Here is a 485,225-nt window from a genome sequence, read left to right as displayed (position 1 = left end):
CGTTTCCTTTCCTGAAAACTCGGGGGCTCGCTACTTTCCTGTCGAGAATGCTGCGTCACACTGATAACGCGCGTGCCGTTCGTGACTGGGAAGTACCGGGCTCGCAGCGTTAAAGAAAGGAAATGCGGACAAGACAGATGACGATTATCGTTGTGGGACAAGATACGCCCCAAAGAGTGTAACATTTTCTAAGAGTGTAGGTAGGACATCGGGCAGTATACTCTCTTAGAAAAATTTACTCCCTTTGGGGCGTGTCTTGTCCCACAACGATAATCGTCATGTCTTGCCCGCGTTTCCTTTAGCGCTGCGAGCCCGGTACTTCCCACTCGCGAACGGCATGCGCGTTATCAGTGTGACGCAGCATTCTCGACAGGAAAGTAGCGAGCGCAGAGTTTTCAAGAAAGGAAACTCAAGCAAGGCAGATGACGATTATCGTTGTGCGAAGGGTGCAACCGTTTTAAGAGTGTAATAGCAAGGGCTTGGTGGCGCAACCCACCGCCCCGTTTCAAAGGGGAAGCTCATAACATCCATCCATCCGCCCCTCGCGCGCGCGCGCGCTTGATCACGTTACCGCGAGCTATCTCCCCTCCCCCTCTTTCCCTCTGCTCGCGTGGGAAGGCGGCACTCGTGAAGCCACCATCTTGTCACCCTCGCATACTTTCACTCGCACCTAAAGCATACAGTGCGCGAGGCGCGATAGAATCTCGTTGCACTTGAACTATATCGCTCTTATCGCGCCGCGCGCGATTTGAGAGGGAGTGCGTTTGCAAGCAGCTGCTTGTGATTCAGCCACCTGATCAACAGCGTCGTCGAAGGTTTGCATTTCTCGGCATTCCTTTGCGGCGGCAGTGAAATTTCGTTATATTTGTTATATTGAGGTTCTAAATGTGTTCTATGGACAAGACGTTATCAAAAGTTAGATACTTCGTTATATCAAGAATTTTGTTTATTGAAGTCGATTGTATCAAGGTTTAACTATATGTACAGCAGCGTGAACATTGAAACTGTATACCCTCATGAAAATGTAAAAATGTAGAGATTTGGATACATTTACAGAGTTGATGATACTGCTTGTTTGCCTTTGCTTGGAGAAACTGGCAAGTGCCATGTGTAGGAGCAGTAAAAATGTAGCTAAAGCACATCCAGCTGAATTGAAGAAATTCACTGGTGCAGACACTTGTGCTGTGTGTATTGGGCTTTCAGCACAGCCTGCAGTGTGCTGTGTGATCCTCAACTTTGCCTAACAAGGCATTTATTTGTGCAAAGCCTTGTGGGTTCCAGGTTGGACTCCCCAAGGTGCCTAGAGTCCATAGCTTATGCCAGCACACCATAAACATGAAGTTAAATATACCAGCTCTCCCAACTTAAATATACCAGCTGTCCCAACTTCATGTTCTGCAGATTAAAAAAATAATAATAATGGAGGGCTTTCCATAATTCACGCTATGTCAGTGAGTATTGTCCATGCTAGTCTTCTTTTATTGTGCTGAGTTATCTTAAATTTTAATTAATGATTGATAAAGTCCAAAAGTTGTGAATGTCTAGGAATGACCATTAACATTGTTTAAAGCAACGTAGATCTTCAGTGGTCCTTTTCTCCAACAGGGAAAGCCCACAAAATTTGAAAATTACGTTGTGATAATTTGACCACGCACCAGGAATTGTAGCACTCTCAAACAGTGTCAACCTATTTATGTCCACTGCATATTTGAAGAGATTTATGTTTGAGAGTACAGCACTCAAATATGGGCCAGCTTATTTGCCTATGTTTGGTCAGATATCAGCCTAGCTTGTTGCATTGGGATTGAATGACTGTGCTCTTTTTCCCCACAGTGTCATCAGCTTTCAGCACACATTGCTTTATAAATGCAAAACTCCAGCTCTGAAAGTACATAAGATGTGCAGAACACTTAATGACGAGGTTTACATTTGAGACTGCTGTTATCACTGGCATGTGGATGCCATCGTTGTCAAGTGGGATTTAATTTTTTTTTTCAGCTGAGAAAAAGACTGCATGAGACCTAGGTTGCTTTAAATGCTGTCATTGGTCATTTCTCAATATTTTCCACAACTTTTTCAACACCCTGAAAATAAGTAAGCTAAGTTATGTATAGGTAATTAAACTTTAATAAATTGATTGTGCACAATAAAAGATGCTCATGAATGGCGTGGACAACACCCACCAACATATACTGTGCCATTCGCATAAGGTTCTGCAGTATTTTTTTAATTCTTGTGGACATTTATTTGGGGCAGCTGGTGTTTACTGCATTTGAAGTTGAGATACATAAAAACATTTAACTGATGGGGGGCAGTGCACAAAAATACAGTGGTAGGAAGAGAGTGGACAAAACCTTTATTTCGTGAAGTAGCAGTCTTAAGTGGACATGCCAGTGCATCGCCATAGGACAAAAAAATGCACTTCATATCCAGGGCCGGATTAACAGTGTTGAGGGCCCAGTTCAAAAAAACAAGGGGGACCCCTCCACCCCCTCCCGCCTTACCCTCTCGTCATTCTTGAGACTTGACACGTTTTAGAATTCGCTACAAACACATGCTGTATTTACTCGAAGAATCTCCAGAGTGTTTATGAACATCGCCTGGGCGTCTACTTTCTTGCAAAGCACGTGGAGAGATTGTCATAGGAATTTAACTACACCAGGAGATAGAGACATAGACAGCATTAAGATTTGTCAGGCTAGTTGGTTCATGCTGAAAGAAGGGTAAATGTTTTTATTAACACTCTCGAATAAACATCGTACATATATTCATGTATGCACAGATCTTTCTCTTCTATACAGGTAATAAATTTACATCGTTTGCAGGCAATATCCACTTTTCTTATAAAAGGAAACATTCATATTGCACACGCCTTTTCCGCTATTAAATTGCGGAATAAATTTACATCTTTAAAAAAAAATTTCTACATCAACACAGTGTAGAAAATAGGTTATGCATTTCGCAGAAATTCAACCTTGAAATGGGGCGTGTATATGTATTGACATGATTTCTCTTTTCATTCATCTTTTAAGAAAAGAAAGAAAGGTATGTGCATTTCTACAGGCATTTTCGTACCTTTTGTTGGGACAGTTTGTTGATATCTTCAGCATTGACCCTCCTAAGAATTTTCGTCTCCCCGCTCAGCAGCGACAAATCACTGAGGCGGCTGTTCAGTCATGGTTGATTCAGGCCTAAGGGGGGGCCCCCCCTAAGCCCGGAGGGCCAGGTTTATTTGAATCCTTTGAACCCTGGATAATCTGCCCCTCTTCATATCACAGTTGTACGTGTTTTGTGTTGTCTACTCGTTTCTTGTGCTGCGTGTTTTTGCGCACTGGTCCCCCTCCAATTCAATGTGGATGTATACCAGCTAGCTCAATTATCGACATTACATAAAAATGATGCATTTCATCATGCATAAGGTGGGATGCAATAAAAAATAGTGTACCTTTTTAAGCAAAAAATATATATATATATATTTTTTTTTTGCTTTGAAAGTACTGCTCAGACATTTTCCCTAAGATAAACCAAAATATTGGCTAAAAGACTGCAAAACTGGTATGTCTTCATTGCATCTTCCTATCTGTGTCTATCATGCTGCTTTACACTTCTTGGGATTCTTGGGACCTTTGCTGTTGACAGATGGCAGTGCCTGGGGACTTCCAGTTTCATCTTCTAGAATAACCTCATCTTAGTACAGACGGAAGACAACTGCAAGCCGCATGAATCCACCAGTATGAGACCTTTGTTTGCAAACACTTCAGCTGTGCGACTAACCATTTTTAAAACCATTTTTTACATAAATGCAACATGCTGAGAAAGGGGCATGCATAAGGTGAGTTTGTTGTGATTTGCCACTGCAGTATCTATAGCCATCTACCTACACTGCTGGAAGCGTTGTGCCACCACACAAAAGAGCGAAAGGAACACATCTGTGAAGCCACATCACAAAACTGACATCCCCCTAACATGGTTTTCCACATGCTTGCAGCAAGTCCTACTGCACAAATCGTAGTCTGCTTACTGAGAAATGGCACCCTTATGACATACTCGACAATCGAGCACCTTGATGAAGGCATTTTCCATGGGGTACTCTCATCACTGTGTGGTTGCTGCGAATATTTGTGGGAACCTGTGCCTTCGTATTTTCGCTTCACAAGATCTGTCTTTTCGTGCTACTTGGGTTAATACTGATTTATTTTACACAGAACTTTCCTTAATTTCAAAAATAATCTTTATCTTTAATTTTTTCATATTTTTGTCTGCTCTAGAGAGGGTGATCTAATGCTGGTTTCAGCCAAGATTTACCAGAAGGCTGTTTCATTTCAACTTGTGGCTCCCAAGTGTGAAATCCTGGCCAACTTCCTGAATCTTCCTGCCTGTTGCCTCTTTTACATTGTTTGAGCACATTTTACTGCTGGTCTACAGTACACATGAACCCTTAGTAGTGCTCTACCTTTTTGTAGGTGTGATATTCTAATTGCTAAGGATTTCAGTTAGCATTGCATTTCGTGTGAACAATGGAGCTATATATTCAACTACAGCTTCTAATTACCAGCCTTCTAGGCCTCAACTAGTTCAAGACTGCTTTTATTAGCACATATTCTTAAAGTAATGTAAATGTAATTGGATAAATAGCCTAATTGGCTAGTTCCTGGTCTAATACAGAATACATTAAAGTCATCCTTGAAAGATGGCATTTTCACACCACAGTACAATAATACATAGCTGTAAGCAAAACGTAGATCACAAGTGACAAGTTATAATTGCATGCTATACAGTGTCAACAATATGAAAAAAAAATTTATATGTGGTGTAAGAACATTATAGCGTAACCACAAAGAACCTGTTCAATAAGCTGGAACACTGTTGATAAGACTAAAGTTGTGAGCAAGTTTCAGCAGTAATTTCTTCCATATTTTTGCACCAGTATATTCTATAAGCCTTTCACCATAAGCGAGAACATTTCATAAAATTTCCGCTTCAGGGAGGGCATGTTGAATGTTTTGCAGTGGGTTGGAAAAGTTTACTTCAAACAAGAAACTAATGTTGGTGATTTTGTTTACCAGCAGTGTACTTGTTCAATTAGACCCAAAGTGTAGACACTGAAGCGACGTTTGCTAAGTAAATAAATAATAAATAAATAAAATAAGTAAAAGAAAAATATAAAAATTATATATATATATATATATATATATATATATATATTAGTAATACCTGCTGTTGTAAGCCTTCCAAACATGTTGGCTTTTGTAAGTTTGCCCCAAGGATTCAATACAATAATTGACAGATGGAGCAGATAAATGCTGAAGTAAGTGTTGCATTTTAACAATCAAAACCTTTTACTCACACTTTGTACATGTACTTGCAAATGCAGATGACAGTAAAAATTATTGCCCAACAAGACAATGTGTTCATTAATTTTACTATGTAGGATTGTTGGATTAGGTTCATTTTTTATTCTATAGTCAAACATTTAGTTTTTCTCTGGTATTAGTTTTAGTGGTGTCGAACTGAAATCATTTTGGGTTCGCACTTTTCGGTTCAGTTTAGGTTGAGCTCTGGAGTGAAAATGACAGTTCAAACTGATTCTGATATTGTAGAACCGGTTTATTCGGATTCAAAGAAGAAAAAAAATGTTTACGTGTGTCTGGTTGAAGAAAGTGCACTACTTTTGGAGAAAAATGGAAATTTTTTTTACTCCTAGCTGTGTAAAACTAGTGTGGACCATTTTCCTTTGCACGGGGCATTACCTTTTAAAAAAGTATCACAAAAATTTTCTGCCATATAAAGTTGTGTCTAGAGGTCGGCACTTGTACATTCAGTGGGCTTCGTGGCACCCTGTGCACCTATGCAATCAAATCAGTTTATTATTATTACATCGTAGGTTAATTACAGCATATAAAATATATGTACACTGACGAGGGTTTCAAAGTAAAAGATTGCAACAGGACCCTCGATGAAGATTACATGTAAATGATAGAAGGATTAGCAGCTCTGTGAACAATAGAACAGATATATCAAGTAAGAAATAGCAGTAAGCATAATGGAATAGAAAACATACAAATGCATGAAAGCAAAAAACAAAGAAATTGAGAAATAAATAATGTATATCAAAACAAATCCTGTGCAGCTAAATAAGCACGAACATCAAAAATTTTACAACTAATCTTAAAAAGAATTCTTATAAAGAAATCATTGTAAAGAAATCTTATAAAGAAACATGGGATTTTAGAGACGTGGGTAAAGGATTCCAGAATGTGATCACACAGAAGCATGACGATTTACCATATTTAGTAGAAACCTTAGGAAGCAAAAAATTGTTGGCAGCAAACCTGGTACAGTTGGTATTTACTAAAAGCTCAGAACCAATGAAACTGATAGAAAGTTTACTTTTTGTTTGTTTATACAACAAAATTAGACTAAATTGAAACAAGTTATTAATAGTCAAGATATTGTTACAGCAAAGAAGAGCAGAGGTGCTGCTGTCGCGAGGACAGTGAAAAATAATCTGAATAGCTGAATTTTGTAAATGCTGAAAGGGATGAAAGATGATACTGATAAGTATTTCCCCGTGATACTATGCCATAAGTGATATGATTATGAATGAAAGCGAATTAAATAAATGCTGCCATCTGTCTAATGTGAGCAGTATGGGTAATGAACTTAAGGTTAGTGTCAAGGTGAATGCCAAGGAATGATACACTATCACTGACACTACTGAAATGCAAGTCAATAGTGATGCCTGCTAATGAGGTTAACTTACACTGAGGTGATTTGAAAACCGGAAATTTAGATTTATTTGGATTACTAAGTAAAGAATTTTCTTGACACCACTGGGACACGCTACAAAGAACAGTATTTAACTTGGTAGTGAGAGTGTTAGTACATGCATCAGCAAATGAAACATTCGTATCACCGGCATATAAAACGCAGTGAACCATGTGTATACTGTCGGGAAAATCATTGATGTAAAGTAAGAAAAGTGATGGACAAAGTAATGAGCCTTTAGGCACCCCTTGGTTAATTGATTTAGTAGCGTAAAAAGAGCCTGAAATGTACACTGTGTGCTTTCTGTTCCGCAGTTAACTTTTTAAGAAGTTCAGGACTGTACCTGAAATACCGTATGCTTCGAGTTCGTAAGACAAGATGAGATGAATTATGGTGTCAAATGCTTTTGTGAAGTCCAAAAAACCGAGTCAACTACGCATCCTGAATCAATAGAGCACTTGATGTAGTCAGCTAGGGAAAGCAGGACAAGGTTAGTGGAACTTTCTGCTCAAAAACTAAATTGGCGTGGCTTCAGTAAATTAAATTTTTGCAGATATTGGTTTAGGTGAATGATACAATTTTTTTGATAACATTACTAAGGGGAGAAAGAATACAGATGGGATGGTACTTGGAAACTGGCAGTCTATCACGCTTTTTATATATCGGAACTTCAGCTGTCTTTACAGAACTTGGTAAAATGCCATCCTTGAACGCATGGTTTATAATTACAGAAAGTGGTTCACAAATGACATCGACTACAAGTTTTAAGTGCCAAGATGGAATTTTATCTATACTGCGGCTGGTCTTTTCAAGATTTTTTATTGCTGTAGACGCATCAACAGAGGTCACAGGAAAAAGAAAAAAAAAGAGTAGTTAGAACAATTTAGGTTACAATGTGAAGTGATATGTTTTTGAATATTTCAAAGAAGTAGTACTAGAAGCATCAGCAACACTGTCAGGGCTGTCATGTGTCGCAGCTAACTTTAGCCAGAGTAGAAATATGCAAATGCCATGTAGGTGGACAGAACTAAGGTAATGTTGTTTGCCGTCGCTTAGAGATACTAAAATTATTGTTTTCATTCTGCCTAATTAGATAATTAGTCTTAATTAGTTAGTCAACTTCTCAAATATTGTAATTAGATGAAAAGTGTCAATGATAAAATTGTAGAGCAACATGAAAAACTCCCGATACAGCTTTCTGTTGCTCAATACGTGCTGCATAAAAGTGTTTTTCTAAGCATGAAAGAAGCCCGCGAATACATGTAAAGTGCCTTGAGCGGCCAGTTGCGTGGCACTTTGTGTGCGTTTGTGGGCTTCTTTCATGCTCAGAAATAAAGATGCTTAGGTCACTTTCTTTGACAATACAATATACCCTGCTAGCATTAGATTTGCAGGCCTTGATATTGCAATTGTCTGTCTACAGAAATTGCCGTTTGTGCACTTTTTTTCACTGTAAGGGCCTTGGCAAACAATCTTTTGTTCTCAGGAGACAGGTGATCACTTATAAATTGCCATATTCACACATGCCTTGATGATGTTTTACTGCATTACCCCTCCCTCAAGTTTTTTCTTAGTTGGAATATTGAGGTTGTCCATGCTCGTTGTCCATAGTGTACAAAATGAAGTAGATACCTAATTTACTGTTAACTACATGTATTGCGTGTTCATTTTATTTTAATGAAGGAAGGCAGATAGTTTTAAGAGAACATGTAATACAGTAAAATTGACTGCTGGGCTAGTTGGTACATTTTCATGTTTAAAAACTGAGCACGAGAACGCAGGATAAGAGAGGTGGCTGGACATGTGCTCTTGATTCATAACTATGCATTACGCACGAGTTGCGTGGAGGTCCATTTTGAAGTGAACTGAGAGGTCGGAACCATCAAACAGGTGATGCACACAATATAAAAGGCATATGCCAACTCGGGATACAGGGTAATGCATTTCCAAAAACATGTGAGTAAAAGGGAGCATTGAATTTCTGATTTTGTTCAGAGGTACTTTAGATGTTCAGTAAAAGCTCAAATAAAGAATAATGCCACGCATTTGAATTTTTGTCAACATTCAAGGGTGATTCCATTTAAACGGAACAGTAAGGTTGTGAATTCAGGTAGAAGTATTGCATTGGCTACAGGGGAAGTATAGCATAAGGTGCATAATTCTTATGTGCGGAAGTTAACTTTTTCACGACAGATGCAGCTGGAGATATTAAGTACCTCATGTGTCACTGTTGCTTGCTTGATCCGAGCAGTTGGGTGCGGAAATAACCATCTGTCGTTGGTGTATGTCTCTGTTGATGCATTCGGTGGTAAAGGGATATATACTCAAAGGCCATGAACAATGTTCCATAATAGGGGGCGTACTGGTGAGCCCTCAAGAGTTATGACAGTATTCTATTCAAGAAACACTATTCAAGAAAATATTTTATTAACTGGCAAAGGTTCTTAGGGTACGTATGAGTAACTGTAATACTGGTGGCATGCCAAACGCTGTCAAAAAACACCTTTGAAATCAAGAGAGAAGAGTAAAGCTTTTCATTTTAAATATCTCTGGGCGTTTTGCAGAATGTGTATAAGTCCAGGATAGCACACTCTTCTTACGTATAAAACCAATTTTTTTAGGATGGAGTAAATTATGAGAGTATAGGAAATAATATAGATGGGAATTTAGACATTCTAAAGTTTTGCCAAAAATCAAATTCATTGCAGTAAGGTTGCAGTAATGTATGGTGACAGGGAGGTCAGTTAGGTGTTGCTACAAAAATATTGTGGCCTTTTCGCTGACAAATAGGGAAGTTTTAAACAAGAAGTAAATATGAGAAAAAAATAATGTTGCTTATGAAAAGTAATTTTCAACAAGTGAGCTCGTCCCGCCCCTGTGCAGAAGTATTTGCTTGTTCGATTTCTTCAATGGTGGAAGGCATGTCATTATTGGATTGTGTTAAGCCATTAATTGCTGCAGAGTCAAGTGTAATAATCGTTAGTGGAACTACAGGAATATGTGCAGTCAAAAACTTATCGAGGTTGTGACCATCATCCAGAAGTGGAAGCAATAGAAATTGTTGAGTGGTATGCTGTTTTCCAAGTCAGATTTGGAATGGGAGGCCGAATATATTCAACTTTCTTACCGATGTGCAGAGCCGCTTGGAGGCATGGTGTTTTATCAGTGTCAATGTGCACTTCATAAATGGCAAAAAAATCATAGTGGAGAGATTTGGAAAAGTCCCCAAGTTGGGGTTTTGTTGTTTTTTGAAGATGCCTATGCATTGCCCTGATGCATATACGTTCGGTCGTCAAATCTGGCGTGTGCCAGGAATCTCGGTACCTGACACCCACCTGGTCACGGAACAACTGGTCATAAATTATTTTTACGCAAACATTTAAAAATAATATAGAATGTATTAATTACAAATTGTAGAGGTTGTTTTGAATGATGGGGAGTTTGTTGAACCTATATTAGAACCATTAGGAGAGTGATTCGAGGATTTTTTGTTCCAAATTTTGTAAGATATTTTAGTTGAGGCTTGTTTTGACAAAAAGTGAGAAAAGAATGTCTAGGTAGTCAGAATTTCAGAATCGCTAATAAACCAGTCAGCTTTACAAAGTGAGAGCAAGAGATGGTAACGTGCCATCCATATCCAACTGTAAGTAAAGTGCAATTGAAATGCAGGTTGTAATCGAGGGTTATGAAGTACTACGAGGTGGACAAGAATTGGGATGACTGTGCACTACTGCACATATCCGTCAACCGGGCCCCAAAGTTAGTGTTTCGCATTGAAGTCGCCAGCTATGATTATAAATGTGTGCATGATGTGAGTGATGCAAACTTCAATTTCTTCAAGCAATAGTTGGAGTAGAGTGTGAGATGGTGTGCTTATAAACTGCGATGATCTCAAATGTAAAAAATACGGGAGTCACGCAGTTCACCGCTACTACCAATTCTGAAGTGTGCAATATAAATATGTATGTTGTACCCATTAACGTATGCTAAGAGGTCTAGCCTAGACATTAAGCGCCGACAACTGTGCCGACAAATGAGTATACAGTCAAGTCAGCTAATGAGATCCCTGTGGCGGGTTACATGACTGTTACAGAGGTAACAGTACTCCGTGCATTGCGACAAATTGAAACAAGAGACGTCCTCACTAGAAGTTTCAGAGTATCGCATCCATTTCTCTCGTGCCACCTGCCTTCCCAATGGCTTGAGCCAATCATATGGTTTGTTACCGGCATAGGGCTTCCGAGCACCTGCAGGCAGACTCTGCAAAGCATGTTCACTGCCTCAAGGCTTTACGCTGTAGAGAAATAAAAGTTTTATTAATTGATTGACCTGAATGCCGTGTTTATTGTTCGTTGACGAGCTTACTCGACCATTGGCTGCAACTCCTAGTGTTTAAACCTCACTGCCTTCATGGAGGTGGCTTTGCATGCGGCTGCAGTAACTGGACACCAAAGAAACCCGACAATTTTTTTTTGCATCTCAGGATATATTGCTGGATACGGCATGCCTTGCAGCTCCATTGAAATTGGGCAAAAGAACTTCATACCCATCTAGAAATACCCACACTTGAAACTTTTCATTGCTGTTTCCTGCCTCCTTAGCTATAGCTTCAGCCTGAACTATTCAGGTGATGTTTGCGCAACGCACTTTTAATGTGCTGCAGGCAAAGTTGCCGTGGTAAGCATGCTCGGAAAGACACACTTGGACACGCAACTATATTCGGGAATACAGTTGAGAATCGTTTTTATGCACGCTAAAGAATCTGAAGGGCTGCACAAGAGCGGTATTGAAGCTGTGAAAAGTGGAGGCACAGCAATAGGCTAATTGCTCAAAGGGAAACCACTGAATGGTTCAAGAGAAATCCCATTAGCTAAGTGAACAAAGGCGAAATTCGCACTCGCTGGTGTTAGATTCTTACGACGCTTATTTTAATGTTAAATAACGGGGGACTGCATTTGTATGTGTGATGCGTATTTAGTGTTTGTCATGAAAAAGCATGGATTTGTCAGAACCTGTTAATAAGAACAATGCTTGCAGTTATTGAGAGGCCAGAAAGTGTCTCATACAATATTCAGCACCAAACAATAACTATACGTGTCCCATTTTTGAAATGCACATGGTACGTGTCTGTATTTCAGATACCAGAGCAGGACCATAGCAGAATCAGTCAATTGTGACCTGGCTGCACAGTTCTCTGATGAATGGACTTATGCATATCAAGGAAGGACATTTTCAAGTACCCATACAATACTGTCATTGATTAATTTGCATTTTACATTTGACACCATTAACCTACTATTACAGCATTTCACAACAAAATATTCCAATTTCTCTTGTGTTTGTATATAAATAGTTAAATAAAATTCAGCAGAAAATGAACTGTAGAGATAATTCGTCTACAAAGTGCTCGTCTTCTGTAGCGTGCTTTAAGACACAAACGTGTGCATGAAAAACAGTGAATTATACAGTGTGTACGTTCTTATATCAAACTTTTTTTTTAATTCCTGTTGTAGATACCAGCATTCTGCTTTGTCCATATTACATTTAACAGGTGGACATTAGTTTCTAAATGAGTAGCAGTGCTTAAGTTGTTAATTGAAAAACATCGTGCCAGTTATCTTATTAATTAATAACTTTAGTGCACATGTTGTAATGGTAGAAATGAGCCCTTTAACATGCAGGGCCTACTCAATTGAAACCAACTGGTTTCAAGATACACATCAAAGTACACGGCAAAAATGCATTGTTGTCATAGCTGTTTTCTTGCTGCACTGTGAATATATGCATTGCCCGCGGCAAGTAATCAGGACAGCAACTCATTTTGCTGACTCAGACTTCGTATATCTCGAAGTTGGTGCTAGTTACAAAATTGGTTCCGATTGAATAGGTTCAGCACGATGACGGCCTCAAATTCTTCCACTGCAGCATGTCTCCTAAAGCGTCGATTAATTAAAAATACAATTAGCATGATTTTTCCAATAAATGTTTCTGAACTTGCGACTTATCCAGAATATCGACCATGCAGTTTTAGGGTAAGTCTGTCTAAGAAGCTGTGGTATAAAGTTCGTAAACAGGGATAAGGTGCCTCAGAAAGGCTGGCCAACGTTTCAATAGGAGGACCTATCTTCGTCAAAGGCGGCCTCGTCATCCTCGGTGTGTTAGTTTTAAAGGGTTAGTGCAGTGTCGTCACGTGCGGGAGTTGTCGCTGGCGGCTGGTTTTAAAGAGAGAGACTACCAGAGGAAACAAGCGCTGTCGTCCGACTTCTGTGAGCTTCGTTCCCAAGATGAGGGGACAAGAGCGGGAAAGTGGGCATGCGGGGAGAAGAGAAAAGAAACAAAAGCAGAAAAAAAGGAAAAAGGAAAGAAAAGGGGGGGGGGGAGCCAGGGCGGCACCAAGACAGAAAAAAAGGGTGGAGAGAAAAAGAACAAGAAAGAGAAAAACAACATTTTAAGAAAGACGGGGGCTAGGGGGCGTGTTGGGGATGCGAGAGGTTAGGAAGCATTCAGGGGGAGTTGTTGGCGGCATGTTTTTGTGGCATTAGAAGGGCCGGTCAGGCGGTCAGTGCGCGAGTAACACACACAAAAAAAAAAAGACACGCACACGCACACAGAAAAAAAAAAACATGAGTTGAAAGAGTGACTTGAGTAGCATAGCAGCAATACGTCAAGTAATTTTGAAATAGTTAAGATGGCGATGAGGAGTCTGCAGTGCAATGTATGGGGTGACTGAAAGGGAGCGGCATGGTCTTTCAAGGGGCATTGCCCCAGTCGCTCAACGTAGGTGTCGTTACGGCAGCATCCAGAAATGGCGATACTCTGGGTTGAGGCGCCGAAAAGGGCATATTGACTTCGGAATGTGTTGATGAGGGGGTTTCAAAATATAGATAAAAGAAAAGGAAGGGAAAAGAGAAGGAGAGGGGGGACCGAAGCCGGAATAACAAACAGGAGGGTGACGCGGGTAGAAGCGGGCGGGGGCAAGTGTACATGGCAGAAGGGGGTCGCACAGTTAATATAGACGTAAAAACCTGAAAGAGTACATTAAATTGAGTAGTAGGCAGGAAAAAATTTTTCGAAATGGAAGAGTAGGTGAGGTTAAGATTTAAGGTTAGCTGGTGGCCTAATTTGTTTTGTGTCTTGGTTGATGATATGAGAATTTCAGATTTAAGTTACCGCTTTTAAAGATTCTAAGTTGCCGCGTGCCAAATTAATTCCTGTCGGGTGTAGGCAATTAAACTTGTGTATGAGGTATGATTCCGTATACTTCCTTTCGCGAGGGGAACAGAAATTTGTTTGTAGTATATAGAGCCTTGCTTTGTCAAATATATGACCATGTTCATTAAAGTGGTTGGCTACTGCTTTGGGTAAATTGTGTTTTGTGTCCGCGCGGTGATCGTTGAGCCTTGTGTTAATTTGTTGTCCAGTCTCACCTATGTATTGTTTGCTACAAGCGGCGCATTCTAGACAGTAGACTACGTTGCTTGATGTGCAGGTGAAAGCCGAAGTTACTTTGTGTGCGTAATTCGACGCTGTGCTTTTTACTGTAGTAGTAGATTGAATATGTTTGCATGTAGAGCACCTGGGGCGGCCACAGGGATTGGTTCCCAACTTCCTCTTTGTCTGTAGTTTGGCGTGCACAAGAACATCTTTAAAATTAGTGTTGCGTCTGTAGGCTACTCTGGGAGGGTCGGGAAAAATCTTAAGTTTCTGGTTGCTGGTGAGAATTAGGTAGTATTTACTAAGGATGTTATTCACGTTTGGGAGTGCGTTTGAGAACTTAGTAGTAAGAAGAGGCGTTGTTCTTGTGATCCTCGGGCGGGGCTTGAGGACCTTGGCTCGATCAAGTTTGGTTGCAGCGATGTAGGCTGTTTGAAGGTCACTGTTTGGGTGGTTCCTGTTTGATAGGGTTTCTTTAAGGTGATCGAGTCTATATATGTAGTCTTGGTTTTCAACGCAAATGCGACATAGTCGTGTGGCTTGGCCTTTAAAGATGCCTTATTTGCAATGTCTGGGATGGTGGCTGGTATATTCTAGGTACTGTTGTTTGTCGAAAGGTTTCCTATACACCGTTGTCTTTAGCTCACCATTGTCAATGTATGTTGTTGTGTCCAGAAAGTTTATGCGCTCAGTCGAGGATTCTGACGTGAATTTTATTGTTGGGTAAAAATAGTTTAGAAATGCTACATATTTATCTAGACTGTCTTGACAATGTCCCCATATTATGAGTATGTCGTCTATGTATCGTAGGTATGTGTGGGGCTTGGTAGTGCAGCGCGATAGGAAATCTGTTTCTAGAATCCCCATAAATATGTTCGCGTAGGTTGGTGCAAAAGGCGTACCCATGCTTGTACCATGTATCTGTAGGTAGTAGCTCTCCTCAAATTCGAAGTAGTTATGTGTTAGAACTAATTCAAGGAGAGACAAGTAGACTTCAGTAGAGTGTTGTGCATTGTGTTTAAACAGCGTTTGTTTTATCGAAGATAAACCATCAGGGATTGGAATGTTGGTGTACAGCGCCATGACGTCTAGTGTTGCAAGAATTGTGTTGTGGGGTAGTGTGCCTTTAGTATTAATATCCTCTATAATTCTCAGCAGGTGGGGCGTATCTTGTACAAATGACGGAAGTGGTTTTGGCAAGTCACCAAGGTAGTGGTTAAGGAATGTGGAGATGCTCTCTGTCGGTGTGTTGTTGTTTGATACTATCGGACGGCCTGGGATAATAGCAGTGTACAGTTCAGCGGATGGAATTTTATGAATTTTTGGAAGGAGGTAAAAATGCCCGGCAGTTTTGCTGCTTGGTTTAAGAAATTTGTATTCTGACGGTGTTATCAATTCATCAGCCAAAAGTGATTTCAGCCTGTTGGTAATTGTCACTGTGTAGGACAATGTCGGATCGTTATCTAGTTTCCGGTAGTGTTCTGGGTTGTTTAGTTGTCTGTAAGCCTCGTGCTTGTATTCTTCTACTGGCCAAATAACTATACTTCCACCCTTATCTGCTTCCTTAATAACAATGTCATTCCGGCAACTCAGATTTGAAATGATATGACTCTCTGACGCAGTTATGTTTTTAGGTCGCTTAGATGTCTTGGATTGGCTTATAATTCCTTTAGTGACAGTTTAAAGGTATATGTCAAGTTCTATGGCTTGTTCTGGTTCGGGAGTCCAAGTGGATTGGGCTCTAAGTGGTGTCGTCCCAGTGTCTGGTGTGTCTGCGAAAAAGTGTCGGATACGCATTCGTCGGGAGAATTCTGAGAGGTCCTTGTGAAGCTAGAATTCATTTGTTGTGTTGTTCATGGGGCAAAAGTTTAGGCCCTTGCTGAGTACGTCTATTTCTTTTTGACTTAATGTTTTTGAAATGTCTATAACATTGGAGCGGTTTAGTTCTGTGGAAGTTTCCTCCCGGTCTGGTACTTCTAAACTCGAGGTCCCTCTTGTCGGCGTGTGGTGGCTGTTTGGCTGGAAGGTTGTTTTTTGATTAAAATTTGCTTTTTTCCTTTGTTTTTGAACCAATTTTCTAGACTGTTTTTCGTCGTAATGTTCTAAATCTCTCTTCTCATCTGGTGTCAGGGTTATGTTCCGAAGTCTGTGGCTAAGTTTTGACTTGCTCTTCGTAGTGTTCCTTAAGGATATTCAAAAGTGAAAGTGAAGCATTGTGCAATGCTGTTTGCCAGTTTGCACGATGGTGTGGTGGGAGTGTTCCGAGAGGTGGTACAGCCTTCAGTGTTAGACCTTTAGGAATCATATTTTTCTCTGTGCAGATGTGTAGGTTTTCAGATGGGAGGTGTAGCTCACATGTTTTTTGGTAAGTTTTCTAGCCTGTAGAAGCGGAACACGCTGGTATCTGCGACAAAAGGCCTTTAAAACATCGACATAAAGAAAAAGCACCCGGTATACGTGACTCAAAAAGAAAAAGAAAACCTAAATATGAGTACCGGCAAAAAAAAAAGAGAAAAAAAAAACCGCCGGCCGCGGACAAGCCACGTAGTTGCCGTCGTGAGGAAGTCGCCTGCCCGTGTGTCGGGCAAACGCGGTCACGATGATTTAACCGGCAGTCATGACGCCGGCCCGGTGTCGCCTGCCGACCGCCTCCCGGTGGTCGGCAAACGGGCTGGCCACGTGTAAAAACCAAGTCCGAACCAGATGGCCGAGATCGGGCCGTCATGGCCATGGGCGTCGACCCGATCTTCCGCTGAGCTCATTTTTCTTTTTTTTTTTTGCTTGAGATGAACACATCTCACAACCACATTTCAGTGACCACGGACACTAAAAACGCTGGTGTGAGCAAGCGCGGAAACAGCAGCGGTCGAATTGACCTTCGTGCTTCCTCTCCAACGCGAACTAAGCGGCGAGAACATAGCGCACACAAAGCGTCAGCCCTCAGAGCATCTAGACTATCCGTCTCCGTCGTAGATCGCTTTCAAGATAGGACCTGCGCTCAGCCGCGAGATACGCAGCCCCCACCCGTCCCCACACCCTCGGATGCCTTGCGCGCGACGGAAGACGGCGCGGTTCCTCCTCGCCTTCCTGCCTTGGGCGCACGAGATCAAGGCGCCATCCTCCGCTCGCCCTCGCATGCTTTCACTGGCGCACGCAGTATACGGCGCATGGCCACGTACGATGTTATCGCACTTGGACTTGTACTGAACATCACAGCTGCCGACGGCGGAAATACGCCTGAAATGTTAATATTATTGCTATCGCAATAAAACGTCGATTTCAGGTATACACCGGATAAAACGAATTTGTGACCTTTTCGACGTCCTAAAGACGCCTCAGACCAGTCAGGATATATGTTCCTTAAAATTGCTCAGAAAGCATTTTCAAAAAGACTACTTCTATTGTCTTCTCCAAACCCTATTAAAACCACGGCTTTGACGGGAAAGCTTTTCTTCTTTTTCGCGGTGGAGTCGTGCATGGGGGTCCGCAGCCGTTGTAATGTCGACAAGACAGCTGCTGCGCGGGAGGCCGAGTAGCGAGCTGCCGGAGTGCTGCCCACCATATTGCGAATCGCGTCGAGCGGACAAAGGAACGTAATTGGAATAACGTGTGGCTTCTCGGCCTTCTGTGAACCTTTCGTCCGGTACGTGGTAAATTCGTTGAGGCTGTTATTATTAGCAGTGTAAGAGTTGGGGGAGGGCATGTCAAGAGGGTTAGCTGGCCCATGCCGTCGTCCAACTCATCCACGTTAAGAACGTTGTTGAGGGGAGGAACATGTTCTCATCGAGAATGAGGAGTACTGGTTTTATTTACAATATTTACATGAAGAGTTGAGAACGTTGTCTCATCAGTATAGAAGGGCTGAATTGAAGCACACTCAGGAGCCGAAAAAGTTCGCTTAAACCCCATCTGTCCTCCCTAGGCCAGGGAAAACTGCCGCCCCCTCTGTACAGTCAGAGCGTCCAAAGTCGTCGAAGGACCCGCGATGAGGGTGAGGGCTCACACAACCACTCCCGCACATTTGTTTACTGTCACAGAATGGAGGGGAGCTTTGTAGACGGGGATTGTCACGCTTGACTCAAGCTGGCGCGTCTTGGTTTCTGGGATGACCCAGCAGTTAGCTGGAGCGTCTGCCAAACGACCGTGGCGATTACCGGAGTCCGTGACGAAACGCCGTAGAACACCCTTTTCCAAGAGTTTTTTTGCTCGTATTGGTCCCTGACGGCGACAGTGAACCAGCAAATAATACTCTATCCGTCAAAGGTGTCTCGCTTTGCTGGCTCCGCAGGTCTGTCCGGGGGCGATGCATTGTTATCTTCACTAATCGATTCGTCGCAGTGGGGCAGGAGAGTATAGAAGGTCAATACGCCCGCTGGCCGATCGTAGCAGCACTTATCTGAATTTGGGAGCAGTCGCCAGAGATGCATGTAGTTGCTCCTGATTATAGCGTACTGTAAATTATGAAAGGTGGCGGGAACAGTCGCATTCATGGCCTGCTAGTGTCATCCCAGTATGTGCAGCGATAATGTTCGTAGTTATTTCATGCGTCTATTTACCTATTGTATCCTGAATACTTGAAGTAGAAATAAGTCGTGAAGGCTGGTGATATTGTTAATTTTGAATTGTGAGCAAGTTATTGAGGTGGTGTTCACGTGCACACTGCTATACCATCGCTGACAGGCGCTGAGTTACTCCGATGCCTTCTCATATCTGTGGAAGACAGAACACGTTATTTCCAAGCACACAAAGCGAGGAAACAGGCACATAAAGCTTTTGTGAGGACCTTAAGGGGATTAGCTTGTAACTGGCTATGGGCTTGCTTTCTGTTTCTGAGTTACGAGTTAAGAATGAAGTGATAAATGCGCCACATTATATGAATTGGCTCACATACGCGAGGTAAATAACTCACGTTAACTAAGTGGTTGATTCATATTTACTTTGACGGTGTTTAAGGATATCATGTATGTGTTAGCTCGGCTGTAAGTACATTTTATTGCGTGAGTAATTACATCGATAATCCAGGCCCATTTTCACAGTCGACATCGCCGTGATGTTCCGTATAAAGTCCAAGTGCGGTAACATCGTGGCCGCGCGCCGTATGCTTTGGTTGAGAGTGAGAGCGTGCGAGGGTAAGCCAAGGATAGTGGCTCGATCTCGTGCGCGCAAGGGAGGAAGGCGGGGAGGAAGGGCGCCGTCTTCCATCGCGCGCAAGGCACCGGCGGCTGCGTTCTACTCTGGCGGCGGCTACAATTAAATGGCACGCCTGAGTGCGTTCGCGCGGGCCCCATATTAAGAGCGATCTGCGATAGGACAGAGTCTATATAGGTGCACCGAGGGCTGGTAGCTTCGTGTGCGCTGTGTAGTATGAAGGTCAATTCGCTCACTGCTCACAAGGGTATTAGGTAAACGATGCCTGCATTGCAAGGAACTTAGGAACAAGTATGCTTCACATGGCATGCATCTCGACGTGCGGAAGAGTCAGTTCTGCTTAGTTTTCCCATTTGGGTGCAGGCTTCTAAACGTTTTCTCAGGGCCGAGAATACAGTTTGCACTCCGTACCGCAAGCCTATGTTCTTTAGGCCATGCAATAATAGGCTTGCGTATGGAATGACAGCGAACTTTTTCTAGTGTCTCAGTGGTTTGCGCAACTTATTACGCTTAACGATTGCTATTAGTATGTTACGTGAGCTGATAATGCCATGGCTAAGGAAGTTCTCCGAGCAGATTATCAGGATGAGAAAAGGCAACTTTCCAGATGTGCACCGATTATCACTCGGACTAAAGAATGTAGGCTAGCGGTACGGAGTGCAAACTATATTCTCGGTACCAGAAAAACTTTCAAAAGCCTGCACCCAGTTAGAAAAGAAAAAAAATCACTAGCGATTACGATACTCCCTAATGCTAAATTTGAGCGCAGCTGTATGGGTTCTTTTTTTTTTCATTTCGCGATATATTGGCGCGCACGGACAATCTGTCTCGTGCGACAACGTATCTCGTCCGGCGCGACTGCCTCGCTAATCGGGAGATCGCGTGAGTGAAGCGTGGGCGCGGTTCACAGCAGCCACCGCAGACAGACCTCCGCTCATGCAGCGCTTTGTTTCCATCAGACGACGCGCGCTACTCTGACGCCATCTCGTGGCCATCGTTAGTGACGAATTACCGCCCGTGCACCCCGTACAGATAGTAAACCAGCAAAAACCAAGAACTCGCACAGATGGTACACCAGCTCTCTACGGGGTGCATGGGCGGTAATTTTTTTTTTTTGTAAAGTAATGGATGGATGGGATGGAATAACTTTAATGAAAGGTCCTGCGAGCTATGGGGCGCAAGTTCCCATAGAGCGGGCTACTCCCACGTTGGGACCGGGAGTTGTAACTCCCTGGCCGCATCGTGGGCTCGCTGGACAGCCCAGAGCTGCTCCGCCTGGTCTGTGCTGCGTAATGCTTCTTGTAGCCTGGCGTAGTCTTGATCCTTGTTTGCGTGGGTCCGACCACATGGCCAGAGCAAGTGATGTACGTCTATGGTGCTATGGCAATTTTCGCAATATGTTTTGTATAGGTCAGGCATGTAGTGATGTAGTCTGTTCTGCGTGGGGTACGTGTTTGTTTGAAGCATTCTGAACGTGAGGGCTTGAGGCCTGGTGAGCTTATTGTGAGGTGTGCTGTATATTCTGCGGTCTAGATAGAAGTGCTTTGTGATCTCGTTGTATGTGGAGGGAGGGTCCCGATTCTCACTGGGATGGTCACGACCAGAATAGGTGGCGTCGCGGAGGGTTAGGTCTCGCGCGCTCCTGTGAGCCATCTCATTGAGATTGTGAGGGGCGTCCTCTTATCTCTCCGAGGTGTGCCGGGAACCAGCAGATGGTGGGATGCTGCAGCGGTGCGGACCTATTGACTATTTGTAGTGCTTGGCTTGCAACTGCTCCTTTCTGAAAGGCTTTGACGGCTGAGCGTGAATCGCTGTAGACGTGGGTGGTGGTCGGGTCTGTGAGTGCGAGTGCGATGACGACCTGTTCTGCTATCTCGGACTTGTGGGTCTTGACTGTGAGAGCGTTTGTGACTTGACCTTGCTTATTGATCGTGGTGGCAACGAAGGCCTTCCTGGTCGAGTACTGTGCCGCGTCTACGAAACAGGCTAGGATATTCTTATCACGTATTTCGCGCAGGATGAACGATCCGCGTGCCAGCCTTCTGGGTTGATGGTGCGCGGGGTTCATGTTCCGCGGGAGTGGGCGAACCGTGTAGGTGTTGCGTGTGTCCGTCGGAACGCTTTGATATAGATTCTCGATTACTGTGGTGCCATGACTTAGTTTGGCTAGGATTTCTCTACCCGGTTTGGTTCCAGAGAGTCTGGTCCATTGAGCCCGTTCTTGAGCTTCGGCGATTTCTTCAAGTGTATTGTGTACCCCCAGTTGCAACAGGAGCTCTGTCTCGGTGTTCTTGGTGATTCCCAGTGCTAGTTTGACTAGCTTCCTCAGTTGTACATTGAGTTTGTCCTTCTCCGCTACCTTCCATCTGTGCATGGCCGGCTCGTACGTGAAGTGGCATAGCGCAAAGGCGCGTGTTAGCGTGAGGAGACTTTCTTCCTTAAGGCCCTGTTGCCTGTTTGCTACGCGTCGTCTGAAATTCAAGGCATTATTCGACTTTGTCACGATCTTCTCCACTGCCGCGGCGTTAGAGCCGTTGCTCTCAATGAGCATCCCGAGGACTCTGATTTTGCTGACGTGTGGAATGGTTCCTCCGTCTTTTGTTCTGAGAGTAATGGCGTGTGTGTCTGATTTCGCTCTTTGGCTTGGGACCGCTTCTCGATGGTTTGTAGACGAGCAGCTCCGACTTCGCAGGCGAATATCGCAGGCCCGTAGGAGCGAGGTATTCCTCGATCGCGTCGATCGCTTGCTGTAGAGCGTCCTCAATTGATCCCAGGCTACCTCCGGGTATCCAGAGCGTTACGTCATCTGCGTATACGGAGTATTTGATGTTCTCGATTTGATCCAGTTTCTTGCCTAGGCCGGCTAGCGCAAGGTTAAAAAGCATCGGAGAGATGACAGAACCCTGCGGGGTGCCCTTGCCGCCGAGTTTGTATTTCTGGGACTTGATTTCCCCTAGCGGAGGGTGGCCGTTCTGTCGCTCAGGAACGATTTTGTATAGGCGTAGGGTCTGGTGCCGAGGTCGAGGTTGGAGATCGTGTCTAGTATGTAGTCATGTGATAAGTTATCGAAGGCCTTTTCGAGGTCTAGCCCTAGGATTACTCTCGCGTCTCTCGTGTCTGCGTCAATGATCTCATGTTTGAGGAGCTTCATGGCGTCTTGGATGGATAGCCCGGGTCTAAAGCCGATCGTTGTTGCGGGGTAGATATCTTTTGCTTCGAGATGTTTCGAAAGCCTGTTTAGGACCGCGTGCTCGGCCACCTTGCCGACGCAAGACGTCAGCGAGATAGGTCTGAGGTTATTGATGTTGGGCGCCTTGCCAGGCTTTCAGATGAGCACGATGAGGGCCGTTTTCCAGTCTTCGGGTAGTGCTTCGTTCCTCCAGATTTTGTTGATTTCCTCTGTGAGGGTTTCGATTGACATTTCATCGAGGTTTCTAAGTGCCTTGTTAGTTACGCCGTCCGGCCCCTGTGCTGACTTGCTGTTTAGGTTCTGAAACGCCGTGCGTATCTCTTCGGTTGAGAAGTCCCGATCTAGTTCTGAGTTGGCTTTGCCGCGATATGCTTCGGCGGTCGTGTCTCTAGCATTTTGGCCAGCGGGAGGTACTTGTCGACGAGACGGTCAATGAGCTCATTTTCCGTGGTAATTTGGAGTTCCTCGTGCATGATCCTGTTCAGCGTACGACCCTGGTCCGCTTTGGTTCTGGTTCTGTCTAAAAGATGTTTGAGCAGGTGCCACGTCGTCCCGCTGTTGATGCGGCCGTCCGCGGCGTCGCACACCTCGTTCCATTGCTGGTTAGATAGTTGCGTGCAATATTCTGCAATCAGCCGGTTGAGGGAAGAAATTATTTTCCTCAGCCGTCGATTGTGTCTTTGTTCTTTCCATCTCCTGGTGAGCGATTGTTTGGCTTCGAGCATGTGAGCCAGTCGGCTGTCCATGCTTTGAACGGGGTGATCTGTCTCTGTTTCCTTCGTGGCCCCCTTTATGTCGGCCTTTAGTTGCGACTTCAATTGTTCCATTGATTCTTTGCCTGTTCGGCGTTCGTGTCTGAACTCGCGGAAGTTGTCCCAGTCGACGTACGTCATTTTTCTGGGTTCTCTGGATGGGTTGTCAATCGTTGTCTCAACAATGTTATGATCGCTGCCCAGATCCTCGAAGAGGTTGTTCCACTGATAGTTTGGAACGTTGCGGGCGAAAGTGAGATCTGGCGTCGTGTCGCGGTTGACCGAGTTACCCGTTCTTGTGGGGTATTCGGCGTTCGTGATGAGCGTTAGGTCAAGTTCATCGGCATCGTTTAATAAGTCCTTGCCCTTGGCCCTGCTGGCGACATATCCCCAGGCCGTGTTAGGGGCGTTGAAGTCCCCGGCCACGATCATGGGGTTGTCGCCGGCACGATTGCGAGCGAGCTGGAGTATTTTCCTAAATTTTTGTGCTCTGTGCTTGGGGCTGCTGTAAACGTTTAGGAAGAATATGCTCCTGGCGTTCTTGGCTCTAGGGAAGACTTCCGTGAAAATGAATTCGCAATTGCTGCGGTCATGATTAATTTTGTGTGTCGTGTGGGCTAGCTTGTTGCTGACCAACGTGGCGATACCTCTACATTTGTGTTGCGGTGTCGTTGCAGTCACATCATAGCCGGATAGCGAGGGTGTAGCGGTATTTGTCTCTTGTAGGAGAATGACTTGGGGTTTTTCTTTTTTGGCTCGAATGTATTGTTGCAGAGGGGCCTTTTTGCGGACGTAGCCCCTACAATTCCATTGCCAAAGGCGAAACGTTTCAGTTTGCACAGCCATCCTTGTTGTTGGCGTCGGGTGGCCTTTGTGAGGCCACATTGTTGCTTTGTCTATCGAGCGGCAACGCCCGAGATAGCTTGGTGAAAGTAGACTGGGACGTCACAGATGGGTGGTCTGCCATTTCTAGCGCGTTGAGCCTTGCCCTATGGATGTTGATCGTCTCCATCATGTGGTTGATTTGTAGCGTTATTCTGTCGTAACCTTCCTTGAGGGTTCCTACAGTCGTCGCAAGTTTGTCTTGCCCTTCCTTCAGTGACGGGACGGTAGTTGCAAGCCCGCCGAGCAGTTCCTTGATTTCCTTAATGTCGCTGTCCGTGCTCGATGGATGTGTGTTTGTCACGACTTTTCTCTTATGCGGATTGCGCGTGGATTCCGCGACCGGTACTTCTACTACCATGGGTTCTGAGGTGGCTTCAGTTTGATTAGAGTCGGATGGTGGTGGCGTTTTGAGTTGTCTGATTTCCTCGACGAGTTGTGTGATTGTTTGCCTTAACTCTTTGTTTTCGTGTTCTAGTCTTTTAATCGTATTTGCTATTTCTACTTGCTCTGGCCGTGCCATCGGACTCACCTGGCTGGCGGCCTGCTGTTGGTGCTGCTGAACTGGTTGGCCCACGTCAACCGGTCATCAGCGCCAACTCGTGGGCTGGGGGCGAATCGTATCCTTGACGAGGACCTCTGGCTCGGGTTCCTGGAGCGTCCTCGCGATCGTGACGACAGGCGACCGCGGTTCCTCGATCTCGAGTGGCCCCGCTCGCCGGACAAGCGAGCATCTGAGTTGGCGGCCACGTTGTCGTTGATGGCGCTACACTGGGCGTTCTTGAGCGGCGGGAAGTCGTGCTGACTCAGGGCGATTGGTCCTGATCTCGTGGTGCTTTTGCTTGCGTTTGCTGCGATTCTTCTTTCAACTCGTCTTCTTCCCAGGTAGCACAAAAGAGATACGTAACGTTTTCGTAGCGTTTATCCAAGACGATAAAAACGGGTTAAAGAAGACACGAATGAGAGTACTTCGGCGGGAAAACGTCGTATATCTCTGCTAATGTCCGGCTTAATTACTTTCTTGAGACGATCTAGAACAGGTCTGCAAGACGTATTCGAAAAGCTGGTCTAGAAATAGGATTGGGAAAGACACAAGTAATCCCTTTGCCAAGACTATTCGTAACCAATTTCTAAACGTTTTTAGGACGTTATCAAAAAGCTGGTCTAGAAGCGGTCTTGAAAGGTTTACGATCATCTGAAGCTAATTTTCGCGGGTTACGGGCGCGATCAGACATCGTTGTTCAAAACACGCGTTTAGTTTCGCCTCACGCGACTGGCCTATGCCGCGCAGACGTCGTCAGCCGCACCCGTTGGCACGGCCTAGGCCAATCGCGTGAGGTGAAACTGATCGGGCGTTTCGAACAACGATCTCCAATCGCGCCCCAGATGAGTAGAACCGTCGGTGTTGACTGTAAGAGCCATGGCGCAGTGCCAAGCACTGTTCCCCGCATGGCCGGCGCATCCTCTACCAAGTCGCACGAAAATGAGCCTGTTAGGAATAATAAATCCTTAATACCGCCTTTAGTAAGCTAGGATGCTTACAACCACAATGGGAATGACATCCTGCAAAGAACAAATGGCCACGTCTTGGCAGGTGGCCAGACCAAGCCCTTCATGCCAAGAGTGCATGAAATGAGAACATTGTGACAAAGCAAAAACACTTTATTAAAATGTAATGCTTATGCAAGGTTCGAACAAACTGTGTGAGAAATGCAAATAGAAGTAAAAGTACATCAACAATGACAAAAGTCGCAGAAAGGATTCGTAATGAACTCGAAAGTGAACATTCACTAGCACATAAACAAAATTCCAAGTACACATACAAAAATGAACAGAAAAACCTGGATTGTACTAAAGTGTCTAATTTATCATAGTAAAGTGCGCGTGCTATTAGATGGACTAGAGTTATGCAGAAGTGACATCGCAGCGAATGGAAGAAGTAGACTGAAAAATGCAAGAGTATGAATTGGATGGTAACTGCCTCCAAGCAATGTTACCAATCATCTAGAAGCTTGAAAAGAGCACAAAAAGAAATACCACCGCATACCATCATAAAACAATCCTGCGACAGAAATAAAAAAAATGGGAACAATGCAAAATTCGAAATATTGCCTTTAGTATATATCAAAGAAGGTAATGGCGAGAAAAAATAACCATACAACAAAAAAGTAATAAAGTGAAATTAGTACAGAATACTTAAACGGGGGATTCAGTGTAACAAGTGAACACTACTGCAGTACAGCGAACGATGAGACAGTAATGCTGCATCATGCCACTCCAGAACGTGAGAAATGAATATGCAAGCCTCATATTAGAAACTTACATAAACATGGAAATAAACTGGAATGCACTGGAAGCTGCATTTGTGTAACAAAGGAAGCAATGGTCATAATAAATAGCAAGTGTTTTATCTAAAAAGCCCTTTACAAGAGGCAAAGTTGTACCTCTCTGGCAAAAATAAAGTTGCGACGAATAATTTGCAAACCAGCAAATACATTAATTAGCACACTGACATGTCACACTTTGCGCACATCTCCAGTCTCCTAAAGTAAAAAAAAGCACTCTGAATGAGAAAAACGTTTAACACATGTAGCCCAGAGCAAATTCTTTGCTAGTTCACTCACACTTTCACATCCAAAAACATTTGCCACAAAGTCCAGGCACAGTTCCACTGATGTTTACCAATTCACCCCCACTTTCACGTCCAAAAATATTTGGCACACAGTCCAGGCAGAGCTTCATAGATAAACAGCTTGAGAGCACCCTACTGATTATTGTGCAGTGGAAATAGAACTGCCGCACATGCTGGTAGTGGTTTCAATGTAGACACACTTGCTGCCCTCGACAGGTACGCTCAGATATCTGCACTGGTGCTTCATTTTGTCGAAGTAGACACACTGATGCACTACGCTGGTAATTGAAATGTTTTGAATGCACAAGTATTGGCTTCACCAGAAAGACTTGCCCACATACCACCACTGGCATATATATGCACTTGCTCTTCACTCAGTAGCATTGAACTTAAAGTGTTCCCTATGTGGGAGCCATGTGTAAAACCAGTGTCACACGACCACTCTCGATCGCGATCAAGCCCGATCCGGATCGAAATTATCGATGCGACTGGCTCACTCTCGTAGCTTGCGCAGAGGAGCCAATCACGACCGAGAAATTCGATTTGTAACGGACTGGATAGCGGCTAAAAGAGCCCCGTGTGAAACCGGTATCAAATAATGCACAGACGTACACTAGGAAAATGTGTTGCACAAGGACAAAGAACTGCGACATGCCCTGTTGTGCGAAGCGCGCGAACAGAACACATGTATATATATATATATATATATATATATATATATATATATATATATATATATATATATATATATATATATATATATATAAAGAACTGCGAGAGCGCTTCGCGAACTCCATGCGCACACATGGCACCCGCACGAACACGGCAGGCCGCCGTAAAGCGCGAAGGGCGCACAGCGTACATTCCGACACATGTCCCAAACTGCAAAAAATCGTACTACCTAAAGCATACAAGTTATTTTATACCAAGGGCATACTCGACTCACGTATGCAGTATCCACGAGCAAGTTATGCAGCGTACATGCTGTATCCATTCGCCAAATAGTAAAATTGATAACAAGCACAAAGCTACAAGGGACTCAATACATTACTACCATTTGAGGCGTCAAATAAAATCGAATTTGGCCGTTGGACACAATATATGGACACTTGTGGTACCCGGTAATACCATGAAATACCCATCACGTGTGTAAAGGGGGCGAAAACACAATCGAGAACCTGAAGCGCAAACGATAAAAGCACGGTATGGTGCACGCAAAATTCTGTCAGTGTGCTGTAGCGCGAGGGAAGAAAATAGGGCGAGCACTTGACCTCACCTTTTGGGATACCGCACTAGTACTGAATCATTAAAAAAAAAGCCTGTTTGAACCAGTTCCCTTGTCTGCAACACTCTTGCTAAACGGGAGACTAAAATACCACGATGACGGCTCTATTGCGGAGATCGGCAAGGTGCGCACAGACAGAATTTTTGCCGCCTTTCTTCGCATTCTGCAAAATGCTTTCTTGTTAGGATCACGCATAGCGGCCGACCCCGACGCTAGGGACACACAGGCACGATTTCGTCCCTCTAACTTTCGTCCTTATACTGCCCTTAACGCCTTAATTACAGCGTCAGTGAAAAGGCGCCTCACATAACATGACAATGAACTTGAAGAGCTGATTAGTGCCCTCCACTCCGCGCCCTCCAATTGAAAACACTACTGATTTCCAAATTAAACTACACAAGCAGATCGCACAACCCAAACTAATCACAGAAGGTCGTTTTCTTGACGGCAAAACCCTGCAACACTTACATGACAAAGGGCAGCGGCAGCACATTCAGAACAGCCGCTATCATACCACAGCGCAATGCAAGTTGTTGTAATCGCACCGCTGGCGCGAGTTGTTGGGAACTCGGCGCTGACGCCCGTTGTTGCACCTGGGTCGCAAGCCCCAAGGGTAGCGTTGGCCTGGCGGCCTGGGGTACAACTGGAAGCATCCGAAGGTCCCGGCAAAGCATGAGTCGACTGGTAACAACAAAACAACTTGTTTATTCTAACATCGCAAAGAGTTGGCGGTCAGGTTGACCGAAGTAGAGAGACGGGAGAGCACGTTACTCAACAGAAGAAATCGGAGCCCTCCTTTGGCGTCCGGGGGCAGCTGCTTTTATACTCTCGCAGTTGAGGGCGAGAAGGAACCCCTCTATAGACGAGCACGTGACTGTGCCGCTCGGGCACAATGGGATAAGGTGGCGCAGCCGTCGTGCCGGCGCCGCTGGGGCACAATGGGAAGAGAAGGTGGCTCATACGTCGTGTCGGCGCCTGTCAGACCCCCTCGCTTCACAGTTGTTGGGAGCTCCTCTCCCCGGCTGCCGCGCTTCGACAAGCGTGGGCACCAATATGCACATACACTCACACACGCACATGAAGACACGTGGCATCGGAACATGCCTGGACGCGCTTGGCGGGGAGGCGTAGCGGCGGCGCCGAACGGGCCAAAATGTCTGCCGCTTTGAACGAAGCCCCGGCGTCCGTTGCATCCGCGCCGGCTAAACCGCGCGTCGTAGGCGAAACGTAACAAAGTGCGATAACGCTATTATGCCCGGCTCAAACAGATCGCACAATCCAAACTAATCACAGAATGTCGTTTTCTTGACAGCAAAGCACTGCAACACTTACATGACAGAGGGCAGCGGCAGCACATTCAGAACAGTCGCAAACAGACCATAGTGCCATACGAGTGCGATAACGCAACTATGCCCGGCTTCACGAATAACGTGGCCGCCTTGGTCACATAAGAATTGAAAACACTACTGATTTCCAAATTAAAACCACACAAACATATCGCACAACCCAAACTGATCGCAGAATATCGTTTTCTTGACAGCAAAACACTGCAACACTTACATAGCAAAGGGCAGCGGCAGCACATTCAGAACAGCCGCAAACACACCACAGCGCAATGTGAGTACGGTGACGCGACGACGCCATGACGACGCGACTATGCCCGGCTCGCCCGGCTTCCCGGAATCACGAATCACGTGGCCACCTTGGTCACATGATTTGACGACGGTATCGCCACCTTGCGCAAGGTTGGATCGCGTTGATGGGTTGTTGAATATTGTAGCAGCCGCTAAAGAGGCTGACGCGCCGTGGCGTGGCGGTGGCGTTTTGAGTCGTTTGCAAAACGTATTCACCCCTCGTTTTTAAGCTGTCTGGCTTCCAACGTTATCAAAACGTATTCACCCCTCGTTTTTAAGCTATCTTGTTTGGAACGTCTTTGACGCGTCGATTTTGGTCAAAAATCCGTTTCAGACGTTGAATCCCTTCATACGACGTTTTCAAGACTTTGTGTGCTACCTGGGTTCGGACGACGTAGGGGAGTTGGAAGCGGTTCGTGCATTCCTTGCTTGCCGTGACGTGATTTCCCTCGCAGAGCGCACACTTGATCGAGGTGCACACATGATCTTCGTTAGGGTTAGCTAGTCCACAGCCCTTGCAAATTGAGTCGTCCGCACGATGGCCGAGTCTGCTGCACACATGGCACATGGCGATCTGCTTGCGGTAAAGAGAACACTTGATCAGGGTATTGTCGTATCTGACATAGTTCGGGACTCGAAAGCCGTCGAAGGCGATGATGACCGTGCCAGTTTCCTTGATTCTCTTTGCCGCCAGAGCGAGCGGGTTATGGAGTCCTGCGTCTCATCGAGCGGAACCCCTCTTATAACGCCTTTGCACGTTTCGTGCGGCGCCGTCCTATATGCAGTGGTTTCAAACGTTTGCTCTCCTATGGAAATGCTGCGGATCCTGAGGTATTTTGCTGCGTTCGCTTCGGACGGTGTGCTGACTACCATGATGTTCTGCTTCAAATTGGGGCATATCGTGTCCTCGCTTCGCTCGTTAGGTTCGATGCAAGCAGCCATGCAAATTGCTTTGGTGACCGTAAGTTGGCCTACCTTGGATATGTTGATATCGCCACGTATGCGAATCACGATCTTGATGTCATCTTGGGGCATCGCGGGCATCCTGCTTGCTTTGATCAAGGAGTTTCTCGCTGTTGAGACGGTTGCGTTCGTATTCCCTCCCTTTCGCTGGTGGTTAACGAGGTTGAACTGGCTCAACGCAGTCTTGATTACTGACGGTCGCGGCGCCGCGATAGTCCACCCGGCGTCTGCGGTGAAGCCTTCCGGGCTCATGTCTTGGCCATTGACTTCGTATGCCATCGCTGTAGGGTCGTTCTTGGGTGGAAGGCTCGTTTGTTGTGATCGCTGGAGGCCCCCGCAGCTGGAGTGGGCGCGGGGAGGTGTGGGATCGGCGGCGGCTTGGTCGGAGTCGAGATGGGCGTTAATGGCGGCGGCCGTACTCGCCGTTAGGCTTAGAGCCCGTAGCGGGGCGGCGAGAGATGAAATCACTCGTAAAAAGTCCAGAGGTAACGCACTTGCCGAAATTTGGTCTCCCTAGGTAGAGAAGAACTTCAAGAATCCGATTCCGAGTAGAAAAGGCACAAAACTGGGCAAAAGGCACATTTAAATTGGCGAGAAAGCGGAAGCCGGCGCGGACGCGTCCGCAGCAAGCACATGCTTCTTCTTCCTTCGGTAAAGTAATGAGTTTAGTGTAATTGTGTTGCGTAACGTGGTCCCCCACACCAATAAATCATATATTAACTTAATTTATTAAGATGTCCTCAAATGTTACGCTAAGCTTGTTATGTAACGGTTTATTGACAGGACTGAATGTGATATCTCTTTTCGAGGCATTTAACCGTAATCTGTTTCTTCTTAACCAGTTTGATAGGTATGCAAGATAGGTATTTACTGAACATTCTGGTGGCAGTAGATCATGTGCACAGAAGAACATATTAGTGTCATCGGCATACATTATATCTTGAGCGGAACTATCTATCTTGACGATATCATTGATATAAATAAGAAATAATAATGGACCCAATGAAATCCCTACGACACTCCTTGTTGTAGCTTCGCAAGCATCGACACAGTGTCAATAGTTTTGACCAACTGATATCGATCGTACAAATAGCTGCTAAGAAGGTCTAATGCAACATCCCGCACTTCGTATCCTGATAGTTTCGTGAGTAATAAATCGAACTTTATAGAATGAGATGCCTTCTAAATGCCTAAAACAAACCTAGTGTATATTTTCTACTTTCCATGTTTTCAATTATTCTGTCTTTGATGTACACAAAAGCCTGTTCAGTCAACCAGTGCTTCCGAAAGCCATTCTGGCATTGAGTTTTTACTTGATGTCTTCCAAAAAATGAAACTAACCTGTCATAAATGATTCTTTCAAACATTTAAGATATTGCAGGAAGTACTGAAATAGGTTTGTAGTTAGATAAAGCGTTTACGTCACCACCTTTGGAAACTCCAGTAACTTTAGCGATTTGCAATTGTTTTGGAAATACACCAGTAGTGAAAGTGAGGTTAATTATATAGCTAAGGACTTCGCATATCAACGGCGACATCAACTTTATTTCATTTGTGCCAGGTTCGTCAACACCAGGAGTAACATTATTTTTAAGCTTGTTGATTACATTTGAGATTTTCACTTGGGTCAGTGGGTCGCAGGAAAAGAAATTGACTCAGCGTCGCACCCACTGGCATTGTGCCATCGCACACGTTTAGGTTGGTGTTGATATAGGAACCCGCATCCACAATATGTGTGTTTATTGCATTAGCTAGCCTTTCACCACTGAGAGTTTATAATAATAATAATATTTGGGGTTTTACGTGCCAAAACCACTTTCTGATTATGAGGCACGCCGTAGTGGAGGACTCCGGAAATTTTGACCACCTGGGGTTCTTTAACGTGCACCTAAATCTAAGCACACGGGTGTTTTCGCATTTCGCCCCCATCGAAATGCGGCCGCCGTGGCCGGGATTCGATCCCGCGAACTCGTGCTCAGCAGCCCAACACCATAGCCACTGAGCAACCACGGCGGGTCACTGAGAGTTTCACCATTAACTACGAGTTGCGTAATTTTATCGCTGGCTTTCTTTCTTGAAGTTAGTGAGTTTAAAGCCTCTCATATTCGACGTGATTATATGCGCCCTCAATAAGATTCTGGTAGTAATGCCATTTCGTTTTTCTTAAGTCGGTCGTTAAAGCATTACGGCACTTAAATTCTGCCAATGTAGCTGGATCTCGCGTACGAATAAAGTTGGGGTATAACAGTTCTTTTTTATTTTGATACGCTGATAAAGCTGAGCACTAATCCATGGTTTTCCGAGTTTCCTTCTAGTACGAGAAGACAGCTTTAACACTGTAAATGCAGCTTTATATGAAGGGCGTAGTAAAGAATGGAATTTCTCGTAAGCTACGTTTATATTATCTTCATTATCAAAAAAAGGGGCTGACAGATGGAATATCACACTGTGGTATAAAGATTATAAACAGGGATAAGGTGCCTCATAAAGGCTGGCCAACGTTTCAATAGGAGGACCTATCACCCAAACAGTGCCCCTCAAAAAGCCTGCGCCGAGGCAACCAAACTTGATCGAGCCGAGGCCCTCATGCCCCGCCCTAGGATCACAAGAACAATCAACGCCTCTTCTTACTACTAAATTCTCAAACGCACTCCCAAACCTTACATCCTCTGTAAATACTGCCCAATTCTCACCAGCAACCAGAAACTTAATAAGATAAGACAAATAAGATGAGTCGCCAAGCTCTAGAAGAGCGTTGAAAGAAGCGAGAACAATTGCCTGGGCATATTTTTCAGCGCTAAAACACACAAAGATGTGCCATTGCGTGTTATAGATTCAAAGAAGAACACATGGTAGGAACAAGTCGCGATATACCTGGTAAGTGAAATCAACCTTGTAGAAATCCGTGACCATATACTGAATTGAATTCTGGGGCTTTACGTGCCAAAACCACGATTTGATTATGAGGCATGCCGTAGTGGGAGACTTTGGATTAATTTTGACGACCAGAGGATCTTTAACGTGGCCCCAATGCACAGGATGCAGGCATTTCTGCATTTCGGCCCCTCGAAACGCGGCTGCCGCGGCCGGGATTTGATCCCGCAACCTCCAGCTTAGGCGGACACCATAGGTGCTAAGCCACCGCGGCGACTGACTCTTTTCTTGTAAACAGTTCCGACGAAGTGCTCGTTTTTGTGAAGACTCATGCTTACAAGGAAGTGAAGGCCTTCTCGGTCGACGTGAAAGGTCTTCGCTATTATCACAGCACAGTATTGACAGGTTTGGCGAAATTTTAAGCTTTCACGTAAAGTGACTTTCTAAAAAAACTATGTTTGTTAGAACTGCTAATGAACATCGTCATTCCAGTGAAGGCAGTCACATTTTAATACACCCTCATTTTTATTAAACCTTGAAAGTCACACCTAATTCCCGACACTTGTCATCGAAATTCAACGATAAATCCATGTCAATATCGAAACAGAGCGCGCTCGGAGCCCAATAACTGCGTTCGGTTCAACGGAACATTAGACCGTATACTTGAAAAAAAAAACACACAAAGAAATAAAAACACAGGCCGGTTTATAGGATCTTGCTTGATCTTATTGTTAGCAACCTAGTATATTTAACTATTTTGTTGCTATAGAACAAAGGGCACTTACTTGAAGTACTTAGTAAAGATTTGCAATACCGGGGCGTTTTTTTAGACCTTACAGATCGTTCAGGAAAAGATGTCATGAGCGCAGCGAACGAGGCGAGGCGGACATTCTTTGCCGCTAATAACGTGAGCTTCAGAAGACTAATTAACAAAAATTTATAAATGAACTTTTTTATTAGTGCCTTGGATGCAGTGTCTTAATGGCATATTTGGAGGCAGTCACGTTTTATTGCACACCCATTTTTTTTAAAAGTCTTGCAAATCGCACCTAATTCTAGATATCCATAATTTTGAATTGCAAAGCTAAAGTCAGGCATTATCGAGACGCAGCGCGTGCCGCTGCGCTTCGGTCGGCAACGCCCCTCAAAAGACTTGTGGAGCGAAGTTTGAGTGATGTCAGCATGCCGCGGCAGATCCTTAACCCGAGCCACAGCCGCACCTGCTTGTCGGTGATAGCTCGCCGTATCAGTAGCTGCCGCGACTGGCCGAGACCCCGTTCGGTTTCCAACTTCCTCGCGGTTGTCGTCACGAGGCGTTTCGGTCTGATATGATAGTGATATGATAGCCTTTTCTGCACTCCCGCCGTGCTCGGGTTCGATATTGCCTGAATTCGCCGTTGAATTTCGATGATAAATATCTCTAATTAGGTGCGACTTTCAAGATATGAAAAAAAAATAGGGAGTGCATTAAATGTGACTGCCTTCAATTCCACCATTTGAACTAGGCACTAGTGAAAAAGTTGATTAATTAATTTTTGGTAAGAAGTGTTCTGAAGCTGACGTTATTAGCGGGAAAGTATATTAACCTCGCCCAGGAACTCCTCCGCAAAACCGGCTCGCTGCGCTTATAGCGTTTTTGTAAGAAAGAAATTGTTAGGTCTAAAAAAATAAATAAAAAAATAAAGGACACCATGAATCTCAATAGCAAACTAATGAAATGTGCTTTCCTAAAATATAAATTTCAAAAACGCATTTTATGGAGCACTAAATAATATAACTTGTAAGACACGAATTTTGATGAAAAATACAGTAAATATTAAACGTTGTGTTGATAACATAAAATAATAAAAAACAGAAAATGTTTTCACTTCAATTTCGTGCACAGCCAATGAAAGTTTCAATGTTCTACATTATAATTAAAATGTATTTTTGCCGAGTGGAAATTGCTTCTTTCCGGTAGGTGCGACAAATATTGGGCCAAACGTCACAGTATGCTGGGATGCGGGCAGTAAATCTCCACTATATGCTGCAGAGACACTGAATAAGATGTATGCAATACTGAAAGCATATGTATGTCCTATCAGCCGGCCCAAGAAATGAGTGAGCCGTCAAAATGCAGTAAACAAAACTCGCTACCGAACATCTGTCCACTGTCGGGGTTGCGTTTGCTTGTCTACATCTAAAATTCCATGATGTGACATCATCTTCAGGCTCGCTGTTACTAATCCAAGCAGTCATTTGAGGGCGCAACAGAATCGCGAGAGTTCCACCTGTGAGCCCAACTTGTGGAGCGCCCGCCATCTTCTCGAGGACAATGTGCGCTCCTTTGCGCGCGCTTGTAAAAAAATTGCTGCCACATGGCAAAGAGATAAATTAGTCGGAAAATAAAAGTCTACTCCTTAGACGACGTTGTAGTAGGTAAAGGCGCCAGGAGAGTTAAAATTTGGCGCGGTACTGGTGAGTCGCTTGTGAACTACGTTCAATGGCTGTGGTAAGGAAAGAGTTAAATGACTAAGTATCCGGCCACCCTTCATGTAATAGTACACGTAACGGGACTCACCCCATAGTTGGCAAACCCGTAAGTCAATGTGAAGTAGTAGGCCCTTTTCGAAGGCTTCATTATTGAATTTTATTTAAAGTAAACGGTGGTTATAATAACATGGCTCGACCAATAGTCCCCTTCCGCACTAAAGTTAAACGTGCGTCGATCTTTCAATGGAATGCCAGAGGTCTCAAGGCCCGTTTATCAGACTTTCGTCAATTCGTGTTTACAAATCGCTTCCCCATACTATAGTCATTTGTGAACCAAATACATCAACTCCACTCAGACTGTCTGGCTACGAATCTTTCGTCTCGTCCACATGCGGTGCGCGCACCAAAGTAATTATCTACATCCGCACGGACTTTACATATGTCGCTAACGCGGTAGAGCCTCATGATGACAACCAATATGTCTGCCTGCATGTCAAAAAGAAGGCTGTGTCATTTCCACTAATTTAAGCCTATATATTCCCAGCGGGTCACTTTGACGGCAAAAGACTTAAGAAAATATTACTAATGACCAATAGACCCTGGGTTATCACAGGTGACTTTAACGCGCGTCACTAGCTATGGGGAAGCACTAAAATTGACTCCAAAGGCAGGAGTTTTGCCTTCTTTGCTGCCGACCAAGGAATGTGCTTTATGAATAACGACAGCCCTACATTTCTGCGAGGCACGACCTATAGTAGCTGCTTGGACTTAACTTTGGTGTCACGGTGTTTTGCCTCGAGCGTCCAATGGTTTACGGACATAGAAACACATGGACGTGACCATATTCCAACATGCATAAAGATGACAGGAGTTGAGCAACGCTCCTCTATACTGTCTTGCGTGCAGTTGATTGGTGAAGGTTTAAAAAGGACATGGATGACGCATATCAGGAAGGCCTTTCACACACTATCGAAGATGCAATCGCAGAAGCATTGCAAACATCCATCTGCTCGCTTAGAAGGTCAGCAAGGCGAACAGACTTGGGCATTGAACTGGAGAGGCTGAGTGCGGCACGCCGACAGGCGGAGAGAAGGTATCGGAGCACGAAGTCCGTCTTGGATCTGAGGGCTTCACGACGCATACAAAAGAAGTCCAGCGTTCGTATGGATAAATTGGAATACAAGCGATGGAAAACTTTCTGTAGGTCGCTTGATCCCCGAAAATCACTCTCGCACATATAGAGAACGGTTAGGGGTCTTTGCTCATCTCAGCATCAAAGGAAGGCCTTTATTGCTCTGGCCCTCTACCAACTCCGCTCGGGACTTGATGTGGCTGAAGAGTGCTGTGCACGGGTTGCTGTGTCCGTGGTCATCATCACTGACGCAGCACTATTGACATCTCTGAGGCACGTGTACCAGAAATGAACGTGCTGTTTTCAGTCGAAGAGCTCGACGCTGCGTTGGCGACCTGCAGGAGTTCTTCGTCACCAGGACCAGATGGCATCACGTACGCTGCCCTATGCCACGTTGGACATGAAGCACGTGGTGAGCTGCTCAACTACTACAATGAGTCTAGGCACAACGGCGTCGTTCCTAAACAATGGAAATCGAGCCACTTGATTTCCATTCTTAAACCTGGAAAGTTTCCGCTTGATCTATCATCATATCGTCCGATTGCGCTTTCGAGTTGCATCGGCAAAGTGATGGAAAGAATGATTCTTGCTCGCTTGGAATGGTACCTAGAGCGAGTCAACATCTATTCGGACGCCATGGCGGGCTTTCTTCGAGGTCGCTCGTCCATCGACAACGTCATTGACATCGTGATTTGGGTCCAATAACAAAAAAGCCTCAAGCGCCTATCAGTAGTGGCACTTTTTCTAGATATCAAAGGAGCATACGACAACGTCGCCCATGAGCCCATGCTTAGCTCACTTGAGGCTGTGGGCTTTGGTGGCCGGATGTATCAATGGATACGGGACTATTTGACTAAGATTTTTCTTGCAGACCGTAGATGGCCCAACTTCGGAACATTACATCTGCCATGGTGTGCCACAGGGTGGAGTGTTCAGCCCCATATTGTTCAACCTCGTCCTGGTAGGACTAGCCGAGTACTTACCGCGAACAGTTCATGTCTCAATATACGCCGACGTCATTTTCATCTGGGCCTGTGCGGTGGCTCGCCCTCAGGTACGGGCCAGGCTTCAGTGGGCGGCAACCATGGCGGTGTCTTATCTCCGAGAACAAGGCCTCAGTGTGTCTACTGAAAAGTGCGCAATGGTTGGCTTTGCGCGCAAACAAATGTCATTGTATCCCGTTTCGGTCAATGGTCAAGCCGTGTCCTATGTTAAGACGCGTCGCCTTCTGGGAGTCATCATTGACCGCGACTTCTCGTGGAGCCCTCACTGCGTCTATCTGAAGAAGTTAGTTGCCATTGCTCAGGTCTTCAAATTTCTCTGCGGGAAAAACTAGGGTACACCAGTCCATTCTATGTTGCAGCTGTACTGGGTACTGTTTCTCGGACTCCTACGTTGCAGTCAACCACTTTTGTCAAATACGTGCCAGACGAACATTCGCGCTTTGGAGAGCATACAAGGTCAAGCCCTACGCATGTGTTTAGGGCTGCCTCGGTGCACCTCAACAGCAGCCACAATTGACATCGCTGGGGACCATATGATCCAGACACACGTAGCTGTCGACTCTCTCAGAGCGCACATTCGCCATCTGTCAAGGATCCCTGACCATCATTTGGTCTCCCTGCCAGCCGAGAGACCTCAAGCGACCTTTTCAAGATTGATTAGCGCTCATCAAGAGTGCATACCGTCATCGTTTACACCGCCGGCGAGGCCTTCATCTCCCCTGTGGTGCCTGCGACAGCCCCAAGTGAATTTTGCCATTCCCGTAATTACAAAGACGGCCAGTCATCCATCGCCGGTTTTGAAGCAGCTGACGCTTCTATTACTGCACCAGACGTATCATGACCGCATACTACCGACGGTTCGACCTCAGCTACCAGCTCAACTGCCACATTCGTCGTTCCAGCTAAGCAGGTTACAGTTAAATTCAAATTGTCATACATGACTACATCTACATCGGCAGAACTTGCAGCTCTCCATGCCGCTATGACGCACGTCACCGAAGAGCCGACAGAGAAATTGGTTGTATTTTGTGACTCTAAGGCACCTCTTCGCAGCATCAAGTCTGCATTACATCACAGACCTTACGAGCAGATGATATCCGACATCAGGGAAGTACACCACCATGCTCTGGAAACAGGGCATAACATTCTATTTCAATGGATTCTTGCTCACTGTTGCATCGTCGGCAACATCCTTGCTGACAAGGCTGCCCGGTCTGCCCACGAAGATACCCAGACGCGTCCAACACCTTTGGCGAGGTCGGACGCTGCCAGGGAACTTCGCCTACTTGCACGCAAAAAGTCACAAGATCTCTGAAGTTCAAGTGCCTTCAATTGCCGATTACATAAACTGGAACCCATGCTACGGCTACAACTGCCATCTAGCCGTTCCTGCGGCGAAGCAACCTTTCTGTGCCGCTTGTGGCTGCGAGTGGCGTTCACGAACGCCTGCTCCTATCGTTTGGGAATGGCCGAGAGCCCGGTGTGCGACTCCTGTGGGTGCGAGGAAACCATCGAGCACCTATTGTGTACCTGCCCTCGCTATGATGTACAACGCCTCTCTCTGCGGGCAACTTTACACCGACTGGACTCAAAACCATTCACCGAGTCAACGATACTCGGACCGTGGCCACACCCATCATTGGCACAAAAAGCGATTCGTGCACTGGTACAATACTTGAAGTGCACCGGCTTAAGAGACCTTTTACAGTGTCCCTATGATTCCTCCCACACGCACTCAGTGCTCACTATTTCCCTCTTTCTATTCCCCTTTCCCCCACCCCCAGTGTAGGGTAGCAAACCGGATGCTCGTTTGGTTGACCTCCCTGCCTTTCCTGTCCTTGATCTCTCTCTCTCTCTCTCTCTCTCTCTCTCTCTATATATATATATATATATATATATATATATATATATATATATATATATATATATATATATATATATATATATATATATATATATATATATATATATATATATATATATATATACTAAGGAGGCTTCCCAAGTATATTTGAGAGGCTAATGTTAGGGCGTAATATGTTATATAATTTCTGAAATACAAATTTTGCTGAAATTGTATAAGGGAAATGCGTAGGATGTTACTCTGAAAAAAGAGAAAGAGAAGAAGAAAAAAATATTCTGAAATATACAAAATGTTCGCGCCTTTATTGCCTACAGCATACGAAAGTTTGAATGTTCTAGCTCAAAGATCTTTACGTACATCTCTACGATACATCAGTCAGCATAAAAAAACAGTGAATCGACAAGACAGAAAAATGTAACTCGCTGCCGAACAACTGACGACAGTCCGGGCTGGTCTTACGGATATGTATACTGTCCTAGATAAGCTAACATGATCTGACACCATCCTCAGACTCACTGATATATTATCCAAACAATCACCTGATTTCGCAGCAGAATCGCAAGGCTAGCATCGCTCTCGCGCAAGGGCTCTGCACTCAGCTACCGCATAGGGCCTACTGTGTTCGGAATTCCCGGGTGCACAACTCTGTGCGCTCGCTAAACATAACCTCCGCATGGCAAAGCTAAAATAAATAAAAAAAATCGATAAAGTACTGAGAAACTCAAAGTATGCTCTCTAGACTACGTTGCAGATGACAAAGCATGTTCGTACGGGCGCCGGGAGCCTTGAAGTCGGGCGCGGTGATCGTGGGAAACCCGTGACCCATGCTGGCCGTTGCAATAAAACAGTTAAGTCAGTTAGGCAGGAGCATGTAGAATCACCTCGCGGGTGCGATTATTTTCAAAGTTCTTAGATTTTGCTGATGATTTTCAATACTTCTTAAACGCACTTCTCAATGCCTTAAAAAGAATGTGCCGAGTTCCTTTTTTTCTTTTGTACGTGAGCGTCCACTAGACCTGCTGTGAAATACCAGTCGTTATCAGTATCAAATTTCTTGATGTTAAGTTGGAGTTCACTAATCACATCACCCACTGGTCGTACTGTCCGCGAGCTAACAAGTCACTTCTCCCATTTCATTCAGTCCATTCAAAGATGAATGGACTGAAGAGAGGCATAGCTAACCTGTATTTTAACAACAGCTTGAAGAAATCATGTTCTTATTTAATGAACTTTAGTTTTGAACAGTAAGCTCAGCGTCTCAAGGACGCAGGGTACCTCAGTCACGGGTTAGTGGGTATCTGAAGGGCTATTTAGGCAGGTATGCTCACGAAGAATGGCGTCTATAGCAGCGAAGAAGTTGCCCGGGACAAAAATGTCTCTTTAATTCTCTACATCCATCATTTGCAATGCAACCCTTTAAAAAAAAGAATAGGCGTCGAGGAAACGTAAATGTTGTTTTTCAGCCCCAAATAAATTGGCCTTTGCAAATAGACAAATCCCGCAAAAAAAAAAAAAAAAAAAACATCACTGCGGAAAGAGGCACATAAATAGGTTTGTCACGCTCTTAACAGCGGTAATTTACCACATTACACTATCTTGTGCGAAACGTTACATCGGGCAGACAGGCAATAGCTTAAACGATTGAGAGAAGGCAGGATAAGGTTAGCAAGATTCCCTCCGATGGTCTCGCGTTGTGCTACCAAACATGTGTGTACGTCTCCCGGTTCGAAGATGCGCTAGTTTTAGGTAAAAGCAACTCTGAGTTGACATGGCTAATTATAATTGTATCTGTAGAGGAATATATATATATATATATATATATATATATATATATATATATATATATATATATATATATATATATATATATATATATATATATATATTATTTATTGACAGGAAAGACATCGAGAAGCATTCTCGGTCGACCTCTGAACCGAGAATGTCAAGGAAGAAGTTAGAAGGGAAAACCTGTACGATAACACAAAGGGCAGCTAGAGAGAGAGAGAGAGAGATAGAGAGGAAGGACAGGCAGGGAGGTTAACCAGACTGAGTCCAATTTGTTACCCTACACGTAGGTGGGGAGGGGGGTGAAAGAAAGAGACAGAGAGAGATAATTGTATATCGCATTTTCACATGCACTAGGCTAGGTGTAGTGTGTCTATAGTCGGGCACTCAAGTATGTTGCCTTCGGGTACTACAGAAGCGCTCGAATGGCTTTCTGCGCTAATAACGGTGAGGCCAGGCTCCCAAGACCTTTTCTTCTGTAAATGGCCTATCTTTCAGTCTATTCAAGACACACTGGATAGACTGGCGTTGATTATCTAAGCGAGAACAGTGGCACAGAAGATGATTGATGGTATCTTCACACTTGTACTTAGCGCACATTGGTGAGTCCGCCATTCCAATGCGATAGTTGTAGGAGTTAGTGAATGCTACTCCTACCCACACCCGACACAGCAGTGTTGCCTCACGTCGGGAAAGGTTTGCTGGTAATTTCAGTTTCAGTGATGGGTCGAGGCTGTGTAATCTACGGTTCTGCGGTGTATACCAGTAACCCAACGTGATGGTACGCACGAGATTGAGAGGCTCTCTTGCAGCGTCTGCTCTCGATAAAGGTATAAGGAGTGTCGATGGCCCAACCTGGGCACGTCGGCCAGCGTCATCGGCGAAGTACAAAGGGCAGTGCCGTGCTATTTGAGGCTCGAGCTGGTTGCCTAAGGACAAAAACATACCGAAGCAAATATTCGCAACAAATTTACACAGAAACTTGGGCTTGTTGGTGTTGATGCAGTTGCTGTGACATAGTTACTAGTGCGAACAAGATGAAGCCATGCATCCGCTGCAGCAAAAATTCACAGACCACTCAGCGCATCCTAATGGAATACGAGACCCGTAGGTAACGTACACCTTCGGAAGCGCTTGGATTTAAAGTGGATGAAAGCACCAATCGGTCAGCAGTGTAGGTAAGCAAGTAAGTAAGAGGCATTTAGAGTGTTGGTGTAAAAAAAAAAAAGGCAGGGAAGAGGTTGATATTACTGCATTGGTTACAGGCATCAGTAGCAGTACAAGGCAGATATAAAAGTTTTGAGGAAGAGAAAAAAGATAAAGGAGATGTATACAAAATACTAGAATAAAAGCATGTATAGCATAAATAATTAACTCAAGCAGGCTAGGTGACTATATGTCACCACCTCGTTTCAAAGGGGATGCCAATTAATAATAATAATAATAATAATAATAATAATAATAATAATAATAATAATAATAATAATAATAATAATAATAATAATAATAATAATAATAATAATAATAATAATAATAATAATAATAATAATAATCTCGAACTGCTACTTTGCACTGGGGAAGAGGGAAGGAGAGTATTGGGATGGATGATGATGATGAGGACAAGAAAAGTAGTGAGTGCTTATGTACATTAAACGGCGGCCCTATACTAGACCCGCTCGTCTAATTTCGTGTCATGCAGGAACTTCAACGGCACTTCCGTTGTCCGCATTGCAGTTGCAGTATCTGGCCATGGACCGAGAATAGCGTCTTCCGAGAGTGGTTACGTTCTATATGCAGGCATGTTCCGCTTCTAAGAAGATCATACCTACTCTTTCACTGTATGGCCAATGCATCAGCGAACCTTCATTTTCCTTGTCGGTTAAGGATCTTGCTTGAATACCGTAGCATGTCTTGATATGCATTTGTCATAGAGAATGTGTAACGACGGTTCGTGGTTGTTTGCAACTTTTGCTAATTTTTCGAATGTTTTTTTTTATTCTTGTACTTGGTATATTCGCTAGAAATGTGTATTGACGCGTGGTTTGTGATGCACATGATTGAAATATAAGTTTAACTGGCCCCGAAATAAAATTTCGTTGCCGAATGAAACTATATGTTTGTTGTTTCTTTCTCGTGTCAATGTCCTGGCGCTGTGCTATGCTTCATTCCCGTTCAGCATGAACGACCAACAAGCTCACTGCGTCACCCTCGTTGGCTTGCGGTAGAACGCTATCTGGACGACGCTGCACAATTTCTAGCGTAAACCAAAATATCCTCTGGGGCGTGCTCAGTGGCGTATATACGCGAAGCGCACCGGGCATATGCTACCCCAAAATTTGTGTGTTAGTATGCGGCAGCCCCGGCAGCCCCTTCCCCGCCCTCATCCTCCCCGTTCCTGGTATAGAGCGAAATCCTCCAACAGTTTTACGTAAGCAATAAACTCACATCAAATTTGTTCGCTTTTGGTGCTCTAACAAATGCAGTTTACACAACTGCGATACCGTTTGTGTGCTGAGTTATGGGTTTGTAAAATGTGTGTGTAATTGTTTTTTGCTTATGATTTTATATAGCTTCCGTAAAAAATATGGCATCACGAACAAAAATTCTGCTCCCAACAATCTGTGCAATTCAGCTTTCTCTCTAAAAGGTAGCAAATTTCATTGAAATTCATTTTACTGGTTGTCTAATGAAGATAGCATTTCTGCGTTTCACAAGTATTAGGTGAAGAGAAAAATTGGAGTTGGTCCCCGAGGTCGATGCATAGCACATACAGGCAGGATACGGAAGGACGCACAATGACAAAAGGCGTGACAAAAGGCCCATGGTTAGAAAGCTTCGCACCATAGTGTGAACTATAGTTTCCGCACAGTAAACTGTTGAGTGACAAAGGCAAAACTATCATGAGAAGCTATCATTAGGTAAAACTGTTTGTCTCACTCTTTTGTCCCCGCGCAGCGTATCACTGTGGCAGCGTATCACTTGTGCGAAGCTTTTTCACCGTGGGGCAAAATTTTACGATCGATAAAATGATTCCTGCAAGTCGCCCCAAGATTAACACGAGTTCTGTCTTTATGTAGTCTTTTGGACTTTAGACACTTCCAAGCAGCTTTTTGCAGCTTTGCCTTTGTCCAAACTCCCTGTGCTGAGGGGGTAAACAAACAAACAAACAAACAAACAAACAAACAAACAAACAAACAAACAAACAAACAAACAAACAAACAAACAAACAAATATTTTGTCTAGTCTGCTCCCATAGCCGTTCACGGTGAACCAATTAGCTACAACGCGTTGTTTAATTGTTCTAGTCAGGAACACCAAGGTAGGAGTAACCAGCTTTAGTTAAACTAACTGTGTTCGCACTAACATAAGACGCGTTGTTTTGGGAAAGTTGTGAGTTAGAGAAAGCACCGAAGAAAAAATGCGATATTTCAAATTTATTGCGACATCAGCTAAATTCACAATATCGGATTCGCTTTGTCCGTTCACCGTTTCTATTGAACTGACGGCGCGTTGTCATCGACGATTCGTCGTCGTTATCGCGTCGTCGTCACGTCAACCTCTACTTAACCGTCGCCACAGGACGAAGAAAAATAAAACTGCCCAACGCCGCCAGTGCATTGCCGTAGCGCTCAAGACAATTGATGGTCCCGTAATCAAGCAGCGATAGTGCTAGTCCCAGTGAGTCCTACGGAGCTAGATAAAGCGGAAGGAAATCGGTGTGCCGTCGTCCTGCTGGACCAGTTCCCAAACACGAAACAGAATGGGGAGCACCGTGTTTATACGGAACAGTGAATCGCAGACCACGCTGTGTACGATTTTCAAGGAAGCTGAACAGCTACATTGGTAAATTCGTGCACAAGCTTGCGTTCATTAGGTGTGTAATTTAGCATCTCTTCGTAAGCGGCCATTGCGAAACTTTTGCGTCGTGCTGGTCACCTTGAGTGAATGAGCATATACACATACATAGTCACGTATACTGTACATACCTGCCAGCCTGTTAACGTTAAAATTCGTAAAGATGTCGCGGCCATGACAAGGAAGGAGGCGGGGGGGGGGTCGCACGCATTTTCTGAAAGTTTACCATGAACACACACCTTTTGTGGGCTGAAAACATCCTTTATTTAGTGGATATAGCTATTATGAACAGCAGATTGTGAAAATAAATGCATTGTATTTACATAACAGTGACTCTTTCAACGACATTGTCGTTGCCGATTTCACCACTTTCAGGGATATGTCTGAATAAACTTGTTCAAAGTATAACCGCCTGATGACGGAGGTCATGAGGTTGGCACAGGTATCATGGACCGCCCCATATTTCGACACATTTGAGACTTTTTCGCGAATGGGATGTATTTTTCGTAAAACTTGACGAAACATTCGTAAAATCGCAGAACGAGCCCAAATTGGTACACATTACGAAAAAAAGAAAGTCGCAGTTTCGCCCGAAAGGCAAAGCATCGATTGCAATAATAATTTAGTAGACAACTATACAAAGTAAGGATAGTAGTTTTATCGGCCATATAATCTTGTAACCATTCGCTTACTAACTATATTAACAAGCATGCTTTCACGCGCGTCCAAGCAAACATGAACAAATCTCTTTCGATGACCGCGCACACTCGCTGTCAAAACTCTGGAGTGAGAAAGCACGGCAGCGGCAGAAAGCGAATCGACCTTCGTGCTGCCTCTCACTTCAACGCGAACTAAGCGACGAGAACACAGCGCACACGAAGCTATCAGCACGCGGCCCGCTCTGTCCCCATTGCAGATCACTTTCAAGATAAAGCCCGCACGGCCACGCCATACGCAGCGGTCACAGTGGCCGCTGAGCCACCATCGTCGGCTGTTGTGCCCGGCGGTCCTTCAGAGCGGGGGATGCCACCCTGGCGACATGCAGTTGTCACGCCTCATCGTTCACTTCAAGGCAGCTCGCTTGAAGATAGCAACGTCGTCTCTCCTGACCGTCACAAAGAGCCCATCAAGGCCGTTATGGTCGGCCGTTCACTCCGCGACAAAACTCCGGTTACGGATGAAGCAATTATGGGAAACGAGCCCACGGCCTTGTCAAATGGGATGTTGAACTTCCCCACCGGAGATGAGGTCCGTGCATGCAAGGCTACGATTCCTCACACCTATCTCGCGCACGAATTGGCACGACCACGCTGGAGACGGAGTCAGCGTACCATCCCAGTTCCCCTTTTGTGCCCAGTGATGTGCGTATGTTTCGACAAAACTCCCACCGGAAGGAAAGGGCAACAAACCTCTGAATTGGTGGGACCTGAGGTCATCGGTCTCCTGACGCCGGATTGTAGGAAGCGACTGAACAATGACGACGCAGGGCATAAAAAGCGGATCCGGCCAGACGGCTGTGGAAGAGAGAGGGGGGACGCTCGAAAACAGTGAGACACTCGGACATGCAAAGACGTTACCATAGCGCGCTCCGATAGTCGGAACCGTATTGTAAAACTCAACCATGTATTTCTTTTTAATATAAACCTTTTTTTTTCATTCTCTTAAACGTCGCTCGGAACCTTTCTCCCCCGCACCTGGCACAGCACCATCCATGCAAACTTCGTTCGCCGCACGGATCCCCGACTTTACAACACGGCTCACCCTCGCACGCTTTCACTCTCACATACAGCATACGGCGCGCGGCGACGATGTTATCACGCTTAAACTTTATACGGAACGTCACGGGAACGCCGACTGTGATGACGACGACGGAAATGCACCTGGAGTATCAATATAATTGCTATCGCTATAAAATTCGGGAGTTGGCAGGTACGCACATACATCATCATCATCATCATCATCATCATCATCATCATCATCATCATCATCTTTTATGTCCACTGCAGGACGAATTTAACTTGCGCCTGCGAATTTCCTAATTTATTCACCTCACCTAATTTTCTGCCGTCCTCGACAGCGCTTCCCTTCTTTTGGAACCTATTCTGTAACGCTAATGACCGGTCCACCGGTTATCTAACCTACGCATTACATGGCTTGCCCAGCTCCATTTTTCCTTTTAATTTCAATCAGAATCAAACGCGGCTATCCGCGTTTGCTCTCCGATACACACCGCTCTCTTCCTGTCTCTTAACGTTACGCCTAACATTCTTTGTTTCATCGCTCTTTGCACGACGCTTGGCACAATAAGCATGCTGCCGCAGCTTTCCGGCGTTGAGGCTGCCTTTCTCTGAAGGGCAGCGCGTGGTGCGAACGTTTTAGAGCGCAGCTCTTTGGCGTCCGTTCCTGGGTTTCGCGTCGTCGTCGGCGTTGTCGTCGGCCTCGTAACCAGCTCCGCCCCCCTTTCATCCCCCCAGCGCTAGCAGCGACCGACTGATACCGCTGGATGCCGCTGACGCCGCTAGAGAGTCAAGATAACGTGACTGCATAGAACGCCGTCGCCGCCATGCAGAAAGAGGAGGAAAGGGTCCCCCCCCCCCCTGTTCTTGTGTGGCGAATAGGGTGCTCTTCAGTTGCCGACGCGCCGGTTATTTCACGTAGGCCCCGGCACGTCGACGAATACGTGACCACCTTCCCACGGCTAGACCTGGTTCTTAGCGCTGCGGAAGCGAGGGTATCATATTGTTTGTGTCGGCATCGGCGGCGTTGTCCCTGAAACCAACTCCGCAGCTGGGGTTGACTCACTATCGGCGTCAGCGGCATCAGTCAGTCGCTGCTATCTCTTCCCTCCTCCCTTTATCGTGTTGTCCGCTTGCTGCGCGCGCTTCTGCCCCCATCGTTTGCCGCTGGGTGTACACGCCGCCCCCCTCCCCCATCTTCCTGCGAGTCTCGGGTTGTCAAAGCGCCGGCTCGAACTTAATTCCTTTCTTCGCTCCTCCTCCAATGCAACCCCTGTGCGGTGGCAATCAGAGAGCCAGATCGGTGGCGGCGGATCTGTATATGTGCACCGCCCGAGCCGAAATTGCCGCTGCCGTTCGCCCTGTGCGGTGGCAATCAGAGAGCCAGATCGGTGGCGGCGGATCTGTATATGTGCACCGCCCGAGCCGAAATTGCCGCTGCCATTCGCCACTGCGAAATTATCTGCCAGTTCTTTCTGAGCCATGAGCGAGACGACCGATGGAAGTCCTCCGTCTGCTGCTGCTGCTGCTGCTGCTGCTAAACGAGCTGCCAGAGCAGAGGCCCAGCGCCGTCGCCGTCAGAATCCAGAGGTGCGTGCCGCCGAAGCAGAAGCTTACCGTCGCCGCCGTCGAGATGATCCAGGAGTACGGGAAATATAAAAAAAAAATTCTGTGATAGCGCATACATGTGTTGCTCGATTTCTTTGCCTCAATCTATCGAAAAGGTGAAACAGCTTATTTGCTGCGCTCAAATTTCGCATTAGGAAGTAACGTAATCGTCGGTAATTTTTTATGTTCTTGCTGCAGAGGGGCTCAGGTTCTGCGCCGCCTTGGCTGCTGATCCTCGCAGCGCGTTGTGTGCGAATGGCTCACTGGCGCCTGCGATTCAAGCGCGTGCCAGTCATGTTCGCAATTTATAGTCGCAACGGGACGCAGAAGAGCGTACGGGAAGTAGACATTCGTGGCAGCCTCGCTTCTGCCTGACACTAGCAATTCTTTCATGCCAGTCTTCGCCTTCGTTTTTCCGCCTCTGTTAACATCAGCAGTTGTTTGCACCATCTTAGGCCTCCAACGTCACACGTTGATGTGAACAAATGCTTCATAGGATTTTCTTCACGAGGATTAGAGGAATGGGAACTCGTCTGATTATCACCAAGCGTGTCCTTGAGGGTCCAAAATTTTATCTTGCGGCTTAGAACACTCACATTGCCCTGCAAAACCCAAGCAAAGAAAACCAAAATCAAACTAAAATCAAATATATGAATAGCCATCACAAAATACTTATTGAAGAGTTATATATAGAAATAGTGCATCCATAGCCAATGCAGTCGGCCCCCCGTACAAAAGAATCCAAGCAGAGCTCCGGTTTTGCGGACGCGCCGTACAACTTCGGCTATTTCTTGCATACGAAACCGCGTGCGTCCGCTATTTCTGGATTTCTCAGTTCTTAGATGTGTCGTATAAGGATTATTATTCCAACAAGCTCCTGGAAGCCGACCGGAAGCAGTATTTGTCAATGCGATGAGGTCGATTGCGTCTGCACAAGCTGATGTCAGAGGCTCACATGTATGCGTGGTCGGGCGAGGTTACTGCCCCCGGCCGGCAGCGTCGACACGCTGTCGGGGAAGCGCGCGTCCCGAGTCGGCCGTCACAGAGGCCTGTGGCGGAGGCTGCATCGGCGGGCGTGTCACCCCGCGGATGCTGGCGCGCTCTTGCGAACGCTCGCAGCCGCGCGCCGGCTCTTCGCCGCGGAGAGCTCCCGGCGGCCATGGCTGCCGCCACATGTACGGGGGACTGTCGCTATTTCGAGCGCTGGCCACGTGGCCCGGGCCGTTGCCTAAATTTGGCGGCTGGGCCCAGTTTCAGACTGGCAGCGACCCGAGAGGAGCGGCTGCGACCCCGGGGGTTCCTACTCGTAAGTTGCCAGCAGCCCAATCACAACAACCGCGTGTTGTTGACCCGCTGGACCCGCGGCAGGTGGCCGCCGCATCCCGGAGCCATGGCGAGCAGCGCGTCCACCACCACCACCATCAGCAGCATCGCGGTGCAGTCGGGCAATACCCGGCTGGTGATAGCCCTCCTGCAGGTGAGCCGCCCCTGTCGCCGGCACGCTGACACGCGCTGCGCTGCCGGCCGATGGACCTTGACACCTCTCGCTGGCCGCCGCCGCGCGCTCGACGCGCTCTTGAACTTGAGGACGCCGAAGCCGTGGGGCGATCGGAAGCTTGTGTTAATCAGGGCGCGCTGATCTACAACTCTGTCGGCCGATCCGTTCAGCGCATCAATTAAGACGTAGCTGTGGCACGCGCGCGTCCGACGTATAGGCTGACTGTGCGCGGTAGGCGGACTGCTGGTCGAAACCAGAGCGGGAGCCATTGTGCTGCCGTGCGTGTACGCTCGTTCGTACGAGAAGTGGCATAAAAAATAATAATGGCCGGCTGCGTTGGAAGCGAGCCAGATGTGCGGAGTCTTTCTCCCGCGAATACACGTGTGAGCCTTCCTTGCCGGGCCGGTTGCACGCGAGTGTCCATGGCTGAAGCCATCAGTAATCCTCCGGCCGACTACTGCGCGTAGGGACATCGACCGCTGGCATAGTTGCTACTGTTATCTCGAGGAAGTGATGGGTGCAGCACGACGGAATGCACATGACTGATTCACATTTCCCATGTTTAGCAAGCGTTTACGGCTGGCTCGTGTTACACAAACATTTTGGTCTGAGTAAGCATATTAACAACAAAAACTCCCTATAGAAGAGTATCAGAAGCAACTAAATGTAGAAAAATGCGGAAACAAAACATTTGGTAATACCTTGAGGAGAGAGAAAAGGAGCTGTTTCGTAGACGGTGCAGGTATACACGAACAATACAGCAGTCAAATGCGCAGTTTTATAGCTTACTACATGTAACATCTGACTGAGTTCAAATTCCGCTTACCGTTCTTGAATGTACAATGGACATTGTGCAGATATGTGTACGTGTTTCCTGGTAGAATTAACAAATTGCAGTGCTGGCGCATGTATGTATAGTGCGGGACAGTTCAAAGCAACAAACTTTGCACCCATTCAGACCTTGTGGGACGAAAGAGCATCAAAAGTGTTTGGGACGCTGCTGTTGTGCCTGATTGTGCTATGCGCAGCCCAACAGGTTGAGCAAGTCTTCTATTTCATTTTTTTTTTCAGGGAGGGCGAATTGTAGAATAATAGGAAGGGAAGTGTAACAGAAACAAGTGCGCGCTCCGTAACCTATACCGTCGCTTCGATACGCAAAACTTTATGCACTGAACGCACAATTGCTTAGCAGTATAAGATAGCCTCACGAGCCACGCCAGCTTCCAGAGATGGCATAAAGCAAAATAAGCCGGGGCCAGAAGTCTGCTTGTGGTCCGTGCTGACGACGTTCTTCTGTTTATATACTGAGGGAGAAGAGCGCAAACAGGATGCTGAGGTCGCCAAGAAAGTTCGCCCCGTCGGCGTCTGACCTGCTTGCCGTCCCGCCTGCGTTTCCGCTCTTCTCCAGTCGGTTTACGCGAACGTCAAGACAAACGGCGCGCACGTCCCACAAAAGATTTAGAAACTGTGCGCGGTGGCAACAGCACGTGCCAGATATGTTCTGCTGTACTGTCTGCCCGATTAAAATAACGATTGCTTGAGGTGTGAGGTTCTTGTTGAATGACAAGGAGGGGGGGATAGGCATGCTTTCTTTTTTTTTTTCACGCGGCCATTCTACACAAGTTTGACCATGACACAACCGTGCACTATACTTGGAAGTTGCTCTTATACCATGAATGTATAGCGGCGAGGACCGTTGCGACCGTAACATCGCCTATTTCTTTGTTTTCTTCGGATTTCTTTTGTTTTCTTTCAATCTTTTCGTTTTCTCGCTGTAGTGAAACAACGCATACAGTTGCTCACATAACTTTTTTTTCAAATTTCATGCCATAATGAAAAGCTGTATTGCCCCGGGTATGAAGCGTCAAGGGTATGAAGAATCACGCATTAATTAATTAATTAATTAATTAATTACGTGTCCCAAAACTTCTGCGCTGTTCCGTAAGAACTTGCCCAAATTAAGAGCCTCTCGGCCAGGCATCCTGTGCCGTGAAGCTCTGTCGCAATAAAGACCCCTGTTACAATAAAGCACGCACTGTGACTATCTGGACGTTTTTCATAAGCAGCGCAGCCTCTCTCACTAACGGTTGACGAACGCACCAATGTAATCCGCATATTAAGGACGTTTTATTATAGCGTCACTGAAAAGCATACGCAATAGATGTATTAGTAGAGTGTGCGTACAGAGTATACGTATAGAGTATAGAGTAAACGTACAGATGGTATTAGTTGATAACATCAAAACCGATAAATGCGGATTTCCGCTTGCGACGTCTCACTCCCATAGGCCGACTTAAGACTGTTTTCGATGCTTAGGGGCATCTTCTGTAAACAAAGTCCGGCTGCCGACCGCGTACTTACTTGGTTGATTGCTTTGTTCATCCGTAGGCACTAATTCTAGAGTATTTAAGATGAGCCCCTTCTTCGTCGACCAGAGGCAGGCGTCTCCCAAGCGGGGAAGCGCAAAGCGGCACCCTATTTCTGACTGCTGCGAGGCGCCGCGCGGCGTGGGATGGTGCGAGGGGCGTGTTTTGTTTTCTTTATTTTTGTCCTTTCCTATTTCTTTTACCATGTGTAGGCTTAAGAAGCGACGGCCGCAGGGCGCTTTTCATCTCTGCATCCGCATCATTTGACCCGGCAGACATGTGTCGCAATGCACGTCACAAAGTGCGATAGTTATTTAAAACAGTACATCAGCTGACTGTTTGATCACAGACCTGTGAGCAGGCATCCGTTCTTTCAAGGTTCAAGGCAACCATTACCCAAGGACTTATCCGTGCCGTTGTATTCTAGTTAAGAGCACGAGCCTGAAAATATCGGTCGTCAAAGTTGGCGCCCAACCAAGCTCATTACGCAACCGAGCGTGCCGCCGGCGCTGGCGAGGCGGAGGACGGCAAGGTGCCAGTGCTGTCGCGGGCTGCCGTATTCCGGCGCTCCGAAACTGACAGTGGCTTCCCTTCCGATCGCCTGAGAGAGAACAGGAATAAACGCGGCTGGCTCGCGCGCGCTTTCATCCAATCGAGACAGGAGAGGAGGGGTGTGTAACCTTGAGGTAGGTTTAGCGCTTTAGACTGCGTAATTGGCCGAACTGAGCGACACATCTGGGGGCGGCCGGACGTCTGGAAGCGCGCGTAATTACAGGAATTACACCGTCAAAGCTGCGCCGCGAATGAGACGCAGCCTCGCATTGCTTCTCAGGTAAGCTTACCTTGTAGACACGGGCTCCGTGACCTAACTCATAAGTGCCAGCGTACACTCCTTATACACTTCTGATGTAACTAGTCAATGGGGGGAGGCGGCTTATATAGTACCAATAATTACATTCGTACAGCAACATAGTCCATTACGCCACTGAAGTTACCGGTATTCCAAGCAGGGGTCAAAGAAACAGTTCCGAACTTCGCTCTGAATGTTGTTTCATCATCATGCGTCAGATTAGAAGAGAGCGCGCCTTCCTGGCGACCAGTCCTCATTCTTGTGTTGTAGACTGCCAGGTTGGAACTGGTCCGTCTCCGCTTGGCGCTTTCCTTTCTCATTATAGATGAGAGATATAGCTATTTTAAGCAGGAAGAGCGAAAGCTTGCCCCATCCAGGAGGAAAAGCCGACGGCTGCATTCACAATGTGAAACTAAGTAGACGAACAGAAACCCGATGGAAAACGAGGAAAGACAAGCCGCGGTGCAGCGGGATAGCAAGCATTTCAAAGGGCATCGCTATAAAAATAGGAATAAAAAAAAAAGAACTCAAAGAAAAGGAAGATAAAGTTAGAGAGAAAAAAAAAACGTAGATTTCTTGTTCTGCAACGTACTGGCTGCGATGGATGTGTAAACTAACGGTTCAATTATTGAAGTAGCAAGTTACATTAATAATGATTAGGTATACGTTACGATGAACAAGCTAATCAAATAATTACACCAGCACTCTCATTTAATTTAAGCTAGCCAAATCGTGACACCAGTGCAAGCTTCAAGATATCAATGCCAGACATGTGCCGCGAAATACACGGAATGCGTCATCATTTCGCATAATACAGTCTTCGATTGCCTGTTATTTTATACACTACGCCAGTGACACTAAATTTCAGAAGGTTCGTTTTGTATAACAAGAGACAAAACAATGTGCAAATTATATATGTTAACTGAAGTGGCTGAACAGGAGAGATTTTCTCCTTTGTTAGTGCTTAGAAAGAGAACGCATGGTAAGTGCACAGCAATATCACACTCCTTCAATGCGTTGAATGAGCAAGGTGCAGGGGGTAGGGGAGGGCGGGGGTTGGGGAAGGAGGAGATTCATAGTTTTGTTATATGGTTTGATACTTTCCACTTTTGAGTTCTGTCTGGTGCAGTATGTTGGGTACGTAACGATAAACAATGTTGAAGGAAATGAAAAATTCGCGATTTGCGACAAATAAGTAATTTACGCGAATAGCAACAACTGGAAAGAAAGAAAGACATGAACAAAAGGGTTTCGCCCATGTCTGTAATTCTTTATTTATGTCCATTCGCACGCTAGCTGGCTTCGATGGGTCACTACTCTAGAGTCAGTGACTCTAAACGACTCGCCCAAGCATTCAGTTTATCAAACTGGAGACTTTTCGCATTGCGAAAGAAGCAGACAGCTACTGTTATTGTGGAGTCAGGGACCGCTACAAGGCACATACAAATTGTGGCCGAGTCGCAGATCATAGTTCTGGCTGGGCCGTTTCTTGACTGAGCCGAAAGTGGTTACGGAAACAATAAATAATATATTTAGTATTCTGCTGAAACTGGATGCGTGAGCGCTCCTTGGTAGGTGACGCAACGCTGTCGAACCCCTCTGTTGGCATCGCCTGACTCGGCTCGTCAGTATCGACAGCACTGCATAATGGCGTGTAAAGAACAAGATGTAGCCTTGCATCATTTGCACTGGCTGGCACATGGCAGGTCTCGTGCACCAGACAGGACGTTCACGCCGACTATGCGTCGTGACGCAGCACAGAGAGCTGGGCAAAAGCACCGCGGCCGTCTTCAAAAGCGTGACCTCAACGTCTTTGACACTAAGAAGCAGCTCACAGATAACGGGCGTGAAGTAACGCGCGAAATCCTAGAACCAGAACATTTCAGTGGAGACGCAAACGCGAATAACATGATAAAACTTTATTCAAAAGCAGGGTTTTCAATAGAACGACATTACAGTCAGCGTGCACATGCCTTATATAAATGGGAAGTGGTTGCTTTAAGAGACCGCAGTACCACTCCGCCAGTCTTTCCGCACTATTACTTTCGGCTCGCAATACTGCCCTGCCATGGTCTTATAGCTCACCGGACTCAACTTTCAACAGTGCGTTGATATAGCCAGCGAATTCTTCGCCGACCACCTTGCACGCGGAAAGCAACGCTCGCTCACCCACCGAAGCGGAACCGGAAGGCGGATTCACTTTTTGGCAAGGCTACACGCGCGAAAGTGAACGGCGCACAGGAGCCATGATCCCTGGCTTAGCACGTCGAGCATGAGCGGCCCAGGCGCAAGAACGCTGGCCCCAAAGGTGTTGATTAAAGATCAATTGTCCCTATGAACATCCATCGGCAGCCACTTGTTCTTGAACATTCAGCAGCGATTGAACAGTCAACTGTCGCTGACCAGCAACAGGCGTTGATGTGCAGCTCTTCTGAAAAGAAACAGTGTAACCGCGCGCGACATTAACTGAGTCCGGTTACATCCTCAAAGCCCAAAAGCGCAGTGTAGGCAAAGGCAGTGGGTATTGTTACCCTTTGCCTTTTCAAACTCTCATCTTCATCCTGCAGAGCTTTCTACCACCAGGATTTCTGCAATACGACGGAGCCGCTACTTAGCACCACGTATATTCCTAGTAACTTCGTTTTTCTTGACAAAGACTGTACGTTTCTTTCTTCGTGTTTCTCTCTTCGCTGTTTCACGCGCAGGTGTCTCAGCTTCTTCGCGTGTCATCCATTCGCAAATGGGCCTCCTGTGCTTCTTCGTTGCAATTTTTATGAACCTTGCCAAATTTACAAGGATAAGTGATAGCCCGCTTCACGTCTTCTTATTGCATTCTTAAGAGATACTGGTTTGATGCACATGTGGTGAAATGCCGTAGTGATATTGTAAGAGATGCTCGGGCGGAGCAATTGCCGGCCTTGACCGGCAGGATAGACCCGCCTGTCGCTACAACTCAGCACCACCACCACCGCCACCACCGCCACCACCGCCACCACCGCCACCACCGCCACTACCACCAGTTGACATAACCGTGTACAATTTTTTTCCACAGCTTTATTACTGGAATTGTAACTGTAGCACCACCCTCGGTGGCTCTTTAGTTATGGAGTTCTGTCGTTAAGCACCAGGTCGCGAGTGTAGCCTTGAGTGCCCACCTTATACACCTAAAGTAAAAGTCCATGTACAAAATAAGAATCCTTCCCGCTCAATTATATCCCTTCCCCTTCATGCATAGTTGGAGACAGGCCGATTCCGATTATAACGTGTACTGAAGAGAAATAATGTTTATCTATCTTGCGTGCATTTCTTTGGCGCTGCGCACCCACTATCAGGTCACGAACGGCGTGCGTGTATCAGCGCGACATATTGTTCCCGACATGAAAGCAGCGTGCGTAGAGTGTTAAATGAAGGAAGCATACCCAATATTGATGAAGATTATTGTTGGAGGGCAAGATAAGCACCAAAGGGCTTGAAGAGTTCTTGCAGTGTATAGGTATAGAGCGCCGCTCGGACCACTGACGAGGCGCGAAAGAGAAGCAACGTGGAAGAGAATCCCTCTACAATGTCCCGGCAAAGTCTTGTTTAGTAGATATTTTCGTCTGTCACAAATTTGTTTTACTACGTTATCGTGTAGGCAATACATTTATATAAAAAATCTAATACACAAGTTAACAAACTTGTAATAAGATTGACCATCGTGCACAATGCAGTCCTTCAGGTTAATGCCTGGGGCCGTATTTTGCAACGCTCATTTTCATTTGTTATTATTTCTGCCTTTCGTCCTTGGGCGGCACGAAGCCATGTCCCCGCCATCACCGGGATCGGACGCTTGGCGCGACTGATGATCAGAAATGAATGGAATCGGAGGATAATTATCCTCGACTTCACAAAATCCTTCGTACGCTCGAACGTCGTTAGCAGCCAATCATCGCAGCAGAAAAAAAGGGATCCAATAATGGTAACCATCTCTTGCGACAAAAAAACTGGGACGAAAAAACTGCCATGCTCGCACAGCGTCCTTTCCTTTTTTCTTTCGTAAGAACTCTTTGCCATTGGCCGACCACAGTCGTTAACATTAACGTTCGTTGTCGCTATTCGCTGACGCCTGCTATTACGAACAGCTCTAAAGCATAGGGGCTGTTTTCGTGACGTCCATCCTCTAGTTATTGTTACTGAGGTGTGCCTTACTGAAATCATGGAAACAGCATTTTTGTTGACATTAATTCTTCTACCCATCATTAAAGAGCACTCATAATAGGACGGCAAAAGACCGCGTTATGCTTTTATCAAATTTTTAGTTGTTTTGTATGTTCCCATGAAAAAATTGGAGCACGTGGACGGACGTCTACCGTGATATTACTTGTCAAAATGTACGTTGTTTTCCGATGTAATGGCATGCGCTAAAAATGCACTACAGTATTTTACGAAGAAAATCAGGTTTCAAGTGAACATCTAGTGTGTGTGTGTGTGTGTGTGTGTGTGTGTGTGTGTGTGAAGCGCGAACGTTTAACGGAAACACATAAAGAGGAAGACACGAGGATTAGCGCTTCGTCTCTTCTTTTTTCTGTGTCTCCGTCAAACGTTCGTGCCTCACACTAAAATGATGCAACAACAACTAGCACAATCAATTACGCTATTGAGTTGCACCTCAGCATTGACCTATTTTCTAGTTACGTCCACTTGAGTTCGAAGGTTATTCGATCCATTTCTTCTGATGTAGCAACATTGGTGGCAATGCATTTAGAGCAGTGTATGCCTGTGTCGACATTATCATGCACTTTATTCCCTCTCTCTCTCTCTCTCTCTCTACGGCACTTGTATGTGCACTTTTACGCTGTCATGTAGAAGAGGGCGCCATGCAGATGTGTGTCGGACACGAGCCACCGTTCTAAATTCCGGGGGATTTCCAGCGGGCCCCTAGATCCACGAAAAAATCGAGGCCGCCGCTACTGTCGTGCTTTCAGCCCTTCACTCGAACGCGGGATAACCTCAAGACCGCGGTATCTTAAGGAGATCGCAATATGCGGTGAAATGGCTCGAAATAACTGCAACAGATTAGGGGCACCGTGCACGCGTGGGACCGCTGGGTGCGAGCAAGTAGAACGACGAACAGAAAGATGTAACGAAAAAGAAGGAACCGAGAGAAGCAGAAGGGTAAACAAGCTTCAGCCTGCTGCTTTTACAATTAAACAAGGTCGTGCGAAAGGCGTACGAGCCTTGCCGCCTGGAACAGGGCGCGGGGCGTATTTAGATGTTTATTTAATGGCGAGAAAACAAGACTAAAAGAGGGTCAGGTCGCTGCTAAACGAAAACTCTGGCTGGGGCAGCGTGCCAGCTCATCCGTAAGACCAGCCCATGCTTATTCGGTGTAAGCGCAGGAATGGTGGAGAGGGGGAAGTGCTAGGAATACTTGTTTACACTGCACAGACACGGCGGGAAAGCTTTGTGCAATGGGCACAGTTTGTTTTGTCGAAGTCATCACATTAATGTATTCGCACGTTTTATAAAAAGAAATACATTAATTTGCCTCTCTTGTCCTTGTTACGGCTACAACATAAAATTTGCTTTCGATAATTAAAGTGTATGTTCTTTCAGTAAATATTTCTCTCTATAATTCAGGTGTTTCTTTGTATTGGTCCCCGATGATGCAGCTTAATCGGTTGTTCAAAATGAAAATATAGTTCTAGCGCCTTTTGTCTCGTTACCTAGATCACCTATAAACCAGCGGGTCACGCAGTTGCGGCACAGCTTTTACCATCCGTAAGCGAATACATGCGAAATACAGAAATGTTCTCTTAGGGAGTCGCTGAATAAGTGTGAATAAAAAACAATTCGGTCGAATCCATCTCGCGATGACTGTCGACGATAATTTGTTCAGCATTGAATTAGTATAGCGACACAGCGTAAAGCCACCGTCAAACGATTTACGTACGAGTCGTGTACTGCAGCCGGATTCCTCTTTCGCGCTTCCCTGAGAACACTCGGCGCCATCTGGCATCACGGCGGCGCAGCCTGCGCGTGGCCTCCGAAATCTGTGGCGCGCTGGTGCGTGCGAACGCTGAGAAACGCGTCATGCGGCGACCGGGCTCCTCTGTCACCGCTTCTTTCTGGACACGCTGCACCATCTAGTGGCGTTGACCTAAATACTACGCTCATGGCTTCCGAGACTAGAAGCGTGGCGAGCCAGTGCCCGTGAACGCTGAGAACTGTTCCCTCTCTTGCCGGACATCCATTGGCACATACCCAGTGACCCAAGTTGGCGAGAGGTTCATTGAAGAGCGGCAAATACCCCTTGCGTTCATGGTGCAGCTCGCTAAAGCGTTAGCGTGATAGAGGTTAATCGAAAAGCGGCACGTAGCCACTGCAATTGCGGCGCAGCCTGCTAAGGTATCGGGTTGCTGTCCTTGAGAAACCCTCGTGACGTGGGCTCAGTTCCACTCAGAATAGGATAAATTTAAGGGATCGTTTAATGCGTTAGCATTCGTAAGGTCACTCGCTTTTCGGGAGTTATCCATGTTTGTATAAGCATAACTGGCATGTTGGCATCAAAGAGGTTCATTGAAGACAAGCACATGCCGGCTGAAAGATACTCAGTGCTCCAAGTCGGCGTGAATGAGTTTCATTGAAGAGCAGTACTTACCCTGTCCGCCGTCTGCAGTGACCCATGTCGTCGTGAAAGAGGTTCGCTGAAGATGAGCACATATGTACACATTGCCACATACTCAGTGACCCAAGTTGGTCCAATGGTTGGTTTCAAACCCTGTACCCTCAGCACAGCATCCCTATGTGCTACCTATTCGACCGCAGGATAGCCAGTGACCCAGGTAGTCGGGAAAACGGTCAGATACACACGTACAAGCCCAGCCCCCGGAAAGTGCGTGAAGTACCCTAAGAAGGCATAACGCATAAGGCTAACGCAGAAGGCTAACCCCCTGAAAGTACCTCCGTGAAGTTCCCCAAAAATTAAATTCTGGGGCTTTACGTACCAAAAACCACGATATGATTATGAGGCGCGCCGTAGCGGAGGACTACGGACTAATTTTGACCACCTGGGGTACCTTAACGTGCACCTAACTCTCGGTACCATGGGCATTTTTGCATTTCGCCCCTATTTAAATGAGGATACCGTGGCCTGGATTCGGCCCCGTGATCTCGGGCTTCCGAAAGAACGCTAATCGCAATGAAAAGTAAAAAAAAAAACGAAAAATTGGTGTATAAAGCTTACAACCCTGTAACAAATTGCCACGAAGACAGCCATGAGAATTCAGTAAACCACAATTGATATATTGTTTAATACACACTAATTAACAATAATAGCTCAATGCTTACGTGAAATACTTCACTTATGAAAAAGAAGAATATGGAGAACAGAAAGGCTCTGTATGTTCTTAGTAACAACTATATGAAGAAAAGACACGATGGAGCTAGAGAAAGCATAGGGGGAACTCGCTTTTTGTTGGATTAGCTGTGGAAGTGTTCGCCAGCGCCACTCACGGCCATGGCGGCGGGGGTGGGACATCCTTTCATCCCTTCACATTTTTCACTTATGAGTTTTGCAATAGCTCAATTCGCAAAATAAAGGCCCGCACTGGTGTGAGATATATCACGATTGTTCTAATAAACTTAACTCTTAAACTTCGTAACCTGTAAGACTGAACAATACTTGTTGGAGGGTCCTCGGCTCGCAACATAGTGCAAATCTTTGGTTGAAGCAACTTCCGTATAGGTACTCTACATGATATGTGGGAACGGCATGGTGTTCAGGACTCTGGACGTTTAGGAAGGAGGTGGGCCGTCTTCCCCTGAAGTTTTTTAGGCATGTGGACTTATGTTGTGATTGGTAACCTTAACGAGACCTATTTGATAACGTTGTGTCGGGGGCCTGGGCGGGCTGACTCGGCAACGCGCGGGATGGATCACAAGCTTCGGGCTTGTGTTCTCTTCCGTCTTTCTGTGCGAATCGTCTTTTTCACCCGTCTCGCACTGCGCTTCTGAATGACGATGAACTGAACGGCATACCTATAGTTTTTTCCTTTATTAATGTTCCTCAAGTGAGGCGCCTGAGCGAGGCAATTGACGTTATGTCTTGCGAGGCTAGATCCGGCTGCAACCAACATCCTCCTCCTCCTCAGCTTCATATGCGTATCGTTTATAGAAGTGCGATATTTGCTTCAGTTGAGCGGTTACAGATTTGCAAGTATGATGGTTCATTTTCTTTAAAGGAGCTCTACTTTTGTCGACCTTGCCAAAAAGAAATGCAAAAAGCAAGGGCCTGCACAAAAGTACCTGCTCCCAGTAACATTTAAACTTTACCTTCAAATGCAAAGAAAATGATAATAATAGTAAGATAATGTCGTTTTTAGCAGTTTCTGAATTTTTTTGTGTACCAATTCCTTCCTCTCGATTCTGTGCCACTCTTATCACCCATCGTTCATGTCCGGCTGATCCCACCAACGCGGGCGGAGTGTTGCCCTGACCACTGACGAACCGCGACCGATGTCTACATTTGTATGTAAGGGGAGGAGAGGTTAAAATCGTAAGCGTAAGCGGACATTTAGTTGTGTTTAGTTTGTTAAGCTGCCAATGTAAAAAGAAAAAGAGCGCTTAGGCAGGCGCCATAGAAATAAGGCTATCATGAACGCTGCTGGGAGGCTAGACAACAAACAATCAAGCGATTTAATTGAGTGTACCACTTTTAACTAACGCAAAAAAATTCATTCAGCTGTTGGTTTGAAGTTCGCCTTGTCTACTTCGTTTGTCTTTTTTCCATATCCAACTTATCCCGCTCACATTGTAACGCACAACCAACTATCAGCACGTTTATCCTCGCTAACTTTTTGTAGAATAGCACTTGCAACCAGAGCACCACCAATGTAGCCAATTATTTATTTTTTAGCATTGTTGATGAGTTTTAAAACATATATTCACCCGCCGTGATGGCCTAGCGGCTACGGTGTTGCGCTGCTAAGCACGAGGTCGCGGCGGCCGCATTTCGATCGGGGTGTAATGCAACAACGCCCATGTACCGTGCATTGGTGGCACGTTAATCATCTCCTGGTGGCCAGAATTAATCTGGAGTCCTTCACTACGGCGGTCCTCGTAATCAAATCGTGATGTAGGAACGTAAAACCCCAGCATTCAAAACATATATTCAATTGAAAGAGAGAAAGAGAAAGCAAGGAACAAGCTGGCAACTGCTATCGGAAGGAATGAGATGATAGGAAGGAGGTGACAGGAACATAAAATTGGAAGATTGAAGGGAAGGAAACAGGAAAGAAAGAACGAGATGACAGATCACAAAGGCTAACATAAAACAATGAAGATTAAAGGACATCAGTAGAAACAGGAAAAAAGAAAGAAACACCGCAGGTCGGGCTATTAAAAGAATCTTAAAAATTATTATAAATATTGGCAGAGGCCATAACCTACATTATAGCAGTTTACTTGCGCCCTTGGACTGCACAAACTGCGCAGTGATATGTTACTTTTACAATGCATGCCCGAGGGTCCACTTTGGACATGACCACTGTGGGCATTAAACATGGGCTATCACTGCAGCGTCGGTGATATAAACCTGGGGTGGTATTCTCGGACGATTACTTTCGGGGTACTTTCACTTTCGCGAGATATGACTAGCGCCGAGCGCATCGGCATCTACGGGCGACAGCATTCCTGGCACAGTGCCAAGCGCGCTGTCTTAACACAGCGCCAGGAACGCTGTCGCCCGCGAACGCCGATGTGTCCGGCGCTAGTCCCGCGAAATCTGTCGAAAGTAAAAGTATCCTCGAAAGCAATCGTCCGAGAATACCACCCTCGGAGTGTCTGAAGGACTCCGGCCAGTTGCCTGCTCGGCTGTCGCAGGGAAAGCCTCCATTGGCTTAGTGGGAAGGCCGGGAGTGTGCAGCGAGAAGAGGCACTCGGAAGTTCCAGTCTCCGGGCATATCCACAACAGATGGTTAACTTCCGATCTTTAAGCGAGCGCAGTGAATTCATTTCCAACGCACACGCACACCTCAATACCTCGGCGCTCATTCCCTTCTCCAGTCACGCCCTCCATCCCTTTCGTATTTTTTTCTTTAATCTTTTCGATCCCTTATTTCGTTTTCCAGTACAAGGTAGCCTATCGGAGATATTCTCTTCTTAACCTCAATGTCTTTTGCTTCCTCCTCTCTCTCTTTCTCTCTCTCGCCTCCTGTCCTGCTTCGAAGAGTCTCTACTGAGCCTTTGTTGTAACGTTTCTGCAATGAATAGTGAAGACGTTACATTTTCACTTTGTCCCTCTGAGTAAACACTGGCATGGGACTCTCACCTCAGTACAAGCGTTGGCGTGTTTGACGAGTCACATCTGTTGCATGTATGAGACGCATCTTTGAGTGGACATGTGCACGGTACACATTTCAACAAACTCCACTTTTACGTCACCGCCGTGATCACTACTGTTCATGCGCGATTGTTGGCTGCGTGAGCACTCAGAATCTGGTGCCTTTATCATTGTTCTGGAGCGAAGAAAGAATGCTATTCCCCCCCCCCCCCCCCCATGTGCTGTGAGTTATCGAATTCGCTTTCAAGCTGCGAGGGCTGCAAGAGCTCGGGGCCCCAGCTGTGTGGGTCGCGCGGCTTCTCTAACACTTGCCTGCCGTCTAAAGTGAGGTGAACGGCGCAGTCTGGCGACGTCCTGGAGCTGCGCATCCAGGAGTTGTCGCCGGAGATGAGCGACGTGGGAAGCAACTACGAAGAGGCGCTCCACCTACAGCAGCAGCACCAGCAGGTCCTTCAGAAGCTACAGGTACGTTTTTATCAGGGAACACATGGTGCCACCATTTCAGGCTCTAACAGCGCACCAGTGTTGACCAAACTGTGGGTCATTACCTCCAGGGGAGGTAGTGACCCACAGCGCTACATTTAGAGGATGTCCGCGTTGCAGCCGCGTAAATATGTGCTGTGAACTCAGAGTACCAAAGTTCAGTCTAACAAAAACTGAAGGAAGAATTCACCTGGTGTTTTAAAATACTGCTCTAAGCAAAACCCGCTCTTGTGAGTCATTTGGCGGTGTCGTCCTCACTGTCATACGATTTCTCTCTCTCTTTTTTACTCGTTTTGCGATGGTTTCAACCCACCTAATTTATCCTTAAAATAGTTTGCAAGTTGAAAAATAAACTTCACTTCTTCGCATTTCTTTTAATTGACTAAAACCATGATTGTTGTGCCCTTATGAGACAGGCATTCAAGCAGGTCGCGATGCGATAGCCCACATTCTTTGGCGCTTGCTGGGCAAGAAAGTATAAGGAAGGCATGGAACCTTCTGCTGTAAAACGCCCAAAGGACGGTGTTACGGACAATCTGCAAGCATGGAAAGAGCCGTACAAGTTTTTATGTAGCAGTGATAGAAAGCGGTAAGTCGTGCGGTGCCCACAAAAGTAAACTTTTGCAAACCGAGGTAATGGCACCAGAGCCCACTCTCCAGAAGTAAATTTGTCCATAGGAAAGCATTGTACGAACAGGCAATCAATGACGCCTCTTAGGACGCGACACTGTGTAGGAAAAAGTGAACCTTGTGACGTCAGTTTGGTTGCAGGTGACGCGTAGGAGCAACATTACAGTTCTTCTAGTTAACAAATCAGCATGAACACCTACTTCATTGATGGCCCCCCGCTTTTTCTTGTATTCACTACGTATGCAGAACAAGCAGAGCCCCGTCGAGGAGCTGCTGAGCCAAGCGGATGAGCTGATCGCAAACCAAAAGCCCAAAGCACAGGTAAGGCATTGATCAGGGAGCTGAAGTGGTGCTGCTTTTCGGCGTTACTAGAGACGTTGACAATAGACAGTTCGAACTGTAGGAGCATGTTCTTGCTCTTTCTTTTTCCTCTTGTATTGCGATGGGTGATGGTTTATTCGGAGCACAGCTCTCTGATAACCCTCTACTTCATTTTATTTGCATGTGTCATGGTAGAGATTTGGCGACAGGCGTTGATGTTCCAGATAACTGTGGAAAAAAGAAAAGGACTCATAATAAGTTTTACCTGGAACATCAGTGCATCTCTCCACAGTTTTTTGGAGATTTATTTCTCGAAACTGTTCCTAAGTACAGGATTTCTACTAAAGTGATATTACTTCACTCCTGCTCAGCTTCAATTACGCAACTGGACTATGTGCACTAAAAGGGAAAATTACGAATCTTTATTAGTGAAACTTGGTTAAATAGCTAACACCACACAGCGATATATTGTGTTGGTAATGTCTACTTGCATTAGTATAGCAGCTTATCTGACAGGATTGTGCTAGTTACTACTTCTGAATTGTTATAAGTCATTTTTCACTAAAAAATTACTATAATAAACTCTACGGCGAACTAATGTATTTATTTCACTTGAAGAAAAGTTAAGGACCAAAGCAATGGAGAAATGGAAAATATGAAAAATTAAACGACAAAAAGGCACCCCCAATACACTATTCTGATATTTTATGACTTGAATATTGTGTTTCTACCCCACCATTGTGAATGTTTTAGCGGCCACAAAGCTACGGGAGGAAACCTTCTGCTTCTCGAACAAGAATAGATTACAGAGGGGACTGTTTGCTGTTGTCAACTGGGTACTTTTTCTTGTCATAGAGGTTACCAATGGCGTACTCCATTTATATTTACAGAACTGATCTAAAGTGATTCACCTTCAAATATTTTTCTCATACCCCGACCTGACGGTCGGAGTATGAGAAAAATGTTTGAAGAAGAAATTGCAGCGAAGAATTGTGAAGGTTGGGCACCAAATATTAGCCTGAGCTCTCAAATTTGACACACTTTCCGGCGTGTTATCAGAACAGGCATATCGAATTGACTAGTGGCAGGCGTCCTAAAAATGGGCAGCATGGCTTTGTATCTGCGAGCATACACGAATATACGTCCTCTACGAATGTTAAATCAGTGCTCGGAGCTAAAAGAAAGAGAGGGAAAGAAAGGAGGTATGGTCGTTTCATGTACAACTTTTTCATGTACAACGAGAAACGTTTCATGTACAACTTTTTGAGAAACTGTGCGACGTAGCAGAGGTAAAAATAAAAATAAAAAAATAAAAATAATCAAATGGCCCTTTCTCTCCGCTTCCCAGGTGTACTCAGCTATGGCACACAACCTTGGCCTGGCGTGGAAGAACCTGAACGCCCAGTTGGAGCACCGAAGTATCGTGCTGGAGACCGCCGTACAATACCACGCCGCGGCCAAGAAGGTGGGTAGGCGTCCCTGCCGTCGGCGCATGACGCCAGGAGTCCTGCGGTTGTTTTCGCGTGAACTATGCTAACTCGAAGCATGTAATGACTTGTAATGCGCGTGGCTGCTTATGTGTTAATTTTCGTAGCAAATATACTGTAGAAAATCTTGTATTTGTTGCGGATGGACGCAGCGCAGCACAGTTGCATCCGTTATGTGCACCGGTCAAGGTTGATTTGAGTGCCATCAGCGCTAAGGCAGCTGACACAAAGTGGTTGTCTAAATACGAGAGACCGAAGGGTTCTTTAGTTGGAAGCGCCGGCACGCCCGTCATCGTTAATTATTAAAGGGAATTATACGCGAACCCTGCCGCGTTGATCTGACCAGGCTCATCTTCAGTCTACTTCTTGTAATGCCGATGCGTGCTGAATGAAGTAAGCGCCTTCTGCAAAATAATATTCAGCTTGCTACCATTTAATCAAGCTTAATTTTTCTGACACAGTAGCTAGCACACTGAATGGGCGCAAGCATAAATTCTAATGAAGCTAACGACGCCACTTTTACGCGCAAGCATAGCTGGTCAGCTAGCACAATTTACGAATGTTTGATTGAAGCCATGAATGCGGTGGAGGAAGACGCCTGGAGGTGAAGAGAATCGCGCGCCGCGGGGTAAGTATGAAGGAGCACGCTGAGCGCGCAACGAAGCATCGCCACCTAGAGGACAGTCTAGGTGGCGCTGAGTGAAGCGGGGAAGAAGAAAGTTGTACTCCGGTGGCTGCTGAGCATGGCGCAGCCGCGCCAGCCCTGTCTTGAATACGATCTGCGATGCGGATAGTGTAGGCGCCTAGGCGCACCGAGGGCCCATAGCTTCATGTGGCGTTCGCAAAGTGAAACGTCGCAGTAACTTTTCTATATCTGTTGCAGCTGTCCGATGAACTGACTAAGGGTGAGCAAGAATTCTCGGACACCGTGTTGCCAGACCATGTCGCGGCGTGTGAAGCTCGCCTGCAGAAGCTGAATGAAGCGCGCAAAGGTACTTTGATGGTCTCGATTCATGCTGCTGTGCGTACTCGCTCGCTATGCCTGGAAGGTGACCGGAGGCTCGATGCGCGCAGCCATCCTCGAGGCATCCAAGCGGAGCCTCCAGCCATTCCAGAACCTGCTGCAGACGCTCAAGGAGGTAGCCAGCACGGGCGACTCGCGACCCCTGCAGCCGGCGGCCGCCCTGGCTTCCATAGCGGCCCTCGAGAGCCAGCACGAAAATCTCCAGGACCAGCGGCGGAAGCTGGGCCTGCTGTGCGAGGCAAGGAAAGAGGCGCTCGAGAAGCGGCTCCGAGCCCTGATGCTGAGCAAGGAACTTGACGAGGTACGCGACTTTCTTACAGTCGAGCACGAGCGAAAGCTGGTCTAATTTTAGGTGGAGCGTCAACTGGACCACAGCCCCGAAGATGCAGCCTTGGGCGATTCCCCTGCGAGCAGCGAAATACTTCTCCACGAGCACACGACGAGGATCGCCTCCGCCAACGAGAAATTGCGAGATCGAATGCTGAAACTGCTTAAGTCTGCCAAGCAAATTCAAGACGCGGAGGTCGAAGCCCGCGCCTTTAACCTGATGGCGCGCGTGACGAGCCGCATCGAACGCGACGAGGCCCGGAAGAAGGACCTCAAAGAGGCGGTGGAATTCTTCAACGAAGCCCAAACGGTGAGGCCGAGTATTTACTCGCTTTTGAGTCGTTCACAAAACTTGGGACGGTTTGTTTTTGCAGGCCCTCAACAAATTGGACCAGCTCCAAATTCAAGTTTCCCAAGGTCCCGTTCAAGACGTGGCTGCAGCGACCGCGCTTTTGGATGCGTGCGTCGAAAGACCTCTTCTCCTCGGCCATGGCATCCTGACCCGCTTGTCTGTCGGCACCAGTGGCGTTCAAGACAAGGTCGTATACGCAACGCTCAAGAGCGCACGACCTCTGACGTGAGCACGTTCGCAGGTCGATGAACTCCAGTGCCGTCACCTGCAAGTGAGGCAGATGTACGAGCAAAAAGCGGCAGATGTCGTGGAGAGCAGCGAGCGCGCAATTAGCTTCTTGACACAGTGCAATAGTGTGAGTAGAGTCAGATATCGCATAGATTCAATGTTCTTTCGTTTGCTTGAGTAGGAATTTGATGCCGCTTGCGCAGCTGTACAAGTGGTGCATCGAGATCGTACAGACATTCCTGGAGCGGAATAGCCATCTTGACATTGGAGCAGCAGCTGCTCACGATTTCTTGCAAAGACACCAGAAGATGCTAAATGAGCTGCAAGCCAGAGAGCCACAGATGACGATGTTACTAGCGCAGGACGATTCAAGGTCAAAAGAGCTTCTTCAGCTATGGCAGCACCTACGTAGCCTCCTGGAGCAACGCATTCGAATTGCCCAACGATACCTGAGCTGCTGCAAACTGTCTACTGAGGTAAACGCATGTGCATGGGCATAAAGATGTTCTGTCCTTACCTTTCTATTGTGTCGTTCTAGTTGATGGAAGACTTGAAGACAATAGGCGACGCCGGTCCGGAGCGGCAAGCTTCCATCAACGAAAATTTCATGCAGTTTGATCACAACGCAAACAATTTTCTGCACGATGCCCAAAGGGTGAGTGATGCCAAAGTGCTCGGAAAATATGACCAACGAAATTATTCCTATATCTTTTATTTTAGATTCAGGACACGTGCTTAGATGTCACAAAAGCGGTGCGCCACATCCAAGAAACACTGGACCAATGCCATCAGCTGAAGAACAATCCTGGCAGTAACACGGAACAACTGATCAAAGATGCTCAAAAAGTAAGAACCACTGTAAAAAAGACTTATGCCGAAGCCAGCAAGCTGATATTTCATAATTATGTAAATACAAAATGACTTTGCTGGATCTGTACATTTTCTCACTTTTAAAAATGCTGCTTTACGCCTATGCTAGAGAAGCGAATGCTTCTGTTTTCAACAGGGTGTCATATTTATGTGCCCTTATATCTTCATACCGTTGTGTTTATCCCATGCGGTCCCTTGTAATTGTGGTGTTTTGTACCGTAAACTGAGAAGTACGTCATTTCTTGAATGCAGACCATGGAGTCAGCAGTAAAGATCGAGTCGGAGCTGTACCCTGCCATACCTCGGGAACTGAATCGGGCTGAGACCATCGCGCAGTACTTGGGACGACATCTAGACACATTGATGCCTCTAGTCAGGGTACGTGAGAGTCTTGTCTTGTGGCGATACTTTTGCGTCGAATAAAGACCGCAATACCATGACAGGCGTTCTGTAATATTCATGCGACGACTGCCGAGTACCCTGTACCAGGCGGCCGTTTGCGTTATGTGGCCTTCCTGTACCCTCTGTAATTTTCACTTAACATTGAGCACAGGCTATCAGAACAAAAGCTCGAGAACATTAAAAGATAATTGAATGTTGTAACGAGTACTTACTGGGGAAACCTTGAAACATTATCTATTTGACAATTATTCAATTTCTTCCATGGCCCGAGAAAATTTTGTCATTCTATTCCAATCAATTTCCTTCTAGAGCTTTGTCAGTAGATAGAGCAGAACACCGCCTGCGGTATCTCAAGGATTCTCCGGTAGTGAGCGGTGGACAATAAGAAAAGAACATTACCTACAGAAAGGAAGCGTTTCATTATATTGGGCAATAAGTACAGTCCCTTTTGTCAGCCATATGAAAGCTAAGATAACTTCAAGGGGTGCAGATGCGAAGAAAGTTACACAAATAAACAAAATTGTCCACATATTGGAGTAACTGACAAGAAATTACGATTGCATGCAGAACTATAAAAATTTTAATGAGAGAAATTATATTTTCGAAATCTTTACGAATCTCACCCACTACAAGGCGCCAGAAATTTTAAACATAATGCTATGCACAGACATGACAACGACTGAGAAGAACGACGAAACATAATCTTAATAAACGAGCGGCACTCGAAAATTGTACTAGAGGCTGCATTATGCAACGATCCCTTTCTTCGGATTGTATTTATTTCTTATCAGCCGTCCCGCCGAGTGGTCAATCTCTGCGTAAATCTGGGCTCGGTTGCGCGCGAGCCAATGACGAAGATAAAAGCTAATGAAAAATGAGCATTGTTACGAAGTGCAGCAATGTTGCAATATTTGAGCAAGAGTCGCCCATTGGATCTGTTCTCAGTTGTCATTCGCGATGTTAAATCACTATTTTGATTTTGTTATTTGTCATATTAATTCTTTATATCTTTTAGACTTCATATTCTCAGAATTTTCTGTATTGGTATGCTGCCCAACTATTTTACATTATAATTGGGTATTTTTCTATCCTGCAAGCTGCATTTGTTTCAGAAAGTGGCGACCTTTCCGTTTTTCAAAGCCTGAAATACCTCATGTTCTTTCTAGACGATCCAGTCAGAACTGGATGCGAGGATCGAAGCGACGTCTACACTTCAGAGGAAGGAGCACCTCATTCAGCAACTGCGTTCGACTCAACAGAGTTTTCGAAGAAACATCTGTCAGTATCAAGACTTGGTCAGGGCCATGATAAGTTTTTTTGACTACTTCGCTCAGGTGAGTGCAGTATTAATTGCCATAATACCCACGTTACTCATTATTCCCATGGTTCTCTGGCCATTTCAGCTGGAGAAGAAACTTCAAGAAACCCACGAATATGAAGCCTTACTGGCAGAGGCTAAGCAACGAGCAGAGCACTTGGCAACGTTAGTTGACAAAACTGTAAGTACAGCTGATTTTAGGACGTAACGTCATGCTCAACGACGAAAAAAAGCATCATCAGATGGAGTGAGCTAAAAGCATCATGAACTTGTCATTTATATGCGCGCTTGGCAAATAAAAAGGCGCTCTCCACTGTATTGGAAATGTGGAAGAAGCAGGAGAGACATCTAATGAAGTATTAGGAAGATAAACTGATATCGCTTAGCTTTGTCCACGGAAACATTTGGAATTTGGGGGTTTCCTGTGCTCTTTATTGTGCTGACTATGCGTACTGCACTGGTTGTGTTATGACGCAAGTAGGCACTACAGGGCTTATGTTTGGAAAGTGCATAATTGTGCTGCGCAACAAAGCAGCAATAAGCGAAATGCTTCGATTTTCCTACGAGTCACAATCATATTTCGTGGTGCCGGACTCTCAGTCCTTTTTTCTTTACCATGGCGCATTTTTTCTCTGACATTCAAGGCTTATTATTAGGATATAGCGTTTATATAATTAGAAGCGCCAAGTACTTGAAGTCCAGGCCAATTTGCAGGCATGAAAAGTAGGTATGCTGAAAAGTATCAAGGTTTTTAACAAACCAAAATGCGCTTTTGTCAGGGTACGAGAGCGGTGTGCGAACTGCATGTTATGGTTGGATGTATTTCTGGCTTCACTTCAGGCATCCATGTAGTTGGACGGTTGTAGACTGCGCGCTAGTCAAATACTTCAATATAATTTTGACCATCTAGGTTAGTTCGCCCAGATGCACCTAAATACAGGTAAGTTTTTGCATTTACATACTATCTGGTAGGGTAATCGATACCGCGACTTTGAGCTCCAGCAGCATAACGCCATAACTTTCATTCCGGTTCCTTAATGTCGACGCCACGTTAGTTGTGCGCTCCAGAGAGATCCATTTCACTACAATGACACTCCTCCTCGGAATGCAGAACCGTATTTATAATTTTATCCACTAAATTCAGCTCACTTATCTCAGTTAAATTCCGGTTAATGTGACATTTAGTTTTCCTCACTTGGACGGTGAGATCCATAATAAGTAGAAGCACCGACGTCCACATGTCAGTCTTCTAGGGCTAAGCTTTCTTTGCGAACCGTCCCGGACTTTCTTCACCGTGGCTGCGGGGTTCTGCTGTCTTGCCGAATAGATCATACTTAAAAATAATTAATTACGTGCCCAATGGGGGAACGGAACCTCGGTACCCTAGCGCCACAGCCCGATGCTCTAACCATTCGGCCACAACCGTGCGGATGCTTCTGTTGTGCCAACGCCAACTAGTACGAGTGCGCGCGTGCCAGCTTTCTTTAAACTAAAGACACAGGAAAGAAATGGGTAGATTTTTACCACTTCATTAAACGCTTCACAAAAGTTCCGCTTCGCATTACATAGCTTCCAAGGCGTGCATTTGATCAGCATAATTTTCTTTATTGCGCGTTATTTCGACAACATATTGGGCAGGTTCATGTACGCATTATACCGATGTTTCATCAACCTTCTTTCCTTTGGCTTGAGCAGATTTGAATAAAATGAGCGATGTTGTCTGATCAAAGTTTTTCGTGAATGCCGCTCTTAGTATGACAGCATAATTGGTAACCCTTCTTATTGTAATCTCTCTCACTGCGAGGGCCTAGTCAGAGTTCGCTTGATGACCGGTTGGGCTTCCGGGTGAGTGTCGTACGTTGTTAGAATGCACGCAAAGCGCGGGTACGACTAAGCTGCCCACACTTCTTGTTTAGTTCTCTATGACAGGTACCATATTGACGATTTTTATGTGCATCCGCCTTCATATTGTTACAATGGCTCTACGAATTGTTCAGGAACCGAGCGAGGCGGCGGTGCTGGACCGCGACAAAATACACTCGTTGGTGGACAACCAAGGCGCGCTGCTGGTGGCCAGTCTACGCAAGTCGCACCAAGATTCGCAGATGAGTAAGTTCAACGACGAGCTTCACCTGATCAACCAGCAGGTGCGTGAGCTCACCGATTCGCTGAAGCGAGACTCCTCCAAGTGCCACGTCGTGGAGTTCCAGCAGCGCATTCAGGTAAAATTTCAAACAAAGATTTCACGACTCATGCCTCTTGTTACGGAGTGTACACGGACAGTTGAGCAAGAGGACATTCATACACGGCAGCTATACACGCATATTGATATGTTTCGTGCTCCGACAGAACATGCCATATAGCTTTGGCTTCAAACAAGAAAACATACTTAGATCATGACTTTGCTTGCTGTAATTTGGCGCGTGCCTTCGAAAACCCCTTTGCCTAAACTTTATGTGACCGTTAAGGCAACGAAGTACCGGACATATCATTCCGATGGGACGGCCCGCTGACCTAAGCCATCACTGTTGTGTTCACTTCTTCGAGTTTGTGATGACGCTGCCGCTCTACAAGCGGAAGGAATGTTACTTGCCACCGCAATTTGTAAATGTTAAACTTAGTATCTCACGAATCGTATAGAAAAAATAAACTTCTCTTCAGTTATCTGCCGGATCCAACTTTGATGTAACAGTTTGAGAACGGTGGAAGAGTTACAACAGACGAAAGCAGAAAAGGAAGTCCAAGTGTCCAGAGCTGGTTTCACCCGCCCCGAGCAATAAACGGGAACGCCATTTGCTGAGCAGCGCACGCCCACTTGCAGTTTTTACCCTCCTCTCCATACTCTGTAATTCTATTTTCATTCTGTCAAATTGCCGCTTTGTCATTTTCATTACTTTCAGCACTCTAGATATTAGCCAAACTATACAGGCGTGCGTCCTCATCTGGCTTCATATTTCGGAAAATATTGTCGTTTTATTTTTCTCTTATTTTTATCATGCACGCATTTTACTTAGCATACAATAAAAATTTTGAAGAACAGCTTGTGCGGAATGTCCTACCCAGGCCTGCCATCATACAATGTTGGTGTTTGCCGCCTCTTGTTCTTTTTCTGCGCCTTATCAAAAGTTGGCTTTTCCTGCGCACAGTGTTGTCGTACAGAGAGTGCACGCTTTCAAGGCGCCTTTTGACTAAGCATTGGACTGAAACACTAATTTCGGTTTTTGAAACTTGAAGTGCATTAGGCACTCTCAACCAAATGTGAAACAAAATATCATGTAGCCTCGCTAATATATCGCCGATAATTTGGCGCCTTGGATATAAGGAAAGTGTGCAAACAAATGATATCTAGTGTGTTTGAGCCACGATTTAACGTGCGCCATTTCGATTCACACCTAGACACTCATTGGCCGGTCGGGCAAGGTCCTTAAAGGGCAGTGAGAGTGTGAGTGGAGTATGAAGTGCATATTGCCAGTAGATGTTAATATCAGTCATTATCTGCAACTGTGTTGTACATATGTTAGAAATTGGTGCGCAATTACCACCTCATCATGCAACTGGGCAAGGAAAGAATGTGGAACGTTGACCAACAGACACAGGTGAAGACGAAGGCAGGGTCATAGGATGGATACATGTAGTGGTGACATCACTGCCTTAAAAGACATGATGGTAAAACACCTAGCGCATCGTCACAGACATCAGCGATCGGCTCTTCCTTCATGTGTGACTATCTAGAGCCGGCATAATGTAGATATTTTTTTTTCCGTTTCCCTCCTTTCTTAAAGTCCGCCGCTCATCACTGACCGATTGTGCTGATAACTTATGTGGCGCAGTGCTCGTACCACTGTCGGAGCGCCGAAAGAACTAGAATTGGAATAGAATTGTTAGATTATTGAGGCTCAGCACACCAGTATATTGGTAAATTCTCGAGAGAGTACAACTATGCTCTTTTTGTGTTCGCAGTCCCTGGAACGAAGAATCGAGGTGCTCAGTACCTCCTCCCGCCTGCAGACCGACAGCGCGCGGATGGAACTTGAAGAGCTCACATCTCGATGGCGAAATTTCCACAAGGAAGCGATGGCAGCGCCCCCACCACAGCCGCAGCCTATCGACAAGAAGGTATGTCTATTTTATTTGCTTGTTCGCTTTTGGATAAAAAGACAAGTACGTCAAAAAATATGTCGATAACGTGCCTGGCGTCCATTAAAGTGCAGGAGGAATATGCGGATCCCACGCACTGTGGAAATTGATGTAAACGAAGCTTGCTGTGCTGTTTGCTTTGATTGGCGATAACTAGCGACGCTGTTGACAGCGAATGTTGAATTTCTTCAACGTTTGGTCTAATATGAGAGTGGTGAATTGATATTGAAAGCTACCTTGCGTATACCAGTGCTGTTTGTCAGCGTAGTGCACAGAACACACAGAGGGAAGTGTTTGCTTCAGGCATTGTTGTGCGCCGTACTTCATAACATCTCAGAGGGTTGATAATATGTATTGCCTCACACGGCACATCGCATCGTGGCAGAAGTATTAAAGTTTAATTGAATAAAAAACAATCGTATAATGAGGCACGCCGTAGTGGCGGACTCCGGATGAATTTTGACACCTTGGTGTTCTCTAACGTGTCCCTAAATCTAAGTGTACGAGCGTTTTTTTATTTCGCCCGCGTTAAAATGCGGCTCCTGCGGTCGGGATCAAACCTGCGACCTCGAATAAAGACATAGCCGAAAAGCTACCCCGGGGGGCACAGAAGTGTTGATTTGACGTGTAACCGCTTCCGTAGTGTCGCCTAGACCCTACGGTGCGCTTTAATGCGGCTCTGCTTTCGGACGCCCTGCGTAAGTTGTCCGCTTGACAAATTTGCATGGCGTTTATTTTTCAGAAATAGCAAACACGTATCATACTTTACCTTGGACTTAAGTTTTATCACGTTTGCCGGAAACCGCTGTCGTCTCCATAGTAGTAGCGTTTCCTTGCCTTCTCAAGTCACCTCCCCCCCCCCCTTATGGGAACTGCGAGCGAAGAGTGGCAAGGCTGTTATTCACTCATTTCGCGACTGCATCGGTTGTACCCATTCTCTGTCTCCTCCCCCCCCCCCCCCCGTATCTACAATTCTATCTAGCTTCTTTCTCGTCTTGGAAGTTTGTAGAAAGGTGAGCTCTGCAATTTCTGCAAAGCTTTTGCGTTGGGTCACGGATAATTGCAACTGTCAAGAAGCTAATATGCCGACGCGCAGGGAGCTCCCGAGGGCATTGTGCACATTCGACGCGGTGCAAAGGTCCAAGCGAGTTTATCGCATAGCCTTTCCTCTCTGCCTCGCTCCTGTCATGAATGCACACGTTCTGACCCCCCCCCCCCCCTGACGCGCTGTGCCAGATAGCCGGAACAGCAGCAGCAGTAGCAGTGGGAAAGTCGAAGGAAGACGCAAATAACGTCTCGCATTCAAAAAGAGGAAAATCGCATTTGCTGAAAGTAACGTTAAAGATTTATGGATGTTAATCATGTGTAAAAAGACCATATTCTGCAAGAACGAAATGCCGGTTTCTTTAGTCTTTCCATATGCAATGAATGCCTTTCAACTTTGATTTCTATGTGGTTTGACTTTTACCAGGTACCCAATAAGTGAAGTGAAATTTGCTTCAAATGCTATTTTTCCCTTTAGAACGTTTATCACTGACTATCTGGGTCGAAACGTGTTTGTGCTTTTAATAAAACGATATTGAAATAGGCGTAGAAAGGTGTAGGAGGCCAAACAGCCCTAATATACACACTTCCTTAGTCAGTGGATTAGGGCTGTTTGACCTGATCTTGGCTTAAGTCCTTTTGCTTTTCATTCTAGATGCAGGAAGTGAAAGAAGTGTGCGGACCGTCGTTCGTGGTGCCCCTGGATGACGTTGAAGTGCAAGAAGGCGCGAAATGCAGCCTCGTATGCGTACTGGCCGGGCATCCACCTCCAACGGTAATTCAGACTGCAGATTTATATTAATGAACGGCTTACGTGATTATAAAACAATAGAAAGCATTCACAAATAAGCGTTTAGGGGTTTTCGTGACAGTTACATAAGTTGTCATTGAACTTCGCCAAAACAATTAGATGGAAACTGAAAGTATGCAAACGTGGTTTGTGTGAAGAAGTGATACGTTGTCAAGGAACAGGGGCTGTAATTTTTTTAGTTAACTTGATTTACTTAATTGATTGAATGAGCCAACAATTAAATCGTCATACAGAACAAGTTGAAGGGAGTGCGTCGGCTTATTTCTTACGGTTGTTGATAGTCAACCTACGTGGAGGTGAACAACCAAATGTTAGTCACGTGATAGGCCCGGTATAGAACGAAGCCTTCGAAGTTTTGCTGTACGAGTACATGGGCCGAGTACATGGGAGGAGGTTCGCACACGAACTCAGGCATTTATAAAAACGTTTAGAAAAATCTTCCATGACGTCCTCGGAGATTGTTTCCGCGCACATCCTCAGTCACCGTAGCCCTCTCCCTGCCAAACTTGCATCTTTACCCGACCAGCCGCTGTTTCACTGTAGCAGAAAATGTGGCCCTCTGGTGGAGTAAAGTCTCACCCGCAGGCTGTGTAAACGATAACTTATAATCGTAATTGTTCGTTAAGGTTTTCCTACCACCTGGCATCGTATGGCTGGGATTTGTCATGAGAATCAGGGTCCGTATCCACGAACACATTATTACGCTAGAAATATTTGTAAGAGCAGGTTTTCGCCAATCGTGATGGCGGACATATTATTAGCGAAGGCGGCCGGCCAATACAAAGCAGCTCTTACGAATGAAAAAGGTGGAAGGTGATTCAGCCTCTTATTGACGTCGATGGAAGACAATGTCTTCCTGATCGAGTGAGGGGAAGGGTACGGGGTGGAGTCGCTGCGCACGGCACTCTAGGTGTCACCACTCGCATTAGGGAGTAGGACAAGCGTCGGACTGCTTAAATTTGTTGGCTGTACTATCTTCAGGATCGACCTACATTTTTAGACCACTATTTCTGTGATGGGCCCATGAAACAGCCTAGAAACGCACATATCCGATAAAGAATAGTGGTAGCTCGTGAAGAGAGACATTGTCTGTAAAAGTTCATGGATTCAGCCCCAGCGCTCTCGGTGGTAACCGCTCCTTTAATTTTATTCCGTATGACACGTGCCGCGCTCCTGTCAGAAAGGAGTTTCATGCATGAAGTGCATGGTCTCCAGGTAATTTTTGGCATTGTTACTTCATTCCTATTATTTCTTTTAAGCAAAAGTGACCCCAAGAGCGCACGTTAAACTTCAAAGAAAACGCAATTTTAGGTTGTCATCACCATCATCATCATCATCATCATCATCATCATGAACAACAGCAGCAGCATCCTATTTACGTCTGTAGGATGAAGCGATGTCCAGTTACTCCTGTTCAGAATCAGCTGACTACAACCTGTGCCTGCATATTTTCTAGTCTCATTATCTCATCTATTGCTCTGCCTCCCTCGATAGTGTTTCTGCACGGTGGCAGTCTGTCCACATACAGTGATTCTTAGCACTCTTTGCTACGCAGCCAGTCGGACTGCCGCTTTGGTTAGGTGCAGGAAATTTGGCTGCGCCTTTTTTTTTTTTCTCACACACCTTTTCTGCGTGAACTACGTTCGCTGGAACTAATACGAAATAGAATTAAAAGAAAAGCAATCGTTGGTAATGCTTACTTTCGGCCTCTCCTTTGTCCCAGGTTCAGTGGTACAAGGATGGTGTGTCCATTCGCGGGAACTCGGACTATGTCACCACGAGCCAGCAACTTGAAGACGGTACGACAGAGCAGAGGTTGACCATAGAGGAAACCCTCGCCGATGACTCAGCCAAGTTTTGCTGCAAGGCTATCAACGCTGCGGGTCTGGCCGAGACGTCGTGCCGCCTGAGCGTCCGAGGTAAGACGCTGTCAGTGCGATATATCTTGGGCCTCCTGTTACCGAGCCGCTGTTCCTAAATGGAACCTGTTTACCGCGGTCACGTTCATCGTTGGGCCGTTTTCCTTGCCGAGAACTCATATCAAGGACTGTGTAGCCGCGCTGACTGGCCAGCGACATAGCCAGGCGTGAGTGCGCCAATTTGGAGCAAACGGGCAAGAAATCTTCTCAGTGGTGTTTCGATACCGTGGTGTCGCTGATGCTACGGAATATAAACTTTGTGCTTTGCACAAACTTACTCAGGCCTGAATGAACAAATCGAGCGCTGAAGAGTTGAATATGGTATGATGCAATCTAACTGAAGGACAGAGTGCGCGCTCGCTTTGGCATGGAAACATCAAAGTTTAATTTAGTCACTGCCATAGGCGTTACCTAGACTTATGACTTACAAACAGCAAGCAAACGAGGCAAACTGGTGAAGTGCCGACATCTTCTGTTATGTTAGTATTTGTCTTAATTGGTGAAGTCCAAATATTTTGATGCCTTTTTCGCACAGAATTAGGATCTGCAAATGAGCTGGCTCAAGAAACAACGTCGCTGCACACACTGCGCTTAAATTCACCGGACACTAGAAAAGTACAGACTAAAATTGTAATTAGTCTCACAATCGGCACTTCAAGAACATTCCCACCATGGATAGGAATTTATGTCTACACGTGTGCTTCTCTAAAAAAATAATAGTCTCAACAACAGGCCGGAATTTCACGATAAATAAGCTTCCGTCATCTGTGCGCCAGACATCGTCGACGGCAACAGTAGCGACACCAACAACGGATATAACGAACTTCTGAAGCATTAAGATCATAATGCCGTTCCAACCACAAATAATATCGGTGATCTTACGGACTCCCCTTAGTTAACATCTCCTGAAAATTCCAGCCAACCTTACACACTCCTAGTGTAATACTGAAGGGACTGACTGAAGTAATGCAGCGAAGGCGAAATGTGGTAGTATTCCTATGGGTCTCAGATATTGCATAAAGCTGAATGCACAGTCTCGACTAACGTTTACATTAATGAAAAAGTAAATGATGTACTCATTAGTAAAGCGTAAGACCATGTAATTGCATTACAGTAATCCGAGACGCAACGTGCATTGCTGAAAAGGAATTATATTCTGAGTTGATAGTACAAAACGAATCATTTTTTGATGAAGTGGACCTTGTCGTATCGCCGCATGCAGCACCTATTGGCGAACTATCGCAGAATGGCGGGACGTATATTAAAAATCTTACATTGGAATAAAAACAACATGGAATAGTTTTACGTTATTGTGCTCCTACACTCATATACGGGCGTAGCATACTGTGCTGTGCATATGTAGGATTTCGAAGTAGAACTCATTATTGTCGCCACATGTCTTGTTGTATCGCTCGTCAAACATCTCGGCTTGTCACTTTTGAAAGCCGTGCACTGGAAAGCAGTCAATGAATTTGGGCCTGTATTCACAAAACACATGTTGCGCTAGAACTGTTTGTAAGAGCAAGTGGTAGCCAACTGTGCCGTTCGACATATAGTTAGTGAAGGTGGCCGGCCTATGGCAAAGATTTCTTGCGAAAAAAAATATTTGTGAATTCAGTCCTAGGATGGAATTCACAAACCGGCCCCCAGGGATTTAATTCCAGAGCTTTTAGTTCGTAAATTCTATTTAACGTTGGCAGGCCGCCTTCGCTAATATCTTAAGCACCAGCGTTAAATTACATCTACTCTTACGAACAGGGGCCGTATAACGTAAAACTATGCCATTATAGTTTTAGTCCAACCTCCGGACGTCAAATTTACGTAACCGCTGACGCAAGCATCGGGCGGCGACCCGCAGCGTTGTAATGACAGCCAGACAAACGCTCTCCTCGTTTATAGGGGGTCAATTTTGTTTGCTTTGAAAGCAGATAGAGTTGCCTACCTTGACAGTTTTTTCATCTAAATGGCTGAAAAGAGGCGAGGAGCGTGCATAGCTGAAGGGGGTTTCCTTAAGGACGAGCTAGGGCCCAGTGAAAGTCGGTAATAGGGTGAGGAGAGGGGTGGCGGCGTCTGCGATTGGTCCCTTTCCCCTGCTTAGCTTGCGGTGGCTGGTCGAAAAAATGGCGGCGCCGTTCAACTGGGGATTAAAAGTTCCGCTAGACCGTGCCCTCAGCGAAGAAGAGTTGGCATCGCGATGTCGTATAGGTGCCAAAAGGGCTTGACAACGTCATACTGTCACTCAAAAATCCATTCTCGCCGTTAGCTCCAAGGAAGGAGAGCCAGAGTGATCATCAGGTAGTCATTTTCTATTCCTTTTGGAACGGGGCAGTCTCCGGCTATTCAAAAAAGAAAAAAAAACTCCGTTTTGTTGACTACATTAATGCATCTTTAGTGCGTACACTTCACTTTGACGTGGTGAGATTTAGTGGTTTTGTGACGTCCGTGAAAGACAAGCGTAGTGTGCGCTGCCCGAAAAAAATTTGACCATTAGCGGAGGGCTAATGGCGACAAAGGCGTATAATCAGAAATAACTTTTTTTTATTTTGTTCGGGCTAATTATGTATAGTAAGTGTGTACAAGCCATGTCAGATGGAGAGTTCTCGAATTTTTTCATTACGTCGCGTAACAGACGAGCGAAGTAAGCATGCCCCGAAAATTGTTTACCAATCGTAGAAGGCTAAAGGCAGAAATGGAATAGAAGCAGATTGGAATAGCCTTCCGTTATAGCGCCCCTGGTCTAGCCAAGATCTTTCTTGTATACACTGGCTCAGGGGCCGAATCCACAAAGTTTCTGTTGGTGAAATATTTGCCGTTGGTTGATTGTCTTAAATATTTAAAATCGCGCCTCCATTATCAGCCGGCGTCTATTTTAACGAACCAACCTAGCGTACTGACTGATTTTCTAAATACAGTCTCAGGTGATGAGTTCACAGAACATTTGGGCTTGTAATCACAAAATAGTTCACAAAATCATTCATAAGAGCAAGTGCCAGCGGAGGGTGATGTTGGAAGATTTATCAAGGGCAACCAACCAATTATAAAAGCAGCACGTTCGAACGAAAAGCGTTGTGAATGCAGCCCTTGGTTGGTAAATACTGTTTGTCCTCGACCGGCCGCAATACGTCTAACATCACGATTGGCCGACATCTGTTCTTATAAATAGCTTTAGCGTAAGAACGTATTTGTGAATACGGGTCTTGGGCCGATTTCACAAGAAGGTCAAAAAGTTCTTACTCTGTAGAATTGTTCGTAAGAGCAAGTTCCAACCAATCCTGATGCCGCACATAATATTGGCTAAGGCAGCCAGCCAGTGGCAAAGAGCACTCGCGAACGGGAAGCTTTTGGAATTATAGACCTCATAATTTCTACCATGACAATGGTAATACAGGGCCCTATAACATAAAACTATTCCAATATGTTTCTATTCCAATCTCCTGACGTCAAATTTGCGTAACCACCAACGCAAGCACCGGGCGGTGCACGGCAGGGTTGTCTGAACAGACCAATCAAACGCTCTCCTCGTTCATAGGAGGTCACTTTTGTTTGCTTGAAAAACGAATAACATTGCCTACACTGAGCGGCTTGTCGTATGTAATTGGCTGACAAGAGGCGAGGAGAACGCTCAAGTGGAGAGGGATTCGATGGGGCTGAGCCACTGCACTGAAAGTCGATAACCAGATGAAGAGGGTGGTGCCGGCGTCTACGATTGGTCGGCTTTCCCTTACTTAGCTGGCGGTGGCTGGTCGAAAATCGCGGCGGCATGCAACGGAAGCTCAAGAATGACGCTAAAACGGACCCTCAGCAAAGAAGAGTTGGAAAAATGAGGTGGTGCCGAAAGTGCTCGAAAACGTTACACGGCCACGCAAGAAGTTTTATTATCCGCAAATACACCGATGCTCTCCGGCAGGTGCGAGTAGCCAGCGTCTGAGCGATCGGCGGCAGCCATCTTCTATTCCTTTCGGAACGGGGCAGCCTGCGGCTATTCCAAAGAAAATTCAGTTGTGTTCGGCATATTAATGCATCTTTATCGCGTACACGTCACTTTGACGCGGAGAGTTCTTGCGGTTTTGTGACGTCGCGTGACAGGCAGGTGAAGTGGGCGCAGCCCGAAATCTTTTTACCAATAGCCGAGGGCTAATGGCGAAAAGGGGTCGAATCAGAATTAACTGTTTTTCTTTTTTTGTCAAATCATGCATAATCAGTGTGTACACATCATATCAGATGGGGAGGTATCGCGGTTTTCGTGACGTCGCGTGACAGACATGTGAAGTGGGGGTGGTCGAAAAAAGTTTTTGACCAATCGTGGAGGGCTGATAGCAGAATTGGAATAGAAAAGTTTGGAATAGTTTTACGTTATAGCGCCCCAGACTTCTTTTCCAGCACGTCCTAGTACCAACCGCAGTGTTGTGTGGGATGAACATTTTTGAACAGTTGGCGGAAGTGCATTGTTGTTGTTTATTAAATGATGTTACCGCATATAAATGGGCCACCGAAAGATTGGTTGTACCGAAAATCAAATATTAACTCCAGTGACTAAGAAATGTAGGGAAAAACAAACAAACAAACAAACAAAACGAGAGAAAAGGGGATAAGAGCAATAACGAAAAATAGCCGAGGTATAGAATATCACTTAACACCGTTGAAGCCTGATATATAATATACGTAGAGCGCGCTGTATCAGCGACATGGGAACATCCAGTCACAGCCTGCGTTACCTAAACAATGCCTATCTCTATAGTAACGACATAGAAAAAGAAACACACTGAAATCACTTAAAAATACGGTGTAGGTTCACGTAAAAGTGTACGAACTCAGACACTACAATGTATCGTCTTCAAAGAGACTGCATAAAGTCGCTATCTATCAGAAAATCGCGAAGAGTTGTTACAGGGTGTCTTTGTCTGGGCACAAACAAGGACCAAGAACCTACTCCACAGATAAAGGGCGCCTATGAAGCCGGAGAGGCTGCGCAAGGCCTCTCGCTGGCGCTTGTATTGGGGACACTGGATGAGCAGACATTCCACAGGTGAATCCGAGAAGTTACAGTGGGTGTAAGCAGCAGACTAGCTCTTCTTGATTCTGTGTAGAAGGTAAGGTGTGTAGGCCAGCTCCAGGCGTGGTCCATGTGTAAGCGTATTAATGTGCGATCATTGCGATGGTACGTTCTGAAACGCAGCGTTAATCAATCCTGAATAGGAGAGATGACTTTGCCTGGTCGTCAAGCTACATGGTTTCACTAAGTTCAGTGTAGTCTAGATTTAAAAAAAAACTCTTGACATTTGATATTTATATTCAATAGGGAGAAACATAACTTGGATACTTATCCAAGTTATGTGCCGCAGTCGCTAGTCTGTTCGTCGCCTAATTTCCTTTAATACCAACATGGCCCGGAATTCACTGAAAACAGACCTGATTGCTAGCCAAAGATGGAATTTGGGGTACTTTGGAGATTTCATAGGGTAATAAACTACTGCCATCGTAATACTGCGACGTAGTTAGCATTGCTAAATTCGTCGTCAAATCGGAATAGATCACCCGTCTACTGATACCAGCACTGTCTGATATGGATCTCGCCGCTTGCAGTAAACCGAAGAGTTTGGCACTCATACATGACGTCTGGTGAGAGAATCGGTAACTTTTCCTCACGTGACATTTAGGAACGTAAAATGCCGCCGTCCAAGCTTTATCGGTTGTTGAACCATCCGTGAAATCAAAGGAGAAGAAATCTCGCTGACGGTTCATTTGAAGAAGTGCTCAGTCTCCAAGGGATGAGTAGATGATTTCTTCTCAATGCGCGGAGTTGTCAAAGTTACAGTAGATTCGGGAACTCGCCAAGGAAGATGTTGGAGGTCAGGGCGTACAGGGTGATGAAGCTGGGCCACAATGGCCTGATGTGGTCATACTGCACCGCAGACACGTCCAGATCTGTGAAGTAGCTGTAGGTACGGCGAACTGTTGTCGAGTGGCTGGAAACATCCATTTACAGTAATCCTATTCACTTGAACATGAGCACAAAACGGCAGTACTTAACTACAACTACGCAAGGTTAAACTAGTAATGTCGGCACTCTCTGATATTGTAATTGATTTAAAAAAATTTTAAAGAAAACGAGGGCTCATAAAGCATAGCATAGCAAAATAAGGAAACAATAAGTAGGCAACACTAATTGTAGTCACATTAAATATTAAGTAGGGAAAAAATGGGGGAGGACAGAGTCAAGCAAGTTATATGTATGTCCACTATGTTAATACTTTAAAGCTTTATGTGTCATACTTTTAAATAAGTCTCACCTCTCTGCATGGCAGAATCGCGGTGAATTTTGAAGTAACAAATTGATCAGCTGGCCAGTTGGTATATGTTAGCAAATAGAAAAAGAAAAGACAGCGGTAAAACGGAAAACATTACGAAAACGACGGGACAGGCTGGAACTATCAACTAAAATTTATTACGGAATAAAAACAAATACACTCTACGGCGAGTCTCCTCGCACATAAGCAAAAAAAAAAAAAAATCGCGAAATAAAACTTTCAAGGTCAACGTCACTTAATCGGAGTAAATCCACAGTTTAACGGGTGACATTGTGAAGTTGTGCCCACAGGTTGTTTCAGAATATGAGTCTGAAACACTGACGCTGAAAATATTTGGAGCGTCAGCTTCCTGCATGTCCGGAACAAACGATGAAGTCATGTCATGATGGCTTTAAGTCTGGCTTTTGTGTCAATCGACCGGCTTTTTCAGCAAATAATAATAATAATAATAATAATAATAATAATAATAATAATAATAATAATAATAATAATAATAATAATAATAATAATAATAATAATAATAATAATAATAACTAGCCCAATTTTTTGTAAGCAGTCTACTAGTCAGTTTAAACCGTATACCTTTGTGGTGAAATCAGTCTTGAGGAATTCTCTTAATTATCGCATCTTCCGTATATTTAGAAAATTTCGAATGTCTTTTCTGAAACACCCTATGTAGTATACAGTGCGGGCTGTAGCCATCTCCTGCTCTTTCTTTTTACTTCTCACAAGCCGCTTATATTTCAAAATACATGGCATGTTTTATGTGCACACATGCGTTTTCGTTCATATCGCGGCCAGTTATATTTTAGATTGTTGCGGACCTTCCTGTACTCTGCATTGCTCTTAGCCATCACAATACTGTGTTTGTATGAGCAGTATTCTTGAAAATCTTGCGTGTTACGCTAAATCTTAAATAAACACGCGTAGTCGTCACCACTTTACGGTGATTACATTTATTTTTATTTTTCGCTTCCATGAAAAACAGCAATACTAATACTCGGTATCTCGGTATCAAACTGCAGTATGAAGGCAGCGCTGAAGTATCTCTATACACGCTGGGAGGCGCCTGAACTATATTCTCACTCGGTAAAAACAAGTTCCCTTTAACGCATATATCCGCGTTCCATCTAATATGTGCTGGTGCCACCCTTCAGTTGGTGGTGGTGACTACCCATTGACGCGCTATGCCTTTCGATGTCAAAAGAATGCTCGTACATGTCTTACCACACGAGAATATAACCAAAAAGAAGTGTCACCCACTCGAGAATAGTACGAAGCTTTTCAGACAGTCTGTGTATGAATTTGCTTTGTGGCTTCGTGAAACTGTCGAGTGGGTTACCCTTTCGTGAAACTTCCTTCACCTTGCCATTTCTTCATTGTGTGGCGTGTTTTATCAAGCACGCCATACAATGGAGCAATGGCAAGGTGAAGGAAGTTTCGTGAATGTCGAGCAGGCAGCCGAGGCCTGTGCCTCGGACTAAAGGGGCTCTGACCATTCCACCGGTATCCCCCCTCTCTCTCTCTTTCACTTTGCGAATTTTCCCAAGATGTGATTTGTCATATGATAATATGCAATTATGCAGCCTTGGAAACAAATTCGACAGGCGATCTGGTGGAGCAAGTTGTTTAATAAGGTTATAAGTTTCTTTGTTCTGGGCCGACATGATGTAACGATTCCATTTCAATGCTATTCCTTTTGGCGCTTCGTAAGTGTTCAAAGCAGCGTTCCGCCCATATCATGAACGAGATCAGCCAGCCACGAACGGTGGATGGTGAGGAAGGCATGAAATCGAGTGAAGGGAATTCTTACATTATACCGGCCCAGCTTGACTATAAAAAATAAATACGATACCAAATAGCTTAACGAGTTTTAGAAAAGCAGACCGAAAATCAAAAGTGCGCTACGACGAAGCAGTAATTTTGGCTATTTTGATGTAGTCCCTCCCATGTTGTAACGCTGCTCCTATTAGTTCCGTGTGAAAAAAAAAAAAAACGAGAAAGAAAGCCTCGTTAGCGGATAAAATCTCGGGCGATGGCAAGACTTCGTTTTCTCTCGCGTTGAAACCATGGCAGTGATGACGTCACTGCATGATGATACCGATCGCGGTTGTATTTCTCGCGGGATAAGGTTGCCGTTTTTTTTTCTATTTTGGAAAAAATCTAAGATGGTTGTCATGCTGAAGATTATTTTCTTGTCAAGTATCAATCGATGGTTTTTATCAGTAATTAACCTGCCTTCATCACTTGTTGCCAATATAGTTCACACCGAAAGGAACCGTTTCGGAAATTTTGCATTACAACCTGCTGTACACTACTCCGACATTTTCTGCAATACCATTCTTTTCAGTACGTAAAAATGACTGCTTACTTACTATAGAGTAGTAACCTTCCAATCTAACTTTATATTTTCATGTAGTGTCCCTCACATAAGAGTATTTGTAGTAACTTTATGATCATGCGTTTCTAAACTGGAAAGTATCACATATAGTTGACGTGAAGAGTGGCAAACGTTCTGGCGTTTCCCTTCTTGCTTCTTCAATCAGGTATTAAATCTCACGTGAACTTTGTCGAAAATAAATAAAGAACCTCTTTTTGTGGCTCTATTCGGTCAACTTTAATGTCGTTTGTCTTTGTTTTTTGTAAGCAGGTGCAGGAACTCAATTATGCGTGCGATGCAGCAGATGTTACAAGTAATAAATACAAGAAGAAAAAAAAGGAACGCAATTCGAGCCAAGGAGGCATTCCCTTAGATCTCGTGCGTCTATGCTGAAGCCCATTCACCACACTTACGCTTGCGGCAATTAATGTGCGTAGATTCGAAAGCGTATTGAAACACCTTGGACTAGAGAGACCAGCGGATACATGATTTGTACAATTTCGTTTAAATTTTGTTGCGTAAGCAGTCGATTGTGTATGGCGAACCATTAATGTGGGACAAAAGCTGCAAGTACTTCTAACAGAACGAGTATTGCAACCACGTGCGACTACAATAATTATTGGGTTCCAGTGTCTAGAATAAAAAAGACACTGAAGACAACAGGGGAAGTAGCAGGAAGGGCTGTCAATTAATTTCGACCTCCAGAGGGTTAGATTAACTTAAATAAAATCAAGGTACATGAGCAATTATGCATATCGCTTCCATCACAATGCGGTCATCGCGGCGAGGATTCGATCCCGCGACCTCGTGCCAATGAGCGCAATGCCACGGCCACTGAACAACCGCGGCAGCTCACGTGCGATGAGCGCAAGCGTTGTTTACCGAGCATTTCTTGCACCTAATAACAAGAAATAAGATATTATGGTCATTATTACTAGTAGTAGTAGTAGCAGTAGCTGTAGAAGAACAACAACAACACCAACAAGAAAAAAAATCCCATTTTATCGATAAGTGAAATGGAGGAGATCGAAGCATCATGCATTCCCAAGCTTTCGAGTGGAAATCTAGTTAAACACATACCTGCCTACTACCTACGCAAGGACAGGGCCTGTCACCTAATGGTACATCGATCGCGCCATTCTGAAGAATGTATTACACTGAGTGAGTGAGGCCTTAAAGTAGCCTCTTCCTGCACCACGAAAGCAACGAAGGATGTACAGCAAACCATGCCATATTGCTCAAGAAGATCACTAGAGCAAAGGCAAGGAGACGAGTGACGACTAGCAGCGGAATTTTATACTTCGCGTTTCCCGAGCGCCGGAGCCTTATTGGACCGCATAATTAACTGAAGAGCTTTTGTTAACGGTTGTTAATGTGTCTCTTCTGCACGTTTTATCTGCAAATAAAACCTCATGACTCGTTCAGATCGCATACTGTTCGTTGCGCATTATGTGCTCATCTGCGTTAGCACTACGAACTGTGCGGTTGCAGAGCGAACTCACGTTGTGGAAAAATAAGGGTGAACTTTTTTTTTAATAATATCACGTCGCGCGCTGCTGACGTAGATCGCCCTCAAAATAAAAACTGCTTCGATTTCGAGAGAGCATGAACGTAAGAGTGAAAATTTCGAAGCTGGCACTTTCAATTTTAAGGGGACCAGCTACAACCGCGTCGTTCTATGTGGAATTTCCATTTCTGATATGGCATCTGAATAGTGCGACTAGTTTACACTACGCTACTGCGGGCAGGTATTTAATAGCTGGCGATATCGGCTTACATCCTTCTTTCTGTCTCATAGACCGAACTACGTAGCTTCATCTTGCAAATCGAGAAACCCGAGACACGAGGAAGAAAGAAGGCATCGTAATCTTCCTTCTTTCCGTTGTCTCCTATTTTGCTGTTACTTCACAAAACGCAATTTGATAGCTTTCCTAGCGAGCAACTTTACCGCACACATCAGTCACGAACAATTACAGACCCCATGATTCGCTCTAGACTGGTGACGCTAACCGGCAAAGACTAAGAATTCCCTTCTCACGGAGACGCTTCGACCTTGGTCCGCAGAGCAACCACGCGACAGCGCCCTGGAAGAAGTGTTCATCGAAGCCCTGGAAGAGCACACTACGCAGACGGTCGGCGGGGTGCTGACGGAGCCGACGTTCGTGCAGCCGCTTCCGGCCATCGCCCAGTTGCGGCCCGGCGAAGAGCTGCGCCTCGAGTGCACCGTGCAGGGCAGGCCCGAGCCGCGCGTCTCCTGGTCCAAGGACCTGCTGCCCGTGCGGGACGCCGCCAAGGTACGTGCCCGCTTCATTCGCCGCCGGCGCCGACTGACCCCGTTTCCTTCTCTGTGCAGCCCACCCAGGAGCAAGGAAGAGCGCGGCTGCTGCTCGCTGGCGCAACCGAGGGTGACTCGGGCACCTACACGGCCGTCGCCAAAAACAAGGCCGGGGAGACGGCCTGCTCCTGCCAAGTGAAAGTGGCCGAGTGAGCATTCGTCGAGGCGCCGTGCGCGCGCTCTCGGTTTCTTTATTTTTCTTCTACGGTTACAAAATTCCTGCGTGACCCACCGCGAGGCCCCGAGTATAGACGCTTACGTAATGCTGCAGGGACGCTCCGCCGCAAGAGCCTCCGCGAGTGCTCAAGGCTCTGGAGGACCTGGAAGTCAAGCCCGGACCGGATCCCGTCACGCTGGAATGCGTCATTGTTGGGCGGCCCGAACCAGAGGTCTCCACTATCGGTTCCCCTGTTTCTTACTTTCTTGCTTTCTTTCGAGCCATTCATCTTCTCGGAGACAGCCTTATGCGTTTCCTGTCAGAAAAGAAAAAGTGTGGGCGAATCAGCGCCTTTTTGCCGTTGGCATGGTGGTGCGCACTACCCCTGGCTTCACCCTTCGGCTCTTCGGAGCGTCGGTGCTGCTATAGAAACCGCACTCCAGGGTTCGATGATAGCTCCGGTTGCGCAAGAAATGCCTTTGCATATGCAGTGCTCAGAGAAGAAGAACGCCGCGGTAGTTAAATCCAATTTCGATTCAATTTTATTGATAAGTAAATTAATACAGAAACAGTAATAAACTGAAAGGGGTCCCAAAGTAAGAACTGCAGGCGGAACACCTTACACTGAATTCATTTTTTCATTAGCACACTGATTGCACTTTTTCTGTAATTTTGACCTATTTATTCGCCCAGAAAGAGCAATGTTTGAGGGATAAGTGCTACAGGTAATAAGAAATGAGAAGGGAATTTTCGTATGCTCGGGAAATGTGTGGAGCACTGACAGTTCCGCGGCACTACACATTTTTCAAATAATCAACATGAAATAACGACAAAAAATTACGTGCGGGCAGTATATACCGATCTGGACTGCACCAAAAGTGTAGATGAAATAAAAGGTAAACTGCTTTTTAGCACCTACAAATGTACTTCTTAACTTTATCACTGCATATAGATGTCTGAAATAACATAAGCCCACTCCGTATAATCTACACTCTTAAATTTGCCTTTGCAACGTTTCTCACTTCATATTTGTGCACATCATGATTATTGAAGCATCCGGGCTGCTGGCAGATGCATACGACATGATACCGCTATTGTTTACAATTATAGTAATTTGAAGCTGCAGGAAGAGAACCACAGGCATTACAGCATACAATTCCGAGTGGCATATCGCACGCACGCATGCACGCACACACGCGCACCGCCCCCCCCCCCCCTCCCTGCACACTACATATTGCCGCATACGCACACGTATATTTATCCAGAGCTTAAACGACCATTAACTTAGGTAAACTTCTGGTAAAATTATGCATTGGAGTTGCAGGGAAATGAGAATCCGGGTTTAATTCAGTGCGCATATAATCGGTCTTCCGATAATGCCATGTCAGTGGGATGACTTCAAGTTGTCGGTGCCTGCAAAGACGAAGCGTTGCGCTCTGCTTTTGTCTCTACCACGAAGACTATGCTTAATCGTTCAACGGAAGCTACGCTGCTGTCCTCACTAATGTTAGCAGATACAAAGAAAAAAAAGAGAGCACGGAAATATTTCGGGTCTGCTACAGCTTATGCCGTTTTCTCTCATGCATATACAGACATGGCGCTGCTGTTTTTTGATGGCTTTCTTCCATTTCGTGTCATCACTCATCCGTTCCTTGTTCAGCTTCTCCGAATCTTGGTTGCTGGCGTGGGCTTACCTTTCCTCACGCCCATTCCTCTTCCCGCCAGGCTCAATCATCATTTCCTCAATGCGAACTCTGAACACGGTAACCCTAATGAAGCACAGTTTCACATGCAAAGGTAACCGTCGTTATCATATACCTCAACTTAGGGTAACATTCGCACAACTACTCGGTGGTTTGGAAATTTTTCGTCATGGTAAGATTACGCAAAGTAGAATTTTCAGCAACGAACTTTAGGTAACTGTGCCGCCATACGTCATCGTATAGGATGCATGACACTACGTGTCGCAGTGAATTTAAATGTGCACTACCTCCGTCATTGTTATTAACATCGATGTTACATTAAGTCATGGAGAAAAATTACCGGAACACACAAGTTCACGTGGCAGTTACAGTCAATATAAATGCCCGGTGGTTACCTTGAATGGTTAAAAAGTGCTCCCTCCGCAAAAGTTGGTCTTCACAGAGTTGCTCTGGTCAATTCTCATTATGATGCCTTACCATTTCTGTATTCGTTCTTGAACCTTTGCTCATATACCTCAGTCGCCTGCAGCGTGAACAGCGAACTCCATTAATTGCGGAAGCAGTTTAATGTACTTACGTAATTATCCTTTAGACGATATTCGATATCGCCACCCTATAAAGGCCCATACCACCCTGTAGGTGGGCCTGTGTGCACCTCAAACGCACGCGCCACTTGGCACTTCTCAGCAAGCGTTGGGGCCCATAAAGAATGTTCGTTTTATACATGTCAATATTAAGCATATATACACCGCGTCTGGCGGGTCTTCTTACGTCGACACATATAGGTGAAAGCCTTACGGCCGCACCCGGGCGCCTACATTCAATTCGCGTTTACTCCTATATCCCCCACCCCAGTGCAGGGGTGCTATAACGTAAAACTATTGCAAACTTTTCTATTCCAATTCTGCAATCAGCCCTACGCGATTGGTTAAAAACTTTTTTGGACCACCCCCACTTCGCCTGCCTGTCACGGGACGTCACGAAAACCGCTATATCTCCCCATCTGATATGAGGTGTGCACACTGATTATGCATGATTTGACCGAACAAATGCAAAATAGTTATTTATGATTCGACGTCTTTTCTCCATTAGCCCTCGGCTACTGGTCAAAGGCTTTCGGGCTGCACCCACTTCACCTGCTTGTCACGCGACGTCACAAAACCACAAAAACTCTCCGCGTCAAAGTGACATGTACGCGTTAAAGATGCATTAATATGCCGAAAAAAACTGAGTTTTCTTTTGGATAGCCGCAGGCTGCCCCGTTCCGAAAGGAATAAAAGATGGCTGCCGCCGATCGCCCAGGCACTGGCTACTCGCACCTACCGGAAAGAATGGGTCTATTGGCGAATATTAAAACTTCTTGCGTGGCCGCGTAACGTTTTCGAGCACTTTCGGTACGTTTGCGACCTCGTTCTGCCAACTCTTCTTTGCTGAGGATCCATTTTAGCGTCATTCTTAAGCTTCCGTTGCATGCTGCCGCGATTTTCGACCAGCTACCGCGAGTTAAATAAGGGAAAGCGGACCAATCGCAGACGCCGGCACCCCCCCCCCCCTCTTCGTCCGGTTATCGATTTTCAGTGCAGTGGGTCAGCCCTATCAAATCTCTCTCCACTTGAGCGTGCTCCTCGCCTCTTGCCAGCCAATTAGATGAGACAAGCCGCTCAGCGTAAGCAATGTTATTCGTTTTTTGAAGCAAACAAAAGTGACCTCTTATGAACGAGGAGAGCGTTTGATTGGTCTGTTCAGACAACCCTGCGGGTGACCGCTCGATGCTTGCGTCGGCAGTCACGCAAATTTGACGGCAGGAGATTGGAATAAAAACATTTTGTAATAGCTTTACGTTATAGGGTCCCAAACTAGCAAACCGGAAACTCGCCTCTGGTTAACCTCCCTGCCTTTCCTCTGTCTCTCCTTATATATATATATATATATATATATATATATATATATATATATATATATACAGCGTTTACTCCCGAAAAGACCTCTACGGATCCGCTACTGACATTTCAGATTGTTCCCGCTCGCTCTCAAATTAGGTAGATATCGCGACTGGGATTGTCATTTCAATTTTATGGTAAGCTTGCGGGTTCGGTCTGAAGCCGATAGCAATGACCAGTTATGCGATTAGATTTATTTTATAAATTTGGTGCTTCGTGTTTCCAGTAACAATCCCCATTTTCCCTGGAAACGTGTATTTTTGCCTCCGTTCCAGAGAAGCTTCAGCCAAAGAACTTCGCTAAAGTATTTCCTTGGCGTTACAAATTCTAAACATAAAAAGGGTGCCAGAGAGAGACGTGGAATTTGGTATGTAAGTTAACCTTTCTTTTCGAGGTTATACTAGCTATCAGTCGATCATTGCTGGTAACTATTTCCTTCCCAAAATTGTAAGGCTTATTTCGAAGGGAAAAAAAAAGTTCAATCAAATTGCGGAGTTGAAAGTTCCGAAACTGCTAAGTGGATTCGAGGGGCGCCGTTGCAGAGGGCCCCGTATTATTACTGATCTCCTCAGGTGTGGCAATGTTCACCCAAGGCAGGATACACGAGCATACTTGAGCTGTGTCTCCATCGGAATGGCTTCTGCTTGGCACGGTCGTGCTGATGCAGGTGCCATTCCGTCTGCTGTATTATTCAGTTCATGCCATCTTCACTTTGGCTTTGGCATGTATAATAGAGAATGGCATGCATGGATCCGCCCAAGCATAGTAGCATGCCTACGAGCCACTTTCAGATTTTTATTACTGAACTAATTGTTGAGCTATTGAGTATTGAGCTAGAGCAGCTCGTGTCAGGTGATCTAATGTTTGATGACACCGCTGTGCGATTGCAATTGGCGTCGGGAATATGAGCCAGCTGCTTCAGGTTTGTCAATGCCAAAAATAAATGAACGACTGAAATGGAGTTAGACATACTGAAGCGCAAGAAAAATAAAATCTTGCAATATCAGTCGTCTTATAGTTTGCTGCCGTAAGGAGGAAGGTTCCTTTCTCCTTTTCTTAATTTCGTTTCGAGTCTGCATGCTACTATGGTGTTAATGTCATGGAAATAGCAATAGATAATTAATTACGATGAACGAGATCAAAGCGGCTAGCAAATTACGTGGCTAGATATTAAGATGGCAATGAGCGCACTACGCAAGCAATGAACAAGAAACCAAAGAGGTAACGAGGACACAACGCTGTGTCCTCGTTACCTTCTTGTTTTTTTTCCCTTTGTTTGCGCTGTGCGCTCATCGCCATCATGACTGAACTTTTCCAACTCGCCTAAATCACCACCTTTATATCAAGCGCTGAAATATATTGCTTCACTCGCACGTAACGCGCGGGGAATTTATGTGTGTGGAGCACGAAGCTTATATTCTTTGTCCATTGCGCAGGTAATTTGGTACCACAACACACAACCTATCAAGGAGTCCGAGCGGGTGCGACTTTTGTTCCGCGGAGACAAGTGCTCTCTTTTGTTCAACGGCATTGGCGCCCAGAACGCGGGCACATACCGCTGTTCAGCGGTTAACCCTATGGGAAGCTGTTACACGGAGTGTAAACTGCGTGTACCGCTCGCCGCTCCCGTGTTTCTGGAGCCTCTCAGAGATGTGACCACGGATGAAGGCTGCCGTGTGGTGCTCACTGCCAAGTTGTGGGCGCCGGAGCCTCCCTTCGTGCATTGGTTCAAGGATGGCAGAGAACTGCTGCCCAGCCCAGATTTCCAGGTATGACAGGCGTTACTATTGCGGCCTTCGCGAGATATTGATGAGCCGAGTCATTTTCAACTCATCTGCGCGCACCACTGCAGGTCAGCCACGACCCGGACGGAACCGTGAAGCTACTGATTCCCAAGGTGGCAGGCAACAACAGCGGTCATTACGAAGTAGAGGCCAGTAACCCCGGAGGACGCACGCGCACAGGCTGCAAGATGCACGTTCGCGAATCTCAGGTAGCCGCTTGATTGGGCCAAACTCCTGAGCAGGGCGCAAACGACGCTGTTTTCTTTCTGTGCAGAAAGCGGTCCAGGCGGCTACCACCACCCAGCTAGCGGTGTCGAGAACGTCGAAGCAGACCGTGTCTGTTTCCAAGAGTGGCTCGGAGCTGCGGCTAGCCCGTTCGCTGCCTTCCGAGCTGGTGGTGCAGAGTGGAACCAAGGTGTGCCTAAGCGTGGCCAGTGCGCAGCCGCCCGGTGGCCAGTTGACTGCCTCATGGTTTCGGTCGGGTCAGCCTATCACTGACTCACCAGACTTCCGACTAACCCGGTCACTGGAGAACGTGGCCGGCACGTCACTGGCCGTGTTCAGTCTGACCATCTCTGAGGCCTTCCCTGAGGACTCTGGCGACCTTGAAGTGCGCGTGCAAGGCCCTAATGGCGTTGTGACCGCGGACACCAAGCTAGTTGTGCTTGACGAAGACGACGAAGGAACTGACAACGTGCAAAGGCGCGACGAGGGCATCCAACAAGCGAGCGAGGTAAAAGTGTACGAGACAAAGCTGCCTCGACCGGGGCCAGGAGACTCAACTGGATTGGCTCTGTCGGGAGACCTGCAAATGCGCGTGACTGAAGTGACGCATGTGAATGAGATGCCGCCGGAGGTGTCTGAAGAAACTACCACCAAAATAGTGGACAATGCAAGCGCCAAAGACAAAGTCACAGAAGAAGTTACCCGCCGAGTGACCAAGAGAGTCACTGAGATTACCAAGACCCAAACTAAAGAGGTGAGGGGTCCCTTGGTCTACAAATGGGAGTTTCGCAAGTAGCAGGCCTACCTGGGACGCCATGCTTTCATTGCGGCGTCCCCTTCTAGTTTCCTCCTTATACTTGCTCGGCTCAAGGCTGGCATGGAGACTGTCCCACAGGCACCTTTCTTGTCCGTGCTTTCTGGTGGTGCTCTCCGTTGTGTTACCTGTCTGTATGGCTGCCGCTCGGAATAGAGCGCTCTCCTTCCTTACCCTTGGCCGCCCGTCCTTAAGTGTTTGGTGTAGCATGCTCGTCACAGTGCCTTGACCAAAACCGAGAGAAAATAATCTTCACAGTTGTAACGGTGACATGAAATAAAGCCATGCTTTGTGTTCAATATGTGTTGCATGTTGTCTCCTTCCCATCTGAGATGAAACGTGAGCACCTTGCACACACGTGGCTGTCGCTTCCTTGCGCCGCACGTAGATGGGCCTGCTGCTTGCGGCACAATGTACGTAAACCAAGCCTTGTGCACAAACGATCGCGAGAGCCTTTCTATGCCGCTGTTCGGGCGACAGTGGTTGATGAGTGGAGCATGGCCGCGACAGGGTCCCGTTTCCGTTGCAGCTGAGCACCAGTCGGGCCAGCCGCGCGGCGGGGCCCTTGGGGCGCGTCGAGCCTATCCCGGTGGCCCCGGAGCCCAAATTCGACATCCTGGAGCCCAAGTACGATGCCCCGCTGTTGGGCAGCAGGCCCATCCGCGCGCCGTCGCCCGTGCAGCCGGAACAGAGCCGACCGTCGCTGTTCGAGCCGCTCTCGGTGCGCACCAGCTTCTGCCTAGAGACGGGCCAATTCCAGAGTCCGCGCTCCATCATTCGCACCAAGACGGCCAGCCCCGTGTGGAGTCCCAAGAAGAAGGCCGTGGTAATCGCCGAGAACCCGGCAACTGGTCAGCGCGTGTCGGCGCCCATCTTCCTGCAGGTGAGTGGTGCCAAACACGCAACGACACGTGCCAGCGTCCCGGCGCTCGCAGGGTCCCGAGGACGTGTACGCGGCGCCAGGGCAGCCGGCGACGCTGCGCGCGCTCGTCACGGGCTGCCCGGCTCCGCGGCTGCGCTGGTTCAAGGACGGCCAGCCCGTGCACGGACCCGACCACGTGGTGGGTCAGCCGTCCGGTCCGGCCCCTTGGACCGCCTGGCTCAGTATCCCCGAGGCTTTCCCCGAGGACTCAGGCGTCTACGTGTGCACGGCGTCCAACCTGGTGGGCAACACGAGCGCCTGCTGCAGGCTCACCGTCTTCGGTCAGTTGCTGTCAAGGGCGGCCTATTCCGGGAGCGCCGCCGCCGGGCGCGCCCCGATCCGCGGTCCGACGAAAAAAGGCTTTGACGGCCACGCGACCGGAAGCAGGGTGTGGATCATACGGCGCGATGACACCGTGGCCGAATGATGCGACTAATCGCCAATGCCATGACAGTGACGCCGAAAATACGCGCCTTAGTAAACACCGGTCGAAACCCTAGAAATGCCGGCCAGAAACTGCGGCCGCCCCCAGAAATGCGCTTCCAAAAATGGCGGCGGCGTAAGCTTACACCGGAGCAAAAATAGGCGGGAAGGGGGCGCTCTCCGCGTCATTTCCTGTCAGGGGCGCATGCGTCGGGGAACGGGAACGTCCCGCTAGCTAATTCGGGACCAGTGTCTGGAGATGCCTCTCCGGGCTTGACGCTCTCTAGACTCCGACTCGAAACGGTAAGTCCACATCGTGGACCGCTTTAAAGTCTCCCTGAGACCGGCTCGAGGCGACGTCAAAAGTGCTGGCCTCGCCTCGCGCGCGGTCCACTGAGCTCGAGTGCGTCTTTGACTGCGGTGCTCATTCCTACCACTGCTTGCCTTCCAGAAACCGGGATGGTCGTGCAGCCGGCCCACACGTAAGTGCTCGTCCTTTTTTCCACGAGCGAGGCTCGCCGTGCTTTGGCATCCCAGGTCGCCCTCGGATGCCTCCCGGGTGCGACCTGCGGCGCAAAAAATCACTGCGAGTCGGCGCGCCCCGGCTCCTTCGGCCGGTGTCTCGAAATAGAACAGCCGCTCGGCACCAGCTGGAAGTCCGGCGCTTGCATGCACCACGCCGATGCGGACGTGAAAAATACGGCATTCTGCGAAGTGATAGCGAAGGCACACTACTGCAATGCCGGCTCACTGCTTCTTTGATTGAACCCGAAACCCGGGACCTCTCTTCATTTTTTCGCCTGTGGAGCTATACTTGCTAGCTGTAATATAAGGTTGCCGAGTTTCAGCTGGTGCTAGTGGCCTCCCCTCTTTTGGCACAAGTGTGTGTGTTTCTTTTGCGTAGGTGGTCAAAGTGATGCCACCGTGAGTTGGAATAACATTCTTGAGCAAAATATCCTGTTCGCATTTCAAAGGAGCCGTGTATGTTTTATTTGTGCGACCTGGACCCGCGAGAAAGTGTGCGATGTCTCGTTATGCGCAATTGTACTAGCTCGTGCTTGATGAGGTGTCAGGATAGTGGTCATGCCAGAGCTATTCTTTTCCGCTCTCGAGTCGGTGCCAACGCTGCCGCGATAGGGTTCCGCCGGCTGTTAGCTCCTCTAGGAGACGGCTGTGCGACCTGCGTGCTAAAAAAAGCCGAATTGCGCAGCTCCACAGTAGTCTTGCTGTTTTGGTCTGACTGCGTCATTCCCTGACATCGTGTCCTGCTAGCTGAGCGCAGACGACAGGTCTTCCGACGGGTCCGCCATCTTGCCTCAGCAGCACCTGTTGACACAAGCGAATGGAAACATGTTTTCAATAAGGAATGCCAGCAATAACAAACAAGACGTAGGGAGAAATATCTAGTGCAAGACATGATTTCATGACATGAGTTTTCTTTTCGAACATTCCTGCACAATACGGCGGCATATTGATTTTCTCAATATATTCCTTGCACAAGCTGCACTAGTTAGTCCCGGAAAGTAAAATAACAGAGGTGAAATTAGACTGGCGTTGACCGATTATTGTGCACGCACACAGACATAGCATTCTGCAGCCAGTTTATGTTCAGCAGATGCAAACTCAAATGTTTTACTGTGATTCTTCGCGAATGCAACGACGTAGCTCAGTCACGTGAATATTGCGTATTTGGCTCAATTTAGTTGATTGAGATGAGAGAAGGTGCAGCGTTTGTGCTGAGTTTTCTTAATTGAAAGAGAGTCCACACTTCCACTGCCGATAGCGACTGTAATGACGCAATCGACTCATTAAGATCTCGACAGCAAATAATGAATGTAATGAGTGTTCCTCGTAGCCTGTTGACAGCGGCATAAATATTGCGAAAGCGCATTTTGTCTATGCCATTTCCATGTCTTTGAGTTTACGGACAGAATTTGTTTGCAACAAGTGCTTGAATGACTTGCATTCATTATGATTTTATTGTATTCTCTTATTAGCTGGTGCACTTGTCTAAATAGATCGTACTCCAATTCTTATTTTCTGCAATTTAGTTAAATCACGCATCAATAAGAGGTAGTATATGAGCATGGGAACGCTACATGTCTCCCGACTTGTAGTTGCTGTAGCGCTTTGGCATGAAGAATGTTACATTCGTTGCACCGCTACCCACAGATTGACGTAAATTTTGGTCATTCAGTTCCCGTCATGGAATAAAATCCCACTTCGTCTATTATTTGACGCTAAAGCGTGAAACTTGGCGCGCAGATATTTGCTATACTTGTTAATTTTATTTCTATTTTTTATTGCTATTTTAATACATTTGAGCTATAACGCCCCTTCCCTGTAATTCAATATCAAATTCAGCTATGTAGTTGACGAAACGTGCGATTTGCACATAGCTCTTCCTGCGTTGGAAGCCGGCAAGAATGAGCTCCATAAACTGTTTTTGAAATGTTACCCTGGCGTTGGCAGGACAGTGGGCTCATGCCACAGGCCCTACGCCCCTGAATTTGGGGATAGTTCGTAGCAACGGACGTTTGAAAGCCGTAGCCGTTCCATGCTTGCGCTCTGCAGTACGGGGCTAGTTCGGAAGGGTACATCATAAGGGTACGTGTCAACGGTAGCCAGCCCTAGCGAGTAGATGAGCCGGACAAACAGAAAGGCAGTGAAAGAGCACAATAAATCTCATGTTCCACGTGGACGCCTACACGTTCCAACTTGTATTGATTGAACTAGCGTCAGATCGTAGGGTGCACTTGACTCATTGTGCACACGTGATCAGTTATTTATAGCTTCCACCGATGCAGTCGCCACCAGAGCGCAGACACTGAGTATCATCACATTATAATGATTTTGCCCGTTAAGTTTGGGCGCCATTAGCCTAATTATTTGGCTGCCATCTTATTGTGTCCCAGTTCCCAGTTCAAGGGCGACAAATGTATTACTTATTCGGTTTTGCTGGGAGCCGATCTGCTAGGAAGTCGCACAAAACTTCGTTGCACACAAATTTATGGCAGAGTTCACTAGGATAAAATTTCTTTTCTGATTCATAACAAGCGATTGCTCACATATGTGGCGACAGTAGGTGTGCTCAGTTATGTTTGTTCATTGGCCTGTTCGGTTCATCGAAAAAATGAAATTGAAATATTCATTGTGCTCTTTCGCTAATAAATTGGCTTCTTAAAAGCATCTGTCAGTCATCGCATATACAATCTGATTAAACAAAATTCTTTTCGCAATTTTAATGCGTTGCTACAACTTTTTGTTCTGCATTCTATGTCAGGCGTTCTATCTCTTAAATTTACGCTCTCTATAACCTGTGAAAGGGAATCGTAAATTGAAAAATTTATGTACTATATGATGCCCTGGGCCATGTTTGTAACACTATTTTTTAAGAACCTAATTGGTCATGGTATATTCATTGAAATAACTGCGACGTAAATTTAAGAGGCGCTTCAGTCGAAAGTACACAGCGTTTACCAAAACCCGGCATAGCACACTTTACTGCCCTGCTGCACAATTTTGGCATTGGTGCTGGAGTGCTTTAACTACGTGGGAGGTGGTCGGATCTAGTGATCTTTCCCTTCTGCGCACAGAATATCTCATTTTTTTCACCACTTCTCCAAAAAGAAATCAGATGAGTGTAGGAACATAAATTTGCGACAATCCTTTGTTCACATAATGACATAAACATGCCGATACACCACGTGTCATAGGAATGCGCAGTGTTAAAGCTTCTGTGCCGTCAGGAGCGACGTTTTTTATATATATGTATACCTTAGTAGAGCTTTACTAGCATTTCCGTACTACACAATAGCTGGAGCTAATTTGCTTCCACAAGGGGAGTGGCAACAGGCTCGTTTATTTATTTATTTAGCTGGCGACTGCTATTCACACACACATACAAATGGATTCGCAATTTACAGACGTCCGAGTACTGGCCAGTCATAGCAGACAGGTTTCACATTTGTGAACAATAGTTAGGAGGGGGCGGGGAGGGTCTGTGTGACGTGTTGCACAAGAAAGCGACCCGAGGCGGACGACTCGGCACGACATATAGGCCAATGCGTAAGGCGACACTGAACGCAAACTGAACGCGCGTTTCGAAAAACGATCTCCGATCGCGCCCCAGTTAGGTATACAAGAATAGCAGGACGGCGTTAGTACGGCGCAGACAATATACAATCTTCGTCAAGAAACGCTTTAACAAAAAAATGTCATACATATCCTTCGAAATTTTCTTGCAGAATAGTTTGTTGTAGCTGCGCTAATTATGCCTACAAGCTTATGCGCGTAGGCCATTTTTTTTTGGTACGGCCAGCTGTTTTTCCAGTACGTCCAGACTGACGGCAGCGCCGCCGCTTCTTCGTGTCGTCACACTGCTCAAGTTGCCCGCAGCCGAGGCGTCTACAAATAGGAACCATTTTGCAGCTTGAACCATAGATGAACTCATTTCAAGCTCTGTTTTTCATAACGCCGAACGGCGAGGCAAAGGAGGTAAGTACGGAAACGCGGCGTGCAGCCTGTTCGAATGAGGGCTACGGTGCAAAAAAGCTAAATTCAAAGTGATGGTGTTTAACGCCCGAAAGCGGCCAAAGGGCTATGTGGAAACGCCGTGTGGTGGTAGGAGTGGCTCCGGCTAAATTGTGGGTAATCTTTAACGTGCACCCAATGCACTTATTCCGCCCCCATCGGAATGCGGTCACCGCGGTCGGGAACCGAACCTGCGAACTCGTGCTCAGCAGTAGAACGCCAGAGCCGCTGAGCCAGCGTGGGTGAGTGCAACAATGCAGTGGCCAACGTGAGGTACCTCATACCGGGACAGCGATGGGGCGACCTTCCTTGCTCCTCTAGTGGAGTCTGAACATGAACACGCCGGCTAAGAAAAGTCGTGTTGCCACGAACGCTTTTTTTTTTTCTCCAGCAGCCAAGAAATCACTTCGCGCCGCTGCTGTAGGATCTACAGTTACAGGTCGAGGTCTTATAGCGGCAGCCGTAAGCTAAGGTGTGACGTGTTCGCTGTTGAATGGTACGTGTTGCGGAACAAAGCCATGAAGAGGAAGTGTTGCTGCACCGTTGTAAAAGAAGGTGGTAGTGGCGAGGGAATGGGGAAGCGAAAGGCGAGCTCACGACTTGGCACCAGCGCGGCATCTTTAAGATAGCAACATTGAGTAAGCTGGAGGGAAGGATTGTTGCTATGATCTTCCGTCACCACGGAGATAACGGAATCGAGTTGAAACTAGAGAGCTGGCCTGGTGAGTGTAGCTGTAGCGCACTTCCTAGAAAGCGGAATATTGGAACACTGTCAGAGACTTCGTACTACGAGGGCCAGCCGCCGCGAATGTCGGGGAAATGTGGAAATCACCTTGGCAGAACTTGGCGCAGCAAACCTTCCGTCCACACGCCTTCAGCGAGCGACGGTGGCACGGAGCACTACGCATTTCTTTTTTCCCTTCTTGATCATCTCTTCCTGACGCACTCAAAATGAGCGCTCCGCAGTTCACACTAGACGCTCGGCTTCATCGGCCTGCTGCGCGGAATATAGTCACCGGCAGTGCTTTTACGTCATAGCTGTCGTCGCCGAAAAGAAAAACGTGATCGCTCTTGTGACAAGTAAAATTAACTGGGTAAAGAAAACTGAAAGATTGCCACGAATGCTTAAGTGGAGATAAAACATCACTTTGCTTGATTCAAGAAATGTTGACTACTTGGCAATGTAATACATTACCTTAGTCACAATGCCGTTCCCGTAGCTGCACTCAATTGACGTCAGCTATGGCCGAGTGCCGTATGGTTGCTCAAAAAAAAAAACACTGCTAATACGGTTCGGAGAGAGAGAGAGAGAGAGAGCGAAACAATTTATGAGGCGACAAGAGAAAAGCATCCCAGAAAGTTATGTACAACGGCGAATCAGAAAGTCTTTGGCCCTATTTATTTTTAGCCAAATTACTGCTGCAAATGAAAGTCAACATATCCATTCCCAGCGGTGGACCTTTCTTGGACAGGCCCGGCCTTATCTGCCGGTAGCTCCGCGGCATTGCGCTGCTGTCAGTTGTTGAAGATGGCGCTTGTGCTTCACACTTCAACGGCGTACGAGCAAAGAAGTGTGATCCTTTTTGTATGGAGCAAGGGACGAACGCCCATCGAAATCCACAGGAAAATGCAGCCCACGCATGGGGAAAGGTGTTGCGGTCCGCTGAAGAAGTTCCTGGCGGGGCAGCGATTCACGTGCGTCGATGAAGCCAATACAGCAGTCCGACGGTGGTTCCACACTCAGCCGGACGAACTATACCGCAGTGGCGTTCCAAATTTAGTGCTGCGATGGGACAAATGTCTGAACCGGTGTGGGGACTATGTGGAAAAATAGTATAAAGTAGGTGTGTGTCTGTGTGTGCCTTATTTGGCTAATAAAAAAATAGGGGCAAAGATTTTCTGATTCGCTCACGTATATATAAAGAAAAGAAAACTCCAGTTTTATTCAAATTTACGTACAGCTGCTAGTTTTTAAGTAACCGACGCACAAATCGTCAACTAGCACGTGAAGTTTCAATTTTGTAACCAGCATGCGGCTTCCCTGAAAATATGTAACAATTTTGAAAGTTTACCGAAAAAGAAAAAAAGCTCCCCGGCTTGCATAACGAGTACACTAATACATTTTGGGGGCAAAATTTGACAGCTCACGACAATATATAAGTAAGGAAAATAAAGAAGGTGTGGCGGTTCTGCGTAATTTTGCGATGTACACTCGCCGCTGATGATCGTTTCAATCCATTTGAGCAGGATTAACAATTGGGTGGTACTGTTGTAAACGATGAGAAAAAAGTAGCATCTCTGAGATAGAATAAAAAATAGGCTGGGGGGTTGACTGAAAGAGCGTCCGGTTGCCAATCCTTCACCAGGTAACACGGAATGTAGCGGTTACTTGTTCTCTTTATGGTCCTTTTGAATATCTATAAAACAGTTGCTTCACCAGCCCATGAAGGATACTCTCTATCTATTCGGAACTACCGTCGTTCGTCAATCGCACCACACCTCTCACATTATCAAAATATTTAATTCGTGTATGGAATATACCGGTGCGAAAGTTCTTTAGTAGACTCCAGTGGCAGTTCCTACAAAAAAGTCTTATTTCAATGTGTCAATCAAGAATGTAATTACTCACGCGTTTCTTAACGTGTCAGACGCTTGGAATTTAAGAGCACTTGAAATAGTGACTCAACATGAAAAGAAAGAAAATGTTTATTTATATGTAACAATGAAGTTTCACATAAACCAGTTTGTTCTGTCCAACTAAAGTAAAGACAGCGGTAAAGAACAACTATGAGGCGTGGCAAAGACAGATATTAAGCCGTGTATTCATAAGGGAGCGTATGACATACATACCTCTCCAATACCGCGGATCAATGATTGGTTGATTTGCACGTCGCGACCCCAAACTGGAGCTATGACAGACGCCGCTCGAAGGGCTCTGTATTAACTTTGGCCACAAGCAACTTTCAAGGTGCACCCAGTTCTCAGTACACGAGCGTCTTTTTTTTTTTCATTCCGCTTCTATCAGAGTGCGGCTGTTATGGTAGAGAATCGAATTCGCGATTTGACTTAAGCAGCAAGCAGTTAAGCCTGACTTTCCGGGGAAAAAATTGGTTAGGTGACGTGCAGGGTACACCGCATGGTACACCAAGCGTGTTAAAGTATATATATATATATATATATATTGAATATTTAGAAATAGGAAACATGCAGGGGCTTTTCTGTGCCCAATACTCGGGCCTGCGACCGTCAGAATCTTCAGCTGATAACTCAACCAAGCTTCCTTGATCAACCTTCAAGTAATGATTTTGCGGAACGTGTTGCCTTTGCGAAATTGAAGCCAATCGGTGGTAAAGACGTTTCCACTACATAGAAATCCTGAGACAGCATCACTTTAGTTCTTGTGTTATAGATATGGCGTGCTCTCTGATTATATGTAAATTATGGCAGGTTGTACTCGACTTACACAATTTTTTATTTCTTCATTCCTTTTTTTTCTATTCTTTTTTTTTGCATTCGATCGAATTTGTTTGTTATCCCCAGGGTCGCATTACTTAATAAACAATTTTAAGATAACACTACCCAACAAAGATAGCGAAATTTATTGTCGTTCCAGGCACTACTTGCCCACTGCAGCTCTTGCGCTAATCCGGGAAATATGTAACGACAATGCTGCGGCCTGTGAATTTTAAGATGGCTGAAGAAAACCTGCGTCTTTCTTCTGCGCATAAAACTGTATCCATGAAAATTGGCTGATAATTTTGAATAATATTAGACATTTTAACTAAGCACAAGCATTCCGTGCGCCCTATATGTCTTTGTGCACAGTGTGCCTTTTTAGCGATGTTTGAAATGGGGAATAGGTGCTAATTAACTAGAGCTCACAAAACTGCTGCGCAGACATTTGTCGGTTAAACCAAAAGATAATAATCATTTGACTTATTACACAGCTTTCTTTAGCATAGTGATCAAACTTATAAGAAAACGTTAGCGTATAATTTTACTTAAGCGGACATTAAATTTTAAGGTTTCACTAAATGCGGGAACGATATGACACATTTTGCTGCCACCCCCCTTTTCCATAGAATATAAATAGCGGCCTCGATATCGCGGTAAGAGACGTAATGCAGCACTATCGTTTTTATTATTTAAACGTAAGGTGCGAATAAAACGATGGCAAGTGTTTAGGCCCAATTGCGTAGCCTCTAGAAGCACATAAAAAAAAAAAACGGATCAACACACTTCAAAAAAAAAAAAAAACACAGGAGCAAGGCTGGGACCCTTTGTTTCCACAAAACAGCAAAGCCGTGAACAATCACTTCGCTGAGATTCATACAATAGTCGCATATAAACGCATACTTTCATCGCAGAAATACACCGCGATAGCGTAATTAACCGATGCTTTATTTTTATACTTCACGAGGCTTTACTCCGTGCAACAATGGGAGTCCGTAATTATGTTAACTTGGTTCAAGGCAGTTGCTAACGCCTGACGTTCGCACGCGTCACAGGATGTGTTATTCACGTGCAAACAGCGGCAACTGTTGCCCACTGGGCCTCTAATAACGTGCGCCGTCTGTACTTTGGTTGTTTCAGATGAGAGCTGGCCATATGCCACGGTTTGGTAGCTCATTGTCGTTCTTAGTTTTTAAAATAACTTTTACTGTTTCGTTAGTGATACATATGTATATGAGATGTTATACATAAAGGAGTCCCACAGTTAGAAGCTGCAGCGGGACCTGTTGTTCTTAGTTGCATAAGAATACAGTAATATAAAAGCGTCAGTGGCAATAACAAATAAATAAGAAAAACGTTTGCAGAAGTTACGCAACGTTACAATAGTAAAGACGAAGACAACACTTCTTAACACAAAGACTGTATACCGGATGTTTCAGCGAACACTTTCAAACATTTTTTTATATTGCCCCTGGCAATTCTAGTCCATGAGCTGGTCTACTCGAAGAGGCGTATATTATTTGCAAAAAAAAAAATGAAATGGATAATAGGCGAATTAACAAAAATTCACTAATTAACTTTTTAGCTTATTACGTTATGGCACGTATCACAATTTACAAATTCTATCAGGGGAGTTTGCAAGGCGGATTCACTTGGAATGAATTCTCAGGATGACACCACTTTCGAGATATTAATTCCCGAACTTTTTGTACAAATGCATTGGTATTACAGTTACTTACGTATCTCAATACATAAAACGATTTTTTAAAGAAATTAAGTGGAACGACAGCGCAATTTTACCGCAAGTTTAACGGCTTATACCGGCAGTTACCAACCGGCTCCTCGCTTTCCCTTTCCTGTAAATTGTATATATGTGTTCAAAACAAATAATAATAATAATAATAATATAGCTCGTAAATGGTGTCATCCACACAGTTCTCTTCAAGTGCATATGCCTTGCAGCCTCGCCGGTTGGAATTTATAAATTAATGCGTGTGCCATAGGGTAATTGGTTAAAACCCAAATTAGTGATTTTTTTATTAATTAGTCGTTTAAGCATTTCAACTTTTCTTGGGCAAGTAATGTCCACCTCTTCGAGAAGACCAGCTCATGAACTAGAAGTGTGCTATCTGCCACTGCCAATTTAAAAAAAATAAACTGAAAGTGTTCGCTGATACACCATGTATGATAAGTAATCAAAAGACAGGCAAAAAAAAGTGCATCGAAGGAGGAACGCTGTTTACAAAGTTGCAGTGTAAGTTCAATAATACGATGATAATGCTGGTGAAAGTTACGGATGAGTCGGTAAACTATTCCAAATTCTTACACCGGCAAAATGAATAGTTGGTTTCCCGTAGTTGCTGCGCGATTTTGGGAGTATGGAATTATTCTGTAAAGACAATCCTATATAGTGTTGGGGTTAGTGAGACTATCTCTTCCAATGACATCATTTAAGTGTGGCTTTTTACGTGGGCGGCATTCAGCAATGCCATGGTTATACCAGATAATTTTATTTAGTGAGAGGAGCTTTAAGTCAGTGAAGATGAGGGTCACACGAGCGCTATAAGGAACCGATGCAATGATACGAACAGCGCAATTTTTTGTTGCGCGGCAATTCAGCTATATGGCAGCGGTATGTGAGACCCCATGAGCTGACACAATAATTTAAATGGCAATAATGACGTGCATTTTTCAAGATGACAGACATAAGTTCTAGAAGTGTTGACTGTTGGGCTAGTTGGTCGTCCATATTTGAAGTAGTAGCTTAGCGCAAATAAAACCACGGACACAAGGAAGACAGACAAGGACAAGCGCTACTCACAACTGTTTAATGGAAGGAAGGATAGTGCATATATATATATATATATATATATATATATATATATATATATATATATATATATATATATATATATATATCCTCTTGTCACGCATGCGCCTACCAAGCAGAAGTGAAGCCGGTACATGCACATCAAAGGCGGTCTGGCTTGTACAGGCTTCACTTCTGCTTGGTAGGCGCATGCGTGACAGGAGGATATATATATATATGCACTATCCTTCCTTCCATTAAACAGTTGTGAATAGCGCTTGTCCTTGTCTGTCTTCCTTGTGTCCGTGGTTTTATTTGCGCTAAGCTACTACTTCAAATACACACATAAGTGACCAGCACTTTCTGCACTTTAGGAAGCAGGGCGCTCCATTATTTATTCCCGGCTGTAATGCGCTGAAGAAAATGTCCGTTCTCTTCTGAACAATGTGAGCATTTTCAGCGATTGTATTGCTCAGAGAAATAGGCCGCCAGAAGTTTATAGGAGGAAAATAGGGAGAGGGGGTATTCTACGCGAAAGTTTGTCCTTTCCCCGCATTTTCCTTTCTTTTGCTGACTTGAGTTTTTTTTTATTTCTTCAAAAGCCGAAAAGCACAGGAAAAGCGGCGTTTTGCGGAAATTGTCTGCCTTTAGATGATATCATTTTATTTGCCCACGCCGTACACAGAGTCGGTTTGATGTGCGCGCCCGACTACAAGTAAATGCGATGCTTGCCTGCCTGCAGCGTGGCTTCCACGACTTCATGCCCTTGGGCACTCTAAGGACGCTTTGCTAAAAGGGGAGAACCACGCACCGTCTGCGTGTGTGACGGAGCATGAGGAGGCTCAGGGACGCAGAAGAGGAGGATGGGTTGGCATCAAGGTAGAAGGGCGCGTTCCTAAGATTCCTCATATTTTGTTGTTTTTTTTTTCTTCGCGCTAGTGGATAACTCATCGGCTACGCGAGGCCTCTGTGCCGACGTCGTAGCTGGGCGCACGTTTTATGCCTTCGTCACGCGGCCGTCGCAGAGGCCCTCGAGAGAGGAAATTCGCTTACGCAAGGACTCTTGGCACGCAGCTGCATAGTACAATCGGCATTATTGCATTTTTTTGCTGAAACGTTAGCATCGTATTGGCACGAGAAGCGCATTGAAAACGGCGACGGCGAGCGCCAAATGTGCGGCTTGGCTTTAGGAGCGATTTTGCGACCAGGGTAAAACACACCCGCGTGCACGCACACAAGCACCTACACACACGCACACGCCCACACACACTTACACGCAGTCCCCTCTCCCACAGAGAGAGAGAAAGGGAATGCATTTTTTATTGCCGTAATTTCTAGGCTGGCCAGATAGAAAAAGACAAAAAAAAATTATCTATATAGCGGTAACGGCAGCGCCGCAACATTTTTTTTTTTCGTATTCGGAGCGCCCAGCGCGGACGAAAAGGTCCGCCCTCCTGAAAGGCGCGCGTCGACGCGCGCCTCGGCTGCAGCTACACACGGCGGCGGCCCGTTCGCAATATGCGAACGTGCGAGGGTGCGGCGGGCCGGCGTCTGTTTTTGGCCCGGCGCTCCAGATACGTGTTTCCCGGCGGCGGGGCTGGCATGCGACTCAGCACAGCAAAACTTCGAGCCCGGGCCCCGGGCTAAACTTGTGGCGGCGGCCGGCTGGAGCCGCGCCATGCACGGCACGCGGCAGCCGCTGCTGCGTTGTATAACGGGCCACCAGCGTTTTTCTGCGCAACCGCCAGCGAGGAAACTGAGACCTCATTGTCCGAGGCAACCCTATGGACACGATGTGCTCGCAATGATAAGCCTCGAGGACAGCTGTCGCAGCCACGTCGCAGCACTGGGCGAAACCGTAGAATCCCTGGATGCAATGCAGAATGCAGTACACTCCTCAAGATCAGGCAGCGCGTAATCTGAATTCAACGGCTTGCGCGTGTATGCTTAAACACTCGGATCATGGATAATACAACACGACCATATTGTACATAACCTGAGTATAATGCAAAGTATTGTGACTGTACATCTCAGAGGAACAATAAAATCGCTTCTAACAGAATTATTTCACTCTACAGGCTTAACCTCCCGAGTGACTGCTTGTAAATTATATTGCCCATTGCCTTCGATTCTTCTCGGAATGAACTAAGATGCGGTTACTTAACATATTCTCCCAGGATGTGATATAAGAAGCACGCGGAAAATGGTTTAATTATATTCTTGCTGCCAGCTTTCCAGAAAATCGGCTAGCTTGACATGGGCCGTTGTGTCACCGCAAACGACAAAGAGCAAACATGAATGCTTTTTCCAATACCGCGAAATAACCTAAATATCCATGATGCAGCTCAATACGGCAACCCGCCACACCATGTTGCATCTATGTGTTCATGCAAAGAAAACCGGATTTACTATCTCAAACTTGAGGCGATGGCTGCTTTGTCCACATACATGGAGTTCCTTCTTCTGGCTTCTAGGCAGCGGCATTTCAACAAAAAATTTGAGTTTGATGTTCGTAACACGCCAGTCAGTAATAAGAACTGACATTTAAAAACAATAATGTCCCTTGAGCTGTATTCAGATCTCAGGAGGTCAAGTAGCCGTGCGAAAGCAAGAAATAACGTTAGGTCCTATTTTAGGGTGGCTGGTCGTAATAGGCGTGCTCTCAGAAAGACACGACCTTTAATGTGTTTTGAAAAAGCCGTTACATATTGCTCGCGTGCTGCTTAAGTCACATGCCCTGTTTAAAATTTAGCACGGAAGTTTCCTTCTATTTTTACTGTCCAAAAGTAGCAATCCGTGAAGCATGACATCAAGTAAACAGCCAGATCGGAAACGAACGCGTAGGACGCAAAGCCAGGCGCTTTGCGTCCGTCGCCCATTCGTGTTGTCAGGTCACAAAATGAAAATGACTTGTTTATAACATGCAAGAACAGGTGTGTTAGACATGAAAACACAAATAAGTTTACGTGCAGTACTGATATATTTAGCAGAGAACATATTCGCAAGTGAGACGCGAATGCCGAAAGAAACTGACGGTAACACAACATTAGCTTTAAACAGAGCATCGATTCTTGGGCGTGCTCACGCGTCATTCCTCAGTGGGTAATGACGGACGTCGCATGTGACGAAAACGCTCCGTCGGCTGCAGTCCGAGACCGCTGGTTTCGTAACATGCACGCGGCAGCACGCATGTGGCGTGGCGCGAACTGACGTAGGCATCGCCGGCTGGAATCTGATATGACTGGTGTTCAGGTCGAGACGTTTTGGGAACACTAGCGTGGCCCTCGCGAGAGAAACCTCAAAGAAAGAATCGCGAGGGAGAAGCGGCGCGTAGTGACTCACGCCCGGCACTGCAACAGTATGAGTGACGACGAACACTTTTGCCAGCGTGAGTCACGCCTCGTTGGTCTTCTTCTGTCACCATAGTTTCCTGCTTTCTTGTTTTCTTTTCTTCGGGAGCGTCCACTTCAAGCGTATTTCTCAGGCAGCATTCCAAAAACTGTGGGATGTGTGACCGCGCTAGCAATCGGTGTTACTATAAGTGAAGGTTGTGGCATCAGTTCGTCTTCAGGCGGGTCTTAAGTTGAGCCGCAAGCGGCGTCGCACTACAGACACGCGGAGTCAACGAGGCGATGTGGACCACCGCTGCTGGCGACGGCCAGGACCGTGAAATGTGTGCCACTGTTACTCCGCTTGGGAACGGGGAACGCGAGTGCTTGTTCGAGCACAGGGCGCGCGCGCAGAGCGACGGTGGCCTCATGACAGAGTGTACTTATGACGGTATCCTCATGGCAGGTCGACATAGTATACCTGATGAGCGTGGCCATTAGGGCCGTCCAGGCCTCCGTGGAGTGAAAAGATCGATTGCAATTCCTAAACCGGCTGAAGGGATTGTTGGTAGTAAATGAAAAAGATAGGCAACGCAAATTTAAAAAAATCATTAGGTTATTGATCTGTTATTTGAGATTTTTATTTCACGGTGGTATCTCGGTGACACTCGCAGATGCTCAGAGCGACGTTCAACCGCAGTGTCCCTGTTGACCAGGCGATACAGGTCACACATTAGGCTGCTGCACGGGTGCACTCATGGCAAAAAAGGAAGCTTTTAAGATGCACGGAGTAGCTCGCCGACTCTACCTCCTGTAAAGCAGCGTGGAATGTTCCTGGGTTTGGCGGTGTTCCGTGTCCCTGACTCAGAGTTCAATGAGCAGCCATGGCCGAGCTAAACGCAACTTTTCAGGAGCAGGCGACTCTGTCTCACGCGCATGCCTTCCCTCTGCACCTCTTCTGCAGGTGGGGGCCTCCGAACGCCAGCCCGCCCACGTTTGAGCCAATCACACAGGGCGGCGGGCTGCTGTACGAAGGATCTGATGCCAAGTTCCAGGTCAAAGTACACGGGAACCCACCTCCCGAGGTGGTGTTCACGCGGCGGGGCATGCCGCTGCGCAACGACCCGAGGCGCCAGGTGACTTACGACCCGACGACAGGCATCTGTTGCCTGCACATTCGCAACCTGACAGCCGAGGATGACGGCGACTACAATTGCTCGGCCGTCAACATTGCGGGCGAGGCCTCGCTTACCCTTACCATCCGCGGTGAGTGCGCGGCCCCGCAGCTTCTTCCGCATGTGCCCACGTATACGCATCCCGGTTCTTCGCAGCTAGTGCTAAACCACGAATGAGCCGCGATCTATTAAAGTGCTTCGTCTGTCGCTTTAAGAGAAGGTGCGGCCAACGGATGAAGATTGGAGGGCAGCGAGGTGGAAGCACCCACTTTGCTACCTTCCAGTGGGACACAAAAATAGTTTTAGCATGTAAAACTGAATAAGTGTAACTACCAGTAGCGTCCCAAAGTACGGCCCCTTGCGCTACAAGGGAAAAAGGCAAAACAAAACGCCACAACTTTCACGACATTACATGAGCCTGTTATTGAGAGGAAACGCACGAATGACAGTCCGTCCGCGAATGTTGTTACTCAAGCTTGGCTTAGTTGAAAGAGCTGATGGGTTACACATGGTTACACATGGTTTACACAATAAGCTGATGAAATTTCGCTCCTTTCCGTTACAGCGGCGGCGGCAGCTGTTATGCGTGGTCAGATGCAACAGATGACGACAGTTCAAAGGACACAAGTCATCGATTCGAGGACACAAGTGCAAGATGGCGTTTCGCCGATCCACTACTTTGCTGGTCACGACCAGGTAAGGCTTTCTTGAGTGAGCGAGACCAACGATGACCACCACAACAAGACGTAGGAAAAAGAGCATCCTATTTAGGACGAGTGGGGTAACAAATTTGGCGCATTCTGGAAAATTAGTCCTCCAATATACAAAAACCCCTTTTTATAGGGCGTGGAAAAATATATTCCGTGATTGAAAAATGCGCGAGTGAATGGTTTCGGCCTTATACGCACTTTTAAGGGCGTGTATGTCTCTTTTATATGTTTTACTATAACTGCTGCATGAGTGCAAAATCGAGCGTCATAATCGAGCGTCATAACATGACACTCACGTATGCTGCCAGATACATGGATGGGTGAACAAATTGGCACCGCCTTCATGTCTAAAGATGAAGCCGATTACAAAATATCTAGACAAAATAACAGGGCGCAAGCTCACATGGTGCTTATGTGTGAGACAGCGTCTGTGTTGAGTGGGCCAACTGTCTCGTTCACGTCGACTTCATCGACCGGGTCACAGTCGGCGGATAAAATTTCCACGCGACACCAGACATAGTTGTAATGTACATTAGTGTTGCGCACAATGCTTCATTAAGCCCACGAATGTCTTCATGTGCGTGCATCTATTTTGTGATTTGAAGATGCTGATCACTTGCTAATCGTTGTTGTGAAATGCCATAACATACACGTGATGAGTCCACAACAAGCATAACAATTAATGTCATTTTGTGCAGGCTGAATAAGATTGAGCACCAATACTAAATCATAAACTTAATGTGTTAGGCAATGTACATATGCGCGTATGCATATGACGTCCTTCATGCTTATACGTAATAGCCTATGAATGGGTATGTGTTTGTTCTACTCGCAGACTTTCAGAGTGGACACATTCGAGTACCGGCTCTTACGCGAAGTGGAGTTCCGCCAGTTCCTGATTGGACGTGAGCAGGCTCCTCAGCCGGCCATTCCGGGCGCGCCCATTTCTGCACCTCAGATTCAGGCACGACCTCGCAACTCCAAGCTTCTGGAAGGATCCGATGCCACGTTCACAGTGAAAATCGCCTCCAATCCTCCAGCACAGGTAAATAATCAGAAGCACCTTTCCCTGTTCCCCATTGGAACTGGCTCTGTTTCGTCAACGCAGGTTTATTGGTTCCGGAACGGCGAGCGCCTTCAAGCATCGCAGAGGGTGATCATGGAGCAGCAAGGCTCGACTTACATTCTCCGCATCCACATGGCTCTGCCGGAAGACGCTGGCTATTACACAGTCCTCGCAGAAAATAATCAAGGCTGCGTTGCCTGCTCTGCGCACTTGGTTATAGAATCTATGCCTAAGGCGTAAGTGACCATACTTTGGCTCAAAGTAGATGCTGCAATATTCAGCTGCACGGCCTGTATTCCATGCAAACAGGCTGAACCTTTGTATGTTATGAACATGTTTCCGCAATCTTTCGTTTGCAGCGAGGAGCCAAGACAGGCAGACTCATCCAGCTTCGTTATGACAGAAACATCGCGAACGCTCAAGCCCAGCTTTATCAAAATACCTCAGGACCAGGAGGTCACCGAAGGCAAGATGGTGCGCTTCGATCTGCGTGTATCGGGACGGCCATTCCCAGACATTGCATGGTTGCGGAACGGGGTTCCCGTCAACGACGACGCCACGCACAAGCTGCTGGTCAACGAAGGAGGCCAGCACGCACTCATGATCACGGCGGCATCCCGGGAGGACGCCGGCACGTGGACTTGTATCGCCAACAACAAAAGCGGCGAGTGCCGCTTTGAAGTACACCTTGTGGTCATCGAAAAGGAGCAGGTGGTGGCACCCAAGTTCGTCGAGCGCTTCCAGTCACTGAACGTGCGCGAGGGCGAGTCTGTGACGCTGCACTGCCGTGCCGTGGGTACGCCGACGCCGCGCATTACCTGGCAGAAGGACGGCCGACAGGTCCACTCACAGCCGCCCGACCTTATCATTGGTGAGTTCCAATGAGGCATTTACTCGCAACCGCTGTTCGAAACGCAGCTACAGCCATCACTGGCCATTTCCAGCGTACCATAGCGCGGATTACACGACGTTAATTTACGTTTTGGTTTTGCAGAGACACAAGAAGGAAGCTCAGCATTGTACATGAACCGTGCCACCGTCTCAGATTCGGCGTGGTACCAGTGCACTGCACAAAACCAAGCGGGTTCGACGGCGACAAGGGCGCGACTACATGTGATGGGTATGCTAATAAAGTTGTGCCTCTCGATAAGCGGGATTTTACAACGATGTTTTGCTACTTGTGTGACACTCGGCATGAATCGCTAATGAATCGAAAAATCCCGCCGCGCTTTTCCTTGCTCATTGCAGCTGAACCGAAGAAGCACAGCGAGCCATGGTCGCTTCACCTTCCCAAGCCAAGTAAAGTTATATCGCCCGAGTAAGTACAGGCACTATATTGGGGATATTTAAAAAGAACAAATAAAATATTATGCCCCTGCCCGTGCCACAACGTATATCAGGCTTCATCCGATTTTACATTTAAATATTAAGGGCATCAGTCACATAAATAATTTAGAGAGAAAAAAAAAGGTGGGGGGGGGGGTTCCATCACCAGCGAATCCACGGCTAAGGGAGCGGGCCCTGCAAAATGGCGACGTTTATTTTACCGGTGTGAATACAACAATAATGATAATAATAAGATTCTGGGGGTCTTGGAATCTTGGCTCACAATAATCTTGACTCACCAAAACTAATAACCGAGAGGTGTTTGAGACATGAGGAATAAAGGTGTAGCAGCTGTCGCCAACTTTCAGTTTTCTTGTGGCCACCGTGCAGGAAGTCGCCACCGCGCGAAACCATCTGGCTGCGTCACGTGGAGCGCGCCTATCAGCCAGTGCGGGGACCGGAGGACGAGAGGGCGCCCCAGAAGCCGGCCTTCACTACACACTTGCAGGATTTGATCTTGCACGAGGGCGAGCGCGGCCACCTCGACGCTAGGCTGATTCCCATCGGGGACGAAACCATGATCATCGAATGGTTTTGTAACGGACGCCCTATTGAAGCAAGTGAGTGCGCAGCAGTCCGTAATATGTGTTCAAGAAGTGCTTCGTGTGCTTCGTTTGCGCACTATCGCGTAAAATTTCCCGGTCGCTGCGGAGTGTGAAACTATACGGTTGCCACATGTGTGTGTAAGAGAAAAGTATGCAAACAGACCTCTCTGTTAAAGTCATTCAGTTTTGAAAATTATTATTGTGCGCAACTGCGTCTGCCACGCAAACACTTTGTCTTAGAGCGATTATGTTCTTTAAAGTTACAGTGAATTTTTACTCTATATTTCAGGCTCCCGTGTAATGACCACGTATCGCTTTGGATATGTGGCGTTGACGCTTCTCCATGTCTATCCTGAGGATTCTGGCGTATACGTCTGCCGGGCAGCCAACGAAGCCGGAGAGGCGACGACCACGGCCACACTGCGATGCACAGGTGAGCGTACGTTTTCTGTGTCGGTGTCCTTTAACATTACTTGCCCTATGATGCATTCGAGTGACTCCTCTCCCCGAAACCCCCTCCCTTTTCTCGGCTTTTGTGCTACAGCTCGGCCAGCAATCGAACGCAAAGCTATCCAAGAGGACAGTATCAGAGCCATTCAGGAACTGGAAGACGCTGAGAAATACTCCCGACAGCTCTCCATCGACGAGACCGCAACTCTTACAAAGCCTGTGTTTATCAGGCCACTGAGCAACAAAGACAACCTTCTCGAAGGTAAAGCGCACTGTTTACAATTCAGAACATGAAGTAGATTTGCAATGACTGGGCTTTTATTTAAAATCGGTTTAACCGTATGAAAGAACTATCCATTTCAAACAGTGTTGAACGTGGTTGCAATCGTATAGCGCCCTTGCTAACGAGCGACTAATGTATGCGAGTATTTCTTTTTGCCACAGGATCGAATTGCCACTTCGAAGCCCAGCTGACTCCTGTAAACGATCCCACTATGAAGGTGGAATGGTTCCTTAACGGCCAGCCACTGACAACAGGTGTTTATTTTGCTACAAAATGTTTTGAAAGATCCCACTTGCATGCGGCCTTACGCGTAGATTGCAAAGCCATCTTCCCCATTTCACTGATATACTGAGTGTTTCCTCTGCTTACAATTATGCATTTTGCAAATTTACAGGGTCGCGCATCAACAGCACTTTCAGCTTTGGCTACGTCGCCCTGAACATCATGTCACTTCGTTATGAGGATTCCGGAGTGTACATGTGCAGGGCCACTAACGCCAAGGGAGAGGCTGTCTCTACAGCGACCTTGAGAGTGAAAGGTGAGGGGCAGTTCTTCTCACCGGTATTACGACGCCAGTTAGAGTCTTCACAACTTATCATTTGAACGTAACTGCTAATAATCCCCAGAATTATTTAGTTGATGTTTAAAGCGAAACAGTAAAACGAGTCAAGGTGACTCGTTTGCTTAAAAGTAGGAACTCGGCAGTTAAATTCAAGCTTTTTCTGGAGAAATCTTAAGAGTATAAATGGGGCTTCTTTCCGTGCATCCGATCATTTACAATCGTCTGTTTTCTAAGCATAATAAACGCGGACAAACTTGTTGCGGCGACAGCGAACTTACCAAGAAATGCCTAAACACTTTACCCCACTTCCGCCGCAATTCTGTGTCGTTAGTGCAATTGAGTACCATGAGAAAATAATGGAATTATTGTTTACTTCCACTCGACTTATGGCTCATTTCTTTGTAAACACCATGCTAATGGGAGTGGTTCCAGATGCATTCTTACTGAGAAATGTGGAACTCTGATGCCAACGCTTTTTCATTTGTTTATTTCTCAGCGCAAGGCCTTGTCACTGGAGACTTGGGCATTCCGGAGCAAGAGGCTTACATACGAAAGACGCAGGAGCTGGAAGCATATCAAATGGCCCAGCACGCGCCTAAGGAAATAATTTTCGAACCGGTTTCAACAATGAAGCCCAACTTTAAGACAGGTCTAAGGGATCAGCTGAATGTCAAGGAGAACATCACAGTGCACTTCGAAGCTCGCCTCGAGCCTAGTGGAGATTCGTCGATGCGCGTCGAATGGTTCAAAGATGGACGTCCACTGGAAGCTAGTAAGTGCAACATTTAACCACATACCTTTGATCACAAGTAACAGGGACCCTTTACTGGTAGCCATTACCAGTTCGCATTGTTCTAGGACTGCTAACGTAATGTGAACATTACAGACTACATTCCATTCCTTTTCAAGCATTATATAACGAGTCTTATTAGAATTTTGATCTAATTGGTTGCATGACCTTGTCTCTCCCCATTAGGCTCTCGAACTACGACTTTCTTCAACTTTGGTTACGTTTCTCTAACAATTCGCGGAGTCGAGGCACGCGACTCGGGTGTGTACACCTGTCAAGCGACCAACTCCATTGGCTCAGCCACTACGCAGGCCCGCCTCATCTGCGTGTGTAAGTAGCCGTGGAACGAGCGCAATGGAGCGCAGATCTTTATCTTTTTATTTTTACATCGAATTTTACAAACTTACATCGCAGCTCAAGCGTCAATTGTTAAGGAGACTCAGCACCCTGGTGGCCTTCAGAAGATCCAGCATCTGGAAGATTCCTCGCACTACCAACGATCCGAATTCGAAGAGGTAAATTCCTCGCAATTGCCGTTCCGGTAGAACAAAGTTGACACTGTGTTGCGACATTGTATTGCCCCCTGCAATCTAGGTCTCCATAAAGGATAAGGCAAAGTTCACACAACCGCTTCAAGGACCCAATTCCATAAAGGAAGGTCAAAGTGTCCACCTCGAGACACGCCTGGAACCAATGGGTGATCCCGACATGAAAGTTGAATGGTAAGTGTTTTTCCCCGCACGAGCTGCATTAAAGAACGGGCTTCCCAGACAATGGTATATATTGCCTATATTTTAAAACACATCTTGGTAGAAAGAACGTTCACAACAGCAAGACAAAACAAGATGCCACTATCAATTGGGGGATCATGTGGTAACGCACCGCAGGTCAGCGTTGTGACAGCATCGACAGATTATACTAACTATAGGTTCGGCCGTTTCAAGACAGCGGACATTTTCTTCGAAACAGTAAACAAGGAACGGACGAAAAAAAAAAACGCACGGAGTTGACAAACCCCTGAAAACGAGTTGTTGGGCCACGCGTCCACAAGCTACGTCGCAATATTAATAAACTGTCGAAAAGCTACGGCGCTTTTGCGACATCTTCAGGCCCTAATAAGCTTCATACTTGTTGCTCCCGGAAAACGGGTGAAAATTCCCGGATACGCGTGTGAATCAGAAAATACCATATGAGCTTTGTACACTGAGGGTAGTTCACGAAATCCCAGTTACACGTGGCGATTATTCTGAGGAGAAACTTGCCAGACCATTAAGGAAAAACTAAGACACAACGCCAACAAACTACGCAATAATGAAAAGTACACCTTATATGTACTGCAAAACTGCATAGTTAGTTTATGTTCGTCAGACGCTACAGCTTTTGGAAGGAATGGAAACAAGGAAGTGTTATAATTATTATTTTAAATAGTGATGCCTGTGTGAGCCACGCTTCAGTTGCCTTGTACGAGTGCGAGGAGAGGTTTTTTTCCCTTGTCCTGCTGGGAAAGCAAACAAACGTTGAGATATCGCAACTCTACGAAGCGCATTTGCTTGTGTGCCCTGTCATGCCGAAGTAAAATTCGAAAGGGTAGAGACAAAGTAAATACAGTCGAACGCATCTATAACGAACGCCTATACAGCAAAATGACCTCTATAGCGAAAGAATAATTCTGTCCCGGCTTTTTTGTAAGTGGCGTGGTGCGCAACCTTTACAACGAAGTCACCTGTATAACGAATGATTTCGGAGGCATTCGACTGTAAATCCTATGCTTATAAACGCGCTATATGTAATTGTGGCGTAATCGGGCGCTGTTCTGGAGCCCCAAAATTAAGCGTCTGTGAAAGAATTACGATAGAAACACATTGGCGAATCGGTAAAGGGAAATGCGCCTTCTAGCCGGGTTTCTCGTGCTCGCGCGCGTGCTTGTACACGTACGAGCCCCTGCGATTCATCTGTGAACAGATGACAGTGCCGCTTTGATCCAGCTTTTGTTTGCGCTCTGAGCGCTTTTTTTTCATTTTACATAATGGGCCTCTTATTAAGATCATACGTGCCAGAATGCAAATGCTTATGAAGTACGTTTTAACAGGTTCCACAATGGTCGTCCACTGGCTACTGGTCATCGCTTCAAGACGTACTTTGACTTCGGATACGTCGCTTTAGACATTTTATATACATTCCCCGAAGATACTGGCACCTTCGAAGTCCGTGCCACCAACAAACTTGGAACGGATGTACTGAAGAAGGAGATTCAAGTGCAAGGTACGCTAGCAGTGTCTCTCATGATATACGTGTATTAACGACACTGGTCGGAATGTTTAAGCTTCGTTTTCACCCTCTTGCTTTCGTAGTTCGTCTGTGTACATGCTAAATATCGCTTATTATGTGCTGTTTCCAGCAAAAGCTGCTGTTGACACAAGCGCAATCCACGAAGTAGGGCTTGACAAAATTGAGTACCTTGAGGGGTCGGGTGTCGACCACAGTGGCTACCACATCGAAGAAGTGACAAGGACTAAGCCGTACTTTAAGGTACGTATTCGCACTACGATCGTAGTAGCAAAAATACTGAAGCGGAAACACATATGAGTCTCATTCTAATCTTTGTCCCGTGCAGGTTCCCCTGAAAGATCCCAAGGGGCCACTGAAAGAGGGAGAGTCTGTTGTAATGGAGTGTGCCATTGAGCCTGTCCAGGACCCGACTATGAAGGTTGAATGGTTTTTCAACGGTCGCCCGCTGCCAAGTGGTAATTAGATATATATCAAAATCGCTGCAGCAAATATTTATTTGCCCGTGAATAGGACGGGGATCGTGAGAAAATTTACGAGCTTTATCTTTGTGCGCTTGCAGGTCATAGGTTCATTACGAAGTACGACTTTGGCCGGGCATTCCTTCAGATCTTAAACCTGGTTGCAGAAGATACCGGACAGTACACTCTGCGAGCGACCAATCATCTTGGATCTGCGCATTCAACCTCATGCATCAAGGTTATCGGTAAGATTTGCAGAGAGTGCTCTTGCGAGTTGAATGGAATACATTAGGCGAAGGCACAGGAAAAGGTGAACCATTTCGTACAAAAAGCTAAACAAAGCAAAAAAATTTGAGTTGGCTCATTTGTCGTTGCTTTTCGCTCACTTACTGTACTAATGGCGCCTATACTATGAAGCTTACTTGCAGTACAGTGTAATTTACATGTTTCACATAAATAGGTCGTACAGCACCTAGCAACTACGCTCTTCTGCCTTTGCCCTTGCCTGTATGGAGGAGCGAGCTTTTCCCAATATTTTCATGGCGTTCAATATGCCTATATGATGAGAAAGGGGCCCTGACAGCTCTTACTTTCTTTTACAGGCAAGTCCGGTGTAATAACCGAGTCGCAGTACCCAGAAGGCTGGGAAAAGATCCAGCACCTGGAAGACCACTCGCGCTACACCCGCCAGGAGCACCAGGAAAGCGTAATCACCCAGAAACCCACATTCAGCCGACCGCTGCATAACGTGGAAACTGTAGAAGGCGCCAATGTACACCTAGAGTGCCGGCTGCAGCCTGTTGGCGATCCCACCATGCGGGTCGAGTGGTTCAGAAACAGTGTGCCTATCAAAGTCGGTGCGTAAGCATTTGATATCCTATGTCTGTCAAAAAATGCACTGGTCTGAATGCCTGAGCTGACGTCTCGTGTTTCACAGGACATCGATTCAGGCCTGCACACGAGTTTGATTACGTTGCCTTGGACATCCTGAGCTTCTATCCAGAGGATTCGGGCATCTACACGTGCAAGGCTACCAGCTCGCTTGGTGAAAACGTGACATCTTGCAGCGTAAACTGCTTCGGTGAGCACCCCTGTTGCTGCTCGCGACTACCCCTGTCACACAGTAAGCTAGTCAAATATCGCTTTTTACAAAGCCCAGAAGACCTAGTGTCTTCGTTTCATTTATACTGCGCTGCGTAAAATCCGGTTACACCTGTTCCGAGATGTCTACACTGAACTGGCTAACTAGCCCAGGAGTGGGTAAACCAGAGCAGTTTACTTTGGTGGCTTATGTCTGGCTGCAAGTCTAGGGTTAACGTTACGTAAAGCAAAAGTGTTGCAGTGACCTCAAAGTATAGTAGAGCTTGAACGGGCTGCGCGCTGCTCAGCAGTAGAGGACTCGCCAATTGATAATGTGCCCATAAACTCCTGTGAATTTCATCGCGATCTTATAAGAAAAACGAAAACAGCTTGGCATGAATAGTACAGTCACAATGTTGGTTGGCATTCAGTCAGGCTTGCTTTGAGAGACCGTAAACTTCCTTGGCAAAACTTTTTGAGCTTCGAAAAAAAATTGAGCAGGAATAATCTGCTAAGTACCCTTAGCATAATCTTTACTAATTCGTTTCGTAGGCATGACGCCGTCAATGTGTAGGGAAAACTATAGAAGTTCCTTCGCCGCATAGAGATGTTTTGACAGGTGACTACTTATCGGTAGCCAAAGCACGCTTCACTTACATTGTTCTTTCATTGTTTGCTTCAGCCAAGTCACAGCTCATTTTGGAGTCCCAGCACCCTGAAGGTCTTCAAAAAATACAGCAGCTGGAAGACCAGTCCCGCTACCGTCGCGAGGTCGTCGAGGAGACAACGGTTAAAACCAAGCCTACCTTCACATCCAATATGACGTCTGTTAGCCTTCGCGAAGGACAGAATGCCCACCTGGAGTGCCGGCTTGAGCCCGTGAACGATGCCGACCTCAGGGTCGAATGGTTCCACAATGGCGTCTCGCTTCCCATCGGTGCGTTGTCACAGTACTTATTTTAAAAATTGTGATATCAAATATTGCAACTGCAACAAACATTTTCGTGCGTATTTCAGGCCATCGGTACCGACCCTTCCATGACTTTGGTTACGTTGCACTCAACATCCTGTCACTTGTGCCTGAGGATTCAGGAACTTACACCGTCCGTGCCACAAATTCTCTCGGAAAGGCCGAGATTTCCACTACAATTCTTGTCGAAGGTAGGCAGCCTTTTCTTTAAAAATATTTGAATATGCAGGGCGTTCTAATAGTAGGCACCTATAGGGAAACAGTGCGAATACATGTAGCATAATATAACTTGCAGGAAAGTCGTCCGTTGACACGGAAAGTCAGCATCCTGAGGGACTGCAGAAGATCCGGGCCCTCGAAGGCCACCAGTACGTATGCCCAAGTTAATTTGTACATTCATCTTTAACGTCGAAATAAATTGATGACGCTAAATAAATGCCAGAAAAGTTGAGTGATCTAGCGGCGGCATATTTGCACATTCGCAGTTACGAGAGAGACACTGGGGACCTTGACCAGTCTGTTACTACAGCACCTGTGTTCACGTCGGCTCCCAAGTCCATCGTTGTTCAGGAGGGACAAAAGGCACATCTTGAGTGCCGCCTGATTCCAGTGGGAGATCCCAAGCTCAAGGTTGAGTGGTTCAAGAATGGCCAGCCGGTTCCGGCGGGATCCCGTTTCGTCGAGATGTGCAACTTCGGCTTCGTGTCTCTGGACATCCTTAGCACGTATGCTGAGGACTCCGGCACCTACACCTGCAAGGCCACGAATCAATTGGGAGAAGCTGTTGTATCTGCCCAGCTCAAGTGTCACGGTACGTGTTTGGTGGTGTCGTTATAAATCTTAGCTGTTACATTTGCAATCTAGAGTGTTAAAATAAATAACCATTTTTCTTCGCAGCTGAAAAATCGCTGATACTGGACACGCAAAACCAGGAAGCTTACGAAAAGATCCAGCAGCTTGAAGACTACGGACGGCAAGTAAGGCCTGCCTACGTAGAAGAGATTACAACGCAAGCACCCGTGTTTACACAAGCTATGAAGAACCTGAGTCTCAATGAAAACCAGAGTGCTCATTTTGAGTGCAAGCTCATACCAGTAGGTGACCCCAATCTGAAGGTGGAGTGGTTCCACAATGGACTTCCTCTGCAGAAAGGTATTACCTGTATTTGGACAAACAAGTGAAAGATGCACTTTCTAACCTTGAAAATTTATTTCAGCTAACCGAGTGAACACCATTCATGACTTTGGATTCGTCGCTCTTGACTTGAGTTACGTCAAAGCACTAGACTCGGGCACTTACACTTGCAAGGCAACCAACTCTCTGGGATCTGCTGTTTGTTCAGCCACTCTGAACGTCCAAGGTAATAATGTCATTTCAGCTTTGTAGAGTATCACATGTTTAAATGGCGGTCTCTATCTTCTTAGATTCTAAATCTCTGGTGTTCGACACTCAACACCCCGAGGGACTTCAGAAGATTCAACAGCTTGAAGAACTCGGACGCTACAAGCCAGAAGTAACGCAAGAAGCCCCATGCCCCGGTCCACCGATGTTTGTCACGCAATTACAGGGCCCAAGCCGGCTTACAGAAGGTGAAAGCGCCCACCTTGAATGTCGCATTGCCCCATACCCCGATTCCACCATGAAGGTTCAGTGGTTCCACAATGGCGTCGAGCTGCAGTCTGGTACGTGCAATACTCTCAAGGAAACTTAATGAGTTACCACCGAAATGCTGTAGACTTACTTACCTTGTTTACGCACAACAGGCCATCGTTACCGAACAATGTACGACTTCGGTTTCTGCGCCCTGGACATCCTATCCGCAAATGCTGAGCACTCTGGCGAATACGTAGTCCAGGCCACAAATGAACTTGGTACCGCAAGGTCCATGGCACGCATTCATGTCGATGGTAAGTCGCCTAAGCTGCGTTGATGTAGTTTTCGACGCTATAAGCTTTCCGTATTTTTTCAGCCAAGGGAGGCGTCATCCTAGAAAGCCAACAACCAGACGCCCTGCCGAAGATAAAACAGCTAGAGGAATCGTGTGGCTACATTAGACCAACGCAGGAAGAAGTTGTTATTAAGGAGAAACCTAACTTTGTTCGTGGTCTTTACAACCTGGATACTCTACATGAAGGACAAAGCGCTCATCTTGAGGCTACATTGACACCAATAAATGACGCGAACATGAAGGTCCAGTGGTTCCATAACGGCGTTGAAATTCCGCTCGGTAAGTACTCAACTACAGCTTCAAAACAGCAACCACTTTATTGAGAATTTCTCAGATTTTTTGTAGTAAGCAATGCATGTAGGAAACTGACCTTGTGTCTTTTGCTTCCCTCAAACAGGCCACAGATTCAAGACAGTGTCTGATTTTGGCTATGTGGCCCTCAACATTCTCTACGCGTACCCAGAAGATTCCGGTACATACATGTGCAAGGCGACCAACAAACTCGGGGAAGCTGTCACTACATGTTCCATTAACGTTCTCGGTGAGTTTCTCGGGAAAAAACTGCTTCCCAGGAGCGCATTTCTAAGGTGACCTATTTCGATTAAACAGGAAAATCTGCCATTGTGACCGACACGTATCATGAGAAAGGCCTGGAGAAAATCAGGCAACTTGAGGAGTACCAGGCTCCAGAGAAGCCCGAGCAAGTGATTCAGCTGCAGCGGCCGGTGTTCACAGTACCTCTCAACTCAGTGGATGGTCTCGTTGAAGGACAGAGCGCGCACATGGAGTGCAGGCTTGAGCCCATCAATGACGCTGATCTCAAAGTTCAGTGGTACGTGAATGGCGTCGAAATCAGGCCAGGTAAGCCTCTCGAGCAATGCACATTTACACTGATTCTGTAGGTCCGCAAGCTTGTTTCAGTTGAAAAACAAACGGCATTTATGCTTCCATTCTTACAGGACATCGTTTCAGAACTACGCATGACTTCGGGTATGTGGCCCTTGACATATTGTATGTGTATGCTGAAGACAGTGGGGCCTACATGTGCAAGGCAACCAACTCTCTCGGTGAAGCTGTTACAACGTGCAACCTGCGGGCGCTCCGTGAGTTTAAAAAAATACCTTTTTTGCCTCAAGGAAAATTGGTAATATAAAGCAGTATTCTTCGCGTCCTGAAGGAGTATCCTATTTCTATTTTCATTGCATTTTGAAAGACGTTATATCTAATAGACTAGCAAAAAGTGCAGTTCAATAACCTTGCTTGGCATTTAATACCTGTCGTATTATTCTCGTAGCCAAGCAAAAGATCTTCTATGATACACATCACCCGGAGGGTCTTGAGAAAATACGAGAGCTGGAGGCACAAGTGAAGTACCAGACAGCCGAAATTCAAGAGAAGCCCGTTTCAAAGCCTGTGTTCATCACTGAACTAAGGGGAACGCAGGAGATCTCAGAAGGCGAAAGTGCACACTTGGAGTGTCGCGTAAGTCTACCGAAGCTTTAACGAAATGTCCTCAGAAACTTACGTTCATGTCCTAATGTGTTTTAGGTGGAACCAGCCCACGACGCCAAGTTGAAGATTGAGGTTCTTCACAATGGAAGGCCTCTTACAGCTGGTAATGAACGCAATGTTTATAGAATGAGTAACGTATACAAGAAATCTTTTGTCGTCTAAACTCTCCGAACTTTCCGCAGCGACCCGCGTCCACATTACCAGTGACTTCGGCTATGTGGCGATAGACCTGAGCAGCGGCATTCCGGAGGACTCCGGCACTTACACGGTCCGAGCCACTAACGACCTCGGAACAGCTGAAACAACGGCCACGCTGCGTGTTCTGCCCAAATCCAGCATCATCTCCGACACCCACCACCCAGAAGGTAAGAACTAGCTTCTCTAGCCTAGTTTCTCAATGTCTATATGAACAGTGGACAAATCCGGATTTTGCTATATCTTTTTCGGCAGGACTTGCTAAGATCAGGGAAATGGAAGATGAGGCTCGCTTTAAGCATGAAGTCATTCAGGAACCAGTCACCTTCCAGAGGCCTGTATTCACGGTTCCTTTACAAAACCTGGAAAACCTCGTAGAAGACCAGAGAAACGTACATCTGGAATGCAGACTAATTCCCGTCGGAGATCCTACTCTCAATGTCCAGTGGTTCTTCAATGACACACCACTAATGGAAGGTTGGTGCATCACATCTTTTCTTGTTTCTGTAGGATGTTTAGACCTAGGATTTATGTGCAGCTATATGTACCCCTAAATGTCACTTAATCGTAATTGCACCCCTTCTCGGCTAATTTTCGCACGCTGAATATTTATCTGTCAACTTCTTTTCAGGTACGAGATTCCACCCAGTCCACGACTTTGGCTATGTTGCTCTTGACATGGACTACGTGCGTCCAGAAGACACCGGCGTCTATGCGTGCAAAGCCACCAATTCTTTGGGTCAGGCGGTGACCACGTGTATGCTCAAAGTGAAACGTAAGTTTGACATTCCCTATCAAATTCTTTAAAAAACCAACAGGTTTGCATCCCCTTTGATACACCACCATTAAAAACGTGCGCCTGACGACGAATCTTTTGTCCTACCTATTTGTCTGCTTGCAGCCAAGGCCTCCATTCTGTTGGACACCCTGCAACCCCAGGGTTATGAGAAGATTCGTGAGCTGGAAGACTTGAAGGGTCAGAAGCCTCCAGAGAAACCGGATGCAGTATACGAAAAGCCTGTTTTTACCACCCCCTTGGTTGGTCCTGGAGAAATAAACGAGGGACAGCCTGCGCGTCTGGAGTGCCGCTGCGTCCCTGTCGGAGACCCCGATCTGAAGTTCTTCTGGTATGTCAACGGCATCGAGCTTCCCAAAGGTAAAGTTTTTTTCTCACGTATAGCTCAAGAATAGGGGAAAAATATATTTTAAGTTACCTCTGAAGAGCGCCTTTTCACTCGGAGAGCTTTGTGCTATGTGAGTGAGCGCGTCACCTAAAATATTAAGATAGGACCTATCATTTGTGGGGCCCTACACAAAGGGTATTTTTTAGCTGACCAAATTTTTAAAATCAGAAAAATAAATATCACGGCAACGTTATGTTTACCATTCGAGTGTACGGATAGGCAGCCTCTAGATACAGAGCAATTTCAGCAATTACGTGCGTAATTAGCGAAGTTATGGTAATTAACTTTCTAATTATCAGCAATAAGTGGCTGCATGAAATGAGTACTTTGGGGCCCGTCCTCAACACTACCTATCCCAATGATGAAATTTTGAATAGCGGATTTCATGTGGGAGCTACGCGAACAATTAGTTCCCCTTAGCAGGCTCCTGAAACCGAAACTGGCTGGAAAAAGAGCGTCTGTGTCGTCAATGTCGCCCCCCCCCCCGCCTTTCGTCACGTCTCCGAGGTCACCACCGGTCGGCCCACGAGCTGCTTGCGTTATCTGATTGATGTCTGCGGCGTTAGCCTAGCACTTCAATACCGGCGGGCCGCCAACTTCGTCATTCCGTTGGGCCCCTGAAACGGCATTTCGTTGATTGAAGTTGACGCGTGGCGGCCGACTGAATGACGAAGTAAATTTGTCGGACTGCCGGCACTATATATATATATATATATATATATATATATATATATATATATATATATATATATATATATATATATATATATGTGTGTGTGTGTGTGTGTGTGTGTGTGTGTGTGTGTGTGTCTAATGGTGACTCACAAACATTTAATTCGACGGTGTCTAATGTCTTTGTATATGTGGTGCGTAATATCTGTACGAATTACTATTGCTACATTTACTACAGAAAAGGTGCAAAGGAGGGGTAAACAAACTTGGATAACAGTAAAGCAGAAACTAATGCAGAAAGAGAGCTTGCACATTTTTTTATTGAACCCTTATTTCGAATACTTACTTCCTATAATAGCATGAAAATGTGTTTCGGCTAATTAGACGTTTTATTTTGCTTTCAGGTTCAAGGCTTATCCCCAACAACGACTTTGGATTCGTGACACTCGACATCATGTCAGGAATTGCAGAAGACTCCGGTGTCTATATGTGCAAAGCCGTCAATAAAGCTGGCGAAGCAGTCACCTCAACCTCCCTTCGAGTGAAAGGTCGGTTAAAGTGTTATGTTGTTCTTTTGTTGTTTTCATGCTAAGGATATGAAAGTAAAATAAAGTTTGAGACTGGTGGACTTAGTTTGAAAATTGTGCAAATAATATGTCAGACATTCATTATTGAACACACATTTTGAAGTAATCGGCCCTGTTCAAAGGAATGCCCACTACTTTTAGTCTCTTCGTCTATTGTTCAGATAAAATTGTTCCCAAGAAAAATCATGTATTGAGCGGAACCATGGTCTCGATGCAGGCCGTGCGGGAGTGCTGCTTGACTCCCACCACCCGGAGGCATACAGACAGACGCAGAAGTTCGAGTATGACTCCAGCCGTGTTCCAGAGACCTGGTCCGACGAGAAACCTAAAGTGGCACCAGTGTTCGTGCAACACTTGAATAACATCGACGGCGCTGTGGAGGGTCACTACCTTCGCATCGAGGGCCGTATCGAACCTACCAATGACGACAAACTCAAAGTTAAATGGTTCAAGAACGGCAAGCCTTTGGTCATGGGTAGGCGCTCGTGGTTCAATTACTATTCTTGCACGTTTAAGAATTTTAAACGACCTGATACGTGTTTCACATGGAGCTATTGCTTGGACGCCAACGAATGACTCGATTTCTGTTCTTCCTCATTTCCTTCCAGGTACCAGAATTAAACCTACAGACGATTTCGGCTTAGTTTCCCTGGACATATCAAGCGCAAGACCGGATGATTCTGGTATTTATACCTGCAAAGCCACAAACGACGTTGGCGAAGCAATCTCAACTTGCACAATCAAGGTAGAAGGTGAGTTATAAGAACAGTTCCGCGCCTGAAGTCTCAAATCACGCGTGAACAAGCTTGGGGGGGGACTATTGCTACAGCGCGTTGTTATGTTCAATTTACCTCGCAGGCCGCGAAAACATCATTCTAGCCTCCCAACATCCTGAATCGCTGCCCAAGATTCGCCAGCTCGAAGAGTACGTGCCACCAGAGAAGTACGTGCCTGAGCCAGAATACGAAGGACCGGTGTTCGTCACGCATCTCAACAACTTGGAGATCCGCGAAGGCACTACGGCCCACTTCGAGTGCCGCGTGGAGCCATCCAAGGACCCCACGCTCAAAGTGGAATTCCTCAAAAACAACAAGCCAGTTCCTGCTGGTGAGCTCACACCCGCGCCATTGCGACAGCTGTCTATCCAGTGATAACGCTGCTTGGCACAGACAGTAAATGCACAAGCTTATTCTAAACCTAGCGATAACAATAATAGTTCAGTTTGCGTTAGCACCTAAGTGTATCAGCACCATCAAAGAGTTGTATGCGCCACCCATCGGAGAGAAGAAACCGCTAAACATAGATTTAAGGCAAACAGTCGGATAACAGAACGTACGAACAAAACATAATGTAAGGGCATTGAATAGCAGGACTGTTATAGAAGTTGGTGGCTTTATGTATTTGCTTCTGTTCAAAAAAGCCCTGCCGTTAGTGAAGGCGCCATAATGGCAGCTATAACAAAAACAAGTGAATTCCCGTGTATTCATTTCTGAGGCCTTTAACGTAACGACCCCGCTAAAAACACGACAAATGCGCCCACGGGGTAATTTAATCGTTTAAGTGCGCACATCACTTAGGCGAACTTTCATATTGCATCCAGGTTCCAAATACAACTTCAACAACGACTTTGGATTCGTCACCCTGGATGTCGGCAATGCGTTTCCTGAGGACTCTGGAATCTACACGTGCAGAGCTCGCAACTCGAAGGGCGAGGCAGTCACCACCGGGTCTCTCAAAGTACAAGGTAACATTTGTATGCACACAAAATCGAAACTATGTTGTGCGTTACCGATTAGTGATTACGCATGCAGCAGAGACAGCGATTACAGCGAGACATTCTGTTGAAAATTATCGCAGGCAAAAGTGGCGTGCAGTCTGACACTCTTCATCCAATGGGCGCACAGGGTTTGTCCAAGGTCCAGGAGCTAGAGACTTCGTACCTGACCAGATACCAGGTACTCCTTATGAAATACATGTCTGCTGCTATGACATCGGCAGCTGCGCGAAATTCCAGATCAGATTTTATCTTCGATGCTCATGAGCCAGGCTGCTATTACGCATAAATGATGGCGCCAAACGTACGGCGCCATATGTTATACTCACGAGGCCTTGTTGCAGGCTCCTGTCGAGGAAGCCGAGAAGGTCTACCCGCGACCCGTGTTTGTGGTGCCGCTTGAGCCGAACTTCTCCATTCAAGAAGGCAGTCCCGTCACCCTAGAGTGCAAGGTCGAGCCAGCAGCTGACCCGAATCTCAAGGTGGAGTGGTTCCTGAACGGAAAGCCGCTTGCGCCAGGTAAGGCTCGCTTTTTCCGACTTGTTGGTTCATAGCACTGGAACGTAGTCATCTTGAAATGAAATCACAAAGCTTTTCGCTCGCAATGTGCTGCTAATAATATGTCAAGCATCATGATTGGCTAGCATCTGCTTTTAGGAACTATGCTTGCCTAAGGAAATTTCCACTAATATGGGTGCTTGTCTCCTTTGACATTTAATAACACTTTGTGGGCGCTTCGCAATGAAAGAAGTGCTGCACATATCATTTTTCCCGAAACGGCTCACTGCAACAATGCTGCGAAGAAAAAAAGACCTTTGCTTGTTTAGATAAGCTGTTCACAAAATATCTATGCGAAAAAGTCAGAAAGGCACTCGCTGGAATTTTCTGCCCATTTTGTCTTTCGTATTGCACGAAAATGACTAGCACCTTTACAACTGCAAACGGTTCGTTGCGATGGGCTTCCCTCTCAAAAAGAAAAAAAAAGTTTGTACAGTAAAACCACCGTTGATGCAGAGAATACAACCACTCAGAGGCAGTCTCTCTTCCGATCTTCGTATGCTCAACGAGGCATTTCTGCGCTAGCGCTATATAACGTCGTTTTAGATAGTTGCAACCAATTTTCATTCTTACTAGAACTTAGCGATTTACCTGCTTTATTACACGCACAGAAATTCAAAACGCTACTGTGGCATCTTTATCAAAGCCTCATTTGAGGTGTTTCCAAAATTTCTGGTAAAATTCTTCCTTTCTTGCCTGCGCCATGTCTCCAATATGTAAGTTGGGTATCGGTTTCAAAAGGCGTGCGTTCTCTAAAAAAGTAGACGAAACTAATAAAAAAGATAGAATTACAGAAGCGGTTTTAGAAGTTATTAAAACTGTAAATCTCTAATGGTCGTGTGATTTTTCCAGGATCCAGGTACACTTCAACCCACGACTTTGGCTTCGTTGTACTTGCTCTCACCGACTTCTGGGGACGAGACGCTGGCATTTACACCTGCCGCGCGAGCAACAACGCCGGCGAAGCCTTCACTACGACCACGATTACATGTCTTTGTAAGTGTGGGATCAATATCGACTTCTTAATAACAGCTTTTTTTTGCACCAAGCTAACTACTTGCACGAATAATCTCAGGAACTAACGTTAGGACGCCTGCTGACTTCTACCCTGTTTTAAATACATCGTTGGGGCAGGGGAGGATGGGCGATTGAGGAGACCACTTCAGTTTGACATCTCAAAACAAAAACGAATCGAATAAAGCAAAGACCAGTTGGAGCCGATTAATGAAAGAGCGAATTATACACAAGCAAAAAACAAAACTGGATGAACAAAATTCATCTTTAGTGAGACTAACTTTTGTTTACTCATCGTAATTCTTAGCCATCCTCAATCCGAAGCTTTCTTCTTTTTTTAGACTTAGGCACTTGTATAGTCTGGCAGCTCCGTAGGAGGAGTCTGCCTTATGTTAGTTAATTTTGACTAAATCACTTGATAAAAGCACTTGCGGGAGTGTCACTTATCACCGTCGCCGTCGTACAGCCCGCAAGGGCGTGCAGGAGGACACGCTGCACCCAGAGGGTCGCAAGGGGCTCGAGTCCATCCAGCAGCTGGAAGAGTCGCTGACGCGTGTGCCCGAAATGGTTCAAGAGGACGCCGCAGGCCAGCCACCCGTGTTCACGTCACAGTTTGTCAATCTGAAGGACCTGAACGAAGGCGAGATCGCTCACTTCGAGGCCACACTGACACCGGTCGGTGACCAGACCATGCAGGTCGAATGGTTCTTCCGCGGCAAGCCGCTCAAAGCAGGTGAGTTTTCCAGGCAACAAAGGTCCTTACCTTATCTGCGCACTTATTCTGTGAAGGCAGTTTTTGTTTCTTGAGGGCCATTGGCCTATGTGAACGCCTTTGACTTCCTCAAGCCCTCCGCGTGAATGCGCGAGCTCACCGCAGCTTTCCTCCCCCTCCCCTCCCTCTCTCTATCTCATCTATCTATTCTATCTTTCCCGTCCCCCAGAGTAGGGTAGCCAACCAGACACATTTCTGGTTAACATCCCTGCCTTTTCTCTTTATATCCTCCTCCCTCTCGAATTTTGAAATGTATCAAAACGTTTGTAACCCAACGCAGAAATTACAAAAATATGGGCCAAACTTGAGCTATGTGGCACGAGTTAGAACTGTTGCTGGATACAGTTGCTTCACCTAGCAAGTCGCAGTGAACTGTGACTCCATATAACTGTTTACAAGCTACATCGGATGACGCGTTCGAAAACGAAGCAGCGATGAATATAGCCCTTGTACTTCACGCACTTACACAGTGCCCTGTAGAAACCATGCTTTGGCAAGAGCGAACCTGACACGTCGAACACTACGTCGCAGGGCACCGCATCCGGACGGTACATGCGTTCGGCATGGTGGTGCTCGAGATCTTGGGCACAGTACTGGAGGACTCTGGCCGCTACACGTGCCGCGCCACCAACAAGTGGGGCAAAGCTGAAGTCACCGTCGACCTCGAGTGTACCGACAAGACCAAGGGACAGCGGCCGCAGTTTACCACTCAGCTGCAGAACCTCATGGACCTCAAGGTAATGAGTTATCACCTGCAGATGAGCGAGAAAGACAGCTAGCTCAATTAGCTCGGTCATCGGTTCAGTGAGGTGGAGACAACAACGAAAAATAAATATTTAATGACGCTTTACAATCAGTGCCCCGGAGTGGAGTATAGCAGGGAAGAAGTTTGGGCGTGTTGGTGGGATACATACGATACAAGCGATACATACGATGCATGCGATAGTCCATAGACTCCTACATAGGTGGCCATGGCTAACCAGTCTTCTTCTGGACGATACTGTTGATCGTAAGGCTGTGTGTAATTTTTGGGCATAGTAGTCACATGACTGCTTTTCCTCCTTCCCTTCAGTGTGTCTGTTGCAGTGGCATCCCAGTGAGTATATATATGCTCACATGCTGCAATAAATCAATAGTTGGAAGTTAGAGCTCGTCCCGTGTTCCTGCTTGTCCCTGTGTCATTCTTGCGCTATATATCCCAGTTTGTGTGGAGTATAGCGTTTACTATTATTAGTGCAAACCTCGAGAGAGAGTGACACCACATGGGCAGCATTTGCGGTATAAGCCAGTATTGAGCTTTTCTGAGTTTTACTGCGTTTAACGATACGTCTGTAACATGTACGCTCGCAGGAAGGAAACAGCGCTCACCTGGAATGCCACCTGGTGCCCGTTGGTGATCCAGACATGAAGGTCGAGTGGTACAAGAATTCACAGCCACTTCGTGACAGTAAGTACGCTTGACAATCAATTGCGAAAATACTTGCTTCTTTATGTAGATATTTAAAAAAACGGAAAGGTGGACACACGTCACAGTCTACTTTTGCTACATGTAACAGTAACGTCAGATGCTTGTGTATGGTGTATGGTTACTAGGAATGGCAATCCAGACAATCGCAGGACAAAAGTGTAATTGATGCGATAGTCCATAGACTCCTACATAGGAGGCCATGGCATAGCAGTCTCCTTCTGGACGATACTGTTGATCGTAAGGCGGTGCGTAATAAAAACCTATCGCAAAGTCTTTTTCCTGGCTACTATAAATAGTGTATTAGCATGAGTTCAGTGAGTTCACTGATTTTCGGCTCAAATGGTTTCCGCCTTAGTGCGAGCAGCGAAAAAAATTGAGTCAGCTGTTTAGATGAATGTTCATCTTTTTTTAAGGTTCACGCATCAAGACATTGAGCGATTTTGGCTTCGTGGTGATGGACATCTCGTTCGTGCATGCCGAAGACTCTGGCGACTACGTCTGCGTAGCCACCAACAAATACGGCTCCGATGCGACCAAGTGCACCATTCAGTGCGCAGGTGGGGATCTCATACACACTGAAAAATCGTGTGCGTGACGTTCTAATGGATGCGTTGTGTAAAAAAAGAAAAGCCTGGAGAGCAGCTAACAGTTCTTATTTTGATGCAAGTGATGACCCTTCACATGCTCTGCATCAATTGCAATTTATTATACATGAAATTCTTCCTTCTTGACTTCTTATCTTTTTCTTTACCTTCTGTTCAGGCTCTGGAAAGATATTCAGGGACTCTCTGCAGCCTCAATCCCTTGACAGAATCGCTGAATTGGAAGGTGCCTCGTCTCTAACGAGGTAATGCCCGCCGAACAATTTTTTTCAGTCCATAATTTTCAACTAACATTGGGCGCGTAGATAACGTCACAGCGAGGGAAACACTACGACCACACGAACCAAGACATTAAGTGTGGAATGAAAAGTGCCGTACATTTCTAGTGATAATGTTATTCAGCCGCGAAACGACGATGCGGTGACAGTACCATGGTATTTCACTCCAGGACTTCGGCCGTTATGGAGGCCACCAGGCTTCAGCCACCCAAGTTCCTATCGCAGCTGAACAGTATCACAGGTCTGGCTGAAGGCCAGAGCGCCCACTTTGAGTGTCAGCTCGTGCCAGTCAATGACCCTGACCTTACGGTCGAGTGGTACTTCAATGGTCAGCTTCTGCGCTCAGGTACGTTCCACAGAGCACTTATAAGACAGCCTCTGTTTTGTTTCGACTTTATGTGTTATTTCACTACAAGGCATGACAGAAATGACGCGTTTCTCAATGCTTCTGTAATCCTTAAGGTTGATCTGGAGCGAATAGTAGCCAGGATTTGTTTGTGTGCAGGCCATCGTTTCCGGACGTTCCACGATTTTGGTATTGTAATCCTGGACATCCTCTACTGCTACGGTGAAGACTCAGGTGAATGGGTCTGCAAGGCAACCAACAAGCTTGGCTCAGATGTGACACGTGCCACTCTTCAGTGCAAGTGTAAGTATATAAGTATTGTCTTGTGATGAGAAGAAAACTGAATGTTACTGACAATTCTGACGTTGTGTCTCAGAGCTGAGGTTCACCAGGTGCAGAGTTTAGCGGGATATGCTTAGCTTGTACTAGATACAGCAATGTCTAGGCTGCATTAAAACAAGTGAATGATCTAGTAAAGCTCTACGATGAATTGTTATTGCATACAGGAAGGAACGTAATAATTTTCTTGCCATGTAAGCGCTTTACAGAAGCACACAGACTTCGCTAAGTGCTTCAAGTAGTCGAAAACGCAGCCAGGATTTTAGAAATATGCTCAGGTAGGGTATTCTAGTTAATACCCATACTGTAGAATGCTATCAGACCTGAAGCTAGTATTTGGAAAGGGGTACGTTGAATAAATAAAATTTTAAAAATAAGCAAATAACTCACGTGGCCCTTCGAAGGGTCAGCCTTGCGATAACTTATTTTCTTCACCTTTCAGCCAAGAGCTCCTTGATCCTGACACCTCAATTTCCACCTGAAATGGCATCGGGAACACAGAGCATCATCGCTCTCGAAGAAAGCTTGTACCGAAAGTCGGCGGTCGTAGAGCCAGAAGGTCCTGCCGAGGCACCTCGCTTCACTGTGCCACTGAGTAACGTCGAAGATCTGAGGTATTAAACTCGCTAATCTTACAAAAACTTACATTGTTGCTAATTGTGAGGCATGAATAAAGCACCGTTTGCTAATGGTCCTGCACTCAACGTCAACATATTTTGCGTGCTTCTTTCAACACAGGGAAGGAGACAATGCTCACTTAGAAGCCCGGCTGACGCCAACAGATGACCCAGACTTGACCGTTGAATGGTTCAAGAACAATATGCCACTGATGTCAGGTGAGCCTTCCGGTCATCTTTGGCGTTCCCGTCCCTTATGTCTTTGTAACTGTGCTAAGAGCAAAAGGAGAAAACACGTGAGTTTTCTGCGCGTTTGTGCATCCGAAAAGGAAAGCAAATCTGATTGAGAGAGTACCTCACTGTTTATTTCACGCACCTGTTCGAGGCTTTAAAAAGTAAGCTTTTCGTTATTTCCCTACACAGAGAATACAGTTATTGTATTTACATAAATAGACGATATAGATCTCTACACTTGAATTCTCTACATTGATTAAAAGGCCCCGCATCTTACCTGCCTAAAGGTAACCGTTACTCATATTGCCTGGCACGGTACACACATATCGAAATTAACGCAATATCTAATACCGGAGCTCCATTCGACTCAATATAGAGAGATCGGCTCCTGCACCACGATAAGCCTAGTTTACTGCCGGAGTTCTGTGATTCTAAGATATGTTATGACGCAGAAAGTACCACCTCATTTATTTTCCTTGGCACTAGGAACGAGAATCCGGACCATCAACGACTTCGGCTTCGTCGTACTCGAGATGAGTCCTGTGTACCCGGAAGACTCCGGCGTCTACTCCTGCCGAGCTCGAAACCGCTTCGGGGAGGCCGTCACTACCTGCACTCTCAAGTGCCAAGGTAAAATTAATGATGAGACCATACCTCCGTACTCGTCGGGGGAAACGTCGGCGAGGTGAACAAAAAACGCAAAAAAAAACATATATACATATTTTTTTTGCAGGAAAGCGTAGCATCATTCTGGAAACACAGCTGCCAGAATCGATGACCACAGGTATCGAGAAGATTGCCAAGTTTGAGGAAGTTTCCTCAGCCAGGATTGGCGAGACCTGGACAGACAAAGATATCTCTCAGCCGCCGAAGTTTGTAACTACTCCGCAGGACTTGACGCTGGCTGAGAACTCCTTGGCACATTTCGAGTGCAGGTACGAAGAGTTTTTACGGAACTCTTGTTTTATTCCTCGACAAGTCTATCATTGTTACTGGGCGCAATATAAGTTAGATTTTCTTCTGGGCTGTCCTGATTCAAAGCAGTGCCGAAGAACGAGGACACAGAAACAGCGGCAAAATCGCGGGGTTGTGTTCGTGTCCCTCTTTCTGCTCCATCATGATCCTGCAGTACATTAAGTTTGGAATGACGATGATTAAGCGCATAATAAAGCAAAATCAACTGTGACTATAATATAGCGCAGGAACAAGGGTGAACAGCTCCACATAGATATGTAATATTAGCCGACTTAGACTTAGAAGCTATATGATGTAATGGTTGCGAAAGACCGGAACATGCTCAAGAGCATGTGCTGAATATAGCAAGAGCTTCATAATGGGATGACTTGCGTGCATTAAAGGAAAATGTTTAGTTGTAAAATTAAGTACTGCAAGTTGAATAATAATTTCATGATAGTCGAAAAGTACCAACCTCGCCAGAAAAAAAGGGAGTGATTCTTTGGCAGTTAAGGCATCGCAGGCTTATACCCAGCATTAAGTTTGGAATACGGTAAATTGTGCAAGTTGGTAATTCTGATTGTTTCTGCAGCGCAAACAACAAAGGCAATGCATACATACCGGCACACACACGCGCGCACACACACACACATACACAAACGAGTTGACCAACGAGTGGTTCAGTCGTTTTTGCCTCTCAAACTTTGTCTTCTTGCGCTACAAGAATAATGAGCAAAGCTTCACGATAAATGAAGAATACAGTACCAACCTGGCCATAGCGCCACACTAGGCTTTCGCGTCCTAAATCACTGAAAGATATTATTAACGAGTTATGACATTGTAGTATGTGACACAGCAAGCATTTATCTACCTAGATGTGACGCTTTTAAGTCCATCAAACCTAACACATGCATGTTTTTTCATTACAACATGACCCCTTAATTCGACGTTGCGACCATACTAAGCGCTGTTTACGAACTTACTTCCCTTGCAGGCTGACACCAGTCGGCGACCCTACGCTGAGAGTGGACTGGTACCACAATGGCAAACCTCTTGTCACCGGTGAGTAAATAATGCGTATTGGGGAGAGGGCGAGGAAAAACAACATGTTTATTGCATGTATCCTGCTCAGGCTCTCGAGTGAAGACAATCCACGACTTCGGCTACGTCATCCTGGAAGTGGCGGGTGTCTACCCACGAGACTCAGGCGTTTACACGTGCAGAGCCGTCAACAAGGTTGGCGAAGCGTCGGTCTCCTGCAAGCTCACCGTCAAGGGTACGAACTGGCCCCAAACAAAACTGTCTGCTTTTAAGGAGAGTTTATCCTCTGTGAATTCATAGCACTGACTCAGCATTAAGGACCCCAGATGGTCAGAACTAATTCGGAGCCCTTCACTGCCAAGTCTCTCATAACCCCAGAGTTGCTTTGGGAAGCTTAACTCCATGAATCAATCAGTCAGTGGTAGCACTGCTAAACAAAAAACTGAAGCTCTCATAATTTTATTTATAACACGTTTGAGCATGATAGTTACAATACGCTTATACGCGATATCACGCTGCGTACGAAACGTACATGATTTTGAAGTCTAGCGTTCTGTCCAGTGTGTTTCTCGCATTCGTCCAATGTCTTTTTCGCGCTAGTTAATGGTGTCTCAAGTCTGTAATAAGCACCAGCTAGCCCAACTATCTTCGCTAATAATTTTGAGTATCTTCTATTGTAGGCAAGCAGTCTATTGTTATGGAACCACAGCTACCTCAGGAGTTCCGTTCTGGCTATGAGAGCATTCAGAAGTTGGAAGAATCAATGTACCGAACCGAAGAGAAGATCTTCGACGACGAAAAGAAGGAGCCGCCAAAGTTTGTCACACAGATCCAGGCTCTTCTCGACAAGGTGAGGGCCGACAAAGGGAGATAAGCACTGCCCTAAACACAGCGTTTCCTAATTAATTGTCTTTTCTCTTTCAACGCAAAAAAGGTGGAGGGCGACAGCGCTCACTTTGAATGCAAGCTTATCCCGGTTGGAGATCCGAATATGAAAGTCGAATGGTTCTTGAATGGACGGCCACTGGTTACTGGTAAGCTGCGCGTATCAAACATCAGTTTAGGCAGACATCAGTTTTTCCCTGCACAACTTCTCTGCTTGTCTCTAACCGATACCGAATCGTTAACTGCGCAGGTACACGTGTTCATACAATCGATGACTTCGGCTTCGTGGTGCTGGACATCGACTGGTTGTTCCCTCGAGACTCTGGAGAGTACATGTGCCGCGCCACAAACCGTTGGGGTTCGGACACGACTAAAGCAACTCTCAAGATCAAAGGTAAGCATGAAATCTGCGCCTGTGAGCCCCTACTTGTTTTTTTTTTTCATCTGTTTTAGTTGTCTCTCTTACATATTCAAGTCTCTCTTACATATTCTTACAGTCATTCAATCTTAATGTCCCCATGTAAACACATCTCATGCACTCTGCGTTGCATGAATGTAAAAATGAATGGGTGTTACATTTCAATTTTCAGCTAAGAAAGACATCATCATGGACAGCCAGCTGCCGCAGGGAATGAACGTTGACAAACTGCGTGACCTGGAGTACCCGGCACCACAGCAAGAAACAATTCAGGAGCTGGAACCCGTTAAGCCGAGGTATTACGACAAATCACAAGTCTATATATCGCAAGCCTTTAATGCTTGAGTATACAAAAGTCGCAATGAATAAGATCTAAGCTTTATGAGTAGCACCACTTGAGCCCAAGATCGGAAAGAACAAATACAAGCTGTATTTGTTCTCTTTCTGTCCTTGTCTAAGGGGTGCGGCTCGCAATGGATCGTTACCAACTAGACAATTCTCTCTCCTAGTAGGGACCTGACCTGCTAAAAACTATTACCTTCTTATTCTAGGTTCATCACCCAGATACAACCTCAAGAAAATCTTAATGAAGGTGACTCAGCGCATTTTGAGTGTCGCTTGGAACCCATCAACGATCCAAAATTGAGGGTGGAATGGTACCACAACGGACAGCCTCTAAGATCAGGTACTGAATCCCGCTACACATCATTAGTGGTATAACAGCATCATGTAATTTATGTAGTGAATGGCAAGAAGTTACCTGAAAAGTAATTGCAAGCTTTTGATCCATGTTTGCCCTTCTACTTTTGTATTCCTTCAGGCCACCGCTTCAAGACAACCCACGACTTCGGCTTTGTTGCTTTGGACGTGTTGTATGTCTACCCTGAGGACTGTGGAACATATGTCGCCCGGGCTATAAATGAAGTAGGCGAAGACCAAACACAGGCCACCCTCAGGTGCATAGCAAAGCCAAAGCTGGACTACAGGTGAGAACAACGCAAAACGCATTATAAGAAAATACCTTGATGCAATTTCTTTTAAAAGTGTAATTGTAAGTGGGCGCATAAAAATTTCTATTTCTGTCAATTTCTTTCTACCTTTTATTCAGGACCCAGCTTCCTAAGGACATGAAGGACGGCGTCAAGAAGATCGCTGAAATGGAAGCTTCCTGGCAGCGGTGAGCCCCCTCCTATTTTTTCTGTATTTTTCATTTTGATTTATTCCCCTAGTGTTTGATGTCCTTCAATTTTCTTCTCGTGTCAAAAGAATAAAGTGTACGGCATGCTTCAGTAAACCTGAATATCACATGTATTGCGTTTTGATTTCAGCACTGAAACCCAGGAGGAAGTGGAAGAAGAACCAAAAGCTCCGATGTTCATTATGAAGCCAGAACCTCAAGTGGTTGTTGAAGGCGAATGGGCTAAGTTCCAATGCCGGGTCATCGGTCATCCCAAGCCTAGGCTCATCTGGGTTTTGAATGGACACACGGTCATTTCCGTAAGCAATGCAACGATCTAATTGATATATTGTTTCCATTTGAGCAGTAAATTCCATTGAGCCGTGCTATATTTGCCCAGGGTTCGAGGTACAAGCTGACCTACGACGGTATCTACCACCTGGACATCCCCAAGACTAGACAGTACGACCAGGGAAAAGTAGAAGTAAGCACTTCTGTTTCAGTAAAATTAAAATTGTTCACTTTCATACTGCGACTTGCTCCTCACATTAAATTTTATGTGCAGGTTTTCGCGAGAAACTTCTGCGGCGAAGCCTACTGTTTCACAACTTTGGAAGTTCGGCCTAAATTTGATGACTACAGAGCCGTGCTCAAGCATTCTCCAAAGCGTGAGTAAAATCTACTCGTATTTAACCTTAGTATGTACACACGCTTCAAAATCCGTAGAGCTCACGTAGAAAGAGGACGTTTGCAATGGCAGTAGAGAACACCGCATAATTAACAGTTTATTCACTTTGCAGCATGGTACGACCAGGACGTAAAGTCTTATCAGAGGTACCGACATGAGACTGAACTGCAACGAGTGTTCGAGGAAAAACTTACCCCTGGAGGCACCCGCATCGATGTCTGGAAGACTGAACAAGGCCAAGAAGGTATGGAACGACTCAAGTTTCTTTGACGAAGCTGCTTCGACGATGGTGTCTCGCCTAGCTAGACGCATATCCTTTTACATTTGAAGTCAGTCACGTATCAAAGAGCGGTGTGTGTGATGTCTGCATGTATCACGTTTCAGGCGAACACCAAAAGATCAAGAAGAGGATAGAGGAGGAAGAACTTGAAAAGTTAAAGCCGAAAGTGGAGCGGTTCAAGACGGACTCTATATACGTAAGCAGACCTTGAGGTCAACATTCGTAAGCAACACATACTGTGGTGTGCCCAGTAAATGCTTAAGATAAGTTCAGTGCAGTCCGGCTTAGCTCTAGCTACTTAATTGATTGATGGCAGGAATACACAAGAGAAAAACCAAAGAAACATGTGCAAAAATGAAACCTCTACTTGCGATGAGCATCCTCATTGTGTACGTTCGCTTATTGTTAAACAATAACTTCAAATTGGAGACATTAGCAGCACGCCTTATAAGCTCGCAAGCGTTTGAGGCACTTCCGCTGAAACAGTGGCAGTATGATACCTTGTTTTGCGGGAGTGTACGTAACAGTACCGCTTTCTCCCGCGCTACTCCCTGCTTCTGTAGTACGACGCACGTACGGGCGAGAAGAAGGTGGAAACGGGCTCCCAAGCGCAGTACATGGCCAAGTACTTCGAGACCGAGGCGGAGAAGCAGCAGCGGGGCGCCAGCGGCATAGCGCCCGAGTCGGTGGTGCAGGGCCGCGAAGTGCACACGACCACGCAGCGCCAGACACAGAAGGAGCAGCAGGGCGACCTAGAGATCACCCGAAAGAAGACGCTGACCGAGACGCTCGAGCAGGAGCACAAGGGCGTCACCAAGGAGCAGCGCGTGCAGGGGCCCGTGGTGAGCGCACGTATACTTTAGCGCTCCGCCCGACGAACCTTGTGCCCGTCGCCGATTTGAATAACTAAAAAAAAAGTGAACGCTGATTTTCTCCAAACCACTCCTCGCACTTTTTTTTTACTTGACTCATATTGAAGCATTATGGCGGTTTATGAGTATAACTGCAACCTATTGGCAGTCGTCCCGAACGTATATTCCTGGCGTCTAGTGAACCATTTCCATAGTTATGTTACTTTCTAAATGTCGCGACAGACACAACCGAAGGGCAGACTGGGAACATGTAGATCCAGTTTTGCTACTTATTTTGTTGCGTTGCGTTTTCTTGTTCACTTGCTTTGTAACCCTGCTCCTTACGAGTTTGCTTGTGCTTTCATTTTAATAACTAAACCCCCCTTACTCCATGGCCTTTGGGCCTGTAAGATATTTTAAAATAAATAAATAAATGTAAGAATCCACGGCATTCGTCATAGCGGCTGGACCAGACAAGTCATTGATCTTTTCGATGTTTTGTTAGAGGGTTGATTTGTTACAGGGTACATGTGTTCAGCCACAGAATTCCATTCGCACTAATCAATCTAAGAAAAAGAAGCATTATAACCTCTCGCGGAAATTGTTTTCAAATTTTTTATGCTGAATTGTGAGCGTAGGTGGAGAAAAAGTACTTACCGAGAAGCGCAAACTGTGCTAAGTAACGCGGTCATGAATGACAGAAAGAAAATTCGGTTGGCGATATGAAAAGAAGCGTTGTTCCGAAAGAAGCGCCTAAATCGGCAACTTCTCGCTTGTACTGAGTGCCCCAGCGAGCAGTGTTTTCTGCGCTTTCCTCTTCATATAAATATTCCCACTCCCGCCGCGGCATCTCAGTGGCTGTGGCGTTCTGCCGCTTAGCACGACGTCTCGGGTTCAATTGCCGGCCGCGGCGAGCGCATTCCTATGCAGAATGCAGAAACGCTAGTGTAGCCTGATTTTTGAGCGCGTCAAAAAATTTCATGCGGTCCAAAATAATTCGCAGACCTCCATTATGGCGCCCCTCACAGCCCAACCCCTGTGTAGCTTCAGGACGTTTAACCTCCCCCCCCCCTTAATTCAATACATATTCTCCCTGTGAGGTCCCTAGCATAATAACGTGCTCATGAGGGGGGAACTTTGGGCCAGTTGGTCCGACATGCTTAAAGAGGAAAAGAACCGCTACTTCAGACGTGACGTGACGAAGGAGTGGACAGGACGAGCGGTAAGAAAAATAAGCGTTATAACCTCTCGCCTAAGTTGTTAGTTGTAATACCTCCTTCTCACTATCTCTGTACTACATTGCCACTATAAAGAAACAAACAAACCAGAATATCTGCTAAGGGCGGAAAGCCGAAACAGACTACATCGAGTAAAACCAGTGGCAGGTCAGGTTCCTTGAAATATTAAAAGTAATGTGCTTAGAAGCTTAGAATGACAATCAGCAATAGTTTAAATTGCGCTAGCTCCGACAACAGGCAGTCTCTTTGCCGTCGCAAAGCTGTTATGAGCAGCAGGTCACGCGGTGGAAACCTCTCGAAACTCAGCCAGCCAGGCCACTGCGCAAGACCTATTCGCGACGCGACGCGCTAACAGGCAGCTGGATGGATGAGCTCCAAGAGCCGTTATAAATAGCGCGCATGCCCATTCGAATGGAAGCGAGACCAGCCGCTGTGTTTTCCGTTCGCAGCAAGAGTCGAAGCCTCCCGTATTCACCAAGAAGCTACAGCCGTGCCGTGTGGACGAGGGCCATGGAGCCAAGTTCCAGTGCACGTTCACCGGCCAGCCGGCGCCGAAGATCACGTGGTACCGAGAGAATTTCCCCATAACACCTTCGCAGGACTTCCAGGTGAGCATGCACGCCCCCCCCCTTTTTTTTTGCACGTGTTTCTGCAGCGACGACACATGAATTTGCACCTTCTTAAATATAGCGACGACTTTTGCGATAGAATATGACGGTGCAGATTATCACCGTCACGAATTGCGATAGAAAGCACCATAGAAACCAAGTCAAGGTGGGATAAGAATGACTCTGTTCATTTTATAAAGACCCATCATAATTACATAGTAATTAAATATTCATATATTATAGAGTCAGTATTGCAACGTTTGTTCATTAATAATATTAAATTACCCACTCGAATTACACGCACAGGTTAATTATTGGGTGCAAGCATTACAACAAGGGAAAAAATCTTTCGCAATTACTACCAACACGCCCCACTTGAAACGTCCCGTCAAACACGGTAGTGCCTTCACCACAGCGGTCGTCTGAAGCGATACATTTCTCTGAGAAGTGAAAGGGGTTTACTTTAGGAAAGCAGGATGTTCAATTTACTCAATGCTTAATGTTCGTTGTCTATTCCTTGGAACCACTGCACAGTAATGACAAAAATAATTTCCCTTTACAAACGTGCACGCCGTGACTGAAGGAGTTATAAGAACAATAACAAAATAAGCTGTAGAAGTTGCTCTCCACAAAGAGCGATGAAGGCAGTATTTTAATGTGAATGGGAAAAGGAAGAGGGGGGATTTGGTGACAGACCAAAAACTAAGTGGGCTTCTGTTGATTTTAAAGAATAAAGGAATGCAAACAGGAAAAAATTACTTGTGCAGGTTAGGATGCACTTCTATGTCCGTGTGGATACCAGACAAAGAGATCAGCTTTTTTCCCCTTCTTTTGCTCGGAAATCCTACACAAAACCAACACAGCACACTTGTGGTGCAAAAGACAATTAGGTGTTGCTCGTGATTTGCACTCGAAAAACACCAAGAAAATATGCCTCTTAAAACTAAACATGTTCTTTTTTCACACTTATTTTTCTTCGTCCAGATCGTGACTACCGACAGCACATCAACGCTGATAATTCGCGAAGTTTATGTGGAAGATTCTGGTGTCTTCTCGGTCAAGGCTGAAAACCGTGGAGGCTCTGCCAAATCATCTGCCAACTTGGTTGTTGAAGGTGCGTTCCCCAAAGATGGTTGCTCATTCTTTCACATCTGTTATCAAACTGCTTTGCGCATATAAACCTTCTAAAGGATATTTAGCTCATTTTGTGATCTGATATGTTAAACGACTTGTTGCTAACTAGCAGTTGCTGGTTGATAAATTTTAAGGAGTTAAAAGCGAACGTTGCTTGACAAAGCGATTACAAGACAAGGCAGTTGAAGTCCCAGAACATGAAATAGAAAAAACCATCCGAAGCATTCGCTGGGAAGCTATCAGAAATAAGAAATTGGCACAGAATATTTTTTCAGGTAGTCCTTATAAGAATACAAGCCAAATAAGAAAATAAAAACGGGATGCAAATAAAATAAGCAACTGATATTGCAAAATTAATAGTTCTTTAAAGCTACACCGCTAATATACAGCTGAGGTGAACAAAACAGTTTACGCGCAAAAGTTTCTATGGGGTTCGATCATGACATAGCTCTTGAGCGCGGCTACTTCCGTTAACTTGGAGAAAATGCCTGATGATTGAATAGGCAGATAACGCCATATTGCCCATAAGTAAAGTACGTAAAGGGACCATGTTATGTCACTGTATGTGCTTGCATGGCTGCTACGTCACAGACTAATTTTAGCGGCGTTCTTGTCCTTTCAACAGAGAGGCGAGAGCAACGCAGCGGGGTCGTGCCGCCAAACTTTACCAGGACCATCCAGGACGTTTCGTCGAAGGCCGGAAAGTTGGTCCGCCTCGACGCCAAGGTCTCGGGATCGAAGCCGTTGGATGTCTATTGGCTGAAGGTAAAATACCTCAACAGTGCGACTTCTGCTCGAAGCTAGCACGCTCTTCCCACAATTATTTACGTAATTCGCATTAGGATGGCGCTTTTCTTAAAAATGGCTTAATAAGCTCTTGCTGCTGCGTTATGCAGCGCATTGACTTAAAGGGTGAGTGAAGAAGATGTACACGAGGGCAAAAATAAATGAATATGCGTTTCTTTTTGTACTTTATTTGCTAGCATCCTTACCTAATTTCAAAGGACAGGAAACAAAACCGATGTTCCCACTTGTTTAGGCGAACGAGTTTTCAACTTCGTGCGTTATGTCATCGAAAACTCCGAAACACGAATTTCGAGGCATTTCATTCCTTGCTTTTTGTCTTGACAGTGGAATGGTACAGAGCTATGAGTGTATACTGGCGCTCTGCTAGAATTACATCCTTTTTTTGTACACTGTAACACGAGGACTGGCTGCGTCATCTCAGGCTTCCATCGCCTCCCTCACGTATGTGTAATAAAGAAAGTCATCAGAAAATAAAAAAACGACCACGGATGTCGTTTTTCTACACTATTTCCCCCTTTACGCTGAGTCTGCTGTGACGTACAATACGTTCTATTCTAGAACCCGTCAACTTGGCAACTTTGACAAGTCGTAAGCACGATGACTGGTAAAACTGGACAGTTGCGGTCGTTTAAGAAAAAAACTAAAGATTTACGACCGCCAGAATGCCAGCGCTAACGAAACGAACCCCCGCCTGAGTCTTGAATGCCGGGCGCTGCATTGTCGTCGTCCGCAGAACGGCAAGAAGGTGACGCCCGACGTGTCACACAAGATTGTGGAGGAGGACGACCTGTACACGCTGCTCATCTTGGAGGCCCAGGCGGACTCAGACTCCGGAAGCTACGAGTGTGTCGCCATCAACTCGGCTGGAGAAGCACGCTGCCAGGCTCACGTGGTGATCGAAGGTCAGTGCGCGCGGCCACAAATAGCACCCGTTTTAGCGCTTCCCTTCTGCCGCCAAGAAAAGCAGCGCCTTGCTATAGCCCGGCCGGTCCGACTCAGTTTCGCCGCTGCCCTGCCCTCTGCTGCGCAGGCGCCAAGCCCAAGACGCCGCCCACGAGCCCCAAGGAGGCGCCTGGAGACCAGAAGCCACCCACGGTGACAGAGCCGCTCAAGCCACTCGCCGTCAAGGAAGGCCAGAGCGCCGTCTTCCGCTGCAGGATACCAGCCGTCCCTGGTGAGAGCACTTGCGCCTTGCCCTTACAGCCTTAGAACTTAGAACGACAGAAAGCTGAGCTAGTTGGTAAGGACTCACGATGCAAAATGAAGTGGACAACACGGCGTTCGTGTTGTCCACTTCTCTTGTGTCCATGTCTGCACGCCTTACACTTTTTTTGCACTCTGAAGCCTTAGAACTTTGTGATTTATACCCTTACACATATATTTGCACACTCTTTAGAAAGTACGCATTCTATAGGCTATCTAATAGATGTCCTGCGGATTTGTCTTTTACTTTTTCTTTACTGTTGTCTGCCGCATTTTTGAAAACAAACAACCCTGGAACTTTCCAGGCCACTAAGAGTGCGAAAGAAATAGACTCGTTAACAAGTTTCTTCTATAGAGAGCTTATAAACTTTTCGTGCACAGAAGCACAGCTCTACAGAAAGGCAAAACAGCTTACGAGAAGTCTATGGGAAGCCTATAGATTGTCTGAATTCATAACTGCAAGTCCTACAGGACCTTCTGAACTTAATTTCATAAAGAAAATGCTGTATAAATATAGGTTGGTGTTCCTCACCTCGTAATGTGGCTCTGGTATGGATCACGCGCTTTTGGTCTGGCATTAGACGAGGCAGTCCACACCAGTCATTGGCGTTTCACGGCCTTTCTTCTTTCCCGACTGAAAAGATCGAATTTCCTCGTGGTCACTGAAGGAATACTTGTGTCAGTCGTTTGCGTGAAAGCGATGTCGAAAGCGCATGTACCGCGGTATCGTACGATAGGCACTCAAATCTCATCGGAAGGGAGCTAGACTTTCTTGGCAACTTTTACAGAAGTTGTACGAAAAGATTAGCTCCCGGATATTGTATATGCCTTAAACGCAAGACGCAAAAAGAATGAGAAACAGCTAGTCATGAATGCGCAGACTCAGGCGTATCAGCATTTATGCAGCAAGAATAGCCTTCCTTTTTCGGCTTGCTCTGCGAGATATGAAGTGCTAAACTTCAGGAGATAGGTTCAGCATTTGTGTTCTAAATCATAGAGGTAACAGCTAGAAGTGATAAGCGAAAGGCAAGGGACCACTAGACCAGGTCGAGCTTGGTTGGGCTACCGATTACCGGGCAAGACGCTAGAACTTCTGACCAGAGCAATTGTATATTATCGCCCAGCATAACGAGGTGCTACTCGGTTATTTAGAAAAAGCTGATTGCATGATAAGCTGTGAATAACACGCACCAGGAAAGGAGCTTCGTATTTAACACGATGTATCTAGTCCGCGACATGAATCTTAAGTCTCACTGTGTTTTTCACTTGCAGGAGCGCAAGTAAAATGGTTCCGAGGCGACCAGCAAGTCAAGCAGTCCCGGTACTTCCGCATGTCCCAAGAAAACAACCTGTTCACGCTCAAGATCTCTGAAGCGTTCCCGGAAGACGAAGGTGTCTACAAGTGCGTCGCCACCAATCCGGCAGGCACTGTGTCTACCAGCGCCAACCTTAAAGTTATCGGTAAGGCCCATCGTCACGTTCGTTAATATATAAACTGTGGTAAACTAGTTGGTAGTGTGGAGAAGAACTCTTTAGACAGTAAGTAGCCATTACATTAAGAGTACAATCGTCTGACACCTGGGCGTATAGAAGAGGTTCGTTTATTGCATGCCTGAGCTGAAGCGTATGTCAGAAAACTTTCAGCAGCACCGAAGTTTTATATTAGAGCTCCTCCTTATCCTTGCTTGTAAATGCAAGCGCAATGTCTATTATTATTTGTCATTATTTCTTGCGCTATCGTTTTGTAATTTCCTATAGAAATAGGACTTAGTCAAAGCAAAAGTTTTCAGAAACATACATATCGGGTATCAAGTTCTGTATTCCAAAATGCCCTTGCCTTGCAAAACGCTTTGGACGTTTGCTTACGATATCGGGCACGGTACCAGGCCAAGTGACCGAAGCGAAGTAAATATCTGTGCGCTTTAGTACGCCCACCTCGTGGTTATGATAGAGCCACCAAGCAGCCTCGATCAAACAAAAGAGAACCGGCGGATGTTCCGCCTCGAGTTAGGGCACTGCGGTCTGCCGAAACCTGCGTTTGCGTTCAATCAATCAATCAATAAATAAATCAATCAATCAATCAATCAATCAATCAAACCTTTATTGCACAATGACAAATAGAAAGTGCTCACAAAAATATTTGGAGTCTAGAAAAGTCTGGAGCCTTTCTGGCAAGTATCTTGTCCAATTATAGGTCACTTTAGGTCAGCCACAGGCTTATTAAAAATATACATTTCAGAAAAAGCAATTTATATTTGTCAAACAACGACTGATGAACACTTTCCCCTCTGTGCGACACAGTGCCTGAGCTAAACGAGGTGCCACCGACGGTTACTCCTCTGGCTGACCTGACCGTGCCCGAGGGCTCGCCTGCTCGCTTTGTCACATCCCTGGGAGGCGTGCCACCACCCAAGGTCATCTGGGTCCGCGAGGGCCACATCATCAAGCAGTCCCGTGATTTCCAGGTGGGTAGCCCGCTTGAGCCTTGCACGGCCAGGCACTTTCGAATTTAAGCCATTGAAAGAGCGATCGTTTGTTTTCTTCGAAGTTACGCTTTGTTACAGTTAAACGCACATTCAAGTGAGGCTACGCACAAAATGTTGATGCCAGCAATAACGTAAAGGAGTATCACTTCTTACTGCCGATTTATGGAGCTAAATTATGCGGAAACCAGCGATTAGTACTGTCGTGTAACTGTGAGTAATACTAATTGCTACGGAAGGTCCGTTCGATTAACCGCACAAAGTAAATCATCCCAGCATTCCAGATTTATTTAGATGTATCGGAAAAGCCAAACAAAGAACATTTTTTTCATGTGATTTTTTCTGTAGATCGACTAGCAAATTGTGGGTTCTGATTACCAATAGCCAAACCACCACGCCGTGTCTGTACACCGACAGCGTAAAGTTGCTATACACGTGCATGTGTGTATTGCTGGAGAACTTTCGCTGATGCGCTTGTGGCAGCAGCGAAAGGCCATAAGCTCACGTGTCTCCACCTTTTCGTTGCAGATGAACCAAGACCAAGGCTCAGCATCTCTGGTCATCAGGCACACGTATCCCGAAGACGAAGGTGTCTACGTTTGTCGTGCCACCAACGCCTCGGGCCAAGCCGAGACCTCTGCCCGGCTTACCGTGCAACGTAAGGCCAAAAAGTAGAGGTCGCGCCCTGGCCTACTTGCTCGCTGCGGCTTAAAGCGCTCCGTTGTTTCGGAAAGCAGTGCGTACGAGCTGCTAAAACCGGGAGAGAGAGAGAACAAAAAAAAAGAAAAAAAAAGTTTGGCTCCTCACTTTCGCGTTCTTAAACAAAAGTTAAAACTAGCGTTTTTCCCCCTGCGTCTTCGCATCGACGCACAGACTTTATCGATGAACTATTTATTTACTTTTACAGAGTCTTTTCTATATTTTTTGTTTTCTTATCACATACCTTCTCCCTATTTCCGAGAGCGAGAAATTTTTAACTGAAGTCTCTTCTTTATGTGTCATTCGCTTCCGATTGTTCGTTAGTCCTGTCTTTGAGAGCCCTTTGTAAACTAAAGGGGAGAAAATTAACTGTGCGTATAGGAACCGTTCCGTTGTTTCCCTTGTTATTCATTCAAATCGCTACATTAACGCCTAACAAGTTTATTCGTTTCATTAACCCAATTCTGCATAACAGAAGGGTGATCGAGGCTTTGTACATTACTGGCATTTCTATCTACTTGCGCCGGAGGTATTTTTTCTTTCGTTTATTTCCTGCAACAATAGTTGCAGTACTGCACATCTGGAGTCAGTCACCGGCACTTATTATTGACGGAAGGAAAAAAAAAAGAAAGGATGAAAGCACGTGCCATGCATTCATTACCATTGTAGCGCTACTAGATGTGCATTTGTGAGGAGCCTTACAATTTGTTATACGTTGGGGCTATTAACACTTTTGCTTAGTGCGTCCATTGGAAACCGATTGGCCACCTTCGCGAGTTTCACGATTCGTGGAAGCCGCGAGACAATAGGCATCGACGGAGAGGCACAAGACGCTTAGAAAGGTTTAGGCGATATTAACACGATTAACCATTCAGCAAAATACGAGGCTCTACACTGCCAGCCACGTGGAGATGTGATAACGCTAGCTGCTTCTTACGACTCTCTCGGTCGCTCTTTGTTTACGTTTTGTTCTGTTCTTCGCGGCAAGGCTTTCGCGAGTCGCCACGCTAGTCACAGTCAGCAGTCACGGCAGCAGTGGTGCCCGCGCAACACCGGCTGTAGCTCACACAGGCGAGCCAGCGATAGGCACACACGCTCCGTCCTTAGACAACCAAGTGGCCGAAACATGTAGCGATTGCTTGTGGAAAAGAAAATTTCAATAAAACCAAGTTATGCAAACATGTTGTGTCTGATTTAGGCTTGCTCTCTCAGACTCACACTTTGTCGGAACTTCGACATTTGCATGCTTTTTTTCTCTTTATTCTGATAATTATTGCTCTCGACTAATTTCTATTCTGGCGTTGATTTGCAACTCAATAACCTCTTAATCAGACTCAATCGCAAAATCTCTTACTTTTTTATTTGATTTCTGCGAAGCATGCAAAGACCGAAAGAAGATAAAAGCATTGGCGGCCTAAAAGTGTGAGGGAGATAGGCCTACATCTGACACAGATGTGCTGCTCTCACAGCTCGTCGAAAACAAAAGAAACAAAAAAAGAAAGAAAAGAAATACCCTGTGCCCGATAAAGTCGCACTCCTCGCTGTTAGCTGCTCAATCTGGTCAGGAGGTCTCCTCCGCAACTGATGAAGGCCGTCCCAGCCTGAGTCTTGCACGCTTTTAGGCCCCCACCCAGCCGCACCTCGTTTCTGCTCGGCGTTCGCTGCACAAGCAAAACCCTGCATGGCTCGCGCACGCGCTCGCCACCGCGCAGCGGCTCGAAAAGCAACAACACGAGAAGAGGATGATGGAACAAGGCGGTGCACGGTGCAGAAACGGGGCGCGGCAACATGCGTCAATTCGCTCGTGCGCCGTCCCCGAAAACAACGAAGCGTCAGCCAGCCGAGCCATTCCGGCTACGAAGGATCACGTAAGCACGGTTCTATTAGCAGAGGCCTTGCACAAACCAAATGGGCTTCACGCGCGCACACGGTAGGTGGGGACAGGGTGTGAAGGTTGGTTAGCGGTTGGGAAGCTGACGTAGACGTACAAGGCTAGTGCTTAGGCAGTTTCGACTTTTTGGACGAGTGTTGTCTCGTCAGCATTTTGGCCTTTCGGATGATCGTGTTGAACGTTACGGGAAATACTATATACTATACGTGCGCTGTATATATGGGTTACACGTGCTCTTCAACCAAAGTGCAGAGACACGGGTTGAATCCTCAAGAGCAATGCAGTGATGACTCGGTAATGGCTGAAGGATAACGTGGCTTATGCCTTGAGAGTCTGACCTATAAGCTACCGCGTCTCGCAGTCATAACCGAGTCGGAGCTGCGGTCCCTGCGCAGGCATGTATAAATGTACGAAATAAGCAGACATAAGAGTGGTGACCATACAAATATTCTAACCAGGATAGTGCGTTCATAGTGTGTACCGTATAGACGCGATTTTCATAAAAGAGGCGGAAGAGTTCCTTTGTATGACCTTCAGACCGACGCCGCTTCTAGAGTGAAAGTGGCCTTGGTCAACCTCCAGAAAGCGGTTGAAAGCCATGACTCACTATCGACTTAGTTCCAGCGTTAATATGTGTGTATAATAAAGAATGAACGAGTAGACGACAAGGTAAATGAAATGTAATGAACCAGGTTTAGCCTAGCTTGCCGTGATGTACAACCAAGCTTAAACGTAAACCACGAAGACTTCGAGGTGGCTTCCATCGATATGGCCGAAAATGCGTTGTCCGCTGCGTGCCAAATTCACCGATTGAATACGGGACTGCCGTCGAAGGATGTTCAAGGCGCCGAAAAAGCTATCTTGCTCTACGGATATCCATGATATGAAAAATCATGGGGATGACGTATCAATCCTGTCGGAACAAAGACATGGCTACATTAAACAGACGGCTTGTAATTATGGTCACGTTGTTAAACCGAATCATTTTTCACTACGTGAAAAACAATATTTACTGAAAGAACGCCTAAATATTGCTGAGCGAGGACAAATAAGAGCGATGAACAGGATTAGAAGTGGCCGTTTGTGACATGACAGCAAAACAATAGTAAACCAATGAACACATACCGGTGCGAAGCCAAGAAGTAGCTGAGCTGTAACAGGTGTACAGCCCAACAAAACTGCTTCATATAGACAAGTCTCATGTTTGTAAACAAGAAAGCGTGACATCACTAGCATGCAGGCGTATGGTGAGAATAAAAAAGAAACACTTTTTCCTATTTGTTGTCGAGCCATTTCAATTCGTGGCCGCAATAATCTGTGGCTTCCTGATCGAAGACAAAAGGCTCAGGACCAACACAATGATGTCCGCCAACCAGAACTAGCAGGCTCGCGGTACACATCTATCTGTCATAGTCTGGAGTCAACGAAGCGTGAGAGAAAAAACAAAACAAAGAAGGCATTGTCACCTTTCGTCATCAAAAATAAGTAAAGCAAGGTATACCTTCCCTGATATGAAAAAAAGAAATGTCTGTCTAAGGAATCAGACCCCTTTGTGCAGGAATATATCCCATTATCCGAAGAGCAACACTTTTCTGGGTAGCTTGTAGTTCACCATCCGGAGGCTTGAAAGAGGCTAATAATAATCGTCGCGCGACCTTGATTGTCTTAAAGCATGTCCATTTCAACAGCTGCATACCCTGTGAACAGCTTGAAGAAATTATTCAAGGAGACAAGCAACGAATGCTTGGGAAAAGCATAATACCACCGGTTTTATTCTGCTCGGTCACAAGCTGTTGCTACTCGGACACTAGAAGTGGTATGATTACAATATGTATTTTTCCACAACAGGTGGATACAGAAGAGCGAAGCCTAACTATAACGCTTCCCGTCCTGACAGGTGGCTTACTAGTGCGCACAATGGAACTCTTTGTTCAGTGCAACTGCAAGCGCCACCATGAGCAACAACTGCCCTTGACAAATTTCGGTTGAGGCCGTCGCAACACGGTACTTCATTTGACTGTGAAACGACGGTTGTGCGTTTGCCTTTGTGGCCTGCGTACACTTCTGCCGTGCAGAACTATACAGCCTAGAATGCTAAGCACTAACGCGATGCCGGAAAGACAGCCTACGAGACAAAAATCAGTCGTTCATGAGAAGGGTCAGTGACAAAGCAGGGTTATCACTGACGGAGAAGCACATAGAACTCGCAATTTTGATGGGAAAAAGCACTTCAGCAACTATATCACGTTGATGTTGGAATCAATGGCGTTGCCTTGCTTCAAGCATAAATGTGATCGGTGCCTGCAGAACATGAAGCACGAAGGCACCGAGCAAGGAGTACCGCCATCTAAACTGAACGCAGAGCACGGACAGCTCCCTCGAGCGTCCTTGACTTCCTTTGACTGTTTCAGCTGCAGAAGCGCAAGAATAAACTTTCTACCGACTTAAGCAGTCGGCGTTTGATATCAGGCGTGTGCCCTAGCTTGTGGAGAACATGCATGACTGGAACAATAAAGTAACAATGGAGACTTTCCGGAAAGCCGTGTTTTTGTACCAGCTCACCGGCGATATTGTAACAAAATGCAGTGTACCTGCTTTAGTAGAAACGGCACTTAGCATTAAGGTCGAAACGTACGCATTGCTGTCTTTTATCCGCGTCCGTTAGCCTAGTCCTTTTTTTATGCCAGTAAAATAATCGGCAACAAATTACCGCTTTCAATAATATACCTATAGGCTTCACGTGCATGCGACGTACCGGAGACTGCGTATGTGCAGAAAAAAAGAAGGTGTTTCCGAGCACGCCTAGCCACATTCCAATGAACGCGACATACACAGTGAAGACAAGCGCCAAAGTTGTGATAACCACAAGGCAGTTTTCCAGCGACAACAGACCAAGTTGGCGTGAAAATTTATTCAAGCACCTCAGCATTCTTATTTTCCCTACAACTCTGATTTCAAAGGTTTACGCAAGGAAGGTATTGTTTTCTCCGCACCAAGTCAGAGCTAACGTAGCTCGTGATTCTCTGTTTCACATTAACGCACATTTTTAAAGCAGCATCTACATACTTCTAGAAAAATAAACTATCACTTAATCTACAATAGCTGTGTGTGCATGAAGTTTGCAGACATTAGAGCGTTAAGATCCGCCTATTTATGCCGCACGGCGTCATGATTATTTCAGAAGACACAACCGAAAACGATTTTTTATCCCTGTTTTTACACTTGTATTCATAATAATTAATACATACACCAACCGATCATCGAAGTTTTGCTACAAGGAAAGTTTCTCAGAATGCGTTGAAACGCCTAATAATTGCCAACACCACATAGTTCGCAACACATCACAAAATAAGAGGTATGCTAGAATAAAACTTGACAGAAGTTTTCAACAGACAGAAGCAGTGAAAACATTGAATCTGGCCAAATGTTACGCGAGTGCAGCCTGTAAATAAAGGATCCACTGCATGCGCCAAAAGCAAAAGTTCAACGAGCGCCCAAAGTGTACGCTTATGCTGCAAGTAAATTTAACTTCTTGTTTTTGGTGCTTCGACCCCTGCTGTGAGCAAGTGCGCGGACTACACAACCTATTGAACCTATGCAAGAGCGCGAAACAGTTTTCATAAAAACGCGCGGCAAACGTATCTATATCTGACATAAGAGTAGAACACGAGGCTACATCACTGACATGTCCCCCATTTACGTTCATAGGCCCATGGGGCACTGCACGTCTGAGAATCACATACACGAGATTACATATATCTTTTTTAAATTTTTCTTTCAAATTCCTGATAGCAAGCAGCGAAACACCGCCTTGACCACCTGGGTTTTAAGGCGTGAGCCTTAAGTGGCTCGTTGCAAAGGCTCATACCTAAAAAACGCGGCGTCTAGTAGAGTGATACAAAAAATATCATCAGCAGCAATGGCTCATACCCCCGTGAGCAATGGTTCATGCATACCCCCGTAAGCAAGCAAAAAGAAATGCAATGGCTCATACCTCCTTAAGGCAGAGGCTACAAGCGCTCAGCAAAGTGAAGCGAATAGTGCATACATTCATTGAAATCAACCATACAACACACAGAGCAGCATACGTTTCAATAAAGAACAAGCTCAAAACAAGCATCTGAATCATCAATAAAGCATTACACCCCCCTCCCCACCTGGAAAGTACGCTACGGACGAGGATGCTCGCCAAGCGAGAAAACAGGTGCGACGTACGAAGCGGCGGGAGCCAGGCGTTCGACCGCGGGGGCTGCTTTCCGCTGCTGAGAGGATGCAACGCAAAGTCGAAGAGAGTCGTCGTCGCCGCGAGTCTGACCCCGCTATACGAGCGCGCGAAGCCGCAGCTTAACGTTGAAAACGAGCCGAAGAAGCCGAACTGCAAAATCAGCTACGCGACGATTCGAGACGGCGCATTACAAAGTGTGCAGCAGGCTTTGGCCTTCACGTGTTAGAGGAGTGTAACATGCTGCCGAACTTCTTATTGCGTTCGGGTGGACAAAACGTGCGAGACCTTCTGCAGCAAGTAGCTTAAGTAATTAACAAATTGTGTGATTCGCTTTTGTTTGCCGATTTGAGAGCAACGTTTCATTGGAGAATCGAAGGTGTGTTCTAGCTTGTCAAATTCTCCAAACGAGCACGTGCTTGCTTATACCATAATAAGTCCACGACTCACACCGCCCAAAAGCACGAGTCATCCCGACGATGCCTTTGCTCGACATGACTGGCGCTCAGGCAACCTACGCATACTCGGTTTGGTTTAAGACGGTATGCTGCTGCGCAACTATTACGTGTGGCCCGGATTAATTGGCGCACGCAGGAATTACCACATGGGTTCCCACTTTGAAGACACTGGAAGGCGTCTGTATCAGCAATGAAACAGTTGGGTGGCTACAATCTTACAGCAGAATCGCGTTAGAGGAATTGAGAACAGCCCTACATAACGATATGCTTAGATTCCGTAGTGCAGATAGATGACATAAAATAATAAAATAGCTATTTGTAATTTTTTATTATCTGAGTGAGTGATGGAACGTCTTTATTAAAAACGAAATGGTAAAAGATAAAGAAAGATATTACATGGCCCCATGGCCTACATATTAAATGAATTCATTAAATGTTGCTGCTCTAAAACATCACTGCTGCGAAGGCACCGAATGCTGTGGCCGCCTTTCCATAAAGCCACTCTGCGGACATGTGATTGACCTATGCGCCACAGGTCTTTTGCTCAAAATAACTTGAGAAAAAAATGGCATAAATGTAAAAAGAACGGTATAAGTCCGTAGAACGACAACAAAGCCAGTTCGAACTCGTGCCGACTCAAACGTCGCGACGAGCAGCAGCAGTGGCGCCGCTGCCTACACAAAGAAGCAGAGGCAAAGTTATGCCATAATATCCGAAGCCATTGACACTTAAAGATACCATGACAGAAAATATTGTTTAGCTTTTTTCCTGCGGACACCTTCGTCGAGAGGACGCAACGTGCCATATGTTAATACGCATGCATTCGCGGAACCTTATAGTCCGCAGCAATAATGAAACTCCCCTTTTGTCCAGGCATGTAAGGCCTGCATCAATGCGTATGCTAGGCTCAGTGTGCACGCGCCACGAAACTGGCCGAAACCTGAGCGAGCAAATTGACAAACAAGTGTTTTCGACTGATTCGACGGAGTCGGGTGCAGTCAGGTGCCTCTCTACACGTTGCTGTGTCGCATCGTCGCGTTGCTGCTTTCGTAGTTCGGCTTCTTCGGCTCCTTCTCGACGCTTAGCTGCGGCTTCGTGCGCTCGGGTAGCGAGGTCAGACTCGCGCCAACATGTGCAGTGCCACGGGGACTTTTACACAGCCGCTACTCCATGCTGCACAGCTCACGAAGTGTCAACATCGGCCAGTGGTGGCCACGGAATTAGTCGGAGAGGAAAATTTCTGCTGAGCGTTCCGTCTGTTTCTTTAGCGTTGGCTTCACGAAGCAAGCACGCCTCTGTCGCTATAACGTATAAAGGAGAACTTCTGAAGTTAGTTACATATGAAATGCTTGTTCGCCACTTGTGATTGACAAAATCAGAAAGCTTATGTGGTTGCGAATCACCTTAGAAGGGAAAAAATAAGTAAATAAGAAAGTCGCAGTTTCGCCCGAAAGGCGAAGCATCCAACGTGACAGCAAATTAGTAGACAGCTATACGAAGTAAGGATGGTTGTTTCATCAGCCGTATAAGTTTGTTAATATTCACTTACTAAGTTAGCAAGCACGGTGTCACGTGCGCACAAGCACACATGAACACATCTCTTTCGATGACCGCGGAAACTCGCTGTCAAATCGCCAGAGTGAGGAAGCGCGGCAGCAGCAGCGAGCGAATTGAAATTCGTGCTGGTTCTCGCTTCAACGCGAACTAAGTGGCGTGAACAAAGCGCAAGGCGAAGCTGTCAGCATTCGTCGCGACGAGACTCTGTCCCCATCGCAGATCGCTTTCAAGATGGGGTGGCCCACGTGGTCACACCATATGCAGCAAGCCGCCGGAGTCTTCGCTCTCCTCTCCCTCCCCTCCCCCCAGTGACTTGCGCGCGACGGAATACAGCGCGCTTCCTTCCCACTTTCCTCCCTCGCGCGCGCGAGATTGAGCCTCCATCGTCGTCTCGCCCTGGCACGCTTTCACTACAGCATACGGCGCGCGGCGACGATGTTATGGCCCTTGGACATTATACGGAACATCACGACGACGACGGTGCCGACGACGACGGCAGAAACGCGCCTGGAATGTCCATATAATTGCTATCGCAATAAAGAGGAAGATTGATAATCATCGCAATGTAATCTAATAATTTGACCCACCACGTCGGTTCACTGGCTATGGAGTTTTGCTGCTGAGCAAGAAGTCGCGTGCCTGATACGCGGTGGTGATGGCCGCTTTACAACGGGGCGGAATGTAAGAGCGTATATTTAAACCAAGCCTTCTAGAAGCCTCCAGGACTTTTCTCACCGCGGGAAAGACAAACTTATTTAATACACTTTACACAACATATCAAATCAACAGAGGTCAGCAATTCGCGGCATTAACATGGCAATAGACACCAGAGCAGAGTTCTTGTGTGTTTAGAAAAAGTTTATTCCACAACAGACGATACGAACAATGAGCCACAATCACGGCACAATTCCACCAGGACTATCACATATACAAAGTACGAAGCAATGCATACACGGCGCGTTTAAAAGCTGGGTGGTAACTGCTGCTGCTTGCTGTCTTGCCGAACAGCTGGCACTGAAGGTAGTAGTACTATCACTACTATCCGTAAGGTGCCCAGGCTGCTTCCGTTGTTTTCTACGGAATCCCTGAGTGATAAAACAAATGATATATCCTCATTGCAACAAATACTCGTATACGTCATCAAGAGCACAATTCCTTTATTAAAGCAAACCTCTCAAACCTTTCTCCACCTATTTTCATAATCATTAGGCCACAATCACACGTATACTTCTACTGTGACAACGCCAGCTCCCATTTCAGATCATCGCCACGTGTTGATGATAATGATGATTTGCACAGTACAGCACAGACCCACAACGGCAGACTGGCAATGAAGCGGGTGGTGCATTTAAAATAAATACGAAGAAATAAATAAATACAGGCCACTGTAAGAGTTGCCACGTTGCGTAGCACGGGGGCGTGAGAGCACATGCGCGAGCGCCTTATGCCAAAGATGAAGGAATTAAAAAGGGGGCAAATTTATACCATTTCATCGCCCGCTTCACGAAAGCATCGCTTCTATAGATTCCAAAATGTGCCTTGGGTCTGCATATTTTTTTTTTGTGCGTGTTAAATAGCTCCAGGTGGCCGAAATTTATCTGAAATTTATCCCTCCCCCCTCCGCCTGCTACACTGTCTCTCGTCGCCCGCTAGTTAGAGTAGGCTATTATACCGTTTAATTTAATTTTTAATAGTGATTTGATTAATCAGCAGGAATACGTAAATATTTTTCCATGTTTTCTCACAGACGGCCCTTTCATTCATTGCTACCTCATTTGCCTTCAAAAGGAGCCTTCGGCCTGTTCTGAACATGCATTGCGTGGCTTGCAGAATCAAACATGCTGTCGCAAAAGCAAGTGTCTGTTTTCTACCCTTTTCTCAGAAGATATCACCAAACAGGCGCACGTTGGGTTATTTGAACATGATTGGCTTCATTTTCCTCTAAGTTCTACCAACCGACTTCTCCAAAGGTTTATGAGGGAAAAAAAGTATGTCTACAGTGTCACTTGTTATGGTAAGTGTTATTCTCGAAACATTACCGAGATTTATTAAAACACATGCGCTAAACAGCAGTCATTATTTCCATGACCTTAAGATTCTCATTGCAATATTTATAATTATAGGTCATAAATTTTTAGTTGCTGACAAGGTACGTTGTCAAGCAAGCAGACAACAAAAGTGGACCTCACAGATGAAAGAAAAAAATAAGCCTCAAGGTTCTTCGTCGACGACGACAATGATCACGACATCTACTACATATTATCAACGTGGTGGTTGAACGATAGCAGCGCTATACTACCATCCAGTAAAATGGTATGAATACTGACGCTCACAATAACAAAGAAAAGGCAAAAAAATTGGCAACTGTGTGCATTAGGTCTGTAGGATCTGCCCAAAGAAGGAAGGAGCTTTACACCTCTTCAATTTTAAGACCGTACTTCTCTGACTACTTTGGTGAAACCTCTTCACTGGACTGTTGCGGTACAAAGAACGCGCAGAAATTCAAAGTAATAAATGCACAGTAGAAGTTAGGACATTTTGTGGCAACCATTTCGCTATTCAGGGTATCAACCGGTATAAGACTAGATAACGCAATGTGGCGATTCTGAAGGCAGAGTGAGCCCACACACTTCGTGCACTTGTCCATAGTTTTTCTTGGGAACTTAACCTGTGACGGGACGCCTTAGAGAAGCGCACTGTGAGGTCGTAGCGGAATTCATCAGATTGCACTGGCACAATCTTGGTTCGTTTCACTGGAGCGTCCTGCATCATTATGAGCCCCTCGGTATTTATTACGTTGCAGCATAATATATCAAGTCTCACTTGTGGAGGAAAGCGTCACCCTCTGAATGTTACTTTAATATTCGACCCCTAGCTGTTGCAGCATGTCATGTTTTTTTTTTAATATGTGCAAAAACGGAACACTAGCATGTCGTGCCCGCAAAATTCTGTATTTCACAGTCAGCCGAATCGGCATCGTTTTGTTCTAGAACAGCTTGAATTTTTTCGCCACTCAGGTACCGCGCTTAAAATCATAACAGCAAAATCCAGTCCCAAGGTACCCATTGGGTATTCAATGTTTCACAAGTTCTTAACTCATGCGCCCTTTAAAACTTCAAATTGAAATACGTGTTAACATGCGCCGAGATTTTTCAACATCAGCGCAGTGGTAAGAAATTTGTCCTGGCTTACGCTTTCGCGAAAAAAAAAATTTACTTATCAGGCGAAGACTAAATGGCACGCGCGCACTATTCGATGCCATTTTACTTGCTTCCTGCTCAGCGCAGATGGAGCCTACGGCGTCATCTCACGGTACTTCAAGAAAACTTGAACGCCCATTTGCTTAATGTGGGTCTGGATGCACGGATTTCCTTTTTTTTTTCAAGCGATCACTCAACTCCAGAGAAGTGGTACACGATTGGATACCTGGGGGCAGCAGAGGATAAGGTGGATGCTTTGGGCTATCGTTGCTTAGCGCGACCAATTATGATCACCGAGAGCGGAAACCAATGCCTTTATATAACTGCTCGTATTATTTTTAGTCAAGTGCGTGAATTGGCCAGAAGAGGCGATACGGCATCTTTCACTCTAATGCAGCGGAGTTTTGAGAGGTGGAGGCTGTCGGAAGACTCAGAGGCACAATTCGAATACAAAAAAAAAATGCGCAGTAACCATGGACGATGATTGCCAATGCACTCGAATAGCCCGAACGAACAAACGAGCAAGCGACAGCCTCCTGCCCTCCCCCTCCGTTCCACCCCTCCCCGCAACCTGGTTGTCCGAGAACACACGCCCTTTCCCTCGGTCCTTTTGTTTCGCAAGTCCGACCACCGGCAATCAACTACTGCCATCCACAGACCGCCGCCAACAAAGAAAACGAGCGAAGAAGCAAAGACACTTATTTGTTTTAAAAGAGACGTCGCGGCTCAAAACCACAGAGTCGATCAGCGAGTCTGGCTGAATGCCAGGGCTTTTTTGCATTGGAAGCCTGCCTGATAGTGACAGTTGTGTCTTAGGTTGACAAAGTCTGGAATATCGCTAGCTTATAGCAGAAGTCGCATGCGCTTGTAGTTATTTGCTATTTTGTAGGGCTACTGCAGACCTAATACGGAGACCGCGATTGCCCGTGATTAGATTTATTGCAATGAAGAAGTGGTGTCATGATTAGACCTCTAACCAACTTCCTGCCAAACACATGAAAGCGAAAGTGGCGTCACTTCTGAGACGACAGGTCAGGTTCCATATACTAGGTTCAAGTTCCATTTGTTTACACCATAACGATATGGGCAGGCTCGAGCAAAAAACATTGAAAACATTTTAGTTGATGGCAGACGAGCCTCCCATGCGCGCGTGCATATTATTTCAGACATTTAAAAACACAACTTCAATTTATGCAATACACCAACAGTAAAAAACATCAGCTTTCACAGAACAATGGCAAGTAGAAAAAGGTCACATCATAATATGTCCCAAATACTGCGTACGCTGCATTTTTCAACCCAACTGTTGTGGGGAATTAGTTTGTTGAGTAACAAAGGAACTGTATCATGTGGCATCTGGTGTCCGTGTCAGGCGCAGCAGAATTGAAAGAACCAAATTTTTTTGCATTCAAATAGATAAACCGTCGTGTTCGTTTTGAGAGATAAGAACCACAAAAAAGTGCGTTAGCAATTACAGACTGATTTTTAAGCTAATGGATAAAAAGCAATTGTAGAAATAAGGGACTGGTGTTAAGTCTGAAAAGTTCCCCAGTTTCTACGTCGTAAAAATATCCACATTAGCTGCATAAAGCGCTGTTCTTTTTTTTTTTTCGTAGCCCGTGTATTTCACTTATGGTGCAGTATCTCCCCGGACCAACACATGGTGACTGAAATATAAGGACAGTATATTATAGATATTTAGCTTGCTTACCACAGTGAGATACGATCAAAACTTCGCTAGCATGCCAATACATTTTGGCACGTAGCATATCACAGAGATAATGTCACAATCTCAGCACGTGTTCCTTTTAGTGTTGTCACAGCAGTCAGCAATTTTATAATGCAATTCAGTAATCCAACGAGGATTCATCGAGAAGGAGCTCTGCCGTACGTACAATAGTGCAACTTCTTCTTCTTATGTTTTTTTTAATGAGCAAGAAATTTGCTGCACTCCACGTACTTAACTTTTCCATTGTTGCCTTTAAATCGCAGACGCGTGTCATCTGCATGTAAAATACATATTGGTTTGTCACTAATAGGTAAGTCATTAACATACGTAAGATAGACAACAATCGTCCCAGGACGCTTCAGCTGTGGGATACTAGTGATTCGGCGCACTAAAGATGCCGCAGCACAAGTCGTGTTGTGATGGTGATAATACATGGTAATCTTTATTAGAAAGTGTTGCTCTTGGGCCTCTTTCTTTTTAAAGGTGTGTGTGATCACGTTCTCCTAGCTAAAGATCATGGAACGAGGTTGGATAGAGGAGTGAGTGTGGAAATGACATATTAAAGGGATCAATTCACACTGAGACAGAGATACACAATTCTTCGCAACCGACATCACAGTCACCATTGTTTCTTTTCTCCCCGGCTCTGTCGTAGAGCGATTCAGTGCTCTCCATTCCATACCCTTTCGTCATCAAAGCCTTTGTTGGCGTGTCAACTGATTAAAACATATTAAAAAAAACTGAACCGAAAATTCTGCCACCACCCATGGCTCGAACCAGCCATGATTCGCGCCTGCCACATATGGTTAGAATGACAGAGCTAAGCTGGTCGCGTTTTGTTGCAGGAAAAACAGCGGAGCAAAAACCAGTGCGCGTCATGGGTCCCCAGGGCATGGCCCCGCAGATCACCAAGCAGCCCGAGTCGCGTTCGGCCAAGCCCGGCCACAAGGTGGACTTCAAGGCGACCGCTACTGGTTCGCCAGCGGTAAGTTCCAGCGCTCAGTTAAGAAAGGACATGTAGCCGTGTGCCATCTTTCTATCTATCTTTCTATGTGCGATATTATAGATGAGGTCGCAGAGTCGCGTACTGGGCACTTTCAATGTGCCATGAGGAAAAAAAAACTACGCAACCCTATTGCACATGCATTCACTGAGCACGGCTGAGTGGCCGTGTAAATCGGGGAGTTCGAGCCACTCGATGCCGCGCAAGGGCCACCCAGCGCAATGGCATACGTGCCACGGTGAATGTAGCGAGTACGGTGAGCACAGTACGTGACGTCCATCAACCCACACTGCCTGCGTCAATACCAGAAACACCGGCTACTTGACAGCATGCACTTTGCAGTACAGCTAGCAGAAATAGCGCGCGACCTACTTAAGTGAAATAAAAGAGAAACACGTTTGAACTAGGAATAATAAGTCAGTCTTCGCGACATATATACGCCAACATGTTACGCATAGCGCTGGCATAGAATTGGGCTTGATAAAAGCATGCACACCATCGTTCACGCTTTTGGCACGCGCAGAGTAGATACTACGGTTGTTCTTGAATTTCCTGCAGGAGCGTTACAAAATCGCAGTCTTTGCATGACACCGAAATAAGGTCACAGCTAAGTTGATGTATGATTTACATGCGAAATTCTAATCGAGACAGCTTTAATACGGGATGTCTCTGCACCCACTATTCTATATAAAAAAAGAATAATCGTCTGAATGAATGAATTGCGGGGTTTTACGGGCCAAAACCACGAATTGATTATGAGGCACGCCGTACTGGGAGACGAGACTCTGGATTAATTTTCACCACCAGGGGATCTTCAACATGCCCCCAATGCACGGGACACAGGCGGCGAAATGCAAAAGCCACGACGGGGATTTGATCCCGTGGCATCGTGATTAGTAGCGCAACACCGTAGCCGCCAAGCCACCGCAGCGGCTATACGTAGTGGTCTAAACTGTATACAAGTGTTGCTTCGGCGTGTGAAAACCTTTCCACCTTATGTCGTATATCTTCGACGTAGTCGTGGAGATTCGTGAGCAGATCAATTACGATTTCTGTTTCGTCAAATGCTAATCCAGTGAGGGAAACAGCAACGCCATAAAGCCTCTGCCTCGCAGTTGTTATAAAAAGGACACCCCCGCGTGCGCCGCCCATGACCGCGCAGGCAGGCGTCAATGACTTGTGCATATCGCTGATTCCTGAAGAAATAATGCGCCCATCCCGTAGAGGGCTGGCTTGTAGCACTGTGCCCGTCTTGCTGCAACCTTTTCGCTATAGCATTCTGAGCACCGACGGGCATCTCAGCAATATCTGACACTTCGGCCGTTCAGAAAATTATGCGGCTCATGCATGTCGCCTCAGGATGTATACCAAAATACACAGTACAGTCATTTGAAAGAATTTCATGCTGGAGAGGTTCAACAACGTACGCTGCTGGGATATTTGGTTCCGAATTAGACATTAAAATCGAGCAAACGAGGACAACGCGATAGCAAAGAAGAGAGCATAGTCGTACGCTTAGACGTCTCCTTAGTCCTGTTAAGGGCGTTCAAGCAAGCACGAAAGGGATACGAAGAGAAAAGTAGCTAGAAGCGAAAGCGGAATGCGAGACCGGAGACGTGAGGGAGCCCGTCAGTTGAAATTTAAAAAAAACGGAGACAAGGAGACACGAAATTCTGCACGAGGTTAAGTCTTCCAAAATATGTTACTCCATGAAAGCTGCATGGATGTCTGCAAAACGGTCTTGCGGCAATGCACAAACCACCAGCTAGGGATCCCACGCCTCCTCGATACCAGTTTATGAAACAACGACCTTGTGTGCCGATGTCCAGCGTCAATAAAATTGTCGTAATTGTCGTCGCTAATCATATATCGAGAATCAGGATTGGCTGGAACTTTCTCTTACGAAAAATTCTGGCGTAAGAGCTTTTTGTGAATACCGGCCCAGTGTATTCTGTGCGCAAGCGTCAATATTATCAAAAGACTCTTCCTGTCTCACTTTATTTATGTGCTTTTCTTTAGTTCGTTGCCACCAGATGATTCTCATTCCTGTTTTCATTTACGGCAGCCTGACATTACGTGGTACAAAGACGGTAGACCCGTCAGCTCAACCATCGGAGACATCGTGGTGAGCACAACACCCATTTCGCAAGAAGAAGTCACGACCACACTCACCATCAGTAACGTGACTGTTGAAGATGCTGGAAAATACGTTTGCGTCGCTACGAACTGCTGGGGTCGAGCCGAGAGCATTCAGGTCACCCTAGAGGTCAAAGGTAAGCCACAAAACGCTCAATAATATTGCTCAAGGAAGCCGTCCGCCGCGAATTTTTCTCGCCTCTTTGGCGGCAGCAATATATGTTTTTCTTTCATTTTCCTCTGCAATTAAACTGTGTCCAGTTGAGGGTAGCGGTAAGAACAATGCAAACATCTCAAGTACATCGTACGGCTTCTACCGAACTGCTGCAACCATCCGAACTATGGTTAGTGCATCCATGTTCAAGCGTAAGGCACCTTAATTTCTTTAATGCGCCAGCATTATACAGGACACTCTCCGGCCTTCGTAGTTGTAGTCAACACAAAATAAAGCGGGCCGATCCAGGAGGCTGTTTAATCAAATATGTGAGTGGGCTTATCCTAATGCCACTGCACGTCGAGCGTAGTTCTTTTAAGATAATTCACGGGCGCGCGTTCGCATCACGACACATTACATCCACAAACGAGGTTCGCTCGATAAATTTTGTCTACGGCGAGCCGTACGTAACGCCTATTAACATAAGATGAAAGCAATGAAAAGGAAATGAAGAAGGATAGCCTTTCAAGTTCGCTGGTGAACAAAGTGCAGGCTGCTCTGTTTTACGCGCATGATACCCCAATACTCCTTTGTACCCACTAATGATAGGAAGTCCCCTGGCAGTTCATTAATGTGGGACCTCCTGATGCTGTATATAATATTTGAGCACGTTTTTTTTTGTACATGCAATAGCAATAAATAAACTTGAACTTGAACTTGATGTGCTATTCTATTCGTTTCGCGGTTGAAGAGCGGAATTCATTTTTTGTAGGTAAGAAGGGAGTAGGAGCACTACAGTAGCTAAATGTCCTTAAATTATTAATTTGTGTTTACTGACTACAATTTCGTGTGCCAACCACTCGGCGATGAGTGTGCGGGCTGTGCAGTATAAAGATAAGAAATATGAAGGTCACCGGGCTTTGACCAGCTTTATTCCTATTATTGTTAGTGTTATAGTTGTTGTTTCTTCACGGCGAAGGCGGTGAAATAAAGCTCACGTGGTGCTCTGTGGCCACGGACACTTTCGGACAAATTTGCTTGGACATTCAATAGACATAAAATATGTACAGACTTTTGCTTCTTATTGAGATGCGTCTTCTAGGGGAGCGAAACCACTCCTTGAAGTAGGTCCTCGTCTCACATACCGTGAATGTATCGCTGGAGCTGTTTCACCGTCAGTGTCGCCTGACGCTCTATCGCGACTCTGTGTTTCACAGTGCAAACATTGGACTTTTGAGCAAATCGTACTCTGACGTGCCTGCATCAACGTAGAGCGCACGCTGAGAATATCTCCGTTGTTTTTTTGCAGGAGGCAAGGAGCCACCGCGGTTCATCGAACAGCTGGAGCCTGTGGCGGCCACAGATGGCTCTCCCGCGATTCTACGCTGTACAGTAGTCGGCAGCCAGCCAATACATGTATGATGGTTTACTGCTGTTTATAAGCTATGTTCTAAACATTGACCTCAGGACAGCGGTGCTGTTGGCGCCAACATACCGACCAGTTGTTCAATCGTGCAAAACTGTAACTACGCACGGCATGCAATTATAGAAAGTATTGTCTCGGTTAACATCACGACCAAACCAAGCAGTTAATGGTTGCGCAATAGGCTGATATTTTTTTATCGAGATTTCCCCTAAGTAGAACGCTCTCATTATTTTGTTTCGTTCCTTTTAATGTGGCCATGTCGAACGTCTTGTTGTGAGAATGAAAAGTCTGTCGCGCAATAAAATAACATGAAAAAATTTGACAGTTGGCAGCGCAAGGATTTTATCTACAGTCTTTGAAGCATATGAGTCACTTCTGTCACAGTTTGTTTAGTTAGCACTGACAATGGACAAGAATGCTTCATTTCCTCGGGACGGAGATGTAGCAAGATTATGTCACAACTTACAGAAAAAAATACGTTTTTCAGCAAAATCATCTGACAATTCACCAAAAAAAAACTGTGTTCCTGAACTTACATAAAAAATTCAAGAGCGGCGCGAGTGGGTCTCGCGTTTTTATTTTATTTTTATGCTAAAAGAGGGAAACGGCGCTAACGCCTGCCGAATGCGCACGTGGCACACCAGGGCCGGTGCGATGTAGGGATTCCTTTCACTCGATTCCATTCCTTTCTTATCATCTACCGTAAATAGACGATCCTGGTGATAACGTAGGCGGAGAGCCACTCTGGTCACTGACGAACCGCGAAATGAAAATGAATTTTAATTGAATCGTTACATTATTCCAGCCCAGGTTAACAGTAGGTGTGGCAAGGAAAGACATATCTACCTGAAGCAGTAGCTTTGCGTGATTTCAGACAAGCGCCGTAGATCAATTAACATTATATTGCGACATGCTAGTCGCTTGCTGTCACATAATGTCACCGAGGTTGTAGTGCAGTCAGTGTGAACCATGTGGGAAAGCAAACGTAACACGTAACACCTCGAGCAGCAGTGTGCGCCATCTTCTGCGTCGCGAAATGACAGGTGATGTCGAGACTGTGAAACAAGGACGAGCTCAGCTGCAATGCCGAATGTGCTGCACTCGTAGTGCCACCGATAGTAATAAGCTGTATAAACGAAACACTATTACCAGCACCATGCACAGCGCCGCTTCTGATCTTTTCAACTAACACCGATTGAAGATTCTTGCCAATGTTCTGACTTTTAGCGACAGTGAATATATTTCACAATGGCGAGCTTTAGCCGGAATTAGGCCCGATGGAAAACCCACTCTTTAAAACGATGCGGAGGCACGACGCATGCAGGTAGGGGTGTTGATGTATTGCTGATGATATTCAAAACGCTTGGTTGAAGCTGGCCCCAGAACCTCTTTTGTATTTTTTCCTGTGCAGATCAAATGGTTTCAAAACAGACGAGAAGTTAAAGACACGAAAGACTTTCAAATGCACTACGATCCCCAGACAGGCCTAGTCTCGCTTACCATTCCGGAGATTTACCCAGACGACCAGGGCCTCTACACGTGCCGAGCATTCAACGAGTACGGCCAAGACGAGACGTCTGCGGCTGTCACTGTAGTCGGTAAGTCAAAGTGGGAAAATATTTTTTGGCACTTGCAAGTGGGCGCGCATGATCGAATAAGATGGTTATAGTTGAAGGAATGGCGGGCTCAAATGAACAAATGAGGCATGTATGCTGCTTATTATTTCTCATAAAGGCTGGTGACACAGAAAGAAAGAAATCAAAAATGTGTTTTTCTCCGATAAGTCCATCGAGAAAGGCTAGCCGTTGCCTTGACTCATACCCTTACTTAAGCTGCAATTACCTCATTGGCATGTGCGAGCTGTCCTGATTGAATGCGTAGTCACTTGTCGTTGTGTTTGTTTCTTTAAAATGTTCGAGAACTTCAATATGGGAGTGAACATTCGCAGATTGAGACATTAAGACCCCTTTTGACCCTCACTAGCAAGTCTTAATTCGTTTCCCCAAGCAGCTTGTGAAGCTGAACTCGTGCTATCGGCGCAACGAAACGTGCCATAGCAAGAATGGCGCACATCAAGTGCTCGTACTGTATCACGTGTTATTGCGCTAGTATTATGAATACTACCCGACTCGACCTGCTTTCCGTCCTGTTGAACCTGAACAAGTTTTATATTGTGCAGCACGTATATCACGAGGCGCGTTTTATTAGTTTGCTCAATCGCATAAACTTCACTGTCCGTGCCACTATGGTGGCAGCTTGCCATTGGAAACCTCGCAGGAGACTGCGACTAATATTCAAGAACTGCCTACTCTTAAGAAACACGTACCGTATTTCTGATGTAAACAGGATGTAAACCGAATCCTGTCGCATCCCCTCAATATTGCAATGCCATAAATCAACTGTTTCTTTTTGACGTATTGCCATCTCATCACGAGCTAAAAAAGACTGTTTTCTGAAATTAAGAATAAAATAATAAAAAACTGCTTCTTTTCTGCATTACAGACTGAATAATATTAAACTGAATGAACTGAATAATAAAAGCTGCTTCCTTCCGTCCTTTCTTTCTTACTAACGGGTGTTTCATCCAAACTCAAAACTCGATAACACAACGTACGCAACGGGCTTCGTGCCCACATGTTTACAAGTTCGTATTATAACGTGTGCAAAAGGTTAACTTTTGTGCAGGAACGAGAGCTTCATTACTTGGAAAAGGTCTTTACATTTCACTGTGTTGACTGCTTCACAGACGTGGAGTTCTTCGGAGGAACGTCAGACGTGTCAGTGCAGCCGCGGTTCGTGCAGCCGCTTAGGCCTATGGCTTACCCTGAGGGAGAGCCTGCAAGGTTAAGCGTGGAAGTTCACGCAGTGCCCACCCCAGATTTCAACTGGTAAGATTGTCAGTTCCCTCCCCCTGTTTACTCATGTACCCCCCAGACACGACGATATGTTTTCAGTTCAAATGGAAGGCGCGTGTGATACAAACGATTGCTTATTTTTCAGGTTCTTTGAAGGAAAGTTGTTGAAGTCATCCAGGGATTTTCTTGTGACGTCTGAAGGCCTCAAGAGCTCTCTTGTCATTGCTGAATTATTCCCCGAAGATGCTGGGCCCTACGAGTGCAGGGCTCAGAACCCTGCGGGCAGAGCAACGACATCCGCCAATCTTCGTGTTATTCGTAAGTTTCCTTTTGCTTTTTTTGTTTTGTATTTTGTATGTGTGATAGCTACAGGTGAGGTCAGCTCTGTTTCGCCTAATCAGGCTAGAACACCGATATAAGTTTGTGCTCATTCTTAGCGTTGCATGTGATTCAATTTTGCTTTTGATACATCATTATGCAAAATTTATCGGTTGAACGTACCCTTCTTCGCTAGTTTACTACAGCCATTTCATGTTTTTTTTCTTACTGCTAACAGAAGAACAGTCGCTGCCAACTTCGCCACTAAGCAAAGTAGGACCTGGAGCTGAGCCCACAGAAATAAGACCGCCTTCGCCACCCGAGAGCCTCACACAACTAAAGCCACCCTTCTTCACCAGAAACTTGGTCTCCCAAACTGTCGTTGAAGGATCACCAGTTACATTTGTTGGAGAGGTTACATCGTTCCCTGAAGTTGTTTCATTTACTTGGTACCTTAACGGGAAAGCTATTAAGGTAAGCGAACCCAACAGTTACCCTCTTTTTTGCTTATTATGTAGTTACACGACCTCAGGCATTAATTTTTTTTCTTCGTTTTTTTTTTGTTGCACTTTGCCGTGGCCTGTGTACGATGTGCTAATACTAAGAACATGCACCTCACATACTATTATTTGTTTTCTTCTTGTTTTTTTTCTTCTCCCTGCAACACAGTCTTCTAGAGATTTTCAAATATATAACGAAGGCAACAGGACGACTCTCAAGATAGCAGAAGTGTTTCCCGATGATGCGGGAACTTTCTCGGTGACAGCGGAAAACCCTGTTGGCATCGCAACTTCAAAGGCCAAGCTGACGGTAGAAGGTAAGGGCAGTAATAGCAGGGATATTACGCGAGGAAATGAAAGCATTTACAACGAGAGATTGGCTGTTTTGCCCTTGCAGAGGAAGCCGTTGAGGGTGCAGCGGTAGAAGCTCCTAGGTTCTTGACTGAGCTTACACCAGTGACAGTGATGGATGGTGGTGAAGCCAAGCTTTCTGTTTACGTAAGTATTCGCTTCTATACCTGAAACACCTTTTTTTGACAATGATGTAACATAATATTGGTCGCAATTTTTTTTTCTGCTAGGTCACTGGAAAGCCGCAGCCACGTGTCACCTGGCTGCATAACGATAGAGAAGTGAAAGAAAACTCGGATGTTTGGACAACGCAAAGGACAGATGGATACTGCGAATTGTTCATCTCTGAAGCTTTTCCAGAGGATATGGGAGAATACATCTGCAAAGCAGTGAATATAGCTGGAACTGCCGTAACGCGGACGCATATCAACGTGGAATGTAAGCAATCTACAACCGTGACCCAGGACCTGTCACGTAACTGAGGAAAAATTATGGGGAGTGTAGAGGAACTCCAGCTCCTACATAACTACACGGGAGCGGAGCAATCGTTTTGCTTGGCATGCACACCACCAAATTTTATTAGGCTTGTTGCATTTAAGAGAAAAGTTAAAATCTGCTGACTGTTTAAGTTTTACTGGTGGACAAGTTGGTTAACCATGATGGCATTTGGCAGCGCACGTCCCTGTTTCGAAGTGTGCTGCCGTATTCCACCCTGCTGGCTGCGTTGAGCATATTTTTGATCAAGGCCATAATCTTTTACAAAAATTGTCGAAAATCTCAAAGTTTAAAAAGCTGAAGCGTTATATTTACAAGGTTGCAACTCAGCAACAAAAATATCGCGATTCTATAAACTGCACTTGCATCGAAAGTGGAAAAAACATGTGTTACACACCGCCCTGAAGCGTAGCACTAATTTGTGGTATAGTATGCTCCGACTTCCAGTGCCTGTCCTTGTACACTGTTATTTTGCGCCAGTGTATGAACTTGCGCTAAATTATCATAACTATAACACTAATTTATAACACTAAAACATCCGTAAACATTGTAACAACTCATATTCCACATTCCTTTCTTTGAGATAATCTAACATATGCGGTTTGCCGAACTCTGATACTTGTTTTTGGTACAGAGTTAGACTTGTAAACTCTGTGCTTCAATTTTGTAAACTTACTACTCTCGGCAATAGTTCTCAAAGCAATGAGGCCTTAAATAAAAATTCTGCTTCCCATGGTTGGTAGAATTCAGTTTTTTATCTTAAATGCAGCGAATTTTAAGACGCATTTGTAAAGATAAATTGGAGTTGGCCCCGAGCTAAAGGTTCCCTTAAAGATATTCGTGGGCGATGGTAGATAAAACAAAAACAGCTATAAAAGTCGAAAATCTGACATTCTATAAACTTTTGTTTAACGCTCTTTGCCCTTCTGTCAGTAAATACAGTTGTTATGCTTCTATAATTTACTTTGTATGTTAGTGTTATTAATGAAATTAGCGCATATTAGTGAAAACATTTTATACACTTCGTCGAACGCAAGATCAATGAATTATCCCAACCTAGTTGCTTGTTGTTTTTTTCTGCACAATGTCGCACCATGCGCATGTTTCATTTGATCCTCTAAGGAGTCGCGTTAATGCGTCTCACAGCCATATTCAACTTTTGGAACGGCTACACTCAAGCCAAAGCCATGGAGCATAATTTTACATGGCCACAAGGCTTGAAGCCCGATAGTTGAGCGTTAATTTCGCTTTGGAGATTATGTTTTGCCCTGGATGTTGATATTCCGCATCCGCCGCCCCGGCAGTGAGCGGCGCTGGCGGATATCCCTAGGGAACAACACCGTGGCCTAGGGTACGTCGCACATTATCCCACATAAGTGCCCAAGAAAGTGCAGGGAGGACAGCCGCCGGCACTGTATGCAGCCTGACCGGCGGCAAGTCGTCTTCCACTTTCGTCTGCCCGCTCTTTATTAAGAATATGAAAATAAATACAACTTTTTCCCTCCCCTAGAATTACTGGACGCTCTATTTTAGACAGATTAACGTCATTTCCCCTGTGCTTCCTTGGATGCAGTACCTATCGGCTTCGTAAGGCGGTTAATTCGTACGCAGTGTTTAATGCTTCAGAATATGTTTCGCTTATGTACACAAAGTTTCGGTAGAAAGTCTACCTGAATCGCATAGATATAAATAATGTTTAGCGCGCGATAATTCAGGCTTCAGTTATATGTAAGTGCACGTTAGCATATACGTACTCGCTGCCCTGCTGATAGTCTCTACTTTATGTGCCAGTGCACGACTTCCACGTTTTCCTTTCTTTTTTATTTCTTATTTTATTTTTTAGGGAGAGGGTACTGTAACGGCTCTCAACGCATCGTTCTAAATAAAGGTAGCGACTGGTATGAGATGAGATCCGTTCTTTTTTTTTCTGCACCATATATGGTGTCGCCTCATCCCGTTTTATTCGTGCTTCTCATTAGTTCTCGGTGGTTTTGCATTCAACATCCTGTCAGTTCGTTTAAGAAGCGTCAGAGAACGCTACTTATATGCGCTGATCGTTCACTTGTTTGTACACTTGCAGCGTACGAGTACGTCCCAGACTCCGAAGTTGCGTCGGCAACTTACGACACCCCCGGGACTGCACATACCCATGACCACACTCAAGAAGAATCTTACGACACATTGGACACAATGCCCAGCGTTTCTGAGATGGACGAGTCAGATATGGAAAGGATACCAGATCTTCCTAGGGATGACGGCCGGCCACCCAGGATGCCAGGCGTACGTACTTTTTTGTGTGCTCGTAGTTGTGGCTAACATGACGCTGTACGATAAACTTTAAAAAGTAATGATACAGGCGCATCGCAATGATTCAGCTTTGCATGCTTTCTTCCCCCTTGAAACAGGACAAGCACAAACCTCGAAAATCTCATCATAAGCGAAGGAAAAAGAAGGTCTCTCGAGGTTCCACAAGCGTGCCCAAGGAAGCCATTCCCGTGTGCTACGAGCCAGTACAACCCTGGGAACGTGGGCGAAGGAAAACGTCGGACCCTGGCTCAGCACCTGTTGTGGTTGTACCTTTGGAAGATGTCATAGTACCATTGGGCCAGCCAGCAACGTGAGTTGTAGCACAATTCTGTAGCATCCAACTTTGGAGGGCCTTAAAAAAAGCAGCTTGCACCTGAAAGAGCAATTCATATGCTCGTTAAGAATAAACAAAATATTCTCCTGAGCGAAGCTTTGTTCGACCTAGAGCACCAAGACTTCTATCGTAACTCTATCCCAATGAATGATATTACAACGTAACGTTAGGCGGAATGTTCGTGAACCTACGAATATCTAACCTGCGAACTTACTGTGCTCTGCGGATTGCTACAAATTCCACATAGCAGATAAGCATAAACAATTATTGAAGTTCATTGTAACTGCTTCGTTCTCTCCACTTTCTCGTTATTTTGATTCCCTGAAAGTGCGGTGCGCGCACCCACAGTAAGATCGTGGTTTTTCTTCTCCGGTGGCTGAAGAGCCTTCCCAAGCAGTTGGTCTATCATGACTTGCCTTTGTCCTCCGTTTACCTTAGCGTAACAATAACGATGAAAACAATGTGTAGCGGCAATTATACCTATTTATTGCAAATTTATATTCATATTGCAAACAATGTTGCTTCTCACCAAGAGTTGCTTGATCAGAAGTAAGAGCATAGAAAACACTATAACGGACCAATGCCGCGATTTTATATGGATGCCTGTTGTAATGCTATTTCTTTTCACGCTTTGTCAGTGGTCAGAGGCCGCGTTATAAATGGGATCAGCCGGTCGTGAACGGTGGACGATAAGAGTGGCATAGAATCGAGCGGAATGCATCCCTAAAAAATCGCGGCCCAAATGCTTAATAAACTGGTACGAGCAACGTTTTTTACTTGACAGACCAGTACTGAAACGCGCTTGCATTTTTTTTTACTTTAGGTTGGACTGCAAAGCTGTCGGGATGCCGAAACCGAAGATAACCTGGTACCGAAATGGAGTACCGATAAAGCATTCCTTCGAATATCAGCTCTACTATGAACCCCAGGGTATTTCGTCTCTTACAATAGCACACACAGAGCTTGAAGATTTTGCAGAATACGTGGTGGAAGCCAAGAACCGCTACGGTACTGACACTACCCGTGCCGAGCTGATACAGCTGGGTGAGTACGCAAACACCACAGCTCATTGTTTTGAAGTTCAGAAAACACTCGTTCCCTAAGGCATATTACGTGAGCCCAAGTGTACGACACGAAGCCTGCACGTCATATCGCAACAGGAACGCTGCTTTGCCAAGCGTTTTGACGCTCATTGTCTGACGTTCTCAAACCACGGTTCAACAGATTGTAGCCGTGTTTGGTTCGGACAACGTTACCTTCGGGGTCCCTCATGCGTGAAAAGAAATTTAAAATAAAGGGGAGGGAAATCCCGCACCACCAAGTATATAGTAGGCGTAAAACCAATAGAAATAATATAATAAAGGGCACGGTGACTCAAAAGTAAATTGCGAAATAAAGCCAGTGGCAAGAAAACAAAAAGTTATCGGGAAGAAGCAAATAAATTCGAATCAGTAGAATTATGGCATTCAGAAATTTTGTAATTAATTTTGGAATAATGTGTCCGCGTGGTTCTAAGCTGAATCTCTCGGCATATAACGACGGAGGAAGAACGCGCCATGCAGATAGAAAATAGCATTTTTATAGAAAAGGGAAATAAATGCGCGATAAGAGTGTTCACAACATAAAACAAGAGTATCTGCCAAAGCGCAGGCAGTAAAGGAAAGCAGTTAATAAAGAACTGTAATATGAGCGGGAACCCATAAAGATGTGTCAAGCCTATGCCATATGACACAACTATCAAGGCTGGTACGCTCCACATTCACAGAAGGCATGCGCCATCCCTTCCCTATGCTTCGATTTTTTTTTTCATCTTTAGATCACTGACCGATCCAAGATTCAAAGTTTATACTTCTATAGAAACCAAATTGACAGGATAAATTGTTAGGTCACAAATATGCAGAGAGCTTAGGCAAAACAGGTGGAAGAAAACGTCGAGCAACTAAAGGGTATTAGGATAAAGGCACGCAGTACGCAACGATCAGAATAACACAGACAAAGATAGATTTGTGCTTTATGGTGCGTTGAACAACTTTGATTAAGTTCGAAACGGGGACAACTTCTCGGATGCAGAAGAAACGAACACGAGCGATAGCGCGTTAAGACACCGTCTTCAAAATGTGTGACAGCGTGCATATATACGAAGCAACGGCAGTTTCGGGCTTCTCACTTAAACCATGATAAGAAGCTTGCTCTCGTCTGCACTCATGACTGAGAAAACTAACAAAAACAGTAATCTGTATATGCTTAAGAAGCCCCGCAGTATTTAGGGGGAATTATTGCCTGCCAATGCTTCCAGTCATTGTGTGTCAACATGATTAATTTCTCTCAAGCATTAGCGAAGCACAGCAAAGTTACAGTTCTTATAACAAATTTACAACGTAACAGTCACGTTGGGGCACAGGTTTCTTAGCACGCGGTTCATACGTCCAGACCGTGTGTTCCTCAGTGAATCGCAGTTTAAGCAATGGAATAAAGTCATGAGCAGCCATGTCACGCATGGCTTCTAGCGTGAACACAAACTCGGTATGTAGGGTTTGCACTCCTTTGCCTGTCTCTTTTCACCATGCCCCTTGTTTTGCATCCTATTATTTGCCGGTCATATTAAATTAGTCCTGGTATAGTGATATCCGGTTGTAGCGGTCAAATTGTAAGATTTTCTGAGCACCGTTTTAGAAGTTGGTTACAATGTACATAACTTACATATCCTCCGAGAAAAGCTCGCATACAAAAATCACAATTTTTCTATTATTGTTTATTTATACATACTACAACGCTAAGACGGTTATCGCAGGAATGAGGTACGAGAAAATCAAAGGTGCCTAACGCAAATCAAAGCACAGGTGCAATGGATATAAAAAAACGAAAAGCAAAACATGGCCATAATACAGACATATATACATTGTATACAATACATTGTCCTAAGAATGACAAGGTATGCAACCAGTGATTGCCATAACGAACTTGTCAAATAGCAAATTTCGAATTTATCGGGTAGCTGGTTCCACACTTCGATCGATGGATCGGGGAAATAAACTATATTTGAATTTGTCATTCCTGGCGTATACAAAGGTGCAATATTTATAGGGTGAACATTCCTGGTAATAGATGCTTTAGCAAACTTAATGTATTACAGAGATGAGCAACGTTTAGTGTTAATAGTGGTGTAAAATAGTTTAGGGCTTTCTACGCGACGACGCTCGGTTAGGGAATACAGGTTCAAGGAGGAAAGATTAAAAGAGAGGAAGAAGTCCTTGTAACGCTGTTATATAAATGAAATTGCTTTTTGTTTCTGACAGATTCTAGTTTGTTTTTTTCGCATTTCAAATACGGGCTCCAAATGGCACAGCTGTATTCCAAGATGGGCCATACTAGAGTTTTATAAGCGAGCAATTATGTTTCCTTAGAGGACGAGCGCAGTGATTGCTTTAGATGACCTAAACGTGTTAGAGCATTAGAACGGGTTTCTTCAATATCTTTGGAACATGGTCAATCGTGTGTGAACAGAATGCCCAGGTAGTTATATTGAGACACTTATATTTCTTGAAGCATAGGCGGTGCACAAGATATTTATCTTTATTGTTTCCTCATTTTCCTTTCATTTGTTGGCATGTTTCACAGCACTTATGATTTACTATGTTCCCCATTTCGCACGCCCCATTTCCACACTCTTTCTTTTTTTCTGAAGAAATCTTGTAATAAATTATGTTCTGGACTTTGTTACCTCAATCTTACGGGCACAACCACTGTCGTATGACATATTGTGTGACACTCCTGTATCTTTAATTGCAGATCTGAATTCCATGAGGCCCATGCGACGGATACATAGATCAGATCATCGCCTGAGTCTTGGTGAGAGCTAAAGTTTGTGATTTTCGTTACGTTACCTAAGTATCTTTCTGCATAATTCAGTAACCTCGGCGGCCGGCCACACTTTTCTTTTCGTCTTACAGACTTTAAAAGTATGCGGCCGCGGTTCGAAGTGCCTTTGCAGAGCACGTACCACAAGCCTCTGGGATTCCCGGTCACGCTCGAGTGCACCGTACGGGGACGTCCAAAGCCTAATGTACAATGGTTCCACAATGGCGTCTTGATCGAGCCAAGCTACATGCCTGTTTACAAAATAACACTTCTGAGTGACAAGAGCATGCTGCACATCACCGAAATGATGCCCGCGACCGAAGGGCGCTATGTCTGCAAGGCCGTAAACGAGGCCGGAGAAAAAACCACCGAGTGCATTCTTCATGCTGGAGGTATGACATTGGTGCGACTAAATATTTATGCGTTCTCTCAGTGTGGTGATGCTAACAATTATCGAATTGTTGTATGCGGTGTAGTATATTTCGTTGCTGCTTTCAAACTTCTTAAATTCACCACGCTCACTTAGTTCTGGCAAGAGATCCTTGCAGTATTGCCGATCGAATGACGTGTTTTTGAAACAATCAAGCATTCAGAGGTCATTATGCAAAAAAGAAGTGAGGCGTGCAGACAGGACACAAGAGTAGAGAAGTGGACAACACGAACGCCGACTATCAACTGAAGGGAGCACTGAGGCGAAAAAAGAAAGAAGACACAAAACTCATCTGCGCATGCTCAGGAATGGTAACACCACGTGTCAATCGGGTACACGTGCCGGTCTACGTGAGAGATAACTGTTAAGGCACTTAATCTCTTCCTTATGTAAAGTAATCGAAGGCTGACTCACGCACGCACTTCCACCATTATAGATATGCCATGCCTCTACCATAAGACGCGTATCTTCATTCTTATGCCTGTACAATATCGCGCATTCATCTAACTCTGGCGTGCAGTTACAATCTCGGCAATGTAGCGAAAGATTAGGAGGCGATCCACCGGTTAACGACCTTTTATGTTCCATTAGCCTCTGATTGATACACCGTCCCGTTTGCCCTACGTAGAACTGGCCACAGCTAAGGGGAATTTTATAAACCACAACCATACGACAGTCAGTAAGGCTGTTATTCTTATTGTGCTTCACTGGACAAATATCTGTTCGTTTTTTGCCTTTTACCCGCTCCTTTTTTTCTGTACGGCAGCGCATATCTTACCTAGCTTATTGGGAGCAGTAAAAGCAACATTAACATCATATCTACCTGCAACTTTTTATAGCCTGTGCGACACTGAATGAATATACGGAATAGCCACTACTCTTTTTTTGCTATTACTGCTTTCTGTAATCACGTCCGTCCCTCTCGAAACCGACTTCTTTAGACGCTCAGCCACAGTGGTCACCGCTACACTAGCATAACCTGCTTCTAATAGGCGCCGGACCTGCGCATTAAAACTGGCGCTAATTTTGTGCGTGCAAGATCTGGTGAGGGAAGACTTAAGGCACGACATGGCAATTCCGTTGTTTACTAATTTAGAATGCTTGGATTGAAAGTTTAGCAACGGCTTCGAAGATCTTGGGGAGTACCAGGGACTGCGCGATAAAACTACTTTTCTGTTCTGTCTGTGAATGCAGTTCTGTCGTAATGCAGTCCGAACTTGGCATTACGAATTTTTTAATGCACTTGTCAGTTTACGTTTATGAGTGTTAATTACGAAGACATTATGTTTTTCCGGCGACCCTGTGGCCCGTAAACTTTTGCTCATGGGTGTACACCACCAGTCATTCCTGAGTCTGCTGGTAGCTCTGGAAAAGCAGATGAGCAAGTCCTTAAGCATAAGAGCCACTAATGAAGCTCAACTGTCCATCCCATAAACTGTTTGTAGACCACAACAAGAGCGTGTTTTCTTTTTCTTTAGTCTCACCTTCGTCCTGACCCAGGCTTTGTGTGCTGTGGTGGCCACACACACATGCAGATTTTACACCTCTAAGCTCTGCACATGTTATGCTCGTTAACCACAGAAAACCTCGGCTTTTAAGGACTTCCATATATTTTTTTTAGTAGTACATTGCATTGCATCATACTCTATCGAGGTGCATGCGGTTATGCGTGCGCCGATTCGTACAACTTTCTTTGACTTTTGATCTAACTTTACGTTATGCTTTCGCCTGTGGGTCACAAAGGTTGAATAAAGAAATAACTATATTTTTGCTGGGTATGTGAGACGTATAACGTGCCGCTTTTCATTGCGTGAAATATTGCGCGCGCTTTCTTATTTGTCTCTTATGTTTCACTCTGATATTGTGATATACTGATTTCCACATGCTTATATGTCACTGTGCGGCCTTTTGTACGTCTTCGAACAATGACTTTCATTTTATTTCATTTGAGACAAGCAAGGTACATTCTTGTGTAAATGTAGCTATTGTGGTGCTCTTAAAATAGCCCGTCTGCTGCTATGCTGGGATATTTCATGATCATGTTATGGTTCCAAGGGTGTACTTGGCCTTAAGACTACCTACACAGGTTTTTCACCCGCGTCCTCTCTCTAGGGATCTCATGAAGAGAGAGAAAAAAAATTCATTCGCTTATAGCTGAATTTTTGTGCGCACACGTCCAGTTATCAGCGTAGCGACTTATACCCTGCCTTTTCTTTTCAAAAAAAAAAAGAACCCGAGGAACACAAGCCAGAAGAATTCCACCCACCACAAGAGGAAAAGCCGCACAAGGTTCCTGCGTTTCTTCAGTCCAAACAACCACGAAGGAAGCCATCAGACGACGAATACCAAAGCTTTGAGTCGGAGTCGGAGTTGAGCTTTAAGGAAACAATCGTGCCACAGATCCGGAAGCTCTCAAGGCCGAAAGGTGATCTAAAGATATATCTTACACCCTTTGGGAAAAATTGTTTAAGCACATGATTATATTGCGCTTAGTGTTACGCCGACGAACGATAGGGACAGCACACGGACGTACGTAGCGCAAGTACGTCCGCGTGCTTATAGTTCGTCTGTGTAACACTAAGTTGCGCTGCGTACGTCCGCGTGCTGTCCCTATCGTTCGTCTGTGTAACACTAAGCGCAATATAATCATGAACGTCCACCAACTAGCCCCGTTGACTGCTTAAGTAACCTGACGTGTTTCGCGAGGGCAGGACAACATTTGCTAAGTGTACCTAGCTTTGTATTTCACAAACATGCATGCACTGACCGAAATGTTGACTAGATTTTCTAGGGATTGCTTCAACCTGCCTGCCACTTCGCAGCCTTTCTGTGATTTTGCCCTCTATCATGATCTAGTTCCGAGCCGCGATCAAACTCAACAACGTAGTTTCGTTCTTCGCGACTTACAGAGTCCCCGCCGCCTGAAAAGCCGGAGAAGACGGCGAAAGAGAGCGCCATCGAATTCCTCACCACTGTTCTGAAGCCAACATGGCCGTTCAGTATGTTTCGTTCCGCTTCGCCAAAGGAGGCACCAAAGGAGGAGGAGGAACCGGCCGAGCCCGAGAGGCCGCCGCCGAGACTGCCCGAACGGTTGCCGAGCGCGGAGAGGCCGCCCAGGCCCGAGAGGCCGCCGAGCGCCGAGAAGACCAGGCCCGGGAGGCCACCACGGGCAGAACCGCCGAGGCCCCTCAGGCCGGGAGAGCTCGCTGAGAGGCCGCCACTTACCGAACCCGTCCAACGAAAGGAGCCCCCGAGGCCGGAGTCGCCCTGGTTCCTCGAACCCACGGAACCGTATCCAACTGAAAGGCCTCCTTCCGTCGAGACGGACAGGTTGGCGCCAAGAGGTGAGGACTGGTCACGCATTTTCGTCGTCTTCACGGCGTGGAGGCAGCCAATGTCGCGTCATCCCCTGTCACTAGCCACGCGCACTGACAGCCATCGTTCAGATGCTCTTTTGTTTATTTATGAGATGTTCAGAGAGAGCCAAGTCAACGTGTTGAAGCGATTATTGAATTATTTAATATTTCTGAGCCGCGCATACAGAGTTACTTTGTAGATGTATTTAACTGCGTCATCGTGGTTGGGTTCGTAACACTAGCAATATACTTGTAACGATTTTCTTTTTACATGCGCGACTAACAGCATCATTTATGCTGCAGTAAGCCGCTTGAGTGCATTATTCGCTTGCACAAATGATCATCGGAGATAGAAGTACCTTCATTGTCTGCGACTAACAGGGTGCCTCTTTTGAGCTCCTACGCGACCTTACTAATATTATACCACTTGGAAGGTCCTTAACATACGCTGTGTTTGCATGTGACTTGTACGTCACCCCATTTATATATCAAGGGAAACGTGCATTTACCTACAATATGAGAACGGTCGGAAGAAAAACGAAATTCCACACAAATAAACTAAGTGCCTGCAAAAACTGCGTTAATTTGGCCTCGTCTGTGAACACAAACCGGTATTTTTATTGAATTCTCCGAAACTCACCATTGTGCTTTTTCCTTATTGTGCTTGTATTTGTCGCATTTCGTTTATTTCAGATGCCAGAAAGCCACCAAGTGGGCGAAGGACTCCTGAAGCTCCTGAAAGAATGCCACCTGAAGAATTTGTCAAGTGGAAACCGGGACATCGCAGAACATCTGAACCTGGAATGCCTCCCAAGTTCGTTGCTCCATTGGAGGACGTCGAAGTCCTTGTGGGATACCCTGCAACGTAAGGAAGTCAACATTACTCGTTCACCTGTAACACAACCTCAGCTTGCCACATGCTGTCCTATGATTTCTAGAAAAAAATTAGCTCGTGATAGTGCGGCAGTCTATGCATAAATAAGGCATAATAAGAGCGACTCAACGTCAATTTCTTTCACAAGATGGTGAAAGAACGCCATTTTAGATTTTTCCTAGATTTCTTTCCCAAACCATTCAACACATTGCTAACACCCTCACCATGCTAATCTACAGCACGTTCTTTGACTAGTTTAGAATAGCAGTGCGCGTTTTATTCTTTCTAACTACAACCGTATGGCCAGTGCTCCGTCTACGAAGGCAAGTTTATCTTTACTATCCTTATCACTACGAAGCAAGGTTTTCCGTCTATGTTTATTTCACAAAACTTATTACCATTCATCTTCACGTAATCAACTTATTAGAACCGTATGAAGCCAACAGATACGGTAATCAACTTATTAGAACCATATGAAGCCAACAGATACGGTCATGACTAACCAAGATCGGGCCCTTAGGTTCCCAAGCTTCTTCTCGTTCAACATGTTCGCACATATCATTCCTCCTGTATTTCATCATCAGCATAAAAGGTTAGATCTACTCATAGTCGCACACATGCATTTTTACTCATTTATTCCGCATACGTCTAACGAATGGAACCACCTTGTCACTGATATCGCATCTATATCCGATAGCACTTGATTTAGAAAAGCGGTGTTTGCCTTATTTTCTTACAATAACCCTGCGTATGTTTTATTTTTCTCCCTCGCGGTGAAGGGGCGCCACGTGTGCGATGTCACTCTGGTTTTCTCTTCTCGTCGTTTTCTTGTTGATATTCGATATTACCTGCTTGACTAAATAGCGTAGATTCCGGTTCTATGAATCTGTGATTCTTGTTTCTTGTATGATTTCCTGTGTTCGACTACACGTTCTCCTTCGCTACCGGCTTCTATTGTATCATGTTTATTGTATCAAATGTTTATTGTATCATGTATGGCATCATGTATAATGCTGCCATGTGCCCATTTTTTTCATCGAGCATGTTCTTTCTTGCCTCGTATTTAGTAATGCGCCGATTTGTTATCACTCCACTTCGTTCCGTAATGTCTCGGTGATTGATTGCACGTAAATTTAAAAAAATACAGTTTTATATGTGGACGAAAGTGCAAGGGGTCATGCTCTTCAACAAACACTATAATCCTCTATAATGACCTCCTGTCCGTTCGAAAGCGGCTGTAAACCTAATGCTGGTTGACACAACCTGTGTAACATTTTCTTTTTCTCTCTGGGGGGGGGGGGGGGGCCTTATTTCTCCACAGAATTAACTGTTTAACTATACGTCTTGATTATAACGTTGTCTCTATCACGCTCTTGTTCTGGGCCGCGATCTTGCAGCGATGCCTACCGCTCGATACCATGCCACTCTTATCATCGATTGCTCATGGCCGGATGGTCCGATTGATAAAGTAGGCGGAGTGTTGATCTGACACCGACGAAGTTCGAAAAGAACGAAAAGAATAGCATCAGAAAAGGCATCGCTACAACATCGCGGCCCTGCTTTGACTTCTACTGCACGTTACGTTTATGGAGGATAGGGAGATGGTATTTTTCAGCGTGTGCGGTACAAGCGCAATCACATCATAATTGCAGGCTTGACTGCCGGGCGATCGGAGTTCCAAAGCCTAAAATAACATGGTACAAACAAGGCCAGCCGGTGAAATATTCTCCTGAATACAGCTTGTACTACGACACTGAAGGCAACTGCTCTATAACTATACACAGGTAGGTGTTCTTATTTCAGTAGTACACCTACAGTCGACCTAATGAGACTTCGAGAGGACGTGCAGGAATGTTTCGAATTGCAGGAAGTTCGAATTCAAGGATGCGTTCTAAACGTCCAAGATACTGAACACTTATTCGCTAGAAATGTCTCCTTCTGGGAATTTCTACCCATCCTCACGATTGGGTGCATTACAGGTGACGGAGACATTTGCGCACTGAAAATTCTGGTCAGCATTATCAGCGTGCGGAAAGAACCGTAAGCGAGGTGAAGTGTCTCTTGCACTTGAACCACGATCAGTTGCGACTCCTGGAGCTCACGTCACGACATTCGAAAGCCCCACCTGTGGCGTGACACGGACCATACGCCCTCTGTTAATCGATTGGCAGTAATTTCTTCGAATAATTCTATATTCGATGTTTCGAGAGATTTTGTAAGCTGTCTGAGGCCCACATTGTTCTGTCGACGAATGAGGCAATGCCAACGCGCTCTTTATAGCCTGTCTGTGTCGCGATGGGCAGAAATAAACAAGTGCGAGAAAGACAATCGTCATTAATGCTCCTTCGCCCATTCTCACAATCAGGACAACGCCAGAGGACTTTGGTGACTTCATCTGCGAAGCAAAGAACAAATACGGAACAGAAGTTACAGAGGCTGAGCTCATTCAAATAGGTAAGTTTTAACAAATCAAAGATATTGCGTTGTTTAAGTCATCGTCTCTGAACCTAATTGCAGATATGAAGTCAATGCTGCCAATGAGGAAGACCCCCAAGAAGGTTAACAAGCTTGACCTAGGTAAACACTCATCTCACAATGTTGACCTTCACAAAACTAATTACCAGAAATATTTCACAACCTTGCTTTTCAGAGTTTGTGCCGATGAAGCCAAGATTTGAGCAACCTTTAGTAAGCGAGGTACGAGCCCCACTTGGCATGCCAATCACTTTGGAATGCGTGGCAAGAGGGCGTCCACCGCCAGAAGTACGGTGGTTCCACGAGGACAGGCCAATACTTCCAGACGACACAGGCAAGTTCCAAATTATCATTTATATACAGTCTCTATTTCCATTCAAGCATTCAGGTACTCTATCAGCATAAATTCAAACGTGAACAATTCCGAAACTACTCCAATGCATTGTTTCGTTTCGATCTTCACCTACATTTGTAACAGCGGTTTAATTCAGATTCCACAGCGTAGACTTGGGACTACTACATGCATATAAACCGTATACAGAGCAATTACACGTCGCACTTCCAAGTAGAAACGTGTAAAAGGTGCTCCTTCCTTCGTTACCGTTCGCGTTTCAATTTATGCCGAGAGTACGTCATGGAGCATTTGTATATTTTCTGTACGCGGGAAAAAAATATATTCCCCAAATATGCTCAATGAGACCATCCTCAGTGCTTCAGTACACGATTTGGTTACATTTCTCGGCTTCCAGCATTTTCTTTTGTTATGAATTCAGCTATCTAGAACGACTTCCTGTCGAACCATTCGAACGACGTATAGCATAATACGTGCTAGAGCGGAGGGGTCACGTATATTGGGTCATCGTTGACTGCCATTTACGGGCACCCTACTTGGCTCTCAATACACAATTTCTGTCAAAGCGTCTTTCTACTCGGCAAAGGTTCTTGAAAGCCTATTGTAAACAGTCAGTTATTAATGATTAGTGATTTGACAACACAAATAAAAGCACAAAATGTCCCGACCTGCTCCACCTAAGGCATGGCAGAGAAGAAACGGCGGGGTGGGGGTAGGGCGGGATACGAAGGAAGCGAGAAGGTACGCATTTTTGAAGTAGTACCTTAGCGCGAATAAAACCACGGACACAAGAAAGACGGACAAGGACAAGCGCTACTCACAACTGTTGTGAGTAGCGATTGTCCTTGTCCGTCTTTCTTGTCTGTGGTTTTATTCGCGCTAAGCTACTACTTCAAATATGGACGACCAACTAGCCCTACAGTCAACTCTTCGAGAACGTACGGCACAAGAAGGCTGGTAGCTAGCACAATAAAAGAAAAATAACAAAAGTAAAGCAATAAAACAAATGGAGGGAATCGGAAGAAGAGAACGCTGTTATTCATACGCAACCGTTAGAAAAAAACTGAAATGTGAGAAGTTCGCCACATTCTGCCTGTTCTCTTCTGAGTCCCAGTTACATTATTACTTTCCCTTTCTTCCTTCACTCGTTTCTTTCTTTCTTTCTGTCTTTCTTTCTATTCTTTCTTTTTCTTGCCTACAGAGTTAAACTGCAACCTTGACAGGTTGTTTATACTTGTCTTGCGCTTCCTCTTACAGAAAGGAAGGGACGACTCAAACAAAGCTACAAAAGCGCAAAGCGGTTTCGCTTTCGTACATTCGTTATTGTCGGCCTTTCCTTTTGTTTTCCAGCGTAAAATGAGGCGTAAGACAACTATGAACGTGCACCAACTACCCCGTTTGTTGCATTGTTGAAAGATGGTATGATTTACTCTTTGTGATTATTTTTTTTCGTAAGCTGAAAGAGTTTCAGTCCCAATCTCATGTCTTGTTGCCGCTAAGAGGCGACTTCGGAAGATCAATATACGGCGTCTTTCTGTGTGCTGAAATAAACTAAGATTCTCTTTAGGTGGCCTACAGCCCCTTCATAGCGTTTTCCATCGACCATCTAAATTATACACGTTGATCGAGGGACTTAAACGCCAGCGTGGTGCACGCATCAGTGGAATGTGATACTACCTGATCACTCAAAGCCCGAGCGTTTTACATTCATGTCATTAAAATGTGATTTAAATAATTTGTTGTGTACTGAAGGAATTGAGGCTGCATACCGTTGTTACAGGGTCGATAGCTACGTATTAAGAGAGGGGGGGGGGAACGCATACCGAAGGTTCAATATTTCGGTTTACATCTGCTGTTTCAGAGAGCACAGTATACAAAGTGACCATCTTGAATGACAAAAATCTCCTTCACATCCTGGAGGTAAACGAAAGAACACAAGGGCGATACGTCTGCAAAGCCACAAATGAAGCAGGAGAGCGGGTGACTGAGTGCTTTGTGACAATAGGCGGTAAGAAACCCTTCCTGTGTTGTGTGCCTGCGTGTGTGTGCAAAACATGAAGCCACGAAAAAACGTCAATGCTTGATTGACAACATTAACGCTTAAAATGTTGCGATAACTATTATGTGAACACTCCAGGCGAATATTAACCGTCAACATCACCGCTGGCGTCGGCGTGAAGTTCCGTAAGTTCAAGTGCGTTAAGATTCTATCACGCATCGCGTTGGAGGTCACGGGATAAAGCGCGAACAATGCGGGTGAGGCGGTGAGAGCGCGGTGCCAATACCGCCGCGGGTCGGCCCGGTATTGCACCATCTTTGGATGGACCCACGTATGCGGAGCGCTCAACGCCTGCTTCACCTCCGCCGCGGGTGGGCCCAGTATTGCACTATCTTCTGTATCGGCCCACGGATGGGGAGTGCTTAATGCCTGCTTCACCTCCGCCGCGGGTCGGCCCGGCATTGCACTACCGTCGGGCCGACCCGCGGCGGAGGTGAAGCCGGCGTTAAGCACTCCCTATACATGGGTGAAGCACTTTGCTTTTCGTTTGAGAGCTTTGACTGTGGTCTGCTCTCGCAGCCATTCCATCTTCACAGAGTGGAATGGTTGTCAATTTTTTCACTCCTTTTGGATGGCGGTACTTATAGGCATCTCCTGGGGTGGGAAGGCCAGTTTTCTCATCGTTTCAGTGCCCGCACGATTAACTCGAGATGAGTTCAGTTGTCACCATCTATTCAACGATCACGCGCATCGCTGTTGCTTTGTTAGTTCAACCTTCTTTGTTCAGACGGATCCAGGGATCAGGAAAGGGATTCGGTTCGTAGACTGCTGGTCTGTATGCTCGTGCAACAAGTTGCGGCAGAAGAAAACGCCACTTGCGTTTAACTTTTCTTTTTGCTTCATTATTTCCTCGAGTAACGGCTCGCCGCGAAGCTGGCAAATCCTCGGAAGCATATACCCACGATATGGGTTAGATAAGGTGGAATATAAAAAAATGCCAAACAGCGTCCATCATCAGACCCTGCAATAGCCGACAGAACCATAAACAATATGATTGTCCCCGGTTACCTCGTATGGCTTTTCACTAATTCTACAGCACTTTTCGTGCAAAACAGGCAACTGGAAAGAAGTGTCGCAAAGAGATGAGAAATTAAGCGATATACTAAGGGAGAGAGCTAAGGCAACAGCTAAACAGAAAGGAAAAGCGAAAATTAACAAATTTAAGTGCTGTTTGTGAAAATATTTATGGATCAACATCTCTTTATTAAGAAGGAAGTAGAGAAAAGTCCACCGGAAGTGGAGAATAATTCCGTGTCTCTTGAATCACGCTTCTACAGTTATCAGTGGAGCTAAGTGGCGTAGCCACTTCTCCAGCTGTGCTAATGTGAGTGTTTTTCTAACCTTCCGCGGTGGGCGCAGTACGTCTAGAACCACAGCGTCCTGCGCTCTACATGGTTGTACGGCACTGGTGACCACGCATAGTTACGCAACTTCCCAAACAGCAGCACAGGCCGGTTTTTCCACTTAAACTGGTCGAGCAGTAAACGAGGCAACCAAGAGAACTGTGATTGTTCCGCAAACTTATATATTTCTCTATAATTCTTCCAGGGCTAATTCAAAAAACACTACTAGAAATCTTCATTTTTTACTTTCGCTTGTTTACTTGTTCTTGGCAGCGTTCTTCCTATGCTTCTGTCATGCGCTAGTCGATTTGATGTGCTTCCTTGTTTGCCAAGTAAATGAGTTGTGTATCTCACAGGCGTACCTGTGAGGTACACCTTATTTCAAATCTCTTTTGCGAATTTACGCGTCTTTATGGCGAATGGTGGGCATTATTGACATTTGTACTAGTAAAGATACCTCTTACCCCCTCGTTTGCATAGGGAGAGTTACCTTGGGTTGCCCTCCCCCCCCCCCGAAAAAATTCCTGAGTACGTGCCTGGGTCTATGGCATTATACATTAATTGTCCAAAGCTTCTCGATCATGTGCGATTTTCCGTGGTGCCGCAGAAGTATACCAAGCAGCATGCCACGTTTTCTGGAGGCTTTGTTGGATTAGAGACTGCCCTATGGCTCGACTCCAAAAAACATTTTCGGGAATAAACTCTCGATAATTCGAACTCCAAGGGGCCCGAAAATTTGTTCAAATTAAAAGAAGTGCGAATTAAAAGAAGGACCTGTTCTTGAAGTATTTCTGCCCCATAGTACGATGCACGAACGGTGCGAGTCGTTAAATATCGCGGCGCGCAATCACACAACGAGTAAGGACCACGAAATAAAGGAGACCCACGCCGGCCAACGCTTGCTTCCCCCGATAATGGCAGAAAACGAAACTTCAACGAGCGGGCTAAGCTGGCGCCGGCGCGGAGACCGTCGAAGGTGAAGTAGTTGCAAGGCAGTTGAAAGAAACGAGAAGAAAGGGGATCAACCGAGGGGCCCGATTTTTATTAGTCATATCATAGGAAGCCAACAAACACTGACACGAAGGAGAACATACGGGAAATTACTAGTGCTTAATAAATGAAATAAAGAAACAATAAATTACTGGAAATGAAAGTGGGCGAAAAAACAACTAGCCACAGGTGGGGAACGATCCCGCAACCTTCGCATTACGCGTGCGATGCTCTACCAATTGAGCTACCGTGGCGCCGTTGCAATACACTTTCTTGGGTATTTATGTTTCCTTCAGAACTCTGGGAGTGTTAGCCAGCGCCACCACACACAAACCTTGGCGGCGTATGTGGAACATCCTTTCTGCCACAGGCGTTATGAGAACGAGATCTTCTTTTGGGGGGTATGAAAGGGAGGGCGAGGGGAACGTAGTTGAAGGCAGGGCGGGAGGGAAGCGGATTCGCTTTCCTATCAGCTTGATGGTTGGCGCTAATTACCCCTGCCACCTACACCGAAGCAGCGAAGATGCCGACGCCGGACTGTGCCTCCGCCGCTGCTTCCCTCAATGTGCCCGCGTGGTTCTTTCCTTCGTCTGCTTTGTTAACGTTCTTCGTCCTGCGTTCTTAACGCGAGTAATGTCTTATCAAGATGACGAAGTCGTTGCCACTGATCATAATCACGTTGGTGTGATTCCTTCTGTCGCGGCGTAGACGCGTTCTAAAGACAAGCAGAATGAAGTACTAAGTGTCGCCTTCGCGCCCTTGAATTCAGGAGGGTCTGTCTTGTCGCACAGCATCGGATATGGCGCACTGTCTCCAACAACTTTTTCATCTGAACGTCTCGATTTAGACTCGTCATTGTAAAAGAAAAAATTACCGACGATTACGTTACTTCCTAATGCGAAATTTGAGCGCAGCAAATAAGCTGTTTCACCTTTTGGATAGATTGAGGCAAAGAAATCGAGCAACACATGTATGCGCTATCACAGAATTTTTTTTTTATTTTTCACACGTATTCCTTTAACAAAGACTCCACTAACAGTTCTTGACAGTCATGAAGGAAGCTTTGTGGTCGGAGAAATATACTGATATATGTTCGACTTGGTACACCAATGCTTGATTCTCAAAGACGAGATCTATACAAGTGCCTCGCGAGGTTGTCACAGCCGTGGGGGAAGCAGAGGCTAAGCGCCGCCGCCGAGAAGACCCTGCCGTTCGCGCCGCCGAAGCGGAGGCTCATTGCCGCCGTCGAGAGCAACCAGCAGTAAGCGAGGCTGAAGCAGAAGCTCATCGCCGCCGCCGAGAAGACCCTGCAGTTCGCGCCGCCGAAGCGGAGGCTCATCGCCGCCGTCGAGAGCAACCAGCAGTAAGCGGAAGCGGAGGGGGGCGGCGTGTACACCCAGCGGCAAACGATGGGGGCAGAAGCGCGCGCAGCAAGCGGACAACACGATAAAGGGAGGAGGGAAGAGATAGCAGCGACTGACTGATGCCTTTGACTGATACTCTTTCTGCATGGCGGCGACGGTGTTCTATGCAGTCACGTTATCTTGAGTCTCTAGCGGCGTCAGCGGCATCCAGCGGTATCAGTCGGTCGCTGCTAGCGCTGGGGGGATGAAAGGGGGGCGGAGCTGGTTACGAGGCCGACGCCGACGACGACGCCGATGACGACGCGAAACCCAGGAACGGACGCCAAAGAGCTGCGCTCTAAAAAACAAGCGCAAACGAGACCAAACCAAGCCAACCAAAACACGGCGAGCGAGAGCTGACGCGAGCAGACGATAGTGCGAAACAAGCGGTCCGGCTGAACCAGACGCGAGTACGAATAGAGCTTGTCGGGCGGGTTCGCATGACACATGGCATTACACTAGTTTCCCGCGCATACGTCACTCATATTCCTCACTCGCGGAGCCACTCACTCGCGCAGCCACTCAGCAGAAGACACACGGTACGATTCGGCGTCCGATCCGACGTGCAGCGCCGCATCCGAAAGATTGAGCTGCGCGTAAGCTCCGCCCTGATCCAGCCACCCAGCTTGACTTCATAGCCACGTCGAGAAACGCAATATAAACAACTCTGCACAGCACTGCTTCGCTTTACGCGAACACTGTCAATAAAATTATGCCCCTGCGAGTGACAGAACACTTCACGACGGCGCATTGTCCACTGACGACGCCGCGAACAGCCAGCGATAGGGCCGGTAGGCCTAGCTAGGCAGACGCCGCGGCCGACGGCGCTTACGATCCAACCCGAGCTCGTCGAAGAGCGCTTATGTTTGCCAAAACAATTTACACTGTACACTTCGGTCGCCCGTAATTAAATACAATTGGTTTACTCGACGCAGTGGTTGCGAAGGGCAAACGTGCAAGCGAAGCGAGCAGCCTCGCTCAGACGGTCGGTGTGCGATGTCTGCCCGCGAAAGCGAAACGCCCTCGCGTCGCGGCTCCCGATCTCGCCATTAGCTTAGTGCTAGTATACTAGGCGCTGCTTTACATAACAGGCACACGTTCGAGATAATTTTACTGAACTGGTAACTATTTCGTGTCGGAAACAAACTGCAGCAGGCAAGGAAAAAAGAAACGCTGCGAGAAACCAGCCAGCTAGCGCCGCCTCCGTGGAGGGAACGTCGGAGAACGTCACATGCCAGCCGCGCTGTCATTGGCTGCGGCCAGACGACGGTGCGGTTGTCGGACACGTCCACGGACGCGTCGGACGATGAAAATCTGCCCGGTTTGTCGCACGCCGGACATCCGATCCGGCGCTTCGGCACGGCAAACACCTCGATTCCGGCTGCCGTTCCGGCGCGTCGGACGCCGGATCGGACACCGAATCGGACCGTGTGTTTCCCGCTATTTCGTCTCCTCCGATCGCGGCTCGCTTGCCGCCGCGGCGAGCCTCGAGAAACCAGCCCATGACCGATCCCTCCCGCGGCGCGCGTTTTTCTGCTAGCGTGGCTGCCACTGCTCGACGCAGACATGGCGACCTTGCCATTTGAGAGGATGAAATTTCCGCCATGGTTTTTTTTTTCTTGGCGTGCGGCGTTGAAGGGTTTCTCCTAAGTCTTTCCTCTATGGCGGGGTCAAAGCAATGCTAGTTGGGGCGCGGCCGCGTGATTTGGCGTGCTGCTGAGAGCATTGTCGGAGCGCGGTATGTTTGAATTAACCGTCGCAAATGCGTGCGCGTTCGAATTACCGGGCGTTTTCGCTCATTGAAATACACATACCTTTGACGGGACCACAGCGTCAGTTCGAATAAACCAGAAGTTCGAATTAAGCGTGGTCGAATTAACGAGATTCGACTGTAAAAAGTATTCTGTTACATTGACTTTTTTCAGAGTTCATTTCCTGTGTTTTGTATAAATTTAGATAATGATGTTGCATGATTACCTCCCCTTTACGTCGCTTCCCCGTTTTCTGTTTCCTTATTTGTTTCTTTATCTCACAGGGTTCGGTCTACCACATTTGTCTTCCCTGTGTATTTTGTCTCACATGTTACTTTTTAAAGTACGCCAGTATGAGGGCTCCATAGCTGTTCCTGGGCGCTACAACAAATATTTGATTGAGTGATTGATTAATTGATTGTCTTTGTACCAATATTCAGGCCTCTGGTTGTTCGTGGGCCCATAAAAATATAGACTTGTTTGTTTGTTTATATTATTTCCCAACACTGCTGCAAGGCATGCCTTGAATTATAGTAACATGACGATAATAGAAAATTTGTTAGCCTGCTTTTGTCGAGTATACAGGCATTCTGAAAATATTTGTGAAAAGAAAAAATAAATGTTCCTTTTTTCTCTCTAGAACCTCAAGAACGCAAAGACCAGGAGAAGATGGAAAATATAAGCACTGAAAGATTGGTGTCAACTGACGACACTGTATTTTTAAAACCTATAAGTCATGAAAAATTCTTTATTAAGACAGCTGAGGAAAGAAAAATGCCCGAAGAAGAATCCTTCATTGACCAGTTACCAAAAAGGGCAACTATTGAAGCTTACACCCAAGTTGAAGCAACAAAACTTTTCATACAAGAAGAAATCTCTGTTCAGAAAAAGTTTGTCAAAGAGGAAGTAACTCAAGAAGAAATAAAAGAGACAAAGCAAGCAATCAAACAATGGCCAGAGCCTGTGGAACATGTTCCAGAATTTTTAAAAAAAGTACTAAAGCCAATACCTCGGCATCAGCAAGTAATGCAAGAAGAAGTTGACATATCAGAAATTTCCCACCTTGAAACACTGCCAAAACCTGAGGAAGAACTTCCACATGCTTTGCCAGAAATACGGCAGGAAAGCGATCAACCTTTAAATCAACAAGCACCACAGGACAAGCAGCCTAAAAAGAAAGTGCCTTTGCCACAACAAGAAGAAACAGAAATGCCAGAGTTTTTAACAAAAACATTAAAACCAACAGAAAAGTTCCGCAAGAAAGATATCCCAGAAAAAGTAGAGGAATCTGAACTTCACAAATTCACTAAACGAAAAGTGGCAGTGCCAGAGCAAGCGGACCAGAAAGAAGAATACACTGAAACAGAAGAAGTTACTGAGATCAGCGGGCTACGAAAATTGAAGAAGCCAGAGGAAAGACCACAACACCAAGATGTACCTCTGACAGAGGATACAAGTGAAGTGAGCGATTTCATATATCCAACCCGGCAGAAGGAGAAGCCACTTCACCAAAAACCAAAAGACAAACCAGAAGTTGAAGAAATTCAACTTACACAGAAAGGAAAGCCTGAGAAGAGGGCACCTAAAATCATTGAGAAAACACCTTATGCAAGGACAGTGCATCAGCTACCGATTGACGCCGAAGAAGTGGAAAAACCAGAAAAGCTCACACCAATAGAACACAAGGCTCCGGAACTATATGAAAAGAAAGCTACCATCAAAGTTTTCCAAGTACCAAAACCAAGAATACCAGGAAGAAAAGAAAAAACGCAAGAGCTTCCACTTTTGCAAGAGACCAAACAAATCATTCAAGTTGAATCAATAAAGAAAACTGAGGACATTACACCACCAAAGTATCAAGAACCAGCAGAACGAAAACCTGAAAAAAAGTCGGAAGCCCCAGCAGACACAATTGTGAAAAAGAAGGATGAACCACGAAAAATTACAACAGAGGCGACGGAGGTACCAGGCATCGCTGATATTAAGACAGCCCAGCTCACGGACATTCTCACTGAATCCACGGAGAAGCCAAAGGAAGTGACGCAGATCGTTTACGAAACAGAGGAGGTGCTTGAAGAAACAGAAACAATTGATCTCGCTAAGGTATCAAAGCCAAAAAAACCAAAAAGAATAGTGATGCCTGATGAAGAGGAATTGCCAACGGTAGAAGAAGCTGTAGAGCAAATAGTAGACCTACAATCAGTAGCATGGCCGAAGAAAAAACCTGGGGAAGAAGAAACGCCTCAGCAAAAACCCGAGAGAAAAACCGTAGTTGAAGATATTACCATATCTACACGGGAAGAAAAGCCACGCAAAATTATACCACTAGACATCACGACTGAAGCTGTGGAAATTCCAGATATCACTGATGTTAAGACTATCTCGCACAGAGATATCATCACTGAATCTCTGCAAAGGCCTAAAGAAGTTGCTCAGGTTGAATACAAGACAGAGGAAGTCATTGAGGAGAAAGAAACAATTGAACTCGCCAAGGTACCTAAGCCAAAGAAGCCAAAGAAAAAGAAAAAACCCGAAGAGGAGGAAGAAGCACCAGTTGGGGAAGAAACAGAGCAAACAGTAGACCTTGAGTCGAAAGCACGACCAAAGGAAGAGAAGCCAAAGGAAGAGCCAATGGTTGAAGAAATTACAATCTTTAAAAAAGAGGAAAAACCACGAGAAATAACAACAGAGGCTGTCGAAATTCCAGATATCACTGATGTTAAGACTATCCAGCGCACAGATATCACCACTGAATCTCTGGAAAGGCCTAAAGAAATTGCTAAAGTTGAGTATAAGACAGAGGAAGTGGTTGAAGAGACGGAAACAATTGAATTGGCAAAGGTACCGAAGCCGAAGAAGCCAAAGAAAAAGAAGAAACCCGAAGAGGAGGAGGAAGCACCAGTTGTGGAAGAGACAGAGCAAATAGTAGACCTCGAGTCGAAAGCACGACCAAAGGAAGAGAAGCCAAAGGAAGAGCCAGTGGTTGAAGAAATGACTATTCTTAAGAAAGAAAAGAAACCACGAGAAATAACAACTGAGGCTGTCGAAATTCCAGATATCACGGACGTTAAGACTACACAGCGCACAGATATCATCACTGAATCTCTAGAAAGGCCCAAGGAAATTGCTCAAGTAGAATACAAAACAGAGGAGGTGGTTGAAGAAACTGAAACGATTGAATTGGCCAAGGTACCTAAGCCAAAGAAGCCAAAGAAAAAGAAAAAACCCGAAGACGAGGAAGAAGCACCAGTTGGGGAAGAAACAGAGCAAGCAGTAGACCTTGAGTCGAAAGCACGACCAAAGGAAGAGAAGCCAAAGGAAGAGCCAATGGTTGAAGAAATTACAATCTTTAAAAAAGAGGAAAAACCACGAGAAATAACAATAGAGGCTGTCGAAATTCCAGATATCACTGATGTTAAGACTATCCAGCGCACAGATATCACCACTGAATCTCTGGAAAGGCCTAAAGAAATTGCTAAAGTTGAGTATAAGACAGAGGAAGTGGTTGAAGAGACGGAAACAATTGAATTGGCAAAGGTACCGAAGCCGAAGAAGCCAAAGAAAAAGAAGAAACCCGAAGAGGAGGAGGAAGCACCAGTTGTGGAAGAGACAGAGCAAATAGTAGACCTCGAGTCGAAAGCACGACCAAAGGAAGAGAAGCCAAAGGAAGAGCCAGTGGTTGAAGAAATGACTATTCTTAAGAAAGAAAAGAAACCACGAGAAATAACAACTGAGGCTGTCGAAATTCCAGATATCACGGACGTTAAGACTACACAGCGCACAGATATAATCACAGAATCGCTAGAAAGGCCCAAAGAAATTGCTCAGGTTGAATACAAGACAGAGGAAGTTGTTCAAGAGACGGAAACAATTGAATTGGCCAAGGTACCTAAGCCAAAGAAGCCAAAGAAAAAGAAGAAACCCGAAGAGGAGGAGGAAGCGCCAGTTGTGGAAGAGACAGAGCAAACGGCAGACCTTGAGTCGAAAGCACGACCAAAGGAAGAGAAGCCAAAGGAAGAGACAGTGGTTGAAGAAATTACTGTCCTTAAGAAAGAGGAAAAACCACGAGATATAACGACTGAGGCTGTGGAAATTCCAGATATCGCTGATGTTAAGACTATCCAGCGCACAGATATCATCACTGAATCTCTGGAAAGGCCTAAAGAAATTGCTCATGTTGAGTATACGACCGAGGAAGTGGTTGAAGAAACTGAAACAATTGAACTGGCCAAGGTGCCTAAGCCAAAAAAGCCAAAGAAAAAGAAGAAACCCGAAGAGGAGGAGGAAGCAGCAGTAGTGGAAGAGACAGAGCAAATAATAGACCTCGAGTCGAAAGCACGACCAAAGGAAGAGAAGCCAAAGGAAGAGCCAGTGATTGAAGAAATTACTATCCTGAAGAAAGAAGAGAAACCACGAGAAATAACAGCTGAGGCTGTTGAAATTCCAGATATCACTGATGTTAAGACTATCCAGCGCACAGATATCATCACTGAATCTCTAGAAAGGCCCAAGGAAATTGCTCAGGTTGAGTACAAGACGGAGGAAGTCGTTGAAGAGACGGAAACAATTGAATTGGCCAAGGTACCTAAGCCAAAGAAACCAAAGAAAAAGAAGAAACCCGAAGAGGAGGAGGAAGCACCAGTTGTGGAAGAGACAGAGCAAATAGTCGATCTCGAGTCAAAAGTACGGCCAAAGGAAGAGAAGCGAGAGGAAGAGCCAGTGGTTGAAGAAATCACTATCCTTAAGAAGGAGGAAACACCTCGAGAAATCACGACTGAGGCTGTGGAAATTCCAGATATCACTGATGTTAAGAGCATCCAGCGCACAGATATCATCACTGAATCTCTGGAACGGCCTAAAGAAATTGCTCAAGTTGAGTATAAGACCGAGGAAGTGGTTGAAGAAACTGAAAGAATTGAATTGGCCAAGGTGCCTAAGTCAAAGAAGCCAAAGAAAAAGAAGAAACCCGAAGAGGAGGAGGAAGCACCAGTTGTGGAAGAGACAGAGCAAATAGTCGATCTTGAGTCGAAAGCACGGCCAAAGGAAGAGAAGCGAAGGGAAGAGCCAGTGGTTGAAGAAATCACTATCCTTAAGAAGGAGGAAAGACCACGAGAAATCACGACTGAGGCTGTGGAAATTCCAGATATCACTGATGTTAAGAGTATCCAGCGCACAGATATCATCACTGAATCTCTGGAACGGCCTAAAGAAATTGCTCAAGTTGAGTATAAGACCGAGGAAGTGATTGAAGAAACTGAAACAATTGAATTGGCCAAGGTGCCTAAGCCAAAGAAGCCAAAGAAAAAGAAGAAACCCGAAGAGGAGGAGGAAGCACCAGTTGTGGAAGAGACAGAGCAAGTAGTAGACCTCGAGTCGAAAGCACGACCAAAGGAAGAGAAGCCAAAGGAAGAGCCATTAGTTGAAGAAATTACTATCCTTAAGAAAGAGGAGAAACCACGAGAAATAACAACTGAGGCTGTCGAAATTCCAGATATCACTGATGTTAAGAGTATCCAGCGCACAGATATCATCACTGAATCTATGGAAAGGCCTAAAGAAATTGCTCAAGTTGAGTATAAGACCGAGGAAGTGGTTGAAGAAACTCAAACAATTGAATTGGCCAAGGTGCCTAAGCCAAAGAAGCCAAAGAAAAAGAAGAAACCCGAAGAGGAGGAGGAAGCACCAATTGTGGAAGAGACAGAGCAAATAGTAGACCTCGAGTCGAAAGCACGACCAAAGGAAGAGCCAGTAGTTGAAGAAATTGCTATCCTTAAGAAAGAGGAGAAACCACGAGAAATAACAACTGAGGCTGTCGAAATTCCAGATATCACTGATGTTAAGAGTATCCAGCGCACAGATATCATCACTGAATCTCTGGAACGGCCTAAAGAAATTGCTCAAGTTGAGTATAAGACCGAGGAAGTGATTGAAGAAACTGAAACAATTGAATTGGCCAAGGTGCCTAAGCCAAAGAAGCCAAAGAAAAAGAAGAAACCCGAAGAGGAGGAGGAAGCACCAGTTGTGGAAGAGACAGAGCAAGTAGTAGACCTCGAGTCGAAAGCACGACCAAAGGAAGAGAAGCCAAAGGAAGAGCCATTAGTTGAAGAAATTACTATCCTTAAGAAAGAGGAGAAACCACGAGAAATAACAACTGAGGCTGTCGAAATTCCAGATATCACTGATGTTAAGAGTATCCAGCGCACAGATATCATCACTGAATCTATGGAAAGGCCTAAAGAAATTGCTCAAGTTGAGTATAAGACCGAGGAAGTGGTTGAAGAAACTGAAACAATTGAATTGGCCAAGGTGCCTAAGCCAAAGAAGCCAAAGAAAAAGAAGCAACCCGAACAGGAAGAGGAAGCACCAGTTGTGGAAGAGACAGAGCAAATAGTAGACCTCGAGTCGAAAGCACGACCAAAGGAAGAGAAGCCTAAGGAAGAGCCCGTGGTTGAAGAAATTACTATTCTTAAGAAAGCGGAGAAACCACGAGATATAACAACTGAGGCTGTCGAAATTCCAGATATCACAGATGTTAAGACTATTCAGCGCACAGATATCATCACTGAGTCTCTAGAAAGGCCCAAGGAAATTGCTCAGGTTGAATACAAGACGGAGGAAGTCGTAGAAGAGACGGAAACAATTGAATTGGCCAAGGTGCCTAAGCCAAAGAAGCCAAAGAAAAAGAAGCAACCCGAACAGGAGGAGGAAGCACCAGTTGTAGAAGAGACAGAGCAAATAGTAGACCTCGAGTCGAAAGCACGACCAAAGGAAGAGAAGCCAAAGGAAGAGCCAGTGGTTGAAAAAATTACTATCCTTCAGAAAGAGGAGAAACCCCGAGAAATAACAACTGAGGCTCTCGAAATTCCAGATATCACTGATGTTAAGAGTATCCAGCGCACAGATATCATCACTGAATCTCTAGAAAGGCCCAAGGAAATTGCTCAGGTTGAATACAAGACGGAGGAAATCGTTGAAGAGACGGAAACAATTGAATTGGCCAAGGTACCTAAGCCAAAGAAGCCAAAGAAAAAGAAAAAACCCGAAGAGGAGGAGGAAGCACCAGTTGTGGAAGAGACAGAGCAAATAGTAGACCTCGAGTCGAAAGCACGACCAAAGGAAGAGCCAGTGGTTGAAGAAATTACTATCCTTCAGAAAGAGGAGAAACCCCGAGAAATAACAACTGAGGCTGTCGAAATTCCAGATATCACTGATGTTAAGAGTATCCAGCGCACAGATATCATCACTGAATCTCTAGAAAGGCCCGAGGAAATTGCTCAGGTTGAGTACAAGACGGAGGAAATCGTGGAAGAGACGGAAACAATTGAATTGGCCAAGGTACCTAAGCCAAAGAAGCCAAAGAAAAAGAAAAAACCCGAAGAGGAGGAGGAAGCACCAGTTGTGGAAGAGACAGAGCAAATAGTAGACCTCGAGTCGAAAGCACGACCAAAGGAAGAGAAGCCAAAGGAAGAGCCAGTGGTTGAAGAAATTACTATCCTTCAGAAAGAGGAGAAACCCCGAGAAATAACAACTGAGGCTGTCGAAATTCCAGATATCACTGATGTTAAGAGTATCCAGCGCACAGATATCATCACTGAATCTCTAGAAAGGCCCGAGGAAATTGCTCAGGTTGAATACAAGACGGAGGAAATCGTTGAAGAGACGGAAACAATTGAATTGGCCAAGGTACCTAAGCCAAAGAAGCCAAAGAAAAAGAAAAAACCCGAAGAGGAGGAGGAAGCACCAGTTGTGGAAGAGACAGAGCAAATAGTAGACCTCGAGTCGAAAGCACGACCAAAGGAAGAGAAGCCTAAGGAAGAGCCAGTGGTTGAAGAAATTACTATCCTTCAGAAAGAGGAGAAACCCCGAGAAATAACAACTGAGGCTGTCGAAATTCCAGATATCACTGATGTTAAGAGTATCCAGCGCACAGATATCATCACTGAATCTCTAGAAAGGCCCAAGGAAATTGCTCAGGTTGAATACAAGACGGAGGAAATCGTTGAAGAGACGGAAACAATTGAATTGGCCAAGGTACCTAAGCCAAAGAAGCCAAAGAAAAAGAAAAAACCCGAAGAGGAGGAGGAAGCACCAGTTGTGGAAGAGACAGAGCAAATAGTAGACCTCGAGTCGAAAGCACGACCAAAGGAAGAGAAGCCAAAGGAAGAGCCAGTGGTTGAAGAAATTACTATCCTTCAGAAAGAGGAGAAACCCCGAGAAATAACAACTGAGGCTGTCGAAATTCCAGATATCACTGATGTTAAGAGTATCCAGCGCACAGATATCATCACTGAATCTCTAGAAAGGCCCAAGGAAATTGCTCAGGTTGAATACAAGACGGAGGAAATCGTTGAAGAGACGGAAACAATTGAATTGGCCAAGGTACCTAAGCCAAAGAAGCCAAAGAAAAAGAAAAAACCCGAAGAGGAGGAGGAAGCACCAGTTGTGGAAGAGACAGAGCAAGTAGTAGACCTCGAGTCGAAAGCACGACCAAAGGAAGAGAAGCCAAAGGAAGAGCCGGTGGTTGACGAAATTACTATCCTTGAGAAAGAGGTAAAACCACTAGAAATTACGACTGAGGCTTTGGAAATTCCAGATATAACTGATGTTAAGACTATTCAGCGCACAGATATCATTACTGAATCTCTGGAAAGGCCTAAGGAAATTGCTCAGATTGAATACAAAACAGAGGAAGTTATTGAAGAGATCGAAACAATTGAATTGGCCAAGGCTCCTAAGCCAAAGAAGCCAAAGAAAAAGAAGAAACCTGAAGAGGAGGAGGAAATGCTAGTTGTGGAAGAGACAGAGCAAATAGTAGACCTTGAGTCAAAAGCACGACCTATGGAAGAGAAGCCTGAGGAAGCACCACAAGGAATTACAACAGAGGCAGTAGAAACACCAGACATTGCATATATTAAAACTATCCAGCACACTGATATTGTCACTGAAGCTGTGGAGAAACCTAAGGAAATTATAGAGCTAGAGGACATCACCGAAGAGGTCATTGAAGAAACAGAAACATTTGATGTGGCTAAACTTAAGAAGCCTAAGAAGCCTAAAAGAAAAGGGAAGCCAGAGGAAAAAGAGAGAGAAGATATTACCGTTATAGAAGAAATATCAGTTGTTAAGAAAAGGACAGTAGAAACTGCCGAGGGCTTTAAAGATGTTCTTCAGACTGAGTTCACACAAGCACATGTTTCTGAGGAGTTAGTTGTCTCTGAAATTCCAGAAGCAACAAGTGCCCACATAAGCCTTGTTGAAAGCCGTCCTGTTGTTATAGAAGAAATTAGCAGTGAGTTAAACACTGGTGAACTGGAAACTGATGAAAAGCCAAAGGAAGAGAGACCACATACAGCATTAACAGAAAGCAAAGCAGTTACTATTGAAGAAGCATTCACTTCTGAAATGCCAGAAACTGTGAGTGTGCCTCAACAAGAAACACACGAGGCATCACAAAGTGTAATAATAGAAGAAAAGTCCCTGGTTGTTGAGGAGACCACATGTGAACAGTATGCTCCAGAATTCCTTGCTAAGGCACCCAGAAAAAAGCAAAAGGCAAAAAAAGTCCTGGAGCCTCAGCAATCAGTAGAAGTATTGGAAGCTGAAACTCTTTTGAGTACGCAAGAGTTAAAAGCACTGCCAAGAGAAAAATACCAGAAAGCACTAGGCATACTAGAGGAACAGTGCCTTGCTGTTAGTGACATAGGAGAAGAGGAAATAGCATCGGAGTTTGCCCCTGATGATGTTCTCTCAAAGGAAGCTAGCAAGACTTTGCTCCTCTTTCCACAACGTCAAATTGATGTGATAGAAGTAATACCGGGTGTTGCCAGTGAGGAGCTTGTTATTGAAAAAACAGCAGAAAAGAAAGGAAACTTAACCTTTGTTGAAGAGTCAAGAGAAGTTTCAGCAATTTTGGAGGAGGTTCCTGCCGAGTTCCAGTCTGTAGACGTTCCAACAAAAGCTCTTACATCTAGAATAACTGAGACAGCCAGGAGCTACCCACAGTATGAAGAGCAGGCAGCGGAATTTCATGAGGACATACCTATGCAAGCGCACGCTGGCGAAAGTCATGTAGAATTGACAAGAGGAACACCTGCAGTGCATGAGGTTGTTACTGAATTTTTGGCATCAGTGGAACGGGAATCTGTGGCGTCAGTTTCACATGTGGAGATTCCCAGAGAAGTCACCACAACTGAAGAGATGGCTGCTCATTTTGATATATCTGCACCAGAAAAAACACATCTAACAGTGGAGTTCACAGAGGTTCCACGTGACGCCATTGAGATCCATGAGCTAGCTGCCGAATTCAAGGCAGATACGATGAAATCATTGCAGCCAGGATCGACAAATACAGGCGATGTGAAATCCTGTGTTGACACTGTAGAGATGGCACCATTATTTGAGGCACCATCAGTCAAGGAAGAAACCCTTGTGAAAGATATTGTGGATGTTCGAAGGGAGACTCTATTCATTGAAGAAATACAAACAGAAGAGCAAACCCACGAAGCAGGCCTTGCAATCATTCCAGAGAAGAAAACTGCCCAGTCGTCGAAAGTCCTACCATCAGAGCACCTCTCCATTCAGGTAACGTGTTTCACAATGTTGATGCAAGCACAGACAAAGTTACAAATTCAAACAAGAGTAACATGAAGGGATTATTTAGCACATTAAGGAAAAAATTGTCATTTAAAAGATATTCAACTGCCATTTTGTAATGCAGTTCAGTCGACAACAGGCTTTGCATGCTTTCAGATTACTATACAACTTGTTACATACAATGTTTCAGTGAAGACTTTAAATAATTATTTAACACAGAGCAGTATAAATAATCACATTATTCAGATGACATATTATTAATGCTAGCAGACATGATACTTGTATTAAATTACAGAAAATTTCCAATCAACCAATTTCACTAATTAAAGTAATTTTAATTATTGCATTATGGCACATAATGTAATTTCTGAATAGAAGCTAGTCAATGCTCCAGGCACATTCACTTATTAAGAATCCCAAGGTTGCCAGCAGTTATGGAACATTCATCCCCAATATCTGCCAGGCATTCGTTATTCCGCACAGTTTTCTTTTGCAGTGCAGAAAAACGCTCTATTAGAAAATAAGTGAATACATTATGATAAAATGTCAGTATAAAGTAAAAACAAGTAAACACCAGAAGAAATATTTAATTGCTTTCAAAATTTATTACACCGTTTAGTGTCGTTACAGATGTGCTTTTTCTCTGTAAACGGTCAACATTTGTATGGAGTGTATATTGTATGTTTAAAACAATTTCGCTTTGGTATGCAGCAAGGTAAGTTAATAAACAAAAGTAAACTCGCTTTTGTCTCACACATGGGTAGCAATAACACAACTTTTTGGTAGCTTTTGCATGATTTGACAGTTTGAAACTGAGAAAATATATTTTGCAGAAATTTCACTAAAAATGGAACATAAAGCTCACGATTAATTAGCGCCTTACGGTTTCATTATGTGCATTTGAACATATACGAACACTGGGCCAGTTTGTCTTGTGCTTTCCGTTTTTGTGCATGTACCTGTCTTCAATATCCATCGCAGCAAGAACTTGATCAGCATGATTCAAGAACCTGCAGCAATGTTGATAGAATAAAATAGGGTCACTTTCATGCACTGCCAGGCTAAAAGTAATGTGTGTTAGTTACTACAAGATGTTGGTGTCCATGCGGAATTGAAGTGAGTAAGTTATTGGTAGAAGTATTGCAAGCAGGGAGTGGCGTTGCACCCCAGCATATGGCAGTATACACCTGTATGTTTGGGCACAAAGTTTATGTATTTTGTGACCATAAAGACAGAGGTGCAACAAGTTTCCATATGGGACAGCATGGTTACTAAGTTGCCACATTGTTTTCTGCGTATGCATGCTTAAAAGGACAGTATTAACCAGGCTATAGTCATGCTATTGCAGTCTCTCGTAGGGTATCATTAATTTCACCTTTGTCAAATAATATCGCTAAACTAGACAATCACCCTCCATCACTAGTCAAGTAATAAAGGACAGAAAATTCTGCACTGGTTGGAAATTGATTGATTAAAAACCCTCTACCTGACAGCAATAAAGCAAGGCTAAGAAAATACTGTATTACTGGTCGCATAGGAACCAAATGCATGACCTTTCAGCAATATGGCTGGTGCTATAGGAAGTAAGCTTCCAGTTCATCAGTGACGGCAGGTGCTTGGAAAAGCTAGTACTGCTCGCAAAGCATGTGCTGCATGTTAATTTATGCACTAGTAAGAAAGAGGGTGATGACTGTGACCTCAAGGGGAAATTAAGCCATGAGGAATAAGGCGAAAATGCAATGGTACTAGTTTAGCAAATTGGACTGATCACTTGAAAAAAAAATTTAGTGTATCCTACGGTTATGTGGAAATGTGTGTTCAGCGAAGCTTTCATTCATGTTTGCATAATATAGTTTACAAAAGCATAAGGGAAAATAATTGTAAGGACAGAAATGTTTCTATAAATGACTGCAGATATCAAGTAATTTTTCAGTTCTCTTCAGCCAACTTCTGTTTTCTGTTGCTGACTTCTTCCCTTCTCTGTAGCTCAACACTCCTTGCTCATTGCATGGTATGATTATATTTTGTTTGTTGTTGTTGACCTGAGAGGATTTGTTCATTTTCCTTCTGCTTTGTTCGTTTCATTTATTTCTCCACACTTCACTCCTCTGTAGCTCATTGCTCCTCACTCATTCACGCTCTGGTGGCATTTTCTTCACCTCATTCATTCTCCACACTCGACTGCTTCGGTTGCATGCTTCTCGTTCACTTCTCTGTAGCAGACTTCTTTATTTTTCGTTGCTAATTTCTTCACTTGCTGCCTGTTGTAATTTTATTTAAAATTCTGGGGTTTTACTTGCCAATACCCGGACCTTTTGTTGTCGTTCTCTATGCGTGAACATAGTGGCTAAAGTTCCCTACTCGGCAAGACAGCACCCGCAAATTTGTGGGAAGAGGCAAAGAAATTTTCATTTAAAACACCGCGAGCTTCTGTTGAACCACCTTTAGTATGATGGCAAATGTCTATTTAGATTATGTAGCCTCATTTGCTGTTCGTAACTATGAAAGGATCTTGCAGAAAGATAAATGGCTCAACCTACATGGTCATGTGGGAGATACGATCTCTCCGATGCTATTCACAGCGTGTTTACAGGAGGTATTCAGAGACCTGGATTGGGAAGAATTGGGGACAAGAGTTAATGGAGAAAACCTTAGTAGCTTACGATTCGCTGATGATTTTGTCTTGCTTAGTAACTCAGGAGACCAATTGCAATGTATGTTCACTGACCTGGACAGGCAAAGTAGAAGGGTGGGTCTAAAAATTAATCTGCAGAAAACTAAAGTAATGTTTAACAGTCTCGGAAGAGAACAGCAATTTACGATAGGTAGCGAGGCACTGGAAGTGGTATGGGAATGCATCTACTTAGGGCAGGTAGTGACCGCGGATTCGGATCATGAGACTGAAATAATCAGAAGAATAAAAATGGGCTGGGGTGCTTTTGGCAGGCATTCTCAGATCATGAACAGCAGGTTGCCATTATCCCTTAAGAGAAAAGTGTGTAACAGCTGTGTCTTACCAGTACTCACCTATGGGGCAGAAACCTGAGGCTTCCGAAAAGGGTTCTACTTAAATTGAGGATCACACAACGATCTATGGAAAGAAGAATGATGGGTGTAACGTTAAGGGATAAAAAGAGAGCAGATTGGGTGAGGGAACAAACATGAGTTAATTACATCTTAGTTGACATCAAGAAAAGTAAATGGGCATGGGCAGGGCATGTAATGAGGAGGGAAGATAACCAATGGTATTTAAGGGTTACGGACTGGATTCCAAAAGAAGGGAAGCGTAGCAAGGGGCAGCAGAAAGTTAGGTGGGTGGATGAGATTAAGAAGTTTGCGGGCACGACATGGCCACAATTAGCACATGACCGGGGCAATTGGAGAAGTATGGGAGACGCCTTTGCCCTGCAGTGGGCATAGCCAGGCTCATGATGATGGTATGGTCATGGTTCTACATAATAGTCTGCACCATCACCATTTTCACTGCCTAACACAAGAACTCTAACAAGAATGAGCAGCAGGGAGCTATTGTGAATGTAAATTTTGCAGCCACCGACAAAGCATGCATTATCCTGTCAGCATTGTTCTTCACTTACCATCAACCACTCAGATGTCGAAAGAACTAAAGTTGGAATATAAATTCAAAGTGCACGTATATTGGCGCACTGAGTAATGAAAGACTGGCATTACATTTTATTCTTATTTTCTGAAAGTGAACACTACTACTAGACATGTTGCATTTGCTTGTACAACAGGCCACCTGCATGAGTAGTTAAAGCAGTGCCTTTGAGGTGGCAAGGTTTCAACAGAAACAATGCCAATAGCTGCTATAGACTAAGTGTGAGATCGAACTAATAAGCCAAGCTGGCTTGCAGTCTGTTTATAATTCGTTGCATTAACGCAAATTGAAGATTATGTAGAAACTGTTTAGATTCAGTAGTTATATACACATAGGCAGTCCTTGTGAAACAGACAGAACAAACTAATATATGCATCATAACATCACATTTGCTTTTATTGCAACAAGTAATACAGATGCACACAAAAAGACACAAACTATTGTGGTCTCATTCTCTTTGCTAACCTAATGCATGAGTCAGGCTCGTTCTGGATGGGAGATGGAAGAAACGTGCCTGTCATATGCATCTTTCATACTTGTGTCTAATTTATGCCAAATGCTTTGGTATCCAAAGCTGGCTCTGTACTGCTTGCATTTCTTTCTTGATGTCCAAACACTCTTAAGTATACTGACGTTGACCCTCATATAGTAGGTTTTGTGCACAGGTCTTTCTGAACCTCTTCCCAGTGCAATAAGCATGGCCGTACAAATTTGCCAGCTTTACAGTACATGCCCAAAACTTTGCCAGTGTACGCAGCAACTCTGTTTTATTGATTATGTCTACCATTGCAAGTTACCAATGTTTGTAAGTTTTGAGCTTTAAATGCAGTATATTTGTAAACTGAAGGATAATTAAATAAATAATCATGTTTCCGGAGTTTCCAAAAATGATCCACCAAACTTTCGCAGTGCTGGAGATGCCACATACATTTCTTTGCGTCAGTTTGTGTAGTTGAGCCACTCAATGATTTGCTGTCTGGCAAATTAGTGGGTTGCTGACTTATTAGAAAATGTGCAAATGTGCACGATTATAGGAGTCTATTGATCTCAGTCAGGTGCTGTACTCAGTATTGTGAACACATTGCAACCCCAGTGAGAAAAGTACCGAGTTGTTCTCCAAAAAATATCTCATCGAAGGAGTTCTCAAGAAATGTCTTTGGGCTTCACTAACCATTCCCACCAATGCCCTATCCTCAATCATGAGGCACATGAAGTATTTACAATTAAGTATTTATGTAGAGATGCACAAGTGGAGTTACTTTCTTCCAGCATTGTCATAATAAATGAAACTTGGCAATCCTTGTCTTGCAGAAAAAAATGGTAGAATGCCAGCAGGAAAGCTTGTGCCAATTCAAAACATATTGCTCTCGTGCATACTTACGCCAGCAGCACATTAAAGAATCATAGATGGTTTAAATTAATCCAGAGTCCCCCACTACAGCATGCATCATAACCAGGTTGTGGCTTTGGCATACTAAATCCCAGAATTTAATTTGATTTTAGTTATGTGAGCAACTGGTATGATGTACACTTTGTGATTTCAGCTTCAAGTTCCGTTTTAAAAAATTGGGCCCTTTGATATCGACTCCAGTAGCGTTCAATAACACAGACCTCTTATAGTTGTGCGTGCAGGAAGTTAAGTGTGCCATAGCTATGATGGCTTTGGTCAAAAACATGCTTGAACCATGCTGCAGGTTATCGCTATCTTTGTCACACACCATGCCCATATAACCCAAAACAGGCCGCCTACATGGTTCACTGAAGCTATTGTGCCTTTACACATCATGTAAACATGCAAAGCTCCTAGCCCCAGAACCGTAAAGTGATGCATGTCTAGCAGCAACAATGAATGTTCGGTTTTTGGCATTTATTTGACGTTTTCCAGTCCTCCACCAATGCATACTAGTCTGTATTCGTCCATAAAATCGCAAAGGTCTGCCAGATTTGAATTATCTTGTAAACACTGCCTTTTAAGCAGGATTGGTAGTTATGCTGTTAAAGCATCATTTCGAACCAAGTGAATCCAATGATGCCTCGCCAGTAAAATGCTCCACAGTGAGCAATTCCTCACTTGCTTCAACATTCTTCACAGACTTTGTGTACCTGCGCAGTAGCTCAATGCTGCTTAAAAATTAAGAACTATATCTTGCCACTTCAAACATATTGACTGGCCTGATTTTACGATCACAGCATAATTTGTTACGGGCATGGGTTAGTGGTCGTGCAAGAGTCGGCTTCTATTTCTGAGCATTTCATGCGGGGCCAGTGGTATGGATTTTGTTACGTACAAACTGGTCCTTGTTACAGTACTTCCTGTTAGTAAAGCCATCAAAGGAGATTACTTTCAGCTAAGGCATTTGTCTTTAACTCTCTTCTCACTTTACTTTCCAAAGTTATGAAGTTCCTTCTTATATTATTATTTTCTTTTAACTACGACTAAGCAGTAGCTGTCACAATCATATAGTGGCTAAATTTCCTTATTTTACTTTACCTTCCATAGAAAAAAATAGGGGTAAGGGTTTTGTTTCCAGGACAAATTTATTTTGTTACCTCGAACACCCCTTGTGAGAGGTATTACATTGAAGGGCGCAGGGGGGATGAGGTGGATTGATTGTTTTTTATGTACTTTATTTTGCTGGGATAGTAATGTGTACAGCATCGGTTCCCATCTCTCGATGTTTATACAGAGAAGCAATCTGTGGGAACACGTATAGAATCAGAAAGGTAACGTCTATTACAGTACAAGCTGTGTACAAGTGCAAAAACCCCAGACTGCAGCTGGGGTCCGTAAACATAAGCCCAATTTGGCTTAGGTAGTAGTTGAAAAACAAGTATGAAAGGAGAGACAGGGACACACGTAGCACAACATGTGTATGTGTCGCTCGTTTTGTCGTTTTGTCCCACGACACAATATTTACATTAACTACCAGATTCCATACTCGCGTGCCATGAGACACCAGATAACATGTACATTTTGAAAGGGGGCACTTCATAAACAGCTACTGTATTATTCATGTAAAGAAAGGAGTACTAACTAAACAAGAACAAGGGTCAAGCACTCATCCTCCATGTTTCCTTGCCCTCTGCCATTGTTCAACATGGGCGGCTTTTCTACTCACAAATGAATATGTACCAACTCTATTTTCTCCATACATTTTATAGGTTTTATGACATGAACCACTGTGCAAGATGTATACAAAGTACATGCAACTTGCCGTGAGGTCCGAGATATCTACCAGTTTATAAACCCAGCACGGTGCATCCAAGCAGACCACATGCGCTCCACTGGTGCCTCCATGCCTACTTGACTTACCTTTACAGGTGTCTCAAGTGACACCAGATCATGGGACGAGCGAGCTTCCTACTGAAGTGCCTACACAAAAGCATCTCAAGCACTCTATTGTGGAAGGAGTGTCCATGACACATGAGGTGGCCACTGTGCTTGGTAAGTTGAGATGAAGCGTATTCGCATTGAGTGCAAAACATGTTACTTTTTGTATGTTATCACTCACTGTGATATATATTTACTATTTAAGTGAAAAGCCCTCAAATGAAAAGAACTATGGGCAGATGGTGATATGTCCAAGGTAAGTTACATGTGATATTAACCGCAGTTGGTTGCTATTAATACATTTGCTTGACAAGTTGCCTATAATTGCTACTCAAGCTGCGTGTCAAACTAACGTACCACTGATCATATCTGTTCTTCCGACCAGCTGCAGTTACATTGTAGACCAGTTGTATAAATCTAGAACATGCAGGAAGGAGAAAACAATAAAATAATTGAGAGATCATTAAAAATGTTGCTGATACTGTCATCTTGAGCAGGAATTGCGAATTGAACCAAGTGAGTCATAACATAATTATGTCACCACCTTGTTGCTATATGAGTAAATATTAGGGTGGTAACTTTTAACTTACCAAATGAAAAAGCAACGTACATGTATAAGCAGCACAGCACATAACGTTCCCCACGAGACTTCTCCAGCACTTGAATAAGTAGATCAGTACCTGCACAAATAAGACAAACTAGCTGTTGGCAAAAACAGTGCAAATGTTATACAAAATGAGCCTTGCAGTTTTACAGGGCTAGAAAACTGCATCATATAGGCTGTGTGTTACAAGTGGTCTACATTTTTGCTTTTAAAGAATTTGAACTCACATACTGCAATACTGTCGGCAATGCTTTCAAACCTATGATTAACATGCATTTTCACAATGACACTAATGAGTGCCCCGTAAGTCTGCGTAGAGGTGCAATATAAACACCAACTCTTATTTCTGCACATTGGATTTATGTTCACACAGCCATCATATTTAACAGCTTGTGCAACCAAAATACACTGCCAAAGTGCCCAAATTCTGAAATTCAAAATAAAACATGTCACTTGCAATTGATCTAACTTGGATATATGAAATGTAACCAATATTGATATTAACTGTGGCATGTATGAGTAAATGAGTCATCTTTTAGTGTATCTGCACTAACCTTAAATGAAGACACCACATTAGAAACTGTTCAAGCACTTACAGCTCTGATAGAACAGATTACATAACAGATTATCATATGCACAAGGAAAAGATTTACCAAAGAACATTTTTATGCGAGGCAAACATAGGCCTTTTCTTCGCCATTTTATTAGGTATTTAGAGCAATGGAAGCTTGATAGCGCATACCCTGTGCCCTGGTGCAGCTTCATATCTGCCATTAATTCTCAATAACATTCCTTTTTTTCTCAAGTGTGCACAAGCTGTAACATCAGGCACACGATTCTTCAGGTTATATTCGTGAAAAAAATAATTTTTAAAGCCTTCCTGACACATTTTACAGCATACGGGAATAATACAGCACCTGTAAAGTATTTATGGCATTTTAAAATGAATTAAATCCCTTTAACTGATATGTGTACTTCTTTTACCTTATATTTTTTCCTTCTTTCATAGTGAGAACAGTATTGCAGCTTCCACAAGTGCTCATACTTGCAGCTAATGACTGGAAGGAATGTATTATAACCATGTTTAATTTAACTAGTGGTGCACATGGTTACTGTAGTGTACTGCTGAAATTTGCAAGCAGGAATGAAAGGGGCAAAACAACATAGGACTGTCGTGTTGGCTCTCCCATGTTGTGTTTGTAAATTTAGGCTCTACACTACACTAATAAGGAATGAACTATCTCAGATGAAACTGTTTTTGGTGCACATTGTTATGAAATAAGGTGCCAAAGTTTCACAGCAGTATGTATTATGATTGATGAGCGTGTTGTACTTGTAGAGCTCATAAGTGTCAAATAGCTCAAGGGCAATTAAAGTAAGCCTCCCTGCTCAAACTTTGAGTTTCAATTTATTATTAATTCAAGATACAATCCATTAGATGCAAAGTATATACAGAATTTGTCAATCAAAATACTGTTGCAGTTTATACAGAATATATATACTAAAGCTCATCCATTTAAGAGTACTGTGCACTAAAATCTATCACATAGACATATTTTGATGTATTAAAGTAACAATATCATGAACATCAGGGTGCTGTGAGAAGCTATAGATGGTAGTAGTGGCAGTATTGTTTCAAGTTGTTCTGTAGTGACACTTGACTTTGCAGTGTGTCACTTGAAGTGATGCTATGAAGTTCTTGTAGACATGCACATAACCAAATTATGTGTCCCACAGGTCGACAGGCACATATTAAGTGCCATCCACTCGGGGCTCTTGCATGCACTGTAAAAAACTTACTCGATTTCACTTAAGTTCTCTTTTCATCTTATGGCGACTTGTGTCATTTTTTGAAGCAGCCACTGTAGTTGTAGGAGTATATAAAACATGCACAAGATGTCATATCTGAGTGTGAAATATTTACCAGACTAGCAATATACTATTTTTCTTTTTTTATCACTACCTCAGAAATTGAGCGAAACGAGGTGCACATGTACTCCATTTGTCACAAAAAACAACAACAAAATGCTAGCTCTGGTATCCAGGAAGGACCTGTAGCTGGAATAGGGCAGGCAATGCACCTCGTGCCATACTGATGGTGTTCCAAAGCATGAGAAAGTGTTTACGTATACCATGAATCAGACTGTTACTAAAACTTTTCGCTCACTGTAGAAAGTGAAACAAAGACTGTCGTCCATATCTTACAAGTACTAGCAGTACCTCATGAATCACCGCGCATGCCTTCGTGACTGTTTCAATGATGACAAATGTTATATAATGTGACGTTGTTATACACTGTACCATTGTTCTTTTGAAAAATGGAGTAATTACAGTACATAGCATCAATTATAGTTTGGCTTAGGAAGCAAAATTATTTTAAAATAACATGGGTTTGTTCGAAGCTCGGTTTAGCGAAGGCAAGCAATACACATTTTGAGAGGTTGAGAGCGGAGAGTCGACTGGCTTTATTCCATTGTAAAAGCAAGTTTGCCGAGTGGCTATGGTGGCACCCTAGTCGGGCAGCCACCTCACTTCCAAGAAAGAGCAGGAGGCAATGACAACCACGTGGAGGCCAGGCGAGGTAACTAGATTCCTCAAAAGTGGGGACGTGTAGTGATGGGCGGTCGCTAAAAGGGCTCCCCCTAGATTGCCGGAGGCTTAGCTGTGAATGGCGGAAGGAATGAAGCGTTAATGTTCAAGATAGGCTGATTTCACGCGGTCGAAGGACACTGTCTCTTCTTTGCCACAAATGTCAATCTTCAAGGTTTTCTCAAGGAGACAATAGTGGCTTGAAAGGTTCACACGCAGAAAGACATGCGTGGTTGTGCACATTGTTGGGAAACTAAACACAAGCTGCCCGCGGGCGATACGTGGGGTCACCACTTGTTGGAAACCAGTTTAGCAGAGGCAAGTAATATACGTTTTGTCAGGTTGAGAATGGAGAGTCGACTGGCTTTATTCCACAGTAAAAGCAGGCTTGCCGAGTGTCTGTAGTGGCGCCCCAGTCGGGCAGTCACCTCACTTCCAAGAAAAAGCAGGGGGCAATGACCCCCGCGTGGAGGTCGGGTGAGGTAACTGGATTTCCCAGAAGTGAGGACAATGTGTAGTGACGGACGGTCACTACATGCTCACAAAATGGAAGTGCAAAACAAGATATCTTTACACAAGTAAGAAGGTGATAACCAGTCAAACCACTCACACAAAATTCAGCCATTCGAAGTCAAGGGCTCACTTGTGTGAGCGGCACTGAAAAAAAACGTTTGTTGATTCCTTATTTTGTATTCAGTAGCACTGCAGGTCTGGTGATCAGCATTTTGTGTACCTCACATGGTCATAGCTTGGCACAGGCATTACTAATAGATTGCTAATTGTAGTTGGTTTTGTGAGAAGGCGTGAGAAGGGTATGTAATCTTGAACGATCACTTTTGACAATACTTTCGCCTTCACGTGACATAGTGCTCAACCAGCCATTCAGATCAACCAGTTTCGCTCAAGCAGCCAATAAATGCAGACAAAATGTGATATCGCCGACAGCAACCATCCGAGAACACGTCATGTTATCTGTTTCTCACATTATTTTATGTGTTCTTGTCATGTGCCGCCTGGCTCGAGCGTGGAGAGCCATGCGCTCTTCCACAGTCTGCCGGTGCTGACGCGCCATTGGGTCCCCGGTCTAGCGAGCAAGCGACAGGGTGAAGGAGCACTTCCCTCAGAGCACAGGGTAGGCAGTCGCTGCGCAGTGGCGAAGCTGAAGCTTCGGGTGGTCCGGGTGAGCTGTCATCTGCGACGATGGTGTGAGTCTTTAGGAAGGCCGGCCTAAGCCTGTCCAGGGAGAGACTGTCTTCGCATCCATTGAGGACGAGGACAAAGTGCTTGGAGCAGCGCTTGGTGACCTTAAAGGGTCCGTCATAAGGTGGCTGCAGAGGTGGTGAGGCTACATCATGCTGCACAGAAACGTGCATGAAGTTGCCGAGAGCACGACTGATGAAGGTGTGTCATAAGTGCTGACAGATTTGAACAGGAGACACGGCATTCACAGCAATCCTGAGGCAACTGGTCTCCGATATCAAGCGACAGAGCTTGCGAAGTACCCAAGAACTGGCCAGGAAGCCTTAGGGTCGTGCTGAACACGAGCTCTTCTGTACAGCAGAAAGCATCAGTCCGTATTGCACATGATCGTGGGAACTCCATAGCAGCTGATCCACAATGTGACGAGTCCACGGGCAACTGACTCTGCCGTGATGTTGTTGAGTGGTAGTGCTTCAGGCCATCGTGTGAACGGGTCGATGCATCTGAGCACATATTGGCTGTCTTTAGATGGAGGCAGTGAGCCAACTAGGTCAAAATGCATGTGACTGAAGCACGAATGTACCAAAGTGAATAACTGTGTGTCGCTGAACTTTGGCTTGCTGGCACTTGAGACAAGCACTTGTCCAGCGACGGACATCAGTGTTCATGCATGGCCAGAGTATCGTGTCATGACGAGGTGCTGAATCACATGGTTTCCAGGGTGTGACAAAGAATATAAAGAATCAAAGACACTGTGATGAAGTGATACTGGAACGTAGGCGCAAGGGCAATTAGCAGAAGTGTCGCAAACCAAGGGAATCGTACAGCATGGAAGTTGCACGTCTTCCAATGCAAGAGAGCTGTCCTTATGTAAAAGAGCCAGCAGTTCGCTGTCCTCTCGCTGTGCTGTAACCATGGCTGTTAAATCCACAAACGGACACTCGTCAATAGTCACATTGACTTCTATCCCTGACAGGCCGTCAGCAACGAGACTGTCAGTACCACGGACATGTCAGATGTCACTTGTAAATACGTAAATGTAGACGAGTTGGCAGATCTCACGGGATGTGTGGGAAGAGTTGGCAGCAGTCAAAACGTACATGAACGGCTTGTGGTCAGTAAGAATGTGAAATTCCCGACCTTCGAGGAAGTGGCGGAAATGTTTTACCATCAAGTAGGCCGCCAGCAGTTCGCGACAGAAGGTGCTGTTATGGCGCTCAGGTGGTGCAAGCTTTCGTGAAAAGAAAGCTACTGGATGCCAAACTACATCCGCCAATTGCTGCAGTACTGCTCCGACAGCAACGCTCGAGGCGTCAACCATAAGGGACGTGAAAGCGTCGTACTTTGGATAAGTGAGGAGGGTTGTGTTAGCGAGAGCCTCCTTGATGGAGCTGAAGGCTGTGTCAGCGTCATCTGTCCAGGAAGTGGCACCGTTCAACTTTGTTTTACTGGACAGCAGGAAATGAAGCAGGTGCAGGATGGTGGTGCAGTAAGGAATCAACCACCAGTAGTAGTTGACGAGACCACGAAATTCCCACAGTTTCTTTGCAGTCGAGGGACATGGAAACTGGATGATGTCTTCCACATGAGGCGAGGGAGGAGAGATCCCATGGCAATCCACGGGATGACCAAAGAAACACCGCCCCTCTCCAATGCAGGAATGCCAAACTCACTCTTGGGTCCATTCACCATAAATCCTTATTTTCGGCGGCGCTCAAAAACCTGACGAAGATGAACATCATGAGCATCTGCTGAGTTTCTGAAAACGAGGACATCAATGTTTGCGAAACAGCCTGTCAAACCACGGAGCACTAGGTCAACGAATCGTTAAAAATGTTTGAGCGGCATTTCGCAGACTGAAGGGCATGCGTAGATATTAAAACATGCTAAAAGGTGGTATGATGGCAGTCTTAGGCATGAAGAAGGTTCTACAGGTAGTTTGTGGCATGTTTTCACCAAGTCGATTCTACTTAAGATGGTGCAGCCATGCAACAAAGAAGTGACGTCTTGTATGTGTGGTATCAGATAGCGGTCCGGTACCGTCACCTTGTTAAGAGCACGGTAATCACCCCTAAGCCACCTGTGGGGTTGGGGACCATGTAGAGCGGCGACGACAGGGACCGGATGAGGTGCAGGCATATCTGAGCTCAAGCTTGTGCTTGAACTCTTGCCGCCCAGTCTTGTAGCGAGCAGGAACGAGAATATGAGGAAGTGCGAAATTGGGTGCTCCGACCGTCACGATGCGATGTGTAACGTTGTGACTTACTGGTTTTTCAAGAAACGGGGCTCAAAATAGGTCAGACAATTCTTGGTGAAGTGTGGACCACGGTGGGGACACTTTCCAAGACGCAAGGGTGTTAAGTGCGATGTCACACCTTGAACCATTAAGCTTGTAGCGCTCTCCCTCAGAGATCAGTGAATTCTTGGTGAAGTGCGGGCCACGGTGGGGACACTTTACAAGACGCAAGAATGTTAAGTACGATGTCACACCTTGAACCATTAAGCTTGTAGCGCTCTCCCTTGGGCGGCGCCTAGAACCCGGATAGCGCGCGCCCGCATGAGAAGAAATTAAAGACGGCGCCTGGTCATTGCCCGCGAAGCCACGGCTCGCGGTTCTTTTCTGGCGTCGATTTGGGTCAACTGTCCGTCTCCTTCGATCCTGAGGCATAAGCCTACAAGTGGTGACCTAGGACAAACACAATGACTCATCCGCCCGAAACAGGATCACGTCCGCAAGACGTCGCTGCAGCTTCGCCTCCGACCCTTCTGGCCCTAGAACCCGCAAGTTTGGTTTCATGAGATCAAGGCGCAATTCTGCCTCACCTCGGAAACGACGCGCTGCTACCACGTCGCCTCAGTCCTTCCTCCTAATGTTGCGCAGCGAGCTCTTGGACGTTCTCTCCGCCCCCCACGGGCGCTACACCACATCAGCACCACAAGACCAAGGTGCTGGAGAGATTCATGCCGTCGGAGTGCACCCGCCTCCAGCAGCTCCTTACCGAGGAGGACCTTGGCGACCGGCGCCCCTCCCAACTGCTGCGCCGGATGCGACAGCTTCTCGAGGACCGCGACGTCCTCACTCACTCAGCGTTGCTTCGAGAGCTTTTCCTCCAACGCGTTTCCCAGCCCATCCGCCTCGTCCTCGCGGCGGCCGGTGACGTCACCCTGGACCGCCTGGCGGAGCTCGCCGATGAGGCGATCTCCCCGTCCATCATTGCTGCCTTACTGTCTACAGACCCAGCAATTTTGCGCCTTGAGGCCCGCATTGATTAGCTCGCCACCTCAATCGCCGCACTCCAGAGCCTCCCGCAGGGAAACCGTTTGCCTCGTCTCGGTCATCACGCTCTTCCGCGCACACGTCAAACTCCGAGTCCCAGCGCTCCGCCTCCCTGCTAGTACCCCCGGCGTTTCCGACACCGTGCCACGAAGTGCACACATCCCTGTTCGTGGAAACGCCCGCCGAGATCACTGACAGTGGTGTGTGGTCTCGCTTGTCGTCCCAGCCGCCTTTTAGAGCGCAGCTCTTTGGCGTCCGTTGCTGGGTTTCGCGTCGTCGTCGGCGTTGTCGTCGGCCTCGTAACCAGCTCCGCCCCCCTTTCATCCCCCCAGCGCTAGCAGCGACCGACTGATACCGCTGGATGCCGCTGACGCCGCTAGAGAGTCAAGATAACGTGACTGCATAGAACACCGTCGCCGCCATGCAGAAAGAGGAGGAAAGGGTCCCCCCCCCCTGTTCTTGTGTGGCGGATAGGGTGCTCTTCAGTTGCCGACGCGCCGGTTATTTCACGTAGGCCCCGGCACGTCGACGAATACGTGACCACCTTCCCACGGCTAGACCTGGTTCTTAGCGCTGCGGAAGCGAGGGTATCATATTGTTTGTGTCGGCATCGGCGGCGTTGTCCCTGAAACCAACTCCGCAGCTGGGGTTGACTCACTATCGGCGTCAGCGGCATCAGTCAGTCGCTGCTATCTCTTCCCTCCTCCCTTTATCGTGTTGTCCGCTTGCTGCGCGCGCTTCTGCCCCCATCGTTTGCCGCTGGGTGTACACGCTGCCCCCCTCCCCCCTCTTCCTGCGAGTCTCCGGTTGTCAAAGCGCCGGCTCGAACTTAATTCCTTTCTTCGCTCCTCCTCCAATGCAACCCCTGTGCGGTGGCAATCAGAGAGCCAGATCGGTGGCGGCGGATCTGTATATGTGCACCGCCCGAGCCGAAATTGCCGCTTTTTGTTAAAGGAATACGTGTGAAAAATAAAAAAAAATTCTGTGATAGCGCATACATGTGTTGCTCGATTTCTTTGCCTCAATCTATCGAAAAGGTGAAACAGCTTATTTGCTGCGCTCAAATTTCGCATTAGGAAGTAACGTAATCGTCGGTAATTTTTTTATGGTAACCGACAGGTTCTCCGGCGCCAGCTTCCTTATACACACGGGCGCGTAAATCAGCATGGTTCCCCCAGCTAAGGCTGATCGTTCCAGTGCATCAGGGCAGTTGCTTCGTGCTTCCAACGCCTCGTCTATAGCGACGTACGAACTCCGATCTCTCACCCTCGACTTTGGCCTACGCGGCACTTTTCGATGGGTCATCGTCACCGCAGACGTGGTTCACCTGATCATCAGCTCGGACTTCCTCTCTTACTTTGACTTGGATGTCAGCTTGCGGCGGCGTCGTCACACAGACGGTCTGACTCGTCTCTCCTTCTCTGGAGTCCTGTCCGACCTTGCTCCCATGGACATCTGCACACTGATACCTTCCTCTCCATTTGAAAAAAATCTTGGCGGATTTCCCGGAGTTAAAAAAGCCAACCAACATCACTCAGCCGCCCAAACATACGGTGACACACCACATCGTCACCCATGGTCCACCAGCAGCCGCTCTACCCCGCTGCTTGTTTGGACACCGTATAGCTATCGCCAAGCGGGAGTTCGACCACGTGCTGCAGCTCAATATTATACGCCCGTCATCCAGTGCGCGGGCTTCTCTGCTGCATTTAGTGCCCAAGCGTGATCCCGGTGACTGGCGTCCCTGGGGAGAATATCGAGCGTTGAATGCCAAACTGGCCACGACAGCTATCCGCTGCCTCACGTCCAAGGCTTTACACCGCACCTCGACAGCTGCGCCATATTTAGTAAAGTGGACCTGATTAAGGCGGACCACCAAATTCCCATAGAATCCATCAACATACTCAAAACTGCCATCACGAAACCCTTTGGTTTGTTTGAGTACATGCGGATGCCATTTGGACCCCACAATTCAGCTCAAACCTTCCATCAGTTCATCGTTGAGGTCACGCGGAGCCTTCCTACTGTGTTCGCGTACCTTGACGACGTCCTCATCGCCAGCCCTGCGCCTGAAGATCATGAGCACCGTGTATGTGCTTTGTTCCAACGGATACAGCACTACGGCCTGGTTGTGAACGCCTCCAAGTGTGTTTTCAGCGCATCTGAGTTTTTGGGCCATCACATGTCACTCGAGGGTATACACCCTCTCCCATCCCACATCAAGGCCATTCAGAATTACCCCCAGTCTACAACACTGCACCAGTTATGCCAATTCCTGGGGCTTGTGAATTTTTCCAGGCGCTTTATACCGCACTGTGCAGAGCTGCCTTGCCCGCTCGCCGACCTCCTTCGGTCAACCGTTGGGCCGTCCTCGGCTATTTCTTGGTCATCAGAAGCCCAGGCCGCCTTTACTGCTGCCAAGCAAGCAGTCGCGAACGCCGCGCTTCTTATCCATCCGTGCAGCAACGCCCCAGCTCGGTTGATGGTGAATGCCTCCAGCGTGGTCGTCAGTGCCTTCGTTCAGCATTACATTAACTCCAAGTGGGGACCTTTGTCTTTTTACTCTCGGAAGCTTCTTCCTGCTGAGACCCACTACAGCATCTTCGGCCGAGAGCTACTAGTCATCTACACTGCGATACAGCACTTTTGACATTTTCTGGAAGGATGCCAGTTTTGAACCAACACGCCCTAACCTACGCTCTTTCAAGTTTTACGTGCTGACCGATCATAAGCCACTGGCGTATGTTTTCCGCACCAACTCATCGAAGTACGTGTCACGCGAAGTCTGCCGGCTCACTTGTATTTCGGAATGTACAACCGACATCCGTCACGTGAAAGCTGTCGACAACACCGCCGCTGATGCCCTTTCTCGTACAGCTCCGTTTGACTCGCGATTTCCAACCGTCAACTGGGCCGCTTTCTCTTCCGCACAGCAGAATGACAGAGCACTCGCCGCTTTTTGGGAGAACCCTCGTTCTCTCCGACTACGGCTTGTGCCCCATCCATGCTCGCTGAGCCTTTGTGGCGCAATGTCTCAGCAGACCTTCCCCGCCCGTTTGTTCCGGCATCACTACGTCTGACGATTTTCCATACTCTGCATGACATATGTCACCCAGGCATTTGGGCTAATCAGCGCCTTCTCACCCAGGGCTATGTCTGCTACGGAATTAACGATGATGTGCACGCTTGGATGCGCACGTGTCTGCCCTGCCAGACGACAAAGGCATCCTGTCATACCAAGACGCCTGCCCAAGCCTTCCTTCCACACAGCCGTCTTTTTGACCATGTTCATCCAGAAATTGTGGGCCCTCTACGCGTGTCTCAAGGTTATTCTTATATACTCACCATAGTCGACCGTTTCACGCGCTGGTCGGAGGCTGTTCGCATTCATCACATCACCACTAACACTGTTTCCTACACTTTCATTTCTGCATGGCTATTTGGCTTTTGTTGTCCTGGCACCGTGACAACAGACTGTGAACGCCAACTTGAGTCCTTCCTGTTTCCTTGCCTTAATCGCATTCGCGGCACCAGACATTGCCGTACCACTGCGTTTCACCCCTGTGCCAACAGCATAGTGAAACCTTTTCACCAACACTGAGTGCCGCCCTGGCTACCCGCCTCAACTGCACCACTTTGGTTGACGCCTTACCCCTTGTGCTCCTGAGTTTATGGGCCGTCCTCCAGGCAAACCTACAGTGCTCAGCAGCAGAGCTGGTGTACGGCAGTTCTCTGCATCTCCCCGGAGACTTGTTTCATGTTTTCATGCGCCGCAACACATGTTTTCATGCGCCGCAACGCCGTCCGACCTCCACTAACCCCGGCCTACGACAAACCATTCCGCGTCCTCCACCGCACCCCGAAAACTGCCACCCTACTACAGAACGGCCGTGAAGAGACAGTCAGCTTATAAGTTATGCCTTAAGATGATCGTACAGGTTGTCATATGGCGGTGAGTGCACAATATCCCTGATGATGGCAATAACCACAAGTGGTCAGCACACCGATGACGTGGTCATATTTTGCTGTTTGTGATGCACACGGTGTCGATGGAAAAGCAGCTCGATGCCGAGAAACCAGAGCTTCAAGTCCGACTGGCAGAACTCTGGTAACTTAAGAGCAGCGACGAAGTGAGGTGCTTTGGGGTTTGGCGTAGGGACGTTATGGGGGTCAGTTTTCATGCCCTGCTGGGGTGGGTAGGCCTTGAGGCTTGATGAGGTTACCACTGACAAGAAGACCCATGAATGTATGGTGTGAGCATCAGGAGGGACGAGGACAGTGTCTGGGAGTCATCATTTGTGGGCCGCTTGCTTTGAAACGGTGCGAGAAGCGTCAGAAGTTGCCATTTGTGGGAAGGCTTGAGACGATTTGTTTCCCATATCTTTATTTTACTTGTCACTCGAATGTATGCGACCTCGAGACCTAGCGCGCTGATGTCAAAATACTGCGGATCTTCCCCTAAAGTGCCACCTAGCTCGAGCACGGGGAGCCGTGTAGTGGTGCAACTTCGTCTTCCTCAATCTGGCGGTGCCAACTCGCCATAGTTTCATATGAAGCATTGTAGTTGCCTCATGCAGTCAGAACGACTGAAAGAACAGGAATCAGTGCCTTTTAATATCCCAAACCAGCAGTGTTTATTCTTATGGAAAATATTATTTAATTTACTTATAAAAAGTAAGAAGAAATTATACATTTCTAACAGGTAAAGACGAAGGAATAAGTCACTAACATAAATATTAATGACGCAATGAAGGAAACAAAAAGAATGTGTACAACTTCGGCAGGGATAACTTAGATGCAGAGTGTGGTTAGTAGTGACACATTAAGGAAATATACTTAAATGTGCTCTAGAAGATGCAGGTTTGGGAATGTCAACTATGTCGTCTGGTAGATTATTCCAATGCTAAATAGCTGAATAGAATGAAATTGTCAAGCCAAAGGTATGCTGGAAGCTGAGATAATTATGCAGATGCCAAGATGTACGAGATGGAAGAGTGAGCAGCAGGGTGGACGGGTGCATGTTGTGGATTATTTTGTGAAACAGGCAAAGGAATGCTATGATTCTACATGATTCAAGAGACGATAGGGATTAGGACAACTTAATCTTAGTCACGCTAGAGTCGCGGTGATAATCGCAGGCAATGAAGCGGGCAGCATGCGTTTGAACTTACTCGAGAGTAGCGATTAGGTAAGCTTAATGAGGTGAGCAGATAATGGCCACAAATTCCAGTTGAGGCCTAATGACTGTCTGATGTCTGATGAATGTCTATCGCGAGTTGTCTGGTAAGGGTAGGAGCACCTCAATGGTTACGTATGAAATACCCGAGCCTACGTGAGGCTTTAGCAGTTACTTTTTCAGTGTGCGCAGGCTATGACAGGTTACGTGTAAGGAACGTAATTAGAAAAAGTAATGTTCCGGGGATGCTTCCCTGTGGTACGCCAGATGTTACATCGCAAATACTGTAGGTGTAGTTATCGACAATGGTGAATTGCTTACAAAATGAGAAGAAATTCCTTATCCAGGGTACTGTTGGGGAATTGATGTTTAAGCATGAAAGTTTAGCAAGGAGCGATTCAATCGAAGGCCTTAATGAAATCAATGAATATGGAATCTGTCTGAGCGCACGCATCAATCTTTACAAAAATGTCTGTAGTGAATTCAATTACCTGTGTCTCACACGATAGTCCTCTTCTAAAACCAAGCTGATTTTTAAAGAAGTTGTTACTTTCTGAGTGATTTGCTACATTTGAAAAGGTTATGCGCTTTTTATACAAGTATTGCAAACAGATATTCTACAAGGACAGTTTCATTAATATTAATTAGCTTTTACAGCAACTCTGTCAATTTTTTTGGAATTATTGCATTCCTAGGAGCTGCACATAGAACTAGATTTTGTTGTAGCGTAATTTTTCATGGCTCGCATTTTTTAAAGATAGGGAAGCGTACCTGTTTCAGTGCATTAGCTATCTCAAAGAGTTCTAATCACTGAAGCTCCTGTATAGATATTAAACCTTGTCATCTGCATAACACAGCCATATGAATGGCTTTGGGCGCAAGCTGTCAAGTGAATGTCGCAAGCCTATTATATATTACGTTACTTAGGCCAAGCCATTTGTATATATAGTGAGGCGAACAAGAAAAATACCAATGCAGTGTTGTTTGTACAGATCACGTACAAGAGTGTTCCAATTATTACTAATAATTTATAATTTTAAAAAATAAATAATATATTATCAATAACTATTGTAAACTTTCTTTATTAAAGATCAGAATGTTCTGGATTGCCTTCAAAAATATTAGAACTGTTTACACCAAACTGTAGTTTATGTAGTTTTCTGGTCTGTTTATTTAATTTATTTATATGAGTATAGTTCAGATTTCCTCTACGACGGCAAGACCATAAAGAATAAGACAGTGGTGCCACATGTGCCTGACTAAAGTCCCGATTCCTTTCTGCACACTGCACCAGCGCTTGACTTGCGTGACAGTAAGTCCACATACCATGATATAGCACTGCTCCTGCGTGAACTAGAGTGAAATACAATATATATGAGCAGGGCTGTAAAGCCGATCTGGTAGACCTATGAAACTGACAAGACATTCGATCATGATGGTGGCGTACTACATATATACCAAGAAATGATCTGACTATGTCAGCAAGCGGGTTCATTTTGTACTGCAAGGCAACACCTTGACGTGACAGCTTTCTCATTGCCATTACAGCATACTATTTCTACTCTCAGTGTTGCAGGAGAACAACGGATGGCACTAATGTACCCGCCAGCAAAGTGAGCACTATGTAACATTCAATGAAGCTGAAATGTCAGGCCAAGAACTTGGCTTATCATTGGGCAGTTCATTTATTGTGATACACAGACCAGCAGTACATTTTCTCTCTTACTGCTGCTTTGTTGCAAAGAGAAAAAATCTACATCAAAGATGGTATGGGGCACACACAATGGAGCTTAATCTGATGGCTATACTTGATCTGATGGCTCTATGGCCAGAAATGATAGCTTAAATTGTTGCTTAATTAATGCTAAGCAAGTGAGCACGTGATCCCCTTACTTGCAAAAAAATAATAGGAACACTGCACTGTTTTGCCGCACTATTGCAGCAGATGGAATATACTGACGCATGTTAAATGGGACAACTTGTACATGTTTAGTTATAAAGCTGGTGCTTAATCACTTCATTACACAAGCTTTAGCATCCATTGCAATGCCTGGATGTTGTGTGTTTCTTTTTCAAATGCCAGCTGTTAGCACTCAGTTTTTCTTGCATTACTTGTCTTTATAAGTGCTTTGCTTATTAATGGCTTCCCTAGGCATTAACACGGTTTGTTTATTGTAACACAATTCACAGTGTACGTTAACTCATTTGCAAAAAGTACTAATACTATCTTTACCTGGCCGCCAACAGTATTTCCACCACAAGGCAGCATCGTGGCCGCGTCAGTCTCGCAGCCATTGCCATCTAACCAGATGGTTGAAGCTGAAGCTGTACAATCGTTGCAAGAAAAAGTGTCAGGTTGGAGCATGCCTTCTGTTCTTACACCTTCATTTCCTGCATATGACACTGACATTACAACTAGGCTCACCCTGTTTCAACTTTGCAGCTACACTAATGTAACCTGCATGGTAATGCCAGAATATGTGCAGTAGTACAAATGCACATGTACGAACAACATTTGTATGGAAGCATGTGCATGTGCTTGTTTTTGTGAAAGGAACAGGCGCTTGAAACAAGATCCTGGAAGCATGATATTCCGTGCATTGTCTGCTTTCACCTACCAACATGGTAGTCATTCCATCAAGAATCTATGGAGCCAAAGTAAGTACACTTGCTTTAAAAAATTGCCGTAAGCGTATTTCTGGTATGTATATACTCTGCATTTCTTATTGTTGGGGACAAGCTTATGTTTGTAATATAAATATAAGCTTTATTAGCTTTGTCAGCTTTTATCCTCTTTATGAAAGTGTTTCTCTGTGATAACTTGTATGACCTGTAAGCAATCAGAGTGTGTTGTGACTCTTTTCTATGATCTTTGTGGTAGTAGATAACAAACTTTGGGTTCAATATGAATAATTGGAGATGAAAGAAAGCCTAAAAAAGTACTCCTTAGATCAAATCTGTGCTTGCTGCATAGCAAGTGAAAATATGCCTCAATAGAACATGAATAGCATGATAAAGAATTTATTTTGCCGAATTATAGTGTCCTTCTATGCCTTGTAGAAGTCCTCACCTTTTGTTCTTTTCTCTGTGCAAGTTTACATGGAGTAACTTCTTCAGCCTGTTTCTAAGCTTTCTTTAATCTTTTCTTTCTTTATGCTGACTTCAGCTACAAATTGGTTTTTAATTCAACTGCAGCAAATACTTGTAAAAGCCTGTTAGGAAAAAAAAAAGTATCAAAATGTATATCGCTGTCAAGCCCCTAGAAATGGGCAGTAACTTATATGCATATTATCACAGACAGAAAGTGCTCTTAACCTATACAGCATCTTCAGTTAGAAGAAATCCAATTCATAATATACGAGCAAAGTTCAACTCCAAATTACTTTTACAAACTGCCCTTTAGTTAGCGTGCACACAGATAAAGATAAAAATGCGACCTGTGTGAGCAGTACTTTCTTCAGTAAAATTATTTCAATGTCACAACATCTTAGTATGCATTCTATACCTTCTTTTACATTCCATTTCATTACACATTCCATGTTCAGCTTATCACCAGCGCAGCAGCACCTAGTTATAATCGCTGTACGCTGAAGTGATAAAACATGTAACCCGTGGTTTAAAGGTGGGTTCCAATCATCAAACCTTACAAAATATCTCATTAAAAACTGTTGAGCGATGTTGAATTGGCTAGCATAAAATACAAACACACTCCTTTAGATAAGAAAACTGGAAAATATTGGGAAAACTAGATATCATGCACTTACCCAGCATTTCATTAAAATGCAGTGAACTGTAGAACACTACGCAATTCCATCAAATACTTTATGGACTTTGCTTTTACTTAGGTGATGCATACAAATATATGCGTTGGCTCTCATGACTATGAATAATATTCATACACCAGGTGTTTAAACAAAGTATATAACCAAGCTTTAAATGGAAATCGTTTATTGAGCAAAGATGAAATTAGCACTGGGTTGGTCAATCTTTTGCATATACAGTCAACAGCGGGTTTTTCGGACTCCCTAGGAGCCGCGAAACGTCCGAAAAAATCGGGCAGTCCGTAAAAAGGAATGCATACCTTTTACTGCCCCCAAGGGCACAAATCGCCACAAGGACGTCTGAAATCGCTCTGAAGGCCTGCTAGTACACTTATTAGGCGTATTCGGTGCTCGTAGTGTGACAGGAGGCGGGCGGGTGCACACGTGTATAATTAAGGAAATCATACTGTGTCTCGTGACAATTTCCTCTTCCCACTCTTGGTATTATTCACCGCAATACTCCGCGTATGCTTCACCGCGTAACATTGCTATATTGAGACGAAGCTGACTTTCAGGAACCAGAATTGTGCAACGCGTCAGGCTTTCCGAGCTTCGAAACCGTTGGCGAGAATTACAATGGCGGAGTTGGCGCCATTGCTAACAACAGCGAATTGTTTTATAAAAAAACACGGCACCGAACAGCAAGAAGCTTGGTATAGAATATCGAAGTAGCTAGGCCTAGCATTGACAAGGTGGTGGCTACGGCTGTCAGCGGATCTGCGTGCAAGAGCACCTGTTCGAGCGCCGAGACAATCAAAATGGCGGCAGTAGTGGCTTCAAGCCGTTTCGGACCTGCGGTCACGGCAAAAAGCCCGGAAAATCGGACGGCGAAGGCTTTTTGCGTCCGAAATTCCAGGCGTTTTTATACATTTACTTTAAGGGGTACTGTGCCGGTGCCGCGAAGGCAGGGCATGTCCGAAAAATCGAGTTTCTGGAAAATCGGTCGTTGACTGTAGCAGTATTTTTGGCTATCTTGTAAATAATGAAAGTGGCTAACATTTATAAACATTCATACCCACCACAAAACCGTTTAGGACTGAAAGAAATATGAAAGTTCAGGCGTTCAATTAGAAGGCTAGGTGGAGCACAAAAATCACTTCTTTCCAAAAGATACCTTTATCGTAGTGTGATTAATGCTTGTCTTGCACAAGGCATGAAACCTAAATATTTTGCAGCACCAGTGCTTTGGTTACTTGGAATGCTTCCTGGCAGCTTTCAAAAGCTACTGGTATGCTGAACCAAAGTCGGCACAGCCACATTCAAGTGTAATGTGCACTGCACACACATGTACACACACAAACACAAATATACTCCTCCAGTATGTTTTACCTCAGAACAACCATTGAAGAAACTCACCCTTGATGAAATGTTTCAGACTAAGCTATACCTTACTTAGGAGTACAATTCCTGCCTCCTCCCACTCAGCATACAATATTCCAATTATAACATGATCATTGAACACTTTAAGGCGTACTAACCCAGAAATATTCATTTTATTTTGTCTTGCATTTTATTACCTTTTAGATTTTATTGCTTTTTAGATAGCTGGCGACTTCATAAATGTGGTATCATGCCTCAGTTCATCAAACACGCAACAACTCATTCATTATATCACCCTTTAATGCGAGTGCTTCAAAATTCATGCAAAGCACAGTGGCTTCTGGTGCGTTCAGCAGACTTTCTTGTTGCATCACGGAAATCCCCTGAAGCGCTTGTCAATCAGCCCAGTTCAGTGGCTTGCAAGTTGTGCCATGACTGTGCCACTGAAATCTTGGCGCACACCATCACATCTGCCTTTTTTCTATTCATTCAGCCTATCTTCTTCACATTCCACTCTCATGCCGTTACTTTTGTCCGAACACAGTGTTCCACTTACCTTCTGTTCCCTATTATACCACAGAGTGTCTAATACTGTCATCTTTTCGTGACACAATCACGTTGTGGCCTGTGACACCTGTACTGGGCTGACCAACCTTTGCATCATAGGTGTGTGATACCAGATATGTGTTGATTTCAGCAATGTAGTGAGGAATCATCAACATGCTAGAAAGTGCGCCTCACTATGGATGCATTTTGAACTAGTCGCATAAAAGCTGACCCAATCATTTTTTGCGTATTAGAGAAACTCAGACCCTTTACAATGATTAGAGTTGACAGCTATCTAATAAATAAAAAAGTGAAACAAGAAATTTTGTGTCGGTACTTTGTTTTACAATGTTATTGAAGGGCCCCAGAAACGGTTCGGACAAATTTTCTACACGCGTAGGGTACAGCTAAAGTTAATCATTTGCACCACAATTTGTGTGAAGCGTCTCATATTAGGAGAGCTACGGATGATTACAAGTTACCCTCCTCCATAGCATGCATTTTCTCATCAACTCGTTCGCTGAATGATCGCGGCTAAGCGCCACCTTCACTGGTTCTGCGTCATGATGGCACGTGGTGTCATATACTTCCGGTTCACTAGGAGTGGGCGCGCGAAGCCTCTCCAACCTCTCCGCCAGCTGCTTGGCAGTCGACCCCAAGTGAGAGCTATCGAAGCAGCGTGCGTTGTGAGCATTCTGTCACAGCGCCGAACTTGTCTGGTATTCCTGTAACCACAGGCGAGCTGGGTGTTTCGACAGGTGGGTGGAGGCATAAACGCAAGCTGATGAAGGAACTTTAGCGTAGACGTACGTGAGCGGCCTGATCGTTTTGCACGGTCCAGCCACCTGTTGGCGTAGAGCTTAAAGGGACACCAAAGGCAAATATTAAGTCATGCTAAAGTGATAGATTAGTGCTCAAGAATCTCTAATGCGTCAATATTATCACGAACAGAGCCTTAATAATCGAGAAATTGAGGTAAATGCAGGACATGATTAGAGACTTCCCCGGGACATTCAAGTACTTGCCATATGACCAAAGCACACCTTAGTTAAATTTTGCCACTAGTACTCAACCATTCGTCGCAACAAACATCCTTGTATTGTATTATAAGATGAAATAAAATGCTACTTGTACAGTTCTATTTTACTTTTTGAAAAAATAACTAATTGAAGTTACCCTTGACAACGACGCGGGCGGTCAAAAGGTTTCGTTTTCGCTCGACTCCGCTGCCCACGCTTTCCCGTTTCATTAGTTTCGTTATCGCATAGTGCTACGCTGGTTTTGATGGATCGTGAAACTAGCACAAACTGCAAGTAGCAGAGAACTCAACTTTCATTTGATGTCACGGGATGTCTGAACTCATTTGTATACGTGCTTGAGGTAGATGCTGAAACACACATATACAGTTTTCAGCATGCCCTCCAAGTGACCGCTCGAAATAGTGTTTACACATGAAGGCTCTATGGAAGAGAACATGAAAAGGTTCACTAAGCTCGTGTTCAACAAATCGGGCCATTTCTCACTTGCATAGTCAACGAAATGAACAAAAAACCCCGCAAAAGTCAGTATTTGCCGAGAAACCGAATAGTACACCAGTTATTGGGCAGTTGCTTCTTTTGTAAATAAATGTGTCCCCTTAGTAGCGATGTCTGGAATAAGAACCAGTGCAGTCACCTTCGTAGAGTGCCACCAGCTGGGCAGGTCAGTATGTACCGTAGGTCGTGTTTTGGGGTCAGTTGCTCACTGCTGAATTTTTCACTCACAAAGCTTCTGAACCAATCAGGTGCGCAGGAACAGGATGTTTGTTTCCACTGACGCTTATTTTACGTGGCGAGCAGACACCAACAGCATCAATCAGGAGAAATTTCGTGGTGGTGATGGGCTGGTCACACATGCTGGTTTGAATATTGGTCGCCTTGAGTTGCTTTTTGGTTGCCCATTGCAATCAATCACGCAATCTCCCCAAGTCGCCTGTGTGAATGAGCCGTAAAAGTAAACAGCTTTCACAGCTCTGGCTAGGTGGGAAATATTAGAAGTGAAAACTGCTCCAGCCAAGTTTCAGAAGCCCCCACGTTTTGGGACCAGCTCGGTCCCTTCTTCAGGGGGTGACTGAAGCGGACGAAGAAACAGGGTCCTTTAAACTCCTGTCTTCTTTATGTTATGGTTTCTCTTCTCCATAGCGTCGCGACGATTGTGGGTGTACACAAGGAGAAGCAGGCGACCGATTGATGTTGCTGTGTTTCTAATGTGTCACGACTCAAGCAAGAGTCTTCTCACTGGGTTCGTCTCGGTGTCTATCACAGAGGCCCAGCGCATTGCTCTCACTGAACACAAGAAGCACGACTAGGCAATTGATTTTGACGGCGCCCCTGTGATCGACACTGACACCAACTTGGTGAGAATACTCTTGCTTGAGTTGTCGCACATTCAGAATGTTCAGCGCGACATCAATCAATCGTCGGGGGCTTTCCCCTGTATACACCCACGACCTCTGCGACGCTACCTAGAGGAGGAATCACAACACAAAGAAAGGAGACAGAAGTCTATAAAACGCTGTTTCTTAGGCCACCTTCCGTCACCCCCTAAAGATGAGACCCAGCCAGTCCCTAAATGTCGTAAACTCCTGAAGGAGCAGTTTCCGATTCTAATATTGTAATCCTATGCTTTGCAAGCTAATTAAGACAACATTTACAATTAATACATAACTATCTCAAAACCATGTTACAGTTGTGAAATTGCACTCAGGGCCAAAATGTCTACATTCCGAAGAAAGCACTGCAATATGTCAGAGCAAGCAGTTGTCAGGGCTAGCAACCACAAATACTATCTACATATGAGTGCATTTCATCTGATACTTGATTAAGCCCTAATGCCATGAATTATTCCAGCATTTTTCCATTTTCATAAAGGGTAGGACCCATTATTCTCAGACTCATTATTAAGAAAATTCAAATTATAATGATATTTATAAGGTAATGCTAGACCAAGTCCTGTTTGTTTTTCTCAAAATGTCATTCGTTTTAAAGGTATTTCTACCTTGAGCTTTCTCTGGCATAGAACAGTCAATTTCCTTGTGTGTGTGTGGGCACACATTATTTGTCTGCTAATTTTACAGAATGATTATCATGCAGTACCTTATCTTGTCTTATTAATGTAGAGTGCAACAAAGCAGCGAAAATGTATTTATAAAGTCACATTTTTCAAAAAGGTGATGATTGTGAGTGTTTTTATTTCAAACCTTGTTGATGAGAAATCTTTCTTCTTTTCAGAGGAATATGTAGTTTCATAGATATTGCAAACAGAGATACATAATTACATTCCGTGAACGTTTAGGAGCTTATGTGCAAACTTTCATTATGATGCAATAATTTTAAGCATGCAAGGGAGCGTGTACAAATTTGCAAAACCAATCCCAACCTGAGGCTCATTTTGTTTTTCTGCTCTCATTTCATCTGAGGCGAGTGTCCTCCTTGATTTCTCTCTCTACCTCATGGTTCCACATAAACACTATGTAAAATGTGAGGGAGTAAGCAAGTGAAATGGGAAAACACAGTTTAGTGCCAGTCCCAACTACAAGCACTCACCACTTCAAAAGACCTGGTGCCTTTAATAAAAACCCGGCGTCCTTTAATTTATCTCATTCCGAATACTCTTTCATTCCTTTCTACTTTACACTATCAATAATTCTTGTTGTCAGTTAATTAATTGAGAAAAACTCACATAGTGATCTGGTTGAACTGGAAAAATTAGCTCAATACTGTTGTCCTTCTAAAAAGTCAACTTACCTGATAACAGTGTAGTGTTTCACAAATGTTACCTTACCTAATTAATTTATTCAAACACCGAAAATGTCACTTTGGGCTTACTTGGCAGGATGATGCTGAAATTACATGCACATGTAATTTATTGCTTCTAAAAGCTACAAGCAATAAAAGTGATAAAGAGCCTTCATTCTTGCCACAAGAATACAATTTAACTGGAAGAGTAATAGAGTTGACTGAAGAAAGAATGCTTAAATATGCAAAAAACTTTAACTTGTGAGAGTGCAGATTGACAGGAGCACGAATTAACTGTCGCCAAGTGAACAACCACACATGTGCCACACGCTACTAAAATTGAAATTGAAACTTCACTTTAACTTGAAGGCAACTTCACCTTTAACTTGAAGGAAATTGAACAGGTCCAAACTGGAAAGAGTCGAGAAAGAAAAAACTACGAGCACTTTTGCATTTCAACACTTGCCACATCTTTTCTTGTTTGTTGTAGTTTTCCCTAGTTCAATTTCTTTGAATCTTCACCAACTCACCCAGTTAGGGCTTATACTGCAGGCTATACTTTTGCTGTAAAGTAATATAGCTCACAGAAATCATGCATCACTCGAAATTCCACTGGTAATCTTTATCATTCTAAATGTCTATTCTAATAAGGTAAGTATCAGTGCATTCTTTATACATGACTTATTCATATATTACATGAAAATGATAAATGGTATGACAACAAGCCAGTAGCATTTAAAACACCTCCCTTTCATCTTTACCAAAAGTGTGTAGGGTGTCCTGCATTTTATTGTTAAATGGGTAGGTATGACATTTGCATGTGGTTAGTTGAACAATGAGTCCTGCAGATATAGATCCTGTACGTATCCTTTCTTAAAATTTATTTCATGCATAATTTCAGAAACGGCTGCCGAACTGGAGGAAGCACCAGATTTGACGAAGCATGCAAAACCAGTGTTGGAACAAAAGCAGAGTATCCTGGTTAAAGATATAGTTGCAGAAGCCTCTACTTCAGACTCCAAGCCAATTGAATTGCCAGATATGCATACTGCTGAGCTAAGGTTTCTGCCACTGGCACCAATTACTGTAGAGGAAAGTGGTGTGCATATGACAACAGGTGCCTTTAAGGCAACTCCAGTTGCTGAGGCTAAAGCTGAAATAGGCATGGAAACATCTCTAGGAATCGAAGTCCATGAAACCACACCAGGGTTAACAGGATCAGAGTTAAAAACTGAGCCACTCCACAAAGGAGTCACACCAACCAGCACATTCACCACCATTGAGGCCCTCGCCATATCAACGGTGGAGACTGCTTTGAAAGAAGCTCATGCCGACCAATTCAAACCCCCAAAAGCAGTCAATGCTTCCCTCACATTACTGACTGAAGAGTCTGTCCAAGTAACTGAAGTAGAAGCTATGAGCAAGGAAGAACATATTGAAGTGCACCAAGCACCAGCACAGGAACTCAGTGTATCAGCTGTGGCACCAAACCGCCCTCTTTTTGTATATGAAGTGGAAGCACTAACTTCAGAGGAGGTGCTACCTCAGGATAGGGACCTTCCGACAACAAAAGCAAAATCTGAACTTTTAACTGATCAGCCACTCCTAGTTTCAGAAGTTCCTGTTCTTATGAAAGAAACCAACCTCCCAGGTGAAGCTAGGCCACCTACGTCCACTGCACCATTCAGTATTTCAACTGAACAACATGTATGTGTCACACAGGTTCCAGTACTCATAAAAGAGACTGAACTCCAGCTTGAGCATAAGCCATCAGGTACCAAAGCACCGTGCACTATAGATGCCCAGCAGCCAGTGAACGTTTCTCTCGTGTCAAGCTTCATAATGGAGGGAGAGTACAGTCCAGAAAAAATTCCAAGACATTTAAAAGCTGAAGTCACAATGCCAACCGATACACCTATAACAATCTCAGAAACCCCAACACTGGGCAGAGAAGGTGATTTAACAGTTGAAAAAGTACCACAAGGCATTACATCAACAATGAGGGTGACAACAGATGAGCCTTTATCCATCTCTGAACCTGTGATATTAGCGAAGGAAGAACACATTGAAGCATACTTTGAACCTAAGCATGCTACTGCAGAGCCAATCATAACCACCAGTGAAAGCTTGTCAGTCCTTGCTGAGCCTGCCCTCATGAAAGAAAGATTGTTTGGGCTGCGAGAGCAGCCTAACGAGGTGACTGTTCCCTACACTATCTCAACTGAACAACATCTTGAGGTGTCTGAACACCCAGCTCTTGACAAAGAAGAAGTTCTGGAACCTGGGAAGTTTCCAAAAGAGATTAACGCTCCATTTTCAGTTCCATTTGAAGAATCCTTGACAATTGAACAAGCAAATCTTTTCACTAAAGAGTCAGACCTGAAAGCAAAAGAACTCCCAGCGACAGTCACAGCACCATTTACAATTCCCACTGAGCAGCATGTTGTTATCTCAGCATATGGAACCTTTGATAAAGAAAAACTATTAGAACAAGAAAAGCGTCCTGCTGAGGTAACAGCACCATGTTCAATGTTACTCGAAGTGCCTTTGACAATTGAAGATGTCAGTTTGTTTTCCAAGGAATCTGAACTAAAGGCAAAAGAACTTCCTTCAGAGACTACAGCGCCATACACACTTACAACACAACAGCATGTTGTTATTCACGAATCCAAAGCTCTGGATAAAGAGACTACATTCCATGTTGACCGCCCTCCAGATGAAGTCACAGCACCATACTCAGTGCCAGTGGAGACGCCATTAACAATTGAAGAGACCAGCCTTCTGGTGAAGGAGTCAGAGTTGAAACCAGAAAAACCAGTCACAGAGATCACTGCACCTTTTACAATATTAACAGAACAGCATGTTGCTGTGACTGAACATCCAAGCCTTGATAAAGAAGAACTATTTCACCCAGAAAAGCTACCTAGAGAGGTCACAGCACCATTTTCAGTGCCCCTTGAGGAGTCTTTAACAGTAGAAGAAACAAGTCTCCTCACAAAAGAATCAGAACTGAGGCCAGACACAGTACCTTCAGAAGTTACTGCTCCTTTCTCAGTTCCCACAGAACAGCATGTTGTAATATCAGAGCAGCCAACTCTTGAGAAGGAAGAATTTCGGCTTGAGGAACTTCCTAACCAAGTTACTGCACCATTTACTGTACCACTTGAAGAATCAGTTATAATACAAGAGACAAGCACTTTGGCAAAAGAGTCTGAGCTGAAGCAGGATGTGCTGCCAGCAAAAGTTACAGCTCCCTTCTCTGTCTCTACAGAAAAGCATGTTTTAGTGTGTGATCGCCCAATTTTTGAAAAAGAAGAAGAATTTCAGCCCAGAGTATTTCCTCACGAAATTTCTGCACCATTCTCAGTGCCACTTCAGGAGTCAATAACAGTAGAACAAACATGCCTTCTCACAAAAGAGACAGAGCTAAAGAAAGAAAAACATCCTACAGAAGTTATAGCTCCCTTCTCGCTGCCGACAGACCGGCACATTGTGATATCTGATCGCCCCACTTTTGAGAAGGAAGGAGATTTCCAGCCTGAAAAGCTTCCTGCTGAAGTTACTGCACCATACTCTGTTCCATGTGAAGAGTCGCTCACAATAGAAGAAACAAGTCTTTTAACAAAGGAATCAGAACTGAGCCAGGAAAAACTCCCAGCAGAAGTTACAGCACCTTTCTCTGTTTCCACTGAGGAGCACATTGTTGTATTACAGCTTGAAAACCTTGAGAAGGAGGAAGAACTTCAGACTGAAAAAATTCCAAGGAAACTTACTGCACCATTTTCAGTACCAGTTCAAGAATCTATAGCAGTAGAAGAAACTAGCCTTCTAACAAAGGAATCAGAATTGAAGGAGGACAAACTTCCATCAGAAGTTACAGCTCCATTTTCAGTTGCAGCTCAGCAGCATGTTGTAATATCACAGTTCCCAGCTCTTGAAAAAGAAGAGGACTTTCAGCCTAGCAAACTTCCTATCGAAGTTACTGCACCTTATTCAGTTCCTCTGCAAGAGTCCATAATGGTTCAGCAAACAAACATTCTGGCGAAAGAGTCAGAACTGAAAGAGGAAAAAGTACCTGAAGTACTTATAGCGCCTTTCTCAGTTCCAACAGAACAGCACATTCTGATAAGTCACCATCCAGCTCTTGAAAAAGAAGTAGAACTTCAGCCTGATAAACAACCTAAAGAAATTACTGCACCTTTCTCAATACCATTCGAAGTATCTTTAACAGTGGAAGAAACAAGTCTTCTCACAAAAGAGTCAGAACTAAAGGAGGAAAGAGCTCCTGCACGCATTGCGGCTCCCTTTTCAGTATCAACAGCAGAGCACGTTATGGTGTCTGACCATCCAACTCTTGAAAAAGAAGAGGACCTTCATGCTGGGGAACTTCCTAAGGAAGTTACTGCACGCTACTCTTTGCCATTTGAAGAGTCATTGACAGTGGAAGAGGCGAACATTCTGGCAAAAGAGTCTGAGTTAAAAGAAGATAAACTTCCTGCAGAAATTACAGCTCCTTTCTCTGTTTCAACAGTGGAACACATTGCAGTGTCTCGCTCTACACTGCTTGAGAAAGAAGAAGAATTTCAGCCTGGAAAACTTCCTAAGGAAATATCCGCATCTTTCACAATACCATTTGATGAGCCCTTATCAGTGGAAGAAACTAGCCTACTGGCAAAGGAGTCAGAGTTAATGGAAGATAAACTTCCTGCAAGAGTCACGGCTCCATTTTCTGTTCTGACTGAGCAGCATGTTGTCATCTCAGAGCATCCATGTCTCGAAAAAGAAGACAAATTTCAACCTGGAAAACTTCCCAGTGAAATTACTGCGCCCTTCTCAGTACGTTTAGAAGAGTCTTTAGCAGTTCAGGAAACAAGCCTTCTGGCAAAAGAATCTGAATTACCAGAAGAGAAACTTCCTGCTCAAGTCAGGCTTCCCTTTTCTCTGCCGACAGAGCAGCACGTCATGATATCAGAGTACCCAACACTTGAAAAAGAAGAGGGTTTTCAGCCAGGAAAGATTCCTGGGGAAGTCGTGGCGCAATTTTCAGTTCCATGTGAAGAGTCACTAATGATAGCAGAAACAAGTCTGCTGTCAAAGGAAACTGAACTGGCTGAAGAGAAACTTCCAACAGAAATTACAGCGCCTTTCTCAGTTTCTACAGAGCAGCACATAGAAGTATTACAACCTCAAAACCTTGAGAAAGAAAGAGAATTTCAAGTTGAGAAAATTCCCAAGAAAGTAACAGCACCATTTTCAGTATCACTTACAGAACCTCTAACAATAGAAGAAACTAGCTTCCTCACAAAAGAATCAGAGTTGAAGGAAGAAAAACTTCCTTCAACAGTTACAGCGCCAATTTCAGTTCCTACTGAGCAACATGTTGTAGTATCACAGTTCTCAACTTTAGAAAAAGAAGAGGAGTTTCAGCCTGGGAAACTTCCTGGTGAAGTTACTGCACCTTTCTCAATTCCATTGGAAGAGTCGATAACAGTTCTGCAGGCAAGCATCCTTACAAAAGAGTCAGAGTTAAAAGAGGAAAAAGTTCCTGAAGAGTTTACAGCTCCTTTTTCAGTTCCCACAGAACAACATGTTGTAGTGTCAGAGGATGCTACACTTGAGAAAGAAGAAGAATTTTACACGAACAAGCTCCCTAGCGAAATTAGTGCACCGTATACAGTTCTACTTGAAGAGTCACTCACAGTGGAGCAAGCAAGCCTTTTTGCAAAAGAAGCAGATATGAAGGAAGAAAACCTACCCGCAAAGGTTACAGCACCGTTTTCAATTTCCACAGGAGAGCACATTTTGATAACTGACCAGCCATCCCTTGAGAAGGAAGAAGAATTTCAGCCTGGAAAGCTTCCTAAAGGAGTGACTGCACCTTTCTCTGTGCCATTTGAAGAGTCTCTTACAGTTGAAGAGACAAACCTTCTGACGAAGGAGTCAGATTTAAAAGAGGACAAATTGCCGGTAGAAACTACAGCTCCTTTCTCAGTTCCGACTGAGCAGCATGTTGTTGTATCAGAGCATCCATATCTTGAGAAAGAGGGAGAATATCAGGCTGGGAAAATTCCTAAAGAAGTCACTGCCCCTTTCTCTGTGCCATTAGAAGAGTCCCTTACAGTGGAAGAGACGAGGTTTCTGACCAAGGAGTCAGAACTAAAGGAGGACAAAATACCTGCAGAAGCTACAGCTCCTTTCTCAGTTTTGACAGAGCAGCATGTTGTTGTATCAGAGCATCCATCTCTTGAGAGGGAAAACGAATTTCAAACAGGACAAATCCCCAGTGAGATTACAGCGCCATTTTCAGTACCATTAGAGGAATCCTTAACTGTGGTAGAAACAAATCTTTTGACAAAGGAGTCTCAACTGGAAGAAGATAAACTTCCTGCGAAAATTGCCATACCGTTTTCAGTCCCTACTGAACAACACATCATGGTATTACAACAGGGAGCTTTTGAAAAGGAAGAGGGCTTTCAGCCTCAAAAAATTCCAGCTGAAATAACGGCACCATTTTCAGTACCCCTTGTAGAATCTGTTACCATAGAAGAGATAAATGTCCTGGCGAAAGAAACAGAACTGAAGGAAGAAAAACAAATTTCAGAAGTTGCAGCTCCTTTCTCAGTTCCTACTGAGCAGCACATTTTGGTTTCACAGTTTTCAGCTCTTGAGAAAGAGGAGGAATTCCAGCCTGGAAAACTTCCAGGAGAAGTCACAGCGCCATTTTCAGTTCCACTACAAGAGTCGATAACAGTTGAACAAACCAGCATTCTCACAAAAGAGTCAGAACTGAAGGAAGAAAAACAAGTTGCAGAAGTTACAGCTCCTTTCTCAGTGCCTGCTGAACAGCACATTTTGGTATCACAGTTTGCAACATTTGAAAAAGAAGAGGACTTCCAGCCTGGAAAACTTCCAGGTGAAGTCACAGCCCCATTTTCAGTTCCACTACAAGAATCAATAAAAGTTGAACAAGCCAGCATTCTCACAAAAGAGTCGGAACTGAAGGAAGAAAAACCAATTTCAGAAGTTGCAGCTCCTTTCTCAGTTCCTACTGAGCAGCACATTTTGGTATCACAGTTTGCAACGTTTGAAAAGGAGGAGGACTTCCAGCCAGGTAAACTTCCAGGAGAAGTCACAGCCCCCTTTTCAGTTCCACTACAAGAGTCAATAACAGTTGAACAAACCAGCATTCTCACAAAAGAGTCGGAATTGAAGGAAGAGAAGCAAGTTCCTGAAGTTACAGCTCCTTTCTCAGTTCCTGCTGAACAGCACATCTTGGTATCACAGTTTGCGACGTTTGAAAAAGAAGAGGACTTCCAGCCTGGAAAACTTCCAGGAGAAGTCACAGCACCATTTTCAGTACCACTACACGAGCCAATAACAGTTGAACAGACAAGCATTCTCACGAAGGAGTCAGACCTGAAGGAGCAGAAACTGCCTTCAGAGCTTACTGCTCCATTTACAATCGCCACGGAGCAGCATGTTTTCATCTCTGAGCAACCATTTCTTCAAAAAGAAGAGGGATTTGAGCCTGCAGGTCTTCCCAGTGAAATCAGTGCACCATTCACTGTTCCTTCACAGGAATCAGTGACAGTAGAAGAAACAAGCTCTTTCACAAAAGAATCCGTGCTCATAACAAAAGAGCTTCCAAAAGAAACTACTGCTGTTACTTCCCTCCCCACAGAACAGCACATCATAGTTTCTGAACTTCCAACACTTGACAAGGAAAGCGTTTTCCTGCCTGGCACACTCCCCGGTGAGGTTACTGCACCATATACTATACCACTTGAGGAGTCTTTGACAGTACAAGAAATTACACATGTTGCAGAAGTTTCTCAGTTAGTAGCAAATGATTTTCCGAAGGAAATTTCTGCACCATACTCAATACCCACAGAGGAACATGTAGTAATATCTGACCAACCAACCTTGTACAAAGAGCAAGATTTCCAGGCTGATAAGAAACCAGGAGAAGTAACTGCACCTTTTTCACTGCCTGTTGCTGAATCTTTGACCATTGAGGAGACGAGCTCGCTGTTAAAAGAGTCCAAGTTATACACAGAGAAACAACCATCCGAAGTTAGCGCACTCATGATGTTGCCTACAGAGCATCATGTCACAGTAGTAGAGGAGCGCCCATCTCTAGACAAAGAGGAGCCACTACAGCTTGAAAAAATTCCTGGTGAGGTAACTGCACCTTTCTCAATTGGTCTCAAAGAACCACTAACTGTAGAAGCAACAGATTTTCTTCTGAAAGAATCGGAGTTGAAGACAGACCAACGTCCATCTGAAATCAGTGCACCATATACTATACCAACAGATCGACATGTTTTCATATCTCACTCGCAACAGTTTGATAAGGAGCAAGAACTGGCGCCACACACTGCCCCAGGTGAGCTGAATGCACCGTACTCACTGTTACTAGAAGAATCAATAACCATCGAAGAAAAACAAGTCTTTAGTAAGGAATCTGAGTTTGCTGTAAAGGACTCAAACAAGGAGGTAATAGCTCCTTTCGATATTCCAACCGAGCACCATCTGGTGGTTTCTGACTCGTCAGTTCTTGAAAAAGAAACCATATTTAGATCTGAAGAACTGCCACGCGAAATGAAAGCTCCTTACACGTTGCCAACGGTGATTTCACTAACGGTTCAAGAAACACCTGAATTATCTAAAGAGTCAGAGTTGCTTTTGAAAAAGCTTCCAGATGAATCCCTTGCATCTCTTTCTATACCCACAGAACAGCACATTACTATTGTTGAAACAGCTACCTTTTCAAAGGAAGATGAATTGCATACAAAAGTAACAGAAAAGCCAGTTGTTGCTGAGAAAAATGTGTCTACCCAGGAAACTATCTCAATTTTAGAGATGTCTACATTGACGAAAGAGAGTGATTTGGCTTATGAAGAAATACCAAAGCACATGAAAGCCAGTTTTGTTCTAGATTCTCTAGAACCGATAACAGTGCAAGAGTTTAACTTTGGCCTAATGGCTGATGAATTTTTCATTAAAGAAAGACCTGAAGAAATAAGCCCCAGGGACATACCTCTTATTTCAGATGGAATCAAGCATGAAGCACATGTCCAGGAACCTGTGCCAAAAGATAAGGAACAAGTTAGTGAAGGTCTAACTATACAAGAAATAACTGAAGAATCCACTCAACACGAAGAGACTTCATCATGCATTGTTGTGGAGGAAGAAATATTAGACCACGCAGAAGCAGGAATTGAAGTGAAAAAGAAGACAAAAAAGAAATATGTCCGATTTGATGACACAGCTGGCACCCAAGAAGTTACAGAAGTGCTGCATACATTTACCAGAACTGCACCTGAAGGCACCTCACTTAAGATAGAAGATGTCACTGAAGAGTATGAAAATGCATCAGAAGTACAAGAAAAAAGCAGTCAAGAGCCTATAATTGAAGAAGTTGAAGAAGTGCAACCAACACAGAAAATCAAGAAAAAGAAAGAAAAGCCAGATGAACAAAAGCTTACTGAAATAACACTGCATCCAAAAATTGAAGAAACTGAAGAGGAGGAAACCACTTGGAAAGAAGTCACAGTTCAAGATGAGAAGCAACCGAAAGATAAGAAAAAGAAGGTACCTAAGAAAAAGAAGCCAGAAGTCACAGAGATTGAATTGAAACCAAAAGAAGTAACCCCTGAGGAAATTCAGGAAGTGATTGAAGTCAAAGAAATTGAAGAGAAACTGGAAGAAATTACTGAGTTTGACATCCAGATTAAGAAGCTGCGCAAGCCTGAAGAAGTAATCGATATAACTGTTACATCAGAAGAAGTACCTCAGCTTGATGTTATCCAAGCGATAAAAAAGCCAATTGAACTTGAGAGTATTGAGAAACCAGAAGAGAAGCTTGAAGAAGCACCTGAGGAGAAGCCAGAAGAGCAGATTGAAGAAAAGCCTAAAGAAAAGAAGAAAAAGAAGGTGGTTAAGAAAAAGGAAAAACCTGAGGTCACAGAAATTGAGCTAAAACCAAAAGAAGAAGCCCCAGAGGAAATTCAGGAAGTGATTGAAGTCAAAGAAATTGAAGAGAAAGTTGAAGAAATCACTCAGTTTGACATCACAATTGAGAAGCTGCAAAAGCCTGAAGAAATAATCGATGTAACGGTTACATCAGAAGAAGTACCTCAACTTGATGTTACTCAAGCGATAAAAAAGCCAATTGAGCTTGAAAGTATTGAGAAACCACAACAAAAGCCTGAAGAAGCACCTGAGGAGAAGCCAGAAGAGCAGGTTGAAGAAAAGCCTAAAGAAAAGAAGAAAAAGAAGGTGGTTAAGAAAAAGGAAAAGCCTGAGGTCACAGAAATTGAGCTAAAACCAAAAGAAGAAGCCCCGGAAGAAATTCAGGAAGTGATTGAAGTCAAAGAAATTGAGGAGAAAGTTGAAGAAATCACTGAGTTTGACATCAAGATTAAGAAGCTGCACAAGCCTGAAGAAGTAATCGATATAACGGTTACATCAGAAGAAGTACCTCAGCTTGATGTCACACAAGTTATTGAAAAGCCACTTGAAGTCGAGAGCATTGAGAAACAAGATGAGAAACTTGAAGAAGCCTCTGAGGAGAAGCCAGAAGAGGAAATCGAAGAAAAGCCTAAAGAAAAGAAGAAAAAGAAGGTGGTTAAGAAAAAGGAAAAGCTTGAGGTCACAGAAATTGAGCTAAAGCCAGAAGAAGCCCCCGAGGAAATTCAGGAAGTGATTGAAGTCAAAGAAATTGAAGAGAAAGTTGAAGAAGTCACTGAGTTTGACATCAAAATTGAGAAGCTACACAAGCCTGAAGAAGTAATCGATATAACGGTTACATCAGAAGAAGTACCTCAGCTTGATGTCACACAAGTTATTGAAAAGCCACTTGAAGTCGAGAGCATTGAGAAACGAGAAGAGAAACCTGAAGAAGCCTCTGAGGAGAAGCCAGAAGAGGAGATCGAAGAAAAGCCTAAAGAAAAGAAGAAAAAGAAGGTGGTTAAGAAAAAGGAAAAGCTTGAGGTCACAGAAATTGAGCTAAAGCCAAAAGAAGCCCCCGAGGAAATTCAGGAAGTGATTGAAGTCAAAGAAATTGAAGAGAAAGTTGAAGAAGTCACTGAGTTTGACATCAAAATTGAGAAGCTACACAAGCCTGAAGAAGTAATCGATATAACGGTTACATCAGAAGAAGTACCTCAGCTTGATGTCACACAAGTTATTGAAAAGCCACTTGAAGTCGAGAGCATTGCGAAACGAGAAGAGAAACCTGAAGAAGCCTCTGAGGAGAAGCCAGAAGAGGAGATCGAAGAAAAACCTAAAGAAAAGAAGAAAAAGAAGGTGGTTAAGAAAAAGGAAAAGCCTGAGGTCACAGAAATTGAGCTAAAACCAAAAGAAGCCCCCGAGGAAATTCAGGAAGTGATTGAAGTCAAAGAAATTGAAGAGAAAGTTGAAGAAGTCACTGAGTTTGACATCAAAGTTGAGAAGCTACACAAGCCTGAAGAAGTAATCGATATAACGGTTACATCAGAAGAAGTACCTCAGCTTGATGTCACACAAGTTATTGAAAAGCCACTTGAAGTCGACAGCATTGAGAAACGAGAAGAGAAACCCGAAGAAGCCTCTGAAGAGAAGCCAGAAGAGGAGATCGAAGAAAAGCCGAAAGAAAAGAAGAGAAAGAAGGTGATTAAGAAGAAGGAAAAGCCAGAGGGAACAGAGATTGAACTTAAACCAGTACAAGAAGCCCCCAAGAAAATTGAGCAAGTGACTGAAATCAAAGAAATTGAAGAGAAAGTGGAAGAAATTACAGAGTTTGACATCAAGATTGAGAAGCTGCACAAGCCTGAAGAAATAATCGATATAACGGTTACATCAGAAGAAGTACCTCAGCTTGATGTTACCCAAGCGATAAAAAAGCCAATTGAACTTGAAAGTATTGAGAAACCAGAAGAAAAGCCTGAAGAAGCCTCTGAAGAGAAGCCAGAAGATCAGATTGAAGAAAAGCCTAAAGAAAAGAAGAAAAAGAAGGTGGTTAAGAAAAAGGAAAAGCCTGAGGTCACAGAAATTGAGCTAAAACCAAAAGAAGAAGCCCCCGAGGAAATTAAGGAAGTGATTGAAGTGAAAGAAATTGAAGAGAAAGTTGAAGAAATCACTGAGTTTGACATCGAGATTAAGAAGCTGCGCAAGCCTGAAGAAGTAATCGATATAACGGTTACATCAGAAGAAGTATCTCAGCTTGATGTCACACAAGTAATTGAAAAGCCAGTTGAAGTCGAGAGCATTGAGAAACGAGAAGAGAAGCCTGAAGAAGCCCCGGAGGAGAAGCCAGAAGAGGTGATCGAAGAAAAGCCTAAAGAAAAGAAGAAAAAGAAGGTGATTAAGAAGGCGGAAAAGCCAGAGGTCACAGAGGTTGAACTTAAACCAAAAGAAGAAGCCCCCAAGGAAATTGAGGAAGTGGCTGAAATCAAAGAAATTGAAGAGAAAGTGGAAGAAATTATGGAGTTTGACATCAAGATTGAAGTGCTTCGCAAGCCAGAAGAAGTAATCGATATAACGGTTACATCAGAAGAAGTACCTCAGCTTGATGTCACACAAGTGATTGAAAAGCCAGTTGAAGTCGAGAGCATTGAGAAACGAGAAGAGAAGCCTGGAGAAGCCCCCGAGGAGAAGCCAGAAGAGGAGATCGAAGAAAAGCCTAAAGAAAAGAAGAAAAAGAAGGTGATTAAGAAGAAGGAAAAGCCAGAGGTCACAGAGGTTGAACTTAAACCAAAAGAAGAAGCTCCCAAGGAAATTGAGGAAGTGACTGAAATAAAAGAAATTGAAGAGAAAGTGGAAGAAATTACAGAGTTTGACATCAAGACTGAGAAGCTGCACAAGCCTGAAGAAATAATGGATATAACGGTCGCAGCGGAAGAAGTACCTAAACTTGATGTCACACAAGTTATTGAAAAGCCAATTGAACTCGAGAGCATTGAGAAACCAGAAGAAATGCCTGAAGAAGTCCCTGAAGAGAAGCCAGAAGAGCAGGTTGAAGAAAAGCCTAAAGAAAAGAAGAAAAAGAAGGTTATTAAGAAGAAGGAAAAGCCAGAGGTCACAGAGGTTGAACTGAAACCAAAAGAAGAAGCCCCTGAGGAAATCGAGGAAGTTATTGAAGTCAAGGAAATTCAAGAGAAAGTGGAAGAAATTATTGAGTTTGACATCAAGATTGAGAAGCTTCACAAGCCTGAAGAAGTAGTTGATATAACAGTCACATCGGAAGGAATACCTCAGCCTGATGTTACACAAATGATAGAAAAACCTATTGAACTCGAGAGCATTGAGAAACCAGAAGAGAAGCCTCAAGAAGTCCCTGAGGAGAAGCCCGAAGAGCAGATTGAAGAAAAGCCGAAAGAAAAGAAGAAAAAGAAGGTGACTAAGAAGAAGGAAAAGCCAGATGTCACAGAGGTTGAACTGAAACCAAAAGAAGAAGCCCCCAAGGAAATGGAGGAAGTGACTGAAATCAAAGAAATTGAAGAGAAAGTGGAAGAAATTACCGAGTTTGACATCAAGATTGAGAAGCTTGACAAGCCTGATGAAGTAGTTGATATAACAGTCACATCGGAAGGAATACCTCAGCCTGATGTTACACAAATGATAGAAAAACCTATTGAACTCGAGAGCATTGAGAAACCAGAAGAGAAGCCTCAAGATATCCCTGAGGAGACGCCCGAAGAGCAGACTGAAGAAAAGCCTAAAGAAAAGAAGAAAAAGAAGGTGATCAAGAAGAAGGAAAAGCCAGAGGTAACAGAGGTTGAACTTAAACCAAAAGAAGAAGCCCCCACAGAAATTGAGGAAGTCACTGAAATCAAAGAAATTGAAGAGAAAGTAGAAGACATTACCGAGTTTGACATCAAGATTGGGGAGCTTCGCAAGCCTGACGAAGTTGATATAACAGTCACATCGGAAGGAATACCTCAGCCTGATGTTACACAAGTGATAGAAAAACCTATTGAACTCGAGAGCATTGAGAAACCAGAAGAGAAGCCTCAAGAAGTCACTGAGGAGAAGCCCGAAGAGCAGATTGAAGAAAAGCCGAAAGAAAAGAAGAAGAAGAAGGTGACTAAGAAGAAGGAAAAGCCAGAGGTCACAGAGGTTGAACTGAAACCAAAAGAAGAAGCCCCCGAGGAAATTGAGGAAGTGGCTGAAATCAAAAAAATTGAAGAGAAAGTGGAAGAAATTACAGAGTTTGACATCAAGACTGAGAAGCTTCACAAGCCTGAAGAAGTAGTTGATGTAACAGTCACATCGGAAGGAATACCTCAGCCTGATGTTACACAAGTGATAGAAAAACCTATTGAACTTGAGAGCATTGAGAAACCAGAAGAGAAGCCTCAAGAAGTCCCTGAGGAGAAGCCCGAAGAGCAGATTGAAGAAAAGCCAAAAGAAAAGAAGAAGAAGGTGACTAAGAAGAAGGAAAAGCCAGATGTTACAGAGGTTGAACTGAAATCAAAAGAAGAAGCCCCCAAGGAAATGGAAGAAGTGACTGAAATCAAAGAAATTGAAGAGAAAGTGGAAGAAATTACCGAGTTTGACATCAAGATTGAGAAGCTTCACAAGCCTGAAGAAGTAGTTGATATAACAGTCACATCGGAAGGAATACCTCAGCCTGATGTTACACAAGTGATAGAAAAACCTATTGAACTCGAGAGCATTGAGAAACCAGAAGAGAAGCCTCAAGAAGTCCCTGAGGAGAAGCCCGAAGAGCAGATTGAAGAAAAGCCGAAAGAAAAGAAGAAAAAGAAGGTGACTAAGAAGGAAAAGCCAGATGTCACAGAGGTTGAACTGAAACCAAAAGAAGAAGCCCCTAAGGAAATGGAGGAAGTGACTGAAATCAGAGAAATTGAAGAGAAAGTGGAAGAAATTACAGACTTTGGCATCACGATTGAGGAGCTTCGCAAGCCTGAGGAAGTAGTTGATGTAACTGTCACATCAGAAGGAGTACCTCAGCCTGATGTTACAGAAGTGATAAAAAAACCTATTGAACTTGAGAGCATTGAGAAACCAGAAGTGAAGCCTGAAGAGGCCCCTGAGCAGAGACCAGATGAGTTGCTCAAGGAAAAGCCTAAAGAAAAGAAGAAGAAGAAGGTTACTAAGAAGAAGGAGAAGCCTGAAGCTCCTGAAGTAGAATTGACACCTAAAGAAATACTTCCGGAAGAGGTCTTGGATGCTTTTGACTCAAAGAAAGTAAGGGAAGAAGCACAGGTAAAAGAAATTGATCAGACAGTAGAAAACGTTGAGAAACCTGAAGAAGTTACTGAGTGTGTCACAGTTGAGGAGGCTCCTAAAGCAGAGCTTGTAGAAACTACAAAAATTCCCTCAAAAGTTGAAGAGGTGGAGAAATTTGAGAGAACAGTGGATGAAAGTATTCCAAAGCCCCAAAAGAAGCCAAAGCAAAAACGCAAGCTTTCTATAAAGGTTTTAGATGCAGAAGATGACGCTACATCACCCACAAGCGTAGACTTTAAATTCATAAAACCAGTTCCCGAAGAAAAACTTAGCGAGGAGCCTGTAGAACTTGTTTATGAAACACACAGAGAAGAAACAATTGATATTGAAGTTACATTAGAGAGCTTACCCCAGCCAACTGTTGAAGAAGTTAAAACAGAACCTTTGAAGAAAGAAGAGGAAGCCACTGAAGCACCCAAAGAACCTGAAGTTTCTCAAGAAAAGATGCCAAAAGAAATAGATACTACTGACAAACCAAAGATCATTCGGCCTAAGTCTGAGCAGCCAAAAGTTAAAAGAAGGCCAAAGCATAGACCTGATATCATACCTGAAGAAGAAGAGTTCTTTTCAGCTGGTGAAAGTGTTGAGTTTGAAGAAAGGGATGCAGAAATTTATGAGCATGCTGACATAGAACTGGAAGCAGTCACTGTAGATGAAGCAGAGATTTTTGAGTCTGCAATTGGCTCCAGTGAGCTGCCAGTGCTTCAAGAAGCATTAACCTCATCTATGGAACTACGTTTAACAGAGGAAGCCACTAAAGAGGCACCAGAGGTTATCTCTCGACCCAAAGATGAGCTTTTAATTACAGAGAGGGTGGCCAGCTTCCTTGACACTGTTGAAAGTGCAAAGCTCACTGAAGTACATGAAGACGATTCCTTGTTAGAACAGGCTATTGCAACAACCTTAGTGCCTAGTGAGGTCCCAAGTGCAGAAGAGTTCGAAGTCTCAGTGAAAGAAGGCGAGGAGCTTATTACTTTAGAAATGAAATTATTTAGTGACACAATGGAGCAAGAGCAAGAACTGCAAGTGGTCTTTGAAGAAGTGAAAGAAGCACTGGCTCCTGTACAGCCATCCATTTCAGAGCAACCAGAGGTTACTCCAAAACGAAGAAGAAAGGCCCCAGGTAAGTTCATAGGTAAAAGGCTGAATTTAAAGAAGTTTCAGATTAGGTAAACAGGATTATTCTTAACATTCTGACTTGGCACATTGCTCACACTCATTTTTCTTTTCAGAATGGATGACATTGAAACGACAAAATGTCACGATAAAAATATATCTTAGTATATTTATTATATGACAAGTTTCTATCTAAACTAAAGATTTCAGCAAAGTTAAGGCACTGAAGCACATCACGAAAAATCGAAGTTACGCAGAAAATAAATTGCGGTACATTAGTTATCTTTTGTTATCTTTGCATGTACTGTCTTGTAAAGGTTCTCCAGTCAATGTGCTTGAGCTCATGAAGCTGTGTTGGCACTGTACTTTCCATCACTTGGTTGCAAAAATACAGAGACATCATTACTTTTATAGGCCTTCACGTCTAAAACGGGGTGTCAGTACCAGCGTGTGTACTGGTGCCGCATGCCTTTATGTCATGTCTGAGCACTAGCACATAGGTCTAGGAGCTTTTGCTACGGGTAGTGCCTCGCTGGATATGTCCATTATTTTAAATGTATATAGCACTTTCATTAAAAGTTCATTTTTCATTGTAAATGTCAAGTGCAAAAGCCAAGAAGCTATGTGATAACTTGGGTATTGCATGAAATAAGAAGCTTATCACATGCAGGCCAGTCCTAGTTTATGTATAGGCATTCTTAAGCCATTCAGCTTAAAGGAGGTCCATGAACAAGCAGCATTACATTCAGAGCTGCTGTCATTTGTAATGTGAATTTTGGATCACGCCTGCAGCCATGTATTCCACTAATAAATGTTTTCTAACCGCTGAGAAAACATAACTGCAGAAGAGCAATCAAGCCTCACATTCGGTGCAAGAGATTACACTTACATAGGGGATCATTTACTGCTTTCAGAATTCCCTAAAAGTACTCACACTAAATCGTAAAGCAAGCGCAACTGCTGCAAATACAAACATAACTTTATTACATTTGTACAGCTATTACATTTATACCTGTAAATAAAAAATACAAACCACAAGTTCATAAAAAAAGTGAATCTAATTGCAGCCATACTATGGTGATTGCACAGCCAAGCTACCCTGTATTTTCTAAAGTCCAGGCTACATGTCTAGCACACAAAAGAATTTCAGCATTTTCTCCTTAGAACCAATAATTTGTTTATCTACTTTTGCACGTGGTGCACTTATTGCCACAATATGAAAGGGAAAGCTTAGTCTGTGGTCAAAAAGCGATTCCTGCAAACACATAATTCAGAACTCCACTCACTGCTGTTCAATTTATAATTCTTATGATGAAGAATTTCTCTCATACAGCATTTTCATTTCAGCACAGAGACAAGGAATATTACCAGCTTTAAACTGTAGTCTGGTGTTCATTTTCCTATTGATGCACTATGTGCATACATCATCACAATGTTAAGAGCACTATTATAAAACAAATTAACCTTGGCACACACCAATGCAATCAATTTCAGGCATAACTACCAATGCTGAGATGTAAGAACAGATACCTTATTATGAAAACTACATCAACAGTTTTATTACTTCACAGAATTACTTCCTTTAAAGAACACTACACTAGTCCAACACATTCAATAAAGGCTTTGCACACTAATACAAAAAACACTGAAAAGCTCTAAAAAACTCATGCATAAAAAGTTATTTTCTATCTTCTGCTGCACAAATGCCGATATATGTTGGCTTCAACCATGCCATATCTAGAAAACTAACATTTCACAGAATTCATATGTTCATTACGATAAGCTGCATGCATAGGATGTTATACAAACCAAGAAAGAAAAAGCCCTTATTAGAAGTCTCAGAAAAGGCCTCTTGTATTTGTATTTGTATTTGCATTTTCAAAGCAAGATCTCAGTTTCACTTATTATCCTGCTTTTATTGAGGACAGTGGCTAGAGGCAACAGCCTTAAGCTTAACAAAAATACTGAAGTATGCAAATAAACCGCATAAGCCAGTAGCCTATCTATTAAGCCACTACAACATATGTGCTCTAGGTTTTTCTACTAAAACAAATTTGTTCTTGCTGCAAATTTAATGAACAGTGCTACCTTAAATGCAAGCATTCTTGTATAGAACATACCACGAGATATCTAAGTTCTGCAACTTTAGCAAGACGAATTTGTAATTTGCAAAAAAAGAAAGAAAAATATTTATAGAAAACTGTCAAGCTACAACTTTGCTGAACAATCTAAAGTAATCATGCAACAATATATTTGTTGTCTTTCATTGAGCTTTCAACAATGTAAAAAGGTTTTTGCCATTAAAATAAAATATAATTTTTCAAGCCATTGTGCATAATTTAGCTCCCCATAGTAAGTAAAGAACAAAGAATAGTGTACCAATTCAACTTCCTAATTAGCAGGCACTTTAAGCTCAAATTCATACATCGTTAAAAAGGTTATATATATATATATATATATATATATATATATATATATATATATATATATATATATATATATATATATATATATATCCACCTTTGTCTCATGGTTATAAATGAAACAATGCAAACTGCCTTGTTGCAACTCACATGTAGGTACAGTAAATCTTGTTAGATAATGATTCGTACACCACAACATGCCTCATGGGTATATATGCAATGTGTAATAACAATTTCGATACATTGTCTTAATCTCTTCGAACTAAACTGTGCAGCATAAACATTATGCTGAGTGTAAATAATGCACTACAACGTCACAGCAAAATAACAAAGCAACGCAGCTTTCGAATTCATCATTTTTCACCAGCTAATGGTAAGTCTTTAATGCACTGAGGCATGAATGTTACTAACTGCATGACCTGGCTGCAAATGCAGCAGTGCCAACATGCATGCGTATGCATTATGCTTTATATTCAGTACAGCATGAGTTAGATAGTAGTGTAAGCTTTAGTTATAAGCATGCTACAATACAGTAGACTTCCTTTAAGACAAACACGAGAGGAGTGTGGCAGTACAGTCCTATATAGCCAAATTTGCTTTAACATAGCAATGAATTTCTGGAACGTTAAACAAAAATTTATAAACTGAACAGATAATCAGAAAGTTCACCTTAACGAAGATATTAAATGAAATTTGCTGTAAAATGTATGTTTTATAAAATGTATCCCTGTCAGTATTTTATACCACTGAAAAAGCAACCCGATAAACATCCATTAACACACATAAACCTTGTTGCCTCATTGACCTTTTACAGAAAAGCCAGAAGGTGAAGCTCCCCGAGATATCACAGCAAAAATGCCAGAAGAGACACCAAAGCCTGAGGAGGCACCAGAAGAAGCCAAAGTGGAAGAGGCAAAAGCAGAAGAGAAAGCTCCTGAAGAAGCCAAGATTAAAATTAAGAAGAAACCCAAAAAGCCCAAGATTACCGAAGAAACACCTGAGGAAACTGTCATTCTGAAGAAGCCAGAAGAAAAACCAGAGGAGATTCCGAAGGAAGTTACAGAAGATGTCACAGTCTCCTTGCTAGAAAAGCCGGAAGAGGCTCCAAAGCCTGAGGAGACACCACAAGAAGTCACAGTAGAAGAGGCAAAACCAGAAGAGAAAGCTCCAGAAGAAGCCAAGATTAAAATTAAGAAGAAACCCAAAAAGCCCAAAATTACCGAGGAAGCACCTGAGGAAACTGTCATTCTGAAGAAGCCAGAAGAAAAACCAGAGGAGATTCCGAAGGAAGTTACAGAAGATGTCACAGTCTCCTTGCTGGAAAAGCCAGAAGAGGCTCCAAGGCCTGAGGAGGCACCAGAAGAAGTCAAAGTGGAAGAGGAAAAAGCAGAAGAGAAAGCTCCTGAAGAAGCCAAGATTAAAATTAAGAAGAAACCCAAAAAGCCCAAAATTACCGAAGAAGCTCCTGAGGAAACTGTCCTTCTGAAGAAGCCAGACGAAAAACCAGAGGAGATTCCGAAGGAAGTTACTGACGATGTCACAGTCTCCTTGCTGGAAAAGCCGGAAGAGGCTCCAAAGCCTGAGGAGGCACCACAAGAAGTCACAGGGGAAGAGGCAAAACCAGAAGAGAAAGCTCCTGAAGAAGCCAAGATTAAAATTAAGAAGAAACCCAAAAAGCCTGAGATTACCGAGGAAGCACCTGAGGAAATTGTCATTCTGAAGAAGCCAGAAGAAAAACCAGAGGAGATTCCGAAGGAATTTACAGAAGATGTCACAGTCTCCTTGCTGGAAAAGCCAGAAGAGGCTCCAAGGCCTGAGGAGGCACCAGGAGAAGTTAAAGTGGAAAAGACCCCTGAGGAAGCAGAGCTTAAAGTAAAGAAAAAACGCAAGACGCCCAAGGTCACTGAGGAAGCACCAGAGGAAACTGTCATCCTGAAGAAACCAGAAGAAAAACCAGAGGAAGTTTCTAAGGATGTCATAGATGTCACAGTCTCCTTGGCAGAAAAGCCAGAAGACGTTCCAAAGCCTGAAGAAGTACCAGAAGAAGTTAAGGTGGAAGAGGCTAAACCAGAAGAGAAAGCACCTGAAGAAACAGAACTTAAGATCGAGAAGAAACTCAAAAAGCCCAAGCCTACTGAAGAAGCACGTGAGGAAATTGTCGTTCTTAAGAAGGCAGAGGAAAAACCAGAGGAGATTCCTGAGGAAGTTCCGGAAGATGTCACAGTCTTCTTGTTGGAAAAGCCAGAAGAGATTCAGAAGCCTGAGGAGGCGCCAGAAGTCAAAGTGGAAGAGGGAAAAGCAGAAGAGAAAGCTCCTGAAGAAGCAGCACTTAAGATCAGGAAGAGACCCAAAAAGCCTGAGATTACTGACGAAGCACCTGAGGAAACTGTCATTCTGAAGAAGCCAGAGGAAAAACCAGAGGAGATTCCGAAGGAAGCTACAGAAGATGTCACAGTCTCCTTACTGGAAAAGCCGGAAGAGGCTCCAAAGCCTGAGGAGGCACCACAAGATGTCACAGTGGAAGAGGCAAAACCAGAAGAGAAGGCTCCCGAAGAAGCCAAGATTAAAATTAAGAAAACCAAAAAGCCCAAAATTTCCGAGGAAGAACTTCAGGAACCTGTCGTACTGAAGAAGCCAGAAGAAAAACCAGAGCAGATTCCGGAAGAAGTTACAGAAGATTTCACAGTATCCTTGCTGGAAAAGCCAGAACAGGCTCCAAAGCCTGAGGAGGCACCAGAAGAAGTCAAAGTGGAAGAGGAAAAAGCAGAAGAGAAAGCTCCCGAAGAAGCCAAGATTAAAATTAAAAAGAAAACCAAAAAGCCCAAAATTACTGAAGAAGCACCTGAGGAAACTGTCATTCTGAAGAAGTCAGAAGAAAAACCAGAGGAGATTCCGAAGGAAGTTACAGAAGATGTCACAGTCTCCTTGCTGGAAAAGCCGGAAGAGGCTCCAAAGCCTGAGGAGGTACCACAAGAAGTCACAGTGGGAGAGGCAAAACCAGAAGAGAAAGCTCCTGAAGAAGCCAAGATTAAAATTAAGAAGAAACCCAAAAAGCCTAAAATTACCGAGGAAGCACCTGAGGAAACTGTCGTACTGAAGAAGCAAGAAGAAAAAACAGAGGAGATTCCGAAAGAAGTTACAGAAGATGTCACAGTCTTCTTGATGGAAAAGCCGGAAGAGGCTCTAAAGCCTGAGGAGGCACCAGGAGAAGTCAAAGTGGAAGAGGCAAAACCAGAAGAGAAAGCTCCTGAAGAAGCAAAGATTAAAATTAAGAAGAAACCCAAAAAGCCTGAGATTACCGAGGAAGCACCTGAGGAAACTGTCCTTCTGAAGAAGCCAGACGAAAAACCAGAGGAGATTCCGAAGGAAGTTACTGACGATGTCACAGTCTCCTTGCTGGAAAAGCCGGAAGAGGCTCCAAAGCCTGAGGAGGCACCACAAGAAGTCACAGGGGAAGAGGCAAAACCAGAAGAGAAAGCTCCTGAAGAAGCAGAACTTAAGATCAAGAAACGCAAAAAGCCTGAGATTACTGAGGGAGCACCCGAGGAAACTGTTGTTCTGAAGAAGCCAGAAGAAAAACCTGAGGAGCTTCCTCAAGATATCGGGGAAGATTTCACAGTCTCCTTGGAAGAAAAGCCTGAAGGGACTCCAAAGCCAGAGGAGGTACCAGAAGAAGTTAGCATGGACGAGGCCAAACCAGAAGACAAGAGAGAAGTCGCCGAAGAGGAGGCTAAACTTACTATTAAGAAGCCCAAGAAAGTAAAAGTGACAGAAGAGACAATTGAAGAAAAAGTAACATTAAAGAAGGTTGAAGAAAAACATGAAGTTCCTGAGGAAATCACAGAGGATGTCACTGTGAAATTAGAAGAAGCACCAGAGGAAGCTCCTCAGCCTGAAGAAGCTCCTGAAGAAATTACGATCGAAGAGAAACCTAAACCAGTTGAGAAAAAGGATGTTGTAGAAGAGGAGGCCAAGCTCACCATTAAGAAAAAATCTAAGAAACCAAAAGTCATTGAAGAGGCACCTGAAGAGACAATGGCAGTAAAAAAGCCTGTGGAAAGAACAGAACGTCCAGAAGAAATCTCTGAGGATATCACTGTGACATTAGAAGAAAAACCAAAAGAAACTCCAAAGCCTGAGGAAGCTCCTGAAGAATTTATAATCGAAGAGAAACCTACACCAGTGGAGAAAAAGGAGATTGTAGAAGAAGAGGCCAAGCTCACCATCAAAAAGAAACCCAAGAAACCAAAAGTCATTAAGGAGGCACCTGAAGAGACCGTGACACTGAAAAAGCCTGAAGAACAGCTGGAAGAACATCCAGAGGAAATCACTGATGATGTGACTGTAACACTGGTAGAGAAACCACAGGAAACTTCGAGGCCTGAAGAAGCTCCTGAAGAACTGACGATCGAAGAGAAACCTAAACCAGTTGAGAAAAAGGAAGTTGTAGAAGAGGAGGCCAAGCTCACCATCAAAAAGAAGCCCAAGAAACCAAAATTCACTGAGGAGGCACCTGAAGAGACCGTTACAGTGAAGAAACCCGAAGAACAACCGGAAGAACATGCGGAGGAAATCACTGAGGATGTCACTGTGACATTTGAAGAAAAACCAAAGGAAACTTCTAAGCTTGAAGAAGCTCCTGAAGAACTAACGATCGAAGAGAAACCTAAACCAGTTGAGAAAAAGGATGTTGTAGAAGAGGAGGCCAAGCTTACCATCAAAAAGAAACCCAAGAAACCGAAAGTCATTAAAGAGGCACCTGAAGAGACAGTGACACTGAAGAAGCCTGAAGAACAGCTGGAAGAACGTCTAGAGGAAATCACCGAGGATGTTACTGTTACGTTGGAAGAAAAGCCAACGGAAACTCCAAGGCCTGAAGAAGCTCCTGAAGAACTGACAATCGAAGAGAAGCCTAAACCAATTGAGAAAAAGGAAGTTGTAGAAGAGGAGGCTAAGCTCACCATAAAAAAGAAACCAAAGAAACCGAAGGTCATTGAAGAGGCACCTGAGGAGACTGTAACAGTGAAGAAGCCCGACGAACAACCGGAGGAACGTCGTGAAGAAATCAGTGAGGATGTCACTATAACTTTAGAAGAAAAGCCAATGGAAACTCCTAAGCCTGAAGAAGCTCCTGAAGAACTCACGATTGAAGAGAAACCTAAACCAGATGAGAAAAAGGAAGTTGTAGAAGAGGAGGCTAAGCTTACCATCAAAAAGAAACCCAAGAAACCAAAAGTCATTAAAGAGGCACCTGAAGAGACTGTGACGCTTAAGAAGCCTGAGGAACAACCGGAAGAACGTCCTGAGGAAGTTACTGAGGATGTCACTGTGACATTAGAAGAAAAACCAAAGGAAACTCCAATGCCTGAAGAAGCTCCTGAAGAACTGACGATTGAAGAGAAACCTAAACCAGTTGAGAAAAAAGAAGTTGTAGAAGAGGAGGCCAAGCTTACCATCAAAAAGAAACCAAAGAAGCCGAAAATCATTGAAGAGGCACCTGAGAAGACTGTGACGCTTAAGAAGCCTGAGGAACAACCGGAAGAACGTCCTGAGGAAGTTACTGAGGATGTCACTATGACATTAGAAGAAAAACCAAAGGAAAGTCCTAAGCCTGAAGAAGCTCCTGAAGAACTGAAGATTGAAGAGAAACCTAAACCGGTTGAGAAAAAGGAAGTTGTAGAAGAGGAGGCCAAGCTTACCATCAAAAAGAAACCAAAGAAACCTAAAGTCATTGAAGAGACACCAGAGGAGACTGTTACAGTGAAGAAGCCCGACGAACAACCGGAGGAACGTCGTGAAGAAATCAGTGAGGATGTCACTATAACTTTAGAAGAAAAGCCAAAGGAAACTCCTAAGCCTGAAGAAGCTCCTGAAGAACTGACGATTGAAGAGAAATCTAAACCGGTTGAGAAAAAGAAAGTTGTAGAAGAGGAGGCCAAGCTTACCATCAAAAAGAAACCAAAGAAACCCAAGGTCATTGAAGAGGCACCTGAGGAGACTGTGACGCTTAAGAAGCCTGAGGAACAACCGGAAGAACGTCCTGAGGAAGTTACTGAGGATGTCACTGTGACATTAGAAGAAAAACCAAAGGAAAGTCCTAAGCCTGAAGAAGCTCCTGAAGAACTGACGATTGAAGAGAAACCTAAACCAGTTGAGAAAAAAGAAGTTGTAGAAGAGGAGGCCAAGCTTACCATCAAAAAGAAACCAAAGAAGCCGAAAATCATTGAAGAGGCACCTGAGGAGACTGTGACGCTTAAGAAGCCTGAGGAACAACCGGAAGAACGTCCTGAGGAAGTTACTGAGGATGTCACTATGACATTAGAAGAAAAACCAAAGGAAAGTCCTAAGCCTGAAGAAGCTCCTGAAGAACTGACGATTGAAGAGAAACCTAAACCGGTTGAGAAAAAGGAAGTTGTAGAAGAGGATGCCAAGCTTACCATCAAAAAGAAACCAAAGAAACCGAAAGTCATTGAAGAGGCACCTGAGGAGACTGTTACAGTGAAGAAGCCCGACGAACAACTGGAGGAACGTCGTGAAGAAATCAGTGAGGATGTCACTATAACTTTAGAAGAAAAGCCAAAGGAAACTCCAATGCCTGAGGAAGCTCCTGAAGAACTGACGATTGAAGAGAAACCTAAACCAGTTGAGAAAAAGGAAGTTGTAGAAGAGGAGGCTAAGCTTACCATTAAAAAGAAACCCAAGAAACCAAAATTCACTGAGGAGGCACCTGAAGAGACTGTGACGCTTAAGAAGCCTGATGAACAAACAGAAGAACGTCCTGAGGAAGTTACTGAGGATGTCACTGTGACATTAGAAGAAAAACCAAAGGAAACTCCAATGCCTGAAGAAGCTCCTGAAGAACTGACGATTGAAGAGAAACCTAAACCAGTTGAGAAAAAAGTTGTAGAAGAGGAGGCCAAGCTTACCATCAAAAAGAAACCGAAGAAGCCGAAAATCATTGAAGAGGCACCTGAGGAGACTGTGACGCTTAAAAAGCCTGAAGAACAACCGGAAGAACGTCCTGAGGAAGTTACTGAGGATGTCACTATGACATTAGAAGAAAAGCCAAAGGAAGTTCCAAAGCCTGAAGAAGCTCCTGAAGAACTGACAATCGAAGAAAAACCTAAACCAGTTAAGAAAACGGAAGTTGTAGAAGAGGAGGCCAAGCTTACTATTAAGAAGCCAAGAAAGCCAGAAATTCATGATGAATTACCTGAAGAAATTCCAACAGTCACTTTAAGAAAAAGGGTCTCAAAGCCTCAAGCTCTTGAAGATGTTAGTGAAAAGTTTACACTACCTCTTCAAGAAGAAGCCCCCGCACCAAGACAATATGATGAAGTTCAAGAAATGTTTGAGCTGCAGGTGCCTCGTAAATTTAGTGCAATTGATACTGATTTCTCTTTAAAGGCAGAAGGTGAAGATCAAGCTCCACAAGAGGATACCCTTCACCTGGATCTTGCTTCCAAAGAACAGGAACGCACAGTAACAGAAGCTTCAGGTAAGCCTGCAATTAACTGCTTAAAAGTGCCTCTAGATGCTCACGTTCAGATATTTCTGGCTTTGCAGATGAATTCAAGATTGTCCTTCAGCAGCCTCAAGGTAAGGGCGCACTATTACTTTTGCACCTGTGATATACACCATGAACCAAGCCATTTACAAGGATATAGGGGAAGGTTATTATGAGTAATGCACTGTATTCAATGCATTGTAATCACACATTGACATAGAATTTGTTATTTTGAATGCTGTTTCAACTTATCCACATCATTCCTAAATATAATGTGGAGGTCGCATGTTAAATGCTTGTGACACCCCTAATGTCACATACTAGTCTACTTAGACCAAATACTTTTGTCTAAGTAGACTATGGTTCTATTCTCATTTGCATTATAATGATTAGGATCGGCAGGTAATTATCTCTTGATGTGAATGCAGGCTGAAAAACATAAGTTTACAAGTGCACTTTCTCTACAAAATCAATGCACGGTATGTTTAGCTTGTGCCCAGGCTTGAAAAAAATCATTTCTCTCCACAGATGTGGCCCAATGCACAGTATAAGTCTAGCTTGTACTCGGGATTGCAAAAATAATTTCAGTATTGTGGACAGGTTCATGAGAACCCACGCACTATAAGTGTGAAATATTTATTGGGTTTGGAATCTGAGAAAAAGTTGAATTTGTTGGTACCTTGGGCACAGTAGTCTGGTACTCGCATTTCCAAAAATCAACATAGTGTTGTATGGTTTTACGCGACAGATGCACACCCTGTTAGGAAATTCAGCTTTTATGTGCAACAGCGTTAGCTCATGGTGGAAGGAATTTATGTCTCAACGTTATTGTAAAGAAGCATGAGGAGTGATACTTAGAACAGCATGGCAGTTAGTAAACACTATGCTGCCTCTCTGTTCAGCTGTGGCATGGCTTATGTTACCTTAGCTTCATACGTCAGAAGTAAGCCTCCAAGCATGTTTCTGTGCCCTCGTCAGAACAATGCATTCAATCATCAAGTTGTGATTCTTCTGAGTAAAAACCTCCGTAATTACTGATATGTGAATTTGTTAAAAAACACTGTGAAAGATCAAGTGGAAGCTGAAGGATTGTATTCTACATGCAATTTTACACCAACACCAAGGCACAAGCAGAGCATCACTGCAGCAATTATGCCTTGTGTCTCGCATGTTTTACTTTTTCTTAAGTAGCTATCAACTCCGTAATTACAGTATGAAGCCTCAATTCTATGAGAGCACGAAAAAATTAATTACGTCATATTTTAACGTGAAAATGTTTATGTGTGCTAAGTGCAACGTTGCTTAAATACAGGAAATGGGAGGCTGGGTACATCACAGAACCTGAAGGTGGTTGTCACGTGGTATAACAAAGAACTCATACACATGCTAGTCAGCCCAGTGCAGTGGTTGAAGGCCATACGATAATTATGCTGTCAAAGACACTGGCCACATGCTGCCAACTTGCCTCTTTCATTCCTCTTGGCGTCAATGCAGCTTTTTTTCCCGCTTTCATTTTCACAGCGTGTACTATTGTGGTCAGTATGAGCTGCCATATGTGATTCATGGCCGAAGCGCTGTTCCGGTCAAGCTGATGGCGCTAACTTGCGACGCCTTCGAGCTTCGTAAGAATTCGATCCCCCCTCCCCCTTCCCACGACGCCCCATTATTTTTTATGATAGTCGACAGGCCAGTGTATTTTAGCTTCGCAAAGAAAGGAGACGATGGAAAGTGCGGGAGTATGCGCACTGCTGGAAAGGTGAAACCCTCCACTTTTTAAACATTTCACGTTAGTGCCACCAGCAAAACTGGAATAAAGCTAAGCCAGGAGATCGCGCTGGCCATGACTTGCGCGCTCCAGCTCATACTGAACTGGATAGTGCATGGCTGCACTTCTTTGTGGCAAAAATAAATCAAGCGAAGCCTTTATTCTGTGGTTCTCAAAATTCGAAATGACTTAATTAAACCCAAAGCCTGGTCCGCTGCTGTTGCTCCTCTGTCAGGGATGTGTAATACCAAGTGACCATCACCTCTGGTTTCTGGGACATATCCAGCTTCTCGCTTCATGTGCAAAGCCATGCTACACTTAGCGTGTCTTTTGAACTGGTACGTCACATTGAAAGGTGACATAAATAGTTATTTTTTATAATCACTGAGTAAACAGCAATCAGCTAAAGAAAGAAAGGAGACAAAAATTTTATTTCAGTACTTCCTTAAAATATACTTGGTGTTTATTCAGTATAGCTGCATATAAAGGAATGGAGAGATACAGGTGAGGCGCAAAGAGAGTTCCCAAAGTGAAACACTATAGAATTATAAAATTACTTCTTAAACTTGCCTAAAAGGATATCACTTGGACCTGGTTATAATGAAATGGGATATACCGAAATAATTGATATAATGAAGTAAAAGCAATTGCCCTTGAAAGCCCCATAAAGATCCATGTATTTCAAACCTTGTTTTAACGAAGCAAAACTATCCTGTCGATGGATTATAAGGAACTAGATTCATCTCCGAAACCAAAAAAAAAATCCCCACCTTTGCACGCCAAGCATATCGCTTTCCGCGGGGTTGAGGTTGAGGTGAGTAAGAGACACATATTTCTGCAGCCCTAATGGAAGCACGGCTCAGTGTATGTGGGGAGAGGGAAGTGTGAAGAAAGAGGTAGGCTGGTGCAGTGAGAGAGAGAAGTGGTTGAGCGTAGTTATGAGGTGGCGTTGGCCTGGTCAGCTTAAAGCACTGTATGTGAGCCACACTGCTTGCACGCGGTGATATGAAAGACCTGTGCATCCACTTGTCTCTCCCTGTGGTGCACCACAAAGGCTTGAGCAGCAGCTAGGCGTGGCCATGGTCTCTGAAACTGAATAGGCGGCGGTGCAATCCCGGGAGGCCCGTGCAATCCTGGGGCCACGTGAGGGCGACAAATCAGCTGCATAGTCGACACACCATGTGCTGTGTGCCTCACGACAAGTTGCGTTAATGTCACAGCGTGCTAGCTGTTATCCTTAATCACGTTGCTATTTCACCAGTTTCGCCACAATATAAAAGAGCCAAGGGGAAAGCGGAAGAAAAAGGCGATTACGTTAGAACAAGAGCTATCGTAAAGGCTTTCGCCTCAGGTGCTAAGAAGTCGCATGTTGCACACAAACATTCTTTCACCATTGTTTTATTAAAATTTCAACACATATGTGACCACACAGCAGTTCGGTGGGCCAAAGAGCTGTCTTCTCTGCTCTTTAGATATAATGACATAATAGATATAACAACATAATTTCAACTCTCCCTTCAACTTTGTTATAATGAGGTTCGAGTTAAACTCTTCATGGTTAATTTTAGGAACCATTATTTAAAATGTATTGTGAAAATTTCGCAATGTTTCATGCTCTTCTACTAGTGTGGTATATATGTGACCACATATACATAAGGGGCGATCATACAGTTTATAAAAAGGGACTACTGCACATAGAAAATACAGCATTGTAAGGAGGCTCACCAAACCACCTGAGAAAAATAATGTTACATAATATATATTAACATGACAGGAGGCAGCGCATACAGATCCCTCCCTTACATCCTTTTTCCTGCAGGTGCAGAACACGGAGCTCTCACTACACTGTAAAATGTGCCAATCTGGATATGCTATAAAATGTACCACTCAAAGTAGAAAAGTGCACTGCATGATGTTGGAGCCATATGTGCTGCTCTTTCTTATATGGCAGGTGACAATGATGGCTAACACTAACAAATACACACAAACTATTAAGTGTGTTGTGTGGGAATGCATAGCACATGGTTTTAGCACAAAATCAAAAGGTCCTGTTCCTTTATGCTTTTGTGGTGAAGCCACAATGCGTTCTCAACCAGGCATCAGCCTCTGGAGTTCCTTTTATGGAGCAGTGGTTAATTTTATTGATGCCCTGTTTTCTTGTGACAGAGGAAAAGACTAGTTTTTTTTTGTTCAGTACAGTTTGGTACTACAGCTCATACACAGTAGTGCTACTAATATAGTAGCACCATTGTGGACATGCCTGGCTCATTGACATTTGAACTGCTCTCCCCCACCCCTCTCCGCTAGGACGTGTCAAGGTTGTTTACGTCAACTGATGTGCAAATGAATAACTAATGAATAAGAATAAGAATGAATAAGAATGAGCCCATATTTCACTTTGCATCTTTACCAAGCACAGAATGGCACTCATTTTTTCTTCCTTCGTTCTAAATATTGAAATAACTTAAGACTGCTCACAAAAGCATTGCCATATATAAAACCAACTTCTAGCTGCTGACATTGAAGTTGTTTTCTCCAAGTATATTGTTTAAAAGAATGTTTTTTTGTGGTTTTTCTTTTTATTTATCAGACAGATTTTATTGGTCCTATTTTCTTTACTAGTTGGTAGGCAATATGGCTATAAGTGAATGTCAGATGGTGCACTATGGTGCACAAATGTGCTTATGAAAGCTCATGCCACTCAAAATGTTTTATTATGAGGAAAATTGTGATTTGACCAGAAAGGCATCCTAGTTTTATTCCTGCTACAAAATAATGCTAAAGTTGAGGAAGTGCAAAGCAGATTTCATTGAAAAGCCATACCGGTCACTAAATCATGCTTATTCCCGAGTTATTGCCACTGACATCAATGCAAGCATAAACACAAGGCAAAATTAAAAGAACCTTCCTAATCTGAAATGAGTTTTCCTAACCTGTTAAACTGAAAAGAACTTGCACGTGTAAACTAGCATCAGGTAGCATAGAAAGTCTGTCTGAAAGTTTAGTGCTCTGTATATTTTATTGCAGTGTTTAGAGCTATATTGAAAAGTTCATGCGAAAAGTGGCATGTTCTGATCATGCATATGTGGGTCACCAGTATCATGCTTCCCGACTTCAGTGGTGCAATTCTTTAGTTTCTGGTTCTCTTCACCAAACTTGTCACTACGGATCCACTGCACTATGGCAATCCTTCTTCTGCACCCATACCACAAATGAACAGCAGAATATCATGCTCTCAAGTTGACAGGCGTCTGTAGTTAACTTTAACAGACAATAAAATATACTGAATGGAAATTCCTCTGTAAAACTATTGGTGCTTGGGAAAACAGTGCTTTGATCCTTCAGCTGGGTGCTTAAGAGAAATGACAAAAAAAGAATTTAGCTCTAGGAATTAAAAGAATTCTAGAGCTGAAGGACTATGCCCCTTATATATAATGCAGATGCAGGAATCGCAAGAGAAGTGTTACGGAAATGGAGCAGCTAAGTAAATGGAGCAGCTGTGCTTATCAAGTCATAATTATCCTGCAGATTGACTCTTTGCATCACATAAAAATGTGCAGTATATTCAATGCATCTCTGTGTAAGCATGATTTCTTTCTTTTCCCACAGATGAAGAAGAGGATGTTGTAAGTTTGCTTCAAGTTTCCAGTCCTCAATTAACAGCATGGCTGCAGTTTTGTGATTTAAAGGGACACTAAAGGCAAATTTAAGATAATGTGGACTGCTTAAGTACCATTCCGGAAACCTCTCAGAACTTGTTTCATGCCAAGAATAAACATAGAAGGGACTGCATACCTTTAGCGCACTTCAAATCACCTGCACCCGAGCAGGGAGTACTGGCATTTCATACGCCATCACCGCCCTTTACTGCCGTTGGTAAGATGGTGGCCGACAGCCAGCACTACAAGTTTCTTGCGCAAAATACAAAAGTGCAGCCAGGAACCGAGCCAAGACAGAGCCGACAGTGCAAAAGAGGAAGGAAAAGTGCACGCCAAGTTATAAACAGGATCTTTGACACTCGTTGCCATGGGCCTCGTTCACTGCTACTTGCAGTTTATGTGACGTTCGTGAGACAGCAAAACCAGCACAGCACTACACAATAACAAAACTACTGAAGCGCAAAAGAACAGGCAGTGCAGAATGGAGTGAAAACTAAACCTTTCAACTGGCTGCATCGTTGCAAAGGGTAATTAATGTTGAAAAGTTATTTTTCTAAGAATAAAATAGAAGTTGACATAGCAGCATTTTCTTGTGTCTTATAAAGCAATGCAGCGATTTTTTATTATGAGTGGTTGAATGCTAGTGACAGAATCATAATGATAAGTCACTACGTCATTGGGTTAGTGCTTAAAGCTCTGTACTCAATACGCCTGAGGCAGTTTCAAGCATTTTAACTTGACTTTTTTGCCTTTAGTGTCCCTTTAAGCACTTCCATTCTTCAATAGTGCACTGTGCAAGCTTTTGCGTGAATAGAATCGTAATGTCCCCTCTTTATTTATAGTAAAGGTACCTTTAACAAAGCACACAACATTAACAGTAAATATTTAATAAAACAATGCAAAAAGTTGAGCAAACTACCTAAAAGGTGCTGAGGGGAAAGTGTGATCTTATTGGTACATAATGACAGAGTAATCGTGCAACGAGACAAGGACAGAGAAGGCAAGGCACGCTCCTCATGTATGTCTCACTTGTGTGTCTCGCTTCCTCTGTCCATGGCTTGTTATTGCACTATTTCTCTGTCGTTAACAGGTAATCTTTAGAATGAATGCTATTGTTATTTTCCATATGGAAGGAAATCTTAAAGCCTGTGTGACCACTTCAAAATGAAATGCATCTTCGCGCAGCTTCCATATCTGCTGAAATTCAAAATAAATTTTAATGTACGTATGGACATGCTTCAAATACTGTACAGCTTGAAGCATCATCAAAAGCTTCATACAAGCCATGCCTCTGAATTATGGTGAATAGTAGTTATAGTTAAAATCAAGCTATTCAATACTTGTTGTACTGGTACTATGCAAGGCATCGTAATAACAAATTTAGAAGTTTCCTTTTCATAATAGCAATCAAAATGCAAAAGCTTGTTGTTCTTACGACCTCACAATAATACAGCATGCATGCCTATGATAATTATGCTGTCAGTGCCCAAATTAGTCTAATTAAAAACTATATGCACTACTGTAACCCACATGTAAGACAAAGGGCAGAAGTAATTGCAATAACAAATGACGAAGGCATAGCTTTCCTTGCTTGGTTTGGGACTTTATATGTCAAGGACGAAACAAAAATGCAGTTTATAAGGTGCAAGAATTTGTTTACCGATTCCCATGAGCACTACCTAGCGTATGCCACTAATATCATCATTATTGTCGTGAGGGGGCTTCTTTCAAGAAGGCAAGTTTTAATTTACCCGGTGATTTTGAAAAAAATTGAATTGTAATAATTAGTGCAGTTAACACAAAGACCCAAAAGTCAAGTCATAAGTTCAAATGAATATGATTAACCATTCAAGTCTTGGTTTAACAATTTAAGCATACTACATCTCCTAGCACACTTAATATAAAGCATGCACAGTTTCCACCTGCGTGCCATTTTCATCATGTTCTAATGTAATGGCTCAGCGGCTGAAAGCAAAAATAAAATGGTTAAACACTGCGGAAGCAGAACTACTCAGCTTAAATAATTGATTACAGATTCTTGAGGCTATTTCAGTCATTTTAAATAATTAGTCTGTCAAAAACAAACTGCAAAAGGTTGCTCCATCATGCACTGTGAGGGCAGAGGAGTAGAAAATTGTACTTTCTTTCCCCGGAAAGCACATTGGACAACAGACTGAGCAGGATCCCTGCTCCATCTGTGCGGCGACCTGCTTTTGCTGGCCTATGTGCTTTTTGTGCCATTAGTTATGGTGAAAGGCACCAACGAACTTTTTCAATGCATTAACAGCATGCAACTGCCATTTCTGCCTATAGAACTCGCACAAAATCTCGTAGGCAGGAAATGCCCACAGACAACTCACGCAACATCATCAAGGTGGCTAACTTCACACTTCGAGCACAAACAAGACGTGAATACATGCAGTTCTGCGTCAACCTCTTTCCCCACTGTGGGCACGCAGCACTCGATTTCTGCCTTGGTTTGAGTGTGAGCTCAGCCATTTTAGTTGTGGCGATTGAGATACGTGGGGAACTATACTTGTGGCACTTTATATATGTGAGTTCAAAATGCAAGACATTGGATGCTTTGAAGGGAATAAAAAAGTGCCGTTCATTTTTTATTTATTCCCACTGTTTTTCATGAGTTCTATTCAGTCACAACTTTCACTATACTTACGTCTCAGTAATTTAAGGTACTCTTTGGCTAATCAAAATATAGCTGATCTTCAAGCTTAATTGCATTCAGTACATGTATATTCAGGGAACATAGTGCTATCTGAGGTCATGTAGCCACAGAACCACAATAAAAAATATAATTGCTTTGTACACAACCTTAAGCTTCAATCTGAATTTTTCTGCAGGAAATAATTGAGTATGTGGCCGTCACAACTTACATCACAGAAGAGGAGGACGGTTTGGACCTTGAGGAAGGTAACAATTTTTTTCATTATTCCTCATCAGTGTATGAAACCTTCTAATTTTTTTATTTAGTACACACTACATTCCAAGGACCAAACAGGGGGGGGGGGGGGCTGGAGGGGGTCAAACACAAATACAATAAAGGACAACAAAACCAGTGAAACAAATAAATATTAAAGTGGTAAATATAAGTAAAAAAGAATAATAACATAATGTTTGTAATATACTGCCATCAACACAAAATAAATGCAACTAAATTCATTCTGGTCATTGCTTGTAGATCCATAAATTAAATTTGAGCAGCTTGGGCAAAGGAATGCTAGGGTATGTTTTGATTAAACATCAACCACGGTTTAGAATTAATGACAGAAATATTTGTTCATTGTGGCATATTTCACAGCTGTGTCTAAACACTTTGTAGTAAAGGTGACAGGAAAGCAAGTAGCACAAAGCCTTTCATATGTTACTTCTTTTTCTCTAGGCGAGCATGTTATATTGGTGGAACGAAAAACTGAAGAACGATGGCTTGTGCGAAAGACTATCACCAGAGAGAAGGGAATAGTTCCAAAGTCCATCTTACAAGATCTTGCTTCTTACAATCACCTTCTCGACCAAGTTTTGGAAGAAAAAATTGGCAAGCTTCCTGTATTCGGGAGTAAGTATCTTTGCTTATTACTTGTATGTTTGTTTTACTTCTCTTATGATACATATGTGAAAAAGGACAGAAAGTTTTAGCTGGAAATGCCTCAAACACTAAGGGTAAATACTAGGATAGTGTTGTTGGGAATGTGATAAGTTACAGACATGGGGCTCTCCCAGTCTCTCATATGCTTCAGAGGAACTGCTTGTTGGCTTAGTTGATATTTGCTGCAAGGTATATTTGCCACTAAAACACACACACACACATGTACGCACACGCGCACACACGCACAGAAGTAGAAATAGCCACCCATGTCATCGTCAATATTTCTGTGTGTGTCCTTTTAGCAGCAAATGTGTATTTCACTTTCTCTGTGGAAGTAGTTGACCTTGACATAAAATAAAAAATAAAAAGAAAGCTTGACATGAGAAACATGGACAACGACTAAAGCTGAAAACGCTATCAGATAAAAAAAGTTAACTTTTATCGTTGTGTGCTATCAAATAAAGCAGATAATGACAATTTAGTTGGTGAAAAGATGCTATTTTTAGAATGTGGGAATTTTTTATTAAGACCAATAGGAGAGGCATGAAATTCAATTACTATTCTAAAGAAAAAAGCAAAATGGTACAATACTCCGAGTGTATACTTGAGTGAAGAATACAGGGTTTTTTGATTCTGTACCAAATTTTTAAAAATTGCCTGTGACATATAGCAGAGTTCTAACCCTTGATCTATAAATGACGAGGCAGTCATTACTTTTGAGAAATCAAAATGCCTAATTATAACATAATTACACTAATTAACTTTTAGTTATGTACTTTGTGGCACATATTTCAATCTACTGACTGTATAGCTAGTGGGTATGCAAGGCATATCCACTTAGGACAAATTATCAGGACTACACCAGTTTCTAGATATTGATATTCAAAGTGTCTGACAAAATGCATTGGCGTTCAAGTTCCTTTTTTGATTCAATGCATGAAGCAGCATTTCCTTTAAAAAGTAAGTGGAACCGCGCATTTTTACTGCAAGTTTGACACCACATATCTCGAAACTGGTGAAATCCTCAGAATTTATTTTAAATCTATATGCTTTGCATACTCATCAGCTATAATTCATAGATTTAAATATGTGATGTAAATTAGTTAATTGGAAAGTTAATTAGCATAATAATGTTAATTATTCAATTAAGTATTTTTATTTTTTTAGAAGCAATGGCCACTTCATCGAGTAATTTAGACCAAGGGTTAGAATTGCGCTATCTGTCACAGGTAAGATTTTAATTTGGTACAGTAAAAAAAAAGAAACTCCCTATACACATACTACACTTTGTATTAGCCCCTCTTAGCCATTCCCATGCTGGGCGCAAAGTAACTGTGCTAAAGTTGTTTGCTACTTAAAGCCTAGGCTTTGCACAATTTAGTCAAGAGAGCAACTTCCAGAAGTCCATGCACTGCAACTTTTTCTGCTGAACATTTGTTAGATCTCCCGTATTTTAAAAAGTTCGAAAACTGTGCGCAATGTACTGTGAAATTGTCAAGTGTTCCTTAAGGAATTCAGAACATGAGTACAATTTATTGTACACTACAAAACAAGGATACTCCTTACACAACAATACCTTGCCAAGATTGTATTATAGTGTTGTTATCCCAGAATGCTTGCTGCTTTACAGCTTGGTTCTATTATGTAGGAAGCTGCTCATAGCAGCACTTAAACATCGTGCAGATCTATCATTTAACAAATGGTAAAATGATGTAACTTTTTCACTACTCTGTAAATCACTTTTGATACCATACTCACTATTGATACCACTATAATCATTATTGATACCGATACCAGCTGTGGTATCGATATGTGTGCACAGCGCAAGAGACGAGGACTGAAGGAAGAACACAACACAGGCGCTTACTTCAACTGATCTTTATTTGCGAAATCGCTAGAACTATATACATGAGCAAAAGTAATGAAAAACAACTTTTGCATTATGTCACACATGAACCCCTATTGCATCACAGCCAGATACTTGTTTTCATTTTTGGTGAGGGCAATAGACGGCATGCTGATTCAAAGGTCACCTAGCCGCTGTATCTTGTCAGCCTCTATGATATTGTGTGTAAGATGTTCTTGGTGTTTGGAGATTAAGACGCAGTTTTCAAATTCAGTCTTCATTCCTTCAGTCCTTCATTCCTTCAATCCTCGTCTTTTGCGCTGAGCACACATGTCGATATTGAATCGCCAACTCGCCCAAGCTTCCACCCTATCAACAGCAGTGGTAATTAAACTTGTGCAATCCTTCCTTCAAAGAACTACTTCCTGGAGAAAAAATGACAGCACCCAAATTCCTTGAGAAGGTCAAGCCAACAGAGGTTGAAAAAGGACAGCCAGCAACGTTCCAGTGCAAAGTACAAGGTAATCCACGGCCATATGTGACTTGGTTCAAGCAGACACGAATCATAAAATCAACAACAGAATTCGAGGTGAGTGCTGCATACCTTTATATGACCAAAATAGATAATTATGACTGTTTAATGAAGTGGCAACAACTACAATTTCACATAAAAATAAATTGAATGGAATAAGATTTCATCAGTATTTTTTATGAACTAGGAGCTAGCAGTATATATTTCGTATGAGGTGCAAATGATAAAGACAGCTTTTCCAGACATGGCTGTAAGTGTATGATTCTCATTTTATTTCACACTGCACATGACTTTGCTGTGTGGTCATTACTCGAGGTTTATTCTTTGAAGTTATGATAGCGAAACCTGGCCACTATTTGTGTTTCAGATTTATTACGATGAAGAAAATGTGAGCACCCTTGTCATTAATGAAGTCTTCCCAGAAGATGCAGGAACATACACTGTGGTTGCCAAGAATCCAGCAGGCTTTGCATCATGCTCAGCTGACTTAACTGTGCAAGGTAAGTAAATTGAAATCTGTCAAGCAATACAGTTTTCAATGCATTTACAATTTAGGCAGTGTAGAATCATGTCAGGTAATTAAATGCTACCATTACAACACAAATGCCTCTCACACAGCCAAACAAGTATAAATGGTATCAAGAGCTCTCTTTAGTCATACTCCCTGGTGTGCAATGCATGAATTCCCTGGTCCGCTGTTACCCTTTATTCTTTTTTTCTTGCATAATGTCGCCACACTCACCCCGCTAGTACTGCAGTGGGCTTGAATTTACCATACCTGCAATGGTAATGATGGGATTGGGATTCCTTCTGTGATTGATATAAGGAAGGCTTTCAGGTATGAGCACATAACTCTCAGCAACTTCTTGGCCCATAATATACAGCTGCCCTCACTAAGCTTGGTTGCTGGCTCTCATGGCAGTGCATATGGTAGGCAAAAGTTGACTCCTCCAGGTCAGAGGTACTGCTATCCTCGCTAGCTATCTTGATGAGACAGCCACTGTTAAGCACAGTTCTGTCAGAAGTATGCTGCCATCTGATGTGTTTGCTACCTGGCCACTCCTTGTTTGTTTTCTTTCTTTCTTTTTGAATTCCACACACATCAAAAATGCAGCTCATTTGACAACAGCTCTCATTACAGATTGCATGCAAAGCCGTTCTCGAGGCTGTAAGTGTGGTTCCAGTTTTTTTTTGCTGATTTAAGGTTATTATTTGCAACTTGACAAATAAAACACCCATATATGTGACAAGAAACTTCCAGATTCGAGCTTGAACGAGCCAGTAATCACTACAGGAAAAATTTCTCTGAAGTAGCAAAGACATCACTGAAGTAGCCCGGGTGACTCACTGGAGTTCCTACAATATGTGTAGAAGTGGCCTTTATAAAAATTACAAGAATGTGCCAGGATAGTTGGCGGCAACATAAATCTTTCACAAATTGTAGTTGCATCAGCCACTGCATACCTTTTAATGCACTTCAAGCAGAACAAATATAGATCAAGCCATTAAGACAATGTGATTTTTCACAATGCATACAAATGAAATAAACATGTACCGTCTTGCCATTTTGCTCATACAGGGGGAAGAAAAACATAGTGATGGCTGGAGACACCATTTACTTAAGGAGGAAGACGGGAAAGTGTCGTGTTTTGAAGTTTGTATAATTTCACTGCTTTTTTTTTCAGAATTCATCAGTGAGCAGACTATCTCAAGACGCACCGTATCGAGGTCATCATCATTACTGGACTTATTGGTGGAAGGAATTCCTCCTGTTTTTTCAGCACCTTTGCGGCCTCACTTGAAGGTTGATGAAGGGACCACGCTGACTCTTGTCATAAAAGTCACTGGCACTCCCGAGCCGGAGGTAAGCTCTTACTGTCTGCAAATCTCAATTCAGTGCAGAATATTTTTATTAGACTTTATTAATCACTTGAAACGTTTTTTCATCTTAATGAGGAAAAAAAGAACTGCTGACAAGTCAAGCAAAGGTGCATCAGCCCGGTATAAAAAAGCTGCATTTGGGCCACACTAGCACAACACCTGAACTTAAACAGATGTTCGCATTTTCTGCTCTTGTCGGTAGTGTATTATACTGGATGTTGCAAGACGGCGAGAGATTGTCTCATATGCTGCATCAAGAAATATGCTGGGAGTGAAATTCTGCAAGTCAGCTGTCCTGTAAAACTTTATTTCAACCAAAGAAATCACATCCACAGTCCCACATTTTATATATTCTACATTAACCAGTGCTTTCCTATCCATAGACAAAAAGTCACTTCCTAGTGAGCCTTGCATGTATGAAGCTCTTTTTATCTATACTGTTCTGTAGTTAATTAAATAATCTCTACACATAATGTAATAAGCTCAAACGTTTACAGCAAAGCTGTTAGCCTATCGGTGGTCAACATTTTTTGTGTCCGTCGGTGAAGAAAAATTATGATCATCAGCATGCCTTATGCCCCCTAAGCAAGCAAAAATTCAATGGTTTATCCCCCTCGTAATGCAGAGGCTACAAGCACTCAGCAAAGTGAAGTGAACAGTGCATACATTCATTGGAATCACGTATACACTGTACATAACAGTGAAAGTTTCAATGAAGAACAAGTTCAAGAGAAGCATCTATCATCATCTGCAATGGCTCATACCCCTGTAAGGCAGAGGGCAGAGGCTACAAGTGCTCAGAAAAGTGAAGCGAACACACAGAACAGCAAACATTTATAAAGAACAAGCTCAAAACAGCCATCGGAACCATCAGTAAAGCATTGCATAACCCCCTCAGCAGTTGTGGTGGTTTTGCAATAGCTTCACTGGATATGCACTTTCACAGGGCCAGGATAGCGAGTGAGTGAAAACTTTATTGCAAATGTCCGGCGATTTAGGCGGGGTGGGGCCATAAGCACCCCAGCCTATGTGACAGCCTCGAGTCCTTGGACTCGGGCGGCTTCCTCGTCGTGCCGGACGGCCCACAGTTGATCGGCGAGGTCGTGGCTGAGCAGGGCCGCCTCCCAACGCGCCCCTCGCTTCGAGAGCGTCAATTTTTTTAACTTCAGTGTACATCATACTGTCATTTCACTCTCAAGAAATGTGTGTTACTCTACAATTGACCATATTTAACCTAATAAGTTGCCCACTCAAGCAACCTCCATTGTTTAGAAATGACCACAGTACATTTAAAAATAAAATGATGAAGTATGAATAACAATACAGTACAGACAAGGCAACACAGCACAAATTAATATAGTGCAAATAATTTCAAAACGAATAAATGCTTCAAAATAGCAAATCGGTACTTTGCAGGCAAGAACTTTCTGAGGTTATGAATTTTGTTGTGGCACATTTCATTAGCAGAACGAAATAAATATAGCATTCCAATGAAGACAACCATGACAGAGGGAAGAGGTGCAGCTATATAAGCAGAATTAATGGGCACATTTCAAGCCTCAAGGCCGAACTCAAGCTCTTTAAGAAGTGTTATTTTTTTCATTGTTGAAGCTTATTTACATTCTTAAAAAAGTTGACTGAACTTTCTTGTTTGAACCCATGGCCATAGAGGCTAGCATAGGTACAGTGAGCTAGAATGCATATGGGCAGTGCACCGACCTACGTGCACCTTGCTTTATCGCGCATATCGTAGGAAATGCTGCCCGTAGCAGCACCATTGTTTCCGCTATAGTGATAGGTTCAATAGCTAGAACTAGTGCACTTATCTAGAAAATTGTAGCTCTAGCCATGGTCAGTCTGGAGCACGCATCTGGCTAGACGCCAGAGGCGCGTTCCAGACAGGCTGAGCTCCAGCGCCTGACGTGCTTTCCTATGATGCACCTTCAGCAGTTGGCAACTGCAGCACCTCCGCTACCGGCGACATAAAATGCATCAGGCAGAGAGGCACGGTCGTGCCACTCAAAAAATATTCTAGTATACTCTAGTACAACTCCAAGGATATAAACAAAAATAATATCTGGTACGTGAGAACATGTCATATTTCATTTACTTTGGTATGCTGTTATACAAAGGACAAAAAAGAGACTAACTCACATGTGCGCACACGTGTGTCCCTCTCTTTTTTGTCCTTTGTATAACAGGATAGCACAGTAAACAAAATGATGTCTTACCAACAAGCCCCAGTCGAAGCCTTATTGAAGATGTCATATCACAGCAGAAACAAATATCATGTAACAGCAAACACTCATTTAATTATTGCACAATTATATAATTTCACAAACGTGACAACTTTAGAATTTAGGAGACCTGTTTAAAAAAATATGAAAATTGAAGTTTAAGATTAATATCACTTTTTATTTGTTCTTGTATGGGCTAGATTAGAAGTGAACTCCCAATGAAATTATAGTTGTTATGAAGGAGACTGGCATATAAAATTTATGTTGAATGATCAGAATTTGAACCACTGCAGGAATATTCTATACTGATTTGGGCCAAAGTTATAGCAGGTTAAACTTTTTTAAAGTCATAGCCCATAGTAACACCCAAGACAAATTATTACTTTTCGAATATTTCTGTAATAATATTTGTTTATATTTTAACTCTACTGCACTGTTTAATTGACTTCCTTTCCATCGATATAAAACGAAATTATTGGGATAGGATAAGTAGAATCAGAGAAATTGTAAGTCCAAAACTATTTCACTTCATTATTCACGCAAATTCTTTAATCCATCAGCCCACATTTCTGCACGTATAGACCACGAACTCAACGTATACCCACCCTTCGCATGGACTAAAGGATATTTACACTCACCTTTAGTCTTATCAATACATGAGTGGAACGCCCTTCCGCAATTCATTGTCAATTTAAGGAATTATCTTCTTTCCAATCAGCTTTACTAAACTACCTAAACGTGCAAACCTGCCATACCAGCTATGTTTTCTAAACTACCATGTTATCCTGCTTGAGCGCCCTACTACATTTAATAAAGGGAAATCAGACATCCACCCTTTCGTAGCAAGTGCTACAAAGGAAACCCTGATTTCCCTTTATTAATTACTTCCCACCACTTTGCGGGTTTCCGCAGAACTACTACGTCAAGCCCTACTACCTTTGATCACTGTCATGTATTTGTTGCATCATTCTAAATAGTGTTGTAGTTCGATTATGTGTTATTGCATTATATAATCATTATGTCATGCTACTACTAGATGCACTGCATCTCTTTAATGGTGAAAACAGTTCTGTTATTTATTTTGTGTTTTGATCTTCATGCTTATAACTCCCCTTTGAAGTTTCTTGTTATCCCCTCCCTATGTAATGCCCGATTCTGGCCTCTTTGAGTAAATAAATGAAATGAAATGATACCATCAAAAATAATGTTTTGAGAAAACAAGGAAAAACATTTCGCGGCATGGTCATGGTTATTATTGCAAATGCGAAATTGAACATGGATGATACAGAGATCCAATCAACCAAAATATATGCTCTGCACCAACCTAGAGCAAAGGAACATGAAAATATTTTTGGGCAAATTTTGGCTCCAAGGAGCAGCGTCTCGCCTTAAATGTAGAAGCTCATGCCAAATTCTGGTGGCATGCTCCTAGACACTTCCAGCATGACAAAAATAAAAATCATCTTAGTATTTTCCTTTCTGCTTCCTGCAAATACTGCCAGTGTATGTACTATATAAATTGCAATGGGTTCATTAAACAGACATGTCATTATCGCACAACCCGTTTGAATGAAGAAAAAGAAACATATTCCTCAGTCGAGTTTAAATATTGATAATATTAATGCAATAAATCCCATCAAAGCATGCATCTCACATAAAAGTCCAGCTTTAGTATTTTACTCAACCAATTAAAAAGCTACCACTATGCTTGCAGTTAAGAGAAATGTGACACTTAAAGGACTATAGCTTTTCATAAAATCGGGGGCAACTACTCCGGGAATCTGTTTTGAAGTCCAAGGTCCTTACATATGTGCAGTGTCCCTAACTTGTATAAACATAAACCTAGTATGTGCAGAGTGATTTAGGAAGTTAAACAATTGTATTATAAAAACTGATTTGGTTTCGTCATGCTGTGCAATAAAACATTGTATGAGCAAAAAGAGTTTGGACTGCCCAATTTTAGGTAACCAACATAGCATGCAATGCTGCTGTCTCAGAGATTGCATGAGGAGCAAAAACTTTTTTATTTTTACTGCTACTTTTCAGTTCACTAAGGTGTTTTTGCACTGGACTACAAGACTAGTGCAAAGTTTCACAAACTCAGGCTGCCTTTTTTTCTTTACTCTAGGTAACCCTCAAGGTGAACGACAAACCCCTCAATGAGAAAGACAATAAGCGATTCTCAGTTACGAAAACAAAAGAAGATCACAATTTCATCAACGTAACATTTGTCTTGAAAGAAGTGAAACCAGGTGATGCTGGTACATACGAAGTTACAGCTGAAAACTGCGAAGGAACTGTAACTAGTCACATTGATGTCGAAGTGATAGGTAAGATTCTATGAGAGTGGGTCAAGTTTTTGATCTGTTTTTGGTCTTATCTTTTTGGCCATATTCCTTAATCATTTATTTCAAGCTGAGTGACAAGGTACATATAACAGTCTGAAAAAGAATGATTTGTCGGCACTTACAGAAAAGCCCAAGGAAGAGCAAGAACCACCAAAATTTACTCAGACTTTCAGCGACACAGTAAGTATGATACCTCGTGTATATAACTGAGTCAAGTGTAGGTTTGTGAAAGTAAAGTAAAAGTAGAAAATGAAAGCATCTAAACGTATTTTTAAAAACTTTTTTCCTTTTTAAAATTATTTCAGGTGGTTACAGAAGAAGAAACAGTAAGACTAATCGTAAAGTACACTGGAAAACCAAACCCCACTGTCACGTGGTATAGGTATGCCTTTCTTTGTTTACATTTCTCCCCTACCTGCTTGTTAATTTTCAATTCTAATGATGTTTTCATTTCAGAGATGATAAGCCAATACATAAAGACAGCACAAAAATTATAATTCAAGAGGATGAATCAACATCCACCCTCGAGATACCCAAGTCTGATGTGACTGATACTGCAAAGTACACATGCACTGCATACAACCCTGCAGGCAAAGTCACACACACTGCCAAAGTGACTGTGCAAGGTAACAAAATTACATAATTTCTGCAAAATTAAATAACTAGAATGAAAATGAAATATTGCATTGCATCTGGAAAACTGAACAAAGAAAGTTAAACAAAGGAACAAGATAGTTGATAAAGCGGTGAAACTGTACATCAACAATTACAAATCGACATTGTATTCCATTTCTGCAAATCAACTTTTTGGCATGATACCATCTGCAACTTTATTTAAAATGCCATTAAAGTATTTAAAATTTCATCACTAGGCCCACTATGCAGTGTGTTAGAATATGTTTATTAACTGTGCCATGACAGTGCCCATTGCAACCATCATGAAATACATTGGTCTTTGAGATATGCAATTTATAAACCCCCGAATTGCAGCAAAAGGTGGAACGAAAGAAACTCCTGAAGTCTTTGCATTACAAAGAATTTATTGAATTGCTGTCACGAAGATCCATATTTTGTCTCCAAGCTGGCACCTTGTACTGTGAGCAGCAGACCAATGGGGTGCTATTATTGTCGCTGACGAAAAGTTTCTGTACTACCCACAATAATCAAAATCAGGACAGAAAGCCTTTCTATTTCCAACTGAATCATAAGATAGCCATTTATCAGCCAGCTGTTATAAAATATATAAAGAGGCAAAATGTGCACTTTTTGTGAGCATTTATGAATGACACTTTTCTATAAATAGTTTTTTGCATACTTCATTTCATGGTCCCAACCAAGGTTGCTTCAACTTGCTAGTACAATAGTCTCACACATTTGCTTTCCAGAACCAAACCTCACATTTGTGGAGAAGCTTCAGGATGTAGAGGTAAAAGAAAACCACGTGGCCATGTTCGTGACAAAGACAAACCGGCCAGTTGATCATGTCACTTGGTGCAAAGATGGAGAGCCAATTAAACTTGACGAGCCACAAGAAAAATACCAAGCAATCTCTGAAGGTCCGTATCAGAAGCTTGTGATCAAGAACGCCAGTATAAAAGATGAAGGTGAATACACATGTGTACTAGGAGACGAGGAGACATCAGCAGACTTGGTTGTCATTGGTGAGTATCAACTTCAGATTACCAACCAGGCAAAATTTATCTTCATACATTCCTCATAGCCTTCTATCCTCATTTTGTTCATGCTTTTTCCAGTTGATAACAGCACAAATATGAAATGTTAACAAAGAAATTTATGTTTGCTCTACATTAAATATGAACAGTGTGAGAATAGAGCAACATGACTGTGTTCTTGTACTTTATCTGTTCACATAAGCTAAAATTCATTTGCAAAAGCCAATCCCCACAAGCTACCATTACATCAGCAAACATGGCAGGCAGGCCATAGTTAATTTTCCACGCTAACCGTGCCTCTTGCTCCTAGCCTTGAATCAAATGTGTGAGCACATGGCATTGGGATAGGGTTTGGATACGGGCTAGTTGATATTCCATTCTAAACATCACTTATAGTGCATACATAGACAGAGGGACTGAAAGAACGACGAAGACAGCACTTGTCTTCGTCATTCTTTCGGTGTCTCTGTCTATGCACGCTTTGTAAGTGATGTTTACATTGGGATAGGCCCAGCCTGACCTGTCTCTCAGTGGCTCGCCTGTTCTTCATTTTATTATTGAAACCGAATTGAATAATAATCCAATACTTCCAGATGTGAATTGAATCAAATATTAAATACTTTCATATATTTTGCAAATAATGAATAGGCATTTTCACCATTAATATGAAACACATATTAATAATAATACTACACATGTTAGAAGTAGTGTGAAATGAGCATTAAAAGAAGTAAGCATGCTTGTATTTCTTCACTTTTTTTGCATTGTTTAGAATATTGAGTACCCTATAAGTTTTTTGTCATGTCATTTCAGAGCTGCCTCCAGAGATAACCACCTTTATGACAGACCAAACTGTTGCAAAGGATGACACAGCTCAGTTTTTCATTGAACTGACCAAAGGTGATGCATTGGTTCGTTGGTTCAAAGATGGTAAGTGAAGCTTTAAAAGCGTGAGAAGGCATGTTGTAACCGCTTCATAATGTCCCTAGGGAAAGAGCTGCAGTTCAGCGACCGTGTCAGACTAAAAATTGATGGGAAACGCCAAGTCTTAGTAATTAAAAATTCTGTTCTACAAGATGCTGGACGCTACACTTGTAAAGTTGGCGATCAGTCATGCAGTGCTCGCCTCACTGTTGAACGTAAGTATATGACAATGTTCCCACAATTGCCTCTACAGTAATAGTGGATTTTCGCAGCAGTGTATTTATAATGTGCTAATAATTTTTCTTTCAGCCCCATCTGTTGAGTTCACTGCAAGGCTACCGGAGAAAACAACTGTGCCTCAAGACACAGATGCCGTTTTTGAGGTGGCATTGTCACAAGCAGATGTTGACGTTGTCTGGATGAAGAATGGAAAGCCCATTCCAATGGACCAACGGTACTGCGTTCCTTGTTTCTGTGGAAATGATAAATCAAAATCAGAGAAGATTCTGTTTCTTCAGAATTCGAATTATCAGAGCATTATATAATGCTATCTGCAAGCAATATCAAAACATTTTAGAGAGCTAATATGCCTATAGACTGTGCTAAGTTGCATAGTATGTTTAAGTAAAAGTTAAGAATCCAGAGTGGCATTTCCCACAGCATCTTTCTCCTTTTTCATTCACTGATCATAAAGCATCAAGAAAGATCCAGAAGCATATATTGCCTTACTTAAATCCATACATCTGCAGAGACTGGAAAATTGGGCAAAAGATTATGCTAAGTCAGATTGTAAAAACAAACAATTTTTTTTCTTCAGAGATGTAACTAAGGTTCTTATTATCTCATGAAATAATTCAGGTAAATAGTTCTTTGCAGTCACATGGCATCTGTCAGCAGTTGACAAATCGTGGACAAAGTTGATAAAGCTGTATGGACAAAGACTGTAGGCATAGAAAAGTGCATCACATGAAGCTATCAATTTTGGCACGGTACAAAAGAGAATATGCTGTCTGACTGTACAAGAAAGTTTACATGCAGAGGATCTTTTCAACACCACAGCTTTATAGAAGCTGAGTCTGATGAATTTTCATCTGGTTTAGAAGAATCTTTGCAAAACAGGACAGAGATGCTCATGGTGAATGAAAAGAATTTTAAAACCTGATGTTTCAGTTCCTACTGAATGAAACTTGCGAACAAGGCTCCTGTGTAGTGACCATAACATATTTTTTTATTATTTTCTTTCACATTAGCCAGTGCCAATCTTGTCCCAGCTTTATAGTGTTCAGAAAAACAGAGGGAAGACGGGAGATGGGAAGTCAAGACGATGAGCAAAACGAGAACAAGGTGAAGGCGTGGCCGTTTCACCTTGTGGGAGCGGGAGCCGCTCTCGCTTTCATCTTGTTCTCGTTTTGCTCATCGTCTTTACAGTGTTGCAACATATGTTCCTTGATCATAGCACTCAGTTAAAGCGATCTGTGTTCACGTCACACATCATGCTTGTGCTCAGTTCTGCCATGTATTGAACTCTTTAACCCATTTTTAATTACGTGTTTTGTTTTTGTTTTTTCTTTATCTTGCCACAGTTTCAAATTTGTTAAAGAGGAGAAGGTCAGGCGACTTGTGGTACCTTGTGTTGACAAAGATGACACTGCGGAATACACATGCGTGGCTGGAAATGTCAAGACTTCTACAATACTTCATGTTGAAGGTAAACAATCCGCCACGGCTGTAATGCTGAAAGGCCAGAATTTCAGCAAAGAAACCATGATGATCTGTCTTTTAAATTTGTTTGGTTGAAAAAAGAAAATGGCTGCTGCGGCATAATGATGTAAAAAATTTAAGCAATAGATAAGTAAATCACTCGCATTAGCTCCAATAAACAGTGTATAAAAAGCTAGGATATGATAGCTTGGCAGGTGTCTGTAAATATAAAACATTAATAAGTAAATTAATAAACTTACAAATACCTATAGCACATTTCTTGCTTACACAACCTCTGAATTGCAACATGGAAAACAAAAGACCATGAAAAATGGGTAGAATGAAAAGTTAATTAAACATGGCTGTGATGTATGATTACAATTGTACGTGCCTCTAGTACACAAACTTTTATGTTACAGTTATCAGCCTACTCACTGTCTCCTGCATTGACCTGTTTTAACAAACTACTTGACCTAGTTAGGGCCAAGTAGGTCAGTATTCATCTACTTTTCCGTGTACTATTCCATAATCAGATCAAAAATCAAGTACACAATGCCATGACGAAACGTGCATAATTATGTGACACACCAGTGTATTTGAAATATTAATTCAATGGCCAGGAGTTCCCTATTATGGAAAACTTTTATTGCTCAAGTGTAGGCCACCTTGTCTAATGAAGCAAACTGCCACAGGTCACAGATTAGTACAGCGAGCTAAATCACAGCGCTGTGTTGTCTTAACATTTTTTTTCCACTTATACTCGTGGCTGTAGGTTTGGCCTTAGTCTGTTGCCAGGTGGACTCTGTTGATAGGTCTATCCTTCATATTTACTAAGTAGTTCCATTATGTCTTTCATATGCTGTAAAAATAAGCATGCTTACACTTGCATTTTTCCAAAACTTACCTCGATGCAAAAATTCACACTAAAGAATAACTGTACTTTACAACTTAGGGCACGGTGTCTCGGCTGTAAATTATGTCGTCAGATTAACTTGATGATTTGTTTTTCCCAGATGCTGATGCCGAATTCACACTACGACTGCACGACGTGATTGTCCGTGAAAGCGATACTGTTACACTACTCGTTGAAGTGTCACGAGAGACACTTGAAGTCCGGTGGATGAAGGACGGTGACTTAATCCAACCATCTGAAAAGGTACAGTTGAACCAATCAGACACAAGAAAATAACATACCATTACCACAACTGTCAGATAGTATAAACATAAACTCAAATGTTGTGACAACCCAACTTATTATTCAAATATTCTGCAACAATCTACAATACGTAAAAAAGGGTCACACAAATCAATTCATGTACCTAGTATAACCATTGGTGCATCCCTTAAGCAACATATCTATTTTCAAAATTTAATGTCCAAAAGTTTGTCCTAATTATCAGCACAAACAATATTATGAAGAATAAGCTTTTGAAAAAAAGTAAGTTGTCTCCAGTAGCCTTTAAAACCTTATTTTCACTGAAATTTCACTGAAGTTCCAGCTAGGACTGCCACCAAGAACTTCCATTTGTGCCCTGTGTTTATACATGGCAAACACATGAATAGCTTTCCTGACATCTGCTGCAGAAAGCGACTGCTGCCTTTGCTGTAACCTTGGGTTCCTAAGGCAGCTGCTCGCATTGACAGACACAGACTCCATTGCACCTGATTCAAAACCAGTGTGCTCTTTCATGATTTCTCTAAGCACCTAGATATGACCACATGACTCCTCATTTCCATAGACAAGGGAACGTACCAAATTATCTTGAAACTGTGTGTGTGACAATGACATTTTTTGAGCAGGCAAGAGGCAATTCACACATTCTATCAATCATGTCCAAAAATCAGCTCGACTGCTATTTTTCTACATCATAAGAGCCTCTTTCCGCTAGCAGGCATATTAAGATGTCATTTTCTCACTGCAGTTTCCACCTTTTGTAGGCAAGTACTAGCCAAGAATAGCACAAGTTTTCATTATTTGTTCACCCTACGCTGATAGTTGGTTCCCCTGGGGTGCTGCTTGTGGACAGTTTATGGAGATGAACATATGCATACAAATTAGTGCTGGCTGGCAAGATGCCACTGCTCAAGTTGGGAATTTTCTGTTAGATTCACCTTCTAGATTTTTGCAGAACAAAGCAAAGAGTGTTCGGCTATTATGCGCCTAAACTGCATATTTTGTTGCAGGTCGTCGTTACAACAGAAGGGAAAAGTAGGAAGTTAATAATACGTGAGAGCTCAATGGATGATCAAGGTGTCTACTCTTGTGTTCTGAAGGACAAGAAGTGTTCATCCTCTGTCCTTGTTCATGGTAAGTAAAACATACATTTGTTCTCTAGTAAAGTAAGGTCTCTCCAAAATGCATGACGATTAGTGGATTAGCAAAAACCATGAGAAGCCAGTCTTCCAGAGATGTGCACATGCATTACACTAGGTGTTAAACACCAACTTGAACCCAACTTTCTTTAAAAAGTGGTGCATCATTGGTGAATGTTACCAACAGCATATTTGCAGTTGCCTTGAGTTACTCCGCACATTCTTGTAGTGTGCTTAATTATGTAATTAATTATAATATCAGTTACGCATGTCCTTAAATATTCATTTTAGGGCATACATTATATTGCCATAAGTTGTAGAACACGTTCAGAAACACCCGATGAATTTGTCTCCATGATGTTCATATTCTACATGGTTCTATTTTCTTGCCGGGATCTAAGCAACCATGTTCACTGTGAAGATGGAAACCTGCTACAGTCACTCATTATAAGTAACAGGCCCACTCCCAAAGCCAGTCAGAACATCCCAAACCACTTTTTTTTCGCCAACATGCAGGCACCATTTATTGAAAATGCACTCCAGGGCTCAGCATTCCAAGCAGTGTCACCAACGTAGCGGTTTTTCCACTAAATCGATCAGTTTCGCTGCTACCTAGTGGGAAAATTTGTTCTCTGGCGGGGAGCAAGTTCCTCAGCATTTTTTATGTAATGTTGGCTTTATTGTTGGCGGTACAAAAACAACTTTTTTCCAATAAAACAAGTAGCTTATGCATGGCCGTGTGGAAGTAAGAAGTAATTGAGCATGTTTTCATGAATGTGATTAAATCTAAATTAAGAAATAAAATGTCCACTAAGTTGGCAGATGCTTTCTGTCAATCTCATCTTGAGCACCATCAAGATGTGATGTCTGAAATGTCACTGGCAGCACTCCTCATCACGCCAGCATTGTGAGACACCTGGTAGCTATCAAGCCACTGTTTATGCTGTGCGGACTGGTCTCCGAAGAAACTATAAATGCTGCTTCAGTTACACGCTGCCGGTGCACATTGTTCACAAGATCAGGACGATGGAGACTTATGGGGTCAGCGATGGCATCGACCTTTGACCCAGCCACACCAGTGAACAAATACACCCAGAGGACGCGCGGCCATACCCAGATGAAAGAAGGGACATTTTTCTGTAATTTTATTCCCTACCCAGGAGTTCAACCTATTTTCTAGCCACTGATTGTACGTCACAGAGGCATCTTTTTTTTTATTTTGTTAGGAAATATGTTTCCGCACTTCACAGACACACAAAAAGTGCTTATTAATATTGATAATTGAATGTTTTATTCAATTATGGATGAAAAGACAGACTTTTCTGTCCAGTGTAATTGTTTTCGTTTTTTCCCCAGCTGCGTTTGACGTAGACGCGATAAAACGTATTTTGGTTGTGATTTTTATTGTTGTCAGTATTTAGTGGGTTTTGAGTGCTCGTATCGCGGAGTTTAGAGTTTTTTGGGGGCCTTAACTAACTTTTTTATTTTTCTCTCTCTCTCTAGTTGGCAACATTGATTCTGAGTGCACTAGCAAACAGCTACTTTATATATATATGTCACAAAACTTTTTAGATCCTGCAAGAAGTACAAGGGTAAACTTTTATTACAATAGCACTTATACAGACATTCGAGTGTGGTATGTTCACGTCGCACTGTCCAGCTATGGACTACACACGCGTGCGAAGGTCTCCAGAAATGTGAGGGATGCGTAGTGCATTTGGCTGCAAAAAGTGACGGAGCCAAGTGAACGCACAATCACGCTCTACTTGATAAGCTTGGAAGTGGAGCCAGGGCAGAATTCTGCCTTCCGCTGATAGCATGAGCATTGTTCATACAGACACGAGCACTTCTGCTGAGCAACTGTGTGCATACACTGGTCTTTGTGGAAACACTAAACATCAAGCTAAAGCTATCTAACCCTGTCAATGGGTGCAGACAAACGCTGACAGCTTTCTGTCAATCCCATCTTGTGCACCATCAAGATGTGATGTCTACAATGCCGCTGGCAGCACTCCTCATCATGCCAGCATTGTGAGACACCTGGTAACTGTCAAGGCACTGTTTATGCATTGCGGTAGCAGTTGCCTCGCATGCTACATTGCATCAACATGTCACCCCCACATATTGTTAGAACACTGTACGAGAAGCTTGAGCACAATCCTAAAACTTCCTATCACTGTCAATGCTTCAGCCTTTGGATGAAACTGATTTGGAGACAACTTCAGTCACGTTTCTGACCACACTCTACAACTTTTCGAAGTATAACTTATGGCCTAAAACAAATATTTTAAGGATTGTATATTCAATCTCACTTAGCTAAGTGCACTACAAAACATATTCTGACTAACTCGAAAGGACTGCAAACACTAAACTGTTGATTGCAATTACCTGCAATGAGTCACTTAATTTTTGGTTCAAGTTATGTGAAACATCCAGTATACGTATGAGATTAAGACATCGTTTACGAATTGTTAGTGTCATGGACGCTGTTGCGTAAAGAAGGGCAGTCAGTAAAGTAAGCATTATTATGTAAATGTAAATTATCAGTGAACTAGACTTATCACGTTTTGAATACCATTTTATAATTTAAACTAAAAAACTAGTACACATTATGCCTTATACCCGTGCCACACGGGCACAGAAAATGGCATTAATTTCCTAATGCCTTAAGATTTGATGTCACTTGCGTGGTGCCACGCAGGCAAATCAAATAGCATTCTTCTTGGTTCCATTTAACACCAAACGCATTCACCAGAACTCATTCGACTGAGAAATGCGTACTCTCAGTGCCACAGCTTGCTCAGTGCGGTTTACTTAAATTATTTGAAAGGACATCCTATTTAGCTGGAAACAAATTTTTCACGTGTTTAAGCCATACAGCACACATAAATAAGCACATCAACTTTTATAAATGCAAAAAAGAAAACAACATAATAGATGCTGCTGCAAGCGGAGTCGTGTTAAATGTTTGCAACAAGCATACAAGGGCGATTTCATTGCCATCGCCATCATGTTTCATCTATTGCAACATTGTAAAAGACAGCAACAAATTAAAGCTAGCGGCACTATAGTATGCTTGTTTCTACATTTGACTAGCCTTCAAGGCAGATTAAACTTCTAAATGCATGTTTATCTTTTTATTACCCTATAAATTGCTGCCTTCAGAAGATGCTGTTATCGAGATTATTAGGTCAAATGTCATTAAATTTTTATGTGTGGCAGCTTCTCCAAAAAATGTCATTCAGGAACTTGAAGCCTTAACTACCGAATGCCATTTTCTGTGCCCATGTGGCACGGGTATTAGTCATAACCAGAAACTTTGTGTGGCCACAGACAGAAGGTATATTGGACAGTGAAAATGAAAATATAATTAGCAAAATTTTCAAAATGCCCCCATATCTGTGCAGGCCACAGATGTTACTTTAATGCTTCTGCCTGTTAAAATATTGATAGGCAGTTCCTTTGTATGTACTGATAAAACACCCATGGTAAACAAACCCCCAGTAGGATTTACTACCAAACAAGTCAACAGTCACCGAAGCCATGGAAACCATAGGGAAACTGATTTATAGCTGTGGCGAACAGTCAATGACTGTTGGCATTTTTGACACTAGTTACTCCGTGTGTTCTTTATTTCCTGATTCCTGACAGAGAGATATTAATATAGCACACAAAAGTAATGTTTATCTAATAAACAAATTCAAGTCTGCATACTTTTTACTGGAACAGCTGTTATTCTGCATCGCACTGTTGCTTTCTCAAGCTAAAATAGTTTATTTCAAGTTGTTTTTGCGTGTGCTTCATATGCAGCACCTCCAAAGATTACCACGGACAAGCAAGCCTTCTCAAGTAGAAAAGGAACAACATTGAAACTACCCATACCCTACACTGGCATTCCACAACCAACAGCAACCTGGAAACTGAATGGACAGCCACTAGAGCCAGTCAAAAACAAGATCATCCAAGAAATTTCACCCCAAGAGGTATGACTGCATCTGTTTGCTGCTTTGCCTAGCTCTTCTTTTTTTTGTCTACAGCATGCCGAATTCTCAAAGAAGCACAGCTTTAGCGCGAGTCTCCTGCCTCATTGAGCATGAACAGACCATAAACATGTAGTTTTATTTATACTCCTTGTTTCTTTCAATGACTATATCTACACTGAAACGAAAATACTCAGCATAACTCTACTGGTCTAAATATCTTAATACCTCACTGCGGTTTTTACTGCCTAAGAACACCTATAAATTACATATTGTTGGAACCGGGCTAATAATCCAGAAGTCAATTATGTTCGCCTGGGCTTACTGTATAAGCAGCTGTTGCAAGCAAGTTCCCTGTAGCAGCTTACTCTATTTGTTCGATTGTAACGCGCCCTCCACTGTAAGTGCACCCGCTTTCCGCGACCAAAAAAGAAGAAAGAAAAAACACTTTCGATTGTAACGCGCACCCATTTGCCGTGACCTAAAAAAAAGTCCTTTACAGTACCGCGCACCTCATTCTCTCATACAGAAATGCAACTTTTTCTCATTTGCAAAAAAAAAGGATTTACTCCCAATGCACTAAAGTTGCGATGAATAAAAAAAGTCGCAGCTCTGCCCGAAAGGCAAAACATCCATTACGATAGCAAATTAGTAGACAGCTAAACGAAAAGCAAGGATAGTAGTTTTATCAGCCATATAAACTTTTAAACATTCGCTTACCAGCTAAATTAACAAGCATGGTGTCATGCGCGCACAAGCAAACATGAGCACGTCTCACTCAATGACCGCGAAAACTGATTATTAAAACGCTGGAGCGAGGAAGGAGCGAGCGAATTGGCCTTTGTGCGGCGTCTCGCTTCAATGCGAACTAAGCGATGAGGACATAGCGCGGTGCGCCTAGATGCGTAGACTTTTGTCTCCGTCGCAGATCACTTTCAAGATAGGGGCAGCGCGGCTGCGCCGTACGTAGCAGCCGCGTAACACCTCTCCTGTTTGCGCCAGTCCTGCACGCAAGTTTCGCGAATTCCAAACGCTCGTGATGCGGCCCGATTCCCGTCCATCTCTGCACACGTGATCGCTTTCCTTTTAATTTCGGCATTGTGATGAACTCGGCATGTCCTTGCAGTCGGCACTTCCATGCTGATAGAGCAAACGCAGAAAACGGGAAGACGGACGGTGCACTAACCTAATCCAAAGGAAGATTGTTTAAGGGGGGTAAGGGTTTTTTTTTATTTACAGTAAGCAGTATACAAAGCTCACTGCAGGGGCAGGGGCTAAAGGCAATCAAGCCTGACAAAGGTCCCTGTCCCTCCGCAGTTCGTGGCAGCTCATACGCTTCGAGTTTAACAGTCAAAAAAAAAGAAAAAAAGAAGAATCGCAGTACAGCAGTTTCAGGAAAATGGACAAGTAGCTACTTGCAAGAGTACACATAACAAATCACATAAACAGGAGAAATATTTATATAACATCTCTAAATAATCATACAGAAGAGGTCGCACGCACGCCATAATATATAGCTACACAAAATAAATTCAAGAAATTTGAAAATAAGAATGCATGAGAATACAATGAAATTTCAAGCACACGTACTGCAGCACATGGAGGAAGCTACGGCAGCTAGGGGCTCAATTCTGGACGTTCCGCCATTTTCTTTAAATGCGTGACGTAGACGCGACGCGTATAAAATGAGACTGATGGCCCCATTTCATTTTCTTAACGTGACACAAACTTGACCTTTTGCTTAAGAGACTGAAATGAAGGCACTGAACCTATGCTTCTCAGTAAAGCAAGACAGTTCTCCTCCCCAGTAAAAATAAAGCAGCTAGCTCAAAGTGCATGCTTTTTCCGTCGAAAACGCTTCTTGCTTCCGTCGTCTGCTTAATTAGGTAGGACGCGTGTCCCCTGGAAACGGAATGAGTCATCGTATGGTGTCGCCAACGCGCTTGTTTTCTACCTTGAGACGACATACGCAGCCTACAAGTGGTGATGCGCGCATGTTCTAGGCCGTGTTATCGCTATCTCATGAAACGCAAGTGACTCAGCCCGACTCGGCTGGCTGAGAAAGGCTGAATATCACTGATATCGTTGTGCACGCAAGAAATATCTGCTTGCGCGACGCAAGCGCCGGCGCTGCCATCTCTTGTTCACTTCGCTGGTTACTTCCACCGCGCGAGGAAACTTCAAGGCGCCGCCTTACGTGCATTCCTTTTTATAAATTAAAGTGAGGCCGCTTTCATAACTTCTGATTGTGCGAAAAGGCATTAATCTTGATTGCAATACAAACGCAGCAGTGAAAAGTGAACAATGTTGCAGAAAGTTTGTTATGTTCAACCAATATTATTTCATATGCATTCTTTTAAAAAATGACGGTCCAAAACAAAAATGCCAACACCACCCAAGAGCGATGCAAATACTGTGAGCATGCGTTATGAACAAAAAATTTTCACGGCGCCAAATGACATGGAAGATGTGGCGATACGCATTCCTCTCAGCCGCCATTGCATATGGCTGCTCATTAGCATAATTTGCGCAGCTTGTCGCACCACAAATCATGGTGGAAAATCTCTGCAATGGCGGCCCAGCGCAACGTCACAAAAATTGAATAGAATTTATTGATAGGAAAAACAGAGAGGTCGACCTGAGCTAGTGCGCTCTAGTCTGCTACTCTGCACTGGGGAAGAGGGAAGGGGTGGGAAAGTAATGGGATGGATGATGATGATAAGAGAAGTGGTGAGTGCTTATGTACATGAGACAGTTGTCTCGCTAGAGCCGCTCGTCGAGCTTCGTGTCCTGCAGAAACTTAAACAATACTTTTGTTGCACGCATTGAAATTGCAGCGTCAGGCCATGGGCCGAGGATAGCTTAGCTTCCTCCGACAGTGGTTGCCTGCCTACGCTGGCTAGGAAACTATCTAAAGTCCTTCGCTCCAGCATATATGCTGGGCAGTCGCACAGTACGTGTTGCAGTGTTTCGGGCATCTGGCAGTGTTCACAATCAGGGCTGTTCGATTGGCCGATGAGGTGTACTTAGCGACGGGTGAAAGCAACGCCGAGCCGAATCCTGTGTAGCAATGATGTTTTGCTCCGTGTAAGCTTCGGGGGCAAACAGGATTTACCGTCTGGGTCAATCATATGTAGACGTCTGTGAATGTTGTCATAGTGGGCTCTGTAAGCCCTTGTAAGGTCCTGCATGAGTGCCTTGATCATGGAGTTGGTGTCAGGTCGCGAGTAGGCAATCCGTACTTCATCAGAGGAAGAGGCGGCCGATCTTGTCTCACTGTCAGCAAGTTCATTGCCAAGAACACCACAATGACTAGGCACCCATTGAAAGGTGATCACGTGGCCACTTAACTCGTAAACGTCAAATTGACGTTCACGAAACAACGCTTCATGTGATGCTTCCCACGGCACATTCTTTGAGCCAATCAGCAAGCAGACATGGTGCTTATCTTCGATCGCCACCACATATTCACGAAATACGCCTCTTTCATGTTTCTGTGCTGCCCTCTGACGCACGCCGCTGGAAACGTTTTGCAAGGGTGTCAGGGATTCCGCCGGTTGATTTGTGTACCTGCGCCCATGTTGAGTGTGCATTGGTTGTGCGGTTCGTGGATCGCGATTAATTATTGATGGTTTCTCCGGGGCAGCATGTCGTTTCGAGTATAGTGGGTTAACAGGCCGCCCGAGTGCGCTGTTGCGGTAGCAGCGCGGCCAATAAAGGCACGCTGAGTTCCGTCTGCCGACGCGGTTGCCTCGAGTTCGTTGTCGCTGATGTCTGCGATTGCACATCGCTTTTTGTATTCCTTTTACACATTCAAGAAGTCTACGAGCACAGCCTTCCACGTGGGATTTGCCAAAGCGGTGCATTTGTTTACCTCTACAGCTTCAGATCGCTGTTAGCTTCGGTTATTGTAGAAACGGCGCATCGCTGATGTGAAATAATCTCAAAATGTAGCAAAACATACAGACGAGTCAGTATGAGCGGCCGAGTCCCTTAAACAACTGCAACTGTGATTTAGATACATATATATTACGGGCTGTTACTACTGATTCTCGGTTTTGTTTAACTTTATCATACTTACAGTTTGCGCGTGCTATGAAGTATTATTAGAGACTGCGCTCGGCGTAAGTCCCCACTTATATGCCGAGTAGTTCTCTCGCGAAAAGTCGGATGCCATCTCTGACACCGTTGGCAACTGAGCGATTTTATGCTGCTGTATCGAGTGTACTATCTCTTCTTTTCTGTTTGACGCAGAGGTAAACAATGCTTCTTTGGAATTAAGAAATGTCAGCATAACAGCACACACAGACCCACCATCTATGGAAATGCGACCGGCAGCATTCGGCAACGGCAAAGTACAAGATGTTGGCACAGCGCTGTGTCGCCGCTTGTCGCTTATTGTGTACATACGTGCCGTGCGAAGTGAAGAGCAATCAAATCGCTATAGGGCCGCAACCTAACTATAAGAGCGGTTTCCTTCGTCTTGACTGCTTGCTTTTTAAGTCCAGCTCCATCGGTAGCGCGTGCACGAACTCGACGGGGTCAGGCCTAACCCAAACTTTGGTGGGATCAACATTGATTCTAACTTCACGTGCACGGCATGAGAGGACTGAAGCTCGTGCATTTCAACTTCGAAGGCATGTCGACGCATTTTGAGCGCGAATAATTATATGTACAAGTGAATGAGCTGCAGCTATTGCGTTGTCGGTTCGACGGCTGATCACGTAGGGTTCGGTCAAGCTATCACGGTCAGCGCGCTGATTTTGTCGGTGCTGCCGACTCCAAAGCCCATCCCGCTATATGACAACTCGCACTCGTCGGTTGCGTCGTTGTCGCCCTATTACGATCAAATGGTCTCAGTGACACAGTGCTGGATAGTCGGCCAATTGTCGGCGTCAGCGTCTTGTCGGTCTCGTATCGACCCAATGTTACCACGCCTTAAAACAGTAGATGAAGGCAGGCCCGCGCTGCCACCACCAGCAACAGTGGGCCGACGCTGCAAGAAGACTGCGTCAGCAACGTGTTTTTGACGAGTCGTCCAAGTGTAACGCAGAGGTTTATCGATAAATTTGACCGCCGTCAATGCAACGCGGCGGTGCAGTCCGGACCAAGCCCGGGCCCTTTTCTGTTTCAAAGTGGAGTTGCAGTCTTACGCACGTTTTCGGCACTGCACCGACGCCGAGCTACCAGTAGAGTTTCAACGCGGTACATGGCACGAGCGTTTGCAACAGCGCGCGTCCAAGCGCTTCTTTTGGGGGGGGGGGGGGCACTTTCCCCCGATATCTGGCCGCGCGGCCGCGCGCGCGTCCATTCCAAAACGTTTCGCGACTAATCCGCTAGGGCAGGGCGCATGCACCGTCGCGCCGTGAAAGAGGCGGAATGGTGCATTTTACTGGCTTCTGTACACTACTGCTCACATTCTTCTTGAAGTGCTAACATCGTAATATAGCTGCCAAGGAGCAAAAAATGTATAAGTCGATAAAATTTGCAGGTCACATCATGTTTTGTCCTCTTGATTAAAACGCGAAATTACATTTTGCAAAACTTCCGTTTCCTGGCACAAATTTAAACGCACGTAAGCCAATCGGAGAGTCAACATGGCGGATGATGGTGGTCGTGCAGCCGCCATGCGTATCGGGAATAGAGCCTTAGGCTCGAGGCGGCCACCTGAAAGGCGGCCATCTGAGGCCATGAGGCGGCCATCTTGAAATGCCGATGGCGATAAGGTAATGCAGATTTAGGGTCGTAGTCGATTCTAACGTTGCCTCCGTTTTATCGGATAAAAAGTGCACGTTACATTCGAGTAAATACAATCTTTTTTCTTAGTACTCATGCACAATCTTGAAAGTATGCTTAGAGAAAGCTTGTTTTCTTCAAGTTTCAACACTCAATCCAGGCAACCTCGAAACCAAGCGCATCCCACTGCTACATCATATGGAGATGCCCTGTGAAGAGTGAAAAAGTGAATGACGGCATTTCATGGCAAATACGGATACAGCACACTATAGCAGATGCTTGCCAAGAAAAGTGCCATATGAGTATCTGCTGTGACTGGCCACAATGTTCAATATCAAACTTTGTTGCAGTTTTCATCATGTGGCGCTAGTCCGATATGACAGCGGGGAAATTTTTCTGCACTCGCAGCGTACTTGGTCTCCATATTGAATGGATTGAGCACTGAAATTCGATTATGGGGGTATCTGGGATTAGGTAATGATTTTCAAGAGTTAAAAAAATTAAAATGTGACTGCATCCAAATTTGCCATATAAACAATTGCCTGAAGGGCTCCAATAAAAATGTTAATTAACAATATTTTTAATTATTTTCTGAAACTGATGTTATTGGCGGCAAAGTACGCCTGCCTTAGATAGGAACACCTCTGTTTAAACGCCCCTTTCGCTATGCTATTAGCCTTTTTATAAAACATCTGTATATGCAGTTTCAAAAAATACCGTTTGATGAAAGTTGTTCTGTGTGGCTTTGGGGTGAGGACACATTTTCGCATCACTTGATTTGTACAAAATTCAGCACACGTTTTCAACCAAACTAAAGATGTTATGTTTCTTTTATACGTTCTGCAACTTGGGAAATTCATGTTGCCCATCTTATGATGAATTCCCACGTTAATGTGTTTCGGACTCAAGCAATGTAATGACACACCGTATTAAATATTTTTATTTCAACAAAATATTTTAAGAGCAAGTTTTCTGTCCAGTGGCATGAAAGTGTCTAATTTTTGTTCACTGAAAATGTCTCAGGCACATTGACTTAAAGATCAAACTGTCAACACTTGTCACAGTGGCTAAGGCATTCTTCTGCTGAATGTGAAGTTGTTGGGATAAAATCCTAGCAGCAGTGAACATTTCGGTTGGTGCATGGGAAATTCAGAAAATGCTCATGTGCTTAGGTTTATGTACTGATAAAGACCTCTCTACAGTCAGAATTAATACACAGCCCTACACTGTGCCATCTCTGACAGCCCACAGTGTAGCTTCGGGATGTTTGTCAAAGCCATTTATTCTTAATTCAACATGTCAAAACTCTCAACATGTGCTAAAGCTGTCTGAAAGAATAATGAATAAGAACTCTGAATAAAAATGTTGGCACTGCAAATGATCTTTAATGTACAGCAGTGCTTCAAGCTAGAATGCTGCTAGGTAAATGACATTAAATTTTATGCAAACATGACATAGCAATGACACTACTATAGTAGAATACATGCATTGTGCTACAAGCTAGATGGTTGGTATTCTGCTTTGATTATGATGTGTCCAGTTCTCAAGCTGAAATTGTGGTATGTCTCACCTACTGCAAACCAGAACTGAAGTATTATACCAAGTCTATGTCCTGGACAAGGTGCAAGTGTGTATATCATGCATATCTTATACTCTTTTTATCAAACTAAAAATCCAAATCTCCAGGTAAATTATGTTAGTTATGTGTTATTTTTGGCATTATTCTGCACAGCATGGTACATATACATGTCTAGTAAACTACTGTGCATCTACAATGTAAGCAATTTTTGCATAAATTAAAAGATGGTGATTAAGGACCTGTGTTTTTATTGTAACTTTAAAACGTGCAGCTTTTCATGTGTGCTTATAATGAATGCTAAGGTGTTATTTTAGGAGTAAGGATGCTAGAGAAGTAAAAAAATCTATTTCATAAGGTCATTTTACACACTGTTTTGCTACATGTAGTGCGAATAACTAAGCCACCCCACGTTCTCCACCCTCTCTGAGCTGAATGCCCTTTCATTTCTTCCAGGCAACACTGACAATAAAAGATCTGAAACCCACAGACACTGGAACTGTGACACTCACTCTCAAAAATTCTTGTGGTGAATGTAGCAAACCATTTAATGTCACATGCATCGGTAAGTATTATATACCTTCACGAAAATTATAGATAGCTAGCACAGTATTAACTCCAGACAAATGTTGACTCATGATAGCTTTTTCCTTGTTGTCAGGCTACTGTTGTCAGGTTTACTATCTATGTGCACAAACAAAAAACTAGCAGGGTGGGGTGCTAGAAGTCAACACTAGATTTATTAACAAAGTTTAATATAAATCCCAAAGGAAAGGCAATCATAACTTTGCTAAATGTGATACAAACTGAAAGTGCAGAGTTGTATTTAATTACTTGTACCAGTGCATTAACAGCACAGTCAAATAGTAAATAATATATAAAACGCCGTATGAAATATTCATGTGATGTGAAGGCACTAGAAGAGGAAAACTCACATCTGCATCTGATGTACTTTTACCAGAATTCGTTTGGACGACTGTCACGGTGACTACAGGGCAGTGCACCTCGTTTTTTTTCATCATCACAAAACTGGTAAAAACAGTTCACAGTGGACTTTCCGTGAGAATGTGGTTTGATGATAACAGGAGCACAGAAGGCTCTCAAATATTTAAGAAAGAACTTCTAGACAAATAAAGAAGAAAAAAAGAAAGAAAGGACATTTTGCTCTCTCCTCTTCATAACTTGTGTCTTTAAAAGACATACATTCTCCAATGGCCCCCACAAATCTGCCAATTTCCTTAGAAACCTTCCCATGATGTAGTTCTGGAATAATTCATCCACCAAAAAAAATTAGAATGAGAAAGCTTGCTAACACATGCCTCTCGAGGTTGAAGCGACTACCAATAATATCTGCCTAAGACAGGCTCTACCTGTCAAAAACCATCCATGTGGCAACCTTATCCAATATGAGGCAGCAGCTTTTGTAGGTCCCACAAAGCCAACCATAAGTACAGCAAAGTTATTACATCTCATATTTCACTGCAGTCTTCTCATCGACTTAATATATAGTGTCAAGAGACCACAGAACTGCATCACTGAGCTCTTTCACAATGGCACACCTGCATTCGAAACTGCTGTACAGCACATGTGCATGTTTTTTTTTAATCTAGCTGCCAGTGTATGTTTGCATGACTAAACTGTGTATTCGTAAGAACAACGGATAGAGTGCAACATGCCGCTTCAGCAGTCACTGTGCACACTTCACTCAATGCTATTGAAGAATCATGCTTTTTCAGACTTTTTTTCAATCATAAATAATTCAGTTTGCCTAAATTTTGTGTCTTCTGTCCAGCAGCATTATCTGTCATTTAGAGCATGTTTCTGGACACATGATAATTAGAATGAGTGCCACAAGCTGTTTTTTGTTCATAAACACCGACATTAACAAGCAATGTACACTTTGCTGGCTAAGCTTATCAACAAGTTAAGTCATATTGAGGGAAAGTCGCAAGTAAGATGAAACTATTGTTTTACATGCAGGTGAGTCTAAAATTACATGCACACACAGGTGCATGACACGAAAGGTTTGGGATTTCATCGAGACACAGGAACCATAGCGAGAGTGAAACATGCTGCTTCAACAGCCACTGTGCACAGTTCAGTTGATGCTATGAAATAATGGCAAGCCTCATTCATTGCGCACCGGTGTCTCAAGCATCACCCCAGGCGCAGCACTGTCAGAGAGCATAGCTTCACAGGTTTAAAGATATGCACTGCAGAATGTGTGTTAAAAATGCGATATTGTTTCACTTATATATTTTAAAAACCGCCATTTTGTGCATTGAAGCACAAAAGTAGCTGGAATGCCCATGTATTTCACCTCACACTTTTGGAATGAATGTCTCGAGACTGGTGTCATCCTTAAATTTCGTTCCAAGTAGATATGTTCAAGCAATCTCACCGGCTGCAGTTCGTGAATTGCAATATGTGCTGTATATTAATTAATTAAAAAGATAATCAGTGGATTTTTGTTAATTATTCAGTTATGCAGTTCCATTCCTCTTGTAATGCCCGCCTCTTCGAGTAATCTAGCTAAATGACTAGACTTATGCTGTCTGCCGAAAGCAACTTTTGCATATTTTGTATGTTTGAAAAAACCACCCGGTATAGTGCTTTTAGGCCATTTCACATGTTTCAACCCAATAATGATTATGAAGTACTGCAATTTGAATGCCCAAATGCCCAATGTGTGTGTTACCCCGTGTTTGTGCATACGCAAGCTAACAAGGGTGGCTTTTTGATTTTCTACAGAAAAGCCCAGTGCACCAGGGGTGCCTGAGCCTTCAGATATATCCAGTACTGGCTCCCTTGTGCTGTCCTGGAAACCACCGCAATCTGATGGAGGTTCCAAGATCACAAATTACATTGTCGAATACCATGATCGAAACACACTTCGCTGGGCGCTTTATTCTGACACCATTCAGGACACCTTCACAAAAGGTAAGCTTTTACATTGGCAAAAGGATGACATGGGCCAGGCGTCATCAGTGTGAGCTGACTTAAAATATTGCATTGGTTCTTCCAGTGGAGGGTCTGTCACCCAATGAAGAATACATGTTCCGTGTCACAGCTGAGAATGAAGCTGGAAAAGGTGATCCTTCTCAAGGCACTAAATATATTCCTATTCAGCCGAAAGGTAAGTCACATGCAAACAGCGAAGCGCAGCAACAATTCTGTTGTTTGGCTCATAAATCATTTACTCAGTCTAGGTGTCACAGCATGTGCAGCACTCATTATATGCCAGTCAGTATATATACTACCATAATTTCCAGTGTATAGGTTGCGTTTGTTCTCTTAATTTCTCGTCTGTGCGTATTATAGAATGGTGCGACTTATATACGACTTTCTTTTCGAAAAAGAAAGACTGCCATCAAAATTAGATTGGGTGCCATGGTCACACGAAGCTTGTTGGGTTCACCTCCTCTGGCAGTTGCTACGGGTTCTGTGCACGCTATGGAAGTACCAAGTTTTTCTCGTAATCCAGTTGCCAAGTGCCCTGCGAGAAGGACAGAGTTAATACAAACGGCGGCAGGCCGGCCAAGAGTCAACCAACTCCGAATTTGTCGCATCTGCAGATCGCTTTCAAGATACAGAGCACGCTGCTGCCCAAACTATGCAGTTGCTGCCACAGTACAAGCCGCCACTGCCCGTCCCCCCTCCCTCCCGCACTGGCTTCCCGCTTTTCTTCCTTGTGCGCAATTCGGCTCACCGTCGCACGCTTTCACGATGTTATCGCCTTTGTACGGAACATTGAGGCGACCACGATTGTATAAATGTGCCTGGAGTGTCCACATCATTGCTTTTAAACGAGAAGAAATGGGATTAACCAAGGGGCCCGATTTTTTATTAATCATATCATAAGAAGCCAATAAACACTGACACCAAGGACAACATAGGGGAATTTACTTGTGCTTAATAAATGAAGTAAAGAAACGATAAATTAATGGAAATGAAAGTGGATGAACAAACAACTTGCCGAAGGTGGGGAATGATCCCACAACATTCGCATGCATGTTGTCCTTGGTGTCAGTGTTTGCTGGCTTCTTATGACATATCATTACTATTGCAATTCTATAGTAATGACACCGATGCGCTTGCATGTGACTCGCGTTCACAAAATGAAATGTCACTGTATATTTTTTAACTTGCTTACCAAATGAACAGGTGCGTCTTATACATCAGTGCGAGTTATATACATTTTTAACTGCCATTTTGAGGGGGGTGCGGTTTATATAGAGGTGTGACTTATAGACCAAAAAATACGGTATAAAGCAATAGTGTGCAAAAAGATATGCTATTTTGCACTTTGGGTCTTCTGAGCTCAAAAAATGGCATTTTGTTGTACAAGACCACTGGCCTCTCGCGATAACCTCCTCAACACTCACTGCCAAGTTAATGATATAGCCTACCCATCACACACACGACTTGTGTATTCCAAGAATGTATAACAAGGAAGCCATATACATCAGAAAATAAGTTTGCAGTAGTGAGACAAAGTTTATAACTGCAGGGGTTAGCTGATCAAAAGGCTTGGAGTGCAAATGCAGGTTTAATATATGATGAGGGATCAAAGAAAGAGAGAGATAAGAGAAACACAACTACATGCACTCGTACACAAGCTTGTAAATGCATGCAACGGTGACACCCCTAAATGAACAAGTGGAAAGCAGAGCTTTATGGAACTGGCAAAAACAACAAAACATTTTTCATCAGCAGCACTGCACGTCCGTATTGACAACATTGAAAAACCAAGAACTTATATCGCTTATAAACATAAGTAATGAATTTTTCACAGAAATCGCAATAAATATTGTATCTTTTCATTCACTACTACGTGTGCGTGCGTGCGCGCACGCGCGTTTGTGTGTGTGTGTGTGTGTGTGTGTGTGTGTGTGTGTGTGTGTGTGTGTGTGTGTGTGTGTGTGTGTGTGTGTGTGTGTGTGTGTGTGTGTGTGTGTGTGTGTGTGTGTGTGTGTGTGTTTGTGTGCGTGCGTGCGTGTGTGTGTGTGTAAACTGACTACTGCAATTATACATGTGAAACGTCCTCTTATACATGCTGCTTCACTTGCAGTGGTACCTTTCAAAAGTTTTAAAAGGTTAAAAACAATTAATTACCATGTAAGACCATAAATTTCTGAAGGTATTTATCAATGCTAAAGTAACACCAGAAGAATGCCAGATCATAATGAGTTATAACTTAAGATGTTTCACTTTAGTCATGCATATGCCCACGCAGAAAGTGCACATGCTTGCTGTAAATAGTACCAGCCTTAAACACTGCAAGTGTTTTTTTTTCTTACGTGGTGCACAAGGAACAGCAATTTCATTTACCTGCCTTTTCTGTTGTCTTCTACATTTAGCTGGGGAGCCACCAGTCATCTTAGAGCACCTGACTGACAAGGCTGTTGGTGTGAAAAAACCAGCAGAATTAACGTGCAGAGTAGCTGGGAACCCTACACCTGCAGTCAAATGGTAATCATGATTTTGATCAACAGACTTCTTGTGTTGAGTGATTCTGTTTCTAGAGAACAGCCTGAACATATGGCTCATGCTAGATTCAGCAAGCTCCTATAGTGCATTTCTACCTTTTACAGGCTTAAAAATGGCAAAGATCTCGTCATGATCAGCAACTTTAGTGCTGAATTCAAGGATCAGAAGGCTACACTTCGCATTAAGGAGGCGTCTACAAAGTCAGGAGGAAAATACACATGTAAAGCAACTAATCCACATGGTTCCACAGAAACAACATGCACGCTATCTGTCCAAGGTATATAGAGTGCTTTCTACTCATCCTGTGCTCTAAAAAAATTTGTCTTGCTAATTTCTTCAACTTCCTCTGCCAGATCCACCACGGGCAGAATTTGATGAAAAACTTCGGAATGTCCGCATCAATAAGCAAGAGGCATTCAAGGTTCCCTGCACCATTCATGGATTTCCAAAGCCTACCGTCACATGGTTACGCGACGGGGCACCCATTCAATCAACCAAGCATACGCTCATAACAGACAAGGACGATACTTCGACCATTACAATCCATAGTACAGAGGGTCCAGATTCTGGTGTTTATACACTTGAACTAAAAAATACAGCTGGAAGCATCAGCTATGATTTCAAGCTCAGAGTGCTTGGTGAGTTCTTTATTAGCATTTCACAGTTTCCTGCCTGTTCAAGTTTGTATGCTGATAAGGATACATTTAGCTCAGTTACCGCTAACCTGAATAAGCATGAAACGTGATATTTAGTGACCTACTATTATGTGTTATATGACATGCAGCTAAAATAAATTTCTATATTGGCTTCAGACAAGCCAGGTCCACCTGAAGCACCCATTCAATTCCTGGAAACTTCCGGAGACCATATCACATTGTCATGGCAGCCACCCCTGGATGATGGAGGGTCACCGCTTACAAAGTACATTGTTGAACGCTGCGAGACTACAAGAACAGTCTTTGTTGAGGTAAACAAAATATTTGAAAGCTGAATCTTGCTGCTCCCGTGTGTTGTTTTATTTTGTTTAAGTAGACCAAAGCAGTATATATGTCCTCATAATATTCTAGCATAATATTCTTAAACGTTCTCACAATTTTATAATACAGTGCAATATAAATTCTACATGCTACAATATGCAGTCTACACTGATTAGCCACTTTAGCCTTAAGAACTTTTGTATTGTTCCTCTCTAATTCAACAAAGGAAATGATGCTGATATGAGAACAATCATCGGCATGTAGGTTCCTAAATTGTACATTGATTTGGAGCACTCATTTTAGTACCCTAATTGTAATTCGGCTGGTCACTTTCAGGTGCTCTAGAGTGCTCTCGTGGAGCAGTTTACATTCGGGTGGTCAAACTCGAGTGCGCACAATGTATTCGCCAGGTTCATTCAGAGCGCTGTGCTCCAACTGAGAGCGTGGTTGGGGCAGGCCGTCTCTGGCTCCAATCTCAAGACAGCTACACATTGCTGCAAACCAAGTTGGAGCGCGGCAGAAACCAGTCAAATGTACCATAAGTGTTTGTCATTTACATACATAGAACTAGTATTACACACGGGATTATTGCAAAGCCTCGCATGCCACAAAACCACTTACAAACTCCACAATTTTTACCGTTGTTGGTGCGTAACGCACTTTTTTGTTTCATTGTTCCTTAAATGCTAAAACAAGAGATTTGTATAATTCACGCACAATTTTTGTTATGTAGCCTCATGAACTCTAATTATAAGTTTGCACAAAGCATCAAAGAACTGGCCCAATCTGGTACAAACCGCCAAAGTTGTAAATAATATGTCATGCTTACAACACTATAAGTATTCTTGAATGGTAGCTTTTGGCAAATCCACGTATAATGACAGCCAGTCACAACTTTCTCATTTTGTGAATATTCTTAGAACTGGTTTGCGCCATGCTAAGCGGCCTCTTTGAAATTATGATGAAAACAAAAGCAATGTAAGTGCACTCGGGCAAAATCGAATGCAAGAAGAACTATTATGGTGTATTACACCACTCTGCAAGATGCTCAAAGTGCAGAAAGTAAGGTTTGCCACTCCACATAATTCCAAAGAAAAGACAGTGCCTTTTGAAGTTTAAGGTATCCTTTTTCCTGTAGTTACACAGTGTACTGTAGAAGGTCTTGACTGTAGGATATTGCCTGTTCATTTTGCGATGTCTCCACACTGTACAAGGTTAACTTTTGTTGAATGAACATTCAGTAAAAAATTTTGTTTGTGCAATTTTTAATACAAATATGACATGACCAAAGACATGACCAAGGCTTCAATTACTCTACGCTCAGGCAAAGGGTATGATGCACTATGAATAGCCAAAGATAAGTTAACAATGTGCACTCTTTGGCAAAAGATTTGAAGCCACCATCCAACAGACAAGATCTCTCACCATGCCCTGTAGCTTCCTTGACTTTTTCTGGATCTCAGCAGGGCGAAAGCACTGCCCCTCTCTATCACTGAGGCTTTGCAGCAATGCAAGTCCTACACAAGCCCCATTATGTGGTTGGACAACAGGTCTAGTCACAGCTGCAATGGCTTAAAACTTTTCAACGACTGCCCATATAGATAAAGAACAGTAGAAACCAGAGCCTACAGAGGATATAAAAAAGACACTAAAACTAGTCTGAATACATTGTAAAACAGTTTTGAGTAAATGGCAACAATTCCCAGCTTCGCACAAGTTCACTCACACTTGCCAAGACAACCCCATAGACGGCCAGGTTTTCAGCATATGAGCAGGTGCTGGCATAGACCAAGCCCCATCCGCTTCGTCACTGTCTGCCACAGTGGTTTGTGGCCTTTGCAATGGCCATCAATGTCTGAGCTACTGCAGTAGCGTATACAACCAATGTTTTGTGCCCCTTCTTCTTTTTAAGGCTTTTTGCCACTGCATTTTCTATCTTTTTTATATAAAGATAACTCTCTTGCATCATTAGGTCATAATGCAACTGCTTATTTTTTTGCAAAGAGATACCTGATTGTAGTCAGCATTAGAACTCATAAGGCATTGCTGGCACCTTGCTTGTGTCATTCCTCACACAGAAAGGCTACTTGCAGAAGAAACACGTTCGTGCTATGGCTGAGCAGCCACGACATGGGCTTCCAATACAAAATGGAGTGGACTTAATCCCACGGCATAAATGTTCTATAGAATATATGAGTTGCTCCTCAAAAGAAATTAATAATTTGAAATTTTGCCCATGTATGACATGTATAACCTCGAACATTAGGAGGTGAAAGGTATCATGTTCCTGAGGAGGAACTAAGAACCCAACTTATATAGATGTGTTGAGCCATGGCCATAGTCGTGCAACCATGTTTTTCGTACATGCACGTATTATCGATGTTCCCTTTTAAAATCTCTACAGGGATTGCATTCTCCAAATATAGATATATTATGCTGCATGATGAATTTAGCCAAATTTTTGTACATTCTTATATTTGTGAAAGCTACTTACCCCAATATTTTACACAAAATCCAGGCAAAATATGCACAGCTATTAAATGGGCTTATATAGTAGTAGATATCCTAATTTTACAATTCAAAGACACAAATATGTTTTTTCCATTTGTAACTTGCAGTCATTGTGAAAACTATACACTAGAACAGTTTTCAAATACATGCACAAAAAGCATACTCTATGTTTTAATTTGTGACACCATAACTTGTACATTAATTACACGAGATACCTGCAGTAAGATTTATACCAATGAGATCAGCTATAGTAAACATAAACATATGAAATTTCTTTGTATATCAAACACTAAAGTGATTCTGGGTGTACAAAGTAAATTCAATAATGTCAATGATTAGATTTTTGCCTGGATCAAGAGGCTTCATGCACTACTTAAGAATAAAAGGAAATACATTAAAATACTATATCGAAACAATATTTCAAACCTTTCAAAACAAGCACATATAACATGATATTTCTGCCGATACATGTTTCATACAATTGTTCTTTCTGAAAACAATATGACTGAATGAAAAAATCTTTGAAATATGAAAAGAACTTTGCAAAATATAAATGGGAACATGACAAGGTTACAGATAAGCTTGAGCACTTAGGCCTTTTCTATATGCAGCGAAATCTATGGATATTTTCAAATTATGACAACTGCGATAGTTAACTCACAATTCACCAAAATTTGGAATAGCAGCTACTTTATTTGAGCCACTACCTCAGATTGACCTATAACTTCAAATAGCTTCAAAGCCTGCTCACAAAGCACCCTTCACAAGTTCAGCCAGGATAAAAACTTACTGACCCAAACAGTCAAGAAAAAGTTTTCTCGAAGCTGATGCAGCTTTGAAATTTTTAATCGCACTGCATGTCTATGCATTAAGAAATTTCAATTTCTTCCGTGGTTCCTATTAAACTTTTGTCATCATGTGTTAAGTGGCAACATGATTTCGCATGCATATTACCATGTGACTATTCTGTATTGATTGTTATTACACTGTATTGATTATTATAACTGATTATTACATTACCAAGCATGGCTGCAATATAGGCAACACCACCATCTATAATGGCTGCACATGTGTTATAATCCATTAAAGAAGTTCTACATTCACACTAAGCATTACACTAGGACAGTTTTTAAGAAAGTGACTTTGTATTATTAAGCAGAATAGTGTGTACTGTATTCATAAACAACTAAGCTCCCTCTTTTGTTTTTCCCAGGTTGGAACAACACGGCCAGACACTACCACCCTCACAGATCCTGATGTGAATGAAGCGAGCGAGTACCTTTACAGGATCTCAGCTGTCAATGAATATGGCATTAGCGAACCACTCACTTCTGAACCTGTACTGGCCCGCTGTCCATATGGTAAGTAAAACATTTCCTGAAGTGTCTAGGTGGAGAGAAGAAGCTACAACAGAGAAAGCCTCTTGTTAAATTAGTCATAAGTCAGAAGGTTAGAAAGGCACTGAAATTAGTGCCGATGTATGTCTCTGTGTTTTTCCTATACACGCTGTTTCTGTTGTTCCTTTTCAATGCTGTGAAGCCATTCATGTCTGTGATGTATTATGTCAGTCATATTAACCATGTTTCTGATAGAATAGTTTTCGTGAGAATAGTTTTCGTGTGATAAGTGGCCCATGTAGCGTCACTGTAGGTGGCTGTATTTTTAGTGATACGAGTACGATTTTGCACGGTACATGTAAAAGTGGTACATTCAAATCAAGCTGGCAAATAATTAACTGAAAGACTACATATACTTATGTGTACTGCCCTATATTTGTACAGTAATTATGACAGCTTAGTCTCTAAGTGAGTGCAAAGTATGTTCTAGTCTGCATTATAATATCCTGTTGTACATGGCATTATTTTTTTAACATCGGTACAATCTAGCAGTTCAATTTACTTAAATCAGTGTCTATACATAACCTTTTAAGGTATTTCTTTTACTATGGTCGCTTCCTTTGCTCAAAAATACCTCCATTGCCAATGGTTTTAATGATCTTCACTTTGGTTTCAAAGATAAGCCATCTGCACCAGAAGGGCCACTGAAGACTGCAAAGATGACGGACAATTCATTGGTATTGACATGGCAGGAGCCACTGTCTGATGGTGGACGCCCTATAATTGAATATACAGTTGAAAAACGTGAGGCCTCTAAGAAGGCCTGGATTAAAGTTGGGACAACAGAGAGTTTGTCCATGGAAGTTTCGAACCTCAAATCAGACAATGCGTGAGTATCTCTCAGAACACACAACAGACTATCATATGTATTTTAAGTGCATGACATCATAAGCATGTAAGTGGAACCCTAAAAAGTAAACTTCGCAATATGTCGCAAAATGACCAGGATTGTTTTGGGGAGATTTACAATACTTTTCCACTAAAATTTACTGAGAAAAATTTGTAAATCTCTCATTATTTTTCTCAGTGCATTTAGCAAATTTCCTCGCAAGTATTTAATGTGTCACAAACAACAACAAAAATCAATGTGATGGAAACTTATTACATGACTAATGCATTGATCCCTTTCAGGTATATCTTCCGAGTGACATGTCGCAATGAAATTGGCAGCAGTCCACCACTTACAAGTGACGAGCCAATAACAGTCCATGCCCAAATACGTAAGTGATAATCTTTCACCATCACAGTACTATAGTGACATTGTTAAACAATAAATTGTCACTTAAAATGCACATTCAATAGCTGAATATTGACACGTGTACTTATCTTTATCGGGCGACTGCGTTTATTATTATGAACTCATAGCAATGTCAGTCTTGACACAAGCATTGGTGCTATGTCTGAGACAGAATGAAAGGTGTGGACTCACAAATTCATACAGCAAACACAGAAGCCCCTTACTACGAACTCCACCCTCCATCACACAGGAGAGTGATACTCTCTTTTGCAGGTTCATTTTCTATCATAACTTCCTTGCATTTAACTTACTCACAAGTTAGTGCACTGTGCATAGCACATTTAAGCATCCCCCCACCTTTTTTGTCAGCTTCCCCAAAAGTGCAATAAGAAAGGCAAAATGTGTAGCGAAGTGGTTAGCTGTCTGTGATTCTGCTTCATTTTTCATCAAGTCCACAGAAATGACAGTTACCAATTTTACATATTCACTTATTTTCGTTGTACTCAAGCACATATCCTTTTTTTCTCTAGTTAATGTTCAGGTGCTCTACTACCTTAATGCCTTCAGCTCTGCAGTGCAATGCATGCCAGATTGCGTGTAAAGTACTTCACAACCCTGGGTGAAAAAAAATGTAGTCGAGAATTGAACAAAGGTACCAGTCAGAAGTGACTACAGAATATGCAAAAACTTGCAATTTGTCACAGATACAATTTGTATAAATAAGATATTTTAACTGTTGCTAATGCCTATGAGCATGTCATCTGCAGTCAGCTAAATGAAGTTCCTAAAGTCAATGGTCTCCATCAGAGCACTCACATATGCTCACATGTCTTCTCCAAATAATAAAGCAGCAATGCTGGAGACAGCAATTTGCATTACCGTTTTGTTAAATTTCCTGCCTTCGTCAGAAGTCCATTTGTTGTGGTTGTTCTGGAGCCATATTCTGGGTCGAATATGGACGTACATCACTTGCCGAGGTACATCACTTTCAGCAGATGCTGACTGGCTCCAGTGAAGCATCATGCTCGATGCCATAGCATGAAAAAATTTAAGTATCGCTAATATATTTATCTATGGTGTGGCGCCTGGTGTGATGAACGAGGCCTGTGTGACAGTCAACTTTGTGGCATAAGGTTTGTCTGGAAAGTTCATGAAGATTTAAAATTATTTGTCAACCAATAACTGAACCTTGTGACAATTTGCATGGACCTCTAACAACGTGGCTTACGTACTATCCACCGGAAATTGCTAATCTATATCTGCTCTTGCATTGCATTAATTTAAACATAAGTTATCACTTAGTGATTTTTCTTTGCCAGTTGCAATGAGAAAGTATAAAGGACAATGGATTTGTATTGAGTTTTGAGTGAACTGAAAGTTCAGGAATTTTTTTTCATTGATGCATTAAAAGTTGAAAGCATTCTTGTCATTCAGCTACACATTAAGTCCAAACAGTTATTTTCTCTTGAACATACTAACCATTGAGGAAGAACAGTAAGCTATCTTATATGAGGTCTGAAGGTGTCATTTGCAATGAGTTTCTAACAGAAAGAATGTCAACAAGGGAAGCTACCTGGACATAATAAAATGCATTCTAGCAGCAGTAAGAAAGGGAAGATAACATGCTTGATGAGAGAAATGCTGGTTGTTCCATTGTCATAGTATTCCTGCTCGCAAATTACTGCTAACAAAAAAGTCAACAAACATACATGGCTTTTATTCCCCAACCTCCTTATCTAGAATTACTTCCACCATGCTCCTTTTCATTTTGCAAGCTAAAAGTTCTTGCAAAAGTTGCCAATCTGACTACTGATATCAAGAAAAATTCACTAAGCAGAGAAGTGCAGTATTCCAAATTCTAAGCACTCCAGACATATGGTTTTTGTTGCAGAATTGCTAGATCCTATTACATTCACAAGGGAACTGTACAGAGTGCAACAAAACATCTTTCAGAAACTTTCTGAGCAAACCTCACAAGTGAACAAACTGTATCAATTATAACTAAAAAAGTGAGATGCTCTCACGAGCACAGTGTTTCTTGTCCTGCACACAGTAGACAATTTTCTGCCATTAACATGTTTCATTTCATTACTATCAAACATACATATAAAGCAATAATTAAACCTCATTAAATACTATTGAAGAAACATATGCACAAGCATTTTAAAAGAGCTTAGGAAGCGGCTTTATGTCTATTATAAAAATAATTATCATCTACTCCCACTTAAGTTATACTGAAAACACGCAAAAGCCACAAACGATTAAGTGGAAAGCCTGGAGCATTGTCTCCTCTTTCAGCTTTGGATTCCTCACCTATTCAAAGGGATATGTCACTGCTGGTTGTAACTTCATAACTTTGAAAACTGGCCAAGGACATTCCATGTTTTTATTTACTATTAATGCTACAAATCCTTTTTTTCACTTGGTCATGGCATGTCACAGCTGTCTTTGGAAGAGTAAATTGTTATGATTTGAAAGTACAGAACACGGCCCGTATAACAAGGATGAAATAGTTAAGACCACTGCCACTTCTTTTTAAGGAATTGGAAGATTATTTTAAACGTAGAAAAAATGTAAACCTATGTGAAACGTCATTTTCGGCAGACCTGAACTGACTGAAGCAGTACGGTATGAAAGCACTCCATAGTAGAGTGTAGAAGCGCGATTGAACGAGGCCGTAGAAAGAAACAGATACACAGACACGTCCTCGTTCTACGTCCTCGTTCAGTCCTCGTTCTACGTCCTCGTTGAGTCGCGCTTCTACACTATACCATGGATTCTGACCAACTAGCCCGCCAACGTGTTTTAATGAAAGAACTGCAATTCATTTTATGTATGATTGTTGGAAAAGTCATACGTGTTAGTCATATTCCTGCACAAGGTGTCGCATGTGATATCATATGTGCCCTTGAAACACTTGACATTTACCACCTTGCACCATGTTTCCCTTTTATCTTGCATTCTTTGAGCATATCAGGTTTCTAAGAATGGCTCTGTAGCATGTTTGTTTCTTCTGGAAGCTCTTTCTTCTGGAAGCTCTCTATAAGTGCACATAGAATGCCACCCTGATGTAATGGTTAGAGACTGGAACTTTAGGCAAAATGCCTATTTTCCCCTTATGTCTTTATTGTGCCTGTTTAAATATAAGCCCGAATTATGGGTCTAGAGACATTCTAGTAGCACTTTTATTGTGCCTATAAATACCTTTTTCAATATTGGTGCCTATACTTAAGTTTCAGAGCCTAAAAATGCCATTTTACGTGCTTTGTTGTAGCCTCACTTTAATGCGAAAGCATTATATGCCCAATTACGGGAAAATACGGCACCAGTGCCGGCGGTGTGACCGAACGGGTACCAGAAATGGCTGACGGTGCAGAGTAAAAACACGTCAAAAATGCTCGGACTGGCATCAAATTTGTCAGGGAGGTTTCTGTAAACAAAGTAAATTATTGGCTTTGAAAAGAAAATTTGGTACATTTAGTTCTGGGTGGGAATCGAGCCCGAGCCTCCGGGGTACGAGATGAGCACGCCTTCCCGACACCACGGTGGCTCCGCTGTTCTGGCTGACTAAAGGTGTGCCTAGTATGTGCGTTGTTGCACACATGGCATCGCAGCCATCTGGCTGACTAAAGGTGTGGCCTAGTACATGCGTCATTGGACACGTGACGGCGCAGCCAGTGGGGAGCAGGTGGCACCACATCATGTGTACATAAAATGAGTGCAATGCCTCCTGCACGTAACTTGCTCTTCGTATTTCATTGGTGCTGCGTCTACTTCGATGGACTCTCTAACCACGTCATGAGTGGATAAAATGAGCACGCTGATTCCCATGCATCACTTGCTCTTTGGATGTTGACAACATCAAATGAAAACATTTCGCGCAAGTGACTATACTGCTTTCACATTCCCACACATAAGCAGCCGTAAGTGTCTCTGCCGAATTTCTTATTTATAATGTTATCACCCTCTGGGGGCTTGGCTGAAAAACAGTTGATTATTACCACAGACACTTTACCAGTGTAATGGCTGTTCATAACAGCTTTGCAACAGACGAGACCATAGTTCGGAGGACTCAAACTGTGCTCTGTGACAATACACTTGAAGGTAACTTAGCATACTAGTGCGCTCACTTCATGTTTATAAACAACATCATCAAAAAACTTGAATGCTCGGGCGCAACTCTGACCTGGAATCCTGGGCTCATTTTGGACATTCAGCAATGGTTTACCACCAACCCCAATGGACCTGTTGCTGCATGATAGAGTTTGCTTGAAAAAAGTCTGTCTCGGACGGAACTTATGTTTTCAGTACTGAAAGAACTGTCAAAGGTTCTGACCAGCAAACATTCTGGAATTGCAGAGGGCACTGAAGCATCGAACGTTTCGAAGTACAAATATGTGCCCATAACTTCAGTGGATGTCTAGTGTTCTTTTTTTGCATACAAACCAATACTCAGGGAAAAAAGGTGCAACATTAAACCTGAAAATCTTGAAATGTTGCTCGTTTGTCACCACTTTCACAACTTTTCTCATGGTTTGCAGTCACACAAGTTTCTGATAACTCTTGTAACCTACGCAACTTGCCTCAATCTGTTTTATAACAAAACTAAAGTGAATTTCACAAAACAGGGGTTTCGTGGGCTGTGTTCCTTATAAAATCATTATTTATCCTCAGATACACAACGGAAGTTCTGATTGATTGAGTCTATGCATGCCTAAAGGATAGTATTTAATGCATATATATGCCTTGAATGACAGCTTTAGTGCCTGTTATAAGGGCCTAAAACAGCAATATTTATAAACATCCTATCTCTAGCCATGATTCATAGCCAAGTCATGTGATGCCAGCTAAGACACATTTACTAATTATGTGGGTTGTTCTTATGTTTACAATCACCTCAGTGCTTTTCACACTAGGATTAGCAGAATTCTAAAACGTTACTTAAGTTTTAAGAATAGTTGCTCACGAACAAACTCGTGAAACTGCTGCAAACTACCATGAAGACTCACAAATTCCAATTAACTTAAAGCAGATGTTGCAAATGCATGTTTTAACCTAATCAGTACTCGAGGCATGTCCGTTTAGAAGAAATCCTGAGACTATCACCAGTCTCAGGATGTCAAAACTTAAAGTTTGGCAAGAAATATATTAGAATTCCACTTAGTTTTGTACCATAGGGTTTGAGGGAGTTTTATAAAATAATCATTTGAAGGACAACATACTTTGTAGCCATTCCGGAATATCTTCTGCAAAGCTCATGCAAGACTCCAGATATTTACTAAAGGAACACGACTTCAGCACTGCCCAGCTTCAATTTTGTAATTTTAGCATGTGCATTCAAATAAGTTAAACATTAATTATTAAAATGCAATTAATTCACTAAGTATACTTTCTAATTTTCTGTGCAAGTAATATCCACTCCTTCAAGTAATCCAACTGAAGTGGCAAAATTCTGCTATCTGCCACTGATGTTTCAATTGGTTTTTAATCTGTTAAGTACTAGCCTATGATAATAGAACTTGAAGCTTAAAAAATTAATAACGAAGTTATGGACTGAACAACAAACAGTAGAAAAAACAATAGGGGTGACTTTAAGCGATGGAATCGCAGCATTGTGGGTTATTTAGGGAGCAAACCCAAGTGGTAGATGATCTTCTAATTGACATTAAGAGGAACCAATGAGAGCAGCAGAATGGGTGCCAAGGGAAGGCGAATGCAGTAAAAGGCAGCAAGAGTAATGATATGACAAGATAGGAGATTTGTAAGTATAGAATTAGTTTAGCTGACAAAGGAAAAGGGTGCTTTGGAGAACTCTGGGAAGGTCTTTGTCCTGTAGTAGGCTTTATTAGGTTAATGATGGTGACAATAAAAAGTCACATAATTATGAAAACTGCATTATCTTTTTTCTTTAATTTTTGATGCCCCTTTTACCTAAAATTTTAATCCGCAGAATCCTTGCAACAAAGCACTTTTTCTCTTTTCATGACCTGCCCTGCCTCGGAGATAATCAATGGACAGCTAATGCGCCCTATCTTACGACTGTTATTTTTTTCCAGAACCTCCAGATGCACCCACTGGCCCCTTACACATCACTGATGTAACGAACAAAACTGCAACACTCACATGGAGTCCACCTGCATTTGACGGAGGCTCTCCCATCATCGCCTATGTTGTGGAGCACCTCAGTGAGGACCAGGCAACTGCTGACATGCCTAAGTGGGTGACAGTTGCCAATGTGGATGGAGGAACGATGACACATCGTGTTGTGAGCTTGAGTGACAAAACGAGGCATCGATTCCGAGTTCGTGCAGAAAATGTTGCTGGTACTGGGCCACCTCTAGAGGACAGTGGTGAATGGCAGGCACTACCAGCAGCAGCCGGTAAGTCTTTCATTTTTCAAATGCACTTTTTGCTCTGAAATGAAAGCAAAATAAGCTGTTTGTAGCTTAATGTTAGGTTCTGTAAAAGTACTTCAAAAGTTATCAGTGATTTGACAATAAAAAATTAAAAATGTACTGCTTGCCTAACAAATGACATGTATACATGCTGAAAAACTAGGTTTTTTGCTCATAACCATAACTGTAGCCTTTGCAGATGCTGGTAGAAAGATAGCCACATTTTAATAGCCCATCACACCATCTTTGCAGACCGCCCAACTCCACCCACAGCACCACTTGAGATCCTGGTAACTGGTCCAAACTCTATGGATGTTTCATGGGGACGCCCAGAATGGGATGGTGGGTCTCCGCTCCTCGGCTACACTGCAGCACTCAGGGACACATCACGGACAATGTGGATGGAGGTAAGGCCCCATCGGATATGACTGCACATGTACACTACTCCAGATCAACTGTTCAACAGTCCTTATGGCATAGATTTACATTACACATACCTTATCCTTTCCTTTTTTGGAATTTTGGAACTGCACATGAGTGAACTTCAAAAGTCTCAATATGCTATCACAACATCATTCAAAGTACTGTAACTAGCTCACAGACACAAATGAGAAACAGGACGTACACATTACTGCTATGTGTGTTTTGTTCCTGCTCTATGTCAGTGTGCAAGTTGTGCTACTTCAAATCCTTTTGTGATGACATACTACTACCAAGCCCCAATTGCAACCTTGATCAACTCAAAATGCTCTTTGCTCAAATGAAATACAAATGCGTGAGCTGGATATCAGCACAAGGATTTTTTATTTGTTTATTGATCTGGGTAGTTCATTAAATTGATATTTCATCATAAATAAGAGATGTCAGCAGATCTATCACTGCCTTTCCGCAGAACAGACAATCGTTTTCAGGACTAGCATAAATGTTAAGGTAAGCCTGGTCTGTAGCAAATACTATGATTATGGCCATTCAGCATATGGCACTTGTAGCAACTTTTTTAAATATCTGAATAAAGAAAGCACCACTACATGAAGTGGAAAAAATACATATCTGTGTTCACTGTGCATTTTTCTGTGCATGGCTTTTTTATCCAATATGCGGGCTGCCACATGGTCGCCCACTTAACCTGCACGAAGGTCATTGAGCTACATACGCATTAAAATGTGTTGAAACTTCCTTCTGCAGCATTGCTGCAGCCTTTGTAGCTACTGATGAAAAAGCAGCCTGTAAAGCTGCAGGCAATTTTAGGTCATTCACATGTCGCAGAAGAAAAATGTGCACAAGCCCACTCTTGCCACAATCTCATTCCAAGTTTATTTTGGAAATCACTTTGAATTATTAATACCTGGTTGTTTAACATTTCTCATATTTTAGGTGGGCCAAGTCGATGCTGAAACTCTGCGTCTTCACATCAGAGACCTCGAGGAAGGGGCGCAGTACCACGTACGCATCTTGGCTCGAAACGATGTTGGCTTCTCTGACCCACTTGAATCGGAAGAGCCCATAACTATTTTACGACCCCCAGGTAACGGCCCTCCTGAGATCAACACCTTTATTCACGAAAAAAGACACTTGTGGTCATGTGATATTTGCAATATATATGACATTAAGCTAAATGGTCACCACATTACATAACTTGATCACCAGTTATGTGCTTCACTTTTTACAGAAGTTTGGTGCACACATGCCCAACTTCAAATAGTGCAAACAATTCAAATGTGTGCTACCATTGGCTATACATGTCCATTCATTAAGGAGAGGTGCATACCTCACCATTAAAGGTGGCGAAAGGGAGTTGTTAGTCTGCACTCGTATCGGCCACTTCCTTTTGTCCTTTATCCGGGTTGCGCTGCCCACCCCTAGGAATATGTTCAGTCACCAACTCGCCCAGCTTGATGTGTTAATTCACTTTATAGAGTTCTTTCATTTTTCCTTACCGCCATAAATGTGCTCATTGACGTCAGAAATGTGGTCACTCTTATGTTTTAACATTTTATTTCAAGACATATTAGCTGCAACAGATACAATGGTACATAAAATTGTAGCCTGATCATTGATGTTTCAAATGAAAGCAAAGCATAATAATCACTACAGATTGCCAGTGGAACTGCTCCCAGCATTTACGGCCGCTTCCTCACATTCTACGTAGAATGGGTTGGGTGAGTGATCTAACACAGGCGAGAGATCTTATTAGCTTCCCACATAATATCATCAGGTATAAATAAAGCATGCCACTGCATTAAGCTTATATTTATTTTTAAGAGCATATATACATAGTAACTTGTGTACCTGTGAACATAAATGCACAAATGTAATAAAGATATATGTTTGTTAAAGCATGTGTGTGCGGGAAGGAGCAAAATAAAGAGTTGTGGAGACTTTGTGGGGTTGCACGAAGGAAGGCGAGGGGTGCAATAAAATGCTACAAAGCCATTGTACTGTGGCAACAGCAGCCGATGGGACGTGGAAGGTTTCTCACATGAACATTGGTTCAGTGATGTTCTCTTCAGTGGCACACAGGAATGGCACCAGCGCTGTGCTGCACTCCTCTTGTACTGCAGGTGTATGCAAGGATTAAACTGCAGCAGCCTCATGCTGTAAAAAATGTTTGCGCTGCACGTAAACTTCATTTTAAGGCCACCATCACCATAGCAAAACTGTATTGTAAAGAGGTGCAAGAACACACTCAATTCAAAGCAATTGGAAGTAGAAAACATTCGAGTCACCGCATGATGTTCGCCCAAGGAGGCCGGACATGGGCCTGATGCGCTGGAATTTCTAACGCACCGTGCTGCAACCCAGTGGCAAGCGATGAAATTGGCTGGGTAGTACAATTCGCAACTCTTCATATTGAGTTCATATTGAGGTATACATGACCGGGGTAGTTGGAGAAGTATCGGAGAGGCCTTTGCCCTGCAGTGGGCGTAACCAGGGTAATGATGATGATGATGATGATGATGATGATGATGATGATGATGATATTGAGTTAGGCTATCATCAGGCTGTACAGCCTGTCTTGCTTGCTTAGTTTGCATGTTCAGGCTACACTTCTTACTATATTCAAATGTTTACCAGCAGAAAAGGCACCTTTGATGACGGACAGTACGCTGTGTTTAATCTTGTCGATGGAGCGCCCTGTGTTTCACTTAACCATGCAAAAAAGCTGGAGCAAAAATGTAGTCAAGTGTCTAAACCCACGGGTGTTGCTGTTTTCTGTTGTTCGAATTCTCTTTTTAAAGAACTGCCATGCACAGGAATTTACAGGACTTGGGAGAACTTTTTATGGTGAAGCGGTACAGGTAAATAAAGGAAAGCTCAGAATGGAAACTGCTGCAGAACATATTGCTGAGAGGACAAGCGAAACAAAGTTGACTGACGTGGTACAGACAGCCAGTTACAGCATGAAGCTAGGGGAATGTAGGTACTAAAAAGTGCTGTTTAAAGGTCTGTTTTCACATTATACGTTACTGTTAAACAAATGAATGACATACAAATGAAACAATTAAAGCTGCATCATTCTCCATGTATGAGCAAAATTCCTGCACGTGAACGCAAAGGCAAGGGCGACAGAATCAGGCAATTTAACGATGGTCACTGCCACGAAATATGCATTTGCCGCATAAGCATGTTTGTGTCCAGCAGTACAACAGCAGCCCACCGTCAACACACACCAAAATCAGTCAGACTCAGTCACAGTGATAGCGCTATAAAGGCTTATTTATTGTTTTATTAGTTTGATTAATTGAATACATCATTGTTCAGGGGCCATTGTTTTGAGTTTATGTGCATTAAGTGAATAGACACACATTGTAAGTTTCCTATTACAGCTTGACATAGTGTGACTTGAACGATACATACTTGAAAGCAGCAGCGCAGCAAAACCGCATCGACTTCTCCTACATAGTGTCACTTGGCTCAGCATTTCACTTCCTTCTGAACAGAAAGCAGGCTACAAAGCCTCCCATGCAAGAAATTCTCTAAAATTTCCACTGCAGCGCAGCTCAGACAAGCAGATATAATTCAGTGCCTTGCAGTCACTAGCAGGGCCTCGCGTTTTGTGCTAGCCAAAACCACTAAACATGGCATGAAGGGCTCTGCTGACTGGCGTTTCTGCAGCGCCACCTGGGTCGCGCATCAGACCCATAGCCATTGTCACACAAAATAAAAGTTGAAGAGGAAGAAGGCTGTAGCTTGAGAGGAGAGTAATGCCTAATTGTAGCTCATTTAATACAGTGCACGGTGATAAATTTTTCTGAGAGAAAATTCCATGTGAGATGCTCTCTATGTCTAATCGGTACTCTTAGGCAAGAAAAAAGATAATTTCATGGACCCTTTTTCTACCATTTTTCAAGGACCTCTTATTTTGTACCACAATAGAAAGCCTACCACCAAATGTGCATTGTTTCTTTGGAAAGTGCATAAAAACTTTTAAAACAGAGTTTTTATATCTTCAAAGTCTCTTAAAACTGTGTACGGACACCCACAACACTGATTACTGGACTTGATGACAATGCCATGCTGGAAATGCGTAGGGTTTCCGCAAAAATGGTTACTCTGTGTTAAACATTGAAATTATGACCCTAATAGCTCGTGATCCACCGCATAAGTCATTATTTTGTTTTGTCTTTTTCTTAGTCAGCAACAATCTCACGTGCTTCCTAAAGGCACAATCTGTATGGTCTGAGTCTTTCTGTTGGCATGGGACAGTTTAGCCTTCCTTACTACATTGTGGTAAGGAATGCCTGCAGTAGTGGTGCGACGACATGAGCACGCCTTAAAAGCTGAATGCATTTTTTACATTCTGAACACGACAGTGACCTTCGAACAACTTCCACAATGCGACTCGCACTAATGAGTGTCACTATATTTCAAGAGAGCACATGTGACAGGACCCACTGATGCACCATTCCATTCATCTTCACAAAGGCAGTGCCACTTTTCAACACGCACTAACTGAAAATAAGAAAGAAATTACTCAATGACGCAAAGAAAGATGCAATTATAAGCAGAGGCAAAAATCGCCTCTCCTCTCACTCACTTTAGACTTCCCATGTGATATTACCAAACTTGTGATTACTTTTTAATTTCGTCATTCCTCCATCACTTGCATGTGCAGTTCAGTTATTAGTACAGTTTCATTATGTCTACTTGTGTGTTGTGCCTATTACATTGGTTCTCATTTCTCAAGTGATTACAGACACCTGTTTTCTGAAAGTAATGTGCATGTCTTTCACTTGTGTAGGGTTTCTGAAACAGAGCATCACCAGAACCAGGATGAGTATCATGAGGAAAATCGCAGCTAAATTTACCTGCCAGCATTGATACCTGTGTGACAAAGCAGTGTTTCTGGAGAATAAAAGCTATTCGCACATTGCTCTGTGCAGGATTTCAAGATCAAGCTGCTGCCTCACCAGAGAAGAAGCCAAAGGCGAAACCTGATGAGCCATCTGAGGACAGCTGCACAACCCAGACAACTTCATCGTGGATAAGAGAAGCCAATGTAGAGCCCTTGCTTCACAGTTACACCAAACATGTGTTGGTTAGCCGCAACGAGTATTTCTTCAGGTTGTGGCATTATGCTGACACACTTTTTAAGTAAGATAAGAACATTACTTATTCCTTCAGTCCATACACCCTGCACCTTTTCATTCACATATGTGCTCCTTAATTTTAAAACACAGAAGTAATTTGGGTAAGAAGACAAAAGTTATGTAAAAATACATTTAAAACCTCAATGCAGCAAAAGATGAGTCAAAACCAATATTTACTTTAATACTGTGACACATCATTGCTGTGACGTAACCAAGGTGCACCACATATCATACATTCTCCTCGCAAGCTTGTATATTTCCTTAAGTTGAGACATTTTTGTACCATATGAAGAGAGAAAATAACATAATGAGTCATTTTGTGATACAAAGACTGCAAACAGCTCATGACAGCAGTTTGCAGAATGGCGTAAATAAGCAGTGTATCCTTGCCTGTTTCAATGAATTCAAGATGTAAGGAACGCTGATTTATTTGTTTTGGTAACATCCATTTAAAGTTGAAACTGGTACAAAGCTACGGTAATCCTCACGGGCTGAAAATTAGCCCGACTGTAATTTTGTGTCAATTTCACCTTCACGGTCTCTTATTGTGACAATGCAAGACTGTTTGTTAGTTTAATTTTGTTGTTTGTGAATAAAAGTTGTGTTGTTACCGAATCGAAAGAGACATTACTGAATACAAACTTCACATTTCACATCTTCATTTTTGCTCTCTCACATGTGCACGAAACTACCAGTCAACTAACACAAATTCAAATTCGAGCTTTTTAGGGTCAGAGCTCTTGCTTGAATTACCTTAAATTTGAAATAGTTTACGAAAGCCAATACTATATTATAAAGGACAACAGATTTTGAAGTTTGTTAAAACTTGACGAAACACCAAAATATGATTTCCTCTATGAATTGGTACACAATTAAGACATGTAGTATATTGAACATTTGCTTCTGAACAAGTTTTTTAAGAAGCTTACTTTTAGCCTCTAAAATAATCAATAGCATGCATCTATAGTCAATGACAAGTCAAAAATGCAAGAAAGGCTCTTCCCCCAAAGAAGCATCATGCATCTACTCTTCATACCTCCTGTGCTACCGGAAATAGTGCCCTTACAAATGCAGAAGGTGTGAAGAGCAACCCCGCTTGTTAGGCAACAAATGAGTCATGCTTATGCACCACATGCACAAACAGCAAAACCACCAAGTGCGGGGACAAAGATGACCGCAAAGAGGTTGTTTGAAAAGGGATTAGGAGAGGGATTTCCCTGACCTCCAATGCATATGTAGTACTTCTTTGCCAAAACCCCGTCCCCCCACAGCATGGGTTCAAGAAGATTCACCATGAAGGGCTGATTGGCTTGACTTTTCTGTTTATTTACACCATGGTATATATTACAGTATATGCATCTGTAAGAAAGTATACAACAAAGTTGTGAGTCAGCACCTGTGTGTGTCATGCGTCTCCCTTCCGTCGATGTCTTCTGCGCTGCTTTACCATTCCTAATGTCTACCGACTTTCCTTTGGTTCCTGAACCCATATGGCACTGTATAAGGTATGCAACCTTTCTGCATGTAGTTATATGATGTACCTTTATCTAGCTCCAGACATCATCTTCATTGCATGGTGATGATAGTTATAACTATAAAAAGTCTTGAGAATCTACAAGTTCAAATCTGCAAGGCAGTACCATCACCCTTAGAGTGATGTGGCCAGCTACTCAGCACCTGGTGAAATGAGAAGTGCTCAAAAAAAAGTAAAGCTCCTAAATCCTAGAAGCAAGCACTGGAAAATGTATTCAAGTATGCTTACCGGCATCAGTTGTGAACAAGGTTATTGCTTGCTGAATAAAGCTGCAGTTGCATGTACGCTTGAAGTATGCCATGTAATTGAGGCGGAAGCCGAGTAAGGACTACAGCTTACTAAAACTTTATATACCACTACATTGAGAAGGTCCTAAAATAGAAAATAGCCATCTACCTGAAAGTAGCATGAAGCTACATAAGAAGTCCATCCAGGTTTCTCAGAAAGAAAGGTTCAGACTTGAATGAAAACTGGTCCTGGACCTTTTCGGGACAATCTTTCTGCCTTCTGAGCTAGGCGGCTAGCAGATTGCCGAGCAAGAGCAAATTAACCAACAGTCATCCACCGTAAAGTAGTCGTGAAAGGAAACCGCACAGGTTTCTCAGAAAAGCTTAACACAATGCTAGAAAAACATGACCAACAACATTAAACATTATTTCCTAGCTATTTGAGAACAAAACACGCACACAAAAAGGAAAAGGGAATATGTTGCAAACATGACTCTGTTGCCTGCTGCAGTTTACACGGTATGCAAGGTACAGTCAAGCCGTAGTTTGGCAAATCTTACATTTTTTCCTACACTGAAATTATTTCTACTTATTATCAGGCTTTTTCTTTTTTTATCTAATCAGGTCTGCAATTTAAATATATACATTTTGGTAGTCTCTACAAGAAGGACCTCTGTAGAAGTATGTGGGTTTGAAAAGCTCACGGCAATAAATTAAGCACCATACCAGCTATACCACGGCTGCTTGATGAGTGGTTCATCGAGTTATCACCGTGGCTGTGCAAGCAGCTGTGCGGTGCTTGGCTGTGTGAGCAAAGCCGCTCACTGGGCTGCACAATTGCTTCTTTTGCATATTTTTTATTATGTGTGTTTATTGTATATAAGTGTGTGGTAGTTGCGTTATCAAAAATATTAAGCCGTACATCGCTACCTGAGCCAATACCTATTTTGCCAACACCTACTTTGCCAATACTTTTCCTTAGTAGGCCATCTGCTCTGCTATGCAAATTTCCACGAAGTAATGTCTTGCGGCTGCGTAGCAGTAAACAAAGCATGCAGATTACTGGAAAGCTACGTTGCATGTAGCGTGCGAGATAGGTTCTTTCCGTGGGCGTACTTATACATTTTGATATACATACTTTCAGGTACGCGTTCTCATAAGTACGAGAAATAAATGCTCCAGATCAGCAAGAGCTTGCAACAGGATTGTTTGCTCATTAATTTATCACTTTTTGTAAGGCTGAATTAAATACAATATGTTTGGTGCCAATGCATTTCTGACTATAGTTCACAGTATCAGAGCAATAAATTTTAATGGAAGCTAGAGAGGTTTGCATGACTAGCAGATGCTAACTGCTTGATCTCAACGAACTCCCTTTGCTATCCCTCCATCCCCCTGAATAAAACACATTAAAACTCAGTTTGTCCCACTCCTTATGCAGGTAACACAATCGTTACCTGCATAAGCATTATAATTGCAATAGCAATTATATGACACTCCAGGCGCATTTCTGTCGTCGGCGTCGCCGTGAGGTTCCGTATAAAGTCCAAGGGCGATAAAATCGTCGCCGCGTGCTGCTCATTATCGCGTCTGCAAGCGAAGAAGGCGGGCCGGAAGCGCGCCCTCTTTTGTCTAGCGCGAGGCACGGAGATAAGAGTTTCGTATCACTATGCACGGAGGTGAGGCGAGGGAGGAGGGGCTTTCTTTTCCAGCAGCTGCTACTTATGGCGCGGCCGTGCGGGTGTGTCGTATCAGTTTATATAGGTGCTCTATGGCCGTATCTTGAAAGCGATCTGCGACGTGGCCAAAGTGTGTGCGCCCGCAGGCCTCATCTTCAAACCTATCTGCGATGTTTGCAGAGTGGGCCTAGTGCCGGTAGCTTTGTATGCGCAGTGCTTTCAACGTTTCGTTCGCGTTGAAGCGGGAGATGCACGAAGTCAATTCAAACACTGCTGCTGCCACGATTCCTCACTCCAGCACTTTGACAGCGAGTTTCCGCGCTCATTGAGCGAGATGTGCTCATGTTTACCTGTGCGCGCGTGACATCATTCTTGTTAATTTAGTTAAAACACGTTGGCGGGCTAGTTGGTTTGAATACTTAATAGAATGTGTAAGCGCGACTGAACGAGGACTTAAAAAGAAACACACACAGAGACAGCGTTGTCTCTTTGTGTCTGTTTCTATGTCCTTGTTCAGTCGCGCTTACTCATTATATCATTATTAATTTAGTTCGTTAGTTAGTGAATGTCTACAAGTTTATACGGCCGGTATCCTTACTTCGTATAGCTATCTTCTAATTTACTATCGCAATTGGTGCTTCGCCTTTCCGGCGAAACTGCGACTTTTTTGAAGAGGAAATGATGATGAAAGTTTTTTTTTTTAATTTCGCGCATACACCCCACGGCCAGTACGTTACGTCACGGATTGCAACGTATTCTTTAGCATATACTGGCCCTTGTGGCTAACTAAAAGTTCTTGAATCTTTTGAAGTTCAGCCTTGGGCTCTTTTAGAATACGATATAGTAAGGTTGTACCAATAAAAGCAGACTAGGAACGAGCAGCCGGCGTGAAAATCCATGAAATCACGGCAAGCTGGTGCGGGAATTTCAAGGTGGCGTAGCCACCTGTTTTTCGTTTTACCGCGAGAGAATTAAGGAGCCCGTGTCGCAGAAAATCCGGAGCCTGGAGTCGGACGTCGCCTCGGCATAAAGAATTTCAAAGCAAGTTCCGAACCACGCATACCCAACCCCTTCTCTACCACGGAAATTGATCATACCTTGTCTTTCATTCTTTACAAAGTTATTCCTCGGAATTTTGAGAACGGCGCGCACAAACAAACGTAAAAAAACACCGACCGCATATGTCCTTTCTCTTAGCTCTTCTCGGAAGGAAATATTAAAAGTGCGAAACAATAATAGGAGATCGACCCACGCAATAGGCCACGTTTCTACCAGAAAGCTCGCCTTCGTGCATAGCGTTCGCAGCCAGCGTTTCCCAGTAAACGTTACGGTTACATACGCGGCAGTTGCAGGAAAGAGTGAAAATCAGTAAGGGGTCTTTGAACGATATCACATTCCACTCTTAATCACGGCTACTCTATGCCCTCCCTCTTGTGGCGCTGCCCCCACACCGCCTGTGGAAACGGGAGCTGCACCACCGGTCAGCAGTACGGCTCTGTCTCGGCGTTCCCCGAACCTCACAAGTCGCCGCCACTGTGGCTGAGGCAGGTGCCTCGCCCCTGTCATTACTCTTCGTGCAACAGGGGCTACAACACATTGATCGCCTACACCATGCTGCAGATGGTCAAGCACTCCTGACCCGCCTACGCTCCCGGCCAGCATCACACATGGGACGGCTGTGTGGCCTCTATAAGGAAGTCATAGGGGACACGCCTGCAAACGCTGTACAGCATCGCCCACAACATCGGCCACCAATCCCCTATTTCGACGGAGCTGCCAGGTGTCAGGAAGAACCGTTCCCCAGCATGTGCCCTACAGCCGACGGAGGCCTCTCCTCCAAGAGAGACTTGGAGACCACCTTCACATCTTCGTCGATGGATCCGTGTGCCGTGTTTCCGCGACGAACGACACCGTCTTGAACATGAATGGGAATGAACACCCGCCTTTATTGCTCCGTAGTATATATACATATGTGTGCATGCCACGCATGCGCAAGGCAACGCATCAAGGGCCGTGGCATGACAAGAACTAAACACGATAACACAGCAACGATTATGCTACATCTGCCCTTTTCCAACAAAATAACAACCAACTAAATAATGATAAACACAGTCAAAAGAAACGTACTGCATTACATTCAGAAATGCAGTAACGGTCTGGTTTTCTTACAGCTCTGCCGAATCGTGTAACGTATTCGCCTGGTACCTGCGGCGAAACATTACCCTGATCCTGTGTGGGGTCACTTTGAAGGGCTTGGAAGTTGGCTGATCGCCAACTTCTGCATTTTCCAGGCTAGGAGGAAACTCGTATGTCTCGTTGTACGAGTCTGGAATTCTGCTTAGCTCTTGCTTGACTAGAAATTTCCTGTTGCGTTCGATCTGGATGCCGCTCTCCAACGCGACGACATACGACCGCGGCCGCTTTGCCCGCTGACAGATGACGTCTTCCCGCCTGCAGTCCTTGACCCAGACAGAATCGCCGGATGCCAATGGGACAAGGTGTCGAGCCGCATGACGGCGGTCATAATTTTGCCGCTGCTTTTCCCGGACAACTGCATCCTTCTTCCGTACCTTTTTCAGGTTGGGTGTCTTTGGTACCAGCCTGTTCGGATGGAGAGGCAGGGTTGTACGAAGCCGCCGCCCGATGAGCAGCTCAGCTGGCGTCTTGCCTAGTGGTCCCGGGGTGTCCCTGTCGGCTAACAGAGCCAAATAGGGATCATGAGACTTTAGCAATAGCCCTTTTACCGTTTTCACCATTCGTTCTACCTCTCCGTTTGCCTGCAGGTACCTAGGGCTACACGTCACACCTTTGAATGCATAGGCCTTCGCGAACTGTTTAAATGCTTCACTGACAAATTGAGCACCGTTATTCGTGACAAGCACTTCGGTTATGCCTTGCCTAGCGAAGACTTCTTTGACGTGACAAGCAACACAAGTGCTGGTGAGCGATTCCAGTTAACACAATTGTGGAAATCGAGACAGAAAATTCACTATGAGCAAGTAGTGACAGCCGTTGAGACGGAAGATATCTGCTGCGACCCTTTGCCAAGGTCGAATAGGTGTCTGGGATCATTGGTTCACTCGGCTGTTCTCGGAACTGTGAACACACGCGGCAATTGAGAACCAAAGAAGCAAGTTGAGAGCTCAAGCCCGGCCAGCAAACAGACTCTCATGCTCTCGCCCTGCATCTCACAATACCTTGATGACCATCGTGAAGCAGACTTAACATTCTATTCTGGAGCGAGAGTGGCACAACGAGGCGAGTGCCATGCATGAGAACCCCTTTACGCACGCTCAATGTTGCGCGATACTGCCAATATGGCCTCATAACGCTTGATAGCGAAGTTGGGCCCGGCCATACTTCACGAAGGTAACGGCACAACGTACGGCAAGTCTCGTCCTTTGCCTGCTCTTCGGCGACCAGTCTAAAGTGATCCGATTCACCCAACTCTGATAACGCACCAGTAACAAACGAGTTCACTTCCCCCATAGAAAGGAAGTTCTTGGTTTTTTGCCCTCGCACTGGCGCTCTAGAAGGTGCATCAGCAATTTCCAAATTTTTCCTAGGAACATATTCGACATCAAAACTGAATCGCATCAGACGCAGTCGGAATCTCTGAATGCGCGGCGGTACCAAATCTAGGGGAGTCTTTCCTAGCAAAGTCACTAGCGGTTTGTGATCCGTCACCAGCGTTATGTGTAGTCCACGCACATAAATTTCGAGACGCTCAGTCGCCCATGTCAGAGCTAGGGTCTCCTTTTCAATTTGCGCATTTCTGTTGGAGTCAGTGATCTTGAAACAAATATAACTGGCCGTCTCTCTGTTTGGTTGCAGCTGAAGTAAAAGTGCACCTAAACCATACGACGACGCGTCCGCAGAAAGAATGGTTTGATTCCGTGGATCAAACTTTGCCATACACCTATCAGAACAGATAGCGCGTTTTATGCTGTCAAACGCCATCTGCAGAGGCGTAGCCCAAATCCACTCACTGTGCTTGTGCAGCAACTGACGTAACGGCGCAGACTTCTCAGCTACGCCTGGAATAAACCGCGAGCAACGATTTGCAAGACCAAGGAATCTCCGCATATCGTCAACATTTTCAGGCGGCTTCATATCAGCGATTGCTACAACTTTTGCAGGATCTGGCAGTATGCCATCTTTGCTCACTCGGCATCCCAAAAAACAGCTCTTTTACAATGAAGCGACATTTTTCACGATTCAAAGTTATGCCGGCTTCCGTCAAGCGTTCTAAAGTCTGAAACAATCGCCCATCATGCTCTTCCTGTGAAGAACCAAAGACAAACACATCGCCCATTAAGTTTAATACCCCCGGCATTCCATCAATAATTTCACACATTTGCCTGTGAAAATATTCAGGAGCAGAGATTATGCCAAACGGCAGCTAGGCGTTCAAAGCAATAACATCCAAAGGGAGTAATAAACGTGGTCAATAGCTGACAATCCTTGCTTAGCTTTACTTGATGGAATCCCGAGTTCGCGTCAAGTTTAAAAAACACACCTGCTCCGCTTAGTAACCCGAGTGTCTCATCAACAGTGGGGAGCACTCATGTTTCACCCACTTATTGAGTTGGGTTAGGTCAACTCATATTCGCACTTACCCGGACGGCTTCAAGACGGGCACTATGCCAGCACACCACTCGGTTGGCCCTTCGACCTTACGAATGACCCCGTTCTTTTCCATTTCTTCTAGCTCGCGTTTCACGCCGTCCCTCAGCGGGATGGGTATACGACGAGCGGTGCAAATGGCATAGGACACCGCGTCTGCTTTGAGATTAATACAGCATTCTCCTTTCATGGTACCCAAACCGCAGAACCAAGAGGGGAAGCACGTTTGCACAGCTTGGTGGATCGAAACTTCGTCTACAAATTTCACTATTCCCAACGCTTCTAATGCTGGCAAGCCTAAAATGACATTACTCCCCGAGTTCATGACGAAAACGTCCTGCCTAACCAAACATCGTTTCCGCAGAATGTCTGCAGTGAACTGTTCTTTCAGATCTAACAATTCATTGCTTGGCCCTTTTAAAATTACGTTGGAACGCTCTAGAGTCTCGGGTACGCCAGGAAACGACGCTGGAACAACGTTTACCTCTGCTCCTGTGTCAATCTTAGCAGACACTGTGACTCCATTAATAGCGACCTGAACAAAACGAGCTCTTGCAATTGTACCAGCTAAAGTCCCAACAAAATAGATGTCACACTGTTTGCTCACTCAGTGTAGCTGTCCGGGGAACACTGCACAAATCTACCTCGGATGCGCTTGCTTCGGCGATCGTGAAGTTCTGCTTTTGTGGGCAGACCGCGGCAAAATGTCCCCGTCGTTGGCACCTGTAGCAGATTGCCCCCCCCCCTTCCAGGGCACGATGAGGTTAAATGACGAGCCCTGCCGCAAGCCGCACACTTTCGGACGTCTTCTTTGGCCCATTAGTCCTCTGGACGTCCCCGGCTTGCTCGTTGATGAATTCCGTCGACCTCTACGATGGCTGGTTGGTGGTATAGACTGCTATGAAGTTCCTTTTGTTGCTGTACCGCTTCCTTCATCCTTGCCTTTGTCAGTGCCGTTTTCAGAGTCAGCGCAGCGTCCATATGTAGGGCCTCGGACAACTTTGTGTCACGTAGTCCAACAACGAAACGGTCGAGGATCATCCGTTCTTTCATCACGCCATAGTCACACTTATTTGCCAAAGTATGTAGGGCCGTTACATACTGGTCCATCGATTCGCCTGAAACTTGGTGGCGACGATGAAAACACGCACTTTCGTAGACCAAATAGCGCGTGGCAATGAAGTAGGCGTCGAAACGTTTTTTCACCACTTCATAGTCCTTTGACTGTTCTTCCGACAGCTCAAAGGTCCTGAATACGTTGCGTGCCTGCCGCCCCATGGTAGGTTGAAGCTCGTTGGTGGCTTTACCGGAAAGAGCTGGCACGAAATACCACTTTCCTCACGCGCCATGGCTCGAAGCTCTTGTTCCGTTATAGTGTCCGAGCCGAGGACGCCAACGATGAAGGTCTGTCGTACCTGTATCTTCTCACGTCGCCCGTGGTTCCACCCAATTTGCGAAGGCCACTCCTCACACCATGTCGTGTTTCCGCGACGAACGACACCGTCTTGAACATGAACGGGAATGAACCCCCGCCTTTATTGCTCCGTAGTATATATACATATGTGTGCATGTCACGCATGCGCAAGGCACCGCATCAAGGGCCGTGGCATGACAAGAACTAAACACGATAACACAGCAACGATTATGCCACACCGTGATACCGGAAACGGGCTCATCCACAGCAGCCTGCGTTGCACCGGCCCTACAAAAGAGCAAGCTGTGCCGTCTCCCGGGGCATGCAAGCTCTACCGCAGCAGAGCTAGCAGGACTCCACCTTGCTGTGGACCTGCTTGCAGAGGAGCTACCAGCGACACCGGTAGCCATCTTCTGGGATTCTAAGGCGACGCTGCTCTGCCTGAAGAACCCTATGACAGGGCTAGACTTGGGGTTGCGCTGCTCTCTTCAAGACTGACGGCCCTTCAGGACGCAGGATGCTCACTATCCCTGCGTTGGCTACCGGCACACGTGGGGATCCCGGGCAATGAACAGGCGGACACTCTTGCAAAAAATGCCCACCACTCAAGCGTCCCCCTCAGCCCTGCTGTAACGGCCGCAGACTGCTCGAGACACAGGCTGCGCCGGCACATCATCGCCTGCCACCCGGACAAACGGGTATCCCTGGGCCAGCCTCCAAGGCCTCTTCCAAAGCACGGCCTCCTACGAAGGGATGCCACGTTGCTGCTCCGACTGCGAATTGGCTGCTACTGGACGGCAGCCTGCCGGTACCGCCTTGGGAAAGCCACCTCGCCAGCCTGTGCCTCTTGTGGTGAGCCAGAGACTCTGGAGCACCTCCTGCTGGCCTGTCCTGCTCACCTGCAGCACCGCGGCCGACTTCTGCAAGAGTTCCACCGCCTGGGGCTCCCATGTTCACGACAGGAAGATATCCTCTTCCCCTGTCGTAATCAGCTACCGGCCTTCCTAAGTGTCGTCGAGTAACTCGACTCGTCGGGGCTTTCGGCGAGACTATAGGAAATTTCTACGAAGACGGATGGCCTAGCGGCCATCCCACCACCTCGGGCTTCCTGATCCGCCACTACTTCACTTCTACTGGGCCACCTCCTATACGGTCTACCTCCAGCCTATTCCTCCGGTCGAACCCACTGGGCCCTCCCGGCCGGGCTGCTCTGGTGCTGCTGGGACAACCCTCTACCTTTCTCCCTCCTGCCCTATCTTTCTTTTAATCCCATCTGCCCCACCCTGCTGGCGCTAAGCCGTAATCCCGCGTGGGTTGCAGAAGATAGTGCCAGCCTTTCCTCCTGTCCCACAAGAACCACTTTTCTCTCCCCCCCCCCCCACTCTTAAAGGGCCCCTCACCAGGTCTGGCCATCTTGAGCTGACAAGCGCAGAGCATACATTGTCTACAGTCTACACATACGGAACATCTACACAAGTCTACACATCCGGAACTCTGCACTGAAAACAGATATCACACTTCTGTAAACTGCATCCGTTAGAGTGGGCAAACTTGGTATATGAACTTACAGGTTACATGAATTCCTTACTATGTTTATAAGGGTTTGGCAAACGTCCTACTTAAAAATAAGTGGCATATTTACCACAGGGGTGTAAATACATCAATTTTGTCCACTTTGATGCATTATTAGGCGTAGATTACAAAATTGTAATATCGTTTTTCATTCCTGAGTTACAGAGTTGTAAATATGAGTGTCGTTCTATGAAATTGCAATTTTCAACAACTTTTAGTACTAATCGACTGCTAGATAAAAAATCTAGTTGTTACAGTCACTAGATGTTAAATATAACAAACCTAATCAAATTTGGTGCAGTGGTTGCCGAAATACATTACCATGTAGTATTAAGATATTGACATGTGTACTTATCTTTATCGGGCGAACACGTTTCGCCGCTTAACAAATGTTATCGCACAGCGCGGGACGCGCCTGCATGTATCCGAAGTTTCTGGAAAGTTATCGATGCTTCTATCCGATGTCTGTTGTCGCCGAACCTTGTGTTATCTGATTTCATCGCCTGACGCGAATGGTGTAGAACATTGTGGAAGAGCACGAGGGTCCCACCGATTAGTCTGGAACATTCGACGACTGCTGTACAAAAGCCGACGCGCTTGACCCGCTGATCAGATTTTCGACGATCGCCGAGTGTGTTCGCCGCTACCGTTGTTCATCGAGTGTAGCCTGTTTTTGAGGGCACAAGTTCGCCCAACAAAACGCTCGTTTCGTTAATCACAGTTTTCCTGCCTTCTTAACCGTCACTACCACGTGACATCTGGTGGAGGTGCTATTTGTCCAAGTACCGCACGCCCCAGACAAGCCGTGATCCACGCCCGGACCGCAAAGAGAGCACCAACGTAGTCCCGGACCATCGAGCAAGCCGTCGTCTACAACAGCTGCCCCCGGAGCACGGACTTCTACTTGAGAAGACCAAAAAGATTGTGGCCAAGACAACCACAATGGCAGCCCCAGTGTCACCCGTCGTACTTCAACAACCCAAAGAGCCCCCTACCTTCCGTGGAGCTACGTTGGAGAATCCGGAAACCTGGCTCGAAACCTTCGAAAGGTTCTCGACCTTTAACAACTGGACATCTGAGGATAAGCTACGACATGTGTACTTCTCCTTGGAAGATGCCGCGAGGACTTGGTTCGAGAACTGGGAGTCCGCCCTTGCAACATGGGACCTGTTCCGCAGTAACTTCCTGAGGACGTTCACGAGCGTTGAACGAAAAGAAAGGGCCGAAGTTCTGCTGGAAACCCGAGGCCAACTACCCAATGAGACCATCGCCATCTTCACAGAAGAGATGACCCGTCTTTTCCGGCACGCCGACCCGGAAATGTCCGACGAGAAAAAAGTACGTTTCTTGATGGGAGGCGTAAAGCAAGAACTTTTCGCCGGACTAATCCGAAACCCACCGAAGACCGTAGCTGAGTTCCTGACAGAGGCTACGACGATTGAGAAAGCTTTAGAAATGCGCATTAGGCAATATAACCGCCAAGTGCTCACGCCTCAGTGCGCCATCCAAGTGCTGGGCTCCGTTGATCTCCAAGAGACCATCAGTGCCGTTGTGCGCGAAGAACTGCGCAAGGTCTTGCCTTCGTCGCAGCCTCAAGTAGCTTCGATCGCTGACATCATGAAAGATGAGGTTCAGCGATCGCTGGGAGTTCCTGAGGTGCAACCTCAATTACCGCATCCCCAGCTAGAAGCGATGACCTACGCCGCCGTCGCACGCCGTCAAGGTCCCCCTCCGCGACCGCGCCAGGGCCCTGCAACGCCGCGATTCCGTCATCCGCCGCCGCCACCACCAGCACGGCCACCCGTCGCCCAGCGCACCTACGCGAGGAAGACGGACATTTAATTGGCGTGCCCCCTACCAACGCCCGCTCTGCTACCACTGCGGCGAGGCCGGCCATGTGTACCGCCGTTGCCCATACCGCGACCTGGGATTGCAAGGCTTCGCCGTCAACGCACAGCGCCCGAGGGAAGGTGAACGCCCTCGTGACATCGCCGACTACCTCGCTGCTACTCAGTGGAGCCCTCGACGACCGTCTCGTTCGCCATCACCAGGCCGCTACCTGCCGCCGCAGCGCCGACCATACACTGGCCCAGCCCGGGGCCGGTCAGCGAGCCCATATCCGGAAAACTAAAAGCAGCAACCGATGGAGGTGCGGTTGCTGTTCGTCGAACTGACGAAGATCCTCCGCCGCCGGCGAAGACGCCGAAGTTAACTACCTCGACGATATAACGACACGCCGTCGTCCCGACGAAGTGTGGAAGCAAAAAATACGACGATGAAAGACGATCTGACGACGTCACATACCAGCCACAGGTCAACGCGACGCAGCCGTGATCCCACGCCAAGGCCGAACTGTAATGCAAGACAAAGAACCACCGACCTCGACGTGGTTCTCGATGGCCACGCAGTCACCGCCTTAGTCGACACAGGGGCTGATTACTTCGTCATGAGTGGACACATCGCCGCCGCATTGAAGAAAGTAAAAATTGCATGGGAAGGCCATCAAATTCGGACCGCTGGAGGACACATCATGCCGACTGGAATCTGCACGGCAAGAATTTCCGTTCATGACCGGACTTACCCTGCCACCTTCGTTATCCTCCAACAGTGTTCACGTGACGTCATTCTCGGCATGGACTTCCTGAACCAATACGGCGCAATCATCGACCTGAAGTCGAAGTCGATAACACTGTCGGGAGATGGAGCGATACCGCCGGAGAGCTCTCGTAGTCACCATGCCTTAAGCGTGCTCGAAAGTCAAGTCAGCATCTTGCCTCGCCCCAGCGTTGTCATTTCCGTCGGCACCAAAACACCTGCCGACGTAGAAGGCGTCATCGAGGGTGACCAACGTCTACTGCTCGACCGTGAAATTTGCGTCGCAAGAGGGACCGCTCGACTGCACGGAGGGAAAACTGAAGTGTTGCTAACAAACTTCAGCCAGGAGTTCAAGCACATCAACAAGGGCACGACGATCGCGTACATCGAGGAAATTCTGGAAACCAGTAAGCGAAATTCTGGAAACCAGTAATGCGTTTGTTCCCTCCGGTTCTGCCGCATCTACCCCGACGACCATAATTCCAGAACCAGACTTCGACGTAAATCCAAGTCTCCCCATGAGCAGGCAGCAACAGCTCAGAAGTCTTCTCCGACGATACAAGGACTGCTTTTTGACGTCATCAAGGATTCCACAAACACCAGTTGCAAAGCATCGCATAATCACCGAGGAGTGCGCTAGACCACTCCGCCAGAGCCCTTACCGAGTTTCGCGGCGAAAACGTGAAGCTATAAGAGAAGAAATCGACGAAATGCTGCGCGACGACATCATCCAGCCGTAGAAAAGACCGTGGGCATCTCCTGTTGTCTTGGTGAAGAAAAAGGACGGAACCTTACGTTTCTGCGTCGATTATCGTCGAATGAGCAAGATCACAAAGAAGGATGTATACCCCCTACCACGGATAGACGACGCATTAGACCGGCTCTGCAACGCAAAATACTTCTCGTCGATGCATCTCAAGTCTGGCTACTGGCACATAGAAGTCGACGAGAGAGATCACAAAAAGACCGCCTTCATCACGCCAGACGGCCTCTACGAGTTCAAGGTCATGCCATTCGGACTGTGCTCGGCGCCTGCAACGTTCCAGCCCGTCATGGACACGGTGTTAGCAGGATTGAAGTGGCAGACCTGTCTTGTCTACTTGGATGACGTCGTCGTCTTCGCCGGAAATTTCGACGATCACCTTAGGTGGCTAGCGACAGTATTAGAGGCCATCAAGTCATCAGGGCTCACTCTGAAGCCAGAAAAGTGCCGCTTCGCTTACGACGAACTTCTGTTCCTAGGCCACGTCATCAGCAAGTCTAGAGTCCGCCCCGACCCGCAGAAGACAGCTGCCATCGAAAAGTTCCCACAGCCCATCGACAAGAAGGCAGTGCGTAGATTCCTTGGCATGTGTGCCTACTGTAGGCCCTTTGTCAAGGACTTTTCACGCATCGCTGAGCCGCTGACCCAGCTAACTAAATGTGACGTCGAGTTCAAGTGGGGAAACGCCGCAGGCCGACGCATTTCAAGAACTCAAACGACGCATGCAGTCACCGCCCGTACTTGCGCACTTCGACGAGGACGCCGATACCGAAATCCACACTGACGCCAGTAGCCTAGGCCTCTGTGCCATCCTAGTCCAGAGAAAAGATGGACATGGACACGTGATAGCTTACGCTAGCCGGTCGTTGTCAAAAGCGGAAGGCAATTATTCTACAACCGAAAAGGAATGCCTCGCTATCGTTTGGGCTACAGCGAAATTTCGCCCTTACCTATATGGCAGGCCATTCAAAGTCGTCAGCGACCATCACGCCTTGTGTTGGCTAGCGAAATTAAAGGATCCTTCAGCACGGCTGGCGCGGTGGAGCCTAAGACTGCAAGAATATATCACTGTAACCTATAAGTCCGGACGAAAACACTCTGATGTCGATTGCCTATCACGCGCCCCCATAGACTCACCGCCGCAAAATGACGAAGATGACGACGCCTTCCTTGGCATTTTAAGCGCGGAAGACTTCGCTGAACAGCAACGAGCTGACCCGGAGTTGAAAAACCTCGTCGAGTACTTGGAAAAGCACACCGACGTTGTCCCTAGGGCATTTAAGCGAGGATTGTCTTCGTTCTCGCTTCAAAGCAACCTACTCGTTAAGAAGAACTCACCAGTGCGCGCCAACTACCTTCTTCTTGTCCCGTCAGGACTGCGTCCAGAAGTATTGCACGCCCTGCATGACGATCCGACCGCTGAACACCTCGGATTTTCCCGGACACTATCGAGGATACAGGAAAGGTATTATTGGATTCGCCTGACCGCCGACGTCGCCCGTTATGTCAGAACATGCCGAGACTGTCAGCGACGCAAGGCACCACCAACAAGGCCAGCGGGATTACTACAGCCAATCGAGCCTCCTTGCCGACCATTCCAGCAGATCGGGATGGACTTGTTGGGACCTTTTCCGACGTCAACAACCGGAAATAAGTGGATCGTCGTGGCGACGGACTACCTCACCCGCTTCGCTGAAACTAAAGCACTGCCGAAAGGTAGCGCAGCCGAAGTGGCGAAATTATTTGTCGAAAACATCCTGCTGCGACATGGCGCCCCAGAAGTCCTCATTACCGATAGAGGAACGGCCTTTACAGCGGAGCTAACCCAAGCCATTCTGCAATACAGTCAGACAAGGCACGGGAGGACAACGGCGTACCACCCACAGACGAATGGTCTTACGGAGCGCCTGAATAAGACCCTCGCCGACATGCTAGCAATGTACATCGACGTCGAACACAAGACTTGGGATGCCGTCCTGCCGTACGTAACATTCGCTTACAACATGGCCGTGCGAGAAACAACACAGATCACGCCGTTTAAGCTGGTTTGCGGCAGGAACCCGACGACGACGCTCGACGCCATGCTGCCGCACGTCACTGACGAGGAGAATCTTGACGTCGCTACCTATCTCCAGCGCGCCGACGAAGCCCGACAGCTTGCCCGCCTGCGGATCAAGAACCAGCAGAGGACCGACAGCCGACACTACAACCTCCGACGATGCTTCGTCGAGTACCAGCCCGGCGACTGTGTTTGGGTATGGACACCGATACGCCGACTCAGGACTCAGTGAGAAACTACTGCGACGCTATTTCGGGCCCTACAAGGTCATCCGACGTATTGGCGCACTGGACTGAGGTCGTGCCAGACGGCATTTCGCATTCACAGCGGCGCCGCGCACGATCTGAAGTGGTCCACGTGGTGCGCCTTAAACCTTTTTACGGACGCTGACGAACTTCCTTATTTTCTTGTTTTCTGTGCTATGAGTACTTTTCTTTATTGCGTTTGTTTGCAGCATCGGGTCGATGCTTCTTAAGAGGGGTGCTATTGACACGTGTACTTATCTTTATCGGGTGACCACGTTTCGCCGCTTAACAAATGTTATCGCACAGCGCGGGACGCGCCTGCATGTATCCGAAGTTTCTGGAAAGTTATCGATGCTTCTATCCGCTGTCTGTTGTCGCCGAACCTTGTGTTATATGATTTCATCGCCTGACGCAAATGGTGTAGAAATTTGTGGAAAGCACGCGGGTCCCAACGATTAGTCTGGAACGTTCGACGACTGCTGTATAAAAGACGACGCGCTTGACCCGCTGATCAGATTTTTGACGATCGCAGAGTGTGTTCGCCGCTACCGTTGTTCTTCGAGTGTAGCCTGTTTTTGAGGGCACAAGTTCGCCCAACAAAACGCTCATTTCGTTAATCACAGTTTTGCTGCCTTCTTAAACGTCACTACCACGTGACAATATGAGCCCCAGAGCTAAAGTTTCCTCTTCAGAGACGAAAGACATCAAGACCACGGACTTACATAATTTTTGTTTTAATGCAGAATGTTAGAGAGTTACTCTGAGCTAAAAAATTTTAAAAATATAATTAATTTACAATCATTTTTCCTTTCTCCTTTGTATTGAAGGCATGCTCGACTCTCACGCGTCCCCTGAGGTTGTCCCCAGCAGGGCACTCGTGTCTCTTGTAATCCGGCTTCTCCGTGTAGCTAAGCCCCGGCGGCGGCCGGTGTGGTTGCAACATATCACGAGATGGCGCGGGTGTTGCGCTGCTAACGCCATCTGACGGCGGGGTTACTGGGGTGCGAAAGGGAGTAGGCTCGTTCTCTTTGGCTTGGGATCGGCCAGCTCCGTGGACGTTTCGCGCGCTCGCTCACCGTTCGTGCGATTGTCCTGCGAAAGTCTTAGTAGCAGGACACCGGAATTGACAAACACGATCTTTCGAACACGCTAGCTTTCGCATGACCGTACACGTGAACGATTAGGCGTTGGTGTCCAGCATGCGGGGCGAACATATATTCGCTGGCTATCACGTCGCGATGAGTCTGACGTCGTCGATTTGGCGCGCGCCCATCGGCATATTCCATGGGTAGTAATTCGGCTAGCAGGCATTAGTTTATGAAAGGTGCAATAAATGCCCTTTTTTCGCACTACTGTGTTGTTCCTTTGTCCCAAGAGCACGCTTGAGACCCCACAGTATGCATGTATGAGTGAATGAGTAAAACGTTTAACAGATGGCTGTCTGGCCTATGGATAGGGAGGGAGGATAAGCATAGGATAGGTAAAAAAAACTATTAGCTGTCTTGGAGTCTGGCTTCACATGCAAAGTGTCCCAGTGCGCGAGACTTCAGCCTGAGCGGCCGGCTTAAGCTCATCCATACTGCAGATTGCGGGCCCTCTGTGCTTATCTTCCAAAGCAAGGGCAATACCGTAGCAAGTGGTGCAGACTGGGGCGCGCTCCCATGTTATGTCCTACAAGTGACATCAAGCACGGTGGAGGAAGGTGCTTCGTCTTGTGGAAGCACATACTCCTCGGCGCTGTTTCTGACGTTCCGTTTAGTCCTAGAGGTGGTCCTTCACCGCAGGCCCGGACATCCTGCGTGAGGGCTGCTTCCGTCCTGGCTTTGTGGACCGTGACCTGAGCACTTCGAGGGAGGCTCTTGGGCAGAGGGTGGGTGTTGTGTGGCACTGTGGCCTGACCTCCTTTTTTGCCTCTAATTTGCTTGGCCTCGTAGATCTTTTAGTTTCATGAAAATTGTATGTAGGCTCTGCGAAAGAAATTGTATAATTTGATCACGTACGATTATAAAATAATTCCTGACAGAGGCCGCTCGGGCCGGAACGTCAAATGTTTTTCAATGTGACAAATTTGCGTAGTCCTTTTGCTGCAGCAAAAGGACCACGAAAATTTGTTGAAGCTGGCGATAAGGACATTGTCCATTGCAGCAGGTGAGCGGGAGTGTGGCAACTTGCTCACTGCGTCATGGGTCGCGCCGTTGCCGACAATGCCCATGACCCAGTCCACGCACACCTTAGCCCCATACGATAGATGAAGATCCCACGCAGCTTGCTTTATATGGTATACCCAAGTACCAACACATGCGGGTCTTGAAAAAGGTTTCAAGGCCTCCAGCGAGTCAGTAATTATATTGTTCGGCCATTATATCCGCTGTCATTGTTCGTCTCCTTCAGTCTCTGCAAGGCGAAGCTAAAAGGTGAGTTCATTACTACTCTCACAGCAACAAAATGGCGAGTTGCACCGTGGATGACGTTAAGTCTTCATTGGTGGCTCTTCTTGGTGTCGAAACACCACATTCTCGCTTATGTCCCCACTCGATAAACCCACTGCCAAAAGTCGGGACACGGAGTCCCATGCGGCGTCGGTATGAAATCAAGCATACGATATGAGGACAGCCGTGATTAGTGTACGTGCTGTTTGTGTGCCTGCCCTAGCACTTCGATGAGCTTGTATGCGTGTTTATTGCTGTTATGTGTTGTCCCCGAGGGACAGATAATTTTCGTGTTAAGTTCTCATTACTCTTCCAGCTTGAAAATTGTACGTAGGCTCTGCGAAAGAAATTGTATAATTTGATCACGGACGCTTGTAAAATAATTCCTGGCAGAGTCCGCTCGGGCCGGAACGTCAACTGTTTTTCAATGTGACAAATTTGCGTAGCCCTTTTGCTGCAGCAAAAGGACCACGAAAATTCGTTGAAGCTGGCGAACAGACGCAAAGACGTGAAGGACATCATAGAAAGATCTGCTAGCGCACGTGCTTGTAGCCTACATAATATTACCTCATTCGTCTCTTGTTTGGCACTGAACGATAAAAATAGCACAGTATATGGAAAATAAAAAACTACATACAGGTTCTATTATAAGCGATTATAAGTACGAGTTCCGTCTCGTTCGGAAAGACTTCTCCGATGCATGAGACAGGCAGCCAAGAACGTGAATTGTTTGGTGTATAGCACCTTCCATACGCGACTAGTGAATTCGCGGTAAGCGCTGAAAGTTTTTTGTTATTTTCTTATTTATTTTTTTCCACACTACTGTTAAGTGCTGTTCAAATTAGCCGACAATATATCGTGTATCTAGCCGCGTTCATGGCCGCTTGCATACGGGAGACTCCGAAACCACGAGGTTGGAACCATTGAGAGAGAGAGAGAGCAAATGATGAATGAAAGGTAGGGAGGTTAACCAGGACTGAGCCCGGTTGGCTACCCTACACTGGGGAAAGCAAAAAGGGGACGGAAAGAGCAAAAGAAGAAGAGAACCATTGATAAATACTTTGCCGTGCCACCTGCCGCGATCAGCGAAATCCGTGTACAGCGGATAATGTAAGCATGTTGTCAGGCATTTGAGAAATACTAAATTGACTTAAACTGACTATACCGACATGCCTCGCGCTGACTTTCTAGTGAGAGCACTTCCCACCCTCCATCCCCAACAAATTTTTTTGTAGCGCTAGAGGAAGAGAAAAAGTGATGAGAAGGTTTGCAGTATCACGCAAACAATAACAAAACATAACGTAACGAAAACAGTTGCAAAGTTCAAATACAGATTTTGATCAAGTAAAAAAAGAAAGAGTAGTAGTTTCGGTCCACTTATTTCTTCTACATTTGCACTTATATTCGTTTTCACGGGTTTACGTTTGTACTCCTGCAGATCACGAGCATGCATTCGCAACGGTTAAAAGGTCGTCGGCACGCCTGTATAGTTTGCCTAGCCTAGTTCACGGCCGCCTGCACACGTCAGATTCCGGAACTTCAAAGCCAGAATTGTTTAGAAATCGTTCTATATTGAGTTACCCATCGCGATCAGGAGAACACATCTATCGCGGATAAATCAATGAAGTTTTAAGGCACGTAGGGCCCTCTGCGCTGTACTTGTCGGCGATAAGGTAGCCACGCCGCCTGCGAGATTATCTGACTCAGCTATGTCGAATGCTCGGATGCCGTAGTCGGAAGTTCGAATACTTTTATAAGTTCTTTTGTTTTAGAGCGCAGCTCTTTGGCGTCCGTTCCTGGGTTTCGCGTCGTCGTCGGCGTCGGCCTCGTAACCAGCTCCGCCCCCCTTTCATCCCCCCAGCGCTAGCAGCGACCGACTGATACCGCTGGATGCCGCTGTCGCCGCTAGAGAGTCAAGATAACGTGACTGCATAGAACACCGTCGCCGCCATGCAGAAAGAGGAGGAAAGGGTCCCCCCCCCCTGTTCTTGTGTGGCGGATAGGGTGCTCTTCAGTTGCATCAGTCAGTCGCTGCTATCTCTTCCCTCCTCCCTTTATCGTGTTGTCCGCTTGCTGCGCGCTCTTCTGCCCCCATCGTTTGCCGCTGGGTGTACACGCCGCCCCCCTCCCCCCTCTTCCTGCGAGTCTCCGGTTGTCAAAGCGCCGGCTCGAACTTAATTCCTTTCTTCGCTCCTCCTCCAATGCAACCCCTGTGCGGTGGCAATCAGAGAGGCAGATCGGTGGCGGCGGATGTGTATATGTGCACCGCCCGAGCCGAAATTGCCGCTGCCGTTCGCCCTGTGCGGTGGCAATCAGAGAGCCAGATCGGTGGCGGCTTGACATAAAGACAAACAGCAATTTCCTAACACTTATGCGGGAGAACATCCCGTTCCTCTCGCTCGTAACGCGTCCCACGGCTGTGACAACCTCGCGAGGCACTTGTATACATCTCGTCTTTGAGAATCAAGCATTGGTGTGCCAAGTCGAACATATATCAGTCTATTTCTCCGACCACAAAGCTTCCTTCATGACTGTCAAGAACTGTTAGTGGAGTCTTTGTTAAAGGAATACGTGTGAAAAATAAAAAAAAATTCTGTGATAGCGCATACATGTGTTGCTCGATTTCTTTGCCTCAATCTATCGAAAAGGTGAAACAGCTTATTTGCTGCGCTCAAATTTCGCATTAGGAAGTAACGTAATCGTCGGTAATTTTTTTTTTTAATTTGACGATGGTGAGCTTGAAATTCACCTCCTCCAGTGCACATCTGCAAGTTTGGAGTGACGCCTGACACCGGCGAAAGATGCCGACAGCGAGTGGGGCTATACTAATCCAGGTACAACCAAATTAGGAAGGCCCACTAAGCTTCAACAAAGACACACCCTCACCAGAACAGGAATTGGCGTCCCTGGTGCAGTATTCGGCCACTACCTCCTGATTGATTCCTACAATGAACCCATGCCCCTCAGTCCCCAGCAGCTGCAGAGCACCCGACCAAGGCGGCGGGCAGGCTCCTAACGCAGCAGAGGGTGCTAAGAATCTCTGGGTCCGGACAGGCCGCCAATGAAAATTGAACCTGTCAACCTTCCAGGGTATTTACGCAAGCGGTCTGTACTCCTTGATTACGCTGTGCGTCTGTGACTGCTGGTGTCTCTACTGAATCAAATGCTTTTTTTTGTAATCTATGAAAGCCATATACAGAGGCTTATTGTACTCTGCGGATTTCTCGATAACCTGATTAATGACATGGATTTGCTTCATTGTAGAATATTCCTTCCTGAAGCCAGCCTGTTCCCTTGGTTGACTAAAGTCCAGTGTTGCCCTTAATCTATTGGAGATTATTTTGGTAAATATTTTCTATAATACTGGGAGTAAGCTAATGTGCCTATAATTTTTCAGTTCTTTAACGTCTCCCTTTTTGTGGATTAGTATAATGTTTGCATTCTTCCAGTTTTCTGGGACCCTTGCAGTCGATAGACACTTCATATAGAGAACCGCCAGTTTTCCTGGCATTATGTCTCCTCCATCTTTGATTAAATCGACTGTTATTCCATCCTCTCCTGCCGCTTTTCCCCGTTTCATGCCTTGCAAGGTCCTTCTGACCTCATCTCTAGTTATAGGAGGAGTTTCTGTATACTGTTCATTATTGTTTCGAATAGAGTATTCCTGAGTCCTCTGGGTACTGTACAGGTAGCTCAGTATAGAATTCTTCCGCTGCTTTTATTCAACCTTCGAGATTGCTGATGATACTTCCCTGCTTATCTTTCAGTGCATAAATCTTGGTTTGCCCTATGCCAAGTTTTCTTCTGAGTGATTTCAGGCTGCGTCCATTTTTTACGGCTTCTTCATTCTTTCTCACGTTATAATTTCTAATATCACTTATTTTCGCTTGGTTGATCAGTTTTGACAGTTACGCAAATTCTATCTTATCTTTTGACTTGGACACTTTCATTTTTTGTCGTTGCTTTATTAGGTCCTTTGTTACTTGGGAGCATAGAGTTTCTCACTATATTACCTAGAGGGAAATCTGGCGCTTCTGCGCTGTGGTATGCATGGGAATGCCGGTATATTGTGATTTCGGATTGGCATCGTTCTCAGAGAGCCAGGCAAACACCGTTCCGTCTCTCACAATGATTCATTTTCTACTAAAACAGCACGTAAATAGCTGTCTTAGCTTTATTATTACACAAAAACATGTTTTGTTAACTATCAGAACTTGTTATTGCATGTACAATTATATGATACGTAAGAAGTATCAGCGGGCCGCTAAAGTTGGAGGACAGACGACAAGATTCGCGCTCGCTTTGAAACAGTTTGTGGTCTGTTCTTGCTTTTCTTAGCGTGGTCATGCACTGTAGGTGAGTAAAGATGTAATATGCGTGAATGGAAACATTTTATGAAGCTCTTACTTTAAGAACGCGTTATTTGTGTAGCCAGATCCACGTTTTAGACGAAGCCTCTTACAATACCAGCCAACACAAGCCTCGCAGACACATATACCGTCATTCCCATGACGGCACAGTGCCTCTTAAGAAACTCCCATAGACGGTAGCGCCAGATTTCCCTCTAGGTGTTATAGTGAGAAACCCTGTGCTTGGGAGAGCTTGCCTACTGGTTGCCTTGGTGCCTTGCCTCCCACTTCAATTGCTGCCTCTGAAGCCAGCTACGTTACGGTTTCATTCATTACCTCTGTCATCATCATCATCATCTCTCTGTTGTAACGCTGCACATTTGTTTGCAAGTACTAGCCTAAATTTGTCTGCTTTTACCCTGGATGCCTCTAAGTTTACCTGCTTTTTCTTGACCAATTTTACTCTTTCTCTGTTCGAATTGAGATGAATCCCAGCCCTCACTAACCTTGTTAGGATCGGCCTGCAGGGGTACTGCTCTGCAAAGCTATTTCAGCCCGCTGCACGTGCTTCGATCGACCCGCGGTGCTGGCGCCCTTAGGAGAACCAGCGAGGACGACAGCGCTAATCCACCATGCGCCTCGTTCGGAGAATCGGTGACGACAGCAAGGCGGGCCACGTTTGGCACCCAACGTATTGTTGGTTGATTTGTCGGGTCTTCATGGTCTCTCTCGGCAGCAAGAAGAACTTCCCTAACAAAAGGGTGATTTGCGGTACGTGGGCCCCAGGATTCGTCACAGTCTGCTGACACTCGTAGCAACTGCAGGAGAAAGGCAGCTCTGGAATTTAGAGGCGCCGCGCTGAGGGGGTCAGCTCGGGGAACCGACGTGCCTTTCAAGACTCAAGATAATGAACAACAGGCGGGCCAGCGACGGGGACTTTCTACGATGCCTCGAACGGTTTTCTCACCTAGGGATCTAGGGAACACGGAGTGTTTATAAGCGGATTGTCGGCTGCTAGGTGTGCTCGTGAGCTGCCTGCTCGTCTGTGTGCTTGTCGACGTGCTCTGTGCTCGTGTTCCCACTCGTAAGCTGTGTACTGTATGTTCGACTTGCGTGCTCTGTTTGGGAGTCACGCTAGACTGTGTAAATGTATCTCTTGTTTAAAATATAAATACTGTAAATAAACCCTGTTCGCCTAGTTCCTCCCAAGTTCCTCTCTACGGCCTACAACTCCTTCAACTGGTGGCAGCGGCGAGATCGTCCTCCAAATGTTACAACCTATGATCACTGCACTTCTACATCCTGGACTATGCTGGGATCGGCAGAAAGTGTGAAAGTGTGTGAAGTCCTCCAAATGTTACAACCTATGATCACTGCACTTCTACATCCTCGACTATGCTGGGATCGGCAGAAAGTGTGAAATCAATTTCATTTCATGTTTCACCATTATGGCTTTTCCAGGTCCACTTTCTGTTGCTACGTTTCCTGAAAAAGGCGTTCATTATTTTCAGCTTATTCCTTTCTGCGAATTCTATCAGCATCTCTCCTCTAGCGTTTCAAGAATCGACGCCTTAGTTGCCAATTGCCTGTTCACCCGCCTTCTTTTTCCCCCACTTTCGCATTGAAGTCACCCATTACTACTGTATACAGAGTTTGCTCTTTTCTCATCGCTAATTCAACATATTCATAAAACTGATCTACTTCCTCATCGTCGTGACTGGATGTTGGAGCGTTGGCTTGTACTGCCTTTAATCTATACCTCTTATTAAGTTTGATTACAACTACTGCTAACCTCTCGTTAATGCTGTACAATTCGTCAATGTTGCCCGCTATGTACTTAGGTTCCTTAGGTTCAGAGGTTCCACAGCTACCTTAATTCTACACAAGAAAAGCAGGAAGATACCTATAAAGAAAGGGGTCAGACAGGGAGACACAATCTCTCCAATGCTATTTACTGCGTGCTTGGAAGAAGTATTCAAGCTATTAAACTGGGAAGGCTTACGAGTAAGGATCGACGGCGAATACCTCAGCAACCTTCGGTTTGCCGATGACATAGTTCTATTCGGCAACACTGCAGACGAGTTACAACAAATGATTGACGACCTTAACAGAGAAAGTGTAAGAGTGGGGTTGAAGATCAATATGCAGAAGACAAAAGATAATGATGAATAGCCGGGCAAGGGAAACAGAGTTCAAGACGGCCAGTCAGCCTCTAGAGTCTGTGAAGTAGTATGTTTACCTAGGTCAATTAATCACAGGGAACCCTGATCATGAGAAGGAAATTCATAGAATAAAAATGGGTTGGATCGCATACGGCAGACATTGTCAGCTCCTGACTAAAAGCTTATCATTATCATTGAAAAGAAAAGTGTACAATCACTGCATTTTACCAGAGCTGACATATGGGGCAGAGACTTGGAGACTGACAAAGAGTTACAAGTGACACAAGTGACAAGTGAAGGACCGCACAAAGAGCGATGGAACGAAGAATGATAGGCGTAATGTAAAGAAACAGGAAAAGGGTGGTGTGGATCAGAGAGCAAACTGGCACAGCTGATATTCTAATTGACATTAATAAGAGAAAAAAACGGAGCTGCGCAGGTAATGTAATGCGCCGGTTGGATAGCCGTTGGACCACTAGGGTCACAGAATGGATACCAAGAGAAGGGAAATGCAGTCGAGGACGGCAGAAGACAAAGTGGAGCGATGAAATTAGGAAATTCGCGGGCTCTATAGCTGGAACCGGCTGGCACAGGACAGGGGTAATTGGAGATCGCCGGGAGAGGCCTTCGTCCTGCAGTTGACATAAAACAGGATGATGATGATGATGATGATGATGATGATGATTATGATGATGATGATGATCTCAATCCTGTATTTGGAATTAAACAGCTCCACAAAAGACTGTTTATTGAGCTCGTGCACTTGTAACATGCTTGTAAGTAGCAAACAAATATAAAGCTTACCACTTCTTGTTGCTGTGCTACTTGGTTCATACCTTTATGACAGAAAACGCGCGAAACCATATGAAGAAATGACCGGATAGGAAAGAACGTCATCGTAACGAAGTTTATTCAGAGAGGACGGGTACACTTTTAAAGGTAGGTGCCGGCATCCGCAGGCACACTTGCCCACTATAATCAGACCAGATAACAATGAAAATGAAATTTCCAAAATACATATGCTTATGCTAATATGCACTCGAAGAATGGACGTTCATTGATGCTCAGGTTCACAGACGTATCACCGACATTCTTTCCTGTCCGGTTGTTTCTTCATATGGTTTCGCGTCTTAATTTTCCGTCATAATAAATATAAAGTTCAAGGCATTCATAACAAAACCACATGTGCGCAATAAAAACACGTGCATTCAACACGCAGTTGCGTTATCGTTGTGTCCAACAACAATTTAAAATGTCGTTTTTGACAGCAGTTACGAATAAATGCTTACGATTTGAAAGAAAATGAGACTCCTGTGTTTTGAGAGTGTTGGAAATGAAAATGGATCAGATTGGACTTTCTCAACGTGTAAGCAAGCGCTAGTCCGTCCGTACTGTGCACATCTCGTAGCTCACCCATATTTCGCAGAATTATCATGTAATGCACTCCACAAAAAATTCGGCAGAACCCATCTCACAATGACTGTCAACGGTAATGCGTTTAGCACTGAATCAGTATAGCGACACAAGGTATTGCCACCGTCGAAACGAGTTATGTATGAGGGGTGTACTGCAGCGGGACTCCTCTTTCGCGCTTTTCTGGGAATAATCAGTGCCATCTAGCGGCGCGTCGCGAAACCTGCATGCGGTCTCCGAAATTCATGCGTGCGAACGCTGAGAAACGCGACATGCAACAGCCAAGCTCCCCTCTCGCACTTTTCTGGACACGTTTCGCCATCTAGTGGCACTAGCGAGAAGCCCACGTGTGGCCTCCCAGACGACAACCGCGGCGCGCAGGTACGTGCGAATGCTGAGAATCGTTCCCTCGCTTGCCGCATAACCAGTGGTACATACACAGTGACTCGTTGGCGACAGGTTCATTGAAGAGTACCACCTGCCCAGTGAATTAATGGCGCAGCTCGCTAGAGCATTGGCATGAAAGACGTTAATTGAAAAGTGGCACGTACCCAGTGCATTTGTGGAGCAGCCTGCTAAAGCGCCGGGTTGCTGTTCTTGAGGAACCCGTGTGACGTGGGCTCGATTTCCCTCAGCATCGGAGAAATTTAAAGGATCTTCGTCATTGTAGAGCGGTACACACCTGCTCACTGAAGACTGGTACAGATCGATTGGCACATACCCACCCAGTGCTCCTAGTCGGCGTCAAATAGTTTCATTGAAGAGCAGTACATACACAGTACCGCATCTACAGTGATCCATGTCTGCGGAATATAGGTTCGCTGAAGAGAGGCACATATGTACATATTTTCACATACTCAGTGACTACAGTTGGTCAGATCGTTGGTTTCGAACCCTGTTCTATTCGACCACGGACTACACAGTGACCCAGGTGGGCGCTAAAATAATGTCGCTACATTACACAACACCACAGAACAGGAGGTGTTGCTTTACTTCTCCTTATGGTGCCTACATGCTCTCGCTCTCCCTCACTCCGTGCAAGATGGGGACAATCACAGTGACCGCCATTACGTCTCTCGCTCCTATCTACGAAGCGCACAGCCGGTTTTAAAGCAAATGCATTTCTATTGTTTTTAGGCCGTTTTCCTGGTAGATACGAAGGTGGCAGGTGAACCGCCGATACAAAGATGCCGACAATGGGCGCGGGCTCTCATGCAACCGAGTGACCGAGTCGCAGGGTACGTTCATCGCCGAACGCAAACAAGAGCTCTCCGAGACGCACGTGAGCTTTGGGGCATCTGAAAGTGTAGATGTTGCGGTGGAGCAGTAAGGCAGAACAGCCCTTGTCAGATTTTTCGGACGATCTCGCCGCTGCCACCATTTGTATGATTTGGAGTCGGGCTTGTAGGACGATCGGAAGAACTTGGGGCGACAGGACTAGGCGAGCAGGGTTTATTTACATTATTTACAGTGAGACATGAGATAGATTTACACAGTCTAGCGTGACTCCCAAACGGAGCCCGCAAGACAACACATACAGCAAACGAGCACACAGCTCACGAGTACATTTCGAGCACAGAGCACGACGACGAGCACACTCTAGCAGCCGACAATCGCTGCTAATAAGCACTCCGTTCGACGTCATCGTTCGACGTCACCGTAAACCAGCCGCCTCTCCGCGGGACGGTTTACACACACACACGTTTCAGTGCCCCCTTCGAAGGCAGATGACCTTTGCAGCGCGGCCGTCGTGTTATCCATTGTCCTGCGTCCCCGTGGTCAGGTGATCACGCCCGAACCCATCCGGCGCCTCTACATTCCAGAGCTGCCTTTCTCCTGTTCTCCGAACGAGGCGCTTGGTGGATGAACGCCGCCATAGTCAAGTTCTTCAAAGGAAGTTCACGGTTGGTTAGCGCTGTCCTCGCTGGTTCTCTGAAGGGCGCCACCACCGCGGACCGGTCGACGCACCTGCAGCCGACGCACCTGCAGCAGTACCCCTGCAGGCCGATCCTAACAGCTCCTCCATGGCCCGGAAAATCTCTCCTGGCCAGTGCCGGCAACCGCTGGGCAGGAAGAGAATGGCTGGCGAGCAAGATGATGCCTTTGCTCTCTGCAAGCCCTGCGCACTTGGAATGCCTTCAACCATCTCACAACAACTGGCACAGAAGAGTCGATCCCGGCAACACAATACCACTCAGCGTGCAAACGCCCGGGATCAGCTGTTAATCCACCAGGCTTCCTATCAAAATTTCCATGCAAGTCGCTCAACTGGGAATCCCAAATTTTGCCCCAAAATTTTGTGCCGCCAAAGCGAGCGTTCACGTTCCCCTTGAGTTCGACCAAACCTGACTGTCTTGCTACACAAGAGCAAAGGTTTACGCAGAACTAAACCGAAGGCTCTCAAATACCAATACCCAAACATAACTTAAGCAGCCTAACTTCACGAACAGCCTGTTCTTACCCTATCACAGTGGCGTACTTATCTCATGTACTGTTGCCACTGAACAGTCTGGCCAACTCCATAGGTACGTAATCACAAACGCGCTAGCTTTGTGGTCCCTATTCCGAACGCGTACTTGCATCTTACGCAAACGTTTCATCACGCTTACTCTCATTTGTTCCTTTTGTCCACACAGGACACGTTCCTTAAACGAACAACCCAACTTGCGTAACTTACGCAACGCAGAGGAACCTTTAAACAAATGTGTCTTCTAATAACTAGCTCTACGCACGCGTACTAGAGAAATCAGAATACGGCTGCCCTCAACACACACGAGCAACCCAGTCATGAACCTTCTGCTTCCTTCCGTCCGCACAGGACACGCGCTAATGAACCTAAGAGCTCTTAGTGCAAATCACGCACTTACTGAAAACCTACGCGGTTAACCTTAGAAAATAAAAAAACACTTTAAAAAAAGGTTAAGTAATACACACGCGCGTTACGATAGGCCTCTCAACGATAACCTTGACACTCAGGTTACTTACACACACAAAAAAAGAAAGTCTATGAACACCTCGTGATACTACATGTTTACAAAAAAATGCGTCTTTCAAATTTCGAGCTTCTCAAACAAAACATAAACAGAGCTCATACCTTACATATTGAAATAAATTCTAGTCTTAAATCTCGAAAATTTTCAGAACGTTCAAAAATAAAACGAAACATGTTTCACTTCTACGGAAGCTCTCTTGGCCTCCCGTTCCAAACATTTTCGACTGATTCATACTTTTGAGCCGTACTCGAGGTGGTCGCGGTTCGAAAGCTCTTCTGGCTACCCAGGAACAACAAAAGGGCTGACATACAATCAGCTCCTTCAACAAGTTACAGTTTCTGGCCAATTTGCGTCCTGGCGCCCCGCTTTCATCTTGAACTCTACTGACCGCGTCGCGACTCCTTACTACCTCGTCTCGTCCTGCCACCTTGCGCTCCTTCGAATTGCACGCTGAATTTCGAAAAGAACGACGGAACAACGAGGAACGTAGTTGCCTCGTTCCCTGTGTGCGCGTCCGTGCAGAACATGCTTCTCGGTCACTTTTTGACCGGTGGGCAGAACGTTTTTGATGCGCACATGTCCACGACGATCGCACCTTTCTTTTCTTCGCGCCCTGCCTTATTGCGCCTGTCGCCGCCTTTGGCTTCGCTACATTAGCCACCGCATTGCGATCTTTAGGGCGCTTCTTTCTGCGGCGCTTTTTCCTCGAACTCTCTTTCATGTCGCCTTCTCGCGCCTCGCGCTGGCCGGTACATATTTCGTCGGCCCGGATCGGTCTCTTACCCGCACAGTCTGAATGATCTTTAACTAAATCATCCCTCTCTTGGCTACCTAGACTGGCGGAGGGCTGCACCGATCCCTGAACAATGCAGTTGTTTTCTTTTGAGCTACGCAGCTCGCAATCCTGAGAGCTGCCCTCAACTGCATCGTCCAGCTGGCACTTCACTTCGGCACGCAGATCTGACTCGACATGGGTGCTTGCGTCTGTCGGGTCAGCAGTACTCTCTACTTCGCTAGCAACCTCGTTAACATTACATGGGACGCACACACGCGGTGACCGTGCCAATTTGTTCGCAGCTGGCCTAGCTGTCTCTACAGTCCTCTGTTGGCACAGTACCTCGTCGCTCTCACTATGGCCTTTAACGGCCTCTGCTGCCACTAAGGCATCGTTAACTGCTAGCACTTCGAGTTCACTTATGAACGTGCTGCTAATCTCGCAGGTGCTACTCCTTCTCTCGGCTTTTGAGCAAAATCTGCTATCTACTTCCGCCCACTTTCGCTGCGTCCAGCCTACAGATTTCTCAAGCCACTGTTGCCTTTGTGCGTTTAACTGCTGTAAACTTTGTATCTGTTTGTTCACTGCTGCCATTTCTTTTTCAAGCTTTTGCCGTCTCTGCTCACGCTCTTGGCGTTCTTGCCTAATTGATTCCCGTTCCTGTTTTTTACTTAGAATTCGTTTGGCCATTTGCTCGATGAATTTCAAATCATTGTTACTTTCTAGAATTGTCTTACGCATTTCTGCTTCCGTCAAGTCCTCATCTACGTTTACCTCGATCTCTTCACACAACCACAACAGGTCAGCTCTCGTCAAACACATCAGGACCATGGTCGCCACTTTAAGCTTTGGCTCTGCTGTCACACAATACTTGCTGCAATACCCACGCAAATCAAAATGCAAGTAAAAGATCCCCAGCGAATCAAATCAACAAACACAGCGAAATTGAAGCCTGGTAAATCTTATAGCCAAAACCAAACGCTTACCCACTGAAGCAGCACCATATCACCAGTCCTTCTCCGCCGTATCCAGTCAGTTGCAAGAGGTGGTCAATCCCAAGTCTCCTCCAACTTGATCAGGATACCGGTCGGTCACCATGTGCCAACGTCCGTCAGCTGCCGTTGCTGTCTCTGAATCGTAGGCCGATCTACGAGCCGTAGGCCGATCTCACCGCTGCCATTCAGTTGTAAGATTTGGCAGTCGTTGTTGTAGGGAGGACCTTGACTCTTCGTCGGGACTTAGGCGAGCAGGGTTTATTTACATATTACCATTTGAACATGTGATAAATTTACACAGTCTAGCGTGACTCCCAAATGGAGCCCGCAAGACGAAGCATACAGCAAACGAGCACACAGCTCACAAGTATATTTCGAGCACGACAACGAGCACACTCTAGCAGTCGACAATCGCTGTTTATAAGCACTCCGTTCGACGTCATATTTCGACGTCATAGTTCGACGTCATCGTTCGACGTCACCGTAGACCAGCCGCCTCTCCGCGGGACGGTTTACACACACACACACACACACACACACAAGTTTCAGTGCCCCCTCCGAAGGTAGATGACCTTTGCAGCGCGGCCGTCGTACTATCCATTGTCCTGCGTCCCCGTAGTCAGGTGGTCACGCCCGAACCCATCCGGCGCCTCTACATTCCAGAGCTGCCTTTCTCCTGTTCTCCGAACGAGGCGCTTGATGGATGAACGCCGCCGTAGTCAAGTTCTTCAAAGGAAGTTCACGGTTGGTTCGCGCTGTCCTCGCTGGTTCTCTAAAGGGTGCCACCACCCCGGACCGGTCGACGCACCTGCAGCGGACGCTCCTGCAGCGGACACACCTGCAGCAGTACCCCTGCAGGCCGATCCTAACACCCTATTCTCCTCCTGCCAGCATCTCTCCCTGTGGCGGCTGCAAGAGAAGGCTCTGCCGGATAGGAGGATGGCAGTCGCCTTCCGCTCGCGCCGCTGGAGACAACAAACATGACGCATCGACTTAAAGGTATACCCACCTATACTACCGGTACTGATGTGCTGCTTAACGGCTCTGTTCTCTAGAGAATTAAACGCAATGAAACAGCGAGCGCTACCTAAATATACTCACTGTTGCTAATATACGCCATCCAGCGCATCAATATTTTAATAAAGCGAGTAGCTTTCTGGAAGCGTTTGGCTATTCACTCACATTGACAATAATCGTCATGGTTTCCGCAATTTTTTTCGTAACCAAAGACTTTCCGCGTGAAAAAGAGCTGCGTTAATAAGTGTGTCAGCGCTCACTCAGTTTCCAGGTTCACAATTTGATCTAGCTAGCTGTCACACTCTGAATCATGTTATCGCGATTAATCACAAGCCTCGACAGCCGTATGGTCAGTCGGCCGCTCTGTAAAAACTTTATAGTAAAAAGCTGCTTAAATTTCTGTTACCACCTAGGATACATGCCACCATCCGATCATAAATTTAGGTCACGAAATGAGCGGTTTTTCTTATCTAAGAAGGTGTTACGTTTCGCCTACGACGCGCGGTTTAGCCGGCGCGGCTGCAACAAAGCGGCAGACATTTTGGCCTGTTCGGCGCCGCCGCTACGCCTCCCCGCCAAGCGCGTCCAGGCATGTTCCAATGCCACGTGTCTTCATGTGCGTGTGTGTGTGTATGTGCATGTTGGTGCCCACGCTTGTCGAAGCGCGGCAGCCGGGGAGAGGAGCTCCCAACAACTGTGAAGCGAGGGGGTCTAACAGGCGCCGACACGACGGGTGCGTCCACCTTCTCTTCCCATTGTGCCCCAGCGGCGCCGACACGACGTATGAGCCACCTTATCCCATTGTTCCCGAGCGGCACAGTCACGTGCTCGTCTATAGAGGGGTTCCTTCTTGCCCTCAACTGCGAGAGTATAAAAGCAGCTGCCCCCGGACGCCAAAAGGGGGGCTCCGATTTCTTCTGTTGAGTAACGTGCACTCCCGTCTCTCTACTTCGGTCAACCTGACCGCCAACTCTTTGCGATGTTAGAATAAACAAGTTGTTTTGTTGTTACCAGTCGACTCATGCTTTGCCGGGACCTTCGGATGCTTCCAGTTGTACCCCAGGCCGCCAGGCCAACGCTACCCTTGGGGCTTGCGACCCAGGTGCAACAACGGGCGTCAGCGCCGAGTTCCCAACAACTCGTACCAGCGGTGCGATTACAACAACTGTCTGCCAGCGGTGAGATCGCGACAACGGAGGCCAGCAGCAAAGATATGCAGTTGACTGTATGCTGAGCAGCTCAACGACCATCCGGGAGCAGTGCAACGAGCCCTGTGTGATGACTGGTTGCCTGCAGCGGAACGACTGCGCTGAATTCTTGGCTGCGGGGTTTGGTGAGTGCGGGACTTTCTTCTTCTGAGCTTTGCCAGGCTTTTGTTAGTGTCAGAAACAGAGCTGGTAATTGTGGTTGTCGTTGCTGCCGGGTTAGTTTGCGGCAAGACAATAGTAAGCAGTAGAGAAAGCAGCATTCAGAGCAGCCATGGATTTGAAGTCGTTGCGCAAACCGAAATTGCTGGAGCTTGCAAGAGAGTTGGGTCTGGATGTCTCAGACAAACTCAGAAAACCAGAACTGCTGAGGGCTATTCTTGAATTAGAAGCTGAGGATGACGAGCTGTCGGAATGCCTTGAGACCATTGAGGAGAGGGAGACTGCAAAAAGACAGGAGCGCGAACTTAAAGAGCAAAAAGAGAAACAGGAGCGCGAACTTAAAGAACAGAAACAGAAAGAAGAGCGTGAACGTAAAGAAGAGAAAGAAAAAGAAGAGCGTCAACACGCTTTGGAAATGAAGCGTCTCGAGATAGAGATGGAACGCGCTCGTAATGGAAGTCAGGCACACGGTGCAGGAGAACGAGTATTGCTCAAAATGACTGACCTGATGCGGCCGTTTAAGCTTGGAGAGGACATTGGTTTGTTCCTGGTTAACTTTGAGCGAACGTGCGAGAAGCAGGGGTTCTCTCGGGAAACGTGGCCACAGCGCTTGCTCACTTTGTTACCCGGCGAGGCGGCCGACGTAGTCGCTCGCTTGAATAGAGAGGAGGCAGAGGATTTCGACAAAGTGAAATCGAGTCTGCTAAAGAAGTACAGGCTGTCAGCGGAGGCGTTCCGTCGGAAGTTTCGGGAAAATGAGAAAGGCAGAAGTGAGTCATACACAGAGTTTGCGTACTGTTGCGTTTCGCCTGCGACACGTGGTTTTGCCGGCGCGACTGCGGCGGGGCGGCAGACATTTTGGCCCGATCGTCGTCGCCGCAACACTCATCGCCAGGTGTTTCCAGGCGCGACTGCGGCGATGCGACCGCCTAGGGATCATCCTCGCATTCCAGTCATTGTGCCCGAAACAGGCGATGCCAAAGCAGGGATCTCATTCCAGTCATTGTGCCCGAAACAGGCGATGCCAAAGCAGGGATCTCGTTCCAGTCATTGTGCCCGAAACAGGCGATGCCAAAGCAGGGACCATCCTCTCATTACAGTCATTGTGTCCGACCGGCAGCGCCACGACAGGGTGCTACGAGATCGTGCTCGACATGGTGCTACGGCATCGCTACGACAGTGTGCGTCACCATTAGCCCATTGTACATTCACGTGCTCGTCTTTTGAGGGGTTCCTTCTTGCCCTCAACTGCGAGAGTATAAAAACAGCTGCCCCCGGACGCCAAAAAGAAGGGCTCCGATTTCTTCTGTTGAGTGAAGTGCTCTCCCGTCTCTCTACTTCGGTCAAACCTGACCGCCAACTCTTTGCGATGTTAAAATAAACAAGTTGTTTCGTTGTTACCAGTCGACTCTTGCTTTGCCGGGACCTTCGGATGCTTCCAGTTGTACCCCAGGCCGCCAGGCCAACGCTACCCTTGGGGCTTGCGACCCAGGTACAACCACGGGCGTCAGCGCCGAGTTCCCAACAGATCGTACTAGCAGTCGGATCCAAACATCTGGTTGGCAGCGGTGAGATCACCTCCGACTTCAAAAAACTGTCTGCCAGCGGTGACATCGCGACAACGGAGGCCAGCAGCGAAGAGATGCAGTTGACTGTATGCTGAGCAGCTCAACGACGATCCGGGAGCAGTGCAACGAGCCCTGTGTGACGACTGGTTGCCTGCAGCGGAACGACTGCGCGGAATTCCTGCCTGCGAGGTTTGGTGAGTGCGGGACTTTCTTCTTCTGAGCTTTGCCAGGCTTTTGTTAGTGTCAGAAACAGAGCTGGTAATTGTGGTTGTCGTTGCTGCCGGGTTAGTTTGCGGCAAGGCAATAGTAAGCAGTAGAGAAAGCAGCATTCAGAGCAGCCATGGATTTGAAGTCGTTGCGCAAACCGAAATTGTTGGAGCTTGCAAGAGAGTTGGGTCTGGATGTCTCGGACAAACTCAGGAAACCTGAACTGCTAAAGGCTATTCTTGAGTTAGAGGCTGAGGATGACGAGCTGTCGGAATGCCTTGAGACTATTGAGGAGAGGTCAAAAAGACAGGAGCGCGAACTTAAAGAGCAAAAAGAGAAACAAGAGCGCGAACTTAAAGAGCAAAAAGAGAAACAGGAGCGCGAACTTAAAGAGCAGAAAGAAAAAGAAGAGCGCGAACACGCTTTGGAAATGAAGCGTCTCGAGGTAGAGATGGAACGCGCTCGTAATGGAAGTCAGGCACACGGTGCAGGAGAACGAGTATTGTTCAAAATGACTGACCTGATGCGGCCGTTTAAGCTTGGAGAGGACATTGGTTTGTTCCTGGTTAACTTTGAGCGAACGTGCGAGAAGCAGGGGTTCTCTCGGGAAACGTGGCCACAGCGCTTGCTCACTTTGTTACCCGGCGAGGCGGCCGACGTAGTCGCTCGCTTGGATAGAGAGGAAGCAGAGGATTTCGACAAAGTAAAATCGAGTCTGCTAAAAAAGTACCGGCTGTCTGCGGAGGCGTTCCGTCGGAAGTTTCGGGAAAATGAGAAAGGCAAAAGTGAGTCATATACAGAGTTTGCGTATAGGCTTATGTCGAACATGCAGGAGTGGCTCAAAGAAGAGAAAGCGTTTGGTGACCACGATAAAGTTCTGCAGTGTTTCGGGCTAGAACAGTTTTATAGTCGGTTACCGGAGAACGTGCGATACTGGGTCTTGGATAGGCCAGACGTGAGTACGGTGGCTAGAGCCGCTGAGCTAGCCGAGGAGTTTGTGACGCGTCGAGCTCGCGGAGCTAAGGACGGTCAAAAGGGTGAATTTGGCTCCAAGTCTGAGAGGCCAAGGTTCACGCCCATGAGATTTAAGGGGGACACGCGTAGTGAGGATGCGAGTGAAAGCAATCCGACCAAACGTAAAGAGACGGCAGCCGAAGCCGAACGCAGAAAGCGGTTCGAGATGAGGCGAGCGGGCGTTTGTTATACGTGCCAGAAGCCGGGTCACTTTTCGGCGCAGTGTCCGGAAACAACACCAAAAGTTGTGTTTTTTTCAATAGGCAGCACGGACGAGAACATGAAGCTTCTCGAGCCTTACATGCGAGACCTCCTCGTGAACGGGAAAGAGTGCCGAGTGCTTCGCGATTCCGCAGCTACAATGGATGTAGTTCACCCGTCTTATGTAGAACCCCATATGTTCACGGGCGAGTGCGCGTGGATCAAGCAAGCCGTGGAAGCTCATAGCGTGTGTCTGCCGGTAGCAAAAGTGCTTATTGAAGGACCTTTCGGAGCGCTTGAGACGGAGGCGGCAGTGTCATCTATGCTGCCACCCCAGTACCCGTACCTATTTTCAAACAGGTCCGATCACCTCCTGCGCGAGAAGGGGCTTTTGTTTGGTGAAGCTAGTGTTCAGGCCTTAACCAGATCGAAGGCTCGGGAGCTCGCTGCAAAGGCGGTAGTTGCGGGGCCGACGTTATCAAACAATGAAAAAGGGTCAGAGGCGCAGCAAACTGATATTCAGAGCACGCCCGAACTGAATAAAATTGAGCCTGTAGCGTTGAAGGCGCCAGATACTGGAGAGGAAATGCCCGATAAGGGAAAGTTAGAAGAGCTATCTGCAGATTTGCTCATCGCGCCTACGTCAGACGGACTTAATAGGTTGCTAAAAGTCAGCCGGTCGGCTTTGATAGCCGAGCAAAAGAAGGATGGCAGCCTAGAAAACATACGCTGCATTATCAAGGAAGGTATCGCCAGGAAAACTGCGCGTTTTGTGGAAAGAGGTGGAGTCCTGTACCGGAAGTATCTAGACCGCCGAGGAGTGGAGTTCGATCAGCTGATCGTGCCTCAATGCTATCGTCAGGATCTGTTGCGCTTGTCACACGGGGGTTCGTGGTCCGGACACCTAGGAGTTAAGAAAACTAAGGACCGTCTCTTGCAGGAGTACTATTGGCCAGGGTGTTTTCGGGACGCAGACCACTTCGTGAGGTCATGTGACACCTGTCAGCGGGTGGGCAAACCAGGGGACAAATCGAGGGCGCCGTTGAAATTGGTACCTATCATTACGGAGCCTTTTAGACGGCTCGTTATTGATACTGTGGGACCTCTGCCGGTAACAGCCACGGGGTACAGACACATTTTGACTGTGATCTGCCCAGCGACAAAGTTCCCTGAAGCAGTGCCGCTTAAAGAACTCAGCTCAGTTGAGATAGTTAATGCACTACTGTCCATATTTGCGCGAGTTGGTTTCCCTGCGGAAATCCAATCAGATCAGGGCACCGTGTTTACTAGCGCTTTGACGACAACTTTTCTCGAAAGGTGTGGGGTAAAGCTGTTACACAGCTCAGTGTACCACCCACAGTCGAATTCCGTTGAGAAGCTCCACTCCGTCATGAAGCGCGTGTTGAGAGCGTTGTGTTTTGAACATCGAACTGACTGGGAGCTGTGTCTGCCTGGGGTGATGTTTGCTTTAAGAACCGCGCCGCATGCAGCTACGGGGTTTTCGCCAGCTGAACTGGTGTACGGTCGCTCGCTTCGATCTCCGCTTCGCATGCTTCGAGAATCATGGGAAGGTAGGGGCAACGACCCAGTCGTGGTGGAGTACGTGCTTAAGCTCCTCGAACGCTTAAGAAGGGCACAGGAGTTGTCAGGTGAAGCAATGACAAAGGCCCAGCAGAGGGCCAAGGTTTATTATGATCGGACAGCCAGGGCCCGTCGTTTTGAGGTTGGCGATGAGGTCATGATATTACGCACATCGCTAAACAACAAACTAGACGTGCAGTGGGAGGGCCCAGCACGAATTGTTCAGAAACTGTCGGACGTTAACTACGTGGTAAGTCTGCCAGGAAAGCGGAAAGCACAGCAAGTTTACCACTGTAATCTGCTCAAACCTTATAGACAACGGGAAGCAGTGGTGTGCATGATGGTAAACGTTCCTGAAGAGCTTCCAGTCGAGCTTCCGGGACTAGGCTCAGTGACGAACAGGGAAGACACCGGTCAAGTCATTAGTGACCTTATCAGTAAAGCACCGCTGTCGCCTGAGCAGAAAACCGAACTACACCAGCTATTACAAGAGTTTCAAGGTCTGTTCTCTGAGAGGCCTGGTAGGACTTCTGTACTTACTCATGATATAGAACTTACCTCCACAGAGCCAGTACGATCCAAGGCGTATCGGGTGTCACCCCGCCAGAGCGATATTATGGAGGCTGAGGTAAAGAAAATGCTACAGCTCGGTGTTATTGAGGCAGGTGAGAGTGATTATACCTCCCCTTTGATTTTAGTTGAGGTACCGGGCAAGGAACCTCGTCCTTGCGTCGACTACCGCAGGCTTAATTCCATCACTAAGGATCAAATTTATCCGATCCCTAACATCGAGGAGCGCCTTGAGAAAGTTAGTAGCGCTCAGTTTATTTCCACCCTAGATCTTGTCAGGGGTTATTGGCAGGTCCCACTTACAGAAGAGGCTAGTAGGTATGCGGCGTTCATATCACCAATGGGAACATTCCGTCCTAAAGTGTTGAGTTTTGGTTTGAAGAACGCGCCATACTGTTTTTCAAGCCTCATGGATAAAGTGTTGCGGGGACAGCAAGAATTCGCTTTACCGTATCTAGACGACGTAGCGATATTCTCCGCATCCTGGTCTGAGCATATGGCACACTTGCGGGCAGTGCTAACCCGCCTGCGCGAAGCGGGCTTGACAGTCAAGGCTCCTAAGTGCCAGTTAGCACAGGCCGAGGTTGTCTACCTCGGTCACGTGATTGGTCAGGGTCGTCGCCGCCCCTCTGAAATAAAAGTGGCCGCTGTGCGAGACTTTCCGCAACCGCGCACCAAGACCGATATTCGGTCGTTCTTGGGTGTCGCCGGCTACTATCAGAGGTACATCCCTAGGTACTCTGATATCGCGGCTCCCCTGACGGATGCTCTAAGAAAGACAGAGCCTCAAACAGTCGTCTGGGACGAGACCAAGGAAAGAGCTTTTAGCGCCCTAAAGAGTGCCCTAACAAGCCAGCCTGTGCTACGATCGCCAGACTATACAAAAGGGTTCATTGTTCAGTGCGATGCTAGTGAGCGAGGCATGGGCGTTGTACTGTGCCAACGGGAAAATGGAGAAGTAGAACACCCCGTCCTGTATGCTAGTCGTAAGCTGACCAGTCGTGAGCAGGCGTATAGCGCCACCGAGAAAGAGTGTGCATGTCTCGTGTGGGCCGTTCAGAAATTGTCATGCTATCTAGCCGGCTCGAGGTTTATCATTGAGACGGATCACTGCCCTCTCCAATGGCTGCAGACCATCTCTCCCAAAAATAGCCGCCTCCTGCGCTGGAGCCTCGCTTTACAACAATATTCCTTTGAGGTACGTTACAAAAAGGGGAGTCTCAACGGTAACGCCGATGGCTTAAGTCGAAGCCCCTAACGTAGGAATCAGCCTCAAAATTGTTTGTTACTGATGTTTTTCTTCCTGAGGCAGGATTTTTTTTTAACATATTGCTTTTGTTTAGTGTTTCAAAGTGATGATATGCCTTCTAGTGCAATTTTTCAATTTGTGGACGCGTTCTGAGTGATGCTAGACTACTGTAAGGAACTAGGCAGTGGTATAAAAAGGGGAAAGAGCCTGGCAGGGCTTAGTGAGGGTTGTGCCGTGCTTGCTGACTGAGCGGTTGAGTTTCAGCGTAGTTCTAACGCTTGCCGGGAACGAGAACAAAAATGTGAACTCTCCCGAAGTCACTTTGCAGTGTCCCGTGCGAACCTGAACAAGAGAACGAGGCCTTCTCTGTGCGCTGCGCTCAAGAAACGTCGAGGGACGCCCGACTTCGGTTATGAGCATCATCGAGCGACATCCCTCCGGACAGCGGATGCAGTCCCCTGTCCATCGGGATCTCCTTCCCCCGGCGGGGCGGTCTGTTGCGTTTCGCCTGCGACACGTGGTTTTGCCGGCGCGACTGCGGCGGGGCGGCAGACATTTTGGCCCGATCGTCGTCGCCGCAACACTCATCGCCAGGTGTTTCCAGGCGCGACTGCGGCGATGCGACCGCCTAGGGATCATCCTCGCATTCCAGTCATTGTGCCCGAAACAGGCGATGCCAAAGCAGGGATCTCATTCCAGTCATTGTGCCCGAAACAGGCGATGCCAAAGCAGGGATCTCGTTCCAGTCATTGTGCCCGAAACAGGCGATGCCAAAGCAGGGACCATCCTCTCATTACAGTCATTGTGTCCGACCGGCAGCGCCACGACAGGGTGCTACGAGATCGTGCTCGACATGGTGCTACGGCATCGCTACGACAGTGTGCGTCACCATTAGCCCATTGTACATTCACGTGCTCGTCTTTTGAGGGGTTCCTTCTTGCCCTCAACTGCGAGAGTATAAAAACAGCTGCCCCCGGACGCCAAAAAGAAGGGCTCCGATTTCTTCTGTTGAGTGAAGTGCTCTCCCGTCTCTCTACTTCGGTCAAACCTGACCGCCAACTCTTTGCGATGTTAAAATAAACAAGTTGTTTCGTTGTTACCAGTCGACTCTTGCTTTGCCGGGACCTTCGGATGCTTCCAGTTGTACCCCAGGCCGCCAGGCCAACGCTACCCTTGGGGCTTGCGACCCAGGTACAACCACGGGCGTCAGCGCCGAGTTCCCAACAGATCGTACTAGCAGTCGGATCCAAACAGTACAGGCTTATGTCAAACATGCAGGAGTGGCTCAAAGAAGAGAAAGCGTTTGGTGACCACGAGAAAGTTCTGCAGTGTTTCGGGCTAGAACAGTTTTATAGTCGGTTACCTGAGAACGTGCGGTACTGGGTCTTGGATAGGCCAGACGTTAGTACAGTGGCTAAAGCCGCCGAGCTAGCCGAGGAGTTTGTGACGCGTCGGGCTCGCGGAGCTAAGGACGGTCAAAAGGGTGAGTTTGGCTCGAAGTTTGAGAGGCCGAAGTTCACACCCATGAGAGCAAAGGGGAACACACGTAGTGCGGATGCGAGTAAAAGCAGTGCGACCGAACCTAAGGAGACGGCGGCAGCCGAAGCCGAACGCAGAAAGCGGTTCGAGACGAGGCAAGCGCGCTTGTGTTATACGTGCCAGAAGCCGGGTCACTTTTCGGCGCAGTGTCCAGAAACAAAACCAAAAGTTGTGTTTTTGTCAATATGCAGCACTGACGAAAACATGAAGCTTCTCGAGCCTTACATGCGAGACCTCCTCGTGAACGGGAAAGAGTGCCGAGTGCTTCGCGATTCCGCAGCTACGATGGATGTAGTTCACCCCTTCTACGTAGAACCCGATATGTTCACAGGCGAGTGCGCATGGATCAAGCAAGCCGTAGAAGCTCATAGCGTGTGTCTGCTCGTAGCAAAAGTGCTTATTGAAGGACCTTTCGGAGCACTTGAAACGGAGGCCGCAGTGTCATCTATGCTGCCCCCTCAGTACCCGTACCTATTTTCGAACAGGTCCGATCACCTCCTGCGCGAGAAGGGGCTTTTGTTTGGGGAGGCTAGCGTTCAGGCCTTAACCAGATCGAAGGTTCGGGAGCTCGCTGCAAAGGCGGTAGTTGCGGGGCCGACGTTATCAAACAATGAAAAAGGGTCAGAGGCGCAGCAAACTGATATTCAGAGCACGCCCGAACTGAATAAAATTGAGCCTGTAGCGTTGAAGGCGCCAGATACTGGAGAGGAAATGCCCGATAAGGGAAAGTTAGAAGAGCTATCTGCAGATTTGCTCATCGCGCCTACGTCAGACGGACTTAATAGGTTGCTAAAAGTCAGCCGGTCGGCTTTGATAGCCGAGCAAAAGAAGGATGGCAGCCTAGAAAACATACGCTGCATTATCAAGGAAGGTATCGCCAAGAAAAATGCTCGCTTTGTGGAAAGAGGTGGAGTCCTGTACCGGAAGTATCTAGACCGCAGAGGAGTGGAGTTCGATCAGCTGATCGTGCCTCAATGCTATCGTCAGGATCTGTTGCGCTTGTCGCACGGCGGTTCGTGGTCCGGACACCTAGGAGTTAAGAAAACTAAGGACCGTCTCTTGCAAGTGTACTATTGGCCAGGGTGTTTTCGGGACGCAGACCATTTCGTGAGGACATGTGACACCTGTCAGCGGGTGGGCAAACCAGGGGACAAATCGAGGGCGCCGTTGAGATTGGTACCTATCATTACGGAGCCTTTTAGACGGCTCGTTATTGATACAGTGGGACCTCTGCCGGTAACAGCCACGGGGTACAGACACATTTTGACTGTGATCTGCCCAGCGACAAAGTTCCCTGAAGCAGTGCCGCTTAAAGAACTAAGCTCAGTTGAGATAGTCAATGCACTACTGTCCATATTTGCGCGAGTTTGTTTTCCTGCGGAAATCCAATCAGATCAGGGCACAGTGTTTACTAGCGCTTTGACGACAACTTTTCTCGAAAGAGGTGGGGTAAAGCTGTTACACAGCTCAGTGTACCACGCACAGTCGAATTCCGTTGAGAAGCTCCACTCCGTCATGAAGCGCGTGTTGAGAGCATTGTGTTTTGAACATCAAACTGACTGGGAGCTGTGTCTGCCTGGGGTGATGTTTGCATTAAGGACCGCGCCGCATGCAGCTACGGGGTTTTCGCCAGCTGAGCTGGTGTACGGTCGCTCGCTGCGATCTCCGCTTCGCATGCTTCGAGAATCGTGGGAAGGCAGGGGCGACGACCCAGTCGTGGTGGAGTACGTGCTTAAGCTCCTCGAACGCTTAAGAAGGGCACAGGAGTTGTCAGGTGAAGCAATGGCAAAAGCCCAGCAGAGGGCCAAGGTTTATTATGATCGGACCGCCAGGGCCCGTCGTTTTGAGGTGGGCGATGAGGTCATGATATTGCGCACATCGCTAAACAACAAACTAGACGTGCAGTGGGAGGGCCCAGCACGAATTGTTCAGAAACTGTCGGACGTTAACTACGTGGTGAGTCTGCCAGGAAAGCGGAAAGCACAGCAAGTTTACCACTGTAATCTGCTCAAACCTTATAGACAAAGGGAAGCAGTGGGGTGCATGATGGTAAACGTTCCTGAAGAGCTTCCGGTCGAGCTTCCGGGACTAGGCTCAGTGACGAACAGGAAAGACACCGATCAGGTCATTAGTGACTTAGTCAGTGGAGCATCGCTGTCGCCTGAGCAGAAAACCGAACTACACCAGCTCTTACAAGAGTTTCAAGGTCTGTTCTCTGAGAGGCCTGGTAGGACTTCTGTCCTTACTCATGATATAGAACTTACCTCCCCAGAGCCAGTACGATCCAAGGCGTATCGGGTGTCACCCCGCCAGAGCGATATTATGGAGGCTGAGGTAAAGAAAATGCTACAGCTCGGTGTTATTGAGGCAGGTGAGAGTGATTATACCTCCCCTTTGATTTTAGTTGAGGTACCGGGCAAGGAACCTCGTCCTTGCGTCGACTACCGCAGGCTTAATTCCATCACTAAGGATCAAATTTATCCGATCCCTAACATCGAGGAGCGCCTTGAGAAAGTTAGTAGCGCTCAGTTTATTTCCACCCTAGATCTTGTCAGGGGTTATTGGCAGGTTCCACTTACAGAAGAGGCTAGTAGGTATGCGGCGTTCATTTCACCAATGGGAACATTCCGTCCTAAAGTGTTGAGTTTTGGTTTGAAGAACGCGCCATACTGCTTTTCAAGCCTCATGGATAAAGTGTTGCGGGGACAGCAAGAATTCGCTTTACCGTATTTAGACGACGTAGCGATATTCTCCGCATCCTGGTCTGAGCATATGGCACACTTGCGGGCAGTGCTAACCTGCCTGCGCGAAGCGGGCTTGACAATCAAGGCTCCCAAGTGCCAGTTAGCACAGGCCGAGGTTGTCTACCTCGGTCACGTGATTGGTCAGGGTCGTCGCCGCCCCTCTGAAATAAAGGTGGCCGCTGTGCGAGACTTCCCGCAACCGCGCACGAAGACCGATATTCGGTCGTTCTTAGGTGTCGCCGGCTACTATCAGAGGTACATCCCCAGGTACTCTGATATCGCGGCTCCCCTGACGGATGCTCTAAGAAAGACAGAGCCGCAAACAGTCGTCTGGGGCGAGACAAAGGAAAGAGCTTTTAGCGCCCTAAAGAGCGCCCTAACAAGCCAGCCTGTGCTACGATCGCCAGACTACACAAAGGGGTTCGTAGTTCAGTGCGATGCTAGTGAGCGAGGCATGGGCGTTGTACTGTGCCAACGGGAAAATGGAGAAGTAGAACACACCGTCCTGTATGCTAGTCGTAAGCTGACCAGTCGTGAGCAGGCGTACAGTGCCACCGAGAAAGAGTGTGCGTGTCTCGTGTGGGCCGTTCAGAAATTGTCATGCTATCTAGCCGGCTCAAGGTTTATCATTGAGACGGATCACTGCCCTCTCCAATGGCTGCAGACCATCTCTCCCAAAAATGGCCGCCTCCTGCGCTGGAGCCTCGCTTTGCAACAATATTCCTTTGAGGTGCGTTACAAAAAGGGGAGTCTCAACGGTAACGCCGATGGCTTAAGTCGAAGCCCCTAACGTAGGAATCAGCCTCAAAATTGTTTGTTACTGATGTTTTTCTTCCTGAGGCAGGATTTTTAACATATTGCTTTTGTTTAGTGTTTCAAAGTGATGACATGCTTTCTAGTGCAATTTTCCAATTTGTGGACGCGTTCTAAGTGCTGCTAGACTACTGTAAGGAACTAGGCAGTGGTATAGAAGGGGAAAGAGCCTGGCAGAGCTTAGTGAGGGTTGTGCCGTGCTTGCTGACTGAGCGGTTGAGTTTCAGCGTAGTTCTAACGCTTGCCGGGAACGAGAACAAAAATGTGAACTCTCCCGAAGTCACTTTGCAGTGTCCTGTGCGAACCTGAACGAGAGAACGAGGCCTTCTCTGTGCGCTGCGCTCAAGAAACGTCGAGGGACGCCCGACTTCGGTTATGAGCATCATCGAGCGACATCCCTCCGGACAGCGGATGCAGTCCCCTGACCATCGGGATCTCCTTCCCCCGGCGGGGCGGTCTGTTACGTTTCGCCTACGACGCGCGGTTTAGCCGGCGCGGCTGCAACAAAGCGGCAGACATTTTGGCCTGTTCGGCGCCGCCGCTACGCCTCCCCGCCAAGCGCATCCAGGCATGTTCCAATGCCACGTGTCTTCATGTGCGTGTGTATGTGCATGTTGGTGCCCACGCTTGTCGAAGCGCGGCAGCCGGGGAGAGGAGCTCCCAACAACTGTGAAGCGAGGGGGTCTGACAGGCGCCGACACGACGGATGCGTCCACCTTCTCTTCCCATTGTGCCCCAGCGGCGCCGACACGACGTATGAGCCACCTTATCCCATTGTTCCCGAGCGGCACAGTCACGTGCTCGTCTATAGAGGGGTTCCTTCTTGCCCTCAACTGCGAGAGTATAAAAGCAGCTGCCCCCGGACGCCAAAAGGGGGGCTCCGATTTCTTCTGTTGAGTAACGTGCACTCCCGTCTCTCTACTTCGGTCAACCTGACCGCCAACTCTTTGCGATGTTAGAATAAACAAGTTGTTTTGTTGTTACCAGTCGACTCATGCTTTGCCGGGACCTTCGGATGCTTCCATTTGTACCCCAGGCCGCCAGGCCAACGCTACCCTTGGGGCTTGCGACCCAGGTGCAACAACGGGCGTCAGCGCCGAGTTCCCAACAACTCGTACCAGCGGTGCGATTACAACAAAGGCCAATGATCACTCGTTACAGATTAAAGTGAGATGTAAAATGCCAGACTGTGTTCAGTGTAAATGTATCTTGCGGTTTTCTATGTGACATCGAAATGAGCATATTACTTGAAGCTTTTTAGGGCCGTTGTAAATGGAACTGAGTTATAGACGAGTCGCTAATGCGGGAAACGTCACGCATTTTGGCAATACTTTTATGTTTGCAGTCATTAGACATATTTTTATAGGAACCATTTCCAAAACTTTTAGCAGTATACATGTGTGTTAATATTGCTTACCTATCTAAATGTAGCGATGTAGACTGCGTGCATGCGTTTGTGCGTGTTCTCCTTATTGGGGAGTTGAGTTGTACGGTTGTTTGTTTATGTTGTTTAATTGTTTTTGCTTAATTTTATATTGTTATCCGAATATGTTGCCGACTACTGCCTATGTAAATGACGCAGATGGGCTCGTCAACCTGCTTATGCAAACTTTTCTTCAATCCTCCCCATGTACTCAATGGGTAAATAGAAACTTTCAAACCTTAGCGCTAATGTAACAATGCTGTATGTATTCCAGGCGCATTTCTGCTGTCGGAGTCGCCGTGATGTTCCGTATAAAATCCAAGCATAAAATCGCCGCCGCGCGCCGTATTCTGTATGTGCGAGTGAAACTTGCGACGGTCACCCGATGATCGCGGCTCAATCTCTCGCGCCCAAGGGAGGAAAGCGGGAAGGAAGCGCGCCATCTTCAGTCGCGCGCGGGCGCCGGGGGGAGGGGAGAGATGGGGAGCGGGGTCATTCTACTCTAGTAGCTACTTCGTACGGCGTAGACGCGCGGGCGCCTTATCTTGAAAGCGATCTGCGATGCGGACAAAGTGCGCCGAGTGCTGGTATATAGCTTCGTATGCGCTGTGCTTTCGATGCTTAGTTCGCGTTGAAGCGAGAGGCAGCACGAAGGTCAATCCGCTCGCTGCTACTGCCGCGCGTCATCACTCCAGCGTTTTAACAGCGAGTTTCCACGGTCATCGAGTGAGATATGTTCACGTTCACCTGTCGGCGCGTGACACCATGCTTGTTAACACCAAGCTGTCTACTAATTGGACAGGGCAACGAATAGCAATAAGCGAGATGCCCAGCTTGATCGTCGCAGTTTCAGGCCTGCGCATCGCCACGATCGCCGGCAATATCACTAACATGCGATTATGTTTTTACACCAGACTGTGGAATATTGTATAGATGATCCAGCTGTTGCTCTTTCGCTGTAAAAGCTACCTTCGTGCATTTAGGAAGAAGTCGCTGCAAGCATACGGGATGTTGCTGAACTACGACAGAGTTGAGTACAAAGTACCTGCACAGCCCGTAATCGCAAATGCTTGTTCACACATTTGGCTAAATAAGCAAGTCTTAGAAACTTGTCCTAGACTGCTGGCATCGTTGTGGTTTTTTTCTTAACCTGTCAGAACAAGCGTGTGAACCGCATCATGCACTGCTCATACATCCTGACACGCAAGTGCACACTCGGATATCGACTGACATGTTTAGGTGAAGCTCACACCTACACCACCAAGCTCACTATATTGCACGTTCAAACAGCACATACAAGGGAACATTTCATACCAGTTTCTTGCAGAAGCGGAACCACACGCGATAAAGCAACACTCTTGCACAGCAACACCAGGCAGAACACGTCGTCTGCTGCGGAGGATGGGTGGATGGATGGATGGATAAGGCTGAACCCTTTAAATCGGGTGACCGCACACGCCACCTAGACGTGACTAGTAATATTTTTTTGTACTTAGTGGAGAGTGAAATTTCACTCTTGCCTTGATTTTAGTCACCAATCAGATAACTTCCGTTTTGTTATTTGTACGCGCTTAAGATCTATGTTGTATCCACTGTCTCTAAATCCAATGCGTTGAAAGAATCAGCCCTGTTGCTTTGAACTGTAGGACGAAGCCCTTTACAGAAAAGTATAAGATGTTCAGCCGTTTCCTCCTCCTCTCCACGCGCACCGCTTAACGTGTCTATCCCTTGGCAGTTGAATCGTATACGTCTTAGTCCGTAATAGTCCCGTCCTGGCTTCAAACAACAAAAAGCTTCCCCTAGAATCATCGTAGACATTCTCTTTGGCAATTTCCTGCTTGAAAGTTCTGTATGTTACCAGTACTGATTTCGACGGCATCCCTATTTTCCACAGACCCCTCTATGTTTCTTTAACCTTTTTCTTAACTGATGTTTCTTAGTTTTTACAATAATTTTGGTCGTTACATATTTTTCATGTTCCGTTAGGCACTCAGCCCCATTGTTTATCCACATGAAAAGATATTTGTACTAATCCAATACCTCCAGCGTAACTTACTGTATCCTATGCTTGTGGCCGTGATTATCATTAAAAATCACGAATGCCGATTTTTCGCTACTAAACTTCAAAACTAATCTATCTCCCTTTTTACCGTAATGTCCATCAGTTACTGCAAATCTTCTTTGTTGTCAGCCATAACTACAATGACCTTTGCGTGCATCAGTCCTGGTAATGACTGTTCAATCCATTCTCCTTGCTTGAAAAGAGAAATGTTGAAGCCAAGTCCTCTCCTCTCTAAGTTGGTCTCTAATACCTGTAGATACAACATGAACAGCAAAAGTGACAGATGGCACCCTTGCCTAAGCTGCCGCTATATCTATATAGGCTCAGATGCCTTTCTTTCTCATTTTAGAAGCACCTTGTTACTTTTATAGATATATTTTAAAAGATTAGTTACTCCATCTTCCACATCTAGTGTTCCCAGTATGTCCCACAAATCCTCTTGGATTACACTGTCATAGGCTCCCTTGATATGCAAAAATGCCAGCCAAAGGGACCTGTGTTCATTTTCTTCTATTTCGATATACTGCCTCAATGAGAATAGATTGTCCTCTAACCTCCTTTGTTTCCGGAACCCATTTTGTAGTTCCCCCAGCACATCCTCGGTCTACACCAATGTCTGCAGTCTGTCATTTATCATCTGCATCACCACCCTGTAAACTACTAACGTCACTGTTATGAGACAGTAGTTGGTCAGCTTTGTCCCCCTTTCCCTTATATATCATGCTCATCCTGTCTCCACTGCGGGGGCTCCACTCATCGGGAGCTTTACTGTCCATTATCGTTTTGCTCACTACCTCTATTAATGCTTGCTTAGTGTTTTGGCCCAATGTCTCTATTAACATAACTGGGATGCCATCAGGACCTGTCGACGTGCTACTAGGAACTCTCTTCTCTGCCCTTTGCCACTCGCTTTGTTCAAGCAGAGCCACTGCACTAACCGGTCTATCCTCATCTGATAGAAAACATGCAACGTTTCGTTGTTCTTTAAATTTTTCTGTCGTCATTGTTCCTATGTGTTCCATTGCCTCATCTTCTAGCCAAACACCTTGAGCTGTAACTATAAAGCTCTGCTCTTGGCTAGTTTTTTTACTCAAGGGGTCGAAATGTTTCCAAAATTTCTTAGTTTTCTATCCTTTTTGTTTCCTTCTGAAAACCACTGGGTCCCCTTTCTTCTAATCTTCTCATTTATTAGATGGGATGCTTCCCTTTTACAGTTTAAGAAGTTATCCAATTTTTTGTCTACATCAGCTTCTGGTTCACCCCTCTGCTTAGGATATCTGTGTTCCCTGGAGGCTTCCTGACGTTTTCCTATGGCCTTCTTAACTTCCTCATCCCACCTGCTTTTGGGTTTATGTCTTCTTTTCCCTTTGGGCCTGACTCGTACCTCAGCAAGCTCTAGCTCAAATATCCCTGTTAAATTTGCGTATGTCCATTCTGTTTTAGTATCCTGAGAAATTACTTCATCAATTTGTTTGGTTGCTATTTTCAGCTGCTTTTTCGAATAAAACATCCCATCTCGTCGCTCATCTTGCCTCGTTCCTACTTTCGTTTATCTTCTAAAGCTCAGCCTGGTACGTTTGTGATCATTACCTAGACTTCCGGAGCCATATTAATATATGTTCATTACCCCTAGCCTATCAGACATTCTATGTGACATTAGTGCTTAATCTATCGTCGACTGCAGGCATGTTATGCCTCCCATGTTATGCGCCCTTCACACTTCTCAGTACTGTTACATACAACTGAGCCATGCCTTTCGCACATACCCAGCAGCATGTTGCCTGTTGAATCTGAGTACCCGTCCATATAGTCTATGTGTGCATTAATGTCTCCTAGTATAATTATCTCGCACCCTCCTCCTCATTATATCACTTGCTATGCATTCTACCATTTTTTTTCCTCGGCATTTGCGCCCGTCCACAGGTACACAAAGTCAAGGAGTGTCTGCTCCCCTGCCACTTTCCTTTTTAGGCACAAATATTCCTTGCATTCCTGTTTGATCCTTTGCCAACTCATATTTTTATTAATGAATGCCCCAATTCCACCCCCCTTTCTGCTGCTGCTCTCTGTTATATTGCAATATTCCCATGTATAGTCAGGATTACAAGGTCGTTGCTCCATGTCCTTGAGATGTGTCTCCACAAACCCGTATACCATCAGCTCCTCCAGCCTTAGCTGCTCGTCTATTTCCTCCTACTTCAGCCTATTCCTGCCGCTTAGCATGTTAATAGACCCTATGTCAGAATTACCTTAGAACTGTCGCTTACGTCTATTTCTTTTCCTACATACTCTACGTTTCTTGAATCTTGGGGCCCCTCCAGGTCCGTCGTTGTGTACACTGGTAGCCTCAGAGCCCTGCGTCCCCCCAAAAAAGCCGATGCTTGGCGGCCTGTCCTACTACCTAGCCTCCTGCCCGTGGCACCACTGTGGTGAATGCCATCCTGTGCAAAAGGGTGGAAGCCAGGCTCGTACACGTCCTAGTTTACCTCCATTATGCCGTACCCGAGTCGTCGGCTCAGACCCCTAATGACACGGTTGGCCTCAACCACACTAATTTCCGTTCCGCTAGACTGCCCCTGGACCTCTGGGATTATGCATATGATTATGCATAAGGTTACTAGGCCGCTATAGCGGCCTAGTAACCTTCACTTGCCTGTCTGCCTTCACTCTGTTAAGACGCCCTGCTCAACCCTCGCTCAACCCTCGACAAGCATTCAGGAGCAGCGGCACCGCAGGAGCTGCTATCCGGACCCCAAAAACTTGGCCTTAAATTGCAGGTTGGTCTGCATTTTTTTTTCAATTTTTTTCTTTTTTTTCTTTTTTTTTTCTGGTAGCCGCTGCTGCTGACTGCTCGGTCTGTGACAATCGGAAAAATAACTGACACATGTCTTACATGCAACGAAGAGCTTTCTGAGGATGCAGTGTTCCTAACGTGCTCGGAATGTCATTATATGTATCACATTGGCACATGTTCAGGGGTAAATGAAGCCGCATACAAAAAAGACAGAAACTGAAAAAAAAGCGTGGAAATGCCCAACATGTAAAACAGCTAAGGCTCGAAGCAAGCAGAGCGGTAAGAAAACAAGCGAGGAACAGGAAGCAAATCTTGCAAGTGAAATTGCGGATATTCGTCTCGTGCTCACAGAAGTACTTAAGATTAAGTCAAAAATTGATACACTAGGTGAGATAAAGGCCACTGTGGATGGTATTGAGCACTTTATGCAAGAAATGGCCACAAAATACGACGAAGTTCTGTCAAAGATAAAACAGCAGGATGCAGACATGCCTGCCCTCGGAAAGCGAGTGGATAAACTTGAGGCTCGGGTAACAGAACAAGAAAACCAGGAATTAAGGCAACAAGTTAACGAACTAGAGCAGTACAGCAGACGTCAAAATTTAGAAATAGTTGGGCTGCCATATCATGATAATGAAAACTCGCTGGAAAAGCTTAATGTCTTGGCCACTGATCTCGAACTTCCACTCCTTTCCGAGGCAGATGTTGAGGCTGTTCATCGATTGCCCTCACGGTCTATCAATGACATTGAGGTCAGGGAGAGTGCTAAGAAGGTTGCATCTGTTCTTGTACGCTTCGTATCCCGTTCAACCAGAGACGCATGGCTTGCAAAAAAAGGACAACTAAAGGAAACGAAATCTAAAATATTCTTCAATGAAAACCTGACAGCACAAAACAAGACGCTCTTCTGGAAAATGAAGAAAACGGCGAAAGAAAAAGAGTATGTGTTTGCCTGGCTAAAGAATGGAAAAATGTTTGTTCGCCGCGGCCCCCGCAGCCGAGCTATCAGGATTAGGACGACAAATGATCTGGACAAGATACGTTGAGTAACGGGCGGTACGCGAATTGCGGTAACTAATACCACTGACACCCTTGAAAATGCCAGTCCCGTTCACATATTCTTATCATGATGCTGATTCGTTCAAACATTCAAAGCACCTAGGAGAAAAAAATAAATTTTCCTTATTCCATCTCAATGCTCAAAGCCTTCGGAACAAACAGGATTCTGTGGAAATCTTCCTAAATGAATTAGACCATAAATTTGAAATTTTAGCTTTCGCTGAAACTTGGTTCACTAACCATTATGATGTTATACAGTTTCCAGGATACAAATGCGTATCAATTTCACGGAGTGATAAGAGAGGGGGAGGTGTGGCTATTTATATAATGCACTACCTAAATTATGTCACCATAGAAGAGTTTTGTATAATAAATCAACACTTTGAATGTCTCATGTTAAAGTGTGCTGGTACCATACTTGCCGTTGTATATAGGCCGCCTTCTATATCACAGGTTATTTTTTAGAATTTCTTGAAAATATGTTAGAACAGTGCATGCAGTTTAAGTTGCCTGTAGTTATTTGTGGTGATTTCAATATCGATCTTTTATTGCTCGATTCTAATCAACAAAAAATGCTTGATATTTTTCTCTCGTTTGGTTGTGAAAATGTAATACATATGCCAACTAGAGTGACAGACATGTGCCATACTTTACTAGATGTGTGTTTTACAAGTTACAAAAAGGATGATGTGCAATCAGGTGTACTAACAGCTAATATTAGTGACCACTTACCTATTTTTATGTTCTTTAATCCCTACTGTACACCACAGAGTCCTTCCAAAACATGTGCACCCATTACATATAGAATCATTAATGAGGCTAAGACCACAATATTTAGAAACTTAGTAGCAGAAACAAGCTGGGCAGATGTTCTTCAACTATCTGACCCCGTCGCAGCATATGACTTCTTTATTAAAATAATTACTGAGCTCTACAATCAAGCCTTCCCTACCGTAGAATTCAAAAAGCGTAAAAAAGCCAGAAAGCCATGGATACATGCCGACCTTCTAAAAAGAATTAGAGAACGTGACAGACTATTTGCCTCTTTTATTAGAACGAAAAATATGGACTGTTTGACTGAATACAAACAAATTCGTAATAAATTAAGCTCTAATATTAAAAAAGCCAGGACTAGTTATTACGAACACAAGTTTACTGATATCTGCAGCAACCCTAAACAAGTATGGAATACAGTAAACAAGCTCATGTCCAACAACAAAAGATACGGTATCTCTGAACTCGTTATAAATGGAGTGCCTTACACAGGGGCGTCGCTTGCCGACAAACTTAATGAGCATGCACTTTCTTATATCAGGGGCTTCAAGTAAACCTCAGGCAAGTAATTGTGATTTTGCAACGTATATCACGTCCAACATCGAAAACTCAGTCTTCATGTTTCCAACTACAGAATTAGAAATCTGTACAGTAATCAAAAACCTCAAAAATAACAGTGCATGTGGTGCTGACGACATTAAAGTTCAACCTATAAAATCCATCAGTCACATGATTAGCCGGCCACTTACGCATATATGCAACCTGATTTTGAGTACTGGAATATTTCCAGATAAATTAAAAAGTGCAAAAATCTGTCATACACAAGGGAGGTGATAGAAATGACATAAATAATTATAGGCCAATTTCAGTCCTACCAATCCTCTCGAAAGTAGTTGAACAAGTTATAAACACCAGGCTACTAAACTTCTGCAAGCGAAACGATATCATCGCCGAGCAGCAATACGAATTCCAGAAAGAGAAATCTACTGAAATGGCGCTAATAAAAATTAAGGACAAGATAATAGACAACTTTGAGCAGAAAATATATACAATAGGTGTTCTTCTAGACTTAAAAAGGGCATTCGACTCCACTAAGCACCCTGTTTTACTGTACAAGTTATATAAATATAGCATTAGAGGAACGGCTCTCACATTGGTAAAGAATTACCTCCTAAATCGTCAACAGTACACGAATGTTACGAATGTAAAATCCAGCTTAGGTCAGATACATTATGGAGTGCCACAAGGATCAATCCTTGGGCCGCTGTTATTTCTGCTTTATATAAATGATATAATTAACGTGCCCTCTACACCAGAAATAATAATGTACGCTGATGATACCAATGTATTCTTCTGCATATTGAAAAGATTTTGCGCCAAAAAAAAAACAACACACACAAGAAAGACGACGACACCACGGGCGCAAAATCTTTTCAATATGCAAGATCACAAACTAGCCCAGCAGTTAACTCTTCTAAAGTACATTCTTCTGCGGACAAGACCTAGAAGTCCTCCAAGTAGAAACAAATGTATGGCTGGAAAATTTGTCCACGTGGCTCCACGGTAATGAACTAGAGTTAAACACTAAAGAAACCAAGTGCTTTATATTCCGCGCTCGTAACAAGTGTATAAAACAAGAAATACTTATCCAATTTCGCGATGAATCTATCGAACGTGTAGCAACACATAAATTTCTTGGTGTCATATTTCACGAGCATCTTGACTGGTCACCTCACATTGAAAAAGTTCGCACTGGCATATCTATGTCCATTGGTATCATGTATAAAATAAGGAACATTTTGCCTATCTGGCTAAAGAAACGACTATACTACACACTGGTACATTCGCGTTTCCACTATTGTTTTCTTTTCTGGGGCACAGCACCTAAAACAAGCATAGAAAACATATATTTATTACAAAATAAATCATTGCGCTTAATTGACAATGCACCATACCTCAGCCACACTGCCCCACTGTTTAGAAAACGTCAACTGTTTACACTGTGGAATGTTATAAACAAAAAGATAGCTTTAGCTAGTTACCTACAAATGCATTCCGATCCTACGGCTTTTTTTCAACAGTATCTAACGAAAACACAAACCTACAACACCCGGCACATATGTTACAATGAGGAAAAAATACGTACGAACTACGTCACCCAGAAACTTAGCTACAGAATTTCCAGTTTTTTAAACGATCACCATCCTGCTGTAATCATTATCCAGGAAAGTAAATCATTCAAAGCTTTCAAAAATAACATCACTACGTATCTATTGTCACTGTAGGCATGACCACTCCTTTTATTTTGTTTTTTCTGTTGTTTCTTACAGCATTTTTCCCAATTGTACATAAATGTTCAATATCAAATAACTCCCGTTTCAATGTTACCCACCACTCTGTATTTCCATCTCGGTTGTGTTTATTTTATGCGCTAAATGTCTTCTGCTCTCGAATGGGAGCAAAAAGGGCGCAGACTCCTTGTCAGGCAATCATTTGCCTTTTGGTCTCCGCCCTAGGCAACTGTACCATACGTTGTCTGAATGAACTTTGAAAAAAAAAAAGTTGGAGTCCCCCACCACCAGGACCCTTCGCTCCAATCGCTCGCCTCCAGCATGCTATTGCTGTCCCCCGGTCCGCGCTAGCTGGCCCTCCACCCGCCGTACGCCACTGCCGCTACCCCCCGCCCCACCCGGAGCCTGTGCGCAACAGCACTGTATAGCGTGTTGCCGCCAGCTCCCGCCTGCGGTTCTACGGCCTCTCGGTGTCCCTTCCTGCCTCTCTTCGTTCTTATTACATGTCGGAGACTCCGCGCTGTTCTCGCCCTGCGCGCATCTCACGCTGCTCTGAACCGGGATTACTCGCTGCCCTTGTCATTAGCGCCTCTGCCCGCTCTTCCAGCTCGGCCCGCTTTTCCCGTTCTTCTTTAAGCTCGCCAGCTATTCGCTCTAACAGGTTGGTGAGCTTTCTCCCTCTCACGCAACTCGCCGATTTTATTTTCGAGCTCAATCCTCCGCTTTCGCTCCACCTTCAGCTCCCCCTTTGAGCTCCTCGACACTGGCTGCCCATTACCCTTCCATCCCCCGCACAGCCCCCTTTAATCCCTTGCACAGCGTGCACGTGAAGCTAGCCTTCTCAGCGTCGGCTAAACTTGCGAAGTCCGTCTCGTCCAAATAGCACCAACGTTTGCACTCTTCGCACTGCATTAGCTCGCCATCACCCGTGACTTTCAAGCTACCGCTCCATCGCCCGCCCGCCCACCTAACAAAAAGCCCGTCAAAACAGCCAGAACAAAGCCACACGGCAAGCCTACGGCAATCTCGCTATCCGGATACCTCCGCTAGCCTCCCTGCACCTACCACGGTTTAAAACTACCGCCCCACAGTACGCACACCCTGCACAACAGGGACTTTATGCTCAACAACAACTCACCCGACCACCTAACAAAAAAAATTACCGACGATTACGTTACTTCCTAATGCGAAATTTGAGCGCAGCAAATAAGCTGTTTCACCTTTTCGATAGATTGAGGCAAAGAAATCGAGCAACACATGTATGCGCTATCACAGAATTTTTTTTTATTTTTCACACGTATTCCTTTAACAAAGACTCCACTAGGTAAGCTTCTGCTTCGGCGGCACGCACCTCTGGATTCTGACGGCGACGGCGCTGGGCCTCTGCTCTGGCAGCTCGTTTAGCAGCAGCAGCAGCAGCAGCAGCAGCAGGCGGAGGACTTCCATCGGTCGTCTCGCTCATGGCTCAGAAAGAACTGGCAGATAATTTCGCAGTGGCGAACGGCAGCGGCAATTTCGGCTCGGGCGGTGCACATATACAGATCCGCCGCCACCGATCTGGCTCTCTGATTGCCACCGCACAGGGCGAACGGCAGCGGCAATTTCGGCTCGGGCGGTGCACATATACAGATCCGCCGCCACCGATCTGGCTCTCTGATTGCCACCGCACAGGGGTTGCATTGGAGGAGGAGCGAAGAAAGGAATTAAGTTCGAGCCGGCGCTTTGACAACCGGAGACTCGCAGGAAGAGGGGGGAGGGGGGCGGCGTGTACACCCAGCGGCAAACGATGGGGGCAGAAGCGCGCGCAGCAAGCGGACAACACGATAAAGGGAGGAGGGAAGAGATAGCAGCGACTGACTGATGCCGCTGACGCCGATAGTGAGTCAACCCCAGCTGCGGAGTTGGTTTCAGGGACAACGCCGCCGATGCCGACACAAACAATATGATACCCTCGCTTCCGCAGCGCTAAGAACCAGGTGTAGCCGTGGGAAGGTGGTCACGTATTCGTCGACGTGCCGGGGCCTACGTGAAATAACCGGCGCGTCGGCAACTGAAGAGCACCCTATCCGCCACACAAGAACAGGGGGGGGGGACCCTTTCCTCCTCTTTCTGCATGGCGGCGACGGTGTTCTATGCAGTCACGTTATCTTGACTCTCTAGCGGCGTCAGCGGCATCCAGCGGTATCAGTCAGTCGCTGCTAGCGCTGGGGGGATGAAAGGGGGGCGGAGCTGGTTACGAGGCCGACGACAACGCCGACGACGACGCGAAACCCAGGAACGGACGCCAAAGAGCTGCGCTCTAAAAAGCCCGTCAAATTACCCAAACAAATCCACCACGGTAAGCCCTACGGAAATCTCGCTATCCGAATACCTCCGCTAGCCTCCCAGCACCTACCACCATAGGGCTGTTGGACATTCGAGGGCTGTTGGACATTCCGATAAGAAAAGAGTACGCATTTGAAAATGCTATTCCAAGCCATAGACGAACTAGAAGGCTGCAGTCGCGTCGTGGAAGCTCGGGCGGAATACAGAGTTGTAAATTAGGGTCCAGAGTATGAAGGCGTGTACTTGCGAAATCGGATGAATTCCACTGAGCTAATGTCAGGTCATCTGCAAGTACGGCAAGCTTTTTTCGCTGCGTCGGCTCTCGAAAGAGGAATGGTAACGCAGTTGACGCCGTCCTGGGTGGATCGGGCAGCTGCGTCTGCTCGATCATTGCCATGTATGCCACAGTTACTAGGCAACCTCTGATATATGATATCGTGTCCTTCGTCAACTATGTGATGGTGTACTTCTCTGATCTCTGCGACGAGCTGTTCATGTGATCCATGGCACAGTGCTGAGAGTACACTCTGTAGGGCTGCCTTGGAATCACAGAAGACTCACCATGCATGGGGTGGTTCCTCCTGAATGAAATGAAGAGCCGCACGCAGGACTACCAGTTCAGCAGCTGTCGTTGAAGATACATGTGACGTTTTTAGCTGTATTTTGACGGATCGTCCTGGTATCACCACAGCGGCAGCTGCACTTGCAAATGTGACTGAGCCATCGATGTAAACGTGTACGCGGCCACTGTGCACCTCATGTAAAAGTTCTAATGTGGCCTGCTTAAGGGCAGACGACGGCATGTTGGCTTTCTTCATGATTCCTGGGATGGTGAGGCGTATTTCAGGTCTTTTCAGGCACCATAAAGGTCAGGATGGTCTTGCTGCAGGCATGTAGTTCGATGGCAGTGACGTACAATTGGCAGCAATTATACGACTGATAGTTGCGTGTGGCCTTTCTGCGTGTACTCCAGGGACTACAAGCTCAAGCTTTAAGGACGTGCCTCGGTCTTCCGAGGTGTGCGTCTACAGCGGCAACGATTGTCATAGCTCGAGATCACCCAATATCAACGTACTTGGTAACCGACGCTCTCAGGGCGCATATTGGCCACGTTGCCCGACTGCCTTCTTACCATTTTGCCGCTCTACCCACTTCCACGCAGAGGTCATAAATATATACAGGGTGTCCCAGTTAACTATCATGCACCAAGATTTTTAAAAACGCAATGCGTTACTCAAAGAAAACCTAGCGCATATTGTTTCCAGATTATGTTACTCGGGACGTGCTACCATAATTATCAAAGTGTCAATGAGGCATTTGCAGACACAGCGAAGAGACATCTAACTGCGGTATTTCCAGCGACGTACTAATTGCGCACTAATTTTTTCCGACTCATAAATAAATCCTGCGACATATGACGAATACCATGTGACTGCGCTCAAAGCCGGCTCCTTCTGAGTTAGTCAGAACGAAATGAAGGAAATAAAGAAAAAAAATTATCACTCAAGCACTACGTGCAGATGGTTAACCAGCGAAGCTGAAACGTGCGGTCCTGATGTTTATCACTGTGTTAATCCCAACGGTTTATTAAACGAAGACTTGGTAGACTGCTAGATCCTCCGTACGCAGTTGCTGCTTGCGCTCAGCTGCACGAGTCTGTTCTTGTGCCCGGGCTGCGGGATCGGAACGGCGTAGACTAGCTCCTTCCCAGTTCTGCTCGCGGCGTTGCTGATAGAAAGCTGCTTGCTCCTCAGAAGTACGTATGACGCTTGGCCTAAACAAGCTGCGATGTTGTTTTGGCGTAGATAAAGTGCACGGATGGTTTTTCTTTTTTTCTTTTTTTGCGCAATACCTAGGATCACAAAAGCGACAACGTCAGTGTAAAGGTTTAAGGCTGCGTTTTGTTTCGTGCCAGTCGCCATGTCTTTTTCTATTGAGCAGAAGGAAAACATGATCTTTGCCTTGGGAGCTGCAAATGGCAACAAGAGGAAGGCCACAAATACATATCAGTCATGGAAGTGTGGCGGTATACCAAACGCATCGACTATCATCAGAAATGACGAAAACCTGAGCCAAACCGGCAGCTGCCAGAAACAGCGGCGGAGGACTCAATCAATCAAGTTTTATTTTCGCCGCAGACAATACATTGTTACTGCGAAAATAGGGGGCCAGAGAAAAAAGCTGCATCTGTGCAGCTTGACTAAGCTCTAGCCACCCGTACAACAGCAGTGGCACGACGATTTGTTATCTTGATTCAGTTATATAAACATATCAGCAAATAAACGATCAGACAGTCCGATCACTCCCAGCCACGAACGGATGCTATAGCATTTATGGCCTCAAACCATCATGCTAGCATGCGGGACGTGGCCGCCCAGGTGCCAATTTCCAAGTCATCAGTTTGGAGGATTCTAAATGACGGCCTTTCACCCGTGCCACCTTAACCAGCACAAATGCTTGGAAGATAGGGACCTGTAGAATCGTCCAGATATCTCGAATTGGGTCTTCACAAAAGCTGATGAGTCACCGGACTTTTTGAGCAACACTATGTGCACAGATGAAGCCAATTTTCACAGAAACGCCCAGGTAAATTTGCATAATGCGCCCTATTGGAGTGACTACAATGCGAACTGGGTAAAGCGCAATCGGCACCAGTACCAGTGGTCGTTCAATGTGGGGTGCGGAATTTACGCCGGTGCTATAATCAGTCCCATCTTCGATCACACACTGTACTGGATAGCGTTACGTGGACGAAGTCATTGAAGGAGTGGTGGATGAGTTTCTCGGCGAAGTCCCGCTGTCATGTCTTCCACTTCTGTGGCATCAGCAAGGAGCCCCAGCACACAGCAGCAGCCGAGCACGAGACTGACTGGATGCGACTTTTCATGCGCAAGATTGGAAGGCATGCGGGCCTGTAAATTGGCCGGTTAGATCACTTGACCTCTCTCCACTTGATTTCTTTCTTTGGGGTTATGTGAAAGATCGTGCTTACGTGATCGAGACGGACGTCAGATTAGCTGCAGACAAGAATAACGGATGTCTTCCGTAGAATTCGAGCGTCGGTCATCAAGAAAGCCACCGAAGATGTGATAAAGCGGACAGAGTATAATGCGTAGCCGCAGGTGACCTATTCGAACACTTCCTCTATATAGGCTGCATCTGGTGTTCAACGGCGCCTACAAATTCACAGATAATAAGGACACACTGAAATCTCATGTCTTTCTTTTTTTGTGTGTGTGTGTATGCAGACTGCCAATTCAGAAAATTTAGAAGTGGTTATTTACTTTCTTGAACGCATTGGTTTTGCTTTTCTCAACACGTAAGTCGCTTCCCGGTCTGTTTATTTCGCTTTAATTTTATGCCATGAACCTGTTTTTGCAGCACGTATACACTCTCATGAAAACTAAAACAGTCACTTTAATTTGGCTTTGGTTCGAAATAACTTTCTGGCACGAAATATAGCTGCGCGCGCATTCTGTCGACGCGGTGCGAGAAAAGCCGGGATTTTGAAACACTCTATGCCTACTACATTGCTTTTTGCGTTTCGTGCGTGGCCAGAGCGGCGCTTCGGCAGCGTTATCACGGGGCTTTTGTTATCAATGTGATCAGCCGGCCTTTAGAGAGAGAGAGAGAGTGAACTTTAATGAGCACCAGCAGCTTAGTCGGCTGTGCCTATAGGCCTTCCATGATGGGACGTCAAGGTCTTGCCTTGAGAGACGGATAATAAGTGTGACGTAGGGAGGAGGGAATATCTGCAAAGCCGCGAAACCTGCTATTGGCGCTTCTGTACCATTACCAAGGTGCTGAGCTGTCTTTTCGGGTTTGCGACAGTCAATGCAGTTGCTTTCAATCAGCTTATTTGAGGGCGCTGCTTTATGATGCGGGTGATGCTCAGTGATGTGGTATTTCATATTTCTTTCTTTCTTCATTTTACACACATACATTTCATTACACAAGATACGCACAATCTGTATGGTCTCATAGCTAGTGGCTAGTACGGACTTGTGAGGTTTGTTTGCCAGTCAGAAAAAAATTGAACGCAATTAGTACGTCACTGAAAACACAGCATTTAGGTGTCATTTGGGGGTGCCTAGATATGCCCCATTGACACTTCGATAATTAGGACAGTACCTCTCGAATTAGATAATTAACTGCAATTGACGAATTAAATTTCAGGAATGAAAGAATTACTGGCGGCTACTCCACTGTACTGGAAACAATATGCACTAGGTTTTCTTCGAGTAACGCAACTGCTCTTTGTTTAAGTCTTGGTGCATGATAGTTGGGGCACCCTGATAATTCGCTCAGTAACAGAAATGAGGCCAAGCCGGATTCACTCGAAATCAGAATCAACAGCAGCCATGCGCAAGAGCGCTTATACTCGGATTCACAGAAAAAGAAAAAAAAATGACAGAGAGAGGCTGCAGTTTCGCCGGAAAGGTGAAGCATTATTAATGATAGCGAAGTATACGACGATTACACGAGACGCCAGATTCTTGGTGGTGGGAGAGGACTCGGGCTGTAAAGTTGAACTGTCTCCTACTATGAGGTCTTTTAAATTTTGTTATAAAGGCCACCACTTCAGTGAACAATTCTTCGAGGTCACCCGAAGTTTGTTCAAGTGCAAGAAATTTATATAAATATATGAAAACTTTCCCCCTATGTCTACCACGGTTTAAAACTGCCGTCCTATACTACGTACACTACGCACAACTCGCCGACCACCTAACAAAGAAGCCCGCCAAAATACCCAATCAAAGCCCCATGCTTTGACAGCATAATTTGATGCGAAGTGGTCGCGCATATATATATATATATATATATATATATATATATATATATATATATATATATATATATATATATATATATATATATATATATGATCCTCAAGAAAATAAAAATTTTCGCCTACAAATTGATACATTTTATAATGTATGTTGATGACCTAGCTGGTACACGACTTGGAATAATGAACAGCGCTAAAAACGGGGCCACACGCACTATATCGTGTGTCTTCTTGTTTCCAGGCCGGACACTATTTTGCAAGCCGCCTATCCCTCGGTTGCGCCTTCGCGTTGCGGGCATGTTATATTATTCTAGATTTTTAAAAAAATACAGGAACGAAGCTTTGCGTTAGAACTTCGATAGTATCATATGATGCATGTTTCACTCACTTTTGGTGACTTGCTGTCCGACTTGTTTGAGGAGATGTTTGAAAGTAACTTTCGATCATGGTATTGTAGTCATGACGCGACGCATATTCTTATTTGATCACACTCGGGAACTGATGAGGCAGATAGTCATATGCAGGGCTGCTTTCTGTTTAGAAGCCTTTGTGAAAATTACGGCATTCGTTGTTCACAGTAAAATAAGGGCCATGGAGTAGCTCCGAGAGATTTGAAAGCGTTGTGTCTCTTGACACTCGTCTATTCTGAAAATTGCCGAGATGCTTAGTTAGGATGGGCTCTCCGCAGCAAGCAGTACGTGTCACCACGTGGTAGGTGAGCCTCAGCTAGGCTTCTGGCCACGGTTGTCTGGTGTTGAGCGATTGGGCAGTGACGAGACGCGCTCCCTATGTCCATAATTATCCGCCAACTTCGTTCTTGACGCCTTTTATGCGCGTCCCTCCCGCCTCGTATGCGTCACTCCACTACTCTTCTTAAGGTTCTTTTCCGTTACTCTAATAAAAGTTTACACCCTTTAGGGCTTATCATGTCCCCAAACAATAATCGTCATCTGCCTTGCTTGCGTTTCCTTTCTTGAAAACTCGGCGCTCGCTCCTTTGCTGTCGAGAATACTGTGTCAAGCTGATACGCGCAAACCGTTCGTGACGAGGAAGTAAGCGCCCAAAATCTCCTGGTACCACCGGTATCAGCGGAATATTTGTAAACATCAAGGGGATTCAACGGAGCCGAACTTCGGTGAGCCGCAGTTTTAAGACCAACGAGAGCCCTATTCGTTCGGCCACGCCGACGGTAGGGTTAGCCCTAACGCCGAACGCTGGCGCGCGGGAGCTCGGAGACCCGCAAGCAGCCACCGTGTCATGAGCTGTGGGGGCGACCCAGCCCGGAACGCTACGATCGTGGGAAGCCCAGGCACCATTGCCCACCAACCTACCGACACCGAAACCATGGAAGTTGTATCCGAGAGTCACCCGAGACCCCTGCCTGACGAGGCCTTGCCCGGGCCGTCTCCCGTCCTCCCGGAGCAGCTCCACAATCAAGAATCCCAGTGGCAAACGGTCGTTTCCCTCCATCGGAAACGCCGTCTGCAAAAACAACAATCCACTGGTGAGCAAGACCCAGTCGGGCAAACCCCGCCATCGAAAACCACACCGTTAGGGCTAACTCTAACCCAGGCGCCAGCTGCCGCCGCGAAAGCCACGTCGCAAGCTACCTGCGAAGAGCGCGGAGCCGGAACACCTATTTCTGAAGACGCGGCTGCAAGGAGCAGGCCTCGCCGACGCGCGCCTCCACTACCGCGCACTGACATGAAAATCATTATCCCACCGACCCCGGGCCTCATCGTTCGAAAACTACAGACCCACCAAGTGGCCAAGGCGATCGTACAAGCCACCGGAGGTGCGCCGACCTGCAAGGCGGATGACTTCATCGTCCGCCTGCGACACGGCTCGAACATCATCATCGTGAGCACCCCTCACGAGGCCACGGCGGCCACCCTCATGAAAATTATAAGCCTCACCTTTCACGGACGATCACATCCTGTGAAGGTGTATCTATCAACACCCGAGGGCCTGCTTAACGGTGTCGTACACGGCATCGACGCAGGCACCGGCGAAGGAGAGCTTATGGCGAATCTTCGGGTCCGCGCACACGGAGTCCGCATAGTGCGGGCCCGTATGCTCGGACAATCCCAGACAGCCCTACTCCACTTCGAGGGACCCCAGGTGCCTAGATTTGTATACTATTAAGGAGGGGAGATGCCTTGCCGAGACTACCAGCCGACAAGGCAGTTCTGCTCCATCTGTAGAATCACCGGACATAGACCAGACGTCTGCCCCAACCCAACAGTTCGTGCGTGCAACGTTTGCAACAACATTAACCCAGACGCCGGACACACTTGTGTTCCGAAGTGCGCCCTGTGCGGAGGGGCCCATCTCACGGCCGCAACAGGGTGCAACAACAAGCTCAAGCGCATTCCACCCAGATGGAAGCCTGCCTCCACCACCACACCCAAAACCCAACGACAGCCCCGCCCGGTCACTCAGTCGACCAAGGCGGCTGACCTTCGCCCGCGATGGTTCAGCTCCGAGCGGGAAGACTTCGACTTCGACTACTCGGAGTCTCCGAGCATCTACGGATCCCGGTCCGGTTCCAACCCGAGGTCCAGGTCCCGCTCCTGCTCTCGCCCCCGGTCTCACTTTCGGTCGCCCAGACGGCGATCCCTGTCGACGCCCAAACAAGGACAGCAGGCAGCACCAGCGACCGCGGCACTCAAAGGCAAGGGGCCCCGGCAACACAACCGAAAGACCAAGGAGGCCTCGCTCAAGAGGACTACCACCAAAGAACACGAGGTAAGCTGGGCAGCAGTAGCCTCCCCTTCGCATAAAAAACCACAGACGCCACCATCTGTAAACTTGGAACAGGAACTCGCGGCCATGCGCGCACAGATACAAACACTCACACAAGAAAACAGACAACTCAAACAACAAGTGTAACAGCTCACACAAATACCACAAGAGATGGCTCCACACAAGGACATCATTGACCTACAAACCCATGTCGATGCCATCCGCACCCAGATGCAAGCCTTCATGGAGGCTACACGCACCCAATTGGAACAAATCACACAGACTGCAATACAACGCACAGATGCAGCAATAAAACACATGGAAGCCACTGTAGACAGCAAGCTTAAGAACCAGCTTCACTCCATAAAACTACGTAAGACGCTACGACAGAACCTTTACAAGGCCACAGCTGTAGCAGCACCGAACCAAATTGTAACATCACCGACCACAACGTCCAACAATGCCTAGACCATACAGGCAAGTCAAAGAAAACTTAGAAATTTGGCAATGGAACTGCCGTGGGTACCGGAGGAAGAAAGGGCTGCTGACACAATTTATCGCTCATTCCTCGAAGCCACCTGGGGTCATAGCCCTACAAGAGCCCGGTGCCCGACCAACACTACATGGCTACGAAGAATACCACACAAGTCAAGACGACAAGTGGAAGGTAGCCACACTAGTAGACAGAAACATCACAACCATACAACACAAACCCATAGACGACGTGGACGTACTACATGTACTTCTCGAAATAATATACAAAGGCAACCAGAAACAGAGCGCCTTCGTTCTCAACATTTATTGCCCCCCCCAGCCAAAGGCGGGCAAACATAGGTAAACTCTTTGGGGACACCCTCCGCCTCGCTAAAGACAGTCCCCTGGAAATCATAGGCGACTTTAACGCTCAGAACACGCTGTGGGGATACCAGAGGCAGGATTGGAAAGGTCTCCAGCTACAAACACTAATTGAACAGTGTCACCTCACACTCATCACAGACCCGAACATACCGACGAGGGAAGGGAACAGCGTAACACGCGACACCACTCCCGACCTCGCCTTCATCACTCAAACCACGCGAGCCGAATGGCTCAACACACTCGAAAACCTAGGCAGCGATCACTATATATTAAACATAACACTACAGACTGGACGCCTACGCAGGCAGATCGGCACAGCTAAACTCCCTGACTGGCGAAAAATCATGGAAGCCCAAGAACAGGACGCCGACACAATCACGAACCTGGAAGACTGGTGCGACAACCTCCGTCGACATAAACAACGCCACACAAAGGAAATCGCCAGAACGGAAGAGACCCCAGAGGTGGATCCCCACTTACTACACCTGTGGGATGCCAAACGGGGCCTTACCCGCCGCTGGAAAAAACAGAAATATAACAGGAAACTGAAGACGCGCATAGCACAAATAACAGCGGAAGCAGAAGAATATGCCATGCAACTCGCCTCCGCGAACTGGTATAGATTCTGTGACTCCTTCGGTGGCACGCTGGACACGGCCAAGACTTGGCACATCCTCAAAGCCATCCTGGACCCCACCAAAATAAAAGGAGAAGGACACAGGGCTCTGGAACGGTTACTACACACCTACCCAGGTAGCCAACAAGACCTCATCGATGCCATCAAGACCAAGTGCTATGGAGATCCCACTCCCACACAAGCATGTAGAACACCCTACACAGGACAACCCAACCCGCTAATGGACGAACCTATCACCGAAAACGAAATGAGAGCGGTCATCGCAGCCACCACCCGTAACACAGCGGCGGGCACGGACCAGAACACGAATTCGATGATCAGAAATCTGAGCGACAAGTCTATCTCCGCGCTCACGGCCTTTGTCAACCAACACTGGGAACAAGGTACGGTGCCGGCGATGTGGAAACACGCACGAATAATCATGATCCCCAAACCAGGCAAGAAATTGGCAATTGAAAACCTTAGGCCCATATCGCTCACGTCCTGCCTTGGCAAGGTGTACGAAAAAGTTATAAACGCGAGACTACAGAGACACTTGGAAGATAACAAACACCTGCCGGACACCATGTTCGGTTTCCGCGCAGGCCTGTCCACACAAGATGTGCTACTCCAAATCAAGGAAGAAGTCCTCAGTAACGTTTCCCGCAGCGGCGAACACGTCCTCCTAGCAATCGACATCAAAGGAGCTTTCGACAACGTCAGCCACCAAGGAATCCTAGAAGGGCTGGCCAACACCAACTGCGGCGAGCGAACGTACAAGTATGTTCAGAGCTTCCTGAGCCACCGCACGGCGGAGCTGAAGATGGGAGAGATCCAGACTCCAGTGTACCACCCTCCCAACAAGGGCACACCACAAGGTGCTGTCATCTCTCCCACGCTGTTCAACGTCGCCATGATCGGTCTCGCAAGCAAACTGCAGGACGTAGCAGGTCTTCGGCACGCAATCTACGCAGATGATATAACACTCTGGACCAGAACAGGGTCCCTCGTTGAAAAAGAAGAACGGCTGCAAACTGCAGCAAATATCATCCAGGAATACGTCAGCCGACGGGGACTACAATGCTCCCCCGAGAAATCTGAGCTCCTACGAGTCTGGCGAGGCCGGGGTAACAACACAGTCCCCACAGACCCAACAAGAAGACTCGAGGTACGCCTCAACGGGGGCCTCATACCAGAGAAGCCATTGCTAAGGGTGCTGGGCATGTGGCTGCAGTCCAACCAGCGGGCCACACACACCCTTAAGGCGGAACCGCATGGCGCGATTTCAGGCACGATTGACGCGCGGATGGTGGGACGCGCGCGTCATTTTGACGCGTGCCCAGCATGTTCCGTCACGAAATCGCGCCGCCGTGTGCTGCTGCTCGGAGTAGAAAAAAACGCGTCGCGCGGCGCGTCCACCAATCAGAGTTCAAGCAAGTCACGTGGCATTTAGTCACGTGGCATTTTGGTTCTTTTTTTGCCATCAGATGGCCCTGCTCTCTGCGAATCTCTACGCATCTCTACGGAACCTCCTTGACGGAATTTTTTTTTCTCGGCAGAACTGGCGCGCGCGTCAAGGAAAATGTGTGCTACCGTGATTTCGTTCGCGCATCGTGTTGGCTCGCGCATCGTGTTCACCTAAAATGAACAAAGCAACCTTCAACGAGGCCCTAATAACTAAAGTGGAGAAGCGTCGCGTCTCATCGCTAATACTGGCAAGACAATTTGCTAATAATATTACCAGTGTATCGTGCTCGCTCTCTTCTCAACCAGGCAGGCCGCACCCGCATGTAGCTCCTGACCCGCATTTTTTCTTGCTTCAGTATCAGCATCCCCCTTAATAGTAGCAATCGCCTCTTCTGCTCGGTAGTAAGCGGCCGACCCTCCTTTTTATATGTGAAGTTGTAAACAAGCAGCGGCTTCTCAGCATGCGGAAGGTACATAGTCGCAGTTTCGCACACAATATTGCTGCTTGAAATTAAGCTTGATAAATACACTTCGGAAAGAAATGTCGCTGTCTAATTACACTCAGATTATTTTTATTGTTGTGTTCTGTAAGTTTAAGGGCATATTATATATGCGGTAACAGAGACAATACATGTCGTTGAGAGTTATGTTGTCTGGCAACCCGGAAAACGCGGCGCGAAAGCGCCGCTCCTTTTTTTCGTACGGGTGCTCGCGCGTCGGCGGCAACGCGGGCGTTTGCCGCGCGTCGCGTTTTTCGCTCGCGAAAAACGCGCCATGCGGTTCCAGCTTAAGATCTGCGCTCTAAAATAAAGATGAGTTGAAGTGCATTTGGTGCATGGCAGTCTACCAACCTGTTAAGATTATGTTGACGCCGAGACCTTGGAAACATGGGAAGTACCCACGAGGAGACTGACCACACAGCGAAATATTAAATAAGACTGCGAGCAAACGGCAATGTTCGCAAAAAGAAAGAGTTGGCATATGATCTCAAGAAATTTTACACATACGTAATCCGTCTGCCCGGGCGTGTGTGTTTATGTGCGTGCGTGTGCTAGAAGAAATGTGTGAATGACAAAGCGTTTCCGTATATTTAAAATTTTAACGTGCAGCAGATCGAACGAGTTGGAATATATATATAGAGCGAAGCTTTGTGTGAGTGCATGGAGTCGAAACATGAGTACACGCACGCACGCACGCACACAGGCACGCGCACACACACACACACACACACACACACACACACACACACACAGTACGAGCGCACACAAATCATATCGAGCCTTTTGTTAAGCGGAGTTGCCGACGAGCGAGTACGACGGACGCCTTGAACGCATCATGGTATCAGAGGCAGCATGCGCATATGTACGTAGCGCAATTCGAATACATTCTATCCGCAAGCAGCGTTTACTTTCTCATTACCATGCAGCCGCGGATGCGCGAAGGCGCTTTCTGGTTCTTACAGCGAAGCTGTGCGGCTCTACCTCCCAATGGGTCTGTCGTGTCCGTAGGCAAAAGTTCGGGAGGCGCACGCCGCCTGCGCCGCCGGGCTCCTTGCAGCACCAGCAGATGGCGCTCGCCTCCGCGCATCCGCGGCTGCAGCGGTCATGTCGGGGGAAATAAAAAAATGAACCAAAAAGCTCGCCTTCGCGCATAGCGTTCACCGCAAGCGTTTCCCTGTAAAGATTACGGTTGCATAAGGTGCAGTTGCCGGGAAGCGGCAACTATAGCACACGAAACAGGGAGTGACTTAACTACACTTTCGTGTGTAAAAGAAGAACCCGCCTAGCAACTGATTTATGTTGTGACAGTGCTGTGGGAAGGTCATATACAGTGAGAACTCCTGAAGAGCAGCGTGCATACGAGGCGCAGCGAAAGTGTGGTTAAGCGCATTTCTCTTCTCTCTGGCCCATTCTTTGTAGGGGCGCGAAATAGTGGCGCAAGCCAAGTCGCAAGCCGAGGTGCTTGCTCCTGCGGCGAGCGTCGGCGTCCCTCGTAACCGAGCGAACGAGCACAGCAGTGAGAGCGAACGTGAAGCGCAGGGGGGGGGGGGTGAAAGACGGCGATAACGGAGAGTGCTAGGAGGAAAGCGGAGGAGAAAGGTGCAGCGGAACCACGAGGCGGAAAGCGTGATAAAAAAAAAGGCTAGTGCCGCGCAAGACGAGCTCTGCGGCGACGATGACTGCGAGATGGCGGCAGCGTAGCGCGCGTCGTCTGTTCACCGATGACGACAGGATGGAAACAAAGTACTGCATGAGCGGAGGTCTTTCTGCGGTGGCTGCTGTCAATCGCGCCCACGCGTCACCCGCGCGCTGCCTCTCGCGATCTTCCGTTTAGCGAGGCAGTCGAGCCTCACTTCGCTCTGCAACGCGCCGCGCGAGACAGATTGTCCGCGTCAGCCAATATATCGTGTAATGAAAACACATATAGAGCTGCGCTCAAATTTTGCGTTAGGGAGTATCATAATCGTCGGTGAATTTTTTTCCTGGAGATTTTCATCTCATGATCAGAACCATTCGTGACCTCGGCATAAACGATGTAGCTGTCCACCGAGGCTGACTTCTAGGCAAGCTCTTGTGCCTCGGCTGATTTTCTGCATGGTAATATGTAAACCTACCTCTACATTTCCCTTGCCAGGTCCTCGATCATTTGTTGTCTTTGCAAAACTGTCTTCACCCTTCCCCGTAATCTTTCTCGCGTGGAGGATAACTTATTTGGGTGGAACACTGCTTCTGCGAGTCTCTCCAGATAATACGAGCAGGGGCGGCCCTTACGCCTTCCGTCACCGGCACCTGGGCCTGGGGCCAAACGCCTGAAGAGCCAGAGCAAACTGTCCGAATTGTTCTGCTCTACAGCGGCTATTCAACATATATGTTGTGGCTCTGCCCAGGATCGAGGGCTACTACTCGAGAAATCATGCTAAGAGCTGCCAATTAGGGGCTACGAACGGATCTAACGCTGTTACGATCGGCTATAGTGGGCAGCGACCTTCGAGCCTCCCTGCTTTCTTGCGATGAATCAGCTTTGTGAAGCTCACAGTATGTTTCACCAGCATCGCCCAGAGGACGACAAGGCCCAATATAGACTGTGACAGGCCAACATGAAGCCCCTTGAAGGGGACAATGCTCGCCGGATTTTCTAGACACGGTAACCTCGGTGAAGGCCAGGCTTCCCAGGTCGCCGCAAGCGACCTGGGAAATCCCCGAAACAGCTATCAAGAGGCTAACTGGCGATCGACGCCCAGGGAGCTCCAGAGGGCATTGTGCATATTCGATGCGCTGCAAAGGTCCAAACGAGTTTCTCGCGTCTTCTTTCCTCTCTGCCACGCTCCTTCCGTGTATATACATGCTCTAAACCACCACCGACGCGAAGAAACTTTCGAGAAAAAAAAAGCTTTGGTTTAAAAGAACGCCGATTTGCGCACGACAAATTATATCAAGGACGGAGGTGCTGGGCCAGGAAAGCTAAGAAACCGCCACAACAAACAAGTGGGAGGGGAGTTAGAAGAATGGCCTCGAAGTCCGCGCAGAAGCAGAAATATAGGAATGTTAGCGGCCGTCTTGCCGTTCAACAAACCGGTGAATGTTGAGTGTGGCAGTGACTACACGTTAAACAAAATTACACCCTTTGGGTTGTATCTTGCTACGCAACAATAAACGTCATCTGTCTTGTCCGCATTTCCTTTCTTTAACGCTGCGAGCCCGGTACTTCCCAGTAACGAACGGCATGCGCGTTATCAGTATGACAAGCATTCCCGACAAAAAAGTAGCGGGCGCGGCGTTTTCAAGGAAACGAAAGCAAGGCAGATGACGATTATTGTCGTGTGGCAGATATACACCCCAAAGGATGTATCTTTGACTGAGAGTGTACACACTAAAACGTTTACACCCTTTGGGTTGTACTTTGTCTCCAAACAATAATCGTCATCTGTCTTGCCCGCATTTCCTTTAACGCTGCGAGCCCGGATAGATAGATAGATAGATAGATAGATAGATAGATAGATAGATAGATAGATAGATAGATAGATAGATAGATAGATAGATAGATAGATAGATAGATAGATAGATAGATAAACTTTATTAAAATAATAATAAAAAAACAGCTAATGGTCGGGGCCCTTAGTCCAGGGCTCCGCTGGCTCTTGCCATCTTCTCAGCTCTCTTTATCAGCTTGAGCTGGTCGTCGAGGGCCGAGCTGGACAGCAGTGCCTCCCATTGCTCCCTCGTGGTGTTCGTGTCTGGGTGTTCTATGTTGTGTAGTGCGCACTCCCACGTAATGTGGTACAGGGTTGGTGTGGCCCCACACCATGGGCATTCGTCCCTGTAGGCTGTGGGGTGTATCCTATGTAATATGTGTAAGTTCGTGTAAGTGCCTGTCTGGAGCCTACGCCAGGCAGCGGCATCTTCTGTGTTTAGATTTCGATGGGGTGGTGGATATCGCAAGCGACGCCCTCTGTGGTAGTTCACGATGGCTGAATACTCGAGGTCGACAGGGTCCAGGTCTTCTGCAGCCGGCGTGTTGAGTGCTCGGTTATGTACGAATCCTCGAGCTGCTCTGTCGGCCTGCAGGTTGCCCGTGATGCCAGTGTGGCCCGGTATCCAGATGATGGTTTGGGTGTTGAAGTCCTCAGGGTCCTCCTTGAGTATTCCGGCTAGGACTTGTGCAGCAGGTCTTCCAATTCTTCCCTGTAGGAAGTTGCGGCAGGCCTGCTGGGAATCCGTGAGGATCGTCAGTGGTTGGTTTGCGTGTAGGCCCTCGCGGATGGCTAACGCGATGGCCAGCTCCTCGACTTCCGTAATCGTGCAGGGGCGAGTCGATGCAGCGGAGGTAACGTGGCCTCGGTAGTCGCATGCCACTGCAACTGCGCCCTTGTTGTTCGTGCCATACATGGCAGGGTCCGTAAAACGGGCCGTGGTATTGAATCTGAACGCTTTCTCCGTGTACTGGGCCCTTGCTCTCCTCCTGCCGGAGTGCTGGTTAGGGTCCATGTTGCGTGGTATCGGGGCAACGTGAAACCTGTCCTGGACGTGACGCGGTATGGAACAGGTTTCTTGGGTTCGTGTTGTTATTGCTGGGAACCCCAAGGTTTGTAGGACCTGCCGGCCCGTGCGAGTCCGCGCAAGTCTCTGTTGTTGCAAGACGTAATGGGCTTCTGCCAGTTCGCTGAGGGTGTTGTGCAACCCTAGCGCCAATAATTTTTCAGTCGATGTACTCATCGGCAGGCGGAGAGCGGTCTTCAAAGCCATCCTTAAAAATGTGTCGGCCTGCTTCGTCTCGGACTGTGTGAGGTGGTAGTAAGGCAGGCTGTATGTGATTCTGCTCACCACCAGGCTACTGACCAGTCGCAGGGTGTCGCTTTCCTTCATGCCTCTGTTCTTGGATGTTACGCGGGAGATCATGCGTGATATCGCCTTGACACTGGTTTTGAGGAGTGTTAGAACCGCATGGCGCGTTTTCTGCGAGCGAAAAACGCGAGGCGTGGCGAACGCCCGCGTTGCCGCCAACGCGCGAGCAGCCGCATGAAAAAAAGGGAGCGGCGTTTTCGCGTCGCGTTTTCCGGGTTGCCAGACAACATAACTCCCAACGACATGAATTCTCTCTGTTGCCACATATATAATATGCCCTTAAACTTACAGAACACTACAATAAAAATAACCTTAGTGTAATTAGACAGCGACATTTTGTCCGAAGTGTATTTATCAAGCTTAATTTCAAGCAGCAAGATTGTGGGCGAAACTGCGACTATGTACCTTCCGCATGCTGAGAGACCGCTGCTTGTTTACAACTTCACATAGAAAATAGAGTGTCGGCCGCTTACTAACGAACAGAACAGGCGATTGCTACTGTTAGGGGGATGCTGAGTGTATCTGCTATAGCTCGCCAAGCCTGGTCACGTTTGATGTCCTTGTAATTGCGGTCGCGTACGTCCCACAGGACGCGACGCTTCTCCATTTCAGTTATTAGGGCCGCGTTTAAGGTTGCTTTGTCTATTTTAGGTGAACACGATGCGCGAACGAAATCACGGTAGCACGTGCTTTCTTTTACGCAGGCGCCAGTTCTGCCGAGTAAAAAAATTGCGCCAGAGGTGTTCCGTCGAGATGCGCAGAGAGCAGGGCCATCTGGTGGCCAAACCAAAATGTCACGTGACCAAATGCCACGTGTCTTATCTGAACTCCGATTGGCGGACGCGCCGCGCGACGCGCTTTTTTTTTTCTTCTACTCCGAGCTGCAGCACGCGGCGGCGCGATTTCGTGACGGATCATGCTGAGCACGCGTCAAAATGACGCGCGAGTCCCATCATCCGCGCGTCAATCGCGCCTGAAATCGCGCCATGTGGTTCCGCCTTTAGGCTAATATTTAGATAACGTGCATGTGAATGTCGCCATGTGAATAATTTCAAGCTACATCGCAATGGGTAATCGTTCTAGTTGCTTACAGCTTCGCTGTCCAACCACCTTCACAATGTGCATTGGGGACCTTTATTTTTCCTTCCTCCACACGACCGGCTCCGCCGCTGCCGCAGAGACCAGAGCCATCTGGTGGTTATGCAAGGAACCCAGCGGCGGTGACACGCTTCTCCTCCGCTGTGATTGGTTGGCCTATTCAGCGACAGAACAGCCAGTCCAAGTTGATGCTTTGTTCTTCGAACGAAGTTGCGCTACCTTTTGATGTATACTACAACGCCCCACTATCTCACCATTTTCTCTACCATAACTGTCCCATCCAACTGCAAACGGCCCAATCAATATGAAATTCAATAATTATTAACTTAAAGCGTATATTAATATTGAACATTTAGCGCCCCGCATGACCCCCTCCTAGTCCAAGAAAGAAGAAAAAACGTGTACTCCATGCACTATAAAATTTTAATAGTGCGATAACACGTCAAGGTATCTGTCGCCGAAGATGGTAGTCTAGCGCGCGATTTGAAGGTTATCGCGCGAGCGTCGACCAAGAGCAACAGCGCCACGGTCCAGAATCCTCTTTTGAGGCAAGGTGGTATCAGGCCAGCTCCCCTCGCTCTTTTTGCTGTTCATTAAGCTGCAGTCACTCCCGTCTGAGGAAGGCGCTTTTTCTTTTTTCTTTTTCCCTTCAGAGAACAGACAGCGATGATATTGCGCGCAACGGATTCTTCGGTATTATAAATAGAGAGAAAGGGTGGAGAGTTCGTCCCGGGAGTGATTGCTTGTAGCATGGAACAGCCAACGAGGGAGAGAATAATGCGAAATTTTGATTTTCAGTGTTCCGAAACGGGCCGCTATAGACCCCAGGGACGCTAGGCCAGTCGACGCTCGCGCGATAGCTTTCAAATCGCACTAATCTGTGCACCATGTGGGGACGTATTCTCGGACGCTCACTTTCGGATATATCACTCTCAATACGCGCCGAGTGGCTGATTGAGAAAAACCACTCCAATCATACAATGCGCCGTGTACTTCGTCGCGCGAAAGGGATAGTATCGTAAAATGTGATCATCCGAAAATATGGCTCCTGTATTATTTCGCGAAACGGGGCGACGCGTTGCAGGCGTGACATAAGCGTACATACAATGATGGTGTGGCGCACACAGCACCTGAGAGTGTGGGACTGACAGCATGCAGCTGATCAGTGGCCAATGGCAACGCTTCGCCCACGCGTCCATCAAATCGAAGGGGAACATTGGGGCGGGCTTGGCTCATAGCGGGTTTGAATATCACAACTGCAACCAGTGTAAGTATACTACACTCAAGCGCATGACATTCAAATGTAACAAAATGGTATGACGGGCTTGGAAACCATAGTGTAGCCATATGCACTCACTCGTTAAAGCGCACGAATGTTGAACCTCCTCTCAGCAACATTTTAATATATTTCTTATAATCCTACCGAATAAGTTGTGTCCGTCTCAGGGGCGGTTCCAGAGTAGCATCAAACAAGGAGCTCATCAAAACAATTGTGGAACGGGCTCGCTGCGCGCTGACATTTTTCAGCACACGAACTTTTAGATAACGGCCCGTTCCTGCGGCGAGAGTCGCCGGCGGCGGCGTAACCGAGCGAACGAGCACAACAGCGAAAGACGAGACAGCGAACGCAGAGCGGCAGGTGAAAGACGCGAGCCGCGAAAGGCGGAGACCAGAGAGAGCGGCCCCTTCGGCGAGGTGCACGCGGGAAAGTGGTTTCATGCGGACCCGCCCAGGGTGTCTACCAAGTTGACATTTCTAAATTCCTCGAGTTTTCCAGGTTTTCCCTGAGTGACGCAGAACTATGTTTTACGTCAAGACGGGCTGAAATAGTGTCGCCCGATGCTGTCACTCTCTAGCAAGCATGTGAAAAAAAAAAACTTAAAGAAAACTACTTAATCCAGTTTGAATACTAAGGAGTAGCCTTTATTTTATTCAAAAAGAGAATAGAAGGGAGGGGTTATTGAAATGCGCAGGAAATAAGATGTCTTCGAAAAAATTGCAAATCGAGTCGGACATTCTCAAATACGAATAAAAAGGGGATGCATGCAGAAGCAAATATTTGTGAATATGAGTCATTTCTATCCCCTGATAGCAAGCTCAATGTTATGAGGCCCGAGCTTTATCACAATTGAGATTCTCTCTCAACAGCTCGTAAGTGAACTTCAACTGTCCTAACATACTCGCAGCCAGCGCACAACGCCTCAGTACTGCGTTTCACTACTTTAAAGAGTTTATTTTCGTTTGGATGGGGGACACCTTCACCTCGGCGTCAGCCAACACTTTGTTTTTTGAGCTAAGCTCCCTGGAAGAAGCGGCGGCACGGTTCCTTTCCCGTTAATTCCTCAATGCGTAGGTCCTTTCTGTTCTCGTCCTCATTTCGCCGCTCGTTCGCCCCATGGATCATTTGAAGCATCTTCTTGGTCAGTTGTACAGTCAACGTCCGATTTTTCGAATTCCTTAGGGGCCGCGAGAACGTCCGTAAATTCGGCCAGTTGAAAAAAAATGGATGCATGTCTTTTACTGCCCTGAAGGGCCCAAAACGCCACAGGCACATTCCAAAAAGCTCTGAGGGTCTGTCGGTACACGTATTAGGCATATCGGTGCACGTACTTTGACAGGAGATACCGGGTGCACGCGTGTATAATTAAGGAATACATACTGTGTCCCGTGGCAATAGCCCCTTGCCACACTTATGCTTCACTGCAATACGTTTTGCGTATGCTTCACCAAGTAACATTTCCGTACAGAGGCGAAGCTGGTTTTCAGGAACCGGCATTATGCGACGCACCGTGCTTTCCGAGCTTCGAAGCCAATCGTAGGACCACAAAGGCGAAGTAAGTGCCATTGCTGACAGCAGCGAATTCTTTCAATAAAAAACGTGGCAGCCAACGGCAAGAAGCTTAATAGCGAACGTCGAAGCAGCTAACCCTAGGAATGCCGCAGTGGTGGCTACGGCTGCTAGCGGATCTGCGTGCGAGAGCAACGGTTTGAGGCGGCGAGGTAATCAAAACGGCAGCGGTGGTGGCTTTGATTAGTGCCGTTTCGGACCTGCGATCACGGCAAAAAGTCCGGAAAATCGGACGGCAAAGGGTTCTTGAGTCCGAAATTTCAGACGTTCTGATACATTGACTTTATGGGGAACGTGGTGGTGCCTGGACGCCGTCGGAATTATCGGGCATCCGGAGAGTCGATAGTTGACTGTACACTGGCAACTCCCCCAGCCGGCGACGATTCGTTACGATTCCTGTTTGTTACTCGGGCCAGCACTACCTTTCGTTCCCCTTCAATAAAATTACAGCTAATTTTCCCTGATAGAAGCACAAATTCCGAGTTTTCCCCGAGTTTTTTCAGACTACTCAAAATCCCTGAGAATTTTCGGTATTCCCGGTTTTCCCGGTTGGTAGACACCCTGCCGCCCGACCGCTCCATGCGTACGCGTATCTGGTCTCAGCCGAGCCACTAGTTATACGTACTATCGTCTGCTCGCGTCAGCTCTCGCTCACGCTTGTTTGGTTTCGTTCGCGCGTGTTTCGATTGTCATGGTTTGCAATAGTTTTGTAATCCGCGACGCAAATTGTGTAGTACTTCCTGGAAGCCAAGCGGCGCCAGCGGAACCTTCGACGAGTGATGTATAAAAGACGACGCGCTTGACAAGCAGATACGATTTTCGACGATTGCAGACTCCGCTATATGTCTCTCTCAAATCCTTTGCCTCAATATATCACGAAATGAAAACACATCGAGTTGCGCTCAAACTTCGCATTAGGGAGTATCGTAATCGTCGGTAATTTGTTTTATGCTCAATATATATATATATATTTTTACAGGTAGCTTACAGGCCTTCGAGAAGGCATATATGTAAGGGGGGAAATACGGTAACATATTAGTATGGAATCGGGAAAAAAATAAACATCAGTATAATGAAACTACATGTAATGAGGAGGGAAGATAACCGATGGTCTTTAAGGGTTACGGACTGGATTCCAAGGGAAGGGAAGCGTAGCAGGGTGCGGCAGAAAGTTAGGTGGGCGCATGAGATTAACAAGTTTGCAGGGACAACATGGTCACAATTAGTACATGACGGGGGTAGTTGGAGAAGTATGGGAGAGGCCTTTGCCCTGCAGTGGGCGTAACCAGGATGATGATAATGATAAAAGGAGCATGCACAAAACATGGAAAATTGATACATTAGCGAATACAATATTAGAGCAATAACAATAAACGGTAAACAATAACATAATAGCATAATAACATTGTAAACGTTTTTGCATGTTATACAATAGTAAGTATTGTAAAAAATTGGGACCTCTGAAATTCCTTTATTAACTTGTAGAAAAAATGAAAAAATTTTTTAAAAGGCATGACGTGTCTAGACGGTTGAAACGGCATATTGATCGGTTAGCAGATTGCGAAATGCACTGTGTTTAGATTGGCAAGCGATATTATCTGGTAGAGCGTTCCATAAACGGACCGCACGGGGCAAAGTTGAAAAATTAAAAGCGTGTGTGTTGCCATAAATTCGCATGTAGCTGAACTGATTGTTCAGTCGTTGTGACGTCGAGGATGCTTTTTTCAGGTTTGATAAGGTTAGGCCAACTGTGGTGAACGAATCTATGAAATAATAATAGAAGGGCACTGTCACGGCGAGTAGTTAGTGGTTGCAACGAAAGATCGATTTTTATTGGCTTACACTTGACTGGTTACTATAATTTTTTGAAATGAAACGGCTCGCTCTATTCTGGATGCTCTCCAGGAGTTCTCCAGGAGTACGTGGCACCACCACGTACTCCATGAAGTCAATGTATCAGAACGTCTGAAATTTCGGACTCAAGAACCCTTCGCCGTCCGATTTTCCGGACTTTTTGCCGTGACCGCAGGTCCGAAACGACACTAATCAAAGCCACCACCGCTGCCGTTTTGATTACCTCGCCGCCTCGAACCGGCGCTCTCGCACGCAGATCCGCTAGCAGCCGTAGCCACCACTGCGGCATTCCTAGGGTTAGCTGCTTCGACGTTCGCTATTAAGCTTCTTGCCGTTGGGTGGCGCGTTTCTCATTGAAACAATTCGCCGCTGTCAGCAATGGCACTGACTTCGCCTTTGTGGTCCTACGATTGGCTTCGAAGCTCGGAAAGCACGGTGCGTTGCATAATGCCGGTTCCCGAAAGTCAGCTTCGCCTCTCTACGGAATGAAGCTCTACAGGGCACGACACCGCGCATAAACAGTAGTTACTGCTCCTAACACACGCCGCATTATTCAGGTAACTGACCTGTAACAAGAAACAGCGTGAGCTTGCCATTCCCGGTGCGCTGTCGTGCCCCTCATATATATATATACATATTGTAACGACGTAGGATCGACGAGTATGCGTAGCAGCATCGCCAAGAAACGCACTTTATCAGTCGTCCAAGGGAAAAACAACAACGTCTTCTTCGTTTTCCCCGCTTCACATAAAAACCCACGCTACTTCAGCGTCGTCCCCACTAGCGCATACCCGCTGCATTATGGTTCTGCCAAATATAGTTGTGTCATTTGCTCCCCCTTTAGAAAAGATCATCGTCCCGATGATAGAGGCTTGGAAAGCAGCGGTAAAGAACTGCGCAGTCTTGTCAGTCCTCATAGTACGGCTTCATACGAAGCACGTGAACGACCTCGGGTAAATGCCGTCGGCGCTTTGAACAGTGCGAGCTGTCTGGAACTACTTCGTAGTTGACGTCACTGATGCGTCGGAGAACTATGTAGGGCCCGAAGTATTTGCGTAGGAGCTTTTCAGAGAGCCCACGCTGTCGAATAGGTGTCCAGACCCACACTTTGTCGCCGATGTTGTATGTTACGGCTTTGTGCCGAAGATTGTAGCGTCTGGCGTCACAGTACTGTTGTTCGTGGATTCGCAGACGCGCAAGCTGCCTAGCTGCCTCTGCTCGGTGTGTTATCTCTTCAGCACCTGTGTCGTTGTCGTCAAATTCATGAGGGAGCATTGCGTCTAATGTTGTAACCTCACGGCCGTATACGAGACTGAAGGGCGTCTTGCGAGTGGTCTCTTGACGAGCCGTATTGTACGCGAAGGTGACATAAGGTAAAACCTCGTCCCAGTTCCTATGCTCTACATCTACGTACATGCGTATCATATCAGTCAATGTCCTATTGAGTCGTTCTGTCAGTCCGTTCGTTTGAGGGTGTCTTCCGGTGGGCGGTACCACTTAGACGTAGAACGATATCTAGAAACTGGGCTATGCACGCACTACCTCTGTCCGTGACGACTACTGCGGGAGCGCCATGCCTTAAAACGATGGATTCCAGAAAAAATCGTGCCGCTTCATCTGCTGTTGCCCGCTGCAGAGCACTTGTCTCGGCATATCTAGTGAGATAATCCGTGGCGACGATTATCCACCTATTACCAGTAGTAGACGTTGGGAAGGGGCCCAGAAAGTCCATGCCTACTTGTGCAAATGGTGTGCCCGGTACGTCAACAGGGTGCAGTAAGCCGGCTGGTTTGGCGGATGGCGGTTTACGACGTTGGCAATCCAGACATGTCTGAACGTAACGTTTAACGACCGCAGTAAGTCTCGGCCAGTAGTAATTCTGCCGAATCCGTGCCAATGTGCGAGTGTAGCCCAAGTGCCCAGTAGTCGGCTCGTTGTGGCAGGCGTGTAAGATTTCACGTCGAAGCGGTGATGGAAGAACAAGTAAGTAGTTGCTGCCGCTAGGCGAGAAGTTCTTCTTGTAGAGGACGTTGCGACGCAAGCAGTATGATGCCACCCCTCTTGCAAAGAGCCTCGGCACGCTGTTGGTTCGTCCTTCGAGGTAATCAAGCGGCAGCAATTCAATGTCATCCCGTTGCTGGCGTGAAAGATCGGCAGTATCTACGAGTCCCAGAAAAACCGTGTCGTCTTGTGCTGCCGGCTCAACAGGAGACCGAGAAAGGCCGCCGGCGTCTGCGTGCCGTTTTCCCGACTTGTATGTAACAACAAAGTCGAACTCTTGGAGTCGAAGACTCCAGCGGGCGAGCCGGCCGGAAGGATCTTTCAAATTAATGAGCCAGCAGAGGGAATGGTGATCACTAACGACGGTGAAAGACCGGCCATACAAATACGGACGAAATTTCAGAACTGCCCATACCATTGCGAGGCATTCTTTTTCAGTGGTGGAGTAGTTAGCTTCGGCTCGGGATAGTGTCCTACTGGCGTAAGTAATCACTTTTTCGCTGTCGCCCTGCCATTGTACTAGCACCGCCCCTAGACCGACATTACTAGCGTCTGTATGCAATATCGTCGGGGCTTCCTCATCGAAGTGTGCTAATACGGGAGGCGATTGCATGCGTTGCCGGAGCTCGTGGAATGCCCGCTGCTGGTCTTCGCCCCAACTAAAAGGCATATCTTCTCGGGTGAGCTGTGTTAACGGCCATGCGATACGCGAGAAATTCGCAATAAATCGCCGGTAATATGCACAGAGTACCAGAAAACGTCGCACGGCTTTTTTGTCTGATGAAATCGGGAAATTAGCGACGGCGGCAATTTTATCCGGATCAGGTCGGACTTCTTGGCTACTGACGACGTGACCGAGGAACTGGAGCTCATGAAAACCAAAGTGGCACTTCTCAGGCTTCAAAGTGAGACCGGCAGAGCGTATCGCTTCAAAAACAAGTTTTCAGCCTTCGTAAGTGTTCGTCGAACGTTGCGGAAAAGACAATCACGTCATCCAAGTACACCAGGCATGTTTGCCATTTGAGTCCGGAGAGCACAGTGTCCATTAGACGCTGAAATGTTGCTGGCGCCGAACACAAACCGAAAGGAAGTACCTGAAATTCATAAAGTCCGTCAGGCGTCACAAAGGCTGTTTTCTCACGGTCTCTCTCATCCACTTCGATCTGCCAATAACCGCTTTTCAAGTACATTGAGGAAAAGTAGCACGCGTTTCGCAACCTATCCAAGGAATCATCAATACGTGGCAGTGGATAAACGTCCTTCTTTGTGACCTGATTGAGCTTCCGATAGTCGACGCAGAAGCGCAGGCTACCGTCCTTCTTCTTCACTAAAACTACAGGTGATGCCCAAGGACTATTAGATGGTCGAATAACGCCATCTTCCAGCATCGTCTTCACTTGTTTTTGTATTGCTTCGCGTTCCTTTGGGGCCACACGATAAGGGTTTTGTCGGATGGGTCTAGCGTCGACATCAGTAATGATGCGGTGTTTGGTAAGTGGCGTTTGACCAACTCTTGACGCAGAGGAGAAACAGCCCTGGTACTGATTGATGAGCTCAAGAAGACGGTTCCGCTCAACGGCCGTTAACGTCGGATTAACGTCTACAATAAGCGCAGCTGTGTGGATTGTAGAGGCCGACTCCTGCGCTAAGTGGCAGTCTTGTATTTCTGTCACTTCGTCGAAATAGGCGACAGCAGTGCCTCTAACGATGTGTCGGCGCTCCTTATAAAAATTCGTCAGCAAGAGTTCGGCGCTTCCGTCGCTTACATTGATAAGTGCTCTGGCAATGGAGACACCGCAATTCAGTGCTAGCGCACTGATGTGTTCAGCTACTCCAGTCCCAATTTGCAGGCTGTCACAGCGCACCTGTACGAGAGAGCAACTCCGAGGCAAAAGTATGACGTAGTCCGTGGCAATACGTAAGCGAGGTTGTTGTGGCTTCTCATGGGTGACATTATCCGAACTCGCGGCAAATGTCACGCTTCTGTCACGGATGTTAATCACGGCGCCGTACTACCATAGGAAATCCATGCCCAATATAAGTTCTTTACAACACTCAGTAAGGATGACGAGGGTGACGACGAAGGTTGAACCGGCGATTAAGAGTCGTGCCGTGCATTTCCCGACAGGTGTCATCAACTGACCTCCGGCGGTTCGTATGTTGGGCCCGTGCCATGGTGTCTTCACCTTCCTTAGTTTGTCAGCGACCTGTAAGCTTAGGATTGAAAAATGGGAGCCAGTGTCAACCAGAGCGGCTATTTCGTGGCCGTCAATGCAAACGATGAGCTCGGCGCTGACGATTTCAGTTACGTCTTTCGTACTTTTATCCGTCGTATTCGTCGTTGTGCTGGGCGTCTTTTTCGTCAATGTAGTCTTCACGTCGTCGTTCGTCGATAACGGGGGATGTGGAGCAGTTCGAGTATTGGCAACCTCACCCCCGGAGGTCGCTGCGGCTAGTTTCCCCGTCGAGGGCTAGGCGATCTGCCCCTAGTGACGTCGGCAAAACTTCGACGAGTCGGCGAATTGTAGCGCGCCGGAGATGGAGAAGGAGAACGTGGTCGGGGCGTCGTCGTATTTTGTGGCTGACTGTTCACAGGAGCGTCGTTGTAAGCGCGTCGACCGTCGTACGGAGAATAAGCATAGTTGGCAGGGAAGCTTGGTTGTTGAGCGGCGCGATAGTTGTTCCATTTGTGGCAAACTCTATAGACGTGTCCAGCTTCACCACAATGGTAGCACACTGGTCGACGGTCGACGGTGCGCCACAAATCGGTTTTCCGACGCTGATAGTTCGGCGGTAACTCTCCATGGAGCCAAGGAGTGGCGTGCGCATGTCGAAAATACGGCGTTGTTTGTGCTGGCATGATCGGCGGGGTCGGTAGAGTCGCGAGGGTGACGATGACGGCTCTGTTTGTGGCGTAGGTGGTGTTGTAGTTATGGGTGTCAACGGCGTTGAAGTTGCGTTGAGTGGACGGCGAACAGCCTCCGCATAAGTGAGGCGCCGCGGTACGTTCCCACAGTCTGGCGCTGAAAAAGCTTGCCGGACTTCCTCCCGGACTACATCAGCAACAAAAGATAACGCTGGCGTCGGTTCCGTAGGCGCAACCACAAAGCCGACCTGCTGAAGCTCTTCTCGCACCACCTCTCGGACAACTTCACGCAGAGACATGTCATTACTCGCAGCCAGTACGGAAGTGTTCGCCGCCGAGTTGCTCATGTCATGCTGGCGGTATCGTTGATGCAGGGCCCGTTCAATGGCTGTAGCCTCTTTTGTGAACTGTGCCACTGTTGTCGGTGGATTTCTCACAAGGCCGGAAAACAGTTGCTCCTTCACTCCTCGCAAGAGATATCGCAACTTTCTTTCCTCTGGCATGTCTGGGTCTGCCCTTATACGGAAAAGACGGGCCATGTCTTCCGAGAACATAGTAACACTCTCATTGGGCTTTTGAACGCGGATTTCAAGGAGACGCTGCGCGTTTTCCCTCCTGTCGATGCTTGAAAAGGTATCCAGCAGCTGTGCGCGGAAGTCGTCCCACGTGGCAAAGCTCCTCTCCCGGTTTACGTACCACGTACGAGCATTGTCCTTCAAATAGAAATAGACACTCGAGAGTTTGTCCGCCGAGTTGGTCTTATGGTTATACTGGGCGACGCGCTCGAACTGGTCCAGCCAATCTTGGACGTCTTCAAAGGCATCACCATGAAAGCTCTCCGGGACCATAGGATTATGTGGATTCTGTGGACTTGCGATGGAGCTGCGGTGGCCATGTTATTTGTAGGAGGCAAACGATTTCTCGAAGTTTCTTGCAGGGGACTGGACTCGGGCGCTAAGCCTAGCACGCGACGACTGAACCGGTGGACCGGTGTTTCGATGCGCGATGGTGATTCCGGGCTTGATCGTCGGCTCCGCGAAGGGGTGCCAAGCATGAAGAATACCCAGCACCTCCACCAGTGTAACGACGTAGGATCGACGAGTATGCGTAGCAGCACCGCCAAGAAACACACTTTATCAGTCGTTGTTGTTGTTGTTGTAGCCTGTGGCACGTGGCACGTGTGGCTCCTACCCAGGATGGGGGATTGGCCAAGAAATGGGTGGATTATACCAAAATAATATAGAGCATAAATTTCCTAATATATATGGGAATAGCATTGAATAGGGTTGAATTACCGGTTAAAATGTAATCAGGAAGCTGCTGTTGAATGAGTAATAATTAATTTAAAAGTAATAAAAATAGAATTTAGCAGGGCACTCGTTTAGATTCTGTAAGGAATGTTTGGACAGCGAAGCATGCATCCCTATGGCTGAATCCCAAAGTGAACGCCCCGAACGAAAGAATTGCAGGTTCTGTCAAGTCCAGGCCAATTCTTCGAAAAGGTATCTCCAACAATCTTTTTCTTAACGCAGCAAAGCGGCGACAAGATAGAAGAAAGTTCTGTATCGTCTCCTCCTCCTCACAAAAAGAACAAAGGGGAGAAGGAACCAAACCCGACCTGTGTAAATAGAAATTTAGGGAGGGAATGCGGCAGCGTAATTTGGTGAGGCAGACCTCAAGCATCTTTGTGTAACAAGATTCGCTATGCCAGGGAAATGCCAGGTGTTTATACTCTGGAGAAGCTGTCAAATATGGGTTTGATAAGGCTGAGCTAAGTCGTCCAAGGGAAAAACAACAACGTCTTGTTCGTTTTCCTCGCTTCACCTAAACACCCGCGCTACTTCAGCGTCGTCCCCACTGACGCATACCCGCTGCATTATGGTACTGCCAAATATAGTTGTGTCAATATATATATATATATATATATATATATATATATATATATATATATATATGTGTGTGTGTGTGTGTGCGCGTGCGTGCGTGCGTGCGTGCGTGTGTGTGTGTGTGTGTGTGTGTGTGTGTGTGTGTGTGTGTGTGTGTGTGTGTGTGTGTGTGTGTGTGTGTGTGTGTGTGTGTGTGTGTGTGTGTGTGTGTGTGTGTGAAGGTCCCAGTTGTTGCGCGTCACCTATTCCATCCATCCCCTTCGCGTTTGCGTTCGTGTTATGGTCTTTTACGGCAAGCGCAATAATAATGGGACACGTATATACATTCTTTGGATCGAAATGTTTGGAACCCACTCCGCGAGTGACAAGGCCTCTAGTAGGGATCCTGCTGTCCGCCTTCCGATCAAGTTCGCTAATGTCTATGTTATGGGAACTCAGGCATCGCAGCCAGCAGTCGAAGAAGCGGAGGACAAAGTGACTCGTGCGCGCGAGCGGTGGTTCGAGGCTCGGCTGGCCCCGCCGGCTTCTTGCCAATCTTCCGTAGTGGGTAAGCGCCACAAATGAGGAACAAACAAGCAAGCAAGCGCTCTTAGAGGTGCGAGCCATGACAGAGGTTCATCATCATCATCATCATCGCTCCGGGCGCGGCCGGAGGGCCTGCTGGGGTGGACCGGGGGATCGTGCCGTTCCCACATTTGCGACCGTAACGTAGGACCCCGGCTGCGTTCCAGGACGGACTATGATATTGGGGAAGGCGGGCGGCGTCCGTTACACGGCCAGTAGCGACGCCTGCGTGGCCTGGTGCGTGAGCATCTCCGCGGTGCGAGCTGCAGCTCTGGCGTTCGCTGAAGAGCGTTTCCGCCGGCTCCTCTGTCACCGTCATCGGGTCCGACATGGGACACTGAGGAGGAGCGGTCTCCCATGCGCTGCTGAAGCTTCCGGCGCCACCGTTGGAGAAGGGACCTGCCGGCGCGGTTACTGCATCAACGCGACAAGTTGTCGAAGCACAGAGACCACGCATGGCTCCAAACCCGACGACGCGGCCGCGTCCAGCGACTCGACGACATCGGAGAGCGACGCTGACTGGACCGTTGACGGTAATGGAGCCGCCAAGGCACGCAAAGAAAGGCAAGCTGTCGAAGAAAACGGCTCGGAAGAACCGCTCGTCGGGTAGCGAAGCCGAGAACAAGAGCGGCGCGCCGTCCTCGTCCGAGCAGTGCGAAGTCTCGGACTCTGACAGCGGTTCCTCGGCGCCGGCCGGCGGCAGTGGCAGCGAAGACAACGATGACGACGATTCCGAAGAGGAGTTCGATGACGGCTACGACGAGAACCTCATGGGCGCTTGAGGTCTGGTGCCAACGGTAGTGGAAGCGGCACCGTTCGAGCGACGATCATCATCATCTGCGATCTTTCCCTCCTGTTAGCTGCGTGGTGCGGTGCCGTGTTTTCTCTGTGCGGTGGAATGGCAGTGAGCGGGCGGCTGCTATTTCCAGCGACCTGCTGCGTGCACTCGTCAGAACGAGGTCGAGGAGGAAGACCGGACCAGCTGTGCCCCGGGAATGGTTTAGGGCGTTCTGGTTCCAGCCAGACCTCGACAATTCGGAGGCTCCACCACCGGGTCCGCCGCATCTTCGCGAAGCCTATGTCCATGAAGCCAGCCAGGTTTAGGGCCTTCGGGTTCCTTGAAGACCTTGCAAAGTTTGCCCGCCGCCGGGGGTGCGGTGCCGTCGCTGCAAGCCGCCGTGGGCCATTGCCATCATCGCCTTCGCAGAGGGAGGGGCAGTATGGGAACTCCGGCATCGGAGGCAGCAGTCGAAGAAGTGGAGGAGAAAGTGACTCGCGAGCGCGAGCGGTGGTGTGACGCTCGGCCGGGCGCTCTTGGGCGCCCAGCCGAGTCTGGGGCCTGCTGGCGTGGACTGAAGGATCGCGCCGTTCCCACACTGTATATGCATCGATCTCAACTTCTGGATCCTTCATGCAGTGAGTTCTCCAGTGCTCCAGCACGTAGCCCGCGACGCCACGTCCTGTACCTCTGTCACACATGAAGTCATGCGACTAAAGGTCAGATGGCTTGCAGATTGTCACGGATTCGTAAGAGGGTACATGTTCTCGGCATGTCGGAAATACGGTGCTGTCTACCAGGTTTTCTGTCACACCATAAAATTATGCATATCCCACACACTGTGGGAATAAATGTAAGGGAAGCGTTCCATGCTGGATGCTTTGACTGACGATAATTAGCGGTGATGTTGACGCCTAAAGTTTAATTTCCACAACGTTTAGTCTAACACGAGAGTGGTGAGTTGATGTTAAACGTTACCTTGCGGGTACCACTGCTGTTTGTCTGGGTAGTACACATAACACACAGGTAGATGTGTTTGAGGTGTTGTTGTGCGCCATATTTAATAACCTCCGAGAGAGTTGAGCATAGTCATTGCCTCACATAGCACATCGCATTGTGGAAGAAGTATTGAACTTGGATTAGATTATGGGGCTGTACGTGCCAAAACCAGAATTGGATTATGAGGCACGCCGTAGTGGCAGACTCCGGATTAATTTTGACACCGTGATGTTATTTAACATCTCCCAAAATATAAGTCCGCGTGCGTTTTCTATTTCGCCCCCGTCGAAATGCGGCTGCCACGGTTGGGATTCAATCCACGGCATCAAGCAATGCCATAACCGCAAAGCTAACGCGGCGGGCACAGGAGTGATGATTTGACGGTCGACCGCTTTCGTAGTGTCGCCTGGACCCTGCTGTGCGCTTTAATTAATGCGGCTTTGCTTCTGCACGCCCTGCGTAGTTTGTCCGCTTGACATATTTGGTGGGTGGTGGTGATAAACTTTAATAAATATTGAGCCGTATCTAAAGCTATTCCTGGGTTGGCCCTTGGTCTCGTGAAGTGGCCAGCAGTCGGTGACGTCCGGCGAGTTCCGAAGCCCAGCCCACCAGCTGCTTTTGGACAGCTGGGTCGGAGCTGGACACCGCGACCTCCCATCGCTCGAGGTCAGTGAGTTGCCATTCTGATGGCGGCTGGAACTCAGAGCATATGTACAGTATGTGATGGAAATCAGCTCTTGGGGTTCCGCATAAGGTACACTCTGGAGAGAACAGCCCTGGGTGCATTAGTGCTAGAAGGGCGGGGGAGAGAAAAGTGCGTGATTGTAGCTGGCGCCACGTCACCTGCTCTAATTTAGTGAGTGATTTGTGAGGGGGAGGATAGTGGAGTCGTTGCTCTCTGTAGTGGAGTGAAATTTCGTGGTATGTGACCAGTCGGTCACGGGCGCTTCCTAGCTCGGCGGCTTGCCCTGCTCGGTTGACGTACGCTCGAGCGGTGTCATGGGCGGCTTCGTTGCCTGGATGGCCCGCGTGCGCGGGGACCCATATGAGTTGAATGGGCCTAGTGGGGGGCTGAGAGGAGTTGAGAATTTTATGGGCGACGGCATGCGTCCGTCCTTTTGCAAAGTTTCTAATCGTGGTTTTTGAGTCACTGAATACGACTGTGGCAGTGGTTGAGGAGATCGCAAGGGCAATTGCAGCTTCTTCGGCTTCTAGCGAGGTGTGCGTTAGGACCGATACAGCTGCTAGAGGTGAAAGATTGTTACCGATTGCGCAAATGGCAAAGGCTGGCTGAGTGGTGTATGCCGCGGCATCTACGTAGACAGCCTCCGTGTGCTGGTTGTAACGTTTGTGTAGTGCCTGGGCTCTTGCTGCGCGTCGAGCGTGGTGGTGGACTGGGTGCATGTTTTTTGAGAGTGGATGCACTGTTAGAAGCTTTTGGGTGGCCCCGGGGGTGGGGTATGTAGGTCGGAGAGTGTTGGTTGGGTTAAGACCTAGGTTCTTAATAATGCTGCGGCCTGTAGGGGTGGAGGAGAGACGTTCAAGTTGTGCCGTTCGGTGAGCTTCGGTAAGCTCGGCTAGTGTGTTATGTATGCCCATGAGTAAAAAGCCGTTCGTTGGAGGTGTGTCGAGGGAGGTTGAGGGCGGTCTTGTATGCCTGGCGAATCAGGGCGTTGATTTTCTCTTCTTCTGCTCTCGTGAGGAAGAGATATGGGAGAGAGTATACTATGCGGCTGACGACGAATGCTTTAACTAGGCGACGGAGGTCATGTTCTCTCATGCCCCTGTGTCGGTTGCAATTCGTCGTATGAGCCGCATTGTCTGATGGACGGTGTTTGTGAGTTTGGTTATCGTGGCGGTGTTCTTGCCGTTGCCCTGGAGTAAGATGCCTAGGATTCGGACCTTTTCCACTTCTGGGATGCGGGTGCCGTCCAACGTGAGTTTTATTGGAGGTGAGGGGCTTAGGTCCGTCCTACATCTAGGTGGTCGAAGAATGAGTAACTCGGATTTAGTAGGGGAGCATACCAGGCCGACGGTTGCAGCATGCGCTGCCACCAGGTCGGCACCGGACTGCAATGTTTCTTCTATGTCTCCGGCATTTCATGTGGTTGTCCACAGTGTAATGTCGTCGGCATAGAAGGAGTGCGAGAGATTAGGTACTGCGTTTAACGCCTTGGCCATGGGCATGAGTGTTATGTTGAAGAGCAGCGGCGAGAGGATTGACCCTTGCGGGGTGCCTCTGCTGCCGAGTGCGAAGGTTGGGGAGGAGAGAGATCCGAAGCTGATTTCTGCTGTGCGGTGTCTTAGGAAAGCTGAAATGTATTTGAAGGTGCGCGGGCCGGTGCCTAGTGCCGAGAGCGCTTCTAGGATGGCGGAGTGGTTGACGTTGTCAAGGCTTTGGTTAGGTCCAAAGCTAGTATTTCTCGCGTGCGTTTTGCATTTCGGGGGTGGAGGGCCTCTTCTGCAATCTGAAGCATAACGTCCTGTGTGGACAGGTGACTGCGGAAGCCAATCATCGTGTCGGGGAATAGGTCGTGATCGTCCATATGGTTCTGTATGCGTTCCAGGATCACATGTTCGAACAGTTTGCCTAGACAGGATGTGATGGAGATTGGGCGTAGTTTTTTTAGATCTAGGGGTTTGCCTGGTTTCGGAATAAAGGTTATGCGGGTGTGCGTCCATTGGGCTGGTAGCGCTCCATCTTGCCAGTACCTGTTGAAGAGGTCAGTTATAGCCTGTATGGACCGCTCGCCCAGATTCCTGAGCATCTTGTTGTTGATTTTGTCTGCCTCCGGGGCCGAAGTGGTGCGTAGTTTCTGTATGGCAGCTTTAACTACCCATTTGGAAATGTCCTCATCTAGTGTAGGATTGGGGCCGCCGGTGTAAGTAGGGAGCGGGGTAGGTGGAGTTGTGGTAAGGTAATGTGCTTTAAGAGCGTCTAACAAGACGTCATTCTGCAGAGGGAGCTTGTGCAGAATGTGGTTGACATTCTTCCTTTGCGCTGCTTTTGTGCCTCCTGGTTCGAGCAAGCAACGAAGAAACGTCCACGTGTCTCTGAGGCCGAGGTTGCCGCTCATACGATCGCACAGCTGGCCCCATTGCTGGTGTGCCAGTTGGCTTGCATGTGCTTCAATCTCCTTTACGAGAGCGGCTATGCGCCGCTTAAGTGGCCGATTGCGTTTGTGAGCGAGCCACCTTTTTTGAAGGCTGGCATGCGCTTCACAAAGATGTAGTAAGCGACTCTGCATTGCAGACTCTGCATGCCGTCTCTGCATTTGGGGTGTTAGGGATTGTGGATGTGGCCCCAGCCACGTCCTTTGTGAGGGTTTGTGTCCAGGAACTTGTCCTAGTCCACCACCTCTAGGCGTCGTTTTCTAACCTGGGCCAAGGTTGTGAGGTTGAGATCGGTGCTGAGTATATAGTGATCACTACCGAACGAGTGCTGCGTGTTTGTCCAATGACTGTTGGGGAGGTGTTTTGAGAGGGTTAGGTCCTGGCTGGTGTTGTGTTGAATGCTTGTTCCGATCCTTGTGGGTTGATCTATGTCGTTGGGCAGGGATAAGCCTTCGTTCTGGATGAGTCCAAAGCGAGGTGCCTTTACGACAGTTTTTACGGTAGCCCCAACTGGTATGGTTGGCGTTAAAGTCTCCTATTATCAGAATGGGGTGGTCCGCACTGATCGTGAATGCCTTGCGCATTGCTGCAATGAGAGGTGCCGGAGGGCCTTTTGGCGGGCTATATATGTTTAGTATGAAGAGGCTGCTGCCCTTGCGTGTGCGGGGTAAGAGTTCTACTAGGAGGCCGTCTATGTCATCAAGCTCTAAAGCGTGCTCAATTGCGGTTACGGTGAACCAGTGTCGCTACTCGCGTTCGTGGCATCACGCTGGTTGATACATGAACTGTGTAGTTTCGAAGCTTGACATTACAGAGAGTTTCTTGCAATGCTATAACGGTAGGTATCTCGTCTGCTGAGAGGTTTTGGAGGTGAAGTTGCAGGTTGTTGCGCTTCGCTCGGAAGCTCCTGCAATTCCACTGCCACACTCGAATGCAGCTACGCTGTGTAGCTATGTTGGGGGGGGGGGGGGGGGGCAACTGACGGATCTATGAGATTTGGGCCGTGTGGCTGGGTGATGAATGTTCCTTGTATGTGGGGCTGAATTTGAGCCATAGAGGCCGCATGTGCGCCTTGACGTCGCTCGAGGGCAGTCATCCGGCCTGCAATGTTTGTCATCCATTCTGCAGTATCAGTGCGTAGGGCGTTCGTTTTGTTCGAGACTGAATTATCGAGGTTAACTGAGTGAGCGCAGCTGTATCTACTGAGTTGGGGGGGAGGGTCATATTCAGCTTGCGCCTTGCGTTTAACTGGGGGTTGCGAGTAGGTGACACAGCGCGTGAGGAGGAGGTGGAGGCAGGGGAAGGAGTGAGTTGCTTAGGTGTGATAGTTTGTACTGGGTTGGGGGGGACAAAATTATTTGTAGGCTGTTCTCTCCTGAGAAGTAGTTGTAATTGTTGGCGGTGCTCTGCAATTTGTAAACTCTGCTGTCTGAGTTGTGCTCTGAGCTCTTCATTCTCTTTAGCGAGCGAGGGAGGTCCCGGCTTCCAGCTCACCTGTTTATCCATGGGCTGGGCTTTCGGTCCCGGTAGTGGCGGGAAGGAGCCGGACCGGCTCCTGTGCTGGCTTTTCCGTGAGACGGACCTGGAACCGGTTCTGGATTTGTTCCGAAGCCGGCTGCGTGATGACCGGGACTGGTGAGCCGTGCTCTCGGTGGATGAAGACCCGGCGGGATTGTCTATGGTGGTTGTAGCATTGGTGTTGGGTTTTGGGTTGCCAGCCCGGTCGAACCGGACTTTGCATTTTTTGGACCCCGTGAAGTGGGAGCCACCGCACAGGATACATTTGGAGTCGCACGTGGGAGTTGAAGTTGCCGGATGGGTGTCGCCGCATCTGCGACATCGGTTGCTGACACCTTGCGGGCGGACGTCCGATCGGTGGCCCGGTCTCCAGCAGTTAAAACAGGCCTCTACCTTGGCTTTGAAGGGGTGGCAGTTATAGACGGCTCCGTAGAAGTTGAGCTGTTTGGGAACCTCCTTGGTTTTAACGAAGGTGATCAGGATTGATTTAGTGCGGCCCAAAGGGCGCGCGTCTGCTATTGTGTAGGATCGGCTAGGGTTTAGTGCGACGAGGTCGTTGAATATGTCTTCTTGGCTTTGGTTGTAGATTGCGTTGTAGAGAATTCCACGTACGGCATCGTCGGGCGCGGCGATGTAAGCCTTTACCAGGAATTGCTTGTCGTTGAGTTGGACCGTCTACAGCTGCACGTAGTTTTTGGCACGCACCTCGGCAGGGGTGCTGATTGTGAATGAGTTATTGTGCGGGTTAACTTTGCCGGGCGTCATGGTAGTTGAGCTTCACAGCCGCGCACACAATAGGCAGCAGCGCGCCGCCGTTACATTGTCGAAGATCCAATCCGCCACCAGGTCGGAAAATTACTTTCAGATCCGTAGCCGGGAGTTTTAGTAGTGGAGCATGACGTTTAAGTTTTGTAGAAATAGTCTTGCCTTGATTAGGCGACGCCGACGTGGCCGGACCGGCGGATGGGTGAGCTTGGGAAGCCTTCAGAGCCGGATTCGCAGTGGCTAGGGTGGGGAAGACCACATTGTGGGCTTAGATTGCTCTCGACCAGCGCGGGTCGTTAGCGAAGTCTTCGGGGCGGATTTCGTCGCCTTCTACGCTGTAAACCATCGTTGCCGAGGCCAATACGCAGGCGATGCGAGTCTAGACGCACCGGTGGCCGTAGGCCTAACCGGCGGCCGCGGCGGCGGGGGCCCTTGTTGTGCTAGGTACAACGCGAGACCTAGCGTTCCGCCCCTGGCTCGGAGCGGTAGAGTCCTTTTCGGGCAAAAACGATCGGAATTGCACAGAAAATGGTGGGAACGGGTGCCGAACACCTTCACTGACCGATTATGGGTGGTATCAGTCCATTTCACGTCGAAAATCCGCCGTCCCGAGTGAAAATCCACGGAGCCGAGGTAAGGTGCGTCCGCTCGCTCCGCCGGCCACCTGGCGGTCCTCACATATTTGCATGGTGTTTTTTTTTTTTTCAGAAATCGCAGCAACGTACTGTACCGTAACTTGAACTTAAGCTTATCCAGTTTCCCCGCAACCGCCGTCGTATAGTAGTAGGATTTGGTTACCTTCTCACGTCAACTTCCCCCCTCCCTTGTATGAGAACTGCCTCTTCTCCCTACAGTTCTATCTACGTCCCCTCTGAACTCGCACCTTAGTAGAAAGGGAAGCGCTGCAGTTTCTGCAATGCTCTTGAGGGGAATCACGGATAACTACGGCTGGCGACGGCCAGGGAGCTCCAGAGGGCATTGTGCACATTCGACGCGGTGGGGTGAAAACGAGTTTCTAGCGTCGCCTTTCCTCTCTGACTCGCTCCGGTCACGTATGCACACGCTGCACATACATGACCGTGTGCATACACGGTCATGTATGCACACGCGCCGTTGCAGTTGCCGCCGTCGTGCTGTCCTAGTATCAACGGCGCATACTGGCGCAGCCATAATTTTTTTTCGAGGTAGGACGGGGGTTGCTTGCACTTGACTAAGGGAAGTGGGGTGGGGAGAGTGAGCGGGCAGCTCTTTTATGTCGTTTAATGCCATATCCTGGTAGAAATTTCGAATAAGAGGGACACATACCCAGTGTGCCCCCCCCTCCCTCCTCGCGGCTTCATTAGCGCCAGTAAGCGCATACGCGGCCCCAGCGCGTGGAGGGTTAAGAAGCTCCAGGGATGGGCAGTGCGTTTGACTGCAAAAATGACGAAGCCAAGTGGACGCAACGTCACGCTTTGCTCAATCGGCCTTGCCGGAGCCACGGCAGTTCTGGCTTCCGCTGCTAGCATGAGCGTTGCGCACACATACGTTAGCGTTTCTGCTGAGGTGTGTGCATACACTAGTCTGGGCGTATAGTAAACGTCAAGCTAAATTTATCATGTTTACTATCCGCCGTTTACTATCGTGTTAGAACACCGTGTGAGGACCTCGAGCGCAACCCTTTGAGCGTATAGTAAACGTCAAGTAAATTTATCATGTTTACTATCCGCCGTTTACTATCGTGTTAGAACACCGTGTGAGGACCTCGAGCGCAACCCTTCTTGCTATCGTTTTCAATGCTTCGCCTTCAGGCGAAACTGACAATTTTTATAATTTCATCAACAACCGTGCCTTGGTCAGCACGAGAAAGGAACCACGACCATAACATAGGAGTCTATGCCCCCGCGGATACAATAACAGACGAATGCCTGCGGCTTGACGGCACCGGGCTGAAACTTTATCCTTCCTTCGTATGCCCTCCTCAATTCTCGTTTTTCAGCAGCACGGCAAAAGCCGAAGTGCAACGAAATAAAATTCGTCAAGAAAAAAGGAATAAATTGTAAAGAGCTCTCGGATTGTATGCAAGGCACATCCTGCTCTCGATTTGCGCTGAACTCATGGACAGGCAAATGACACGTAGCGAAGCATTGCGTAGCATTTCGTACACGCTCCAGCTCGCTCTAAATGACAAATGTTCCAATCGAACTGAAGAAAGATTTAGAAGCTTGTTGCATAAAATTAAACCTATTAACATCGTATGCGTACGATAACATTGGCTGGCAAGGTATCTCGCGATATCTAGCATAACTGCACCGATGAAGCTACGCCGGCTTCACTGTTTAGTCAATCAGTGCGTTTCAAGCGCTATATGAGAGTGAAACACAAGCCGCCAAGAGAGCGGCGCGACAGACGGAAAGAGAAAGCCAGAGAGCCGCGCTTTCAACATAACGCACTACATCGCACATCGCAGCTCTTCGAAGAGGCGCAAACTTCGCAAAACCATAACCTCACACAGAGTCATATCGCATAAACGAAGTAAAAGCAGGAAAAGCATGTGTGTGCGCACGTATAGAAGTCAGCGGGATCACGAGAAGCCGGCTGCATGTTCAGAAACGATGGCACGAAACAAACAAAAGAAAAACACGTCACTTTGAATTTTAGGCGCCAAAAATTGATGTAAATGTGGCCAATAAATCTGCAGCTAGCAGACGAATGCGGTCGAAGGAAAAATGCCAAGAGCACTAACTCGTTACCGCCAGTCACGTATGTGACACGCACAAAGGAAACTCAGCACCGGGAAACAAAATGTTATTTTACCTGCCATACGCTTGTGTTGTGCGCGTCGGCTTCTCTCCTTGGTGTCGCTTTAACCTTTTATTGTAAACTTGTATTTGAAAGGACGTTGTTATTGAACGTGGTAAAGAGGCGAGCGTAACGTGGAAGGCAGTGGGAAAATAAACGTCACATTTTATAATGCACTACTTATTATTTCTCGGAGGCGCTCTGCAAAGGCAATAAATAATGTGCAAAATTCTGACCAATGGCTAGCCTCGCTGTCCGACGCATCTCTGCCCCACCGCCATTTTACCCCACCCAAGGCTCCGTGGAGGACTGTTATTTTCTTGTTATATTTATACCTAGTATTTATTCATAGATATTTATATTTCAGCCTGATCTGGAATGGTTTACTGAGAAGAAAGGCAGAGCTAGCCGAAATGCAGTCTATTAGAGCGCCAGGACAGTTTTCAGCGAGGTGAAACGAAAATTCACAAACTTTGGGCATGTGTTTACTGTACGAGTCCGTAGAAATCTTCTCATCGACTAAGGGCTGAACAAAAACGGGGTGGGTTCCATAAAGAACCCGCCGTTGGACCAAACTGCGTTCAAGCTGGAACTGATGGAACTGGAGAATATTGTCGCCAACACGGTTTACCTCAAGGCCAGGGAAGGTTGGTGTTTTCGTATCCGTAAGGCCAGGTGCATGCACTGTGCACGTTCGCTCGTGATGGTGGAGGCTGCGTGCGAAATGCCGGCTCTGTGCGGCCTTTCGCACCGACATCGGCCAGTTTGCCGTCCGGCCTCTTGTAGCGACCAGTATCCAAAAGCGACTTGATCGTGCGGCGGGAGCCTGGCAATTCATAGCGGCACGGCTGCTTCGCGCAGTCGGAAATGCCGATCCGCCGCGCGCTCGGCGTGGCCCTTAACGCACCGGCCTGCATTGCGCGCTGAAAACTCTTGTGCCTCCGATTACGTTAGGAATCCGCCACAAAGTTCAGGGCCTTAAACGTCTGCGTTTTCTGGCCCTGTGCTTCGTGTGCCCCGATTCTAACGTGGCCAGCAAAAAGCGAGGTTCGACCACGGCCGGCCATTTCGGTGATCAGAACTACGGAGAATATTCCGCATCTGCTGCTGTGATTTCCACTCGAAAAGCGACGATGTGGTAAGAGACGTGTATGTTTCCAGCGATTGCACCGTTCGATTTTCGCCATTCAATGCTGCAGTCTGGACTTCGGTAACGCTGGTGGTACAGTTGTGCGTATCTCAAGACTCTACCGGCGACAACTTTTTTCCTGTTGCGCGATGTGTACAAACGCGGGGATGAATTCCTGCGGTACAAGCGCACGTGGCTTCGATTAATCTTGCCCAATGCGAGCGCGAACGAAAATATTGCAGCCATCATTTGTGTGCATGTTAACATTGCAGCATAAGTGTAATGGTAATATGGAAAGCATAATACTGTGTTTGCTGGCGCCTACCTGGGGTTGCATGGTGAAGTTTTGTGAAGAACTGATGCGTGTTCTAACCCAACAGGTGGTGCAGACTCAAACAAAGGCAAAAGCAAAAAATGGAAGAAGATACTGCAGTTTCCGCACATTTCACAGTGCGTATATCTCAAGGACAAAGTTGGTAAGCAGTTTTGACTTCATGATTTTGATCGTTGGAACTAGCTTTTGCGTTACCCTGATTTTCTATTACCCAGTATTTTGTGAGCATGTGCTTGTATACGTGGTAGGCTATACTTGTTGCTAGAGTGCTGTAAGTCTCATGAACAGTTTTCACTTCACTGTATGTTCTTTGACAATACTTGTTGAAAGTGTTCTGCATTCATGTGATTGCTTTCTCATTAGCCCTATGTTTACTGTTGTGCAGTAGTGTAAATATGTATTATAGAAGGGCATTGCGACTGCATCTGTGCCAACACGGTGGTATCATAATTCCTGGCTTTTTCATTACTTTGTTTATATGTATGTATTTAGTGTAAGACAGTCACTAGCTTTCACATTTAATTTTTCATTGCTGCACACATCTTGGCAATGCAAATTTGCATCACTTTTAAAACATCTGGTTATGTGCTTTTTGCATTATGTCAAAAGTAATTAGTAATGAATTGTCTTACAAATTTGCTGACATTTATTTTCCTGGCTCTAAAGGTCTTCCACTGTTAGTCAGGCTTGTATGAAATGTGGTTTTCTGGTTGCGCATGCAAGAAAAATGTAGTGCAGGAAAAAGCATATATTTTGTATTGCATGGACTGCAATAGTATATATATATATATATATATATATAAAATGCAGAAAATGTGGCAACAGAGTTCACATTGTCTGAGTTGTACGACTTTGTTCAGATGAATACTGTTATGTATTGACAGCGCTTTTGAGGACAGTAGGGCTTATATCTTGTTTTCTCTGCTCGTATTTGCTTGTATAATTGCTTGTATTTGTTCCTCCAAGTCCAAAGCATCAATCCATAGCAGATTTTTAACCTGATTCACTCAGCCTCTCATCCAGTTCATGATTGGATGGTGCCTTGGTTACATCCTTGTTAGCAATCATGAACAACCACTAAAAGTTATGTAATAAACGAATTGTGAGTACAGCCTTAAATGTGTAGACTGAAGCTTGTGTTTAATTATCCACAATGCAGTTTCCTCATCTTTCATGAACAGCCACAAAAGTAATAGAAGTCTTATGATTGCAAACTGAAGCTAGTGTTTATTTATCCGTAAAGCAGTTTCCTCATCTTTCTTTTTCTACATTTGCAAATTCAACATGTTTTAGTTCTTGTCATGCCTTGTCGCTTTGTCTGTCTCATACTTACAGGCGTCATCATGGAAAAGCAAGCATTGTATAAGCATGTGTCAAGAACTAAGACTTTAATATGTATTATATTGTTCCACCTTCTGTTAAAACACTTCTTTCTTGCTTTTCTGACATTGTTGAACCCTTAAAACATTAGTAAATCTGAGTTTTGTCAATTCTGCATGCTGTCCTTGTGACAGTGACGAGCATCAAGGCTTGCTTTGACAGACCTTGCTGCCAGACTAATTTAGATTGTTCGGTGGGGAGAACAAGCCATTAGGAGTTGCAGTAGTCTTGCAAGGTGCAGAACATCTAGGGGTACACTTCTGTTAATGTTCCATCTCATTCAAAAGTTGCTCTGCTTTCTTTAACAGCTAGGCCAAGTGGTGCACATGTAAACAGCAACCTAGCATCATGTGATTCTAGGATGCCACTGTCACCAAGCACAATCATGCCATACACATTATAAGGTCACCTGAGTTCTGTATATGCATCTGAGTTTGTTTGAAAAGCTTGGAAAGGATTCTGTAAAGATAACGGAAAAGTTTGTGTAGTTGGGAACAGGTGAAGTTTACAGTGTGGCGCACTGGGACATCCAGTTAATAGATTTTGGAAGGATCTCTTAATAATTGAATTATTAGGACAAAATTGGCTTCGAAATTGCGTTTCAGGACTCCTCGAAGAGCCAAGATATCCTGTCCAAGGACTGTGCATTCCATGAGTTTCCAGCAAGTGTTCTCCTCATGATGTCATTGCCCCAGACATTTCGAATGGTTTTGTGGATGTACAGCAGTGTTATTGAGTTCTTAGCAAAAATGATGCCAAGCAGCATTTTGTTAGCTGGGAGAGGCGAGGTTTTATTGGTGTATCATTTGATTATTTCTGCGAGGGGGAGGGGGGATTTGAAAACCAAAAGGCAGTGGCATTTAAACTGGCATATTATTTTGTTGTAATTATTGCAACACAAAGTGCTTTGACATCACTCCATCCAACTGTATAGTGTTGCCACTAGGAATGCAACTAACTTGGTCTTATAAATTTGGTCATTACCGATAGTTTAGTCAAATAATGTAAAATGAACAAAGTGGCATGTGTATATGATGTGTGCTTGTATGCAAGAGAATATTACATCACTTTTAGCATTAATATGCTGCAGGATCATGGAAAAGTGCCCTAGTGACCAGATGTGTTAGTCATTAAAGGTAATATTTGTGAGTCACTTATGTATGCATTGCCTGTGTTTCCGTCTCTTTGATGGTGGCTCATTTGAAAAAAATTTTTTTTTGTTTAAACACATTGGTATAAGGGTAAGCGGCTACTGATTTGATGCTCAAGAACGGGGCACAAAGATAGCTTTAATTTTTTCAATCGCTGACAACATGATTGGTGGACATGACTTGTAATCTTCAGAGCTAACAAGCACTTGCTTGAGCAGAGAGAAGGCTCAAATGTGCATCTGCTGCTGGTTTGTTTCTAAAGTATTAGTTGACCTGCTTGGTGCCACTGAAAAGCTGTGACAATTACCACCAAGGTTGATCGTCGGGTCAGTTGGTTTTGCATTTTTAAAGTACTTTTCAGCATGTTAGACAGGGACATAAAAGTGGACACACACAGTGCTGTCAATTTATGACTTCAACATATGTAAGCACACATGGTCTTCAAAGCTATTACCACTACACTTAGATGACAGTCTTTATTTTTCAGGCTCCTATGAGTCTGTGACAGTGCATTGCACACTGATGTATGTTTACTAGCATCAAAAGAGTATGTCGGACTTCCAGCGAGACTTGCATCTTTTGCTGCTGCCAGTGTCTTGAGCAGCTTTCGTTGCTCATGTTTGTTGGCTGATCAAAGTGTGGCCCATGGCATTCTTTTGAATACTGATTCATCTGCAACACTTGGACTGACCTTTTATCTACATGGTATTTTTTATTTCTATCATGGCTTTGCCATTATTCACTTTTTAGGAGTGACAGGACAGTTTTTTCTGACATTTATTCCACCACAGAGTTGTGTTGTGTTTTAGTTTCGCATGAAGCAGGCAGTATGAAAGGCACATAAACTTGTTTAGAACTGCTGTCTTTTGTTGCATTAAATGTAAGCATGGCATTAAGAATTATATCGGTGTCGCACGGCCGCTTTCGATCACAATTGAGCCCAACCCGGATCGAAATTCTCAACTGCGATTGGCTCCCTTCCGCAGATCGAGTAAAGAAGCCAATCACGACCGAAAATTTCAACCCGGATTGGGCTTGATCACGATGAAAAGTGGTCGTGCGACATCCGTATTATAATCCTTTGGCTCGGAGATCACACTCATAAGGGTAGCATTCGGAGACTGTTGCAGCATCTTCCAGCTGTGCTACCCCATGGCCGTCATGTACATTAAAATGATTGTTTACTGTGGTCAGTTTAAAACGACCAAACAACTGATCCCATGCTGGTGGTCTCATGGTATCACAAGCCACTTGAACATACACATAGCATGAATCTGCTCACAAATGGAGCATCTGGGTATAGTGGCCCTAGGCCACATCGCACCAATGGGAGCTGAGCGTATCCATGCTTATTTGTGTGGCTTTAAGGTATCTGACCATCCCTTGCACCTTCACTCATTCTTTGCATCCGCTTCACTTTCTCCTATGAACGCACATGAGACAAAAACAAAATGCGACAGGAAGGTGAAGGCTTGAAGCAAATCCATTCCTAGAGAAGAAAGTGAATAGATAAAACTTGTTTTGGTCTACATGGGCATGCTGCGTATTGCTTCTGTGTGTACATCAGAACACTGTCTGTGATGGTAGCAGTACTCAACAAACATTGCAGGTTTACTCATGTTGCACTGTATTTGCACTGCATCTCGTTGCTACAGCGTGAAGACAGATGGCCAAAGTGGCCATGCTTTATTTAAGATCAAATTAAAATACGCTAGCAACATTATGCACTGATACTTTGTCAAGGATACCCATTCATACATGAGTCAACACAGATATATCAAATTTTGAAATTTTGTGTCTGAACTCGTGTTGAATAAAATGAAAAGAGATGAAAGGCATGTGCAGTAATATGCAGTGTGTCATTCAAGTGGTTTAGTCAAATGTAGTATTGGTCCACCTTTCTCAGTGTTGATTTCCTCAGGTAGCTACAATATGAAAGAATGGGTTCTGTAAATGTACCCTGTTTGTGTTGACTTGGAATGAAGTATGAAATGAAATATTGTCTCATTTATAGTTACTTGCAAATCATACCTTTTCCATCTTCACATATTTAGTAAAAGGAATTAACTGCAAGATGCCACACTATAATTAACACTTATTTACTTCAGCTGTTTTGTGCCGAGCAAACATGTTTGAATGTTGGGCTTGTTTTGATTTCATGTATCTATGGTAACACGTCTCCATTGGCTCACACAGTTAGTTAGGCACCCTTTTATCATGATGCAACCTCAACAAAGGGTACATTTTGTTGCATAAACTTTGTGTTTGAGGGATATGACAAAGCAAAAGCCTAATGCATGCGTAGTTGTGAGTGGGTGAAATGTTGGAGCAGCAGTCCCCAGTTCAACATGTACTGCCATGTTCTCTGGCAACATTAAGTGGAGCTTAGCTGTTGTCTCACTAAACCGCTTTGTCAAAATTGTCGCAGCATGTGAATATGCATTCCTATGCATTTAACCAAACAAAGTGGGCTACAGCAAGCTCAGTTAAAGCACACTTTTGGATTACTTTTCAGCGAGATAACGCACACTGCCTTGATTCTCATTGCTGTGGCGCTTGAAAACCAACCTGCACTATGCGACTTACTATTTGGTGATTGGAAAGTCGCACATTTCATCTCATTGCAACTATGCATGCCAAAGGTACTGTATCAGCAAGAATACAAAATGACTGATACTGAAAGGGCAGAAATGTTCCAATTATATGTATTAACATTCCTGATAATAATTTTCTGTGTTTATTACACTATGTACATGCAGGTTGCCACGTTGCCTCTTCGGTGGCAAGTAGTTAAGAGTAATCTTTACCATAGGATTCTCTATGTAAATGCATGTGAACTCAGATATAGGGCACTTACAGAATTTAGGTTAGGTTTGTTGCATCGGGAAGCAAAAAAAAGAAATAAAAATCCACCAACCGTTAAAAGCAGGTAATTAATCAACGCCATAAATTTTCAAAAACTTTATTGCCAAAAATCTGAAAGCATTCTTTTTTAATTAAGCATCACATTTACAACTTTGTAACTCTGCAATAAATAACTATATCGGTATTCTGACAACTGCTTACATTGGGAGACTTAAATAGATGAAATTGAGGGACAGCAGTGAGATCAAAATGTACTGCTTCAGAAGATGCTGTGGACATGTTGCAAGCAGTTTTCTTTATGCATTTTTACTAAACCTTTGCTGGCATGCAGAACAATAGATTTACTTCTTTTTTTACATTCCATCAAAATAACCTCAATGATATATCCCCTTCACGCACTGTGTGCACAATTGTGTGCGCAAGGTAGTGCATCCAAGGCAAAAGCATTAGTGAAAATGATGGTATTTAAAACATCTTGAAATCTTCTTAAAACTGTACTGCAAGGTTTAATAATATGTCCAAATTGTTCTAGCCAAATCCTTTCGAAGGTATATGGCTGGATGTTTGCTGCTGTTGTCAGTATGGTTCATGTAGATATTGCACCGGGCATACTATTCAAGTGGTTGGATAGATGCTTGCCAAGTATGCTAGGCATGTAATAGTTGATATTCTCATATCTGACATTCCTGTAGAGAGTTCTTGCATGGAGTCCACATTCGGTGAGCCTGACAAAACTCACCGAAGAATTGAAAATTCTCATTCCAATCTGCAATTGTATGCTTTTCATGATATTGAAGATGAAGAAATATTGTGAAACTAAATTTAGATAGAAATAACTGGCAACCGAAGGGTATGTGCCCAGTCAGCAATGGAGCATGTTGCATGCAAATTCGGATACTTGTGGATAATCCAGTAACTTATGATAGTTACCTGCCATGGTTGCCGAGTGGCTTTGGTGTGACGCTGCTGAGCACGAGGTTGTGGGATCGAATCGCGACCACAGCGGCCACAAATTGATGGGGGCGAAATGCAAAAACACCCGTGTAACCCCAGGTGGTCAAAATTAATCCGGAGCCCCCACTACAGTGTACCTCATAATCAGGTTGTGGTTTTGGCACGTAAAACCCCAGAATTTTAACAGTCATTCCAAACATCATGCACCCGGAAACACACATTAAATTACAATGGGAAAAGGATCTTCTGGGGAGCAGAGAGATAAAAATAACAAAAGAAATGGTAAGAAAGAAAAATCGCCGAGACTCGAGGTTTTGCCATTCTTCAATAGCATCGAGCAACTTGTGTACAGTGATTGCCGAAGCGGCTCCTTGTGCGTTTCTTGTTGTTTCTGTGTGTGTGCAGTACACAAATCTCAAATGCAGGCATGCCACTGTTGAAGAGCACTACGATGCACTTAGGTTGCCCCGCCCAGTGTCTAGACTTTTGCTCACTACAGTACAGCAATAGTACAGCAGGTCCATTCCACTTATGTTCTGTTGTCTGGAGACAGGTTGACCCTTTGTACACAAACTTCTCGCAGGAGCTGCCTTTTCCGTGCTGGTGTTCTTTGTAGAGTTATTGAAATGTAGCTGCATGTCATTGTGGTTTGTGCTGCTTTCTGCTTGCAGACATCTCCTACGGGTACATTGTGGAGCAGCAGCCAATTGGCAGACTTCTCTTTCGGCAATACTGCCAGACGAAACCCCATTACTGCAAATGCAACAGCTTCCTAGATGCTGTGGTAAGATTTCTACAAAGGAGTTTGCAAATGCTGGGTTAAAAGTCCATGTTTTGTGTGAATAATGTGTTAATGTAAAAATTTATTACTTTTTGTAGATGTTATGTAAGTGCTCCTTCTCCTGCAGGCTTCTTTTCTTCTTTTTTTTTCGTAGCAACACATATGTGCACATAAGTATGTTAAATCTGTTGCTGTTATTGCTTTAAGAGCAAGTAAGGTGCAAGAGAGTTAATGTGTGCATCAAGCCCTTCATTGTGTTTTTATATTACTTTAGGACTGTGCTGGCACATTGTGTGATGATGTGTGGATTTACATTATAATGTGTGTAATGCAGGCCTTATACAAGAAGTTTCATTGAGGTCAATGCTTGCCAGGTTGTAGGGAATGTTGCCCTTGAGAAGGCATTGAGAATATGGGTGATAATGCAATAATGGACAGTATCAGCTAAACATGTGTAATAATGTTTCTTTGTTAGATGGCTAAATGCTGGGATGATGAGCTGTTAAAATCTTTCATTTGAATTGCATATGAGTATCAGTAAAAAAAATCACTCTAGGTACCAAATACTTCCCTACTTAAATAAGTAGGCACAGAAGCAAAAGAAGGAATGAATGTAATTTTCACAACTGTACAGCATGTCAGGGGATGGAAGTAAAGAATAAGCATAGGTACATACCTCTTTAAAGCATGTAATACAATTTCTAGGAGAGAAATCAGGTGTAGACTTTCAACTGGCACAGCACATCAAATAGGACAGGTGAAGTGTAACTACAGTTTATGTAAATACAACAATGACTATAATAGGACATGGTAATTTCACATTGCCTTATGCAACTATAAAGATTGGTAGGTTTAAATGCATAATTGAAAATGCTCTTAAATGGACTAAATAATGGCATTGTAGAATTCTGTGACACAAGACACATTGATGATGCAGAATTGGTGGGCTTTCCTTTAACTCTGCATGCAGCCTGAAATAAAGGTGTGGTATCATTGGTCATCACAAGCTCTTGTGCAAGAAATTCACTCCTCCGCATGCTTGCTTGTAGCAGCTGCCTCTTTGTGTAACTGCAATACTGCCTGCTGCAAGAAATTTGTCTTCTTTCTGTACAGAGGTTGTAGAAATAAGTATATATTTCTGTATTAGTTTGTGTAACAGCTAAGAGCAGTCTTAGAAGTTGTCAGTAAATAGCCATAATTTACATGGGTGTGTGCCTTGTGCAAAATCTAGTAGTCATACTAAGCTTATAGTTCCATCTTAATACAAATCAAATTGCTAGAATAAGACTGTTTGTATTTGAAATTGGGAATATATTCAAATACCTCTAGTAAATGCAATCAAGCCTGGATGTAGTATTGAATTTCAAGAGTATTGCAAGATAGTTTGATATGCGCATAATTCAGTATGCGCCTCCATTTATCTATGACAACTTCCTGTGAGGTGTGTCAAACTGAAGTTTTGATTGTTGCAATTACTGTGTGCACCTGTAATGTCATCCAGCGTGCATGCTACTGTGAGGCATGCCCTTTCTGGTGTGACATACTTGGAGCAGTACAGGACAAGCTAATGCATGACAGTGGGATATGCCAAGTATGTATCCCATGGACTTATTCCTCTACATATTGTGCACTACACTCATTGCATACAGTCATATGCGGTGGCACAAATGCTTACAGGCTAGCAGCTGAATCTTTGAGCACTGCTAGATAAGGAAAGCATCAAACTGTGAAGTTTTGATTGTTACAATTACTGTGTGCACCTGTAATGTCATCCAAAGTACATGCTATTGTCAGGCTAAATAAGGAAAGCATCTAAATGGAGAGAAAGCACCCTAGGCATGAGGTCACTTCCCTTTGTAAGGATATTGCAACTATAGTCAGCAATTAGTCAAGAACGCAGGAGAGGCTCCTCCGAAATAAGCACAATGCACCTGCCATTTATCTCTCTGCATTTCAGGAAATAGTTTCCTTAGAAATGCCACTGGCACGTAGAGGAGGAGTACTAGCTTTTGAGCATCAATGAGCATGCCAGGATCATGCATCACATGCCCAAAGAGCCAAAGTCGCCAAGTGTGGGGATGCAAAAGACAACTTACAGCACAATCAGCTCGTTTGAAAGGGGTATGAGGAGGAAGATTTCACTGACTTTGTGCACACAGTACCTCCCCACCAAAATCTCCTTCCCCCTTCATATGTGGGTGTGCCGCTCTGGAGACGTACCAGGAAGGGCTGAATGGACCAATTGATCCCTTTAGTCACTTGCACCTGCTGCACAAAGAGCATCTGAAGAAAGTGAAGGTGGAGGGACGGTGGTACAAAGGATGAAAAAAGAGAGGGAACTATAGCTAAGATGATTCACTGGTGCATATATACACGTTCCATTTGAGGGACTTGCTGCTGTGTTCTTGATCTGTCGCTGACTAGTAATTGTGGTCACGCCATAGATGAGAACAGTGCTCGATCACTAGTCGGTGGCCTACAGCCAGGTCTAAGCAACCAAATAAACCTTCCTGTAGGAGGCCTCTCGTGGAGATCCCTGCACATTGCAAGTGCTTAAGGAAACACATCTTGTAGTGCATAGCACTTCATGCTTTTTGATATATAGGGTGTCTTTTTTACCTGTGCGAAAATTTAAGAAATTGTCTGTGGCAGATAGTACAATCCTAACCGTTAATCTAAGTTACTCAACGAGGGGGCCATTATATCTATGAGAAATCAAAATGCTTAATTAAATAATTAACATTATCACACTAATTAAATTTTAAATTAATTACTTTTTGGCACATATTTCAATCTGAATTGTAGCGAGTGAGTTTGCAAGGCATACTCATTTTAAACGAGCTCTCAGGAGTGCACCAGCTTTGAGATAACAATTTTCAAAGTGTCCCACGATATGCACTGGCTCATTTAAGAAAACGCAGTTTTATGCATTGAAACACAAAAATAACTGGAACACCAATGCATTTTGTGGCACACTTTGAAAATGAATACCTTGAAGCAGGGGCAGTCCTGAGAACTCGTTCCAAATGGATACATCACCTTGCGAACTCACCCACTATAACTTGTAGACTGAAATATATGCCGAAAAGTTATTAATTGAAAAGTTCATTAGCATAGTTATATCAATTATTGAACTGAACATTTTGATTTCTTGAAGTAATGGCCGCCACATCAAATAATTCAGATTAACGGTTAGAATTGTGCTATTTACTACATTCAGCTTTTAAAATTTTGGTAGCACTAAAGAAAACACTGTAATAAACAATGTGCCTGTGGATGCAGTTGCATATAGGTGCGGAACTCCCCTGTGCTTGATTTACATGGGGTTCTCAAAGAGATAATTCTAGGAGTGTGCAAATATTAAAAACTTTTGACTAATGAATGGAATAGTCACTCTTTGTTTAGGTCATTAAACTGAATAGTCGCTCGAAAACTCGAATATATTTCAAATACTTTTTACATACTTACATTGTTGACTGTACATGATCAACCATTAAATTAAAACAAGAATGCGACAATATTCATCCCATCCGTAGTGGACATAACGTATTAGAGCAAGCCGCGTTGCTCAGACAGCCAGTCTTTTCCGGCTAAACCTGATGACTCACAGTAAAATGTTGTTTAGACGGCATTCGGCAGTGGGTATTATTTCGGTACTGTTTATAGATGCCTTCTCATTTCATTGCAACATACTTTATACAACAGTGGCCCCATCTGCCGCAACAATTCGAACTATACAACAGGCGTTTTTCCCACTTTGTTATCGCCACAAACGATGCGCTTGTCTGGTTTGGTCGCGAAAGTGTACGGAGATATTTGGCCCGCACCACAGCGTTACCTTTATAAACATTATATGTTAATGCATGTCCAGGTATGCTCCAAAAAACCCCCCAGTATGCAAAGTTGTTTTTAACGCCGCCCATTGTGGTTTTACTAAAGCGTTCTTCATAATGCGCAGTGTAGTGATAGGAAGTTTCCATTGTTGTGAATACTAGGATGGGAGAATTATTGGTGACAAGGCTGTACATCATACACAAAGTATTAGAAAAATATTCGTTATTCCATTCTATTCACGTCTGGCATTATTCATTTCATATTTGATTGGTCTTAAAGATTGCTGTTCAGATGTCCCTGCATATTTCCACGGTTTGGTACAGACAACTTCAAGATATCCAGGTTCAGTGTAAGCAGGCCCTGCTGTAATGGCATTCAGTTACCACTGCATGAATTTATTCAATATAAAGTTATAAAGTGGCGTCACTTTGACGGTAATTTGGCTTGCAGAAACATTCTCCTGAAACTTTTAAAGGGAGCATGAAATGATTTTGAAGGTTCTACACGAATGCGTTAGGGTGTCTGGTAGGGAACGTCACCGTGAACATTAGGGGTCAACTTTATGGCCCTGCATAAACACTGCAATTTGTAAACGGATTTTAAGAATTCATATCCCTTCTGGTCAAAGCTTTATTGCTCTGCATTTTGTACCTCCTCCATTTATTCTGCGTAGAATGGGTAAATGATGTCACTCAGGCTAGTGCACTACCTCATTGGTTTCTTGTATAACATTGAGAATGCATGCTGTTGCAATGCTCTTTATGTTTAGTGGAATATGTAGGTGCACACTTTGCTTACCTGTAAAAAAAGTAAAAATACAAATGCAATAAACATACAGATAGAGAATATGCAAAAAGGGCAGGGGGGTTAACCAGTAATATTGTTTGGTTACATGAGCATAGACAATTACTTCAAAGCATTAGTCAGGAGTGGGACTCCCGCACCAATTGCACCATTTTGATAAAAACTCAAATTTCTGCGCCAAACGGAAAATTGACAGACATTACGCCACAATGCACCAAAACGACTTTGGCATGTGTGCTCCTATGGTGGCCGCGAACAGCGAGCGGATTGTTTTTCCGAGAAAAGTGCAGTTCACATTCCACGCGACAGTGCCTCCCAAACAGTTTCTTGTAATTTTCGCGCTTGTAACATTGGACTTTTCGGCGCTTTCGGCAAGGGGCCGGCGCGCGTGCCGCCACTCCCGGCTGTCGTCGCTGCTGTAGGAACGGCCAGGATTTACAGTGTATTAGAATATGGTTTAGCGGGCCAAGCAGCGCAGTGCTCCTAGCTGATGCACAACACAACGAGAAGTAGGCTGAGGGCACTGCGAACAAACTCGATATTCGGTAGGCAGGTTCAGCGGGCTGGCATCTCTGTCCCCTGGGCTGGTATAACAAAACTATTCCAATCTATTTTGATGCCCATATGGGTGAGGCCTGAGCCACTCTGATCTGTCATGAAGGGCTCATGGCGGATTTGGAATAAAAGCAAATTGGAACAGTTTTACATTACACAGCATAACGTAAAACTATTCCTACCTGTTCTACTGTATAACTTTCTGGAATAACTGATATACCCTGGTCCACTATGTAAAAATGTCTAAAAAACAGTCATAGTTTCGCCGAAAACACGGAGCATCAATTGCAATAGCAAATTAGCAGACATTAATATGAAGTAAGGATAGTAGTTTTATTTGTCGTGTAAGCCTGTAATCATTCACTTACTAAATTAACAAGCATGCTGTGTCGTGCACACACGCAAACCTGAACACATCTCACTCGATTACCACCCAGACTTGCTGTCAAAACGCTAGAGTGTGGAAGCGCAGTAGCGGTAGCAGTGGGCAAATAGACTTTCGTGCTGCCATTGGCTTCAACGCGAACTAAGCAGGGAAAACACATCGTAAATGACGGTATCAATACTTGACACTCTATGTCCCCATCACAGATCGCTTTCAAGTTAGTGCCTGCGTGGCCATGCCATACGCAGTAGCCGTTGGATTAGAACATTCCCCCCTCCCCTCCTCCTCAGTGCCTTGCACGTGACAGAAGACGGCACAATTTCTCCCTGCTTTCCTCCCTTGCGCGCGCAATATTGAGTCGCTATCGTCGGCTCTCCCTTGCAAGCTTTTACTCGCACATGCAGCATACGGTGCACGGCCACGAAGGTATCACTGTATCACTCTTGGACTTTATACGGAACATGAAAGCAACGCCTGTCGACAGCCGCGCAGCAGGAAACGAAAGAGCAGTTTATTGCGAGAAGCATATGTGTTTATACACTGGCAGACCAGGCTTGGGCATGCGTATCAAAATATTCTTGATGACGTAGTCACTGGTCACATCTTCCTTCCTTTGAGAAAAAAAAAAAGAAAAAATAACGAGATTGTACGAAAGATTGCACAACCAACTAATAAGTCAATTTGCACAGCTTTCACTGAACTGTCTATGTGTGGTGTTCTGGGAGAGGATACCTTTGCAGCTCTCTACGCTGTCGTGTGCTTCTACGGAGCGCCTCTTGAGGTGCTTGTTGCTCAGTGTTGCTCGGCTGAAGGGAGGACTGAGGGGTCGCTATTGTACACTCGTTTTTCTGTGGGAAAGCTTGTCCTTCTGTTGATCTCAGGTGCTCCCTTGTGCGTCTTAGATGCTGCCCCTTCTCTGTCGCAATGACATAAGAGCGCGGTGTACTTGCCGGGCCTATGACAACTGCTGGTGCCCATGTCCTGTGTGTCGTATCATAAACAGTCACGGTGGAGCCCCTGTGAATATCCGGTAGACCTCGCGTTGTTCTGTTGTAGAATATGCGTTGTTTGCGCATTATTTCGACGAGTCGCTTTTGGACAATTTCGGTTGGCACGGTTTGTGGTTCGAGGTGGCAGTCAAGTACTGGCAATTTAATCCTCGTCTGACGTCCCATGAGTCGTGCGGGCGACTTCAGGCGGTTGTCCCTTGGCATGTTCCTCCATTCTAGCAAGGCACTGTAGAACTCCAGCGTTCCATACCGGCACTTCTTGAGCAGTTTCTTTGCTTCTTGGACGGCCCTTTCAGCCATGCCATTACCACAGGGTAATGCAGACTGGAAGTCTCGTGAACAATGCCCAACTGTGTGGAAAAAACGCGGAAGCACGCACTATTGAACGGGGGGCCATTATCACTGCATAATTTTGCTGGGATGCCATGAGTGACGAAAATCTGCATGCACATGTTTGTCACTGCTTCTGCTGTTGTTCGACGCATCTGCTTAATCTCGAAAAAAAAAAAAAGAATAGAAATCTACCATAACAAGGTACTCATCGCTCGTGGTAGAAAAGGTCGACTCCGACTACTTGCCATGGCAGAGTAGGTATGTCGTGACTAAGCATGGGTAACCTGGCGTTCCTGTTCTTGTACCTTTGACAAAGTAGGCACGTCTTCACGAGAGCTGCAATATCCGCCGACATGCCAGGCCAGTACATTACTTCTTTGGCTCTTGCCTTCATTTTTTCTTCACCCCCGTGTGCCGCGTGGAGCAGATGAAGTACCTCTTGTCGTTTTGTGGGGGGAATGACGAGTTTGTTGCTTCTTAGGAGGAGACCGTCTTCGACATGTAGTTCGTCGCGGTAATCCCAGTACGCGCGCACGGCCTCGGATACCTGTTGCTTGCTCTCGGGCCATTCGTTGCTTGTGTAGCTACACAATTCAGTCATTGTTGCATCTTTCAGTAGATCTTCACGGATTCCCTGCAGTTGCCGATTGGAGACTGGAAGCGAAGAAAGAGCATGTACTTGAAAATCCATCGATTCTTCCTTCAGCTCCATCTTGTTCGAAAAGCGTGACAGCGCATCCACTAGGAACAGTTCTTTTCCTGGCTTGTAGGTCACTCTTATAGGGAACCTCTGAAGAGTGAGTCTCATACGCTGCAAGCGTAACGGGCACTCGCACAGCTGTTTCTTAAGTATTGACTCTAGGGGGCGATGATCAGATTCGATGATCACCTCTGGCTGCCCTAGCAAGTAGTCTTCAGTCATATCGAGTGGCCTTGGCGGCTGTAGCAGAGTCGACGCCATTCTTGCAATGGGCGTTTGTAGTCGGTCCGTGGAATCATTCATTACCGACTGGCGGCGGTAGCAAAACGAACCGCCGACCCCACTTCTGACACCATGTAGACAGCCGAGCAGCAGGAAACGAAAGAGTGGTTTATTGCGAGAAGCATGTGTGTTTATACACAGGCAGACCAGGCTTGCGCATGCATATCAAAATATTCTTGATGACGTAGCCACTGGTCACAACGCCAATGATGCCGGCGCACAGGTGCATGCAGTGTCCATATAATTGCTATCACAATAATAAACCACAGTAGTTCATAATTCTGGTTTCTCCTTACGGTCTGTTGGTGAAGCACATTTCCAGGCACTTCGCCTACACTGTCGAGACATTAAAGAAAAATGTATTCATAAAGAATGTCTGGGGCTACATTCAGAAATTTTCTACTCACTATTGCAGAATGCATGTTTTACAGCGGAGCTGTTATGTGCTAGGTTCTGGTGGTTTGTGTGCGTTTGAAAAAAAGATGGCAGCCACCCCAAAGCTAGAAGAACTAATGCATAAAGCAAAAGCGTATCACCAGGTATGCCGCAGCTGCATTTAATCGCGAGAAGTGTCAAGACATATAATGGTAAAAACATATATAGTAATAAATAACTAAAGCCGTAGTAGGCACTGTTTAGTATGGATTGCAGTTTGATGTCAATGTCTCTATAGGCAAACCACGTAACTTTATCTCATTTCGCTTCCACCCGTGCAATGGGTAGGCCGCGTGAGGTGAGGACTGCGGAAGAACAGCGTGCCTGCGAAGAACACCGTTGCGAACAGAATCAGGAAAGTGCGTGGCGACAGCGGGCGTCATGTAATACGGACGAAGGTCGTGCCGCAACCGCCAAGCGTATGCACCTTTTGTTGGATCACCCCTACCGACTCCACTTCCATTGTAATTGTGGGTGATTTCAACATAGACGTGTCTTGTCCAGACGGAAAGGGGTTCGTGGCATTTCTCTTAGAAATGTTCGGCATTCAACGTTACACAAACATCAGTGTGCCCAAGACGCATCATCGGTTGTGTATAGACCTCACATTGGGCCAAGAACCTTTCCACTGTCGCCACAAAGCCACTGGCCATATAACATAGCGAACATAAAGCAATAGTCACCTTGGTGAGCAAATAATAAATCTAAAAAAGCAAATAATAGAAGGTCAAAAATAAAGAAAGCATTGAGTATGCAGTTTAATAAAACAAAACATAAAATCGTGAGAAAAACAAAATTCATAGAGGTATGCGTCTTATTTTCAATCAACATATTTATTATGAACATATTTATCACCATATATACAGCTCCACTGCTTATCCACCTTCACAGTGTGGAATGGCTCTGAATTTCTTGTGGTTGCTATCACCAATTAAAAACCTACAGGTTATATTACTAAAATTTGCAAGCAATTGATGGTTTCAGATTCACAAACATAGTCTGCTTCAAAATTCAGCTTAAGACATTGCTTATAAAACAGTCGCAGTACAGAGCTCATGTCGGTTTATTCTGTTAAGTCGTGGTTTCGAAGTGCACTGCCATATTCCATAACTCCACCAAAATTAACATTGGCCTGTTCCATACTGCTTCAAAATTAAAATTTATCTGCTCCATGCTGCTCCAAAATGCAATTTTGTCTGCTCCAAAGTGCTCTAAAATGCAATTTTACTTGCTCCAAAAATTTCTACAAAATTACCTTGGGCAGTCCAACCCCTGATTAGTGCACTTCTACCTCACATTAACTTCTGCACCTCAGATACAGCAAGGTCTGTTTCTGAAGGGAGAAGGAAACATGCCTGGTGCTTTCGTATACCTTTCACACTGTAGTTTGCTATTGTGCTGTGCTCTCATTTATTCCTCAAGGACGCTAGTGAAGCAGTGCTGATCTCTCTGTAGTGTGGTATGTGTAACAAGGAGTGCACTGCAGTGAGTGTCTGCTGTACAAGGTATAAGTGCAGCGCATAAACTACATCTTGAGATTGCCATCACCATAGTAACAAGAAAAAATGTGTTCGAAAGAAATACAGGAACACAGTCCATTCAGGCCAACAGTTCTTGGTGGTGAAATAAGAGTATGGTTCTGGCAAGCCACAGTAAATCAGCTCCGTGCAAGCACCCTGGTGTGTTTTCTTCTCTCTCCAGGAGGAGGGAAGGTGGTCTTGAAGGAAAGGTGGTCCAACATTTACAAAAAGCGTTCATTTCAACTTTTGAGAGCAAGTGCAGACCGTGTTGAGTTATCTTAAGTGATAAAGTACAGTTTGATGGATATTTTGAAGCAGTCTTCATTTCCGAGTTTCGTGTTTGAGTTTGTATTGTTCGTTAGCCTGGATTAGCATCATTTGAAGTGGCTTCCGTTACCAGTTCATCTCTGTTATTGGGGAACTGTCGCTTGCTTGGCTGCTTAGTGATGCATCTTCAACTCTTCCTCTCTGCAGTGCTTGCCATGGTTCTGTGCTCACAAAGATGTGTAGTTCATTCAAAGCACGTCTGTAAATTACAATTATGAGGATAACCTGCACATAAAAAATTTGCAGTAGTAGTAGTAGTTGAGTTATAGTAGTATAAAGTGGAGTTTGCCAGTCGTGTGTGGAATGGTCGCAAACATATAAACTGCTACTGTCTTTTTCCCTTCCTCTCTTTTTTGAAAATTATTATTATCATCATCATCATAGAACTATTTCAAGAATATGTTTACGTGCAAATGAACTTCTTTTTCAATACATGAACTGTAGTCATTATCATCAGCCCTGAGCCAAGGTATATTGACACCTTGGTATGAACTCTGGACCAAGCACTTTTTGGGATACCGCTTTCAGTGGATGCTGATTGGTTAAGGTCTGTTTCGTATGGAGTGACCTTGCGCTGCAATTTCCACATGGGCAGACTTTGAATTGTCATTCTACATGCCCCGACCGCAGTGGCTGCAATTTTTTCATTATGTGTGTTTGAACTCACTACTTTATCAAAAGAATAAATAAGCAGGTGGCTCACAGTGATGTTTCTAATGATTCGTGTTGTTATTAGTTCAGCATCTCTGAGCATCAAAAAAATTGCACGCCTGAAGGGGCTGACAGCACATTTGCTACACCTGCCTCATGCAAGTGCAAAATTGCAAGAAAAATCGCACCATGTGAAACGAGCTCAAGCCATCATTTGAAATACTTGTTGCTCCGATCAGGCGTGGTGCCGAGCACTGTCACACACCAAGTGAAAATTAACTCTGAATCAATAAACCCCTGGAAGTTACAAATTCTCTTTAGAAAAGTAGAAAGATAGGATCGTGATTTTTTTTAACATTATTGTTTTCTCTTTTAGGAAGCTTATGAATTGCAGTTGGATGAAGACCGTGCTTTGGCAGCTCAAGATGTATTCAACAAGTTTCTCAGTGAACAGGTAAGTCCCCAAATAAAAAAACATTTATTAATAATTGTCACTCAAGTTATTACTTCTCCTGCAGTCAAGTGAATTTGTGGACGTGGTCAATGAAGATCTGGTGGAGAAGTGCAAGCAAGGCCTGGCAGAAGCGTCCAAAGATTTGTTCGCTGAATGTGCAAGGTAAGGCAGATACGGTTCATGATAAGTCAGTTGGACAGGTTGGTTTAGCATTGTAAAACTTTAGTGCATATGTTAATAACAACACAAACAGGATGGAACGAGGATTTATGGAAACATGTCATCTTTTTATGACATATTTGTATCCTTCTTGTGTTATTGTTGCACTCTTCTTGATATTTGGGAATGCTGGGGAAGGTTGCCTAGGTAATATCCACACATCTTCAGTTTTATTTTTGCATTGGCCTAAAGTACTAGATAAGTTCTATATATCTCTGTAATAATAAGCCTACTGATGCACACCAGGACTGGGTGTTTAAATATGTATGGATTTTTACTTTAGTGTTTCTTGCTTTCGTAAATTTACTTGAACCTGCTTATAATGGCACCACAGTTCAACTCCTGTTATGAACAAATGTAGTACAATTACAACCACTGCAATAAGCATTTCACAGAACTGCAGGAATATAGCATAGTAAGTGGTAAAATGCTGTGATAATCACAGGGACCAAGTTTTAATGATGTTATGACTTGGAGAATGTGTCTGGGAACTGGAGGAATAGGGGGGTTTTACATTACATTAGGGTCACAGCACCATACCTCGAGTACTACAAACATTCACAGCTTGCAAGGGATCAGTTCCTTGCTTTCTTCTTTTTTTTTTTTTTTTTTTTTTTCCTTTCTTGTACGGGTGTACGACATACACTGCTGTTTTGCCGCTGTTGCCACTGCCTGTAGGGCCCCAGGCCTCTTCAAGCTGCTCAATGAGCAGCTTTTTGTCTGGGGTCCATTTTTCCTTGAGGAAAATAAAACTGATTCTGATTCTGACTCGGCTGATCTGGGACGAAGTCATGATGAGTGGCTTGCTACATACACATTAAAGCATGTGGGAGGCCGTGAAAAACCAAGAGCGCATCAGGAGTACAGAATAAAACTAGGGCAAGCAAGCTTGCACAGACAAGGCAGAACAATGATAGAACATCTAAGGTATAGAAGAAAAATGTTGCTTACCAGTTGGAAACTTTGGTGCAGTAGCTTCTGCCCTACTGTACTACAGTACACTACTGTACTACTATTGCACTACAGTAGTGGTTGTCTGCACACCACATTATGGCACAGTGCCATGTTGTTTGCTATGATGATTTTATTTCTGCAGGTGCCACTGATGTTCCAGAACTGTGCAATTTCTAAGCTTGGGTGATGTGAAAGCATCTGTCAGTGACATCATTGATGGCTTGGAACCAGAGCCTTTAAGCACTGTGAATACATTGAGACTATGCAGCTTGCATATTGTGTCTATTGCATATTGCTTGCATATTGGAAAGGTGCTCCTGGCACCTTTCCTCCTGAAAGGGCTCCTCACCAGGCCACATAGCAAATTTTGGTTAGTACACGCCGGAAGTTGTTACGTGCCCTCTGGGACTGCTCTAGCACAAGAATTTTTCCAATTGGTTCATTAATAGCCGAGATAGAAATATTTCAGTGCTGTAAACCTATGATTTCAGGAGGTAAACGTCGCCACCAACACCATCAACATTTTGCTTGCGAAGCTCCGTCTAGGCTCCGTTAACAAAATTCCTTTCCTGCATCCTCTTATACGGAAGCCGAAGGATGGCATGACGCATACTGTTGCATTTGTCTCATTTCGCACAGTGGACAATTCTGCATACTGTGCACGAGAACATCTGACTAGCGGTATAAGTCAGTGCTACAAGAACACTGAGGCAGACGCAAGCGGATCTCAGGCATGATCGCATGCTGGAATACGGTAGAAAATTACATAGTTTCGCTCTCTTCGCACGCGACTGCACGATATGGGAACAAGCAGACAAAACGGAAGTACACCTCTCTTGCTACAGTATGAAGTAAAACAGACACGTTGACATTCGGTTTGTAGGTTTTATTATTTATCTAAACTTTAATTTGTCTATTGAAGCAACAGATCAAACAAATAACGGCTGTTGCCTCGAATAATTCTCAAAGGTCGCATGCCACTATGGACGACGTCACAGCACTGCGATGTACGTAAGTTTACTTGTGAGATATACGTCGATTCTCTTGCTGGGAGCGCAGCGCCCGCGAGGAGAAGGGCAAATGGGGTTTGGTTTGAAATTTAAGCTCATTGTGCAGCGCATAGCTGTGCAATACTTAGCAGAGCCGATCGTTAGCGCGCATTGTATGCACTACGCTTCTCAGCTCAAAATGGTGAGACCTGGTGAGGGGTTTTTTAAGAAGCATGAGCTTGAGCTTGGGATGAATTCCAATGCCACCTATTGAAATACATGTAAAATGAAGAAACGCTTTAATGAGACAACTGCTAGACCGATTTGAATGAAATTTGTTGCATTTCAGAGAGAAAGGTAAATTCTAGTGACTGTAGGAAGCAACATTTTGATTTAGGGCCTGGAATTTCTTTATTAATTCCTAGAAAATCAAAGTTAAAAAAGAAATATAGGAACATGAAGTTTAAGAACCTTTAACTCAGCACCAAAAACAGATAGCAGTTTTGTAAACTGCATCTGTTAAAGAACTTAAAGTGGGCAAATTTGATATATGAATTTACAGCTTGCGTCAACTTGTTAGATGTAAAAAAAAAAAAAAGGTTTGGTAAAAGTTCCATTTACCAATTGGTGGTATAATTCAGAGGGGTGTGTAATACATCAACTTTGTCTGCTGATAGATGTACTATTATATGCAGTTTATAGATTTATGATATATTGTTGCTGAGTTAGAGTTGTAAACTTAACGGTTTCATTTTCTTGAAATATTGCAATTTTCAACAGTTCTTATTTAAAATATTGATGACCTAAATAAAAGAGCCTGCTTCCTACAGCCACTTGATTTTAACTTTTAATTTGAGCAAACCTCATAAAATTTGGTGCAGTAGTTGTCAAGGAAAATAATTTCTCTGATCCCATATACAGTAGACTTCTGTTAATTCAACCCTGACGGGACTGACAAAAATTTATTGAATTATCTGGCAGGTGATCGCTGATTCATTTCACGGTATTTTCCCAATCCTAACACTCCTCCTAATCAAATGCGCACTCACTTTCGATGTGTCCAAAGCAGAAAATTAATGTAGGAATGATATGAAAGCTCTTACACAAAGTAGAAACCTAATGCGCTCCCGAGTTTTAGCAAGAAAAATGGGCAAGAATCTAATGCGTATTGCACAATGGCTGTCGGTTTCCTAAAGTCAGCTTCACCGCAGTACATTCGTGTTAAGCATTAAAGCAAACAAGCGCCGCGAAGGCGGTTTTGGTATTGTGTCTGATTGCACCTCACAGGCAATTTTCGGTGCACTTTTCCTCAAAAAAAGAAAGTGGGTGTTAGAGTTGGGTAAGTGTTATAATCAGGCATTGTGAGCTACAATTCTTGCTTGAAAATCTTGGTAGGGCCAGCCGAAAATGACGTATAGTGACTTTTCATGTCACTATACGTGTCAGGCAAGTGCGTACTGACTGGTCAAATTCGAATTATCCAGCAAAGGTCAATTTTAGGATCGAAATAACAAAAGTTCAGGCTCATAGAAATGCATGGGCTCTGGCCAGGGCCTTTGGGTGGAATCAAATTAACCGAAAAATCGGATTAACCATAGCCCAATGTACATAAGTCTAATGTATTTACATTGGAGCCCCCAAGCTAAAGCTTCCTCTTAAAGGGGCCCTAAACACTTTTTGAACATAGTAAGAAAACGTTGCTGATCTGTCGTAGACGCTGCTGTGAACATGTGAGCCAAACCTTATTGCACAACATGCATAGCAAATAGTGTTGCATTGATTGCATTGATTGTAAATTGCACTGCATGCACCGCAATTTACAATCTCGTGCCAAGAACAACGACAAATTGCTTGCTCTCACTTCTGCAATGTCATCATGCAGCGTCATCTCAAACAGCTGGTCCTACCAACACCATTGCCTGATTTCATGATTGCGAGAGCATTCTCAGTAACGCATCATGCTAATGTTGAGCTAAATAAATAAAAACATATATATGTCTGCGATCTGAAAAAGACAAAAATCATTTCATCTTTGCGCTGCCGGTTTACACACAACAATCGCACATAGCTGCGTCTGCTGCGTGTGGCTTCCAAGATAGCAGCAGCGTGCTGCATAGCATAGTCTACTGCAGTCACCGTGGGGTATCACAACGAGCCCTTTTGCCACCGCAACACTCAGCTTTTCAGCAAGGCTTTGCCCTCCTGACTTCTCCGCTGTGTAGCTTCCAGCACGCTAACGGAGGCGAAAAGAAAGTAGAGTATTGGTGCGATAACTCCACTTGTAGTTTGAGACGGATTTTTAAAAAATGTTACGCCGCGAGATTCATGTGGCAGCGTCCTTCCAATAGTGAGGCTATGCTATGATTAGTTAGAAAAGTGTTTTATAGCCCCTTTAAAAGGACACTACAGGCAAATATTTATTTATTATTATCATTATTATTAAATATTATTATTTCGTGTCAAGAAAATACTTGGTTCCAGAGAAACTCTCTATTCATTCCTCTAGGGCAATTCAAGCTACCCGCGAGGAGCAAGGCAGTGTGACTCTGCATGCGTCAGCAGTGCCCTTTACAGTTGTAAATGAAAGCCGGCGCAATGGTTTTTGCGTAAAACACGAATGCGCATCTAGAAACAGAGCAAGACGTCACTTGGACACTGCATTTTCTGCTGCTTGCAGTTAATATGAGCTTCGAGAGCCAGCAAGATCAGTTCAGCAACTACGCTATATCAAAACTACCAAAACGTGATAGCACGGGCGGCAGCAGGTCAAGCGAAAGGAAACCTTTTAGCCGCCCCCCCTCTTTGTCGAGGGTAACTTCTATGAGTTCTGTTTTCTAAGAATCGAATAGAAATAGGTGGCATTTTCTTCAATGTTCCCATGCAATTAAATCATTTTATCTTTTTAAGTGGTCGAGTACTAGTGACACAAATATAACAAGGTGTTATAATGTCATTGGGCCTGTACTAGAATTGGCCAGTAGAGTTTCAGATCATGTCGCACATTTACCTCAATTTCTGGCTTACTAAAGCTCTGTTCTCGATGATGTTGGTGTTAAATGTTTTCGAGCATTAATCTATCACTTTACTTTGACTTAATATTCACTTTTAGTGTCCTTTTAAGTGAACTTGAAACTACTATCTTTGAGTTACGTGTGTACAGCCAGACACACATATCAATCGTCACATTATTAAAGTGAAGCCTTCTCAGTGGAGTCTGAACAGCTTTGATGCTGTGGTCATGGATGGATTGTCATGAAAGGGAATGCAGAGGAGAGGATCATGTGAGAAGATGTTGTGAAGAGGAGAGTCCATGCCGTCATCCATCACACTGGAACAGACACCTGTGCTCACTTCGAGGCAAAAAGGATATGCCCACAACACTACTCACGGCTATGCAGGCATTGGAGCCTGGCCCTACGCTAGTATACACAACAAAAGAAAGATGGAGATGGCTCCCGAATACTTTCAGAATGCAGACAATGAAGTGGGCCATCAATGTGTAAAAAGTGATGCATCATGTGAAGCTGCTTTAGCCAAAACGCGAGAAACAAAACTTCACTTGCCTTGACAATCATTGATGTCTGCACCGTTTATAGTGTTACTTTAGTAAATATAAGTTGTTTCTTTTGTTCTTTGGAGTGGATGGGGAAGTAGCGCTGCATAATACCCAGGTTCATTATAAGTGTCTGGATATGTTCTGTGCCTTTATGGCCCTTTCTTCTTTAGACCACTAGGAATCGCCACAGTTAATGAAGTAGAAGCATGTTGCAAAAATTCAGCAATGTGATCAAGCGCCCTTGAAGCGGTGTTCTGCATTATACAGCGGCTATATTTAGTGTTCCTAAAATAGACGTAATTCCATATCAAGTAATACAGCTCATTAGCTATTTTGATAGTTTATCATTTTCATTACATGGAAGCACACAATTGCATAAAGATATGCTACTTAGCAGTCCCATGTGCCACAGTTATTACTGGAGACAACTCATTGTTTGCATCCATTAGCTCGCATAGCATTGTTCTGTGGCTAGCCAGAAATGTGTAGTAGTAATGGATGACTGCAATGTAAACAAGGGCTGGCTTGCAGCATACACGTTGCAAGCCAACCCTTACTTGTGCATTTTTTTTTATTCCATCTTCCTTTCTTGTTTAACCTTGCAAACTGAATTCTGCACAGGGCTGTCAAGGAGTTCCTTATGGGAGGGCCCTTCAAGGAGTTTGAAGGCAGCATGTACTTTGACCGGTACCTACAATGGAAGTGGCTGGAGAGCCAGCCTGTGACTGCCAAGACATTCCGCATGTACAGGGTCTTAGGCAAAGGTGGCTTTGGTGAGGTGTGTGCTTGCCAAGTGCGTGCTACAGGCAAAATGTATGCTTGCAAAAAGTTGGAGAAGAAGCGCATCAAAAAGCGGCGTGGTGAGACGATGGTGCTGATTGAGAAGCAGATCCTACAAAAGGTCAACTCTCGCTTCGTGGTAAGTGATGGGCACAGATAGCCAAATGGACACAGGCAACATGTGCATCGATAAGATACAAGTTGTGTTTAAAATGCAGGTGAGCCTGGCCTACGCGTACGAGACCAAGGATGCACTGTGCCTGGTGCTGACCATCATGAATGGCGGGGATCTCAAGTTCCACATGTATTCTATGGGTGGGGAGCCTGGGTTCGAGCCACAGCGGGCACGCTTCTATGCGGCAGAAGTGACGCAAGGTCTGGAGCACCTGCATGCCAAGGGAATAGTGTACCGTGACCTCAAGCCAGAAAACATCCTGCTGGATGACCATGGCCATGTACGGATCTCAGACCTTGGCCTTGCAGTGGAGATACCCGATGAGCAGGAGGGTGTCCGGGGTCGTGTGGGAACCGTGGGCTACATGGCACCTGAAGTGATCGACAATGAGCGGTACACCTACAGCCCAGACTGGTTCAGTTTGGGCTGTCTCCTCTACGAGATGCTTGAGGGCCAAGCCCCCTTCCGCGCACGCAAGGAGAAAGTGAAACGTGAGGAAGTTGAGCGCAGAGTAAAGGAGGAGCGGGAGAAGTACTCAGCGAAGTTCAGTGAGGAGGCCAAGGACTGCTGCCAGCAACTACTGGCAAAAAGCCCCCCAACCCGGCTTGGCTGCCAGGAAGGCCGTGCAGGTGCCCTCCAGGTAAAACGGCACCCTTTCTTCAAGAGCCTTAACTGGAAGAGACTGGAGGCGGGCATGCTTGAGCCACCTTTCGTGCCCGATGTGAGTTATGTGTGGTGCACTGAGAGCATAGGTTACCACTTACACTCAAACACTTGCCTTGCAGCCACATGCCGTGTACGCAAAAGATGTGCTGGACATCGAGCAGTTCTCCACTGTCAAGGGAGTCAACCTGGATGCCAGCGATGACTCCTTCTATAGCCAGTTCAACATGGGCTCAGTGTCCATACCGTGGCAAACTGAGGTGAGTTTTGCACCCAGCAATGTATTAGCTGCTTACTGTCGGTGTGCGCATGCAGATGATCGAGACGGAGTGTTTCAAGGAGCTCAATGTGTTTGGACCGAGCCAGACGCGGCCCCCTGACCTCTGCTGGGAGCTTCCCCCGGCAGAGGACCGCCGGGGCTGCTTCCCCTTCCGCAGGAAGCCACGATCCCGGCCCAGCTGAGCACTCCCAGACTATGCAGACCCTGTATTCCAGGCATAATTGTTGCACCCAATGGCACTCTGAGCCCAAACCTTTCAGGGACCCTTGTTTGGTGAATTGTTTGTGCAACGCTAGTCATGACATTCCTAGTTTTGGCGGACTACTCTTAATTTATTTGACGCTCCTGTTGTGGAGTAATGTGGCACCATTTGCATCCAAACCTTGTGTGTGTTGTCCTGAAATGGCAGTTTGGTTTTGTTTGTAATTGCAGGAACGTTTGCGAGTTAACCTGTGGCAGATGCCCGCAACCCCTACCTTCTGTGTGTTTAAGTGGAGTTGTGATTGTGCCATTTACATTTTTGTAAATATGTCAACCATGGTAAACTAGCTGTTTTGTGACTCCCTCAAATAAATTGTCATCTCTTGGTCATGGTGAGGCTCACTTTGCTGCTGTTTAGCGAGTGGCCTAAGTGCAGAATATTAGATAAACTGTTGAATGTGATGCTTCTGCACTAAAGTGGAAGTAAGTTCTGCTGTAATTGTCTTTACAAGTGCTAAGAAAGGCAGCAGGGTTGTATTGCTATGGCTTTGATGTGCAAAGAGCTCACCTAGTTGCTGCTACCACTAGTGACATGGTCTCAAGCACACATATCAAAGTGGTGCAGCAACTTAGTTTTCATTCTGTAGTTTTAAATCAAGCCATTTCTCTGAATTACCATTGTATGAAGAAAAATTGAGAAATGAGTTTAGCATTAGCAAACATTGGTCTTGTTGTTGACAATGGTGTTTTCCACACATGTAAGATGGGCTGCACGGCCACCTCTTCCCCAGTACCTTTTTATGTGTAACGAGTATACTAAAGATATTTAAAGTGTCCTTGTACATTTTGACTTTATCTTTCTTTTATCAGATAGGTGCTTTGTTGCTTTCTTTGCAGGAAAAGACAGTGTTCTTTGAGTGTTAGTTTGCAAGGACGTGTTCAAAGGTTTTACTCAGGGTCATATCTATAATTTCACATAATCTGTAGCTTTATTCACCATTTCTTTCCTTTTTTTTTTTTTAGCATTGCTTGCACTTTTGTGTGCAATGACACACTGACCTGCTGTACGATGAAGACATTTTAAGTGCACTGTGGAAGTGGAATTTTTAGGCTGTGCTCTTTGGCTGTAAGGCAGTGAGTGTGCACAGTTGCACACCCCCTGTTTGTTTCACACAGCACAGAAGTGGGCGAATTTCTTACTGAAGCTAGGTCTGTTGCAGTACAGCATTGTGAAGTCTACTTGTGCAACAGAAATGTCATTAGTGCTTGCCATGGTGTGTTTGGCTGTAGGTGAACTGGGCCTTGGCTGTGTTTTTTGAAATGACTTCCTCTCAAGGATGCCAGATTGAACGCTTGGTACACGCATGCACACACATACGCACACACAAATGGGTTAACTGATTTGTACTTGTCTGTGCTAGTTGTTGTTCAGTACAGTTTGACAGTGTATGTAATTTATGTTCAGCCCTGGTAGGTAAAGCCCATTGAATGCTGAGTGTGGCACCTGCTCAGGATAAGGGTGGCCTTTTCTGCTTCACCTGTGGCAACACGCCTTGCAATCATTTCAATTACTTTCAGTACGGCTGTAGCAGCAGTATGGATGTTGCACCCTGTTGGTCCTCCAATTGAAGTATGCTTTGGTAATCTGCATCCACTTGTTCGTCAATAAAAGAATGCCTTTCCCTATTAGTATCCATTACAAACTGTGCTTCACACCAAATGTGGTCCAGGATTTAATTGCATGCCAAGTCGCATGTGATGCAAGGGAGACCGCTTGCATCTTGAGCAAGGTGCTTGCCCTGATATATTTGGTGTAGGAAGCATGCATTATTTTGTCCATATAATTGAAAGCTATACTGGTGAGAGAAAAACATTCCTACATTTTTAATTTGCCAAGCAATATGTTCATCTCGGGTACAGTGAGGCAACCACAGGTGAGTAAACACTACAGCAGCCCATCAAGCAGCATTTATTTTCCCGTCTTTGATCTTGTGAACATTAATGTACAGGTAAAGATAGACATAGTCTGAAAGTAGGAAACAGTAAGGCAGCACATTAGGAATGGCACACTGAAGGAAATATTTAAAATTTATCTTGGAATATGTAATTATACCCCCTTGCACCTTAAGCAAGGAACAGAAATGCAGCATACCGTGACACCTTGCTACATGTGTGTTCTTTGGTATGGGAAAAGTTGGTGTAATTCATTCACTATATTTTCCCCTAGTTGTAATCTTTACGAGTGTTAACTTGCTGGGCATCTCCTCCACATGCCTACCCAATTTTCTTTGTTTAGTGCTGGTAATGAAGAACAGCTTTGTTTCACATTACAATACGAAGGCAAGGAGCAACCTTAAGGATGCTGCATGGATTGATAAATCCTTGAATTTGCCTGGGAAAAATTGTTAGGAAGTTTACTCAGCTAATGGCACTGGCACGACTGCCATCAGAGCTAGTTCGTCTGTTTAGCTGTTCACAATTTTAGTCTATACTAGTGGCTGTGCCTACATTTATACCAATCCGTATAAACCAAAACTCGTACTAGGTGGCTTGGTGTGGTAGAAGTCTTGTGGGTGTAAACAAGCCATTTGAATGAATTTGTAGACAATTTTTACCTACTAGTTTCTCCAACCCAAATGGTTTCACAGCTAGGCCACAGGTAAATTCACTAAAACATTTTCACTTAGAGTATGTCCACATTTATTTTCAAGTTTGCAGTTTTGCAACTGCTTTTAGGAGAGAGTCTCGTCGGAAGCCATTTTGCTATAATTATGCTCCGGGCAGCCACGAGCATATCCAGAGCTTCATCTAAAGGTGGGTCCTCATCAAAACAGAATAAGAGGCACTGCACGCTCTTATCTTGTTGGCACAGTAATAAGGCCTCCAGCCTTGTCCTGTGGATCCTCCTGCAGCTCTAGGAGGTCGCAGCTCTAGAACGGTAAAAAAGAGCAAGAAAAGGCCATGGGGCTCCAAATTGGGCAGTTTCAGATTTTGCGTGTGCAAAACGGCACGCCCAGCTTGCATTCTTTTGTGATTTGCGGTTTTGTAAGCCCGGTGGTTTGAGTCTCCTATAACTGTGTAAGTAAAATCTAAAACCTTATTGTCGTGAGCCACTGTGAGCAACAGGTAGTCTCCTGCTTCCTTGATTTATGACCCTGCCATATGGCATTTTTTAACGTTCTTGAGTCTGTCAGATCGTACTCATGTGAAACAGCACATGCTAGCATAAAAATTTTTTTTAATCCGAGGGTGCCTAAGCACTTCTTTCGAGTTGTGAATGCGAAAGCATTAATGTTGAACACTGCTGAGCGATCCTTCAATTTATAAACTCGTGGGCAAGCAAGTGCGTTGAGATGCTTAGTATCTAGGAGGTGCTCACTTGCTGCATTTTGATTTGGTCTTGCCGAGGCACTAGTAGAATGCAGGCGAGAGCTTGCACGGACAAGGAACGCGCAGATACACGGGCTCCCGAGAGCGAGGGTGACGTGGCATCACGGCCAAAGTTGGTCACAGCAATGGCCTCTACCCTTGCGCAGCACCTGGCATGCCATAGTTGCAGCAGCTGTACCCTTTCGCCCGCTCTGCTCCATCGAGGTGGGCATATGACATGGTGGCGCACCCAATGGGGATTTAGGTGCAGTTTTAAAGGGAATGCTTTGTTTGCCCCTTCGAATTTCCTACTGCTGCTGCTGTCTGGCACACCGCGTTGAGGGGTTGTTCAAAGCGTGTGTATACATGACAGGAACGCGGCAGAGAAGAAAGGTGATGCGAGAAACTCTTTTGGACCTTTGCACTGTGTCAAATGTGCACAATGCCTTCTGGAGCTCCCACGACATCGCCAGCTGTAATTAACCTTGACCCCCGTGCAAAATCATTGCAGAAATTTCAGAGCTTGCCTTTCTACAAACATGCAATTCCAGAGAAAAATCCAGAGGGAATCTAGATAAGAAGTTGGTAGGGATGAGGGGGGAGTGAGGCAGAGAATTGGTAGAACCGATGCAGCCGCGAAGTGTTCACTCACAGTTGCTATACGAGGGAGTTGACATGAGAATGGAAGGAAATGCTACTTCTATAGACGCGACAGCGGTTGCAGGCAAACAGAATAAATTGAAGTTAAAGGTACAATGGTACAGTACGTTTCTGATATTCCTGAAAAATAAATGCCATGCAAATTTGTCAAGCAGGCAATTTCATGCAAGTGCACCGTAGGGCGACATTACAGAAGCGGTCACACGTCAAATGAAGACTTCTGCGTCTGCTGCATTAGCTTTGCAGCTGTGGCATTGCTCGAGGTCATGGATTTGATCCAGACCGCGGCAGCCGCATTTTGATGGGGCTGAAATAAAAGATGCCTGTGCACTTAGATTTAGGGACACGTTAACAAACACCACAATAACAAAATTAATTAGAAGTTCGACACTACGGCGTGCCTTATAATGCGATTGTGATTTTGGTAAACACAGCCCCATAATTCTGCCACGATGCAATGTGCCATTTATGACTATTACATATACTCAACTCTCTCCGAGGTTAATGTTATAAAGTATGGCGGACAACAACTCCTCATGCAAACCTACTGATGTGTGTTCTATGTACTATGCAGACAAGCAGCAGTGGGGCACGCAAGGTAATGTTTAACATCAACTCGCATGTGAGACTAAACGTTGAAGAAATTAAGCATTCGCAGTCAATATCACCGCTAATTATCATCAATCAAAGCAAATGGTACAGAAAGCTTTGTGGCTTCGCGTTATTCCTGCAGTGCATGGGATCTGCAGAATTCTTTCGCTTGCCCAGACAAATAGCCTTTTTCGCTCAATGGGCGATTTGATGCTTTTGCATAGAAAGAAAAAGAGATGCCACACATGCTACTGTAAACGAACTCAATTGGGACCTTCCCATAGAGACGGTTCTTTATAGAATGATCCAGTAGTGCCCGTGCCCCCTCCGAAGTTTTCCGGAGGGGGCTCTAGGGAGCTCGATTACTCTGTTCATTTGAGCAGTTGCCTGTACCTTTTCACTTAAAATTTTATTGTGGCTAAAAGCTTACAGCATCCTTGTCAGTGCAACGTGCGCAGCTTTTGATTCATACTTTCGATTTATTTATGCAAATCCTGAAAATAAGAGGACACGCTCATTAAAAGCACCAATGGCGGCTATCTCATCTGTATTTTCTCATTTAAACATTTGTTTTAAATTTTCATTTTCAACACCATGCACAAACACAATATATTTAAATATATACACAGGACAAAGTTTATTGTATCTTTGAAAGAGAATGAGGTAGCCAATTAGCAATTATTTCTAGAGGTATGGATAGCATGTGCCTATAGAGAATGGATATGTTGCTGTATGTCCATTTCGCTTCAAATTGCTTTGCGTGCTTTTTTGATCCCGGAAAAAACCTGCAGACTTCAGTGACCCCTTCTGCAGAGGCTTTTATCAACGGCGTGTGAAATGCACCTCAACCATATGTGTCTCGGTATTGGTTCTCTGTCCAGTAGGCAGTGCTAACGACTTGTGAAAAAGAAAAGGAACTTTTAATAATTTACAACATTTATTAGGGATGGAAACAATGCCACTTGCATGCAGAGGTCTTAAATATATAGATAGTTCACTGGGCAACCGCGAAATGAAGCCGAGCCGGATGCTTTACTTGGACTCTCAATAAAAAAAAAATATAGAAAGCTGCAGTTTTGCCGGAAAGGCAAAGCAGTATTAGTGCACACACTATTGAAAGTGGGCACTTTCAGCTGCACGCTGGAAAGTCCAACAAAACTACAAGTGAAGCTAAATTTTTTTTCTTGATGGAGTGACCACAAATGTAATGCTTTTCTTTACTACGCATCCCCTGCTTGGACAGCGAGGATTGTCTTTTGTGACTTCTCGGGACGCCCTGCAGCGGACGACGCAGAGGATTGGCCATACACACTCGCGTTGCAGAGAATGCCTGGCGCTGGGCAGTTACCGCCCTAACAAATGTCAGCTTGCGAAACCTGCATCATGCCCAATTTTTTGGGACCACTATTTCCATGTTCGAAAGCACAATCAGCTTGGTACATTTAACCCGCAGGCGAGGAGGAGGTGCGGATGAAGTATTAGAATCAGCCGCACCCAATGACTTGTGTGCCGCATAAAATTGTTGGTTTATCAAATGCTGGTACTATTTTATCTCTGTCTAAAGGTAACCTGCGTAGTGTTGCAGTCTCAGTATATTATCACCATCAACAATCTAATCAAACCTCTTAAAGGTATAACTGTCAAACTTCATGTCGTCGCAACTTTTTGTAGATATGCTTGTGAAAATGACAATCGAACGTCCAGAACCATTTCGATGCATAGAACACCGACTTGAATTTTTTCTAAAGGCATGTGTCACTTCTGGCTTTAAAGATTTCGTTTGTAGGCCCTTTTTAAACGAGAGCTAAACTATTACTTGTTTCCTGGCAGGAGAAAGAAATGGCAGATATTCTGTATTTTAAAAAATGGGGGCCACTTTTTGGTGATGTGTACCGAAAATTCACACTGTGTAGGTTGCTTATGTGCTCTGAAAACAGTTACTGATAGTTGCTTTCTCCCAATTCTTATGCTTTATATGTAGCATTTAGTTGTTTTCCCCTGGTATCCTCGGTAAAATATGCGGGGCATGGCGTTTATATTTATTCAAAGTACGAAGCAGCGTTCCAAGTGACGAGCGATATATGTTTATTCTGTATAGTTTCATTACAGCCTTTGAAGAAAGTTACTCATTGAAGCGTTTTGGAGTGTCATCCTGCCGCTAATCTAAATGTTTCCCAGACTCTTAGAACAACAGCACAAGAGACGGTTGACTTTCCGTGAAAATAGAGAGAATTTTAAATGCAATGCATTGCAAAACTTTCACTTTCTTGCTTTAAATGGAAGTGTTGCAGATAATTACTAAATCCACATTTTTTCTTTTGTTTTCATGCACCATATGAGATTAGTAGTTTGTTTTTATGGTGTCCACATTGAGCTAAACAAGGCATCTGGTTGATGTCGGGGGAAAATTGGGGGCATATGGTATGGCCAATGTGTAGGCAATGCTTCAAATAGGTGGGTTAATCCAGTATAATACATATGCAAGTAGTCCGTCGCATTATTAGTCTGTTTTACGAGTGGCGTAAAACTTAGACAGCCATGCTGACATAATTACAACTGCAACTGAGGTCAAATGTTGCAAACATAAGGGGGAAAATCCGCCAAGTTCATGTGCGATGGTAAATGCGTTTTGATCAAATACAGCGTTAAAAAAATTGGAGCAAGTGTTTGAAAGTATCACTCTGCTGCACCGCTGCTGTAGGTGGACAGTTAAAAACCCACCGCCGGCACCCAAAGCAAAAAGAGGAAAAAAAGAAACTGTGGGTACAGGTGCTCCCGAACACGGCGTACGGTAGTGTTTGGGGTGTTCCGCCTGGGGAGTGCACCTGAATGCATTAGCTTCTACATGTAACCCGGAGGGTTGGATATGTTCACGGGCCGTAATGCGGACATGGCTGCATTAATCACTCTGCTACTATTAGCTAGGTGTCCCAAGAGAACTCTGCATTGCTTATATTTCATACATTGAAGGAATAGGCAGCATTTGAAATATTAACATTTCTGGCTTATTTAGAAGCATTAAAATAATTATTAAACCCTCTTCTTTTTGTTTTATGCGTGATATATTAGTTTCACCTGGTACCCTCACTGAAACAAAGGAAGCAGAATCGTTTTGTTTGGTGACTGTAAGGACGTTAATGGGTGAAGTGTAGGTGAAGTTCAAAATACTTGGGTAATTGGGGCTTTCACAATAAATTACCTACGCAAGCACCCTAGAGTATTATGAGCGTACCTAACGAGCAGGAGAGAATTGAGCCCGCTGCCCTGGCAGAACTATAATATCCACCAAGACCAATCTTAGTGAAAATTGGTGGTACACTATGTACACTCTCTGTGTGAAGTTAAGTATGGTTGGGTCAAATACAGCCTTTGTAAAAGCAAAATCTTATTCAAGTGTTGGAGCGTGTGATACGGTGCTGCTATCAGCAATGCATCCCAGTGTCCCAACATGGCTGTACTTTACAGCAGGTTTATATTTTGTGGAAAGCGGACGAGGGACATGGTAACTGCAATGTGCAGCAAAATTTTTACTTTCGTGGTCCAGTTAGAAGCATTGCAAATAACTACTGAGCCATTGTTTTTCTTTCTCTATATTCAGGCACCATAACATGTCCCGACTGGGTTTCAGCAATGTTCTCAGTGAACTAAACAAGATATATTCTTTATAATTGATGAAACTAAAGGGCACGTTATGGGCAATATGTAGGTAAACTTCGAAGACGGGACCAATTATCGCATTTGCAGTAAATTATGCACGCAAGCGATCCGGAGTTTTATGAATTTGTTTTGCAAACAGAGAATTTATCCCCCTGCCCCGGGAGAACTGTGAACTCAACCGATATCAAATCTAGCGGAAATTAGTTTGGGGGGAGAGAGCAGGGAGTGAGGGAGGGAGGACACCATGGTAAATGTTATGGCGAAGTAACATGTGTCTTGATGAATTACTGGCTTTTTAAAAATTTCTAACAAGAAGTGCTCCAACGCATTACTTGTGGGCAAGGCTTCAAACTGGACAGTCTGGTATATACGGGCAACCTTTTAAAGTGTGTGGTATAGTCACAAGAAACGAACTTTTATTGCAACTGTTCGAAAGAAACAGCTTCACTGGAAATCGGGTTTTAAGTCTCTCAAGGTTGCACACATCTGCTACCTTTTTTTCTTATAAATATTGCAATAATTTATGTTGATTGTACTTCGTTGCGTATAACCTGGACAATACTTTTATGTAAACTAGCAATACATTTATGTTGTAGACTTAAACATCAACTACAGTTCTTTTTTTTAATTATTAAAATTGCACATTTCTTATGTTGCGCTGTACTGCTACTGGGCAGGACCCGGGGCCCTTGTGAGGCACTCATTGCCTTTTGTCCATGTCATCATCATCATCATCCTGTTCTATGTCTACTACAGGACGAAGGCCTCTCCCTGTGATCTCCAATTACCCCTGCCCTGCCCTGCACCAACCGATTCCAACTAGTGCCCACGAATTTCCTACTTTCATCGCTCCACCTAGTCTTCTGTCGTCCTCGATTGCGTTTCCCTCCTCTTGGTACCCATTCTGTAACCCTAATGGTCCAACGGTTATCTAACCTGCGCATTACATGACCTGCCTAGCTCCATTTTTTTCTCTTGATGTCAATTAGAATATCGTCTATACCCGTGTGCTTTGTGATCCAACTGCTCTCTTTCTGCCTCTTAACGTTATGCAATCTTCGTTCCATCGCTCTTTGTGCGGTCCTTAACTTGTTGTCAAGCTTCTTTGTCAGTCTCCAAGTCTCTGCCCCATATGTCAGCATTGGTAAAATGCAGTGATTGTACACCTTCCTTTTCAATGATAATGGTAAGCTTCCAGTCAGGAGCTGGCAATGTCTGCCATATGCAATCCATCCCATTCTTATTCTTCTGTGAATTTTCTTCTCATGATCAGGGTTCCCTGTGATTAATTGACCTAGGTAAACATACTCCTTCACAGACTCTAGAGGCCGACTGGCGATCCTGAACTCTTGTTCCTTTGCTCGGCTATTTATCATTATTTTTGTCTTCTGCATATTGATCTTCAATCCCACTCTTACACTTTAAGGTCCTCAAACATTTGTTGTAACTCATCTGCATTGTTGCTGAATAGAACAATGTCATCGGCAAACCGAAGGTTCCTCAGATATTCGCCGTCTATCTTTACTCCTAAGCCTTCACAGTTTAATACAGCTTAATGAATACTTCTTCCATGCACGCAGTGAATAGCATTGGGGTGATTGTCTCCCTGTCTGACCCCTTTCTTTATAGGTATCTTCCTGCTTTTCTTGTGTAGAATTAAGGTAGCTGTAGAACATTTGTAGATATTTTCTAAGGAATTTATGTAAGCGTGCTGTACTCCTTGATTACGTAATGCTGCTGTGACTGCTGGTATATCTACTGAATGAAATGCCTTTTCGTAATCTATGAAAGCCATATAGAGAGGCTTATTATACTCTGCTGATTTCTCGATTACCTTATTAATGACATGGATATGATCCATTGTAGAATATCCCTTCCTGAAGCCAGCCTGTTCCCTTGGTTGACTTAAAGGGAAGCTGAAAGCTTTTCCAGAAGAAATGAGTGAAGAGCAGTACGGTCGTGGTTTTCATCCCTCTGAATTCGAATATCGCATCGAAATTGAGCGAAAGAAAGCGCAAACTTATTTTATTTCGACGAAAAGTGCAGCAGTAGACACGCCCAGCTCGCGCGCCTCGTTTCCGCCTGTGATTGGTCGGGTGCCTCGTGACGTCAACAATGGTGTTCGTCCAGACCGACTGCTGCCGCTACACACAAAGCACGGTGCAAGGTAGTTTGGTGCTGTTTTGCTGAGATGGTCATGGAAAATTTCGAGAGCTTGCGTTTCTCTGAGGAGTTCGGCGTTAAGTGCAAACTCCACGAGAGCGATTTTGCGCGCGACGGTGATGGGCGACGGCTTCGAGCGACAATTAAAACGGGCCATCGCTTGAACAGATCGCTCGGTGTTGTCACTCGACTGCTCGTTTCTAGAAATCTAGAACCCGTCGCTCGTCGCCCATAAGTGCTATGAGCGACTAGCCAATAGTGCGAAGCCGGAACTGGATGTACAGGCTCGTCCACTCTTAGGGTGAACACGGCTCACCGTAGCCGCGCTCCGCGGGGCGCCAGTGCGTCCGTTGCGGCGGCGCATCGAAGCGAAGCGGCGCAGGCGCACACGAAACTCGGGGAGGCGCTTCGCGTCGTCTGCTACAGCGCGCGCGGGAGCGCGCAGCTCTGGCTTTGCTGTAAAGTACACTTCGCTAGACCCAGGTAACTGAGCGACCGAGGCGGCGTTGCAGGAAGGCGCACTACACTAACTGGAGCATTTTCCATCTGGCTCGGTCTACAGATTGTGAACAGCCTGCTTAATCAACATACATTAACATAAACAAGCTTCTCATCACATAAATCACTTAGCATGTTTTTGATAAGCGATGAGGGTAAAAATACGGTCATCTTTTGGCGCTCTTTATTAGGCTGGGGCCATATTATTTTACTCTCACAGCACTTGGTGCACTGCATACCGAGAAACCTATTAGGCGCGCTCTTCTTCGTTGGAGTCATCATGTGATGAGCCTAGCGCGCCGTTTCGCGCATGTCTTGATGCTAGAACGAATTTGCTTAATTGACCTAAGAAAGCGACCGAAACCCGCAAGAAATTCCACAGAAAGTTATAGAACGATTGTTCAATCATGCATCATGTTTGCCATCGATTTTACCATTAAGGAGGGCAATAATATTACTTCGACAGCAACTATAAGAAGTGACATCCACTACTTCGCGACTCTCTTATTGACGCGTTAATGTCGCTGGTAGGGGTGCATGGAGCGCTTTACGCGATGTAGGAAAGTGCTCTCCCCGGCATAGTAACTGATTTGGCGGCAATTTTACTCCCCCTTTTCATCTTTCTACATCCTATAAAAAAATTAAATTCATTTTTGTTGACACAGTTTGGGTAAAATCACCGAAGCGGTGCCGGTCCTCTGACGCGTCTATACATGACGCGAGAAGTCGCATTCTAATTTAGAGGAATCGTCGGTCAATTATTTGATTACATTGATTAGGTGAAGTGAAACATGTGGCGCCGATGTTTTTTTGGTTGGTTGTTTTTTTCCCCTTAGAGTCAATGCACGCCGCAAGCGAATGCTGTTTCTGTCCGTTTTGAATGGGTAATTGGAATGGAAAATCTATAATCTAGATGTCTGTTTTCTAGCTTGACGTTATTCGGTTCTATTTTATATGAGTACTTCCTCGGAATAGGTCGTATGCAGATTCTCACTAGCATATAATAATTTGTTAATTGTGCGGTATACGTCCCGAAGCGACACATGGCCTCTGCGTTACACCATATAGGTGGGCAACGCATAAATTTGGAGAAAAGGAGGAATTGATTTCGCTTCTTTTAGGGGTTGTGGGGGGGGGGGGGGGGGGGGGGGGGGGCAGGCTGAGTGGGTAAAACCCAAATATGGATATGGCACAGGAACCCTTGGCGCGAACAAGCGATGCTGTTGTGCCGTCGTGGGAAGGGGCAAGTCCGTGTGTTGGACGAACGCGGCCACGATAATTAAACCGGCGTTCATGAGGCCGGTCCGGTGTCGTCTGCCGTCAGCATGCCAGTCGTCGGCAAACGGGCTCGACATTTGTAAAAGCCAAGCCCGGCTCAAGCCATATTGTTGTGGTCGGCACAGTCTACTTTTTAACTGACCATGGGCGTCAGTCGGATCTAACGCCTCCCCCCCCCCCCCCCCCTTCTTTTTTGCTTAGGTCACGCTACCCCATCTTAGCATAATATGATGATGCGGTGCAGCCGACGGCTGCTCAAGTGAGTGACTGGCCGCTCACGAGTTAAAGATTCTGGGATGACTCGTCAAATCTGGTGTCTTTCGATTTTCGCAACGCTTTTTAGACTCCTGCATCTCTACCAGCCACTACCAAACGCTTGTCGGTACGTTTCTTGGCAAAGGTCCAATCATCCCTGTTGAGAGTGGGGGGGACTCACGTATATGAAAACTGCCAAGGAAAGCAGTTGCCCTGATGAAGGCACGCTCCCCTGTCGAAACGTTTGCACCAGCCTGTTCGACCACCGTTATCACCGCAACATATTTGTGTGTTGCGGTGAAGCATGCCGATATTGGGAAATATTTACGTGAATCTGGAATGTATGCATGGTTTCTGTCGGCGACGAACCTAATGTTCTACTCTCAACAAAGCAGATTTTCGCGGCAGGATGCATGATGTCTTGAGAACTTTTGTTGGCTAAAGCCATACATGCCAGGTTAGCTTTTGTCACAATAATACCTCTTACTGCAATACACAATTGTGTAATGCAGTAAGAGGTATTATTGTGACAAAAGCTAACCTGGCATGTATGGCTTTAGACAACAAAAGTTCTCAAGACATCATGCATCCTGCCGCGAAAGAGGCCTCGCTGCAGGTCACGCCCGCCGTAGTTAGCCAAAACCTTACGTGACCGTTCACTGCAAAACACCTCCTGTATTGCGGTGAATCGTAATAAAGCACATTTGTCAGTTTAGAATGTAAAGACCCTTGCCCTTCGCTTTTGTAATATTATGACTCAGTTTAATGAGAACATGTATTCACTGCTAAAAACATCCACATTGAAATAGAGATATGAACACTGATGGCAGCCTGTGTGATGTTTTATCCCTTTACTTTTTTGTGTACCTGTCACGCTGCAATTATGAAATTTTCCTGTACTTTGTAAGGTGCTGACGTACATAACATTACATCACAAGGAGCCACTGTGTAATTAGTGTTCAAGGACCATTGTGATGCCTTTTCTCAAGAAAGGTTTAGATTATGTTGTTGTGAAGTTTTTTTTTTTTTTAGAGAGGTAGCTTTCTGAGAAGAAATCAGATGTCAGGAAATAGACCTCAATGGCACAGTAACTTTTCTTGGCTGCCTTTTGCTCAAATGTGCCCTAGACATAATTGAGTGATTTGCACTTAATTGCAACTGGACAGCAGCCTTAGCTTGGGAGACCAGTGATATATGGCATATTTTATCAAACTAGGCGACACATAGCATTACCAGTACGAATAGAAACCTGTTTAAATGTTTGTCACCTTTAACACCTAGATTTTCGACCATGAATTCAGAAAAATCTGTAGCACATTTAGAACCTAGATTTTAAATGCTGTATAAGTTGGCTTCTTGTTCACTGCAGCTGTGCTCGGCTTCTGTCCAAACGGGAGAGCACTTCTGCACAGCTTATTAGGGAAAATTCTTATTTACATACCTTCTTTTTATTTATCTCGCCTACAATCACAATCAGATGTTTATAGCACATGAATGTGCTGTGCATGAATCTAACTTACAATGCCATGTTCAACAGCACAGTGCATGTAGCTGGTGTTGGTTCATTCAAGCTAAGCATTACTACAGCCTTTAACTGTAGGTATCATGGTATGAGAGCAGAGAAATGGATATGCAAAGACAGTTGGGCGCCTTGAGACATCTTTGTTGTGTGTGAAAAGGTGACAGATACACAAAATGGAGAGAACACATGCACTTTCATATTTTCTCGTGCACAAAAAAAGCCGGAGGAATAAGGTTTCTTCACTGTGCCATAGAAACTATATGTTTGCTCTCAAAGGTAATTCACATTCATTGGATTTGTTCCTGTGCTGTGTTTATTTTCTTGAGTGTGCTTTAGTTTTTGCACGTCAATGTTTCAAACTCATTTTTATTTTCACAGACTGAACATCCCACGTCTTGGTTTGACTTCCTGGTACAGGATACTTGCACTTAGCATGGAGTGATGAAGCAGAGCAGTGTACATTTATTTAATGTGCAGATTTTAGCAGTATAACAGCAGTTCATTAAAAAAGACATGTGTGCTGAAAATAAAGTGTTCTTACCCACACTCCTCGTTTTCTATTTATTTATTTATTAATACTGTCAACCCTCATAGAGGGTCATAACAGAGAGGACAATACAATTACATAAATCAAATATGGACAATGTCAATTTGCGTAAAGTTGCTTGACACTTGTCAATTCACAGTGAATAAGATGTTCACTTGAATGCTGTTCAGCACACTTCTGACATTTATCAATATACGTACAATGGATATCAAGTTGCACATATCACTTGGCACTTCAAAACTAAATCGAAAACTCCCATAAATATGCCTCAGCGGCATTTTCAAAGTCGGTGACATCTTTTAGGCTGACAATAGCGTTTGGCAATTGGTTCCACATTTCTATCGCATCCAGGAAAAATGAGTATCGATATGTATCACTGTTGGTACGGTCCGGCTTTATGACGTAGTCGTGGTTAGTTCGCGGGTATCTTTTGCCTGGAGCATGTAGATATTTGAGCTTATCAATCTAAAGTTGATCCTGCATTATTTGATAAAGCACCTTCAGCCTATATTTTTTCCTACGTACCTCAAGAAGATCGAAGTTGCAACGCTGTAACATAAGCGTGACTGATTCCTTCCTTCGGTATGTCGAACAAATAAAACGTGCCGCCAGACTCTGTATCCTTTCCAACTTCCTCATAAGCATCACTTGATGGGGACTCCAAACAACGGCTGAATATTCTAGTATCATCCTAATGAAGGCGGTGTATGCAATAAGTTTTACATTACGCGATGCATGTTCCAGTTTTTTTTTCTCAGAAAATATAACTTTTGATAGGCAGTCATGCAGACGTTATCTGTACGTTGGTTCCATGTCAATTTTGCTCGTATTCCTGTATTCTCATCAGCAAAACCACTTATATGGGGAACTGATGATGATAAGTGCTCATGAGCAATTTAAAGAACAGCCTTGAACCCTACTCATGCACTGGTAAAATGTATAGATGCAGTGAAATTGAAACAGAAGGCAAAATAGCAAAGATGATGCAGTATTTGTCAGACAATTATGTCAGCAACTTTTGCATAAAACGATTTACTTAGAGCATACTAGCACTACAAAGCACCCATCTTTCTTATTAGGCATACATTACTACAAGCTCTTTAGAGGTGCTCACAAGAGAGATGCTGGCTTTAATGAGGAACCACAGAGGTTAAAGGCAGCCATGAAAATGTATTAAGAAATTATGCAATGCATAGTATTTACTCAGTTCAGAGAGCTTCCAAAGTTGCCATAAGGCCTTGATAGCTGTGGATGAGGGAACAGTTGTAGCCCTATTTGGAGCATGAGAAATGAACATTAAGATCAAAACATGAGTAACAACTCGTAATGCAATTAAAAAATCTCGCTATACTTTAAAAAAAAACAGTGAAATAAAATTAGTGACAATTTCCTTTTCTTTTTACTTCATTTAGGTTCAATATACTGATTTTAGTAACACAAAAAAGCAGAGTGGTGAAGCACATAAGCAAAATGCTAGTCTGTTTTTATATTCTGCCTTCTCTAAATTCAAAGTTCACTAAAGTTAACATAGAAAGCTACGGTGAAGCCATTGGTTCAGCCTGTATGGTGCATAACAGCAGCAATCGCCAGCCTAACTGCTTGGGTTTACAGTGCCTCATCTGTATTGTATACCTTTTAAGTGCTGAGCTACTGGAAGATTGATTAAGGTGACCAACATGCTGACCCAATAGTTTACAGAGTAAAATACATGGAGAAGGGTGGAAAGATAGGACAGAGCACAGGGGATGTATTTCGTGTCCACCTAGTGGAAATGTCCATTTCATCCGCTCCTGAAGTTCTGATTGGCTGGGCTGGGGTATGCATGAGAAGGAGACATGCTTCCCCAGCTAATTTGCACTTCAGCAGAAGAGGATATGAACATGTCCACTAGATGAATACTTACAAAGCTATTTAATAAAGTACTTCTGTAACCAACATGCCTGCTATGCCATCCTTGCTTTCAATGTCTGTCTTAGTAAAAGTGTGAAAGAACCAGGTTTGTGCATGAAAAGTTTTCCTGAGGGTGTGTGCCTTGAAGCCCGTAGTGGCACAGGAAACGGGGGTGGACCTAGAGTAGCACCAAAGGGCAAGCCTTCATCGAAACAAATATGGAGGGAAGTGACTGCATGCTCAAACTTGTCAGCTCACAAGTTTGCCAAGACCAAGTGATGTCAGAAGTTGATGAAGCCTACATGGTTAATGTATAACCGCTTAGGCCAAAATTATTTAGATACATTTTATGAGGACTACGTATTTACTGAAAATCTCAAAATAATTATGTTAGTGCAGAATACCCTCCACTAGTTGTGACGTCCTTGAAAGAATGAAAATGTTTGAGTTGTACTTGTGTGGTGCATGAAGTTACTTCAAAAAAATATACTCAGCAATGGAAACAAAATGCAAAGAGTAGTATTCGAAATAAATTGCCACCTCTTTAGGGCTAGATGAATTCAAATAATAATAATAATAAGCAAATGAGGATCGGGCATACAAGATAGATGTTTCGGCTCCCACTTGAAAGCCTTGTTCACAAAGATTGTGAACAAAGCTCCAGTTGAACCAGTTCTTATTTTTAATTTTTATGGTTAGCATCTAATTTTAAACTACTTACCGTGCCTCTTTTGACCAAACCAGACAGGCTGCCGCCAAACTCTTCACTACTTCAATGCAAATAATTGGAGGTTGGCAAATACATTTTTCTAATAGGAATAGTAGGTAACGAATAGTCAAACACTGATGCATACAGTTACAGCAGGCATATTTATCTTGGAATTAAGGACCATGCTTATATTGTCTAGTAAAAAAAGGATAGCTATCAAGGAAGATTAGGATTATTTTTAAGCAAAAGCATTATACCTCATATACTTGAAGCAGATGTAGTGCTTCTCAAGAATCACGTCCAAACTGCACACACTAAAACATTAAGCTGGGATATTCAAAAAGACAAGTACATGTTTTGCTCGCCAAGTGACTTTTAATGTGCTCAATTATGTAAAGTGTGCTATTATATGATTAGTGTAATTTGCTAATGTAAAGAAAGAACAAGCCAAGATCTCTTGCTTCATATATATGCGCTGAATTAAGAAGGTAATTAAGGAAGAAGAACACCAGAAATAAACATGAATATTTGTGTGCTTTCTGGCATAAAATAATTCTCATGTAAGCCACATAACATGCTTTCCAAAGCATCCCCTACCTTAACTTACAGCTGCATGACATGAAGGCACTTTCTAAGAACACATATGCTTCATGATCATTCACTGTGTTAGTGACTCCCACTGAAGTAGACTGAGAACATATCTGGGCATTAAATTCAATAGCTGATGTAAACTGAAAAGACTGCTGCTTGTAGGTATGAATGAACCAAGTGAATAAGAAATATAAGTTCTCAAACTTCTAGTAGTAAGTGTGGCAGCACTTAAGAAAAACATATTGCAACTAAAAATTGCAACACATGATGAAATAACTGAAATAGCTAGGGAGAGTTTAATAGACCAATAAACAGGAAACTGCAAATTCCCAACATTTCTGAATACTTTTCTTCAAATGTACTCACCTCGTATGTATGACTTCCCTTAATGCTCGAACCTCTGCCTTAATTTCATAATTCCCAATTCTCGCTGCTTCGCTCATGCTGATTGACATCTAGCACAAAGGTTGGAAAAAGTAGCTGAGCACGTGCATGTGTTGTGAGGCAAGCTGCCCACATCTGGTAGCCACATGCCAATTTCTCAGAGTAGATGAAAGGGAAGCCTTGAGGGTAAACCATAGAGAAGACAGATACCTTGGTTCAATGATAACTGAAAACACCAAGATGGAAAATTTGGACAGCCCACAGAATCAGCAGAATTGACATAGTTTGGAAAAACTGAAAAGATGCATTATGATATTTATGTTACACAGGTTCCAGTCAAGTTGAAGATTTTCACTGTCTAATAAACTTATAAGACAATACATGACCAGCAATACTGTATGGAACCTAAACAATTTTAATAAAGTCACTTAGAAGTCAGGATGGAGAAATGACTGAATTGAGGATGCTAAAATGGATGAGGTGGAAGCAGATTGTGAAGACATAAAAATAACATTCATCATCATCATCATCATCATCATCAGCCTAGTTACGCCCACTGCAGGGCAAAGGCCTCTCCCATACTTCTCCAACTACCCCGGTCATGTACTAATTGTGGCCATGTTGTCCCTGCAAACGTCTTAATGTCATCCGCCCACCTAACTTTCTGCCGCCCCCTGCTACGCATCCCTTCCCTTGGAATCCAGTCCGTAACCCTTAGTGACCATCGGTTATCTTCCCTCCTCATTACATGTCCGGCCCATGCCCATTTCTTTTTCTTGATTTCAACTAAGATGTCGTTTACCCGCGTTTGTTGCCTCACCCAATCTGCTCTTTTCTTATCCCTTAATGTCACACCCATCATTCTTCTTTCCATAGCTCGTTGCGTCGTCCTCAATTTCAGCAGAATCCTTTTTGTAAGTCTCCAGGTTTCTGCCCCATATGTGAGTACTGGTAACACACAGCTGTTATACACTTTCCTTTTGAGGGATAGTGGCATCCTGCTGTTCATGATTTGGGAATGCCTGCCAAACGCACCCCAGCCCATTCTTATTCTTCTGGTTATTTCAGTCTCATGATCCGGATCCGTGGTCACTACCTGCCCTAAGTAGATGTAGTCCCTTACCCCTTCCAGTGCTTCGCTACCTATCGTAAACTGCTGTTCTCTTCCGAGCCTGTTAAACATTACTTTAGTTTTCTGCAGATTAATTTTCAGACCCACCCTTCTGCTTTGCCTCTCCAGGTCAGTGAGCATGCATTGCAATTGGTCTCCTGAGTTACTAAGCAAGGCAATATCATCAGCGAATCGCAAGTTGCTAAGGTATTCTCCATCAACTTTTATCCCTAATTCTTCCCACTCCAGGCCTCTGAATACCTCCTGTAAACATGCTGTGAATAGCATTGGAGATATCGTATCTCCCTGTCTGACGCCTTTCTTTATAGGGATTTTGTTGCTTTCTTGGTGGAGGACTACGGTGGCTGTGGAGCCGCTATAGATATCTTCCAGTATCTTTACATATGGCTCATCTACACCCTGATTCCGTAATGCCTCCATGACTGCTGAGGTTTCGACTGAATCAAACGCTTTCTCGTAATCAATGAAAGCTATATATAACGGTTGGTTATATTCTGCACATTTCTCTATCACTTGATTGATAGTGTGAATATGGTCTATTGTTGAGTAGCCTTTACGGAATCCTGCCTGGTCCTTTGGTTGACAGAAGTCTAAGGTGTTCCTGATTCTATTTGCGATTACCTTAGTAAATACTTTGTAGGCAACGGAAGCTGATCGGTCTATAATTTTTCAAGTCTTTGGCGTCCCCTTTCTTATGGATTAGGATTATGTTAGCGTTCTTCCAAGATTCCGGTACGCTCGAGGTTATGAGGCATTGCGTATACAGGGTGGCCAGTTTCTCTAGAACAATCTGACCACCATCCTTCAACAAATCTGCTGTTACCTGATCCTCCCCAGCTGCCTTCCCCCTTTGCATAGCTCCTAAGGCTTTCTTTACTTCTTCTGGCGTTACCTGTTGGATTTCGAATTCCTCTAGGCTATTCTCTCTTCCACTATCGTCGTGGGTGCCACTGGTACTATATAAATCTCTATAGAACTCCTCAGCCACTTGAACTATCTCATCCATATTAGTAACGATATTGCCGGCTTTGTCTCTTAACGCACACATCTGATTCTTGCCTATTCCTAGTTTCTTCTTCACTGTTTTTAGGCTTCCTCCGTTCCTGAGAGCCTGTTCAATTCTATCCATATTATAGTTCCTGATGTCCGCTGTCTTACGCTTGTTGATTAACTTAGAAAGTTCTGCCAGTTCTATTCTAGCTGTAGGGTTAGAGGCTTTCATACATTGGCGTTTCTTGATCAGATCTTTCGTCTCCTGCGATAGCTTACTGGTTTCCTGTCTAACGGAGTTACCACCGACTTCTATTGCGCACTCCTTAATGGTTCCCATGAGATAGTCGTTCATTGCTTCAACACTAAGGTCCTCTTCCTGAGTTAAAGCCGAATACCTGTTCTGTAGCTTGATCCGGAATTCCTCTAGTTTCCCTCTTACCGCTAACTCATTGATTGGCTTCTTGTGTACCAGTTTCTTCCGTTCCCTCCTCAAGTCTAGGCTAATTCGAGTTCTTACCATCCTATGGTCACTGCAGCGTACCTTGCCTAGTACGTCTACATCTTGTATGATGCCAGGGTTCGCGCAGAGTATGAAGTCGATTTCATTTCTAGTCTCACCATTCGGGCTCCTCCACGTCCACTTTCGACTAACCCGCTTGCGGAAAAAGGTGTTCATTATCCGCATATTATTCTGTTCTGGAAACTCTACTAATAATTCTCCTCTGCTATTCCTAGAGCCTATGCCATATTCCCCCACTGACTTGTCTCCAGCCTGCTTCTTGCCTACCCTGGCATTGAAGTCGCCCATCAGTATAGTGTATTTTGTTTTGACTTTACCCATCGCCGATTCCACGTCTTCATAAAAGCTTTCGACTTCCTGGTCAGCATGACTGCATGTAGGGGCATAGACTTGTACCACCTTCAATTTGTACCTCTTATTAAGTTTCACAACAAGACCTGCCACCCTCTCGTTAATGCTATAGAATTCCTGTATGTTCCCAGCTATTTCCTTATTAATCAGGAATCCGACTCCTAGTTCTCGTCTCTCCGCTAAGCCCCTGTAACACAGTACATGCCCGCTTTTTAGCACTGTATATGCTTCTTTTGTCCTCCTAACCTCACTGAGCCCTATTATATCCCATTTACTACCCTCTAATTCCTCCAATAACACTGCTAGACTCGCCTCACTAGATAGCGTTCTAACGTTAAACGTTGCCAGGTTCAGATTCCAATGGCGGCCTGTCCGGAGCCAGGTATTCTTAGCACCCTCTGCAGCGTTACAGATCTGACCGCCGCCGTGGACACTTGCTTCGCGGCTGCTGGGGACTGAGGGCCGGGGTTTGATTGTTGTATTCATATAGGAGGTTGTGGCCAAGTACTGCACCAGGGTGGCCAATCCTGCTCTGGTGAGAGAGTGCGTTACCGCTTCTGGTCACCGGGATCAGGCCGCACTCCAGGCCTGTTTGTGCAATTTTCTCAACACACGGTTTTTTTTTTTTGTATTTCCCGGTGGAGAATTGCGCGGCACCGGGATTTGAATCACGGTCCTCTTGCACTGGAGACGGATACTCTACCGTCCCCGCAGGAGTTAAATTAAAAATTGAATTATGGTGTTTTGCGTGACAAAACCACTTTCTGATTATGCACGCCGTAGTGGAGGACTCCGAAAATTTCGACCACCTGGGGTTCTTTAACGTGCACCTAATTCTAAGTACACGGGTGTTTTCGCATTTCGCCCCCATCGAAATGCGGCCGCCGTGGCCGGGGTCCGATCCCGCGACCTCGTGCTCAGCAGTCTAACACCATGACCACTGAGCAACCACGGCGGGTCCCGCAGGAGTTGTACGCCTCATTTAACCTACAGTGGTGCCCTATTTGATCAGTCAAGGTGGACCAATCTGAGCTCGGTTATATCGCACGTATGGCACTCGGCTAGAGAACCTGGTATTTATGACCTGCACATGTGTGGCCACACATAATTGAGGATATATAATTTTTTTTTTTTAGGAGGGTTTCCGTACAGTGATAAAAGGAAGGAAAATACATTAAAAGAAAAAGAAAAAAAAAGGAAGAAAAAAAAGGAACATAACATGTGATTTGAACTCGTGATCCTTCAATGTTGCCCGGAAAGGTAGCTCAGTCGGTTGGTTCGTCAAGCCAACGGTTACTTTCAAGCGCCAAAGCTCCTGCTCCGAGCCTCATACTTAAGTGGAAAGGGACTGATGTTGTCCGCGGCAGTCGATTTTTGCTGTAGATGTAGAGAGCTTCGCGGCCGGAACGAAATCTCCCCTCTCCGTCGGCCCAGGGTGGAAAACGCGCTTTCCGATCGCTCAAGGTTGCGCGGATATTGTGTAGCTCTAGCGTCTAGGAAAAAGCTTAAACAGGTGCGGGGGCGCCACGCATAGCGTGGGAAGCTAGCCGCCGGAATAGCTATCTCAAGTACTGCTGCTGGCGAGGGCGAAATACCTTCGTGTAATTATAATAACTCTAATAGGACTTCTTTCAAAGAAAAAACAAAGAGAAGAAAAAGAAAAGGGAAACGGCTCAGAAGGCTATACTACGAGAGCTATGACTGATACTTTTCTATATATATGTATTCATCTCATCTATGGGATCGCATGCGCGCGCTGTTGGTTTTAAAGCGCAACCGTGGTAGGGAAACGGAAGGCGATATAAGCATGCGTGTCCATGATACGCACACGACAAACTGCCTTACAATATTTAGAATTGATATATATATACACACACAAAAGCCAATATAGGCTGCTCGACACTATCTCGCGCGTTTTTATAGCGAAGTACATCAGAACCGACTCGTCGTTCCACAACAACCATTTCCTGAGTGATCGCCAGATATATGCCGAATAACTTCCTGTCATTCAATAACATTCAACACACACTTAATTCACACCACTTAATTCAACACACACTTAATTCAATTAACATTCAACACACACTTAAGTTGGCAAGATTGGACTCAGTGTTCAAGAAGAAATTGACTAAGATAATTTATTGGTATACATACATGAGAGAGCAGCAACAATACAGCAGAGATAACTGTCATGCAAGAGGAAAGGTTGTCAGTCTAAAAATTAACATTTTATCAGAAGAATGGTTATGCATGGGATCAGGCTCATGTACAATTCTGTATGGTACGCATGATGGCAGAACTGCATCGCATAAGGAACTGTGGCCTTACATGCCTCGATTATGAAATTATGTGGGCCAAGAGTGGAACAAGGAGAGTATCAAGAGGGGGCCTCCTCCAAAAGGAGAACGGTAGGGAAACGGGGCGAGAGAGATTTTCTACACAACAGATACAGAGTCATATGAGTCATAGTCATATGAGTCATAGTCATAGAAACCATGACCCAAGGAGCTGCACAACAAGGTATATAAATTCAAATTTCTATACAGTTAAACCTCAGTATAACGAAATTCTCGATATAACGAAGTATTTAACTTTTCATAACCTCTTCTCCATAGAACACCATGCATTTAGAGCCTCAATATAAAGAAGTGTTTGTGTGCAATTTCAATATAACGAAATTTCGCTTCTGCCGCAGAGGAGTGCCAAGACAATCAATGGTAACTTCCGCGGACGCAGATAGTCAAATGATTGAATTACAAGCGGCTGCTTGCAAACGCACCTCTCAAACTGCGTGCAGCGCGACAATAAGAACAACAGCTTGGAGCTGCATCATGTTCCGTGTAAATTAAGTCCAAGTGCGATCAGACCCTATCGCGCCTCGCGCACTTGTGCTTTAGGTGCGAGTGAAAGTGTGCGAGGGTGAGAGAAGAAAAATGGTGGCTTCGTAAGTGCGGCTTTCCCACGCGAGCAATGGCAAAGTGGGGAAGGAAAGCGAGCTCGCGGTAACGCGATCAAGCGCGCGCGAGGGGGCGGAGTGGGGGGGGGGGGGTAAGTTGGCGCGCGTCTCGGCCATGACTGCGCGTGACTGTAAGCGCGGCTGAGCGCATACGCAGCCGCGCACCCTGCTCTAGAGGCACTCTGCTGCGGGTGGAAAGAGCGGGCATGCCAAGACGGCGTGGCATCACGTAAGCTGTTTTCCCGCACGTTTAGTATTGAAGGTTGCGATATCTCGAGTTTTGATGACCCGTTGGAACGAGAAGCAGACGAAGCATTCGCTCCCAGCTGCAGGCGCTTTTCATGATAGCGTCGTCGCAGTGAGACCGGGCGACGCTTTGGGGGCGGAATGCACGCGAAAGCATGGCGTCACTTAATTCGTACGTACCGCTGATGTGAAGATATCATACGTGGCATGAAACCGCATCATTCATCGCTGACTCCTATATTCGTCAAAATAAAATGTTTTCTCATTCAAACTTGCTTTAATTTATTGCCCAATAATTCGGAAAATTGCATGGCCCCTTTCTGTGCAAAAAAAAAATCAATCGGCGAATGCACTCATTTGCATAACAGATCGAATTTCAATACAAGGAACTTTCTATATAACGAAGTGAATTACCGATTTTACCTACTTTGTTATATCAAGGTTTAAGTGTATAACGAAATTTCCTGTTCTCTACACGGGGGTTGCAATGTGGGCTTGTTCGTTGACCATCATGGAACAGCGTAGCGCAGCAAAAACAAGAACTCAAGAAGAAATGAAACACAGACAAAAGCGCCTAATTATGTCTGTGTTCTGCTTTTTCTTGTGTCCTGGTTTTCGTTGCATTACACTACATGACATTCAATACTTTCACTGTCACATTCACGAGCACTGAAAACATAGAATCAACTAATATCTTGCCTGATTTGCCATAATTAAAAATAAAAATGTGGGTATAGTAGGTCTAATTGAGTTCTGGTGATTTTAGTATTACTGACATATAGCTTTTAAGAATGTTTAATCGTTTCTTCCGTTAAGGCAGAGTACATGCTCAACTGCTACAATAAGTGTGAACGTAGGCAAAAACGACATTTTTGGCTCTTGCATCAATTTTATGGCACGTTGCGTGATCTAATCAAGTGGTTTCAATTTGAGGAAGTTCTCAATTTAACAAAATAAAACCTCACATCCCAATAACATTTATTAACTAGACTTACTGTACTTTATAACCAAAGTAGTGTATAACTATAAGCAGCTACAGCCGCCATGAGTGGCAAGCGGAATTGAAATGAAATTGCTTTAGTTGAAACACGCCGAGCGCTGCTGCTAAAGTATGCGCCACATGCATCGGGCAACTGTGGGAACCGCGGTACCACATGCAGTTATTCAAAGAAGCACATAAATGTGCTGCGGACTAAAATTGGTTAGTAAATGCATTCGGAACCAGTCTTTTGATTACTCAATTGATATATCAGCCACACACTCGCATAGCACGGCCACGTGGCAAACGCGGCCATGCGGACGCTTCACTATGCGCGGATCGGCTGGTTGCAATATTGGGGTACTCTGTGGGTGCATGTTTGAAGCACAGCGTTTTTTGCCTATCGCGTGATCATTGCGGGTGCTCCATGGCTGAGTGTATTGCATGGTACGGAATTGGCCCCAGTGCCAAAAGTACACAGATAAGGCGGTCCGTGCAGATGAAGCGTGAACGCGAGCTCAACATAACCACGTCGTCATTATTCTGTAGCGATTATTTATGCGAAAGCGTCAAATGGCCCATTGAGCAAAAAAGCCGGCGTCTGTCGTCTCAGCGAAACAGCACCTCAAATCCCACTGGCTGCGACCACGCCACAAGCGCACCTCGACGAAACAGAGTGGGTGAAAGGGTACACCTGCTGTCGCTATAGTGCACCAGGTGTTGCGTAAGGGGAGAGGGCGTCGCCGCGACGCCACGTCATCCTTGCTCTCGCAAGCCGCCGCCCGGTCCGTATCTACCCCCTCCACTGGGCTCAGCTGCTGCGCGTGCCTGCCAGCCTTGGTGGCCACTGCTTTTTCCTGGTCTCTGGTCATGCAGCACGTCGGTGGCATGCGGTGTTGGCACCACAGGCTGCTGCTGCTTGCTCGCTCGGGCCCAATGTAGCTCTAGGGTGCATCACTTGCAGCGTAAAACTCGAAGGACTGCTCAGCGGCGCTCAATTGGGCATTAATGCTTTCGCAATCACAACTCAGATAAGACATGCTTAGCTGTCCTCATATGTTTTTCTTTAGTTGCCAAGTGGACGCATCATTGTTCACTATTCACAGTCTTCAATCTGTCGTCATCATTGCATTGTCATTTCAAATTAGTTGTAATATCACTCCGTCGGATGCTGCCGCCTTCACGGTCATTGCCATGCATGCACTCATCATCCCAAAGTGGTCAATTAAGCCTCAATCGTGATGACTCTAGAATTGTCATCCCATCGTCGATCATGCCACCGTTGTCACCGCATCAGCATCACACTGTTGTCGGCATTCAACAGATGCATTACACAGATTAGCATTGCCTTTTCAGCTTCTAGAACAGAATGCATGTGGTGATCTCATCATCATCATCATCATCATCGTCAGCCTGGTTACGCCCACTGCAGGGCAAAGGCCTCTCCCATACTTCTCCAACAACCCCGGTCATGTACTAATTGTGGCCATGCCATGCCTGCAAACTTCTTAATCTCATCCGCCCACCTAACTTTCTGCCGCCCCTGCTACTCTTCCCTTCCCTTGGGATCCAGTCCGTAACCCTTAATGACCATCGGTTATCTTCCCTCCTCATTACATGTCCTGCCCATGCCCATTTCTTTTTCTTGATTTCAACTAAGATGTCATTAACTCGCGTTTGTTCCCTCACCCAATCTGCTCTTTTCTTATCCCTTAACGTTACACCTATCATTCTTCTTTCCATAGCTCGTTGCGTTGTCCTCAATTTGAGTAGAACCCTTTTCGTAAGCCTCCAGGTTTCTGCCCCGTAGGTGAGTACTGGTAAGACACAGCTATTATATACTTTTCTCTTGAGGGATAATGGCAACCTGCTGTTCATGATCTGAGAATGCCTGCCAAACGCACCCCAGCCCATTCTTATTCTTCTGATTATTTCAGTCTCATGATCCGGATCCGCCGTCACTACCTGCCCTAAGTAGATGTATTCCCTTACGACTTCCAGTGCCTTGCTGCCTATTGTAAATTGCTGTTCTCTTCCGAGACTGTTAAGCATTACTTTAGTTTTCTGCAGATTAATTTTTAGACCCACTCTTCTGCTTTGCCTCTCCAGGTCAGTGAGCATGCATTGCAATTGGTCCCCTGAGTTACTAAGCAAGGCAATATCATCAGCGAATCGCAAGTTACTAAGGTATTCTCCATTAACTTTTATCCCCATTTCTTCCCAATCCAGGTCTCTGAATACCTCCTGTAAACACGCTGTGAATAGCATTGGAGATATCGTATCTCCCTGCCTGACGCCTTTCTTTATTGGGATTTTGTTGCTTGCTTTATGGAGGACTACGGTGGCTGTGGAGCCGCTATAGATATCTTTCAGTATTTTTACATACGGCTCGTCTACACCCTGATTCCGTAATGCCTCTATGACTGCTGAGGTTTCGACAGAATCAAACGCTTTCTCGTAATCAATGAAAGCTATATATAAGGGTTGGTTATATTCTGCACATTTCTCTATCACCTGATCGATAGTGTGAATATGGTCTATTGTTGAGTAGCCTTTACGGAATCCTGCCTGGTCCTTTGCTTGACAGAAGTCTAAGGTGTTCCTGATTCTATTTGCGATTACCTTAGTAAATAGTTTGTAGGCAACGGACAGTAAGCTGATCGGTCTATAATTTTTCAAGTCTTTGGCGTCCCCTTTCTTATGGATTAGGATTATGTTAGCGTTCTTCCATGATTCCGGTACGCTCGAGGTCATGAGGCATTGCGTATACAGGGTGGCCAGTTTCTCTAGAACAATCTGTCCACCATCCTTCAACAAATCTGTTGTTACCTGATCCTCCCCAGCTGCCTTCCCCCTTTGCATATCTCCCAAGGCTTTCTTTACTTCTTCCGACGTTACCTTTGGGATTTTGAATTCCTCTGGACTAATTTCTCTTCCATTATCATCGAGGGTGCCACTGGTACTGTATGAATCTCTATAGAAATCCTCAGCCACTTGAACTATCTCATCCATATTAGTAATGATATTGCCGGCTTTGTCTCTTAACGCATACATCTGATTCTTGCCAATTCCTAGTTTCTTCTTCACTGTTTTTAGGCTTCCTCCGTTCCTCAGAGCATGTTCAATTCTATCCATATTATACTTCCTTATGTCAGCTGTCTTACGCTTGTTGATTAACTTCGAAAGTTCTGCCAGTTCTATTCTAGCTGTAGGGTTAGATGCTTTAATACATTGGCGTTTCTTGATCAGATCTTTCGTCTCCTGCGATAGTTTGCTGGTATCCTGCCTAACGGAGTTACCACCGACTTCCATTGCACACTCCTTAATGATGCCCACAAGATTAATATTACCGCCGTAATATTATGAGAGACACTTGGGCGGAACAATTGCTGGCCTCAATCGCCAAGCCTCCATGTAACATCATTTATTTCAATCTCCATAATAATCCTAAATTGTGTCACAAAACTTCTACAACAAATGTCAACATGGTTTCCATAAGACCTTAAGCTTGTCTCTCATGAAAAACACAACTATATTGTCATGTTCACTAACTTGATCTCCTCCATTGAACTTAGTTCTTGCGTTGAATGGATGCTTTTAGCGTTTTAAATTCTGCTACTTTGTGCCACTGCCTCTTTCTCTTGAATAAGCTAACTTAATATTGATCCACATGCAATTACTAAAATTCACTGAATGCTTTCTTCATGACTAAACACAATTTGTATGTTAACAACTCCAATTCACAAATCTGTCTTTTGTCACTTCTGGCATGCCACAATGCTGAGTGTTTAGGCCCTTGATTTTTCTCATTTTAGATCTCGCAAAGAACTTAACGTAGAAAACTAAACTTTCTGTTGATGACTGTGTGTTTTGTCGTGAAACAACCAAACTCTGGCAGGTCCGTTTCTGTTCAAACAGACTAAACAAATGGCCCACTGAGTAAAAAATTCAGCGTCTGTCGTCTCAGCGAAATGGAACCTCAAATCCCATTGGCTGTGACCACATTGTGAGCGTGCCTCTACGGAGCAGAGTGGGTGAAAGGGTACATCTGCCGTCGCTCTAGCGCGCCAGGTGTTGCGTGAGGGGAGAGGGCGCTGCCGCAATGCCACGTCCATGCTCTCGCAAGCCGGCGCCCAGTCCATATCTCCCCCCCCCCCCCCCCCACTGGGCTTAGCTGCTGCACGTGCCCAGTGGGGCAATGTCTCGACTAATGTCTCTCCGGAGTGCCATCACTAATTAAAAATCTAACATCAGTACCCTAGCAAAAAAAAACTGATAGAAATTTCTATAGTCTCTTAGGAATATGTATAGGTTGTACGGGTCCTTCTAAGAGTGATATATATTCCTACCTGACCCATAGAACTCTTTACCAGACTGGCAGGCAGCAGATAGATCTCACTGTGCTGCCTACAAGACCAAATAGCATGATGTACGCATCAGTCTTTTAAACCCAGATAGAGATCATATGACATACAGAAATCTGATTGAGGCACTGATAAAGCATGTTAGAAATAGCACACATGCCGGTGCCCACACGCCTGAAGAGACGTTTTTAAAATGAACTGAATATACAACCCTGAATGCATTGCCTGCCACGTGAACAGATTAACAAACACAGTTGGGATATTAGAGTATCAAATAAAGATGAAGTTTGTAAACTGTGCAATTATCAAAACTTTTTACAGCTTGTATGCAGATATATTATCCTAAACATGTTTCAACATAAATTAAAGCACACGTTTTCAAAGCACAGCAGCGTTACTTAGCCTGTGAAACTACACTGGGGAAGTTCCATGAGAAAAGTATCAGTCCATCTTTGTTGCAGGTGTGCTCCAGTTCTTTTAATACAAAATTACATTTACAAATTTTGCGAGACGGATGCGCAACATTTAATGCATATCCAAAACGGGATTACTGTCATCATCATCATCATCATCGATATATTTATGTCCACTGCAGGACGAAAGCCTCTGCCTGCAATCTCTAATTACCCCTGTCCTGCGCCAACCGATTCCAACTAGCACCCGCAAATTTCCTAATTTTGGCGCACCACCTAGTCTTCTGCCATCCTCTACTGCACTTCCCTTCTCTTGGTACCCATTCTGTCACCCTAATGGTCCAACAGTTATCTAATCTGCGCATTACATGACCTGCCCAGCGCCATTTTTTTCTCTTAATGTCTATTAGAATATCATCTATACCCGTTTGCTCTCTTGTCCAGACTGCTCTCTTTCTGTCTCTTAAAGTTATACTTAGCATTCTTCGTTCCATCACTCTTTGCACAGTCCTTAACTTATTCTCAAGCTTCTTTGTCAGTCTCCAAATCTCTGCGCCATATGTCAGCACCCGTAAAATGCACTGATTGTATACTTTCCTTTTCAATGATAATGGTAAGCTCCCAGTCAGGAGCTCACAATGTCTGCCGTATGCGATCCAGCCCATTTTTATTCTTCTGTGAATTTCCTTCTCATGGTCAGGGTTTCCTGCGATTAGTTGACCTGGGTAGACGTACACCTTCACAGACTCTAGAGGCTGACTAGCGATCTTGAACTCTTGTTCCTTTGCCCGGTTATTTATCATTATCTTTGTCTTCTGCATATTAATCTTCAGCCCCACTCTTACACTCTCCCTGTTAAGGTCCTCAAGCATTTGTTGTAACACGTCCGCAGTGTTCCTGAATAGAACAATGTCATCGGCAAACCTAATGTTGCTGAGGTGTTCGCCATTGATCCCTACTCCTAAACCTTCCCAGTTTAATAGCTTGAATACTTCTTCCAAGTACGCAGTGAATAGCACTGCAGGAATTGTGTCTACTTGTCTGACTCCTTTCTTCATAGGTATCTTCCTACTGTTGTAATAAAGTTTATTTACAAAAGCAAAACAAAGCACTTTCAAGACTGTGGATACTAACTTTAGCTCTAACATGTCAAGCTGAGTTTGTGAATGCCATAAATTAAACACTAACAACGTGATTTCATTAAAGCTACTTTCTGGGCTAGTTGGTGCATACTTGATTTGAAAATTATAACAATGCTAATGCATCCATCCACAAAGGAACAAGGAAAAGACACAAGCAACATGACTACAAACATGACTAGGGTTTATTTTACACTCCACTATCTAAAGAATAAGCAAGCAACTTTAGCCACATTTAAACAAACACATAAGAGGAAGAACACAGACTGAAGTACCAACTTCACCATGCCCATTTGTGCTCACAGATGCTGTATAGAACACCAGGTCTAATTGGCACATGCTTTTATAATATTACAACTTCATATGAAGCTATTTTCTCTAGACTATGTATTTTTGCATTCATCCCAAAAGTGTTGTGATATGTGACAGAACACAAGTGAGCTTGTGCAAAAAGAACAAACTGGCATGGCACACTGACAGGAAGCAAGGAAGCAGGACAAGCATTGCTATTGGTACAAGATCTACAGCAATATATCAGAACATGACAATACAGCAATATTATTTAAGCAAAAGTGAGTACAGATCTGAGAACTTATTCAAGTAAGAACATGGATTTACCATTTTTAAAACCACATATTCATGAACAAAAACAGCTAAACATCAGTGCACTTATTGCAAAATCAGAAGACACAATTCTTCACTGGGTGCTAGTTCAACCACCGCACGTCGAAATGTGTAAAAGCAGTTTAACCTGCGTAGCCTTCAGCACGCGAAAGCAAAGAAGACTATCAGAACAGGCTTCATATATAGTGTTTGGAGTGTTTGATTCATACCGTAATACACTGCTAAAATAAAATTTCAGAGTTTGCTTGTTTCATTCAGAAAAAAGATAGTGTCTTAGTCATGCCGCCACAGTCAACGGATAAACTTGCACCAGCTACATTGAGTCAAAGGAGTAAATAAAGTGAGGAAGAGAGATGCATGGTGTGAAAATGATGCTGTTGTATCAAGTAGCATAACTGCTCACTCAACATTCAGCTGCTTTCCATATGCCTCTGCGTACAGACTGAGAAGCTTTACCTCTTCACCATCTGCTAGTGAAGCACTGTTTGTTCACTGTGATCACCCACTCAAGGCAGTCACGTGGTTAAGTAGGGCCCTTCGCTACATGTAAGGACACCGACCCGAAACTGTGCATAAGTCCTGTAAAATATTGTCATGTTTTGGCTACTGCAGCTGTTCATCAGCAGCTGCATCACTACTGCCAACATGCAGACCATGCAATTTCCCAATCACTTAATCAACAAGAGTACAATAATGAAGAGTGGAAATTGGGCTAGCTGGTTCATTAGGAAAACAAGAAGCTAACGCAAGAAAAAATAAACACTCTAGAATTTTGATGGCTCTGGCTTGGTTAATATATTCAAACATCAAAAAGCTGATTATTACAGAACGCCATAAAGTGTGGTGCACTGTTACCAACTGTTGTTTTTTAAAGCTATAACCTGTTATTACCAGACATCCATGTACCATGGCTGAAGACATACTGTTCATCGTTGCCATGTCTTGAGCACGGGAATTAGTCTCTTTCATAAAGGTTTCGTATTGTCCATTCAAAAATATTGTTCTCTATTTCTACACACACACAAAGGCACATAACTTCGCTGGGTGTTACGTAAACTAGTGGCTCCTCTCTTCTGATGCAGACTGAAAGGTGCTTTGCATGGAGAATTTCAACAGGAAATAGTTTCTTGCACTTCAGAATTATACAAGAATTCGCTCCAGTAAGAATTCTACAAATGAGAGAAAACGCACCTGAGAAGCTGACAAATGCACTGTTTTTAGTCTTTATAGTTCAAGTGTACTGGAGAGCGTGGAATGTTTGTTGCTTCCATTCGCTAATATTCAGTGACACTTGTTGAGTCACAGCCACGGTTGTGGACTACAGCCTGTTTTTCACTTTCATCCAAGTTCAGGCACAGCTTTCCAGTGCCTAACAAAACTGTCTGCTGGCCAGCTCTCCTCTCCTGTACACCAAAAAAACTCGCTGGTTCTGGTGAAAGATTTAAACTAGCTTTAGCTGCCTGTAACTTTCGAGCAAGTACATAACATTCCAATATTTGTAAAGGAACATCATTAGCTCCGCTCACCAATTTCACAAGAAGTTCATTTTTGCCTTCAAATACAAATGAAGAATGCGACCAATGAGGTCCTAGTTTAGCCGCACTTTTAGGAAGATGCAGGATTTGGTGTACATTGTATGTCATTGCACCCAATCCATACAAAGACTGCTCTCACAACAAACTCTGAGAGAAGATCAGATGATCTCATTATGGTCATCTGAAGTGTTGGTGTCTAGTAGAAGTATATAGACACCCTCCACAAGCAAACTGGAATGTCTGACATACTTATCCGGCAAAAAACCATGAAGGCATGGTAATGAATAATGAAGAACCCACCACTTCTATTCACTAGCTTTCCAGATTGTGAAGTCTGATAATCTTCGTGGTGTACGTGTGAAGCAATTCTGTGGCTTGATTGCCAATTACCTCCTGTTTAAAGAGGATAAACTTTGTTGTGAACCAATGTAAACATCTTTTCTCTTTTAAATGCGATCACATTTTTATTCTTTTTAAGCTGTTGTATGGTGTATATTTGTTCCAACAATCTTTCCTTTCTGAATCCTGGGCTTCATATTTGATTTATATGTATTGTCTTTTCTGATAATATAGATGCATTATTTCTGACTCATTTTTTGGGCAAATGAGGAAGCTTGCTTCTCCTTGAAGCACATTACACCTATACAACACACATAGATACTGACAGACTATAGATCTGGCAAACTAATATGAATACACTATTACACTAATAAAAAGAATACACTAGTAGACACTAGTAGCAGAATAGCACAGATACGTCCAGAATAGAACTAAAAGTAATTTTATCAGTGTATCAGTTGTATCGTTTCATAATGCAATAGAAAAAAACTGATATAATTTTTATTAGGTTGCCCTATCAGATTTTTTGCTAGCAATCTTTCAGTGTAAATGCATATCAACTTTTTGACTAATGCTAATAACTGAACACATGGCTTTTTGTGCTGCAAGTTTTCTTGGACTCCTGCTTCCCTTAAACTTATACTGTATAATATGCTTGCAAGATCAAAACTGGAGTATGCTTCATCAATCCGGGATACACCGACAAAAAACACAACTCTCATATTTAGTTGAAACCATACAAAACCAACCTGTAAATTTTATTGTAGCTGCTTATTCCCATACCGCAAGCATATCAACAATTAAAACTTGCCTTGATTGGTCAGACTTGTCAACAAAAAAACTTACCCATTTATTTCACAAATTCTCAATTGAAACATATGTTATTACCTCCTTGTATCTCATTGAGAATGAACTACAACCTCAAGGTACAGGTGCCAACTTGCAAAACCAATCTTTACTATTCCTGTAAAAGGCAGCCTCAGAACACACACACGCACACACACACACACACATATATATCAATGAGGTAATAAAAACATGTTTCAATTGAGAATTTGTGAAATAAACAGGTAAGTTTTCTTGTTGCCTAGCCAATCAAGGCAACTTTTAATTGTTGATGTGCTTGCGGTATGGGAATAAGCAGCTACAATAAAATGTACAGGTTGGTTTTGTATTGCTTCAACTAAATATGAGAGTTGTGTTTTTTGTAGGTATATCCCGGATTGATGAAGCATACTCCAGTTTTGATCTTACAAGCATATTATACAGTATAAGTTTAAGGGAAGCAGGAGTCCCAAGAAAACTTGCAGCACAAAAAGCCATGTGTTCAGTTATTAGCATTACTCAAAAAGTTGATATGCATTTGCATTGAAAGATTATTAGTAATATGAATACCTATGTACAAGGTGCTTAATAAGAACAGAGTGTTTAATTTTGTAGGTAAATGTGTTAAAAGGACTAGTCATGATGTGAAAATCTCTTCATTTTACTTCTACCACCCCACCTTACCACCATTTTACCTTTACACACACACACACACACACACACACACACACACACACACACACACACACACACACACACACACACACACACACACACACACACACACACACACACACACACACACACACACACACACACACACACACACACACACACACACACGCACACACACACACACACACACATATATATATATATATATATGTACCATGGCACCCATTCCGTAACTCTAATGCTCCAGACGATAGAAAATACGATAGAAAATTGGGCAAGTTGTTGAAGCTTCATGGCAGCTACTGCATGACAGATGCCGACAAAAGTAATAGAACGGGACAGGATAAAGCACTATCAAATGAAGTTTATTGAAAGAAAACAACCAATATATAACACACATCACGTGACCAACACCCGGCCCCCTAGCATATGCAGATACATACCAAAACAACCTTCACATCACCGAATGCACATTTTTTGACGGCAACATGCATGTCACAGCTGATTAATCAATGTAAAAAAACAATTACTAAGGCACAATGCAACTCAGTGGCTTTACTTAAGATCTAACACGGCAACGTCGCTATCTTGCAGCGAGACGGATGGCTGGCTAACACATAGTGAGCCTTTCTTTATAATGTGATAAGCCTCCATTAATTCGTGGGAGAGCTTTTCACAGTGTGTGAACAGCAGAATAGTACTTTCAAAAACTGGATGACGCCCAATGCTGCAACAATGCACAGAAAGGTGTGGATGCGCAAAAACCCTTAAAGAAACTATGGTACTTCCTTAGTCGAATGTTTAAGCACCTTCCAGTGTGACTGATATATATTTTGTAGGCTTCAAAAAAAAAAAGGAATCGAATAAACAACATTTCGTGTGCAAGAGACAAACTGTATGCCATATTTCACTTTGCAGTCCTCCCTGCTCAGACACCCGTTGTGAAGAATGTGCTTGTTTATTGCTTCACATATTCCTTTCAGCTTATCTTTAAATGAAAACCCAATCCTCTCCTGGAACTTAGAAGCCACCTTTTTCTGCCTGTGCGACAATTAATAGAGGGGATAATGGCAACTTTGTTCCGCTCTTGCTCCTTAAGCTTCTTCCACCCTGGTCGCACCTTAAGTTCCTTAATTAACATGCTTCAAGATAAAAAAACCACTGAAACTGAATAACCTGCCTCATTAAGCCTTGTCACCAGATTCCTTACACTTTCAAGGATAAAGTGAGGATAGCTCTTGGTTGGGGCATCTCTAATTGCGTGAGTGGCAATACTGTACCTAATAAGTTTTGAATGGCTAGACCTATAATCAAGAAGGGGCTTAGAAGTTCTCGACTGATATCCCCAGCATACGTGATCCTACATAAAAGTAAGCCTGATATAAGAAGTTGCAGCACATTTTTTTTCTGGAACTCCTAAAGTGAAGTTGAAACCTTGCTATTGTTCTCTAAATAGCTTCAGTACTTCGATGACAGCTCTGCGAAAGTTATCATTTGCTCATGAAAAACAAATAATCATCCAAATATCTGAAAATTTTAAGAGCAAGCCCACTCAGGTTTTGATTATTTTCTGGTCAACATAACTTAAAATATTACTGAGCACTGGTGCAACACCGGAACCTATGCAGATGCCAGCATTCTGGACACAGATTTTACCTTCCCACCAGACCAAAATTGACCTTAAATAGAAATCAAGAAGCTCCAGAAAGTTTGCAACAAGAATTTTACACCTATCAGCAAATTCCAGCTAACCTGTTTGCTTGTGTATGCAGTCCATAACAAACTGCAAGAGACGCACCTGCGGCAAAGAATTGTATAAATCTTCTGCTTCTATACTAAAGCCTGCCCATTTTCCCAGATTATGCTCCTGCAGGAAGTGTACAACAGTCGGAGAGCTGGCAGCAAGGAATTGGTCGTTGATTCCCAGCCTGTCAAGGTGTGTCTGTAGAAATTCTGAAACATGAAGCCATGATTTATATTCCGACACAATGGTTCTGAAATGGATTCCCTAAGCTTGTGTGTTTTGCACTGAAGAAGTCGCATAAAAGAAGACCTTTTTCCACCTTAACATAATTTGAGACTGTTGTTAAACCAAACTGATCCAACTTCGTGACAGCTCAACATTTTATGTCAGCTATATTGGTATAAATTTGATTAAAATTTATGTCAGTGGCTGACACACCCTCCTCCGGAAAAGTGCTTTCCAACATTGGGCAAGACTGCAGCAGCACCAACAGGATGCTTAATCACCTCTTGTTTTTCGTGCAGTTTCTTTGCTGTTTACCCAGAATCTTCAATGCTGGCCTTTCCTCGAGGTGCTTCGAAGTGGATGCGTCCATTGACCATGCGCTGCATTCGAAGCTACAGCCTGAGCCCGCATATGATGGTCTACCTCCGAACTGCCCTGTCACCTCCCCGTGTGACAGCTTTGGCAAGTGCGATAGTGGTCCTATCGTCGCGCCATATGGTTCCAACTTACATGTGACGTCATCAGACGGCCCAATAGGAGCATGCTGTTTGTCAATGACGTCATCGACACAACGCTTAAAAGTCCTGGACCCTGTTTCCCTCGTCATTGGGCAAGACTGCAGCAGCACCAACAGGAGAGACACGGCTCTTTGGGACCGAAAATCGGTCAAAAAGCCCGATTTTCAATCTTTTCATTTTTGGATTCATGGCATAATTCTGCACCTTTGAGCAAATTTCCATTTAAATCTTATGCGTAATTGCGCCGTAATGTCGATTTAAAATAGTGTAGTTTCTAAAAGCGCCCTTTAAATTGTGGACAAACAGCGCTAGTTACGACCGCGCGCCGCGCA

At 45.0% G+C, this 485,225-nt stretch overlaps 4 protein-coding genes, 2 long non-coding RNA genes and 1 other non-coding gene across 21 annotated transcripts; 4 read left to right on the top strand and 3 right to left on the bottom strand.

Moving 5' to 3' along the window:
• The first annotated feature begins 50,271 nt into the window (after positions 1-50,271).
• Positions 50,272-97,356, top strand: LOC142565958 (uncharacterized). Its single transcript, XM_075676595.1, has 25 exons — positions 50,272-50,498; positions 64,399-64,521; positions 65,416-65,490; positions 66,839-66,955; positions 67,861-67,969; positions 68,052-68,302; positions 68,354-68,638; positions 68,703-68,867; positions 68,922-69,035; positions 69,112-69,384; positions 69,447-69,563; positions 69,629-69,754; positions 70,031-70,156; positions 71,347-71,514; positions 71,584-71,679; positions 73,496-73,720; positions 75,459-75,614; positions 77,335-77,454; positions 79,214-79,409; positions 90,162-90,391; positions 90,451-90,581; positions 90,704-90,821; positions 95,669-96,001; positions 96,085-96,225; positions 96,303-97,356. Exons 1-25 carry the CDS (start codon positions 50,412-50,414, stop codon positions 97,035-97,037), a joined length of 4,617 nt encoding a protein of 1,538 aa, XP_075532710.1. The 5' UTR covers positions 50,272-50,411; the 3' UTR covers positions 97,038-97,356.
• A 1,269-nt stretch (positions 97,357-98,625) lies between these two features.
• On the top strand, positions 98,626-322,798 carry LOC142565945 (uncharacterized). 5 transcript variants are annotated; one of them, XM_075676573.1, is made up of 145 exons: positions 98,626-98,703; positions 98,852-98,882; positions 113,489-113,790; positions 114,265-114,395; positions 115,245-115,454; positions 115,518-115,711; positions 115,835-116,346; positions 116,470-116,595; positions 116,724-116,793; positions 117,192-117,421; positions 117,696-117,839; positions 117,951-118,118; positions 118,301-118,393; positions 118,534-118,677; positions 119,198-119,473; positions 119,678-119,821; positions 119,906-120,006; positions 120,086-120,213; positions 121,581-121,753; positions 121,890-122,020; positions 122,106-122,235; positions 122,340-122,483; positions 122,841-123,095; positions 123,176-123,319; positions 124,001-124,255; positions 124,336-124,479; positions 124,584-124,656; positions 124,774-125,099; positions 125,186-125,440; positions 125,505-125,648; positions 125,713-125,970; positions 126,052-126,195; positions 126,258-126,515; positions 126,634-126,777; positions 126,846-127,097; positions 127,196-127,339; positions 127,531-127,718; positions 127,785-127,851; positions 127,931-128,113; positions 128,199-128,420; positions 128,575-128,718; positions 128,845-129,099; positions 130,204-130,347; positions 130,604-130,861; positions 130,995-131,138; positions 131,245-131,493; positions 131,987-132,130; positions 132,244-132,341; positions 132,505-132,679; positions 133,571-133,714; positions 134,199-134,465; positions 135,036-135,241; positions 135,855-135,951; positions 136,386-136,529; positions 136,735-136,819; positions 137,023-137,198; positions 137,358-137,501; positions 137,980-138,151; positions 138,276-138,373; positions 138,875-139,018; positions 139,122-139,323; positions 140,337-140,404; positions 140,475-140,618; positions 141,064-141,233; positions 141,318-141,417; positions 141,519-141,662; positions 141,859-141,982; positions 142,238-142,371; positions 142,507-142,672; positions 142,795-142,863; positions 143,015-143,183; positions 143,264-143,347; positions 143,429-143,531; positions 143,664-143,795; positions 143,936-144,027; positions 144,395-144,673; positions 146,370-146,528; positions 147,513-147,642; positions 148,288-148,427; positions 149,203-149,371; positions 149,500-149,643; positions 150,945-151,133; positions 151,974-152,137; positions 152,684-152,813; positions 166,757-166,896; positions 168,980-169,187; positions 170,514-170,620; positions 172,042-172,228; positions 173,377-173,518; positions 173,631-173,803; positions 174,042-174,277; positions 174,473-174,620; positions 174,701-174,801; positions 174,885-175,092; positions 177,230-177,429; positions 177,555-177,766; positions 178,614-178,834; positions 181,580-181,639; positions 181,741-182,040; positions 184,309-184,503; positions 184,988-185,422; positions 186,128-186,299; positions 187,961-188,092; positions 188,674-188,762; positions 188,826-188,885; positions 188,959-189,117; positions 190,997-191,143; positions 197,322-207,262; positions 214,215-214,338; positions 229,318-229,425; positions 245,586-252,890; positions 256,121-262,804; positions 262,873-262,905; positions 268,188-268,204; positions 271,096-271,165; positions 271,635-271,808; positions 274,101-274,273; positions 274,584-274,716; positions 275,902-276,080; positions 280,463-280,664; positions 280,807-280,862; positions 280,988-281,064; positions 281,139-281,308; positions 282,068-282,343; positions 283,169-283,285; positions 283,345-283,494; positions 283,589-283,733; positions 284,863-284,987; positions 285,994-286,136; positions 287,165-287,288; positions 291,104-291,276; positions 299,042-299,150; positions 301,337-301,525; positions 301,611-301,721; positions 303,946-304,057; positions 304,180-304,352; positions 304,429-304,713; positions 304,888-305,042; positions 308,777-308,924; positions 309,579-309,789; positions 310,092-310,180; positions 316,254-316,577; positions 316,845-316,999; positions 317,967-318,117; positions 321,977-322,798. In XM_075676573.1, exons 2-145 carry the CDS (start codon positions 98,860-98,862, stop codon positions 322,189-322,191), a joined length of 46,881 nt encoding a protein of 15,626 aa, XP_075532688.1. In that variant the 5' UTR covers positions 98,626-98,703; positions 98,852-98,859; the 3' UTR covers positions 322,192-322,798. The 5 variants fall into 5 exon arrangements, with proteins under 5 accessions (XP_075532688.1, XP_075532686.1, XP_075532689.1 ...); XM_075676571.1 differs by having other exon boundaries at positions 237,435-252,890; XM_075676574.1 differs by lacking the exon at positions 229,318-229,425.
• TRNAT-CGU (transfer RNA threonine (anticodon CGU)) lies at positions 193,709-193,781 on the bottom strand. Its single transcript has one exon. It is a non-coding gene; the product is annotated as a tRNA-Thr (tRNA).
• Positions 301,467-303,992, bottom strand: LOC142565962 (uncharacterized). Its single transcript, XR_012824935.1, has 2 exons — positions 303,917-303,992; positions 301,467-302,081 (listed from the first exon to the last, which is right to left on the bottom strand). It is a non-coding gene; the product is annotated as an uncharacterized LOC142565962 (long non-coding RNA).
• Positions 316,487-419,747, bottom strand: LOC142565956 (uncharacterized). Of its 8 annotated transcripts, none has more exons than XR_012824926.1 (4): positions 419,516-419,746; positions 323,406-323,542; positions 319,072-319,187; positions 316,487-316,611 (listed from the first exon to the last, which is right to left on the bottom strand). XR_012824926.1 is itself a non-coding variant. In XM_075676593.1 (3 exons), the coding sequence occupies exons 1-3, from the start codon at positions 419,520-419,522 to the stop codon at positions 327,789-327,791; spliced, it is 681 nt and encodes a 226-aa protein (XP_075532708.1). In that variant the 5' UTR covers positions 419,523-419,742; the 3' UTR covers positions 327,550-327,788. The 8 variants fall into 8 exon arrangements, 1 of the variants encoding a protein (XP_075532708.1); XR_012824927.1 differs by having other exon boundaries at positions 323,476-323,542; positions 419,516-419,745; XR_012824929.1 differs by lacking the exon at positions 323,406-323,542 and having other exon boundaries at positions 319,072-319,147; positions 419,516-419,741.
• A 12-nt stretch (positions 419,748-419,759) lies between these two features.
• Positions 419,760-447,589, top strand: Gprk2 (G protein-coupled receptor kinase 2). 4 transcript variants are annotated; one of them, XM_075676580.1, is made up of 9 exons: positions 419,760-420,147; positions 421,019-421,105; positions 427,985-428,097; positions 439,307-439,384; positions 439,431-439,546; positions 445,724-446,021; positions 446,101-446,778; positions 446,843-446,980; positions 447,036-447,589. In XM_075676580.1, exons 1-9 carry the CDS (start codon positions 420,096-420,098, stop codon positions 447,180-447,182), a joined length of 1,707 nt encoding a protein of 568 aa, XP_075532695.1. In that variant the 5' UTR covers positions 419,760-420,095; the 3' UTR covers positions 447,183-447,589. The 4 variants fall into 4 exon arrangements, with proteins under 4 accessions (XP_075532695.1, XP_075532694.1, XP_075532697.1 ...); XM_075676579.1 differs by having other exon boundaries at positions 421,010-421,105; XM_075676582.1 differs by having other exon boundaries at positions 419,761-420,147; positions 439,449-439,546.
• Positions 447,590-459,618: 12,029 nt separating this feature from the next.
• On the top strand, positions 459,619-461,740 carry LOC142565961 (uncharacterized). Its single transcript, XR_012824934.1, has 2 exons — positions 459,619-459,799; positions 461,573-461,740. It is a non-coding gene; the product is annotated as an uncharacterized LOC142565961 (long non-coding RNA).
• The last annotated feature ends 23,485 nt before the right edge of the window (positions 461,741-485,225 follow it).

The sequence above is a fragment of the Dermacentor variabilis genome, unplaced genomic scaffold (genome assembly GCF_050947875.1).
Source record: "Dermacentor variabilis isolate Ectoservices unplaced genomic scaffold, ASM5094787v1 scaffold_12, whole genome shotgun sequence".
In the NCBI taxonomy this organism is placed as follows: domain Eukaryota; kingdom Metazoa; phylum Arthropoda; class Arachnida; order Ixodida; family Ixodidae; genus Dermacentor; species Dermacentor variabilis.
The sequence above is the reverse complement of the archived record's forward strand: the minus strand, read 5'-3'. Positions and strand labels throughout refer to the sequence as shown.

Coding starts and splice junctions, on each gene's coding strand:
- LOC142565945 (XM_075676571.1), top strand. CDS start 98,860: ATGGTCGTGCAGCCGGCCCACAC. Junction 118,678..119,197: donor AGCGACCTTGAGAGTGAAAG/GTGAGGGGCAGT, acceptor TTTATTTCTCAG/CGCAAGGCCTTGTCACTGGA. Junction 130,348..130,603: donor AACCTCCCTTCGAGTGAAAG/GTCGGTTAAAGT, acceptor GTCTCGATGCAG/GCCGTGCGGGAGTGCTGCTT.
- LOC142565958 (XM_075676595.1), top strand. CDS start 50,412: ATGGCGAGCAGCGCGTCCACCACCACCACCATCAGCAGCATCGCGGTG. Junction 66,956..67,860: donor ACCACGCCGCGGCCAAGAAG/GTGGGTAGGCGT, acceptor TATCTGTTGCAG/CTGTCCGATGAACTGACTAA. Junction 69,755..70,030: donor TGATCAAAGATGCTCAAAAA/GTAAGAACCACT, acceptor TCTTGAATGCAG/ACCATGGAGTCAGCAGTAAA.
- LOC142565956 (XM_075676593.1), bottom strand. Junction 328,312..386,731: donor CTTCCATGGTTTCGGTGTCG/GTAGGTTGGTGG, acceptor GTTAGCCGACAG/GGACACCCCGGGACCACTAG.
- Gprk2 (XM_075676579.1), top strand. CDS start 420,096: ATGGAACTGGAGAATATTGTCGCCAACACGGTTTACCTCAAGGCCAGG. Junction 428,098..439,306: donor ACAGCTTCCTAGATGCTGTG/GTAAGATTTCTA, acceptor TTTCTCTTTTAG/GAAGCTTATGAATTGCAGTT. Junction 446,981..447,035: donor CCATACCGTGGCAAACTGAG/GTGAGTTTTGCA, acceptor GTGCGCATGCAG/ATGATCGAGACGGAGTGTTT.